We start from the raw sequence: 551842 nt of genomic DNA on the forward strand, positions 1-551842 counted from the left end.
CCAGGCTCAGTTCTCCTCCCCAAGCCACCATCACCTCCAGCCTGGACTACTGTAGTCACCTCCTTGCCATTCAGAGCAGGTCACGCTGCTTCTAGGATTTACCACAATGTGTGGAATTATTTTATGTGACTATATATTTACCATCTCTAACTTCTATGAGGGCAGAGACCAGTACCACTCAGATGTCTAATAGGCATCTCAAAACCCAAATTCCTGATTCTTCTAACCCAGCGTGCTTCTCCTGGAGTACAGGGCAGCTCCATCCTTCTAGCTGCTCAGGCCAGGAGCTTTGGGGTCCAGGACCCTGGACTGCTCTTTCTCTCACTGCACTTGTCATGCTCCCAGTGGGTGGCACCAAACTGCAATGCCAAGTCCGGACCTTTTCAAACTCCAGGTACCTAAATGAAATTTAGCAAATCCTGTTTGAATGTAGTTTCAAAACAGCCAAACACTTAGGACCGTCTCCACGGCAGCACCCTAGTCTGGTCTGTCTCTCTCCTGGACGGCTGCATGGGGCTCCCCACAGGTCTCCTGCTCCCGCCTTGCCTCCTCTACAAACACTCCTTCACATAACAGCCAGTGGGATCATGCCCTGAATCTTCTCAGCATCCTCCCCTGGATCCCATCTCACTTTAGTATAATAACTGCTAATGGCCGATGAGGCCCTACATGTGTGGCTCCTTGTTTCTCCAACCTCCTCTCCTTCAGCCTTGATGTCGTTTACTCTGACACCTGAGGAATACTCCTGCTCCAGATGTTTGCACTGGCTCTCCCCTCTGCCCTGAGTACTCTTCCTGCCACTGAGCCCAAGAAGCAGCCCTTAGGACTCATCTGCAGTGACCGTCGGGAACATCTGTCACAGGTGAGCAGCAACTCTTGGAATCTTTCTTCCCCCGACTTTTGACTCACTCCTTCTGTGCTCCTGGATTTCCTGCTCAATTCTCTTTTGGGGACGCCTCTTCATGTCCTCAGGTCCTGCCTAGCACCCATCTCTTTCCATTTTTTAAAGATTTTTAATTTAATTTAATTTAATTTTTTGAGATGGAGTCTGGCTCTGTTACCCAGGTGGAATGCAGTGGCACAATCTCGGCTCACTGTAACCTCTGCCTCCCAGGGTCAAGCGTTTCTCCTGCCTTAGCCACCCGAGTAACTGGGACTACAGGCGTGTACCACCATGCCTGGCTAATTTTTTTTTTTTTTTTTGTATTTTTAGTAGAGATGCGGTTTCACCATGTTGGCCAGGCTGGTCTTGAACTCCTGACCTCAAGTGATCCGCCCGCCTCGGCCTCCCAAAGTGCTGGGATTACAGGCGTAAGCCACTGTGCCCAGCTTCTTTCCATTCTTATGAGCGCCTCTGAATCATGATATTCAGATGTCCCTCCTGGCTGGTCCTCCACATGGCTGGGGCACCTTAAAGATGTTCAGACCCTAAGCGCCCAGACAACCTATTTCTTCCTCGAAAGGCAGAAACCTGTTCTTGCCCATCTGTTCCCTCTCTTCTGAGAGCAGCCACCACCTTTCATCCAGCCCATCTGCAGGACAGGACGTAACGTCACCCTGGACTCATCTCTCCTCACCCCCTAAATCTACAGTCACCCAGTCCTGGGGGGTCCACGTCCTGAGGAAGGGAGACGCTCGCAGGGGACAAGGCTGCACAAGTTAGCAGAGCCTCATAGGCCATGATGTGGAATTTTAGGTTTATTCAGGAGGAGATGGGAGCCTTGGGAGGTTTTTGAACAGTAAAGTGGTATGATCTGGCATGTTTTAAAAGGATTCCTAGACTGGTCAACATAGCGAGACCCCATCTCTAAAAAAATAAATAAATAAATTAGCTGCACCTGGTGGCACAGGCCTGTAGTACCAGCTACTCAGGAAGCCAAGGCAGGAGGATCACTTGAGCCCAGGAGGTCAAGGCTGCAGTGAGCCATGATCGCACCAGTGCACTCCAGCGTGGGTGATAGAGTGAGACCTTGTCTCAAATAAAAAAAGTGGGATTCGTTTGGCTGCTGTGTGGGGAGGACTGTTGGTTGTCAGGGACAAGGACAGAAGGCTGGAGGTCAGCACACTAGACAGGAGTGCTGGCAGTAGAGGTGGGAAGAAGTGAAATTTTGGATCTATTTTGAAGGTGGAGCCCACAGGACTTGTATAAGACTGATTGGAGTGGGGACTGGGGCAACGACGAGAGAAAGTGATGAAGGGTAACTTTGAGGTTCTGGCCTGAGCATTGGAGGGACGGTGGGGCCATTTTGTGAGGTGAGAAGACCAGGAATTCCATTTGGCCACGTCAGGTTTGACATGCATGTTAAGCGTCTTCCCTCAAAGACTTTATGGACCCTCGTCACTGAGTCGAGCGCCTCCACCAGGGCCCTCAGAGCTGCCCTGATCCTGACTAGCTGTCACTGGTGACAGGTCTGTCTCTCTGCTTCAAGGCAGGGACAGGGTTGGTCTGGTGCCCTCGCTCCCGCCGCCCTGCGCAGAGTCGGTGCTCAGTAAGTATCTGTAGGATGAGGGAATAATAAGTGCTCCCAGAAGAGAGGCCGCGGACCCCAGGGATGCCTCTGGATTGCAGCCTTGTCAAAAGGACAGATAATGTGTGGCATGGGGGCGGGGACAGGCAGATAGTAACATAGGGGCGGGGGCAAGCAGATGGTCTTATCCTGTCTTGGGGAAGGGAGTGGCCCGGTAAGAGACAGGCCGGACCGCAGCGTTCAAAGTGGGAATCCTGGCTACAAGGCCTCAGGGACACGGGCGCTGGGAAATCACAGAGGCCTTACGCTCGAAGAGACCCTCAACCCTCCCACGGCACCGCAACAAAGAGCCGGAGTCCACATGCCGACCCACCGCAGGAGGAAATACTCACCCGGGCAGAACTCAGTGCTGGGATGCCCACACTGCCCACCACGCGGAAGCCTGGCCCGGAAGTGACTCCGAGACTACCACTCCCATAAGGTCTTGGGGCTTTCTTGCCTAGAACTCCCAGAAGCCCATGCGACACTTCCGCTGGATGCGCCTACGGCTCCGGGGTCCCGCTTGGCCTACAACTCCCAGAAACACTTGCATTGCTCTTTCTGCCGCTCCCAAAATACACTGCTCCCCCTCCCCCCGCGTTTACTTTCTGCGCCTGCGCGCGGCCGCAGGGAGCGGCGGAGCTGCGTGTACTGTTGTCATGGCAGCGCGCTGTCACCCGGCAGGTTGCTGGATGGGCGAAGTAGTTGTATTCTGATTAACTGATTTTGTGGGATTATTATAGGATTTTAAGGGGATTACAGGGCCTATGATTTCTGCCCTTTGAGGCGGGGTTGCGGGTGGGAATTGAAGGTGGAACTGCAGGGGTTGGTCGCTAGTGTAAAAGGCGCAGATAGCGCATGCGTAGAGCAGACTTCGAGGATTGGAGTGGAACTCCGCGCGCACGCGGGGGCTGTCGTGATGCGCGTGCTGGAGACCCAGACTCTAAACAGAAGGATCCAAAGACCCTTCTCACCTAACCCAGGAGCCCAGAGGCTCAGAGACTCAGACCCTTGAGACTAAGGGGGTTAAAAACGCAGACCCCTGGCACCAAAGCACCTGAGAGAACCAGTAGACCTGGAGACAACCGTCTGCACCCTAGACACAGGGATCTGGAGGCCTCCACCCTCCCCACAAGGCCCAAGGGTCTTGAAGACCCCGGTGACTCAAATACCGGGGCACAAGGAGTTTAAGGACTCAGATATCTGAGACCCTTGAGATCCAGGTCCCCAAACCTAGGTCCTCGAAAAAACTGAGGCTCAAAATTCCTCTAGACGGCGCGGTGGCTTACACCTGTAATCCCAGCACTTTGGGAGGCCGAGGCGGGTGGATCACGAGGTCAAAAGATGGAGACCATCCTGGCCAACATGGTGAAACCTCATCTCTACTAAAAATACAAAAATTAGCTGGGCGTAGTGGTGCGCGCCTGTAGTCCCAGCTACTCGGGAGGCTGAGGCAGGAGAATGGCTTGAACCCAGAAGGCAGAGGTTGCAGTGAGCCGAGATCGCGCCACTGCACTCCAGCCTGGCCACAGAGTGAGACTCTGTCTCAAAAAAAAAAAAAAAATCCTCTAGATTAAGGGACCACCAGAGCCTTAGACTGAGATGTGGAGATGTGCAGAGAGCCCCAGGATGTGTAGGTCTACGGCCGGTGATGACGTGAGAAGGAACCCCATGCACCCTGTAGCCCATTTTTTTCCCCCATAACAGGAAACCATGATGCCTTCCTTTCATATTAAATGAGCTCCGTGAGGTCACTCTTAAGCCTTATCATGGGCCAGTTCTGTTCATCTGTGTGCGTTGGTTCATTTGTTGAATTTATTTCCTGAGGTCTCCTTGTGCCAGGCTGCCCCTGGGCTAGGTTTAGGTGACACAAATGAATCAGACTTGGTTACTGTCCTCTGAGCATCCCCCACCCCTTACACCACCACCCTGTCCTCCTGGTGGGGGAGACAGGGACTTAGTCAATATGGAGTGATAAAGCTTGACATGGAAGTGTTAAGAGCCTTGAAAGCTCAATTTCAATCACTGCCAGCCAGGGTGTCAGAAAAAAAAAAAATTCAACAAAGGCTGCTATGTGCCATGCATCATCTCAGTTTGTTCATCTGTGAAAGGGGGGCAATAATAGCCTGCCTCATAGGATTTATGCGAAGTCAAATTGAATTAACAACACCTCTAAAGAATTTAGAACAGCTTCTGGCACATAGTATGTGCTCAACAAGTGGTTATTATTCTCATCTCAATTCTCATAACATTAAGATTATATGTTACATATGAGTTGGGTACAACTGTAATTCTTCTTCTTCTTTTTTTTTTTTTTTTTTTGAGATGGAGTCTCACTATGTCACCCAGGCTGGAGTGCAGTGGCGCGATCTCGGCTCACTGCAACCTCCACCTTCTGGATTCAAGTGATTCTCCTGCTTCAGCCTGCTGGGTAGCTGGAATTACAGGTGCGCTACCACACCTGGCTAATGTTAGTATTTTCAGTAGAGACGGTGTTTCACCATAGTGGCCAGGCTGGTCTCAAACTCCTGACCTCAAGTGATCCCAAAGTGCTGGGATTACAGGTGTGAGTCAGCATGCCCAGCCTTGTAATTCTACTTAGGTGAGGATCTTGAAGCTCAGTGATGTCACTTCCCTGGACTGCCTGACTCTACAGCAGGGGTTGCAAACCTTTCCTGTAAAGGGCCAGGTAGCCAATATTTTAGGCTTTGTGGGCCACAGGGTCTTTGTGGCAACTCTGCTGTTGTATGTTGAAAGCAGCCATTGATATAAGATAAGCAAGTGAGGGTGGCTGTATACCAATAAAACTTTATTGATGGACACTGACATTTGAATTTCATGTAATTTGCATGTGTCAGGAAATATTCTTCTTTTGAAGAATTTTGAAGATTTTACACCATTTAAAGATGTAAAATCATTTGTAGCTTGTGGGCCATGTAAAAACAGGCAGCAGGCCCGATTTGGCTGGTGGTCTCTGGTTTGTAGCTCCTTGCTCAAAGCCTGTCTCCTTAGTCTCCAAGCTGTGCTTGCTCCTGGAAGAGGTGTGAAGTGTGGCAAAGGAGGTTGAGAATTTGAGGGTCGAAATGGCCTTTTAATACAGAAGAAATCGCCTGAGCAAAGAAAGATCTTGTGGCAAGAAAGCACAGGGTGCCTTTTGTTTGAATGCAATTTATGTTATCTAATCAGGTTATGCACTTAAATGCTATAAAATGGAAACAGTGCATAGACTCTACAGTGAAGTCTCCCTGTCGTCTCCCCCCACCCACCCACTGTCTAGTTCTCCTCCTCAGAGGCAGCCTCTGTCCTGCAACAATGTGGGAGTGCATGCTGAATCGGGGTGTATAGAGTTTCCCCATTCTCCTCTGTGGGACCAGGATAAGAGTGGGATATTTGGGGCTCCAGAGATAGATGGGAAAAGAGGTGAGGTCAGCCATGAGAAGCCCTCTCACTCCCAGCCCTCTGCTGTCTGGTTTCTTTCCTGTCTCCCCTAACACAGTCTCCCGATCAACACCAGTGGCCTCTTTATTGACAAATAAAGGTCTAACCTGGGCTCTACCTACTTCTGAGTCTCTTTGCCCTGACCACAAAATCTACCCTCCCTGGTCCTCTTTCTGGCCAAACCATGTCAATCAACTTGCCAGGAGCCTTGTACTCCACAGCGCTGTCATTTCTCTGCAAACTCCCCAGGTGAGCTCATCCACTCCTGCCACTCCCGCAACTTCCGTCTCTGCCCTGATGCCTCCCCACTTTCCTGCATATCTCCACTGCATCCCGAGACTCGGACCTGCACAGTTAGCCCCTGGTGGTGGCACTGGCATGCTTCAGCCTCTAGGTGAGGATCCTGAATCACTTCGCTGACTCTTTTTCTCACCCACTGCTCCCCATTGTTCAGTGAAACTTGCCAGTTTTGCTTCTTGAAAGTTTCTCAGACCATTCCCTTCATCCTTGTGGCCCTGCCTTGGCTCAGCTCATCCTTTTTTTTAAATTATTCATTTATTTATTTATTTTTTTTGAGATGGAGTCTCACTCTGTCACCACAGCTGGAGTGCAGTGGCATGATCTCAGCTCATTGCAATCTTCGCCTTCCAGCTTCAAGCAATTCTCGTGCTTCAGCCTCCGGAGTAGCTGGGATTACAGGTGTCTACCACCATGCCCAACTAATTTTTTTATTTTTAGTAGAGACACAGTTTCACTGTGTTAGCCAGGCTGGTCTTGAACTCCTGACCTCAAGTGATCTGCCTACCTCGGCCTCCCAAAGTCCCAGGATTACAGATGTGAGCCACTGCGCCGGCCGTTTCTTGCCTGGACTCTCTCACCCCAACCTCTAATCCCTTCATTCCTGAATCCTCCCACACTAGCCCCAGATTTAACCTTGTCTCTCCCCTTCTCGAAACTCTTCCATGGCTCCCCATTGCCATCAGGCTTTCCATTGTCAAACCTCTGCAGACTGCAACGGAGGTGCTGCATGATCTGGTCCCTGCACACCCTTCCAGCCTCAGAATGCCTTGCCATCTCCAGGTCATCTAGCTGCCATCCTAAGCAATCCGCGTCTGGTGGAAGATATGGTGGCTGGGCTCAGCTGTCTCTCTCCAGCTCTGGGAGCTTTGGTTCCTGCAGCATCAATGTGCATCTCTGAGGGCCATTTCCTATATCTGGTGCTTGTTACTGGCAGCACTTGCTTCCCCACCCCTCGAAGGGCTAGAAGCTTCCCTGGGTAGAATTTCTGCATGAAGAGAGTTCGTTCACCCGTGGAGCCTACTGAGGAACGGGATTTTTGTCTGTGGTTGGTTGGTTTGTCTGTTTTCATTGTAGTGTATCAAACAGTCCTTATTTTGCCCTAAGTCCAGCTCTGTCCCACTGCCTTCTTGTTAGTTTTTGCATCTCCTTACTAAATGGTAGGTCTGCCTGGGTTCCCACAGCAGTGCTAATAAACTTTGTTGGCCAGAGGAGGCACCAGGAAAGACTCTCTGTTGGCAACACTCTCTGAAGGGCCCTCTGTTTCTCTTTGGCCTTGTCTCTCGTTCTCCTCATCCCAGGAGCCTTTTATGTGAGTTTCCACAGCTCCTCCTCGCACCCTCTCTTCTCTCTGCACTTCTCGTGGCTCCCCCCGATGTCTTGCACACCATGCTGTTCATCCCAATCTGCTCTGAGCCCCAGACAACCACATTTCCCCCCTTCTCAGTGATGGAACCATCATCATTATCCAAATTAGGATTCTAGGAGTCAGATAGATATTTCTCTATCACCTACCATATCCTGTTTGCAAGATGTCTTGCAAACTTCCCTTCCTGGAATAGGCTCACTTCACTCCCCCTTCAACATCCCCATGGCCTCTGCTCCTAGTCATTTCATCCTCTTCCTCTTCTGCTCAGACCTCCACTCTGTTTTCCTCTCCAACTTCTTGGCCTCCACTCTCCTCCTCTCCCTAAAGTCTCCCTCACATCACCCCAGAGGGATACCTTCTCCCACCAAGAGCTGACTCTGCCCCTCCCCCTTGCTCTTAATCCTTCCATGGCTCCCCAGTGCCCTCAATATAAAGTCAAGACTTTTTTTGATATGTAAGCCTGCAAGATACGGCTTGCAACTATTCTTCCAGAGTCATCATGCCTTGATACCTACCTCTGGGGTCATTTAGCTGACTACCTGCCCCACATTTGGACGTCTCTGAACATTTGTCACCTGGTAGCCCAATCCTTAAGAGGGGAGAAACAGGCCTGCCAGTCTTGCCCTTCCCCTTTATCTGTTTGTGCTCAGCTCTGGGGCCCTGGAAAATGCTCCTCACTCCTCATTCCCAGGGCAAGTCTCCATCTAACATGTAGTAATAGGTGAAGACATTTTTGTCTATTTTGTTCAACAAGAATCATACCTGACATATAATAAACTCTCAATATATGTATTCAAAAATTAAAAAATAAAGCTGTTACTTGTGAAATCTCTGCCTGTAGCCCAGGTCTTTGTTCTGACCCCAGCACCCTCCTAATGGCCCCGTTGTCTGTGAAGGCATTTTCAATGCTCTCCACTGTGCTAGATGGTGAGCCCATAGGGACAGAAATTGGGTTTGTTCTGACTCCTAGAGTGACTTGGTAAATATTGTTGATATAGGATAAGGCTCAGAGAAACCTCTGTCTCAGTTTGATAGGACCCCGAGAAACAAAACTGGCAAGTTGGAGAATCTAGCTCCTTTACAGCCAGCAGCAAGTGAGGCTACTCTTTGTCCTGGAGGGAGACATTACCCCATCCCTCAGGGTGGCTCCCTGCAAACACAACCTGAGAACTAGGCCAGGTAACGAGATCTCAGACCATCATGTTTTGGGCAATACCCAACGAGATGTGTAGGAGGACGGGAGGCTCATGGAGATCTGTCCTTCCCAACAGGCTGCCCTACTCTTCTTAGATGATGTGGGAAACTGCAAAATCCTCTCATCAAATTCTCTTTTACCAGCATACACAAAGATTCCATCACTTGTGATCGACGTCTTAGTCAGTAAGTCTGGACCATTTTGACTGGTTTCCAGTCAGAAAACCAGGAGGATGTGGTGAACAGAGAAACCCCAGTACTCACATTTCACTATTCTTTGCTTTCTCTCTTCATGCTTTGTTTGAAGAAGTTGCAAAATGAGATGACTGGAAGAAAGGGACATGATAGCTAAATAAAGCTTCCTTTTCTTGGTCAGGCACTATAAATCTATTGCACTTTCTCCTGTCTAACAGAAGTCAAACTTTTCTTTTTTTTGAGATGGAGTTTCACTCTTGTTGCCCAGGCTGGAGTGCAATGGTACCATCTCAGCTCACTGCAACCTCTGCCTCCTGGGTTCAAGCGATTCTCCTGCCTCAGCCTCCTGAGTAGCTGGGATTACAGGCGCCCGCCACCACACCCAGCTGATTTTTGTATTTTTAATAGAGACGGGGTTTTACCATGTTGGCCAGGCTAGTCTCGAACTCCTGACCTCAGGTGATCCGCCTGGCTTGCCCTCTCAAAGTGCTAGGATTACAGGCATGAGCCACAACACCTGACCTTACTATTGTAAGTATTAGTTCTAAAAACTGGCGGCCCCTCCTCTGAGTCCCTGTCACTCCAGTTCTCAATCTCTCTCCATATGGCTCAATGCTCTCCTGGAATCATTGTCCCTTCAGGTCCCCATTAGGATCTTCAGTCTTAGGCCCATTTTTTCCCCCTATAGTTTTTCCTATAGTCTCATTATCCTTAAGTGAACAGGAACAACAGGACATCCAGCAGAGTCCCTGAGGATGAACTGGGAAGCAGAGAGGAAGAACATAAGAGAAGCTCGGCCTACTGATGACAGAATCTGTTGCTCCCCAAATCCTTTTCTCTTGGGCAAGCCAGACCTTCCCACCAGCCCATGTTATATGGCTGCCCTTTTGGCTCGAGGCTTAGGTTTCATGCTCGTGGGGTCAGACCCCTCTGCAGAGCCGGGTAATACCTGAACTCAGGAGCTGATGGTGCTGCAGTTCCACGGACGGACAGCACCATCCCTGCTGCCCGGGGCTTACCAGGTCCACCCTGTCTTGGGGGGACAGCTATGACTTTGTGTGTGGCCCCTCCTTTATCTGCATCCCAGAAAAATTCTTTCAAGATAAGGTTGGAGGGAGGAGAGAGTTCACTATATCACAGCACATAAAGGATCGGGGCAGATACACATTTCTAGGTCCTCACCCTACAATCCTAGGGATGTCACCTCAACTACCCTGATGTGTGATGTCTTCTGAAGCTCACGTGATCACCAGCCCAATGTCTCCTGTGGTGGTGCAGCAGGGTGGGTGGGGGAGCCAGGATTCCCAGTCCCTGTGCCCAACACGGGGTCCAAGGAGGGTTCAGGACTTGGGATACTTAGCGCCTGGTTCCTGGGGACCAGACTGAGGAGGGGACAGGAGGAATTCCTCAACCCGCCTTCTTTGCTGTTTTGGTGACTGTAGAAGGATGCAGGGCCACCACCCCACTTCACCTCCTACACCGATGTGGGAACTGTTCTATTTCTGTACCAGACACTCCAGTTTTGTTGTTGTTGTTTGTTTGTGACGGAGTCTTGCTCTGTCACTCAGGCTGGAGTACAGTGGCGCCATCTCTGCTCGCTGCAAGCCCTGTCTCTCGGGTTCATGCCATTCTCCTGCCTCAGCCTCCTGAGTAGCTGGGACTACAGGCACCTGCCACCACATCCGGCTAATTTTGTTTTTGTATTTTTAGTAGAGACGGGGTTTCACTGTGTTAGCCAGGATGGTCTCGATCTCCTGACCTCGTGATCCACCTGCCTCGGCCTCCCAAATTGCTGGGATTACAGGCGTGAGCCACTGCGCCCGGCTGAGACACTCCAGTCTTCTAGACATCATTGCCTTTCAAGGAAACAGCACAGGTAAGAATCTTCCTTCTTCGGGGCTGGTTGGAAATGGGGTCGCTGCCCACCCACATCAGAGGTGGATTCGAGGCTCATATGATGGGAAAGATGAGATTTGACAGGAGAAGCTCTCATTCCACCACAGTCAGGCTTTTGCCCACAAACCTTCATTTAAAAACCATGGTCAGTCCAAGATCACCACCACCATTCTCTCAGACCTCACAAGTTGAAGCCTTGGAAACTGAGAAATGGTAGCATCAGCACCAAATACTCAAGAGGACAGATGCCGGTGGGGAATCCCAATCCCCCAGGCTTCTGTTCTGGACCTGGAGCCTGAGACCTCTCGGGGGAAGGGGCACCTCAAACACTTGTTCTTGTGGATCGACTGTGTCTCTAGTTAATAGATTACAAGTGACTTTATGCAAATTTGTTAGTATAGGGAAAGAAATGCAGGCTTTAGAATAAGAGAAACATGGATTCTATACTGATTCCTCCACTTACTAAGAGGTTGAAAATGGGCAAGTCACTTTACCTCTCTGTGCCGCAGTTTCCTGCTTGTAACGTGAGAAATAACAAGCCCCAGCCCACAAGGATGGCGTGGCACATGCCAATCACCATACCCAGGTCCTGGCACAAGGGGCGGGTTCTGTGTGTGCTGGTTTCTTACCCCTTGAATAGTAAGGTCCTGGGATCAACTTGTCCTGATGCTAGGACTGCAAGTTCCCCAGTGCATTAAATGAATGCCCGACATTTAAATAAAAGGAGATGAAACTTCATCAGCAATGTCAAAACCAGCAAATGAATAAAACATCGCACCACACACTTCAAAAGGGGATCAAGTAGGAAGGACACTGAAAGATGTGGGGTGGCACTAACAACTTTCTCCCCCTGAATGGTGGGGAGGAGTCCCCAGAAGCAGCTATGGAAGAAAATTTGGGCTGAATTAACCCTGAGAATTTTCCAAGATGCCCCCGCCCCCATATGCACATGTGCCCACTCATACGAGTAGACAAAGCTGGCTAAAATAAACAAAAAGAATTCCAGAGAAGAAGCCTTACATACTACTGGGGCCATATCAGAGGATAACCAGAAGTTAACATCTTTTAACACCCTGTTTTGAGTTGAGGTTATTGAGAAATTCCACTCTAAACAATACCCAACATAAGTGCATATACATACCAGAAGACATGTTCATAGCAGACTCCTCATAATAGCCCCAAACTAAAAATAATCTCAAAGTCCATCTAAAAATGAAGAGTTATGTAGTGTTCAGTATATGCACAGAATGGAGATCTTTCAGCAGTGAGAATGAATGAATTATTGACAGGTGAAACATCATGGACAAATTTAACAAACAGAGATTGAGCACAAGAAGCCAGATACAATGGCCGGGCGCAGTGGCTGACTCCTGTAATCCCAGCACTTTGGGAGGCCAAGGCAGGCGGATCACAAGGTCAGGAGTTTGAGACCAGACTGACTAACATAGTGAAACCCCATCTCTACTAAAAATACAAAAAATTAGCTGGGCATGGTGGCGGGTGCCTGTAATCCCAGCTACTTTGGAGGCTGAGGCAGGAGAATCGCTTGAACACGGGAGGCAGAGGTTGCAGTGAGCCGAGATCGTGCCACTGCACTCCAGCCGGGGGGACAATGCAAGACTATGCCTCAAAAAAACAAATAAGTAAAAAATAAAAAGAAGAAGCCGGATACAAGAGTACACACTGGCCGGGCGTGGTGGCTCATGCCTGTAATCCCAGCCTTTTGGGAGGCTGAGGTGGGCGGATCACAAGGTCAGGAGATCGAGACTAACCTGGCTAACACGGTGGAACCCCGTCTCTACTAAAAATACAAAAAATTAGCCGGGTGTGGTGGCAGAGGACTGTAGTCCCAGCTACTCGGGAGGCTGAGGCAGGAGAATGGCTTGAACCCAGGAGGTGGAGCTTGCAGTGAGCCGAGATCACGCCACCGCACTCCAGCCTGGGCGACAGAGCGAGACTCCTTCTCAAAAGAAAGGAGTACACACTGAAAGTTACATAAAAACACAATACAGACAAAACTAATCCATGATAATAGGAGTTATACTGGTGACTTTGCAGGCGGGGTAATACCTAGGAATGGGAACTGGTGAGGCTCCTGGGTGTAGGTTGTTGTTACAAAAATGTATTCATTTCATAGACATTGATCAGGCATACCTTTATAATTGGAACAGCTTTCTCCATGTATGCTTTGCTTCAAAATCTTTTATTTTAAAAGACTATAAGAGGAAGCTGGACACAGTGGCTCATGCCTATAGTCCCAGCAATTTGGGAGGCTGAAGTGGGAGGATCACTTGAGGCCAGGAGTTTGAGACCAGATTGGGCAACATAGTGAGATCTCTGTTTCAGGAAAAAAAAAAAAATTAGCCAGGTGTGAGGGTGTGCACCTGTAGTCCCAGCTACTGGGGAGGCTAATGTAGGAGGATCACTTGAGTAGGTCAAGGCTGCAGTGAGCTGTGATCGTGCCACTGCACTTCAGCCTGGGTGACAGAGCAAGACCCTATCTCAAATAAAAGACTATAAGAGAATACTTCACATATATATTTGCTAATTAATTTTAAAATTTACATAATATAAAAAGATTATTGCAAAAATATAAATAACTGGGACTGTCTCAAGAAAAAAAAAACCCAAATAGTTCTATTGTCTTAGTCCGTTTTGTGTTGCAGGTTAAAGGAATACCTGAGGCTGGGTCATTTATAAAGAAAAAAGGTTTATTTGGCCCGTGATTCCGATGTCTGGAAAGGTTTGAGATTGGGCATCTGGTAAAGTCCTCAGGCTGCTTCCAATCCTAGTGGGGGATGATGGAAGAGGGGGCTGATGTGTGCAGAGATAACATGATAGGAGAGGAAGCAAGAGAGAGGGAGGGAGGTGCCTGACTCAGAGCTTGAGCACCGACTCACTGGCAGGCAGGGGCACTCATCTATTCCTGAGGAATCCAGCACCATGACCCAAGCACCTCCCATGAGGCCCCACCTCCAACACTGGGATCAACTCTCAACAGGTTTGAGGGCACAAACCTCCAGACTACAGCACTGATATTCATATAGGAATTCATTCAGTAGCAAACACTGATTTCCAGGGAAGAAATTCACGGGTAAGTTCTTCTGAATATGCAAGGCAGAAATATTTCCAGGTTTTCATGAGCACTTCCACATGTGGAAGTCTTTCTGCTGGCGAAAGACACATTCGCCAGCAAACTCTGAGGAGTCTTTTGCTTTCCCTAGACCTCACTGAATTCTGCACAGCAGGGAAGAGGGGAAGGCTGATCTCAGAAAACCTCCCATCTCTGGCAGTGGTGGGTCTGACACTGCACTTATGTGCACGATTACCATTTTGTCCAAACCCCGTGGCTTCCTGTTGGGGTTTACCCTTGTTTCTCCCAGACTATTCTTCCCATACGGAGGGACTCTTGTGACCAGACTGTCCTGGGGCAGTGCCTGGTGCTCATGGCTCAAGGCACAGTTCTGCTGGGGCTGGTGCTGCTGCCATCCAGGTGGTGAGAAAGTAAGCAGACCCAGAGGGGTCCTGAGCGGGGAGCGGGGTCAGTGTCTGAGCCTCTCCTTCTCTCCCCAGGGGCTTTGGCTTAGGATCCAGGAGATGGCCTTAGAGTGCAGGAGCTGGTGACGGTGCAGGAGGGAATGTGCAGGCATGTGCTCTGCGCTGTTTTCTACCCCAAGTATTACTGGGCAGGATCCGGCCTAGCTCATGGTTACTGCCAACAGGATGAAGCCACTCCTGGAAGGAACACTCCAGTGGCTACAAACAACCCCAAACAATTGCAGGAGAAGAACCAGGGCCAGTTCACCTCGTTGGTCATCCCCAGACCTACAGCTGCTCCCTGAACCTCAGAGATGCCAATGAGGCGGATACAGGGACGTACTTCTTTCAGGTGGAGAGAGGTTATTACATGAAATACAGTTACGGAAATGAGAAGTTGTTCTTGCATGTGACAAGTAGAGGAAAGTCCCAGAAAAGGAGCTCTTTCTCCTCATTCGGGGTCATGGGAAGCATTCAGGGGCCCTGGGGTGGGGCTCTGGCACAGGGAGTGCCCCCACTCCCAGAAACAGGAATCAGCCCCTTTCTCTTTTCTAGTGCTGACCCAGCCACCTGAGATCCATGTCCAGAAGAGCTGCAATCAGGTGACCCTGGAAATCTGACTTGCACCGTATCATGGGCCGGTGAGAAGGGAACCCCACCAAATTTCTTCTGGATAAGAGAAGCCACCAATTTTACAGTCTCCAAGACCCCTCTTCCCGACCAGTCCTCAGTTCTCAGCCTTATCCCACAGCCATGTGACCATGGCAGCAACCTCACCTGTCAGGTGAAGTTCCTCCGAGCTGGTGTGACCATGGGGAGAACCATCCAGCTCAATGTCTCTTATGAGTGGTGGATCAGGACCCCCATGCCCAGGGCCCTGAGAACAATGGGTGTCAGGAGGGAAGGGAGGTCAGAATCAGGAATTCTTTTTTTTTTTTTTTTTTAAGACAGAGTCTCGCTATGTCACCCAGGCTTGAGTGCAGTGGCGCAATCTCTGCTCACTGCAGCCTCCGCCTTCCAGGCTCAAGCGATCCTCCTGCCTCAGCCTCCCAAGTAGCAGAGACTACAGGTGGCACCACCATGTCCAGCTAATTTTTAAATTTTGGGCAGAGATGGGTTCTCACTGTGTCACCCAGTTTGGTGTTGAACTCTTAGGCTCAAGTGATCCTCCTGCCTCGGCCTCCCAAAGTGTTGGGATTACAGGCGTGCACCACTGTGCCTGGCCAGAGTATGAGTTTTTTTGTTTTTTGTTTTGAGATGGAGTCTCGCTCTGTCACCCAGGCTGGAATGCAGTGACATGATCTCGGCTCACTGTAACCTATGCCTCCCGAGTTCAGGTGATTCTTATGCCTCGGCCTCTGGAGTAGCTGGGATTACAGGCACCTGCCACCATGCCCGGCTCACCCTTGCCTGGCTCAGCTTTGAGCTCTGTCTTGATGCCTCTCCTACTTTCTGCCCCTTGATCCTCCTCTTATGCATGGCGTCTCTCTTCCCCCATTTACCCCATTCAGGATGCAGCACTTCCTCCAAATGTCACCCTTTTCATCCACTGTACTCATGAGCCAGTGGGTGCTGTAACTTCCCTTCCTGAACAATGTCTCCCGTCATGCCCTCCTTGCTTAGTCCCCTGTCCTCCATCAGCATGACCAGGCCCTTTGCTGTCTTTTTTTTTTTTTTTTTTTTGAAGATGAAGTTTCGCTCTTGTCGTCCAGGCTGGAGTGCGGTGGCAGGATCTCGGCTCACTGCAACCTCCGCCTCCTTGGTTCAAGTGATTCTCCTGCCTCAGCCTTCTGAGTAGCTGGGATTACAGGAGCATGCCACCATGCCTGGCTAATTTTTGTACTTTTAGTAGAAACAACTTTTCACCATGTTGGTCAGGGTGGTCTCGAACTCCTTGACCTCAGGTGATCCAACCGCCTTGGCCTCCCAAAGTGCTGGGGTTACAGATCTGAGCCGCCGCACCCAGCCTCTTTGCTGTCTTGATCATTGTTCCATGCCCCTCCCCAGCCTCCCATCTTCCCTTCATGCTGTGCCCCTGATAGCACAAGCCCAGAAAGACCTTCCTGTACCCAGTACCAGCCCCACCCCTTCCTGGCCCAGAGTCCCCTGTGACTCCTCGGCACCCTCAGTCTAAGCTCCTCAGCTGGTCATGCCCCAACACCTCCATGTCCCCTTGGAAGACCCCAGATATATGTGCAGGTCTCTTCATCTGCCAGACTGTTTCAGAGCCTTTGCACATCCCTCGTCCTTCACTTGTGATGCCTGTCTGTCTTGCGTCAATATGACCCACTCCCCCTTCCAATCTCAGTTCAGCCTCCTTCCCTCCAGGGTCTGTCAGCTAGCGTGGACTCCGGGATTTGTGTACATAAGAGCATGAGCCGGGCCAGGCTTGGTGGCTCACGCTTGTAATGCCAGCACTTTGGGAGGCTGAGGTGGGCAGATCACGAGGTCAGGAGTTCAAGACCAGCCTGACCAACATGGTGAAATCCCGTCTCTACTAAAAATACAAAAATTAACCTGGCGTGGCGGCACATGCCTGTAATCCCAGCTACTCAGGAGGCTGAGGCAGGAGAATCGCTTGAACGTGGGAGGCGGAGCTTGCAGTGAGCTGAGATCACGGCACTGTACTCTAGCCTGGGTGACAGAGCAAGACTCCATCTCAAAAAAAAAAAAAAAAAGCATGAGTCAAACAGTCATGTGTCTTCTGTCTCATTCCGAATGGGAGGTAAGGGAGAAACCGACCTCTCAGCACCACTCTTCCTGCTTTCTCTGTTTTTTTCGTCCAGCCCCAAAGACCCTGAACAATGGTACACCACTGCCTGTCCTGGAGGGAGAGTCCCTGTGGTCTGTGTGGCTGACAGCACCCCACCTCCCAACCCCGCCCGGCTGAGCTGGTCCTGAGAGGGAAGAACACTGAATTCCTCCCAGCTCTCAGCACCCGGGGGCCTGGAGCTGCCTCAGATAGGGGCTGGGACGGAGGAGCATTGACCTGTTGGGCTCACCACCCACTGCGATTTCAGCACATTTCCCTGAGCCTCTGTGCAGAGTGAGTTGCAGGACAGCTGCTGAGGCAGGCAGCCTAGTCGGGTGTTTGGGCTGTCAGAGGGGTGGAGGCCTGGGAACAGAATCTCACACGCTTCTACCCTTTCCCAGGAAGCCCCTCTGGCTACAGATGTGTGAGTGAAAAGCAGGAGGGCTTCTGGCCCCTGGTTCTCACCTGATCAGGGGGCCATCCTGGGCACTGGCTTCCCCCCAACCCCCATGGCCTCACCTGGAGCTACTACTCCAGGTGAGCAGGCCTGCTCTTTTCTAGGGAAGCCGAAGGATTGTTCCCCGAGTTCCAGGTGGGGCTGAGCTGTCCTGTCCCGCCTGAGTTAGAATTGAAGTGGCCGATGCTAATCTGAGGCCCGTGTTGGCTCTGCAGGTGTGGAGGGCCCCAGGGGAGCAGTGCTGAGAGGCCTGACTGAGCCCCTCCTGCTCAAGACAGAACTCAGATGTGGACACCCAGCCCTGCAGAACAGATGCAGGACAACACTGTCAGCCATGGCTCAGCCCTTCTGACCATTGCAGTTGAGATGCTGCAACTTCCCAGGGAGCGACTGGGCAAACATGGGGGCCTGAGGTATTCACGGCAACGTGCACAGATGATAAAACTACCTAGAAAAGCATGGAGACCATTAGCGTTAAAGTGAGGCTGGGGCTGCTTCAGGAGGAAGTGGGGTGTGGCTGACAGGAAGTGGGGTAACAAAGAGGAGGTGTTGCGGCATCCCCAGTGTTCTGTTTCTCTAAGCATGTTCATATGTGTAAACCGCTGAGATTTTTTCTTGGGGGGAAGACATTTTTATCTATATGGCTTATATTTCTCCCAAAAATATTTCTAGAAAACTGACATCGGTCTAAGGAGGCTCCACCACACAGGATACTCCCAGTTCCTCCCAGCCCAGCCACACAGTTACAAAAAATCTTCTGCTGAATTCAGGTGCATGTTTCTTCTCCCATGAAATCCTGCCCATCGCGGAGGGTGCATGCCCCGGGGCTGGTGTCCTCACTCCACATCTCCTGTTCACCGGGACCCCTGGGAGCAGAGCTTGCAGAAGCAAAGCCCCAGGGCCAGCTGATCCCTCATGTTCTGGAGTAACCAGGGAAGTGTGGCTGAGCGAGACATCGGTGGTGAAGAAACCCTTCGTGGTGCAGTGAGGAAAGGAGAAATATCTTCCCTTTTGAAATCTGCCCCTTTTCTTCCGAATTTCCTCCCTTCCAAGCCCCACAGTACAACAGTCACAGCCTCAGTTTCCCAGACCTCCTGCGAGCCAGGCTCCCCTCTGTGTCCTTGGCGTGTATCAACACATAGAATCCTCACCTCCACAGCCCCATGTCCCTCTGCTCAGTCCTCCTGAGATTGAACCCCTGACCTACGGGAGAGTGACCCCATCCTGCCTGTGCCCCCCAACTGAAGCTCCTGCCGTGGACAGCTCAGACGTCAGGAGCCTCCATGTCTCCCCTCCGCACAGTGACCCCTTGGGGACAGTGTCCAGCTCTGCTGTGTTGACCTCGTTGTGCAGAAAGGGGGTGCCCACCTCGTGCTTGCTTGGGGGGGATGAGAGGCTGCCTGCTCACCCCACCTGCACCCCCATCTCTCATGGCCCCAAGTCCCACCTCTGAGCTACGCAGATATCCACAGCCTCTGACTCAGGGGTCTGGCCAGATGGGACTCATTTTCACCCTGCAGAAAATGTCACCTAAGGGGAAGGGCATTGAGAGGGAGGCAGGAGGTGGGGTGGGCCCTGCATGGGGTGGGAATCTGGGTGAGTCTGTCTCCCGCTCTGGCCTCAGGGACCCAGGAGTGAACATGGGGTGGTGGACGGTGGATCTCCCAGGGCTGACCCGGGCCTGACAGTGTCTGGGTGTAAAGTTCCTCCTCTGAGGAGGTCACTGTTCCGACCTCGCCCCTGTCTTCCTGTAGGGCCTCCTCTAAGTCTTGAGCCCGCAGTTCCTGAGAGAAGAACCCTGAGGAACAGACGTTCCCTCGCGGCCCTGGCACCTCTAACCCCAGACATGCTGCTGCTGCTGCTGCCCCTGCTCTGGGGGAGGGAGAGGGCGGAAGGACAGACAAGTAAACTGCTGACGATGCAGAGTTCCGTGACGGTGCAGGAAGGCCTGTGTGTCCATGTGCCCTGCTCCTTCTCCTACCCCTCGCATGGCTGGATTTACCCTGGCCCAGTAGTTCATGGCTACTGGTTCCGGGAAGGGGCCAATACAGACCAGGATGCTCCAGTGGCCACAAACAACCCAGCTCGGGCAGTGTGGGAGGAGACTCGGGACCGATTCCACCTCCTTGGGGACCCACATACCAAGAATTGCACCCTGAGCATCAGAGATGCCAGAAGAAGTGATGCGGGGAGATACTTCTTTCGTATGGAGAAAGGAAGTATAAAATGGAATTATAAACATCACCGGCTCTCTGTGAATGTGACAGGTAAGGCACAGGCTCCAGGAAAGGCCACAGGGAAAGGTCATGGGGGCGGCAGGGAAAGGCTGGGATGGAGCCCCTGCCCCAGGAGAGGGCTTAGGGTGAAGCGAGTTGGCTCAGGGCAGGAGCTGGACCAGAGCCTGAGCTCCCCCCAGGGCTGCACCATGGATCCTCTGACCTGATCCTGAGTCCCCCTCTCTTCACCAGCCTTGACCCACAGGCCCAACATCCTCATCCCAGGCACCCTGGAGTCCGGCTGCCCCCAGAATCTGACCTGCTCTGTGCCCTGGGCCTGTGAGCAGGGGACACCCCCTATGATCTCCTGGATAGGGACCTCCGTGTCCCCCCTGGACCCCTCCACCACCCGCTCCTCGGTGCTCACCCTCATCCCACAGCCCCAGGACCATGGCACCAGCCTCACCTGTCAGGTGACCTTCCCTGGGGCCAGCGTGACCACGAACAAGACCGTCCATCTCAACGTGTCCTGTGAGTGCTGGGCCGGGACGCCTGGGTCCCTGATGGGGTGAGCGTCAAGCCTGGACACTGGGTGCTGGGTCCCGGAATCTGGGCTGGTGGTGGGGTCAGGAGGACACTGGCTCTGCCTTCCCTGTTTATGCGGCTCCTGGGGACAGACAGGGCCAGTGTCCCCAGCCCTCACAGTGATGCGGGTCTCCATGTCTTTCTGTCCCAGACCCGCCTCAGAACTTGACCATGACTGTCTTCCAAGGAGACGGCACAGGTAGGATGGAGCTCCCTCCCTGGGGCTGGAGGAGCAGGGCCTTCAGGTCAGGATGGGGCTGGCTTATTCCTCAACCTGGACTCACTTTGGCAAACAGGGATGTCCTTGTGGGTGAACTCAGGGCCCCTCTGTATCCTTAGGCCCCAAGGCCACTTGTTCCCATCCTCCCATCACCTCCCTTGGACTCCCCCACACACCCCCCCCTCAGCCTCAAACAAGAAGAGGGTGGCATTCACACAGCAGGACCAGGCTTTGAGGCTCCTTCTCATGTATCTCCTGAATACATCTCCACCCTTATCTGTTTATTTCTGATAGTTCTGATCTAAGTACTTCTGGACAGGTGATAAATGTCCATGGGCAAAAATTCAAATTGCAGAGCAAAGGCTCTCCTCCGATGCCTGCCCCCCTCCCCAGAACCAACCACTGTCCATCCAGGCTGCCCTGAGTCTCGGTTTGTACACCTGGAGGATCTCAGAGGTGGTTTGACGTCCGTAGTGAGACTGTCCGCACCCTCCTCTAGGGCTGTGTGTGAGTCCACTGCATGGATGGACTCTGATTTTGTGGCATCTCCTAATGGAAGATCACGGCACTAATTTCATCCTACGGCAGGATAGAACAATCTTGTATCTACTTCCACAGGAATATCTAAGCCTGTGGGTTAAGTTCCTAAAAGCAAAATGTAGCTACATTATATGTTCTTTCTTATTTTGAAAGATAAGCCCAAACTGTTCTCGATGAAGCGGGGAGAAGTTTACATTCCCAGCAGTGAGTGGTGAAAGTGTGTGTTTCCAGAACTTCAGTCTATGTCTGTGTGTCAGTTGCTGTCATCAGTCTCTTTCTGTATCCTTCCTTTTTCTCCAGATCTATGTATCTCTCTGACCCTCTGTCTCTTTTTCTACAGTATCCACAGTCTTGGGAAATGGCTCATCTCTGTCACTCCCAGAGGGCCAGTCTCTGCGCCTGGTCTGTGCAGTTGATGCAGTTGACAGCAATCCCCCTGCCAGGCTGAGCCTGAGCTGGAGAGGCCTGACCCTGTGCCCCTCACAGCCCTCAAACCCGGGGGTGCTGGAGCTGCCTTGGGTGCACCTGAGGGATGCAGCTGAATTCACCTGCAGAGCTCAGAACCCTCTCGGCTCTCAGCAGGTCTACCTGAACGTCTCCCTGCAGAGTGAGTGCACCAGTATGCTGGGGAGGGGCTGGAGAGGAGAACACACCTCCTCCACCCTTAGTAACTGCTGAGCGTGGACCTTCAGAGAGGAGCTCCGCTCTGGTCTGTGCTCAGCTGTGAGGTCTGGAACTTCCCTGGGACCCACAGCACCACTGTCCTCTTCCTGCCAGGGAAGGGTTGTGGGGTGGGGAGAGGGCAGGAGTGGATCTCAGAGGGGACAGGATGGGGCCGGACAGGTGTGTTTAGGGAGACAAGCGCCTTTCTTTGCAGGGCTGAACTGGAGTCACACAACTGAGATACTTGCTTTGAGCATCAAATTAAAAAAAAGAAAAAGCCCAGCAAGTCAGCAATCAAATGAAATCATATTGCAATGCAATAATCTTTTAAAAAAAGTAAAAATTGAATGCAAAACAAATTCATTAATGGATAAAATATTAAAATTGTGAAAAAAAACCCCAAAAGGAATGGCTGGCACTTGCACGCCTCACTGGCCTCAGGAAGAGTCTCTCCATGTCCTGCTCTCTCTCATTCCTGTTCTTTGTGTCTGGAAAGGGGAAGTGGAAATAGAAGTCTAGGACCCTACAGGAAGTGGGAGGAGAAGAGACCCAATTCTCTATGATATATCACAAAAATAACTCCCATCTGTCAACAGGCAAAGCCACATCAGGAGTGACTCAGGGGGTGGTCGGGGGAGCTGGAGCCACAGCCCTGGTCTTCCTGTCCTTCTGCGTCATCTTCGTTGTGTAAGCATGGACCCTAGAGAGGGAGGGAGGGAGAGCCCTGGGGGAGGACAGGCTGGAAGCTGGATCCCTGAAGCCAGAGCTGGAGGGACCTGGATGGGTCAAGAGCTTGGGGCAAGAAGGAGGTCACAGGTGCATGGTGAGAATTCCATGTGGGCCTGTGTTTGAGGAGCTTTGAGTCTGTGGCAAACCTTGGTACCCACTGTCCAGGAGAAGAGAGCCTCTGTTCTCAACCTTGGGGTCTCTAAGACTGGACCACTGCTTTCCCACCTCAGTCACCCCTGCAGTCCCTTAATAGGAAACACATGGGGGTACCTGGTCTGCCCACCGCACCCCAATCTGACCACACTGAAAGGCTCTCTGGTCTCTTCACTCAGAGTGAGGTCCTGCAGGAAGAAATCGGCAAGGCCAGCAGCGGGCGTGGGAGATACGGGCATAGAGGATGCAAACGCTGTCAGGGGTTCAGCCTCTCAGGTGAGTGATGTGGACTCTCCACAGCCAGCATGTAGCCTGGACACCTCCCACAGGATGACCCCCAGGACTAATCAGCTGGGCGTAGCCAAAGTTACCTCCTCTCTGTTCTTCCTTTCTTCTCTGTAGCCCCAAATCACAATGTTTGGTTGGTTTCCTCCCCTAAGAACAGCTTTTATTGTCTCTGCTCCCTATCCTGACCCTTCATTGCTGAGGCCTGAGGATCTCTGTCTTTTGTTCCCTCACCTGTCTGCCTGTCTCCTCTCCTTTCCTGCCTGGGGGGACTGTCCAGAAGACATCATCGTCCAGTTCCTCTGCATTTGAACAGCTGTTCCCCCACCCCTCAATACCGTTTAGAGCAGAAGCCAGCAAATACTATCTGTCAGGGACAGATAGAAACTATTTTCGGCTTCATGGGCCACACAGTCTCATTGCAGCTCCTCAAATCTGCTGTTGTAGCAAGAAAGAAGCCATATACCCTGTGTAAACAAATGAATATGGCTGTGTGCCAATAAAACTATTCACAAACATAAAGAGTGGGCTGGATATGACTCAGATACTGTAGTTTGACAACCCCTGATCTAGAGTAAAAATCCCAAACTCTATAGCCTGCAGCAGTGCACATTCTGACTTTTTTTGTTTTTTTTTTTTTTTGTTGTTGTTGTTTTTGAGACAGAGTCTTGCTCTGTCGCCCAGGCTGGAGTGCAGTGGTGCGATCTCTGCTCACTGCAACTTCCACCTTCCGGGTTCAAGCCATTCTCCTGCCTCAGCCTCCGGAGTAGCTGGGACTACAGGCGCCTGCCACCACGCCCAGCTAATTTTTTTGTATTTTTAGTAGAGACGGGGTTTCACTGTGTTAGCCAGGATGGTCTCAGTCTCCTGACCTTGTGATCTGCCCACCTTGGCTTCCCGAAGTGCTGGGATTACAGGCGTGAGCCACTGTGACCGGCCACATTCTGACCTTTTAAGCACCTACCTCTCCACTAGGGCAAGAACAAGGGTGAAGTGAGTGAGGCTGTTGCCTCAAGTGCATTTTTTCGTTTGTTTGTTTTTGTTTTTTGAGATGGAGTCTCGCTCTGTCACCCAGGATGTAGTGCAGTGGCACAATCTTGGCTTACTGCAACCTCTGCCTCCTAGGTTCAAGCGATTCTCCTGCCTCAGCCTCCTGAGTAGCTGGGATTAAAGGTGCACACCACCACACCTGGCTAATTTTGTATTTTTAGTAGAGACAGGGTTTCACCATGTTGGCCAGGCTGGTCTCAAACTCCTGACCTCAGGTGATCCGCCTACCTCAGCCTCCTGAAGAGCTGGGATTACAGATGTGAGCCACCGCGCCCCATCCTCACTGTCTGCTCTGACTCACTTCTCTCTCCCATGTCTCAGGGGCCCCTGACTGAACCTTGGGCAGAAGACAGTCCCCCAGACCAGCCTCCCCCAGCTTCTGCCCGCTCCTCAGTGGGGGAAGGAGAGCTCCAGTATGCATCCCTCAGCTTCCAGATGGTGAAGCCTTGGGACTCGCGGGGACAGGAGGCCACTGACACCGAGTACTCGGAGATCAAGATCCACAGATGAGAAACTGCAGAGACTCACCCTGATTGAGGGATCACAGCCCCTCCAGGCAAGGGAGAAGTCAGAGGCTGATTCTTGTAGAATTAACAGCCCTCAACGTGATGAGCTATGATAACACTATGAATTATGTGCAGAGTGAAAAGCACACAGGCTTTAGAGTCAAAGTATCTCAAACCTGAATCCACACTGTGCCCTCCCTTTTATTTTTTTAACTAAAAGACAGACAAATTCCTACCTCTCTGTACCTTGGTTTCCTGCTCTGTAAAACAGGAATGAGAAGCCCTACTTGCAAGGTTGTGGTCACCATTCCAGGAGTCACATCCCGTTAGAGCTCCTGGCACAGGTGTATGCCGAGCACTGATGGATCGCTGTGCTTTGAACACAAAGGTCCTGCTGGGAACCTCTCCTGATTCTGGTGGCAACTAGTACTTATATGTCTGTGTCACTTGCCTGCAAAATAGCGATTCTGCAACTTTCCAGGAAATAACCTCAGCCTGCAAATCAGGTCTAGGTAGCATCTGGATCCTGCCCACCTCTTCAGCCTCATCTGCCCACCCTGTGACTGCTAGGCCGCCTTACTCTCTGCAGTCTACGTATTGTGCACAGTCCAGTGGGAATCTTTAGGACACACTGAGCTCTCTCCGCACTGCTCACAGCCCATCCATGGCTCCTGGATCCTGAACCTCCCATCACATCCTCTTCGTGACATCACTCTCCCACTTCAGTCCACTCCTCCATCTTCACCACTTAACCCACTGGTCCCTCTGGTCTTTTCCAAATCATTTGCAACATGCCCTGTTGGTTCATACCTCAGTCCTTGCACACTGGGGACCCTCCTCCTAGAACGCCCTCCTCCTGGGCCTTCTTCTGTCTCTGTCTTTGAAAATGGAGTTCAAGGATTGGACTTCTGGGTTGAGCTGAGGGAGAGAGTGAAGCAGCAGCTCATGATCTCCCTCCTCTAAAGCCAAACCCAGGGAATGAGAAACGTTTCCAAAGGGGCACAGGATCATCTGGCAAATTAAACAACATGATCCAAAAAAATTTACCTACATGCAGCACCCGAACGAGGAAAGGGACATCTCACAACAATCACTTTATGCAGTAGCCCTGATAGGAAGAAATCAAAGGACTGGAGGAAGCACTAAAACTTCCCTAAATCTAGACTCTTGCCCATTTACGGCAGCATCAAAAAACCGTAAAGTACCAAGGAACAATTTTTTAAAAATCATGGCCGGGCACAGTGTCTCACGCCTGTAATTCCAGCACTTTGGGAGGCCGAGGTGGGCAGATCACGAGGTCAGGAGATCGAGACCATCCTGGCTAACATGGTGAAACCCTGTCTCTACTAAAAATACAAAAATTAGCCGGGCGTGGTGGCGGGTGCCTGTAGTCCCAGCTACTCGGGAGGCTGAGGCAGGAGAATGGCGTGAACCCGGGTGGTGGAGCTTGCAGTGAGCTGAGATCGTGCCACTGCACTCCAGCCTGGGAGACAGAGCGAGACTCCGTCTCAAAAAAAATAAATAAATAAATAAATAAATAAGTAAAAAATCATATCCGAGCTGGGCGTGGTGGCTCACGCCTGTCATCCCAACACTTTGGGAGGCTGAGGAGGGCAAATCACTTCAGGTCAGGGGTTCAAGACCAGCCTGGCCAACATGGTGAAACCCCATGTCTACTAAAAATACAAAAATTAGCCAGGCGAGGTGGCGTATGCCTGTAGTCCTTGCTACTTGGGAGGCTGAGGCAGGAGAATTGCTTGAACCCGGGAGGCGGAGGTTGCAGTGAGCTGAGATTGTGCCATTGCACTCTAGCCTGGGCGACAGAGCAAGAGTCTGTGTCAAAAAAAAAAAAAAAAAATCCTATGCTATGGTTTGGATATGGTTTGTTTGGCCCTGCCAAGCCTCCTGTTGATATTTGATGCCCAGTGTTGGCGGTGGGGCCAAATGGGAGGTGTTCAGGTCCCGGGATTGGATCCCTCATGAATGGCTTGGTGCTGTCTTCAAGGTAATGAGAGAGTTCTCACTCTGTTACTTCCTGTGAGAGTTTCTCCAAGAGCTGGGTGTTAAAAAGACATTGGCACCTCCCCTCCCCAGCCCGTGCTTCCTCTCTTGCCGTATTGTCTGCACATGCAGACTTCCTTTTGCCTTCCACCATGAGTGGAAGCTTCCTGAGACCCTCACCAGAAGCAAAGGCTGGTGCCAAGCATTTTCTATGTGGTGCAGAACTGTGAGCCAAATAAACTGTGGGGGGTGCACGGCAACATATTCAAGCTTATGTACAAGGCATTTGAGGTCGAGGCATGGAAAAATACTGAGGCACCGTGTGCGTGTTGTTTGTGCATGAGATTGAAACTCCTTGACCCTGAAAACAGGGCAAGGAACGGAATGTGTGATAAGGAGCGCGGAAAGCAGCCTCCTGAGACTGTAGTCTGAGTGTTTTTACCAGGCCATATGTGTCTCATGACCCGACCGCAAAAGGCCATCTGGTGGACATTTTGGTTTAACAAACCCTTTCGAGAAACACTTGGCGGACGGATTCTGGGGCGGCACTCTTTCAGAGATGCTGCTGCCGCCGCATCCCGCTCAGCTGGAATTGTCTGAGTGCTTCATTCTTGGCGTTCACTGCAGCTACAAGCTGTATAAACCTCTTTTCTTTATAAATTACCCAGCCTCAGATATTACTCTATAGCAACACAAATGAACTAAGATAACACGGAATGCTTCTGTACTGATGAATATAGAACATTTTTGAGAGACTTAAGGAAGGCCCAAATGAAGGAAGAAATATATCACGTTCATGGATTAGAAGGCAAAAATGGTTAAAATGTCAGTTGTCTGCATATTGATTTAGGTAATCCCTGTCAAAATTCCTATATATATATAAAATATATGTATATGTGTATATGTATGTACATAAGTATAGATGAGTGTATATGTATGTATATTGTAAATATAAGTTTATATATATACATATATAGTTATAAATTGATAAGTTGGTTCTGAAATTTATATAAACACATAAAAACCTAGAATAACCAAATCATTGTGATAAGAAACACATTTAGAGAAGGCAGACTTTAACACTAGAGTAATACAGAGAGTGTGGTGTGGACTAGAGTACAGTCTACAAATGGACCCACACATATACAGTCAACTGAATAGCATCAAGTCTATTCAATTGGGACAGGAAAGACTTTTAATAAATGTTGGTAGGTGGTCGGGCGCGGTGGCTCACACCTGTAATCCCAGCACTTTGGGAGGCTGAGGTGGGTGGATCACTTGAGGTCAGGAGTTCAAGACCAGCCTGGATAACATGGTGAAACACCATCTCTACCAAAAATACAAAAAAAAAAAAAAAAAATTAGCTGGGTGTGGTGGCAGGCAACTGTAATCCCAGGTACTAGGGAGGCTGAAGCAGAATTGCTTGAACCCAGGAGGCAGAGGTTGCAGTGAGCCAAGATTGTGCCACTGTACTCCAGCCTGGCGACAGAGTGAGACCCCATCTTGAAAATAAATAAATAAATAAAAAATAAATGTTAGCGGAACAAGTGAAATTAGGGTTGGTAAAAACGAGTGTTGAGCTGTTTCTCACATCACACGCAAAAAATTAGCCTGAAGCGAATCATAAACCTAAAAGTAAAAGCGGAGACTATAATGTTTGTACAACTGTGCTGTTTGATATGGTAACCACTAGCCACATGTGGCTACTGAGCACTTGAAATGTCCTACATTTAGTGAGAAAATAATATAAAAATCTAAGTAATTAATATTTAAAATTGATTACATGTTTCCATGTAACGGCATAATACTCATCAATATATAATAACAATATATAATACATGCAATAGCTTGAATAAATTTTGAAAACATCTTGAGTCAAAGAAGCCAGATGCAAAAGAATACATGCTCTGTAGTTTCACTTATATGAAGTTCAAGAACAGGCCAAACTAATCTACAAAGACAGAAATTCATAACAGTGACTGCCTCAGGTTGGGAGTGGGATTTGGGGATTAACGTGAATGGCACACAGGGGAACTTTCTGGGGTCCTGGGAATTTTATTTCTTTCTTTTCTTTTTTTTTTTTTTTTTTTTTTTTTTTGAGAAGGAGTCTAGCTCTGTTGCCGGGCTGGAGTGCAGTGGCTCACTGCAACCTCCGCCTCCAGGGTTCAAGCGATTCTCCTGCCTCAGCCTCCTGAGTAGCTGGGATTACAGGCACGGGCCACCATGCCCAGCTAATTTTTGTATTTTTAATAGAGATGACCACCATGTTGGCCAAGACCACCATGTTGGCCAGGATGGTCTTGATCTCTTGACCCTGTGATCCAACCACCTCTGCATCCCAAAGTGCTGGGATTACAGGCGTGAGCCACTGCGCCCAGCCAGTCCTAGGAATAGTCTATGTCTTAACTGGGATAGTAATTATGTGGTTATGAATCAAAACACATTGAATCACGCAAATAAAATCTATGTATTTTACTGTATGTAAATTTACCTTTCATGAAAGAGAAATTAAAAACTCTTAAATGATGAAAGCTTTTGGTTCCCTCTTTTTTATTAGACTAGCTAGTGATCTATCAATCTTATTTGTTCTTTCAAAGAACCAACTTTGGGGTATACTGATCTTTTGTAGGAATTTTCGTATCTCAATTTTATTCATTTCAGCTCTGATTTTGGTTATTTGTTTTATTCTGCTAGCTTTGGGGTTGACTTGCTCTTGTTTTTCTAATTCCTCTAGGTGTAATGTTAAGTTGCTAATTTGGGATCTTTCTAACTTTTTGATATGGGTATTCTGGTACATTGCATCTTTACTTTCCTGGATGCTAGGACCAAACTGGACTAGAGTAAATTACGTGGTTCCTTCTGTCCCAAAGAAAGATGTATTTTTAACTCAGGAGCTACATCAGCCCCATCTGGCTACATTAAGCATCCCAGTCTCCTCTGCGTCTCATGCTGGACTCTATGCAAAAGGGACAGCCAGCGAAAGCATTATTGATATGTCAATATTGAGATGTGAGAATTTGATCCTGTCATTATGTTGTTAGCTGGTTGTTATGTAGACGTGATTGTATAGTTGCTTCATAATGTCAGTGGGTTATACACTTAACCACTTAACACCACTTTCTGTGGTGTCATGTAACATTCTTTCACTTCTGTGTTTGGCACTCACTTAAGGACCTCTTATAAGTCAGGTCCGGTGGTAATGAATTTTTTTCAGTTTTTGTTTGTCTGAAAGGGATTTTATTTATCCTTCGTTTATGAAGCTTAGTTTGGCAGGGTATGAAAATCTTGGCTGAAATTTGTTTTCTTTAAGAATGCTGAATATAGGCCCCGAATGTCTTTGGCTTATATGATTTCTGCTAAAAGCTCTTCTGTTAGCCTGATGGGGTTCCCTTTGTACATGACCTGCCTCTTCCTTTTAGCTGCATTGAATATTTTTTCTTTCATGTGAACCTTAGAAAATCTAATGACTCTGTGTCTGGGGGATGGTAATCTTGTACAGTATCTTCCTGGGGTTCTCTGAATTTCCTGAATTTATATGTCAACCTCTCTAGCAAGGTTGGGGAAATTTTTGTGGATGATATCCTCAAATATGTTTTATAAGTTGCTGCGTCTCTCTTTTTCCAGGATTCCAGTGGGCCGTAGGTTTGGTCTCTTTATATAATCCCATATTTGTTGGAGGGTTTTGTCATTTTTTTTAATTCTTTTTTTAAAAATTTTTGTCTGATTGGGTTGATTCAGAGAACTGGTCTTTGAGCTCTGAGATTCTTTTCTCAGCTTAATCTATTCTGATGTTAATACTTCCGCTTGTATTATGAAATTTTTGCAGTTTTTCAGCTCTAACAGATCAGTTTGATTCTCTCTTAAAATGATTATTTTATCTTTCAGATCTTGAATCATTTTATTGGATTTCCTACATTCCTTGGACTGGGTTTCGAGTTTCTCCTGAATCTCCGTGATCTTTGTTGCCATCCAGATTCTGAATTCTATGTCTATCATTTCAGTCATTTCAGACTCATTAAGAACATTGCTGGGGAGATAGTGTGGTCACTTGAAGGTAAAATACTCTGGCTTTTGGATGTGTCAGATTTCTTTCACTGGTTCTTCCTCATCTGTGTGGGCTGATGTTCCTTTAATCTTTGAAGTTGCTGTTCTTTGGATAGGGCTCTTTGCTTTTATATTCTCTGATGCCCTTGAGGGTTTCACAGTGGTATAACTTGGGCTTAGACAACTGCATTTGTTTCTGGATGATTTCAAGGGGCCCAGGCTCAACTCAGCACTCCTGAGCTGCATGCTCTAACTACAGGGACCTGGGACCTGGCCCATGGCTTTTTTTTTTTTTTTTCCTGGCCCTTCAAGGTTAAGCACCTCCTATGCTGGAATGGCCAAGGTGTTCCGGGTCCACTGGCAACAACGCTCCAATAGGGGTTGCTGACAAAGCATTTTGGCAGGGTGGCCATGGGTGATGGGAGTTCCTGCACGTGGTGTGCATCAGCTGCAGGGTGGCCGTGGGTCTTGCAAATCTGCTTGCTAATGTTATGCCTAAGATCACGTTATAAAAGACTAACTTGTGCCTCATTCTCTCTCTCGCTGTCTCTTGCTTTCTCACTTTGATGAAGCTGGAGGCCATGTTGTGAGCTACCTATGGAAAAGCCCATGGTTTCATAACAAAGCTGATTGAGTAGCAAATGTTATTTTCCAGGCAAAAAAATTAAGTGGTAAGTTCTTCTGAATATGCAAGGCAGAAATAATTCCAGTGTTTCATAAACTCTTTCAAGTATGAAAGACATATCAGCCGGGGTGACTCTGGGGAGTTTTTTGCTTTCTCTGTTCCTCACTGAGATCTACATGGAAGGGAAGGGAAAAACACTCGTCTCTAAAAACCTCCCACCTCTGGCACCCATAAGTCTGAAGTTGCACTTATGTGAGGAACTACCACTTTGCCCCTACCCACTGGCTTCCTGTTGGGGTTACTCTTGTTTTTCCAAGCCAGTTCTTCCCACGCCGAGGGAACTTATGATGAGACAGCCCCAGGAAAGTGCCTGACACGTATTCCCTGGGCTGCCCCTTCCCTTCCACATGCTTCCTGAGTGAGCACGTCCACCTTGTGGCTCAGCTGTGAGCCCTGCCCTGATGTCTCCCCCACTTTCTGCCCCTTGAGCCTCTTCTTGGACATGGTGCCTCCATCCCCCACCCCCGACTCTTCAGTTATCCCAGTCAGGACCCAGGACTTATTCCAGTTGCCTCCTGTTTTCAACCACCCCATGCATGAGTCAGGGGTTCCTGTAAACTTCACTTCCCCAAAAATGTCTGCCATCATGCCCTTCCTCCTCCCTCCATTCCCTGTCTCCTCCCCTCTATCTGCATGGCCAGGCCCTTTTCGGTCTTGACGATTGCTCCATTTCCCACCCAACATCCCGGTCTGCAGCCTCTCGCCTCCATGCTGTGGCCCTCGCAGCACAAGCCCTGAAAAATTTTCCTGCATCCAGAGCTGACACTGCCTCTTCCCTGCTCAGGGCCCTCTCTGGTTCCCTGGAACCCTCAGTCCAAGCTGTTCAGCTGATCATGTCCCAGCACCTCCAATTTCCCCCTGGAAGACCCCACACATATTTGCAGGGCCCTTCATCTGCCCGGCTGTCTCATGGCCTGTGCTTTTTCCCCTCCACCTGAGGTGCCCTTAGCCACCTGTTAATATGACCAACTCCCCCACTAGTCTCAGCTCAGCCTCTTTCCCTGCGGGGTCTTTCAGCTTTTTGAACTCCTGGATTTGCATTCGTGAGTATGTGTCACACAGTCAGGTGTCTCCTCTTTCTGTTTTTGTGGGGTTGTGGGAGAGACAGCCTCTCAGCTCCACCCTCCCCGCTCTCACTGTTTTCCTCACTCAACCCTGAAGACCCTGAGCAATGGCACCTCGCTTCCTGTCCTGGAGGGTCAGTCCCTGGGCCTGGTCTGTGTGACTGACAGCAACTCCCCCGCCTCACTGAGCTGGTCTCAGGAGGGAAGAACACTGAATCTCTCCCAGCTCTCAGCAACTGGGATCCTGGAGCTGCCCCAGAAAGGGACTGGAGGTGAAGGCGACCTCACCTGTGAGGCTCAGCACCCACTGGGCTCCCAGCACATTTCCCTGAGCCTCTCTGTGCAGAGGGAGCTGCTGGACGGGTGCTGGGGCAGGCAGCCTGGTCAGGTGTTGGGCTGTGAGAGGGGCCTAGACCTAGGAACAAAACCTCACCCTCTTCTCCCCACTCCCAGGAAGTCCCTCTGGGTGCAGATGTGCGAGTGAAGATCAGGAGGGCTCCCAGCCCCTGGTTCTCACCTAATCAAGGGGCGCTCATGGGCACTGGTTTTTCCTTCACCCGTGGCCTCACCTGGGGCTACTACTCCAGGTGAGCAGGGCTGCTCTTTTCTAGGGAAGCCGAGGGATTGGCCCCCGAGTTCCAGATGGGGCTGAGCTGTCCTGTCCCGCCTGAGTTAGAATTGAAGTGGCCGATGCTAATCTGAGGCCGGTGTTGGCTCTACAGGTGTGGAGGCCCCCAGGGGAGCAGGGCTGAGAGGCCTGACTGAGCCCCTCCTGCTCAAGACAGAACTCAGATGAGGACACCCAGCCCTGCGGGACAGATGCAGGACATCACTGTCAGCCATGGCTCAGCCCTTCTGACCACTGAGATGCTGCAACTTCCCCTCCTGGGAGGGAGCGATTGGGCAAACACTTACCCTTTGCTGGAAATCTCAAGGCACAGCACGGGTGCTCACAATCTGAATACAGAACGAATGAATGAATGAATGAATGAATGAATGAAATGTCTTTCCTTATCTCATGTGAGAGACTTGACAGTTCTTTCACTCTCCAAGTAACATCAGCTTCCCCTGTCCCAGCCCAGTCTGTCCTGGGCAGACAAGATTAATTAAGTGGCTCCTGGGCAGACATTGGTGCAGGAGACAGGGCCCAGGAGACCTGTGTGATTTGGGCAATTCGCTTTCTATCTCTGTCCATTCATGCTGCTACAACAAAATACCATAAACTGGCCAGTTTATAAACAACAGAAATTCATTTCTCACAGTTCTGGAGGCTGAGAAGTCCAAGACCAAGGTGCCAGCAGGTTTGGTGTCTGGAGACAGTTTGCTTCCTCATAGATGGTGCCTTTTCCTTATGTTCTCATGTGGTGGAAGGGCTGTGCAAATTCCCCTGGGTCTCTCAGATGAGGGGACTAATCCCATTAGACTAATCCCAGAGTCCTCATAGCCTAATCGCCTCCCAAATCATTATACCTTCTAATACTATCACATGGGGATTCAAATTTCAACAAATGAATTTTGAGGTGACATATTCAGACCATAGCACTTGTCACTGTGGACCTTGATGTCTTCCTCTCCGAACTGTGGAAGTGGGAGTAGAGGGCTTGTCAGCTCCCCTGGGTCATATGTGGTTCACAAGTTCCTCCTTTCTACAGATTCTGTGGCTTCCTTAAGTCTCTCCTTCCCATTTTTTTTTCTGATTTTAATTGCAAACTGGGGACTGTGGGAAAGAGATGGGCCATGGTCTAGCCCTTCTGAGGCAGGAGGAGCATAGACCAATGGGGCAGGAGCATAGCAAAGAGAATTAAAAGTTGGATAAAGGGCAGAATAAGTAAAAGCAGAGAGCAGAAGCAAGGTGAGGGGACGGGTGAGCAAGAAGCAAGAGGCAGAAGTTGAGCAGCCAAAACAAAAAGTAAGATAGAGAAGTGAGCAAGGACACCCGTGGCCAGCAGGATCTGGACCAAACCAGTAAGGGGCAGTTCTTCAGAGCTATGCATGTGCATTAGAGAGAAAAAGTATCCTTAACATGACCCTGTATGATAATCAGCTCATTAAAGTTCATGCATATGGACTGCATATTATCCATGTACTTAAAATTATGGGATGGGTCAAAGTAACTAAGCAACATACTTAACCATCAAAAAGGCAGGCACTGGCCAGGCGCGGTGGCTCACGCCTGTAATCCCAGCACTTTGGGAGGCCAAGGTGGGCGGATCACTTGAGGTCAGGAATTCAGGACCAGCCTGGCCAACCTGGTGAAACCCCATCTCTACTAAAAATACAAAAATTAGCCAGGCATGGTGGCGGGCGCCTGTAGTCCCAGCTACCAGGGAGGCAGAGGCAGAAGAATCGCTTCAACCCAAAAGGTTGAGGTTGCAGTGAGCCAAGATTGTGCCACTGCACTCAAGCTTGGGTGACTTCGTCCCCACCTCACCACCACCCCTTCCCCCCGAAAAAAGGCAGACACTGGATAGAGATTTGGCAGCCTTGGGAAGCGAAGAAAAACAAAAAAACAAACAAACAAACATAAAAAGACCCAAAGTAATGCTGATCTCACCTCATAGAGATCAGTTCGCTCTCCCTCTCCAAGAGTGTGATACTGTGCTTAATAAACTGCTGCTTCTTGCTTTGCTGTCTGTGTGTGTCTCATCCAATTCTTTGTTTAAGACACCAAGAGCCTGGAACTGCATGGCACCATCCGGTAACACTTCTGCCCACTGAGATACTGCAAATATCCTTATGGGGAGAGAGTGGCTGGGCAAGGAGGAGGCGCCCAGGAGGCAGATTGGTCTGCAGGATGAGATACTAGCTGCAAATGCAGGGATTGGAGGTGAGGGCGGGGAGTGGCTTCGGACGCCCAAACCCAGCATCTTCCTCTCTCAATCGTTACAGCCAAATGATCTCTAGGTTATGGACAATTAGGGGACAGTGTGGGCTGAGCAGATCAATGCAGTTGTATGGAAGAAAACAGACTGGGATTTTCTATGTATACAACATCTTCAGGAAAACCTACGTGAAGTTAGAATTTTCAAGGCAGCATGTGCCGATGATAAAACTACATAGAACAGCAGGAAGACTATTATCATTAAAGTGAGGCTAGGGGCTCCTTCAGGAGGGAGCGGGGGCATGGCCAATAGGAAAGGGGAATGTAAGGGTGAATGAATTAATAAAATCTCTTTCTTCATTTCAAGGGACAGACTTGACAGTTCTTTTGTGTTCTAGTTCTTCAAGGGTGCTTATTTTGTGTGAATCACTGAGTTGGTTTTTAGGGGACACTTTTATGTACATGTCTTGTGTTTCTCCCCGCTCAAAAAAAACTGTTTCAAGAAAAGCTGGCCTGGATCTAAGGGGGCTGCAGCTTGCAGGATTTTTCCCACTTCCTCCCAGCCCAGTCACACAGTTTAAAATAATCTTCTGTTGAAGTCAGGTGCGTGTTTCTTCTCTCAGAAAATCGCGCCCATCACTGAGGGTGGACGCCCCGGGGCTGGTGTCTTTGCTCCACGTCTCCTGTTCACCTGAACCCCTAGGAGCAGTTCCTGCAGGAGCAAAGCCCCAGGGCCAGCAGACCCCTCACACTCTGCACTAACCAGGCCTCATGAGATAGCAGTGGTGAAGGGAAATGTCCTTGTGCTCAGAGAGCTGTGAGGATGGGAATAGTGTCTGCTCTTTTCATATTGATCCTTTCCCTTATGACTTTCCTGTCTACCAAGCCCCACAATACAACAATCACAGCCTCAGCTTCCCCGGCCTCCTGCAGGCTGGGCTCCCCTCCGTGTCCTTGGCGTGTATCAACAGGCGCAATCCTCACCTTCACAGCCCCATGTCCGTCTGCTCGGTCCTCCTGAGACTGAACCCCCGACCTAGGGGAGAGTGACCCCACCCTGCCTGTGCCCCCCACTGAAGCTCCTGTCATGGGGAGCTCAAACGTCAGGAGACTCAGTGTCTCCCCACCACACAGTGACTCCTTGGGGACAGTGTCCGGCTCTGCTGTGTTGACCTCATTGTGCAGAAAGGGGGTGCCCACCTCGTGGCTGCTGAGGGAGGGATGAGAGGCTGCCTGTTCACCCCACCTGCACCCCTGTCTCTCATGGCCCCGAGTCCCACTTCTGAGCTACGCAGACATCCACAGCCTGTGACTCAGGGGTCTGGGCAGATGGGAGTTATTTTCACCCTGCAGAAAATATCACCTAAAGGGAAAGGCATTGAGAGGGAGGCAGGAGGTGGGGTGGGCCCTGCATGGGGTGGGAATCTGGGTGAGTCTGTCTCCCGCTCTGGCCTCAGGGACCCAGGAGTGAATGTCGGGTGGTGGACGGTGGATCTCCCAGGGCTGACCCAGCCCTGACAGTGTCTGTGTGTGAAGTTCTTCTTCTAAGGAGGTCACTGTTTTGACCTCACCACCGACTTCCTGTAGGGCCTCTTCTAAGTCTTGAGCCCGCAGTTCCTGAGAGAAGAACCCTGAGGAACAGACGTTCCCTCGCGGCCCTGGCACCTCCAACCCCAGATATGCTGCTGCTGCTGCTGCTGCCCCTGCTCTGGGGGAGGGAGAGGGTGGAAGGACAGAAGAGTAACCGGAAGGATTACTCGCTGACGATGCAGAGTTCCGTGACCGTGCAAGAGGGCATGTGTGTCCATGTGCGCTGCTCCTTCTCCTACCCAGTGGACAGCCAGACTGACTCTGACCCAGTTCATGGCTACTGGTTCCGGGCAGGGAATGATATAAGCTGGAAGGCTCCAGTGGCCACAAACAACCCAGCTTGGGCAGTGCAGGAGGAAACTCGGGACCGATTCCACCTCCTTGGGGACCCACAGACCAAAAATTGCACCCTGAGCATCAGAGATGCCAGAATGAGTGATGCGGGGAGATACTTCTTTCGTATGGAGAAAGGAAATATAAAATGGAATTATAAATATGACCAGCTCTCTGTGAACGTGACAGGTAAGGCACGGGCTCCAAGAGAGGCCAAAGGCAAATGTGATGAGGGCTTTAGGGCACGGCTGAGACGGGACACATGTCCTGGGAGGGGGCCGGGGGTGATGGACTCAGGAGAGGAGCTGGACCAGAGCCTGAGCTTCCCCAGGACCGCACCTTGGATGCCCCTCCTGATCCTGCAGGCCCCTCCCCTCACCAGCCCTGACCCACAGGCCTGACATCCTCATCCTGCCTCTGACGCTGGCATTGTGGCATGTGGGGCCTTATGACTCCTTGTTTTGGGGCCTGTCCTAGGCATGGCCGGGGTTTAGCACCATCCCAGGCCTCTCCCCACCAGATGCCAGAAGCACCCACTCCACCCATGCAGTGAGACAATAACAATTATCTCCACACATTGTTAAACGTCCTGGGGGGTTAAGTCCTCCCCAGTTGAGAGCCTTAGGTCTACACAACCCCGTGACTCTCTCAGGCCAGGCCAGGGAGGAAGCACTTCCTGGCGCAAACCAAGGGCAGCAGAGGCACCTGAGCCTGGACAGGGAGACTCAGCACACGGCCCCTCCATCTCTCATGCCCTGAGGTCCTCGGAGATCCACATTTAGATGCTCAAAAGACAGGAGGGACCTCCACGATGGTCCAGAGGCCGGGAGGGCAGGACCTACGTGTCTGGTGCAGGCCCTGGTGCTCCAGGGAAGCCCGGAGGTAGGAGGTGGGACACGGTCTCTTCTCCTCCCTGGGTGGGTCTCTAGGGTCTCTGAGCTTCAGGGTTTCCTTCACTCTGTGCAGAGGGAACCAGTTCCTATAGCATGTGGGTTTGTAGTTTCTCTTTCGTGCTGGGTTGAGGTCTCCAGCTCCTCTCCAGCCCCTCTCCAGCCCCCTGTGGGTCCCACAGCCCTGCCCCTCCTCTCCCTCCCACTTCTCTGCTCACACAAGGAGCCCAGGAACCCTCTGTCTCAGAGATGCTGCTGCCTCTCTTGTGGGCAAATGAAGAGAGGGACAGTCGGGGCTGGGCTGAGCCTCATTTCCCCACAGCGTCCCAGGCCCCACTGTCAAGATACAGGCTGGAGGTGCTGGAGTTGGTGATGGTGCAGGAGGGCTAGTGCGTCTCTGTGCCCTGCAGTGTCCTTTAACCCTATTACAACTGAACTGACTCTAGCCCTGTCCATGGATGCTGGTTTAAGAAAGGGATCAATATACAATGGAATAATCCAGTGGCCACAAACATCCCAAATGGAAAAGTGCAGGAGACACGGGGCCGATTCCACCTCCTTGGGGACCTGAAGACCAACAACTGCTCCCTGAGCATCAGAGATGCCAGGAAGGGGGATTTGAGGAACTACTACTTCCAGGTGGAGAGAGGACAGATAAGATGGAATTACAAAACGAAGCAGCTCTCTGTGAATGTGACAGATAAGGCACAGGCTCCAGGAGACACCACAGGGAAAGGTCATGGGGGTGGCAGCGAAAGCCTGGGATGGGGCCCCTGCCCTGGGAGAGGGCTGAGGGTGAAGCGAGTTGGGCTCAGGGCAGAAGCTGAACCAGAGCCTGAGCTTCCCCCAGGGCTGTACCATGGATCCTCTGTCCTGATCCTGAGTCCCCCTCTCTTCACCAGCCTTGACCCACAGGCCCAACATCCTTATCCCCGGTACCCTGGAGTCTGGCTGCTTCCAGAATCTGACCTGCTCTGTGCCCTGGGCCTGTGAGCAGGGGACGCCCCCTATGATCTCCTGGATGGGGACCTCTGTGTCCCCCCTGCACCCCTCCACCACCCGCTCCTCAGTGCTCACCCTCATCCCACAGCCCCAGCACCACGGCACCAGCCTCACCTGTCAGGTGACCTTGCCTGGGGCCGGCGTGACCACGAACAGGACCATCCAACTCAATGTGTCCTGTGAGTGCTGAGCCAGGACGCCCTGGTCCCTGATGAGGGGGGGACGTCCCTGAGGGCAGAGGATGGGGTCAGGGCTCGACACTGGGTGCTGGGTCCCAGAATCTGGGCTGGTTGTGGGATCAGGAGGACGCTGGCTCCGCCTTCCCCATTTATGCAGCTCCTGGGGAGACAGGGCCAGTGTCCCCAGCCCTCACAGTGATGCAGGTCTCCATGTCTTTCTGTCCCAGACCCTCCTCAGAACTTGACTGTGACTGTCTTCCAAGGAGAAGGCACAGGTAGGATGGAGCCCCCTCCCTGGGGCTGGGGGAGCAGGGCCTTCAGCTCAGGGCAGGGCCAGGTCCCTCCTCATCCTGGACTCACCCTGGTGATATGAGACTCCCTTGTAGTTGAACCCAGGCCTCCTCCCCATCCTTAGCCTCTGTGGCCACCTGAGCACCTGTCCTCTTCCCCCCACTCCCCTCAGACTCTTGCACACACACCCTCCTCAGCCCTGCAGCCAGGACAGGGGGAAATACATATAGCAGGAGCAGCCTTTGGGCCTCTTATCTTCCATCTCCTGAATATGCCACCTAACTCGTCTTTTTATTTTACCCAATAGTTTTGAGCTACGTTCTTTTGGATACATGCTATAATCACGTGGGCAAAAATTTTAAATTCACAGTAAAATGTGTCCCCAGAATCAACCAGGGTCTGTCCAGGCTGTCCTGAGCCTTGGTTTGTGCACCTGGAAGATCTCAGAGGTGGTTTGATGTCAGCAGTGAGACTGTTTGCACCCTCTTCTAGGGATGTGTGTGATTCCACTGTCTGAATAGTCTCTGATTTTGTGGCATCTCCTAATGGAAGATCATGGCACTAATTTTATCCTACGGCACGAACACTGCAATGAATAATGTTGTATCTACTCCCACAAGGAATATCTAAGTGTATAGGATAAATTCCTAAAAGCACATTTTACCAGTGTCATATGTTCTTTCTGATTTTGAAAGATATGGTGAAGTTGTCCTCAAATAAAGGTGGGCAAGTTTACATTCCCAACAGTGAGCGGTGAACATAAGTATGTCCCTGCACCAGCCTACATCACTCTCTGTTCCATTCCCCAGTCTCATTCTGTATCCTTCCTCCCTGTTTCAATCACTTTGTCTCTTTGAACCTCCAACTTTTTCTCTACAGCATCCACAGCTCTGGGGAACAGCTCATCTCTTTCAGTCCTAGAGGGCCAGTCTCTGCGCTTGGTCTGTGCTGTTGACAGCAATCCCCCTGCCAGGCTGAGCTGGACCTGGAGGAGTCTGACCCTGTACCCCTCACAGCCCTCAAACCCTCTGGTACTGGAGCTGCAAGTGCACCTGGGGGATGAAGGGGAATTCACCTGTCGAGCTCAGAACTCTCTGGGTTCCCAGCACGTTTCCCTGAACCTCTCCCTGCAACAGGAGTACACAGGTGGGTAAGGGAGGGGCTGGAGGAGGAGAACACACCTGCCCCACCCTCATGGGCCACCCACTGCCCCTGAGCTTCAAGGGGGAGCTCAGCTCTGGTCTGTGCTCAGCTGTGAGGCCTGGAACTTCCCTGCAACCCAGGGCACTGCTGTCCTCTTCCTGCCAGGAAAGGTGTGTAAGGCAGGAAGAGGGGAGGAGTGGGTCTTGGAGGGGAGGAGCTGGGGCCTGGACAGGTGTGTTTGGGGAGACACGTGCCTTGCTTTCCAGTGCCTGGACTAGGGTGACACAAGCAAGGCACTCACTTCTGGGCACACGACTAAAAAACAAAAAATAAAACAACTCAGCAAGCAAGTGAAATAATATTGGATGTGATTATCTTTATTAAAAACTAAAAATTATTGCAAAATAATTTGACAGTGAATACAAATCAAAATTTCAAATACAGGCAGGCTGTGCTTACCACTCTCATGCCTCAGTGACCTCAGGAGTTGTCCCTTCCTCCTCCCTCCCATTCTTGCCCTTTGTTTCTGGGAAGGGGGATTAGGGTACCCAAGTTGGGGGCCTTATAGGAAGTGGGAGGAGAAGAGACCCAGTTCTTGGAGTTGGATCACCAAAACAATTCCAATCCATCCTCAGGCAAAATGAGGCCTGTATCAGGAGTGTTGCTGGGGGCGGTCGGGGGAGCTGGAGCCACAGCCCTGGTCTTCCTCTCCTTCTGTGTCATCTTCATTGTGTGAGCACTGACCCTAGGGAGGGAGGGAGAGTCCTGGGGGAGGGCGGACTGGGAGCAGGATCCCTGAAGCCAGAGCTGGAAGGGACTGCATGGGTCAAGAGCTTGGGGCAAGAATGAGCTCACGGGTGCGTGGCAAGAATTTCAAGAGCGCCCTTGTCTGTGGGGCTCCACATCTGTGGTGAACCTTGGGCCCCACCACCCAGGAGGCAGGAGCCTCTGTTTTCAACACTGGGGTCTCTGGGACTGGACCACCCTCCTCCCACCTCAGTTACCCCTCCAGCGCCCCAACAGGAAATACAGGGCAGGGGTTGGTCTGCCCACTGCACCCCGATCTGACCACACTGAAAGGCTCTCTGGTCTCTTCACTCAGAGTGAGGTCCTGCAGGAAGAAATCGGCAAGGCCAGCAGCGGACGTGGGAGACATAGGCATGAAGGATGCAAACACCATCAGGGGCTCAGCCTCTCAGGTGAGTGATATGGGCGTCTCCACACCCAGCATCCAGCTGGGACATCTCCCACAGGATGGCCTCCAGGATTTCTCTGCTTATCATGGCCAAAATTATCTCCTCATCTCCTCCTCCTTCCCACCATCCAGCTTCTCCTGCAGGATTCCCCATCTTGCTGACTGCATGACAGTCCCTCCTACCTACTTTCTCTCGGGCCAGGCATGGAGGAGGAGTTATCTCCTCTCTGTCCTCCCTTTCTTCTCTATAGCTCCACATTCACCAAATCTTGTCCATTTTTCCTCCCTAAGAATGGCTAGCATTGCTCCCACCCCCACCAATCCTAAACTCTCTCAATGCTGAGGCCTGAGGATCTCTGTCTTGGACTTCCTCACCTCCCTGCCTCTTGTGTCCCCTGCCCTGATGGGAGGAATCATTCAGAAGCCATCACTGATCAGTTTCTTTGCATCTGGACAGCTGTTCCCACCCCCAACACTGTCTAGAGCAGAAGCCAGAAAATACTATCTGGAAAGGCCAGATAGGAAATATTTTTGGCTTTCTGGCCTACACAGTCTCATTGCAGCTCCTCAACTCTACTGATGTAGCAGGAAATCAGCCGTAGACCATGTGTAAATGATTAGCTGGCTGTGTGCCAGTAAAACTTTATTTATAAAAACAAGCTGTGGGTAGAATTTGTCCCAAGGGCTCTAGTTTGACAAGCCCTAACCTAGAGAAAAAGCCCAAACTTCATAACTGCAGCCCTGCACATTCTCGTCTCTTAAACATCTACCTCTCTAGCAGGGCTGGAATTAGTGTGAGATGAGTGAGGTCCTGGCCTAGCATGCAAAATTTAAGAAGGTGCCAAAAATCTCAGTAATTGTGATAGTTTTAAAAAAAACTCTTATTTTAGGTTTGGGGGTACATGTGCAGGTTTGTTACATACATAAACTCTGGTCAGAGGGGTTTGTGGTACAGATTATTTTGTCACCCAGGTCCTAAGCCTAGTACCCCACAGTTATTTTTTTCTGTTCCTCTCTCTCCTCCCACCCTCCACCTTCAAGTGGGCCCCAGTGTCTGTTGTTCTCTTCTTTGTGTTCATGAGTTCTCATCATTTAGCTCTCACTGATAAGTGAGAACATGCAGTATTTGGTTTTCTGTTCCTGTGTTCGTTTGCTAAGGATAATGGCCTCCAGCTCCATCCATGTTCCCACAAAAGACATAATCTCATTCTTTTTTATGGCTGCACAGTATTCCATGGTGTATTTGTACCATATTTTCTTTATCCATTCTGTCATGGATGGGCATTTAGGTTAATTTCATATATTTGCTATTGTGAATAGTACTACAATGAACATTTGCTTGTATGTGTCTTTATGGTAGAATGATTTTTATTACTCTGAGTATAAAACCAGTAATGTGATTGCTATGTCAAATGATAGTTCTGCTTTTAGCTCTTCAGGAAATTACCATACTGCTTTCCACAGTGGTTGAACTAATTTACACTCCTGCCGACAGTATAAGTGTTCCCTTTTCTCTGCAGCCTTGCCAGCCTCTGTGATTTTTTTTACTTTTTAAAAGTAGCCATTCTGACTGGTGTGAGATGATATTTCATTGTGGTTCTGATTTGCGTTTCTCTAGTGATCAGCGATAATGAGCTTTTTCTCATATGTCTGTTGGCCAAAAATGTCTGTTCATGTCCTTTGCTCACTTTTTAATGGGGTTGTTTTTCTCTTGTAAATTTGTTTAAGTTCCTTATAGATGCTGGATATTAGACCTTTGCCTAATGCATAGTTTGCAAGTATTTTCTCCCATTCCGGTTGTTTACTCTGTTGATGGTTTATTTTGCTGTGCAGGAGCTCTTAAGTTTAATTAGATCCCATTTGTCAATTTTTGCTTTTGTTGTGATTGCTTTGGCATCTTTGTCAGGAAATCTTTGCCTGTTTATCCAGAACGATATTGCCTACATTGTCTTCCAGAGTTTTTATAGTTTTGAGTTTTACATTTAAGTTTTTAACCCATCTCGAGTTGATTTTTATATGTGGTATAAGGAAGCAGTCCCACTCAATCTTCTGCATGTGGCTAGACAGTTATCCCAGCACCATTTATTGAATCAGGAGTCCTTTCCCCATTGCTTTTTTTTGTCAGCTTTGTTGAAGATCAAATTGTTGTAGGTGTGTGGCTTTATTTCTGGGCTCTCTATTCCGTTCCATTGGTCTATGTGTCTGTTTTTGTACCACTACCATGCTGTTTTGGTTACTGTAGACTTGTAATATAGTTTAAATTTGGGTAACGTGATGCCTCCAGGTTTTCTTTTTGCTTAGGATTGCCTTGGCTATTTGGGCACTTTTTTGGTTTCATATGAATTTTAAAATTGTTTTTTCTAGTTCTGTGAAGAATCTCATTGGTAGTTTGATAGAAATAGCATTGAATGTATAAATTTCTTTGGGCAGTATGGCCATTTTAATGATTTTGATTCTTTTTATCCATGAGCATAGTATGTTTTTCCATTTGTGTCACCTTTGATTTATTTGAGCAGTGTTTTGTAATTCTCATTGTAGAGTTCTTTCACCTCCCTGGTTAGCTGTATTTCTAAAAATTTTATTCTTTTTGTGGCAATTGTGAATGGGATTGTGTTCCTAATGTGACTCTTGGCTTGGTAGTTCCTGATGTATAGAAATACTAGTGATTTTTCTATATTGATTTTGTATCCTGAAACTTTGCTGAAGTTATTTATCATTTAAGAAGCTTTTGGGCTGGGACTACGAGGTTTTCTAGATATAGAATCATGCATCTGCAAAGAGGGATAGTTTAAATTCCTCTCTTCCTATTTGGATGCTCTTTATTTCTTTCTCTTGCCTGATTGCTCTGGCCAGAATTTCCAATACTACGTTAAACAGGAGTGGTGAGAGAGGGCATCCTTGTCTTGTGCTGGCTTTCAAGGGGAATGCTTTCAGCTTTTCCATATTCAATATGATGTTGGCTCTGCGTTCACCATAGATAGCTCTTATTATTTTGAGATATGTTCCTTTAATACCTAGTTTACTGAGAGTTTTTAACACGAAGCGATGCTGAATTTTATCAAAAGCCTTTTCTGCATCTATTGAGATAATCATGTGTTTTTGTCTTTAGTTCTGTTTGTGTGGTGAATCACATTTATTGATTTGTGTATGTTGAACCAACATGAAGCCGACTTGATCATATTGGATTAACCTTCTGATGTGCTGATGGATTCAGTTTGCAAGTATTTTGTTGAGGATTTTTGCATCAATGTTCATCAAGGATATTGGCCCGAAGTTTTCTTCTTTTGTTGTGTCTTCGCCAGATTTTGGTATCAGGATGATACTGGCCTCATAGAATGAGTTAGGGAAGAGTCAGTCTTCCTCCGTATTTGGGAATAGTTTCAGTAGGAACAGAAGGAGGCTCAGATCTGACATTTATTGTGTGATTGAAGAGCCTTCCAGGCAGAGGGAGGAGCAAAGCAAGGCCCAGGCACAGGAAGAGGAAAGGAGAGGAGCCATGGGACATCTGTGTGATTAGACAGAGGGAGGCAGGACTGAGAGCAGGAAATGACTTTGGAGGAGTTGAGCCTATGTGAATTGTGTCTGACTGCACAGGCTACTGTGAGCATTTGGAGAGTTTTGAGCAGAAGGACATGATCAGACGAGATTGGGTCCGTTCAGGGTGGTATAGCTGTAGACCAGAAGAACATGATCAACTTTCATTTTCATGGGATTCCTCTGGCCACTGTGTGCAGAAGAGACCGTGTGTGTGGCAGGGGAAGGAGAGAGCATAGGAGGTAGACAGGAGGCTGGTGAACATCCCAGGCAGAAGGTGGTGTTGGCTGGAACCAAGATAGCAGCAGTGGTAGACATGACTGTCTCCCAGATGAATTCTGCAGTGGAACCTACTGGGATTTGTTAATGAATTGGAATTAGAATGTGAGCCACAGAAAGGGAGCAAGAATTACTTCCAGATTTTTGCCCTGAGCAGTGGGAAGAATGGAGGTGCCAATCATTGAGGCTGAGAAGATTGCAGAAGAAATGGATTTGGGAAAGAAAAGGAGGAGTTCAGATTGAATAGGTTGAGTTTTGTGTGTCTTTGGACAAGAACGCGGGGGTTTGAATTATACCACTGGATCAAAGACTATAGTCAGGAGAAAGGAGTGGGCTGGGGGTACAGATTTGGGAGTCATTAGCCTATTGATGGCATGAAGCCAACACAGTGGATAAGATCACAAGGCAAAGGTAAAGAAGAAAAGAACCCGGGGCTGCTCTGATATTTAAGGTCAGGGAGACCTGAAGCAATTGGCAAAGAGGTTGCCAAGAAGGTGAGGTGGACCCAGAAAAGCATGATGTCCTATAGTTGAGTCAAGAAGGCCTTCTGTGTAGGGAAGGTGAGCAGCTGGGTCCTCTGCTGCTGAAAAGTCCAGGAAGGAGAAGACTGCAAGGTGGACATTTAGACTCAGCCACTTAAGTGGTAGTCACAGTGACCTTGATAGTAGCAGTGCTTAGACTTGGTATGTGTGTGAATATTAATTTGAGTAATCAAGAGAGAATCTGGCAAGCAAAATCACTGACAGTTCCATGGAGCATCTTCTGCACAGGGGAGCAGCAGGGAAGGGCTGCGATGAAGGAGGACCCTCCCAGGCAGCCTCTGTCACTCTCTGCTGTGTGAGTCTGTATTAGTTTCCTGTGGCTGCTGTGACAAATTACCATGCATTTCCTGGCTTCCAACAACACACATGGATTAAAGTTCTGAAGGTCACAACCCCAAAATGGGTGTCACTGGGCCAAAATCAAGGCATTGGCAGGCAGGGCTGGTTCCTTCTGGAGGCTCCAGGGGAGGATGCAATTTCTCACCCTTTCTGGCTTCTAGAGGCACCTGCATTCCTTGGCTCAAGTCCCTTCCTCTGTTTGCAAGGCAAGTAGCCTGGCATCTTCCAATCTCTCTAAGCCCTCCTCCTTTCACTTGTAAGGACTCCTGTCATTCCACTGGGCCCACCCAAATAATCCAGGATAACCTCCCCATGTCAATATCCTTAACCTAGCTCCATCTGTAAAGTCCCTTTAGCAATGTAACGTAACAGATTCACAGGTTTCAGGGGATTAGGGTATGGACATTTTGGGGAGCAGTTATACTTCTTATCAGAGGATATAATTTCTTTGACTGAGTTGTCCTCCCCATACCACCGAACTGTGAGCTTCCTAAGAGCAGGTGCCCCATCCAAATCAAGGCCCTGTAATTCTCTCTCACTTAGCCTCTTCCTGCCCATCTTATAATTCACACATAGATATTCGTTTGTTTGACAGTCATTTTTGCCAAATTCCCTCAATTAAAAAGTGAGTTTCAGGAGGTCAGGGCCAACACCTACTGTGTCCACCACAGTCCATCCAGCACCCGGATCAGGGCTTCACACACAGAGGGCCCCAGCAGGACTCCAGGCTTTGGGGTCAGAAGGAAGGGACTGGATTGGGTCCCGGCATAACAGGGAGTTTGGGTACGCTACTTTCTTCATGGAGTTGTTGCGGGAAGTTAATAAGATTAATAAACACCAAACAAGTTGCTCAATAAGTGTTAAATATTGCAGGAAAGTATAAATGAAGGAGATTTCTATAAAATGAACGTGGGATAGAGGCAGGAACTCATGAAGTTTAATTCTATACAGAGGAATATATCCGAACCAACCAACCGATCAAACAACTTGTGACTCTCCCTGCCTTATCCTATTTCCACTGCTCTGCTCTGACTCTCTTCTCTCTCTCCATTCAGGGTAACCTGACTGAGTCCTGGGCAGATGATAACCCCCGACACCATGGCCTGGCTGCCCACTCCTCAGGGGAGGAAAGAGAGATCCAGTATGCACCCCTCAGCTTTCATAAGGGGGAGCCTCAGGACCTATCAGGACAAGAAGCCACCAACAATGAGTACTCAGAGATCAAGATCCCCAAGTAAGAAAATGCAGAGGCTCGGGCTTGTTTGAGGGTTCACGACCCCTCCAGCAAAGGAGTCTGAGGCTGATTCCAGTAGAATTAGCAGCCCTCAATGCTGTGCAACAAGACATCAGAACTTATTCCTCTTGTCTAACTGAAAATGCATGCCTGATGACCAAACTCTCCCTTTCCCCATCCAATCGGTCCACACTCCCCGCCCTGGCCTCTGGTACCCACCATTCTCCTCTGTACTTCTCTAAGGATGACTACTTTAGATTCCGAATATAGTGAGATTGTAACGTGTTTGTCTCTCTGTGCCTGGCTTATTTCACTCAACATAACATCCTCTAAGTTCATCTGTGTTGTTTCCAATGACAGAGTAATGTACTGAATAATTCAAAATAGCTAAAAGAGAGGAGTTTAAATGTTGTCACCAAAAAAAAAAAAAAAAGATAAAAATTTGAGCTGATGGATGTGCTAATCATGCTGACTTGATCGTTCCATGGTGCATCGAGGTGCGGGAGCCTCACGGGGGCTGCGTTCAGGTCGCTCAGGTACTCAGGGCAGGACTGGAATTTAATCCCTGCCTGATTCTGAGGTCTCTTCTCTCACCCGGCACCCAGCACTGAGTGAAGCAACCACTGACTGGGCACCCCTTAGCCATAAGTTTGCAGCATCTCCGTTGACTCCATGGCCTCTGGTGAAGGAATCCGAGAACCTGGACACACAGGAGCTGAGAAAGGAGGCGCCTGAAATTACAGCCCAGCTCTGCGCATGGCCTGCCCCAGCCTGCATAGCTCTGATCAGCAGATAGAGCTTCCAATGGCCATGCTGCCCATGATTTCATCCCCAGGGCCCTGGTTGGGTCTGCAGACCTCCGCCAGGAGCCCCCATCTCCGGACCTTGGTGTGACTGGGCTGGGTCCCTCTCTTGCTGGTCCCCTCCAGAGGGACCCTGGACCCTTTCCAGCCTCACAGGCCCTATGGAGACCCCAGCCCTTCTCCATCACCTTCTCCTCACCTGCTTGCCCCTCTGGTCTTGTCCTCGGGTCTGAGGACATGCAGCCTGATTTGCCCTATGGGGAGAAATCAGGGAAGAAGTCACATCTCAGGTCCATAAGAAACACGGGAGAGTCCTGGGTAGAGAGGTGAAGGGGCCCAACTTCCTGCCAAGTCCAAGCCCAAGCCCTCCCCATGTGGGACCCTAGGAGGTAGAGGAGATGGTCTGCGGTCTTCACCTCTCCACTGAGAGTCCTCAACATCCTCATACTTTTAAAGATTTCCAAGGGCACAGGAGGCAGACGCCATTGTGTGGGGGAAAGAGGCCGGGTGAAGCTGAGGAAGGAGTTGACACTGTTGGCGCAATTACCAGGGGTAAGTAACAACAATGATGGAGTTAATAATAATAATTTATTTCACACTGTTATGTCATGCCATAAGACGTGCCATCAACTCTGGAAATTAGGTTAGTTATTATTACCCCTGGGGGCAGGGAGAGCAGCTTGTTTATCTTTTGTTATTAGAGGCCCAAGAATCAAGCCAAGAGCTTGGTGAAATTTGTGGGGAGTAGAGATTTGTCATGGTCATGGAGCTATGACAAAATCCCGTCCCATCCCTGCATCTTTCTAATTCCTCATCTTGGAGGGAGCTGAGGGGAACAGTTGAGGCCACAGGCTGTGGGTTCGGCCTGCCCGGGCTTGAATCCCACCTCTTCTGTGGGTTAGCACTGAAGCCTTAAATAAAATACTCAAACTCCATGGGGCTTAGTTTTCTCACCTGTAAAGTGGAGGTGAGGCTAATCACATTCACTTTCTCCATAGAGAGACAGTGAGGGTCAAGCAGGTTAGAATGGTGGTGGGCACATGGTAAGTGCACAGCTAATGTCCACCACTCTTATCCCCCTTATCCCCCTGTGACTCACCCTGACTCTGATCTGAGGACTCCAGAGGATTCATAGAGGAGGCATCTTTGGACCCAGACCTGAGAGGACTGGGAGATTTCACCCAGAGGTTGTGAGCATGTCATGGCAGGGTGGAGGTGGCACTCCTGAGGGTGGGCACTGCCTAGCAGGGCATGGAGGCAGGGAGATGTGCAGAGCATGAGCCTGGACGGGAGCTGCTGCACTCACGGGGGGCCTGGATCCTGACGTCCATGTACATGATCAGCTGTGTCACGGGGTTTTCCACAGTGCATTGGTAAGTGCCCATCTGCTACCAGGCCAGACTCAAGAGATACAACTTTGCATATGAGAAGTTTAGGAAGGAGCTGTTGTGGATCCAGCAGTACTTGAGATCTGGGAAAGAATAGGAGACACACTCCATTTCCACCTGGGAGCCGATCTCAGCCGTCACGATGCCATTGAAGGCATCAGGATTGCCCCTCAGCAGCAGATAGTCAGGCCCATCTGCAGAGACAGGGAAGGAGGCCTGAGGCTGTGTTTCTGACCCTTTGGGGTCCTGGGTACCACCTCATGAGGTCCTCCTCCAGCCAAGAGGTTCCCCACTGTGCACCCTGAGCTGACCCCTAGACCTGCCCCAGGCAAGGCAGCTGTGCCAACAACAATAACCATAATAAGAGCACCTGCCATGATCAGGGACCTACTAGGGGCCAGCCCCATGGTAGCCCTTTACCTCGTAATAAAATCATTGGAGTAAAAGCAAACACATGGGGCCTACTGTGTGCCAGACACTGTTCTAAGCTCTGTGCCTGTCCCCACATTTGTTGAATTCCCAGAACAACTCATGTGATTGGTTCCACTATTGATCCATTTTATAGATGGAAAACAATGAGGCTCGGAGGAGAGGATTAGGACTTCATGACTGCAACTGACACAGAAGGATTGAGCCAGTCTCAGGGCCTGGGGGCAACCGCCCTGAGCAGCTGAAGCCTCTGGATCCTGGGTCTTGGTTCCAAGCCTCTGACCTGTAAACAGCTGTATGGAGATCAGAAATCCTTCACGCTTCAACCCCAGCTTCCACACAATGGGCGCCATAGCCTGTGCATTAGGAAATCTAACACACCACTAAAGTGTTTCCAGAAGGAGATGTAAAGGTGATTTTAGAAGTGTGATTATTTTTTTCAGGTGAAAGATGTGGAAGAGTTTGATAAACTCTGTGAACACACCTGGAACACTGGAAGAATCTAAGTGTTGATGTATTTATAAGCTCAGTAGATTAGATTTCCAAGAGCTGTCCGAGAATTTGTGAGGATCTTGCTGGGTTGTGAACTTGCCCCAGTAGGCAGCTGAAGGGCTATAAAGAAAAAAGAATGTATGGAATGTATAACTGACTCTTTAAATCAAACTCTCTGTTTAAGGGAGCACAGTCTGTTCAATTTCAGTAAAAGAGAGTGACAGTGACTATAGTAAGTTTACAAGAAAAGAAGAAAGAAATCAATGAGTGGAATTTGAAGGGTCAAGGGGTTTGAACACTTAATAAACTGAACATCAATTTAAAAAATAATTGGTTTTAAGTAGTCCCCTATTTACACAAAAGCAGACCTCAGCAAAGGCACACTGACCATTTCTAATCTGAGAAGTGAGGACTGGGGTCCCTATTTCACATTTGAGTGCATCAGTTCTGAGTAGTGAGGGCAGCTCCCAAGTCCACAGAGCTCAAGAGCTGGAGCTGATTCCAACCCAGACCAACCTGGCTGCAGGCTGGCCCAGGATGTCTCTGGCCTAGTCCCATTTGCAGATCCGTGGTGAGTCCCAGAGGTGGACTTGTGTGGCAAAGAGCTGAACCCTGCCAAAAAGAGGCCTGGCCTTTGCTCTCAGCTACTGGGAGGGAACCTCTAAGTCCCTGGAATGTCTCACCTGATTAGAGTGTCTTTGTTTACCTGAAAGCCTTGGACTTCACCAAATAGTCTAATAATATAACTAACGATAGGACTTTGGGTCACTGGTATCAGCTCTATCTGTGGAGCAGCTGAAACTAAGGTCAGCCATGTAGACAGTTATCCACATCTATGTGACAAAGCCACACCAGGACATCAAGGCTCAGGTGAGTGTCCCTGGTTGGCAATGCTCTATGCATGTTGTCACATGTCATGTCAGGAGGAATTACCACAGTCTATGATTCTACTGGGAGGGGACAACTGGAAACTCCCCATTCGGAATTCCCTGGACCCTGCCCCATGCTCTTCTCACCTTGGCTGACTTTAATCTGTATCCTTTTGCTGTAATGAGACATCACATGAGGATAACAGCTTTCAGTGAGTTCTGAGTCCTACTAGTGAACTATCAAAACTGAATGTGGTCAGGGACTCCCCAATGTGCAGCTGGCATCAGAAGTGAGGGCAGTCTTGTGAATTGCTCCCTAACTACTCAGGACTGCTGGATTAAAGGCTGTGCAGGTCGTTTGAGGATAGAAAGGATTCCTGGCAACACTGCCTGGTTTGAACCAAGCACTGCCACTTACTTCCCATGTGATCTCAGTTAAGTTGCCTCCCTCCCCTAAGCCTCTTTCTACACCTGTAAAATGAAGATATGAAATGTTTCCTCTTCATAGGGCTGTTGTGATGCTTAACTTCAGAAGCAAGTGGAGAACGTAAAACGTGGAATCCTTCTTAGCTAGGCTCTTGTGTCTGAGGTCCTTATTACTAAGGAAAAAGAGGGAATGAATACTGAGAAGAAACCAGCAACCACGGCCACAGAGAGCATCTCATCAGCTCTATTTGGCTGCACCAACATGGAGCACTCCTTTTAGACACAGCATTGTGCCAAGTCCCTGCAGAAACATGTCCCTCCCTCCATCTAGACTGTGCACGGCCAGTGATGCCTGGTCTGAACAGTCAGGATGAATATGGCAGAAGTGGCTTCATTCAGACAGAGTCCGTGGCATGACCCTGACTGTCTCATGCAATGAGACCCTCATGAGGACCCTGCTCTCAGGAGGGGGGTGTAGGCTTGGAGGGCACCTCGACCTTCAGGGACTCACTTTCATTCTCTCAAGCAAACCCCAGAACTATACCTGGCCCATCTCATCCAGGATCCCCCATGACTTTGAGAATCTTGTCTGAAACCCTGTCTCTCCAGTCAGGAGTGGTAGCACCCAGTGCTCACCTAGGGGCAGGAGGCAGCTTCGGGAGCAGCCCCCCAAAGCCTTTAATCTCTTTCTGGAGCTCAGCTTTGTACCTTCTTATCAAGAGAGCAAAACGTCACAGTTCCTCCCAGGGCAAAGTTTTGCCTGGCACAGCCAGAGTGGACACTAATGAACAGTGACTCCTTCCTGTCTTTCAGGCTTGAAGATCACAAGGAATGTTAACCTGGGATCTTTGAGGAGCTATACACAAGGTAGATTTCTGACAGGTCCCTACCCGCGTCCTTGCAGCGCTGTGTGAGCAAACCCCATCACCCCCAAATGCATCACACCACCAGGGGGAGCCATGGAGTTGCACGATGCATCAGCACTAATCTTTGTCTACAACCTCCTGGGGGAAGGGATAAGAAGTGGATAGAAAAGGTGAGAGGCAGGAGCCCCGAATCAGCTTCCAGAGAAGATGGAAGTGAAATGGAGAAATAATAATAATGACATTAACAATAGCAATAACATTACTAATAACATTAAATAATAACTACTTCCTGTAGTTATCATTCCTGTTCGGTGAGATTGTAAATCTTGACATAGGTTAGTCTCTGAATGGGTGGGAGTCAGGTGTCAGGAAGCATTTGGGGGTCAAAGAGGGTGGAGAAGATTGGTGCAGTGATCCCTGCAACTCTCTGGGTGAGCAGCAGGGGGCGCCCTAACCATGGCAGAGACTGTTGAGTTGGTTGCACAGACATAACCAAGTGTCATGGGGCAGTGGGAAGTCCATGGACTCTGTCTCAGAAGGAGAATTACTTGATCTCTGTGTGCCTCAGTGTCCTTATCTGCAAAGTGGACATCAGAGCTCCTACCTTTATGAGCCTGAGAACAAAAACCAGGGAGAATAAATGAACAACCACAGCAGCAACAACAAACAAAAACAAGAGCCAAAACCAAGTAGCGAGATGGGCCTTTCTATCATCTGACCCTGAAATCCAGTCACATTTAAAACCAGGTCTACCCCTCAGATTTCCCAGACAACAGAAGTCAATGCATTTTTTCCCTTTGAAAGTGAAAAACAAACAAACAAACAAAAAACATGCTGTAATATTGGAGGGAAACAATTATGGGGTTTTTTTGTGTTTTTTTTTTTTTTGAGATGGAGTCTTTGTCGCCCAGGCTGGAGTGCAGTGGTGTGATCTCGGCTCACTGCAAGCTCTGCCTCCTGGGTTCACACCATTCTGCCTCAGCCTCCCGAGTAGCTGGGACTACAGGTGCCCGCCACCACACCCAGCTAATTTTTTTGTATTTTTAGTAGAGACGGGGTTTCACCATGTTAGCCAGGATGGTCTCAATCTCCTGACCTCATGATCTGCCCGCCTTGGCCTCCCAAAGTGCTGGGATTACAGGCATGAGCCACCGTGCCCAACTACAACTATGATTTTTATATGAACATTAATTCCATTATGTGGTTCCTTGAGGTTGCCTGATGTACACATTGTGGGAAAGGCCATGAGAGCTGCTACACAGCCCTTTGGAGATGGCGATCATGAAGCCAGCAAATGGTCAAGGGCTGTGAGTCTTCAAAAATCTGTCCTGATAAGTGATGATGTCATCTCCACATGCAAACCTGTCTCCAGAGAAGACACAATCCCATCCACTCAATGCTGCCGATCCTCCTAAACAATTCAAATGGGCTTTTTGCCCAGCAAGAAAGGGATTTTTGTATGTACATTCATGTTCTCTTTCTTATTCATCAGAAGTTATTTTTCTACGCACCTCACATTCTCAATGATAACTAAGAGAAATTCCTTGTTTGATTAACTCACACTCTATACCGGAACATTTGTGCATCTCACAACGGTTCCCTTAGAGCCCACCTTTCCTTTTGAGTTTAAACCTTCCTTGGAGTAATCAGAATAACTTCCAAATAGGAAAGAATGAAAGAGACTATGTTTATTCATTTTGTACACTCTTAAAACATAAATTGTATTTTTGCTAGCTGCAGCTAAGACTTTTATTTTAAAATGGGGCACTAACTTTCCTTCCTCCTACATTAAAACATTTCAGAAAAAAACTTAAAATCTTAAAAATAATTTTAAATACTGGGATAAATTTCTTTAAACATAAATTTCCAATACTTTCTAAAAAAGGTCATATCTATTTCAGAACTCTAATATCACCAGAACCCCAGAGAACATCCCCCAAATTTTTAGGCATAAAAATTCTCTTGTTTTTCAGCAGACACTTGATCAGTTTACCTGCATCCATAACCTTGGATATGGATTCATATGTCAGAGTCTATAAGCTGGAACATTAAATACAAAATTGAAATGATTTATTTTCTTCTAGCTGTTCCAAAAATAAAGCATACAAAAACTTTAAAGTCACAAATGTAAACTATTGTCAGAACAGAATGTTAAACATTTTTTCATTATTAGACATCATTATTAAATACAAATAAGTGATGAATAATATAGAAAATAATACTTATTGTTTAAGAGGCATATATGTGTGATGGAAATAAAAAGTCTGCATTCATTTAAGTTAGGTTACATTTATTTGTGGACACAAACAGGCCCACGTATGAGAGGAGAGAAAGGCAGAGGAGGGGAGCAGAGGGGAGGATGGTGCAGACTGGGTGGGCCCTGCTGGCCACACAGGAACCTGGAGCCTTTAGGCAGAGCAGAGACTAGACTGGACTTTCACTCTAACAGAACCCCTCGGCTTCCCTGGACAGAACAGGCCCAAGTGGGTCATGGCAGCCACATAGAAACTGGAAAGGTGCTTGCTGGGTCCTCCAGGAAGAGGGATAGGGGCTTGAACCAGGGAGGCAGGGGTGGCGTAAGGATATGCTTTTGGATGTGTGTGGAAGGTCGTGCTCACAGAGTTTTCTAATGGATGTGGTCAGCGAGGGGAAGGCAAGACCAAGGATGAAGCCAGAATGTTCCCCTGAGCACCTGGAGGGAAGGAGCGGTGTCCATAGAGGACTTCAGAGGGGAGGCTTTCAGGGGCGATAATTCTGAGAATCTCCCTTACATCCAAATGGGAACAGAACAGAGACAGCTGAATGCAAATGCCTGGAGTTCAGGAGAGGGGTCCAAGCTGAAGATGTTTCAATGCACAGCTGGAGTAGTGATGACCACAGATGAGGTAAGGAAGGGGTGAAGACAGGCAGAGAGGAGGACACACATTTGTCATTGGTGCTTTCATGACAACATATGTTATCTTCAATCTTTTTGATAATAGTCACCCTAACAGGTATGAGGTGATGTCTCATTGTGGTTTTGATTTGCATTTCCCTGATGACTGGTGATGTTGATCATTTTTTCTCTGCCTGTTGACCATTTCTGTGTCTTTGGGGAACTCGCCATTCAAGTCCATCATGCCTTTTCAAATCAGATTATTTGTTTTCTTGCTGTTGAACTCAACTTGTTTGAGTTCCTTATATATTCTGAATATTAACCTTTTACCACATGTGTGGTTTGCAAATATCTCCTCCCTTTCCATAAGTAGTCTGTTCACTCTTTTGTGATTGTTTCTTTTGCCATGCAGAAACAAACTAAAACAACTTTTTAGTTTGATGAAATTCCATTTATCTATTATTGCCTTTGTTGCCTGTGGTTTGGTGGTGTTAACTTAAACATCACACAATTACCAATTTGGAAGAAAGAGCTTTATTTCTTATAAAGGATTACAGCCTGCAAGGTGGCCATCCAGACAGGCTGGGAAGCAGAGCCTGCAGAAGAGGCTCAGAGACAAGCACTTTAAGGGAGGGAGGAGAAAGACAGGAATTTAAGCTGAATGGGCTGGCCAAGTATACATATTCAACAGGTTACAGAAGGAGCTTTGAATATTCATGAAAGGGTTTTGACCCAAGCATATTGAACAAACACGCATGTTACATGTAATCCATGTTCACCTTAGGGTAGAGACTTACCATGTAAACGTATTACAATTAGGCCCTATATGTCAAAAGGTCTTTGGAGGACACAGCAGCCCTCAAGCGCGCAGCCTCTGTAAAACCTGCCATAACCAGTCCATGCTCCATGTTCTTATCAAGAGAAAGTTACTGAAATCAGTCTTTTGTCCAGTCACAAGGGTGTGGGGTCAGTGTCTGCTGGTGAGCTGTATATTGTTTTAATATTACTTATATTGAGACCAGTGCTTGCTTAGCTACCAGAGAAAAATAAACATATTGTGGCAGTTAGAACATAGTTTATTCTCTAAGTGTGGGGGTGTGTAATTTAACCCCTGCCTGGCATGGCCTTAGGTTTTGTATATGATTTGGTATCTCATTGCCACAGAGTCTGTTCTGCCAGTCTTATGATCTCCATTTCCATATTAAGGTTAATCAGTTGCTGCATCTCAACTGCAAAAGGAAGGGGCTATAATGAGGTGTGTCTGACCTCTCGTCCCATTGTAGCAGCAACTCAGTTTTTAAGATTTTTCTGGGGTCCCCTTGGCCAAGAGGGGGTCTGTTCAGTTGATTACAGGGCTTAGGATTTTATTTTTAGTTTACAGTATCTAAAAAAATCTGAGCCCAGATAATGTCAAGAAGCTTTTTCTCCTGTTTTCTTCAAGGAGTTTTACAGTTTCAGGCCTTACATTTCCATCTTTAATCCATATTGAGTTGATTTTGTTTACGTCTGAGATAACTGGCAATGGCAGCTTTGATGAACATGTGTGAAAGGGTGGGGGACTTGATTGGAAGCTCGTTTGGAAAATAACCGAAGAAAGGAAGGTAGGAAGAGTGACGACAAACAACCTCTTGAGGAGTTTTGCTGCAAATGTTACCCACCCTTGGAGGGGTGAGTTGGCCCTAGTGGGTCCTTTCTCTGCCCCCTGCCACTTACGCCAATAGAATGAGACCAGAATCGGCAAAGCGGAGAAGAAACTTTATTCATTGATCAAGAAATGGAGAAAGGGAGTTCATGTGCAAAGCACCTTCTCCCAGGGGTTGGTAAAAGGGGATCTTAAGGGCCCTTAGGGCAGGTAGTTGGAGACTGAGGCGGGCAGATCTGGAAAAAGGTGGGTTCCTTCAGGAGGGGCTGAAGTGTGCACACTCTTGTGTTTTCTTTTGTACTTGGCACCTTCTGTGCCTAGCAAGGCATAGTTCTCGCCCCTGAGTGGAGATTTTAGTATGGTAATGAAGCAAGAAATCAGGTCAAGGCCTGCACTGAGGCAGGAATCCAGGTCCAGGCAGCACGTCTGGGCTGAACTCATCCCCTGGCTGGTTCCTGTTGCTGGCTCCCAGCCTTTGTTTCTGGCAGCAAGCAGAGCTGCAAGCACAGGTTAGTTTCACAGGTTTTGGGGCTTCCTGAGAGAACTGAGGTCATGTTGCAGAAACACAAAAAGGAACAGAGAAATGGATCTGGAGAAGAAGAATTTTTCTCAGTTCTTACCCACAATCTCCCAGAGGTGCTCAAATTCATAGACAAAGAAAGTAGAAAGTTGGTTGCCATGGGTTGGGGGCAGGATGGGATAGGAAGTTATCATTTAGTTGGTATAGAGTTTCAATTTGGCAAGATGAAGAAATTTCTGGAGATCAATGATTAATAATTGCATAAGAGTGTGAATGTACTTAGTGCCACTTACCTGTGCACTGAAAAATGGTTAAAATTGTAATTTTTTAATGTATATTTTAACACAAATTTTAAAAAGCACTAAATATTTGATCAGCCTCCTCGCCAAATAAGAAAAACTGATGGCAAATAATCACATGAAAGCATTCTCAACACCATTTGCTGCTACGAAATCACAGATTAGAACCAGAATGAGGTAGCAGTACATACCTATTAGAATGGCTACAAAACAAAACCCAAAGAAATTTTTTTTTAAATCCGGATAATACCAAATGTTAATGAAAACGTAGAGCAACCAGAACTCATATATTCTGCTGGTGGGAATGTAAAATGGTACACCCACTTTGGAGAACAGTTTGGCAATTTCTTATAAATTCGAACTTACACATATGACCAAGCACCCGACTCCTAGGTATTTACCCAAGAGAAATAAAAAAACTAGTGTCCACACACAGAAATCTGCATGTGAATATTTATACTAGTTTTACTTTACAGTCACCAAAACCTAAAAACAATATGAATGTTCACCAGCCAGTAAATGTATACAAAATGGGGATCTATGAAAACAGTGAGGTATGAGTCAGCAATTTAAAAACAACACCCCATCACATGGACGAGCCCCAAATGCATTAAACCAAGTGAATGAATCCAGATTTTAAAGGCTACATTTTGAATGATTCCGTTTATATGACATTCTTTAAAAGGCATATCAGTAGGGTAGAGAATAGATTAGTGTTTTTACAGGAATTAAATAGGGAGGGACAGTTGCCTACCAAGGAACATCAGGAGGGAATGTTTTAAGTAATGGCACTTGGTAGTGTCTTGACTGTGGTTGTGGGTATATAGCTACATACATCTGTCAAACCTCAAATAATTGCATATGAGAAATACTCAGTTGATGAAATTGATGGTACCTAAATTCAAAATACACTAGAGATGACACTACGCTCTCACTAGAATTGTTAAAATATAAAGACTGACAATACCAAGTGTTAATAAAGGTGTACAGCTACCGGAATTCTGGTGCATGGCTGGGAGTAGTGGTAAAAGTCAAAGCCATTTGGATAACGATTCTGCAATTCCTACAAAAATTAAATATGCAGGTATTATTTGAACTAAAAATTCCACATCTTGTGTATAAATGAGTATAAAAACATGTCTATAAAAAGACTTCTACTTGGATACCTATAGAAAAAACCTGGAAAATCTTAAACGTCTATCAATAGGTGAGTAAATAAAAGATAATACTACTTAGCAATAACACATTGTGAACTACAGGCATATACAACAGCTTGGCTCAGTTTCAAAAAATGATTGCTGAGTGACAGAATACAGACACAATTTTTTAGTATATTTCTAGGAAATTCTCAAGTAGACAAACTAACTCACCATGACAGCGGGTATATTGATGATTTCCCAGCATACGCGATGGGAATGGTGAGCTGCAAAGAAACATGGAAAACCATTAGAGTGGAAGAAGTGTTGTGTATCTTGACTGTGGCAGTCACAGCGGGGCTGCATACACTTATCAAAACTCACTGAAATGAACATTTCAGGTGTGTGCATTTTATTTCATGTAAATTATGCCTAATAAAGTTCACTAAATACATCCAGTGAAATTCACATCTTCATATTTAACATTCTGACCCATAAATACAATATAATTTGCTTTACTATTAAGACCAAATTATTGCATTCCTATTATGTGCTACATTCTTATTTTTAGAAGAACTTACAAGGTATTATGTTACTTATTAAAGACTCAATTCCTTATATATTAAGAATGCAAATGGCTGTCTACATTAGCAAGGACAAATGAACATTTACCTAGATAATACTGTTACAAAGATTTTACTAATATATGGTACCAAATATTATTATGCCCTGGATTTTGAGGATTTGCCAGATGAGATGGAAAATCATGTCACTGAACCTAAAATTATTTTTATCTATAAACAGAATGGGCCAGGACATTTAGTTGTGTGCTTGTCAGGAAGGTGATAGCTGGGTACAGTCAAATCTGTGCCACAGGATCTAGGAAGGCAGATTTCCAAATCTCACATAAGAGATCAGCACGATCACATTGTCTGAGATTTTTTTTTTTTTTTTTTTTTTTTTTTTTTTTGAGACAGAATCTAGCTCTGTTGCCCAGGCTGGAGTGCGTTGGTGTGATCTCGGCTCACTGCAAGCTCTGCCTCCCGGGTTCATGCCATTCTCCTGCCTCAGCTTCCTGAGTAGCTGGGACTACAGGTGCCCGCCACCACACCCGGCTAATTTTTTTGTATTTTCAGTAGAGACAGGGTTTCACTGTGTTAGCCAGGATGGTCTCGATCTCCTGACCTCGTGATCCACCCGCCTCAGCCTCCCAAAGTGCTGGAATTACAGGCTTGAGCCACAGCGCCTGGCCTGTCTGAGACTTCTGACAAACAAGAGGGAGCAAGAGGGTTAGGAAACCTGTGAAAAACTAAATTCCAACAAGACAATTAATGCCCAAACAAGCAACTCACGAAAGACAAATAGTCATAAACATAAAAACTAAGCCTGAAATTTTAATTTTGTCTGTATATTCCCCTCATATTATCGGAAAATATTGTCTTTGGGCCACATGTAACTGTGAGAAGCACATTTTTTCATGAAAGGAAATGCTAATCTCTATGATGAGGACCTTAAAAAAATCGCTCCTGCCCACACTACACTGAGAGGCAGCATTAACCGAAAAGGAGTTTCTTCTACACTGGTTCATAGAACATGTGTCCTTCTTTATGTTTTACGTGAAGATGCTGCATGGTTCTTATTTTGGAGGTGTCATTGAAACTGCAAATCTGTATACTATTTATCAGGGAAAAATTCTATAGTCACATTTCTTTAAAAATACCCAATATGCTACCATGACACATGGCAAACTCATCAGTGTCCGCAGCTCTAAAGCCAGACAGTGTGTGTGTGCTAAGGACATGAGGCTATGGATAGGGACCATCTCAAGGGTAGGGGCCAGGTCAGTGCTATCTCTTCTTCTCTCCATCCCCACCTACATACAGATGCTCACTATATATTTGGTGAATGAATGAATGGCTGTCACCTTCACTGCACCTAGGACCACTCTTCATTTTTTCAGTCCCAGACACTCCCATAGACCCTACAGAATCCTACATCCTGCAGGATCGACTATCTCATGGCTCAAGATGAGGCTGTGACTGTCTGGGGCCAGAAGTGACCAGTTCCCAGACGTAAACAATGGTTCACAGAAAAACACTTCAGAGTGAGAGGGTTTTAGACACAGGTGTCCCATGCTTCAGATGTCCCCAGAGGTCCTGGTCCAGGCTCTGGCATTGGACGGAAGACCCGAGGTGGGAGGCAGGAAGTGGTCTCTGCTCCTTCTCTGCTCCCCTCTGGGCAGGTCTCTGAGGTCACTTGGCTTTGCAGTCTCCCTCCACTCTGTGCAGAGGCGGATGACCTCTGACCACGTGTGGGTTTGAGGTTCCTCTTCTGTGAACTGCCAAGATCTCATGCTCCTCCCCACAGCCCTCTTCTCTGCTCACACAGGAAGCCCAGGAAGCCTCTGCCTCAGAGATGCTGCCGCTGCTGCTGCCGCTGCCCCTGCTGTGGGCAGGTGAGTGGCCCTGGGGAGAGGGGCCGTGGGGATGAGCCCATCTGACCCTCATGTCTCCACAGGGCCCTCGCTCAGGATGCAAGATTCCGGCTGGAGATGCCAGAGTCCGTGACGGTGCAGGAGGGTCTGTGCATCTTTGTGCACTGTTCGGTCTTCTACCTCGAGTATGGCTGGAAAGATTCTACCCCTGCTTATGGCCACTGGTTCCGGGAAGGGGTCAGTGTAGACCAGGAGACTCCAGTGGCCACAAACAACTCAACTCAAAAAGTGCAGAAGGAGACCCAGGGCCGATTCCACCTCCTCGGTGATCCCTCAAGGAACAACTGCTCCCTGAGCATCAGAGACGCCAGGAGGAGGGACAACGGTTCATACTTCTTTTGGGTGGCGAGAGGAAGAACAAAATTTAGTTACAAATATTCCCCGCTCTCTGTGTATGTGACAGGTAAGGCACGGGCTCCAGGAGTGGCACAAGGGGAAGGTTATGGGGGCCACTGGGAAGGGCTCAGATGGGACTCATGTCCTGGAATGGGGATGGGAATAAAGCACGTCAGGCTCAGGGGAGGAACTGGACCAGAGCCTGAGCTTCCCACAGGGCTGCACCTTGGATCCCCCTCCTGATCCTGCGTCCCCACCTCTGTCCACAACAGCCCTGACCCACAGGCCCGACATCCTCATCCCGGAGTTCCTAAAGTCTGGCCATCCCAGCAACCTGACCTGCTCTGTGCCCTGGGTCTGTGAGCAGGGAACACCCCCCATCTTCTCCTGGATGTCAGCTGCCCCCACCTCCCTGGGCCCCAGGACCCTCCACTCCTCAGTGCTCACGATCATCCCACGGCCTCAGGACCACGGCACCAACCTCATCTGTCAGGTGACGTTCCCCGGAGCTGGTGTGACCACGGAGAGAACCATCCAGCTCAGTGTCTCCTGTGAGTGATGGGGCCAGGATGCCTGGGTGCCTGAGGGTGTGAATGGGGAGAGGACCAGGAGAGAGGAGGTCCAGGACTGGGGCCACTTGGTGGCTGTGTCTTGGAGGCCTTGCTGAGTAGGGGAACTAGAAGGATCCAAGCTGTCAATTGCCATTTCTGCGGGCTTCTAGAGGAGCGCCTACCTTCATCTCACTCCCACCCCAACTAAATGAGAAATCCTCTCTTGCTGGCTTAGATCCTCTAATGAACCCAGTGATTGAAGCCTCCCTAGAAGACGGCACAGGTAGGACAGAGTCCCCATCTGGAGGCTGGAGGAGCAGGGCCTTCAGCTCAGGGAAGAGCTGGGCTCCTGCCTCATCCTGACTCACCATGGTAACCAGAGACTCCTTGTTGGCCAACTCAGGGACCCTCCCTATCCTCAGCTCCCATGGACACCTGAGCACCTGTCTGTAGGGACCAGCCCCACAGGGTCGGTAGGTTTTTCTCTCATGTTTGGAGACGAGGGAGTTGCAGAAATAAAGACACAAGACAAAGAGATAAAAGACAGCTGGGTCCGGGGGACCACTACCATCAGGACACGGAGACCGGTAGTGGCCCCGAATGCCTGGCTGCGCTGTTATTTATTGGATACAAAGCAAAAGGGGCATGGTAAAGAGTGTGAGTCATCTCCAATGACTGATAAGGTCACGTGAGTCACGTGTCCACTGGACAGGGGGCCCTTCCCTGCCTGGCAGCCGAGGCAGAGAGACAGAGAGAGAGAGACAGCTTACACCATTATTTCTGCTTATCAGAGAATTTTAGTACTTTCACTAATTTTGCTACTGCTATCTAAAAGGCAGAGTCAGGTGTACAAGATGGAACATGAAGGCGGACTAGGAGCCTGACCATTGAAGCACAGCATCACAGGGAGACGGTTAGGCCTCCAGATAACTGCAGGTGGGCCTGACATGAGTCAGGCCCTCCACAAGAGGTGGAGGAGTAGTCTTCTCTAAACTCCCCCAGGGAAACGGAGACTCCCTTTCCTGGTCTGCTAAGTAGCGGGTGTTTTTCCTTGGCACTGACGCTACCACTAGACCACGGTCTGCTTGGCAACGGGTGTCTTCCCAGATGCTGGCGTTACCGCTAGACCAAGGAGCCCTCTAGTGGCCCTTTCTGGGCATGACAGAGGGCTCACACGTCTTCTGGTCACTTCTCACTATGTCCCTTCAGCACCTATCTCTGTATAGCCTGGTTTTTCCTAGGTTATAATTGTAGAACGAGGATTATTATAATATTGGAATAAGGAGTAATTGCTACAAACTAATGATTAATGATATTCATGTATAATCATGTCTATGATCTTGATCTAGTATAACTCTTGTGGTTTTATATATTTTATTACACTGGAACAGCTTGTGCCCTCAGTCTCTTGCCTCGGCACCTGGGTGGCTTGCCACCCACACCTGTCCGCAGACTCCTCCACAGACTCCTCCAAACACACACCCCTTGGCCCCACAATAAGGACAGAGTGATATTCATACAGCAGGACTAGCCTTTGAGCCCCTTATCATCTACCTCCTAAATACTCCTCCAGCCTCAACTTTAAATTTTTCCCAGTAGTTTAATGTACTTCTGGACAGGTGATACAATCGCATGGGCAAAAATGCTAAATCCATAGCAGAGTCTGTTCTCAGATGCTTGTCCTCCTCCCCAGAATCAAAGAGTGTTCATCCTGGCTGCTCTGAGCCCTGGTGTATTCTCTGGAAGGATCTCAGAGGTCGTTTGGTATCAGCAGCACAGACTATCCTCACTCTCAGACTGTGTAGTGTTCCATTGAAGAGTTGGATCCTAATTCTGTATATATCTTCTTGAAATGGAATATCATGTTTCTACCAACAGAAACAAAGGATTGAACAGTCTTCTATCTACTTTGCCAGTGTATGTCTATGTCTGTGGAATCAGTTACTTAAAGCAAAATAGCTGGGTCTTACGTTCTTTCTGATTTTGAGAGATATGGCCAAATTGTTCTCAGTCAATGGTGGATATGTTTACATCCCCAACAGCATGGGGTGACAGTGTTTTCTTTTCTTTTTCTTTTCTTTTTTTCTTTTTTTTTTTTTGAGACTCTCACTCTGTCACCCAGGCTGGAGTGCAGTGGCGTTGTCTCAGCTCACTGCAACTTCCGCCTCATGGGTTCAAGCAATTCTCGTGCCTCAGCCTCCCGAGTAGCTGGTAGACTACAGGTGCCTGCCACCACGCCCGGCTAATTTTTTGTATTTTAGTGGAGATGGGTTTCACCATGTTGCCCAGGGTGGTCTCCAACTCCTGAGCTCAGGCAATCTGTCTACCTCAGCCTTCCAAAGTGCTTGGACTACAGGCATAAGCCACCGCACCCAGCCGAAAGTGTGTCTTCATCAACCCAATGTGGAATGAAAGCTTTCGCTTTTTGCCAGTATTAGGTGAAAATTGTTATCTCCATATAATTTTTTTATTTATATGCACTTTTTAATTGAGATAAAATTCATATAACATTAAATTCACAATTTGAATCATTTTAAATTATATGCTAAACTGGCTTTTAGTCACATATTGTACAACCATAACCATGATCTAATGCCAGGACATTTTCTTTACTTCAAAAATCCACTCTGTACCCATTAAGCACTCACTTCCCATTATCCCCTCCTCTGGCAAGCACTAATCTGCCTTCTGTCTCTACAGATTTGCCTATTTCGGACATTTCATATAAGTGGAATCACACAAAAAACAGCCTCTTGTGTCTGATTTTTTTTTCACATAACGGAATGCTGTCAAGGTTCACCCCAGTACTATGCATGAATACTTCATTCTTTTTGAAACCTAATATCCCATTGTATGGAGAGACCATGTTTTGCTCATTCATTGTTCAGTTGATAGACATTAGAGCTGTTCACACTTTTTGACTGTTACTAATAATGCTGCCAGGAACATTCATGTACAACTTTTTGTTGGAACCTATGTTTTTATTTCTCTTGAGCATAGCCCTAGGAGTGTAATTTTTAGGTCATATTGTAACTCTGTGTTTAACTTTTTGAGGAAATGCCAGACTGTTATCCAGTGTCAGCACCACTTTACATTGCACCAGCAATGTACAGAGTTGCAAATTCTCCATATTCTTTTGAACATTCTCGTTTTCCTTTTCTAAAAGAACTATGGTCTTCTAGTGCATGTGAAGTAGTAATTCATTGTGGCTTCAATAGGCATTAAGATACTGATAAATGGTATTGAACATATTTTCATAGACCAATTGATATTTGTATCTTTTTGGAGAAGTTTTCACTCAAGTTCTTTGTCTACTTTTTAATAGGTTAATTTGGGTTGTTTGTAATTTGAGTGGTTTGTAAATTACATGCCCTTTATATATGCTGGATACTACACCCTTATCAGATCTGTGCTTTACAAATGTATTTTCCCATTCTGTGGGTTGTCTATTCACTTTCTTGATAGTGCCAATCAATGCAAAATAGTTTTTAATTTTGATAAAGTCCAAATTATGTATCATTTCTTCTTCCAACTGCTGGACAGTCAGGGAACAGCTTAGAATGAGCCCTGGGCTGATGTGATACCACATCCAAGGATGCAGGAAGGATCTGAAGAACCAATGTCCAAGTTGTCTTGGGAGAGGAAGGACATGGTTTGTGGTTTAGCAGGTGAATGGGCCTCATCCCACCTTTTTGCAGGGAAATCAGGAACCGTGGAAGAGGTGGTTGTTTTGGCCGTGGGGGTAGTGGCTGTGAAGATCCTGCTTCTCTGCCTTTGCCTCATCATCCTCAGGTAAGCACTGCCTGAAGACCAAGGACAGGCATGGGGAGGGCAGAGGACATGATGCTGAATCCCAGAATCTCAATCCTGGGGGTATGCAGACAGTTTACGTGGTCCTGGGGCCAGGCTGGAGGCTGAATTGGTGGTGAGAATTACACATGGGCCATTTGTGGTCAGTTTGTGTCTGTCCCAACTGAGGGCCAAATGCCAGGATGGGGAGCTTCCTGTTGTCATCAAGGAAGTCTAGACCTGCTCTTCCTCCCTGTGATCCCTCCAGCCTCTAGCAGGGCACAGGAAGTTGAGTTGGCTGCCCTTTGCTCCCTTCATGTGGCCACACTTACAGGTCCTTGTCTCTTCACTCAATGTCAGTTTCCACAAGAAGAAGGCGGTGAGGGCAGTGGAGGTTGAGGAGAATGTATATGCTGTCATGGGTTAATCTCTCAGGTGAGTGATGTGGGCCTCTCACTCTTCAACATCCTGCTGGATAACTCCTCCACAATGGCCTCCAGGATTGCTCTGCCCATCATGGCCAAAGTTAAGCCAACTGTCTTCCTCCTCAAACCTACTTTTCCTGGGATGTGGGTTCTTCATCCTGCAGATGACAAAGAGGCCTCATCTCTAAAGTCAGAACCTGGGTGTGGGTCTCCATCTTGACCCCCCTCCCTTCTCTAGATCCCATAAATTACTAGCTCTTGTCCCTCCTTCTCCTAAGCAGGGCTCATCTTGATGCCCTTTTCTCCATCCTGACCCTGGTCATTCTTGCGGCCTCACCTCTTCCCTGATCACTGAACCCTTTTCACCTCCTGCCTCCATCTCTCCCCAACACAGGCCTCCAGACTGTACTTCCAGATGTCTCCTCATCCAGTTCCTCCACAGTCTGAATGGCCATGTTTCCTCTTCATTGCTGGAGAATGAAGTGCAAATGCCACTGCCTGGACTGAAGGCCTTTCACGATCTGTCTTCTGCTGGACTCTGCTCCTGATCCCCCTTCTCCTTGCATCACCCGAAGTCTCCCTACACCCACCAGGCCAAGCCCTCTGTGATTCTGAGACTTTGCATGTGTAGTTACTTCTCCTGAAATGGCCTTCCTCCCCATTCCTGCCAATCCAGGTCCTTATCATCCTTCAGGTTGTCTTAAATGTCATCCAGGTGTGTGTATTTTTATGTAATCCTTGTATGATATTAAGCGGAGATGTGGCATTTGTTCATTAATTTGTAGACATATTCAGTAACCATACTGAATACATATAATGACTATGTGCCAGCATTTCCGTATGTGCAAGAAGTTCATCAATAGATATAGACTCAAAGAGCTCTGTCATCAAGCTGTTGTTCTGAAGAGCAGAAGGATACAAATAAAAAGAAATAAGTAAAATATTTTTTCCCATGTTGGATAGAGATATTTGTTTAGAGAAAAATAACACAGGGAAATAAGCACAGACTATACTGGGAAACAGTTTCTATATCTGATAGTGGAAAGAGGTGACATTTAGGCAAAGACGTGAAGGTGCTGAAGAGGCGGGCTCTGAGTCTGAATAAGAGAAAAGCATCCCAGGAAAAGGATAAGGGGAAGAGCAAGTGCACTGCTCAGAGGCAGCAGCAGGCCTGGGGGTTGTGGGCTCAACCAGAGCCCCATGTCTTAGAGCAGAGGAAGGGTAAGGAGGGAGCAGCAGGAAGGAAGCTGCAGACTGCGTGGGGTGCTGCAGCGCGCACAGGAGCCTGGAGCCTTTGGGAAGGGCAGAGACACAACTGGACTCTCACTCTGACCTCAAATGCCTGAGTCAGAGCAGGCCCAAGTGGGTCATGGCAGCCACAGGAAGACGGGGAAGGCACTGCTGGGTCCTCCAGGAGGAGGGATGAGGGCTGAGCCAGCGAGGCAGGGTGGGGTGAGGACATGTTTTTGGATGTGTGTGGAAGATCAAGCTAATAAGGATCACAGGCTAACTATGTGTTCAGTGAGGGGAAGGCAATACAAAGGACGAGGCCGGAATGTTCCCCTGGGCACCTGGAAGGAAGGAGCTTTGTCCATAGAGGACTGAAGAGGGAAGGACTTTCCTAGAGAATGATTAATTCTGAGAATCCACCTGACATCAGAATGGGACTAGGAGGGAGACAGCCGGATGTAACTGTCAGGAGCTCAAGAGAGGGGTCCAGATTGGAGATGTTACAATGCACATTCAACAACTTGGTTCAGTTTCCAAAAATATTACTGCTGAGATGAAAGAATACAGACACAAATGAGTACATTTCTAGGAAATTCTCATGTGGACAAAAGTAACTCACCATGAGAGAGAGCATATCAATGGTTACCCAGCACAGGAGGTGAGAATGGTGAGCTGCAAAGAGGCTTAGAAAAAGCAGAGTCATGTGGGATATGAGAACTGAGCACAGGTGGGTAGGAAATGTAGGAAATGAAGTTGGAGAGAGATGGAGGCTACAAATATTGCAGTGTCCTGAGTCCATTATACTTATTTATGCATTTGAGCAAAAGAGTGAGATGAAATGACACTTACTTTAGTGGGGTCACTCAGGCTGCAGTGTGAGAAAGTATAGATGAGAGGAGACCAGATTAGTGGATACAGAGAATCCAGTGAAGAGATGACGCAGACATAGTCCTGGGTAAGGATGATGAATCTCATGTGGAGAAGTTGGGTTCTGGACACATCTTGAAGATGAAGCCAATAGTATTTGCGAATGGAGTGACGGAGTGCACGTAGGGTAAGAGCAAAGATAGCTCGTGGCCTCTGCTTGATAGGTGCCACAGATATCACAGGTGAGTCCACAGATATCATAGATGTCATGGATATCCATGAAGACATCCATGACCTCAATAATATCATGGAGAGTCTGATTACACCTCCATAGATGTCACAGATGCCCACAGGTGCCAAAGATGATGCCCATGTGGTTACCCAGAATGGAGACTTAAATAATTTAACTGCCAACAACTAAAATTGCCAACCCTGCAGGAGGAGAATATTCTTAAGTGTAGATCAAATATTGTTTTGGTTACTGTAATTTGGAGGTGGTCCCGAGCCACCCACGTAGGGATTGTAGGTAGAAGGCAGGAGTCTGAAGTTCAGGAAAGGGGTCCAGGTGGGAGATACACAGGTTTGGGAGCCTCCACATTAAGGTTTGATGATGGACGAATCCACAAAGAAGAGAAGGGGTCCACGGACACAGCCACAGGACCCTCCAGCATTTAGTGTCAGGGAGAAGAGGTGGAAACAGCAAGAAGACTGTATAGAGCAGCTGCTGAGGAGAAATGAGTGACCAGGAGAGTGCAAGTTCAGGTGATGGTGGCCAACGGGGGCTGGAGTTTCAAGGAGAGATTGGTCATTTGTTTCAAATGCTGGTAAGTCTGGTAAGATAGGGTTTGAGAAACGACTATTTGAATTTAGCTAAGTTGTATCACAACTGGTATTGACAAAAGCAGATCTGGTTGCCTGGTAGAGGAAGATCTCTTGACTAGAAAGAGTTCAAGAGAGAATGGAAGGAGAGAAGGCAGAAACCGTCAGTGCCAAGTACTATTTGGAGAAACACTGCACCAAATCTAGAACCAAGAAATGGGCCTGCAGCAGAATATGGTCGTGCCCTGTAGACTTGCCATTTCTGGCAGCATCTGCTCTTGTGTCTCTCATGATACTATGTTCCCTGTTTGTGTAGGGCTTTTCACCCCTTGAGTTAACTGCATTCCCATGGCTTCCCCTACCACACTGTGAGCTCCACAAGGACATGGTTAGATCTAATTAGGCCTCCATCATTCTACTGTCTCCTATTCAGCTGCACACTGTCAAAATTTACAATTACCTGTATGTTTCTGTCTTCATCCCCTCAAGTACTGGAAGTCACAACCCCCACCCCTGCTCTGGTCTGCTTTGCTCCCTCCTGAGGATCCAGTGTCCAGCACATAGGAGGTCCCAGAGATCTGGGGTTCAGCTCAGGTTCAACAGATGTATGACCTTTGTAAGTACCAAGTATCAACCAATAAGTGTTACCAGTGTTGCTTAACTGAGTAAGTGGAGCCTTAATTCAGAAACATTTGATGAAAAAAAATGGAAAAGTAAACAAACATCCTGTCAGGTTCAAATTTTCTTAATGGACTCTCTCTGCTTACTGTCCAGCCACCTCCCCACTGTCCTGCTCTGAACAACTTCTTTTCTCTCCACATGGAACATCAGAAGAGGTCCAAGTTACATGGCCCCTCTGACCTCTGAAGCTCTTCAGGGGCTGCCCCCACCATGGGGTGAGGAGCTGCATTATGCTTCCCTCAGCTTTCATGGGATGAATCCTTCCAAGGGCACCTCCACTGAATACTCACAGGTCAGGACCCAGTGAGGAACCCACAAGAGCATCAGGCTTAGCCAGAAGATCCAGATCCTCTATAGGCAGGGGGCCAAAGGCTGATTATTGGAGATTTAATACCCCACAGGCAATGGGTTTATAGACATTATGGAACTTTCCTGCTATACTAACATCATCTTAGACTTTTCAAGCAAGGAGTCCTGGAATCAAATCTGTGCTCTTTCATTTGCTAAGTGTATGATATCATGCAAGCTTCTTAACCTTCCATGTCTCCATTTTGTGCTCTGTAGAATGGGTGCAAGACGTCCTATCTCAGAGATATTGTGAGGATTAAATAAAGCTACACATGAAAAACACCACTCCTGGTGCATAGTGACAGTTTGGTGCATAACGGTTCCTTCCCCCTCGAACAGAAGGCAATAGTGACATTTGGTCCAGAGTCGTGATGGTCTCATCCCTGAAACTGTATCAGCAACATGTCTGTCTCACTCGATGCTCAAAACCCCACCAGAGATGTCTTCCCTGACTTGCCCTCCAACATCATCTCTCTCTACTCCTGAATCTTTTCTTTCCATCTCACCTGTCTGCTGTCAAATTTTCTGTCTCCTTTAGGTCCTGCTACTGGCAAAGCCAGATATTAGCACTTTGGGAATTTTCTAAAACTCAGGGCTGAACACAGTCAAAATAGTTCCCTAGCTCCTCAACCCACAAGAATTTGAAGCTTCTCAACGTGAAATTCTAAGTAAGGGATCAGCAAACCTCATTTGTAAAAGGCCAGACAGTAGATATTTTCAGCTTTGCAAGCCATAAGGTCTCTGTTGCAACTATTCAGCTCTGCCATTGTAGCACCAAAGCAGTCACAATCTGCAAACGAATTGTATGGCTGTGTTCTAGCAAAATGATATTTACTAAAACAGGCACCCCACGGGCTGTAGTGTGCTGGCCTCTACTCTAGGTTCCCCTGAATTTCACTCAGTCTACTTCTCAATGGCACAGCCTACACTCAAGCCATGCTCTGTGGACCCCATTCAGATGCATCTCTCCCTGTGGGTGTGCATCCACGTCCCTCCTCCATGAAGGACTGTCACCATGCCACCATCAGGCTAACACCTTCTTATTTTTCAAAATGACCTCAAAAGTGGATGTCTACATCAAGAAGATAGAGGGAAGCAGAAGCTCTAACCACCTTCCTAAAAAGCCTAAGTGAAATAATAAAAATCATTTTTAGAAAACCAGCAGCACCCAAACCATGACGGGGTGAACGCATTATGCCATAAGTTCATAATGACCCTTAAATAAACAGATGGAAGATTCTGGTGTTGCTTTAAAAAGCCATGATGCCAAAACCTCACTCCCTTATCCCTCAAAGGGACAGCTGAGTCACATGTCTTTCTATGATAACGGCTGGCTGGTGATAGGGATCAATCTGTCCGCTAAAACATTAAAAGTTTACAATTAGATTTCCGGTCCAGACAAGATGACATCGGCCCATTTTGTCCCTGCTCCAACCCTCTAAGCAAAACTATAAATCCTGTAGATGGTTCAAGAGACACCAAAGGAGAACTCTGAAGTGTGATAAGAAGAAGCTGAGCTGGTTTAAGACCCCATGACTGGAGGAACAACACAGAGGCCAGGGATCTTGCATCTCCCCCGACCTGAGGGAGGACACCCCAACTCATCATTTCACAGCCCCTGACCCAGCAGCAGAAGGCAGCTAGGCGAGCTCCTAAGGTTCATCCTCTCCTGAGTGGAAGGGGATCCCCCGACCAACAACATCAGGAGAGTCCCACATCACTCAAAAAGGGGATCAGTGTGAGCCAGAAACAAGTGGCCATGAAGCGCTATCATTCTCCATCAGGCCTGAGGCTCTCGTTTCCAGCCCAGAGATACTGAGACCAGTGGGCAGAACTGGAAAAAGAGATCCAGTCATAATGTCTAATATTCCTGACCCTCGGTTTGCTCCTTTATCAACTGTAAAGTCTAGTCTCTCACTTTCAGAAGTGTGTGTGTGTGTGTGTGACAGAGAGAAAGAGAGAGAGAGAGAGAGAGAGAGAGAGAGAGAGAGAGAGAGAGAGAGACTGGTATAAAGCAAGGTATTTAAAGAGCAGTACAGAGATCAGTAAACAGGAGCTTACCAAGCCTCCTCCTTCCCTGTGGCTCAGCCAGGTGGCATGGACAGACACTGTCCACAGGAGGGACACTACTTGTGAGTTAACTGGAGCAGTAGGAAAAGGGGCCAGAGAGAAGAACCCAGCACCACCCAGTCCTGATTGTCTGCCACACCCCTGACTCCATCCATCCCTCTCAAGCAGGCCTGGATGCTTCTCACCCCTCTACCCTTCTGGGCTAGGACTAGGACGCTAGCCTCTGGGTTCAAGACCTTCTGCAGAGTTGGGAAGCATCTGAGCTCAAATTGTCACACACAGTGACAGCTCCCCTGCCTGGGTCTTCCCAGGGGCCAGAATGTCTCCTAGTGGGTGGACCATCATCCCTGGGAGTTGTGAGGCAGAACCTTGATCAGACTCCAGTGCAAAGGTGGCAGGAGCCCAGGGAAGGGTCTGGTGACTTCCTAGGTTAATGAAGCTGGTCAGGGGTAACTGAGACCCTCCAGGGTGTGCTTTCATCCTCAGACTTGGGCTCCTTACTCGATATGGGTATTAACCAGGGATTGGTGTAGTTCCGGGAAAAGGATAGAATACATGGGTATCCCCAGTAATTAGATGGGAATAATAAAGCTGATCTTGGGTATCATTGGTAGGAAAGTGTTAATCACTCAAGATTCTTAGGATATTTTACAGCTATTACAAGACCTTGGGAAACAAAGTTTCCTTGTGATGTTGCAGCTGTCCTCCCACTAGGCCTGAATAAGTGCAAGGCTGCTACTTCTCTTTCTCCATCTGAGCAGATTTTCACTTTTTCACTCTGTGAAAAGATTTTCCTCTGTGTTTTCTGGCATTTGCGTCTGGAGCCTTCTGTTCTCTCTGTGTGTGTGATCTCAGACACTCCAAGGCTCTCACCCCTGATTTCTCCCTAGACACTTCCTGCAGTTTCTGTCTAACTCAGGCTGTCCTGATCCCCAGAGTCATGAAGTGGCAGGAAGTCTGGGCCCTGTTGATAGGGCCCTGAGACCTACAGAGAAGAACTTCATGCCCTTCTAACATTCCCCTATGTGTGCCTTTCTGAGGGCTCAGGGGTGCCCATGCAGGGGCCTGGCTTCCTCCACACCTGTGGCCTTTCCAAGATCTATTACACCAGGTGATCACACCCTCCCCAAGGTAATCCCTTATCTAACCTTATGTAAGTCCCCCAAACCCTACAACAGGGCTCGCCAGCTGGTCCTCCCCAGAGCTAGCCTTTTTTTTTTTTTTTTTTTTTGAGATGGAGTCTCTGTCTGTCGCCAGGCTGCAGTGCAGTGGTGTGATCTCAGCTCACTGCAACCTCAGCCTCCAGAGTAGCTGGAACTACAGGTGCATGCCACCATACCTGGCTAATTTTTCTATTTTTGGTAGAGACGGGGTTTCACCATGTTGGCCAGGATGGTCTCAATCTCTTGACCTTGTGATCCACCCACTTCGGCCTCCCAAAGTGCTGGGATTACAGGCATGAGCCACCGCGCCCAGCCCAGAGCCAGCCTTTTCAGGCATCTGACATCACTACTGTTTTTTTCCTGGCAGGGTTGGAGACCTCCAGAGAAGGAAGGTGAGAAAAATTTGAGTTCCTTTCTCCCTCAGGACAGAGGAAGATCCTGGACATGGGAGCCCGAAGGGAAGGTCCAGACATGGAGACTCCATGATTATTAGCTCCCAAACCTCTCTCTTCTCTCCTAACCCACCTTCACACATCAGAGAAGCTCTTTGCTGATTTGGCCCTGCCATACACAGAAAAACCAAAGAACTTCTCTTCACTCTGATATCTGGCTTCCAAAACTATTCCCTATAGTTGTGAGTAAGCAAAGCAGGGAGAAGGAAGACATATGTATTTTTATAATGCTTTATTTACCAAAATTAAAGAAGTACTTTATGCAAGATTGTGCTACTTGTGTGTTTACCTTTCTGTAGATTTGGTAAGCCTGCCAATCAACACATATTTATCACCTACTGCGCGCAAAGCAAGTCCACAGTGCTTTTGAAAGTTGTACGTCTTTGCCTTCAGGGACTCACTTTCCATAGTGGGACCTCAGTATGCAGTGAGGAAACTTATCCTCTCACCTGCTCCCTGCCCACCTCCAATCTGTTCTCCACAGGGAAGACAGAGTAAATTCTAAAAATCCACTTTTCTGCTCCCTTCAGTGGCTTCCCATCACCCAAATGGGAATAGCAGAAATTCTTAAGATGAGTCCAAGGTGTTACATGCAGTATCATATATATGTATACATATATGTATACATATATATGTACATAGTATATGTGTGTGTATACATATATATGTACATAGTATATGTGTGTGTATACATATATATGTACATAGTATATGTGTGTGTATACATATATATGTACATAGTATATGTGTGTGTATACATATATATGTACATAGTATATGTGTGTGTATACATATATATGTACATAGTATATGTGTGTGTATACATATATATGTACATAGTATATGTGTGTGTATACATATATATGTACATAGTATATGTGTGTGTATACATATATATGTACATAGTATACGAGGAGATGGAGTTGGAGGTTCAGTGAAGATGTGCAAACCTGGATTTCCTCGGACCCTGGAGCAGAGAGGATGAGGAACGTGTTTGAGGCCAAAGGGGTCAACGGGTGGGTGGGGGTGTGGGTGGGGGTGGGGGGCTGCAGTCAATCACTGACTGGCTTATGGATGATTGACATAAAGGCTGGGTTGCCAGGGAGCCCAGTGACTCACAGCGTGAACCCGATTACCTGGTCTACACAGGCGGTAACCGTGTGACTAGCGACTGAGTGCCTTACAGGGGACGACCTCCTAAGAGGCTGACTGGCAGGAGCCCAGCTAACTGCTGGCCAGGGCAGGCCGTGGGGGCGCGTTACCTGATTGTCTGAGGAACTGGCTGGCGCGGGGACTGACGCTGACTCGCGGGGCGCTGCCCTGGTCACGGCCTCAGCTCCTCACCGGCCGCCTCACTGGGGCGACGGCCGCTGGCTGCCCTCGGGCTGAGCAGGTGACTGGCGTGGTGGAGGCGGAGGAATGCGCGGCGGGCTCCTGGTGATCTCCTGAGGGTCCGCGGTCTTGCCTCGTGACTGATCCAGAATGGGCCTTGGACCCCACAAGGGGCTCGGGGGCCTCGCGGGCCTGAGGGTGACACTGGCGGCCTCACGGGCCTGGGCTGCCCCACGCTCCAAGGGGTCAGCTGACTGAGGGACGCCCTGCTCTCCTGGAAGCCCACTTTGCGCAGTCCCGATACAGGTCCCGCAGCCGAGGACTGCCGGGGACGCCCACAGGCCAGGCACTGCTGTGAGGCCAGGAATCCTCCATCAGCGCGCGGAGAAAGCGGTGTGAAGGCTCCGCTGTCGCCCTGGGCCCAGCCCGCGCGCCTCGCACGTTGTGCGTCTACCCCACAGCCAATCAGTGGCTGCACAGGCCTCTTTAGTAGCCAATCAGCAGCTTCAGGTGCCTATTACGCAGCAGATCTGCGAGGCAGATGGAGCTTTCCCCCACGGACACTTGCCTCTGGGAGCTGACGCACAGCCAATCAGGAGCTGAAAGTGCAAGTCCCTCCCCGCACCTTCAGGCCCAGAGGAATCCTACGGGCTTGAGCCAATCAGCAGCCGCGGGCGGTGCCAGGAACGTTTGGGCGCCAAATTTCTTCTCAGCGAGTCCTTTCCTGACCGCGTTCTTGAAACCACGCTCCTCTCCAGCCAGCCCTGAGGACTCCGTTCCTCTTGATTAAATCTGCTTTATTTTCTCACACTTTACCCACTGCACACTTTCGAAACACTTCTTGCTACTCAACAATATTTTTGTGGCCGCCCCGCTAGGATACAGGCGCACTGCGGGCAGAATTTTGGCCGTTTTTTTCTCGCCGCTGTTTCCCCCACGGCCTTTGGCTGCGCCCTGCTCGCTGCTCTGGGATGAACTTGCCTTTCAGGCAGCCCTGCCCATCTCTCACCTCCCAGCTCACCTGTCCCACCTGCCCGCGGATCCTCACCCTCTCCGCTGGGCTCCCACAGCCCCGTCCTCCCCGCTGGCTCAGCCCGGACCCCGCCAGGCTGTGCCCGCCTCTGTCTCCCCTGCCCGTGGCCGGTGCCCCTCCAGGCTCCGCCTCGCCCAGCCCAGACGCCCAGGCGGCTCCGCCCCATAGATGGGAGGCAACTGCCCAGGGTGCAGGGGCAGCGAGGGGCTGCGGCTGAGAGCCCTGCCCGGTCCTGGGGAGGGAGGGAGAGTGTGGGTGGAGGGGGCAGCCCTGCAGATGTCAGAGACAGGGCGGCAGCAGCACAGGTTTCCTCTGGTGAGGAGCCCTTCCCTTCCCTTTTCTCCTTCCATCCTCTGAGCATCCCATGTTACAGGCTGTCCCAGACCCCTGTGGGGCTCTGCATCCACCGCGGTCCACACCGGGCTGTGCTCACAGGAACACATCGAATCCTCTCGACCACTCCATGGACTCTCTTGCCAGGGCCGCCTTGAGAAAGGAACACAGACCGAGTGGCTTCAACAACGCCTTTGTTTTCCCACCCTTCTGGAGGCTGGAAGTCTGAGACCAAGCTGTGGTCAGCGTTGCTTCCTTCTGAGGCCTCTCGGTGGCTTGCGGGTGGCATCTTCTCCCTGTGTCCCACGTGGCCTTTCTTCTGAGCATGTCTCTGTCCTAATCACTAATCGCTCCTTTTTTTTTTTTTTTTTTTTTTTTTTTTTTTTTTTTTTTGAGACAGTGCCTTGCTCTGTCGCCCAGGCTGGAGCACAGTGGCGCGATCTCAGCTCTGTAGCCTCTGTCTGTTCAAGCGATTCTCCTGCCTCAGCCTCCCGCGTAGCTGGGATCACAGGCATGCGCCACCATGTCCGGCTAATTTTGGTATTTTTAGTAGAGACGGGGTTTCCCCATGTTGGCCAGGCTGGTCTCGAACTCCTGACTTCAGGTGATCCGCCCGCCTCGGCCTCCCAAAGTGCTGGGATTACAGGTGTGAGACACCGCACCCTGCCTGAGATGATCTCTTGGGGTCACTTTTATCTATATGTCTTCTGTTTCCCCCAAAAAAATGTTTCAAGAAAACTTACATGGGTCTAAGGAGGCTCCACCTCCCAGGGTCCCCCACCACTCCCTCTCAGCCTGCAGCCACACAGTTAAAAATAGTCTTCTGTTTAATTCAGGTGCACGTTTCTTCTCCAAAATAATCCTGCCCAGCACTGAGGGTGTACGCCCCAGGCCTGGGGTCCTCGCTCCATGGCTCCTGTTCACCTGGACTCCTGGGAGCAGCACTTGCAGGAGCAAAGCCCTGGGTCCAGCAGACGCCGCCTGCTGTGGACTAACCAGGGGAAGTGTGGCTGAATGAGATGCCAGCGGTGAAGAAACCCCTCCTGATGTCCAGGTAACCACAACGAAGGGAGAAGTGTCTGCCCTTTTCAAATTGACGCCTTCTGTCCTGACCCTCCTTTCCAAGCCTCACTGAACAACAGCCTCAGTTTCCCCGGCCTCCTGCAGGCTGGGCTCCCCTCAGTGTCCTTGGCACGTATCAACACACAAAATCTTCCACAGCCCCGCATCCCTCTGCTCAGTCCTCCTGAGACTGAACCCTCAACCTAGGGGAGAGCGACCCCACCTGCCTGAGCCCTGCACTGAAGCTCCTGTCATGGGAAGCTCAGATGTCAGGAGCCTCATTGTCTCCCCACTGCACAGTGACTCCTTGGGGACAGCGTCCAGCTCTGCCTTGTTGATCTCGTCGTGCAGAAAGGGGGTGCCCACCTTGCAGCTGCTGAGGGAGGGAGGAGAGGCTGCCTGCTCACACCGCTTGCACCCCTGTCTCTCATGGCCCTGAGTCTCACCTTTGGCAGGTCTGACCTCCACAAACAGTGATAGCCACAGAGGAGACTCGGGGGTCTGGCCAGATGGACCCAGTTTCACCCTGCAGAGGCAAGGGTGAGACAGAGAGGCAGGATGTGGAGATCAGTCTCGGCATGGGGAGGGAATCTGGGTGAGTCTCTCACCCTGTCTGAGTTCAGGGACCCAGGAGTGGATGTGGGATTGTAGATGATTGATCTCCAAGGGCGGACCCTGACAGTGTCTGGGTTGTGAAGTTCCTCCTCTGAGGAGGTCACTGTTCCGACCTCGCCCCTGTCTTCCTGTGGGGCCTCCTCTAAGTCTTGAGCCCTCAGTTCCTGAGAGAAGAACCCTGAGGAACAGACGTTCCCTGGCAGCCCTGGCACCTACAACCCCAGACATGCTGCTGCTGCTGCCCCTGCTCTGGGGGAGGGAGGGGGTGGAGGGACAGGGACAGCAAGAGAATGGTTACACACTGCAAGTGCAGAGGGAGGTGAGGGTGCAGGAGGGCCTGTGTGTCCACGTGCCCTCCTCCTTCTCCCACCCCCAGGTTGCCTTGACTAACTCTCCCCAAGTTCATGGCTACTGGTTCCAGGAAGGGGCTGACACAGCCCAGGATGCTCCAATGGCTACGAACAACCCAAAACGAAAAGTGAAGAAGGAGACCCAGGGCCGATTCCGTCTCTCTGGAAACCTGCAGATGAACGACTGCTCCCTGAGCATCGGAGACGCCAGGAGGAAGGACCAGGGGTCATTTTCTTTCGCATGGAGAGAGGAAGCATGAGATGGAATTACGCGTCTAACCAGCTCCACGTGTTGGTGACGGGTAAGGCGCAGGCTCCAGAAGCAGCACAAGAAAAGGTCCTGGGGCTGCAGCTCAGGGGTGGGTTGGGACCCCTGTCCTGGGAGGGGGTTGGGGGTGAAGCGTGTCGGGCTCATGGGAGGCACTGGACCAGAGCCTGAGCTTCCCCAGGGCTGCACCTCAGACCTCCCCTCCCGATCCTGCACCCAACCCTCTCCTCACCAGCCCTGACCCACAGGCCCAATATCTCCTCCCTGGGGACCATGGAGTCCGGCCGCCCGGGAAACCTGACCTGCTCTGTGTCCTGGGCCTGTGAGCAGGGGATACCCCTACCATCTCCTGGATGGGGACCTCCGTGTCCTTCCCGGGCCGCACCACAGCCCGCTCCTCAGTGCTCACCCTCATCCCAAAGCCCCAGGACCATGGCACCAACCTCACCTGTCAGGTGACCCTGCCTGAGGCTGGTGTGACCTTGACCAGGACTGTCCAATTCAATGCGTCCTGTGAGTGCTGGGCCGGGATGCCTGGGTCCCTGGTGGGGTGGGGTGTTGCTGAGAGCAGCAGGATTGGGGTCAAGGGTGCTGGCTCCCAGAATCTGGGCTTGGAGTGGCTGGCTCTACTTTCCCCATTTACGCGGCTCCTGGGGAGACAGGGCCAGTGTCCCCAGCCCTCACAGTGATGTGGGTCTGCGTGTCTTTCTGTCCCAGACCCTCCTCAGAACTTGACTGTGGCTATCTTCCAAGCAGACGGCACAGGTAGGACAGAGCCCCCTCCCTGGGGCTGGGGGAGCAAGGTCTGCAGCTCAGGGCAGGGCCAGGTCCTCCGCATCCTGGACTCACCCTGGTGACCTGAGACCCCCTTGTGGGTGAATCCAGTGCCCCTGCCCATCCTCAGCCCCTGTGGCCACCTGAGCCCCTGTTCCCATCCCGCCCTCACTCCCCTTAGAATCCTCCACACGCACCCTCCTTGGCCCCACAGCAAGGGCAGGGGGACATTGATACAGCAGGGCCAGCCTCGAGGGTCCTGATCATCAACCTCCTGAACACACCTCTTTCTCTACAGCATCCACAGCCTTGGGGAACAGCTCATCCCTCTCAGTCCTGGAGGGCCAGTCTCTGCGCCTGGTCTGTGCTGTCGACAGCAATCCCCCTGCCAGGCTGAGCTGGACCCAAGGGAGCCTGACCCTGAGCCCCTCACAGTCCTCGAACCATGGGCTGCTGAAGCTGCCTCGAGTGCACGCGAGGGATGAAGGGGAATTCACCTGCCGAGCTCAGAACCCTCGGGGCTCCCAGCACATTTCCCTGAGCCTCTCCCTGCAGAATGAGGGCACAGGTGGGTAGGGGAGGGGCTGGAGGAGGAGAACACACCTGCGCCACCCTCATGGGCCACCCACTGCCCGTGAGCTTCAAGGGGGAGCTCAGCTCTGGTGTGTGCTCAGCTGTGAGGCCTAGAACTTCCCCACAACCCAGAGCATCACTGTCCTCTCCCCGCCAGGAAATGGGCGCGGGGTGGGGAGAGGGGAGGAGTGGGTCTTGGAGGGGAGGAGCTGGGGCCCGGCCAGGTGTATCTGGGGAGACAAGTGCCTTGCTTTGCAGTGCTTAGACTAGGAAGAGGCACGTGAAGCACTTGCCTTGGTACCAAATTTAAGAACCAAAACTAAAGCAAGAGAAATAATACTGTGACACGATAATCATTTTTAAAAAATAAAAATTAATGCAAAATAATTCCATGGCGAATACAAATCAAAATTTTAAATTAAAAAAAAAACTGCACCCAGCACTGTCATGCCTCACTGGCCTCACCAGAAGTCCGTAATCCTCCTCCTTCTGATGCCCGCTCTTTGTGTCTGGGAAAGCTGGGAGGAGAATCAAAGTCGAGGGCCTTACAGGCAGCAGAAGGTGAGGAGACCCAGTTATTGAAGGTAAATCCCAGAGATAACTCCAATCCATCTGCAGGCACCACATGGCCTGTATCAGGAGTGATGCTGGGGGTGGTCGGGGGAGCTGGAGCCACAGCCCTGGTCTTCCTGTCCTTCTGCGTCATCTTCATCGTGTGAGCATTGACCCTGGGGAGGGAGGGAGACCCCTGAGGGAGGGCAGGCCAGGAACAGAATCCCTGAAGCCAGAGCTGGAGGGACCTGCATGGTCAAGAGCTTAAAGCAAGGGCAAGAAGGAGGTCACAGGTGCACGGTGGGAATTTCACAAGCATCTTTGTTCGTGAGGCTCCAAGTCTATGGCAAACCTCAGGCCCCACTAGCCAGAAGGCAGGAACCTGTGTTCTCAACACCGGGGTCCCTGGGACTGGTTCACCCCTCTCTCACCTCAGTCATCCCTCCAGCCCTTTAATAGGAAACATGGTGGGGCGGGGGGTCGGTCCACCCACTACACCTTGATCGGTACAGACTGAAAGACTCTGGTCTCTTCACTCAGAGTGAGGTCCTGCAGGAAGAAATCAGCAAGGCCAGCAGCGGGCATCAGGGATATGGGCATGGAGGATGCAAACGCTGTCAGGGGCTCAGCCTATCAGGTGAGCGATGTGGGCATCTCCATACCCAGCATTCAGCCTGGACACCTCCCACAGGATGGCCCCCAGGATTGCTCAGCTAGTCCTGGCCAAAGTTGCCTCCTCACCTCCTCCTCCTACCTACAAGCTGGCTTCTCCTGCAGGATTCCCCCATCTTGCTGACAGCATGGCAGCCCCTCCTCCCAGACCAAGCATGGAGGAGGATTACATCCTCTCTGTCCTCCCTGTCTTCCTCTACAGCTGAAAATTCACCGTTATCTTGTCAATTTGCCCCACAAAGAACAGCTAGCATCACCCCCGCCCAACCTGACCCTCTCATTGCTGAGGCCTCAGGATCTTTTCCTTGGGCCTTGTCACCTCCCTACTTCTCACCTCCCCTTCCCTATCTGGAGGGACCATCTGGAAGGCATCACTGCCCAGTTCTTCTGCATTTGGACAGCTGTCCTCCACCCCCATTGTCTAGATCAGAGGCCAGCAAACATTTTCTGAAATACCAGATGGTAAGTATTTTTAGCTTTGTGGACTATACAGTTGCTGTTGCAGCTACTCAACTCTGCTGCTGTAGAATGAAATGAGCCGTAGACCATGTGTTAATGGTGAGTTGGACTGTGTTCCAATAAAACTTTATTAACAAAAACAAGCAATGGGCCAGATTTAATCCAAGGGCTGTAGTTTGCCAACCCCTGACAAAGCCCAAACTCCTCAGCCTGGAGCCCTGCACGTTCTGGCCTGTTAGGCACCTACCTCTCCAGGAGGGCCAGAGTTAGGGTAAGAAGAGTGAGGCACTTGCTTTGAATGCAACATTTAAGGGGATGCCAAAAATCTCAGTAATTGAGAAAAACTAAGTTTCATGCATTGTTTTTTAAAACATCAAAATTAAATTTAAAAAAACCAATGATAAGCCAATATCAAGATTTTAAATAATGACAGGTTCAATAAACTGAAGTGGCCGGGCGTGGTGGCTCATGCCTGTAATCCCAGCACTTTGGGAGGCCGAAGTGGGCGGATCACCTGAGGTTAGGAGTTCCAGACCAACCTGGAAAAAATGGTGAAACCCCACCTCTACTAAAAAATACAAAAATTAGCCGGACGTAGTGGCGGGTGTCTGTAACCCCAGCTACTCGGGAGGTTGAGGCAGGAGAATTGCTTGAACCTGGGAGGCGGAGGTTGCAGTGAGCCGAGATCACACCACTGCACTCCAGCCTGAGCAACAAGAATGAAACTCCATCTCAAAAAATAAAAATAAAATAAAAAAATAAACTGAAGTGAATTAAGAATTATTTAAGATCATCACTTAGTCAAGAGAAATTATCAAGTAGGGCAGTGTTCTCAGTTGAAAATGAGAGAATCAAAGTCGAATTTGAAAATATTATTTCTGCCTTGCTTCCAGTAGAGCCAGGAAAGCAGATTATAATAAATTCTGCTCTAGGTATACGTAAAATCTTTAAACTTAAAATGATGTTTTATTATACACCATTTTTCAATTTGTCAGTAGTAGCTCAATTATTTAATGTTCCGGATAAAAGTGACCATTAAACATACATGAAAACATATAGGCCAGGCACGGTGGCTCATGCCTGTAATCCCAGCACTTTGGGAGGCCGAGACGGGTGGATCACGAGGTCAGAAGATCAAGACCATCCTTGCTAACACTGTGAAACCCCGTCTCTACTAAAAATACAAAAAATTAGCCAGGCGTGGTGGCGGGCGTCTGTAGTCCCAGCTACTCGGGAAGCTGAGGCAGGAGAATGGCGTGAACCCGGGAGGCAGAGCTTGCAGTGAGCCAAGATAGTGCCACTGCACTCCAGCCTGGGCGAAACAGCGAGACTCTGTCTCAAAAAAAAAAAAGAAAAAAAAGAAAAAAAAGAAAAAATATATATATATATGTATATATATATATAAATAAAGAGGGACAGACATTTTTCTCGTGCCTCAGGCTGCAATTGGCTCAGCAAAGCACATTAAAAATCCTGGATTTCTTTAAATGTTTGTTCTCCATGGAGTTTTTTGGCACTAATTTTGATTTTAAAATATTACATGAGGCTGGGCGCAGTGGCTCACACCTGTAATCTCAGCACTTTGGGAGGCCAAAGTGGGCAGATCACTGGAGGCCAGGAGTTGGAGACGAGCCTGGTTAACATGGCAAAACCCCATCTCTACTAAAAATGTAAAAATTAGCCAGGCGTGGTGGCACACACCCGTAATCCCAGCTACTCAAGAGGCTGAGGCACGAGAATCGCTTGAACCCGGGAGGCGGAGGCTGCAGTGAGCCGAGATCACGCCACGGCACTCCAGCCTGGGTGACAGAGCAAGATTCTATCTCAAAAAAATAAAAATAAAAATAAAAGGGCTATAGTCTGTAAGTGGCCATCTAGGCAGGCAGGGAAGTGTAACCTCTGGTAAAAGTTGAAAGTCAGGTATTTTGAGGGAGGAGGGCTTGGAGCAGGAGTTCTATGTTGGATGGGTTGGCTAAATATACATATTTAACACATTATAGGCAGAGTTTTGGGTATTTATGAAAGGGTGTCATGCATACGTGTGATGGATAAATACCTAAGTTATATGCAACTCATGTTTATTTTGGGGTGGAGACTTAATATTTAAATGTATTATAATTAAGCCATCTCTGTCAAGAGATGAAGCAGGGACTCAGAGGTATTTGAGTGTGTAGTCTCCTACACACTTGGAGGAGCTAATGAGATTAGTAAACACCAAATGAGGTGCTCAGTAAGTGTTAAATATTGGAGGAAAGCATGAAAGAGACCGACAAAAATGCAGGTGGGATGAATGGAGGACGGATCTCCTGGGCCTCCTTCCTAGACTCTCCCCGCCTCAACCTGGCCCCACTGCTCTGTTCTGACTCCCTTCTCGCTCTCTCTGTTCAGGGACCCCTGACTGAATCCTGGACAGACGGCAGCCCCCCGAAGCATCCTCCCCCCAGCCATGGCTGCCTCCTCCTTAGGAGAAGGAGAGCTCCAGCATGCAACCCTCAGCTTCCATAAGGTCAGGCCTCAGAACGCGCAGGGACAGGAGGCCATGGACAGTGAATACTTGGAGATCAAGATCCACAAGCGAGAAACTGCAGAGACTCGGGCCTGATTGGGGGATCACGGTCCCTCCAGGCAAAGGAGAAGTCAGAAGCTGATTCTTCTAAAATTAACAGCCCTCTAGAGCCCTATGCTGTGCGGTAGGTCACCAGGGCTCCCTCCTCCTGCGGAATCGAAACTTGGACCAACATCTCCCCTTTCCCAGGCCACCTCGGCCCCGTCCCTGCCCCCAGCTTCTGCTACCCACCACTCTCCTCTCTATGTTTCTGAGGTTGACTATTTGAGATTCCACATGTAGGTGAGGTCATACAACATTTGCCTCTCTGTGCCCGGCTCATTTCAAACAACATAACGTCCCCTAGGTTCATCCGTGTTGTCTCAAATCACAGAATCATGCACTGAGTATTTTCAAAGAGCTAAGAGAGGATTTTAAATGTTTTCACACAAAAGATCGATATTTGTGCGGATGGGTGTGCTGATCATGCTGACTTGATGGTTCCATGGTGTATCCGGGTGTGGAAACCTCACTAGGGCCGTCTCAAGGCTACTCGGCTACTCGAGGCAGGGATGGAATTTAAAGCCCGCCTGATTCTGAGGTCTCTTCTCTCATCCGGTGCTGAGTCAAGCAACCAGCAGGCCGGGCACCTCTTAGCCATAAGTTTGCAGGAAACAATATTCCTCGAGGGCTTTGTTTTTTCCTGAAGAGGGGGCAGCAGTAGCCCAGGGTCTCCCGGACGTGACAGGTGCATTGAGTGGGTGAAGGCTGGGGACCTCTGCGCCAAAGGGATGTCATGTCTTTATTTGTTTTCCTCAAAATTTTTAACATGTGTTTTTTAAAATTGCAGGTTGTTTATTTGCTTGTTTTTCCTTGAAATTTGAAACTAGCATTAGCTTTTCAGTTGAGGCAAATTTACCTACCATGAAAGACGCAGATCTCACATGTGCGGTTCCATGAGCTCCGCCAAATGGGCACCCCTGAGTCACCGGCTCCCCAAAGACAGAGAAACTTTCCATCACTCCAGAAAGATCCTGGGGCCCTGCCCAGTCAGTCCTCAGCCCTGAGAGCCACCGCTTCCTGGTTTCTGCGACCATAAGTTACTTTCCATGTCCTTGAACTTCATGTGATTGGCATCACCCAGTATGTATTCCTGTGTCTTTTTTTACTCAGCGTTGCGTGTTCTGAGATTCATCCACGTCGTGTGTGTCAGCATCTGTTCCTCTTTATTGCTGAGTAGGACACCACTGAATGGGTACATCACAGTTTGTTTACCCATTTTTTTTTCTGTTCATGGATATTTAGTCTGTTTTGGTTTTGGTGATTATGAATATAGCTGCTGTGAACATATTTGCGCAAGACTGTATCGAGGTATTTTCATTTCTCTCCAGTGTTTGGGGCAGGGGATGGGAACAGTGGGGTTGGATTCCCATGCTTGGCGTGCGAGGGCATTTGGGATGTCCTGTGGAGATGGCATTCAGCAGCTCAGGAAGGAGGGAGGGGCTGGAGATGGACACGGGAAACATCAGGGGGTTCCATCATCCTGATCATGGGCGCCGGTTGTTTTGGGTTGAATCTTGTCCCCCAAAGAGATATGTTCAAGTCCTAACCCCCAGTATCTATGTCTGTGGCTTTATTTGGAAATAGTCTTTGCAGATGTAGCCAAGTTAATAGGAGGTCATACTGGATGAGGTGGGCCCTAAGTGCCATGACTGGTGTCCCAATGCAATGAGGGAAATTGAACACAAGACACACATAGGGAGGAAGGCCACATGACAGCGGAAGCAGAGCTTGGGGTTTTGCTGCCACAGTCCCCAGAAGCTGGAAGACGCCAGGAAGAATCCTCCCAGTGCCTTCCGAGGGAGATGGCCCCGCTGACACTGTGATTTTGGACATTTGGCCTTCATAATGTCGAAGAATAAATTTCTGTGGCTTTAAGTCACCAAGGTTGTGGGAATTTGATAGGGAAGCCCTAAGAAGCCAACACACCTGACACCAACACACCTGCTGGCACCTGCTGTGCTGCAACCTGGACCCATCCTATCTCCGCAGGCCTCAAAGTGACTCTCAAGAGGGCCGGCTCTACCCAGGCCACAGAGAAGCCCGGGGGAGCTGCTCAGCACCATGCAGGCCAGCAAGCGGAAGGTCTTCCGCCACCAGCATTGAGCTGCCCGAGGTATTAATATCAGGCCACCGAGACGCTGCTCTTCTCTCATGCAGGTGCTATGTTTACAGTGCTAATTTTGCTGGAACAACAACAAAAAAATCAGTTCCAAGGCCCTCACACACTCAAGATTTTTGAAACAAAATTAAAACAGGAGAGCAACAAAGGACCACACAGGAACGGCTGTTCACTGGATCAAGATGTTCTGCAATATGCAGTGTATTCATAGTAACCCATGGGGAGGACCCTGAGGCAGCTCTCCCTCTTCCCTGAAACGGTTTCTTAAAAAGTAGCTTGTTTGGCCGGGCGCGGTGGCTCGTGTTTGTAATCCCAGCACTTTGGGAGGCTGAGGCGGGCGGATCACGAGTTCAGGAGTTTGAGACCAGCCTGGCCAACATGGTGAAACCCTGTCTCTACTAAAAATATAAAAATTAGCTGGGCATGGTGGCGCATGCCTGTAATCCCAGCTACTCAGGAGGCTGAGGCAGGAGAATCGCTTGAATCCAGGAGGCGGAGGTTGCAGTGAGCCGAGATCCTGCCACTGCACTCCAGCCTGGGCAACAGAGCGAGACTCTGTCTCAAAAAAAAAAAAAAAGAAAAAAGAAAAAGGCCGGGCGTGGTGGCTTATGCCTGTAATCCCAGCACTTTGGGAGGTCAAGGCGGGCAGATCACAAGGTCAAGAGATCGAGACTATCCTGGCCAACATGCTGAAACCCCATCTCTACTAAAAATACAAAAATTAGCTGGGCATGGTGGCGCATGCCTGTAATCCCAGCTACTCAGGAGGCTGAGGCAGAAGAATCGCTTGAACCCGGGAGGCGGAGGTTGCAGTGAGCCGAGATCATGCCATTGCACTCCAGCCTGGGCGAAAGAGCAAGCTCTGTCTCAAAAAAAAAAAAAAATGCAAAGTATTCTTAAAAATCCTAATTCTGCAGGAAAGTTAATGACGTTTGGCTTCAATACGTGGCCATGCACCTTTCCTTAGCTGTACAGGTGAGAACTGGAAAATCTGCAATCTGTGACTGTACATATATCACACTCTGCCTGCTGTAAGCAATTGGTTTGTGTAGGTTCCATTTGCCCTGTTGGTCCCAGGTGAGCTGTTCATTCCCTTCAGACCCCAAGTAAATAAGTGAAAGTCTGTTAGCAAGTTCCAGCCTGATGAGAGGGGCCTCACACTGAGAACCCCAGGCTTCCTTTCCAGGGCATTATCGGCAGTTGCCTATATCAGTAGCTGAAGAAGAGATTCATCCAAAGGAATAAGGGGACCCCGAAAAACAGACTTCACCCTTTCCCAATTGCAGCCTCTGCTCCCACCTGGGCTTCTCACTTTTCCATCTCTGGATCTCTGTCTTGTCTGTTGCCTATCGAGTGGATTCAATGGCCAAACAACTGCAGTGAAAGTGAAAACAGACAACCCTCAAGGTACAGGAAGATCAGCAGGATGACAATTATTGCAGGTAAGGATTCACTGCATTCAGTCCACTGTCCTCGGACACAGGAGATAAACTGAAATCCACAGAGAATCAGACCGTGGGCTGAAGACGGAACTGTCTACATAGGAAAGAGCACAGAAAACTCAGATTCTTACCTCCTGCACAACTGCTCACCCACAGGCTCTGGTGACCCGTTTTGCAAACACATCTTTTGCAAGTACAGAAGTGGTGGGCACGCTCTGGCTTTGTAGCTGGTGGGCCAGTTCAGGTTCTTGACTTCACTAGGCAAAAGAATTCGAGAGTGAGTCCAGTGTAAAAGTAAGCAAGACAGTTAATTGCAAAGTGAACGTGCACTCTGACAGCTGGTCAGAGCGGCTGCTCAAAGGTGAGACAGCACTGACTGACGCTGGGGAAACTTCCTTTAGGGGAATCTTCTGTGATTACTCATGCGTGGGTGGGACGGTGTTGCTCTTAAGCGTGTTCTGGGTGGTCTGTTAGGCCCGCATGCGCAATGGCTGTACATGCTAGTGCATATACATCGCTGTCTCAGCAGCACCTTAAGTCTCCACGTGAGGGTGTGTTTTCACTATTATAATGAGCATAGGTCAGCCCAAGGACACTAACTAAGCATGGGTTTCTGCACTTGCACGAATTTGGGGACTTTCCCTTCTGCCCTTCTACCCCCTTGCTGCAAGACGTTCTGACCATGAGCCCAGGATGTTCTCTCCATCTATTTAGCAAGTTTGTTTCCCTTTAAGAGAGGCTGTGACCCGCCTGTCTAACCTATCTCCTTTTGGTACAGCAGCACTTGGAGCAGGTGTAGATCACTTCTCGGGGCTGCAGCTGCACACTCTCCGTGTATTCTTTTGTAGCCTTTCCTTTGGGTATCGCCCTGGGGTCGGTGAGCGTGGTTCCCAGCTAGGACAACAGGCAAACGCCGCCAAGAGGTTAAGATGACCCCATTGACCACAGAGCACCAGAAGTCTTTGGAAGGCAGCAGCACAACAAACGTCACCACAAAGTCCTCACAGAAGACCAGAAGCCACGTCATGACAGCGCGGATCATGCCACAGCCGTTGCAATGACCCAGACCCCATTTGCCACATCAGCCTCAGAGAAAGAGGAGGATGACGAAGAGTCGTTATTGTCATTTTCAGTCAGGAGAGGAGGATGCTCGGCAGGCACCCAGAGACACCTGACCCTGGCCGTGCAAGAATTCTGAGGAGTGTGTATCAGGATCTAGCGCATAATGCTTGGGTACTTTAGCACCAAATGTGTAAGATACACTCAGAAATGATTTCTAAACATCACTTGAACACTTTGTGCCTTTTCTTCAGGATCTAAGGTGCATGCTGTCCTGTGTGATAGGATCTGAGGCCCAGGCGGGGTCGGCCGGCGCTGCAGCTCCTCCCTGCCTCCTGCAGTTGCCAAGGCTGGGATGCATCATGCAGCTGCACTCACGTCTGGGCCAGAGTGGGCCCGGGGCTCAACTCTGTCCCCTCCATGCCACTGGCCAGTTAGAGGGAGATGGCCACCAAGCAGACGCTGGAGCCCAGAGCGGCATGGCCCCCGGAAGTGTCACCCAATTTTTAAATTACTGGTCCTGTTTTAAGACCAGCTGCTTTCCCCCTCAACAGGGTACTCTTCCCTTGTACCATTAAATATTCCTCAGCAAGTCCAATTTCAATGGCTGCAGGGCATGCTGGTAAAATCCCAAACCCAAGTTCGTATAACCAGTGTCCTTGTTGGAGTTTTACATTATTCCTAAATTCACTATTAGGAGTATAAACTAAAGTTCTCTGAAAAGGATTTTGGAGGAAAGAGACTTTATTCCAGTGAACAGTTTGCAAACCAGAGAGACTCCAGTGTAAAATGAAGGGTGCGCTCCATAAAGCCAAGGGAAGTGTCAGGTTTAGCGTCCTGCCCAGGCTCCCAATCAGGTCTGTTTATGCAAATGAAGGATTGAAACTTTCTGAGTTCTCATTGGTGGACACAGCTGAGCTCTGATTGGTTGGCTCAGGTGATCTCTGAAAGTCCGGAAGATGAAAATGCTGTGGGTTTTCAGGGAAGTCAGAGTACGTGGGTGACCTGTACTTGGCTCTATTTTAAACTCAGGCTCAGTTAGCCACTCAGGATCCGTCTTGAAGGAGTGGCTCATTCAGGTTCACATTTGTTCACAGGAATAACACTGAGGGTTAGGATATTTGTAGTTTTTTATCCCTCACCCCCTTCCTCATTCTGAGTCTCCAATAATGTCCATTACACCACCCTGTTGCCTTTGCACACCCATAGCTGAGCTCCCACTTATAAGTCAGAACATGCAGTATTTGCTTTTTAATTCCTGAATTACTTCTACACAGGGGTGGACTTGTGTAGACAGGAGCCCACGGAGGGGGAGTCGAGGTGTGCACAGATTCGATGATGTGTTTCGTACTGAGAAATAACAGAGAGAGAGAAAGAGAGACAGAGAAGGGGAAAGGCAGCAAGAGCCACTCAGAAATGTTCAATTCACAGGGTATCTCAAGCAGTACTTGGAAATATATTTGCCTTTTGCTTTTATAAGAACACATACTATTTTATTTTGTTTTACTTTAAGTTCTGGAATACATGTGCTAAACGTGCAGGTTTGTTACATAGGTATACATGTGCCATGGTGCACCTATCAACCTGTCATTTAGGTTTTAAGCCCCGCATGCATTACATATTTGTCCTAATGCCCTCCCTCCCCTGTCCCCCATCCCCCTACAGGCCCCAGTGTGTGATGTTCCCCACCCTGTGTCCATGTGTTCTCATTGTTCAACTCCTACATATGAGTGAGAACAACACACACTATTTTATAATTGCAGAAGGGATACATTTGCTACAGAAAATTTGAAAAATCTTTAAAAAAAAATTATAAATAGGCCGGGCGCAGTGGCTCACGCCTGTAATCCCAGCTCTTTGGGAGGCCGAGGCAGGTGGATCAGGAGGTCAGGAGACTGAGACCATCCTGGCTAACACAGTGAAACCCTGTCTCTACTGAAAATATAAAAAATTAGCCAAGTGTGGTGGTGGGCACCTGTAGTCCCAGCTACTCGGGAGGCTGGGGCAGGAAAATGGCATGAACCCAGGAGGTGGAGGCTGCAGTGAGTGGAGATCAAGCCACTGCACTCCAGCGTGGGTGACAGAGCAAGACTCCATCTCAAAAAAAAAATTATTTTAAACGATTACTATGTATTTATGCCTGTATATATTTTACATTTTGAAATAGATAAATATTAAATATGTGAAATAAATATAAAATTATTTATTGGCCCAGCGCGGTGGCTCACACCTGTAATCCCAGCACTTTGGGAGGCCGAGGCAGGCGGATCACCTGAGGTCAGGACTTCAAGACCAGCCTGGCCAATATGGCAAAACCCCATCTCTACTAAAAATACAAAAATTAGCCGGGCATGGTGGCGCATGCCTGTAATCCCAGCTACTTGGGAGGCTGAGGCAGGAGAATTGCTTGAACCTGGGAGGCAGAGGTTGCAGTAAGTTAAGATCGTGCCATTGCGCTCCAGCCTGGGTGACAGAGTGAGACTGTCTCAAAAACAACAACAACAACAACAAAAACAAACACCCTAAAAGCCCAAGGATATCACCCCAGGCCACCTTGCACTGAATGGGAGCACTTAGGGAAGGGAAATTCTTTCCGCGCTGGCTCCAAGAACATCGTGTTCTCCGTTTGCTTTACATGAAAACATCTTGCATGGCTCTTATTTTGGATGCATTCCTGAAATTTCTTGTGTGCACATACTAGACGTCAAAAAAGGCTTCATAATCGTATTTTTTTAATATTTTTTTTTTTCAGAAGGAGTCTCGTTCTGTCATCAGGCTGGAGTGCAGTGGTGCGATCTCGGCTCACTGCAACCTCTGTCTCCCATGTTCAAGCGATTCTCCTACCTGTCTCCTGAGTAGCTGGGATTACAGGCACGTGCCACCATGCCCAGCTAATTTTTGTAGTTTTTAGTAGAGACGGGGTTTCACCATGTTAACCAGGCTGGTCTCAAACCCCTGACCTCAAGTGATCCACCCATCTCAGTCTCCCAGAGTGCTGGGATTACAGGCGTGAGCCACCGCACCTGGTCCTTAATCGTATTTTTTAATGCCCAATGTGCTGCTTGATGTTGTGATGTATACTCTGGGTTGTAGAGGAGAGAAGAGTTTCCCTGTACTCCCTGAGGGTTCGATAACTGACTCTAGGAAATAAACGGACAACAGGCAGATCAACAGGAGAAAAAGAATCAAGGGTCGTGGGGTCCTGGGCCTGGGGATTTCTGCAGCTTTCTGCGGAGGGATGAGCTCTGACTGTGTGAGGGTCTGAGGTTCCTCTTCCACGCAGGGCTGAGTCTCCTGCTCCTCCCCAGCCTCTGGGGGTCCTGCAGCCCTTCCCCTCCACTCCATTCCCCTTCTCTGCTCACACAGGGATCCCGGGAAGTCCCGCCTCAGCGATGCTGCTGCTGCCCCTGCTGTGGGCAGTGGGGAGAGGGGCCGGGGGAGCTGGACTTCACTGACCTTCATTCTCCACAGGGGACATGGTTCAGGAGGCAATATTCTGGCTGGAAGTGCCTGAGCCCATGCGTCTTTGTGCCCTGCTCCATCTTCTCCTCAAAAAACAGCTGCAATGATTCTACCGCAGCTGTGGTTACTGGTTCTGAGATGGGGCCCGTATATACCAGCACACTCCAGTGTCCACAAACAACCCAGATCACAACATTCAGGGGGAGACCCAGGGCCGATTCCACCTCAGTGGAGACCCCCGGACCAACACCTGCTCCCTGGACATCACAGAAGCACAGAGGCGGGGATGCAGGGACGCACTTGTACAGGGTGGAGAGAGGGCTTATGCAAGATATAATTACAGTGGGAACCAGCTCTCTGTGCACGTGGGGAATCAGGGCAAGAAAGAACACACTGGTATGTACTGAGGGCCCCCTGGGGCAAGGCTGGGCTGGTACCCCAGCTTCTCACCCTGAAAGGGACCCAGGGAGATGGGGCGCTGGGGAGGGTTTGGGGGAGTCCAGCTGCCTCAGGGAGAGGCTGCTCTTAGGTCCACACTTAGGGGTCCCCACCTGCAGGGCCTGGGTCTCTGTCTCTGTCATCTCCAGCCCTGATACAGACACTACATCCACATCCAGGGGACCCTAGAATCTGGACATTCCAGGAACATAACCTGTAAGAGGAAGACCTCCCCCCGCCCACTTTCTCTTGGATCAATGTGGTCCCCACCTCCCTGGGAAAGAATCCTCACTCCTTGGTGCTCACCTTACCCCAGGGTTGCACAGCTTCACCTGAGCCCTTCCCCAGAGCTGGTGCAACCACGGAGAGAGCCATCCCAATCAATCTGTCCTGAAAGCACCTGGCCAGGCCCCTGGGTCCTGGAGTTCACTGGGTTTTGGGAGAAGGGGGCGGAGAATCTGAGTTACTGGGGGACTCTTCTTGGGGACCTCTTCTTGGGGACCTCTTCTTGGGGGCCTGGCTGGGGTCAAAGTGGAGGGAACACTCAGACACCACCCCGTTGCTCAGGACTGCCCGTCACATGGCAGGTGGTCAGTTACTGATTTCTACTCCAGATGCTCCACGGAACCTCAGCATTTGCATCTCAGGGACGGCAGCACAGGTGGGAGATGCCCTCAGCTCTCTGAAGGGGGTGGGTCTCTGCCAGCCCTGGGCAGAATTGAGGTCTCAGGGGTCCAATAAGGGGAAGGTCATCGAGTGTGACCGACGCTGCCCCTCACTTTCAGCCCATCCAGTCTCGCTTCTGCCCCCTCCCCAGGCAGAGCTCTCCATGGTCACTGTGACTTCCTAGCTGACAACCCACTGTCACCACCGGCGTTTCCTCTCCCCCATCCTTCCCTCTCCCCTCACTCTCCCATGACAGCCTCCTCCCGGTTCCCTGCCACTTCTCTGGCCATGCCATCCCCGTCTCCCACAGGAACCTTATATCCAGCAGTTCCCACAGTGGGGTCTTGGCCTCCAGCCGCTCTCTGCATGACTCCTCCAGGAAGCTCCTCCACCCTAGTGGTCCCAGTCCTACCTCTGCCCTGAAGACCCCCATAAATCTCTGTCTGGTTCAGCTGGTGCTGAGCACATCCCACTCCCCCTTGGGAGGCCCCTCCCACCTGAGAAGCCAGAGTCAATGTCCTGGGAGTCTCTTTGCACATCCCTGTATTTCCCCAGTACTTCCCATGAGTTGGTGAGTTTTGCAAACTTGACTTCCGGAAACTGTCTCAACTCACTCCTTTCCTCCATCCCCACCTCTGGCCTCGCTCACCTGGACCCGGGTGATGCCTGGACCTGCAGCAGCCTCCCTCCTGGCCTAGCAGCTTCTGGTCTTGCTCCCTCCAGCCGACCACAATTCAGATCCCAAAAAGGGGTCTCTCTCTAACCAGATCTTTCCCTGTCCCTTCCCTACTCAGCTCCTCCCCTGGCTCCTGTGGCTCCTGGAGAAAGCCCAAGTGTGTCACCTGTCTTGGTTCCTCCAAGTGGCCAGAACCACGAGGGTTAGCGCCCTCCACAGTTTTGCACATCAAGGCCGGTCGTCCTGGGACGTTCTCTCCATGTCCCGATACGGCCAAGTCCTCCGCATGTTTCCATGCCCCTGTCCCGGGACCATTAAGGAGCCTCCCGACCCCTGCATGCTGGGGGTCTTCGCCCCTACTTGCCCTTGCTTGTGATGCTTGTCTCAGAAACGCAGTTTCCTCTCCTGAGTCTAGAGGGAAGACACAGGGAGAGAAGGGCCTCTCAGCCCTGCCCCTCTGGCTCTCTCGGTCTCCCTCGTCCCTCAGGTCCTAGGCAATGCCCACTCCTGGTAGGGGCAGGAGGGCAGTCCCTACACCTGGTCTGTGATGCTGATGGCAGCCCCCCTGCCAGGCTGTGCTGGTCCCAGGGCAGCCTGACCATGATCCCCTCCCAGCTCTTGCATCCCCAGGTCCTGGAGCTGCCCCAGGTGGTTTCAGGAGACGAAGGAGAATTCACCTGCCGGGCATAGGCCCTGCTGGGCTCCCACCCCATCTCCCTGAGCCTGGCTGTGCATGGGGAGTGTTAGCAGAACACCTGATTCTAGGGGTCCATAGGCAGGGGAAGTGTGGACTCAGGAAACTCCCACCTCAGTCACCCTCCAGCTTTTCTTATGCCTGGTACCACCTGTTACTCACCCCAAATCTCTGGAGACCAGTGAGGCTCCTGACCTCTGACCCTCACACTGCTAAAGGAGGCCCTAAGTGGGGGCAGGGGAGTGGGTAGCGGGGGATGGCTTTCTTTTAACTCACAGCCTCACCTGGATCTACTGCACCAGGGAAGCAACTCTTCTCAAGGTGTCCTGGAATTTGAGCCCCCAAATTTGGCTGACTTCACCCATCTTCTCCCCAAAGGAACCCTCCATAGTGCTGGTCTCTCCTCTCAGAATGGTGTTTACCCCACTGGCTCAGAGGATCCCAAGGGGCAGTGCTACTCTGGGTGACTGAGCGACTGAACTTCCTCCTCACAGCAGGGCTGAGGTCTGGGCTCCAGAGCCCGACAGGGGTGAGGGTCCTTTAGACCACGTGTTCTGAGACTCATCCTGCACAGGGCTGGAGCAAAGAGCTCCTGGGTGCTCCGGCCCCACCTCCCATGCAGAATAACCTCTCTCCACCCCTCACCTCTGTTCCCCATGACTCTTCCTTATGGCTCTACAGGAGCGGTTGTCAGGACAGGTGAGGAAATAGATGGATATGCTTTACCAGAATTTCAATTATTTTCCCTGTAATACCTTGTTTCTGTCGCTTACTTTAATGTGGGTTTCATGAGCTCCAAATTCATTCCCATAACGTATTTTTACAAATCCCATAATATGTTTATTTTACACAGTCAATTTTTAAAGAGACTTTTTATTAGAAAAATAAACTATTTTATGTTTATCCACATGTTTACCACTTCAATTGCTCTTCATTACTTTGTATACAACCGAGTTTCTCTATGGCATTATTTTCCTTTGGCCGGAAGATCTCGTGTATTTCTTACAGTATAGGTGTGCTGGCAGTGAATTCCCTTGACTGTGGTTTGTCTGGAAACATTTCATATACATTCACTTAAAAATACTTTTATTGAAATTTATATGGAATTCTAGGTTAACATTTTTCTTTCCAGTAACTCAAATGGTTTTGGCTTGTGTAATTTCCTATGAGAATTCTGCTGTAATTTTTATCATTGCTTGTTTGTTTGTAGTTTGTGGTTTTCTCTGACTGCTTTTATTATTTTATTTTATTTTATCTTATTTTATTTATTTATTTATTTATTTGAGATGGAATCTCGCTCTGTCACCCAAGCTGGAGTGCAGTGGCGCAATCTTGGCTCACTGCAACCTCTGCCTCCTGGTTTCAAGTGATTCTCCTGCCTCAACCTCCTGAGTAGCTGAGATTATGGGTGCATGCCACCATGACTGGCTAATTTGTGTATTTCTAGTAGAAACGGGGTTTCATCATGTTGGCCAGGGTGGACTCGAACTCCTGACCTTAAGTGATCCGCCCACCTTGACCTCCCAGAGTGCTGAGATTACATTTTTTTAAATTAATGCTAATCCTTCTCAAACTTTTCTGAAAAATAGAAGAGGAGAAAATATGCCCTAACCCATTCTATGAACACAGTATTACCTGATAATACCAAAGACATCACAGGAAAATGCAACTACAGCCCGATATCACTTATGAATATAGATGCAAAAAGTCCTCGAGAAAATGCCAGCAAACTGAATCCAGCAGTGTATAAAAGACTCTACAGAATACTGAGTGGGATTTATCCCAGGAATACAAAGGTGGTGTACATACGAAAACCTATTGATGTAATACAGTACATTAATAGAATGAAGAAAACAACATGGAATCATTTTCAATTGATGCAGGAAAAATATTTGGCAAAATCCAACACTCTTCCATGTTAAAACGATTAGCACACAAGGAATAGAAAAGAACTTCCTCAATGTGATAAAAGGCATTTGTGAAAAACCCAAAGGTAACATTATATTCAATGGCGAAAGACTGAAACTCTTTCCCTCTAAGATCAGGAAAGAGACAAAAAATGCCTACTTTAACCAGTTTTATTCGACATCGTACTGGAGGTTCTAGTTAGGGCAATTACACAGGAAAAAAAAAAGAGAAATAACTGGTATACAAGTTGGAAAGGATGAGTATTTCTTATATATAGAACATTGTAAGTATCCCACTAAACTCTCTTAAAGCTAATAAGCAAATTACCATATATGCCAGATACAAGATTATAACACAAAATACAGTTGTATTTCTATACGCTAGCAATTAACAATCTGAAAAGAATTAAGAACACCACCCCCATTTATAATACCATCAAAAGGAATAAAATATTTAGGAATACATTTACCCAAGGAGGTGTAAGTCTTGTGTACTGAAAAATAAAAAATATTGCTGAAAGAAAATAAAGAAGACCTGAATCAACTGAAAAACACCCTGTGTTCATGGATTGGTAGAATTAATATTAAGATGGTAATATTCCTCAAATCAAGATTCAGTGCAATCCCTATCAAAACCCTAATGGATGTTTTTACTGACATGAAAAAAAAACTATCCTTAAAATTCATATGGAATCACAAGAGACTTCAAATAGCCAAAATGATTTTGAAAGTGAAAACATTGTAGGACTCACATTTCCTGATTTTACAACTTACCACAAAGTCACAGGAATTAAACTGGGTAGGCACTTGGTTTCTCAAGCCGCCTGCTTGGCCCTCTTCCAAGTGTACTTTCCTTCCTTCCTTTCTTTCCTTTCCTTGCTTTCCTTACTCTTCTAAAGCTTTTAAATAAACTTTCGCTGCCATAAAATAAAATAAAAAACTAGGTGGTACCGATACTGATCAATGGAATAGAATTGAGAGCCAGATATAAAGTGATAAATTTATGGTCCACTGATAATTCAGTAAGGATACCAAGACCATTTAATGAAAAACGATAATGTCTTTAACAAATGGTTCTGGGGCAACTGGAGAGCCACGTGAATAAAAATGAAGTTGGACTCCTTCCACATAAAGTATGCAGTATAGGCCGAGCGCAGTGGCTCATACCTGTAATCCCAACACTTTGGGAGGCTGCGGCGGGTGGATCACTTGAGCTCAGGAATTTGTGACCAGGATGGGCAACACAGCAAAACCCTACCTCTAAAAAAATCACAAAAAATTAGCCAGGCATGGTGGCATGCACCAGTAGTCTCAGCTACTCAAGAGGCTGAGGTGGGAGGATCACTTGGGCCCAGGAGGTCAAGGCTGCAGTGAGCTGTGTTCATTCCACTGCACTCCAGCCTGGGTGACAAAGTGAGATCCTGTCCCCACCAGAAAAAGAAAAAAAGAAAATACACAGTATAGTAATTAACTCAAAAAGGACCAAAGACTGAGGTGTAAGAACTAAAATTATGAAACTCTTAGGAGAAAACATACAAGTATATCTTCATGGCCTTAGATTTGGAAGGTGTTTCTTAGATATGTCACCAAAAACACAAGCAACATGAGAAGAAATAGATGAATTGGACTTAAAATTTAAAATTCTTATGCATCGAAGGATATTATCAAGAAAGTAAAAAGAATGGGACCAAATATTTGCAAATAATATATCTAATGAGCCTAGTATCCCCAAAGAAGATTCGCTACTCAACCACAAAGAGACAAAAATCCCAACTTTAAAATGGACAAAGGTCATGAATAGACATTTATCCAAAGAAGGTATAGAAACGACCAACAAACACACAAAAAGATGCTCAACATTATTGTCACTATGGCAATGGAAAGCAAAACTCTACAACGATTAAGATGGCTGTAATTAGTAAAACGGAACATAACACGTGTCGGTGAGGATGTGGAGAAATTGGAATTCTCATACACTGTATTTGGGAATGTAAAAGGATTCAGCCGCTGTGGAAAAGAGTCTGCAAGTTCCTCAATAGGTTAAACATAGAGTTATTGATATGGTTTATCTATGTCCCTGTCCAAACTCATGTTAAATTGTAATCCCCAATGTTGGAGGTGGGGCCTGGTGGGAGGTGATTGGATCGTGGAGGTGGAATTTTCATAGTTCAGCACCATCTCCTTGGTGCTGTTAAGACAGTGAGTAAGTTCTCATGAGATCTGGTTGTTTAAAAGTGTGTAGCACCTCCTTCCTCACTCTCTTTCTCATGCTCCCGCCATGTGAGACTCCTCCCTCGTGCTTCACTTTATGCCATGATTGGAAACTTCCTGAGGCCTCCCCGGAAGCAGAAGTCGCCATGCTTCCCTTACAGCCTGCAGAACTGTGAGCCAATTAAACCTATTTTCCTCACAAATTACCTAGTCTCAGGTATTTCTTTATAGCAATGCAAGAACAGACTAATACAGTTATCATATTGACTAGCAATTTCACTCCTTGGGATATACCCAAAGGAATTGGAAACAGATATTCAAATGAAAATCTGTACATAAATTTTCATGGCAGCACTACTACTCACATGAGCCAAAAAGTACAAACAACTAAAATGCCCAGTAACTGACAAATGGATAAATGGAATGTGGTCTTTCCATGCAATGGGATATCACTCAGTCCAAAAAAAGAAATGAAATAATGATGCATGCTACAACAAGGATTATCCTCGTAAACATGGATTTACCTTGAAAACATTACCCTTGGTAAAAGAAGCCAGACATGGAAACTCATCAAGCTTAGTAGGCCATTTAGAGAAAACCCACAGGTAACATTACACTCAATGATGAAAGACTGAAATTATTCCATTCACATTAAATATCCAGCATAGATAAATCCATGGAAATAGGTACACGTTAGTAGTTTCCAGGGGCTCTGGGAAGCAGGCAATAGAAAGTGACTGTTTCCCTTTCAGGGTGATAAAAATGTTCAGAAACTAGATGGTGGTGATGATTACACAGCACTGTGAATGCAATAAATGCCACTGAATTTTATACTTTTTCTTTTTTTTGAGACAGAGTTTCACTCTGTCACCCAGGCTAGAGTAGAACGGTGCGATCTCAGCTCACTGCAACCTCCGCCTCCTGGATTCAAGCAATTCTCATGCCTCCATCTCCTGAGTAGCTGAGATTACAGGCACCCACCACTATGCCCAGCTAGTTTTTTGTATTTTTAGTAGAGATGGGGTTTCACCATGTTGCCCAGGCTGGTCTTGAACTCCTGAGCTCAGGCGATCCGTCTGCCTTGGCCTCCCGAAATGCTGGGATTACAGACGTGAGACACCGGGCCCAGCCTGAATGTTATACTTTAAATTAGCAAATGGAAGAAATTCTTTTCTGATTTTCAAATATTACTGAAATTTTAAAGAAACAGCAGAGATGCTCAGGGTGAAGCAAGTGCTTACTGTGTGAATCCATTTATAGGAAGTTGTAAAACATGTAAAACTAGTTGATGGTGACAAATGTCAGAACACTGGTTGCTTCTCAGACTGTATGTGGAGGCAGAGATTAATATGGAAGGGCATGAAGGATGCTGTTTTCTCTGGTCAAAGAATGACCCTTATCTTGAGAGGGTTTCAGTTGTGTGAGTACATGCCAGTCTCGCCATAGGACGTCTCTGGGCTCCCATGGGCATCTTGCATAAACTCAGGAACTGGGTTCTTCTATTCTCTGCTGCCTCCCACCACCCTACTCTCAGAAGATACCTTGATTCTGGCTTAAGAGGAAATAAACACAGTGTAGTGATAGAGACCCTTTCCTGACTATAAAACTATTCACCTCATTGCAGCTGCTACCATCCCTCCTTCAACTTGGTTGTTCCATCTTACCTTGAAAAGTGACTTATGGAACAACTTGTCCAAACGTCTCCACTTTAGAGGGACACCAGTTTCCTGTGTAATTATGTTGATTGCAATGAAATACTCCTAAGAGAGGGCTGACATTCCTGCTTCCAATCAGAAAATGAGGTCATTAGGCAAACGTCCAGCAGAGAGAGTAATTAGAAAAGATGAAAACATGCATTCCAATCTATTCTGTTCTTATTATGTTTTTTTTTTTTTTTTTGAGATGGAGTCTTACTCTGTCACCCAGTTGGAGTGCAGTGGCATGATCTTGGTCACAGCGATCTTCACCTCCCAGGTTCAAGCGATCCTCCTTGCCTCAGCCTCCTGAGTAGCTGGGACTACAGGCACCCACCATCACACCTGGCTAATTTTTGTATTTTTAGTAGAGATGGGGTTTCACCATGTTGGCCAGGCTGGCCTCGAACTCCTGACCTCAGGTGATCCACTTGCCTTGGCCCTTCAAAATGCTGGGATTACAGGCATGAGCCACTGCGCCCAGCCTATGTTCTTCTGGCTGGACTGGAGGACAGTAAGGAAACAGGGCAGGGCTGATGCTTTCCAAACACAGTGGGACATAGTCCTCAGGTCAGCAGCGAGCAGGGGATGGGAACCCACCTCATCTCACTAACCCTAGCTGCCATCAGTAGAACAAAAAGTCATTAATAAAATCCAAATCCTGGAACAGCTTCAAGGAAACAAATGTCAACATTGACCAAGTCAATAAACATGTCAGTGTCTTCTGGCCAGAGATCAGCAGGCACCAGGAATAGATATGTAGTTGGGTTATTACTCATTGCAGTGAGGAACCACGAAAACCATGAGGTGTTTCAGTAAGAGAGAATTATAACTGGCTTATTATAGGATTTGGACTTGTGTTAGGTGATTTGGGGAAACTTTTTAAAAAGCAGTGTTTGCTTCTTTGGATGTCAGGAAGTCAGCATAATTCTAACACTGGATCTTCATACATCTAATAAAAAAGGAGAAAGAACTAGACCAAAGCTACCTTAGTCAGTTTGGGCTAGAATAAGAGATATCACAGACCGGCTAGCTTAAAAAACAAACATCTAACTTTGGGAGGCCAAGGTGGGTGGATCACAAGGTCAGGAGATCGAGACCATCCTGGCTAACACGGTGAAACCCCGTCTCTATTAAAAATATAAAAAATTAGCCGGGCGTGGTGGCGGACTCCTGTAGTCCCAGCTACTCGGGAGGCTGAGGCAGGAGAATGGTGTGAACCCAGGAGGCGGAGCTTGCAGTGAGCCAAGATCGTGCCACTGCACTCCAGCCTGGGTGACAGAACAAGACTCTGTCTCAAAAAACAAACAAACAAACAAAAAACAAACATCTATTTCTCATAGTTCTGGAGGCTGGAAGACCAAAATAAAGATGTCAGTACAACTGGGTTCTTAGTGAGGTCCCCGCTCCTGGGTCACAGATGACTGCCTTCTCACTATATCCTCACATGGGAGAGAGAGAGCTCTGGTCCCTTCCTCATTCTTACAAGTGCCATAATCCCAGCATGGGCATTCCACTTCCATGAGCTCACCTAAATCCCATTATCTCCTAAAGGCCCCACCTCCAAATATCATCACATCACATTAAGAATTAGGACATCAATACATGAATTTTAGGGTGACACCAACATTTAGTCTATAGGAAAGGCTGTGGCTGTAATTGGTAAATAATCATCAGTCTTTCCTGTTACCCTAGATGGGAAATATGTAGCCATTTTCCAATTTGGACAACATTCTTGTTTGTGTCTGTGTTAAGGCATGACTGTGCTGTGGTCTTATTCTTGTCTTGATCCATTATGCTCAAAGAATGTCCTTGTCTGGTGTTGATGTCCTGTGCAGTGATTGACAACAGGACAGGAGAATTGCTTGAACACGGAGACAGAAGCTGCAGTGAGCTGAGATGGTGCCATGGCACTCCAGCCTGGGTGACAGAGCGAGACTTCATATATATAAATCACGCCACTGCACTCCAGCCTGGCAACAGAGCAAAACTCCATCTCAACAGCCACAACAACAACAAAAGTCTATAAAAAGACTTACACCTGAGTACCATTAGTGAAAAATGGGGAAATCTCAAATGCCTATCAATAGATGAATAAATATAGGACTATAGTATATTCATACAATGGGATACTACTGAGCAATATCACACTGTGAAAACTATAGGCACAAACAACTTGGTTCAGTTTCAAAAAATATGCTGAGTGACAGAATACAGACACAGATGAGTACATTCCTTCCTAGGAAATTTTGAAATAGGCAAAAGCGACACACTATGAGAGAGAGGATCTCAGTGGTTGCCTGGCACAAGAAGTGGGAATGATGAACTGCAAAGAGGTTAGGCAAAGCCCTTGGTGTAGTGGAAATGTTGTATATCTTGATTGTGCCAGTCACAACAGGGCTGTATGCACCTGTCAAAATTCATGAAAATGAACACTTCAAGTGGGTGCACATCACCTCATGTAAATTATACCTAGTTAAGTTCATTAAAGAAACACAGTAAGACAGATTTTCTTATGTATCCTTCTACTCCATGAATGTGGTATGATATTTTACTGTTAAAAGTAAATATACTGAATATTATATTATGTGCCTATACTATCTTTTAAAATAACTTACAGCAAGATATTGTTTTATCTATTGAGGACTCACTTCCTTATATTTAAAAAGAGGATGGAAATACCTCTCTATGGTAGGTAGGATGAATGAACATTTTTATAGATACTACTGTGTATAGAGATTTTACCTGTATATGGTTGCAAATACTGATATGTCTCAGGCATTGAGGATCTCCCAGGTGTGTACCACAGAGAGTAAAATAAAAAACCATATGAGCTGAAGCTAAATTTTAATTTTGTCTGTACATTCAACTCATATTGTCTGGAAACATTATGTCTTTGGGCCTCATTTAATTATCAGAAATGTATTTTTACATGAAAGAAAATGCTAATCTCTATGGTAAGCCCCATAAAAAAATTGCTGCTGTCCCCACTGCAGGGAATGGCAACACTAATGGAAAAGAAATTTCTTCTGGACTTGTTCACAGAAGCTTTCGTTTTACATGAAAATACTACATGTTTCTTATTTTAGAGATGTCGCTGAAACATTGCAAATCAGTGTACTAACTGCCAGGGGAAAAAATCCATAGTCATACTTCTTAAAAATACCTCATATGATACCATGACATATGGCAAAGTCACCAGCATCCACAGCTGTGAAGCCAAACAGTATTTGTGTGTGGTGAACATGAGGCTATGGATGGGGAGTATCTAAAGGGGAGGGACCAGGTCAGTGGCATCTCTTCTTGTCTCCAGCCTCATTGGCACATAGATGCTCGGTATAGCTTAGGTGAATGAATGAATGAATGAATTGAATGAATGAATGACTGTCACCTTCACCACATCTAGGACCCTTCTTCATTTCTTCTGCCCCAGACACTTACATGAACCCTACAGAAACCTATATCCTGCAGGACGAACCACCCCACAGGTCAAGAAGAGGCCGTGACTCGGGCCAGGCCTGGAGTGACCAGCTGCCTGGTGTAAACAGTTGTGCACAGAAAAGCACCTCAGAGTGGAAGGACTTTAGACATGGGGTTCGCATGTCTCAGATGGCCCCGAAGGTACTGATCCAGGCTCTGGTGCTCCTGGAAGGCAAGACTCAGATTCTGCTCCATCTCCTCCCATCTCTGGGCGAGTCTCTGGCATCTCTGGCCCATGAGGGTCAATCTGTGTGGAGGGGACAAGCTCTGAGCACGTGTGGGTCTGAGGTTCCTCTTCCATGCAGGGCTGAGGTTTCCTGCTCCTCCCCAGCTTCCTGTCCGGCCCTGTAGTCCTTCCCCTCCACTCCCTTCCTCTTCTCTGCTCACACAGGAAGCCCGGGAAGCCTCTGCCTCAGACATGCCACTGCTGCTACTGCTGCCCCTGCTGTGGGCAGGTGAATGGCTGCGGGGAGAGGGGTTGTCGGGCTGGGCCGAGCTGACCCTCGTTTCCCCACAGGGGCCCTGGCTATGGATCCAAAAATCCGGCTGCAAGTGCAGGAGTCAGTGACGGTACAGGAGGGTTTGTGCGTCCTCGTGCCCTGCACTTTCTCCCATCCCATACCCTACTACAACAGGAATTTCTCAGTTCATGGTTACTGGTTCCGGGAAGGAGCCATTGTATCCAGGGACTCTCCAGTGGCCACAAACAAGCTAGATCAAGAAGTACAGGAGGAGACTCAGGGCTGATTCCGCCTCCTTGGGGATCCCAGTAAGAACAACTGCTCCCTGAGCATCGTAGACGCCAGGAGGAGGGATAATCGTTCATACTTCTTTCGGATGGAGAGAGGAAGTACCAAACACAGTTACAAATCTCCCCAGCTCTCTGTGCATGTGACAGGTGAGGCACAGGCTTCAGAAGCAGCCACAAGGGAAGGTCAAAGGGACCTCAGGACAGGGCTTGGGATGGGACCCATGTCCTGGAAGGGGGTTGGGAATGAAGCCTGTCAGACTCAGGGGAGGACCCGGACCAGAACCTGAGCTTCCCTCAGGGCTGTACCTCAGTCACCCCTTCCTGATCCTGCATCCCCGTTTCCTCACCAGCCCTGACCCACAGGCCCAGCATCTTCATCCCGAGGACCCTGGAATCTGGCCACCCCAGGAACCTGACCTGCTCTGTGCCCTCGGCCTGTGAGCAGGGGACGCCCCCCATCTTCTCCTGGATGTCAGCTGCCCCCATCTCCCTGGGCCCCAGGACCCTCCACTCCTCAGTGCTCACGATCATCCCATGGCCCCAGGACCACGGCACCAACCTCACCTGTCGAGTGACGTTCCCCGGAGCTGGTGTGACCACGGAGAGAACCATCCAACTCAGTGTCTCCTGTGAGTGCTGGGCCAGGACGCCTGGGTCCCTGAGGGTGTGATGGGGGGAGGACCAGGAGAGAGGAGGACCAGGACTGGGGCCACTGGTGGCTGTGTCCTAGAGGCCTGGCTGAGTAGAAGACCTAGGCCACAAGCCCTGTCTCTCTACATTTCTGTGGCTTCTGGGGTAGGGAAGGAGTGCCGCCCTTATCTCACCCTCACCCCAACTGAATGGGAAATCCTCTCTTATTGTCCTAGATGCTCTAGGGAACCTAAAGATTGGTGTCTCCCTAGGAGAAGGCACAGGTAGGATAGAAACTCCCTCCTTGGGAAGAGGAGACCTTCAGCTCAGGGCAGGGGTGGGCCTCTCCTCATCCTGACCTCACCTCATCCTGGTGATCTGACACCCTTTTGTGGGTGAACCAAGGCCCCATTCCCATCCTCAGCCCCCATGGCCATCTGAACACCTGTCCCCATCGCCCCCTCACTCCCCTCAGACCCCACACACAACCCCCTCAACCCCACAACAAGGGCAGGGTGATATTCACACACAGACCCAGCCTTTCAGCTTCCCTACATTCATCACCTGAACACGCCTCCTGCCTCCTCTTTCTATTTCCCCCTGTAGTTCAGACCTAAGTGCTTCTGGACAGGTGATACAGTCTCATGGGAAGAACTTAACAATGCACAGCGGAGTCTGTCCTTAGATGCCCGTCCTCCTCCCCAGAATTGACCAGTGTCCACCCTGGCTGCTCTGAGCCTTGGTGTGTTCACCTGAAGGATCTCAGAGGTCATTTGGCAGCAACAGCATAGACTGTTCTTATCCTCCTGTAGGACGCCTGTGGTATTCCATTGCATGAATAGAAATTCTGTATAAATCTTCTGCTCCTGGAAAAGCATGGCATTGATTTTGTTCTACCAACAGACACACTGCAATGAATAATCTTGTATCTACTTCAGCAAGTGTATGCCTATGTATGTGGGACCTGTTCCTAAACGCAAAATAGCTAGCTTAGACGTTCTTTTTAATCTTGTGAAATATGGCAAAATTTTTCTCAATCAAGAGTGGGCAAGCTGACATTCCCAAAAGTAAGGGGTCAAGGTGCTTGTTTTCGTCAACCCAGTGTGGAAGGAGACCTTTTGGTTTTTGCCAATGTCAGGTGACAATTGTTGTGTCCGTGTAGTTTTTATTAGATAAAAATTCACATAACATTAAATTCACCATTTTAATCATTTTAAATTGTATGATAAAGTGGCTTTTAGAATGCTCACAATGTTCTTTAACCATCCCACTATCTAATTTCAGAACATTTTAATCACTCAAAAAAAACCTCTAACTTTTTGAAGAAATACCAGACTGTTGTCCACAGTGTCAGCACCAATGTATGTTGCACCACCAATGGGTTTGGGTTGCAATTTCTCCATATTCTTGCAAAAATTCTCATTTTTCTTTTCTTTTGTTTTGTTTTTTGTTTGTTTGTTTTTGTTTTGTTTTTTGTTTTTTGAGATTGAAGTCTTGCTCTGTCGTCCAGGCTGGAGCACGGTGACACAATCTCAGTCCACTGCAACCTCCACCTCCCCAGTCCAAGCAATTCTCGTGCCTCAGCCTCGCAAGTAGCTGAGTTTACAGGCACCCACCACAATGCCTGGCTATTTTTTTTTTTTCAGTAGAGATAGGGTTTCCCCATGTTGGCTAGGCTGATATCGAACTCCTGACCTCAAGTAATCTGCCTGCCTCGGCCTCCCAAATTGCTGGGATTACAGGCGTGAACCACTGCGCCCAGCCTCATTTTTCTTTTTCTTTTTTTTTTTTTCCTTTTTTTTTTTTGATATAGGGTCTCGCTCTGTCGCCCAGGCTTGACTGCAGTGGTGCAATCTCACCTCACTGCAACCTCCACCTCCCAGATTCAAGCAATTCTCCTGCCTCAGCCTCCTGAGTAGCTGGCATTACAGGCATGTACCACCACGCCTGGATAATTTTCGTATTTTTAGTAGAAACAGGGTTTCACCATGTTGTCCAGCCTGGTCTCAAACTCCCAACCTCAGGTGATCCACCTGCCTCGGCCTCCCAAAGTGCTGGGATTACAGGCATGAGCCACCATGCCTGGCCTCATTTTTCTTTTCCTTTTTTTTTTTTTGTTTCTTTTCTTTCTTTTTTTTTTTTTTTTAGATGGAGTCTCACTCTGTCACCCAGGCTGGAGTGCAATGGCATGATCTCAGCTTACTGCAACCTCTGCCTCCAGGTTCAAGCGATTCTCCTGCCTCAGCCTCCTGAGTAGCTGGGATTACAGGCACATGCCAGCATGCCCAGCTATTTTTTGTATTTTTAGTAGAGACAGGGTTTCACCATGTTGGTCAGGCTGGTCTCGAATTTCTGACCTCGTGATCTGCCCACCTTGGCCTCCCAAAGTGCTGGGATTACAGGCGTGAGCCACTGTGCCAGGCCTCATTTTTCTTATTTAAAAGATGTATAGCCTAATAGTGAGTGTAAGGTACATCATTGTAGATTTAATATGCATTAACATAATGATGAATGATGTTGAGCGTATTTTCATGGTCTTATTGATTATTTATATCTTTTGGTAAAAGTTTTATTTAAGTCCTTTGTCCATTTTTTCATTGGATAATTTCGGTTGTTTGTAATTTGAGTTGTAAGTGCTCTTTATATATGTTGGATACTAGACCCTTACCAAATCCATGATTTGCTAATATATGCTCCCATTTTGTGAGCTATCATTTCACTTTTCTGATAGTGTCAATCACTAAACAGAATTTTAAATTTTGATAAAGTCCAACTTACATATCATTTCTCTACCCAACCATTGGACAGTCAGGGCATGGTTTATGGTAAGCCCTGGGCTCATGTGATCTCACAGCCAGGGATGCCTGAAGGGTCTGGAGAACCTTCCTTTTCTTATGTTCAATATGGACACAGATTGTGGCTTGTCAAGTGAATCAACCTCATCCCACTTTTTTGTAGGGAAATCAAGGCCTGTGACAAAGGTGGTTCTTGTGGCCATTGGGGAGGCAGCTGTGAAGATCCTGCTTCTCTGCCTCTGCCTCACCTTCCTCAGGTGAGCACTGCCCCAGGGGAAGTGTGTGGAGGGCAGGAGACATGATGCTGAATCCCAGAATCTCAATCATGGAGATACTCAAATACCTTAAGAGCACCTAGGACCAGGCAAGGAGCTCAACTGGTGGTGAGAATTCCACATGGTTCATTTGTAGTCAGGCCTGTGTCTGTCCCAACCCGAGGCCAAATGCCAGGGTGGAGAGGTTTCTGTTCTCATAAAGAAGATCTTGAGGGCTAGGCCTGCTCTGTCTACCACATTTTCTATCAGCCCCTTTGCAGCGCACAGGGAGGTGAGTCTGCTGCCCTCTGCACCCCAATCTGGCCACACTTATATGCCCCGATCTCTTCACTCAGTGTGAGGTCCTGCAGGAGGAAGGTGGCAAAGGCAGCAGCAGCTGTGGAGGCTGAAAACACTGCCATGGGCTAATCTCTCAGGTGAGTGTTGTGGACGTCTCACCCTCCAATATCGTGCTGGATGACTTCTTTCTGTGGCCCCCAGGATAGCTGCACTCAGCATGGCCAAAGTTGAACCTCCCATGTCCATCCCCAAACCCACTTCTCTTTAGCCCCATCTCTAAAGTCAGAACCAGCTTGTGGGTCTCCACCTTGACCTCCCCACCTTCTCCAGATCTCATAAATCACCCACTCTTGTCCCTCTTTCTCCCAACCAGGGCTCATTTGGTGCCCTTTTCTCCGTCCTGACCTTGGTCATGCCTGGGCCCTCACCTCCTCCCTGGTCACTGAACCATCCTCACCTTTTGCCTCCCTGTCTCCCCAGCACAGGCCTCCAGACTCTGCTTCTAGCTGCCTCCTCGTCCAGTGCCTCCACAGTCTGAACAGCCTTGTCTCCTTGTTTCCTCTCCATTGCTGGAGAACACCACCGTCTGGACTGAAGGCCTTGCACGTTCTATCCTCCACTGGACTCTCCTGATCCCTCCTTTCTCTGTGTCACCCAAAGTCTCCCCACACCCACTGGGCCAAGCCCTCTATGACTCTGAGACTTTGCATGTGTAGTTCCGTTTCCTGAAATGCCCTTCCCTCCCATTCCTGCCAAGTCCAGGTCCTGATTGTCCTTCAGGCTCAGTCTTAAATGTCACCCGAGTGTGTGTGTGTGTGTGTGTGTGTGTGTGTGTGTGTGTGTGTGTTTCTTGTATGATATTGAGGGAAGGAGTGACATTTATTCATTAATCTATAGATTCTTTGGTAACTATACTGAACACCTACTATGTGCCAGCATTGTTGTAGGTGCCAGGGGTTCACTGGTAGACATAGCATCAGAAATCTCAGTATTAAGAAGATGTTCTGGGCTGGGCATCGTGGCTCACACCTGTAATCCCAGCACTTTGGGAGGCTGAGGTAGTGGATCACCTGAGATCAGGAGTTCGAGACCGGCCTGACCAACAAGGTGAAACCCCATCTCTACTAAAAATCAAAAATTAGGTGGGCATGGTGGCATGTGCCTGTAGTCCCAGCTACTCGGGAAGCTGAGACAGGAGAATTGCTTGAACCTGGGAGGCAGAGGTTGCAGTGCGAGACTCTGTCTCAGAAAAAAAAAAAAAGATATTCTGAAGACAAGATGGACATAAAAAAAGGAATAAGCAATAGAAAGTATTTAACTATATAGGATGGCAATATATGTTTAGAGAAAAATCATGCAGGGAAAGAAGCATAAGATATACTGGGGAACCATCTCTGTACCTGATGATGGGAAGAGATTATATTTGGGCTAACACATGAAGGTGGTGAGGAAGCAGGCTCTGTGTGTATATAAGCAAAAGCATCCCAGGAAGAAGGAAAAGGGGGAAGAGCAAATGCATTGCTCAGAGGCAGCAGTAGGCCTGGGTGTTGCAAACACACCCAGTAACCCATGTCTAAGAGCAGAGGGAGGCAGAGGAGTCAAGCGGTGGAAAGGACACTGCAGACCACCTGGTGCCCTGCAGGCCACACAGGAACCTAGAGCCTTTGTGGAGAGGAGAGACTCAACTGGACTGGATCCCTTGGCTCCCTGGCGAGAGCAGGCCTGAGCGGGTCAAGGCACCTACAGACAGACTGGGAGAGCGCTGCTGGATCCTCCAGGAAGAGGAATGAGGTCTTGAACCAGACAGGCAGGGTTGGAGTGAGGATGTGTTTTTGGATGTATTTGGAAGGTCAAGCTCACAGGATTTTCTAATGGATATAGTCATTGAGGGGAAGGGAAGAGCATGGATAAAGCCAGAATGTTCCTCTGAACATCTCACTCTTTCGAAACTCCAATGTCTTTTTTGTTTTTGTTTTGTTGTTGTTGTTGTTTTGTTTTTTTTTTTTCTTGAGACGGAGTCACTCTGTTGCCCGGGCTTGAGTGCGATGGTGTGATCTTGGCTCACTGCAACCTCTGCTTCCCAGGTTCAAGCTATTCTCCTGCCTCAGCCTCCCGAGCAGCTAGGATTACAGGCGCTTGCCACCACACCCAGCTAATTTTTGTTGTTGTTGTATTTTTAGTGGAGACAGGGTTTCACCATGTTGGTCAGGCTGGTCTTGAACTCTTGACCTCAAGTCATCCACCAATCTTGGCCTCCCAAAGTGCTGAGATTACAGGCATGAGCTACCACTCCTGGCCTCCAATGTCTATTATTCCACACTCTATGCCCATGTATACACATTATTTAACTACACTTATACATGAGAACATATGATATTTGACTTTCCACTTCTGAATTATTTCAGTTAAGATAACCTTCAGTTCCAACCATGTTGCTTGAAAAGACATGATTTCATTCTTTTTCATGGCTGGGTAGTATTCCATTGTATAACCCCCATTTTCTTTATCCAATCATCCATGGATAAGCATTAGGTTGATTCCATATCTTTGCTGTTGTGAATAGTGCTGCTACAAACATACGAGTGCAGGTATGTTTTTGATATAATAATTTCTTTTCCTTTACCCAGTAGTGGGATCATTGGATCAAATGGTAGTTCTATTTTTGGTTATTTGAGAAATCTCTCTGTTTTCCGTAGAGGCTGTAATAATTTACCTTCCCATGAACACTGTATAAGCATTTCCTGTTCTCCACATCCTCACCAACATCTGTTATTTCTTGACTTTTTAAAAATAGCCATTCTATCTGGTGGAAGATGATTTCTCACTGCGGTTTTAATTTGCATTTATCTGATGATTAGTGATGTTGAACCTGTTTCACATGCTTCTTGGCCACTTGTATGTCTTCTTTTGAAAACTGCCTATTCATGTCTTTTGCCCACTATTTAATGGGATTTTTTGTTTTTTATTATTAAGCTGCTTCAGTTTCTTGTACATTCTGGATATTAGTCTCTTATCAGATTCACAGTTTGCAAATATTTTCTTCCATTCTGTAGGTTGTCTGTTCACTCTGTTGATTATTTTTTATGCTATGCAGAAGCTTTTTAGTTTAATTACATCCTGTTTATCTATTTTTTGTTTTGTTGGATTTGCTTTGAGATCTTAGTTGTGAATTCTTTGCCTACGCCAATGTCCAGAAAAGATTTTCCTAGGTTTTCTTCAGTATTTCTATAGTTTCAGGTCTTACATCTAAGTTTTTAACCCATCTTGAGTTAATGTTTGTGTATGGTGAGAGATAGGGGTCCATTGCATTATTCTGCACATGGCTATCCAATTCTCCCAGCACCGTTTAATTAATAAGGTGTCCTGTCCCCAGTGTATGTTTTTGTCGACTTTGTCAAAAGTCAGGTAGCTGTAAGTATATGGCTTTATTTCTGGGTTCTCTATTCTGTTTCATTAATCTGTGTGTCTATTTTTATACCAGTACCATGCTTTTTTGTTTACTATAGCCTTGTGGCATAATTTGAAGTCAGGTAATGTGATGTCTCTAGCTTTGTTCTTTTTGCTTAGGACTGCTTTGGTAATTTGGGTTCTTTTTGTTTCTATATGAATTTTAGAATTTTTTTTCAAATTATGTGAAATATGACATTGGTATTTTGATAGGAATTGCATTGAATCTGTAGATTGCTTTGGGCAGTACGGTCATTTTCAAGGTATTGATTCTTCTGATCCATGAGCACGGGATGCTCCATTTTTCCATTCATCTGTGTCATCTACAACTTATTTCATCAGTATTTTGTGGTTTGCCTTGTACTGATCTTTCACCTCCTTGGTTAAATATATTCCTAGGTATTTTTCTGTTGCAATTGAAAATGAGATTGACTTCTTGATTTTTCTTCTGTTAGATTACTGTTGGTGTATAGAAGTGCTACTGATTTTTGTACATTGATTTTGTATCCTGAAATTTTACTGAATTAATTTATTAAATCTAGGAGTCTTTTGAAGGAGTCCTTAGAGTTTTCTAGATTTAAGATCCTATCATCAGCAAACAGAGATAATTTGACTTCCTCTTTTCCAATGTGGGCGCCTTTTGTTTCTTTCTCTTGCCTGATTAATTGCTCTAGATAGGACTTTCAGTATCAGGTTGAATAGCAATGAAGAGAGTGATCATCCTTGTCTTGTTCCAGTTCTTAGGGGGAATGCTTTCAGTTTTTACCCTTTCAGTATGATGTTGGCTGTGGGTTTGTCATAGATGGCTCTTATTATTTTGAGATATGTTCCTTTAATGTCTAGTTTGTTGAGGGTTTTTACCATGAAGAGATGTTGGATTTTATCAAAAGCTTTTTCTTTGTCTAGTGGGATGATTATATGGTTTTTGCTTTTAATTCTGTCAATGTGATGAATCACATTTATTGATTTGCATGTACGGAAACATCCTTGCATCCCTGGAATAAAGCCTACTTGATCGTGACGAATTATCTTTTTGATGTGCTGTTGAATTTGGTTTGCTAGTATTTTGTTGAGGATTTTTGCGTCTATGTTCATCAGGGATATTGGACTGTAATTTACTTTTCTCATTGTGTCCTTGCTAGGTTTTGATATCACGGTCATACTGGCTTCATAGAATGAGTCAGAGAGGATTCCCTCCTCCTGAATATTTTGGGAGAGTTATTCTTTGTACATTTGGTAGAATTTGACTGTGAAACCATCTGGTCCTGGACTTCTATTTGTTGAGAGATTTTTTTCTATTGCTGGTTCAATCTCACTACTTGTTATTGGTCTGTTCAGCATTTCTATTTCTTCCTGATTCAATCTTGGCAGAATCTTATGGTTCTAGGAATTTATGCATTTCCTCCAGGAAAAGTTCCTCTCCATGTTTTGAAACAAAAGATATTATTCTCTCACAGTTCTGGAGGCTAGAAATTTGAAATCAGTAAGGCCAGGCAGAAATGAAGGTGTTGGTTGGACTACAACACTCCAGAGACTTGAGAGGATCCATACCTCGCTTCTTCCACATTATTGTGGCTGGTGTCATTCCTTGAATTTTGGCTGGACTGCTCCTACTTCTGTCTCTGGGGCCACATGGCCTCGCCTCCTTCTGTGTATATCACATCTCCCTCTGCTTTTCTCTTATCAGGACTCTTGTAGGACTCTTGTGATTAGATGTAAGGGTTGACTGCATAATCCAGGATTTCCACTGGTCAAGATCATTAATTTAATTAAAGTTGTAAGAATACCTATAAAGTAACAATACAGGCTCAAGAAACTAAGACCCAGTTTTCTTTGGGGGTCATTATTCAGATTACTGAGCCGCTGTGTGATCTTCTGCCCCCTAGGAGGCCCCCATCTGCCCTCCAGACCTTGCCTTCTCTTTCTATTACTTTCTCTGTTCTTTCCGTCCTGACACACTAGTGGGCCAACTCATGTAACGCGTATTTATGGGAATGGGGTCTATTATACCATAAAAGACACTGATAAGACAGCCAAAAGATAAGTTACAGGGTGATAACACCTGAATATAGGTATCTGATGAATGACTTGTATCCAGAATATATCAAGGACTCTCAAAACAAAAACATAAGTAAACCACAACAGCAACAACAACAACAAAAGGCCCAATTTTGTGTAAATGAAAAAGCAGCCACTCAACAATAACAAAAAATAAACAACACTTAAAAATGGACAGAGGGTGTGAATCACATTTCTCAAAAAAATATAGTACTCAAGGCCCTCACCAGAAGCAAATGCCAGCACCACATTTCTTGCACAGCCTGCAGAACTGTGAGCCAAAATATATCTGTTTTCTTCATAAATTACTCAGTCTCAGATATTCCTCTATAGCAAGCCAAGAATGAACTAACACAATATTTTAAAAAGGTAGCCAAAGGTTTTATCAGCCACCTCACCAGAAAAGAAAAACAGATGGCAAACAGGCTCATGAAAACATACTAAAGATCATTTGTCCTTAGGTAATTATAAATCAGGAGAATAAGCATTCTTAGGTAGCATTACATACCTGAGAACATAACTAGAAAACAAAACAAAAATAAAAAGAAATGTTTAAATATTCTGATAATATCAAATGTTAACAAGGATGTGAAACAATCAGAATTCACACATAACTCCTGGTGGGAATACAAAATGGCACATCAACTTTGGAGAACAGTTTGACAATTTCTTATAAATTTAAACTGAACACTTACCATAGGACCAGGCACCTGACTCCTAAGTATTTACCCAAGAGCAATAAAAACTTACAGTTACACACAGAAACCTGCATGCCAATATTTATAACAACATTATTTCATAGTCACCCAAACCTGAAAACAATCTGAATGCTCCTCAAATGGTAAATGCATACAAAATGGGGGGTCCATAAAAACAGTGAGTTACGAGTCAGCAATTAAAGGGAACAAACTATAGATTCATACACTCAACCACATGATTGAACCTCAGAGGCACTGCACCAAGTAAATGAAGCCAGACTTTGGAGGCAACATTTTGTATGATTCCATTTATACGACATTCTGTGAAAAGGCAATACAGTAGGGATGGAAAACATATCAGCATTTTTTCATGGACTAAGTGTGGAGGGAGGGTTGACTACCCAGAGACAGGAGGAAGGAACGTTTGGTTAATGACACTCTTCAGTGTCTTCACAGTGGTTGTGGGTATATAATTATATACAACTCTCAAACCATATCAAAATTGCATATGATAAAGAGTTAATTCAACTGTATCTAACTTTAAATAAATTAAAAAATTTAAAACACTGGATGCCACTATGCTCTCACTAGAATTGTTCAAATATAAAGCAGGACAGTATCATACGTCGACAAGGGTGTGGAGCTACTGGAATTCTGGCACATGGCTAGGAGGAGTGGTAAAAAGTCAAAACCATTTTGGACAACAGTTTGGCAATTCCTACTAAGGTTAAACTTACAAGTAGTCATTAGTCTGACTATTTATCTTCCTGTGTATACCAATTAGTATAAAACCATGTATGTAAAAAGACTTGTACCTGAATACCTGTAGGGAGAAAACTGGAAAATCCTTGTCTATCAATAGGTGAGAAATAAAACATTATAGTATACACATAAATGGAATACTACTTAACAATATCACATTTTGAAATACAGACACAAACAACGTGGTTCAGTTTCAAAAAATATTATGCTGGGTCATAGGATACAGACACAAATTAACACATCTCTAGGAGATTTTCAAATAGACTAACTCACAATGAAAGAGGACATATCAGTGGTTGCCCAGCATAGAAGGTGGGAAGAAAAGCCCTTGGCATACTAGAAATGCTGTATATCTGCAGTGTGGTGAGTATACAGGCTGTACATACTCGTCAAATCTCATGCAAATGTGAACTTCAAGTAGGTGTGCTTTATTTCATGTAAATTATACCTAATTAAATTCATTAAAGAAACACAGTAAGACTCACATATTCATATTTGATCTTCTGGTCCATGAACATAGTATGACTTTATTGTTAAAACTAAATGTGGCTGGGCACAGTGCCTCATGCCCATAGTCAAAGCACTTTGGAGGTCGAGGTGGGAGGATTGCTTGAACCCAGGAGTTCAAGATCAGCCTGGGGGAACATAGCAAGACCCCATCTCTCCTAAACATAAAAACAAAAAGTTACTCCGGCCTGGTAGTATGAGCCTGTGATCCCAGCTACTAGAGAGGATGACGTGGGAGAGTCACTTGAGTCTGGGAGGTCAAGGCTGCAGTGAACTGTGGTCAGGCCGGTGCACTCCAGCCTGGGCAACAAAGCAAGACCCTGTCTTAAAAAAAAAAGCACTAAATGTATTGAATTTTCTATTACGTGCCACATGCTAAATATTTAAATAACTTACAACAGATATTATTTACTGGAGACTTAATTTGTTGTATATCAAATGAGGATGCAGCTACCTCTCTATTAGTAAGGATGAATGAAGAGTTATCTAGATACTATTGTGTGTAGAGATTTGACAAAGGTATGGTGGCAAGTACTAATATGTCCCAGGGATCAACGGTTTGCTGGATGCATACTACACAGAGTGATATGGAAAACCATGTAGCTGGACCTAAAGTTTAATTTTCTCTGTACACTCCACTCATGTTGTCTGGAAATATTATGTCTTTGGGCCATATTTAACTGTGAGAAGCAGATTTTTACATGAAAGAAAATGTTGATCCATATGATGAGCCTCTAAAAAAACTTGCTTCTGCCCACACTGAACCAAATGGCAGCATGAATGGAAAAGAAGTTTTTTCTGCACTGGTTCATAGAACATGTGTTCTCCCTTTTGTTTCACAGGAAGATGCTGCATGGTTCTTGTTTTGGAGATGTCATTGACACTGTGCAAATCAGTGTACTAGGTGCCAGGGGAAAATTCTATAGTCATATTTCTTTTAAAATTTCCAATATGCTACCATGATACATGGCAAATTCCCAACTTTTCACAGCTCTAAAGCCAGACAGCATGTGTGTGTGTGGTGAGGACATGAGGCTATGGATGGGGAGTATCTTAAGGGCAGGAATCAGGTCAGTGGCATCTCTTCTCAAGCCCCACCTATACACAAAGGCTCACTGTAAGAATTAAAGAAAGAGGAAAGAAACACGAATGGTGGCTCACCAGTCAAGACAGATTTTAGAGAAAACAAACCTGAGAGGAGTTTCTGGCCGAGTTAAGTCAGAGGCACACTCTCTTACAGACTAAGAGTTTTTAAGGATTTAGGGTGGGAGAGTTTATCAGAGACTTGGACTGCTTCTGAGTCTCTTTGTTGTGCTTATCTGGGAGAGAGAGGTGTGTGTCTGTACCCATACATCTTTCTGCAGCTACAGGCATACCCACTGAGTCTGCTTTTAGCTTCCCTATCTTAGTGCACCTGAAGGGAAAGGAATTTGCTTATTAAGGCCCACTGTTTTACTAGGGCCATTGTATGAGGGTGAAGTTTGGCAGTAACTCAAGAGACTCTCCCCCTACCTCCCTCTGTGCCCGAGCTGTCTTATCTGTGTTTCACTGTCTGCTCTTTCTGGTTGCTTGTAGTTAGCAGAGAAGTGATTTCCTTGAAATGCATGAGGCTAGAAAGGAAATTGGAACTTAAAGAGGCAGTGTTTCTCCGAGATGACGGTGCTCCTGCTCTGTCACTCACTATATCTTTAGTGAATGAATGAATAAATGAATGGCTGCCACCTTCACTTTACCTAGGACTCTTCTTTGTTTCTCTGCCCCAGACACTCACACGGACCCTATAGAATCCTATATCCTGCTGGACTAAACACCCCATGGATCTAGGTGAGGCTGCGACTCGGGCCAGGCCAGCAGTGATCAGCCCTGGTGTAAACAGTTGTGCACAGAAAAGCACCTCAGAGTGGAAGGACTTTAGACATGGGGTTCGCATGTCTCAGATGGCCCTGAAGGTACTGATCCAGGCTCTGGTGCTCCTGGAAGGCAAGACTCAGATTCTGCTCCATCTCCTCCCATCTCTGGGCGGGTCTCTGGCATCTCTGGCCCATGAGGGTCAATCTGTGTGGAGGGGACAAGCTCTGAGCATGTGTGGGTCTGAGGTTCCTCTTCCATGCAGGGCTGAGGTCTCCTGCTCCTCCCCAGCTTCCTGTCCGGCCCTGTAGTCCTTCCCCTCCACTCCCTTCCTCTTTTCTGCTCACACAGGAAGCCCTGGAAGCTGCTTCCTCAGACATGCCGCTGCTGCTACTGCTGCCCCTGCTGTGGGCAGGTGAGTGGCTGTGGGGAGAGGGGTTGTCGGGCTGGGCCGAGCTGACCCTCGTTTCCCCACAGGGGCCCTGGCTATGGATCCAAATTTCTGGCTGCAAGTGCAGGAGTCAGTGACGGTACAGGAGGGTTTGTGCGTCCTCGTGCCCTGCACTTTCTTCCATCCCATACCCTACTACGACAAGAACTCCCCAGTTCATGGTTACTGGTTCCGGGAAGGAGCCATTATATCCAGGGACTCTCCAGTGGCCACAAACAAGCTAGATCAAGAAGTACAGGAGGAGACTCAGGGCAGATTCCGCCTCCTTGGGGATCCCAGTAGGAACAACTGCTCCCTGAGCATCGTAGACGCCAGGAGGAGGGATAATGGTTCATACTTCTTTCGGATGGAGAGAGGAAGTACCAAATACAGTTACAAATCTCCCCAGCTCTCTGTGCATGTGACAGGTGAGGCACAGGCTTCAGAAGTGGCCGCAAGGGAAGTTCATGGGTACTGCAGGGCAGGGCTGGGATGGGACCCTGGTACTGGGAGGGGTTTAGGGGTAAAGCCTGTCGTGCTTAGCGGGGGAGCTTGACCAGAGGTTGATCTTCTCTCAGGCCCTCACCTGGACCCTCCCTCCTGATTCTGCATCCCCTCTTTCTCCTCACTAGACTTGACCCACAGGCCCAAAATCCTCATCCCTGGCACTCTAGAACCCGGCCACTCCAAAAACCTGACCTGCTCTGTGTCCTGGGCCTGTGAGCAGGGAACACCCCCGATCTTCTCCTGGTTGTCAGCTGCCCCCACCTCCCTGGGCCCCAGGACTACTCACTCCTCGGTGCTCATAATCACCCCACGGCCCCAGGACCACGGCACCAACCTGACCTGTCAGGTGAAGTTCGCTGGAGCTGGTGTGACTACGGAGAGAACCATCCAGCTCAACGTCACCTGTAAGTGCTGGGCCAGGATGCTGGGGTCCCTGAGGGTGTAGGGGAGACAGGATGGGCTGGTGCTGGGGACATTTAGTGTCCTGGAGGCCTGGCTGAGTTCGGGAGCCAGAAGGACATGAGCCCTGTCCCTTCTGCATTTCTGTGGTTTCTGGCAGGAGTAAGGGGAAATGCCTACCCTTATCTCATCTCTACCCCCAACTGAAGGAAATCCTCTCTTCCTCTCCTAGATGTTCCACAGAACCCAACAACTGGTATCTTTCCAGGAGATGGCTCAGGTAGGAAGGAGCCTCCCCGCCTGGGGCTGTTACTGACATTGAGTCTGTGTCAGGTTTGGTCAGATCTGGACTTTCAGAGTCAAATGTTCAGAGGCAAGGCCTGCAGTTAGACACGGGTAGACATCAGGCACCTTGGAAAAGGATATTTGGGGATGACTAGCAACTTCCCCCTTGCCCATCCAAATAATGCTCTTTGTCTCCCTCCTGTCTCTGAATGTCTTGGGGTATTTTATTTTTAATTGATATGTAATAATAGTACATATTTATGGATGGCATAGTGATGTTTCCATACTAATAATGTATAGTAATCAGATCAGGGTAATAGCATATCCATCATCTTGAACATTTATTATTTCATTGTTGTTGGGAACATTCAATATCCCCTTTCTAGCTATTTGAAGCTATCTATTATTGTTAAGCATAGTCATCCTACAGTGGTATAGAACACCAGAACTTATTCTTCCTTTCCAGGTGTAATCTAGTATCCTTTAACAAATCTCTCTCCTTATCATTGTTCCCCTAACCTTCCCAGCCCTTATTATTCTCTGTTCTACTTTTTACTTCTATGAAATCAACTTCTTGTAGCTTCCACTTATGAGTGAGAACATGTGGTATTCAACTTTCTGTTCCTAGCTTATTTCATTTAACATAATGTCCTCTAGTTCAATCTATGTTATAGTGAATAACAAGATTTCATTATTTTTTATGGCTGAATGATAATCCATTGTGTATATACGCCACATTTCCTTTATTTATTCATCTGTTGTTGGACACTTAGGTTTATTTCATATCTTCCTATTGTGGATAATGCTGCAATAAACATTGAGGTGCAGACGTTTCTTCAATATACTGATTTCCTTTCCTTTCTATAAATGCCCAGTAGTGGGGTTGCTGGATCATATGGTAGTTCTATTTGTAGTTTTTTGAGAAACTTCCATACTCTTCTCCATAGTGGTTATACTAGTTTACATTCTGGTCAAAAGTATATAAGAGTTCCCTCTTCTCTACATCCTCACCATCATTTGTTAATTTTCATCTTTTTTTTATCATAGTCCTCCCAACTGGGGTGATGTTACCTCATTGTGGTTTTGATTTGCATTTCCCTGGTGATTGGTGACGTTGAGCATTTTTCATATACACTTGTTGGCCATCTGTATATCTTTTCTTGAGAAATGTCTACTCAGATAATTTGCCCATTTTTAAATGAGATTGGGTTTCTTTGCCATTGAGATGTATGAGTTCCTCGTATGTTCTGGATATGAATCACTTGTCAGATGAATAGCTGACAAATATTTTCTCCTATTCTGTAGGTTGCCTTTTCACTCTGTTGGTTGTTTCCTTTCTGCATAGAAGCTTTTTAGCTTGATATCATCTCATTTATTTACTTTTGCTTTTGTTGCTTGTGCTAGTGAGGTCTTACTCATAAAATATTTTTCCAGACCAATGTCCTAAAGCATTTCCCCTATGTTTTTTTCTAGTATTTTTTAAATTTTGTGTCTTATATTCAGGTCTTTGATCCATTTTGAATTGATTTTTGTATAGGACGAGAGGTGTGAGTCTAATGTCATTCTTCTGCATATGGCACCAGTTTTCCCAGCATCATTTATTAAAGAAACTGCTCTTTCCTCAATGAGTGTTCTTCATGCATTTGTCAAAATTCAGTTGGCTGTAGATCGTGGATTAATTTCGGTGTTCTCTATTATGTATTATTGGTGTATGTATCTGCTTTTATGCCAATATCATGCTGTTTTGGTTACTACAGCTTTGTAGTTTTGAAATCTTTAAATTTTTGAAATTTTGAAATTTTCTAGTTTTGAAATTTTGAAATCTTGTAGTGTGATACCTCCAGCTTTGTTCTTTTTTGCTTGGGATTGCTTTGACCATTCAGGCTATTTTTAGTTCCATATGAATTTTAAGATTGTTTCCTCTAATTCTGTGAAGAATTACATTGATATTTTGATAGAGCCAGGTTTGAATCTGTAGATTTCTTTGGGTAGTATAATCATTTTAGCAATATTAATTCATCTGATGAGTAAGGAATGTCTTTCCATTTGTTTGTATCCTCTTCAGTTTATTTCCTCAGTGTTTTGTAGTTTTTCTTATTAAGGCTTGTCACCTCCTTGGTTAAATTTATTCCTAGGTATACTTCATTCTCTTATAGCTATTGTAAATGTGATTGCCTTCCTGATTTATTTTCAGCTAATTCATTGTGTGTAGAAATGCTACTGATTTTTGTATATTGATTTTGCATCCTGCAAATTTACTAAATTCATTTATCAGTTCTGAGAGTTTTATTGTTAGAGTCTTTAGGTTTTTGTTTTGTTTTGTTTTGTTTTGTTTTGTTTTTGAGATGGAATTTCACCATGTTGGCCAAGCTGGTCTTGATCTCCTGGCCTCAAGCAATCTGCCCACTTTGGCCTCCTAAAGTGCTGGAATTACAGGCATGAGCCACCACGCCTGGCCAAGTCTTTAGGTTTTTGTATGTTATTTGCAGAGACAATTTGACTTCCGCCTTTCCAGTTTGGATGGTTTTTATTTCTTTCTCTTGCCTAATTGCTCTGGCTAGGACTTTCAGTACTATGTAAAATAAGAGTCATAACAGTGGACATCCAGTTCCTAGAGGAAAAGATTTCAGCTTTTCTCCATTCAGTATGATGTTAGCCATGGGTTTGTCATATATGGCCTTTTTTGTGTTGAGGTACTTTCCTTCTATACCTAATTTATTGAGAGTTTCTATCATGAAACAATATTGAATTTTAACACATGCTTTTTATTCTGCAACTATTTAGGTGATCATACGGTTTATGTCCTTCATTCTGTTGACATATGTATAACATTTATTGATTTGCATATGTTGAATCATTCTTGCCTTTCTGGGATTAATCCCACTTTATCATGGTATGTTATCTTTTTGATGTATTGTTGGATTTGATTTGCTACTATTTTGTTGAATATTTTTGCATCTATGTTCATCAGGGATATTGGCCTCTAGTTTTCTTTTTTTATTGTCTCCTTTCTGATTTTGGTGTCATGGTTATGCTGGCCTTGTAGAATGAGTTAGGAAGAGTTGCCTCCACTTCAATTTTTTGGAATAGTTTGAGAAGAGTTGGCATAATTTTTTTTTCTTTAAAGGTTCAGTAAAGTTCAGCACTGAAGCCATCCAGCCCTGGAATTTTCTTTGTTGGGGGGCCTTTTATTATTCATTCAATCTCATTACTTGTTGTTTGTCTGCTGAAGTTTTCTATACCTTCTTGATTCAATCTCGGTAGATTATATGTGTCCAGGAACTTATCCATTTCTTCTAGACTTTCAAATTTGTTGGCATATTGTTCATAGTAGTGTCTAAGATCCTGTGTATTTCTGTGGTAACCATTGTGACATCTTCTTTTTTATTTATGATTTTATTAATTTTTATGTCTTCTGTCTCTTTCTTAGTTTAGCTAATGATTGTCAATTTTATTTATTTTTCCAAAAAGCGAACTTGTTCATTGATTTTTTTTTAATTTCATTTATTTCTGCTCTGATCTTTATGATTTCTTTCATTGTGCTGATTTTGGATTTGGTTTGTTCTTGCTTTCTAGTTTCTTGAAATGCACAGTTAAATGGTTTACTTGAAATTTGTCTAATTGTTTGATGTAGGCATTTATTTCTCTCAAGTTGTCTCTTAAAACTGTTTTTGCTGTGTCCCATAGGTTTTGGTATATTTTATTTCTATTTTTATTTATTTTGAGAAATTTTTAAATATCATTCTTAATTTCTTCCTTCACTATTGGTCATTTAGAATCATTTTGTTTCATTTCTGTGTATTTGTATAGTTTGCATGTTTCCCTTGGTATTGATTTTTAGTTTTATTCAATTGTAGTCAAATAAGATACTTGATACATTTTGGTTTTTAAAAATTTTTGGCACTTGTTTTGTGTTCTAACATATGGTCGATCCTTGGGAATGTTGCACATGCTGATGAAACCATGTGTATTCTGCAGCTGTCGGTTGAAATGTTCTGTAAATATCTTAGGTTCATTTGGTATATGGTGCAGTTTAAATCCAACGTTTATTTGTTAATCTTGTCTAGATGATTTGTTCAATGCTGAGAGTGGGGCGTTGAAGTCCTCAACTATTATTGTATTGGAGTCTATCTCTCCCTTTATATCTAATAATATTTGCTTTACATATCTGGGTGCTCTGGTGTTGTGTGCATATGTATTTACAGTTGTTATATTATAGTGCTGAACTGACCCCTTTATAATAATATAATGTCCTTCTTTGTCTCTTTACAGCTTTTGACTTGTAGTCCGTTTTGTCTGAGATAAGTATAGCTATTCCTGCTTCCTTTCATTTCCACTTGGGTAGAATATCTTTTTCCATCTCTTCCTTTTCAGTCTATGTGTGTCTTCTAGGTGAGATAAGTTTCTTGTAAGCAGTATATAGCTGTGTTGGTAGAAGGGCTGAGGCAGGGCTTGCTTGTCTGACATAATGTAAAAGAGTCTTGGAACATGTCCTGGGTCCAGGGTCTCAAACCCCTCGTGGCCTATGGAACACCAAGCTCTGTGCCTAAGGGTGGAAGGCTGCCCTGCCACACTGCAATCTAAGCCCAGGGCATAAAACCCCTCGTGGCTTGGAAAGAATCCAGGGCTCTGGGCATAAAACCCCTCATAGCCTCTGGAATGTGTCCAGACTTGCTGGCCCCTTGCTCCTTGCTCTCCCAGGATCATAAATTGATTGTATCTTGAGTGAAAAGAACTTGTTCTCCATTATTTCAAGTAGCAGAGCATATGCTAAACCGTCACAGCTATGCTTGATGCACCGCTACCTTTCTACCCCAAAGTCCTCACGTTCTCACTTGTCTATCCCCACTTCTGCACGTCCTCACCACCTGCTTCTTTGTTTGATTACCAATAAATAGTGTGGGCTCCCAGAGCTCGGGGCCTTCACAGCCTCCATACTAGCGTCGGCCCCCTGGACTCACTTTATGTACTATTAACTTGTCTTGTCTCATTCCTTTGACTCCGCTGGACTTCGTGGCCCCCACGGCCTAGTGTTGGATCTGATCACCCCAACAAGCTGAGTCTAGATTTTCTTTTCATTCATTCAGGCAGTCCATATATTTTAAATGGGACAATTTAATCCATTTACATACACATTATTATTAATAGGTTATTTTCATTTCATTGATTGTTTTCTGATTGTTTTATATATTCCTGGTTCCTTACTTCCCCTCTTATTGTTTCTTTTTGTGGTTGGCTGATGTTTTTTTTTTTTTTGTAGTGATAAGATTTGATTCCTTTCTCTTTCTTCTTTGTGTATGGGCTGTCAGTGAGTTTTAAGTTCACGTGTTTTTGCCTTTTCACTTCCAGATGTAAGACTCCCTTGAGCATTTCTTTTCTTTTTCTTCTCTTATTTATTTTTATTATTTTTTTTTTGAGAAAGTGTCTCACTCTGTCGCCCAGGCAGGAGTGCAGTGGCATGATCACGGCTCACTATAGTCTCGACCTCCTGGGCTTAAGCAATCTTCCTGCCTTAACCTCCCAAGTAGCTGGGACTACAGGCATGTGCCACCACGCCCAGCTAATTTTTGTGTTTCTTGTAGAGGTAGGGTGTTGCCATTTGCCTAAGCTGGTCTCAAATTAAAGAGCTCAAGTGGTCCACCTGCCTGCCTTCACCTCCCAATGTGCTGGGATTATAGGCATGAGCCACACTGTGCCTGGCCCCTTGAGCATTTCTTGTAAGGCCAGTCTAAGAGTGATTAGAATTCCCTTAGTTTTTGCTTATCTATGAAATATTTTATTTCTCCTTCTTTTCTGAAAGATAGCTTTTCTGGGTATAGTATTTTTGACTGTTAAGTTTTTTATCTTTCAGTACTTTGAGTATGTCATCCCATTCTATCCTGGCCTATATAATGTTACTGCTGAGAAACTCACTGTTAGTCTAATAAGGATAATCCTATATGTGACTAGATACTTTTACCTTGCTGTTTTTACAATTCTTTACTTGACTTTTGACAATTTGGCATAATGAGCTTTGGAGAGGACTTGCTTGGGTTGAATATTTTGAGAGTACTTTGAGCTTCCTGGACCTGGATGTCCTTCTAGTTCCCAAGGCTTGGGAAGTTTTCACCTATTACTGGATTAAATATGTTTTCTACACCTTTTCCATTCTCTTCTCCTCCTGGAAATACCATAATGTGAATATTTGCTTGATTGTGTCCCATGAGTCCTGTAGGTTTCCTTCGTTCTATTTTATTCTCTTATTTTTACCTGCCTGTGTTATTTCAGAAGATCTGTCTTCAAGTTCAGAAATTATTTTTTCTTCTTGACCTAGCCTGTTGTTGAAGCTCTCGATTGCGGTTTTTTATTTCATTTATTGAGTTCTCAGCTGTAGGAGTTCTGCTTTGTTCTTTTATATAATATCTATCTCTCTGTTAAATTTCTCTTTCAAGTCATGAATTAAAACAATGGGACACAGGTGCCCAACTACTTGGCTGACCTGGGGGCATATCTGCTGGAGGTGCCAACATGGCTGTTTTGCAGGGCTGAGATGAAGCTGAATGACTCTTGGCTGGCCTAGGTGTGTTTTTGCCAGGAGTAGCACTCAGAGCTTTATCTAGGGTTTGGGATGTGAGTGTAAGACTGCTCAGCTGGCCTAGGGGGTGTACCAGCCAGTGGTAGCCCATGGGGCTGTTTCTCAGGCCTGGAATGCAAGCACATTCTGCCTGGGGTCATGTCTAAAAGGGTTGGCTCACAAGGCTGTTTCTCAGGCCCTAATTGTGGGAGAGTGGCCTTTGGGCAGGCCAGAGTCATGTCCACAGAAGGCGTCTGGGCACCGTAAGGCTGTTTCTCAGAGCCTGTGTGTGAGCACATAACCACTACCCCAGCCTGGGGATGTATCAACTCTTTGTTGGCTCAGAGGTCTCTCCCATTCAGGTGAGCATGCACAGTAGTTTGGCCAACTCAATTGTGTGTTCGCCCTGAGTGGGACTATAAGACCTTTCCTCCAGCTGGAAGTACGGGCAGCAGGGGTTGGTTTCTCTGCTGTTCAGGGCCAGAGTCCCAGCCAATCCTGGGCCCAGGCTCCATGCAGCTCTAATTGTGGTATTCAGCCACTACTGCAGGTTTAGTGGAATGAAGATGCACAATGATAAAGAGGTGCATGCCACTGGCCCCCAGAGGAGGGTGCACTCCAGAGATGGCTGTGGTCTCAAGATGGTTCTGTGTTGTAGCAGCTTGCCCGCAGGGGCTGGTTAGGGAGTTGGGAGTGCACACCAAATGCTCCATGCAGCTGTGTGAATTCCTGGCAGCTCTTCCAACTGTGCTCAGAGCTTGTGAGGACTGTAAGATTAACCTGTAGTAAGGAATGTAGGTATCTGCAGTGGCACTGGAGGTTGGTTGGATTCCTCTGCTTATCATTTCCCTACAAGGGGAAATCCTTCCTGTCTCTGGGACAAACCAATCTGGGCTGGGGAGATGGAGCTGCAAAGCCCGGGTGCCTCCATGCTGCCCTCCTGGGTTTCCAATTACCACAGGTAACTCTCCACTCCCTTGCTGCACTACACTACTCTCCCTTCGACACTCCACTCAAATCTTTGCTGTGGTTTATTCATTGCCTTGGTCCTTTCTTGTCTGGTGACACGGGGGAGGATGAGCTCCAGGCACCTCCGGTGAGCCATTTTGCTCCAATGGGGGCATTTTTTTTTAATAGGTTTTATTTTTCAGAGTAGTTTTTGTTTCACAGCAAAATTGAGTGGAATCTTCTAGTCGCTGATCATCTTGGGAGCATTTATAAATGAACCTTATTTTTCATGAAGAAATTGAGCAGAAGATACTAAGACTTCCCGTATGCCCTCTACCCTTACACATAGTTTCCCCGGCCATCAGCATCCCCCATCAGAGTGGTACATTTGTTACAGTCAATAAAACTACATTGACATATCATTGTCACCTGAAGCCCATAGTTTACATTAAAGTTCACTCTTGGTGTTGTACATTTTACAGGCTTTTTAAAAATGTATAATGACATGAATCCACCATGAGAGTATCATATAGAATAGTCACACTTCCCTAAAAATCTCTTTAGGGCATTTTTTTCTACTGTCCATACCTCAACCCTTAGCCCTGGCCTCTGTCCAAAGACCAGTGCTCTCTCCACTGCCCTATTCCAATTAATAATGGCATCTGGCACCTCAGTGGACAGTGAGCCCAGTGAGAGCAGGAACAGTTCCCTCAGTAGTGGTTATCAAACTGTTAACAATGATGCTCAGAGACACGCCCCTGACTCTGAGTGTTGGGACCTAGAAGGCACAGCCAGGCAGGTCCAGGAGAACTGTCTGGGTCTAAGAAGGTCTGAGAACCACCTCCCTGCCCCACCCTGCTTCCAGGCCCTTTTTAAGGCCAAAAGGACCACCTTTGACCCTAAGTGATGGGGCCAGTGGGAAGAAAGAAGAGACAAGGCCTATCAGCATTCCAGTGCTTTCTCTCTCTCTCATCCAAGAGGCTCAGAGCTTCACAGTCCTTCAGGGGCTATGTCTGAGGTTCATTTCAGAAAGACCCAGGGTGGAGAGGAACCTGAGTCCTAGGAGAGATGATGTTTTGTGCACCAGAGAGAGAGGGTGGGACAAGAGGTGTCAGGTGCACTGTGTACTTCATCTCATGGTCGTGGTCAATATTGATGTCTATGATGGGTGGGAAGATCTAGGAGCTAAACCCCATTTTGGAGGTGAAGTCACCCCTCTCTACATGCTGGAGAGGAGGATACACATACCTGTTTATCTAGATTAGAATTCACCCCAAATCTTTTTTGTCTGCAGGGAAACAAGAGACCAGAGCAGGAGTGGTTCATGGGGCCATTGGAGGAGCTGGTGTTACAGCCCTGCTCGCTCTTTGTCTCTGCCTCATCTTCTTCATGTGAGCATTTTCTCTGGGTCAGGCATGGGCCAGAGGTGAAGAGGATGGACCTGGTGTAGAAGGGTCCTGGAGGGGCTGTGAGGGCTGGAGAAAGGGCAGGGGGTGTGATGATGTACAGAATCCAGCCTGTGGCCACTGGGATAGGCGTGGGTCTATTCCAGGGCCCTGATCTCAGATGTCCAAGGAGTGGGAGGTAGAGGGAGACCTTGTGACTAAGTCTTGTTTGAGGGCTCCTGGATTAATCCCACCCTTTACCTGCCAAAGTCCCTCATTCCAGGCTCATAACAATGGCCCCACAGCCTGAGAAAACCAGGCTCAAAGACCCTGGTGTCTCCCATCAGAGTGAAGACCCACAGGAGGAAAGCAGCCAGGACAGCAGTGGGCAGGAATGACACCCACCCTACCACAGGGTCAGCCTCCCCGGTGAGTGATGGGGCATCCTGGCATCCAGTCTGTCCTGCAGACACCTCCTCCCAATGTGGCCCACCGTCATGCCCCATTCAGCATTTCCAGAACTGAGCTTATTGTCTTTCCTCCTGTTTAACAGTGTAGGTTTTAATATTTTTCAGGTACGTTGAGGCCAACAGATCAGGAGATGATGGCCATTGAAAAGATAGTTTCTTGGCCGGGCACAGTGTTTCACACCTGCAATCCCAGCACCTTTGGAGGCCAAGGCGGGCGGATCACGAGGTCAGGAGATTGAGACTATCCTGGCTAACATGGTGAAACCCCGTCTCTACTAAAAATACAAAAAATTAGCCAGATGTGGTGGCTGGCGCCTGTAGTCCCAGCTACTTGGGAGGCTGAGGCAGGAGAATGGTATGAACCCGGGAGGCAGAGCTTGTAGTGAGCCGACATAGCACCACTGCACTCCAGCCTGGGTGACAGAGAGAGACTCTGTCCCAAAAAGAAAAAAAAAATAGTTTCTTATTCACCGTTCCCGAGAGGGCACACCACACCATGCAAGGCCATATGGAGAAGCACCAGGGTCAGTCAGGAAGCAGAGGGAGCAAGGAGAAAATGGGACAAGAGCCTTCACTGTGGCTTTCATGGAAAAGAATGGGCAAGACAGGGTAAGCAAGCTAGGCAGGTTTAGGATTGGCTACTTAGAACAATTTCAGCAGACTCTGGGGTATAGGAGTTGTCTCTAGTTGTCTGGTACATGGCCCTGGGTTTATTAAGGAGGATTGTGGTCTGGAGTGTAAGAGCTCAATAAAGGATCCAGCTGGTAGTGTGGGCTTTAGATTGACTGGTTTGCACATGAAAGGTGCACTTGTATGCAAGTCCTTTATTAGCTCTAGAAATCTACTATCCTTGGGAAAGGCAGTCTCTCAAGGGTCAGTAATGCCCCAGATGTCAAAACATCAGAAACACTTGGTTGACACACCCCTAAACATACTTCTCCTGATGGGTTCTCCATCTCGCTGATGGCACTCTTGTCCCCATTACCCAACCAGAGACATGGCCCCCTCCTGTCCCAGTCCTCCATCTCTTCCTGTGCCAGTATGCTACGATGCATGTCTGAGCTTCCTCTGAACACGGCTTAACACAACCACTCCTGAGCCGAGAGCCCCTCTTACTCCTTATTCTGCTGCAGCCTCACCTCCCATTTCTCCTCTCCAGAACATTAGCATCACCTCCCTAAAAGGTCATTGTCCCATCATTCCCAAGTTTGAAATGCACTGCTTCTCTACACTCCTGAAAGATTGGCATTCCAACAACTTGGTCTGGCATTTGGAGCAGGAAAACCAGAGTCCCCTTCAGTGCTATGCTCCCCCAACATTAGCCACTCAATCACCTCAAGCAGGGCAAGCTTTCTCATCTCAGAATCATTGCTGGGCTGTCCCCTCCTCCTCATATGCCTAATAGCTACCTGCCCAACTCCAGTGCATCCTTCAAGCTCTGATTTTTTTTTTAATTTATTTAACTCTGACTAAAGTGAACACCACAGTAAAGTTTTTGAACACAGGGTCAACCAGCACCCATTCATTCTGAAATATCTATATAATCCCATTTGCCAATTGCTCTAGGTCCTTGTGCCATTCTGTATTTTTATAAACACACAGTTTACAAATATAAAATATTCCTCCTATCGGGGGCTTAACATTTATTGGGGAAAGGGATGAAAATAATGAACAAATAAGCAGTGCAAATATACATGAAATAGGCATGAAATAAGTGCTATGGCAGGAAATGAAATGGGAGAACGGATTGGACAGTCCTGGGGGCCAAAGAATGGCCTTTGGGCAAACACCTGCAGAAAGAAAGTGAGTACAGTATGAGCAGTAGAGAATCATCAAGGAAGCAGCAAGTACCATGGCTCTGAGGCCGGAACACATCTGATGTTTTAGAGAAACAAAGTAGGACAGTGTGGATAAGGCAGAGTTACGTGTTGGGGGTGGAGTGTGGACTGAACAATGGTAGGTAGGAAATGAGGTTGAAGAGACATAGGAGCTGCAAATATTGCAGGATCCTAAGTCCATCATAGTTATTGATGCGTTTAGAGCAGAAGAGTGACATGAACTGACACTCATTTTAGTGGGAGTCACTCTGGCTGCTCTGTGAGAAACTCTAGTATGTAGTATAGAAGAGAAGATACCAGAATAGAAGATACACAGATAATCAAGCCAAGAGATGACTGACTCAGACTTAGTCCCAAGTAAGAATAATGAATCTGATGTGGAGAAATTGGGTTCCGGATACATCTTGAAGGTGGAGTCAACAGTATTTGCAAGTGGAGTGATGGAGTGCATGCAAGGCATGAGCAAAGATAGCTCACGGGCTCTGCTCGATAAGTGTCTCAGATGTCATAGGTGGGTCCACAGATATCATAGATGTCATGGATGTCCAAGAAGACCCCATAGATGTCATAGATGTCTATAGATGCCAATGATGATGTTCATGTGGTTAACTCAGAATTCAAACTTAAAAAATCAAATTGCCAATGATTAAAATTGCCATCCTTGAAGGAGAAGTCTATTTTCAAGTGTATATCAAACATTATTTTGGTTACCGTAAGTTTGAGGTGCCTCTGAGACATCCATGTGGAGATGACAAGTAGCAGGCAAGTGTCTGGAGCTCAGAAGAGGGCTCCACGTGGGAGACACAGAGGTTGGGAGCTTCCCTATCAACATCCAATAATCGATGAATCTACAAAGAAGAGAAGGGGTCCACAGACACAGCCCTGGAACCCTCCAGCATTTAATGTTAGGGAGATGAGGTGTAAATGGTGAGAAAGCTGAGAATGAATAGGAGCCAATGACCAGGAAATTGCAGGCTGTAGTGTTGGTGGCCAAGGGAAGATGGGGCTTCATGGAGGAGAGGTTGGTCATTTGTTTCAAATGCTGGTAAGTCTGGTAAGATGGAATCTGAGAAATGGCTATTTGAATGTAGCTAAGTGGTATGACAGCAAAGCAGATCTGATTTTTCTGCTGGAGGAAGATCTCTTGACTAGAGAGAGTTCAAGAGAGAATGGGAGGAGAAGAGGCAGAAACTGTGAGTTGAAGGACTCTTTTGAGAAACACTGCCCCAAATCTAGAACCAAGAAATGGGCCTGCACCAGCAAATGGTTGTACCCTGTAGACTTGCCATTTCTCCAGCATCTGCTCCTGTGTCTCTTATGATACCATGTTCCCTGTTTGTGTAGGGCTTTGCACCACTTGAACTAACTGCATTCCCATAGCTTCCCCTACCACACCATGAGCTCCACAAGGAAAAGCCTGGGTTTTATTAGACCTCCATCATTCTACTCTCTCCTGTTCATCTGCACACTGTCACAATTTGCAATTACCAGTCTGTTTCTGTCTTCATCCCCTGCAGTACTGGAAATCACAGGGCCCCTGCTCTGCTCTGCTCCCTCCTGAGGATCCAGTGCCCAGCACATAGGAGGTCCCAGAGACCTGGGACCGAGTTCAGGGTCAACAGATGTGTGACTTTGGAAATTACCTAAGCTCTCTGAGACCTAGTTTCCTGGTCTGTAAAATGGATTAAAATAATAGATGCCAAAGATGATGTCAGTGTAGCTGCCCAGAATTTTTCCACATTAGTCTCTGTGAGTATTCAAGAGAATTGCGAATCAATCAATACGTGCTACATGTGTTAGATAATGAATAAGTAGAGCCTTAATTAATTAACATTTGATGAAAGAATGAAAGAGTGAATAAATGTTCTGTCAGAGTCAAATTTACTTCATTGACCCTCTTTGCCTTCTCCTGGTCCCCCTCCTCACTGCCCTGCTCTAACCCCCTTCTTTCCTCTCCATAAGAAACACCAGAAGAAGTCCAAGTTACATGGCCCCACTGAAACCTCAAGCTGTTCAGGTGCCGCCCCTACTGTGGAGATGGATGAGGAGCTGCATTATGCTTCCCTCAACTTTCATGGGATGAATCCTTCCAAGGACACCTCCACCGAATACTCAGAGGTCAGGACCCAGTGAGGAACCCACAAGAGCATCAGGCTCAGCTAGAAGATCCACATCCTCTACAGGTCGGGGACCAAAGGCTGATTCTTGGAGATTTAACACCCCACAGGCAATGGGTTTATAGACATTATGTGAGTTTCCTGCTATATTAACATCATCTTAGACTTTGCAAGCAGAGAGTCGTGGAATCAAATCTGTGCTCTTTCATTTGCTAAGTGTATGATGTCACACAAGCTCCTTAACCTTCCATGTCTCCATTTTCTTCTCTGTGAAGTAGGTATAAGAAGTCCTATCTCATAGGGATGCTGTGAGCATTAAATAAAGGTACACATGGAAAACACCAGTCCTGGTGCAGTGAGAGTTCGGTGCATACTGGTTCCTTCCCCCTTGAACAGAAGTCATTAGTGATATTTGATCTCTGGAACTATATCAGCAACATGTCCATCTCACTTGCTGCTCAAAACCCCACCATATATGTCTTCCCTGACTTACCCTCCAACATCATCTCTCTCCACTCCTGAATCTTCTCTTTTCATCTCACCTGTCCCCTACTCGGATTTCTGCTTTCTTTATGTCCTGCTACAGGGAAAATCACATATTAGCATTTGGGGAATTTTCTAAAACTCAGAGCTGACCATAGTGAAAATAGTTCCCTAGATCCCCAACCCACAGGAATAATTTGAAGCTTCTCAATGTGACATTCTAAGTCAGAGATGGTCAACCAGTATTAGCAAAGGGCCAGATAGTAAACATGTTCAGTTTTGCAAGCAATGTGGTCTCTATTGCAACTATTTAATTCCGCCATTGTAGCAACAAAGCAGCCACAGACAATCTGAAAATGAATTATATGGCCATGTTCCGACAAAATGCTATTTATCAGAACAGGCAGCCCACGGGCTGTGGTGTGCTGACCTCTATTCTATGTTGCTCTGAATCTCGCTCAGTCTACTCTTCCATTGCCACATCCTACACTCTATGGACCCCATTCTAATGCATTCCTCCCTGTCTGTTTGAATCCACATCCCTCTTCCAAGAAGGGCTGTCACCATGTCATCATCGGGCACCATCTTTTTATCCTTCCAAATGACCTCAAAGGTAGATGTCTAAATTGAGATGGCAGAAAGAAGCTCACAATCATCCTCCCAAAAAGCCTAATTAAAATGATAAAAATCAGTTTAAGAAAACCAGCCCCAAATTCATCAGCAGCACCCAAACCATTACAGGGGGTGAAAGCATTATGCCATAAGCTCACAATACCCTTTAGATAAACAAATGGAAGATTCTGGTGTTGCGGTGGCTCACGCCTGCAATTCCAACACTTTGGGAGGCCAAGCCCGAACCCTGCTAGGCTGTGCCCGCCTCCGCCTCCCCTGCCCATGGGAGTGGCGGGTGCCCCTCCAGGGTCCACCTCACCCAGCCCAGACCCCCAGGGTGCTCTGCCCCATAGATGGGAGGCAACTGCCCAGGGTGCAGGGGCAGTGAGGGCGCTGCTGGCTGAGGGACATGCCCCATCCTGGGGAGGGAGGGTGAGTGTGTCAGGGAGGGGACAGCCCTGCAGTTGTCAGAGGTGGGGCTGGAGCAGCACAGGTTTCCTCTGGTTACAAACTACTCCTAGGTGCATACCTAACAGAAATGCATACAAATGTTCTTCAAATATACAGAAGAATGTTCATAGCAGCACTAATTGTAATGACTGAAAATAAAACCTACCCAATACCAATCAACAGTAATACAGATAAATAAATTATGGATTATTTCTGCAATGGAAGAAGCAAATAATGACTCCATACAACATGTATGAATCTTAGAAATATAATGTTGAGTGAAAGAACCCAGATACAGAAAGTACATACTATGTGATGTACTTGATACAAGGTTTAGAAACACACATAACTAATCTTTGGTGTTCAAAGTCCAGATACTGGTGACTAGTGGGGCGGAGGTCAGGGGCTGGTGGTTAGTAACGACTAGAAGGGGGCATTAGGGAGTTCTGGGAGATTCTGGTAAGGATCTGTTCTTTGGGGATTTTGTTTGTTTGTTTTTGTTTTGTTTTTGAGACAGAATCTCTCTGTCACCCAGGCTGGAGTGCAGTGGTGCCATCATGACTCACTGCAGCCTTGACCTCCCTGGTTCAAGCCATCTTTCCACGGCAGCCTCCAGAGTAGCTGGGACTACAGGCGTGCACCATCACGCCTAAATAATTTTTTTAGTTTGGTGTAGAGACATGGTCTCCGCATGTTGGCCAGGCTGGTTTTGAACTTCTGGGCTCAAGCGATCCTCCTGCCTCAGCCTCCCAGAGTGCTGGAACTATAGGCATGAGCCACTGCACCTAGCCCAGGATCTTTTTTTTTGATCTGGCTACTAATTGCTCAGATGTCATCACTCTGTGAAAATTTTTTTGGTAAAGCACTTGTGATGTGTTCCCTTTTCTACATGCATGTTACTCTTTAATCAAATTTACATTAATATTTTTATAAATTATCCTTGTTAGTATTTAGCTCTGATCTCCAAACTGTCAGCTTCCCCAGGTCAGGAACTGTACTATGTCCAGCCCTGTATTTTTAGAGTCCAGCCTTGGACACAGCACATGAAGTGTACTCAGTAAATCTTTGAAATGACCTGAACTCAATCCAGGTGGGAACCACAAGGTTGGACTCTGATGAGGCCTCACAAGTTACATTTCCAGCCCAGGCCTCTCTCCTAAGCTCTAATCTCCTATATTCTCCTGCACATCTCTCCCCGAATGACCTGCAGGCTCCATGCTTTTAATGCACCCCAAACTGGACTCATCTTTCCTTAAGCCTGGTTGTCTTCCAGGTTTGCCATCCAGAGGTGTGAGGATTCCCATCTGCAGTCACGGCACCTGGTACTCAATGCCTGGGTGTCTTAGTTTGTTTGGGTTACTATAGCCAACTACCATAAACTGGGTGGCTTATAAACAATAGAAATTTATTTCTCACAGTTCTAGAGTCTAGAAAGTCCAAGATCAAGGGACCAGCAGATTCCATGTCTGATGAGGGCTCATTTTCTGATTCATAGACAATGCCTTCTCGCTGTGTCCTCACATGGTAGAAAGGCAGGGAAGGGAGCTCTCTCAGGTCGCTTTTATAAGGGCACTAATCCCATTCATGGGGGCTTCACCCTCATGACCTAATCACCTACCAAAGGCCCCACCTTCAAATACCATCACACTGGTGATTAGGCTTCAACATATGAATATGGGGGGACATAAGCATTCAGTCTATCTCAATGAGCAAGGAGAGCATAACACCCCTGTGCCGAGTTCTAACCTCCCACCAAGACAAAATTTCTGGCCTACATTCATGGTTTCTTGTGAAACAGGCCTCCTTACCTTCCCTAATCTCTCAGATCCCAATTTAGGTTCCTCTGCCTGTTCCTCTAAGAGGCCACTGTTTGAACCACTTCCTGAATCTGGTGAGTTTATACCTCTTCCTCCTCCTCCTCCCTTCTCCTGGCTCCCTCTCCTCTGGGGACTGTGAGCTCCACTGGCCACAGTATGAAATACCTCAAGGCCCAAGTACAAGGTCTTCTCCAGCATGAAGCATCCTTCAACTTCGCACTACCCTGGGACGAATCTGGAACTCCCTCCTCTGGGATCCCACAGGCTCCCATCCATCTCTCCACCACAGCTATACTCCCAGGATCTAGAATCTGTTAAAATTGTCTTAACGAAGGCAGCAGAAGGCAGCAATTAAAATTTTCACTTCCTTCACAGTAGCCAAAAATTGGAAGCAACCCAAATGTCCATCAACTAATGAAGGAATAAACAAAATCTGGTACATTCCTGCAATGCATATCATTCAGACATAAAGATGGGCCGAAGTACAGATACATGCTACAACGTGTATGAACTTCGAAAGCATCACACCAAGTGAAAGAAGCCAGACACTAAAGATCACGTACCATATGATTCCATTGATATGAAATGTCTAGAATAGGAAATACATTTCTGGAGGCAGAAAGCAGGTCGGCGGTTGCCAGGGGCTTCGAGGAGGGCAGTGACTGCTTAGTGAGTACATGCTTTCCTTTTGGGGCAATGAAAATGTTTAGAACCAAACAGAGGTTGTGGTTACACAACGTTGTGTATGTACTGAATGCCACCGAGTTGTTCACTTTAACATGTTCATTGTATGTAACGTGATTTTACATCAATAAAAAAAAATAATAATTTAAGCTTTCAAGTCAGATCTCCAGCATCTGAACACCTGCCTCACCACTGAACCTCCTGCTACTTCCATTTGCTTATCTGTTAAATGGGGATAATAGCACCACTTAGTTCACTGGTTCATCCTGAGGATTCAATGAATCAATGCTTGACAGAGTGGCTGGTGCATGCCAAGCCCCCAGCTCTTGGGGGCTGGTCAAAGTGAACTCAGCCACTAGCCAAATTCTTCAAGGTAATGATTCGATTCACTGAATGACCTGCAGGTTTCCAGCTATATCCTTGTGGCGCCAGGCTTTTCACTTGCACCCTGATTACATGGCTGACCCTGTGGTCACAGGGAAAACTGACGTGCAAGATAGTAAAAGTGAAGTATAAAGTCTATTTTTTTTTTTTTGAGATGGAGTTTCGCTCTTGTTGCCCAGGCTGGCATGCAATGGCACGATCTCAGCTCACTGCAACCTCCGCCTCCTGGATTCAAGCAATTCTCCTGCTTCAGCCTCCCAAGTAGCTGGGATTACAGGCGCCTGCCACCACACCCAGCTAATTTTTTGTATTTTTAGTACTGTCAGGCTTTCACCATGTTGGCCAGGCTGGTCTTGAACTCCTGACCTCGGGTGATCTGCCCACCTCAGCCTCTCAAAGTGCTAGGACTACAGGCATGAGTCACAGTGCCCGGCCATATAAAGCCTATTTTAAGTCTCCATGGCCAGAGTTTTGTTCCACTTCTCCCTTTCCCTCTTCACCCATTCCTGTAAGTCACCAAGTTCCTGGCCTGTCCCCTTCCCCTTACTCTCAGATCCAGGTCCCATCTTGACTCCTCTTCCCCAGAACATGGCAAAAGCCTCCTCCCCAGCCTCTGGGCTCCAGTCCCACCCCAACCAGCCCATCACCAAAACCATCAGCAATGGGAGCTTTCTAATACTCACCTCTAACCCTGTATCTTTCTTGCTAAATATCCTCCCATGCCTGCCTCTTTGCCTCAAGATGATGTTCTGACTCTAGTGAGAGTTATTCAAGCTTTTCCCAGGCCAGGAACAGTGGCTCATGCCTGTAATCCCAGCACTTTGGGAGGCTGAGGCAAGAGGATTGCTTGAGGCCAGGAGTTAACACCAGCCTGAGCAACATAGAGAGACCCTGTTTCTACAAAAGCAAAGAACAATTAGACAGGTGTGGTGGCACGCACTTATAGTCCCAGCTACTTGGGAGGCTGAGGTGGGAGGATCCCCTGAGCCAGGCGTTCAAGGTTATAGTGAGCTAGATCACGCCACTGCACTCCAGCCTGGGTAACAAAGTGAGACCTTGTCTAAAAAAAAAAAAAAGGCCTGGTGTGGTGGCTCACGCCTGTAATCCCAGCACTTTGGGAGGCTGAGGCAGGGAGATCATAAGGTCAGCAGTTTGAGACCAGTCTGGCCAACATGGTGAAACTCCGTCTTTACTAAAAATACAAAAATTAGCTAGGCGTGGTGGCATGCACCTGTAGTCCCAGCTACGTGAGGGGCTGAGGCAGGAGAATCACTTGAACCCGGGAGGCAGGGGTTGCAGTGAGCTGAGATCGCACCACTGCACTCCAGCCTGGGCGACAGAGCAAGACTCTTTCTCAAAAAACAAAACAAAACAAAACAAAAAATAACTTTTTACAATCTCACCCTCAGCTACCACCCCTCACACATCTCAGCCACATCCTAGAGATTGCATGTCCCTCTGTGCCTCTCCATGCTTCATTCATGTGGTTCTGTCTCTTTGCAATATTGTCCCCTGCCCTCCTTCTTTGCAGCACACACTCATCCTTTGAGAGCTGGTTCAAACATCACCTCCTCAGACAAGCTGCATTCCCTACCCTGTCCCCTCTCCCAGCCCCTGTACTTTCCCACAGCTTGGATTAGAGCAGTTTATCAACTGCTGTTGGTGGGCCAGTTCAGGTTCTTGACTTTGCGGCACAAAAGAATTTGAGAGCGAGTCCAAAGTAAGAGTAGGCAAAGAAGTTTATTACAAAGCGAAAGTACACCCTGAGAGGCAGAGGGAGGGAGAGACAGCCTCTAGCATCTCAAGGTAATTCCTTTCATGGGAACTATACATACATATTCATAAAATATTGGTGAGTCCAGCATGAAAGGCATGCACTCAGAATCTATGTGCTCTAACACGCATTGCATGTATCATTAGCATATAAAATCTCCACCTAGGGGTGTATTTTCTACTATTCAAATGAGGAAAAGGTCACTATAAGCTAAACTTTGAACATAGCTGCACACGCAGAGCCCTGGAGAAGTTCCCAGCTCCCCCAAGGCAGGAATTTGTAGCTCACAGCTTCTTGGGTTTTTGGTGTTGATTGGCTGGAGACTGGGGAAACTACACCATGAATAAGTGGCTTTTGTTCTCTTTCCCAGGCCACATTAACAGGAACTTGCAACCATCTGGTGGTCTGCTTGTATCCTGTAGGACTGTTTATCTTGCAAGAGTTAGGTGCTGACTCACGAGAGTGAAAACCAAAGAATCTGCTTCGAAAGGGATCCATGGGGCTTTGCGCAAGGATACAAGTGAGTATGGCCTCCTAACCTTACTTATCCTGCCTCACAACCTCAACGATATTCATATTCTGGCATTTGGGGCTGGATAATTCTTTGGTGGTGGTGGTTAGGGGAGGGTGTGGCAGGTCAGGTCTCCCTAACCGCTGAACAGGCAGGCCTCCATAACAACTGTCTCAGCACTGATTGAGTGGTTAAGTTAAATATTAAAAGCTGACAGAGCCAGTGCCCTCATACAAAGGCTGGAATGTAACAAAAGCCCACCAAGAATTTTGCCCAGGCCTTTTCTGGGCCTTGAGCATAACAAGATAATGAAGGAATTCTTAACAGGACCCGTTTAGGATTAAACAAGTTTTATTGGGGGGTCTGAAGAAACTCCTCTAAGCCTCCACAAACAAGTTTATTGGGGGTCTGAAGGAACTCCCCAAACCTCCATGATTTAGCAGGAGACAAGATAAGGGTAATCACCCCAGCACCTGGACCCATTTAGTTTAAATAAATTTACTGAGGCTACAGAGGAAGATCTTCAGGACTGACATCTTAGTTACAGATTGGAAGAAGTTAATCGCTTACGTCCAGATGAATGCACTCTTACATGTAGACAAATAGCTTAGAAGGTATATGAGCTCTGGAAAACTTTGTAATTTTGAGTTGGTCTGGCAATATTTTCCAGATCTTCTCCCTGTGCCCAGTTACAGAAATAAACTCCCTTCTCTCCCAGTTCACCTGCATCTTGTCATTGGGCTAAGAGAATAAGCAGCCTGACCCTTGGTTTGGTCCAGGAACAAGGGTGCATGGTCAGATGTTGAGCAGCGTCTCTAGGTTGTACACACAAGATGTCAGTAGCTCCCCTAGTCCAGTTTTGACAACCAAAAAAGGACTCCAGATATTGTCAGGTGTCTATCAGGGTGCAAAAAAGCACCAAATTGAGAAACACTGAACTAGAGCCTTCCTCCTCTGTATTCACATAGATACTTGAACAAAATGAACTTTCTCTAGTTCTTCAAGTTCACTACGAAAACCACTATGTTGCCCAATTTCTTTTTTTTTTTGAGACAGAGTCTGGATCCATCACTCAGGCTGGAGTGCACTGGTGTGATCTTGGCTCACTGCAACCTCCACCTCCTGGGTTCAAGCAATTCTCCTGTCTCAGCCTCCCAAGTAGCTGGGACTACAGGTGCCTGCCACCACGTCCAGCTAATTTTTGTATTTTTAGTAGAGACGGGGTTTCACCTTGTTAATCAGGCGGTCTCGAACTCCTGACCTCAGGTGATCCACCCGCCTCAGCCTCCCAAAGTGTTGGGATTACAGGCGTGAGCCACCGTGTCCGGCCGTTGCCCAATTTCAAAACAATTTAGTGCATTTGAAGAAGTTTATCGCAAAGCAAAAGTACACCCTGAGAGGCAGACGGAGGGAGAGATAGCCCCTAGTGTCTCAAGGGTCTCAAGACCCCCAGTAAAACTTGTTTAATCCTGAACGGGTCCTGTTAAGAATTCCTTTGTTATCACATTTATGAAGACGGTCTTGAGAAATCCTGAGGTTCTAATTTCTTTGTTTTCCAAACTTTTCCTGCATGCCTACTACATGCTACACCAATACAGGAGTTAAGAAGGAATTACTTAGGCCCAGAGCAAGGGCATGGGAGTCCTTGGTAAGGCTTTTCTTTTTAATGAAAAGCAGCCCCAAATCAGTTTCTAACAAAGAGCAGCCTGCAACCTGGGAGCTTGCATGAGTGAATGACGGCAGGAACTAAGGAATGGACATTTTCAAGATGGCCGCTCCATCTTCCCTTCTCTGTCACGTGCTGTAAGGAGCAGACAAGGTGGCACTGATCAACTGGAAAGTCCATTTGCATAAGAAGATTAGGGTGGGGTTACCAGCCTTCCTTGTGTGCTATTTAAACATTATACCCGATCAAACCAATCTATGAGCCTTATGTGAATCAGACACCACCTCCTCAAATGGGACTATAAAATTTGCAGCATTCACCACCAGATGGTCTTTTTTTCCGTTCCAAGACCCCTTCCTCTTTAGAGGAAGCAGTTTCTCTTTCTCTTCTCTTCTACCCATTAAACCTCCACTCCTAAAATCCTCGTGTGTTTCTGTGTCCTAAATTGTCCTGGCATGTGCCAGCGGAACCCCATGTTTATACCCCAAGTAACCTAGCTGCTTCAGCTCCTCCAAGAACATCAAAAGGAAGAAGATACAGTCCCTGGCTCATATGAAAATATAAACTTAGACACATTAAAATTTTAAAGAATTTATTTGAGCTGACATTCATGAATCCAGAAGTGCCAAACCACCTAGTGGGCACACAAGGAAAACTTTTATAAGGTATTCCTGGAATCAAAACAAAGAAAATAGTTTCATTTGGTTAAAGGGGAACGGTAGCCTTAAAGTTTGTAATTAGAGGTCAACTTGCAGTTTCTGATTGGTAAAGTCTCTACTTAGAGGTTAGTAGGCAGTTTCGATTGGTTAAGCCTAAGTTTCATTTTTCTAGGATATGACCATTCACTTTGAGTTAGGTTTGAATTTGCTTACTTGGAAACAAAGGCCTTGGAGCCATCTCAGCCTAATGGCTTCCCAGTTAGTTATTTTGACAATTGGGAGAGCTCAAGTTCATGGGGTAATGTTTGGGAAAGGGACAGAAATAGGTAACTTACTGAAACACAGTATGATAAGGTTCCTATAAAGATGGCAAAGGATATAAATTATGGGGATAATTATGGCCTAGGGTCTGGGGACCCAAGGGCAAGAGCTTTCAGGGATGGGAAAGAAGTTAGAAAAGGCTTCTCAGAGGAAGCCCCTTTCTAACTGCACCTTGAAGGGAAAGCAAGAGCCAGCAAGCAGAGAAGCGAGGAAAAGCAGTTTAGGTACTGATAATATCAATTACAAAGCAAGGAGGTAGAAGAGGGGCTGGCAGATGTTTAGGTAATAGCAGTCAGTCTGCTACAGCTAGGGTAAAGGGAACAAAGTCAGGTCCCCTCTCGGGAAGTCTATCTGGGGCCTGCTCTGCAAGCTGTAAGGGCCATGGAGTAAGGCCCTGGAGGGTGAACATCATCCTTCAGTCTGTCACATTAAAAAAAAAAAATCTGCACATAAATAAGGCAAGATTTTATCCAAAACAATTATTCCAATAAAGGGAGAAGAATCTTTGCAGCAGTGGAAGGGGAACTGCTGCAACAGGGAGGTGGAGACTGTTGTAATAGGGAGTGGAGGTCTCCCATGTACCATAAAACAAAACCAAAAAGTGAGCTTCTATTCTAGTGGCACAGTCAAACCATAAACAAAAATACCATTAGCAAATGATATTTAGCACAAAGTGTTTTTGTTACAGGAAAGGGGTTCTGATCCAGACCCCAAGAGAGGATTCTTGTATCTCTTGCAAGAAAGAATTCAGGGCTATTCCATAGAGTAACGTGGAAGCAAGTTTATTAAGAAAGTAAAAGAATAAAAGAATGATTACTTCATAGAGCAGCCCCGAGGGCTGCTGGTTGCCCATTTTTATGGTTATTTCTTGATGACATGCTAAAGAAAGGGTGAATTATTCATGCCTCCCCTTTTTAGACCATATAGTGTAACTTCCTGACGTTGCCATGGCATTTGTGAACCGTCATGGTGCTGGTAGGAGTGTAGCAGTGAGGATTACCAGAGGTCACTCTCATTGTCATCTTGGTTTTGGTGGGATTTGGCTGGCTTCTTTTTTTTTTTTTTCCTTTTGAGTCAGAGTCTCACTCTGTTGCCCAGGCTGGAGTGCAGTGGTGCAATCTCGGCTCACTGCAACTTCCACCTCGCGGATTCAAGCGATTCTCCTGCCTCAACCTCCCAAGTAGCTGGGGTTACAGGTGCCTGCCACCACGCCCAGCTAATTTTTGTATTTTTAGTAGACAGGGTTTCGCCATGTTGGCAGGCTGGTCTCAAACTCCTGACCTCAGGTAATCCGCCCGCCTCAGCCTCCCAAAGTGCTGGGATTACAGGCGTGAGTCACCGAGCCCAGCCTTGGCTGGTTTCTTTACTGCAACCTGTTTTATCAGCAAGGTCTTTATGACCTGTATCTTGTGCTGACCGCCTATATCATCCTGTAACTTAGAATGCCTTAGCCCTCTGGGAATGCAGCCCAGCAGGTCTCAGCCTCATTTTACCCAGCTCCTATTCAAGACGGAGTTGCTCTGGCTCAAATGCCTCTGTCATTTTGAAAGTGTAATGGGTAAGAAAGTGCGTGACGGATAAAGTGTGAGAAAAAATAAACAGGGTTAAACAAGAGGAACGGAGTCCTCAGGGTTGGAGAGGAGTGTGGTTTCATCAGCACGGGCTGGAAAGGCCTTGCTGGGAAGAAAATTGGCCCACAAACTACCCTGGCACCGCCCCCAGCTGCGGATTGGCTCAAGCCCTCAAGATCCAATTGGGCACAAAGGTTGGAGGAGGGAGTTGCAGTTGCAGTTCCTGATTGACTCTGGCAGCCGTGCATCAGCTCCCAGGGGCACACGCCTGTGGGCACAATGCTTCTGCTTCATTGATTGGCTGTAGAAAAAGCTCATGCAGCCTCTGATTGGCTATAAAATAAGCCCATGCAGCCTCTGATTGGCTGCAACATAAGCCCATGCAGCCTCTCATTGGTTGTAAAATAAGCACATGCAGCCTCTGATTGGCTGTGTAAAGTAAGCCCATGCAGCCGCTGATTGGCTGCGGGTGGATGCACTCACCTAAGGATGCGAGCTAGCAGGTCTTGCAGCGGCTATCACGCCCCTCACGCCGCTATCTCTGTGCAGCCGACTGAGGATCCCTAGTCGCATAAGGCTGTGCCTGGCCTGTTGGCGTCCCTGGCAGTTGTTGGGTTCTGGCGGTTGTTGGGTCCCTGGCAGTTGTTGGCGGTTGTTGGGTTCCTTCATTGAAACTGCACTAACTGGGCTTCCAGTCAGCGTCAGTCAGCGGATCCTTGGGCCGTGGGGCAGCCGCAGGTCGGTTAGGCCACCAGGGCGGCTCTCGTGCCAGTGAGGCCCCTGAGAGCCCTTTGGTCAGACAGAGGCTAAATCTGAACAGTCAGGCGGTGAGATTAAGCATAGTCAGGGAGTTCGCCAGGAGCCAGCGTTCCTCAGCCTCCACCACGTCAGTCACCTGGTCAGCCAGAGGGCAGCTGGGGCGACATCCATCTACCAAGAAGGTAAGCAAGCGGCCCGTGGGTTCACAATCAGGTCAGTGCCCTTATGAGTCAACGGTTAGTCCCTTTGAAAATCAGTTCATGAGAAAATCCACTCCCTTCAGAACCTGCCCTGTTCATTGGTTAGTTAGGCTCCCGCTAAGTCGGTCTCTTGGTAAGTTACACCCCTGCAAGGCACCCAGTCATTACTCACACAGTTATCCCATGTGTGTCTATCAGTTTCATTGTTAGTTATCCTGGCTTTCCCTAGAAAATCGTTTTCCTCACCATAAATAGGTCAGTCATTAGTAAGTCAGCCCTTCCCTTAGAAAGCCGAACACCTTTGCATCACTCACACCCTGCTAAGGAAATACACAGATGGAAGTGTGCTGAGAACAGAGAATATCCTGAGCCCTTTGGAACAAGAGACAGAAGGAAAATTGAGAGACATGATGGTGAAGGAAAATTGAGAGACATGGTGGTCAAGGAAAATAGGCTGGGCGCAGTGGCTCACGTCTGTAATCCCAGCACTTTGGGAGGCTGAGGCCGGGGATCACTTGAGGTCAGGAGTTCAAGACCAGCCTGGCCAACATGGTGAAACCCCGTCTCTTCCAAAAATACAAAAATTAGATGGGCATCGTGGCCCGTGCCTGTAGTCCCAGCTACTCGGGAGGCTGAGGCAGGAGAATCACTTGAACCCCGTAGGCAGAGGTTGCAGTGAGCCAAGATCGTGCCACTGCACTCCAGCCTGGGCAACACAGCGAGACTCTGTCTCAAAAAAAAAAAAAGAAAAGAAAAGAAAAAGAAAATATAATGGGTGCATGACGAGTCATCACATGTATGCTCTAAAACTGATGGAGAGAAGAAAGAAGAAATCAGAATTTTGTACTTAAATGGATCATTACATCTCCAGCAGTAAAACCCACTCATGTTACACATGAGGAAATAAGAAGAGGGAAAATACTTGACCACAGTTATTCAGTGCTTTACTGGCAAATCCTGGCCCAGGACCTAGACAAGGCTCATTCCGACCATCTAACATGGGCTTTTAAACAGAAGAAAGGGGAAGGAAAAAAAAATTGACAATGCAAAAAGAAAGTGGATATGTGGCGTGAATGAGAGAGGCATTTAACGACCTGGAAACTTGGGCGATATCTTTTTTATGTGAGAAGGAAAAAGGGCAATCAGTCTGGAGGCTAAGGGTTGGGAGCACAGACCACTCAGAGAGGTCTGTTAAAACATGCCGAAATATGGAATAGGAAAGGACAGGGCTGGTTCCAGAACTCTGGGAAGGGATTAGGGGTGGTCAAGAGTGGTCCCAGGCTGAGTGTGTTGGTTCACGGCTGCAATCCCAGCACTTTGGGAGGCTGAGGTGAGAAGACTGCTTGAGCCCAGGAGTTCGAGACCAGCCTGGGTAACATAGTGAGACTCTGTCTCTACAAAAAAAATTTTTTCATTAGCTGGACCTGGTGGCTTGTGCTTATAGTCCCAGCTACTCTGGAGGCTGAGGTGGGAGGATCACTTGAGCCTGGAAAGTCGAGGCTGCAGTGAGCCATGTTCATGCCACTGCACTCCAGACCCTGTGTTAAAAAAAAACAAAAAAAAAGTGGTTCCAAGTTAAATGCTGATAGGAGCTAAGCAGGGAACCTAATACATAGTAACTAACATTTTTTGATTGCTTACCAAATGTGAGGTTCTGTTCTACTGACTCATTTAATCTTAACAACAACTCTAAGATGGGTGCTATTATTATCCATGTTTTTAAAATGAGCAAGTAGGCCTAGAGAGAGGTGAAGCTACTTGCACACTATAAAACAGCTAACCTTCATATCTAGGCAGTTTGACTTGAATTTAAAATTTAAAAAAAAGAGAGAGAGAGAAGCTGGTTGTTTGAATTTTTTGTGAAGTGCTCTGATTATTAAATGTTATCCCATTTTAAAAGTTAGTTTTAAAAAGTAAGCATTTGTAGGCCAAACAAAATTCATTTATGATTGTTTTTAGTCTCTGAAGCAGGCTGACAGTGAGGGAAGTGACTTACCCAGAATCACCCAGGAAGTAGCGACAAAGATTAGGTCTTCTGACTTCTGGTCCACTTCCAGGAAAAATCTAAGTATACTGTGTGTCACATCAGGGCTAGCTGATTTATTCTTATATTTTATTCATGAGGAAGTGAATTTGGAGAGGAGAATGAACTTCACCATGCTTATACAGCAGTTTTTAAGGCAAAATAGAATCATGAAAAAGACACCACAGTTGTAGTCAAAGGTTGAGTCTGAAATCTATGAACGTAACGGCTGCATGTCTTGGGGCCAGTCATAGTACTTTTGTGGATCTCTGCCTTCCTTTTGGAAGTGTTGATAATGAGATGTACCTCACAGAGTTGTTGAGACTAAGATAAAAGATAAAATTTCTACGTCTCTAGAGTTGTAAATGGCAACCATAGTTTCTCATTAGATGTTAACCAAAAAAGTAGTTAACAGTCATGGCATGATTCAGTCATTCCCAATTGATTCACAGCAGGGCACAGTGGCTCATGCCTGTAATCCTAGCACTTTGGGAGGCTGAGGCGGGAGAATTGCTTAAGCCCAGGAGTTCAAAACCAGCCTGGGCAATATAGCAAGACTCGACTCTCTCTCTACAGAAAATATTTTTTTTAAATGAATTGGGTCTAGTAGTGTGCCCTTAAAGTCCCAGCTACTCGAGAGACTGATGTGGGAGGACTACTTGAGCTCAGGAGTTCGAGGCTGTAGATAGCTGTGATTGTACCACTGCACACCAGCCAGGGTGACAGGGTGAGACTCCATCTCTTTAAAAAAAAAAAAAAAAGGATTGATTCACAGTATCCAAATAGTAGAAACAACCCAAATGCCATCAACTGATGAATGGATAAACAAAATGTGGTCTATCCATACAATGGAATATTATTCAACGATAACAATGAAAGGAGTACTGATATCTGGTACAACATGAATTAGCCTTGAAAGCATGCTAAATGAAAGAAGCCAGACACAAAAGACCACATATTATATCATTTCATTTATATACAATGTCCAGAATAGGCAAATTTATAATTACGGAAAATAGATTAGTGGTTGCCTACAACTAGGGGGTGGAGTTGGGGTTTGGGGAAACGGGGAGTAAATGTTAATAGATATTGGTGTTTTTAGGGAGGTGATGAAAGTGCTCTGGAATTAGGTAATGGTGATGTCTGCATATCTTTATGAATATACTAAAACTCCTAAATTGTGTGCACTTTAAAATGGTGAATTTATGGTATATGAATTATAGCTCAATAAAAATAAAAAAATTAATTATAAAAAGGTTAGCTACCAGTAGACCCATGGCTAAATAAAAACCTGAAAATTTTAGGGAAAACTAGATACTCACATGGAAATTGGACACTTAGTTTATACCAAATACAAAAATAAACTCAAAATGGGTTAAAGACTTAAATATAGCCAGGCGCAGTGGCTCACGCCTGTAATCCCAGCACTTTGGGAGGCCAGGGAGGGTGGATCACTTGATGCCAGGAGTTTGAGACCAGTCTGGCCAACATGGTGAAACCCTGTCTCTACTAAAAATACAAAAGTTAGCCAGGCATGGTGGAGCACGCCTGTAATCCCAGCTACTCAGGAGGCTGAGGCACAAGAATCGCTTGCACCCAGGAGATGGAGGTTGCAGTGAGCCAAGATCATGCCACTGCACTCCAGCCTGGGCAACAGAGTGGGGACCCTGTCTCAAGAAAAAAAAAAAAAAAGACTTAAATATAAGAACTGAGATTGTAAAACTACTAAAAGAAAACATCGGAGAAAACTTCTGTATATTTATATGTAATACACAATAAAAATTATTGGTTTGGGAAATAGTTATTTGGATATTTCTGCAAAAACACAGGAAACAAAAGCAAAAATTGACATGCAAGATTGCAGCAAAGTAGTTTCTGAACAGCAAAGGAAACAATCAACAGAGTGAAGAGACAACCTACAGAATGGGAGAAAATATTTGCAAAGCATCCATCTAATAAGGGGCTAATATCCAAAATACATAAGGAACTCAAACAACTCAATAGCAAAAAAATCAAATAACCCAATTAAAAAATGGGCAAGGACCTGAATAGGCATTTCATAAAAGAAGACATACCAAAATGGCCAACAAGTATATAAAAAAAATGCCTGACATCACTAATCATCAGAGAAATGCAAATTCAAACCACAGATATCACCTTATACCTATTAGATGGGTATATCAAGAAGGCAAAAGATAGCAAGTGTTGATGAGGATGTGGGGAAAAGTAAACCTTGTACACTGTTGGTGGAAATGTAAATTGGTATAACCACTATGGAAAATAGTATAGAGTATCCTTTAAAAATTAAAAATAGAACTACCATATGATTCAGGAATCCCACTTCTAGGCATGTATTTGACAGAAATGAACTCAGTATCTTGAAGAGATATCTGCACTCCTGTGTTCATTGCAGCATTATTCACCATAGCCCACACGTGGAATCAACGTAAGTGTCCATTAATAGATGAGTAAAGAAAATATTATATATGTATACACACATGCACGCACACACACACACACACCCCATTCAAATAATGTCATTTTGTTCAACATTGTCTAATCATAAGAGAAAAAAATCAATTCCCAGCCAGTACCAGTATCTGTGTGGAGTTTGCATGTTCTTATATATGGTAAAATTGGTTTCATTTTACATCATTTCACTTAAAGCAGCAGTTTCCAAGAACTGAATGATGATGTTAAGTGAGGATTTATTGTGCACACACACATACACACACAGTGGAAGTTATTCAGCCTTAAAAAAGGACATCTTGCCATTTGCAGCAACGTAAATAAACCTGAAAGACATTATGCTATGTGAAACAAGTCAGACACAGAAAGACAAGTACTGCATGATCTCACTTATATGTAGAATCTAAGAAAGTCAAACGCATGGAAGCAAAGTATAGAATGGTGGTTGCCAGGGCTGAGGGCTAAGGGAAATGAGATATTGATCAAGGGGCACAAAGTTTCAGCTAGGCAGAATGAATAAGTTCTGGAGGTTTCATGTGCACCATGGTGACTATGGTAAATAACACTGTACTGTATACTTGAAATTTTGTGACAGTAAATATTAAGTGTTCTCACCACCAAAAAAATGGTAACTGTGAAGTGCTGATTATGTTAATTCACTGGATTGTGGTAATCATTCCACAGTGCATACATACATCAAAACGTCATGTCGTACACCTTAAGTATATACAATTTTTATTTGTCAGTTATACCTCAATAAACCTGGAATTAAAAAACTGAAAATTCTATAATCTCATCTCTGATCACTGCTCTAACCATAGGTAAGCACTGGTATCAAATTATACATCATTCTAGATCTTTGTTTTACTCATTCATGTATGTATAGTTTTGAGTGTATTATATATGAATATGTAGATACATATTTACATATTATATATATAAAGCTTTTATATAAATGACAAATGATCCAGTTTTCATTTAAAGATTGTGAAATATTTCAGACATATAGAAAGATATAAATATGGTATAATGAGCATATACCCACCACCAGCTTAATATTGAAAACACTGGCTGGGCACGGTAGCTCACACCTGTAATCCTAGCACTTTAGGAAGCCCAGGTGGGAGGACGGCTTGAGCCTAGGAGTTCAAGACCAGCCTGGGCAACATAACAAGATCCCATCTCTACATAAATTAAAAAATTAGTCAGGCATGGTGGCACATGCTTGTAGTCCCAGCTACTTGGGAGGCTGAGGTGGGAAGATTGCTTGAGCCTGGGAGGTCAAGCCTGCAGTGAACTGTGAATGCTCCGTTGCACTCCATCCAGTCTGGGTGACAGAGCAAGAAACTGTCTCAAAAAAAAAAAAAAGAAAAGAAAAGAAAGAAAACACTACCCCTGGTATACTCCCTTCCCCAAACACATCTCCCACTCTCAAACATAGAGATCGCTGCTATTCTGAATTTGACATTTTATTCTGTGTACTAAGGAACTTAACCTTGCCTGAAGAGAAGTCTGGCCTTTGCCCTTGGCTTCTGGAAGACACTCCCTAGCTCTTAGAATGTCACACCTCATAGGGGTGTCTTTGTTTGCCCAGGGACCTTGCATCACACTGAATATTCTAGAAATGTGATTTAGGATGAGGGCTGGCCACACCAGATAATGTTAACAATGTGATTTAGAGTGGAAGCAATACCAGATAGTCTAACAATGTGATTTAGAATAGGGGCTTTGGATCAAATGGTATCAGCTCAACTTCAGGAGGAGCTGGATGCTAAGATCCACCATGAGGGAAGTCACCATGTTACACGATGGAGGCCCAATAAAAACACTGGACACAAGGCTTGGGTGAGCTTCTTTAGTTGACAGTACTATGCATATTGTCACACATTATCACCAGGAAAGCTAAGTTATGCTGTCCATGACTCCACAGGGAGAGGATAACTAGAAGCTTTGTGTGGGGAACTTCTGGCCTCTGCCCTGTATGTCTTCCCTTGGCTGATTTTAATCTCTATCCTTTAGTTGTAGTAAACAGTAATCACGAGTATAACAGCTTTCAGTGAATTCTGTGAGTACTTCTAGTGAATTACCAAACCTAAGGGTAGTTTTGGGGTTCCAAAACCTTGCAAATGATTTGAGAAATGAGGGTAATCAGGGATCCTTGATATCTTCAGTTGGTGTCAGAAATGAGGGGATCTTGTGGACCATTCCCTAACTTTTCAGTTGTATCAGAAATGGGATTCACTAGAACAGCCCTGACTCACTGAAACATATGGTTTGAAAAGAGGAAGGATGTGAAGTCAAGATGATAAGCCTTTGATTCCTGGGCTGTCCTGCGGTCACCTGTGCGTATAGAAATGCAGCTGTTCTGCAAACAGTTACAGGAGGTAAAAGTTACCATTGCTTTTTCAATACAATGGATCCAACCCCCAAGGAGCTGACCCACTGGATGCATAAGGAAACAAACTAAATAGGCAGTCCCTTGGCTATTTTTATCTGTAATCGTTAAAATGAAAGTGGCTGAGGCGGATCCTGATGCTGGCCCAATCTTGGGCTCTGGCCAGCCTGAGCTACAGCTGCTAGCCTCAGGGCTGTGGCTAAAGGGAAAAGTTAGGCTGAAATGACAGATGGCAAAGAAAATTAGAGTGGTTCACCAGAGAGTGAGAAAAGACGAACATTTCCAAGAGGGTGGAAATCTTTATAAACAGTTATTAAGAAATGAGATGAGTTAAGTGGACATTGAGGGAGTCTAAACAAAGGTCTCAGTGGAGCACTCTTAGAAATTAGGTGGAGCAGTGAGAACCTAGACTTGCCCTCCAGTGTTGAAGGTCCCCCATCAAGTCTGCTATATTTACCCTAGTTTGGAGGAATTTTAGAAGCCAGAAGGCAAACATGACAATGGGAAATCTGACCTCAGATCTCCTGAGGGGACGAACATGTGATCTAATCAAGATAAATGACAAAAGGGCCTGGGTTGCTTGGCCTGACCCCTAACTGAAGACCCAAAGTCATATGCATATTAGTAGTAAAATAGTCAGGGGATGGATAAGAGATATTTCTGGGACTCATGTGGGAGTCTTATACCTGCATTCCAAAAGGTTGGTGAAATTCTAATAGCATCTATGGTTAGATTGCGAAGACATAGGATTACAAAGTGGATGAGATTCAGGCGAAACTTTGGATGAAAATTGGAATGTTTGGACAGACTATGTAAATATGTTATGTGAATGTATTTACCTAAATGTATTATGAGGAAAGATATTGTGTCCAACTATGGAAGAGTTCCCCTACGTACTATTATGAAACAGAAGGCATGTAAATCTTCCCTTCAACCAATATTGATTGAATATGCTAAATAGGAACCAATAAGATTGCCCAAGCCCACACTAATTGTTAATTTGAAACAGTACAGGATATCTGGTGGACAAAACATGTTAGAAGCTTAACGTTTGCTTTATTTAGGCAGACTGGAGCTAAGGCCAGTGAGCACCACCCAGTGGTGAATGCTGGGATTTGGGGCCAGAAAATTTCCAATGGAGAGACAACTAGCTGCCTATTGGGCTTTGAGTCTGCCCCATCATTGAAGGATATAATAATCCTGACACCTGAAATCCTCATGATGTGTTTGTCATGTTGGAAAAACACTGTAGTAAGGAAGGCCATGCCCAAAAGAGTCTCGTAATAAAATGGAAATTGTTTATACAGGAACATGCTACCAGGGAAATGCAAGGAGGTCCTCGTTATATTTATGAACAGGTGGCTTTTTCCCTACTGAAGAGCTGCGAGATCCTATTATTACTTGAATGATGTCTATTAATAGCTCTTGATTGACCAACTAAGAGCGGTTTGATTTATGGATGGCAATTCCAAAGTGAATTAATAACATCCTGTTTGGAAGACTGGCACTCATACTGAGGAAGGCAAAAACAAGTCACTTCAGTGGGCTGAACTGCCTCCACATTTGGGTTTTTACCAATTCATGGGCAGTGGCCAATGGCCTGGCCATATGGTCAGGCAGATGGGCAATGGGAAACTGTACTATTAAAAGGATGCCTATATAGGGTACAGCCTTATGGAATTCACTATAGCCAGTATCTCAAAAGACCTGTTCATACCCCCTACAAATGATAAAATAAACAGAGAAACAGACCTCTTCCTCCCAAAAAGGCAATTAATATCCTACCTTTTATGCTGGACATTTCTTGGCAACTTTTAAAGGATTTTTACTACTTGTGTGTGCGTTCTTAAACACTTGATTTTGCCCGGTTTTTTTCAAATTTTAAAGAAATGCTCATACATTATTACTTATTTGTGTCTGGCTTTGTTCATTCAATATTTTATTTGTAAGAATGGTCCATGTTGTTGCATCTAGCATTAGCTCATAGGTTTTTGTTGCTGTGTAGTATCTCATTTTTTAAAATTCTCTGTTTACTGGCATTTGGATTGTTTACCTTTTTAGCTATTTTTAAATAATACCACTGTAAACATTTTTGCATTCCTTTGTGGCGTACATATGCACAAACATTTCTATAAAGTATACATCTGGGAGTGGAATTGAGGGTCATAGAGTATGTGTATCTTCTGCTTTGATAAATAACTTTGTTGCCCTGATTTATATTTCCACCAATAGTGTGTGAAAGTTGAGTACCACATTCTCACCAAGACTTGATATATTGTCTTGGATATGTACTGGTATCTGATGGTTTTAACAGGCATTTTGCTGGTTATTAATGAGATTTTAAATATTTTCATGGAAATTTTATTAAGATTTGTCTTATGATCCAGCTGTGGCCAATTTCTGTAAACGTTCTCTGTGTGCTTACAAAGAAATTGTATTCTGCAGTTATTGATTGCAGTATTCTCTATATATTTTTGGTCAAATTTGCTGATCAAGTTGTTGAAATCTTTATATATTCCAATAGTCTGTTTGTTCTGTCAGTTTCTGAGAGAACAGTGATTAAAATGTCACACTACTATTGTGGATGTCTGTTTCTCCTTTTATTTTTGTAGATTTTTTGCTTTATATATTTTTGGACTATGTTAGTAGGCAAACACAAATTTTAAATATATACTTTATTCCTGTTAATGTCAGCTTATCATTAGGAGATATGCCATTCTATCTTTGGTAATGCCTTTTGCTTAAAGTCTGCTTTATGGGATGTTAATGTAGGTATGTCTACATTACCTGGCTTTCTGGTTGGTATTTGCTTGGTGTATGTTTTCATTCTTTGGTTTTTTCTTTTTTTCTTTTTTTGAGACGGAGTCTTGCTCTGTCGCCCAGGCTGGAGTGCAGTGGCATGATCTCGGCTCACTGCAAGCTCTGCCTCCCAGGTTCATGCCATTCTCCTGCCTCGGCCTCCTGAGTAGCTGGGATTACAGGGGCCCGCCACCACACCCAGCTAATTTTTTGTATTTTTAGTAGAGACGGGGTTTCACCGTGTTAGCCAGGATGGTCTGGATCTCCTGACCTCGTGATCCGCCCGTCTCGGCCTCCCAAAGTGCTGGGATTACAGGCATGAGCCACCGCTCCCGGCCCATTTGGTTTTTTAACTGTCCTTTACACTTATGCTTTGGTTGTGTCTTTTGTAAACAGCATGGAGTTTGGCTTTGCTTCTTTTTTCCAATATGATGATCTTAGATTCATAACTGGATAATTTAAGCCATTTATATTTAGTTAAATCACTGATGTATTGGAGTTTAAATCTAACATCTAGGTACATGATTTCTACTTGTCCCAACCGTTCTATTCTCTTTTGTATCCCTTCTGTTTGTTTCTCTGTCTTTATTTTCAAACAAGCTTTTAAATCAAAGTACAATTTTATACAGAGAAGTATTAATACAGATAGTAAGTATACAACTCAAATTATCACAAAGGGAGCAGACCAGTGTAACCACCACTGAGGTCAAGAAATAGAACATTAACAACACCCCAAACACTCCACTCATGTACTACACCATTCATTACCCCCTTTATCCTTGCTATGTTCTGGATGCAAGCACGTTGTATGTGTTGCAAGTATGTTCTCCAGCCCTGCAACTTGCATTTGTCCTCCTTAATGGTATCTTTTGATGCAGAAATTAATTCTGATACAGTCCATTTTATCCATATTTCCTCATAGCTAGTGCTTTTTGGCCCTTTTAAAGAAATATTTCCTTACCTAAAACTTACCAAGATACTCTCCTATGTTGTATTAAAGAATTCCACTGACCAATGTGGTAGCTACTAACTACATATGGCTATTGAGCCCTTATATTATGGCTAGTCTGAATTGAAGTGTGCTGTAAGTGTAAAATATATACAAGATTTTGAAGAGTGTATAAAGAATGTACCAAATCTTAACAATTTTGTGTTGATTGCATGTTGAAATATTGGGTTAGGTTCAATATGAATAACCTAGTGAATAACCTAGGTTTCTTTCACTAGGTTAAATGAAACATCATTAAAATTAATTTTACCCATTTCTTCCTTTTTAATGTGGCTGCTAGAAAATTTAAAATTATACATGTAGTCCACATTTATAGGTCACATTATATTTCTTCACACAGCACTGTTCTAGAAAAAAAGTCTAAGGACTTTCCCAATGTCCCTAGAAGTTATTTTTATGTATGACATGAGGTAGGGGTCTTATTTCCTTTTGCTGTATGGCTGTCCAGTTATTCTGACACAATTTATTCAAAAGAGAGTCCTTTAACTTCTATGCAGTGCCATATTTATCCTAAACCAAGTGATCACATATGTATAGGTATTTTTCTAACCATATAGCCTGTCCCATTGGTATTTTTATTTATCCTTGTGTCAATACCATACTCTATGAATTACTATGTATGTATGTATGTATTTTATTTATTTACTTATTTATTTTGAGATAAAGTCTTACTCTGTAGCCCAAAGCTACAGTGCAGTGGCGTGATCACGGCTGACTGCAGCCTTGACCTCCCTACCTCAGGTGATCCTCCCACCTTAACCTTTCAAGTAGCTGGGACTACAGGTGCGTACCACCACACCCAGATAATTTTTGTATTTTTTGTAGAAACGGGGTTTTACCATGTTGCCCACGCTGGAATTACTATGGATTTTTAAGTCATGATATCCAGTAGGAATTGGAATTGATCATTTTTTTGAGACAGGGTCTCGTGCTGTCTCTTTTTTAATAGAAATTTACTGAGAACAAATTTATTAAATAAATGTCTACATGGGATATAAAAGGGAACATTGTGCCATGCTATACAATGTTACTTACACCATTCATTTCAAATTTTATGGCAAAACAATTATACTGTGGTAGGGAGATGTTGTTTTACACTTCTCACCAAACTAAACATTATCATATTTTTCCTGAGAGAATGTCAACACTTTGCTATCTTAAGTGATCACACCACTGCAATCCAGACTGGGTGACAGAGAGAGAGAAAGACCCTGTCTCAAAAACAAAAACAAACCGGGCATAGTGGCTTATGCCTGTAATCTCAGCTGTTTGGGAGGCCAAGGCGGGTCAGGTGTTTGAGACCAGCCTGGCCAACATGGTGAAACCTCATCTCTACTAAAACTACAAAAATTATTTGGCCATGGTGGTGAATACCTGTAATTCCAGCTACTCGGGAGGCTAAGGCAGAAGAGTCGCTTGAACATGGGAGATGGAGATTGCAGTGAGCCGAGATCGAGCCACTGCACTCCAGCCTGGGCGACAGAGTAAGATTCCATCTCAAAAAACAAAAATAAAACAAAGAATAAAGCAGACATGACACTGAGGCTTCACAGACAATCTTAGTTGCCTCCCTGTCCGTACGTGCTCATGAGCCTCTCATCCCATATAATTCCTGCTTCTCCAGGTGAACAGGCCTTCACGATGACCAGAGACAGAAGCCCCTGACTTGGCTAAAGATACTTCTGCTCTCCCCATCCCCACATCCTCTTTCAGTTACGCATCACCTCACTCCTTCTGAACCATATGGTTCTGATGTCAGAGCCAGTGTAGTAAAGAGCTTCTGCTGTTCCTGAGAACTGTTGCTGCTGGAAGTGATGCTTCCACTGCTACAGCTGGGTAAGTAAGGTGAGAAGCAGCACTGGAGGTGTGTTTGGAAGCCAAGACTCCAGGGCCTGGGTGTTGGCAGGGCAGAGGATGGGCTATGGAGGCATGGAGAAAGAGGACATATGGGCATAAGTACCAAATAATCAACATGAATTAGACAGCTTCTGTGTGTCAGATTTTGACAGGGCTGGTGTGTCTGAAGCAAATAGCAAATTGGGCAAGGGAGAGGGATGGAGAGTGTAGGTGCTATGAAGGCATGAGAGCACTAGGAGCTGTTTCAGACATTACTGGAAGCCCTGAAGTTAAGTTTTTCAGTGTTTCTGTGGGCACACTTTGCCAGGTGGAAAAGACAATTCAGAGGACAGCCATAGAGGGGTCCGTACATGAGAGTCCCCCGCAGATTCCTCAACAGCGCCCCGCAAGTGACTCAGGTGAAGAGACCGAGATCAGGAGCTACTGGTTAGGGGAAAATTACCCCTTTCTTCCAGTAACCTCAAAAAACTTCAACGAAAAAGTGTGTGTCAACACTGAAGACAGATTCCTCATTATTAGAGACCTTGATGAATGTGACTGTTCCCTCCTAATCCATGATATTCATCAAATGGCCACCATGTCCTACCTGTTCTAAATAGAGCGAGGCAATTTCCAGCATTCTTACACAGAAGATGCCATAGTACATTTGGCTTCCAGTGAATGTTCCACCAAAGACCACTTGAGACCGGGAAGAAGGAAATTAAGAAAGGTGTTCTGTTTATTGAATGGGTAATACTTCACTACGCACTGAGCTGGGTGCACTGCAAATCTTGGGGCATTCATTCTTATAACGATGATAATATGAGATAGGTTCAGCAAATATCCCGATTTTCCAGGCTAGGAAACAGCAATGATAAGGGGAGTGACTTGCCCAGCAGCACCCAGACAGGAAGTGATGGAGGGAGAATTGGTCATAGAGCCTAAGAGGAACATTGCAGGTGGGAAGAAGAGAAGCAGAGTAGGAGGTCTGGCTTGGACTTCTAGCCTTGCAGGGTAGGTGAGGGATCACAGACAATGTAGAGCCTCAGGAAATTTACTTGCCACCCCTCAAGAAGGTCTAGCGATCAGGTTCAGGCCAGATGAGGACAGAAGATAGAGGGGAACTGGTCTGGGAGGCCTGAATCCTGTGGGCTTCCAGAAAGTCCTTCTGAAGCTCCTTGTGAATAGCAAGTAAAGAGAAGGCTGCATGCTGGAGAAACTGGAAGAGGGAAGCCAGGATGCCTTGCTGACTCCTGACCCTTCCTCCCCACAGTACCTGCTAAGCTGCTCAACTCCTCTTGCTCCTTGGAGAAGACACTGCAGTGCAGCTGTTCCTTCCATGGGATTCCCACACCCTCTGTGCAGTGGTGGATGGGAGGAGTCCCCGTGGGTGTGGATGGCATGGATGGCAGCCTCCAAGTGACTTCCACCATGCTTGGCCCCTGGGCTAACAGCACCATCAGCCTAACTGAAGAGCCAGAAATGGGCATGAGACTTCTCTGTGAGGGGAAGAACCAAAACGGAACCCATGCTTTGAGCATCCTACTGATGTCAAGTGAGGGTGGAGGGGGCTCGGTGACTGGGTGAGGACAATAAGCGGGATGGGGACAGTCACTGGGGCTAGAGAATGGAGCAGAGTTTTGGCTCCGATGCCAAACTTCTCACATGCTCTCTGCTTCCAGGAAAGAGTTCTTTGGCTGCCCAGGCCTTCGTGAAAGGGCTGATCCAGGGTGCTATCTATGCGGGAATTGTAATTGCGCTGCTCTTCCTCTGCCTCCTCCCTCTCATGTGAGTACTAGGGTTAATATTCACCCGCAAGCCTACTACCGGGCAGGCCCTGGCTGCAGCCCTGGCACAGAGAGAGCAAAGACAGGACCCCTCCCCTCAAGGAGCTTAGGGTCTAAAGAGGGAAAGATGTACCAAACATGGTCACCACAATCCAGGGCCATGAGGACTATACAGAACCGTAAAACTGTGTCATAAAACAGACACTTTGAACACATTTTATAAAGGAGAAGACCAAGAAGGGACTTGGCAGCCCTGGAAAAGGCAGCAGCGAGTCCCCGGGGTGCTGTCTGTGGTGGGCCTGCAAGGGTTCAGTACTCGTTAGCTTGGTGGAAAGTATTAATAGTACAGGTTGAGTATCTAATCCAAAAATCCAAAATCCGAAATGCTCCAAAGTCCAAAAGTTCTCGAGGCACCGACATAATGCCACAAGTAGAAAATTCCACACCTGACCTCATGTGATAGTTCAATGCACACAAACTTTATTTCATGCACAAAATAATTTTAAATATTATATAAAATTACCTTCAGGCCATGTGTATAAGGTATATATGAAACATAAATGAATTTTGTTTTTATACTTGGCTCCTATCCCCAAGATATGTCATTATGTATAAACAAATATTCCAAAATCTAAAAAAAAAAAAAAAAATTGAAATCTGAAACACTTCTGGCCCCAGGCATTTCAGATAAGGGATATCTAACCTTTGTATGCAGACGCCCAGAGGCATGTTTGAGGCATTTCCAGTGTCTTTGTATAATGTCAGGTGCATTGAGAGTACCAGGTAATGGCTAAAAATGAGGTTGAAAGACATCCTTGGTGTTGGTTCACAGGGTGTTAAAACTTAGCTGCATGTATTAGCTAGAAGCATGGAGTGGGAAGGGGTGAGTTGCAGGAAGTCAGGCCAGAGAGACGGGCAGGGGAGCCTGTCCAGACAGCTTGGACTGAATCCTCATTTCGGAGCCATGGAAGAGTGCTAAGCTGTGAAGGAAAGCTTGAGCTTGGGGTGGGACACAGATTAGAGAGAGTGAGAGCCAGAAGGTCAGAGGCCAGGCAGGAAGCTGGTGCAGGGGACTAAGCAGGAAATAGAAGGCCTGACCTGGGGCAAGTGATGAGGGGCAGCCAGAGAGGTGGGACTTGGGCATGGCTGGCTATGGGGAGACAAAGATGAGGAGTGAGGTGTCAGGGCAAACTGAGGAGCTATTTTCAAAGTATAATCAACAGGACTTGAAGACCAGTAACAATCTCTCTGCCAGTTGCAAGGCCCTTTCTTAGCTGACCTCATCTGAGCCCCACAGCCTAATAAGCAGGGTATCCCCCTTATTCAGAGTGTGAAACTAATTCCCAGAGAGGATGTGTGGCTTGCCCTAGGTCATACAGCAAGCTGGTACTGTTGTTGAGGCTCTAAATCAGAAGTTCTGGTCAAGATAGAGCCCATTTGGGGATTCAGGGAGATGGAGAGCCAGAACCAATCCAAGGCTTATTTCCTTAGAGTGAAACATATCAGAAAGAAGCAGGCGAAGAAAGCTGCAGCGATCAGAGCAAAAAAGAGCTCTAAAGTCAGAGCAAGCCAAGAACTTGAGATGTCTCTGAAGCCTGAGGAACCAGGAAAACCCGTAGTCGCCACATTTTCTGAGAGCCGGATATTGGTATGTACCTATTGTGTCTGGAATCTAGTCTATCGGAATACTGATAATAAGACCCACAGGGAAAGGAGCACACAGTGTTTTGAAGGTGTTATCATCCTCAGTCTTGCAGGATACCTAATGCTAGAGTGTGCTTTCAGGTCATTTTATAAATAGGAAGCTAAGGCCCAGAGAGGAGAAGGATGAAAGTTAAGAGAAACAATTTAAAGAACAATTAAAATCAATTTACACGCACACACCATTACATTGAATCCCCACTGAAAAGGCAGTTGGGGAAAATCCTAATAGCAGTTGTAGCATCAGAGTGGAAACCAAGGATTTGGCCTCTGAGTGTATGGCCGGCAGCAGTCAGCTTGGTGTAGATGCCACAGGCCAAGTCAGCCTGAAGTGGTTAGAGATTAGGCCAAGCCCAGGTTACTCCTTCATTCACCCTGTACCCCACATCTTCAGCAGGGCTTGGAAGATACAGTGTCCGAGGTTGCTATGCCTCACTGTTATTTACCGTTTATGATTCTCCAGAATCAGAATTATCCTGCTGCCCTCCTAACACCCTGCATGAACAGTTGGTGTCCTTTTGTAGATAAGCCATCTGTTAAATTCCACCAATATTTCCTGCAATATCTCCTAATCTTTGTGCTCGACAATGCTGGGGTCTCAGAAATGGGCCAAACCTAGGCCTTGTCCTCAGAGAGCAACTAGACTGGTCGAGAAGGCACCTTCACAGTAGGGGATGCTGAGCCAGGAGTTACGGTGGTGCAGAAGAGGGAGGGACCAAACCTACCTGAGGAAGTCAGGCAAGATTCCCTGAGGAGTCTAAGGAACAGTCAGTGTTATGGGTACTGAAGATGCACAGAGAGGACCAGATGGAGAAGACCGAGTTGCAGGCTTTAACCATGGGGTTGTGAGGAAGGGCTAAGCCAGTGCTCACTCCATGTTGCCTTAATTCTGTGCACAAGGGGGTGTCTTTTTAAGATTTGGATACCTCACCTCTAGACCTGTTCCAACATTCTTTTTTCTTTGTTCTATTTTGCACCTCGCTTTCAGGAAAAGCAAGATAAACGAGCCAGCTAAGCCTGTGGAACATGCCTCATACCTGGAGTCGCCATTATCCCTGGAATTACAAAGATCTGCAAAATTTATAGCGCTCACAGAAACCCTGGAGGCTGTAATAAACCTGGAGCCCCCTGGACTCTCCTCAGCTCACAAAACCCTCTCAATTCCTACACATCCCTTAACACTCATTCTCCATTGAATAGGTGGTTACTCTTAGACCTAGTCTTAGAACCTCTGAAGACACACTTTGTAATTTGTTGTTTGGCTAAATGAGAAGAAATCTGTGCCACCCTGGGAAGGTGTCAAAAGAAGGAAAAATACATGTGACAATATGAATCAAGTCCATCAGCAAGTTACTTTTGAGCGCCTACTGTGTGTCAGTGCCTGAGATACACCTACAAGAGCGCCAGGCTTTCAAGCCTTCATATCTGGATAGAATCCCAACTTCAGTGCTTGGTGGCTGTCTATCTTTGGACAAGATCTTTCATTCCCCATCCTTTGAACATCACATGACCCATATCTGGGTGGAGAATGGGTGAAAAGTACTGTTCAGAGATGCAGGTGAGAAAAAACATGACGATGGGCCCTGAATGCCAAGATTCATTGGAGCTTTGGAGCTTTATCTTGTAGGACCTTATCCTGACTCCCTTAGAATGTAAGTTCCAAGAGAACAGGGACTTTGTCTGCCTTGTTTTCTACTTTTATCACCAGCACCCAGAATGATGCCTAAAATACAATAAGATCTCAAGAATGTTTGTCAAATGATTTAATTAATTATAAGCTGTTTTAAGGTTTGAAGCAAGCAAGTAGAGTGACCAGATATAGACAGAAAAATCATTTCCGTACCCTGACCCCACATATGATATATTTAGAATGGGTAAGGCTGGAGGTAAAGATGCTAGTTAGGAGGTTATCGCAATAGTTCTTGGCCAGATTGAAAGGCAGGCATGCAAGGAATGGGAAAGGGATTCTGGCATTAGAATGAACCACAACTATGTATTGTTCCTCTCAGAATGGATGACAACCTCCTTTCTAGCCAGATGCTAGTAGATTTTTTTTTTTTTTGAGATGGAGTTTTGCTCTTGTTGCCCAAGCTGGAGTACAATGGTGCAATCTCGGCTCACTGCAACCTCTGCCTCCCGGGTTCAAGTGATTCTCCTGCCTCAGCCTCCCGAGTAGCTGGGATTACAGGCACACACCATCACACCCAGCTAATTTTTTATAGTTTTAGTAGAGACAGGGTTTCACCATGTTGGCCAGGCTGGTCTCAAACTCCTGACCTCAGGTGATCCACCTACCCCGGCCGCCCAAAGTACTGGGATTACAGGAGTGAGCCACCGTGCCTGGCCAGATGCTAGTAGTTTTCAGTAGGTGGAAAGAGGGTCATCTCTTCCCTGGGGCAATATTTGTGGGTAAATACAGTGATCCTGTAGCACCAGCTAGATGGTCATCTTATACTCAGGGTGGACGTTTACGTTAGCCCCCACATGTATAAGCACCTCTCACAGGCAGTTCACATTTCACAGAAATATCAGATGTGCCACCATGTGCCAGATAATGAGGGGAAGAAGTAAGACACTCACCCTGCCTCCGTGGAGTCATGGTCTACATAGACAGACGATGAAGAAATGCAGACGAATTTATAGCTTAAAATGTTGATAAGTGCTAGAAAGAAAACAGGACAGAATACTATGAGAAAGCACAGGAAAGGAAGCTAGGTTGGATTACAGAGTCAGAGAAGGCCTCTCAGAGAAAGTGACACTTGCCTTGAGACCTATAGGATTATTAGGAGCTGGCTAGACAGAGGGAGCAGTAGATCCTAAGCTCTGACATGAGAACAGTTTGGTGAGTTCAGGAGCCCAGAGCAGGCCGCTGTGACTGGAATTGACTGAGGGATGAGCTCCTGAAGGGCCAGAACTTGCAGGCCTTCCAGGGCTCTAGTGGGAAGTTTAGGTTTTGTCCTCACTTATGGAGGGTTATTTCCTCTTATGCTTTGTAATTCTGGAAAGTGCAGATTGTTTGAGAATCACATCCAGTGGAGCTGTGTGAGAATCCTGGGCAGCAGAGGTTTTGAGTTGAGGATAGAAGCCTCTATGTAACAGGTTTGGTGTTTGCTTCTACTAAAGATACATCCTCTGTTTGGGAGGGAGAGGCAGACAAGGCTGGGGAGAGGGAGAGTGCCAGTGTTGGGAAAGAAGAGAAAAAAATGTAGAAAAGGAATAGGAGAGAGGATAGGGATCGGGTTGGAGATAGGTCAGAGATGGGTTTGGGAATGGGAATAGAGAGGCTGGGCTTCATCGTGTGTCTTGTTTTCTCGGTGATAGGGGCCTCGCGTGCAGGACAGGAAACAATGAGTACACAGGGTGCCTTCTGACCAGCCCTGGGGTCCAGCACTAGTCATTTTGTGCCTTAGTTAATGCCTTGACTTCCCGCACATACCAGGTTGAGAGAGGAACGTCCCTTAGCAACTGATTGGCCTGGAGTCTAGAGGACTGGTGGGGGTCTGGAACCAGCTGCCCAAGGAAAACGATTCTCCCAATGTCCGGGGGACGCAGTAGCAACTGTTGCTTCTGACTAGCTCAGGCTCTGGAGACCCGCGCGCTCTCTTATGCGGCTGCGCATCCCAGCAGCTCCCGCGAGAAGGGTCAGGCCCTGATTGGCTCTGGACAAACCCGCGCGAGCTTGCGGGGCGGGGCTTCAAGGGATTGGTATCCCCGTGCAAGGAGGTTGGCGAGGCCTCAGGGGACTCCCAGTTCAGCGAATCCGTTAGCCTTCCTCTGCCTTAGTCACTTCCCCGTGAGGCACTCCGTGTTTGTGTACACGGTTATTCCACGTGTCAGTCAGTTCATCGGGCGCATCCGGAGTCATTGAAAACAGTAATAGGAAGTCAAACAAACCCGCTTGATGCAAAAATTCAGGAGGACATTCGGTTTTTAAGGAAATAGTGCTGAGGAAGGACCAGGCTGGAGCTCCTTGGACCCTGAGACTGGGAGGTAAATATGGAAAAAGAAGTGATAATTTAGGGGGAGGGAAAAGAGATCACCTGTGAAGAAAACTCACGCACACACCAGGGCCTGGAGAAGGAAGTGAGACTGGAAAGAGATCAGAATTTTATTTTTATTTCATTATTTTATTCATCTATTTAATTTGAGACAGTGTCTTGCTCTGTCACCCAGGCTGGAGTTCAGTGGCACAATCTCAGCTCACTGCAGCCTCGACCTCCCAGGCTCAAGCAGTCCTCCCACCTCAGCTTCCAGAGTAGCTGCACCCACAATGCCGGGCTAATTTTTTAAATTGTTTTGTAGAGACAGGGTGTCGCTGTGTTGCCCAGGCTGGTCTCAAACTTCTGGGCTCAAGCGATCCTCCCACCTCAGCCTCCCAAAGTGCTGGGATTACAGATGTGAGAGATCAGAGTTTTTGAATCTGAAGGACCCTTACATAGTCTGCAGTAACCCTCCCATTCTACCGAGGAGGAAAAAGAGGGGGAAGCAGAAAGGGGACAGAACTTGCCCAGAGCTATCCAACGAGTTACTGGCAAAGCCCCAGTTGGAACCAGCCCAGAGCTCTTCCCAACCTTTGATTCGAGGTTGTAAATTAAAGGAGGAGGAGGAAGGATTTTGATAGTGAAAAAAAAGCAAAAGTGGGTTATGATGCAGAGATAGGATTTGTTATCTGGAAGCCTGAGTAGCATCTTGATGTAAGGAGGGAGTCGTTTTTTTAAGAGAGGCAGCGATCAGAATGGAAAAGCAGAGGGCTGGTTCTTGAATCAAAACATCACTGAGAAAAGAGATGAGTCAAGAGCGGTCACAAATTAAATGCTGAGGGAACCAGGCAGGTGATGTGAATGATAAACAGTTGCCTAGCACTTATTTTGTGCTGGCCTCTGTTCTGAGGGTTTTACATGCATTCATTCATTTAATCATTTAATGCTCCCAACAATTCTGTCAGATGAATCCTGTTAAAATCTACATGTTATAAGTGAGGAAACGGGAAACCCAGAGAGGGGAAGTAATTTGCCCACAGTCACACAGCTGGCAAATGGTGGCGCCAGACTTAAACTCAGGCAGGCTGACTCAGCACACGGTCTTAACCACTGTGTTATATGCCCCTCCCAGGTGAGTGCAGCAGGGAGAGCAGGGGCAGCAATGGACTGGAGAACAATTGTCCAATATTAAAGGGGAAAGTTAATATCTGCCATGTGTTGTCAGATCTAATTTATTAAAAAGTAGCTGGGAGTTCAGACTTTTATGTGAGGATCCTGATTTTTAAACATTGCAACTAATGAAAGAAAGTCTGTATGCAGTTTTCTTAATGCAGGCTAAATAAAACCCCCTGCATTTTAACTACCTCACAAAGCCACTAATTTGCAAACTCTAGACTATCTTAAATGAGGAAGCAGTTCCCTAGTGAGGGAAGGGCCTGGCCCAGAAAAACCTAGAAAATGGGAGGCAAAGACCAAGCCTTTGGACTGCTGGCCGTCCACTCACAGAAGAATCTAGAACCCTTCCTTTGAACTGGCTTCACATCCAAGTTGTATGGGTTTCCTGTTGCTTTCATAAGAATTACCACAACTTGGCCGGGCGCGGTGGCTCACGCCTGTAATCCCAGCACTTTGGGAGGCCGAGGCGGGCGGATCACGAGGTCAGGAGATCGAGACCATCCCGGCTAAAAACGGTGAAACCCCGTCTCTACTAAAAATACAAAAAATTAGCCGGGCGTAGTGGCGGGCGCCTGTAGTCCCAGCTACTTGGGAGGCTGAGGCAGGAGAATGGCGTGAACCCGGGAGGCGGAGCTTGCAGTGAGCCGAGATCCCGCCACTGCACTCCAGCCTGGGCGACAGAGCGAGACTCCGTCTCAAAAAAAAAAAAAAGAATTACCACAACTTTAGCAGCTTTTTTGTTGTTTGTTTTGAGACCAAGTCTCACTGTGTCACCCAGACTGGAGTGCAGTGGTGCAATCTCGGCTCGCTGCAACCTCTGTCTCCTGGGTTCAAGCTATTCTCATTCCTCAGCCTCCCAAGTACCACCACACCTGGATAATTTTCTAAAAATATTTTTAGTAGAGACAGGGTTTTGCCATGTTGCCCAGGCTGGCCTGGAACTCCTGGCCTCATGTGATCCACCTGCCTTGGCCTTCCAAAGTGCTGGGATTATAGGCATGAGCCACTGGGCCCAGCCCAATTTTAGCAGCTTTTAAAGTAACACTCATGTATGATCTCACAGAAGGTCAAAAGTTCTGGTGTGGCGTGGTTCCCCTGGTTTTCTGCTCCAGCTTTCACAAGGCCTGAATCACAGTGTTGGCAGGGCTATGTTGCTTTCTCGAGTCCCTTTGGATGAACCCATTTCCAAACACATTCAGAATCAGTTCCATGCTTTGTAGTAGTGAGGTCTGCATTCCCTTGCTAGCTGTCTGCTGGGGTCATTGTCAGCTTCTAGGAGCTGCCCTCATGGGCTCGTGGGTTCGTTCCTTCATCTTCAAAGCAAACAATGGTGAGTCAAATCCTTCGTATGCTTCACATCTCTCTGACCTCCACTTCTGGCTCATGTATGCCCTTTCTTTCTCCTGAATCTCTCTGACTTTTCTGCTTTGCAAGTTTCACGTGATTACATTACATTCACTCAGATAGTGCAGGATGATCTCCTCAATTTAAGATCAGCAGATTAGTCACCTTCACTCTATCAGCAAAGTCCCTTCACTCAGTCAGCAAAGTCCCTTCACTGAAGCACGTAGATTAATGTTTAATTGAATAACCAGGGCACAGGAATCTTGGAATGGGAGACATCTTTAGAATTTTGCCTACCACACAAGTCGAGGGGGAAGACATTTGTAACTCATATGGTGCAAAACTATATGCTTTTCCCACTGTCTTTCTCAAACCTTGTGAGGTGGACAGGACAGTTTGATTTATTCCCATATTTTATACATGAAGCATGGGACTCAGAGAGGAGAAGAGGCTTCAACCGTGATGACACAGCAGTTCTGAAGGCAGCCTGGCATACCGGAAAGAACACTGGGTTCGGAGTCCAGGGACCTACATTATGACTTCAGGATGTCCATTTCTTGGCCCTGTGAACCTGACTAGTTCCTATGCTGTTCTGGGCCTCAGTTTCCTTATCTGCGAAGTGATGCATTGAGAACTACATCACAGTGCTGTTGTGAGATTGAGAATGATAAAGTATGTGAATCTCCAGTGCACAGCACATGGGCCACCATGATTGTTCGGTATTATTTATTTATTTATTTTAAGGTATCTGCAGAGCCACAGCTAGAACCCAGATTTATTTATTTATTTATTTATCTCTCTCTCTTTCTCTCCCTTTCTCTCTCTCTCTCTCTGTCTGTCTCCCAGGCTGGAATGCAGTGGCACAATCTCTGCTCACTGCAGCCTCTGCCTCCTGGGTTCAAGTGATTCTCATAACTCAGCCTCCTGAGCAGTTGGGACTACAGGCGCATGCCACCACGCCTGGCTAATTTTTGCTTTTTAAGTAGAGAAGGGATTTTGCCATGTTGGCTAGGCTGGTCTCGAACTCCTGGCCTCAAGTGAGCTGCCCGCCTTGGCCTCCCAAAGTGCTGGGATTACAGGTGTGAGTCCCCGCGCCTTGCCAAAACCCCAAATTTCTTGGTTCCAAATCTTCTTTCATTTGATAAAGCTTTATTATGCACCAGCTGTGTTCCAGATTGTGTGTTGGGTACTAGAGACACAAAAGTGACTCAGACTTGACTTTGAAAGGTGGACTCCATTATGTCACATAAAGGTACCTTGGGCATGACACACAAAGGCCACCCAGAAGTGGTACACAAAGGTGATTCCAACATGACACACAAAAGATATTTGGACATGACTAATTTTCTCAAGGAACTCACATTCTGGTCAGAATAGATACAGAGTTACTTCCCTGCGTACTGTGAAGGGGCAGAAGCTGACCAAGGAGAGAAAGAGAAACAGAGGGGAAGTAGGGTTAGGTAGTATTTCTAGCAGTCTGCCAAAATCTGTCAAATTTTGGAGTTTATTTTGACAGTAAAGTGAAGCCAACAGATGGTAACGAACAGGGAACTGACATGATTGATTTATAATTTAAAAGGATGCCATGCAGATGTGGAAATGTGAAGGGGCAATGGTGGAAATATCACTGGAACAATGGAGTAATGGAAATTCCACTGTCCTTCCTCAGCTGCAGAGCCCCCTGCAGAGTCTCCTTGTCATCTTCCTCCAAAAGTTTTCTAGGAGTCCCCAAGGAGTCTCCTATGTCTTCACAAACAGGCCCCATTCATCTGGTACCTGCAAGCATGGAAGCTTTACTTTTTTTTTATGGTGGGGATGGAGTCTTGCTCTGTCACCCAGGCTGGAGCGCAGTGGCGCGATCTTGGCTCACTGCAACCTCTGCCTCCCCAGTTCAAGCAATTCTCCCACCTCAGCCTCCCGAGTAACTGGGACTACAGGCATGTGCCATCACACCTGGCTAATTTTTGTACTTTTAGTAGAGATGGGGTTTCTCCATGTTGCCCAGGCTGGCCTCAAACTCCTAGGCTCCAGCAATCTGCCCGTCTCGGCCTCCCAAAATGCTGGGATTCCAGGCGTGAGCCACCACGCCTGGCCTAGGAGTTCACTTTTGGCTAGATTCCCTGGTAAGGCATTTTATCAGTTTCCCAACTAGCGTGACAATCAAATGGAGAAGAGATATGGCAGTGGGCTGTGTGGGGTTGTTACAATAGCTCCACAGGGTCATCAGAAAACCAGGCTCCCCATGTTGTTGTCAGTGACATCCCCAGATCTCTAGCTTTCATTCTCACAGTTGTCTCATAGTCGCCAGGTGGCTGCACCATCTCCAGCATCACGTTCATCTTCCAGGAAGTAAGAAGAGGAAGGTGAGGAGGAGGAAATGATGGTGCTAGTGTCAGAAAAGCAGAACTCCCAAAACTCTCCAGCAGATAGCCTCTTAAGTTTGGTATTTTTAAGTAGACAAGTCTCTCAAAATGTGCGCTCAGTAATCTAGTGGAGTTAAAGATTTCTTTTATTTATTTATTTATTTATTTATTTATTTATTTATTTATTTATTTTTGAGATGGAGTTTCACTCTTGTTGCCCAGGCTGGAGTGCAATGGTGCAATCTCAGCTCACTGCAACCTCCGCCTCCCGGGTTCAAGCGATTCTTCTGCCTCAGCCTCCCCAGTAGCTGGGATTACAGGCGCGCCTGCCACTACACCCTCTATATATATATTTGTATTTTTAGTAGAGACGGGGTTTCACCAGGCTGATCTCAAACTCCTGACCTCAGGTGATCCACCTGCCTCAGCCTTCCAAAGTGCTGGGATTACGGGCATGAGCCACCACGCCTGGCCAGGTTTTTATTTTTATTTTTTTGCATTGTTCATGAGAAAGAAGAGTACGGTCCTACAGATTGGTATACAATTTAGGAAAACAGAGATGTCAATTACAATGTTATTATTACCAGAGCAAGAAATCATCAAATAAGACAACCCGTCAGAATTCCATTTTATTTGGGGATCATTTTCATAAGACATGGAATAATTTCTAACATCTTTGTAGTCTCATAAGACCATTTGGTTTAAATTATTCTTCCAAGAGCAGATTCGTATTACCAAAGACTAGAACAAGTCAGCAACCGTCATGAATATTCATACAAAACTGTATATTGCAGAGGAGAACATAAATGATATTCTTATAAACAGTCTCAGTTTTGCACAACATCAAATCAAATTCCTTGAACCATTTTATAACACAGAACAATATCTTTTGATTTATTGCTGCAGGGGCAGGAAACGTGTCCTTCAACTCTTTCTGAGAGTCATGTACTTTATTATGAAAATTTATGTTTTTAAAACCAAGTCCTGGAATTTTATTAGCTAGTATTACATGAAAAAAAAAAAAAACCCTTGGGAGCTCAGTTGGGATGGCAAAAAAAAAAGGGAGAAAAGCTGAATAGGCTTTTATTCACTGATAGTAATTTGATAACATTTTTCTTCTCCTTGGCTCACTGGCCAGAACTCTGCCATATGGCCACCCTAGATGAAAATGAAACAAGAAAATAGAGATTTTATTTTTCAGATTGGTGGCTTGATCACCTGGACAAATTTGAAATAACAAGGAGGAAACAGAGGTTGAATATCAGGTAGGCAACTCTCAGGGTCTACCTGAGATATTGCCCTAGAGGAGATGGATAGCTAGGGCTGCTGAAGACAGTCTGAGAGAGGAGGCTTCTTTCTGGTTGTGAGATCCAGGAGAGAACTTCCAGGAGGAGGTTACATTTGACCTGGACTTGGAGAGAGAAGGAGGGTTTGAATGTGGGCAAAGGACAGAGCTGCAGAAGGACGCCATGACACGGGGAGTGGCCTGAGTAAACAGGCGGAGGAAGGATGTGCGGAGCATCTGTAGAAAGGATCCCCATTTCAGCCGGTGCATTGGCTCCCGCCTGTAATCCCAGCACTTTGGGAGGCCAAGGTGGGCAGATCACCCAAGGTTAGGAGTTTGAGACCAGCCTGGCCACCATGGCGAAACCCTGTCTCTACCAAAAATACAAAAATTAGCTGGGCGTGCTGGCAGGCACCTTTAGCCCCAGCTACTCAGGAGGCTGAGGCAGGAGAATTGCTTGAACCCGGGAGGCAGAGGTTGCGGTGAGCTGAGATCGCGCCACTGCACTCCAGCCTGGGTGACAGAGCAAGACTCTGTCTCAAAAAAGAAAGAATGACAGGGTGCAGGCATGGGGGCTATCGAGGTAAGGGAAAAGCGGGGCAAAATCAGGGAGAGCTCGAATGAAAGGCAAGGGAGTTTGGAATGTATCCTATCAGCCGCTGAAATATTGTTTATTTCTCAAATATCTCTCTTAAATATATCACCTTCTCTTTGTCCCCCATAGCTATTGTTGCAGCTCAGACTTCATCCTCTTTCTCCTGGACTGTTGCTTCCTCCTCACTGCAGACCCAGAGGAACCTTTCGAACACCCAAACCCGTTCTCCCATGGTTCAAAACCATTCCATAATTTCCATGACTTCCCCCATTGACGTGGGAGGGAGTCCGAGCTCCTCAGCTTGGCATTTGAGGCTCTTTGAAGAGGTAATGGAGTGGGAATGCAGACTAGAGACAGGAAAGCAGACATGGTGTTGAGGCTTCACAAAGAGCGTGCGGACAACCCCTGTTCTTTTGTTTCTGAGGCAGGGTCTCGCTCTGTTGCCCAGGCTGGAGTACAGTGTTGTGACCACAGCTCACTACAGCCTCAACCTCCCAGGCACAAGAGATCCTCCCACCTCAGCTTCCTGAGTAGCTGGAACTACAGGCATGTACCATTACACCCGACTAATTTTTTTTAACATTTTGTAGGGAGAGGGTCTCCCTACATTGCCCAGGCTGGTCTCAAACTCTTGGGCTCAGCCTCTCAAAATGCTGGGATTACAGGTGTGAGCCACTGCGCCCAGCCCAAACTCTGTTCTTGAAGCTCCCCAGCATCTGGTCCCATCAGGCCCCTAATTCACAAGATTCGCAGACCTTAGGGGTGGATTGAAAAGACAAGAGCCCCTAGCAAGCAGTGGACTTCTTTCTAGCCTCACCCCATGCTTCTTACTGCTGCCCCTCTCCTCATCCATTCCAAATCCTGCCCTCCAGGACAGACCAATCTGAGGTCAGAGTTAGCAGCAGGATACATCCTGGTCCTCTCTTGCCCCTGAGATCTCGCTGGGGCTGATGGCACTGCCACTGCTATGGTTGGGTAAGTAGAAGGAGAGGCAGCATGGAGGTGTCTTGGGGAGGTAAGGGTGGGTGGAGTTGGAAGGCAGACAGGGCTGAGGTAAGATGAAGGCTGAGGTAAGATGAAGTACCTAAAAAATTAGGTACTTGGCCAAGCACAGTGGCTCATGCCTGTAATCCCAGCATGCTGGGAGGCCAAGTTGGGCAGATCTCCTGAGGTCAGGAGTTGGATACCAGCCTGGCCAACATGGTGAAACCCTGTCTCTACTAAAAGTAGAAAAATTAGCCAGGTGTGGTGGTGGGCACCTGTAATCCCAGCTACTGGGGAGGCTGAGTTGGGAGAATCACTTGAACCCAGGAGTGGGTGTTGCAGTGAGCCAAGATCGTGCCACTGCACTTCACCCTGGGTGACAGCAAGACTCTGTCTAAAAAAGAAAAAAAAAGTAGAATCTTTATTCTACAATATAGATCCTCAAAAAACCCTCAGTCTTTGAAGACCAGAGTTCAGGTTCAAGCTCTACCACCTTGAGTAATTCTCTTCAGTTTGCTCACCTAGACAATGGGGTGTTCCCCTTCTACAGAGCAAAAGGAAATTTATTTGTGGAAACCATTCAACCACAACAATCCTAGCTTTCACAAGGCTGTTGGGGAGGGGAGGGAGTTCCAAATGAGCTAATGGGTGGTGAGCACAATTATTCACTAACGGTTCACTATGACATGGTCTCTTGTAATGTAATGTGACTGAAGTCAAAATCTGCAGTTATTACAGAGGGCCATGTGCCTCTGTAGTTATGGTCCTTAATTATCACAATACTGTAGCATTGGTATTATCGTACCCACTTCTCTGATTGAGAAACTGAGATTCAGAAATGATACAACATGACCCAGATCACAAGATACGGTTAATACCAACAAGAAGAGCAATAAAAAATCCAGCAGACTAGATTGGGGTGGTGCAGTTTAGGAGTCCCCCCAAGATGCCTCTGATTCAGTGATCCACAAGAAGGACTCAAAACTCAGCAGAACTGTTTTACTCATGATTGCAGTTGATTATAGCAAAAGAGTACAGATGAAAATCAGTACAGGGAAGAGGTGCATAGGGCAGGGTCCAGGAGAGAGCAGGCATGAGCTTTCAGCTGACCTCTCCCAGTGGTGTTGCACCAATAGAGCTTACTTCTTTCTGCAACAATGTGTGGTGACATGCACAGACATGCCAAGTAGAGAAGTGCACCCAAGCCTTGGTGTCCAGGGTTTTTATTGTGGGTCTGGTCACTGACTTAGCTTAGTCTTCAGCCCCTCCAGAGGTCAAGCTGATGCCCCAGGATCCAGGGCTCCCACCATAAATCATAGTGTTAGCATCAACTGATGAAGTCCAAGGTCCCAGGTAAACAAAGACACTCTTATCAGGCAGGATATCCCAAGGGTTTAGAGATCACCTCATAGGAGTTGGACAAGTGTCAAGCCTTTCTTAGGTAAGGTGACTCTTTTAATGCACAGATATAATACAGGAGTATGCTAGGTGGGTCTGTTTTTCAACTTGGATCTCTCCTTACAGGGCTACTTTCTCATGTTTTGATGGAAGTCAAGAAGATACCAGTGGAAGAGGGGCTGTGCACTACAATCCCTTGTGCATTTGAATTTCCCAAAGAACCCCCAAGCAATTCCATGATCATGCACTACTGGCTCAACAAAAACATCAGCTCCCTGGTAGCTACAAATAAACCCAATGCTACCATTGGTGATAACACCAAGGACAAATTTTACATGACTGGGAATCTTGATGAAGAAGACTGTACCCTACTCATCCACGATATACTCAAAGGGAACAGCATAATATATTTATTCTACGCAGATCTAGGAGAACAAAAAAGTGCTTTCCTGGGGGAGAATATCAAACTTTTTGTGTCAGGTGATGTTCAATATCATCCGATAAGTGGTTTGGAAAGAAGGAAATCCAAAAGTGGTTCTGGTGATTATGTGGTTTTTACCTGATGGGCACTGGGCTTTACAAAACCTTAGGTATTTGAGTTTTATAATGATGCAATGAGATCAGTATAATAGGTAACTTTACTTTTCCAAATAGAAATGGCAAAGAGAGAAGCGATTCACCCTATATCATCCAACCAGTACAAAATAGAGAGGAAATGATCACAGATTGGGCTGGGAAGGGGCAGAGTCTAAGGGAGAACTGGGCTGGAAAAGGGAGACAGAGTAGGAGCTACCACTAGCACATGTAGTCTAGGACTCAGGTAAGGGGTCAGAATGTAGAATCCTCATTCTACAATGTAGAGCCTCAGAAAACTACTCACCCTCAGTCTTTGAAGACCAGAGTTCAGGTTCAAGCTCTACAACCTTGAGTAGTTCTCTTCAGTTTTATCACCTGGACGCTGGGCTGTTCCCCTTCCACACAGAGAAAGGAAATCTATTTGTGAAAAACCATTAAACCACAACAATCCCAGGTTTCACAAGGCGGTTGGGGAGGTGAGGGGGTTGCAAATGAGCTAATGGGTGGGGAGCACTTTGTAACCTGGAAACGTTGTGCATCAGTGAAGTGTCCATGAGGGTCCCTTTTCCCCCAAGGTTTGGGTCTACTTCTCTCTTCTCCAGAGCTAACCCAAAAGCCAGAGCTCCACATGCCAGAGATTCTTTTGGCTGAGAAGACTGTGACCTTGAACTGTACCCTCAAAGGCACCTGCAAAGAAACCAAAGCCCTCTTCCACTCCCGGAAGAACCCAGCCATCTCCAGCAGCTCCTCCTCGGTGCTGCACTTCACCCTGAGGCCTGAGGACCATGGCAACACCCTTGGATGTCACTTGAACTTATCCCTAGCCAACGTGACCAGAAGTAGCTTGGTCAAGCTCCAAGTGGTCTGTGAGTGCTGGTGGGCACAGGCAGGATCCTGAGAAATAGTGGGCTCAAGAAAAGACCTGAGCCCCAGAGGGAGAGAAGTCTTAGGAGCTGTCACATCTTCCCCCTTTGGGAAGACCTTTGGGGCTGAAAGGCCAGAGGTAGGAGCTGAGCCCAAGTCTGAGGCAGATGTGGAGAGAGGATGAAAGGGGACTGTTTTGAGTCCCAGCCCCACTCTGGGTTGCCAGAAAGTCTTTCTGAAGCTCCCTGTGAATAGCAAGTAAAGAGAAGGCTGGGTCTTAGGGGAAGTAGAGAAGCAAAGTCAGGACATCTTGATGATCCCTGATTCTTCCTCTGCACAGCACCTGCCAGGTTGTTCAATTCCTCTTGTTCCTTGGAGAAGACAGTTCTGTGCAGCTGTTCCTTCCACGGGATCCCCACGCCCTCCGTGCAGTGGTGGATGGGAGGTGTCCCTGTGGCTGTGAACAGCATGGATAACATCCTCCGGGTGACTTCTTCCACATGTGCCCCCTGGGCCAACAGCACCATCAGCCTCATTGGGGAGCCAGAAAGAGTCATGAGACTTCACTGTGAGGGGAAGAACCAATATGGAATTCACACTTCCAGCATCTTCCTGATACCAACTGAGTATCCAGGGACCTAGTGACTGAGCTGGAAAGAACACCTAAAGACCAGATGCAGATGGGCACAGGGCCGGAGGAAAGGGTAGAGAGTTTTAGCTCAGACTTTAAAGCCTTTGGAGAAAGGTGAATCTCACTTCCCTCCAATTCCAGATAAGAAATCAGTTTCCAGTGTGTTCGTGAAAGGATTAATCCAGGGCATTGTATATGGAGCCATTGCATTCTCATTGCTCTTCTTCTGCCTCATCCTCTTGTCGTGAGTATCAAAGTTCAAATTCATCAGCAGCCTTTCCCAAAGCCTACTACCTTTATTTATGTTCTCCTTTTCCTTCCTCATACTTTCTTCCAATTTATTTTGCTTTGTCTATTTTTTTTTTTTTTTTTTGAGACAGGGTCTCCCTCTCTCACCCAGGCTGGAGTACAGTGGGTCAATCACAGCTCACTGTAGCCTCCACCTCCCTGGGCTCATATGATCCTCCCACCTCAGCCTCCTCAGTAGCTGGGACTACAGGTGTGTGCCACCACGCCTGGCTAATTTTTGTATTTTTTGTAGAAATAGGATTTCACCATGCTGCCCAGGCAAGTTTCCAACTCCTGGGCTCAAGTGATTGACCCACCTCAGCCTCCCAAAGTGCTGTTGGGATTACTAGGTGTGGCCCACTGCCCCTGGCCTTGTCTACCTTTTAAAAATGGATTCTTATATCGTTAACTTTCAGCTACTCTTCTTTTTCAGTATTTGTATTTAGGGCTATAAGTTTCCCTCTAAGCATGACTTTAGCTGCATCTCACAAATTTTAATATAAATATTTCATTATCATTTGGTTAACATATTTCTAATTTCCATTATGATTTTTTGACTCATGAGTATTTTTTGTTTGTTTGTTTTTTGGTTTGGTTTGGTTTGGTTTGGTTTGGTTTGGTTTGGTTTGGTTTGGTTTTGAGACAGAGTTTTGTTCTTGTTGCCCAGGCTGGAGTACAATGGTGCGATCTCAGCTCACCACAACCTCTGCCTCCCAGGTTCAAGTGATTCTCCTGCCTCAGCCAACTAAGTAGCTGGGATTACAGGCTTGCGCCAGCGCACCCAGCTAAATTTTTTGTATTTTTAGTAGCGGCGGGGTTTCTCCATGTTGGTCAGGCTGGTCTTGACCTCCCAACCTCAGGTGATCGCCTGCCTCAGCCTCCCAAAGTGCTGGGATTACAGGCGTGAGCCACCGCCCCTGGCCTGACCCATGAGTTTCTTAGGCACATTACTCTCTTTTTAAATTTTTAGCTTAAACCGAATAAGGTCAGAAAATATACTATGCATGATTTCAATTCCTTATTTTCTTTGTAACACATTTTTTGTCTCGTTTTTATAAATATTCCATGTGAACTTGAAAAGAATGTATATTTTATGCCTGTCAAATGCAGTATATATATCTCTCTGTGTGTGTGTCTGTGTGTGTGTACACAATCACATACATATACATATATACCCTTTAAATCAAATTCATTATTCATGTTGTTTAAATCTTCTCTACTTGGACTGACTTAATTGCCTGCCTGCTCTAATGATAAGAGATATGTGTTTCTAATCTCCCACAATGATTGTGGATTTGTTTGTTTCTTCTTGAAATTCTGTCAGTTTTTGCTTTCTAAATCTTGAGGCCATGTCATTAGCTTCAAGTCTATTTTAAAATGTGCATACAAGGCCGAGCATGGTGGCTCACACCTGTAATCCCAGCACTTTGGGAGGCCAAGGCAGGTGGATCACTTGAGGTCAGGAGTTTGAGACCAGCCTGGCCAACATGGTGAAACCTCGTCTATACTAAAAATAAAAAATTAGCCGGGCATGGTGGCTTGTGCCTGTAATCCCAGCTACTTGGGAGATTGAGGCAGGAGAATGGCTTGAACCCAGGAAGCGGAGGCTGCAGTGAGCCGAGATCATGCTGCTGCACTCCAGCCTGGGCAAGAGAGTGAGAGACTCTGTCCCCCAAAAAAAAAAAGTGCATACAAGTATCTTCCTTATATCAGATACCATTTTTCTTCTTCACCTTTGTATTAAAGCCTATTCTGTCAGATATTAGTATAGCTCCACCAGCTCCTTCTTTTACATCTACTCTCAATCTGTGATCTGAAGGTTTAGTTATGTGTTTCATAATCAGCATATGATTTTGACTTTTTTTAGTCTTGTAATTTTTAAATTGGATTTAAATTAATTTGCTTGATGTAATTACTGGTGCATTTAAATACTGATGGTATTTCAATATACCATCCTAGTTTGTCCCATATGTTTCTTTTTTTCCCTTTACTTGTCTTCATTTGGATTGGCTGGGTATTTTTATCAATCCATTCTTTTCTTTCTACTAGTTGAAAATTATGCAATTATATGTTTTTTAAATATTCTTTTACTGGTTACCCAGAAATCACCACATCTATACTTCAGTTATCAAAGTATATATTTGATAATTTCAAAGTATAAAACCTTTACCCTCCTCCAGATAACATAAAGACCTTAGAACAGTTGAACTCTAGTTTTCCTCCTCACAACTTACATGCTATTTTTATAACATGCTTTGTGGCATTTTATCAATTCCAATATACATGTTATTTCACATTCGAACATCTCTGAAATAGAGATATGTCTTCAACCGATGGTGATTTACAGTTGCTGTTGGTCTCAGGTGGCAGTCCTGATAAAGTTGTCATTGCCTGCAGGTGCCTGAACTCTTGTCATTGCTGTTCATATTATCACTGTAATTGAATTATTTGTTCATTGATACATGTTTAATTTATTGCCTTTTCAAACATTTGCAAAAGTATTACATTATTAGCTGCCACTGAAACAAAGTTATGGTGTATACAGAAGGGCACAGAAGTAAAAGAGTAAGCATACCTTCCATTCTGTGACACCTGTAACATTTGTTTGAGAAATGACCAGAATTCCATATTTTTTGTAAAGCAACAATCTGGTGCTTTATAGAACCTAGGAAAGAGAGATACCCACATGTGGATGAAGCCATGTTACTTTTTCTTGTAAGATAAAAAGCAAAAGGGTAATTTATCTCATAAACTGTCAATGCAAATGAAACCAGAAGGAATTGCTTAATCCTTCGGAAGACATTTTTAAAATTTAAATTAACATGACATTGGATGATTCATGTGCTGTTCAGGACTATGTTAGTTCTTAATAGTTTAACTGGCAACATTTTTTTCCCTTAGTGATATATAAATTATGCATCTTACTATTAATGGCATTTTATTATTAATGAAATACCAATTCTATATTTTTGAGCCCCCAAAGACGTCATCATCATCTTTGGTTTTATTTCGTACATTCACTGCTCATTTTGATTTACATATATATTTACCATAGTCTCTATTCTTTATTCCTTACATTCTGTTAGTATTCTCAGATCTTCCATCCAGAATCTTTTTTCCTGAAATATATTCTAGAAAGCTGTTTAGAATTGGTTTTCTGGTAGCAAACATTCTTGGTTTTTTCTCTCACTTTCTCTCTCTCTCTCTCTCTCTCTCTCTACCCGCCCCCCGACTCTCTCTCCCTCTCCCTTCATAGTTGAAAGATATTTTGGCCAGATGTGGTGGCTCATGTCTGTAATCCCAGCACTTTGGGAGGCCAAGGTGGGTGGATCACTTGAGGCCAGAAGTTTTAGACCAGCCAGGCCAACATGGTGAAACCCTGTCTCTACTGAAAATACAAAAAACAAAAATAGCCAGATTTGGTAGTGTCCACCTGTAATCCCAGCTACTCGAGAGGCTGAGGCAGGAGAATCGCCTGAACCCTGGAGGCAGAGGCTGCAGTGAGCTGAGATTGTGCCACTGCACTCCAGTCTGGACCACAGAGTGAGACTCTGTCTCAAAAAAAAAAAAAGGTATATTTGCCAAGTTTGGAATGCTGCATCGGCAGGCATTTTCTTTCAGTATCTTGAACTATTCCATGTTCCATTATATCTTGCTTCTATTATCACAGGAGAAAAGTCAGCCATGACTCTCATCTGCTGCTCCTTTGAAAATGATCTCTCCTTATCTGTCTCTGCCTTTAAGACCTCTTTGTCTCTGACATTTCCGGTTTGGCCTCACACTTTACACTTTCATAACACCAACTTGCCTATTTGTCTGTGACACATGCGTTTCTTGTCCTGCAGCTTTGCTGATATGTGGCTTCTGCCCAATACTCCCCCTCCTCTGCATTTCATTTTCTACCCCTGCTCCCCTCTCACACCTGGCTGACATTTACTCATCATTTAGGACTCAACCTACAGCCCCTCCATCACATGCTCTGGAAAACTTCCCCGGGCCTCTCTCCGGGGCCAGGTGTCTTTTCAGGACTCCTGTAGGTCTCCTGGACTTTTGGGTATTAGCACTAACACTTTTACTTTGATGTGACTGAGTGTGGATATCATTTTTTTAGATTTGTCTTTATTTATATTTATTTGGCCTCTTCAATCTATGCTTTGGTGTCTTTCATCAGTTCTGGAAAGATTCTTAACCACTGTTTATATTGCCTCTGCTCTTTGTTTTCATCATAGGGCTCTCATCTAATGTTTGTCAAACTTTTTTATCTGTTTCCCTTCTTACCCTGTGTCCTGTATTTTCCAGAGAGAGGGAGTCAAGTAAACAAGTACTAGGTTAGAGGTCTGTATGAGGGAGTTGCTAAGAGAACCCTACTCTTTCACTGTCTCTCCATCCTTGGGGCAGAGGTAGGGGATCAGTATTGCCCAGAAAATCCTTTAGCTTGCCTCTAATCAACTCCCTCCAACTTCACACTCTGTCAGTATGCCAGGTGTTTCCCTCTTTCCCCCAGTCTCTTATCTCATCCCGTCATGTTCAGCAATAAGGTTTACCTACTTCCAAGGAAAAAATCAGCTCCCCAACACATACAACGTTATTACCATTGACATTGAGTGATGTACTCCCTGCCTTTTTTAGGGAAAGAGGCTTTCTTCCTCCTGTCCAAGGTAAGCTCCACCTTCTCTGCTTGGGAATCCTTCTCCTCCACTGCCTTAGGAGCTGTACTCCATCAATCATCCCTTCTGGCTCCTAAATTTTCAATCATTCTTTCTTTGCTGGCACAAATCTCTCCCGCCTCAGCCCCACAGGCTTCCTCTATGTACTATCCAATATTCTTTCGAGAAAGTATCTTACACCACTTCCTGATTCTCATCACTCTTCCACTTGCTCCCCAGCACCAGGCCACTGACATGACATTGTCTAAAGCAACCAGTTATCCTTATTCTCAATGTTATTCTCAAAATCCAGTGGCAGGTGTTCTTTCTCTTGTTCACCTTTAGGCAGCATTTAGGATTGGGGTTGGTGGGGTGAGGATCTCCCACCCAGTGGCTTATTTTCATAGCAAGGAAAGCATGGCAAGGCTGTCTGCTGAAAATGACATGGGTGGGAGCATGGGGAATCCATGGGGAATTGAGAAGAAGTGTGATGTGTTAGGGTGGTTGGAATAGCCACTGGGGAGAATGAGCAGGATCTGTATAAGGACAAGGAGAGCAACCACTGAGCAGTAGCCAAGGCCCATTGGTTACTGGAGATTAGTAATCGTTAATGGTGGCAAGCATCATTGCTATGTGACATCTCCTCCCAGCAGCAGTCATTGGAAGACGTCTTAGTCCATTCAGCCTGCTATAACAGAATACATAGACTGGGTGGCTTATAAACAAAAGAAATTTACTTCTCCCAGTTCTGAAGGCTGGGAAGTTCAGGATCAAGTCACCAGAAGATTTGGTGTCTGGTGAGGGCCTGCTTCTTGGTTCACAGATGGCACCTTCTGGTTGTGTCCTCACATGGTGTACAGGGAAAGGGAGTTATCTGGGCTCCCTTTATAAAGGCACTACAATCCCATTCATGAGGGCTACACACTCCCGACCTAATCACTCCCCAAAGGCCCCAGCTCCAAATACTAAAACACTGGAGATTATGTTTCAGCAGAAGAATTTTGGAGGAACACAAATATTCAGACTATAGCAGAAAAAAAGGAGTAGATGATGGCATTGGTCTAGGTTTGAGTATTCATGGACAAGATGCCAGGAAGGGTGATGGAGTGGGGAGGTTGGAGACGGGCAAGCAAGGAGGCTGGAAGGAGAAAGAGAGCGCTTTAACTGGGGAGCCGTTGTACCTAGTGGGGTGGGGAGGGAGGAAAGGAAGAGAAACAGAGAGTCTTCATAGACTCTAGAAAATATAGTGTCTTGGAATTGAAGCTTCCACCTGTGATATCATATAATGGGAACAGTTGGAAGGGGAGCACCAAAAAACTGGATGGATAGAAGAACTAGGCAGATCATGAGGTATTGGAATTTACATTTTCATAAGTGGAAAAGTTTTGGGAGATAATGAACCCTTGGTAGTTAAAGGAAACAGTTGCATTCATCAGGTCTCTTCCAGTTGTGAGTTATAAGGGCTGAATTCAACAAGCTCAAAGAGAAAGGGAACAGTTCTGGTCATCTGTTGCTATGTCTCTACCCCTGTCTTAGTCCATCTGGGCTACTACAACACAATGCCATAGATTGGGTGTTTTGTGCGTAACAGAGATTTATTTCTCTCAGTTCTGGAAGCTAGGAAGTCCAAGGTCAGGGTGCCAGCAGGTTCAGTGTCTGGTGAGGGCTCTTTTCCTTATAGATGACATCTTCTCACTGTGTCCCCACTTGGTGGAAGGGACTGGGGTCTCGCTGAGGTCTCTTTTATAAAGGCTTTTGTCTCATTCAGGAGGGTTCCATCCTCATGAACTAATCACCTCCCAAAGGCCCCACCTCCAAATACGATCACTTGAGGGTTAGGATTTCAACATGTGAATTTGAGCGGGGGGTGTAAACATTCAGATCATAGCAATCCCCCAAAATACAGTGGCTTCAAACAATAATCATTTTAGTATTTTTCATGATTTCCTAGATTAGGAATTTGGGCAGGGCCCAGCTGGGTGATTCTTTTGCTCCCTGTGGTGTCACTGGAGGTCACTTGAGTTGGGCTAGCATGGAGAATCCAAAATGCTTTCATTCACAAACCAGGCATTTTGGTGTGGATGGCCAGAAGGTGAGGCTCAGCTGGGCCCCTCTTTCTTTCCATGTGGGCTCCGAGTCTCTCCATGTGCTCTCTTCCAAAGCAGAAGCTGCCAGTCCTCTTAAAGGACAGGCCCAGAATCAATAGCACATCACTTCCACAGCATTCTCTTAGAGCAAGTCACAGGCTGGCCAAGATTCAAAGGAAGAAGAAATAGATTCCACCTGTCCTTAGGAAAACTATCCAAGGATTTGCCACCATTTTTAATCTGCTGTAGGAACAGATTGACTGTTAAGTCTAAAGGCACGTATTAGTTTGCAGGCGCTGCCATAACAAAATACCACAGACTAAGTGGCTTAAACAACAGAAATTTGAGGCTGGGCACGGTGGCTCACGCCTGTAATCCCAGCACTTTGGGAGGCCGAGGCAGGCTGATCATCTGAGGTCAGGAGTTTGAGACCAGCCTGACCAACATGGAGAAACCCCATCTCTACTAAAAATACAAAATTAGCTGGGTGTGGTGGCGCATGCCTGTAGTCCCAGCTACTCGGGAGGCTGAAGCAGGAGAATCACTTGAACCTGGGAGGCGGAGGTTGCAGTGAGCTGAGATCATGCCATTGCACTCCAGCCTGGGCAACAAGGGCAAAACTCCGTCTCAAAAAACAAACAAACAAACAAAAACGGAAGTTTGTCCTCCCAGCATTCTGGAGGCTGGGAGTCCATGATCAAGGTGTCAGCAGTGTTGGTTTCTCCTGAGGCCTCTCTCCTCACTCTCTTACTGCCTCTTCTCATGGTCATACCTCTGTGCACACACCCCTCGGTCTCTCCCTCTTCATGTAAGGTGCTATGGTCTGAATGTCTGTATGCCCCTACCCCTGCTAATTCATTTGTTGGAATCCTAACCCCCAAGATGATGGTGTTTGGAGGTGGGGCCTTGGGAGGTGATTAGGTCATAAAGGTGGAGTCCTCATGAATAGGATTAGCGCCCTAATAGAAGAGCCCCCAGAGAGCCATCTCCTCCCTTTCACCACATGAGGACCCAGCTAGAATTTGCTATCCATGAACCAGGAAGCAAGCCTTGCCCAGACGTCAAATATACCAGTGCTGTGATCTTGGGCTTTACAGCCTCTAGAAGTATAAGAAATAAATTTCTGTTGCTTATAAGCCACCCAGTCTATGGCACCTTGTGATAGCAGCATGGACAGACTAAGAAATAAGGACACCAGTCATATAGGATTAAGGCCCCACCTGAACAGCCTTCATTTAACTTGAGGCGCTATTTCCAAAAACAGTCGCATAGACTATGGCCCACCCATAATGATCTCATTTAACCTTAATAACCCCTTAAAAGGCCCTATCTCCAAACATGGTTACATTCTGAGCTACTGGGGGTTGAGACTTCAACATATATATTTGTGGGGACACAATTCCACCCGTGACAGGCGGATCTACACTTCAGGCATGTCTGAATCCAGGCATGCAGATGGCTTCACCAAGAGTCTGTCTGTCCCCACCCTATGGCTCTGTTTCCTTCTGGTTAACGTGAGCTCTGGAGGCTCTCTTCACCTTACAGGCAAGATGGCCAGCCCCAGATTCACGTCCTCCTCTCTTAGCTAACTCCAGCTGACAGAGAACTTGTCTTCTCGTGGTGATTTAGCAATCCCAGGGAAGACTGATTGGCTCTACCTGAGTCAAGGGTCGATGCCACCTCTAACAGCCCATCCCAGCTGGCTCCCCCAGGAAGGGATTCCAGCCACCACCAACAAAAAGGAACTGGCCTCAGAAGCTCTGGGAGCTGACATGTCGGGGTGACAATTGGGTCTGTCCATGGGAATGTCAAAGGCGCCCAAAATGATGACAGAAATCTGGGGACAGAAAGACTGAGAGTCAAGCATAAAAATCCTCTGGGAATACAGAGGCCTGGCCTAGGGGGTTGCCAGTGACAGAAATGAGAGGAAGGGGATGTTCTGGCCCAATAGCCAGAGGCTCAAAGTAGCAGAAGGAGACTCTTTCTTCAGAGGATGAGGGTTCTAAAACAGAAGGGTAACTTCCTGACGTTGCCATGGCATCTGTAACCTGTCATGGTGCTGGTGGGGGTGTAGCAGTGAGGACGACCAGAGGTCACTCTTGTCGCCATCTTGGTTTTGGTGGGTTTTGGCCAGCTTCTTTACTGCAAGCTGTTTTATCAGCAAGGTCTTTATGACCTGTATTTTGTGCCGACCTCCTATCTCATCCTGTGACTTAGAATGCCTTCACTGTCCAGGAATGCAGCCCAGTAGGTCTCAGCCTTATTTTACCCAGCCCCTGTTCAAGATGGAGTTACTCTGGTTCAAATACCTCTGACAATATCGTAGAGCAAACCAGGCCTCAGGGAGGTGGACACTGAACGAGGACATATGCAGATGTGTAGGGACAAATGTTGGGAAGTGCCTGGAGGAAAACGGGGAGCTGGGAGAGAGTGTGGCAAGGGGACGGGGCGGGGAGCAGCCTTCAGGTACTTGCTCTGAGGCCTAAAGGAGTGTGGGGAGCTGCCCAGACTGAGGGAGCCGCAGTTCTAGGCTCTGAGATTGCAAAGGTTTATCGAGTTCAAGAGCCCAGCAGGGCCAGATGAGCTCAGAGCTTAAGGAGAGCTTGGGAGAGGCTAACCTGCTGGCAGAGCCTCAAGGGCTCTGGTGAGAAGTTTGGGTTTCATCTTCCCTCGTGGAGGGCTATTGCCTCTCATGCTTGGTCATCCTGGAAGGTGAGCTGCTCTCAGTGGGGACTTTACCTGCAAGAAGCATATGCGGACAATGTGGTGGGCAAGTCCCCCTGAAATGAGTTTTGTGTGAGTTGCCCAACAGCGAAACACACCGGGGGCTATTTGTGTTCATTGCTCACTTTGTCGCTCTCTGATGCAAATCTCTATAAATGGAGGCCTCAGCTTCTAAGATAAATACAAAAAGGTTTTTTTTTGCCACCGAAAGCCCAGGCCAAAATAGACATGCTTCCTTGTCATTCCCTTGATCAATGACTAGATTTTTTTTCTGGCGCCCCCCTTGATGTGGGGGTGTCATATCCAGGTTGCTACCTAGTATGGACCCAAGGCCTTGTTGTCTGCTGTCACTGGACCATTTAAAGCAAGTCCCTTGGTAATCATAACAGCAAGCCCCCGCTTCCCCACAACCCAGCAGTGTGCAGCCAACCCTCAGTTGATGCGTGGCCTCTGATCTTCAGTCCCCAACGTCCTTACGACCTCAGCCCCATCAGTATTTTCGGATGTTTTTGTAGAGCAAGTGTTTTCAGACAGGAAATGGACGTTTGAATCTTATTGTCTGAACGCAGAAAGAAACAATGGAAGGATCTCCATTTGGGGAGGAACAGGTCGGGTCTTTAAAGCTTGCTCAGGCTGCTCTGCAGGGGACACGGGACAGAAGGACACAGCCGCCAGCCAGGGACCAGCAGGTGGCCCCTGCAGCTGCCAGAGCAAGAAAGGAAAGGGAACAGTTATATAATCCATGGGACAGCCATACAACAGAACAACACAGCTGTCAGAAAGAGCAAGGCGATGTGCCGGGCATGGACATGCAGACATGAGCCAGCAATATTCGAAGGAGGAAGAAAGGTGCAAAAAAAAAGACCTGTCCAAAACTGAAAAGTATATATGGAGACATCGCAGAGCAGCAAGAGAAGCAGGAATGGACCAGACACGAAGGGCCACCAGGCTGAAGGGCTGGGCTGTGTCCTGGGGGGACTGGGAAGCCATGGGAGGGCTGTGAGCAGGAGAGGAGCCGGGCAGCTCTGGGGGACAGAGTGAATTCCAGGAGGCCCAGAAAGAAGCTTGGGAGAGGGTCCACGCCAAGACAATAGAGGTTCTTATCCCCATTTGACGGCGTGGGGTGGGGCTGTGCTGGTCTCAGAACCAGGAAGCGGAGGAAGCTGGTGTTCTGGGCCCAGCCCAGGGCTCCTTCTGGGAACTGGACGGGGCAGGGACTGAGCACAGCATTCACCACGGGGCTTCCTGCCTTAGAATGAAGATGCTTACCTGGTGGGAGGAGCATCAGAGTCCCAAGGCCAAAGAAGGCTTGCCCCTTAAGAAACCAGAGCTGCTGGAGGAAACAGAAGTACCCAAAATGCCTGAAGCTGACACCCCACCAGACCGGGCTGGAGGTAAGTCCCTGGGACAGTCACAGGCAGACTGTCAAGCAACAGGGCCGCAGGCCAGGGCCCCCACCCCATCACCTGGCAGAACCCCGGGGAGGCACTTGTTCAGGACGGAGAGACCCAGGCCCCCTCGCCCCACACAGCAGATGCTACATTTGCCAAAACAAAGCCCCACAGACTGGGCGGCTTGAACGGCAGATACTGATTTTCTCCCCCTCTGGAGGCTGGAAATCCCAGGTCAAGGTGCCAGCAGCAGAGCTTCCTTCTGAGGCCTCTCACCTTGGCCGGTAGATGCTGTCTTCTCCCTGTGTCCTCACAGGGTCATCCCTCTGCGTGTGCCTGGGTCCTAATTTCCTTCCCTTGTAAGGACACCAGTCATTGAATTCAGGCCCATCATGTGACATCACTTAACCTTAATCACCGATGTTAAGACCTTGTCTCCAATACAGTCACATTCTGAGTCACTGGGGGTTAGGATGTCAACATATGAATGATGGGGGGTGGGGTGGATCCACACTTCCGCTCATAACAGAGGCTTAAGGAGGCTGCTTGGATTCCCCCGTGTTGGGTACTTAGAGAGGGGATTGGGCTTGTCTAAGGCAGCGGAGCAACCGACTGTGGTTCTCCCAAAGTCTAGGGCTCTGGAGAGAAAGAAGAGTGTAGACTCCGAGATGGATCACGGCATGCGGCCCAGGACGTGGAAACCTGGCCCAGGCAGAGGTGCGACTCCATCCCAGACTCCAGACCCAGAGGCCGTCGCCCGGCTCTCACCCATTTCCTGGGGAAACATGCCCCGGGGCCTCCCCAGCGCCAGCCCTCATGTTAGCCAATGTAGGGGACACGCCTAACACCTGACACCTGCCCAAGGGACACGCCACCCCAGCAGCCAGGCTGACAGGAGCAGAAACAAAACACACAGGGATACGCCAGGCGGGCAGCACCAGGAAACAGGCTGCTGCCGCCACAGGGGCCGCTGTGAGCCCAGAATGGATCCAACCCAGCCTCAGCCTTCTTCAGAGAGAGAAACTGAAGCATGCTCAGCACGATGGGAAGTGGCTGAAACCCTGAAGAACCCCCAAGAGCACATCCACGGAGACACTGGGAACCATGAGGCCCCAGCCTCTGCACATCTGCATTGCAAACAGGGAAACTGAGGCTCACCGTGCCTCGGGCCACACTGCAAGGCTGTGCACTGCTCAGGACTCCGGAACCCGGGACCCTTGTCCCCCGCTGCAGCAGCTGACCCTGTCCTGGACATTTTCTCCTGACTTTATGAGACTCTAGTGCAGAGGTTGCAAACTCAGATGCTCACAGCCACCAGGCAGGGAACAAGAGGGGCACAGTTGGCCTAATGGGGGCCGTGTCTGTCTTGAAAGCAGCTGCCCCTCCTGAAGGCGGCGGCTCACAGTGGCGGAACTCCCTCCGACTCCTCCCCACCCCCTCCCCACAGGTCAGGAACACGGGGAGACTACAGCTAGCTCTTCATATTTTTTTTTGTTTGTCTTTTGAGGAGAATCCAGAGATCTCGATTTCAGTGTGAAATATCTTGATTCCGGCACATTAGCAATTGAGAACATGTTTTTAAAAGGCAGCGCCGCGTGGGTCAAAGAAAAACCCTGATGAGCCTTCTCATTTGCAAACTCAGATCAGAGGCATAGATGTGGAGGGGACTCCTGCTCCCTGAACACCCTTCCTGCCCACAGCAGGCGGGGTTATTCAGAACGCAGACGCTTTGCCAAGGGCAACAAGAATCCCCAGGTTCTGGGAGGAAGCTTGTGTGTGGAAGAGTAAGGAGGGATTTCTAGGTAGAGAAAAACATTCCAGGTGTTCACTCATGTCACTCATGTGGCCACAAATCCCCGGAGGCCTCCTGTGTGCCAGGCCGCGGGCTGGGGACAAAGAGAAGTCAGACCCAGGTCCTGCCCATAAGACCTCCAGGTTGTTACACCCTTCGAGCAGGGCCAGGGCTGTGTCCCAAGAAGCATGGGGAGAGGGGAGGGGAGGAGGAGCTGGCATTGAGGGAGGGAGGGCTTGACCCGGCTCGGGGAGCTGAGTGTTGCTACCTGAGCCCAGCAGGCATGCAGGGAGAGGTGACAGCACCGCCAGGCACAGAAAGCTGCAAGATTGAAGGCAGGAGGCATGGTGCTGGGGGGTCAGAGCACTCCAGCAAGGGCAGAGCAAGCAGCATTTCTAGGGCAGGAGGCAGACAATGGTGAGAACTGAGCCAGGCAAGGGGCCACAGGCTGCGCCTGGGTAAAGCTCCCTGCAAACAGGCCTCAACTGTCGCCCCGCTCACCCTCAGGAGAAACAAGGGAGGAGCTGATACCTGGGGGATCAGCTTCCCCCTCTCTCTGAAGGACATGCACAGTGGTGACAATGTCCCTGAGTTTGACTTCAGTCCTGATCCCCCACCAATTGAAAGGTCGTGGGGACTAGGAGGGTGACTTCAGGAAAAATGTGGCATCCATATGGGTGGGCTGAGGGATGAGCGCAGCAGGGGCCCAGCAGCTCCACAGATACAGGTGAGATTGGAAAGTGGAATCATCTCCCAAGAAGTGGATATTGGGCTGAACTCTTTCCCCAGAGTCAAGGGAAAGACACAAGAGGGCACTCCAGGTCAGACAGACAGATGGGGTCTAATACCAGGCTGTGTTTCCCCGTCTAGGCTGAGGTCACTGCCGGCTCCTCAAGATTCCCTGTAGGGACCAGAGGGGGCTGAGTCCATGGAGCAAACCGCTAATTGGCCAGTGGTCAGTTGTGTGCATTTGTACATCTACAAGGAGAGGATCCAAGGAGGAGGCCATGGCAGGTGGCTCTGTACAAACCTCTGTTCCCTCAGGAGATGACGGAAGCAGCCGTGATCACTGTCCTGGCCAGGACTGAGGGTGACCCAAGCCCTCACAGGCCTTCATTCACTTAAGCCAGAGACCCTGTGGAATCGGTCCCATTATCATGCCCATTTTACAGAGGAGGAAACTGAGGCCCAGAGAGGCTCAGAAGCCTCCCTGAGGTTACGTTCCTACCTTCTGAGACAGATGCTATCCCCCTGCCCTTACCCACAAGGAAGTTGAAGTTCACAAAGGGGAGGTCCTTCCAGAATCTCACAGCCTGGGGACAAAGCCAGATTTGAGATGGCCCTGCCCTCTCCTGCCTGCTCCTAGGAGCAAGGCCCATCAGGATCACATCAGGCTCACTTCTCCCCATTCCAGAGTGCAGACTGTGGAAGGGAACTGTCTGGGGCCCTGCAGCCACTTCAGGCTTTGCTGGCTCCAGGAGCAGGTCTAGGCTCTCCCTCCCATTGACCCTCAAAGTCTAGTCTCTCTGTCTCTGTTTCTCTCTCTCTCTCAATTCCATGCACTCTCTGTGTGCCCTGTACCCTGCTAAATTTGGAGAATGGCTGTGGATAGGGCTGCCACCATCCCTTCCTCTCCCAGATGCGGATTCCCCCAACCATGGGACACTGCAGGGTGGGGGGGTCCGTGGGATCATGAACTTCTTCTGCAGTGGCCACTTGGACAACAGAGCTGAGCCACCTGTGTTTACATCCCAGCTCTGGCCCTGAGTGTGGGCCACTCCCATGTTCCCTAACCCCAGCTTTCACCTGCAAAATGGGGGTATAGCATACCGTGGATCACTGTGAGGCACAGAGGAGTTCATGTTTATTCAGGAACCAGCTCGGGGTTAAGGGCACGGTGACGGCAGCCTGTGTCTGTTGCACACTGTGTCTGTGCCAGGCCATGTTCTAAGCACATTACATGGGTCCTCTTGTTTATATCCATCAGGGTTCCACCAGGGAAACAGAACGAGTAGCTGATCCTTATACAAAGGCTTATTGCATGGGAGTGGCTTATGTGATTCTGAGAGCTGGCTAGGCAGGTGCTATGGACTGGATGTCTGTGTCTCGCCAACATTTTTAAGTTGAAACTTAACCCCCACTATGATGCGGTCTGGAGGCCTCGGTGTGGACTGCTACAACAAAATACCATAGACTGAGTGGCTTATAAACACAAGAAATTCATTTCTCACAGTTCGGGAAGCTGGGAAGTCTAAGACTTCTTATTTCTTCTCCTGGGCAACCTCCATTCTGCTCTTAAGGCCTTTTTGGGATGTGATTAGGTTATGTAGGTGGAACTTTCATGAATGGGATTCATGCCCTAAGATGGCCGGGCATGGTGGTTCATGCCTGTAATCCCGGCACTTTGGGAGGCTGAGGCAGGAGGATAACTTTAGCTCAGGAGTTTGAGACCAGTATGGGCAACCTGGCGAAACCCCATCTCTACTAAAACTACAAAAATTAGCCAGGCATGGTGGCACATGCGTTTGGTCCCAGCTACTCGGAGGATGAGGCAGGAGGATCACTTGAGCCTGGGAGGTGGAGGTTGTGCCACTGCACTCCAACCTAGGTGACAGAGCCAAACCCTGCCAAAAAAAAAAAAAAGACCTAAGAGGCCAGACGTTTCCTCTTCTACCATGTGAAGACATAGCATAAGGCACTGTCTGTGAACCAGGATGCCGGCCCTCACCAGACACTGAACATGCTGGTGCCTGGATCTTGGACTTCCCAGCTCCCAGAACTGTGAGAATTGAATTTCTTGTGTTTATAAGCCACCCAGTCTGTGGTATTTTGTTGTAGCAGTCCACACCGAGTAAGACAGCAGGTGTGAAGTCTGTAGGGCAGGCAGGCAGGAGGGGCAGTCTGGAAACTCCAGCAGCAGCTGAAGCGAAATTCTTTCTTTTCCCGGGAAACCCCCATTCTGCTTTTGAGGCCTTTCAACTGATTGAATCAGACCCACCTACATTATTGAGGATAATCTCCTTCACTTAAAGTCAACTGATTAGAGCAAAAACAACAACAAAAAGGTAACTATGAGACGTGACGGATATGTTAATTTGCTTGACAGTAGTAATCATCTGATTATGTATATATATATATATATCAAAACATCATGTTGTATACCTTAAATGTATACAGCATAGTCAACTGATTAGAGACGTCAGTCACAGCTACAAAATCCTTCCACAGCGACATGTCTCAGTGTTTGGTTGAGCAGCTGGGGTCTGTAACACAGCCAGGTTGGCACATAAACAGACCATCGCACTGCTGGTCCCCACCATGGCCCTGTGAGGTGGGTTCTGAGATTATCCCCATCCTGTAGAAAAGGATGAGGAGACTCAGAGAGGATAAGGAGCCCGCCTGACTGAACAAACGGCCGAGACACCTGAGCCAGGGCTGGGAACGCCCCTTCCTCACCCCCCCGCGCCACGTCCCATCCAACCTTGCTCAGGGAATGCTTCAGCTGCTATTATTAGCACCAAGCTCGGCTCCAGGGACATGGCACAAAAAAGAAAAGTACATCTCAAAGTGGGTAACCATACCTGACCTTGTCCTAGGAAACAGAGAGTCGGGGAGGGACGTCTTTGAAGATGAGAAGAGTTCAGTCAATGAAAGGGATAGGAACTAATTTATTCTCTCAAAAATATACTAAGGGCCAGGCGCGGTGGCTCATGCCTGTAATCCCAGCACTTTGGGAGGCCGGGGTAGGCGGATCGCTTGAAGTCAACGTGGTGAAACCTTGTCTCTACTAAAAATACAAAAAGTTAGCTAGCTGGGTATGGTGGAGTGCACCTGTAGCCCCAGCCACTCCGGAGGCTGAGGCAGGAGAATTGCTTGAGCCTGGGAGGTGGAGGTTGCAGTGAGCCAAGATCGTGCCACTACACTCAAGCCTGGGTGACAGAGCAAGACTCCCTTTAAATATATACTGAGGCTGGCTATGATGGTATGCACCTGTAGTCCCAGCTACTCTGGAAGCCAAGGCAGGAGGATTATTTGAGGCCAGGAATTTGAGACCAACCTGGACAACACAGCAAGACGCCATCTCTACAAAAAATAAAAATAATAGCTGGGCATGGTGGCATACACCTATAGTCCCAGCTACTTGGGAGGCTGAGACAAGAGGATAGCTTGAGGCCAAGCACAGTGGCTCACACCTGTAATCCCAGCACTTTGGGAAGCTGAGGCAGGAGGATCACTTGAGCCCAGGAGTTTGAAACCAGCCTGGGGAATACAGTGACACCCCACCTCTATAAAAAGTTTTTAAAATTAGCATGCAGCCAGGCGCAGTGGCTCATGCCTGTAATCCCAGCAGCACTTTGGGAGTCCGAGGTGGGCAGATCACCTGAAGTCAGGAGTTCGAGACCAGCCTGGCCAACATGGCGAAACCCCGTCTCTACTAAAAATATAAAAATCAGCCCGGCGTGGCAGCGGGCACCTGTAATCCCAGCTACTCAGGAAGCTGAGGCAGGAGGATCGCTTGAACCTGGGAGGCAGAGGTTGCAGTGAGCCGAGATTGTGCCACTGCACTCCAACCTGGGTGACGAGAGTGAAACTCCATCATCTCAAAAAAAAAAAAATTAAAATTTTAAAAAAGAATTAATTATTTTGGAAAGCCTTTGCATGAATAAGGCATGAATCTTTGAACACCCCTGAGATTTCTAAGCATTGTGTTCAGTGGGCTTCAGGCCTTGACTCATGCCCTGCAAAGCCCCCTAGCAGAATGGAACGCTCTCCATGAATAAAGATAAAAGCCAAAGATGGTGCTAGGTCAGCGAGGTCCTGGCCTGAAAAAGACAGTCCCCTCCAGTGGGATTTCTTAAACAGACTGTCTAATAAAGGTACGATTTGCAGAGGTGCGAGCAGTGTTAGGGATGTAGGGATGGTAAGGATCTCAGGTGCCAGCAATGGGAGGAGAAGTTTCCTGCCAGATTCTGCTGAGTCCTGGAGGAACAAAGGGAGGAATGGTATGACCGAGGCCTTAGTGAGAACTGGGATCATGGAAGAGGGGCTGCTGATGGCACTGAGGCTCCCACCTTGGGAGCAGCAGGCAGGGAGGAGGGGATCCTCCAGCCCCTTCCAGTATTCTGCCTGTGCCTCCCTTTGACCAAACCCACCTCGAAGTTGAAGGGCAAGGGAGCTTGCTGATGGGGTCAGTAGAGGTCAGCCTCATAGGCAGAGGGGATGGAGGAGGGATGGTGTGGTGGACTGAATGATGGCCCTCAGAGACATCAGTCCTAACGCCTGGACCTAATGCCTGTGCATGCTACCTGATAAGGAGAAAGGGTCATTGCAGATGTGATGAAGTTGAGGCTCTTGAGATGAGATTACCCGGGTTTATCCAGCTGGTCCCTAAATGCAATCACAGGTGTCCTTTTCTTTCTTTATTTTTTTTATTTTTTATTTTTTATTTTTTGAAACAGGGTCTCACTCTGTCACCCAGACTGGAGTGCAATGGCAGGATCTCAGCTCACTGCACTGCAACCTCTGCCTGGGTTCAAACGATTCTCCAGCTTCAGCCTCCCGTGTAGCTGGAACTACAGGCACAAGCCACGCAATTTGTCTTTTTTGTAGAGACAGGGTTTCACCATGTTGGCCAAGCTGGTCTCGAACTCCTGGGCTCCAGCTCTCCTCCCACTTAGGCCTCCCAAAGTGCTGGGATTACAGGTGTGAGACACATTGCCCGGCTCACAGGTATCCTTATAAGAGGGAGTCAGGCCAGGCACAGTGGCTCATGCCTGTAATCTCAACACTTTGGGTGGCAGAGGCAGGAGGATTGCTTGAGCCTGGGAGGTCGGGGCTGCAGTGAGCTATGATCATGCATAGCTATATCTCTGTCCATTCAACTACCATCCAGACCAAGAAGTAGGACGTGCCTACTGCAGAAGGCTCCCTTCCACGTACCTCCTGCTGGATCTCCATGACATGTCTCCTCCCGGACTCTCCCCAACCAGAGTAATTACAATTCTCACATCTGTTGCCATGGATCATTTTTGCCAGGTATGAGACTTCATATAAATGGAATCATACGGTAGTAATCTCTTGTATCTGGCACTTTTCACTCCACATTATGCCTGTGAGTTTCCACCATGTTTTAGCACGTATCAATAGCTCATTCCATTTTATTAATGAATCGTATTCCATGGTATGAGTCTATATTAATTCATTTACACATTCACCTGTTGCTGGATATTTAGCTATCTTCAGTTTGAGACTTGCATAAATGAAGCTGCAGTAAACATTCATTTGCCAGTCTTTGTGGACATATTGTTTTTATTTCTCATGGATAAATAACTGGGGTGAAATTGCTGGATCATAGGAGTGCTCAGCTTTAGTAGACACTGACAAAACATTCCCCAAAGCAATCGTGCCCATTTACACTCCCACCAATGATACAAGAGAGTTCCAGCACTTGTTATTGTCAGTCCTTTTCATTTTAGTCATTCTGGCAGCAGAGTAAGAGTATCTCCTCATAGTTTTGATTTGATCTCCCTGATAACTTATGCTGAATTCTTTTTCATGTGATTATTATTACTATTATTTTTTGGTCTGGAGTCTTGCTCTTTCACCCAGGCTGGAGTGCAGTGGCACAATCTTGGCTCACTGCAGCCTCTGCCTCCCAGGTTCAAGCGATTCTCCTGCCTCAGCTTCCTGAGTTGCTGGGACTACAGGCACGTGCCACTACACCTGGCTAATTTTTGTATTTTTAGTAGAGACAGAGTTTCACCATGTTGGCCCAGCTGGTCTCAAACTCCTGACCTCAGGTGATCCACCCCCTTGGCCTTCCAAAATGCTGGAATGACAGGTGTGAGCCACTGCACCTGGCCTGAATATCCTTTTTTTTTTTGTAAAGTGCTTGTTCATGTCTTTTGCCCATTTTAAAAATCAAGATGTCTCCTTTTTGTTGATTTGTGAGAGTTCTTTATATATTCTGGATATAAGTTTGTTATCAAGTGCACATATGGCAGATATCTTCTGTCATATTCTGAGGATATAGGAAGAAAACTAAAGTTTTCGGCTCACTGCAACCTCTGCCTCCTGGGTTCAAACGATTCTCCCCCTTCAGCCTCCCTAGTGCCTGGGATTACAGGTGTGCGCCACCACACCTGGCTAATTTTTGTATCTTTAGTAGAGATGGAATTTCGCCATGTTGGCCAGGCTGGTCTTGAACTCCTGGCTTCAAGTGATCCGCCCACCTTGGGCTCCCAAAGTGCTGGGTAGAGCTGCCAGGCCCTCAGCAGGTGCACCACCCTCCAGGAACCTCCATGTGTTCAGCTATCCAGAAGCTCTCTGAACCCAGTCCCTTTGGGTTTTTAAGGAGGCTTCATTACAGAGGCATGGCTAATTAAAGCATTGGCCTCTGGTGATGAACTCAACCTTCAGCCCCTCCCTCCTTCCGAGAAATTGGGAGGTGGGCTGAAAGTCCCAACCCTATAATCCTGCCTTGACCTTTCTTGTGACCAGACCCTATCCTGAAGCTACCAGCCATTAGTCAATTAATTAGCATACAGAAGACATCGCTTTGGAGGTTCCAAGCATTTAGGAGTTGTATGTCAGGAAAGGGGCAGGAGGAATGAAGACCAAATATGTATTTCACACTATCACACCATTCACCCCTGGTCTTTGGACATGGTTCCCTTATACCAAAAGAATATACAACTCAAAAGATACTGCCACGTTACTAGAATCCCATTCAATCATGACTAATTGGTTCAGTCCATCATATTGTATGAATGTCTCCCAGAGTAAGACCACTCAAGTTTGCAGCCTTCCATTCTATCTTGTCAGGTTCTAAAAGCAGGAGTGGTCTCTGCACACATATAGTTTCACCCTCTCAGGCATCTGGTATAATTGAGCTAAGAGACAATGTCATCCCATGTTCTGAGCATCTTTCAAGGTGTTAACGTAATATTAGATTTCCTTCATTACATAACCCATTTATTCATTCCTTTACCTTCAGCTACCATTCTTCCTTCTCTTCATTTATATACAAACTTTTCCATCTTTGCAAGGAACACTGTGCTTGTCTGGACTGCAGGCAGCAATACTAGTCTAGCAAGTACCTGCCCCACAATCCACTCCCATTCAGACTGGGTAAGGTTACACAGGTGCAGAACCAGTGGGCTGGTTTCACTACCAGACAATATAGCTGCATCCACTATTAGCCCCAGTTTTGCCAGATAGGGTGGAGGTACAATCTGCCTCTATCAGGCCTTTAGGGAATTCTGACAAAAAAGGGATATGAAGAGATTTGTTAAAGGATGCAAAATTATAGCTAGATAGGAGGAATGAGTTCTAGTGTTCTATAGCACTGTAGGATGACTCCAGTTAACAATAATATATAGCTTCAAATAGCTGGAAGGGGGATAGTGAATGTTCCCAACACAAAGAAATGAAACATTTTTGCAATGATGGATATGTGAATTACCCTGATTCAATCACTATACACTGTGTGTATCGAAATATCACTATGTACCCTGTAAATATATACGATTATTATATGTCAAGTACAAAAAAAAATAACCAACAAACAAAATAACATAGCTACATTTTTTTGCTTAGGAATCATCCCTGCTTCCAGCACTTGTAGTTTCAAGACCTGGTTCTCGTCCTAGTGTTACTAACATGCCAGGGGTTTAGTCTAGTTCCCATTGCTAGATGCACAGAAAGCCAACCCCTGAGACAATAAGGGTTGCCAGGGAAGAAGATTTTAACTGGGTGCTGAAGCCAAGGAGAATGGGAAATCAGTCTCAAATTCACTTCTGACGGACTAAAACTGGGGGGTTTATATAGTGGTGAAGGAATGTAAAACAGGAATTAGGGAGGAGTAAGGAAGCAATTGAGAAATGAGGGATTTAGTCTCTCGTTGTCTGTGTGGTATAATCTGGTGAGTTTCAGTCCTTTGCCTGAAGGTCAGTTCCAAAGGAAAGAACTCAAGTGAGACAAATGTAAATTTCAAATTTTAACACTAAAAGGGTCACTTTCTAGGTTTATTCAAAAACTCAGCAGGTGAGATGGCTCACTCACACCTGTAGTCCCAGCACTTCTGGAGGCTGAGGCAGGAGGATTGCTTGAGGCCAGGAGTTTGAGATCAGCCTGGCCAACATGGCGTGACCCTGTCTCTACAAAAAAGTTTAAAACTTGTCAGGCATGCTGGCATGCATCTGTAGGATATGCAGGAAGCTAAAGTAGGAGGATCACTTGAGCCCAGGAGATGGAGGTTGAAATGAGCCAGGTTTGCACCACTGCACTCCAGCTTGGATGACAGAGCCAGACCCTGCCTCAAAAAAAACAAAATAGTAAATGCCACTTCTATGGGACAATTGGGTTGGTTTTACTAGGACCACTGCATCAGGTAGGAGAAAAAAATGAGGTTATATCTGGAAGAAAGAAAAAAATATATAGTCATTATAGCAACTTGGTAAGAATTGCATAGCCACACCAGCATTCTCCCTACCCCCACTTTCCCAGGTCAACCAGAAAACAGGAAAGTCTAGTGGTGACGCTCCTCTAGTCCCATCAGGTTGAGTGTGAGCACACAGGAGGGCATGTAAGCCAAATCTTCCTGTTTTTTTTTAAATTTTTATTTTTATGGGTACATTAAAAAAAATTATGGCTACATCCTTCATGCTTTTATCTCCCCTGTTTTTGACAACCAAAGTTTTAATTGCTCATTCCACTTCTTGATCAAATTATTACCCAAAGGACAGCTCTCTGCCCATTGCTGGACATTATGGGCTAGACAGTGTGTTCCTTGGTCGGAAGAAATGACGGCAGCCTGTGCAAATGTGTGTAATATATTCTGTTCTGATTCTTTTACAGCACTCTGAGCATTTGCATCTTCCACTGGGTAAGCAAAGGCCAGCCCAGAGTCAGCGTCTATTCCTGTCAAGACCCATTTGTAGCCCCCCAGGGCTACCAGCATCAGCCTCACTTGCCAGCTGTGCTTGGGACCTTCCCACCAGGGAATCTGGCCCATAGCCATCTGCAGCTTCTGTCTCTCCTGCTGGCAAACAGAACAGTTCTTATTGGCATTATGTGCCTGAGAGGGTGCAATAGAAACATATTTAGATTCAGCCCATCTCTGCACTGCTGCAGTGCCCTCATGTCCTCTCATTTCATGCACCCAGGTGGCCACCCAGTGAGCACACAGGGATATCTGCTTGTCGATTTCAATCACCTTCCAGACCTGGAAGAGAGCTCTTCTGGTGGGCATTGACATGTCCTACCTTAAGGACCCCTCAAATTTCCAAAGGGCTGTGTGTGTCCCATATGGACATCCCTTTAATAGGCTAGGTTTCCATTATCCACCTGCTTGACTATATGGCCAAGCCATTGGCCACTGCCTGTGAGTCAGTAAAAACCCACACGGAAGGGCTTTTACCACTGTTCAATTCTTCAGCATGCAATTCAGCTCACTGGACGGATTTGTTTTTATCTTCTTTGATCAGAATGGCATCCTTCTAAATAGAACGTGGTCTTTTCATCTTGGCACTGTCATCTGCACACCAAGCAGCTCTTTGTTGGCTAGTTGAGAGCTGTTTATAGGGCACTGTCCAAGTGGCAGTAGGATCCAGCTGCTCCCCATACGCTTCCAGAGTCAGTCCGAGGGAGAAAGAGGCTCCTTTTTTATTAGTATCTCCTCCTTGCATTCCCTAGGTAGCATGATCCTGTATAAATCATTTCTAATTTATTAGGGGACTCTTCTGGGCATTTTAATCTCCATTAGAGTGTTTTTAAACATAATCCAAGAGATTATTGGTATTTCAGGCTTCAAGATCATTTTATGTCCTCAGTCATAGGGGTAGCTTGAATTAATATCCCATAGAAAGTAGTATTATGCTCTTCAAATTGAAATTCTGTAGTCCAGAGTCTCAGTAGTTGTCACTGGAAGGTGCTTATAGGCTGTTCCCATAGGCCCCAGTCTGGGTTCCATACAGGGCTCTGTCTCAGAGAATTTGTCCATAGCATCACTCTGTCTTCTATTCTACATTTTGTGGGCTCCAGAGATCTGACTGGTTCCTATTTAGCATGTCCAATTAATATTGATTAAAGGCAGATTTACATGGCTTTTGTTTCATAATGCTAGGTATGGGAAACATTTCCCAGTCTGATACAACATCCATCCCCATAATATAATCAGGTAAAATCACTTCAGAGAAAATGTGTTCAAATATACCAACTCTCCTATAAAGGTTTATCTTAATTCCACCAACCCTCACTTTCCTAACTGTAGCCTCTATTAGAACTTTATCAATGGTTTTTGGTTTCACAATACTACAACCCTTAAATTTTTACATTCTCTCAATCTAATCCCAAGTCAGGACTTCACCAATGGATGTTGGTACCATAGTCAGTGGACCTCCCATATCAAGGAGTCCCATGAATTTCTCTTCTGCATCCCTGATCATTTTGTCCACTTGTGTACATAAGGCTTTAGGTCCCCATCAGGGCGTTGAGCAAAAGAACTCTTGCTTGTTGGTTAATCTTTATCTTGATTAAACTGCCAGACTATTGCCCCAGAAAATTTCAGATCAGATGTCTTATTTTAATCTTTGCTTTCTGACTTTTAAAATTTCTCCAAACTAAGGTAAATACAGCAAACTTTTTTGGAACCCTTTAATGTTAGGGAACCAACAAGTACTCCCTTTGGCCCACCCAACCTTAAATAGTATTATATTAAGACTTTTGTTCTAACTCCATCAATTTCTGTTTTACTCATCCCACTTCTGACACCAAATCTGAGGCTATAGGGAAGACAACCAAAGTGCTTTTTCTATTCTCTCACTTAACAATCAACACTTCTCTTTTGATTGGTGTCACCAAGAATTGTGTAGGGATTTCTCCCCACCAGCAACCAATTAATCAGTTCTGCAGTGGACACGAATTGGGTGTACTCCAATTCAATCCTCATACATCTACCTGGACTTCACAGCAGATCCCACAAGTTGAGGGCTTGGTCCCACAAGACTGTCCCCCACTTCCAATGCCAATTGTAGGCTCCAGGTTCTTTACCTGTGCTTCTGACTGACCAGCTATAAATTGGGGTTCCATAACACCTTTCTCTTCAATTAATTTTTTAGAGCAGCTCAAAGAACTTAGAAAAACACTTATGCTTACCAGTTTATTATAAAGGATATTACAAAGGATACAGGTGAAGAGACGCACAGGGTGAGGTGCAGGGGAAGGAGAATGGAGTTGCCATGCCCTCTCCAGGCATGCCACCTTCCAGGAACCTCCGTGTGTTCAACTGTCCGGAAGCCCCCTAAACCCAGTCTTTTGCGGTTTTTTAATGGAACATTCATTACATACGCATGATTGATTAAATCATTGCCCATTGGTGCTCCACTTAACTTTCACTCCCTCTCCCTTCCACAGAGGCTGGGAGATGAGCTGAAAGTCCCAACCTTTTAATCATGCCTTGTTCTTTCCTGTGACCAACCCCCATACTGAAGCTACCTGGGGCTTGCCAGTGGACGTAGCGGGGGTGTTATGAAGACCAAATATATATTTCACAGTATCACACATTTATAGCTCTTGGGATGTAAAAAATTCTCCATGTCTCTTTGTCCTCACCTGTGAAATAGGGATAAAGATAAGTGCTGCCTCAGAAGGGTGTCATGATGCTTCAAGGAGATAATATGTACAAAGTGCTTAGAAAGATCCCTACACCGAGTAAGCACTCATATTTTATCAGGCATGGGATGGGCCATTTCAGGAAGAGGGAGCTCCTGTTCTCATCCTAAGTCTGAACGGTCCGGAATTCAAAGAGGATCAATAAATGGCCTTTCACCAGGATCACAATGGATTTTGTAGAGTGGTGGGCTGGCAAGCTGATTCAGTGTTCACCATTGCTGTGGTGTAAATCCTCCCAACATGGCCAGTTTCAAGCTAATAATGGTTTAACACCTGGCTTGCACAATTTCTGAAAATTTAATAATCAGCTCTTTTGAGCCAGTGCAAGCCACCTGCAGAACACCATTAACTTTTGCATCACCCAGTTTTGTGAACGCAGGCAGGTCTCTTCCTCCCTCTGTATCTTACTTCCCTCCATCTCTCCAAACGGAGCTAAGCCATCCGACTCACTCATGCAGTACGTATTTATTTGAGTACGTACTACATGTCAGTCACTAGGTTGGGCTCTGGAAATCCAGCCTTGAACAAAAGCAGACCAAAACAAAAACAAAAAACTCCGTGAAGCTTACATTCTGGAAGTGGGAGTAGGGGGAGAGCAACTAAAAATAACAGTGAAAGAAGGAAATCGGCCGGGCGCAGTGGCTCACACCTGTAATCCCAGCACTTTAAGAGGCCGAGGCGGGCAGATCGCCTGAGATCAGGAGTTGAAGACCAGCCTGACTAGCATGGAGAAACCCCATCTCTATTAAAAATACAAAACGAGCCGACTGTGATGGTGCATGCCTGTGATCCCAGCTGCTCAGGAGGCTGAGGCAGGAGAATCACTTGAACCCAGGAGTTAGAGGTTGTGGTGAGCCAAGATCATACCATTGCACTCTAGCCTGGGCAAGAAGAGCAAAACTCTGTCAAAAAAAAAAGAAAGAAAGAAAGAAAGAAAGAAAAGAAAAGGAAAAGGCAAAAGAACATTGTTAGTGCTATGAAGAGGTATGACGTAGAGTTATTGTGCTGGGAGTAGCAGCTACTTTGGAAACTATGATCAATGAAGGCTTCTTAAAGGGGAGAAGATGAGCCTTAAATAAGAAAGAGTCATCTGCCAGTGTGGTAGGAAGAGCATTCCAGCGAAAGAACGGCAAGTACAAAGACCCTGGGGCTGGAATTGTTCGGTTTGTTTAAGGAATGGAAAGAAGGTCACAGCGAGCTGAGTGATTGAGGCAGGGAGTGGCCCTAGCTGGTCCAGGTGTTTAGTGGTGGTTGTTCTGAAGGTGGAGGCAAAGGTAGAGGCCAAGAGAGTAGAGCATAGGCTGCTACAGCCAGAGTCCTACAGGGAGAGGTGGTGAAAGCTCAGACCAGGATGGGAGAGTAAGAAAAGGACAAAGCAGAGATTTGTTTTGGAGACAGAGCCAGCGGTTCTTGCAGACAAATTGGATGTGAGTGGAGGGGGAAGGAATTGAGGATGGATATGTTTCTGAGGCAGAACAGCCCCTACTGGGTAACTTCAAAAGCTCCTGCCTTGAACTGCTACAGAAATAACGTAGACTCAGAGATTATTTTGCTCCTGCGTATGCCAAGGGGACGGGAACAGGAGGGTGGAATACACCTAGTAAACAGATGCAAAGTGGAAAGGGGAGGGAGAAACTCACTACAGGTTTTTGAGGTGCTGGCTGGAGCCAGGAGCTGCTCCAAGATCTCTCATTCTTCTCAATAACCTTGGGCAATAGGGAATTTTCCACCTTGCAGGGGAAGACGCTGAGGTTCTGGGAAGAGAAATGGCTTGTCCAAGGTCACACAGCCAAGTCAGTGAAAGAACAGGGAGCCAGGATGTTTTGCACCTAAACCCTGGATTATGGTTTCCTCCCCACCTGCTCCCCCAAGATAAGTCCCCCAATCCCTTCCCATTGCCTTATTATACTGGGGATGAGGGTTGGGGTGGAGGAAAAAAGCAAATTTCACTCCAAAAGTCAGTGTTTTCGTTATCCATGAAAATAGATGGAAAAGCTGAACTGTGGCCCACAGGAAGAGGGGCCTGGGGGCCTGGCCTCCTGGGTCTGAGGGAGGAGGGGGCTGGGGGCCTGGACTCCTGGGTCTGAGGGAGGAGGGGCTGGGGGCCTGGACTCCTGGGTCTGAGGGAGGAGGGGCTGGGGGCCTGGACTCCAGGGTCTGAGGGAGGAGGGGCTGGGGGCCTGGACTCCAGGGTCTGAGGGAGGAGGGACTGGGGACCTGGACTCCTGGGTCTGAGGGAGGAGGGGCTGGGGGCCTGGACTCCTAGGTCTGAGGGAGGAGGAACTGGGGACCTGGACTCCTGGGCCTGAGGGAGGAGGGGCTGGGGACCTGGACTCCTGGCTCTGAGGGAGGAGGGGCTGGGGGCCTGGACTCCAGGGTCTGAGGGAGGAGGAGCTGGGGGCCTGGACTCCTGGGTCTGAGGGAGGAGGGGCTGGGGGCCTGGACTCCTGGGTCTGAGGGACGAGGGGCTGGGGGCCTGGGCTCCAGGGTCTGAGGGAGGAGGGGCTGGGGGCCTGGACTCCTGGGTCTGAGGGAGGAGGGGCTGGGGGCCTGGACTCCTGGGTCTGAGGGAGGAGGGGCTGGGGGCCTGGGCTCCAGGGTCTGAGGGAGGAGGGGCTGGGGGCCTGGACTCCTGGGTCTGAGGGAGGAGGGGCTGGGGGCCTGGACTCCTGGGTCTGAGGGAGGAGGGGCTGGGGGCCTGGGCTCCAGGGTCTGAGGGAGGAGGGGCTGGGGGCCTGGACTCCTGGGTCTGAGGGAGGAGGGGCTGGGGGCCTGGGCTCCAGGGTCTGAGAGAGGAGGGGCTGGGCCTGGACTCCTGGGTCTGAGGGAGGAGGGGCTGGGGGCCTGGACTCCTGGGCTGAGGGAGGAGGGGCTGGGGGCCTGGACTCCTGGGTCTGAGGGAGGAGGGGCTGGGGGCCTGGACTCCTGGGTCTGAGGGAGGAGGGGCTGGGGGCCTGGACTCCAGGGTCTGAGGGAGGAGGGGCTGGGGACCTGGGCTCCTGGGTCTGAGAGAGGAGGGACTGGGGCTAGTCTCCTAGGTCCATGGGAGGATGAGATTGGGACTTGAAGGAGGAGGGAGCTGGGTTTTAGGAAGTATCCCAGACTCCGTGTTCTGCGGATGTGGTGGAAAGACGTGGGGACGCCTGGGGCGGGAGGGGTAGGGGCCGGGCCGCAGTAACAAAGGCCTCTCCCTCCAACAAGCAACCCCCCCTTGACCCCGCCTCCCCGGCCCCCCACCTCTCCTGATTGGCCGGTCTCCCTGCCCGTCAGCGCCGCCCCCCTCCCCGGGTCTGCAGCAGCTCCAGCCGCCTCGTCGCGCCCCCCCAGCCCCCTCCCCCCGCCCCCGCCGCCCCCCGGGCCGGTGCAGCGCAGGCGGGGTCCCCCTCCCCCTCCCCCCTCTCCCCCCAGGCCTCGCGCGCCCCGGACCGGCCCCCCCTTTCCCCTCCCCCTCCGCGCCGCCTCTGCCGCGATGCCCCCCCCTGCGCCCGGGGCCCGGCTCCGGCTTCTCGCCGCCGCCGCCCTGGCCGGCTTGGCCGTCATCAGCCGAGGTACCGCAGCGCCGGGGGCGGGGGGCTCGGCCGGGACGCCAGGGTCTTGGGTGGGTAATCGGGGGATCAGGGGTGGGGGTCGAGGGCTGCATCCCTGGGCCGGCGCGGGGAGGCCCCGGGACGCCGGGGTCTGGGCCCGGGGGTGGGGTCTGCATTCCCTGGCTGGGCAGGGGGACCTCGGACGTGGGGGTCCGCGCCCCGGGGCAGGGGTCGGCGTCCTCGGGCCGGAGCCGGGTCTAGGGGCGGAGGTCTGCTTCCCCGAGCAGGCAAGAGGGTCGCAGACACCTAGCCCTGCCTGGGGGCAGGAGTCTGCGGCTCCTGTTGAGGAGGGGGCAGACACTGGACTCGGGGTCCCCGGGTCGGATCTCCGAACTGAGTTGGGGTGGGGGGCAGGGGATAATGCCCTGTTAGGGGTCTTCATCTGTACGTGGAGAGGGTCCCTGAAGAGGTCCTTGCCGGGGGCTGGGGTAGTCATCTCGGGACAGAGGTCAGGGGATGGATGCCTTCCCAGGGTCAGTAAGAGGAGGGGACAAGGGTGTCCACAGACCTAGTCCCAGGGTCAGGAAAAGAGGGGAAGGGTCTGAAATCCCCCAGCAGGGTCATCTAGGTTGAGAGAAAGTGTTGGTACTTGGGGAGGTTGCAGTTATGTGGGGGAGAAGGGAGCTGGAGATACAGGAAGTTGGGGTGCTGGGCTGGGGTCTTGGATTCCCAAGCTCTGATTGAATGTCTAGGTTCGTGGGGCTGGACAGTGGAAGAGCGATGGGCATGGGAGGATGAAGGAAAGACGGAAGGGAAGGGTTAAAGCAGGTTGAAGGGTTAACCCCGGCCCGGCCCGGCCCTCCCAGTTGGGGAGAGGGCCAGGGGCAGGTTTCTGCACTGAGGTTAGATAGCTGGACCTTGAGTCTCCCCAGTAGGGCCTGGCAGGCAGGGGGTGGTCAAGGAGATTCCTAGATTTCCCCCTAAGAAAAGGGAGGAGAGTGCAAGGAGGCAGGAGGCTGGAGGGTGGGCGCTCAGGAGGGCAGGGAGCTGGGTTAATTCAGACTTTCTGGAGGATTCCCCCAGGCCCTCCCCTGAACAAAGAGTTCCAGGGACAACCAAGAACCCCGACAGAGTCCCCAAGAGTCTCAGAGAGGCCGCCCGCATAGACCAAGTCTGGCACAGAAACCCCGTCACAGCGTCCCACCCGAAGCAGCACCTGCAGACACCAGTCACACAAACACAGCCCCATCCACGCAGGACGCAGGGACCTGGTGGGCCACAGCCTCAGTCCCTTGCTAGTCCTCCCCCGTCTCCCACCTGACCAGTCTGAATCGCCCTCTGACTTTCTGACCACCTGTCTCTGTCTCTGTCATGCATCTCTTTAGGTCTTTGTGTCCCTGCCATTTCTGGAGGTTCCCATCCCTTCCCATCTCTGTTATCCACTGCTGACTTTCCACCTGCCTCTGTCTCTGGGTCATTGTCTCTCCATCCCTGCTGCTGACAGCACAGTTCCACATCTGTCTGTCTCTGCTTTTCAGACTGTTGCCCATTGCATGACTCAGTCTCTTGATACTTGCTTGCTTCCTCACTTATGCCTTAATCTTCATTAACTTCTCTCATTTCCTTCTCTCATTCATTTCCTTCTTGTTCTGACCTACCTTTCTCTTTTTTCTTTCTCTTTCCTTCTTTCTCTTTCCTTCTTTCTTTCTTTCCTTCTTTCTCTTTTTCTCTCTCTCTCTCTTTTTCTTTCTTTCTTTCTTTCTTTCTTTCTTTCTTTCTTTCTTTCTTTCTTCTTTCTTCTCTTTTTTTCTTTCTTTTTCTTGTTTTTTTGAGACAGGGTCTGACTTTCTCACCTAGGCTGGAGTGGAGTGGTGCAAGCATACACAGCTCACTGCAGCCTCAATTTCCCTGCCTCAAGCGATCCTGCCACCTCAGCCTCTGGAGTAGCTGGGACCACAGATGCACGCCACCACACCTGGCTAATTTTTAATTTTTTTTCTTTGTAGAGATGGGGGTCTCACTATATTGCCCAGACTAGTCTCAAATTCCTGGCCTCAAGTGATCCTCCCACCTGGGCCTCTCAAAGTGCTGAGATTACAGGTGTGAGCCACTGCACCAGCCACCTCTTCTTTCTTTCTCTCCTTGTCCTTATCTCTTGTCTTCTTCTTCCTCCTCTTCTTTCCCTGATCCTGTACCCTTTGTGACCTTTCCCCCACTTTCCTGTTTCTTCTCTCCCTCCCCTTCTCTCTCTCACTGCAACTTCCCATTTTTCACATTCACTATTTTTTTTTTTTTTGAGGCAGAGTTTTACTCTTGCTGCCAGGCTGGAGTGTAGTGGCATAATCTCAGCTCACTGCAACCTCTGCCTCCCGGGTTCAAGTGATTCTCCTGCCTCAGCCTCGCAAGTAGCTGGGACTACAGGTGTGTGCCACCACGCTGGGCTAATTTTTGTACTTTTAGTAGATACAGGGTTTCACCATGTTGGCCAGGCTGGTTTCGAACTCCTGACCTCAGGTGATCTGCCCACCTCAGCCTCCCAAAGTGCTGGGATTACAGGCATGAGCCACTGTCTGGCCCCCACATTCATTCTTAAAGTCCCTATAAATCATTACGGGGCTAGACTGGGGCAGGAAGCTGTGGCAGAGCCAGGAGGTGGCTTGTGACCCTGCTCAAGTCTTTTCCCATCTCTGGTCTTAGGTTCCCCTTTTGAGAACTGGGGACGAGAGGGGATGGGGTGGGGTTGAGACAGAACGAGATGCCAGAAAGACACCCCCACCCACCCATGGATAGTTTGAGCTGTCTGGGAAAAAAAGCTTATGGCAAGATATGCAAACTAGCATCTTCTCTCTTCTTTTATTCATGATCTTGTCCAAGTTACAAGAGGAATACACTGCAAACAGTCCGCCTCTGATAAGGGCAAACCCCATTGTGCTCCTGCCCTGCCACCACTCTCACAACCACTGTCTTGAGAGAACCGGTCTGTGGCTGGAGTGCATCCTTCCATAGCTTTCTCTCACTTCTGCAGACTTAGACACGACACACAGAGGACAACATAAGTGATGGATTGGTTGGTTTGTTGATTTTTTTCCCCCAAAATAGAAACAAAATAAGCCCATTTCTCTGCAATCGGCCTTTTCCCACTTAACCATACCTCCCTTACATCCATAAATATTCATCTATCTTCAATTCTTTTCTAAATCTTTTATGCCAACACACACGCACCCCCTCACATATACATATTTATTTACAAAGCAGCTACATTGTGGTATTTTAAAACAATTCAACAAAATCAAATGGCCGCTTCTGCAGCAGCAAATGAGGTGGGTGGTTCCTTTGCTTCTGGGGCAGCTAGCAGAGTGATGATGGTCAGGAGGGGGCAGGAGCCCCAGATTTGAGTCCCAGCACTGCCCCTGACAAGCTAGCTCTCCCCAGGACCTCTGAGCTCCAGGTTCATCTGGCTTGTGGGCTGTGCTTGGTTGTTGGTTCATATAGCAAATGTTCTTGGGGACCAGGGCCGCTATTCTAGACACTGGATATATACATATGGCAGTGAGTGAACCAGGCAGTCACTGTCCTCACGGAGCTTAGATCATAGTGGGATGGAGAGAGATCAAAGACCAAAACCAAAACCTAAAGACAAACAAATAAAAGATAATTTCAGAGAGTGATGAGTAATGTAAAGAAGATAAAAGTGACTTGGCCTTTGAAGCTCAAGTGGTTGAGGAAACCATCTCTGAGCAGGGGAGAGTGGAGTTAAGACCTGAAGGAAGAGGGAAGTCAACCTTTTTTTTTTTTTTTTTTTTTTTTTGAGACAGAGTCTTGCTCTGTCGCCCAGGCTGGAGTGCAGTGGCACTATCTCAGCTCACTGCAAGCTCCGCCTCCTGGGTTCACACCATTCTCCTGCCTCAGCCTCCCAAGTAGCTGGGACTACAGGCGCCCACCACCACGCCTGGCTAATTTTTTGTATTTTTAGTAGAGATGGGTTTCACTGTGTTAGCCAGGATGGTCTCGATCTCCTGACCTCATGATCCGCCCGTCTTGGCCTCCCAAAGTGCTGGGATTACAGGCGTGAGCCACCACGCCCCGCCGGAAGTCAACCTTTCAAAGTTGACAGCAGAGGTAAAGACCTTGAGGTGGGACCAACAGAAAGGAGGGTAAAGCTGGGCGCAGTGGCTCACACCTGTAATCCCAGCACTTCAGGAAGCCAAGGCAGGTGAATCACCTGAGCTCAGGAGTTGAAGACTAGCCTGGGCAACATGGGGAAACCCCATATCTACAAAAAAAAAAAAAAAAGCCAGGCATGGTGGCACGCACCAGTAGTCCCAGCTACTCAGGAGGCTGAGGCAGGAGAATCGCTTGAGCCTGGGAGGTGGAGGTTGCAGTGAGCCAAGATGGTGCCACTGCATTCCAGCCTGGGTGACACAGTGGTACCCTGTCTCAAAAAAAAAAAAAAAGAAAAGAAACAAAGGGAAAGAAAAGGTGTGTCTAGTTTCAGGATTCTTGGCACAGTGTCTGGACTCCCCTGGTGTCGGTGACGCTAATGCCCTCAGATTTTTTCTTTTTTTTTCTTTGTTTTTCTTTTCTTTTCTTTTCTTTTTTTTTTTTTAAGACGGAGTCTCGCTGTGTCACCCAGGCTGGAGTGCAGTGGCACAATCTCGGCTCACTGCAACCTCCGCATCCTGGGTTCAAGCAATTCTCCTGCCTCAGCCTCCCAAGTAGCTGGGACTACAAGCACATGCCACCATGCCCGGCTAATTTTTGTGTTTTTAGTAGAGACGGGGTTTCACCATATTGGTCAGGCTAGTCTCGAACTCCTGACCTCAGGCAATCCATCCGCCTTGGCCTCCCAAAGTGCTGGCATTATAGGCGTGAACCACCATGCCCAGCCAACCCTCAGAACTCTGAGGTCAGCAAAGGGAGGAGGACCCTCCTGGGGACTCCTGGGTGCCAGACATAACAGGCCCAGCCCCTTCTCACAGCCTTTCCCAGCCAGAGCCGCACCCCCTCCTCCCTGCCCCAGTCTCATGCCCCGCCCCTCCACCCCCTACCTCCCAGGTTTCCCACCTGCGTCTTCTGAGACTGTGGAATCAGAGTATCACCCTCCCGACCCCTGCCAACCATTTCAGGGTTCCAGCTTTGCCTAAGCTCCTTGGCAGGGCGGCAGAAGATTCTCACCCCCAGCCCAAGGTCACTCAGCTTGTTAGGGATCTCTTTCTGTCTTAAGAAAAGTCACCTGCCTACCACCTTCATTCCCAGGTTTATCAAACAGGTATGAGGCCTGTGCGTCTGGACTGTAAATCCTACGAGGGCAGGGAACAAGTGAGCCCTCTGATCACCGCCAGACACCTCCCTTGCCACAGGCCGGTGCCTGCCACATAATCACCCTAACAGCCAGCTCACGGACGGCTGTTTGCAAGCACTTAACTGGCAGGCACTGTACTAGAACCTTTACTTGGATTACCTCTTGTAATCCTCCCCACAACCCAGTGAGGAAGGCATGATTATCATTTCCATTTCAGGTGGGGAAACTGAGTCCCAGAGAGGTGAAGTAACTTGTGTGGCTCAGCAGCAGAGCTGGGACTTGAACCCAGCTGCCTGGCAGCCACACTGCATTCCCTGGGCCCCCTGGTTATGCAAGGTTGGCTTTATCAGTAGATGCTTACCAGGGTGTCTGCCCAGGAGTCAGTGACTCAGAGCAACTGACAGCCCAGATACAGCCCTGCCCTCCCCGCTCCCCTGAGTGGAGCATCTAGGGAGACCTATGCCAAGCCAGGGATAGCAATAGATGGTTCCTAAAAAAGAAGGTGCTGTTAGGAACCGCTAGCATTTATTGGGTTCTTTCCGAATGCCAACAGCTGAGCTAGACACTTCTGCTTGCATATTCTCACGGAATCCCTCACAGAAACCCTTGCAGGGAAGAACTACTATTTTTCACCTTGTACAGTTGGAGAAACTGAAGCTCACACTGGCCAGGAGTGGGGGTCATCCAGCTAGGAAGTGGTGGGACAGACGTTTGATCTTCCAACCCTAGCTCCTCAGGGATTTATTATCTGGTCTCTGAGGACCATCCATGCCCTTTCCACAAACACTTCCCAGTTCTGAGATTGGCTCGACCCTGGGGGGACACAGCTAAGATTCAAGCCATCACAAAGCTCCTCATCACTGTCTCAGCTAAGTCAAACAGTGCCCAGAAGAAGGAGTGGGAGCTCTGCCTTGAACAGTCAGAAAGGTCCTCCTGGGGCAAGGGACATTTGCATTGGGGTCTTGAAGAATGAGTAGGAGTTCAAGAGTTGAAGAGTGTTGCAGGCATCCATTTATATTCATCCATTCAACAAATATTTCCCAAGGCCTCTGGTGGGCCAGGCCCAGTGTTGGGAGATGCTGGGGACACAGACTTGAGTCAGAACCAAGATTTACCCCCAAGAAACTTCTAGTCTGATAGGGAGGCCAGATACAGACAGTCATCAGAGTGCAATGGACAAAGTCCTGAGGCACCCGGAGTCCTGCCTTCCCTGCAGGGTCCACTTCCCACCCCAGTGACCAGATAATAAAGCCCTGACCAGGCACTCTGGCTCACGCCTGCAATACCAACATTTGAGAGGCTGAGGTGGGAGGATAGCCCAGGAGTTCGAAACCAGCCTGGGCAACATGGCAAGACCTCGTCTCTTAAAAAAAAAAAAGTAGCCAGGTGTGGTGGTGCATGCCAATAGTCCCAGCTACTCGGGAGGCTGAGGTGGGAGGATTGCTTTTGCTGGGGAGGTTGAGGCTGCAGTGAGCCATGATCATGCCACTGCATTCCAGTCTGGGCAACAGAGCGAGACTCTGTCTCAAAATAAAAACAGAAATAAAAAATAAAGCCCCAAGAAGCCTGGAGTGGTGTGTGGGCTCAACTCATGGGGGCAGTGCCTGCTTCAATCAGCAGCTGAGTTCAGGAGCCCTGGAGCCCCTGAACCTTAGGGTAGGCACCTTGGACAGCTCCCTCTTCCCCCCACTTCTTGGTTCCTGTAGGACAATGGCTCTCAACGGGGAAGGGGGTGTGTGATTTTGCCCCTTACGGGGCATCTGACAATGTCTGGAGGCATTTGTGGTGGAGAAGGGCATCAAATGGATCCAGATCAGAAGCGAGACGCTGCCGACCTCCTATGTTGCATAGGACAGTCTGGCCCCAAATGTCAGCCGTGCTGAGGTTTAGGAACCCTGGCCCAGAAGGTGTGTCAGCAGGAGCATAGCAAATCCTGTGTGTCTGGGGGATAGGGCAGGGTACGTGCCTGTCTGTTTTCACCAGCCTAGGAAGGGATCTTGGTGCGTACATGTGACTCTTTGGCAGCACTGAATGTGGCACTACCCGTCGTTCGGTCCAGGTTTTTGTTGGTGACTTTCCAATTCCCTGTGTGTGTGCGTGTGTGTGTGTGTGTGTGTGTGCGTCCAGCCGTGTGTGATCTGATCACAGGAGACAACATGACCTGATTCTCGGCCCAGCGTGGCCCCTTCGTGCTTGAGGGGATGTGACAGTGTTGCTGTCTTGTTACACGGGTTGTAGCTTTGTGTGCGTCTGACCCAGGGCCTTCCAAAGTGCAAAGTTGGGAATCATGGTGCTCGCACCAGTGGTGTCTGTGTAACCAGTTAGGTTAGTAAGCGTGTGTGTGTGTCTGTCTTCACCAGCCTGGGAAGGGATGTAATTGTGTGTGGACTTTGCAGCCATGTGTGGGGCTGTTGATGTCGATGGAACCATGTGGGAACTATTGTATATGATGGGGTGACTCAGGGTGCAGCATTGCTTGGCCTGAATGTGACAATATGAGCGCTCCTGGGACAGATCCTCCTTTCCAGCTGACCTGCTGCTGGGTGCCTGTGCAGAGCTGGGTCTGTCAGCATCACTGTATATACACACCTGTCCCTCTGAGCGGGTCCACAGCCATGCGCGTGACTGAGAGGGTGGGACTGTCTCCTGTGTTTGTATGCGTGTGATTGTATGTGTTTGTGTGTGTGTGTGTATGGGTGTAGCTGGAGCTGTTTGTGTCTGTATGACTGTGTCTGTACCTCTCTGTCTGGGTAAGGACATAGCAAGTGTGGGGACTATTTCTAGGCCTGGAGAGGTCTCCGTGCCTTGTCCAAGCCTGTGTGTGTATGTGTGTGTGTGTGCACGCGCGTGCACGCGTGCATCCATCATCCATCCCCAAGCTGTCTCCTGTTGCTCCCAGGGCTGCGTGTAGCAGTGTCCACTGTGTTTAGCTCGGGGAGGGTGAGCCCCCTCTCTCCATTCTCTTTAAATCCCAGCAGTGACTCTGGCATGAGGGGGCCCAGGGTGAGGGGCTGCAGGGCCCAGCCCCAAGCCCCAGAGCCTGCCAACCCACTGCACCTGGCTCCGTCCTGGCCCCATCCTGTGGGGCTGCTGATGGAGAGGGCCCCCGGGAGTCATTGGGGCAGCACGGGCCATTAATTCATTATATTAATTAGCTCTTCGTCTGGGCTGGGGGCAGGGCAGCCCCGCGCAGGCCCCTCCCACTCCAGAAGTCCAAGGTCATCCAGCCGGCCTTCCTCCCTCTCCGCCTGGTGCCAGCTCCACCGCCTCCGCATGCCCAGCCCCCACTCCCTGGCCCTGGTCCAGCCCGCTGGCCACGGTCTACAGAGAGATGACTGCGTGGGGGTGACGGAGCCTGCCTGCTGTGCTGAAGTGTGCGAGTGGGCATGGGCTCACACCTGCAAGCATGCCCTGGCAAACTTGAGCACACAGTGTGCCTGTGTAGATGTGTGTGTCTGCAAAGGTTTGTGTGTGTGTGAGGGTGTATTTGTGCATCTGTGATGGATGTGTGTCTGAGAATGTACACATGTGGATCTCTGTGCGCACGTGTTCATATCTGTGTGTCTGCAGGTCTGTTACATATATGTGTTATCTACATGCATCTGGTTTTATGTGTATGCCTTCGGTACATTTCTGAGTTAATGTACGTGTGCATCTGTGTACTTGTGGGCCTGTGTGTATATATTTGTGTGTATTCACGTATATATGTGTGTTTCTGTGTGTATGCATATATACTATGCGCTCATCTTTGCATAGGTACATGTGTGTCTGTATACCGTACCTATGAATATTTGTGTGCCCATGTACATGTGTATTTGTGTGTGTGTATGTGTGTATACATGTATCTGTGCATAAGTGTTCTGTGTATGCAAGTATCTGTGTGTTGATGTACCTGTGTATATGTCTGTGCGTGTAGACCATGTGTGGATGTGTGTACATATCTCTGCATATGTATATGTATCTATGGTAATTGTTGGGGTTCTTTTTGAGACCAAGTTTCGCTCTTGTTGCCCAGGCTGGAGTGCAATGGCGTGATCTTGGCTCACTGCAACCTCCGCCTCCCGAGTTCAAGTGATTCTCCTGCCTCAGCCACCCGAGTAGCTGGGATTACAGGCGTGCTCCACCACACCCGGCTAATATTTTGTATTTTTAGTAGAGATGGGGTTTTACCATGTTGGCCAGGCTGGTCTCGAACTCCTGGTCTCAGGTAATCCTCCCACCTCGGCCTCCCAAAATGCTGAGATTACAGGTGTGAGCCACCGCACCTGGCCGTATCTATGTAATTGTTAATCTGCTCATATTGGTATGTGTGTCGCTGTACTCTGTATCTGTGAATGTATGTGTTCTGTGTACACAGGTATCTGTGTCTGTGTATATGTGTCTGTGTGTATGTCTTATGTGTACATGTGTCTGCATGTATATGTTTGTACATATGTCTCTGTATATATATGTGTCTGTGTACACATGCATCTGTGTGTATCTGTATGTGTGTGTTTGTGTGCTACGATTGTCTCTGCATCTCTGGAGGTGTGTAGGTTTGTATGTCCATGGACACCTACCCATCTGAGTCTGTGAGTCTGTGTGGGCTCATGGGAAGATACATGTTGCATGTGTCTGCTGTGATTGTGTCTGCTGTGTGTGTATCTCTGAAAACATCAGTGCATGTGTGTGGCAGCGGGTGCAGGAGACGTCTGTGTCCGCAAGGACGTGTGTGTGCACGTGTGGTGCATGTGTGTGGCAGCGGGTGCAGGAGACGTCTGTGTCCACAAGGACGTGCGTGTGCACATGTGTGCAGGTGCTACCATGCCCGGGCCTTGCCTGAGCTGCCAAGGCTGAGCCACCCCCACCTTCCACAGGGCTGCTCTCCCAGAGCCTGGAGTTCAACTCTCCTGCCGACAACTACACAGTGTGTGAAGGTGACAACGCCACCCTCAGGTACCTCCCTCGGTGGGTGGGGACTCAGATCTCATGGAGCCATGCGGTCCTGCCCCTTCACCTTCCTGGGTGGGGATCCTGGTTACAGGAACAGCCTGGGATGGGAAGACTTGGGCTCCACATTCCCCCTCAGTAGCGACACAGCTATGAGCTGGCTCCCCCTCGGCTTCAGTGTCCCCATCTGTCAAAGGGGTGGAGAGAGGGGGCAGAGACACACACAGAGAGAGGGACAGAGACCCAGAGAGAGAGAGGGACAGAGACCCAGAGAGAAGGGGACAGAGATCCAGAGAGAAGGGGACAGAGATCCAGAGAGAAGGGGACAGAGATCCAGAGAGAAGGGGACAGAGATCCAGCAGAGAGGGACAGGGTTGCTGTTTCCCCAGGTCTCCACCTCTCCTCACCCTGGTCTCTGTTCCCCCCTCTCTCCACGCCTCTCTCTCTCTCTCTCTCTCGCTTGCTCTCTCTCTCTCTCTCTGTTTCTGGGTCTCTGTCCCCCCTCTTTCTCTGGGTCTCTGTCCCCCTCTCTCTGGATCTGTCTCTGGGTCTCTGTCCTTCTCTGTGTGTGTGTCTCTGTCCCTCTCTGCTGGATCTCTGTCCCCTTCTCTCTGAGTCTCCCTCTGGGTCTCTTTCCCTCTCTCTCTCTGGGTCTCTGCCCCCCTCTCTCTCTGGGTCTCTGTACCCCTCTCTCTGTGTGTCTCTGTCCCTCTCTCTCTGGGTCTCTGTTCTCCTCTCTCTTTCTCTGGGTATCTGTCCCACTCTGTCTCTGGGTCTCTGCCCCCTCTGCCTCTGGGTCTCTGTCTCCCTCTGTCTCTGGGTCTCTGTCCCCCTCTCTCTGGGTCTCTGTCTCTCTCTCTCTGGGCCTCTGTTCCCCTCTGTCTCTGGGTCTCTGTCCCCCTCTCTCTGGGTCTTTGTCTCTTTCTCTCTGGGTGTCTGTATCTGTGTGTGTGTGAGTCTCTGTCCCCTCTCTCTGGGTCTCTGCCCCCCTCTCTTTCTGGGTCTCTATCCCCCTCTCCCTAGGTCTCTGTAGCTCTCTCTCTGGGTCTCTCTCTCTCTCTCTTTCTCTCTCCGGGTCTCTGTCCCCCTCTGTCTCTGGGTCTCTGTGTCTCTCTCTCTCTCTGGGTCTCTGTCCCTCTGTGTGTGTGTGTGTCTCTGTCCTTCTCTCTCTGGGTCTCTGTCCCTCTCTCTGGGTCTCTGTCCCTCTCTCTAGGTCTCTTTCTCCTTCCTTCTGCATCTCTATTCCTCTCTCCCAGATTCTCTGTTCTCCCCTTTTTGTGTCTCTGACACACACGATCACTCAATAACCACGAGCTATTGTTCCGTTCTGCAGTTGGGCTCACAGCTTTCCCTCCCTGAGGCTCAACTTACCCCCAGCTGTATGGTGGGCACAGCAGCATCCGCCTCACAGGGCTGTGGTGGGACCTGGAGATGCGGTGGCCTCCTTCTCCCACCCACCCCCTCGGTGGGGGAAGCCTCAGGCTGGGTGGGTGGAGAAAAACCTTCCCACTCATTCTCCCTGCAGCTGCTTCATCGACGAGCACGTGACCCGCGTGGCCTGGCTGAACCGCTCCAACATCCTGTATGCCGGCAATGACCGCTGGACCAGCGACCCGCGGGTGCGGCTGCTCATCAACACCCCCGAGGAGTTCTCCATCCTCATCACCGAGGTGGGGCTCGGCGACGAGGGCCTCTACACCTGCTCCTTCCAGACCCGCCACCAGCCGTACACCACTCAGGTCTACCTCATTGTCCACGGTGAGCCCTTGGCCGGGGCCTGGCTGGGTGGAGGGGTTGAGAGCGTGGGGGAGACTAGGCATGATGACAGATACCACGTGTTCCCCAACCCCAGGGATACATAGCGAGAAAGACAGACACAGCCTTGCCCTTGGGGATTTCAGCCCAGCAGAAGGGGGCCAGTTACACAGACAGTGACGCATCAACATGATTGCTTCTAGGGCAGGAGAGCTACAGGGATGAGGGGGTGCTTGGGGGAAGACCACGTTCATTTGTTCAGCCCCATTCCTGGAGGGCCTACTCTGTGTAAGCATTGATCTACAGAACAAGGCAGGCTGTCCCCACACCTTGGGAGCTGATTTTCTGAGGACAGGCTCAGAGAGGACTTCCCAGACGTGACGTCTGAGCTGACGCCTTTGGCTGGGCACAGGGCTAAGACCGGAAAAGAAACAGTGTGTGCAGGGCCAGGCAAGAAGATGAGCCAAGTGTGCAAAGGGAAGTCTCATGAGGCTGGAAGCGCCAGATCCAGAGCAGGAGAGATGGGGCTGGAGAGCTCCACAGTGAGGCGAGAGGCAGAGGGCATCTGAAATGGTGGAGGGTAGGGAGCACCTGGAGAGACAGGACCTGGAGACAGAGAGAATCCAGGGGGATCCTGGCAAGCTCCAACTCTGGAGCCAGACTGCCTGGGTTCCAACCTCAGTGCCACCGTCCACCAGCCCAGGGACCTTGAGCAGGGAAGAGGCCCGGGACTCCTTTGCAAAATGGGGATGGTGCTGTCATATGTCAAATCCCAGACGTCGTCAATTAGAAGAGCTACTTTTATTTTATGCCCTACTAGAAAAGAAAAAACAAAAACACTGCCAGCGATACCCTGGCATCCTATCTCGAGGGCCATCCTGCTTGGAGAAATGTTCAAATGGGAGAGGGGAGTGGAAAGCACAGATGACTTAGAATTGATGAAATACAGTAACATCCACCCCAGAGGCTGGTAGTGAGCATCTAATCAGTGGATTTGGGTAAAGCACTTAGAATAGCATCTGTTACACAGAAAGTCCCATGTGGGTATTTGTTAAATAAATTTATTTAAAATAATAATAAATACAAATAGAGACGGGGAGAGGAATTCAGACCCCAAGATGGAGAAACCAAGTTAGGATGAAGGTGGAGAGAGAATAGAGACAAGACCAGCAATTAGACAAGAAGATGCCAGGCCCAGACAGAGGTTTCAGAGAAAAAGGCAGAGACTCCTGGGTCTGAGGGAGAAGGGGCTGGGGTACTGGACTCTTGGGTCTGAGGGAAGAGGAACTGCGGGTCTGAACTCCCGGGTCTGAGGGAGGAGGGGCTGGGGGTCTGAACTCCTGGGTCTGAGGGAGGAGGAGGGGCTGGGGGTCTGGACTCCTGGGTCTGAAGGAGGAAGGGCTGGGGGCCTGGATTCCTGGGCATCCATATTCAGCCTCTGCCGCTGCCCGCAGTCCCTGCCCGCATTGTGAACATCTCGTCGCCTGTGACGGTGAATGAGGGGGGCAATGTGAACCTGCTTTGCCTGGCCGTGGGGCGGCCAGAGCCCACGGTCACCTGGAGACAGCTCCGAGGTGAGGACCCCATCCCAGGTCAAAAGCCCCGTCCCCCACTGCGCAGTCTGGGCCCCTCCATTCCCCATATCCCTAGCTAGTTTCCCCAGCCCCCTTCTCCCTGGCCCCTTGGCTTCCCCTCCCACTCTGCTTCCAGTTATTTCATCCACAGACCACAAACCCCAGACCTAAGAGGCGTCACCACTGGCTTTCCACCTGCCGTCCTAGGCCTGGGCCACTGCTTCTGCGTCACTTGCCAAACCCCAGCCTGCGTCACTTCCCCAACCCCAGTGTCCCCGATGTCTCCCCACGCGCTCACAGCATTCTCCTGGGCTGAGATCCCCTGCCACTAGGTGCCCTAAGCCAGGCTGCACCAGCGGTCCTGCGTACATCTCTGCCTCTCTCTTCTGCTGGACGCTCTAGCCCAGCGGGCCTCATGGTGTGGGCCCCAGACCCGAAGCATCAGCATACCTTGGGAACTTGCCAGGAATGCACTTTCCCAGGCTCCAACCAAGACCTGCTAAATCCAAAGCTCCCTCTCGCTCCACAAGCCCCAAGAACCAGTGCTCAAGGTTACCCACAAACGGCGCCAGAGTGCCCATATATGACAGTCCAGGTCCTAGACATCACCCACCAGCCCTTTTATGTGGATCTCCACCACCAGATCCCAGATCCCTGGATCCTCATTCTCAGGGTCTTTGAAGACCCATGGTGCCAGTCACTAGATCCCATTCCCTGAATCCCTGGATCTTACCCCACTGGGTCATCTGAGCCCCATGAGCCTGGTCTTGACATCTGGGAATCTCTGGATGCCCTAAGTCCCAGAGGGTCTTCTGAGACTGCTGCTGTGTTATGAGACCCCCATATACTTGGATTGCTGATCCCAATCACCAGATCCTGATTCCCTAGACCCCATGAATCAGATCCCAGAACGAGGGACCCTGCCCCACTGGTTCTGTATTTGCTAGATCCTTCTGAGACCTAACATCCTGGGATCCCCCTCCCCATTGGGGTCCTCCCCACGGAGCTCCATGATCTGAGTCAGATTCCTGGAGGGATCTCCTGAACCCTTAGATTCTCTAACCCACCCCACTGGGTTCCAGGAACTGAGTCCCAGACCTCACTCCTTCCCCCACCCCCAGCTGGAGAGATCCCAGGCCCCCGGCCCTGCAGCCCCTCCCCCACCCCACCCCCATTGACCCGGGCACTCCAGGCCTTGCCGTGCCCGCCCCGCTGATGTGTGTCCGTGTTGTGCCCGTGTTGTCCCGTGTTAAGTGTTTGTGTCCGGCCCCGCCCCCTCCTCCTCCTTCCCCCCACAGACGGCTTCACCTCGGAGGGAGAGATCCTGGAGATCTCTGACATCCAGCGGGGCCAGGCCGGGGAGTATGAGTGCGTGACTCACAACGGGGTTAACTCGGCGCCCGACAGCCGCCGCGTGCTGGTCACAGTCAACTGTGAGCCCCCCTGGCACTGGGCACGAAAGGGTGGCGGACCCCCGAGTCCCTGGGGAGGAGGGATCTGGGGGAAGAGGAAGCGGGGGCGAGACTTACGGGCCTGAGGGAGGCGGGGGCTGGGGGCGGGACCCCTTCGTCCCCACGCGGCTAGGAGAATTCGCTGACCCTTGCCCCTCGCCAGATCCTCCGACCATCACGGACGTGACCAGCGCCCGCACCGCGCTGGGCCGGGCCGCCCTCCTGCGCTGCGAAGCCATGGCGGTTCCCCCCGCGGATTTCCAGTGGTACAAGGATGACAGACTGTGAGGACAGCACTGAGGGGGCCGTGGGAGCGGGAAGGGGAGGTCTTTAGTCCCTTCGATTGTGAGGCAGGGGGACGGAGCGGGGCGGGGGAAGGCAGCAGAGCTCTGGGTCCCGAACCTGGGGCGTCCAGCTTCTAGGTGATGGGATCTGTCCAGCCCCGGAGACAAGCTTGGGTCCCCGCTTGATGAATGCTGGAACCCCGTCTCCCCGGACTTTTCAGGGAGCTGGCCAGGGGTCGGGGGTCAATGCTGAGGATCTGTCGGGCAAGATTTAGGGGACCAGCAGAGTTCAGGAGTCCCTAACGACTAGGGGTGCACTACGGGAGAGTCCAGAGTCCTGAGAGGCCAGGGTGCCTGGAGGGGGGCGGCGGTGGGAGTGACCCGAGGTACATGAGGTGCTAGAACCCGAGGCGATGGGTCACTGGGGTAGGGGGCAGAATGCTGGGTCACCGGGGAACGGAGGAGCCTGAGAGTCGGGGGGCTGGCCTGGCTGGGCGCTGCGGCCCGGCCCCTGACCCGGATCCCTGGCAGGCTGAGCAGCGGCACGGCCGAAGGCCTGAAGGTGCAGACGGAGCGCACCCGCTCGATGCTTCTCTTTGCCAACGTGAGCGCCCGGCATTACGGCAACTATACGTGTCGCGCCGCCAACCGACTGGGAGCGTCCAGCGCCTCCATGCGGCTCCTGCGTGCGTCTTCGGGCGGGGCGGGGCCGGGAAGGTGGGCGGGGCCGGGGGCGGGGCTAGGGAAGTGGAGACGCCGGGACCGCCCTTCAGGCTGGCCCTGAACTTAGGAGATGGACGCTGAGACTGAAAAGCAATGCGAGTAAGAAACCGATCCACGCAATCAATATTCATTGAGTGCCAGCTAAGGGTTTGTCGTGGGGGACGCAGCTGTGCACAAAAGAAACAAGGTTTGGGGATTCGCAGAGCTTATAGTCTAGTAGGAGTAGAAAAGCAATAAACAAGTGGTCATGTAGGTAAATAAGCAAACACATACATAAACAAAAAATAATTTTGGAGGCCGGGCGTGGTGGCTCACGCCTGTAAATCCCAGCACTTTGGGAGGCCGAGGCGGGCTGATCACCTGAAGTCAGGAATTTGACACCAGCCTGTCCAACATGGTGAAACTATGTCTCTACCAAAAAAAAAAAAAAATACAAAAATTAGCCAGGCGTAGTGATGGGCACCTGTGGTCCTAGCTATTCAGGATGCTGAGGCAAGAGGATTGCTTGAACCTGGGAGGCAGAGGTTACAGTGAGCCGAGATTGCGCCTGGGTGACAGAGCGAGACTCCGTCTCAAAAAAAGAAAAAAAAAAAAAAAAAGAAACAGAGTCAGAAAAGCAGGCACACCCAATGAGAGATCCAGAAAGGACGCTAAAGAGTGGGCTCAGAAGAGATGGGGCCCCTGGAGAGACACACATGGGGTTCCCCACTCTCAGGCCTCCCTCCATGACCCCTTCTCTTCCCCCAGGCCCAGGATCCCTGGAGAACTCAGCCCCGAGGCCCCCAGGGCTCCTGGCCCTCCTCTCCGCCCTGGGCTGGCTGTGGTGGAGAATGTAGGCGCAACCCAGTGGAGCTCACCTCCCCCTGCAGGGGGCCTCAGGCCAAGAGTGAGAGAAACGGGGGAGCAAGAGCCGTGGGTCTCGTGGGGGCAGAAGAGCTCTCGGCCACCAAGGAAGAAGAGAGAGGAGAAGAGGAGGAGGCAGAGGAAGAAAGATCTTCAGAGAACCCATCACTGTGAGGGATAACGCAAAATTATGCATCTTTCTACAGCCATTCTCGCCACCCGTTCACGTTTCCGATTGTGACCCACTCCCGCCACCCCATACCCCTCTCTCTTAGCTCAGGCTGTCAACTGGCTTGTGTGGGTGTGGGTGTGTGAGTGTGAGCCTGCATGCATGTGTAGGTGTCTGTGTCTCTGTTTGTGTGTGTGTGGGGGGGTGGGCTGGGGGAAGGGACTCAGCCGTCCTCCCGCCCCCAAAACCCCCATGTCCACTGTCCCCAACCCTATTGCCTCTCACCTCTGGCTGGAGGTAGGTATGAGGCTCTGCAGTGGAAGCTGTGAAGAGAGGCTTACCAGGCTCCCTGCTTCCCCAATATATGCACGCACACTACCCCTCCCCCTGTCGAAAGGGCAACTCCTGGCAGGTTGGGAGTGGGGAGGGGCATCGCACTCACCTGTCAAGCTGTCATTCAGCCTTTGTGAGTAAGTGGGGGACCTCCATCTAGGCTCTGGGCTTCCCTGCTGTCAACCACCAGCTTCCTGTAGCCAGAGGCCCCATCGCTGGCTCAGTGGCCTGAGACCTTCCCACTTTTCCTGTCCCTCCACACCCTGGATTTTCTGGCCCCCTCCTGGGCCAATCGGTGCTTCCATCCAACTGTCAGACTGGTGGCAGGAGTCACCTGTCTGTTTCAGTGCTTTGCCCTACCCTTGCCACCACTCCCCTTGGCCTTGATTTCCCCACCTGCGGCACCAGCCAGCTGCCCTTGGGGCCTTTGCAGCTGGCCCACAGGTGTGAGCTTGCTGGTCTATCACTTCCTGGCCTCTCCACCAACTGTACCTCCCAAAGGCTACCTGACCGCCCTCACAGACACTCAGACGCACCACACACACATACACACACACAGACACACACACACACACACACACACACACCAGCGACTGTGACCAGCAATAGCCCCCTGGCTCCAGCTGTCCGGTAGCTGGTGACTAGCTGTATTTCCCCCTGGGTAGGCATCTGGTGTCAGGAAGGGACGCTGAGAGGCCGCAGCCTCAGCTCTGACTGTAGGAACACTCCACCCTGGTACACCACACCACACAAAGTGGGGGACAGAGAGGCATCACACAGACATCCTGAGCCCAGACAAAGATGCCATGTCACCAACTCCGACTCCCAGGAGACCCTCTATATAAACACCCACCCCAAACCACACCACCCAGAGTCTGGTGGAGAAAAGGAGAGGGCAAGGCGCAGTGACTGTACCTCAGACGGGGGCATGGGCCCCATCCCACATTGTCTTCCATTCCCAGGGTCCAGGGGATGGGGTGGGACAGGGGAGGGATGCTAGGGAGGGGGTGGGGGGCCCTGGGGGCCATGTGTTCCAATTCATGGGGAGTGTTGAGACCACCACACCAATAAACGCCTTTTTCCAAAGTCTGCCTGCAGGTGTCAATGTCATTAAGGATTAGAGTTAATGAAGGGCAAAGGGTAGCAGTCAATTGGTGGTGCCTCTCCAGCATCATTCCTACCGCCTACTTTCTCACTGGTAGACTTGGAATGGACTCATTACAGAGATGCCCTGTGATTGGCCGAAGACACCCAGCATAGCCCATTTCCCACCGTGATTGGCTCAGAGATGGGCACATGACCCAGTAAGGCTAATGAGAAAGTGAATGGATTCCCAAGAAGAGATGCTTTTCTGCTGGATATTGTGGCTCCGTGATGTGAAGTCAACATCTGTAGGGTTGCTTTTCTCCATCACATGGAGAGATCTTGGCTCTGTGGGGATAGCAATGGTGGGGAGGACAGCATATGGAGCCTGAGAAGGATAGGAACACTGTGAAGGGCAGAGTGGAAACCTTAGAGAAACTGAGTCCATGATTATATATCATTTGAGCAGCTGGATCAAAACTTAACTGATGCCCATTTTCACTTATATAAGCAATAAAGTCCCCTGTATATTTAAACCAATTTGCATTGGATTTTCTATCTCTAGTAATAAAAAAGAGAATGAAAACCATAATAGATACAGAAGAGACATAGAAGGCCCAGAACCCCAACCCTCACCTTTCCAAAAGGATCCAGGGGTTCTATTTTCCAATGGCCTTTTCTACCCCCAATCATTAACCAGAAATTCTCTCACATGCTTTCCTTCCCTGAGACAGATGCTGGTTGCCCACATTTGAGTTGTTTGGTTCCCCTTTCTTCTTCGCTGGCAGATCCACGTGTTATGATACAGGCTAGATATCTGGTTTCCTAGCCTCCTTTGCAGCTATGTGGCCAGTTTGGGCCAAAGAGACATAAATGGAAATTTGCTTGTAGGTTTCCAGGAAAGCTTCCCTCCCACCCCATGAGAGGGAAGAAGGCAGTGATAGAGGGAGGTAGAGGGTGGGGAAGATGTATAGGGAGGAAGTTCTGCCCCCTTCCTTTTATCTTTGGATACAGTTGTGTGAAGATGTGATGACTGGAGCTGCAGCAACCATCTTGCTACGTGAAGCAACATGCTTAGAGTCAATGTGCCAACCCACTGAGGGTGGCAGAGCAGATGGATGCAAAGGGCCCATGTCTTTAATGGCGTTACTGAGCTGCTGAGCCAGCCTGAAACCAGCCGCCTCCATAGTTCTTGCCACCATTTTATTTTGTTACTTGCAGTCAAAAGAATCCTCACCAATGCACTCTCTAAATTCTCAATTAGAAACCCAGCTGAAAAAGCAAGACTTACGCTGAAGACAGCAGCAGCAAGCCCAACTCTTCACTGGCACCAAAACATTTGATCAGTCAACAAATATTTATTGATTGCCTGCTGTGTGTGAGGCTCTGGGTTAAGTGCTGAGTTAATGATGTGGTCTCTGCTTTTGTAAAGCCCTTAGTTTAGAGAGAGAGTCTCAGGCCACACAAGAAATTACATATTTATGTATCAGGAACGGCAAATTCAAGGATTCTGGGACTTAACCCAAGACTAAGGGAGGGGTAAGGGAACGGTCGTCTAAGATGGTAACTGCTACTCTTAGACTTGAGAAATGAATGACATATGGGAAAAAGAAGTGTTATAAGCACAGCAAACTCTAGGGGCAAAATAAATTGTGGCTGAGAGACAGACTGTGATACTGGAGTCCGGGGGCAGAGAAAGAATTGGGAGGGGAGGTCAGGGAGGCCAACAGAGGCCAGACCACAAGGTTTTGAAGGTCACGACGATGAGTTTGGATAATATCTGAAGGGAAATGCACAGGCCGTAGAAGCGTTTAAAGAGAAGAGTGACATGATCTGATCTGTTTTAAGATGAAGATGCTGGGAGCTGGATGGGGTGTGGCCTACAGGTGGCAAAGTGAATGTAAGGGGACCTTTTCAGAGAACATGGCCAAGCTCCCTCTCTAGCTCAGAGCAACACAGCAAGCCCTGCCTGTCTGCTGCAGAGGCTTGGAGGTTGTGCAAACCACACAGTTAGATCAGCAAGAGTTTCCCAGCCAAGAAGTCACATCTCCTTACTTGCACAAATACAGGAAGACTCTTCTTCTGCAGCAAGAGAGGGAGACAGAAAGTCCCACTTTCAGGGTCCAACCCTCAGTCATAGCAGGCCCTGGCTGCTGCTGGAGTGAAATAGGAAGTTCTGGCCCAAAACGCCCTGTGCAGGGCAGACCACTGGCTCTGATCACACCTGTGTGGCTGCGCGAACAGTCTTTGAGCCTCCGCCTACAGAGACAACTGAACTGGGGTCTGTGCCTGGAAGAGAGAGGTGGGGTGAGGGGAGAACTCAGTAGGTACTCTGGATGTGACATAACTCACCCGCCTAACTTTTTCTAGCTCTTGCTTGAACTTTTTAGAGATTATCTGGGAACCCTCCATTTGGAGAGGGGAAAAAAAATGCCTGGCTATCCTTGGTGGAGCGAAGCCAGCCAACAACCCAACCCAGTTGTTATTTTTTATTTATTTATTTATTTATTTATTTTGAGACAGGGTCTCACTCTGTCATCCAGGCTAGAGTACAGTGGCACCGTTAGAGCTCACTGCAGCCTTGACCTCCCAGGCCCAAGCAATCCTCCCACCTCAGCCTCCCTAGTAGCTGGGACTACAGGTACGTGCCACCATGCCCGACTAATTTTAAAATTTTTTGTAGAGATGGGGTATCCCTATGTTGCCCAAGCTGGTATCGAACTCCTGAGCTCAAGTGATTCTCTCTCCTCAACCACCCGAAGTGCTGGGATTACAGGCATGAACTATCACACCCAGTCACAACAATCCTTCTTTTATGGGGAATGAGGTAACTGTACCCCACTTCATAGAGAAAAATGGGCCTTGCCCAATTTTTATGGGAAAGAAAAATGGAGGGGCTGGGCGTAGTGGCTCATGCCTGTAATCCCAGCACTTTGGGAGGCCAAGGTGGGCGGATCACTTGAGGTTAGGAGTTCGGGACCAGCCTGCCTAACATGGTGAAATCCCGTCTGTACTAAAAATACAAAAATCAGTCAGGCGTTGTGGTGCTTGCCTGTAATCCCAGCTACTCAAGTGGCTGAGGCAGGAAAATCGCTTGAACCCAGGAGGCGGAGGCTGCAGTGAGTCGAGATTGCACCACTGCAGTCCAACCTGGGCAACAAAGTGAGACTCTGTCTCCAAAAAAAAAAAAAAGAGAGAGAGAGATCCTATTTCCCTCCTTTGGAGAAGAAACTGGAATTCACTCTTATTTTAATATACATCAAAGTTGGGCGGGAAGCTCTGTCCAACTTTGATGCATTTTTAAAAAGGATAAAGTTATACAGACTGTAAACTAACAAGTAAAACTGGAGTTAGATAATTGAGACCCTCTCATCTCCCTGACTGTAATACAAGAAGTTCCGCCCCGATTCCAGGAGGAAATGAGGGCACCCACACTCACTTGGTAGGCCCTAGTTGAGCTGTGGTCCTCCAGAGGGACTTTGAGGTCCAGAGGCCATGAAATCTCCACTGGGGTCACACTATGCATCTTCTTTTCTGAGGGGGTGACCACGGGGACCAAGGTAGAAGGATGCTTCTTTTTCTCAGGAGTCTTTCCTGATTGAGAGGCAGAAGAGAAGCAGGAACACGTGATTGGCTGCCCCAACATGCCAACCCAGCCAATAGCAAGGGAAGCTGGTTGGAGAGGCGGAGCCTTATGCTGATTGGCTGATTTGGAGGTAGGAGGGCAGGATGGATGACCTATGACGGCACTGATTGCCTCAGCCAGGTCTTCCATAGGCCTCTTTCTAGGGTCCCTCCCCGTTGGTCATGGTTGCCCCTTCCCCAGTCCCCTTGCTCACCACGAAAGCGGCACAGGCAGCAGATGCAAAGGAGGAGAAGTACGGCTAGCAGCGCCAGGCCCAGCAGGGAGCCCAGGACGATGCCAGCGATGGCCCCATGGCTCAACGTGGGGCCTGGAAGAGACAAAGAGAAGAAAGAGAAGGGGAACAGGAACCAAGGTTGGACCCAAGTTTCCTAAGCCCCCTAACTTTGTGCTGGGACCCAGGAGTCCGGCCCCCACTGTCCCTCCCCTCCCAGAACCCAGGAATGTGGGACCCCAGCACTCTCAACTCATTTAACAGTTACTGAGTGACCGTGGTGTGCCTGGCTCTCAGACAGGTAGTGAGGATTCATTCGTGGGCCAAACAGGAAAGATATCTACCCTTATGGGGCTTAATTCTAGGAGAGAAGACATAAATAAATGAGCAATACATAAGATAATCACAGATTGTCCCGAGAAAGAAAAAGTGATGTGATAGAGATAATGGGGGACAGGTGTGGTGGCTCACACCTGTGATTCCCAACACTTTGGGAGGTCAAGGTGGGCAACCACTTGAGCCCAGGAGTTGGAGACCAGCCTGGGCAACATAGCGAGATCCTGTCTCTACAAAAAATAGAAAAACTAGCCAGGTGCGGTGGCTGCGCCTGTAGCCCCAGCTACTCAGGAGACTGAGGCAAGATCACCTGAGTCTGGGGACGTTGAGGCTGCAGTGAGCCCAGATCGTGCCACTGCACTCCAGCCTGGGCATCAAAGTGAGACCTTCTCTCAAAAAAAGAAAACAAACAAACAAAAAACAAAAAAGGAACAATGGGAAGGGATGTGACATTTAGAAACAGTGGTGAGCTCAGGTCCCTGAGGAAGTAACGTTTGAACAGAGACTTGAAGAATAAAGACCAGAGACAGTCATACTAAACCCGGGGAAAGGGCGTTCCAAGAGGAGGGAACAGTAAATGCAAAGGCCCAGAACTAGAAAAGCTTTCTCTGTTCAACGAAGGCCAGCGTGGGTGGAGGATAAGGAAGGAGCGGGCTGGAGGTGGAGAGTGAAGTAGAAAAGGTTTCCAGGAACCAGATCCTAAAGGGGTCCTGCAGAAATTAATGGACGGCTTTTATGTAGAGCAGCCTCATGATCTGATTTGCATAACTTTGGCTTCTGTGTGGAGAATGCATTATCTGACAGCAAGAGGGAGTATAAAGAGACCAAATAAACTGCTGTTGCAGTCCAGGCAAGAGAGGATGCTGTGTTTGACCAGAGCCTTGGGGTGAAGATGGAAAATATTTTAGAAGGAAAATGGACCGAACTTGCTGGCAATTAGGATGTCAGGGGTGATGTGGCCTGTAAGTGGTGACATTTATGAGGATGGGGAAGACTGCAGGGTTGGAGGATGCAGTTTTGAGGGAAAACATCGAAAGATCTGTTTTGGGCATATGACATTTGGGATGCTAATTGGACATCCAAAGTGAAGATCTTGACTCACGCCTGTAATCCCAGCACTTTGGGAGGCCGAGGCAGGCAGATCACTTGAGGTCAGGAGCTCAAGACCAGCCTGGCCAACATGGCAAAATCCTGTCTCTGCTAAAAATTCAAAAAAAATTAGCTGGGCGTGGTGGCTCACACCTGTAATCCCAGCTACTCTGGAGGCTGAGGCAGGAGAATCACTTGAACCCAGGAGGTGGAGGTTCCAGTTAGCTGAGATCATGCCACTGCACTCCAGCCTGGGTGACAGAGCAACACTCTGTCCACACCCCCCACCTCCCCAAAAAGTGAAGATCTTAAGTTGGGCGCATCCTTTTCAAGAGAGAAGTCAGGGCCCAGGATAAGACATTTGGGAGTCATCTGATTATTAATGTTATTGAAGGCCATGAGCATGAACATGATCACTTTGGGGAGTGAGGACTAAATCCTGAGATGCTCCAATGGAGGCATGTTATCAACTGAATTGTGCCTACCCCAAAAGAAAAACATATGTTGAAGTCCTAACCCCTGTTCCTGTGAATGTGACTTTATTTTGGAATAAGGTCTTTGAAGATGTAACCAAGTCAATTTGAGGTATTAGGGTGGACCCTAATCCAATATAACTGGTGTCCTTAAAAGAAGAGGACAGAAGCCAGGTGCGGTGGCTCACACCTGTAATCCCAGCACTTTGGGAGGCCAAGGTGTGTGGGTCACCTGAGGTCAGGAGTTCAAGACCAGCCTGGCCAACATGGTGAAATCCCATCTCTACTAATACAAAAATTAGCTGGGTGTGGTGGCGCATGACTGTAATCCTAGCTACTCGGGAGGCTGAGGCAGGAGAATCACTTGAATCTGGGAGGTAGAAGTTGCGGTGAGCCGAGATCATGCCATTGCACTCCAGCCTGGGCGACAAGAGCAAAACTCCTTCTCAAAAAAGAAGAAGGAGAAGGAGAAGAAGAAGAAGAAGAGACACACACACAGGGAAGAAGCCTGTGGGAAGCTGGAGGCAGAGGTTGGAGTGATGCAGCTGCAAGTCCAGGAACGCCAAGGATGAAACAGCCGCCACCAGGAGCTAGGAAGACACAAAGGAGGATTCTACACAGGGTCTCAGAGGGAGTAGGACCCTGTCGACACCTTGATTTTTTTTTTTTTTTTTTTTTTGAGACGGAGTCTGGCTCTTTCACCCAGGCTGCAGTGCAGTGGCTGATCTCGGCTCACTGCAAGCTCCGCCTCCCGGGTTCGCGCCATTCTCCTGCCTCAGCCTCCCCAGTAGCTGGGACTACAGGCGCCCGCCACCGCGCCAGGCTAATTTTTTGTATTTTTAGTAGAGACGGGGTTTCACCGTGTGAGCCAGGATGGTCTCGATCTCCTGACCTCGTGATCCACCCGCCTTGGCCTCCCAAAGTGCTGGGATTACAGGCGTGAGCCACCGCGCCCAGCCGACACCTTGATTTTAGACTTCTGACCTCCAGACCTGTGAGAGAAGAAATTCCTGTAGTCTCAAGCCATGCAGTTCATGGTACTTTGTTAGGGCAGGCCCCAGGACACTAAAACAGGGAGACACGGAGGATCTGGCACAACAGAGAAGGTCTACTCTGACAGCCCCAACTCACCGGCCCGGTAGACCCGGCTTTGTGATGGAGTCCCTGGCTGGCCCCCCAGGATGGGCAGGATCCGAAAGGTCCAGGTCCCTGGGTTCCGAGGTGGAAGGGGCACCACGGCTGACCGCTCCTGAGGCCCCAGGATGAGCAGGGAGACCCAGTCCCTGTAGGTGGAAGTCCTGCCCAGAGCAGGCCCATCTGGCCATGCCTGGATCTCAAAACTGCTGATCAGGGCCCCGCGCTCCACATCCCAAGTCAGCACGGCTGCATCTCTGGCTCTCTGAAGCCTCCACGAGGATATGGAGGGTCCTAGAGGGATGTGGGGGTGGCTGGATTCTTGGGTGCCAGAGGGGAGAGGGAAGGGGGCTGGGGGGCTGGGCTCCTGGGTCTGAGGGGGAGGGGGCTGGGGGCCTGGACTCTTGGGTCTGAGGGAGGAGGGGGTGGGGGCCTGGACTCCTGGATCTGAGGGTGGAAGGGGCTGGTGACCTGGACTCCTGGGTCTGAGGGAAGAGGGGCTGGGGCTAGACCCTTGGGTCTGAGGGAGGAGGGGCTGAGGCCTGGACTCCAGGGTCTGAGGGAGGAGAGGCTGGGGGCCTGGATCCGAGGTCTGAGGGAGGAGAGGTCTGGGGCCTGAACTTCTGGGTCTGAGGGCTGGAGCGGCTGGGGACGTGGACTTCAGGGTTTTTTGAAATAACGTGGCTCACCAATGAGGGTGATCTGGTCACCGCCAGCACCCAGCGCCCCACTGCACAGCACGGAGTAATTTCCCAGGTCCCAATCCAGGCTGAAGTTGCCGATGTGGAGTTTCCGCCCATCTTGACTGAGCCGCAGGCGACTCCCGCCTCCTGGAGCCAGGGGCCTCCCTTCCCGGGCCCAGGATGCCCGTGAGGGTGGGGGACAACCAGAGGCCTCCAGTGCCACCTCTGCCTCCCCCAACCGTGTCTCTGCCACCAGCGGATGCAGCAGCACCTCTCGGGGGGCCTCTGCCGGTGGGAGAAGTCCAGTTAAGAAAGTCAAGACCTTACCTTGGATTCAAAGAACAGATCCTATGCCCTACTTTAAATCAGATGGTGGTAAGCCCCCACGCTTTGGCCACCTGAGAAAGAACTGCCAATTTACTCACTCATTAGCTCATTCATTCATTCATTCATTTATTATCTGATTTCCTCATCAAACACTTATTGAACACATACCATAGGCGCAGGCCCTGTACTGGGAAACTCATATTATTTTCAGCTATTCTTTCTTCTTTATTATTATTATTATTTTGTAGCAATAATAATTACAAGACTGGGTCTTGCCACACTGCCCAGGCTGGTCTTGAACTCCTAGACTCAAGCAATCCTCCCGCCCCCAGCTACCAAAGTGCTGCGATTATTGCGCCCGGCCTTGTTACTTTTTAAAATATCACTGCTTTATCTCTCTGAACACGTGTGAAAGTGATGGCCTTCTTCCTGTGTCCAGAAAAATACCCCCATCCCTGCACCCCGCCACCATGAGGTATAGGAAAATCTTTGTCCCTTTTCTAGTTTGAAGACAGTGAAGTCCTGCCTCTTTCTTGGACTAAGGACGTACCCCATACCCCTTCAGAATTTTCGAAGGACCAAAGAAAAAGTCTCCCTCCTCCTCGAGAAACAGCAAAAAAGCCCCGCGCCCTCTCACCCGGCGTGACTGTGCAGGTACGCGTGGCCACCAGGTGGCGAGCAAGGCAGGTGATGGGGACGCCGCTGAGCCGGGGGTGGGCGGGGACGGCCGCCAGCAGCACAGAGGACACTGGCCCGGCGCGGATGCCTTCGGGGAGACCCTGGAACTGCAGGGAGGCAGCAGGGGCCCCGCCGGGCCACGAGCAGCGGAAGCGGAGGCTGCGGTCCCCGGGACCCCCTTCAACTGAGCACTGTGGGGCCCCGGGGGGCAGGTCTGCGGAGAGAAGGGAGAGAATGAAGATGGAGTCCCTTTCTCATTTCTTCTCCAGCCCCGCCTCCCCGCGCGGTGACTCCACCCTTCTTCACTAGCCCCACCCCATAGGCGCTCACACTCCCCACTTTTCCTGCGATCCCGTTCCCTTTTCCCATTAACTTCCTCGCTAAGTGGGTAGCCCGCAGCCCTGCTGACTGCCCAACTTTCTTAAGAAAACTGCATCTTCACACAATGATATTTCTCTTCCCAAACGTAACTCAGCCCCTTCCTTTCCAGCTCCACCCACTTCTGCCAGGTTACTTCGCCCCCTCCTGGATTGCACTCCGAGAAGCCTCCCCTTTTCCCAGATATCTCCGCCCTTCCTTGTGGACCCCTTCCCCTTTCTAAGACAATTCTGCCCGCTTTCTAAATGACCTCGCCCCTTTCCCTGGTGACTCCGCCCCCCTTGCCAGGTAACTTCTCCCTTTGCTGATCCCACTTAAGCAAATTAGTTCTTTCCTTTTCTAACTCCCACTCTTTGCCATTTAACTCCGCTTGTCGACTTTGTCGAGTGTTCCATGCCCAGGAATGTCCGCCCTCTCAGTGCTGGGCCGGCCCGTCAGTCCTGGTCATCCCTGCCACTCTATTTGGCTCCTTCCCTTATCCTCTTTCTGGCCCCGCCTCTTATCCTAGGTGTCTCCGCCCCTCCGCGCTGGCCCGCCCCACCACGGGTATCCCAGCTCCTTCTTGGTGACCCGCCCTCCCGCTGGCCCTGCCCCACCCACCGGTATGCTGCTCCTCCTTGCTGGCCCCGCCCCTTTCCTCTAGCCCCGCCCTCGTTCTGGCCCCGCCCCTCTCCCAGGCATTCCCCTACTCCCGCTCCAGCCTCTCACCCGCCACTGTAAGGTTGAGCAGCGAGCGGCGGCGGCGGCCGGTACGCGGGTTCGCCGCCAGGCAGGCGTAGGTGCCTGCGTGGCCCGGTCCGACCGCGGGCAGCAGGAGGCGCGACCCCGCGGGCACCGCGGCCTCGGCCGGGTCCGCCAGGCTCCACGTGATGTCGGCGGGCGGCCGCGAGGCGGCGGCGCAGCGCAAGGTCACGTTACTGCCCGCGGTGACAAAGCGGGCAGGCGCGGCGTCGCGGTCCGAGGAGACCGTGATGGTCGGCGGGTCCGGGCCGTCTGGAGGGAGGAGGGGTCGGGACCGCGAGTGTCAGGGTCACCTGGGACGCCGCTAGGACTCCCGGAGACTGGGTCCCCAGCCCGCTTCTCCCCAAGGACCCCCTGTCCCCGACCCGAGGCATCCCCCACTCACAGAAGACGCTGACGTCGGCGGCAGCCTCCCTGTGGCCGAAGGGGCTGCGGACGCGGCAAGTGTACCGGGCGTGGTCGCTGCGCACAGGGCGCACGATGAGCAGCTGGTCGCCCTCTGAGCGCATCCGGGGCGTCTCGGCTCCCTCCGATTCCGCCGCCTCCAGGGCGCGTCCGTCCCGGCTCCAGCTCAGCTCCCCGCGACCTGGCCCCCACCCCAGGCAGCGCAGCCGGAGCTCGGCCGCCCCCTCCTCTGTCTCTGGAGCCTTGGGCTGAACCGACAGCTGGGGTAGGGGCTCTGGGAGAGGGAGAATGGGCTCAGGACCCACCCAGTCCTGGAGCCCATCTTTGGTCCCCTTAGAGGGAACCCCAGCCGCTGCTCCCTCTAAGCCCCTGGAGTCTCAGCCCCCATCCCTCTCCTCTCATAAACCTATGAGTTTGAGCCCCCAGACACCTCCTCTCCGGGACCCAGGAGTTCGCCAGAAGAGGCTCCTAGCCTCCTCCTCCTCCCTCAGACCTGGGAGTTCAGGCTCCCAGGAGTCTCCATCCCAGGTCCACCTTTGCTCAGACACCCCTGCCTTGACCTCTAGCTCTTTTTCTCCCTTCCTCAACCCAGAAGTCCTCTTCTCCTATCCAGGGACCCCACAGCACCGTGACTTGCCCAAAGCCTGGCAGAGCAGAGCAGCCCCTGCCGCCTGCACGCCGGACGCCAGGGCCCACTTACCATACACACCCACCGTGAACTCGTGAGTCTGCTGGGAGACCCCTGCCCGGATGACCTCAGCCGTGTAGACCCCTGCATCGTCCAGCTGGGCAGAGGCGAGCTCCAGAACCCCCCGGGCCTGGTCAAATCGCAGGTGGTCTCGGTGAGCAGGGTCCAGGCTGATCAGAGGTGCCCCTGGCCCCAGGCCCCCAGCTGCCAGCACCTTTGAGCCCCGGCGCCAGACCACCAGAGAGGTGGGGGGCCCAGGGTTGGGGATTGGGACTAGGGGGAGCCGGATGGTGGTCCCCACCAGCACAGCGAGTGGGCCCCCCACCTGCTGGGGAAAGCTTGCAGCTGAGTGGGTCTCTGCAGAAAATTTGGATTCAGGGCTCTGGGCAGAGAGTTTAAGATCCATATCATCCGGGGAGAATTTTGAATCTGGGGCCTCAACAGACAGTTTGGTATGGGAGACTTGAGTAGAAATGTTTGAAGCTGGGGTCTTAACAGTGAAGGAAGGCTTGGGGTCTTTGGCAGGAACTTGAGGATCCGAAATATCAGGAAATACTTCAGAACCAGGGGTTTCAGAGAAGGGGGAAACCGGGCTCAAATCTTGGCCCTCAGCAGAAACATTTGACCAGAAGGACCCAGACATGTTGGAACTCAGGGCCTCAGGAAACCAGCTGGAATCAGAGATTCCAGCAGAGGCTTTTGAATCCAGGAACTGATCTGGAACTTTCCAGCTGGGAGGTTTGATGGAGGGAACTTCCACACCCAGCCCCTGGGAAGAGCTCTTTGAGTCTGAAGAGAAGGCAGAGGAGAAGTTGGTTTGCTGAAGTCCAGAAGAGGCTCTGAGGGTGAGGATCCCTACCAAGGAGGCTGCAGAGAAGAGAGGAAGGCATTGGGGGAGGCTGCTGAGGGAGACTGACAGGGAAGGGACTGAGCAGGGAACTTACCCAGGAGTAGGAAGAGTGGCAGAGCCTGTGGGTTGTCCATGGTGCTGGCCTCACTGAAAGGACACTGGAGAGAGACCCAGGACTGCACCCATCCCTCCCGGGTCAGACGAGTCCAACAGGACTGGTAGCTTAGCTTCCTGGGAGGGGAAGGGAGCCAGACCCAGAGGGAGGTGCCAAGATCCTCAACCCCAGTGTGGTGGCTGAGCTGCCCACCTCATCCCACTCTCTTCATTAGCTGGTCCCATCTGCAGAGAGGCCCAGCCTGATCCCTGCCCTCCCCACCCCCAGGGGGAAGCTGGAGAAAACATTCCCAGCTAAAAATGTGGGAGCAAATTTGTGAGACAAAGCCAGGAAGACTTCCTGGAGGAGGGTGAGGTGACCTTTCCGAGAGCCCCACCTCTGATGGCCACAGCTTCAGAGCAGGCTTCCTCCTCCCCAGCCTCCTGGCTCCTTCCACTCTGTCTTGCCTGCAGCCTCAGATACATCTGACCCTGCTCCTCCTCTGCTCCAAACCCTCCCACGGCTCTCTGTTGCCCTCAGAACCAAGTCTCCAGGTGCTATCTCCTGCCAGGGCCTCTATCCTGAGACCAGAGCTGCATTTCCGCATCCCCGAGGCCCTCACATGGCCTGTGTCCCGCTAAACTCAGACTCTTTCCTCTAACCCAAACTTCCTCACACCTCCAGGATGGCTTCACTGTCTTCGCAAATGCTGGAGAACATTCCCACCTCCTCCCTCCCTGTCACCACTGTCGATCTGAGTCCAACCCTCCTCCCCCTAGTTCTCACTGGCCAGGCTCTGTCTTCTCTTCCTGCCCCGTCTCCCTCCTCTGCCCAGTCTCCTCCATTCCCTGCCAGGGTCCTTCTATACCCAGAGCTGAACCTGCCTCCCCCTGCTCACAGCCCTCCCCTGGCTCCCCAGTGCCCTCTGGAGACATCCAAGGTTCAAAGCAAACTCATGCACAGCCCCCACTCAAGCACTTGAACATCCTGCCATTCTTATCCTGCCCGCCCATCTCACCTCCCAGTCCTCTACCTGGAATGCTCTCTCCCACTCTCCACCTCCCTCCAACCTGGCTAAACCACAACTTGTCCTTCAGGTCTCACCTTATTAAGAACCATAATTACCACTTAATTTGAGCCAGGAACTACGCTAAATGTTTCCTATGCACTATCAGGCTGAACACTTCTAAACACCCTATAAGCTGAGTGTCATTATACTCACTTTGCAGGCCAGGGGACTTAGGCTCAGAGAGGTCAAGGGACCTGCAGGAGGTTGCACAGCCAGAGGGAGAAGCTGGACTTGGGACCAGGATGGTCAGACCATTGACTCCTTCTGATAGCTTTTCCCACCATCCCATGTGGAGCTTAGGGCCTCTGCTCAGCTCCCAGTCCTCTAAGCTTACCCTGGCCCAGTTCTCACCAGTAATAATACTGGTAATATATATATATTTTGAGATGGAGTCTCGTTCTGTCACCCAGTGAGTGCCTCAGCTCACTGCAGGCTCCATCTCCCGGGTTCAAGTGATTCTCCCGTCTCAGCCTCTGCAGCAGCTGGGAGTATAGGTGTGCATCACCACACCAGGCTAATTTTTGTTATTTTTAGGAGAGATGGGGTTTTGCCATGTTGGCCAGGCTTATCATGAACTCCTGACCTCAAGTGATCTGCCCGCCTCAGCCTCCCAGTGTTGGGATTACAGGCGTGAGCCACCGTGCCCGGACTAATATTGGTAATAATATATATTTAGCATTTTTTGCATAGCAGGTGTGGTTATGGGGGTGCTACATAAATTAACCTTTCAAAACTCCATGGAGTAGATGATGTAGCTTAAAGAGGGCTGCAAATTTGAGCGTCCTCCTGTTAAGATGCGGGGTCTATGTCCCCTCTGCTTGGATCTGAGTAGCTGTGTGACTGCTGGACCAAGACGTGGAAGTGGCCCTGTGCCAGGATCTGCATCTAGGCCGGCATATGCCACTTTCTGTATCATAGGACACTCCCTCATGGAATCCAGCCGCCACACTGCGAGGATCAGCAGCCCCATGGAGGGGAATCATGGCCCCTGGTCAGCAGCCCCAGCCAGCTTGCTGGCTATGTGGGTGAGCCCTCTTGGAAGTCAATCCCCTGGCCCCATTTGAGGCACATGAACTGATCCTGAACTGGATCCAGGAATGGATCCAGTGGGATTTGACCCAGGGCCCTGGGACCCAGAACCCATACCCTTAACCTCTACATGATGCTGTTACTATTTTCATCTGCAGATGAGGCAACTGAAACTCAAAATAGGAAGGAACTCACCCAAGATCTAGCTGGCAAAGGTAAGAGTGAGCATATGAAATCAATATATCTGACTCTATCAGAAGGCCAGAGGAATGGAACACAATTTTTTAAATAAAAAATTAGTCCAGGCGCTGTGGCTCACGCTTGTAATCCCAGCACTTTGAGAGGCTGAGGCGGGCGGATCACTTGAGGTCAGGAGTTCAAGACAGCCTGGGCAACATGGTGAAACCCCGTCTCTACTAAAAGTACAAAAATTAGCCGGGTGTGGTGGTGCAAGCCTGGGCAACAGAGCGAGACTCTGTCTCAAAAAACATAATTAAAAAAAAATTAACCTGACTGTAGACCCAGGCTGTTCATTGCAACGCTAAGTTTTGATTCTCTGTGGCTTGTCTGTCTCACACCAGAACCACAGCTTCTGGCCTCATTCTCTCCTGTGTCCCTGCTGAGACTGGGGACACAAGAGAGAATGAGTGTCCTGCAAACATCGTGGATAAAAGCCCTTCTTCTCACCCACCTCACTGATATTTGTGTTCCAACACTCAACTTGGAAGTCATCTCCCTGGGAAATCTCTGACCCCACCGGCTGGGCCAGGCCAGGTCCCCCAGTTGGGTTCCCAAGGGCCCAGTGTGCCTCCACGTCTAGCATACTTCACCCCGAATTACAGCTGCCTTTGTCCTCATTGTCCCCCGCATCAATACAGAGGCTCCTCATGGGCAGGGACTGGATCCACAGGGCCTGGCACACAAAAGACTCAAGTAAATGTTGAATGAACCAAATAATGGGTCTCTAGGAAATAAGTTAACAGAGATAGATGTTGAGAGTCAGTTTTATTGCCATCTCTGGGAGGGGCTCAAATCCGCCCAATCTCCTTCAGCTTGGCCACCAGGTCCTCAGTGGTCTCCACCTTGACGCCGGCCGTGCGCTGGGGCGGGTCCTCCACACTGATCACAGAGAGCTTGGAGGTCAGGTCCACACCCAGGTCCCCAGGCTTGATCACCTCGATCTTCTTCTTCTTGGCTTTCTGCACATGGGAAGCCATTGTTCACAGGGCTGTGGAACTCCTGCCACCCTTCCTGCCACCTCCTTCCCATGGGTGCCAGGCCTGCAGACCAGTCCCATGGGCTGAACCCTCTGGACCCACCCACTGGCCAGGACACGCGAAACTTCTCACAGGGCCACACCTGGTGTGGACAACTCCTGCTGGCTAGGAGGCCCTGGGAGGCCCAACTACTGCAGCAGTCCTCCTTTAGGTAACCAAATCAGGAAGCCCTTCACTGGCTGCAACAGAGTGGCAAACCCATCCTTTTGGTAGTAATGACTCAGTGGACTTTTGGTTGAGATGGCATGCTGAAGGCTCCCAATAGGCTGAGATGATGCACTGAACCCTCCCTATAGACTGAGATGATGCGCTGAACCCTCCCTATAGGCTGAGATGATGCGCTGAACCCTCCCTATAGGCTGAGATGATGCGCTGAACCCTCCCTATAGGCTGAGATGATGCGCTGAACCCTCCCTATAGGCTGAGATGATGCGCTGAACCCTCCCTATAGGCTGAGATGATGCGCTGAACCCTCCCTATAGACTGAGATGATGCGCAGAACCCTCCCTATAGGCTGAGATGATGCGCTGAACCCTCCCTATAGGCTGAGATGATGCGCTGAACCCTCCCTATAGGCTGAGATGATGCGCTGAACCCTGCCTATAGACTGAGATGATGCGCTGAACCCTCCCTATAGGCTGAGATGATGCGCAGAACCCTCCCTATAGGTTGAGATGATGCGCTGAACCCTCCCTATAGACTGAGATGATGTGCTGAACCCTCCCTATAGACTGAGATGATGCGCAGAACCCTCCCTATAGGTTGAGATGATGCGCTGAACCCTCCCTATAGGCTGAGATGATGCGCTGAACCCTCCCTATAGGCTGAGATGATGTAGTGAACACTCTGTAATGGCTGAAATGACTCATTGAACCCTCCCCATTAGTTGAGATGATCCAGTGAACCCTCCCTGTTGGCTGAGATGAATATTCTCTATTGGCGGAGATGACCCACTAAACTGTTAATATTGGCCAAGATGACCCAGCGAACCCATCTACTGGCCATGATGATTAGTGAACTCTACCTGTTAGCCAAGAGACCCCATGCACCCTTCCTAGTTAACTAAGATGATCTACATGGTAACTTCACATTGGCAAAAATTACCAAGGGGACCCTCCCTAATGAACCTAGATGACCCAGTGAACTTGTTCCACTGGCTGGAATGACAAAGGGAACACCTTCTGCTGCCCAGCGAAGGCTTTCTACTGGCCTAGATACCAGCAAGCCCTCCCTGCTAGCCAAAGCAGCCCCCATGAACTCTCAGTATTGGCAGAGATGACCCAGCAAACTCTCTCTATCAGCCAAACTCCAGGTGACGGCTTCCTGTGCACGAGACCTCCTTTGGATCCTTCCCTCCCCACGTGCGACCACCGGGGGGCACTGGGCTGGCAATGTGCTTGCCACCCCCAGGCCCTCAGTGCCCGCTGGCCAGGGGCTCACCATGATGTTGGGCAGCGTGGCGTAGCGGGGCTCGTTGAGCCTCAGGTCAGCTGTCACCACAGCTGGCAGCTTCAGGCGCAGGGTCTCCAGGCCCCCATCGATCTCCCGCTCCACTTTCAACTTGTCCCCCTCCAGCGTCACCTGGGAGGCGAATGTGCCCTGGGGAGGGACAGTGTAGGAGGAGAGTGGGTGAGGCTAATTCAGGTCCGACCCGAGCAGTCTGCTTATGCCACTACTGAGTACACGCATGGACTAGTGAATGAATGAGGGAGCGAACAATGCAGGGTCCCATGAGGTTTAGAATCGAGCTTGTACACCTGGGAGAGGGTCTTTTTCCTTTCCCTGAGAGCCACGGTGTATGTCCTGATGTCCCATGTCCTGATGCTGCCAGTGAGGCCTCCCTGCCTTCCTGACAGGGAACATGTACTGAGTGCTGAGCCCTGTGCTAAGCAACTGATGTATCAAGTCATCGAATCCTCGCAGGAACTTTATGAGGTAAATGTTATTATCCCCACTTTACAGATGAGAGAAACTGAGGCAGCAAGATGCTGAGTTACACGCCCACTGCCACCCACAGCTGGTAAATCCAAAAGCTGACAATCTGGCTCCCAACGGCCCCCCGTGAGGCCCCTCCGCTGGGCAGACAACAGAACTGTGTGTGTCCACACCAGTCCTTAAACCACCTTCTGGGACCCCGTCCTCTAGCCAGGTCCCTTTGCCTCTCAGTCCTGAATCAACATTTCCTCCCCTGGTAACTGATGCCACCTACACTCCTCTTTGTCTAACGACCTTTGTCCCTGTCCACTTATTAACTGGACACATTTTTCAGGTCTTAGTGTGAACATCACCTCCCTTCATTCACAACCTCCTCCTAGTGCCCTTATGAACCTGCCCCTGGAGACACACTGTGAACACGACCAGTGAAGCACCAGCTTGGGTGGGCTCATATTCTGCCAGGGAAGACAACCAGTCACCAGGGAAAAACACACACACACAAATGAGATCATTTCCAATCAGAAGGAATAAGAAGAAAATAAGACACATGATATGAGAGCAAGAAGGGCGCACGTTGGAGAAGCTAGTCAGACAGTGGTAAATGCTTTGAAGATAAAACAGGATAATGGTTTTGAATGTGTTGTCCCATCCAGTAGCCACTGGCTGCGTGTGGCTGTCCAGCCAGTGCAGCTGAGGAATGAATTTTTACATTTTATTTAAATTTAAATACTGATAATTTGGCCAGGCGCAGTGGTTCATGCCTGTAATCCCAGCACTTTGAGGGGCCAAGGCGGGTGGATCACTTGAGGTCAGGAGTTCAAGACCAGCCTGGCCAACATGGCGAAACCCTGTCTCTACTAAAAATACAAAAATTATCCAGGTATGGTGATGCACGCTTGTAATCCGATCTACTCGGGAGGCTGAGGCAGGAGAATCGCTTAAATTCGGGAGGCGGAGGCTGCAGTGAGCCAAGATCGCGCCACTGCACTCCAGTCTGGGGACAGAACAAGACTCCACCTCAAAAAAATAAAAATAAATAAATACTGAGAATTCAAGACACATTATCATGATTGTGGTGATGATTTCATGGATGTAACACATATCAAAACTTAAATTTTGGAGGGCTGAGGTGAGCAGCTTGCTTGAGCCCAGGAGTTAAAGACCAGCTTGGGCAACATAGTGAGACCCCCATCTCTATCTAAATAAAAGAGTTTAAGAAAAGCAAACTTAACAAATTGTGCAACTTAGATATGTGCGGTTTATTGTAGGTAAATAACTCAACGAAGCTGTTTAAAAAAAAAACAAAAACAAACAAACAAACAAACAAAAAAACACAGATACCCAATGCAGTTACTGGAAATGCAGTTACTAGAAAACTTTTAAGTTTGTTTTGAACAACTTGGGTGTGTAAATCTATTTCAACTGTCATCTTTAGGAATGTGTTTCTCATAGAAATTTAGCACCTGAATTGAGATGTGCTGTAAATATAAAATACATGCTGAATTTTGAAGATTTAGTACAAAGAAAATCCAAAAAACGTAAAATACAGATGGTCCCTGACTTATGATGGTTTGAATTAAGATTTTTCAGTTTTCCGATGATGTGACAGTGATAAACATTCAGTAGAAACCATACTGCCAGTGTCCGTACAACCATTCCGTTTTTTTAGTTCCAGTACAGTATTTGATAAATTACATGGGATATTTAGCACTTTATTATAAAATGTGCTTTATGTTAGATTATTTTACCCCACTGTAGGCTAACGTTAAGTGTTGTGACATGTTTAAGGTAGGCTGGGCTCAGCTATGATATTTGGTAGATTAAGAATATTAAATGCATTCTCTCAGTTATAATATTTTCAATTTATGATGGATTTATCAGGACGTAACCCCATTGCTTGTAGAGCATATGTATCTTAATATTTTTATGTTGATTACATGTTAAAATAATATTTTAGATATAATGGGGTGAAATAAAATATAATTTTGTCTGTTTCTTTTTACTTTTTTATGTAGCTGTGAAAAATTTTAAATTTGTCTATGTGCCTTGCTTCTTTTTTTTTTTTTCTTTTGAGACAGGGTTTCCCTCTTTCACCTAGGCTGGAGTACAGTGGTATGATCACAGCTCACTGCAGTCTTGACCTCCTGAACTCAAGGGATCCTCCCACCTCAGCCTCCTGAGGCTGGTACTACAGGCATGTGCCATCACACCCAGCTAACTTTTCTTTTTTGGTAGAGATGGGGTCTAACTATGTTGCCAAGGCTGGTCTCGAACTCCTGGGCTCAAGTAATCCTCCCACCGTGGCCTCCCAAAGTGCTAGGACTACAGGTGTGAGCCACTGTGCCAAGCCTGCATTTCTTTTTTCTTTTTTTGAGACGGAGCCTCCCTCTGTTGCCAGGCTGGAGTGCAGTGGCGTGCGATCTTGCCTCACTGTAACCTCCGCCTCCCAAGTTCAAGCAATTCTCCCTCAGCCCCCTGAGTAGCTGAGACTACAGGCGCACGCCACCACACCCAGCTAATTTTTAAATTTTTAGTGGAGACGAGGTTTCAACATGTTGACCAGGCTGGTCTCAAACTCCTCCTGACCTCAAGTAATCCACCTGCCTCGGCCTCCCAAAGTGCTGGGATTACAGGCATGACTCACCATGCCTGGCCCCAGCCTGCATTTCTATTGGACTGGCAGAGATGGGGACTGGGGAACCTAGAGTTGAGCGGGTGGGCATGAGTATTTCACGTAGGATGGCAAGGAAGGCCCCTTTGAAGAGGTGATACCTCAGCAGAGACCTCAAGGAGGGGAACAAGAAAGCCATGAGGCAATCCGAGGGAACAGTGTTCCAGGAGGAGAGAACAGCAAATGCAAAGGCCTTGAGGCAGAAATGAAGTTTGAGGGATGAGGGCCTGGCCCTCAGCAGGTGCTCCCCACTCCAGTCTCACCTGTGGCCAGTCAAGAAATCCAGCTGTCATCTGCCCTGTCTGGTTACAGTCATCATCGATGGCCTGAATGGGGAGAGACAGAAGACTGTATGACAATCAGTGGAGCTCATGGACCATTCAGGCCTCTGTCTAGAACAGGGGTTGGCAAACTTTTTCTTTCTTTTTTTTCTTTTTGAGACGGAGTCTTGCTCTGTCACCCAGGCTGGAGTGCAATGGTACAATCTTGGCTCACTGCAACCTCCGCCTCTTGGGTTCAAGCAATTCTCCTGCCTCAGCCTCCTGAGTAGCTGGGATTACAGGCACCCAACACCACGCCCAGCTAATTTTTGTATTTTCAGTAGAGACAGGGTTTCAACATGTTGGCCAGGCTGGTCTTGAACTGCTGACCTCAGATGATCCCCCAAAGCTCTGGGATTACAGGCATGAGTCACCGCAGCCAGTCGGGTTGGCAAACCTTTTCTATGGTGGAACAGATGTAGTAAATATCTCAGGCTCTGCAGGTCATACGGTCTCTGTCACGGTGACTCAGCGCTGCTGTTGTAGCACACAGGCAGCCATAAATAATATGTAAATGAATGTATGTGGTGATGTTCCAATAAAGCTTTATTTACAAATCAGAGGTCGCTCTGGGCCATAGTTCACTGACTTTTGGTCTAGAACGATCCCCTCACTTGGGCCCAGAGATAAGCAGCCACTTGTCCAGGGACATGTGGGGCCACCTGGCATCCCTGTCGTCAAGTCTCTGCCCTCTGTATAAAGCCTCTCAGGAGTCCCACCCTATGTGGCCCCTGGGCAGCTGCATGAACAGGGTCTGGGCCAGCAAGGACATTCTAGCCCCAGCCCAGTGATTGGTTCAGGGAGGGGCACATGACTCAAGCTGCACCAAAGAAGAGTCAGCCCTGGGAGTTTGCTGGGGCCCTTGGGAAAGATGCTCCTTTCTTTCTGCTGGGGTCACTGGGCTGGTGGGATCTGAGCCTGGAGATGCAGACAGTGAAGACAAGGTAGAGGGGAGCCTACAGCTCATATGTGACCCTGGATCAAGCTGTGCCTGAAGCCCCTGATTTACGTGAGATAATAAATTCGCTTTCTGGCTTAAGCCAGTTTGAGTTGTGAATCTGCTTCCTAGAACAAACAGCATCCTGACCAGTTCATCCGGCATTTCCCCAGCTGGAGGCCCTGGCCCCAGGAACTGTCCCTGGCCCAGGACAGGTAGGACATCGGAGTCTGAGAACGACCAGCAAATGCAGGGGGCTGCAAAGGCCATGCTTCCAGCACCTCGGCCTCTGCAGCCCCACCCAGGCCCTGCCTTTTTGGCCTGTTCTCCGGGTAGGCCCTTCGGCCACAGTTGACTGATCTGTACTCTGATGCCCCTGCTGTTGATAATCTCTCTCTGTTTTCTTCTGACTTTCTCAGGGCTGGGCAGGACACCCAGTGACCTACCTGGACCCATCAGCCTCCTCTTTGTCCCAGAACTGACCTGGCCCTGGGATCCCCATCTCTCTCCGGGGGCCCCAGCTCTACCTGAGCCTGCTGTGCTCTGCTGTCTCCGTGCTCTGCTTGACATACCTTGCAGTCTTTGGCCTTCCTTCTCAGCCTCATCCCTAATTCCCTGCCTCTTCTCACTCCCATCTGCCTGTGGCTCTTCTGACGTCCCTCTTCTGCCCCTTCCCTGGTTGAGGCCATGAGGTTTGCCCTCAAATGAGATGAGCTACCCCTGAGCAGAGGTGGTGCCCGAGGGTCTCCTGGGGGAACAGATGAGCTCCATGTACCCCTATCTCAGTGGGGAGCACCAGTGTGGCAGGGAAGGTTCTGGTCGGGTCCTCACCCAGCCCTAACCTCCTTCCCTAACTCCTGGCCTCCAATTTCCCATTCCAGTCCATTCTCAAAGCCCAGGGGGGCTCTTTCTGCACCTAGTGCTGATCCCACCCCTCTTCTGCTCATAGAACTCCCATAGCTCCCCAGTGCCCTCCAAAATTCTCAAGTCTTTGTTTCAAGCCCAGGCCTGTCTCCTGAACCTGCATCGATGTCTCCTGGGCTCTTCACACTCCCCTTGTAGGATCCTCCTCTAACCTCCTGTTCTTCCTGGGTTTCCTACCTGTGTTACCAAGGCAGACCCAGGCACTGTCCTTGCCTCCTCCCTGCCCTCCCTCCCCATGCTAAGCCCAGTCTCTCCTGCCACATCATGTCTCTGCTCTGTCCTGTCACCTTTGGCTGAGGCCTCATTCTCCCCCATGTGACCATCACCTCGGCCTCCCAGCCTCTAAACTCACCCAAAAGGATCTTTCTTCTTTTTTTCTTTTTGAGACAGAGTCTCGCTCTGCTCCCAGGCAGGAGTGCAGTGGTGCCTGGAGTGCAGTGGTGCGATCTTGTATCACTGCAACCTCCGCCTCCCAGGTTCCAGTGATTCTCATGCCTCAGCCTCCCAAGTAGCTGGGATTACAGGCAGGTGATACCACACCCGGCTAATTTTTATATTTTTAGAAGAGATGGGGTTTCACCATGTTGGCCACGCTAATCTCAAACTCTCGACCTCAAGTGATCCACTGGCCTCGGCCTCCCAAAGTGCTGAGATTACAGGCGTAAACCACCGTGCCTGGCCCAAGAGGATCTTTCTAACACCCAGAGGGACTCTGTCCTCCCTGCTCAAACTCTCTGTCAGAAGGGTCAGCAAAGTCCCAAGCTGCTCAGCCTGGAGTGGTGAATGCCCTGGGCCTGGCCAGCTGCTGTCTCACCCCGTATCTCCACCACCCTCCTCCCGAGCAGGGATGAGCAAGGGGGCACAGGGAGGGCTGACCACAGCTACCTGTTTGCCCAGCAGCACCAGGTCCACCTTCTCCTTCTCTGCCAGCTTGGCCAGGACCCGAGCCACCTGCAGGGGACCCAAGCGTTCTGCTTCTGCTGGGGGCACCTCCACGTGGATACCTCGGTCTGCACCCATGGCCAGGGCGGTACGAATCGTCTCCTGCCAAGGACAGAGGGGCTTGACTTGGCTGCTATCCTCAGGGGGACCTAGGAGTCTGGCTCGCAGCCCCTCCTTCCTCAGACCCAGGAGTCCAGGGCCCCATCCCCTCCTTCCTCAGACCCAGGAGTCCAGGCCCCCATCCCCTCCTTCCTCAGACCCAGGAGTCCGGGCCCCCATCCCCTCCTTCCTCAGACCCAGGAGTCCGGGCCCCCATCCCCTCCTTCCTCAGACCCAGGAGTCCGGGCCCCCATCCCCTCCTTCCTCAGACCCAGGAGTCCGGGCCCCCATCCCCTCCTTCCTCAGACCCAGGAGTCCGGGCCCCCATCCCCTCCTTCCTCAGACCCAGGAGTCCGGGCCCCCATCCCCTCCTTCTTCAGACCCAGGAGTCCAGGCCCCCATCCCCTCCTTCCTCAGACCCAGGAATCCAGGCTATCAGCCCATCCTCCCTCAGACCCAGGGGTCCAGACTTCCAGCCTCCTCCTCCCTCAGACCCAGGAGTCCAGGTCCCAGCCCCTCCTTCCTCAGACCCAGGAGTCCAGGGCCCCATCCCCTCCTTCCTCAGACCCAGGAATCCAGGCCCCCATCCCCTTCTTCCTCAGACCCAGGAGTCCAGGGCCCCATCCCCTCCTTCCTCAGACCCAAGAGTCCAGGCCCCCAGCCCCTCCTTCCTCAGACCCAGGAGTCCAGGCCCCCATCCCCTTCTTCCTCAGACCCAGGAATCCAGGCTATCAGCCCATCCTCCCTCAGACCCAGGGGTCCAGACTTCCAGCCTCCTCCTCCCTCAGACCCAGGAGTCCAGGTCCCAGCCCCTCCTCCGTCAGACCCAGGAGTCCAGCCCCCTCCCCAAGACCTTCATCACCTGGCACTGTGCAGGCCCACAGCTGACGGCGATGACCTCCTTCACCAGCTTCTTCTCCTTGAGCCGCACAGCCTCCTCCACCGCGATCTCACAGAAGGGGTTCATGGAGTGCTTCACACCATCCGTGACCACACCGGTCCTGTCAGGCTTCACTCGGATCTGCCCAGCAGGAGGGGAAGGGGTGGGGTCAGGAGGAAACAGGCAAGAAGGTGGGGGCCTCAGCGCCAACCCTCTCCCAGGCTGGATGAGGACAACGACAGCCTGGAAAGGGGCAGGGCCTTGTCCGGGGTCACACAGCTCCAGGGACAGAACTGGGTTAGAGTTTGTAGGCAGGGGCAGGTCACCCTGTCTCCTTCTCTCATCCAGCCATTCCTGGGTACCAGGGACATCTGACTTGATCATCCCTACTGTTGTCACTGCTCCTCTCAGGCCTGAAAGAGTGTTTCTCAAATTTACAGTATTTATGGTAACCCACAGTGAGAGGTACATTTTACTGTATCTCCAAGTGTATATAAATACATAATACACTGATACATAAATACAAATGAGGAGAAGAAAAGGAAAAACCAGTTAGGTAGACAGTTAAGGGTGGTCCTCAGAGGAGCAGCCTGCCTGAAAAATCACAGCTACAGGCAACAATAGAGCAGCCTGGGGAAAACTCAAGCTGCCCAGCACAGAAGCCTTTTGTTCTTTGCGTGACTGACAGGCTCCCAGGAAAAGTTCCCTCCCCTTTTCAGGCACGTACATGGTGGTCTCTGTGGGAACTTGCACGGGGAGGGGCGGAGCTTACCTAAAACAAACCCACGGTTACAGAAACAAGAGAAGCGGAGCTTTGTGCTTGCCTAAAGACGTACCCACAACTACATAGATAACGGAGAGTTATGCAGATAGCTTTACAGATAAGATACTCAAACAGCTACAGAGATGAAAGGAGTTTCTTATAAAAGCTTTTGGTGTCTTTTGCTGTGCAGAAGCTCTTTAGTTTAACCATCAGAGTGAACAGGCAACCTACAGAATGGGAGAAAATTTTTGCAGCCTACTCATCTGACAAATGGCTAATATCCAGAATCTACAATGAACTCAAACAAATGTACAAGAAAAAAACAAACAACCCCATCAAAAAGTGGGCGAAGGATATGAATAGACACTTCTCAAAAGAAGACATTTATGCAGCCAAAAAACACATGAAAAATGCTCATCATCACTGGCCATCAGAGAAATGCAAATCAAAATCACAATGAGATACCGTCTCACACCAGTTAGAACGGCGATCATTAAAAAGTCAGGAAAGAACAGGTGCTGGAGAGGATGTGGAGAAAAAGGAACACTTTTACACTGTTGGTGGGACTGTAAACTAGTTCAACCATTGTGGAAGTCGGTGTGGTGATTCCTCAGGGATCTAGAACTAGAAATACCATTTGACCCAGCCATCCTATTACTGGGTATATACCCAAAGGATTATAAATCATGCTGCTATAAAGACACATGCACACATATGTTTATTGCGGCACTATTCACAATAGTAAAGACTTGGAACCAACCCAAATGTCCAACAATGATAGACTGGATTAAGAAAATGTGGCACATATACACCATGGAATACTATGCAGCCATAAACAATGATGAGTTCATGTCCTTTGTAGGGACATGGATGAAGCTGGAAACCATCATTCTCAGCAAACTATCGCAAGGACAGAAAACCAAACAACGCATGTTCTCACTCATAGGTGGGAATTGAACAATGAGAACACATGGACACAGGAAGGGGAACATCACACACCGGGGACTGTCGTGGGGTGGGGGGAGGGGGGAGGGATAGCATTAGGAGATATACCTAATGCTAAAGGACGAGTTACTGGGTGCAGCACACCAACATGGCACATATAAACACATGTAACAAACCTGTACGTTGTGCACATGTATCCTAAAACTTAAAGTATAATAATAAAAAATAAATAAATAAATAATTTTTTAAAAAAAAAGCTTTTGGAATCAACTGTAAAAATGGCAACCCGCTTGGGCTTCCCTCTCCTCTGTGGAGAGCTTTCTTCTTTTGCTTATTAAACTTTCGCTCCAACCTCACCTTTTGGGTGGTCTATGCTCTTTAATTCTCTTGGTTGTGAAACGAGCTCGGATAACACCTTAGACAACGTGACCAGTGACCCTGACCTATTTCACAAATGCCACTGCAGTGTAAGGGTCAGTGACCAATACTGACCCTGCCTACACACACACCATACTCTGACATTTTCTACCCTTTTTCGGAAAAATGCCAGCCCTCTGCCTGGATGTCATGATCACACATGGTCACAACCTAATTTGGAAAACACCAGCATGAAAGACCTCTTTGCTAAACAGACAAGGGAGGTAAGGGAGGTGGGTGGCAAACCCCACCCATTTGCTTCTGCACATCATTTTTGTCTCTCCTGGGCCCCACTGTGTGCCTGGCTCTGAGCTGGATCCTGGGGACACCATCATGTGCCAGGGAGAGAGGCTTCCGGTGTAGACCAGGGTGTAGCGTGAACCACTAACCACTCTCCTATTAGTTTCTCTCGGCTGCCGTAACAAATCACCATATATTTGGTGGCTTAGAATCTTACAGCTCTGGAGGCCAGAAGTCCAAAGTCAGTGTCACCAGGGTGAGACCAAGGGGTCTGCAGGCCCCGGGAGGAACACGTTTCTTGCCTCCTCCAGCTTCTGCTGACACTCCCTGGCTTGTGGCTGCATCGCTTTATCTTCAATGCCAGCATCCTCAGCTCTGTCTTCACGTGGCCTTCTCCTCTCTCTGCGTGTCTAGTCTCCCTCTGTCTCTCTCTTATAAGGACTCTTGAGATGGCATTCAGGGCCCACCTAAATAATCCAGGATAATGCCCCCATCTCAAGATGCTTAATTTAATCACATCTGCAAAGACCCTGTTTCTAATTTCTTTTTTTTTTTTTTTTAGATGGGCTCTCGCTCTGTCGCCCAGGCTGGAGTACAGTGGTGAAATCTCGGCTCACTGCAACCTCTGCCTCCCGGGTTCAAGCAATTTGCCTGCCTCAGCCTCCCAAGTAGCTGGGATTACAGGCATGCATCACCACGCCTGGCTAATTTTTGTATTTTTAGTAGAGACAGGGTTTCACCATGTTGGCCAGGCTGGTCTTGAACTCCTGACCTCAGGTGATCTGCTCTCCTCGGCCTCCCAAAGTGCTGGGATTACAGGCATAAGCCAACATGGCCAGCCTGCAAAGACCCTGTTTCTAAGTGATTTCCCCTTCTCAGGTGCCAGGGATTGAAACCTGGCTGTTTTGGAGGGCTATTTTATTTCTTGGCCCACCACAATCCTTTTTTTCTTTCTTTCTTTTTTTTTTTTTTTTTGAGATGGAGTCTTGCTCTGTTGTCCAGGATGGAGAGCAGTGGCATGATCTCAGCTCATTGCAACCTCTGCCTCCCCAGTTCAAGCGATTCTCCTGCCTCAGCCTCCTGAGTAGCTGTGATTACAGGTGCCCACCACCACGCCCAGCTAATTTTTTGTATTTTTAATAGAGACAGGGTTTCACTATGTTGGCCAGGCTGGTCTCGAACTCCCGATCTCTGGTGATCCACCCACCTCGGCCTCTCAAAGGCAGGGGATTACAGGCGTGAGCCACCGCTCCTGGCCCAACCTGAGTTTTTATAAGGTCATTCTGGATTCTTGGTGGAGAAAATTGGAAAAGGATGAGAGGAAGTGGGGAGAGAGCTGGGTGGCTGTTTGTCACCAAAGTGAGAGGTGACAGTGGCTCAGACAGCTGTGACAGCAGAGACAGATGCAAGAGGTTTCTGGAGGTGCAACTGACAGGCCATGGTTCGTGATGGGAAGATGACACCAAAAAGGGGCTTCCAGTCAGTACATCAGCCAGAGCCGGGAAGACGGCGAGTTTGGTTTGGGGCACAAATTTTTAAAAAGCCTCCAGGGACATCCACAGAAGCCTTGCTAGGGAGCTGCCCCATTTGGCCTGGAGCCTGCCCTCTTCCTCTTCTCCCATGTGGCCGCCACCCAGGGCTTGGCCAGAGCAGATCTCGGGTGGCAGCTGAGCCTGGTGAGGACACTGGGATGCTCTTGCTATTTCCCTGCCCCTTTTTCTCTGGGGCTGTGGGTGTAACTGTTCCTCCCACAGGCAGGACAGAATCCGAGATGAGAAGGTGGGACCCATAAGGGGCTTCCCACTCTGGCTGTGCCTCATGGAGAGGGTAACATTAAAAGATGGAGGACTGAGACCGGGCGCAGTGGCTCCTGTCTGTAATCCCAGAAATTTGGGAGGCCAAGGTGGGAGGATCACTTGTGCCCAGGAGTTGGATACTAGCCTGGGCAACAGGTTCTACAAACAACAACAACAAAAACAAAAACAGCTGGGCGTGGTGGCTCATGCCTGTAATCCCAGCACTTTGGGAGGCCAAGGTGGGCGGATCACCTGAGGTCAAGAGTTCAAGACCAGCCTGGCCAACATGGCAAAACCCCATCTCTACTAAAAATAAAAATAAAATAAAAAATTAGCCGGGCATGGTAGTGCACGCCTGTAATTGCAGCTACTCAGAGGCTGGGGCAGGGAGAATTGCTTGAACCCAGGAGGTGGAGGTTGTAATGAGCCAAGATTGCGCCACGGCACTCCAGCCTGGGCGACAGAGCAAGACTCCGCCTCAAAACAAACAAACAAACAACAACAAAAAAAAAAAAAAAAAAACAGCCAGGTATGGTGGCACACACCTGTAGTCCCAGCTACTCAGGAGGCTGAGGCGGGAGGATCACCTGAGCCCAGGAGGTCAAGGGTGCAGTGAGCCGTGATCATGCCACTACATGTAACCTGGGTGACAGAGCAAGACCTCATCTCAAAAAAGAAAAAGAAAAAGAAAAAGGAGAAAGAGGAGAAGGAGCTGGAAGAGGAGAGGAAAGAGAAAGAACTGTTATTTTCATCTCTCTCGTTGCCCAGGCTGGAGTGCAGAGGTGCCACCTTGCCTTACTGCAACCTCCACCTCCCGGGCTCAGGTGATCCTCCCACTTCAGCCTCCCCAGTAGCTGGGACCACAGGCGGGCACCATCATGCCGGGCTAATTTTTTTTTTTTTACTTTTTGTAGAGAAAGGATTTCCCCGTGTTTCCCAGGCTGGTCTGGAACTCCTGGCCTAAAGTGATCCGCCTGCTTCAGCCTACCAAAGTGATGGGATTACAGGTGTGAGTCGCAGTGCCTGGCCTTTTTTCTTAAAAAAAAAAACACAACATAGGAGTTGCCCCTTTAAGACAGAAAAGAACCTCATCCACCCATCAGTAAGAGGCCCCAAGCTTCTTGCTGTGAGTCAGGGAGGCTTCTGAAGGGCCTCAAGCCACATCTTGCTCTTGCTCTGGCAGAACTCCCAGCCCTAAGCTCCTGATTCCCAGGCTCCTGACTCCTGAGGAGAAAGGGTAAGAACTTTCCAGACACACACACACACACGCACGCACACACACCTGAGGAAACAAACTAGCTCATCTTCTCAATTAAGCTTGAGTTGATTTTAAGCTTCAAAAACAGTTTAGTTATATTACATAAGTCAGGAAACAATGGTAGGGCTGAAAAATGATAGCTTGTTTGTTTTTTAAATAATGATGGCTCATGCCTGTAATCCCAGCACCTTAGGAGACTGAGGAAGGAGGATCACTGGAGCCCAGGATTTCAAGACCAGCCTGGGCAACATAGAGAGACTTCATCTCTACCAAAAAACAAAATTAGCAGGTCATGGTGGCGTGCACCTGTAGTCCCAGCTACTGAGGAGGCTGAGGTGGGAGGACGGCTTGAACCCAGGAGGGTCGAGGCTGCAGCGAGCTGTGACTGTACCACTCTAGCCTGGGTGACAGAGCTAGACCTTGTCTCAAAAAGAAAAAAAAAAAGTTTTATAATTGAGGTAAATCATTCAGCATTAAGTGCTGGCTTTCTCTTAAAGAGACGACATATCCACCAATATCAAAAACAGCCTCAAAGCTGGGCGTGGCGGCTCACACCTGTAATCCCAGCACTTTGTGGGGCTGAGGTGGGTGGATCACTTGTGGTCAGGAGTTCGAGACCAGCCTGGCCAACATGGTAAAACCCCATCTCTACTAAAAATACAAAAATTAGTCGAGCGTTTTAGCACATGCCTGTAATTCCAGCTAGTTGGGAGGCTGAGGGAGGAGAATCACTTGAACCCGGGAGGTGGAGGTTGCAGTGAGCAGGGATCACATCAATGCACTCCAGCCTGGGTGACAGACCAGATTCTATCTCAAAAAAAAAAAAAGAAAAGAAAAAAAAAATTTTTTTAAAAGCAGCACTGACCCATGCAGACAACGAGTCAAGGGTTTTATATGCATTAACTCGTTTGACCATCCTAGTAGCCTGTGAGGTTGGTTACTGCCATTACCTCTCATTTTACAGATGAGGCAACTGAGGCACAGAGAGGCCAAGTACCTTGGCCAGGGCCACTGAGCATGGAAGTGGCAGGACCACGGGTCTAACCCCAAATCTGTCTTGGGAACTGTGAGACTCTGAAAGAGGCTACGTGTGCCCACGGTGTTAGGAGAGCCAGTCTTCCTATTTGTTGTCCACTGCAGGCAAGAGGGATTTTCTTCTCTTCTCTTTTCTTTCTCTCTTTCTCTCTCTCTCTCTCTCTCTCTTTCTCTTTCTTTTTGATACAGAGTCTTGTTCTGTTGCCCAGGCTGGGGTGCAGTAGTATGATCTTGGCTCACTGCAAACTCCACCTTCTGGGTTCAAGCGATTCTCCTGCCTCAGCCTCCCCAGTAGCTGGGACTACAGGCGCCTGCCACCACGCCTGGCTAATTTTTTGTATTTTTAGTAGAGACAAGGTCTCACCGTGTTAGCCAGGATGGTCTCAATCTCCTAACCTTGTGATCCACCCGCCTCAGCCTCCCAAAGTGCTGAGATTACACGTGTGGGCCACCGCGCCCGGCCCACGCCTGGCTAATTTTTTTATTTTTAGTAGAGATGGGGTTTCGTCATGTTGGCCAGGCTGGTCTCGAACTCCTGACCTCAGGTGATCCGCCCACCTCGGCCTCCCAAAATGCTGGAATTACAGGTGTGAGCCACCACGCCCGGCCCAAGAGGGATTTTATAAAGTGATTTTCGACAGCTCTTCCTGAACCCCTGACACAGCTCAAGGACTTGTGTGGTTCTGTCCTCTAGGCTTTTCTGTCAAGCGAGTCCCTGGGCACGTGCTAGGGCACTCAGCAAGCAGGACAGCCAAGGCCAGGGAGCCACCCCAGTGACAGATCACTAACTCGGCGGGGGGCAGACAGAGAACTCGTCCCTGAGGTGACATGTGAGCCCCACGTGTGCCCTGTCAGACAAGGTGGCCTTGCTGAGAGCAGGAGGGGCAAGTGCGTGGAGCCCAAAGAGGAAAACCTGAAGAAACACCAGGCGCTCCCAGACGAGAGGGTGTGGCTGGTCGGGGTTGGGCCCCGAGATGGAAACACGTTTTCTGGGCCTGGAGTTTCTATCCTGTGGGGTCATCTCTAAGAAAATGAATCCCAGATAATGAATACAAAATTGCCCAGCCTCTCCTGGGTTTTTTTTTTTTTTTTTTTTTTTGTGAGACGGAGTCTCCCTCTGTCACCCAGGCTGGAGTGCAGTGGCACGATCTCGGTTCACTGCAACCTCCGCCTCCCTGGTTCAAGCGATTCTTCTGCCTCAGCCCCCCGAGTAGCTGGGACTACGGGCACGCGCCGCCATGCCCAGCTAATTTTTGTATTTTTAGTAGAGACAGAGTTTCACTCTGTTGGCTAGGATGGTCTTGAACTCCTGACCTCGTGATCCACCCACCTCAGCCTCCCAAAGTGTGTGTTTACAGGCGTGAGCCACCAGGCCCAGCCTTTCTCCTGGGGTCTTGAAAGAGGCCCTGAAGGTTAAGCTTCATCAGCTTCCTGTAAAATGTGCCCCTGAACAGGACAGGGTGTTACTGAGTTGCCAAATACCTATTAAAATGTTAGATACACGCACATACCCAGAAACATACACACAGCCGGACACACATACACACACACACACACACACACACACACACACACACACACACGAATACACTCTGAGCACAGCATTTGTTATGTTTTGAATAAATGACTAACTAAACATCCATTACTACTACTCCCAATAAAAACACTTATTGCAGCTGGTCACAGTGGCTCACACCTGTAATCCCAGCACGTTGGGAGGCTGAGGCGGGTGGATTACCTGAGGTCAGGAGGTCTAGACCAGCCTGGCTAACATAGCAAAACCTCGTTTCTACTAAAAATACAAAAATTAGCCAGGCGTGGTGGCTCACACGTGTAATCCCAGCTACTCAGGAGGCTGAGGCAGAGTTGCTTGAACCTGGGAAGTGGAGGTTCCAGTGAGCTGAGATCATGCCACTGCACTCCAGCCTGGGCAACAGAGATAGACTCCGTCTCAAAAAATAAAACAAAACAAACCACTGTGTGCCAGGCACTGTTCCAAGGGCTTATTTAATTTTCATTACAACTCAATAAAGTAGATAGTACCATCATCCCCATTGTACAGAGTAGAAAAATGAGGCTTAGAGTGGTGAAGCAATTTCCTCAAGGTCACACAGCAGGAAGTGGACGCAGGCGCTGGGCTTGGAGTCTGAGGTCTGCACTATTCTAGTAGTGAACCCACTGTCTCAGGAAGCAGTGACCACATCAAACTGTCTCCCCCACACCTGGAGCTCAAATTCCAGAAGGGGCGACAGACACCAGAGCAATCAATAAGTAAACAACACTGTGGATTACAAAGTGTCCACACCAGCTTCCCTCTGGGGACAAGCTGGGCTCTCAGAGGGTGCCCCTGCTCCCACCTCCTTCATGGAGAATGTGAGTCACTCCCTCCACTCAGTTAGGTTGGCTCCTTGAACTTTCATCTCTAGCAAACATACTTTCCTCTCCCTTTCTAGTTGCTAAGTATAGGGGAAAACACAGCAAAACACAGGGACCTGGGGCCTGTGATTTTAAGGAGGCAAGCAGGGAAGTCCTCCCAGAGAAGGTGATGTTTGAAAAGGAGGTGAAAGAGGTCAGGGAGTGAGCACGTGATTCTGGGAACAGAGGTGGATCAGACATGGCCCCTCTCTGCAGGGAGCTACCAGCCTGGGGATGATGGAGTAGGGCAGTGGGGAACATGGGGTAAACAGAGGATCCCAATCCAGTCTGGCGAGGGCTGATGGAAGCAAATCTAGGGACTGCAGAAGCCCCCAGGGATATACCAAGGCAACCTGAGGGTGTAGGGTCAGGGGCTTCCTGGAGGAGGCGATGCCAGGGAGAATCACTAAATTATTATTATTATTATTTTGAGACTGAGTCTAGCTCTGTCACCCAGGCTGGAGTACAGGGACACAATCCTGGCTCACTGCAACCTCTGCCTCCCAGGTTCAAGCGATTCTCCTGCCTCAGCCTCCCGAGTAGCTGGGACTACAGATACGTGCCACCATGCCTGGCTAATTTTTTTATTTTTAGGAGAGATGGGGTTTCACCATGTTGGCCTGGCTGGTCTCAAACTCCTGACCTCAACTGATCCACTCGCCTCAGCCTCACAAAGTGCAGGGATTAGAGGTGTGAGCCACCGCGCCTGGCCGAGAATCACTAGATTTTGATATAATCCATGAGTTGGAGTTGGGCAGGACAAAGGACAGAAAGCAGAGGTAGGAGGGTGGTGCTGGAAGAAGGCATGGAACGGGCAAGCCGCGGCCTGGTCTGTCAGGACAGGAGGAGCAGGTCACAGTGGCAGAAGCACAAAGGGTAAGGGAGGGTCCAAGGAGGGAAGTGGACGGCTGAAGCAGACCATGAAGAGGAGGCTGGACCACAAAGCATCCCAAATGCCAGGCAGAGGGGCTGCGACTCTGTCCTGAGGGTGCTGGGGAGCCACAGGCAGGCTGGGAGCAGGGGAGAGCAGGGTGAGCTCTGGGTGCAGAAAGGCCCCTAAGGCTGGGTAGAGGTGGGCTGAGAGGGAGAGACTGGGAGTGAGGGAGGACCCGGGTGAGGGTCCAGGTGAGACAATGACACCAAGAGACAATAGGGCAAGAAGGGTGGGGGGTGGAGAACTGACAGCTTTGGGAGAAGGGAAAGAGGGTGGGACAGTACCCAGGTCTAATCTGGTGTTTAGGAAGCTGGCAGGGTCTGAATCATTTATTTGTTCTGAAAAGGACATCAACAGACACATCCAGTGAGACAGGATGTAATGCAGGGAGCCCTGGGGCACTGCGGGAGGGGAAGGCAGCACCCTCTGGAAAGGACAGTAGCTGATTCAACGCGGCCTTCACGCTTCCCCTCTGTTCTCTCCCTGAGCACACCAGAGACATCCATGTGCCAGGCTCTGTGCTGAGTGATGCTGGGACCAGAGCTGAGTCAAACGTGGGCCTGCACCATGGGGGAGACGGATCCAATCCCAGACATGCCAGGCGTGGAAGGCCAGGGCTGGGATGGAGAGAAGAGGCCCAGGGAGCTGTAGGACTCCAAAGATGTGACAGTAACGAACAGTCAGAGCAGGGAGGAAACCAAGTGTTGGGTCCCAGGACCCCAAGAGGAATGTGTCTCAAAAGGGCTACAGGTGACATCCCTGTCATGTGCTGCCAGAGGCATCATTAGGACAGGGGGCATTGAGGGAGATGGGAGAGCAGAGTCTAGAGCCAGACTTGCCCGGGGTTTCGATCGTAACTCTGCCACTTACTGGCTGGGAGATCTGACAGGCCTCAGTTTCCTCATCTATCCAATGGAATTAATAATACAAAGGGTCGGCCAGGCACGGTGGCTCACACCTGTAATCCCAGCACTTTGGGGGGCCGAGGCAGGCGGGTGGATCACCTGAGGTCTGGAGTTTGAGACCAGCCTGACCAACATGGTGAAACCCCATCTCTACTAAAAATACAAAAAATTAGCCAGGTGTGGTGGCACATGCCTGTAATCCCAGCTACCTGGGAGGCTGAGGTAGGAGAATTGCTTGAACTCGGGAGGCTGAGGTTGCAGTGAGCCAAGACTGCGCCATTGCACTCCAGCCTGGGCAAAAAGAGCAAAACTCCGTCTCAAAAAATAAAAATAAATAATAAATAATACAAAGGGTACTGAAAGGACTGAATGGGTTAATCTCTGCAAAGGACTTGGAACGATGCCTGCCACGTAAGTACCCGCTAAATGCTGGCTGCTATCATCACTGACACTTTCATGCTCAAGTCTGGCTCCTGTACCCTCTTCCCCAGCCCACTCCCTAAGCAGGCAGGGGCAGTATCAGTGTCAACTTTGTGACCCTGGTTTTGCCCACCCTGAGGCCTCCAGGGTGCCAGGCCCTGCGCTAGGTAATGCTGGGGACACGGAGGTAAGTCCCCAGGCTGATGGGAAGGACAGACATGGACAGACAGTCACCATCTTCAGTCCAGTTCAGGCCAAGCATTGAGAGAAACGGGCCTGAGAGACCGTGTCTGATTCACCTCTGTCCACACCAGCTTCCCTCTGGGGACAACAAGCCAGGCGCTGAGAGCACCCTCCCCCACCTCTTTCATGGAGAATGTGAGCTACCCCCAGCTCAGTCAGGTTGGCTCCTTGAACTTTCATCTCTAGCAAACACACTTCTCTCTCCCTAGCTAGAGCCTCCTGGCTCACCCTGTGGCTATGGAGGGTGGAAAGCAGCTTCTGGGGCCCCACAGGACCCTGTCTGACTCCCTCTATAGCACATTTCGGGTAATATAAGAGTACAATGGTAAGTAATGCAGCCTAGTGGGTGAAAGCAGTCAGAGGAACCTGGATAGAACTCTCGGCTCTGCCCTTCTCTAGCTGGGTGACCTCTCTGTGCCTCAGTTTCTCCGTGCATTAAACAGGGACCGTGACTTCTTCCAGTGGGTAAGAAATAGAGAAAGCAACTCACTCTGAACAGTTATCAAGAGAGTGAATCCAGAACGAGGGAAAAGAGAACATGGCCGTGACCCCGGAGGGATCGGATGTTAGAACTTCACTCTTGGATTTTTGCCCTCAGGTGACTTTGACGTTTGGGGGTTAAAGCGGCAGAGGTCGGGGGTTACGAGAAGACCCCCACCCAGTGTGCGCTCGTGGCCCCGGAAGCACACGGCTGCGGGACTCAGGGATGTGGGAGAGGGGGGCCCGATCACCTTCACGGCGTAGTCGATGACCCTCTTGACAGCTACGAGCACGCGCAGCTCCGCCATCTTCCCGCCGCAGCCACTTACAGGGTCAGCCCGCACCCTCAGCGGCTCAGTCCAGAAGCCCCACCACCCCCGCCCCCCGCGCCCCTCTCTGCGCCTGCGCGCAGCACGGTCAGCCAGTCAACCGCTGCAGAGCCCGCCTCCCCGACAGAGGACCAATCGAGAGGCCGGAAGGAAGGGAGGTGTGGCAAGCAATGCAAACCAATGGGAAGCGGATCTCGGGGAGCGAGCGGGACCTGGAGAGAGAAGGAAAGGCCTGGCGGAGAGGGCAGGGCAGAGAACTAGGGGAAAGGTCGTGCACTGGAGGGAAGCGCGCCCGGAGTTTATAGATCCTCCCGGTCCTATAAACACTTCCCGGTATCCCCGGATCTGCTCTCCCTCTCCAGATCCCCCACTTCTTCCCGGCCTCTCCAAGTCGCGGTACTCGTATTCCCACGCCTCTGAATCCTCGCGCGTCGGTCTCTCCACTCTCTCCATCCCCGTGTTCCCTGTCCCTTCCATATCCGTATCCTCCCCTGTCCGTGTCTCTACTTCACCTCCATGTCGTCCCCACAGCCTCTCCACACCCTCTCCAAAGGCCCACGTCCCCTCCTGGCCCCGCCCCTCCCACATGTCCCTGTTCCCATCCCAATCCATGGAGACTTGTGTCTCCATGTCTGTGTCTCCCTGTCTCCACGTTCCCTATGAGTTCATGTCCTTATGTCTTCCCTGAGCCTCTATGCAACCCCGTGCCTGCGTCCCCACGACCCGCAGAAAAGCACGCGGAGCCGCAGCGCTAAAAAAAGCCGTTCCTTTATTCTGCCCCAGGCAGGCTGCAGTCACAGACACACGGGGAATCCACTGATGGCGTCGGTGCTCTGCATGATCATGTCTGCCAGCAGAAAGCAGAAGCCTGGGGGGACGGGGGTGCGGAGCAGGGAGAGGAAGGTGGGCCCTGGGGCGGATGGCCGGGAGGGCCCCGGGGACTGGGGTTTGGGGCTCCAAGGGGGTCTCTGCCGGGTCTGCGGGAGTCGTTAGTGTGTTGGGGAGTCCCCGAGAGGTCCCCGGGGTTTCCTGGGAGGGCAGCTGGGGAGCCTCTGGGGTGAGGGTCTTCTGGGCAGTCTCCTCCACCCTCTTCCCGCTGTCCAGTTTACCCGCGAGAATTGAGAAGGGTAAGGCCAGCCACCCAGAAAAATAGGACCAAGAGAAGAAGACGTTGTTCTTCCACGCATTCTTCACGGTGTAGCCTATCAAGGCGGTCAGCAGCAGCAGTCCTGGGCCCCGCCCAGCCGCAAGATGAGCTAGCTGGGCCTGGTGGGGGCTGCACCCAGGCCACGCCCCTTCAGACCCGCCCCCTTCTATCAGACCACGCCTATCGCCTCTCAGCCCGCCCCTGGCCCAGGCCCCTTCCTGCTCCTCCCGCTCTGAACTCTGTCTCGAGCCCCGCCCACCTCTCTCGGCTTCTTCCAGCCCTGCCCCTCGGATCCTGGCCGAGTACCTCAAGCCCCTCCCCTGGCGACCAGGCCCCTCCATCACCCAGGGCCCGCCCCTGCCTGCCCGCCTGGGGCGGTCTGCAGTCTCACCGCCGAGGAAGAGGAAGGCGCTCGTGGTCTGGCCCCGCAGCGACTCGCCCTCGTCGCACCGAATCCGCAGTCCCATCACCATGCCCACCACGCCGACACCCACCGCCAGCACCATGCACGCCACAGTCACCGCCAGCGTGGCTGGGGAGAGCGGGCGCATCAGCCCCCGCGGGCGCCGCCCCAGTCACTACGGGTTCGGCCGCAACCGGAAGCTCTCCCGTCTCCTGCCCCCAACCCGGTGTGTGGCCAGGAGCCGAGCTCCACCGACCGGGAGTCAGGCGTTTGGATTGAGACTTGGAGGTCACATCAGGACCTGCGGTTACTGCCGCTACCAGGACGGGGAGGGGGTCGGGGACAAGCCCACAAGTCGAGGGGCGGGGTTCGTGGCGGCCTCGGCCGACAAGGGACAGCTGCAACTGAGCCCGGGGTGGAAGGGGTGGGCGTCTCGCCATGGGCCCAGCTGTGTGTCCCGAGCCCTGGGGGTCTGAAATGCCCTCTGACATCTGGGCGGGCGGAGCCTCACTCTGGCAGGGGATGCTGGAGCAGATGCCGTGGTTGCATTCCTGCCACAGGCCACTGTGGCCCTCTTGTTGGCGGGTCCAGTAGTTGGTGGCCGTGGAGAGCACCATGAGGACGTTGGCCACGAGGCTGAGCAGAATGCCCCCACTCTGGAGGCTCCGCTTCACCCCCATGCCACTGAGGCTGCAGCCGGGGGCCACAAGGGCAGGATGGGCCCAGGCCTTTCCTACCCCGAGGCCCCCAGCTGAGGAGCCCGCTTCCTCCACACTCCTCCCCTGGTACTCCTGCCTGAGGTCCCTGCTTCTGGGGACCTGGAGACCCCCCTCCCTCAACAACCCTGCCTGAGGATCCACAACCTCCTCCCTCCAGACCTCGTTCCCCTTACTGGAGACCTTGAGACTTCCCCTGAGAGGCCTCTGAGACCTTCACCACAGGCTTTGCTGTGAGGAACCTGTCTTCCCAGAGACCTCCCCCGACAGCCGAACGCCCTTTCAGCCCAGCCTGTTCAATGTCCTCCCCAGACACCCCTCCACACAGGCCCACCTAAGTGACTCACACCCAGTGCCCTAGGGCTCCTTAGACACAGAGCCCAGAGAGACGGGGGGAGGGAGGCTGGGTCTCTGTGAGGCCAGGGGTTCCAGAACCCCCTCCCCCAGTGGCTGTTTAAAGGGATAATCACTCCCCCCACCACCATCGCATACACCCCCGCAGCTCTCAACTGAGTGACTGCTTAGATTCAGATCTCAGCTTTGGGGGCCGTTACATGATAGGCCGAGTCCTTCTTTTATCATTATTATCATTATTATTTTTTGAGATGGAGTCTTGCTCTGTCACCCAGGCTGGAGCGCAGTGGCACGATCTCGGCTCACTGCAACCTCCACCTCCTGGGTTCAAGCAATTCTTCTGCCTCAGCCTCACAAGTAGCTGGGACTGCAGGCGCACACCACCACATCTGGCTAATTTTTGTATTTTTAGTAGAGACGGGGTTTCACCATATTGGCCAGGCTGGTCTTGGACTCCTGACCTTGTGATCTGCCTGCCTCAGCCTCCCAAAGTGCTGGGATTACAGGCGTGAGCCATCTCTCTCTCCCAGGCTGGAGTGCAGTGGCACCATCACAGCTCACTGCAGCCTTGAACTCCTGGGCTCAAGGAAACCTCCTGCCTCGGCCTCCTGAGTAGCTGGGACTACAGGCATGTGCCACCACACCTGGCTAATTTTCTTAAGATTTTTTGTAGAGATGGGGTCTTGCTATGTTGCCCAATCTGATCTCAAACTCTTGGGCTCAAGCGATCCTCCTACCTTGGCCTCCCAAAATGCTGACATTATGGATGTGAGCCACCACTCCCAGCCCTTTCTTAGAAACTTCTCTTTCCCTTGGCCGGGTGCGCAGTGGCTCACGCCTGTAATCCCAGCACTTTAGGAGGCCGAGGCGGGCAGATCACCTGAAGTCAGGGGTTTGAGACAAGCCTGACCAACATGGCAAAACCCCGTCTCTACTAAAAATACAAAAATTAGCCAGGCTAGCCGGGGGTGATGGCAGGTGCCTATAATCCCAGCTACTGGGGATGCGAGGCAGGAGAATCACTTGAACCCGGGAGGTGGAGGTTGCAGTTAGCTGAGATCGCGCCATTGCATTCTAGCCTGGGCGACAGAGCAAGACTCCATCTCAAAAAAAAAAAAAAAAAGACAAAATTAGCCAGGTATGGTGGCGCACGCCTGTAATCCCAGCTACTCAAGAGGCTGAGGGAGGAGAATTGCTTGAACCCGGGAGGCAGAGGTTGCAGTGAGCCAAGATCACACCACTGCACTCCAGCCTGGGTGATAGAACAAGACTCCGTCTCAAAAAAAAAAAACAACCTTCTCTTCCCTTGACATTCTAGGCACCGCAGAAGCTCTCCAGGTCCCCAGCTGTCTGACTGCAGACTTCTGCTCCTCTGCCTTCTCCCCTTCACTTGTAAATCTGGGTATCCCTTGAAGCTCCACCCTGCACTCTCTTGCCAGGCAAGCCTCCTCACGGCCAAAGTTTCAGTGCTCCTTAATGCTCCATCCAAAACTCCATCTCCAACCCAAGGTCTCTCCCCTGAGCCTGACTCAAGTTCTCACCTGCTCCTGGCTGCCCCTCAGGGCCTTAATAGTCAACCATATTCCAACTGAGCTTAGTGTCTTCCACCATATTAGGGATGGCCCTGCCATCCCATCCAGTTCATCGAGCCAGACCCTTGGGCACTGTCCTCACCTTCTTCTTGCCCTTCACCCTGAAAAGCCTTGGGTCCCTAAGTCCTGCTCCTCCTGCCCCTGAATCTGTCTGGCTCATTCCCTCCTTTCCTGGTCCCAGGTCAGGCCTCATCATGTCCCACCTATTGCATTGCCAAGTTCCTCCCTCACCTTCTGGCCTCCCCTCCATGTCTACAGGGGGGTCTTTCTGGCACCCAGAGCTGACACTGTCCCTCCCCTGCCCACAATTTTTCTCCCAACTCCCCATCATGTTCAAGAGAAAGTCCAGCATGACATTAGAGGCCACAGCCCCCACCTGCCTCTCCCTCTTCATTTTCCATCCCCCGCCCCCCACATTCTATATCCTGACCCTAAATTACCGATCTTCATCCCCACAAGACTCCTGACTTTTCTGCACGTTCATCTTTGGGCCCCTCTGCCTGGATATTACCTTTCCCTGGCCCTTAAGAAGCTCCTAAATGTTCTCTCTCCAGAAAAGTCGTCTCCATCCCTCCACAATATGGTCAGTCTTTTTCCGGCATTCTCCCTGCACTGGGACTGCTGTCTGGCCTGTATTAACTGCTTCTGGTCTGTAAGTGCCTCCTCCCCACCACCCCACAGACTGAGCCCCTGCTGGGCAGGGCCTGGGTCTGACCCGTGCCAGTGTCCCCAGCATGGGGAAATGTGCAAAGAGAACTGACTGAGTGCAAGGAAGGGCTGAGTTCTGGCAAGGGGGACAAAATCAGAGAGGGAGAGAGAAGGAAAGAGAGCCAGCTAAAGGGAGAAAGACACAGGGAGGAAGAAAAGTGCTGGAGAAGGGGAGACATAGACACGGGTTGGAGCCTGTGTCCACACGGGCCGGGCACTCGTACTGGGCAGGAGCGCCCTGCAGGCTGGTCGGCCTGGTGGGCCCTCACCTTCCCTTGGTGCCCAGCTCCTACCATGGAGCTGGCAGACAGTTGGCTTATGTCTTGGCAGAATTAATCTCAAAATAACCAGATTCCAGCCAAATTTTGTTGAATGAATGAAGAAACAAGAGGAGGGGCTGGGGAAGGGCTGGAAGGGCGGGCAGATGTGGGACCAGACTTTCCCGAGGCTCCAGATGAGGCCTTTGGAATACAACGCTCAAAACTCATCTTGCCGCTCTTGCCTTCTGCTCACAAGGTTTCATAGCCAGGACGGGGACCGCCACAGTGAGCACCCAGGCTCAGGGCACCTGGGGAGCCAGAAAGAGTTTAAGCACTTGCCCCTGCCCTCTGTCCTCAGGGACCCCAACTGGACCCTCCCAAAGCTCCCCAGGGCAGTGGGCAGGATAGTCACCTGTACAGAGCAAGAGGATAGCTGAGACCCAGCCCAGGTAGAAGGACCAGGAGAAGAAGGTCTGGATCTGGGGGTGTGGAGGCTGGTCCCACCGCTCGCTGGTGTACACCGCCATGGCCACCACCATGGAGATGGCTGGGGACAAGGACAAGAGAGATGGCTCAGCTCCTCGGCAGGAATTCGCTGGCTCGCGATGCCCCAGTCCAGTCCAGAGTCCTTACCTGCAGCAAAGGCTGCGGTGGTTGAGACAAGCGGGCCGTGGCCTGGGGGGAACAGTGAGGGGAAGCAGGACAGGACCAGGAAGCTCACGGACACCAGGGCCCACAGAACAGCCATAATGCTGAAGGTCTGCGTCACGTGGATGTAGCCTGATCGGGAGAAGACCACTGAGCACCCATCCCCGCTGGCAACCCCTCTGTAGGACACCCATTCCCCTTACCTGATATGATGTCCCCATGCCCTGTTGGCCAGAGGCCCGAGTGAGCTGAGTGGGTGGGACCCACAGCCTCAAACCAGAAATCGGTGCTCAAAGCAATCAGGCAGAACATCAGGCCCAGGGAGCCCCCCAGCAGGGCCAGGGACCGGCAGAGCTCCATGGGGATAAGCTCAGGGCTTCTGGGTCCTGGAGGAGGAAGAGGCTGCTGATCAGACTCTTGAATCTCAGAGAGAAGGAGGCTGTGCACCCAGACTCCTGGGTCCTTAGAGCCCAAGAAAGAGAGAACAGCAAGCAGTTGGGGCAGTGAGGGGTCCTGCGCTTTGTCACATGAGGCTGGTTTGGTTTCACACAGTTCCCGGTAGCTTTTCACATACCCTCCCTTCCTGGATTGCACAGGCAACGTCCTCCCTCCCCTCCCTGGGGTCCAGTTCCCCGCTTAGTGTGTGATGGGGGAGGGCACTGAGGGTGTCAGATCATCAGTGGTTTGGGCGGTGGTTTAGTACTTGCCTCTGTCACAGATTCTACAACTCCCACCCATGGAACCTTCAACACCAAGTCGGGGCTTCCTGGAAGAGGTGAGAGAGAGAGGCTTGGGGGCCCTGAGGTGGGAGGAAGCCAATCAGGCTAGGGTGTACATTAAGGGGGAGGGCAGATGTGGCTGGAGGGGACAGCTGGGGATGTGTCATGCTTTCCTGTGGGTTATGCAGTCTTCCATTCTGGGAGAGGAAGTCCCCAAGTCTAGGGTCTCTACTGAAGGAGGGGACTTGGGAGTTAGAACTCCTGGGGCTTAAGGAGGAAGGAGCTGGGGGCCTGAACTCCAGGTCCTGAGGGAGGAAGAGGCGGGCAGGAGCTCAGAATCCTGGGCCCCAGTTTGGAGCATATGCCAAGGGCAGGCAAACAGCAGAGAATCACAATTCTGAAAGGTTTGCAGAGAGTCAGACATACCCACATCCTCATCTGATTAATGAGTTCAGTGGCATCCCTGCTTGGGTGGGGGCTCCAGCCTGGTGGCCTTTATCACCAGGATCGGGGGGCCTAGGGGGTGTTGGGGGACATAAGGATTTTGGTTTAGGGTTCTCCAGCCCCCCAAACGCTAGCCTCTTCCATCCACACCATCAGGTCCTGGCAACACCTCATCTACGAGCAGGTATAAGGTGACGGTACCACAGCCCAGGTAGAAGGCCCAGGAAAACTTGACCTCTGTGAAACGGTGATATGGTTAGGGTTTGTGTCCCTACCCAAATCGCACCTTGAATTGTGTCCCCATAATCCTCACGTGTCTAGGTAGAGACCAGGTGGAGGTAATTGAATCATGGGGCCGGCTTCCCCCATGCTGTTCTTGTGATAGTGAGTGAGTTTTCACAAGATATGGTGTTTTTTTAAGGGGCTCTTCCTGCCTTCGCTTGGCCTTCTTCCTGCCACTCTGTGAAGACAGTGGCTTGCTTCCCCTTCACCTTCCACCATGATTGTAAGTTTCCTGAGGCCTCCCCAGCCATGCTGAACTGTGAATCAAATAAACCTCTTTCCTTTATAAATTACCCAGTCTCAGGCATTTGTTGTTGTTGTTGTTGTTGTTTGAGACAGAGTCTCACTCTTGTCACTCAGGCTGGAGGGCAGTGGCAAAATCTCGGCTCACTGCAATCTCCACCTCCCAGGTTCAAGCAGTTCTCCTGCTTCAGCCTCCCAAGTAGCTGGGATTACAGGTGCCCGCCACCACACCCAGCTAATTTTTGTATTTTTAGTAGATTTCAGGTTTAGTAGATTTTCGGGTTTTCACCATGTTGGACAGGCTGGTCTTTAACTCCTGACCTCAGGTGATCTGCCCACCTTGGCCTCCCAAAGTGTTGGGATTACAGGTGTGAGCCACCACGCCCGGCCAGGCAGTTATTTATAGCAGTGTGAGAATAGACTAATACATAGGGAGTAGTCTGGAAGAGGACCTCTGTCTTGGAGATGAACTGGTCCAGCAGTCCCAGGACAGCTGGCAAATGTGGAGAATGGGAAATGACCTGGAAGACTGGTTCCTCTCCTTTATTGGAGAGACTCAGATCGGCAGCCCCCATCCTTCACTCAGATCTGCACCACTCTGAGAACACATTTATGAGCACAGGCTCCCAGAGGTGGCAGAGGCCATGAGCAGGCCAGGTCTCCGGAAAACCTGCCATGGTGTGCAGTGAGTAGCAGGTCAGAGCACACAGCCTATCTATCTGTGACCCTGACCCCCTCCCAAACCCAAAGCCATCCTTAACCCCAAACCCAACTCCATCCCCAAACTCAGTATCAAGCCCAGTTCCAACCACAAATTCAACCCATCCCTATCCCCAAAGTTAACCCTATTCCCATTCCTGAACACAACTCCATACCCAATCCCATCCCTATTCGTAATCTCCACCCTAGCTCCAACCCCCATCCTCAAATAGAACTCCATTCTCAGTCCCAACTACACACTCAACCCCATCCCCCGATTCGCCCCCATCCCCAAACCTAACGTCATTCTAATTCCCAAACTCAACATCATCCTTATTCCCAGTTCCAACCCTTATACCCTTCCCACCCTCAAATCTAACTCCATTCTCATTCTGAAACCCCACCCTATCTCCAAACCAAACCCCTCTCCATTATTAACCCCAGCCCCTACTCCAAACCCAACCCCATCCTCTTCCTGAAACTTGACCCTATTCTCATTCCCATCCCAACCCTTTTTTTTTTTTTGAGATGGAGTCTCACTCTGTCACCCAGGCTGGAGTACAGTGGCATGATCTTGGCTCACTGCAACCTCCGCCTCCTGGGTTTAAGTGATTCCTGTGCCTCAGCCTCCTGAGTAGCTGGGGTTATGGTTGTACGCCACCACACCAGGCTAATTTTTTTTTTTTTTTTGTATTTTTAGTAGAAATGGGGTTTTGCCATGTTGGCCAGGCTGGTCTTGAACTCCTGACCTCAGGTGATCCACCTGCCTCAGCCTCCCACAGTGCTGAGATTACAGGAGTGAGCCACTGCGCCCAGCCACTGTCTTTTCATTCTTCTCTGCAACCTCTATAATTCATACCTAACTCCGACCATTTTCATTCTCCTTTCACCTCCAGGTCCAAGCCTGTAACCTCATTTCTCATCTCCCCAAGTGGGTCCCACTACCACCACCATCACACCCATGCATGCATGCATACACAGAGGTGACCTGTACCTGGCTCCAGTGAGTCTCTGCACATGTAGGTATCACAGGCTGATCACAGGCCCAGGCCCTCTGACAGACACCACAAGCCAGTAAGAGCGGGTGAGTGAAGGTCATCTTTTTTTTTTTTTTTTTTTTTTTTTTTTGAGACGCAGTTTCACTTTTGTTGCTCAGGCTGGAGTGCAATGGCATGATCGGGGCTCACAGCAACCTCTGCCTCCCAGGTTCAAGAGATCCTCCTGCCTCAGCCTCCTAAGTAACTAGGATTACAGGCATGCGCCACCATGCCCGGCTGACTTTCTATTTTTAGTAGAGACGGGGTTTCTCCACGTTGGTCAGGCTGGTCTCGAACTCCTGACCTCAGGTGATCCACCTGCTTCAGCCTCCCAAAGTGCTGGAATTACAGGCGTGAGTGACCGCACCCAGCCAGCCAAGACCATCTCTTAAGAGCACAAAGGCAAGGCAGCTGGGGCCTTGAAGACAGAATTGCTCGCAGGATCTCCAGCAGCTTTCTCAACCAGATGTGGTCTGTGGTTGCCAGAGGAAAACCCCAGGCCTCCTTCTGAAGCTTTTCCTGAGAGCTCTGTGAAAGGAAAATCTTGGGGCCCCAAAATTACTGAGCTAAAGGGGAAAGTCAGGCTGGGAACAGCTCAGGGCAAACCTGCCTCTCATTCTATTCAAAGTCATCCCTCTGCTCACTGAGATCGATGCATATCTGATTGCCTCCTTTGGAAAGGCTTATCAGAAACTCAAAAGAGGCCATGCCTGTAATCCCAGCACTTTAGGAGGCCTAAGCAGGTGGATCACCTGAGGTTATGAGTTCAAAACCAGCCTGGCCAACATGGTGAAACCCCATCTCTACTAAAAATACAAAAATTAGCCGGGCATGGTGGTGCACGCCTGTAGTCTCAGACTCAGGAGACTGAGGTAGGAGAATCACTTGAACCCAGGAGGTGGAGGTTGCAGTAAGCCGAGATTGTGCCACTGCACTCTAGCCTGGGCAACAGAGTTAGACTCCATCTAGGAAAAAAGAAACTCAAAGAATGCAACAATTTGTCTCTCACCTACCTGTAACGTGGAATCCCCCTCCCTGCTTTGAGTTGTCCCCACCTTCCTGGATGCACCAATGTACTTCTTACATCTATTGATTGATATGTCATGTCTCCCTAAAATGTATAGAACCAAGCTGTGCCCCGACCACCTTGGGCACATGTCGTCAGGACATCCTGAGGCTGTGTCACGGGCGCATGTCCTCAACTTTGGCAAAATAAACTTTCTATTGTTCTTTTTTTTGAGATGGAATCTCGCTCTGTTGCCCAGGCTGGAGTGCAGTGGCACGATCTCGGCTCACTGCAAGCTCCGCCTCCCGGGTTCACGCCATTCTCCTGCCTCAGCCTCCTGAGTAGCTGTGACTACATGGCAAAATAAACTTTCTAAATTAACTGAGACCTGTCTCAGATTTTCGGGGTTCACAGCTCACGTCGCCTGCTTGGCCACTTGGTTCTCTTAGGTCTCTGTCAGTCTTGTCTAAGCACTGTCAGTTTTTTTGAATCACCCAGGTCTCTTCCAACTTTCTCCAGCCCCTTCCAACCTCTCCCGGGCTTGAAAGCTCCTCAGTAGCCCCCATCTGCCACGGAAGACCCCAAAAAATTAGCTGGGAGTGGTGGCGTGCACCTGTAATTCCAGCTACTCGGGAGGCTGAGGCAGGAGAATCGCTTGAACCCGGGAGTCAGAAGTTGCAGTGAGCCAAGATCGCACCACCGTACTCCAGCCTGGGTGACAGAGTGAGACTCCATCTCAAAAAAAATAAAATAAAATAAAATTTAAAAAGACTAATCCTCAATTAACCTACGTTCTATTAAAGAAATGAATGCTAATGGTAAACAGTTATTATGGAAGGCATCATCATTTCTATTGAGGTGCACTCTAGTCATAATATTTAATGGCTATTATAATGATAAAAAGATATTAAATCTCAGTATCATTAGAGTACATTTCAATAAATAATACTTTATGTAAGTCAATAAACAGCACTTACTTTATGTAAGTCAGTTGGCCTGAATAAAGATTTATTGTTCAACAAATGTTCTTTTGAGTGATTACCATGTGCCAGGTGCTGTCTTTGAGGATTTACAGGAAACCAAAAGCAGACACAGGCCAGCTGGGGTGGCTCACGCATGTGATCCCAGCACTTCGGGAGGCCAAGGTGGGAGGATCACTTGAGACCAGTAGACAGAGACCAGTCTAGGCAACATAAGGAGACCCCATCTCTACAAAAAATTAAAAAATTACCCAGGCATAGTGGGTGGTGCATGCCTGTAGTCTTAGCTGCTCAGGAGGCTGAGGTGGGAGGCTCAGTTGAGCCTGGGAGGTGGAGGCTGCAGTGAGCTGTGATCACGCCACTGCATTGTAGCCTGGGCAAGAGTGAGACCCTGTCTCAAAAAAAAAAAAAAAAAAAAAAAGCCAACATTGAATCCCAAAGTTGTTGGCTTGAGTAGCTGGATAAAAATGGGGTTGTTTGGCCGGGCGTGGTGGCTCACACCTGTAATCCCAGCACTTTGGGAGGCCGAGGCGGGCGGATCACGAGGTCAGGAGTTTGAGACTAGCCTGGCCAACATGGTGAAACCCCGTCTCCACTAAAAATACAAAAATTAGCTGGGCGTGGTGGCAGACGCCTGTAATCCCAGCTACTTGGGAGGCTGAGGCAGGAGAATCACTTGAACCCAGGAGGGGAGGCGGAGGTTGCAGTGAGCCGAGATTGCACCACTGCACTCCAGCCTGGGCAACAGGGCGAGACTCCATCTCAAAAAAACAAATAAGTAAAATAAAAAATGGGGTTGCCATTTCCTAAGATGGGGAAGACCATGGGAGGAACACATAGGCTGTGTGTGAGATCAGGAACTTATTTTTGGATATGTGAGATTGGAGATGCCTCTTCTTTTCAAGTGGGAATGTTGAGTAAGTAAGTTGAGCAGGTAAGTTGGAGTCCTGAGTCTGGAGTCATAATTATATCATTATTATTGCTAGAGTAAGCCCCTATAAATATGATTACTAGAATAAGTCTCGGCAAATATTTCTATTTAAATAGGCCTCAATAAATTATTAGAGAAATCTTCAATTGTCATTATTATTAGAGAAAACCTCTATAAATACAGTATTTTTATTTGAGGAGGCCCCAGTAAATATTATTTTAGGGAATAAGCCTCTATAAACATAACATTTATTAGCATAGCTGTAGTAAATAGTCTGATTAGAATCAGCCTTATGAAATAGTCTTATGATAGACATCAGTAAATCTCATGGCAGTTAGCAACCATTTATTTTCTTTTTCTTTTTCTTTTTTATTTTGAGACATAGTCTTACTCTCGCTCAGGCTGGAGTGCAGTGGTGCTATCACAGCTCACTGCAACCTCCGTCTCCTCGGACTCCAGCGACCCTCCCACCTCAGCCTCCTGAGTAGCTGGGACAGGCACACACCAACATGCCCAGCTAATTTTTTTTTTTTTTTTTTTTTTTGTAGAGATGGGGTTTTCTCATGTTGCCTGGGGGACTCCTGGGCTTGAGCAATCCACCTGCCTTGGTTTTCCAAAGTGCTGGGATTACCGGTGTGAGACACCACACCCAGCCAGCATCAATTAATAGAATGAATTACTAATGAGTGAATGAAGAGAAGATCACGGTCATGAATGGTGTGTGAAGAGCAGGTGCCGGAGGTAAGGCTCAGGGTTCTGGTGTTTCCTTTGAAGGGACGCATCAGGGGAGGAGAGAGGAGGCTGGGGAGAGCCAACTGGAGGCGGGGTGGGCAGGGAGTTTTTTCAGAGATCTTTTCATTTGTCCGATTATCCTACACATCCATATCCTGGAAGTTGAACTGTGGTGAGCTCCTGGACACGGACTGTTGATTCATCTCTGTTCCCCTCCGTGCAGAAACTGAGAAGGTCAGGCCTCCATAATACAGCACCCCTGGGCCGGGTGCAGTGGCTCACGCCTGTAATCCCAGCACTTTGGGAGGCAGAGGTGGGTGGATCATCTGAAGTCAGGAATTCGAGACCAGCCTGGCCAACATGGTGAAACCCCATCTCTACTAAAAATACAAAAAGTAACCAGGAGTGGTAGTGGGCCCCTGTAATCCCAGCTACTTGGGAAGCTGAGGCAGGAAAATCACTTGAACCCAGGAGGCAGAGGTTGCGGTGAGCTGAGATCGCACCATTGCACCCCAGCCTGGGCAACAAAGGCGAAACTCCGTCTCAAAACAATGAAGACAACAACCACAAGAAAAACACACAAAAAAGCACCCCTGCCCACACCCACCACCCTTACAGCTGTTTCTCCCCATCCTAGTCCCTCAAGTATTAACACTTTAGTAGTTTCACATCAGTTTTATTAGGCCCCAGAAAGTTGCTCTAATGGATAGTCCATTTTTCTAACAACCTGCCAGGCAGACGGGGACTTGAGTCTTCTCAGCTCCCTCCCATGGGCCCTATTCTTCCTCCTTCCAGCCTAGGACCAGGAGTCAGCCTCCCCCCACAAACCCACAGTCCAGAACTGAGCCCCCTCATTCCCCTAGGAACCAGGATTTCAGGCCTCTAGACCCTCCTCCTCCTCTTCAGTGGCCTCACTTTAACTTCCAGATGAAGTTGGGGGACACATTTGGGCTCAGCGGGGTGTAGACAGGCGCCGGCATTCATGCACCCGGTAGGCGCACATGTAGAAAATCCCTGCATGAGAAGAAGTTCAAATTCACCCCCTCAAACCTCCCCCAGCTCCATTTCCACCCCAAGAGAGCCCAACACCCTACTCTCTTTCTCCCTGGGTATCCCCGACCCCAGACTCCATAGGCCTGGAGTCTTCCTCCTGACCCAGTGCTGTGGGACTCATGTGGGACACCCTGTCATCTTCCACTCTATCTGCTGCCCACTCTGCCCCAGGCACTGACCTTCCCACCCCTTGCCCCCAGTACCTGCGAAGAACGTCATGAGCACTGCCACCCAGCCCAGGATGTAGGACCAGGAAAAGCGCCAGTCCCCAAAGCGGCGGCCCAGGAAGCTGACGGTGACTCCAGTGTAGATGGCCAAGGCCAACACGACGAAAAGGGCTGGGGAGAGAGGGCGGGAGGATGCAGGTGGGACTAAGGCTGGGTGTGATTTTGGAGGTGGGCAGAGAGCTGATGATGGGGGTGGGAACTAAGATTGGGGAAAGGGGTGGAAATGGGTTGGGGGTGGGGATAGGAGTGAGGATAGGGGTTGAGTTGAAATTAGGGGTAAAGATGATTGGGGGATAGGTTTGGGATGGGGTTGGACACGCTTGTGTTTTATAATGTAATTGGCCATTGTCTCTGGTTCCTGGGAGGGAGAAACAATATTTGGAACTTCCTGAGTAATAGGAGGGTCTTTGTTATTCTTGAGCCTCTTGGGCCCAACCTGAGTTTATGGTAATGAGATGAGATGACTCAGGGTTGGGTGTGGTTGTCAGAAAAACCAACCAGGTCAGGCACAGTGACTCATGCGTGTCATCCCAACACTTTGGGAGGCTGAGTAGGGTGGATCACTTGAGGTCAGGAGATCAAGATCAGCCTGGTCAACATGGTGAAACCCCGTCTCTACTAAAAATACAATAAAAAAAAATTAGCTGGGTGTGGTGGTGGGTGCCTGTAATCCCAGCTACTCAGGAGGCTGAGGCAGGAGAATCACTTGAACCCGGGAGGGGAGGTGGAGGTTGCAGTGAGCTGAGATCGAGCCACTACACTCCAGCCTGGGTGACAGAGTGAGACTCCATCTCAAAAAAGGAGAACAAAAAAGAAAGAAAGAAAGACCGACCATGATATGTTGAGGCTCTGAACCACTTGATATCAGGGAAGAAAGGAAGTTGGAAACTGCATTCCATCAATGACCAACGATTCAATCAGTCATGCCTATTTTACAAGACTCCAATAAAACCTCTGGACACTGAAGCTCAGTGGCGCTCCCTATTGGTGAAAACATCTGTGTGCTGGGAGGGTGATCCCTGGCTCCACAGGAAGAAGGCTTGGAAGCTCTGCATTTTGGGCTCTCCTAGACTCTGCCCTCTGTGTCTCTTCATTTGCTTGGACCTGAGTTGTGTCCTCTATAAGGAAACTATAACTGTAAGTATAGCACTTTCCTGCATTCTATGAGTTATTCCAGCAATTTTTGTTGTTGTTATTGTTGTTGTTGTTTTTGTTGAGACAGAGTCTCGCTCTGTCGCCCAGGCTGGAGTGCAGTGGCACAATCCCAGCTCACTGCAAGCTCCGCCTCCTGAGTTCATGCCATTCTCCTGCCTCAGCCTCCCAAGTAGCTGGGACCACAGGCGCCCGACACCACGCCTGGCTAATTTTGTTTTGTATTTTTAGTAGAGATGGGGTTTCGCCATGTTGGCCAGGCTAGTCTCAAACTCCTGACCTAGTGATCCACCTGCCTCGGCCTCCCAAAGTGCTGGAATTACGGGCGTGAGCCATCGCACCCGGCCTCCAGCAAATTTTTGAATCTGAGTGGGTCTTGGGAACCTCCTAGTTTGTAGCCAGTGGATCAAAAGCATGGGTGGCCCAGGCACCCTGCTTGCAGCTTGTAGCTGAGGTGGAAGCAGTCTTGCTAGGGACTGTGGTCTTAACCTGTGGAGTCAAACACAAATTTTAGGTGATTCATGCCAGAACTGAACTGTAGTACACCAGCTAGTGTCAGAATAGACTGGAACTAGAAATAGTCATGAGGTTGGTTTTGAGTGTGGGGATGGGATTAGGGTGGGGTGGGGTTGAGTGTGAGGAGGAGTAAGGGGTGAGAATGGTGTTGAGGGGTGGGGACAGATTGGGGTTTGAGATGAGAGCGAGGAGAGGGGTAGGGAGAGGGTGGGCTTACTCACTTGAGGAAAAAAACATGATGCCAGCAGAGAAGGGCCGGGAGATGCGGGAGAAGGTAGGCTGATGAGCGAAGGCCATGATGCCCATGATGATGCCGGAGATGGCGCATAGGGCAGACAGGATCATGAAGGCCCGGGTGGCATTCCAGTATGCTGTGGGAGCACCCCATGGTCATTCCCACACCTCCCCTGCTCTAAGTGAGAGATGCTGCTACCTCTGAGATGAAAATGCCTTGCCCCTTTCCATATCCCTAACCCAGCTCATCCTTCCCTTCTTTGCAAATGCCCTCTTCTTCACCTGGCAAACTCCTACTCATCCTCCAAAGCACAGCTCCCGTGACCCATCCTCTAGGAAGCATCTCCCCACCCCTCAGTCATCATCTTCACCCACGGCTAAGGGTTGTGACTCTCTTTGTCTGTCTCCCCCTCCAGCCTGATTGCTCCTTGAAGACAGGCGGTGGGTTGGTTCTGTGTCATAAACACCCCCACCACACATTTGGTTTGCATTCTGGCCTTGGGAAATGTTTGTTGAATGAATGAATGAATGAATGCTGATTCCTTATATTTTCCTACTAATTACTATTCTCTCTCACATTTCTTTTTTTTTCTTTTCTTTTTTTTTTTTTTTTTTTTTTTTTGAGACCGAGTCTTCCTCTGCCACCCAGGCTGAAGTGCTGTGGCACAATCTCAGCTCACTGCAGCCTCCACCTCTGAGGTTCAAACGATTCTCCTTCCTCAGGGTCCCGAGTAGCTGGGACTACAGGTGCGCACCACCATGCCCGGATAATTTTTGTATTTTTAGTAGAGACGGCATTTTGCCATGTTGGCCAGGCTGGTCTCAAACTCCTGGCCCCAAGTGATCCACCTGCCTTGGCCTCCCAAAGTGCTGAGATTACAGGTGTGAGCCACTGCGCCCAGCCTACTCTTTCATTTATTTTATACTACTTGCTTATATCTGAAAATGTCCTATTTACTTGTTTTTAACTTATTTATAATGTCTGTCTCTCCTCAGTAAATCCTTAGCTCTCAAGGACAAGCACCTTGCTTTCTCATTCACCACTGTGTCCCCAGCACCTACACCTGGTGCATAATAGGTGCCCAATAAATGCGTGAAATGAATTAATGTTGAGCACCGGGGCCATTCTTCTCTTGTGCTTTGCCCAGGGATGGCCCCTCAGGAAAGATAATAATAATCTCTTCATCCTTTAGCAACGGCTAACTATATGCCAGGCTCGCTACCCAGGTGTGATGTTGTTTATTCCTCCAGAGCCCTACTCTATAAGTACCATTTTTATGCTTCTTTTTCAAGTGAAGAAATGGAGGCCCAGAGAGGTAAAGTGACTTGCCCGAAGTCTCATAATTAGAAACAGGGCTGGAGTCAGAATCCAAGCTCCAAGGCCCACGCTCCTAACTGCTTGGCTATTCTGTCTGCTGGAGCACCTGGGAAATGGTGCACCTCAAACCTTGCATCTTGCCATTGAAAAGTAAAAAGTCTAGGATCTTTGTAAAACCCAGTCTTCTGCCTTGTAGAAGCCTCGGTGAGAGAAATTCCTGGCTGTTTCTCCATGGATTTTATGGGTTATGCCTTTCTGTCCCCCGCCTCAAATGTTTATGTTGAAATTGTAACTAGTGCCTTAGAATGGTAACTTATTTGGCAATAGAGTCTTTGCAAATATAATTAGTTAAGACGAGATCATGCTAGAGTAGGGTGGGGCTCTAATCCAAAGACTGGGCTGGGTGTGGTGGCTCCTGCCCAGTGTAATCCCAGCACTTTGGGAAGCCAAGGCAGGTGGATCACCTGAGGTCAGGAGTTTGAGACCAGCCTAGCCAAAATGGAGAAACCCTGTCTCTACTAAAAATACAAAAATTAGCCAGGCTTGGTGGTGGGCACCTGTAATCCCAGCTACTCAGGAGGCTGAGGCAGGAGAATCACTTGAACCCGGGAGGTGGAGGTTGCAGTGAGCCAAGATCATTCCACTGCCCTCCAGCCTGGGTGGCAGAGCGAGACTCCAACTCAAAAACAAAACAAAACATAAAACAAAGACTGCCGTCCTTATAAAAAGAGGAATCTGGACACAGACATGCTTTTAGGAAAAATGCCATGTGTGAGGAAGGTAGAAATTGGGGTGATGCATCTCCAAACCAAGAAACACCAAAGATTCCCAGAAAATCACCAGAAGCCAGGGAGGGAGGGACATGGAACAGATTCTCCCTCACAGCCCTCAGAAGGAACTGATTTTGCCCACATCTTCATCTCGGCCTCCAGAACTGTGAGACAACACGTTTCTGTTGTTCAAGCCACCCAGTCTGTGGGGCTTTTTTATGGCATCCCTAGCACACTAATTCAGGCTGGTCACAGCGGCTCAGGCCTGGAATCCCAGCACTTTGGGAGGCCGAGGCAGGAGGATTGCTTGAGGCCAGGAGGGTTTCTTTTTGATTATTTATTTTATCTTATTATTATTTTTTGAGACAGGGTCTTGCTCTGTCACCCAGGCTGGAGTGCAGTGGCTCTATCTTAGCTCACTGCAGCCTTAAACTTCTGGGCTCAAGTGATCCTCCCACTTCAGCCTTCTGAGCAGCTGGGGCCACGGGAGCACACCACCACGCCCAGCTAATTTTTTATTTTTTGTTGAGATGGGGTCTCCTTACGTTGCACAGGCTGGTCTCAAACACCTAGGCTCAAGTGATCCTCCTACCTCAGCCTCCCGAAGTGCTGGGATTCCAGGCTGAGCCACCACGTCCATCTGAAGCCGGGAGTTTGAAACAAGCCTGGGCAATACAGTGAGATGCTGTCTCTACAAAAATCAAATCAAATGAAATAATGAGGCCAAGTTCGGTGGCTCATGCCTATAATCCCAGCACTTTGGGAGGCCGAGGCGGGTGGATCACCTGAGGTCAGGAGTTCGAGACCAGCCTGGCCAACATGGTCAAATCCTGTCTCTACTAAAATACAAAAATTAGCCAGGCATGGTTTTGGGCGCCTGTAATCCCAGCTACTCGGGAGGCTGAGGCAAGGAGAATTGCTTGAACCCAGGAGGCAGAGGTTACAGTGAGCCGAGATAGTGCCATTGCACTCTGGCAGGGGTGACAGAGCGAGACTCTGTCTGAAACAAAACAAAACAAAACAAAAACAAACAAACGAAAAAACGAAAGACCTTCACCAAGGCTCCCTGTCTCCTGCATCCCTGGCAGAGATAAGACAGAGAGGTGGCTCAGGGCTGTCCCTCGGGGAATTCCCAGCCCGAAGCAGGAGAAATGTAGAAGTGTCACAAATGAGACAGCCAGAAAGGAGAAGGATGTGTGGAGTCAGGCAGAGCGGACTCTGAAGCTGATGGCCCAAGGCAAGTCTTTTCACTTCTCCCTGCCTCAGTCTACCTCTCCAGCAAACAGGCATCGTCCTGCCTCTCTCTCAGGGCTGGCTCCGGGAGAGATGAGTGGGCGAAGTCTCCCATGCCTGTCACGTCCGGCACTCAGTGACGCTTAGCTCTTCTTCTCAGCTACTCAAGAGGATGTTTGAATTTTGAGATCAAATCTCATGTCTCACTCTTACATACAATTGAACTGCCCGTAGTGTTGTTGGGGATGGAAGTGAGTTTATCCATGTAAAGTGCTTAGAATAGCACATAGGGCATAGTAAGCACTCAATCAATGCCAGTTATTATTATTACTGTTACTAGTAGTAATACACAATATATTATATATTATTAATTAATTTTTATTTATTTTTTAGACAGAGTCTTCGTCTGTTGTCCAGGCTGGAGTGCAGTGGTGCCATCTGGGCCCACTGCAGTCTCCGCCTCCCAGGTTCAAGCGATTTTCCTGCCTCAGCCTCCTGAGTAGCTGGGATTACAGGTGCTCACCACCATGCCTGGCTAATTTTTGTATTTTTAGTAGAGACCGGGTTTCACCTTTTTTGCCAGGCTAATCTTGAACTCCTGACCTCAGGTGATCCGCCCACCTCAGCCTCCCGAAGTGCTGGGATTACAGACGTGAGCCACCACGCCTGGCCAAATTTATTAATATGTTATATAATAAGTGTGCAATATAATATACTCTACATTATTAATTTATTATATAATATATTGTATAATATATACATTATTAATTTATTATATAATGTCATGACATATACTATTTATTAGATAATGAATGTGTAATATAATGGATTCTACATCATATATAATATATTACATGTGCATTACTTATATAATATGTAGCATATTATATACAATATATTATGTATTAGTAATTTATTATATAATAGAGGTGCATGTATAATACACTATACTGTATATTATTGTCTATATGTAGTTATATATAATACATCATAAATTATATGTAATAATATAAATTGCATATATTACACATAATATAGTATACATTAACTTAATATATTATAGATGCTATGCAGCAAGCAATATACTATATATCTCTATGTATCTCTCTATCTATGGCCTGGCACATTATAAGTAGGCAAAAATACTTTATGCTACTTTATGCAGTATTTAGCAAATTCAGTATCCACCAGTACCTAACATAGTTCTTGGTCCATAGTACATATTTAGAAAATGCTGTTTCGTGACACTAGCCCCAATTGCTGTGCATGACACCTCTGAAGCGTCAGGAAATGCCACCTCTCCCAACTTAACCTTCAAACCAGCACCCCGTGAAACTGCAGCTAGAAAACAACCCTGTAGTCCCAGTTCTGCCCCCTCCATGCTGAGTGACCTTGGGTTGCTCCCTTTCCCTCTTTGAGCCGCAGAGTTCTCCATCTGGAATACAGGTGTCCTTGGGCCCCGAGGTCCGCCCTGCTCTTTCCCCAGGCGCGGCCTGGACCCTGGCCGGGGGGCTCACCGATGCTGTCTGTCTGCAGGTAGCACTTGTTGCCCAGGCAGTACCGCCACAGGCCCTGGTGGGCGAAGGACCCTGACAGCCGGTACTGCATCCAGTGGTCTGTTGCCATGGCCACCACCAGGAGGATGGTCCCCACCCAGGCACAGAACAGGCCACCACCCATGAAGCTGTACATGGTGATCTGTGGGGAAGGGGAGAGATGGGATTGGGAGCTGAATTCCCGGGACTTGAAGGGAGGAACTGGGGGGAGAGAGGGCTCAGGAGTGGGATGCCAAGTGCTTGGGAGAAGGAGATGGAGACCTAGACGCCTGGGTCCTGGGCGAGGAGGGGACTGGAGCCCGGACTCCTGGGTCTGAGGGAGGAGGATGGTAGGGATCCTGGAAAGACAACAGGGAGAGCGGGGCTGGGTTCTGGGAAGAAAAGGCCGGGGGCCTGGACTTCCAGGTTCTGAGCAAGGAATAGGCTGGAGGCCTAGCTTCCTGAGTCCTAGGTGAGAAGGGGCCCAGGAGCCTGGATTCCTGGGTGGTGGGTAAGGAAGGGGCTAGGGGCTAGGGGGTAGGACACCAGGTCCTGGGAGAAGAAGGAGCTGGGACCCTAGACTCCTGGGACTTGGGGAAGAGGGGGCTACAGGTCTCACGCCTGGTGCCTACCTGAGTGGCAGAGCCTGCCCGAGCCCTCCTTCTGCCACGGCCCCTCTGTGCAGACTGAGCTGAGCCTGGTCACTGGCCTCTTTGCCCCCTTAGGTTCCCCAAATCCCTTAAGCCTCCCTACACAATGGTCCCACTACCCAGCAGCTTCCAGCAGGCAGAAATGCAGCGGTGGCAGAGGCCTCAAATGGAATTCGCTGAAGCAGGCATCCAGGGGGCTCCCCCCACCCACTCACTGACCTCTGTGACCCTCCCCGGAACCCAATACCTTGTCGCCAGCCTTGCTCAAAGCAACCCTGGCTTTGTCCGAGCTGTGTAAGCACGCACACACGCACACACACACACACACACGGGCGCGCGCACACACGCAAGATTCAGGGAGAGTCATGCGTTTATTGTTCAACCAGGGCTTTCTACCTGAAGAGCAGGCAGTGGGGTGGGGAGTCACAGGTGTCTGGGTATGTGGGGCCAATGCGGTTCTTTGTGGGGATGGACACAGGGCTGTGGCTGAGGTTGAGGATGGAGCTCTTTGGGGCTGTAGATTCAGAGGACATTAAAGATGGGCTGAGGTACACAGGCAATGAGGAGAAAGGGGTTGGTAAAGAGGGTGGGTTAGGGTTGAGGCGCAGAAGTGGAGCTGGGACTGGTGACAGGGATGGGAATGAATGGGTTTGGGAACAGGGTATTGAGAGTGGGGAAGAGAGAGGCAGGTAGGAGTGGCTTTGGGATTAGGGAGAGGATAGGGAATGGGGTTGGAGGAGCCCTGGGGGTTGAGAATGAGGTAAGGATTGTGGTTGTGGTTGGGGATGGCATTGGGAATGGGGTTGAGGCCATCAAGGAGACAGGTTTGGGTACGAGGTTTAGGATTTTCTTCTCACTTGGGATTCAGGTGACTTAGGTCAGGTTCACCAAGTGCCTCACAGGAGCTACTCCTGGGATTGTGGTTTTGGGGAGAGGGGAGGATGGAAGATGTTTCTTGGGGTTCTTCTGACAGGGCTGAGATCACTCTGGGCCCCAGGAAAACCCTCCTGGGTGACTGCAATCTCAGGTGCCTGACCCTCCAAGGTCCTAGTACTCTGTCTCCCAGTCCTCAGCAGCCAGTGGTGTTTCCAGGGGTGGCTCTGGACCTCGAGCTTCTTTCTTCCCATCCTGGGCAGGCAGTGTTGGTGGTGATGGCAGTGTCATTGGTGGGGTCCTGGGGCCAGCCCCAGGGCCCCCCGCCCGGCCCCTCTCTGGCTGCTCAGCTCTCCCAAGGCCCCGTCGATGCAGGCCTCGGCCCCAGCCTGGCCTGTGCCTGACTTCCCAGCCTCCGCGTCCCCTGGGAGGCCTCCTAACTGCCCCCGGCTGGGAGTGGCCTGCCTGGGAGCAGCAGGGGCAAGAGGGCAAGGCCTGTTGGAAGGTGTAGGCCCCCAGCAGGGCGCTGTGCAGGAGGCAGGAGAGGGTGTCCAGGCGTATGGGCACGGTGACAGAGGCCACGCTCTCCGGGAGCCCCAGGTGGGTGGGGTCTGTGGAGTTCAGGAGCAAGGGTGGAGGGGCTGGGAGAGGCGCAGGGGGCCATGGCTCGGTCCCAGATGACGGCAGGGACAGGTTGTTCCTAGAACAACAAAAAGACAGGTCAGTGGGGCTCAGCGTCTCCGTACTTTCTTGTTTCTCGCTGCCAGGCTGTCTCTGCACCTCTGCAGAAGGCAGCCATCTCTCCATCCTCAGTGCCCACCTGTGACTTCCTCCCCCGCTTCTCTCTTTTTGTTTCTAACCCGGGTCTCTCTAAAGAAACAGACAGCTCTGCCATGAACTTCGGCACCAGACAGAACTCAGTTCCAATTCCTGGTGGCCTCGCTTTTGGTGGTGTATCTTTGGACAAATCATTTTCCTATTCCGAACCTTAATTTGTTTATAGTCACAGATGGCTTTGGATGGTATCAAAGGTGCGTATGACAGCGCTGGGTCTGGTAAGTGCTAAAACAGTGGACAGCTACGATTTCTCCAGCCTTCTGGGGATCCCTGGAGTCTTCACATTTCTTGGTTTATTCTTGGAAATTTCTGTTCGATGAGTATCTGTTTCTAGCTCTTTTTTTTTTTTGAGATGGGGTTTCACTCTTGTTGCCCAGACTGGAGTGCAATGGCGCTAACTTGGCTCAACGCAACCTCTGCCTCTCGGGTTCAAGCGATTCTCCTGCCTCAGCCTGTCGAGTACCTGGGATTACAGGCACGCACCACCACGCCCGTCTAATTTTGTATTTTTAGGAGAGACAGATTTCTCCATGTTGGTCAGGCTGGTCTCGAACTCCCGACCTCATGTGATCCACCCGCCTCGGCCTCCCAAAGTGCTGGGATTACAGGCATAAGCCACTGCACCCGGCCTCCGCCTGTTTCTAAGTATCTCGCTCAACTCTCACCAAGATCTTCTAAGATTCTGTACCTATGTGATGATACCTGAGCCTTTTTTGTTTTTCCTGATTCTCTATGCAGGTCTGTTCAGCGCGCCCTTTCTCTCTCGTTTTCTCTGTCCCCTCCTCTCTCTGGGTCTCTGTCCCCCTCTCAGGAGGTCTTTGTTTGTCTCACCCTTCAGGCCCAGCCCCGTCCTTTGGTTGTTCCATCTCCACTGGGGCCCTCTTACGTATCTTCTAGCAACTTCGCCTCCGAGATCCTTCGGGGGCCCGGGAAGGTTGGGGAGGGGCCGAGGCCGAGAGAGGCGGGGCTTGGCCGGGTCAGAAATGGGGCGTGGCTCGCGGAGTTATCCGGGATCCCAAAAGAAAGAGCTCAGGCGGGGACCTGGATCTAGTTCCCCAAGATCACTTACTTAAGGCCTCCAGCACCCTGTAGCCCCTCCTCCCTCAGACCCAGGAGTCCAGATCCCCAGCTCCTCCTCGCTCAGACCCAGGAGTCCAGATCCCCAGCTCTTCCTCCCTCAGACCCAGGAGTCCAGATCCCCAGCTCCTCCCTAAGACCCAAGAGTCTAGATCCCCAGCCCCCTCCTCCCTCAGACCCGGAAGTCTAGGGCCCCAGCCCCTCCTCCCTCAGACCCGGGAGTCCAGATCCCCAGCTCTTCCTCCCTCAGACCCGGGAGTTCAGATCCCCAGTTCCTCCTCCCTAAGACCTAGGAGTCCAGATCCCCAGCCCCCTCCTCCCTCAGACCCGGAAGTCTAGGGTCCTAGCCACTCCTCCTTCAGACCCGGGAGTCCAGGCTCCAGCCCCTCCTTCTTCAGACCCCGTACTCTGGTTCCCCAGCCCCCTTCCTCTCTCAGATTCAGTAGTCCCGGGACCCCTGCCCCCTTCTCTCTCTCTCTCTGTCTTTCTCTCTCTTTATTCCTGCCATATCCTCAAGACAGATTCTTTAGGACTCAAGGGACGTTTTAGGTAGGGAAATGTGGACACTCCCTAGGGCAGAGGGCGTGGTAGATGGTCTGGAGGTCTTAGCCATTCTAGGCGCTGGGTTCTACTAGGTGCCGTGTCTCTAACTTGCTTTGTTACTTTAGGTGCTTCTACTCTCTATGCCCTAGTTTCTCCATCTGAGAAATGGGGCTAATATTACTGTCCAGGTTCTTGTGATATTACTTGTGTATTAGTAGACACAGAATCTGGACCACAATTAGGCTGAACACATGAGATTTACTTATTGTTATTGCTGGTGGTTGTGACAGTGTTTTGCTGAGAAGCAATCGTCATTATTACATGCATTCATTTAAGAAATATTCAATGCCTGCTATGATTTGGGCTCCAGGCTGCACACGGGACAGAATAGACATGGCCCCTACTCTCAGGAAACTTGCATGCTTGTAAGGGAGACAGACGAGACATACATAGCATATATTCTGTAAGAATATGTACCTGAAGATGTCAAATCAGGGCAAGAGGATATAGAGTCACCGAGGTAGGGAGATAGAGCAGATAACGTGGTTAGGGGCCTGGCCCGGTGGCTCACGCCTGTAATCCCAGCATTTTGGGAGGCCGAGGTGGACGGATCACTTGAGGTCAAGAGTTTGAGACCAGCCTGGCCAAGATGGTGAAACCCCATCTGTACTAAAAATACAAAAATTAGCTGGGCGTGGTGGCAGGCACCTGTAATCCCAGCTATTCGAGAGGCTGAGGCAGGAGAATCGCTTGAACCTGGGAGGCAGAGGTTGCAGTGAGCTGAGATCGTGCCGCTGCACTCCAGCCTGGGCAACAGAGTGAGACCCTGTCTCAAAAATAAATAAAATAAATAAATAAATAAATAAAAATACAAAAATTAGCCAGGCATGGTGGGGCATGCCTGTAGTCCCAGCTACTTGGGAGGCTGAGGCAGGAGAATCACTTGAGCCCAGGAGGCGGAGGCTGCAGTGAGCTGAGATGGCACCATTGCACTCTAGTCTGGGCTACAGAGTGAAACTTCATCTCAAAAAAAAAAAAAAAAAAAAAGAATAAAAAATTAAGTAGATAAGATGGTTAGAAAAGGCTGTTATGGGAAGGTACTGGAAGACTGGAAGTTGAATATTCCTGGGGAGGGAACAGCTTCTGAAAGTAAAACAAATGTAGTGATTCAGGGACTGGAAAATAATCAGCTAAGAGGAGTGGCATAGGTATTTATATTTTTAAATAAATGCTTTATGTTGCAATACTTTTTGCGTGTGTTTTTTTTGAGACAGGGTCCCCCTCTGTCACCCAGGCTGGAGTGCAGTGGTGTGATCATGGCTCACTGCAGCCTCAACCTCCTGGGCCCAAACCATCCTCCTACCTCAGCCTCCCAAGTAGCTGGGACCACAGGCACACACTACCACACGGGGTGCCTTATTTTGTAGAGACAGGGTCTCAGAATGTTGTCCAGGCTGGTCTCAAACTCCTGGGTTCAAGAGATCCTCCTGTTTTGGCCTCCCAAAGTACCAAGAGATTACAGTCATGAGCCACCATGCTTGGCCTGGAATACTTTTATACTTAGAGAAAAGTTACAAAGATAATACAGAGAGTTCTCATTTACTCCAGACAGGAGTTCCCCTAATGTTGCCATCTTACATTGTCATGTAATGTACATGGTACATTAGTCACAACTAAGAAACTGACAGGACTATTAGGTAAACTGCAGGCTTTATTTGGATTTTACCAGTTTTTACACTAATGTCCTTTGTTTCTGGTCCTGGATCCAATCTGGACTACCACATTGGATTTAGTCATCCTCTCTCGTTAGTCTTCTCTAATCTGCAGCACTCTCTAAGTCTTTCCTTGTTTTTCACAACCTTGAGAGTTGGGGGAGTTCTAAATTATTTTGTAAAATGAAGGTCTTTTTTTTTTTTTTGAGACAGGGTCTCCCTCTGTCACCTAGGCTGGAGTGCAGTGGTGCTATCTCAGTGCACTGCAACCTCCACCTCCCGGGTTCAAGCGATTCTCCTGCCTCAGCCCCCTGAGTAGCTGGGATTACAGGCGCCTGCCACCACGCCCCGCTAATTTTTGTATTTTTAGTAAAGATGGGGCTTTACTATGTTGGCAAGACTGGAGATCTATTTTAATGAATAATATGAACTAATTTAATCCACATTTTAAAAAATTATGTATTTATTTTAATAGAGAAGAGGTCTCTCTATGTTGGCCAGTTGGTGTTAAACTCCTGGCCTCAAGCAATCTTCCCACCTCGGCCTTCCAAAGTGCTAGGATTACAGGGTATTTTAAAATTTTTATTTATTTATTTATTTATTTATTTATTTATTTATTTATTTAAGACAGTCTTGTTCTGTCGCCCAGGCTGGAGTGCAATGGCACGATCTCCGCCCACTGCAACCTCCGCCTCCTGGGTTCGAGCGATTCTCCTGGCTCAGCCTCCCAAGTAGCTGGGATTACAGGCATGTGCCACCATGTCCATGTCCAGCTAATTTTTGTATTTTTAGTAGAGATGGGGTTTCCCCATGTTGGCCAGGCTGGTCTCGAACTCCTGGCCCCACGTAATCCTCCTACCTTGAGTGCTGGGATTACTGGGATAGGCCCCCGTGCCTGGCCCACAACATTGCATTTTAAGGAGGAGAAGTCCCAGGCAACAGGATCGCCCTATGCTGGACGATGTTAGTGGCACTGAGTGGCCGGAATAAGATTTTTGCCAAGAGATCTGGCTTGCTTTTCTTTCCTGGAGACTGATGAGAACCCAGATCTTCAGATTTCAAGTCTGGGTCTATCCATTCGGTTACTTTAAATCCCAGAGGCAGATGGCGCTCACTGCTCAAGTCTAGCGTCATGGGATTGTTCTAGCTTGTTCTTTTATTGCTTCTCCTATTACTAAGATCAGGATCTGACGCCATTTGGAAACCAGGGTCTGACCGCTTACCACGTACCTCGCCCTTTAAGGCTTTTTCTGTCCCGTCCCCCGTGCCCCTGCGGCGCTAGGAGACTGGAGGCGGGACCTTGTGTCGCTAAGGAAATGCCCTTTACTCAGCTTCCAAAATTGACAGGCTAGTTCTGAAAACTGGCCAACCAACTTCTGCTTAAGGGGAAGCGAGACTTCCGATTTGTAGGGGAACGCAGCGGCGATTGGTTAGAGTCCCGCCCACTTGTTAAGCGTCGCGAGCCACTATTCTCGGCTCTGATTGGCCAGAGAACTCGCGCCGCTTTTGAATCCCCACCCTGCGGACCCCGCGCGCCTCGCCTTCTCCCTCTGGTTGGCGAGCGCCTTTCTGCGCCTTCAGGCATTTTTGCTGAGGCTTTTGTCTGCGCATGTGCGGGTAGGTTCCGGTAGCATCCGGGAGACCCGGCCCAGGCCTGGAGATGCTGAGCGGAGCTTGGAGGGAGAGAGGGGACTGGGTTGTTGAGGGGAGAATCCCTCTCGGCATCTCCTTGGCCCACTGGGGAGCCCCATTGCCCCATCCACCGCTTAGAACCAGACCCTTCCTTTCACTCTCCACTCCCTATCCCTACCGGCTTTAGACCTTCAAAGTTCCAAGATTCGACCTTCGGGGTCTCCCCATTTCGTAGGGGCTTACAGATTTCCTAAAATCCCCCTCCTCCCCGAACCCCCTTCCGTCCCTGGAGATTCTGGGGTCCCTGCTCTTTCCCATTCATTCCACCCCATCTACTTGGGACCCTTCCAAGGGCAAGGGGGGCCTCTCAGTGCCTCTCCTACCCTCATGTCCTTTCTCCTCTTTTAGGTCCAGGAGGTCATCTTTGCCTCCCTTCCTTGAAATCTCCCCAGATTTAGAGGCCCTCACCCAGCTTCTCCCCTCTCAGCCCTGTCGAGGTGTCAAGGTTCGGGGATCACCTTTGTTGTTGTTATTGTCGAGGCGTCAAGGTTCGGGTGTCACCTTTGTTGTTGTGTGTTTTTTTTTTTTTGAAACTGAGTCTCGCTCTGTCGCCCAGGCTGGAGTGCAGTGATGCGATCTCGGCTCACTGCAACCTCCGCCTCCCGAGTTCAAGCGAGCCTCCTGCCTCAGCCTCCCGAGTAGCTGGGATTACAGGTGCCTGCCACCAGGACTGGCTAATTATTGTATTTTCAGTAGAGACGGGGTTTCACCACGTTGGCCAGGCTGGTCTCAAACTCCTGACCTCAAGTGATCCACCCGCCTTGGCCTCCCAAATTGCTGGGATTACAGGCGTGAACCACAGCGCCCGGCCTAAGCCCTAGCTGTTCATTGCCACAATGAGAGGAAGTACAGGAAGGTGTTGAGATCATGGGCGTGGAGTCCAACTGACATGCTTGACTGATGTCACATACTGCTCTGCCCCTGAAAAGCTGAGTCACCTTGGGTAATTTGCTTAGCCTCTCTGAGCTTCAGTTTCACTCGGGAGCTGGCCAAGAACACTTGTCTCAGAGTTGCTATGACATTCGAACATGGCAGTGTACGTAAAGGGCTCGGCATGGAGCTTGTTCTCATTAAGCCCCATGGCACGTGGGCATCTATGCTTTTTTTTTTTTTTTTTTTGTAGAAAAAAGTTTATTTGCTGGTTATTGTTTGATCCTTGAAATACAATTCCTCACTGGTGATACTAGTATAAAATGGTGGTTATGAATCCATGCTAGCCCAACGAAAACTAATTTAACAAATTGGTAAAAAAAAAAAAAGAAGTCGTTTTTGAATCTCTATTAAGATTTGAACTAATACATAAGCAAATCTGTGCTAAAACTGGAACTGCTGGGCCAGGCGCGGTGGCTCACGCCTGTAATCCCAGCACTTTGGAAGGCCAAGGTGGGTGGATCACGAGGTCAGGAGTTCGAGACCAGCCTCACCAACATGGTGAAACCCCGTCTCTACTAAAAATCAGCTACTGGGGAGGCTGAGGCAGGATAATCACTTGAACCCAAGAGGCGGAGGTTGCAGTGAGCTGAGATCGCGCCATTGCACTCCAGCCAGGGGGACAGAGCAAGACTCCATCTCAAAACAAAACAAAACAAAAAACTGGAACTGCCTTCTCACACTACATATAATTTGCCTTCCAGCTTCAACCATCTGATGTTGAAATCTAAAGCACTCTCATGAGTTAAATGTCCCTGACAAACCATGTAGATGGACAAACCAGATTGGTGGTCTTTAACTGCTGGTGATAGAAAAAGGCTGCAGTTTAGTACTTAAACCTGCAGTTAGTGGTCAACTTTCCATCTAGGTAGAGTAACTAAGGAGAGCTGTGAAATATCAAAAGAAAACTAGAGGCCAGGACAAAGAGGCAATGTCAGTCAAGCCACTGCAAGCTGGTATGCACCCTTGTATTTCAGCCAAAGGCAGGCAATCCAAAATTACAGATTGCTTTCCTTAACTTGACCAAACAGTGCATTTTACCTCTGAAAGTCTTGTCAAGGGTTGCATTTCATTGTACCTAGTAAAACACAAAGTCCACTCTCATAAAAATATTATATTTTCCAGAAGAAATATTATATGTAATACACTGAAAATCACTGATTGCTTTTGCTTCTTTTTTTCCGTGAATGTGTAGGTGTTTGAGTCTCTTGTGTTTCTTATTTTACATAGGATATGGGCTGTTTGAAAACTATTTCATTAGCTTCATCATCGTCATTCATTTCAGCCATTTCAGATTTTCGTCTCTCCAAAAATGTTGGTGTACAAACTGGTGTGAGGCCCTGGATATCCACAGTCTTCTCAGGAGTGTCAAGAGTGCCTAAAACCTTTTTCTTCTTCTTATGTAAAAGATGGCCTTTTGTAGACGTCTGACAATTAGTTTTTGAAATACTTTCTGTTTTCTGGAAAATCAAAGAAGGAAGAAGGAAAATCATAATCAATTCCTTTTTTTTTTTTTTTTTTTTTGAGATTGAGTCTTGATCTATCGCCTAGGCTGGAGTGCAGTGGCCCAATCTCGGCTTACTGCAACCTCTACCTCCCAGGTTCAAACAGTTATCCTGCCTCAGTCTTCCAAGTAGCTGGGATTACAGGTGCCTGCCACCATGGCTGGCTAATTTATGTATTTTTAGTAGAGATGGGGTTTCACCATGTTGGCCAGGCTGGTCTCGAACTCCTGACTGTTGGGGTGATCAGACCCAACACTAGACTGTGGGGGCTATGAAGTCCGGCGGAGTCAAAGGAATGAGAAAAGACAAGAGTGCATAAGATGGGTCCAGGGGACCAATGCTAGTATGGAGGCTGCGAAGGCCGCAAGCTCTGGAAGCCCGCACTGTTTATTGGTGATCAAACAAAGAAGCAGGTAGTGAGGATGTGGGGGTTGAAAGAAAGTGGTGCATCAAGCGCATGATTTACAGCTGTGACAGTTTAGCATTTTCTTTGACGCATATGGAACATGTTCTGCTACTTGAGATAATGGGAAACATGTTCTTCTAGTTTAAGATACACTTGATCTATGAGCCTGGGAATGCTAGAAGCAAGGAGCCGGCAAGTCTAGACACATTCCAGAGGCCACGAGGGGTTTCATGCTCTGAGCCCTGGATTCCATCCAAGCCATGAGGGGTTTTATGCCCTGGGCTTAGATTACGGTGCCGCAGGGCAGCCTTCCACCCTTTAGCACAGAGCTTGGTGTTCCAAAGACCACAAGGGCTTTTAGACCCTGGACCCCGGCATGTTCCAAGACTCTTTATATTATGTCAGACTAGCAAGCCCTGCCTCAGCTTTTTTCTCACTACTTAGCTTTTCTCCAACATGACCCCCTTTTCTTTTTTGTAAAACCACCACAGCTATCATTGCTTGTTCTCGATGGTGGCTTTCTCTCCAGAGGTGGCTTCCGCATCTGCAGACTAAAAGGAGACAGCACAAGCACATAATTATTAGAACAGGATTTCCAAGTGTAGAGTTTTCAATGGCCTTAATCCGTTTAAGAGGATTGATTGCAGACAACCCATTGGCTGTCTTGTTCAAATTATCAGTTCCAGGGAGCAGGGCTAAGTGAGTCTGAGAGGCTTCAAAATCCTGCTCTTTTAGTTTTACAATTTAGAGGGTGAGATTTTCCTCTCTACCCTCTAGATGGCGTTTAACCTTCTTCCATCAGTGTTCTGTCTCATTGTAACTGAGGAGTAACACAAAAGTCAGATGTATTCCAGTCACATTGCATTTGAATTCTACTTTCTAAATTCATAATACGATCTCCCATCCAAATCTCTGTCTGACGGAGATCATTAATTTGGTTAACTATTTTTTTTTTATCTATTTGAGCTTGGGAGTTCCATAATTTTGTGGAATTCTTTTGCCACTTATTGACAAATTCAGCAGTTTTCACAGATGAATGTACAGCCACACCGGCTATTGCAGCGGTAGTAGTAACAGCAATGAGGCCAATTATAGCAAAGAAAAGAGCAACTATAAATCTTTGGGATAAGAGTTTTTTAAGGATTTAGTTACAATACGAATGGATGATGATGCCTCCCATGGTCTATTTAGAGACACATAGGGATCCAAACTCCTTCTCTGGCTTTAATTATCAGGATAGTCTGATTTTTATTAAAAGTTGGTAACATTTCCTGTTGCTAGCATAAAAGATGGCCGAACACAGCTTTGAATCCAAAAGGTCCTGTTGGAAAGAAAAGAGAGAGCATATTTATTTTTACCTCCCTCCCCTCTATACCTTTTATATGTACCCTCCCAACTTTTGATTGAACTTTCAGCCATAGCTAATTTCCATAATTCAGAATGTTCCTGTCTTATGGCAGGAGATATCATTTTTGGACTAGGGGCAACAATGCCAGCAGGACTCTATATGATAGGGGCATTAGCTTCCGTCCGAACATACTGTGTATGATTCCTTTGCCAGCGATTCCTCTGGTTTACTACATTTGTTCTACAAGAAGGCCTTCCGGTGCAATTTTCCTTAAAGATCCCCTTAGGGGACTAATCAATGGTGATTCCATAGGAATTATTTTGTAGCACCTCAGCCTTACTTGCTATACAATCTTCCCAAGTTCAAGCATCCACACCTTCAAACCAAACTTTGCTTCGCTCACATTCACGCTTATTAGGATGGAACTTCAGGGTTTTAGGATTGGAATAATTATATTTTAAACTACTCCCCCAAATCATATGCAAAGCAGCCTGTGATTTATTTTTTCCGGGGACTACTGCCAACCAAGCTTGTGTGTCAATCTGTAAGCATCCAACAACAGGTCCCAGGCATATGGGGGATATTTATATCCTATAGATATATTCATTTTATCATCCCTTCCTCATTAGGATGCATTGGCCCTTATTCAGAATGGAGTCGTTCTGGTTTGAATGCTTCTTACATATTTCCACTTTCCCTTTTACAAGAGGATCCTTAATCCTAAGGCTTGCAGAAGGATGAAGGTCCGTCTTCTGCAACTTCTTCATGCTGAATAGGGGTGATGATATTCCTGCCTAACTATTAGGGTCTCTTGTATTCAGGTAGAGAGGAGCTCAGTCAGAAAGCATTGGTCCGTTAAGCATCTATTGTACCTCTGAATCCCAGCAAAAGGTACAACCTTGGTGTTCCAGCAGTTTTTCAGCTTCCTGTGTGGTTTTTCTTGATCTGTCCCCATGTTATGGGGGTGGATGTCAGCATGACTCCGGTCGGTCCTCGTTCCGTCTTCGCATTCAGACTCAACTGGCTCATGGCTTGTACTGGGGGAACCAGGTCCACGGTTGGGATCCATGGATCTCTCCAGTCTCCCATTCCATGGTCGTACACATCTTGAGGGCATCCGCACGGTTTGTTCATCTCCTGCAAAAACACAAGCATACCCTCAAAGCCATGTTAGTAAATCTAGCGAAACAGAAGCAAAAACTTTTGTGGCTGTAGCCGGGAGGCATGCCATTGCTGAAGCATTTGTTCTACAAGCTGTAACTCAGCTTCTGCCTCTGTGGTTAATTACCATGGGGTAAAACTTTCCACTGATAATGAGAAACAGGCCCCTTCTAACAGAAGGCACAGAAAAAGCAAATCGAGGCTTATCCTTCTTGTGCAACAGTATAGCAGAAAAGCAATCCTTAAGCCTTCAATTTGCACTGTACAGGTGGGTCCACTAGATGCTGTAACTGATGATACATCTTCGGATGTTTGGTGGGCACCACACAGGCACCTGACTGTCACCTGGAGAGACACAAGCAAATCCTCTTCCCCATATAATTATCTTTCCTTTTTCTCAGCTCTTTGTATGTGCTTCCCTCCACCATATATCTTGTCCAGACTTTTTATTTTCCTTTTCTACATTCCTTTTTTGTGTGTCCAAATTGCCCACAATTAAAGCAAGAGCCTGAGAAACGGGGCACATTCCTTCCTACTTTCAATCCAGCCATAGCCTGAGCTAAAAGAGGAGCCCTATGCAAGGTATCTCCAATGCCATCGCAAGCCCCAGTATATTCAGCCAAATGAGCCTTCCCTCTCATAGGTCTGATGGCAGTTTGACACTCTGCATCAGCATTTTCATATGCAGGAAGCTGTATTACAACATCCTGAGCTGTTTTATCAGTTATGGCTTTATACACAGCCTCTTGGAGCCAAGCAATAAAATCAATATATGGTTCTTTAGGTCCCTGTCGGACGAGCTGAAAGAAGGATATTTTTCCGCTGTAACATTTATCCTTTCCCATGCCCGTAAGCATGCAGGGCACAGCTGAACAATGGCAACATCCTCCATTACTGCTTGATTTTCTAATCTACCCCAGTTGGGGCCAACTCCCATGAACTGTTCAAAGGAAACAGGCACAGGTGGCTGCGCTTGTGTGTTTTCCCTTGCCTGAGTTTGAGCTTCATCAGCCCACCAAGTTTTAAACTGTAAATACTGAGACGGAGTGAGAACAGATTTTGGTAAAGTATCCCAATTATACGGTATTAACCTAGTATCAAGAGCCACATTTTTTAACAAAGTTTGCACAAAAGGAAAGTTCGGTCCATATTGAGTAATGGCTTACTTAAATTCCTTTAATAACTTAAAAGGAAAAGTGGCCCAATTAGTTATATTCTGTCCTCCTTGCTGGATTATAGTAACTGGAAATTGCCATGCTTCAAGGTCTTCCTCAGTTCTAGCTTTTTTTTTTTTTTTTTTTAACAGAGTCTCGCTCTGTTGCTCAGGCTACAGTCCAGTGGTGCGATCTCGGCTCATTGCAACCTCTGCCTCCCGGGTTCAAGCGATTCTCCTGCCTCAGCCTCCCGAATAGCTGGGACTACAGGCGCACACCACCACGCCCGGCTAATTTTTGTGTGTCTTTAGTAGAGATGGGGTTTCACCGTGTTAGCCAGGATGGTCTTGATCTCCTGACCTCGTGATCCGCCCACCTCGGCCTCCCAAAGTGCTGGGATTACAGGCGTGAGCCACTGCGCCCGGCTTGCTCTAGCTTTTTGAATAGAATTTTGCATAGCACCACCAATTGCTCCAGGTTTTAATGTTGCAACTACAGGAGCAGAAAATTTTATAGCTAATTCACTTTCTCGCCCATTAAGGGGAAAGGGAGGAGGTGGCCATTCACTTAATTCAGCAGGTAGAGCCGATGGGCTAGTAAAATATACTTTTTTCGGTTTCCCCTTTTTTAACCTCTTCTCTTTTTTGCTCCTTGCATTCAGAATCTGAAGTTAGTTTTTTACACTCGTCCTCCTCTTCCTCATCTGAATCTCCCTCATCATCTGTTTGAAAGGGCTCAAGGGCTGCCTTTATTAGTGCCCACATTGACCAAACGGAAACTGGAATTTTTGCTCCCTCTTTATACGCCTTTTTAAAATCTCTGCCAGTTCTCTCCCATTCATCCAACTCCATAGTCCCTTGTTCTGGAAACCATGGGCAAAACTGCTTTACTGTACTAAAGAGTGATAACAAATTTTGAGTACTAACTTTCACTGCCCCTTTTTGTAATAAATGCCTTAAGAAATTCAGATAAGCAGAATGTTCGCTTTCACTTTGTCTGATTGTTACCCTGGTTCTTCTGAGCACTCAGCTTTCCCACCGAGCTTCTTTCAGTCATCCTCGGGTGTCCTCTGATGATACTTCCTCCACTTTCATGTCCTCTAGCGTTCCTTCACCGGGATCTTCATTGTCCCATGTTGGGCGCCAGGAATGCTGGGGTGATCAGACCCAGCACCAGGCCATGGGGGCTACAAAGTCTGGCAGAGTCAAAGGAATGAGAAAAGACAAGTTAAAAGTGCATAAGGTGGGTCCAGGGGTCCAACACTAGTATGGAGGCTGCGAAGGCCCCGAGCTCTGGAAGCCCGTACTGTTTATTGGTGATCAAACAAAGAGGCAGGTGGTGAGGATGTGGGGGTTGAAAGAAAGCACTGCATCAAGTGCATGATTTACAGCTGTGACAGTTTAGCATTTTCTTTGAAGCATATGGAACATTTTCTGCTACTTGAGATAATGGGAAACATGTTCTTCTAGTTTAAGATACAATTGATCTATGAGCCTGGGAATGCTAGAAACAAGGAGCCGGCAAGTCTAGACACATTCCAGAGGCCATGAGGGGTTCCATGCTCTGAGCCCTGGATTCCATCCAAGCCACGAGGGGTTTTATGCCCTGGGCTTAGATTATGGTGCCACAGGGCAGCCTTCCACCCTTTAGCACAGAGCTTGGTGTTCCAAAGGCCATGAGAGGTTTTAGACCCTGGACCCCAGACATGTTCCAAGACTCTTTTACATTATGTCAGACATGCAAGCCCTGCCTCAGCTTTTTTCCCAACACTCAGCTTTTCCCCAATACCTGACCTCAGGTGATCCACCCACCTTGGCCTCCCAAAGTGCTGGGATTACGGGCGTGAGCCACCGTGCCCAGCCAGCTAATTTCTTCCTGAGTAATCTTTATTTCTTTTTAAATCACTCCTCATCTGTAGCTTTTGTGTTAGTGTCCGATTCTGATTATACCATTTCGCTGATGGATTTGATGGCTGCTTAAATGGAATATTCCAGTGTTTAAAGAGTTCTTTATGTACTTTTCCAGGTGGCATAAAATGACACTCCAAGAGTCTTTCACCAAACAGGTAGTTGTTCATTGTTTCAGCAACTATCTTGGCAACATCCTCAGACTCAAACTCCACAAATGCATAGCCTTTGCCATTTCCAGTCATTTTACTTCTGGACAGTCTGAACTGTGTCACAGTGCCAAACTGGGAGAAATATGAAAAGATCTGGGTTTCGTTAAGTAGGGTTGTTCTTGTTTTTTTTGCTGGGTTATGTGCTTGCAAACCTGCGCCACCTCCTTTTGAAACTGGACATCTTCCTGCGGGTTAAGCAGTGAGATCTCAGCCAGGCCAGAAAAAGCTGCCATGCCAAAAGCGGCCGACACTAACTCCACGCGGTGCTCCTGGAAACGTCGGGCTCCCAGCTCCCATGAGGCAGAAAACGGGCATCTATTCTTTTAACATACGTATGTATACACAGTCCAAGTGATGGAACATCAGGATCAGTGGCAGCTGGGAGGGTGGGGGAGGCAGCACCACCTGATATTTAGGAGGGAGAATGACCGGGAGTTGCCGATACGTGGAGTGAGGGATAAGTCAGAGTTGTTCCTAAGATTTTGAGTTTGGGCAATGGTGGCATGGTAAGCTAAGATCAAGGATATGAAGGGAAGAAGGGCTTTCAGGCTGGGAGCATTTAGGAGAGCATGAGAGGATAATGCATGTGTTTTGGACATGAGGTACTTGCAGGGTGTCCACATACAGATGTCTGGGAAACAATAGATGCAGGCTGGGTGTGGTGGCTCACGCCTGTCATCCTAGTCGCCTGGATAGCTGAGGCAGGAGGCCTGCTTGAGGCCAGGAATTTGAGATCAGCATCGGCAACAAAGCAAGACCCCATATCTACCAAAAAAATTTAAGGTCGGGCATGGTGGCTCATGCCTGTAGTCCCAGCACTTTGGGAGGCTGAGGTGGATGGATCACGAGGTCAGGAGTTCGAGACCATGCTGGCCAACATGGTGAAACCCTGTCTCTACTAAGAAAAAATACAAAAATTAGTCAGGGGTGGTGGTGCATGCCTGTAATCCCAGCTACCCAGGAGGCTGAGGCAGGAGAATCTCTTGAACCTGGGAGGCGGAGGTTGCAGTGAGCTGAGATCGTGCCAGTGCACTCCAGCCTGGGAAACAGAGGGAGATTCCATCTCAAAAAAAAAAAAAAAAAAGTCAAGAAGAAATAAACGTGGTGCTCTCTGGAGCTGGAGGCTGTTGATGTAGGTGTGGGAATTACCACTTGGGAGAGTTCATCTCTGCCTGTTTCAAAATCCATCGTGAGCATTGCCAGTGCTTTCTTGAAGAGCTCTCATGAGCGTGGGGCAGGATTGGTGCCATCTTCATATCACAGGCTGTCTTAGTTCATTTGTGTGGCTATAGCAGAATACCACAAACTGGGTAATATTTAAATAATAAAAAAGTACTTCTCATGGCTCTGGAGGCTGCGAAGTCCAAGATCAAGGCACCAGCAGGTTCAGTATCTGGTGAGGGCCTGATCTCTGCTTCCAAGATGTGCCTCTCTTATGGAAGGTGGAAGGGCAAAAAGGGGCCAACACTGCGTGAAGCCTCTTTTATAGTCTAAATCCCATTCATGAAAGAGGATCCCTCATGACATAATTACCTCCTAAAGGCCCTGTCTCTTCATATTATTGCATTGGGGATTAAGTTTCAACATGAATTTTGGAGGGACACAAACTTTCAATCCATGGCAGAAACTCTTTGCAGAGCCATTTTGCTGCAAAAACTTGAGGGTGGGGGTATGACTTATTTAATAAAGATGACATTTTCTGTATAAATGATACCTAAGTCCTCCTCATTAGCAAATGTCGAATAGGACATTTTCTTTTTTTATTATTATTATACTTTAAGTTCTAGGGTACATGTGCACAACGTGCAGGTTTGTTACATATGTATACATGTGCCATGTTGGTTTGCTGCATCCATTAACTCATCATTTACGTTAGGTATTTCTCCTAATGCTATCCCTCCCCCATCCCCCAACCCCACCACAGGCCCCGGTGTGTGATGTTCCCCGCCCTGTGTCCAAGTGTTCTCATTGTTCAATTCCCACCTATGAGTGAGAACATGTGGTGTTTGGTTTTCTGTCCTTGCGACAGTTTGCTCAGAATGATGGTTTCCAGGAATAGGACATTTTCTTTCTTTTTCTCTTTCTTTCTTTCTTCTTTTTCTTTTTCTTTTTTTTTTTTTTTTTTTTTTTTTTTGAGATGCAGTCTCACTCTGTTGCCCAGGCTGGAGTGCAGTGGTGCAATCTTGGCTCACTGCAACACCCACCTCCTAGGTTCAAGTGATTCTCCTGCCTCAGCCTCCCAAGTAGCTGGGATTATAGGCACCCGCCACAACATCTGGCTAATTTTTGTATTTTTAGTAGAGACAGGGTTTTGCCATGTTAGCCAGGCTGGTCTCGAACTCCTGACCTCAAGCGATCCACCCGCCTTGGCCTCCCAAAGTCTTGGGATTACAGCCGTGAGCCACTGTGCCCCGCCCCGAATAGGACTTTTTCTGTTGCCTCTTAAATGGTTTAAAGAGGGCAGCCAATAATGGGGTCAGAAAGCTTCTCTCTGCCTAGCTTCCCAAAAAAACAAAGCTGCCAGCTGGCTGTTGGACAGGTGAGAAGTCTTTGGTGAGATGCTTCATCATCCTCTCTTTCCTGAACTCTTCACGTGTACCAGGGCTCTGGATAGGAGGGGGTGCTCCAAGAAAATGTTTAGGAAAGACTAGGGTTTCCTGATAGAATGGGAGGAATCAACACACTATCTCCCCATTGGGTGTCTGTGTGGGCAGCCAACTTCTTGCTGTGCCCTGCATCTCCCTGCGCAGGGGAGAGGAGCATTAGAGAGGAAAAGCTGGGGGCAACGAGGAGCTTGGGGCAGTGTAGCCTGCACTCCACAGTCCAGCATGGTTAGGATGTGTGGGTTTCTGAGTCCTTTCTGGCTACTATAACAACAATACCATAGGCTGGATGGGTTGTAAACAATGAAAATTTATTTCTTATAGTTTTAGAGGCTGGGAAGTCCAAGATCAAGATGTCAGCAGATTCAGTGTCTGATGTGGACTCACTTCCAGGCTTACAGATGGTGCCTTCTGGTTGTGTCCTCACTTGGTAGGAGGGACAGCTCTCTGGGGTCTCTTATTAAGGGCACTAATCCCATTTATGAGGGCACCACCCTCATGACCTAATCACCTTCCAAAGGTCTTGACTTCAAATATCATTACATTGGGGGTTAGGAATTCAACCTAGACTTTGGAAGGACACATACATTTTGTCTATAGCAGGGGGTGGATGGACACGAAGGAGGGTAGCTGGGCTTCTGCAATCTAGGTGATATGTCACCCAAGAAAGCGGTAAGAGGCTGCATGGTGTCTGCCAATGGTGGAATTGGAGAAGGTATGGGAGAAGCAGGGGACACAACTCTCATATCAAGAAACAGAGGAGGCTGGGCACGGTGACTCACATCTGTTATCCCAGCACTTTGGGAGACTGAGGCAAGCAAAGCAGTTGGGGTCAGGAGTTGGAGACCAGCCTGGTGAACATAGCGAAACCCCATCTCTAGTAGTAAAAATACAAAAATTAGCTGGGTGTGGTGGCGCGCACACGTGTAGTCCCAGCTACTCGGAAGGCTGAGGCATAAGAATCGCTTGAACCCGGGAGGCAGAGTTTGCAGGGAGCCAAGATCGCACCATTGCACTCCAGCCTGGGCAGCAGAACAAGACTCTTGTCTCAAAAACGAAAACCAAACAAGCAAACAAACAAAAAAACATGATTGACTCAGTGATCAGAAAACATATAACTATTTTATATTCATACTTCCTGCAGTTAATGTCCCAGTTGACTGGTTAAAAAGAATATTTGGGGGCCAGGCGCAGTGGCTCATGCCTGTAATCCCAGCACTTTGGGAGGCCGAGGCGGGCGGATAACAAGGTCAGGAGATCAAGACCATCCTGGCTAACACAGTGAGACCCCGTCTCTACTAAAAATACAAAAAATTAGCTGGGCGCGGTGGCAGGCACCTGTAATCCCAGCTACTCGGGAGGCTGAGGCAGGAGAATGGCATGAACCCGGGAGGCGGAGCTTGCAGTGAGCCAAGATTGCACCACTGCACTCCAGCCTGGGCGACAGCGAGACTGTCTCAAAAAAAAAAAAAAAAAAAGAAAAAGAATATTTGGCAATACGGAAAGTTCCCCTTGGGTTTTCTGACTCCAAGCCTGGTGTTTTTGTTTGTTTGTTTGTTTGTTTTCATTTGCACAACATTGCCTTTCCCCAAGAGTACTGGATAACAATGCCCTCCCTCCAAGTCCCAAGTCACTATTGCAGAAGTCAGGACCTTAACACACACATTTCAAAGTTACTGACACCTAGTCAAACCTGGTGCCTTAGCAATGCAATCTTGTAATTTCCCAGGTCAAACAGATCTTCAAGGGTTGCTCTCATGGCAGAATTTGGTGGTAGAAGGAAGGAAGCAGAGTCTCAGTCTTTGTGCAGCTTGTAGGGAGTTCCCTTTTTCTCAAGCCCTTGCAGCATCCTTCCCACTCTAAGCTTAAAGGAGACTGTGTAACCAGCAGTGCTCACCCATCCTGGGCCTGAGTTTGAATCCCAGCTCTGGAGTTCAGCTGTGTGACATGCAAGACCTTGTCCCTCTCTGAAGTCCTTCTGTAAAATGAGGTGGCTGCATTGGGTGATCCCATTCCACACCATGAGTCTATAGTCCTATCATCCTGGGTATACCGACGTCTGGTGGCCAACTTTGGTCCTTGCAGCTAATTCAGGTTTTTTCTTTGTTTTTGAGACATAGTCTCGCTGTGTCACCCAGGCTAGAGTGCAGTGACGCGATCTCAGCTCACTGCAGCCTCTGCCTCCCAGGTTCAAGCGATTCTCATGCCTCAGGATCCTGAATAGCTGAGGAATACAGGCACCTGCCACCACACCTGGCTAATTTTTGTATTTTTAGTAGAGACAGGCTCTCGCTCTGTTGCTCAGACTGGTCTCGAACTCCTGAGCTCAAGTGATCCGCCTGCCTCGGCCTCACAAAGTGCTGGATTACAGGCGTGAGCCACCGTGTCCAGCTCAGTTTTTAATTTTTTATTTTTCAGTATCTGGAGTGTTTAGCACAGCCAGGAAACAAAACACACCAGAGAGGGCCACCTTGCCATGTCACCAACGATGCAATAACTACCGAAGAAAGGCCCCTTGGGTGGCTATGGAGGAGCAGAGGTCAGCAGAGGAGATGGCCAGCAAAGTGCTCTCCTTTGCTCTATTTCTTTTCTTTTGAGACGGAGTCCCACTCTATTGCCCAGGCTGGAATGCAGTGGCATGATCTCGGCTTCTGCAACCTCCATCTCCCAGGTTCAAGCAATTCTCCTGCCTCAGCCTCCCGAGGAGCTGGGATTACAGGTGCCCGCCACCACACCTGGCTAATTTTTGTATTTTTTTAGGTGAGACGGGGTTTCACCATGTTGGCCAGGCTGGTCTTGAACTCCTGACATCAGGTGATCCGCCCACCTCAGCCTCCCAAAGTGTTGGGATTACAGGCGTGAGCCACTGTGTGATTCTTAGCATGTTGTAAGTTTGTCATTGTTCCATTTCCAAAGCATTCCAACCTCCATCCCCGCATGCGTTTGCACTTCTTTAGATTTGTGGGTCTGAGAGCGCATTAGCACCCCATCCACATGCAGTCTCCTGCCCTTCCAATCCTCACCCTGAAAACCTTCCTGTAGTCACAGACCTAGTCATTTTTCCCACGGCTACTCTTGAACTCTTTATGGACCTCTGCGCTCGCTTCCTCTTCTGTGAAAACAAATGAGTTTATGTAGATTAAGATCTAGCCAACTTCTGTAAAGGATCAGATGGTAAATATTTTAGGCTTTGCAGGCTAGTGACTCAACTCTGCATGAAAATAACTGCAATGTGTAAAGGAATGAGCATGGTTGGGCACCACACTGAAATTTGAATTTCATCTCCTTCCCAGGGGCCCCAGAAGAGTCTTCTTCTTCGGACTTTTTCCCCAAGCATTTAAATGTAAAAACATTTCTAGCTTGCAGGTGGTATGAAAATAGGCAGCAGGCTGGAGGTGACTGAGGAGCCTATCTAGTCTTTTTTTTTTTTTTAAACAGAGTCTCGCTCTGTTGCACAGGCTGGAGTGCAGTGGCGCCATCTCAGCTCACTGCAACCTCGGCCTCCTGGGTTCAAGCAAATCTGCCTCAGCCTCCCGAGTAGCTGGGACTACAGTTGCGCACCACCACGCCCAGCTAATTTTTGTATTTTTAGTAGAGACGGGGTTTTACCATGTTGGCCAGGCTGGTCTCAAACTCCTGGCCTCAAGCGATCCATCAGCCTCAGCCTCCCAAAGTGCTGGGATTACAGGCGTGAGCCACTGCGCCTGGCTGTATCTAGTCATCTTTAAAGACCCTCCCATCTCTGAGAACCCATGAAACTGCGCAGTCCTCTGGACTGGAGCTGGGGTGTGTCAAAGGCAAATCTTTGCCTGCCTTCTCAGAACACCATATTCAGAGAAGGCCATTCAGGACAGATTTGTCAGGCTGTTCCGAATGCCCAGGTCTGGGATGAGATGGCCTATCCATGGAGGATTTTTATTTTTTCGAGACAGGGTCTCACTCTGTTGCTCAGGCTGGAGTGCAGTGGTGTGATCTTGGCTCACCACAGCCTCTGCTTCCTGGGTTCAAGTGATCCTCCTGCGTCTGCCTCCCAAGTAGCTGTGTTACAAGAAAGGGGTCCTGATCTAGACCCCCCAAGAGAGGGTTCTTGGATCTCACACAAGAAATAATTCAAGACGAGGCGGTAAGGTGAAAGCAAGTTTATTAAGAAAGTAAAGGAACAAAAGAATGGCTACTCCATAGACAAGAGCAGCGCCTAGAGCTGCTGGTTGCCCACTTTTATGGTTATTTCTTGCTTATTTGCTAAACAAGGGGTGGATTATTCATTCCTCCCCCTTTTGGGACATATCGGGTAACTTCCTGATGTTGCCATGGCATTTGTAAACTGTCATGGTGCTGTCAGGAGTGTAGCAGTGAGGACGACCAGAGGTCACTCTCGTGGCCAACTTGGTTTTGGTGGGATTTGGTTGGCTTCTTTACTGCAATCTGTTTTATCAGCAAAGTCTTTATGACCTGTATCTTGTACGGACCTCCTGTCTCATCCTGTGACTTAGAATGCCTCCACTGTCTGAGAATGCAGCCCAGTAGGTCTCAGCCTCATTTTATTCAGCTCCTATTCCAGATGGAGTTGCTCTGGTTTAAATGTCTGACAGCTGGGACTACAGGCACACACCACCAAGCCCAGCTATGTTTTGTATTTTTTGTAGAGATGGGGTTTCACCATGTTGCCCAGGCTGGTCTCGAACTCCTGGGCTCAAGCAATCCACCCACCTTAGCCTCCCAAAGTGCTGGGATTACAGACACCCAACCCATTTGGAGGATTTTTTTTTTGAGATGGAGTCTCGCTTTGTTGCCCAGGCTGGCGTGCAATGGTGTGATCTTGGCTCACTGCAACCTCCGTCTCCCAGGTTCAAGTGATTCTCCTGCCTCAGCTTCCCAAGTAGGTAGGATTACAGGCGCCTGCCACCATGCCCAGCTAATTTTTGTATTTTTAGTAGAGACGGGGTTTCACCAAGTTGGCCAGGCTGGTCTCGAACTCCCGACCTCAGGCGATCTGCCCACCTCAACCTCCCAAAGTGCTGGGATTACAGGCGTGAGCCACTGTGCCCTGGCCAGATGTTTTTTTAAAAGAGAGAGAAAGAGAGAGAGAGAGAGAAAGAGAGAGAGAGAGGGAGAGAAGGAAACTTTGCACTCTGTTATCTTCAACCTCTTACTCTACCTTCCTCCCTAGCCGAAGTCCCAGTCCTAAAGCCTAAGAGACCCTCATTGGAACTTGACTTCTGCATAATCCGCCTGGGTGCCCTTGGGCATCCGGGCCTCAGGCCTGGGTCTGACGCCTGGGAAGTTGAGCGTGGCATAATGGAGCTCCTCTTGGCTCTCCTGGGATTCTGGGGCTTGAGTGGATGATTTGGGTTCTGGGAAACTGGGCAACTGATACTGCTTTTTCTGGTTCTTCTTTGATTCTGGGGAGGGAGCACCTGGTGGAAGAGGGGTCCGAGGACTGTTTGGTGTGGCTTTCTGATTCCGCTTCTGAGCCTGAGGGAAGAACCACCATCCTTCATTCATTCATTCAGCAAATATTTGAGCACTTACCACGCGTCGGGCACTGATTTACAGCACAGAGTGAAACTAAGTCCCTGCCCTTGCCTTGCTGAGCTTGCATTCCATCTTGGAAGGAGGAACAGACAATAATTAGCAAAAGTACAATGACTGGTAAGTGACAAATGCCATCAAGAAATTTGAGCACCTTTAGAAGGCAGCGAAAGGGAGGGTGGGATGACTGTTTAATAGGTCATCCAGGGAATTTCAAGACCGGCCTGGCCAACATAGCGAAACCCTGTCTCTACCACAAATACAAAAATTAGCCGGGCGTGGTGACACATGCCTGTGGTCCCAGCTACTCAGGAGGCTGAGGCAGGAAAATCACTTGAACCTGAGAGGTGGAGGTTGTAGTGCGCTGAGACTGCGCCACTGCACTCCAGCCCGGACAACAGAGACAAAATCTGTTTCAAAAAAATAATTGATAGCCGGGTACGGTGGTTCACACCTGTAATCCCAGCACTTTGGGAGGCTGAGGCGGGTGGATCACCTGAGGTCAGGAGTTTGAGACCAGCCTGATCAACATGGTGAAACCCCGTCTCTACTAAAAATACAAAAATTAGGGGGGCATGGTGGTGGATGCCTGTAATCCCAGCTACTCAGGAGGCTGAGGCAGATGAATCGCTTGAACCAGGAGGTGGAGGTTGCAGTGAGCCGAGACCTTGCCACTGCACTCCAGCCTAGACAACAACAGTGAAATCCCATCTCAAAAAATAAAATAAAATAAAAATAAATAAAATAAAGAATAGCATGCATGCACGGAGAGAAAGACTGGAGGGGGTGAGAACGGAAGCAGAGAAGGCATGCAGAAGGGGCCAGTGGTGCCCGGGGTGGGGTGGGGGGTGTTGATGCATGGCTTGTAGTAGTGAGGGAAGAGTAGGGAGAACTGGCTTGGTTGTATTTTGAAGGGAATTTGCTGATGGATTGGTTGTGGGGTGACAGAGAAGAGAGGAGTGAAATATGATTCTAAAGCTTTAGACTTGGCTGGGAAAATGTGGTGTTATTTGCTAAGATGGGGATAGAGATGGAGCATAAATGGTGGAATTAGTCTTTTTTTTTTTTTAGATGAAGTTTCGCTCTTGTTGCCCAGGCTGGAGTGCAGTGGCATGATCTCACTGCAACCTCCACCTCCTGGGTTCAAGTAATTCTCCTGCCTCAGCCTCCCGAGTAGCTGTGATTACAGGCACCCATCACCATGCCCAGGTAATTTTTTGTATGTTTAGTAGAGATGGGGTTTCACCATGTTGAACACGCTGCTCTTAAAATTTTGACCTCAGGCGATCCACCCACCTCGGCCTCCCAAAGTGCTGGGATTACAGGTGTGAGCCAGCAGGCGTGGCCTTTTTTTTTTTGAGACAGGGTCTCACTCTGTCACCCAGGCTGGAGTGCATGGTGTCATCATGGCTCACTGTAGCCTCCAACTCCCAGGCTCAAGAGATCCTCCCACCTCAGCCTCCCAAGTAGCTGGGACAATGGGCATGCACCACCACACCCGGCTAATTTTTTATTTTTTTTGTAGAGAAGAGGTCTCACTATGTTGCTCAGGCTGGGGAATTATCTTAAGTTGGTTTTGGACAGGCTAAGTTTGAAGTGCTGATTAGACACCCACATGGAGATGTTGCATAGACAGTCTTCAGGGAAGGAGCCACGAGATACAATTTTGCAGTCATCAGCATAAGATGTTATCTCTTAATAATTTCCAGAATTTACAGAGTATTACCCAGGGGCCAGGTGATATTCTGAATATTTTATTATGCAAGTACAATATATTTAACACCCAGCATCATCCTAGGAGGTGGCCGCTAGTATTGTCTCCATGTTACAGCTAAAGAAATTGAGGCACAGAGAAGTTAAGACACTTGTTTCATGACACAGTGATGACAGCAGGATTTGAACCCATGCAGGCTGATTTCAGACCCCCTGTGCTGAATCCCTAGGATGCCCAGCCTCCCGATGATACACATAATTGTTAAGCAGTTAAGTGTAGTCATGTCAATGGTGGCAGTAATAATGGAACAATGGCTACAGATTGAGAAAGTGCATGTATTCTAATCCTCAAACCAACTCTCAAAGGAGACAGAGGAAGAAATGAAGGCTCAGAGGGGGTGAGTGACGTGGCTGAGGTCTCATAGCTAGTAAGTGCCAGGCAGGATTTGAATTCAGAACTATCGGTGCTTTTCCCACCTTGATGTCGCTAAGACAAGGGGTGCAAAAGTCAGAAAGTGGGATGTCAGCTTTAGAGAAGAGAAAAAGTGGAAGCATGGCCCAGACACTCACCAGGGGGCCAGCCGTCGGGACCACATTGATGTAATCCAGGATCGTGCTGTGCCGGGAGAACCTGGGCCTCGGGGTTTCTGTCTGAGTCCGTCTCTTCGGTAGAATCTTCATGCTGAGGAAATGAACCCACCTGTTTGTGCCCTGCTGCACCTCCCTGTGACAGACTGCCACGTTTACTACCTGAGACCGTCACTATGACAGTTACTACTGTTACCACTTGAGACCGTCATTATGAGACTGAAAGAAGGAGGACAAACGTAGAAATGAAAACTTAAGACAAAAGAAATTATTTTAAAGGAAGGGGTCAGGGGAAGAAGAAGAGGGTTCCCTGCTACTAGTGAGCCAGGGCAGCTGTCTGAGCCTCTACAGCCCTTTGTATTTATTGGGTAGAAAGAGCAGAGAGCAGGAGGTAACAATTGGTCAGCTGTTTAATTGATCACAGGTTCATATTATTACTAACAAGCTTCAGCTGTGCCTAATTACAAGAAACACTTCGCTTGGGGCGTGACTGCCCTCAGCATTCCCTCTGGGAAGCAGACGCAGTTTGTCAGTTGGACAACATTCTGCATTTATGAGAACAGTTTGCTGTTTACTCATGTAACCTCCAGAGGTATACTGCGTTGATCACGACCTTCACTCTTTCGGCCTGCAACACCTCCCCTCTTCCTGGGTCCAGGCCCCAGACCCCGCCACGCCTCCTCTTAACCTACATGATCAGGGCCAGGCAGAGGAAAAGAAGAGCCGTGATGCCGATTCCCAGAAACGCTCCGTTGGAGAATGCCGTTGAGATGAGTCCCTTCTTATCTGCACACGGAGAGGGCAAGGTGAGCATTTCCCATCCACGCAGGGCTCACGAAGCCCGCTCATCACTCGGCATTAAGGCTTCCGGTTCCCATGGCGGACATTGTATCTGCAACCCCTCTGTTTACTTTTAGGAAACCCTGCCACACCCCGGCCCAGGTGTTAGGACTTCCCATTGTGTTTTCCTGTCTACATACAGATGCCACGGGTCTGCTGTGTCCCTCCAAGCTCCTGCTCCAACCACAGGACCCTACTCTTTGCCCCAGTCAGCTTCTCCTCCAAGAACCTTGGCATCCAGGCGGCCCCCTAACCTGGCAGCTGCAGGATGGATCCACTCTGGGCCCCATGGACGTTCCAGGCCTCACAGCGGAGCCTGAGGCCGGAGCTGAGCCCTCCATGGAGGCTCAGGGAGCTGTTGGCCCAGGGCCCGGCTGAGCTGGGGGTGACCTCGAAGGAGTCCTGGCTGCTGTTCCCCTCCAGCAGCTCCTCCCCAAGCCACCAGCGCAGAGAGGGGGCCGGGCTGGCCTGGGAGGAGCAGCTGCAGTGCAGACCCTCAGCCTCCCAGGAGCAGGAGGGGCCCAGCAGCTTCGGGGAGTCTGAGGGGAGGGAGGACAGGACTCAGCAGGGTCCCCTTCCTGGGACCCAGGTGTCCCCTTTCCCCCACTCACAGTGCACGGAGAGGCTGAGAGAGACGTGCTGGGAGCCCAGTGGGTGCCGAGCGTGGCAGGTGAACTCTCCTTCGTGCTCCACTTGAACCCGAGGCAGCTCCAGGACCCCGGGGTCTGAGGGCTGGGAGGGGCTCAGAACCTGTCCCCTCTGGGTCCAGCTCAGCCTGGCTGGGGGGCTGCTGTGTGTGACACAGACCAGGCACAGGCTTTGGCCCTCCAGTACTGGGAGAGACGTGCCGTTCCCAAGGTTTTCCAGGACTAGGGAAGGAAGAGGCAGAATCGATGAGCAGCTCAGGGCTCAGGGACCCTCCTGCGTGGGGACCCTCCAGACTCCTGGGCCCCCAATTCGGCACTGAGAGGCCTTGGCTCCTCTGTCCCCTTTCCTACCTGTCCTGTTTGCTTGGGAAACCATCACTCTCAGGTTCTCTGGAGGATCTGAAATGGAGACAGGGGACCGGCTCTAGACGGACCAGGGGCTTCCCTCTGGGTAAAGGGAACCATCCTGGACACTGAGGTGGGGGAAGTGGGTGGGATAGAAGGGCAGGGCAGAATCACCCACTGAGTCCCAGACACAAACTGCATGAGGGTCTACACAGGTAAGAAGGTCGGTCTCCGAGGCCTGGGGCTCCAGGCCCCCTCAGCTCTGGGACCCTGAGCCCAGCCCCTGTATCCCTCTGCCCTCCCAATGGACTCCAGGCCCCTGCTGGGCACACTCACACTGCACAGAGAGGTCCAGGGCTCGCTGCTGGGAGCCAAGCCTGTTCTCCGCTCGGCAGGTGTAGCGCCCTGAATCCCCAGCCTTCACCCCGGGCAGCTCCAGCCCCAGGGGTCTAGGGCCCCAGGGATGGGACGAGGAGAGGACTCTGTTCTGCAGGACCCAGCTCAGTGTGGCAGGGGGCTGGCTGTCAGCAGCACAGAGGAGCCGCAGGAACTGGCCTTTTTGGGCTTCCAGGTATGGGACATTTCCCTGGGGCTGGGGCTCCAGGGCTGGAGTGGGAGGAAAAAAAAAAAAGAGAGAAAGGGAGGGAGAAAGAGAGAAGGGGTACAGGGAGGAGCACATCCCCTCATCCCCTGAAGCCTTTTCATCTAAAGACAACTGGCCCAGCCCCAGCCCGACGGCCCTCAGTACCTGGCGTGTTGTCACGTGAAATGCTGATAACAAGGTCTCTGGGGGCATCTGCAACAAGATTGTGAGCTGGCTTCAGGGAGGGACAATTTATTCCTCACACCTGGAAAAAACTCCCTCAGGGAAAAGAAAGTGGGACTATCCCGGGAAGACAAGTGACAACCAGCGCCAGGGCTCACGTGTGTGGACCAGACGCCATTCCCATCCCCCTCCCAGGGCTGCGGCGGCATCCTGGGACCCCACAGCTTCCTCTCCCTGGATGCTCCTGAGCTGGGAGCCGCTCACTGTCCCACTGGGCTCCTCCACCTCCCCACCCACCGGGGCTGTCTGCACACCCCACCCTCCCAGGCCACACTCACAGGCCACACGGAGTCGGACGGTCCTCTGTGCGCTCACACCCTTTCTGGAGAAGTCCACATGGCAGGTGAGGTCGGTGTTGTGGTCCTGGGGTCTGGGCGTGAAGCTGAGCACTGAGAAGTGGGAGGTCGTTGGTTTGGTTCCTTGGGAGGAGAGGGCAGCCCCCGTCCAGGAGAAAGAAGGGGGTGGACATTCCTCAAAGGCCCAGTTAAACACACAGATGACCGTCACCGGCTGCCCGGGCTCCAGGGTCTCGGGGATGTAGACATCAGGCTTCTGAGTCAGGGCTGGGACAGAGACCGTGGTGGGAGATTCTTGTGCTGCAGGGGTCCCTGAGAGCCCTCTCTGCTCAGCCCATAGGCTGTCCCCAGGGTCCCTCCCCAGTGTGAGAGGCAGGGGTTCCCACCCCATTCCATACCTGTTACTTTTAGAAAGAACCCATCGTTCATGAAATTATATCTCACATAGCTTCCTCTCTCCACCCGAAAGAAGTACTGTGACTCATCCTGCATCTGCGCGTCTCTGATCACCAAGGAGCAGTTCCCCTTGGCGGGATCCCCAGTGAGCTGGAATCGGCCCCGGGTGCTCATTTCCACCTCTCGACTCTGGTGGTTTGTGGCCACAGGAGCACCCTTGGTTGTCTCAGTCACTGCTTTGAACCAGTAGCCATAAGCTGGGGTAGACCCTGTCCAGTCCTGTCGGGGGTAGGAGAAAGAGCAGGGCACAGAGATGCACAGGCCCTCCGGCACCATCACTGACTCCTGCACTCGTATCCAGAATCTCCCATCCATAGCCTGGGACCCTGTGGGGAGACAGAGGCTCAACCTGCAACCCCAGCCCTAGCTCCGCCCCAGGTCCTTTCCGGCCCTTGGCCCACTCACCGCCCAGCAGCGAGGACAGCAGCAGTGGCAGTAGCATCTCCGCATAGGAGGCGCAGGGCCTGCCTGAGACAGGCCTGTTCTCTGGTCGTGCTGTGAGTGGCTCAGGGCTCTTGGCAGAAGGGGAAGCCGAAGGCGGAAGCTGAGCCCTGGGGCCTGATGCATGAAATGAGCTTCAGACGCTGAGCTCACAGAACTCCTTTGCCTTCCCCCACACTCTCCGGCCCACCTTGCCCAGTTGTCCTCTGGGTCTCCTGGGGGCCCAGCCTGGCCTTGGGCTTGTTGAGCTGGTCCTTCCAGAGCTCCCTGTGTAGGAGGAGAGGGCAGGCTTGTGTCTATCCTGGGGGCCTGGCTGGGGGTGGGGTAGTGGGGTGGGGGCTCTCCCTCTGGGCCCTGGGTCATCGGAAAAGCAGAAGTGAGAAGTCCACAGTGAGCTACCCTTATCTGGGCCACTGGTGGTGGAGGTGGTGGGTACAGGGGAAGGGACCGTTACTGGAGGGGGCTGGTCTTGTCAGGTAAAATGCAGGATGCCTGGTTAAAGCTTTCACAGACAATATAAAGTATTTTATTTTATGTTTTTTGGTATAAGTATGTCCGAAATGCTGCATGGGATATACTTATACCAGAAAGCAAAATAAATTTATCTGAAATTCAAATTAATTAATTAATTAATTATATTTTGAGACAGAGTCTCACTCTGTCACCCAGGCTGCAGTGCAGTGGTGCAATCTCTGCTTACTGCAACCTCCACCTCCCAGGCTGAAGTGATTCTCCTGCCTCAGCCTCCTGAGTCTGGGCTTACAGGCACGCGCCACCACGCCAAGCTAATTTTTGTATTTTTAGTAGAGGTGGGGTTTCACCATGTTGGCAGGGCTGGTTTTGAACTCCTGACCTCAAATGATCCACCTGCCTTGACCTCCCAAAGTGCTGAGATTACAGGTGTGAACCACCGCACCTGGCCTAAAATTCAAATTTAACTGAGCATGTTGAATTTCTTTTTTTCTAAATCTGGCCACCGTAGGGTGGTGTCAGCTCCACCTCTTCATGCTTCCTGGTGAGCTCACTGACCCTTGGTCCCCAGAAGCAGTCTCCTGCCCCAACCAGGCCCTAGTCCACTTCCCAGTCTCCCTTCCTCCTCTGTCATTCAATTGGGACACCCATTGGGATTAGAACACATATGTCCAAAGCTAATGCTGATGGGAAGAGTTTGAGGAAGGCGGGAGTGAGGGGCAGAGTGGGGGGAACAGACTAGGGAAGGGGTAATTTGCAATGAATGGAGTAAACTCTACAAGATGTTTTCCCCTCACTGAGCTCTTCCTGAAATGACTCTGTTTGGGTCACACCGAAACACAGAACTCATCCTTCAACCTCCACATACCTTGGGTATCAAGCACTGAGCTTTAGGGGGACTTGGAGGTGAATCCTCCATGGTGAGTCAGCTCCAGGGCCCCAGGTTAGCAAATGAAGATTCTTAGAAACAAAGTACAGAAGGTCCCCTAAATGAACTGGATGCTGGACAGACATTCAGGATGGGACCTGGGGAAGGAGTGGTCAGCTCTTCCTGGTGGAGGGAAGTCAGGAGAGGCCTCCTGGAGGAGATGACCCAGCCTCTGCCCTGTCCTGGTTCTTTCATCCATGGCATTTTTGTTTTTTGTTTTTGAGACAAGGTCTTGCTCTGTTGCCCAGGCTGGAGTGCAGTGGTGTGATCATGGCTCAGTGCAGCCTCCATCTTCTGGGCTCAAGCGATCCTCCCACCTCAGCCTCCCAACTAGCCGGGACTATAGGCACACACCACCACGCCCAGATAATTTTTGATTTTTTTTTTTGATAATTTTTGTAGAGACAGAGGTGTTTGTTTGTTTGTTTGTTTTTGTTTTTTGAGATGGAGTTTCCCTCTTGTTGCCCAGGCTGGAGTGCAGTAGCATGATCTTGGCTCACTGCAACCTCCACCTCCGGGGTTCAAGCGATTCTCCTGCCTCAGCCTCCCAAGTAGCTGGGACTACAGACATGCGCCACCATGCCTGGCTGATTTTGTATTTTTAGAAAAGATGGGGTTTCTTCATGTTGTTCAGGCTGGTCTCGAACTCCTGACCTCAGGTGATCCACCCGCCTCAGCCTCCCAAAGAGCTGGGATTACAGGCGTGAGCCACTGCACCTTGCTGAGACAGAGTTTCACCATGTTGGCCAGGCTGGTCTTGAACTCCTGGGCTCCAGTGATCCTCCCGCCTCGGCCTCCCAAAGTGCTGGGATTACAGGTGTGCTCCACGGCCTCATCCACTGTATCAGTCGCTTGAGCTGCTGTAACAGCGTGCCCCAGACAGAGGGGCTGAAACAACAACATTGACTTCCTCACAGTTCTGGGACTAGACGTCCAAAACCAAGATGTGGTTCCTTCAGAGGCTTCTGCCTGGCTTGCAGATGCCACTTCTCCCTGTGTTCTCACACAGCTGTTCCCCTGTGGGTGTCTGTTTCCTCAACTCCTGCTCTTATAAGAACTTACAAGAACTCAAGTCATATTGGACTAGGCCCACTCTAGTCCAAATGAGTGACCTCATTTCAGCCGGCCCTCAGTATGCACAGGTCCCACATCCCGGAATTCAACCACCTGCCCATCACGGCATTTAAATACAAAACCAACAAAAGCCAACATAACCATAAAAAACAGCATGAATTAAAAATACAGCATAACAACTATTTACACCGCATTACACTGTATTAGGTGTGATAAGTAACCTGGAGATGGGAGGATGTGCAGAGGTCCCACGCAAACACTACTGTATAAGGCAGCTGAGCATTGTAGATTTTGGTATCCAAGGGGTGGGGATCCTGGAACCAATCCCCAACTAATACAGTGGAACAACTGTATCTCTTTAAAGACTGTCTGCATGTACAGCCACATTCTTAGGTACTGGAGGTTGGGACTTCAACACAGAAATTTGGTGGGGGGAGGGGGGACACAATTCAGACCCTAATATCCACCTCTCCCCATTTTTTTTTTTTTTTTTTTGAGAGAGAGTGTTGCTCTGTTGCCCAGGCTGGAGTGCAGTGGCATGATCTTGGCTCGCTGCAGCCGCTCCCTGTCTGATTCAAGCGATTCTCTTGGTGCAGGCTCACGAGTAGCTGGGACTACAGGCGCCTGCCACCACGCCTAGCTAATTTTCATATTTTTAATTTTATTTTTATCTTTTTTTTTTTTTGAGACTGGGTTGTGCTCTGTCACCCAGGCTAGAGTGCACTGGCATGATCTCAGCTCACTGCAACCTCTGCCTCTCGGGTTCAAACGATTCTGCGTCAGCCTCCCGAGTAGCTGGGATTACAGGCGCCTGCCACCATGCCCAGCTTATTTTTGTATTTTCAGTAGAGACAGGGTTTCACCGTGTTGGCCAGGCTGGTTTCGAACTCGTGATCTCAGGTGACCCTCTCACCTCGGCCTCTCAAAGTGCTGGGATTACAGGCGTGAGCCACCAAGCCCAGCTTCACCTTCCCTTTGATCCCTGCTTCCCTGTGACCTAATCTGGGCCTTCTCTGAGGACACCAGCCTCCTTCCCGCAGGGGAGCTCTTGTGGTGGGACACATCACACCTTCCTCTCCACAGAGCTCAGAAAAGGGCCTCTCCCAGGGAGGAGTGAGGGGAGGAAAGGTGCCTGGGTCCTGGTGGAGGTGGGTCCCTAAGGAGCTGATGATCTCTAGGGCCCCCAGCCTGGGCCCAGCCCCACCTCTGCCTTTGAACATTTCACACCCATGGGATCAGCCGACAGGAGCCAGGAGAGCGGCACCGTCTTCCTCCTCCCGCGGGTTTCTCCACATCGCTGCCCCCTCCCATTCCCCCCTCTTCACTTTTCTGAGTTCCTGTGGTTTCTGTGGCCTCCTCACCACGTCCCCTTCTCCAGCGAGGCCAGAGCCCCCGACGCCCCGACTTGCTCCCAGCCCTTCCTACCCAAGCCGCCCTCCCAGCCTTGGTCAGACAGGACTGGAGAGGCTGCCTGGGGCCCCGGGACTGGTTTCTGGGCAGCCTCAAGTCTGTTTTCTGGCCTGAGAAGGTTCGGGTTTTCCCTGAGCTGCTTCCCTCCAAAACCAGCTCCCTCAATACCAGCCTCCCACCCCCGCACCCGCCTCTCCTTCATTCAGCAGGGGCTAGGCGCCTGCTCTTCCTCCATAATTCCACACGGAGGGGTTTAGGAAGCCCCACCCAGGCTCCAGACCCCGGAGCTGCACGAGGGCACAAGTGGGCGCTGGAAGGAAGGGCGGGGACGGTGGGAGGTGGGGGAGGGAGAGGCGGGGGTGTCTGACAGGGGTCGGGGCAGGATCTCGCCCCGGGGGGCGCAGGTGCGGCGTGAGGACCGCGTCCTGAGGAGGGAGGGGCGAGGGCCAGGGTCCTGGAGAGGATGGAGAGCCCACGAGTGGCTGCAGCTGAGACCCCGAGGGAGCCCAGGAGGTTTTGTCGGAAGAAGGGCGATCTGGACCTTCCCTGACCAGCGTCTTTGTGTCCTTTGAGCTCCGGACCTGGTCCTGGGTTCCTCCCACCTCGGGCTGTGCTGCAGTTCAGGACGCCGCCCCCAGGGGGCGCTCCACCTTCAGAGCAGGCGGCACCGCGGAGCCTCGGGCCCCAGAGCCCGCGCTGTCCATGGTCCTGCAGAAGGGAGGCTCCCAAGGGAACGAGTCCCAGGCTCTGGACACGTTTGCAGACAGTACTCTCTAAAAAGGCTACTTTTCGCCACACATTAGAACAAGATCTCCTCCGGGGGAATCACATTAAAGCAAAAACGAAGTCACCATCGTCACTCCACTTCTCTCATCCCAAACCCACCCTCCCCAAGATATAAAGCCCTTCAAAATATTCACACTCTTTTTTTTTTTTTGACAGAGACTCGCTCTGTCGCCAGGCTGGAGTGCAGTGGTGCGATCTCGGCTCACTGCAAGCTCCGCCTCCCGGGTTCACGCCATTCTCCTGCCTCAGCCTCCCGAGTAGCTGGGACTACAGGTGCCCGCCACCACACTCGGCTAATGTTTTGTATTTTTTTTTTCTTACTAGAGATGGGGTTTCACCGTGTTGGCCAGGATGGTCTCGATCTCCTGACCTCGTGATCCGCCCGCCTTGGCCTCTCGAAGTGCTGGGATTACAGGCGTGAGCCAACGCGCCCGGCAATATTCACACTCTTTACAGCGTTATTCCCAAATGACTTCCACCCAGGCACATTAAGCATGTGATGTCCACATAAGAAAATGCGCTCCTGGGGGCTTTTCAGGTCATTCATCTTTGCTTTGTCTGGATTGGGGTCGTGTATATTTCAGGGGCTCTTAGCTGGGCCTCCGTCCTTTCCTTTTCAAGTCAGAATAACACGTTGCAGGGCAAGAAGAGTGAAATATCACTAGAGGATAGACTTGGATTCACCCTAATTTCTAGTGAAGGAAAAATTTTGCAAGTGCAACACTTTATTGTCAGATATAATAGTGACTTACTGGTGTGTGAGTGTGATATGACACTCACTTCAAGCATTAGTTTTCCAAAATAAGATTCAACTCCTTATGTCAAACCCCTAAGTTGTCTGTGATCTGACACCTGTTACATATGTGCATTTCAGATATTTTCCCCCATCTGTTAACTTTTCTTTTACTCTCCTGTTATTTACAGAACAGCAGGACTCTTGCTCCCCAAAACATGAGTTACCCATGAAATGATCCCCTACTGTGGATGGAAAAGAAGAGCCAAGAAGATAAAAATAGCCCTGGAATAAAGAGAACACTAGGTCCATCACAGGAGAGGGTGAAAGGTAAAGAGCCTTAAAAAGGCCAACCTAGGCCGGCATAGTGGCTCACGCCTGTAGTCCCAGCACTTTGGGATGCCAAGGCGGGAAGATCACCTAAGGTTAGCAGTTCGAGACCAGCCTTGCCGACATGGTGAAACCCCATCTCTACTAAATATACAAAAAAATCAGCTGGATATGGTGTCGGGCACCTGTAATCCCAGCTACTTGGGAGGCCGAGGCAGGAGAATCGCTTGAACCCAGGAAGCGGAGGTTGCAGTGAGCTGAGACAGCACCAGTGCACTCCAGGCTGGGTGACAGAGCAAGAATCCATCTCAAGAAAAAGAAAGAAAGAAAGAAAGAAAGAAAGAAAGAAAGAAAGAAAGAAAGAAAGAAAGAAAGAAGTCAACCTAAATGCAAGTGACTTTCAAGAAGAAACACCAATGCTGTTTAATGGAATATAACAAAATCAAGCAGCCAATCACATAAAAATCACAATGTCCAGTATATAGAGAGAAGAAAATCAGAAAAAAATTACATAAATATCACTTTCAATTGTCCAAATTTGACCAGAACTGTAAATTTACAGATCCAAGATACTCAACCTACTTGAAACAAGATATCACTCTCTCTCTTTCTCTTCTCTGTCTTTTTCTATCACACACACTCCTGCTCTCCACACAGAAAGGGACATAATAATCAAATAATTAAAACTCAGTGACAAACAGAAAATATTAAAATTAGTCAGTGAAAAATGCAAACTTCCAACCAAGAAGTAAAAATTAAAATTAGGCTGGGCCCAGTAGCTCACACCTGTAATCCCAGCACCTTAGGAGGCCGAGGTGGGCAGTTCACCTGAGGTCAGGAGTTTAAGACCAGCCTGGCCAACATGGTGAAACCCTGTCTCCATTAAAAATGCAAAAAAATGGCCAGGCGCAGTGGCTAACGCCTGAATCCCAGCACTTTGGGAAGCTGAGGCAGGCAGATCACGAGGTCAGGAGATCAAGACCATCCTGGCTAACATGGTGAAACCCTGTCTCTACTAAAAATAGAAAAGAATTAGCCGGGCGTGGTGGCGGGCACCTGTAGTCCCAGCTACTCAGGAGGCTGAGACAGGAGAATGGTGTGAACCTGGGAGGCGGAGCTTGCAGTGAGCCAAGATCACACCACTGCACTCCAGCCTGGGCAACAGAGCGAGACTCCATCTCAAAAAAAAAGAAAAAAGAAAAAAAATACAAAAAATTAGCTGGGTGTCATGGCGGGCACCTGTAATCCCAGCTACTCAGGAGGCTGAGAGAGGAGAATCGTTTGAACCTGGTAGGCAGAGGCTGCAATGAGCTGAGATGAAGCCACTGCACTCCAGCTTGGGTGACAGAGTGAGACTCTGTCCAAACAAACAAACAAACAAAAAAACCCAGAAAACTACAGTAGAATGCCCATAAATTTTGCAAGTCAAGGGATTTTAAATACAAAAGGGAAAAAATGTTAACCTAGACCCAATTTCATTAAAAATATCATCCCTGGTTCACACCTGAATCTCAGTTCTTTGGGAGGCCAAGGTGGGCAGATTGCTTGAGTCCAGGAGTTCAATACCAACCTGAGCAACACGGTGAACCCCCATCTCTGCTAAAAGTACAAAAATTAGCCAGACATGCACCTGTAGTCCCAGCTACTCGGGGGTACTGAGGTGGGAGGATTGCTTGAGCCTGGGAGGCAAAGGTCACAGTGAGCCAAGTTGGGGCCACTATACTCCAGCCTGGATAACAGAGGGAGACTCTGTCTCAAAAAAAAAAAAAAAAAAAGGATTATTCCAAAGTGAAAGTAAATGAAAATGTTTCAAAACCACAGCTGAGAGAATTCATCACCAGCATGCTAACACTATAGGAAATGAAGTCTTCAGGCTAAAGAAAAATGATACTGTAGAGAAAATTATATGAACACATAGGAATGAAGAGCAATTAAAATGGTTAATAAGTGAATAAATTTGAAACAGCTTATTCTGTAATAAAACATCTTTTTAAAAAACAAACTCTTTTCAGGCAGGGCGCAGTGGCTCACGCCTGCAATCCCAGCACTTTGGGAGTCCGAGGTGGGTGGATCACAAGGTCAGGGGTTTGAGACCAGCCTGGCCCACATGGGTGAAACCCTGTCTCTACTGAAAATACAAAAAAAAAAAAAACCACTTAGCCAGGCATGGTGGCACGTGCCTGTAATCCCAGCTACACGGGAGGCTGAGGCAGGAGAATCACTTGAACCCGGGAAGCAGAGGTTGCAGTGAGCCAAGACTGCACCATTGCACTCCAGCCTGGGCGACAGAGCAAGACTACATCTCAAAAAAAAAAAAAAAAAAAAAAAAAAAAAGAACTGTTTTCAATAAACATGGAGTTTATACCAACATATTATGGGGATGAATTCGTGGCCTATCAAAATCACATTAAAGTAAGCATGGAGAACAAGATATTGCATGGATTATAACTCAAATCAGTGATAACACATATCAGTCTGTTTCCTCTCCTGCCTTCCCAACCATTCCTATAGAGCCATAAGGAAGAGGTGTGGAAAACAGAGGTGAGGGGTGGAGAGAGGTTGTTCTGCCCAGGAGGTGGGACCGAGGCACCCAGGCGCTCCTTGCTCCAGCCATCTGCAGAGTGAGAGTCTTAGGACACATGGTCTGAAGGACCCTCACCTCCACTGGGGACCTGGAGCCCAGACCTCAGCTCTGCTGTGAGGAGGGAGCTCAGTCACCGCAAGCAGCCGTATCCCCTTGGGAGCCCGTGAGCCTGTGTGGGAAACACAGTTCTGAGAGGAGAGACCAGTGCTGTGGAAGGTGTGCTCTGGGGAGGAGAGGATAGGTGAAGCCACTCAGGGATTTGAGGGCTCAAGTTATAGAACAACTTGAGAAGGGCTTCTCCCCTGTGCAGACATCCAGGTGATGTCACAGGTTAAAAGAAAGCCATCCCCATTATGGCTCCCCTGAGCAGGGTGAGGGGCAGAAGCCAGGAGCCCCACTGCTCTCCAGAAATTTGAGAGCAGGAACAGGCGGTACGGGGAGGGGGCTGGGGGAAGGAAGACAGAGGTGGGGGTGTCCTCAGCCCACTCTTCCCTTGCCTAAGGCGCCCCCACCAGAATCAGGTGTTCTGCTAACACTCACCCTGCACAGCCAGGCTCAGGGAGATGGGGTGGGAGCCCAGCAGGGCCTGAGCCCAGCAGGTGAATTCTCTTCCATCCCCTAAAACCACCTGGGGCAGCTCCAGGACCCGGGGATGCAAGGGTTGGCAGGGGCTCAGGATCAGGCTGCCCTGGGACCAGCTCAGGCTGGCAGAAGGGCTGCTGTCAGCATCACAGACCAGGTGCAGGGACTGCCCTCCTGCACCAGCAGAGAGGCAGCATTGCCCAGAATCTATGGGACTAGGGAAACCGAGAGAGCTGGAGGGGAGGGCTGAGAGGCCCTTCTCTCCCTGCGCCTTCCCCCAGACTCAGGAGAGGAAACTGCGTTTCTGAGACAAGCATCACAAGCAAGGGCAAGTAGGGGCGAAGACCCCCAGCATGCAGGGGTCGGGAGGCTCCTTAATGGTCCCGGGACAGGGGCATGGAAACATGCGGAGGACTTGGCCGTATCGGGACACGGAGAGAACGTCCCAGGACGACCGGCCTTGATGTGCAAAACCGTGGAGGGCACTAACCCTCGTGGTTCTGGCCACTTGGAGGAACCAAGACAGGTGACACACTTGGGCTTTCTCCAGGAGCCACAGGAGCCAGGGGAGGAGCTGAGTAGGGATGTGACTGGGAAAGATTTGGTTAAAGAGAGACTCCTCTTTGGGGCCCGAATTGTGGTCATTGAAGGGAGCAAGACCGGAGGCTGCTAGGCCAGGAGGGAGGCTGCTGCAGGTCCAGGCATCACCCGGGTCCAGGTAAGCAAAGTTAGACTTTGGCTAAGTGGGACTGTGGCTGTGAGAATGGAGGAAGGGAGGGATTTGAGACATTTTCCAGTAGCCAAGTTTGTGGAGCTCTTGCCTCATGGGAAGACTTCGGTGAAATTCTGAGATGTGTAAAGAACTTTCCAGGACATTGACTGAGCTGACTCACATGGGTGGGGGCGCCTCTCAAGGGGAAGTGATTTGTGCTCAGAACAAGCTGCACCAGACAGAAATTTGTGGGCATCTTCCAGGCAGAGGTAGGGCTAGGATACAAACTTCCTGAAAGGGTCATGCAGAGGGAGGCTGGAGGCCTGGGGCGCCACTTTGAGCTAGTAGCCATAGCTGGGGTAAAGTCATTCCAACAAGGATCATTGTTGCCTATTCCATTCATTAATTCCACATTTCCTGGACCCCATTTATTTCTTCTTTGTTCACCATTTACATAAATATTGACTAATGACAATGCCTAGACCTGATTAGATGAAGTGGTCGACAGGGTAATGGCCCCCAAAGATGTCCACTTGCTAATCCCTGTGAAAGGCGTTAGCCAGCTTGCATTAGGCAGACAGTAAGGGAAGGGTCCCCTGAGAACCTCTGACCCACCTGATAAGCAGTTACACCAGATGTTTTGTGCAGATAAGGGAACTTGCACAGGGGGCTTGCCTAAACACCCCAGCAGGGGACTAAGGGCCCACAAACGCACTGGGGGAATGGGGTGGAGCCATCAGGAATTTTCACCTTATACAAACAGGTAACCCAGCCCCATCAGCTTATATAAAAGCCCTTGTGGCTGGTTGCAGTGGCTCATGCCTGTAATGCCAGTATTTTGGGAGGCTGAGGTGGGTGGATCACCTGAGGTCAGCAATTCAAGACCAGCCTGACCAACATGGTGAAACCCCATCTCTACTAAAAATACGAAATTAGCCGGGCACCGTGGCTCACAACTGTAGTCCCAGCTACTCAGGAGGCTGAGACAGGAGGATCGCTTGAACCCAGGAGGTGGAGGTTGCAGTGAGCTGACATCGCACAACTGCACTCCAGCCTGGGCAGCAAGAGCAAAACTCCTACCCCACCCACCTACAAAAAAACACAAAAAAACAAAACAACAACACCTTGTATTCAACTGTGAGGGGGTAACCGAGAACCTGCTTTCAGGAACCCTCTCTTTGCTGAGAGCTTTCCTTTCACTTAATAAATTCTACTCCACTCCATCTTCAAGTGTCCACATGCCTAATTTTTCCTGGTCATGAGACAAGAACCTGGACCTAGCTGAGCTAAGGAGCCAAAAACCCTGCATCACCTGGAAACTGTGAATATGTTGCCATACAAGATAAAGGAACTTTTATCCTTCAGAGCCAACAGCCAAGAGTTGCAAAAAAAAAAAAAAAAAAAAAAAAAAGACAAAGGGACTTTGCAGATGTGATTAAGTTCAAGTTCAAGATCTTGAGATGGGCAGAAGATCCTGGGTTATCCAGATGGGCCCAGTGTGATCACAGTGTCCTTATAAGAAGGAAAGGGGGAGAATCAGAGTCCGAGAGACAAGATGTGAGGATGGAACAAAGGTCAGAGAGGAGAAAAGATGCCACGAAGTTGGCTCTGACAACCAAGAAATGGGCCATGAGCCCGGAAATGCAGGTGGCCACTGAACGGTAGAAAAGGTGAAAGAACAGAGTCTCCTCTGGAGCCTCCAGAAGGAATCAGCCTTAATTTTATAGCCCAGTGAGTCCTCTTCCATCCTTCTGACCTCCAGAACTGTAAGAAAAGAAATTGTCTTGTTTCAAACCACGAATCCTGGGGTAATTTGTTAGAGCAGCAACAGGAAAATAGCACAGGTGAGGACTAATTGCACTGCTTCCTCCCCAGATCCTACAATAAACTCAATGCTATTCTTTCCATTTTATGTAAAAGGACATTAGGGCTGAGGAATTACGGATAATCTCTCTGAGTTGGCGCACGTGGTGGTGATGGATTGAGGATCCAAATAAAGAGTCAAAAAATTATGGAATTCAATGGAGGGCCCCTGAGGCCTGGGCAGGGCAGGTGTGGCTACAGAAAGAGCCCCTGGAAGATGCCTGCCTGACCCTGATCCAGGTTACTCTCCCGTGCAGGGAGCAGACAATAAACCATGAACATAATTATGCAGCTGCGAGTTATTAAGCTTGATGGAGGGGAGCCGGTGCAGTGAGAGAAACAAGGTCCCAACACAATGCAGCCTCTGGGGTCCAGGAGCCCCACTGTTGTGGGGAAATGGGGTCTGGATCCCACGGTAAAGGGACGTCCATAGGAATAAGCGGGGAGGCTGACACAGCCGGGTTCTCAGGTGCGTCTTCCTCATTGGATTCTCCTGGGGCTCTGTCCTGTGAACTTCTCTTCTCTACCTGCAATCAGCTCTTACCCTTTCAAATACCTTTTAATTTTGGTAAAAAGGAAATGCAGAACATAAACATCACCATTGTCATTATGTTTATGTGTACGGTTCAGTTCTGTGAAGCATATTCATTCTGTTGTACAACCAATTTCCAGAACTCTTCCATATTGCAAAATTCACTCTGTACCCACAAAACAGCGACTTTCCATTTTCCCTGTCCTGGGTGCCTGGCAAACACCACTGTACTCACTGTTTCTGTGAATATGACTCCTTTAGAAATCTCAGTAGGTGGAACTGTGCAGTATTTGACTTTTCATGACTGTATTTCCCTTAGGATAATGTCCTCAAGGCCCAGCCTTGTGGTAGCAGGTGTCAGAATTTCTTTTCTTTTTAAGGCTGACAGGTTCAAATGTATGATTTTACCACCTTTTGCTTACTCATCTGCCTCTCCAGAAATCCACCTCTTGGCTCTGGCGAATGATGCTGCCATGAACACGGGAGTATAAATATCTATTCAAGTTCCCACTTTTTTTTTTTTTTTTTGAGACGGACTCTGGGACTCTGTTGCCCAGGCTGGAGTGCAATGACATGATCTTGGCTCACTGCAACCTCTGCCAGTCAGGTTCAAGTGATTCTCCTGCCTCAGCCTCCCGAGTAGCTGGGATTACAGGAGCCTGCCCCCATGCCCAGCTAATTTTTTTATTTTTAGTAGAGATGGGGTTTCACCATGCTGGCCAAGCTGGCCTCAAACTCCTGACCTCAGGTGATCTGCCTGTCTCGGCCTCCCAAAGTGCTGGGATTATACTCGTGAGTCACCATGCCTGGCCCTCAAGTTCCCACTTTCACTTCTTTTCATGTAGACCAGAAGTGGAGTGGCTGGATCCTATGTGAATTCTATTTTTAATTATTGGAGGAATTGTCATACTCTTATCATCCTCTTTCCCCATCATCTCTTGTCATCACTTTATAAAGATTTACTCTAGAGTAGTCCCCCATCCACAGTGGATAGCTTCCAAGACCCCCAGTGGATGCCTGAAACCACAGACAGGGCAAACCCTATATGTGCTACATTTTTATACACACACACACGTATGTATATCGATGATAAATTTTATTTTATTTTATTTTTTTGAGACAGAGTCTTGCTCTGTCACCAGGCTGGAGTGCAGTGGCGTGATCTCAGCTCACTGCAAGCTCCGCCTCCATGGTTCAAGAGATTCTCCTGCCCCAGCCTCCTGAGTAGCTGGGACTACGGGCATGCATCACCATGCCTGGCTAATTGTCTTCTTTGTATTTTTAGTAGAGACAGGGTTTCACCATGTTGGCCAGGATGGTCTTGATCTCCTGACCTCAAGTGATCCACCCACCTCAGCCTCCCAAAGTGCTGGGACTACAGGTGTGAGCCACCGTGCCCAGCCTCCTACTCTTTCTCTTTCTCCTACTCTGGCCTTGTAAGACCTGCCTGCTTCCCCTTCACCTTCCGTCATGATTGTAAGTGTCCTGAGGCCTTCCCAGAAGCAGAGGCTGCTATGCTTCCTGTACAGCCTGCAGATCCTTGAGCCAATTAAGCCTCTTTCCTTTCTGAATTACCCAGTCCCAGGTATTTCTTTATAGCGGTGCTAGACCTGACTATACAATATGTAACATATAGTTTGCAATTTGTAACATTCTACAGGGTACAATTCAGTGACATTAAGCACATTCACCATGTTGTGCAACCACTATTTACCGAATTTCCTCATCATCCCAAACAGAAACTCTGCACCATTTGCACAATCACCCTTCTTCCTTGCCCTGTTCCCCAGCCTCTGATACGCAATTCTACTTTCTGTCTCCATGAATTTGCCAATTCTAGGTAAGGCTACATAAGCAGAATTATATACTATTTGTCATTTTATGTGTGGCTTCTTTCATGTGGCATGTTGTTTCAAGGTTCACCCATGTTATAGCATGTATCAGTTCCATTCAATTTTTAAGGCTAAAGAATATCCCATATTATGGATATGGAACCTTTTTTCTATCCACTTATCAGTCAATGGACGCGAGTTTTTTTTTTCCCCACCTTTTAGCTCTTGTAAATAATGCTGCTATGAACATTGATGTATAGGTATCTGTTTAAGTTCATGCTTTCAATTCTGGGAACATATCTAGGAATCGATGGCTGGATTACACTGTATTTCTAGGCTTAACTTTCGGAGAGAATTCCAAAGAGTTTTCCACAGGGTCACACCATTTTACATGCAGTGCAAAGGGGCTCCCACTTGTCCATATTCTTGCAAACAATTAGTATTTTTTTTTCTTTTGAGACGGAGTCTCAATCTCTCGCCAGGCTGGAGTGCAGTGGCACCATCTCGGCTCACTGCAACCTCCACCTCCTTGGCTCAAGCAATCCTCCCACCTCAGCCTCCCGAGTAGTTGGGACCACAGGTGCTCACTGCCACGCCCGGCTAATTTTTGTATTTTTTGTAGAGATGAGGTCTCACCATGTTGCCCAGGCTGGTCTTGAACTCCTGACCTCAAGCAATTCTTCCTCTTTGGCCTCCCAAAGTGTTAGGATTATAGGCGTGAGCCACTGTGCCCAGCTTATGCTTTATATTTTAAGAGTTCTAGTGACAGTGCAGTGGCATCTTATGTTTAATTTTTAAAAATTTACTTAAAGTTAGATATGGTTGAATTCATTCTTTATCATATGTAATTTTATGTGGGTTGACCGATGCATATAGTTATATACACAACCGCTGTGAAGACAATGAAAAGTGTCATTACCTGAACATTTCCTCCCTCTGCTGACTCTAGGTAGTCAATCCTCCCTCTACACTTAGTCCCTGAGAAAACACGGATCTATTCTCCATCCCTGCCATTTTGCCTTTTTATAGAATGTCATATAAATGGAATCATACAAAATGTATCCTCTAAAATCTGGCTTCATTTACTTGGCATAATGCTTTTGAGGCTCATCTATGGGGCTGGGTATAAATCTGTCATTTTAGTTTAATTGTTGACTGGTGCTCCATTGTTTTCATGGTCTCTCATTTTGCATGTATTTGCCATTTGCGGAGCATTGCAACTGTTTTCAGGTTCTGGTGACTCTAAAATAATGTTGCTATAAACATTCCATTCAACTTTCTGCGTGTGAACATAAGTTTTTAATTCCCTTGAGTAAAAACCTAGGAGTCGAGTGCTTGGTCAGACGTACACTTGGTCAAGTGTAAGTTTAAATTTATACAAAATTGACAAACTATTCTCCAAAGTGTATATACCATTTTGTATTCCTACCAGCAGTAGACATGAGCTCTGATCACTTCACATCCTTGCTAGCATGTGATATCATCCACATATTTTAAAATTTCTTGTTACCTTTGTTGTACTTTTCAGTCATTTTTCTTAGGTATGTAATTCTACCTCATTCTTCTTCTATTCTACAATTACCTAATGACAAATTATATTGAGGCTATTTTCACGGCCTTGTTCGCCATCTGCTTTTCTTTTTTGGTGAGGTGGCTATGAAATCTTCAGTAGCTTTTTTCTTAATTGTGGTAAAATATACAGAAGAAAAAAATTACCGTTTTAACTATTTTTCAGTGTTTAGAGAAGTTGCACCAAGTACACTCACGTTGTTATGAATCACTATGATTTATCTCCAGAAGTTTCTTCACCTTCCCAAACTGAAACTGCATCAAAGAGGTGAAAACCCCCTATTTCTTTCTGATCACAGCCCCTGGCAAGCATGGCTCTACTTTCCGTGTCTGTGAATTTGCCTCCTCTACACACCTCATATAAGTGGAATCATACAGTGTTTGTCCTGCTGTGACTGACTTAGAATATATTTAAGGTTCATCCACGCTGCATCATGTGCTAGCTTCTCCTTCTTTTTTTTTTTTTTTTTTTTTTTTGTTGTTGTTTGAGACGGAGTTTCACTCTTGTCGCCCAGGCTGGAGTGTGATGGCGTGATCTCAGCTCACTGCAACCTCCACCTCCCAGGTTCAAACAATTCTCCTGCCTCAGCCTCCTGAGTAGCTGGGATTACAGGCACCTGCCACCAGGCCCGGCTAATTTTTTTTTTTTTTTTTTTTTGAGACAGAGTTTCGCTCTTGTTGCCCAGGCTGGAGTCCAGTGGCGTCATCTTGGCTCACTGCAACCTCCACCTCCCAGGTTCAAGCAATTCTCCTGCTTCAGCCTCCCGAGTAGCTGGGATCACAGGTACGTGCCACCACACCTGGCTAATTTTGTATTTTTAGTAGAGATAGGGTTTCACCATGTTGGTCAGGCTGCTCTCAAATGCCTGACCTCAGGTGATCCACCCGCCTCGGCCTCCCAAAGTGCTGGGATTACAGGCGTGAGCCACCGTGCCCGGCCTGTATTTTCTTTTCTTTTTTTTTTTTTTTTTAGTAGAGATGGGGTTTCACCATATTGGCCAGGCTGGTCTCGAACTCCTGACCTCAGGTGATCCACCTGCCTCGGCCTCCCAAAGTGCTGGGATTACAGGTGTGAGCCACCATGCCTGTCTCCTTGGTTTTTTTGTTTGTTTTGTTTTTTGTTTTCTTTTTCTTTTTCTTTTTTTTTGAGATAGGGTCTTGCTCTGTTGCCCAGGCTGCAGTGCAGTGGCATGATTGGGCTCACTGAAACCTCTGCCTCCCAGGTTCAAGCGATTCTGCTGCCTCAGTCTCCCGAGTACCTGGGATTACAGGCACATGTCATCATGCCTGGCTAATTTTTATATTTTTAGCAGAGATGGGGTTTCATCATGTGGGCCAGGCTGGTCTAGAACTCCTGACTTCAAGTGATATGCCCACCTCGGCCTCCCAAAGTGCTGGGATTACAGGCGTGAGCCACCATGCCCCAGCCCAGCTTCTCCTTCTATTTTAAGGCTGAGTAATATTCAATTGCATGTATACAATACACTTTGTTTATTCATTCACTTTTTAGGAATAGCAGGGTTGCTTTTCCCTTTTACCTACTGTGAATATGCTTCTGTGAACACAGATGCATAAAACTATGCTCAAGTTCCGGCTTTTGATCTTTTGGGCCATATACCCAGAGGTGAAATTGCTGGATCATAAGATCATTCTATTTTTAATTTTTTTGAGGAACCCCACTACTACTCTCTAGAGCAACTTCACCATTTAACTTTCCCATCAGCAATGCACAAGAGTTCCAATGCATAAGAGATCACATGGACAGCTCAGCAAGCTGAATAATGGCCACCCAAAGAAATACAGTCTCAGCTCCTTGAACTTCTAAATATTACCTTACAAATAAAGTGTCTTTGTATAATTTTTTTTGAGACAGTCTCACTCTGTTGCCCAGGCTGGAGTGCAGTGGTGCGATCTCAGCTCACTGCAACCTCCGCCTCCCAGGTTCAAGTGATTCTCCTGCCTCAGCCTCCTGAGTAGCTGGGATTACAGACGCCCGCCGCCACACCCAGCTAACTTTTGCATTTTTGGTAGAGACCAGGTTTCACCATGTTGGCCAGGCTGGTCTCGAACTCCTGACCTCGAGTGATCCACCAGCCTCAGCCTCCCAAAGTGCTGGGATTACAGGCATGAGCCACCATACTTGGCCACTGTGCAGAGAATACTGTAGCCACATGGAATACATGTGGTTAGGGCACTGTGTTAGCTAGTCTGGGCTGCCATAGCAAAATACTATAAATTAAGCCTCCTATAAACAACAGAAATTTATTTCTCACAATTCTGGAGGTTAGAAGTCCAAGGTTAGAAGATCAAGTTGTCAGATGATTTGTTTTCTTGTGAGGCTCTGTTTCCTGGCTTGTAGATGCCACCTTCTCACTGTGTCCTCACATGGTTGAGAGACAGCAAGTTCTGTGGGGTCTCTGCTTATAAGGGCACTGTATTAGTCCGTTTTCACACTGCTGGTAATGACATACCTGAGACTGGGCAATTTACCAAAGAAAGAGGTTTAATGGACTTACAGTTCCACGTGGCCGGAGAAGCCTCACAATCATGGCAGAAGGTGAAAGTCATGTCTCATATGGCGGCAGACAAGAGATGAGCTTGTGCAGGGAAACTCCCCTTTTTAAAACCATCAATCTTGTGAGAATTATTCACTATCATGAGAACAGCACAGGAAAGACCTGCCTCCATGATTCAATTACCAGCCGCAATGTCCCTCCCACAACACGTGGAAATTCATGATGAGATTTGGGTGGGGACACAGCCAAACCATATCAGGCACTAATTCCATAGTGGGTCCCCACCCTCATGACCCCATGTAACATAATTACCTACAAAAAGCCCCATCTCCAAATACATCACATTGGTGGTTAGGGCTTCAACATATGAATTTTGGGGGAACATAAACATGCAGTTCATAACAGGCATTTTACTGAAACCTTGTCATCTCCCATGCCATGAGTTTAGATCAACAAATAATCATGCGGAAAAAAAATCTATATAGAAATTTCTTACAGCAAAGCCTCTGCTCATTTTTTCGATAATCTCATTTTTTTAAATTGCAAGGAACAGAAATGAAAACCGATAGCTTAATCTGGAAAAGAAGGGTTTTATTAAAAAAACACGTTTGCTTAATTTTTGGCCCAGGCAGTGGGGAATCTGGGAACATCTCCTAACTCAAGGTCAAGATCAGCACATCACTGATATCCAATGTGACCCTCAGGGTGCTGTTTCTTGCTCTCCGCATGGTGGGCTGCAGGTGCCTGAGCCATCTTCATTCTCTGGCTAGCAATGTTCGTGCAATGTGAGGTCTCCCCAGCTCAAGGCTCATGCCGTTCCTGCAGCTGAAAGGGAGAGCAACACCTCCATCCTGTAAGCTCCAACAGCATCTTCCCGACAGCCACGAGGAGCCACATCCAGTTCTTTCCTCCATGTTTTTATGAGCGAATAGGTTGACTGGAGTTTGAACTTCTGGGTTCAAACCCTCAGAAGTTCAAGGTTCAATCCCCCATTGACCTATTCCCACACTCGATATCCATGATAAGAATGATTCTCAGGGTACATTGGGCTTGTTGACAAAGAAAGGAGGATTTTTTATAAGAATTTCCATCTCTGACTTTTGTCCAACAATTAGATTCTATTCCTTGTTTCTAAATGAAAATATGAAGAAACACATCCTTTCGGAACTAAAATAAATAACACTTTGAAGTTGAAACAGAGAAAATATGAGGCTGCACATGGAATTAGTAGGAAATTATGCTCTCATTTGAGGTTATTCTGATTTCGCCAAGGAAGATTTAAGCTCAAAAGGTAAGGTGGACAGGGAATCACCCCATGGTGAGACACATAGGGATATTCGGGCATAGAGTACAAGCTAATTAAGCTTGATATGTACGAGGAATTTCTCTTAGTAATCAATGAGAATGTGAAGTGTACAGAAAATAACTTTTGATGAACAAGGAAGAGCACATGAATTTACATACAAGAAATCTTTCCTCACTGGGCAAAAAGCTCATTCAATTTCTTTCTTTTTTTCAAGCCAGAGTCTCTGTCACCCAGGCAGGAGTGCAGTGGCATGATCTTGACTCACTGCAGCCTCAACCTCCTTGGTTCAAGAGATTCTTGTACCTCAGCCTCCCAACTAGCTGGGATTACAGTCGTGTGTCACCACGTCCCACTAGTTTTTTGAATTTTTGGTAGAGATGAGGTTTTGCTATGTTGGCCAGGCTGGTCTCAAACTCCTGGCCTCAAGTAATCCTCCCAGCTTGGCCTCCCAAAATGCTGGAATTACAGGTGTGAGCCATCATGCCCAGCTTTATTCAGTTCCTTAAGGAGGATGAGCAGCATTGAGCGGATGGGAATGTGCCTTCTCTGGAGACAGGTTTGCATGTAGAGATGCCATCATAATTTATAAGGACAGGTTTTCTCTTTTTTCCTATTTTTTAGAGATGGTGTTTTGCCATGTTTCCCAGGCTAGTCTCCAACTCCTGGGCTCAAATGATCCACTTGCCTTGACCTCCCAAAGTGCTGGGATTACAGATGTGAGCCACTGTGTATGGCTTTCTTTTTTCCTTTCCTTTTCTTTTCTTTTCCTTTTTAGACGGAGTCTCACTCTGTCACTCAGGCTGGAGTGCAGTGGTGCGATCTCGGCTCACTTCAACCTCCACCTCCTTGGTTCAAGCGATTCTCCTGCCTCAGCCTACCGAGTAGCTGGAACTCCAGGCGCGCACCACCATGCCCAGCTAATTTTTGTATTTTTAGTAGAGACAGGGTTTCACCATGCTGGCCAGGATGGTCTCCATCTCTTGACCTTGTGATCCGCCCACCTCGGCCTCCCAAAGTGCTGGGATTATAAGCGTGAGCCACCGCGCCCGACCCCAGGACAGGTTTTCTAAGGCTCATGGCCCTTGGCCATTTGCTGCATGATCTCCATCTCCATAGGGCTTTGTAGCAGCTCTCATTGCCTCTCCCACAATTCATGCATCAGGCAATGCCCAGGAACCACAAGAGTATAATTAATATTCACATTCAAAATCATAGTTGTTTCTATTCAATGTTATAGCATGCTTTTTTTTTTTTTTTTGGCTTTTAATGAAAAAAAGCATTGATTTCTGTTGTCTTGGAAATCAGAGGGGTAGACCTGGCTTCAACGGTGGCTGGATTTCAGGGTCCGATGATATAAGGGCTCATCTCTCTGTTTGCTTTTGGCTCTTGTTCTTGTTTGTTGTTGCTGCTGTGGTTGTTCATTTATTCTGCCTGGTTTTTGTTCTCAGGCTAATAAATGTAGGAGCTCTGATGTCCACTTTGCAGATGAGGACGCTGAGGCATACAGAGATCAAGTAATTTCCCTTCTGAGGCAGAGTCCGTGGACTTCCCACAGCCCCATGACACCCCCTTATGGCTGTGTATCCAACTCAACATTCCCTGCCCTGATCAGGGCGCCCCCTGCTGCTCACCCAGAGATTTGCCAGGATCCCTGCACCAATCTCCTCCACCCTTTTTGACTCCCAAATGCTTCTTGACACCTGACTCCCACCCTGTCACTCAGAGACTAACCTATGTCAAGATTTACAAACTCCCCGGGTGCGGTGGCTCACGCCTGTAATCCCAGCACTTTGGGAGCCCGAGGCGGGCGGATCACCTGAGGTCAGGAGTTCGAGACGAGCCTGGCCAACATAGGGAAACCCCCATCTCTACTAAAAATACAAAAAGTAGCTGGGCGTTGTGGCAGGCGCCTGCAATCCCAGCTATTTTGGGAGGCTGAGGCGACAGAATCGCTTGAACCTGAGAGTCAGAGGTTGCAGTGAGCCGAGATCGCGCCATTGCACTCCAGCCTGGACAACGAGAGAGAAACTCTGTCTCAAAAAAGAAGAAGAAAAAAAAAAAAACTAAACAAACAAAAAACAAACCCCCAAAAACAAAGATTTACAATCTTACCAAACAGGAATGGTAACTACAGGAAGTAGTTACTATCTGAGGTTATTGGTAATGTTATTGCTATTGTTAATGTCACTTTTTTTTCCCACTCCCATTTTCTCTGGAAGCCGTTTGGGAGGTCCTGCCTCTCACCTTCTCTATCCACTTCTTACTCCTACCAGAGGTTGTAGACAAAGATGAGGGTTGATGCATTGTGCAACTCTGTGGCTCCCCCTAGTGATATGATACATTTGGGGTGATGGGGTTTGCCTAGACAGGGCCCCAAGGATGCTGGTAGGGAGCAGGTAGGGAACCCCACCTTGTGTACAGCTCCTCAAAAATCCCAGGTTAACATTCCATTTGGTCTCCAGGCCTGATAAATGGGGAGGAGTGGCTGTTCATTAGTGTGCACTCTGGCTGCACCGGGCAGGACTTTGCCCCGGGAGGGACTGTGACGTTCTGCTCTCTTGGTAAGAAGGTACAAAGCTGGGCTCCAGAAATGGATTGAGAGCTCCTTGGGTCTGCTCCCCAGGCTGCCACCCGCCCCCAGGTGAGCCCTGGATACTGCTATTCCTGACTGAAGAGACAGGGTTTTGGACAAGGTGCTCCAGAAGGCCAGATTTCTCTCTGGGCAAGGTTCATGTGTTTCCCACACAAGTCTACTTCTGGGATTCTTCATGGATCTACAAATCGGACTAGGCAAAAGCTGTGCATGCTGCTGTGTATACAAAATAGTAAACCCTGATATAGACGATGGACTTTGGGTGCTAATACCGTATCAATGGAGGTTCATCAAGTATGACAAATGTACCACTCTGGTGGGAGATGCTGATAATAGAGGAGGTTATGCATGTGTGGGGGCAGGTGGTATATGGAGAATCTCTGTACCTTCTGCTCAATCTGTGAACCTAAACTGCTCTAAAAATTATGTCTATCCCGTCATATGCTTCTGGGAAAAATTGTCTATATATATTTTTTAAATGGAAAGAACTGGCTGGGCATAGTGGCTCAAGCCTACATCTCAGCACTTAAGGAGGCTGAAGTGGGAGGATTGCTTGAGTCCATGAGTTTGAGATCAGCCTGGGCAACATAGGCAGACTCTGTCTCTACAAAAAAAAAAAAAAAATTAGCTAGGCATGGTAGTGCATGCTTGTGGTCCCAGCTACTCGGGAGGCTGAGGCAGGAGGACTGCCTGAGCCTGGAGGGTTGAGGCTGCAGTGAACCATGATCATGCCACTGCACTCCAGCCTGGGCAACAGAGCAAGACCCTGTTTCAAAACAAATTGAAAAAAGCTTAATGCTCCTAAATAGGGTATTGGTTGAATAAGTCAACACACATCAAATTCAGTGGAATACTATGCAGCCATGAATAATTAACAGTAGTGGTGCAGAGCTGTTGCTTCTCCAGTGGGGATCCAGGACCCAAGGGCAGGGCGTGAAAAGTGCTTCAGAGGAGCTAAAGGCAGAAGGTCCACTTTGCATATCTTCTGGGGATGTCATTTATACTCAAATACTGAGTCAGGTCAATCAGACAACTTTAGTGACAATGAATGCATTATTTTCCCGTTGAAACTAACAGAAACGTGTTTTTCCATAGGCCACAAACATTCATAGGGACTTTCAGAGTAAAACAGAAGACTTCAGAGATATTTTGTAATTATATCTAGATACAGAAGACTTGAGATATTTTGTAAATATATGCTAGACACTCAGAGCTGTATATTCACCTTCCTCTGATTAAATTTGCCCTTAATGTTTCAGAATTCCTAATAAAGGACATTTAAGAATATGATCCCACTTTGGTAAACATTATGTATATGTGCATGAGTGTATATAACACATCAAAACTGAAAAGAGAGGATGGCAGATTGCAGGCATTGTTAGCCGGCCTCTCCCACCTTGGAAAGATGAAACAGTGTATAAAGATTTATGTTGTGACCTTTTCACCAGGGACCAACACAGGAACTTAACAGGAAAACTGGAAGAAACCACAGACCTTTCTAAAGAAACGGTGGGCAGCAGCCTACACCACGAGCCAGACAGAAAACTGTGAGTCCCCACAGTGTGAGAAGGGGAGAGACTGACTCAGGGATGTGCACTCCCACTGGGGTGCCACGCAGTCCAGGCCACAGGAGGGGGAAGCCCTCACCCTGCCCAGCACTGGAGCTGAGTTAGGGAGCGTTGGGGAGTAGATAAGGAGTCACATTGGGATGTGCTTGGCGTGCAGTCCTGGGCTCCAGCAGGGACAGAGGGAAGCCATTCCCGATGCTACCTCACAGGGGGCCTTGCAGAAGCCAGCTAGCTGACTCAGGAGGCGGTCACGGGTTGAGAGAAGCTCCCGACTGAGATCTGCAATGTCATCTTGAGTGGGGAAAGTAGACTTGCCCGAAATCTAAGACTCATAGGTGTTCTTGAGGGAGAAGAAAAAGCAAAAAGTTGAGAAAATTCAATGATTGGAAAGATACAGAATCAACCTAAGTGCTCTTCAACCCGAAGGAAAGGCTACAAAAGAATACACATCCCTGAGTCAGTCTCTCCCCTTCTCACACTGTGGGGACTCACAGTTTTCTGCCTGGCTCGTGGTGTAGGCTGCTGCCCACCGCTTCTTTAGAAAGGTCTGTGGTTTCTTCCAGTTTTCCTGTGAAGTCTCTGTGTTGCTCCCTGGTGCAGCTGCAGCGTAAGTAGGTTAGACAGGCGTTTCACAGCCTCCCTTACACAGCCTCCCTTAAAGGGAAACACATTTGCTAAATAGACGGAGAGAACAATCCGCCGGACAGCTCGCAAACCCCGACAGCGCATAAACCGCATCCTGGGCTCGTGGTCAAAACATCCTGTAGCAAGGAGGTAGAAGGGAAGAAGGGACAGTCCCCATATCCGTGCAAGTGCAGAAACCCATGCTTAGGTAGTGTCCTTGGGCTGACCTATGCTCATTATAATAGTGAAAACACACCCTCACGTGGAGACTTAAGGTGCTACTGAGACAGCGATGTATATGCACTAGCATGTACAGCCATTGCGCATGCGGGCCTAACAGACCACCCAGAACACGCTTAAGAGCAACACCGTCCCACCCACGCATGAGTAATCACGGAAGATTCCCCTAAAGGGAGTTTCCCCAGCGTCAGTCAGCGCTGTCTCACCTTTGAGCAGCCGCTCTGACCAGCTGTTAAGAGTGCACGTTCACTTTGCAATTAACTCTCTTGCTTACTTTTACCTTGGACTCACTCTCGAATTCTTTTCTTGAGGCAAAGTCAAGAACCGGAACTGGCCCACCAGCCATAGCAGGGGAGACTGTGTGTGCCGCGGTGCAGGCAGCACTCATGCCGGGAATGGTGAGGATGGCACCAGCTTGTCGGATTTTTTGTTGGCATTTGTGTTTGTTTCTCTACTCACCACCCAAGTGATAAAATAGGATCCTTGGTGTGGAACTTAGAATTATGCCAAAAAGCTAACAGTTCTCCTTTCTAGCCAGCTACAAAGCCAGACCATGCCCACCACTGCCATGCTTGCAAAACGGGTCACCACGGCCTGTAGGTGAGCAGTTGTGTAGGAGAAAAGAATCCAATTTTTTTGTGTGCTCTTTACTATTATGTAGACAGCTCCGTCTTCAGCCCACACTTTGGTTCCCTGTGGATTTCAGTTTGTGTCCTGTGTCTGAGGACAGCGGACTGAATACAGTGATTTTTTACCTCCAATAAATGTCATCCCGCTGCCCTTCCTGTGCCTCGAGGGTTGTCTGTTTTTCTCTTTCTTTTTCTTTCTTTCTCTTTCTTTCTTTCTTGCTTACTTTTCTTTCTTTCCTTCCTTCCTTCCTTTTCTTTCTTTCTTGTCTCCTTCCTTCCTTCCTTAACTCCTTCTTTCTTTTTGACAGAGTCTTGCTCTGTCACTCAGGCTGAAGTGCAGTGGCATTATCCCAGCTCACTGCAACCTCCACCTTCCAGGTTCAAGCGATTCTCCTGCCTCAGCCTCCCGAGTAGCTGGGATTACAGGCGCTCGCCACCACGCCCAGCTAATTTTTTGCATTTTTAGTAGAGACGGGGTTTCTCCATGGTGCCCAGGATTGTCTTGATCTCTTGACCTCGTGATCTGCCTACCTCGGCCTCCCAAAGTGCTGGGATTACAGGTGTGAGCCACCGCACCCGGCCCTGTTTTTCACTTTCTTTTTTTTTTTTTCCACAGGATTAAAATTATTTATTGAATAGACATTTATGGAGCATCTATTATAACAGGAAAAAGTACCAGGCCCTGAAGACACAAGAATAAAATCAAGCGTTTACAACTTACAAAAGGAGAAAGACAAGTACACCACAGTGTACAGCAATATTTATAGTACTGACATAAAGTAGTCATAGATATGGTGTTCGGGGGAGCAGTGAAGGACAAGGACCAGGACAGGGAACTCCATTTTGAGCAGAGTATTAAAAGATGACTAGGATAAAATCTTAAAGAAACGATATGCTATGCATTCCATGAAAACAAAACGAAAAACACCAGTGTGCTCTGCCTATCAGGATTCAAGCTGCCTTGTAAATATTACTAATTATTCATATTAGGAACACACTAGTCAACTCCATTAAAAAGCCACTTTCCATCCCTGCATAATGGTAGCTCTATGAATTTGTGATTCAGACCATATTCCCTCAAACAAATGCATTACTAAACTTTGACTAGACATCAGAATTGTTAAACAATAACAAAATAAAATTGAACAACTGAATAAAGCTGAAGCCCTGAACAGCCTAACTGGAAAAGGAGAAGACCCTTTAATTGGTCATATACACCTCTTGACCTGTATTTGGCAATCTGCTCTCCGACCGTCAACAGATAAGCAGCACAGCCCTCAAGGTTGGAGACTGATCTTTGGTAAAGCAGGCATCCATCCCAGATGCTGCTGTCTCCCGTACACAGCCCTCAGAGCCAAGGGAGGCCTGGAACCTGAGAAGTTTATTTCCAATTAGGACAGTTGCCTATACTTCTCATTCGAAGCATCCAGAGACAAGGGCCAGCCCAACCCCCAATGCCAGGAGCCAAGGCAGCATTATCTTCTGTATGAGTTCCTGACCCAGAGGTGACCTGCACGATTTCTTCTGTGTCCGCTGAGGGCCATGGAAGAATTTTCTCAGCTCGGCTATTATGTAAACTCTAATCTTACCAGTGGCAACATGGCAACCACAAATCCCAAGTCCCAGGAGGATTATACTTAATGGAGAGAACTCACTGGTCTATTGGGACTATTGGCACTGCAAAAATGCCATAAAGAGCTATTTATGACAAACCCACAGCCAATATCATACTGAATGGGCAAAAACTGGAAGCATTCCCTTTGAAAACTGGCACAGGACAGGGATGCCCTCTCTCACCACTCCTATTCAACATAGTGTTGGAAGTTCTGGCCAGGGCAATCAGGCAGGAGAAAGAAATAAGGGGTATTCGATTAGGAAAAAAGGAAGTCAAATTGTCCCTTTTTGCAGATGACATGATTGTAAATTTAGAAAACCCCATTGTCTCAGCCCAAAATCTCCTTAAGCTGATAAGCAACTTCAGCAAAGTCTCAGGATACAAAATCAATGTGCAAAAATCACAAGCATTCTTATACACCAATAACAGACAAACAGAGAGCCAAATCATGAGTGAACTCCCATTCACAATTGCTTCAAAGAGAATAAAATACCTAGGAATCCAACTTATAAGGGATATGAAGGACCTCTTCAAGGAGAACTACAAACCACTGCTCAACGAAATAAAAGAGGACACAAACAAATGGAAGAACATTCCATGCTCATGGATAGGAAGAATCAATATCATGAAAATGGCCATACCGCCCAAGGTGATTTATAGATTCAATGCCATCCCCATCAAGCTACCAATGACTTTCTTCACATAATTGGAAAAAAAGTACTTTAAAGTTCATACGGAACCAAAAAAGAGCCCTCATTGCCAAGACAATCCTAAGCCAAAAGAACAAAGATGGAGGCATCACACTACCTGACTTCAAACTATACTACAGGGCTACAGTAACCAAAACAGCATTATACTGGTACCAAAACAGAGATATAGACCAATGGAACAGAACAGAGCCCTGAGAAATAATACCACACATCTACAACCATCTGATCTTTGACAAACCTGACAAAAACAAGAAATGGGGAAAGGATTCCCTGTTTAATAAATGGTGCTGGGAAAACTGGCTAGCCTTATGTAGAAAGCTGAAACTGGATCCATTCCTTACACCTTATACAAAAATTAATTCAAGATGGATTAAAGACTTACATGTTAGACCTAAAACCATAAAAACCCTAGAAGAAAACCTAGGCAATACCATTCAGGACATAGGCATGGGCAAGGACTTCATGTCTAAAACACCAAAAGCAATGGCAACAAAAGCCAAAATTGACAAATGGGATCGAATTAAACTAAAGAGCTTTTGCACAGCAAAAGAAACTACCATCAGAGTGAACAGGCAACCTAAAGAATGGGAGAAAATTTTTGTAATCTACTCATCTGACAAACAGCTAATATCCAGAATCTACAAAGAACTCAAACAAATTTACAAGAAAAAAACAAACAACCCCATCAACAAGTGGGCGAAGGATATGAATAGACAGTTCTCAAAAGAAGACATTTATGCAGCTAACAGACACATGAGAAAATGCTCATCATCACTGGCCATCAGAGAAATGCAAATCAAAACCACAATGAGATACCATCTCACACCAGTTGGAATGGCGATCACTAAAAAGTCAGGAAACAACAGGTGCTGGAGTGGACGTGGAGAAATAGGAACACTTTTACACTGTTTGTGGGACTGTAAACTGGTTCAACCATTGTGGAAGACAGTGTGGCAATTTCTCAAGGATCTAGAACTAGAAATACCATTTGACCCAGCCATCCCATTACTGGGTATATACCCAAAGGATTATAAATCATGCTGCTATAAAGGCACATGCACACATATATTTATTGCAGCACTATTCACAATAGCAAATACTTGGAACCAAACCAAGTGTCCATCAATGATAGACTGGATTAAGAAAATGTGGCACATATACACCATGGAATACTATGTTTTTCACTTTCACTGTGGTTGTTTGGCAACTGAATCCACTCAATATGCAATAGACAAGACAGAGATCGAGAGAAGGAGAAATGAGAAGCCCATGTGGGAGCAGAGGCTGCAATAGGAAAGGATGAAGCCTGTTTTTGTGGATCCCCCTCACTCCCCTGATGAATCCCTTCTTCAGCTACTGGTTTAGGCGACTGCTGATGAAACCCAGAAGAGGAAGACTGGGTTTGTCCGTATGAGGCCCCTCTCATCAGGCTGGAACTTGGTAACTGGCTTTCACTTATTTATTTGGAGTCTGAAAGGAATCAACAGCTCTTTTGGGACCAATGGGGCAAATGGAACCTACACAAACCAATCGCTTGCAGCAAGCCGTGTTTTATAGATCTATAAATCTATAAAACATTTACAAATGCAATGTTTTTAATATATTTATAAATATATAAATTTGGATTTTCCAAATCAGGTGAAGCTCTCCTCAGTCCCCACCTGTATAACTAAAGAAAGATGTGTGGCTATGCAAAGAAGCCAAACGTCATTACCTTCCTGTAGAATTAGGGTTTTTGTTAATAATACTTCGCAATTTCTAAGAAGTTGTTTGGGATATTACATGGGTTATTAAAATTCTGTGTACTGAGTTATTTTTCAATCATGAAGGAAAAAAAAAGTCAATCCACTGAACAAGAATTTACCAAGCAGTCATTTCAGGGAGTTCCCGTTGAACCTGTGATTCGGTAGTGCACTCCCTTGATCACAGCAGGGACGTTTAAAGAGAAAGACATTTTGGTCTGGATTAGCTCTAACGCTAGACACTGAAGTTACAAGAAATCTGTATACTGAATGGCAAAGGCGACTTCCAGTACACTCCCCGCTGTCTGGGAAGAGGCATCCTTTGACCGTTTTAGCAAATCTGTTTATGTGTCTGTGCACGTGTGCACGTGCATGCCTGTGTCAAAATTGGGAGTGTTGCTTAGGCAGTGTAACGTTTCACAGTTGTGTGCAGCAAACAAGCTGGTTTTTAGAAACTAGCAGCCAGCGTTTCAGGGAGGAGGGAGAGCTGCCACAGGGTCCTCCCTGTGGGTTACTATGAATGCACTGTATATTGGAGAATATCTCGATCCAAACAACAGTCATTCCTGAGTGGTCCTTTTGTATCTGGAATTGGTTCCTTCTGGTGGGTTCTTGGTCTCGCTGACTTCAAGAATGAAGCTGCAGACCCTCGCGGTGAGTGTTATAGTTCTTAAAGAATGGTGTGTCCAGAGTTTGTTCCTTCAGATGTTCAGATGTGTCCGGAGTTTCTTTCTTCCAGTGGGTTCGTGGTCTCGCTGACTTCAGGAGTGAATCCGCAGACCTTTGCAGTGAGTGTTACAGCTCTTAAAGATGGCACGTCCGGAATTCTTTGTTCCTCCCAGTGGGTTCCTGGTCTCGCTGGCTTCAGGAGTGAAGCTGCAGACCTCTGCAGTGTTACAGCTCATAAAGGTAGTGCGGACCCAAACAGCGAGCAGCTGCAAGATTTATTCTGAACAGTGAAAGAACAAGGATTCCACAACATGGAAGGGGACCTGAGCGGGTTCCTGCTACTGACTAGGGTGGCCAGTGTTTATTCCCTTCTTTGGCCCCACCCACATCCTGCTGATTGGTCCATTTTACAGAGTGCTGATTGGTCCATTTTACAGAGTGCTGATTGGTCCATTTTACAGAGTGCTTAGTGGTCTGTTTTTACAGAGTGCTGATTGGTGCATTTACAAACCTTTAGCTAGACACAGAGCACTGATTGGTGCGTTTTTACAGAGTGCTGACTGGTGCATTTTTACAGAGTGCTGATTGGTGTGTTTACAAACCTTTAGCTAGAGACAGAGTGCTGATTGGTGCATTTTTACAGAGTGCTGATTGGTGCGTTTACAAACCTTTAGCTAGACAGAAAAGTTCTCCAAGTCCCTACTGGACCCAGGAAGTCCGGCTCGCTTCACCTCTCACTTTGTTGCTCTCCTGTTTTAATTTTATTTTGAAACTCTTGGGTGCGTCAGGGTCTTGGTACTGATTTATTGTTGTTGATCCAGCCAAATTAGCCATGTAAAAATAGCACCTGTGTAAGAGACGAGCAGCATCTTGGTAGCCTGATACTTTGGGCAGCTTGATGCTGATGGTGGTGTGTGGGAAGAGAGGGGATACCAATCACAAGATAGGAGAGGAGGGCCTGGCCCTTGGGCACCTCTGGGAAAGCGTAGGGAACACGAGGCAGCCAGCCCCTGGCAGGGGAGACTGTGTGTGCCGTGGTGCGGTGCAGGCAGCACTCATGCCGGGAATGGTCAGGATGGCACCAGCTTATTGGATTTTTTGTTGGCATTTATGTTTGTCTCTGTACTCACCACCCAAGTGATAAAATAGGATCCTTGGTGCGGAACTTAAAATTATGCCAGAAAGCTAGCAGTTCTCCTCCTTGGGGACTTGTCTTAAACTTGCCTGGTTTGTACGTTTCTGGCCGGACACGTGAAGAAGCAATCTGTGACAAGTCTGAGGGTCTTCCTTTCAACCTGCCTCCCACGCGAAGAAAAGTCGGTGTTTCCCTTCTGGGAACTGTTGTGAATTTCTCTTTATCTGTGAACTGTTTTGGTTTTGTTTTTAATTGCTCTGTACTCCCTCTGAATCAAGGCTTCTACCACTGCCGGTGAAAACCACAAAGGGATCTGCTTGAGGCGCCATCCTGGCCAAGAGAGCAAACCTGCAGGAGGTTTGGAAATGGACTCAGTCTCTGCAAAAGCGTGTGCACTATTAGGGGATGAACTGTGTCACAGCCAGGGGCACAAAGCTCGTGTTGTAGGTGATCCAGGAGACGTGAGTTCCCAGAGATTGTTTTGTGCATTCATTTGCACACTGTTGTCGGGGTTGGACTTGTGTTTCAGGCTTCAATGTGAGGCTCGTGATATGCATGTCCTGTTTATCAGTAAAAAAAAGTTATCAAAGTGGTTGAATCCTGTGACTTGGCAAGTATGTGAGAATCCAGTACACATGACTCTTCAACTTCTTCCTTTAATGTCACTTTTATAGGAAATAGAAGTAACCAATATGACAGTTCTCAAAAAAATAAAACAAAATAAAAATTAGGTCCTGAGCAGGAAAACCAAATGAAAAAAGTGGAAACAGGGCACCTGGAAATCTAAGGCTTTGCTGTGCTTTTCTGTATTTCCCAATTTTCCCAACAGTGAGCTTTGATTTTTGTGTTTTTGTTTGTTTTCTTGCTTGTTTTATAACCAGGTCAAAACAATGTAAGCAAATATAAAAATAAATAAATAATAAACTAAAGGAAACATAAAGTGAGTGCTGGGTGAGAGGTGCCTCTGTTCCCCTGATTAAGGCACCCTTTGTGCCTTGGGGCAGCTGCCTGGATTCGACCTGGACCCTCTACTTGCTGGCCTGTGTGGTGCTGAGCAGCTTACCCGGGCTCCTCTGTGACCTGGGTAGAGCCAGCCCTCTTGAGAGTCACTCTGAGGCCTGCAGAGACAGGATGGGTCCAGTTCCCAGTGCATAGCAGGTGCCAGCAGGTGTGTTGGTGTCAGGTGTGTTGGCTTCTTAGGGCTTCCATATCAAATTCCCACAAACTTGGTGACTTAAAGCCACAGAAATTTATTCTTTGACGTTATGAAGGCCAAATGTCCCAAGTCATGGTGTCATTGGGCTGTCTCCCTCGGAAAGTGCTGGGAAGACTCTTCCTGGCGTCTTCTAGCTTCTGGGGGCTGTGGCAGCAAAACCCCAACCTCTGCCTCCGCTGTCACGTGGCCTTCCTCCCTATGTGTGTCTTGTGTTCAATTTCCCTTATTGCATTAGGACACCAGTCATGGCACTTAGGGCCCACCTCATACAGTATGACCTCCTAATATTAGCTTGGCTACATCTGCAAAGACTATTTCCAAATAAAGCCACAGACATAGATACTGGGAGTTAGGACTTGAACATATCTCTCTGGGGGACAAGATTCAACCCACAACAACTCCATTATCAGGATGATGAGACCCTCTGATGTTTCCTGTGTCCATCTCCAGCCCCTCCCTCTGTCCCTCCTGAGCTGCTGAATGTCATCTCCACAGGACATCCTGGATACTCTCGAAAGGCCAGCATGGGAATCCAACCTCATTGTTCCTATCTCAGCCCTGCCCCAAATCCTAGAGAGAAATGGAAACATCTCAATACACTATCATACAAATATGTTCACAGCAGCTGTCTTGATAATTGCCACAACCAAAACAGTATCAATGAATAGGAAAAAATAAGGGAATGAATTGTGATTTGCTCATACAATGCAATGGTGTCCTACTCAGCAATAAAGAGGAAAAGATACTGACACACACAGCATGGATGAATCTCAAAACATGCAATGCGGCCGGGTGCGGTGGCTCATGCCTGTAATCCCAGCACTTTGGGAGGCCGAGGTGGGTGGATCACAAGGTCAGGAGATCGAGACTATCCTGGCCAACATGGTGAAACCATGTCTCTACTAAAAATACAAAAATTAGCTGGGTGTGGTGGCGTGCGCCTGTAGTTCCAGCTACTCAGGAGGCTGAGGCAGGAGAATCACTTGAACTCGGGAGGTGGAGGCTGCAGTGAGCCGAGATCACGCCACTGCACTCCAGCCTGGGAGACAGAGTGAGACTCTGTCTTCAACAACAACAACAACAACAACAACAACAACGCAACACTGAGTGAAAAACAAAAGACACAAGAATACACATTGGGTGATGCCAATTATATGAAGTTCAAGGGACATGGAAAATAATATCTGGTGATAGGAATCAGAAAGTGGTGGCTCTCAGGGCTAGGGATTGACTGGGAAGGACACCAGGATCTTTCTGGAGTGAAGGAAAATTTCTCTATCCTTGATTGAGAAGCTGGTTACACAGGGGTGCATGTTTGGCAACACTCATGGCATGGCACATGTAAGAGCTGCGTGATTCAACTGAAAAGCTAACGCTATTTTTAAATTTCAAAGAACAATGTGTTAGCCTGTTTTCACACTGCTATTAAGAAATACCTGAGACTGAGTAATTTATAAATGAAAGAGGTGTAATTGACTCACAGTTCCACATGGCGGGGGAGGCCTCAGGAAACTTACAATCATGGCGGAAGGGGAACCAGGCACATCTTACATGGTGGCAGGCAAGAGAGAAGAGCAGGGGAAACCACCACTTACAAAACCATCAGATCTCGTGATAACTCACTCACTATCAGAACAGCATGGGGGAACCACCCCCATGATCCTATCACCTCCCACCAGGTCCCTCCCCCAACACATGGGGATTATAATTCTGATTACAATTCTAGATAAGATTTGGGTGGGGACACAGCCAAACCATATCAAACAAACAACCTGCAATAAAAAAAAACGTTTTAAATTGGGGGTAAACAAAATAAGTACAGACCCGCCATACAGGTTGGGCAGGGGGTCCCGGCCTTCATCTCCTCAGTGCACCTGTCTTGTTCCTGAGACTCTAGGCCATTGCTGCTCCCTCTTTTGTAAAAGTCAATGCCCTCAAGGAATTTATTTCCTGAAAACTTATGGCTAAGGGGTGCCCAGCCTGCTGATTGCTTGACTCAGTGCTAGATGAGAGAAGAGACCTCAGAATCGGACAGGCTTTAAATTCCAGCCCTGTCCTGAGTAGCCGAGTGGCCTTGAGAGAGACCCAGTGAGATTTCCACACCCGGATACATCGTGGAACCATCAAGGCACAATGATTAGCACACCCATCTGTGCAAATATTTATCTGTTTTTGTGAGACCATTTAAAATCTTCTTTTAGCTCCTTGAAAATATTCAATGCAAGCTGGGTGCGGTGGCTCATGCCTGAAATCCCAGCACTTTGGGAGGCCAAGGCAGGCAGATCACTTGAGGTCAGGAGTTTGAGACTAGCCTGGCCCACTTATAGTGAAACCCCGTCTCTACTAAAAAATACAAAAATTAGCTGGGCGTGGTGACACACGCCTGTAGTACCAGCTACTTGGGAAGCTGAGGCAGGAGAATCGTTTGAACCCAGGAGGTGGAGGTTGCAGTGAGCAGAGATTGAACCACTGCACTCCAGCCTGGGCAACAGAGCGAAACTCCATCTCTCAAAGAAAAAAAAATATTCAGTGCTTGATTCTGTCATTTGAGAGAACATGGATGAACCTAGGGGATATTTTTTTGTGTAAAATGAGCCACACACAGAGAGGCAAGTACCACATGACCTCATCTCTATGTGGAATCTAAAATAGTCAACCTCAGAGAGGTCGAGAGGAGAATGGTGGGTAGTAGAAGCTAGAGGCAGGGATGGGTCCCTGGTAGCCGGGGAAAGGGGAGACATTGGTCCAAGTTTTGGTTAGACAGGAGGAGGGAGCCCTGGTGACCTACTGCATAGCATGGGGCTCTAGAGGGTTCTTGTTCTATGAGAATCAGCCTCTGACTTCTTTGCTGGAGGGGTTGTGATTCCTCAAACAGGCCTGAGTCTCTGCAGTTTCTCGCTTGTGGATCTTGATCTCCGAGTATTCACTGTCAGTGGCCTCCTGTCCCTGCGGGTCCTGAGGCTTCACTTTATGGAAGCTGAGGGTTGCATAATGGAGCTCTCCTTCCTCCCCTGACGAGGGGGCAACAGCTGGGGGAGGCTTCTTCAGGGGGTTGCCATCTTTCCAGGATTCAGTCAGGGGTCCCTGGACAGAGAGAGAGAAGGGAGTCAGAACAGAGCAGTGGGGCCAGGATGAGGCAGGGAGAGTCCAGGAAGGAGGCCCAGGAGGTCCGTCCTCCATTCATCCCACCTGCATTTTTGTCGAAGTGTCTTTCATGCTTTCCTCCAACATTTAACACTTACTGAGCACCTGTTTGGTGTTTACTAATCTCATTAACTTCCCGCAACAACTCCATAGTGAGATATTATTATTATCTCCACTTTATAAATATGAAAACTGAGGTCGAAACAGTCAGCACTGCGCCCAAAGTCCCTGTTGCAGCAGGACCCAATCCATCTGTTCCTTCTGACCCCAAAGCCTGGAGTCCTGCTGAGGCCCCCGTGTGTGAGGCCCTGAGCCGGTGCTGGATAAACTATGATGGACATGGTAGGTGTGGGCCCTGACCTCCTGCAGCTCAGTTTTTGTTTTGTTTTGTTTTGTTTTTTGGTTTTTTTTTTGAGACAGAGTCTGGCTCTGTTGCCCAGGCTGGAGTGCAGTGGTGCAATCCCAGCTCACTGCACCCTCCACTTCCTGGGCTCAAGGGATCATTCCATCTCAGCCCCCCAAGTAGCTGGGACTGCAGGAACTCACCACCATGCCTGGTTAAGTTTTGCATTTTTTTGTAGAGATGGGATCTCATTATGTTGCCCAGGCTGGTCTCAAACTCCTGGGCTCAAGCGATCCTCCTACCTTGGCCTCCCAAAGTGGCAGCTCAGTCTTTAATTGAGGGAGGTGGCAACAAATGACTGTTAAAGAAATGAATATCAGCTTGGGTGCGGTGGCTCATGCCCCTAATCCTAACACTTTGGGAGGCTGAGGCGGGCGGATCACGAGGTCAGGAGTTCGAGACCAGCTGGCCGACATGGTGAAACCCCGTCTCTACTAAAAATACAAAAATTAGCCTGGCTTGGTGGCGCGTGCCTGTAATCCTGGCTACTTGGGAGGCTGAGGCAGGAGAATTGCTTGAACCTGGGAGGCAGAGGTTGCAGTGAGCCGAGATTGCCCCACTGCACTCCAGCCTAGGTGACAGAGCAAGATTCTGCCTCGAGAAAAAAATAAAAATAAGAAATGAGTATCTACATGTAAATTATGATACAACGGGCAAAACGAGAGTAAATGAGAGAGAATTACAGGGCCTTAATTGAGACATGATACCTGACCTGGGGAAGCTCACAGGTTAGTGGCGTAAGGATGACAAGCCGGTCAAAGAAATCAGGTCCCGCCAATAGGAAAAATAATGAGAGGGGTCAGGATGGCTGGGGCCAGGGAGAAGAGATGCCAGCTATTCTTGGGGAGGAAAAATGGAGGAGAGATGGTGAATCGGGGCTATAGAGAAGAAAAGGAGGACAGAGAGGAGATAACTCCTACTCAGTGCCTGGCCTGGGAAAAATTGGGGGTAGGGACTGCCATGCTGTCAGCAAGATGGGGGAGTCCTGTAGAAGCCGGCCTGTGGGAAGGAGGAGGAGACGAGGAAGTGACTTTGGCCATACCAAAGAGAGCGATCCTGGGGGCCATCCTGTCAGAGGTGTCCAGGCTGGATGCTCGGTGTGGAGAAGCCCACATCACTCACCTGAGAGGCCGAGCCCCTGATGGCCTTTGCATCTTCCATGCCTGTATCCCCCACGCCCGCTGCTGGCCTTGCCGATTTCTTCCTGCAGGACCTCACTCTGAGTGAAGAGACCAGAGAGCCTTTCAGTGTGGTCAGATCGGGGTGCAGTGGGCAGACCAACCCCTGCCCTGTATTTCCTACTGGGGGCTTGAGGGGTGACCGAGGCGCAACGGCGGTGGTCCAGTTCCAGAGACCCCAACGGTGAAAACAGAGGCTCCTGCCTCATGGATGGTGGGGCCCGAGGTTGCTACAGATGTGGAGCCCCACAGACAAGGACGCTCGTGAAATGCTCACCGTGCACCCGTGAGCTCATTCTTGCCCCAAGCCCTGGACCCATCCAGGTCCTTCCAGCTCTGGCTTCAGGGATTCTGTTCCCGGTCTGCCCTGCCCCAGGTCTCTCTCTCCCTCCCCAGGGTCAATGCTCACATGATGAAGATGATGCAGAAGGACAGGAAGGCCAGGGCTGTGGCTCCAGCTCCCCCGACTGCTGCCAGTGTCACTTGTGATACAGGTCTTGAGGTGCCTGCAGATGGATTGGAGTTGCTTTGGGGATTTATATCACGGAGAAGTGGGTCTCTTCCCCTCCCACTGTCTGCAGGGCCCTAGACTTCCATTCCCCTCTTCTCCTTCCCAGACACAGAATACGAATGGGAGGGAGGAAAGGAGACTACTTCTGAGGCCAGTGAGGCATGAGAGTGCTGGATGCAGCTTGTCTTGCCTTTATTTACAATTTTGATATTGTGTTCTTGTGGAATCATTTTGCATTCAATTTTAGTTTTTTCAAAAGATCATGGCATTGCAATATTACTTTACTTGCTTTCTGAGTTGGGTTTTTCTTTGGCTTCTTAAATTTGGTGCCAAGGCAAGTGCCTCATGTGCCTCATCCTAGTCTAAGCACTGCAAAGCAAGGCGCTTGTCCCTCCAAACACACCTGGCCGGGCCCCAGCTCCTCCCCTCCAAGACCCACTCCTCCCCTCTCCCCACCCCGCACCCCTTTCCTGGCGGGGAGAGGACAGTGATGCTCTGGGTCGCAGGGAAGTTCCAGGCCTCACAGCTGAGCACAGACCAGAGCTGAGCTCCCCCTTGAAGCTCAGGGGCAGTGGGTGGTCCATGAGGGTGGGGCAGGTGTGTTCTCCTCCTCCAGCCCCTCCCTTACCCACCTGTGCCCTCATTCTGCAGGGAGAGGCTCAGGGAAATGTGCTGGGAGCCCTGAGCGTTCTGAGCTCGGCAGGTGAATTCCCCTTCATCCCTCACGTGCACTCGAGGCAGCTCCAGCAGCCCAGGGTTTGAGGACCGTGAGGGGCACAGGGTCAGGCTCCCCCGGGTCCAGCTCAGCCTGGCAGGGGGATTGCTGTTGACAGCACAGACCAGGCGCAGAGACTGGCCCTCAAGGACTGAAAGAGATGAGCCATTTCCCAGGGCTGTGGATGCTGCAGAGAAAGAGACAGAGGGTCATCCCATTACTGGGTATATACCCAAAGGATTATAAATCATGCTGCTATAAAGACACATGCACATGTATGTTTATTGTGGCACTATTCACAATAGCAAAGACTTGGAACCAGCCCAAATGTCCAACAATGATAGACTGGATTAAGAAAATGTGGCACATATACACCATGGAATACTATGCAGCCACAAAAAATGATGAGTTCATGTCCTTTGTAGGGACATGGATGAAGCTGGAAACCATCATTCTCAGCAAACTATTGCAAGGACAAAAAAACAAACACCGCATGTTCTCACTCATAAGTGGGAACTGAACAATGAGAACACATGGACACAGGAAGGGGAACATCACACACCGGGGACTGTTGTGGGGTGGGGGGAGGGATAGCATTAGGAGATATACCTAATGCTAAATGACAAGTTACTGGGGGCAGCACACCAACATGGCACATGTATACATATGTAACAAACCTGCACGTTGTGCACATGTATCCTAAAACTTAAAGTATAATAATAATAATAATAATAAAAGGAGACAGAGGGTCAGAGAGACAAATGGATCCAGAGAAAGAGGAAGGACACAGAAAGAGACTAGTGAGAGGGACTGACACACAGACATAGACTGAAGTGCAGGAAAACGCACACTCAGTGCTGGGAATGTAAACTTGTCCACTTTTAATTGAGAACAACTTCACTGCATCTTTCAAAATTAGAAACAACATACGACACTGGTATATTTTGCTTTTAGGAATTTATCCCATACACTTAGATATTCCTGTGGAAGTAGATACAAGACTATCCACTGCACAGTTTCTGCGGAAGGATATTTGTGCCATGATTTTCCTTAAGGGATGCCACAAAGTCAGAGTCCATCTGTGCAGTGAAATCACACACGGTCCTAGAGGACGGGGTGGACAGTCTCACTACGATGTCAAACCACCTCTGAGATCCTCCAGGTGCACAAACCAAGACTCAGGGCAGCCTGGACGGACGCTGGTCAGTTCCGTGGAGGGGGATGGGCACTGGAGGACAGACTTTGCTGTGCATTTTGAATTTCTGCCCATGTGACTGTATCATCTGGGCAGAAGTACTTAGATCGAAACTACTGGGAAAACAGAAAGATCAGACAGAGGAAGTATTCAGGAGATGCCTGACAAGAAACTTGAAAGTCTGGTCCCAAAATAAAAACGAACAAAAACCAAAAAAATTGGGAGTCTGATCCAGCTGTGTGAATGTCACCCTGTCCTTGCTGTGGGGCCAAGGAAGGGGTGTGTGGAGGAGTCTAAGGGGAGCAGGGACAGGATGGGGACAGGGGCTCAGATGGTCACGCGGGCTGGAGATGTGGGCTCTTGTGCCCTGGGCTCACGCACAGTGGCAGCTCTGTTTCCCAAAGTGATTCCAGGATGAGGAGAGACCCAGCCCCATCCTGAGCTGAAGGCCCTGCTCCCCCAACCCCAGGGAGGGGGCTCTGTCCTACCTGTGGCATCTCCTTGGAAGACAGTCATGGTCAAGTTCCAAGGAGGGTCTGGGACAGAAAGACATGAAGACCCACATTACTATAAGGACTGGGGACATTGGCCCTGTCTTCCCAGGAGCTGCAAATACAGGGAAAATGGAGTCGGCATTCTCCTGACCCCACTCCCAGCCCAGATTCTGGGACCCAGAACCCAGTGTCCAGGCTTGAACCCCATCCCCTGCCCTCAGGAACACCTCCCAACCCATGAGGGACCTGGGCATCTTGGTCCAGCACTCACAGGACACATCGAGGCGGACGGTACTGGTCGTGGTCACACCTGTCCCAGGCAAGGTCACCTGACAGGTGAGGCTGGTGCCGTGGTCCTGGGGCTTTGGGGTAAGGGTGAGCACTGAGGAGCGGGCAGTAGTGGGGCCCGGGGAGGACACGGAGGCCCCAATCCAGGAGATCATGGGGGGTGTCCCCTGCTTACAGGCCCAGGGCACAGAGCAGGTCAGGTTCCTGGAGTGGCCAGACTCTAGGGTCCCTAGGATGAGGATGTCAGGCCTATGGGTCAGGGCTGGTGAAGATGGGGACACAGGATCAGGAGGAGGTATTTCAGGTGCAGCCCTGGAGGAAGCTCAAGCTCTGGTCCAGCTCCTCCCCGGAGACCGACTTATTTCAATCCCAACCCCCTCCCAGGCCCCATCCCAGCCCTGCCTTTCAGCCCCTCATGACCTTCCCCTGTGGCCTGTGCTGGAGCCCGTGCCTTACCTGTCACAAACACAGACAGCTGCTTAGTTTTGTAATTCAACTGTGATTTGTAACTCCATTTCATGCTTCCTCTCTCTAGCCGAAAGAAATATGACCCCTTATCCCTCTTCCTGGCGTCTCTGATGCTCAGGGAGCAGTCGTTGCTCCAAATGTCCCCAAGGAGTTGGAATCGGCCCTGGGTCTCTGCCTGCACTTCTCTGTCTGGGTTGTTTGTGGCCACTGGAGCGTCTTGGTATGGTCTGTCTCCTGCCCGGAACCAGTAGCCATGAACTGGGTCAGAGTCAGTCCAGCCATCCTGGGGGTAGGAGAAGGAGCAGGGCACATGGACACACAGGCCCTCCTGCACCGTCACCAGCTCCTGCACTTGCAGCAAGTAACCATCCCCATATTGTCTGTCTCCCTCCATCCCCTTTGTCCCCCAGAGCAGGGGCAGCAGCAGCAGCAGCAGCAGCATGTCTGGGTTTGAAGGCGCCAGGGCCGCCAGGGAACGTCTGTTCCTCAGGGTTCTTCTCTCAGAAACTGAGGTCTCAAGACTTAGGGGAGGTCCCGCAGGAGGTTGGGGGTGAAGTCAGAAAAGTGACCTCCTCAGAGGAGGAACTTCACACACAGACACTGTCAGGGCCGGGTCAGTCCTGGGAGATCCACTGTCCACCACCCCATTTCCACTCCTGGGAACCCTGAGGCCAGAGAGGGTGAGAAACTCATCCAGATTCCCACCCTATGCAGGGCCCAACCTCTTTCTTGCTTCCCGGACTTGCCCTTCCATTTGGGTAACATTTTCTGCAAGGTGAAATTGGGTCCCATCTGGCCAGACCCCTGAATCACCCCCGGGGCTGTCACTGTTTGTGGAGGTCATACCAGCCAAAGGTGGAACTCAGGGCCATGAGAGACTGGGGTGCAGGTGAGGTGAGCAGGCAGCCTCTCCTCCCTCTCTCAGCAGCAACGAAGTGGGCACCTCCTCTTTACACAACGAGGTCAACAGAGCAGAGCCAGACACTGTCCTCAAGGAGTCACTGTGCAGAGGGGAGACACGGAGGCTCCTGACGTCTGAGCTCCCCAGGACGGGAGCTTCAGTGGGGGGCACAGGCAAGGTGGGGTCGTTCTCCCCTAGGTCAGGGGTTCAGTCTCAGGAGGCCTGAGCAGAGGGACACGGGGCTGTGGAGGTGAGGATTCTGCATGTTGATACACACGAAGGACGGGGGGCGGGGGGAAGCCTGGCTCGCAGGAGGCCTGGGAAACTGAGGCTGTAACTGTTGTACTGTGGGGTTTGGAAGGGAGAAATGTCAGAAGGGAAAGGGTCAATTTGAAAAGGGCACACACTTCTCCCTTTGTTGCAGCTATCTGGGTATCAGAATGGGTTTCTTCACCACCCGTATCTTACTCAGCCACACTTCCCCTGGTTACTGCACAGCAGGCGGGGTCTGTCAGCCCTGGGGCTTTGCTCCTGCAGGCTCTGCTTCCAGGGGTCCAGGTGAACAGGTGTCATGGAACGAGGACACCAGCCCTGGGGTGTGCACCTTCAGCGATGGGCAGGATTTCTTGAGAGAAGAAATGTGCACCTGAATTCAACAGATGATGATGATGATGATGATGATGATGATGATTATTATTATTATTATTATTATTATTATTTGAGACGGAGTCTCTCTCTGTCGCCAGGCTGGAGTGCAGTGGCGCGATCCCGGCTCACTGCAACCTCTGACTCCCTGGTTCAAGCGATTCTCCTGCCTCAGCCTCCCAAGTAGCTAGGATTACAGGCATACGCCACCACATCCAGCTAATTTTTGTATTTTTAGTAGAGCCGGGGTTTCACCATGTCGACCAGGATGGTCTGGATCTCCTGACCTCATGATCCACCCACCTCAGCCTCCCAAAGTGCTGGGATTACAGGTGTGAGCCACCGTGCCTGGCCTCAACAGATTATTTTAAACTGTGTGGCTGGGGGCTGGGAAGAAGTTAAGGGGGATCCTGGGAGGCGGAGCCTCCTTAGACTCAGGTCAATTTTCTTGAAACATTTTTTGGGGGGTAAATATAAGAAATATAGATAAAAACAACCCCCAAAGAAGACCTCAGTGATTTACATACAACGAGCCCCCTCCTAGAAATGGCACATTGACAAAGTCCCCAGCGCTGCTCATTTGTTTCTCCTTCTTATTGGCCACACCCCACTCCCTCCCAAACGATCCCCTAGCCTCACTTTGGTGCAAATTGCCTCAATGCTTTTCTATATAGTTTTATTATCTGAGCAGGCTGCATTTACTAAGCTTTTGCACGTTTTTCTGAAGACTTTGTATACACAGAAAATCAAACTCTACTTTCTTCCACTCAGCTTCATGGATCTGCCCGTCTCCTATCTTCCCCTCATTACTTATAACCTGGAGTAGATCATTCGGCTGTGATAATTGAGAAGGGAAGGTGCAGGGCTTGGGTGTGCATAGCCGACTCCCACCCCCATCACCAATGCTTGCATTTGTAGCTGGTATCTCATTCTGCAGCCATTTCCCCCTCCTGGGCCTCCTATCCTTGCCCAGTAGAGACAGCTGCAGTATCTCAATAGTCAGAAGGGCCGAGCCATGGCACAGGTCTTTTCCATGGTCCCCAAGTGGTAATTGAAGCCTTCAGTGAAGACTCCTGTGCAGGCCTTGCTCTCCAGCAACTTAGCCAGGCTGGAACTACAATTCCCAGAATCCCCTTCCCTGTTTGCTTCCTGGACAAAGTTCACCACAAGGGAAGGGGGAAGTTGGAGCAGCAGCCCTGAGGGGTCCGTGTAGGGGCAGGAGCTGTTGCAGCTCTCACATATTGACGCTGACCACTGGCCCATCTCATAGGGAGACACGATAGCCGCTCACTTGTTCACCTGCTGGACGGCAAGGAGGGCGTGTGGGACACCACGGGCTATGCCTTAGGGAGCAGAGAATCATTGAATCCTGACATGGGGATTGGTGACCCACATGGACACAGGTGGCCCAGAGAGACACATACAGTGACAGGCAAGGGATCCATAAAATGGCATCCCAAATAGTTCTCTCATCCTAAGACGATGTCCCAGGGTCTCTTTGACCTGACAACTAGCGCCATTCACCTTTTCAGGGGAGACCCAGCTTCCCAGGGCAAAGGGAAGGACACAGCGCATCTCAGTACCCAGAATGCCCAATGCTTGGGTGTGTGTGTGTGTGTGTGTGTGTGTGTGTGTGTGTGTGTGATTGAGAGAGAGAGAGAGACAGAGAGAGAGAGACCCTGTGTGTGAGGGAGAGGGAGTGTCTGTGTGTACCTGTGTGTTTCTGTGTATGAGCTGAGCACTGCCTCCTTGGGCAGTGTGACAGTTAATTTGATGTGTCAGCTTCACTGCCCTGGGAACCCCCATTCGTGTGTCCTTTCATAACCTCATTCCTTACCCTTCACATGCACATAGAGCATTTCTGTAATTACATTCACATAGATCTCCCTTTTCTCCCTAAAGAGGTCTGTCCCTGCATCTCGCCTCTGTGTGTCTCTGACGTCCAGAAAGCAGGTGCTGGCCTGGGGTCTGAAGCAGGTGGAATTGGCTCTGGGTCTCCTCCTGCTCTTTTCCAACTAGATTGCTTCCAGCCACTTGAGGATCCTGATGGAAATGTCCCCTTTCTGGGACAGTAGCCTTGGACAGGGCTGGAGTCAGACAGGTACCCACAGGGGTGGAAGATGGAGCAGTGCGTAGTCACAGAAACCCTCCTGCACCTGCACCAACTCTGGGGCTTCCTGCCGGGATCTCATATCCTGAGCCAGATCCCCTGTGGGGAAATGAGGGTCAGCCCAGCCCAGCCCCATGGTTCCTCTCCCTGAGGCCCATTCTCCTGCCCACAGCAGGGGCAGCAGCTATTGCAGCGTGAGCTTCTTTAGGGTGAGCCTTGGTGTCGCAGGGCCCTAGAAGGGCCCCACAGGAAGCCTGGGGGTAAGATCAGAAAAATAACTGACCACAAAAGAGGACCTTGGCCCCGACACTGCCAGAGCTGTCAGGGCTCCTGGGGAGTGGCCATTTCTACTCTCCGGATGGGTCTTCAGTGTGGGCCACACACAGCAGGGAGGCCCCGACCCACAGCTGCAGGCTCTCTGCCCACAGCCTTTCCCTCCCACAGCACTGTCCACACCAGGGAAGCAGGCACTGCCTGTCCATTACAGCTTCTAGGTGCTCGGGAGGGTCAGTCCTGCCAGAGCTGGGACTCAGGAGGGGCTGGCGGAGGAACCACGAGGCATGAGAGATGGGGAGGGGTCCCCCGAGGCGGGAGAGGTGATGTTTAATGAATGAGCACAATCACCACATCAGGAGCATCTCCTCCTTTCAGGGGGATGGAGGCAAAGGGGAGAGTGTGACAGACTCTGTCTCCTTCCTTGGGAAGTTCCCTAATGAACGAGGGGGCAGAGGAGCCCTGGGCCACCCCAGCTCCTGTTAGTAAGGGCTGTGATGCTTGAAACACAGGCAGGGCTTGTGGAACCCCGAGGGCCCTGTGCAGCTAGAAGGTGCGGTCTCAGGTATACTCGGGCAGAGTGGACGGGACCAGGACTCTGAGGTGCTGTGAGCATGCGGCCCCACAGGTGGTCCCCAGCCTTCCTAACCTTCTCAGTGCCCCCTGCCCAGCATGCCTGGTGGTGACTGCACAGCCGAGGCCCTGTGAGCCCAGCATGGGGAGCAAGGCTGAGCCCAAGATGCTAGGGGAGGCCCTGGCTCTGGAGTGTGAGGGTCCTGGGCCCTCTCCCTCCAAGTCTCAGTCTCCTCATCTGTCCCCTGGAGGGATCACAGCACCCACCCCTCAGCCTGAGGGAGAACCCAGCTCGAGGAGGCGACGTTCTCTGCAGACTCAGGCATGGCCAACATGCTCTGTGTCCCTGGGCAGGCCCGAAGCATCCACGTGTCTGGCCCTAACCATTCTCAGGGGTCACTCGGAGTCCTGCCCTCAGTAAGGAGCTCCTGGTGGTCCACACTGCTCTGGGGCTTCCTCAGCTGAGGCCTCACAGAGAGAGTTCAGGGGTACAGGCTCTGTAGCTGGATGGCTGCTGGCTTGAGCTGGGCTCTGTAAAACCCACGGTGCTGTCTTGGGAGGGGGCTTACCTGCACTGTGCATCGTCGGATGTCAACACTTACGGGGTGTCAGGGATGAACTGTGTCCCCTACAAATTCCTATGCTGAAGTCCTAACCCCCAGCACCTCAGAAAGTGACCATATTTGGAGACGAGGACTTATAAAAAGGTGACTAAGTTAAAATGAAGTTGTTAGCTCTCATCCTACATGAGCTGTGTCTTTATTAGAAGGGGTGATTAGGGGTGGAGTGTGGTGGCTCAGGCCTGTAATCCCAGCACTTCCGGAGACCGACACGGGCAGATGACTTGAGGTCAGGAGTTGGAGACCAGCTTGACCAGCATGGTGAAACCCCGTCTCTACTAAAAATACAAAAATTATCCAGACGTGGTGGCATGTGCCTGTAATCCCAGCTACTCCAGATGCTGAGGCGGAAGAATTGCTTGAACCCGGGAGACGGTGGCTGCCGTGAGCCAAAATGGTGCCACTGCACTCCAGCCTGGGCGACAGAGTGAGGCTCTGTCTCAAAAAAAAAAAAAAAAAAAAAAAAAAGGTGTGATTAGGACAGCGACATACTCGGGAGAAAGACCACGTGGGACACAGGGAGAAGATGCCACCCGCAAGCCACCGAGAGGCCTCAGAAGGAAGCAACGCTGACCACAGCTTGGTCTCAGACTTCCAGCCTCCAGAAGGGTGGGAAAACAAAGGCGTTGGTGAAGCCACTCGGTCTGTGTTCCTTTCTCAAGGCGGCCCTGGCAAGAGAGTCCATGGAGTGGTCGAGAGGATTCGATGTGTTCCTGTGAGCACAGCCCGGTGTGGACCGCGGTGGATGCAGAGTCCCACAGGGGTCTGGGACAGCCTGTAACATGGGATGCTCAGAGGATGGAAGGAGAAAAGGGAAGGGAAGGGCTCCTCACCAGAGGAAACCTGTGCTGCTGCCGCCCTGTCTCTGACATCTGCAGGGCTGCCCCCTCCACCCACACTCTCCCTCCCTCCCCAGGACCGGGCAGGGCTCTCAGCCGCAGCCCCTCGCTGCCCCTGCACCCTGGGCAGTTGCCTCCCATCTATGGGGCGGAGCCGCCTGGGCGTCTGGGCTGGGCGAGGCGGAGCCTGGAGGGGCACCGGCCACGGGCAGGGGAGACAGAGGCGGGCACAGCCTGGCGGGGTCCGGGCTGAGCCAGCGGGGAGGACGGGGCTGTGGGAGCCCAGCGGAGAGGGTGAGGATCCGCGGGCAGGTGGGACAGGTGAGCTGGGAGGTGAGAGATGGGCAGGGCTGCCTGAAAGGCAAGTTCATCCCAGAGCAGCGAGCAGGGCGCAGCCAAAGGCCGTGGGGGAAACAGCGGCGAGAAAAAAACGGCCAAAATTCTGCCCGCAGTGCGCCTGTATCCTAGTGCGGCGGCCACAAAAATATTGTTGAGTAGCAAGAAGTGTTTCGAAAGTGTGCAGTGGGTAAAGTGTGAGAAAATAAAGCCGATTTCATCGAGAAAAAGAGAGACAGAGAGAGAAAGGGCCCATATCAACCCAAAGTCATTACTCTTCATCACGATTATATTGCATTTTTCCCATCTACTACAGCGTTAACTTCATATAAACTTTATGAAGACATACCTTACGTATAATAAAAAGCACACATTGTAAGCATACAGTTAAATTAGTTTTGGCAAATGTAAACACCCTGTAACTATGTCCTCAATCAAGATAGGGAATCTTTTTTTCATCCCTCCAAGCTTTCTTATTTTCTTTCTTTTCTTTTTTTTTTTTTTTTTTTTTTTGAGACGGAGTCTCGCTCTGTCGCCCAGGCTGGAGTGCAGTGGCGCGATCTCGGCTCACTGCCAGCTCTGCCTCCCGGGTTCACGCCATTCTCCTGCCTCAGCCTCCCGAGTAGCTGGGACTACAGGCGCCCGCCACCACGCCTGGCTAATTTTTGTATTTTTTAGTAGAGACGGGGTTTCACCTTGTTAGCCAGGATGGTCTCGATCTCCTGACCTCGTGATCCACCCGCCTCGGCCTCCCAAAGTGGTGGGATTACAGGCGTGAGCCACCGCGCCTGGCGCTTTCTTATTTTCTATCCCAGTCAGTGTTTCACTTGCAGCCATCACTTACGTGATTCTCATCACTATCTATTAGTTTTTTCTATTCTGGAGCTTCATATAAATTGACTCACACAATATTTATGTATCTGGCTTCTATCAGTTTGTTAAAGACGTGTATACGTTAAATGTATATGCACCCAATAACAGAGCATCGTTTATCAAAATGTCAAGTATCTTACCTGACTATAGTTGAAAACAACTCAAAACCAGTAACAAGAGGAACATTAGAAACTACACAAATATATTAAAATTAAACGACATGCTTCTGAACAACCAATGAGTGAAGAACAAAGCTAAAATTGAAATTTAAAAATTCATTGAACAAATTAAAATAGAAACACAACATGCCAAAAACTATAGGACAGAGAAAATTAAGTATTAAGAGGTAAGTTTATAGCAATAAATGTTTACAGGAAAGACTAGAAAGATTTCAAATAAACAACAATGCATCTCAAGAAACTAGAAAAGCAAGAACAAAGCAAACCCAAAATTAGTAGAAAAAAAGAAATAATAGGGCCGGGCGCGGTGGCTCATGCCTGTAATCCCAGCACTTTGGGAGGCTGAGGAGGGTAGATCACCTGAGGTCGGGAGTTTGAGACCAGCCTGACCAACTTGGAGAAACCCCACCTCTACTAAAAATACAGAATTAGCTGGGTGTGGTGGCGCATACCTGTAATCCCAACTACTCGGGAGACTGAGGCAGGAGAATTGCTTAAACCCAGGAGGCAGAGGTTGCGGTGAGCCAAGATTGCACCATGACACTTTAGCCTGGGCAACAAGAGCAAAACTCTGTCTCACAAAAAAAAAAAAAAAGAAAAGAAAGAAAGAAATAATAAAGAACAGAGCACAAATCAAATTGAGACAAAATAATACAAAAGATCAACAAAACACGAAGTTGGATTTTTTAAAAGGTAAACAAAACCAACAAGCCATCAGCTAGAGTAACTAGGAAAAAAAGAGGGAAGACGAAAATAAATAAAATCAGAAATGAAAAAGATGTCACAACGGATACCACAGAAATACAAAAGATCATGAAAGAATATATGAACTATATGCCAATAAATTTGAAGACCTAGAAGAAACTGATAAATTCCTCGACATATAGAATCTGCTAAGATTGAAACAGGAAGAAACAGAAAACCTGAACATATCAATGACATGCAACAAGATTGAATCAGTAATAAACCTCCCAACAAAGAAAGAACAGGACTAGATGGCTTCCCTGCTGATTTCTAGTGAACATTTAAAGAATTAACATAAATTCTTCTCAAAATGTTCAAGAAAAATTGAAGCAGAGGGAACTTGTCCTATATCCTTCTGTGAGGCCAGCATAATCCTGATACCAAAAATAGACAAGGACACAACACAAAAGAAAAACTACGGGCAAATAACCCTGATAAATATAGACATAGAAATCTCCAAAAAAATACTAACAAACCAAATCCAGCAAAACACCAAAAAGATAATGTACCATAATCAAATGGGATTTATCCCAGGAATGTTAAGGATGGTTCAACATATGTAAATCAATAAACATGATACATTATGTCAACAGAATGAAGGACGAAACCTATAAGATCATCTCAATTGTTGTAGAAAATGGGTCTGATAAAATTCAACATTCTTTCATGATAAAATCTCTCAATAAATTAGTTATGAAAGTAAAGTAACTCAACCCCAAAAAGACCACATAGAAAAACCCATAGCTAACATCATAGTAAATGGAGTAGTGTAGGAAGCTTTTCCTCTAAGAAGTGGAACAAGACAAATATATCCACTCTCACCACTCTTATTCAACATAGTACTGAAAGTTCCAGCCAGTGCAATTACACAAGAGGAAAAACAAAAACCAAAACAACAAGGATCATCCGGATTTGGAAGGAGGAAGTCAAATTGTCTCTGTTTGCAGATAAACATGATCTTACCTATAGAAAAACCTAAAGACTACCAAAAAACTCTTAGCATTGATAAACGAATTCAGCAAATTTGCAGGATACAAAATCAACATACAAAAATGAGTAGTGTTGCTATACGCCAACAAAAAATTAGCTAATAAAGAAATCAAGAAAGCATCCCATTTACAATACCTATAAGCAATGAAATACTTAGGAACATGTTTAATCAAAGAGGTGAACGAGCTCTGCAAGGAAAGCTACAAAACACTGATGGAAGAAACTGAGCAGGATACAAACAAATGGAGTAGAATTAATATTGTTAAAATGACCATGCCATTCAAAGTAATCTACAGATTCAATGTGATCTCTATGAAAATATCAATGACATTCTTCACAGAAATAGAAAAAAGTCTTAAAATTTGTATGGAACTGCAAAAGACCTGAATATCCAAAGCAATCCTGAGCAAAAAGAACAAAGCTGGAGGCATCACACGATCAGACTTCAAAATATACCACAAAGCTGTGGCAACCCAGACGCATGATACTGGCATAAAAACCAGTACACAGGCAAATGGAACATAATAGAGAACCCATAAATTAATTCATGTTATCCACTGCCAACTGATTTTTACAAAAATGCCAAGAACACTCATTAGGGAAAGGACGGTTTCTTCAATATGGTGCTGGGAAAATTACCCATACGCAAAAGAATGAAACTACATCTCCACCTTTCACCCTACATACAAATCAGCTCATAATGGATCAAATAGCTAAATTAAAGAACCCAAACTCTAAAACTACTGTAAGAAAACACAGGGGCAATGCTTCAGGTCATTTGTCTAGGAAAAGATTTTATAAATAAGACCGCAAAAGCACAGGTAACAAAAGCAAAAATAAACAAATGACATTCTGTCAAACTACAACACTTCTGCACAGCGAAGGAATCAATCAACGGAGTGAAAAGGCAACCTACAAAATGGGAGAAAATATTTGCAAACTATTCATCTGTCAGGGGATTAATATCCAAACTATACAAGGAACTCAAACACCTCAACAGCCAAAACCCCCCTACAAACAATCCAGTAACAGCTGCATGTAGAGAGGTGCCCTCCTATCTGATCTATCTCCTAGGGAGACACTAGTTGTCAGGTTTTGTGGAACCTCTTGGACAGGAAGAGAGGACTTCCTTCAGTTGGAGGTGGGGAGGAGATAAGGGTAAGCATTTCCTCCTACTCCTCCTAGAAGCCGAAGGCATGCAGAAGGGACAGGGCTTGTGTCCTTCCTGTTCCCCTGCTCAGCCAGTCCTCCAGGATATCAAGTGTCCTCAGCTCCAGCTGTCCTGTCCCCACCACACCCTCAGGAACCCAGGCATCCTGGCCCAGCACTCATAGGAGACATTGAGCTGGATGGTTCTCTCTGCAGTCACACCAGCTCTGAGAAACTTCACCTGACAGGTCAGGTTGGTGCCATGGTCCTGGAGCCTTGAGGTGATTGTGAACGCCAAGGAATGGGTGGTCCTGGGGCTCAGAGAAGTGGGGGCAGCTGACATCCAGGAAATGATAAGGGGGTGTCTCCTGCTTATAGGCCCAGCGCACAGATCAGGTCAGGTTTCAGAGGTGGCTGGACTCTAGGGTCTCCAGGATGAGAATGTTGGGTATATGAGTCAGGGTTAGTGAGGAGATGGGGGGCATGCAGGATCAAAAGGGTAGGTCCAAGGTGAAGCCCTGGGGGAAGCTCAGGCTCTGGTCTAGCTCCTCCCCCAAACCCCCGGCATGCTTTATGCCCAACTCCCTCCCAGGACAGGGACCCCATCCCAGCCCTACCCTGCCCTGCAGCCCCTTTGACTTTCCCCTGTGGTCAGTCCTGGAGCTGGTTTCTTACCAGTCACACACAAAGAGAACTGGGGAGATTATAACCTGTATTTGGTACTTCCTCTCTCCACCTGAAAGAAATGTGAACCATTGTTCACCTCCTTCTGGCATCTATGATACTCTGGGAGCAGTTGTTCCTCTGGGGATTCCTGAAGAGGCAGAAAAGGCCCAGGGTCTCCTCCTTCATTTTTCAATTTGGGTTGTTTGTGGGCTCTGAAGTGTCCCAGAATTCCTTGCCTCCTTCCCGGAACCAGTAGTCATGAACAGAGTTATTCGTGTAGTAGGGTGGAGATAGGAGAATGAGCAAGGCATGAGGGTGCACAGACACTCCTGTACAGTCACAGACTCCTGCACTTCCAGCTAGAAAACTGCATCCTGAGCCAGGGCTCCAGTGGAGAAACGAGGGTCAGCTCAGTTCAGCCCCAGAGTCCCTCTCCCCATGGCCCACTCACCTATCCACTGCAGGGGCAGCAGCGTCTCTTAGGCAGAGGGTTCCTGGACTCCCTGTGTAATGAGAGAAGGGGAAGGGATTGGAGGGGAAGGTTTGAGGGCCCATTGGAGGCTGAGGAGAAGCAGGAGGACTTGGCGGTTCACAGAAGAAAAACCTCAGACCTACACGTGGTCAGAGCTCATCCCCTCTGCACAGAGCAGAGGGAGACTCCAGAGACCTCCCCAGAGGGGAGCAAATAAGGAGCAGAGATCTTATATTTCCTCTCATCTGAGAGCTTCCCTCCACCACCAGAGCCTGGACTAGGATCTCTGGGGACATCTGAGGCATGGGACACTCATGAGGGTCTAAGGTTCTCCCACCCTGAGGTGCTTTTTTGTGCACCACCGTTTATACCTGGGAACATGTCACTCCTGGTCTGGTCCCAGAGAGTCACAACCTCATCTAGAGTCATGAGGAAGTCAGTCCTGCAGGATGGAGGATTCTGTAGGTTCTGTGGGAGTGTCTGGGACAGTGAAAAGAAGAAGGGTCCTGGGTGCAGTGTGGGTGGTAGCCATTCACTCATTCATACATTCATTCATTCACCAAACACACAGTGAGCATCTGTGTGTCAGTGGGGCTGGAGAAAAGATGCCAGGGACCTGGTCCCCACCCTTGAGATGGCCCCCACCCATAGCCTCATGTCCTCACCATACACACACACACACACACACACACACACACTGGCTTTAGAGCTGTGGACACTGGTGAATTTGCCGTATGTCATGGTAGAATTCTAGGTGGTTTTTTTTGAGACTGAGTCTCGCTCTGTCGCTCATGCTGGAGTGCAGTGGTGCAATCTTAGCTCACTGCAACCTCTGCCTCCTGGGTTCAAGTGATTCTCCTGCCTCAGCCTCCTGAGTAGCTCCTGAGTAGCTGGGATTACAGGTGTCTGCCACCACACCCAGCTAATTTTTGTATTTTTTTTTAAGTAGAAATGGGGTTTCACCATGTTGGTCAGGCTCGTCTCGAACTCCTGACCTCATGATCCACCTGCCTCGGCCTACCAAAGTGCTGGGACCACAGGCATGAGCCACCACGCCCGGCCAATACTAGGTATTTTAAAAAAACTTGAGTACTGAATTTTTTTCCCTGACAACTGGTATGCTGATTTACAAAATTTGAATGACATCTTCAGAATAAGAACCATGCAGGATCTTCTTGTAAACCAAAAGGAAGGACACATATTCTATGGACTGCAGTGCAGAAGAAACTTCTTTTCCATGGATGTTGCCATTCTGTGTAGTGTGGACAGAAGTGATTTATTTGAGGTCCTCTTCATAGAGATTAGCATTTCCTTTCATGTAAAAATATGCTGCTCACAGTTAAATGAGGCTCATAAGACATAATATTTTCAGACAACATGAGTATACAGACAAAATTAAAATTTTAGGTTCCATTTTTCATGTTTATGGCTATTTGTATTTTTCTTTTCTTTTTTCTTTACTTTTTTTTTTTTTTTTTTTTTTGAGATGAAGTTTTGCTCTTGTTGCCCAGGCTGGAGTGCAATGGCACGATCTCGGCTCACCACAACCTCTGCATCCCAGGTTCAAGCAATTCTCCTGCCTCAGCCTCCTGAGTAGCTGGGATTACAAGCATGCGCCACCATGCCTGGCTAATTTTGTATTTTTAGTAGAGACAGGGTTTCTCCATGTTGGTCAGGCTGGTCTCGAACTCCCGACCTCAGGTGATCCGCCCACCTCGTCCTCCCAAAGTGCTAGGACTACAGGTGTGAGCCACCGCGTCCGGTCTCTATTTTTCTTTCATGAGTTGCTTGTTTGGGCATTGACATGCATTTATAATTGTCTTGTTGGAATTTAGTTTTTCTGGTGTTTCCTAATCCTCTTCCTCCCTCTTGTCTATGAAGAGTCTCAGACAATGTGGTCATGCTGTTCTCTTATCTGAGGATTTGGAAATTTGCCTCGCTAAATCATATGACACATATCTGACTATACCCGGGTGTGACCTTCCTGACAGTCACACAGTTAAATGTCCTGGCCAATACCTTTAAGTTTCAAAATAAATAAATAAATAAAAATCAAAATAAAAAACTTAATGGATAAAAAGCAATTTTAGGTTCAGCTACGTGATTTTCCATCTCACTCTGTATCGTATGCATCCAACGAACTCTTGAAATCTAGGACATAATACTATTTGGCACCATATATTAGTAAAATATTTATTACAGTATTATCTAGATAAATGCTCATTTGTCCTTATTAACATGGAGAGCTATTTGTATCTTCACTTACTATATAAATAATTGAGGTTTTAATAAGTAATATAATACCTTGTTGTAAGTTATTTTAAAGTTAAGAATATGGCTTGGATTCCTTGGATTCATTCACTCGGTGTAATGCATTTGAGACTCAGCTATGTGATTGGGTATATATATGAATAATTTGTTTTTGTTTTTAAATTGCTGACTCATACTTCATTGTTTTCCACAGATCCCCCATTTTGTATATATTCACTGTTTGACAGATACTCAGAATGTTTCCAGGTTTTGGTGAATATAATATAAAGCTAGTACAAATATTCCCATGCAGATTTCTGTGTGTGGACACTAGTTTTTTTTTCTCTTGCATAAATACCTAGGAGTTGGGTGCTTAGTCACATGTGTAAGTTATAAGAAATCGCAGCTGGGTGCGGTGGCTCACGCCTGTAATCCCAGAACTTTGGGAGGCTGAGGCGGGTGGATCATTTGAGGTCAGGAGTTCAAGACCAGCCTGGCCAACATGGCGAGACCCCATCTCTACTAAAAATACAAAAATTAGCTAGGTGTGGTGGGTGCCTGCTATCCCAGCTACTCAGGAGACTGAGGCAGGTGAATCGCTTGAAACTGGGAGACGGAGGCTGCAGTGAGCCGAGATCGTGCCACTGCACTTCAGCCTGGGCGACACAGTGAGACTCTGTCTAAAAAAAGAAAAAGAAAAAGAAATTGTCAAAGTGTTCTCCAAAGTGTGAGTGCCACTTCATATCCCCACCAGCAAAACATGTGAGTTCTGGTTGCTCTACATTCTCATTAATATTTGGTATTATCAGGAATGTGTAAAATTTATTTTTCTTTTGGTTTGGTTTTGTAGCCATTCTAATAGGTATGTACTGCCACCTCATTCTAGTTCTAATCCACGATTTCATAAGAGCAAATGGCGTTGGGAATGTTTCCATTCATGTGATTATTTGCCATGAGTTTTTCTTCTTTGATGAGGAGGCTGATCAAATCTTTAGTGCTTTTTAAAATCCGTCTTAAAATACACATAACAAAAATTACCATTTTAATCATTTTTCAGTGCACAGGTAAGTGGCATTAAGTACTTTCACACTCTTATGCAATTATCAACCATTGATCTCCAGAAATGTCTTCATCTTGCCAAATTGAAACTCTGTACCCACTGAAAGATAACTCCCTATTCCGTCCTGCTCCCAGCCCACGGCAGCCAACTTTCTACTTTCTGTCTATGAATTTGCCTATTCTAGATACCTCCTATAAGTGGAATCATACAGTATTGGTAACTTTTGTGACTGGCTAATTTCATGTGGCATAGTGTCTCCAAGCTTCATCTAAGTTGCAACACGTGTCAGAATCTCCTTCTTTTTAAGGTATTTCATTGTATGTATATAATATAGAGGCTTTTGACCAGTGTAGCTCATCCTGAATTATCGAGTTGATCCTTAAATCCAATCAGAAGTGTCTTGCTGGGAGAGGAACAGATGGAGATTTGATGTACACAGAAGGCGGCGGTGTCTGGGCAAACCCATCACCTCAAATGCATCTCACCACCAGGGGGAGCCATAGAGTTGTGCGATGCATCCACCCTAATCTTTGTACAACCTCCTGTGGATAGGAGTAAGAAGTGGATAGAGAGGGTGAGAGGCAGGAGCCTCCAGTCAGCTTCCAAAGATGGGAGTGAGATGGAAAATAACAAGAATGACATTAACAATAACAATAACATTACAAATAACATTAAGTTATAACAGCTACCTCTTGTGGCAAAAACCAGAGTAGGGGGCTGTGAGAAACCCACCTTATGTACAGCGCCTCAGAGATCCCAACTTAACATTTTTTGTGATCTCCAAGATAGATAGACAGGAAGGAGTGGCTGTTCATTAGCATTCGCTCTGGCTGTGCCAGGCAGAACTTTGCCCTGGGAGGGACTATGACGTTCTGCTCTCTTAATAAAAAGGTACAAAGCTGGGCTCCAGAAATAGACTGAGGGGCCTCTTGGGTCTGCTCCCCAGGCTGCTTCCTGTCCATAGGTGAGCAGTGGATGCTGCCACTCCTGACTGGAGAGACAGGGTTTCAGAAGAAATTCTCCAAGTTATGGGGGATCCCGGATGGGATGGGTCAGGTCTAGCTCTGGGGTCTGCTTAAGGGAATGAGAGTGAGTCTTTGAAGCTCAAGGCACCCTCCAAACCTGCACTCCTCTCCTAACAGCAGGGTCCTCATGAGGGTGTCGTTGCATGAGACAGTAAGGGTCATGCCATGGGCTCTGAATGAAACCAGTTCTGCCATCTTCATCCTGATTGTTCAGACTAGGCATCACTGACCATGCACAGTCTAGATGGAGGGAGGTACATGTTTCTTCAGGGACATGGCACAATGCTGTGTCTAAAAGGAATGCTTCATGTTGGTGCAGCCAAATGGAGCTGATCGGACGCTCTCTGTGGCTGTGGTTGCTGGTCTCCTCTCAGTATCCACTCTCTCTTTTTCCTTAGTAATAAGGACCTCAGACATGAGAACCCAGCTAAGAAGGATTCTACGTTCTACACTTTCTTCTGTAGTTTTTTCTGAACAGCCCTATGAAGAGGAAACATTTTACATCCCTATTAAAAACAATTTCTTTTTCTTTTTAATTTTTGTGGGTACATAGTAGTTGTAGACCCTAAGATTCTTTTAAATTTATTTAAATTTTTTATTTCTTAACCTTTATTTTAGGTTCGGGGTACACGTGCAGATTTGTTATATAGGTAAACTTGTGTCATGGAAGTTTTTTGTACAGATTATTTCATTACCCAGGTACTATGCCTAGTACCCAATAGCTATTTTTTCTGCTCCTCTCCCTCCTCTTACTGTCCACCCTCAAGGAGGCCCCAGTGTCTGATGTTCCCCTCTATGTGTCCAAGTGTTCTCCTCTTTTAACTGCCACTTATAAGTGAGAACATGCGGCATTGGTTTTCTGTTTCTGTGTTAATTTTCTAAGGTAATGTCCCCATTTTACAGGTGTAGAAAGCAAAGCTTAGCGGAGATAGGAAACTTAACTGAGATCACGTGGCAGGTAAGTGGCAGCATTAGGTTCAAACCAGACAGTGTGACCAGGAATCCCCCCTCTTAACCATGGTCTTTCCTCAAACAGCCTGTACAGCCTTTGACCCAGCAGTCCTCAGTAATTTGGGGGCAGTGCACAAGACCATCCTCACTTCTAACTCCAGCTTCACACTCAGGGGTCCCCTGATCACCTTCAGTTTCGACAGTTCACAAGTAGGACTCACAGAACTCACTGAAAGCTCTTATTCTCATGTTATGTCTCATTACAGCAAAAGGATACAGATTAAAGTCAGCCAAGGGGAGAAGAGCATGGGGCAGGGTCCAGTGAATTCCAAATGTGTAGTTTCCAGTTGTCCCCTCCCAGTACAATCACAGACAGCAGTAATTCCTCCTTACATGACGTGTGACAACATGCATAGAGTGTCACCAACCAGGGACACTCACCTAAGCCTTGATGCCCAGGGTTTTTATTGTGGCTTTGCCATGTAGATATGGATGGCTGTTCACATGGCTGATCTTAGCTTCAGCTGCTCTAGAGATAGAGCTGACAACAGTGACCCAAAGTCCCTACCATTAGTCATATTATTAGACTATTTGGTGGTCATATTATTAGACGAATATAACTATTTAGTCATATTATTATGAATATTAGTCATATTATTGGGCAAGGCACTAAGGTAAATAAAGACATTCCTATCAGGTGAGATATTCCAGGGGCTTAGAGTTCCCTCCCAGTAGCTGAGAGCAAAGTCCAGACCTCTATTTAAGTAGGGTTGAGTTCTTTCCTGTGCAAGTTCACCTCTGGGATTAATCACGGATCTACAAATGGGACTAGGCAAAAGCTGTTCATGCTGCTGTGTACAAAAAAAAGTGGGCCAGGCATGGTGGCTCACGCCTGTAATCCCAGCACTTTGGGAGGCCAAGGTGGGTGGATCACGAGGTCAGAGATTGAGACCATTCTGAACAACATGGGGAAACCCCATCTCTACTAAAACACAAAGAATTAGCCAGGCGTGGTGGTGTGTGCCTGTAGTCCCAGCTACTTGGGAGGGTGAGACAGGGGAATCGCTTGAACCTGGGAGGTGGAGGTTGAGTGAGCCGAGATTGTGCCACTGCACTCCAGCCTGGCGACAGAGGAAGACTCTATCTCAAAAAAAAAAAAAAAAAAAAAAAGAACTCTAATATAAACTGTGGGCTTTGGGTGCTAATATTGCGTCAACGTGAGCTCATCAAATGCAATGAATGTACCACTGTGGTGGGGCTGTTGATAATGGGGGTGGCTGTGCATGCGGGAGGGCAGGTGATATATGAAAAACCTCTGTACCTTCCTCTGAATTTTGCTGTAAACCTAAAACTGCTCTAAAATATCGTGTTTTTTAATTGAAAGAACCCGGCCTGGCCCAGTGGCTCATGCCTGTAATCCCAACACTTGGGATGCCAAGGGGGATGGATCACTTGAACCCAGGAGTTGAAGACCAGCCTGGCCAACATGGCAAAATCCCGTCTCTACTAAAAATACAAAAAATATTAGCCCGATGTGATGGCACATGCCTGTAATCCCAGCTACTCTGGAGGCTGAGGCATGAGAATCACTTGAACTCAGGAGGCAGAGGTTGCAGTGAGCCTGGATCACACTACTGACCTCCAGCCTGGAGGACAGAGTGAGACTCTGTCTGGAAAAAAAAAAACAAAACTTAAAGGACATAAATGATTGCAAATAGAGGATTGGTTGAATAACTCAACCCATATCCAATCCAGTGGAATACTACACAGCCATGAATAATGAACAGTGATGGTGCAAAGCCATGCTTCTCCCATGAGAGTCCAGGACCTGAGGCAGAATGTGGGGAGTGCTTCAAGGGAGCTAAAGCCAGAAGATCCACTTTGTATATATTTCAGAGGCACCATTTACACGGTAATACTGGGGCAGGCCAATTAACTAACATCAGTGGTAACGAATGCGTTATTTTCCTATTAAAACTAACATGGAGGTGTCTGGCTGTAGGCTGCAAATATTCATATGGGTTTTCAGGGCACAGAAGACTTCAAAGATATTTTCTAAACCAGTAGACATCCAGAGGTGCATATTCACCTTACTCTGACAAAACTTGGGTTTAACATTTGAAAAGCCCTAATAAAAACAAAAATTTAATGATATAATTCTGCTCTAATAAAAGAGATTCATATGTGCATGCGTATGCCAGCTATAACATACCCAAACTGAAAAGACACATAGAAAACAGCTGGTTGTATCTCTGGGTGGTTTTAAAAAACGGTATTCTTTAAATGACAATAAATAATTTTATATTTATTTTACATACTTATATAGTTATACATATAAAATATATGTATAAATATGTAAATGTTAATAATATTACATAAATATGTAAGTATGTAAATCAAAAATTTTTATAATAAATTCAAATTCACTCCTTTTATAATTTAAAAAGTAGGGTGTGTTATCAAAATGAAAGACAAACACATTCCCAAGTACGGTTAGAAAGACCTTGTCAATTGGACATTTCTGAGTTGTTCTTTCCCTCTCTCTCTCTCTCTCTCTCTGTTTCTGTGTCTTCCCTCTGTATCTCACTCTGCCTGCATTTTTTTTTATGTCCCTGTCTGTCTGTCTCTCTGTCAGGTTTCAAGGGGCCCATACCTCATTACTTCTGTGCACAACTCCCCTGTCCTGGATCCCTGTTTTTAGAAACAGCCTGACCCTCCAACAACAAAGTGTCAACCTAAATAACAAACAGAGAGAAGCTCTCTAAAAGAAAATGATATGTATTCAGGAATGGGGCATTGCAATGGGAATCTGGGTGCTATAGTAAACTACGTGCATATTCAGGGAGGTAAAAGAACACAAAGGGTTTTCAATGGAAAAATGAGGAGGACCCCATAAATGGTTTGAGATAATTACCCTAGGCTACAAGGATCCCTAATGAGGGTGACGTCAGTCCAAGTTTGGACCGGAGGTTGCTGTCCAAATACTTGTCACAGAAGTATTTTTTTGGTGGAAGGAAGCAATGGCTTTTGTGCAAGACTATGGTTTCTGCAGCGTCTTCTGTGAAAATTTTTGTTGTCAGAGAGCCCTCGCTTCACAGCCTTCCCCACTGTATTTCTCAGGGATTTTTTTGGCTTGTGAGCACTTTCACAAAGGGATCTGGTTATACACACACTGGTTCAGGTCTAGAAGAGCATTCCCTGCAGCCATTCACAATGGTCATGGGAGGAATATTTAGTGACATAGAGAAATAGTCCACTGTTGAGGAGGAAAGCAGCCAGTTGTAAAACAGCCCCAGGCAGTCTAAAAGTTGGGCCCTACACCGGGCACGGTGGCTCACACCTGTAATCTCAGCACTTTGGGAGGCCGAGGTGGGCGGATAACGAGGTCAAGAGATCAAGACCATCCTGGCCAGCATGATGTAACCCCGTCTCTACTAAAAACACAAAAATTAGCTGGGTGTGGTGGCACGAGCCTGTAGTCCCAGCTACTCGGGAGGCTGAGGCAGGTGAATCACTTGGACCCGGAAGACGAGGTTGCGGTGAGCCAAGATCATGCCATTGCACTCCAGCCTGGTGACAGAGCGAGACTCCGTGAAAAAAAAAAAAAAAAAAAAAAAGCTGGGCCCTGCATAGGAAAACCAAACCAAATGGAAACAGGACATACAGTTGAGGAGTTTGATGTCCTATCTTTGAGGCACTTGGCTGTATTTTCTGGTTTTCTTTGTTTTCCCAACAGTGAGCCTGTGTTTTTCCGTTTTTTCATGACCAGAGAAAAAAATGTAAATTATTATAAAAATAAGTAAATAAATAATGAACTAAAGGCAACATAAAGCCATAAAGATAAGGTTGGGCTCTCAAGAGCCGTCTTCCCCAGGCCCCACCCCTGCTGGTCAGAGTGCACCCTGGGGAGGAAAGGCCGCCCTGAAGGCTGGGAGACGAGACCGGCAGCCTCTGTGCCAGGAGACACAGGTCTTGGAGGGAGCAGAGGAGGTGGCTGTGTCTCTGGAGGGACCCCTCCTCCTGGAGGACCCCAGGCAGCTCATGGACCTTTCCAGACCCAGATGGAGCCTGTGGAGGAGGGTCTTCCTCATGGGTAAGAGATGCTGGATGCTGGATGAGCTTCCCAGGACTGAGGGAAGGGCAGCTAGGAGCAAAGCGGCGGGGAGGGGGCTGGGACCATCCCCATCCACGGGCACATCAAGAAACTCCCAGAGCAGGGGTCGGGGAGAGGAGAAGGGGGAGGACCCTCAGCACAACTTTCATGAGCTCACACACGTGGGCACACTTTGCCCCTAGACACACCCCTGCACAGACCCACACATGTGGTGTTACACACACACGCACACGCACATGCACACACACACACGCGCGCACACACAGAGAGAGAGAGAGAGAAACTGTGTTTCTATCTACGCCCAGGAATCAGGAGCTTGGACCTTCACCCTCACCTCCCTGCACTCACCTCCCACTGGGTGCCCCAATCTGCCCCATCCCCTCCCCCACCTCTCAGGCCAGATTCCTTCCCAGCCCCTCACCTTTGCCCAGGACCTTCTGTGCCCCCTACAAGCACAACTGTCCTGCTTTACCACGTGTACTGTCCTTGAACAGGTCCAGTGTGTCCATACGTGAGGCCTAGAGCCGGGGTCTCAGGCATCTCTGCCTCCTCCACATAGCCCAGGCTTGGGGTTCACAGGGCAGTGGACAACTGCCCATGTCATATGTGGTAACAGGCTGCCGCCTCCATTCACACCCACTCCAGTGAATTTAGATGCAAAATCAAAGACATGTAGAAATTCTCGGGGGAGTATTTCTCACCCAGACAATCATTACTGAACTCCCCCTGTGTCCAGCCTGTGCTCAGGGGCGCTGGGGACTCAGTGGTGACTGAGACAGGGCAGTCCTGCCCTCCTGGAGCCCACAGTCCAGGGCGAGATATAGATATGTGCCCAGACTCTGAGGACCCCCAGAGGTCATGGCTGGGATGGGGGGAGCCCAGGAGGAGCTGGGGGAGCCCAGAGGGGACACCTGACCCAGGCTGGGGTGGAGGAGACATCCAAGCTGAGACCTGAGTGATGAATAGAAGTGAGTCAGCAAGGAGGGTGCAGATGGAGAGGAGGGAGAAGGAGTCCCTGCCGGGAATGGGGAACAGCGTGTGCGAAGCCTGGAGTTAGGAGAAGGTGTGGTGCACCAAGAGAGCTATGTAGAGGCCTGGGGCATACAGCGTGGCAGTCATGTCTTCTGATAAATAACTACAGGAATAAATGAGTAAAAGGTGCATAGTGGGGACAGGATGGGGTAGGTGTGCACCACAAGGAGGCTCGATGAGTCACAAACACCAGCTCTGGCTGAGAGTGTTTCATATACCCACCTAAGAGTTTGGACTGTATCCTAAGAGCACTGGGGAGCCATGGAAGGTGTTTGAGCAGAGGAGAACAGGGTCGCAACTTGGGCTTATTAACATTTACGTAACTGTGATGTGAGGATGGATTGGAGGCTGTGTGGCTAGCGAGGAGGGCCTGGGAGAAGATAAGGGTAAAATGGACCACGGCAGGGGCTGAGGGGAGGCACAGGAGGGGACAAGCTGGGGACTCTACCAGGAGCCAGAAACTCTTGCCTGGTTCACCAGCGTCTCTGGGAATCGTTCCCGGATGGTGTCTTTTTTCCTTGTCTTCTCAGCCAGTCTGAATCTCTTTGTGAATTTCTCTCTGTCTTTTTTCCTTGTCTTCTTCAGCCAGTCTGCTGGCCTGTGGGATCTGCCAGGCCTCTGGCCAAATCTTCATCACCCAAACCCTGGGGATCAAGGGATATCGGACTGTCGTGGCCCTGGATAAGGTCCCTGAGGATGTTCAGGAATACAGCTGGTACTGGGGTGCAAACGACAGCGCAGGAAACATGATTATCAGCCACAAACCGCCCAGTGCCCAGCAGCCTGGGCCCATGTACACTGGCAGGGAGAGAGTGAACAGAGAAGGCAGCCTGTTGATCAGGCCGACTGCATTAAATGACACGGGAAACTACACTGTTCGGGTGGTTGCAGGCAATGAGACCCAAAGAGCAACCGGCTGGCTGGAGGTTCTAGGTGGGTTAGCAGGTGCTGTGTTTCCCAACCCCCAAGGAGAGCTAGATGTGACACATTTGAGAGAAGGACATTATACAGAGCATGACACCGGGAGTGGAAATCACGGAGCCGCCCTGGAATCTTGTGTACCATGGACAGCTCCTGGGGGATCTGAGGGCTAGTGGGAGGAGAGGGCGGAGTTGGAAGACAAGCAGTCCTGTATTTGACAGTGGCTGCAAATACATACTGCAGGACCCTGGCCCATTTGTGTTCCTTCTGTGTTCTTCAGTTTCCTCATCTGTAGAGTGGGGAGGAACCCACCATTGTGGTTTGTCGTAGCGTTGGAGGGAGTATTCGTAAAGTGAATGGGACTCAAATAATGGAGTAGTATTGTGTAGCCAAATGCCACCTCTCACTCAGAACCTCTCGTGTCTCCTGGATGAGGGTCCTGGTTTGGAGGATCAGAAACAATGATTAGGCCACATGTTTATGCCAAGAGCTCACCATTATGGCAGCAGACAGCACGGCAGTGGCTCAGGCAAGGCCCACACCTCAGCAGCCTCATTGCCCTGTGCCTATTCCTCTGCCCTTCTCAGCTCCCTTGCCAGGATGCCAGATCTTATCTTACAGCTCTTGGCTTCTCTCCAACATGCCCAGAAGTCCCCTGGAGAGGAGCAGAGCTTGGGGAAGCAGACCCCACTTGTAATTTTTTTCTCTTTCCTGCTTCACCCAGAGTTGGGAAGCAATCTGGGCATCTCCGTCAATGCCAGCTCCCTGGTGGAGAACATGGATTCTGTGGCTGCTGACTGCCTCACAAATGTCACCAACATCACGTGGTATGTGAATGATGTGCCTACCTCTAGTAGTGACCGGATGACAATTTCCCCAGACGGCAAGACCCTCGTCATCCTCAGGGTCAGCCGCTATGACAGAACAATTCAGTGCATGATAGAGAGTTTCCCAGAGATCTTTCAGAGAAGTGAACGCATCTCTCTGACTGTGGCCTGTGAGTGGTCTGGGCTCCTGGGACTGAAGCCAGGGCTGGTCTCAGGGCTTTCTAGGGATAGGAATATGTTAGGACAGGCTGAGCTGGAGAGAGGGGGCATCCTGGGCCAGCCTGCAGCCAGCTCACTCTGGATTGGAATCAGCTCAGGCTCTTGAGCCCTGTGAACTTGGGAGCTGCCCCTGCTACTCAGAAACGTGGTACACTCGAGTTTGAAATGAAGACGCCAGTCCCCACTTCTCAGATTAGAAATGGTCAGTGTGCCTTTGTTGAGGTCTGCTTTTGTGTAAAGAGGGGACTACTGAATACCATTGTTTCTTAAATTGATGTTCAATTATTAAGTTTTCAAGCCCCTTGAGCCTTGAAATTCTGCTCATTAATTTCTTTCTTCTTTTCTACTAAATTTAGTATAGTCCCTGTCACTCTCTTTCACTGAAACTGAACAGGCTATGCTCCCTTAAACAGAGAGCTTTATTTAAAGACTCAATTATGCATTCCATACATTCTTTTTTTTTTATAGCCTTTTAGCTGCCTACCGGGGCAAGTTCACCACCCAGGAAGACCTCCACAAATTCTCAGACAGCTCTTGGAAATCGAATACGCTGAACTTATAAATACATTAACACTTAGATTTTTCCCCAGTATTCCAGGACTGCTCACAGAGTTTAATAAACTCTTCCACATCTTCCAACTGAAAACCATAATCACACATCTAAAATCACTTTCACGTCTCCTGGAACTACTCCAGCGGTCTGTCAGATTTCCTAAAGCGCAGGCTACGGCACCCATCCTGTGGAAGGTGGGGTTGAGGGGTGAACAATTTCTGACCTCCATACAGCTGTTTACAGGTCAGAGGCTTGGAACCAAGACCCAGGATCCAGAGGCTGCAGCTGCTCAGGGCAGTTGCTCCCAGGCCCTGAGACTGGCTCAATCCTTCTGTGTCAGTTGGAGTCATAAAGTCCTAATCCTCTCCTCCGAGCCTCATTGTTTTCCATCTATAAAATGGATCAATGGTGGAACCAGTCACATGGGTTGTTCTGGGAATTCAACAAATGTGGGGACAGGCACAGAGCTTAGAACAGTGCCTGGCACACAGTAGGCCCCATGTGTTGGCTTTTACTCCACTAATTTTATTACAATGTAAATGGCACCATGGGCCTGGCCTCTAGTAGTTCCTTAATCATAGAAGATGCTCTTATGGTTATTGTTGTTGACACAGCTGCCTTGCCTGGGGCAGGTCTAGGGGTTAGCCCGAGGTGCACAATGGGGAACCTCCTGGCTGGGGGAGGACTTCATGAGACGGGACGCCGAGGGGTCAGAAACATAGCCTGGGCCTCCTACCCTGTCTCTACAGATGGGCCCGACTATGTGCTGCTGAGGAGCAATCCTGATGATTTCAACGGCATTGTGACAGCTGAGATCGGCTCCCAAGTGGAAATGGAGTGTATCTGCTATTCCTTCCTGGATCTCAAGTACCACTGGATCCACAATGGCTCCCTCCTGAACTTCTCAGATGCAAAGATGAACCTCTCGAGTCTTGCCTGGGAGCAGATGGGCCGTTACCGATGCACTGTGGAGAACCCCGTGACACAGCTGATCATGTACATGGACGTCAGGATCCAGGCCCCCCATGAGTGCAGCAGCTCCCCTCCAGGCTCATGCTTTGCACATCTCCCTGCCTCCATGCCCTGCTAGGCAGTGCCCACCCTCAGGAGTGCCACCTCCACTGTGCCATGACATGCTCTCAACCTCTGGGTGAAATCTCCCAGTTCTCTGAGGTCTGGGTCCAAAGCTGCCTCCTCTGTGAATCCTCTGGAGTCCTCAGATCAGAGTCAGGGTGACTCCCAGGGGGATAAGAGTAGCAGACATTGGCTGAGCACTTACTATGTGCCCGCCTTTGTTCTAACCTGTGTGACTCTCACCATTTCTCTGGAGTAAGTGAATGCGATTGGCATCACCTCCATTTGACAGGTGAGAAACTGAGCCCCATGGAGTTTGAGTGCTTATTCAAGGCTCTATTGCTTTGTAACCCATGGAAGAGGTGGCATTCAAGCCCAGGCAGGCATAGCCTACACCCTCAACTGCTCCCTTCAGCTGCTTCAAGATGAGGAATTAGAAAGACGCAGGGACGGGATGGGTGGACGGGGAGTAGAGATTTGGCATGGCCATGGCGTCAGAAACTTGGCTTGGGAGTGAATTTGTAAATGGGGAAAGCATCTTCTTAGCAACCATGCGTCCAATCTTCTGCATCAAGGAGAGAGACTGATGTGCTCAGGGAGACTGCAGAGGAGTGCAGCAGGTAAATGCAGGGGCTCTACAGCCCAAGGTTCTTGGTCCAAATCCCCATTCTGCTGCTGCCTATCTCCATGAACCTGGGACAAGCAGCTCCATCGTTCCGAGACTCAGTTTCCTCAACTGTAATGAAAGGATAAGAATCCCTGCAGGGAAAGGGTGCTGTGAGAATAAAATGAAACTGTGCAAGAAAGTACAGAAGACATTACAGGATGTGGTCTCCAGACTTTACTTCAGCCACACTACCTCCTAAGCACCTACTATGCACCAGACACGATGTGTGCATGCAGCCCTCCAAGTCATCGATTCACATTTTTCTCTTCCCCTGGACTACAAGATTCAGGAGGGCAGAAGCTGGGGAAGCTTTTTTTTTTTTTTTAACAGAGTCTCGCTCTGTTGCCCAGGCTGGATGCAGTGGTGCAATCTCTGCTCACTGCAACCTGCACCTCCCGGACTCAAGTGATTCTCCTGCCTCAGCCTCTTGAGTAGCTGGGATTACAGGCACACGCCACTGTGCCCAGCTAATTTTTGTATTTTTACAAAATAGAGTAGAGATGGGGTTTCACCATGTTGCCCAGGCTGGTCTTGAACTCTTGACCTCAGGTGATCCACCTTGGGCGAGCTTTCTGTTTTCCATTTGTCCTCAGTGCTTGGCACAGTGTGTAGCACATAGTTGGTGCTCAGTGAACATTTATGCAATGAGTTAATGACCCTGTGTCACACACCCCCCTTCCAGTCACTGTCTCTCCCCTTATGAGGGTTTATTCTTCTCTATTCACTTATGGTTGCTTGCAGTGTGAGACATCTCTTTGCTTAATTGTCCACTGTCCACTTCCCAGCTAGAATGTCAGGCCCATGGGTACAGGGAGTTTGTTTTGTTGGCTGCTGAATCCCTCGTACCTGGAACAGTGCTTTGCTGATAATAGATGTTGACAAATCTTTGAAGAATGGATATGTGGGTGGGTGAAGAGATGAGTGAATGCATGAATGGGTCAATCGTGGTCCTGACCCCCAGGTGTCCTCTTCCTTCAGGGATCTTACCTGTTGTCCACAGAGATTTCTCCATCTCAGGATCCATGGTGATGTTCCTCATCATGCTGACAGTGCTGGGTGGCGTTTACATCTGTGGAGTCCTGATCCATGCTCTGATCAACCACTACTCAATCAGGTGCCCTCATTGCTCTGGGACAAGGGTGGGATGTTGGCTGGGGGCTGGGACTCAGGAGCCAGCCCTCCCTCCAGAGGGGAAGCAGAGCCAGAAGGGGAGGGATAAGCCAGGAACTAGGTTGTCAGGGATCATCTGGGGCAGACAGATCAGCCCCCAGGACCTGAAGCTGATGGGAGCAAGAGAGGGTTTAGAGTCGGCCATGGTTCTAAATAGCTGTGGGGTTTCTTCTAGCAACTTCCCTTCTCTTTGTGTTTATAAGGGATATTAAGGTTTACCTAGAGGGACAGGTAAAAAAATGAGAGGTCTGCATGTCAATTCCTGGTACATAGTCATCCTTTGCTACCAAGTGAAGTTGGGGAAACAGGTATCAGCGGTGAACTATGCAGGGAGAAGAGATTGGGCAGTGGGATGGTTAAGGTCTGGGTTCAAACCCCAGCTCTGCTACCTGTAGGCTAGGTTACCTTGGGTAGGTCACTTCTCCTCATAGCTCATCCTCAGCCCAGCTGAAGAATGAACGGAGCAACAACTGCCTGAAGGGTGATGTGGGGATTAGAGACACGTCTTGGAGGAAAAGGGGACTTGCAGCATTCTCAGCATAGAGTAGACCAGAGTTTCTCAACCTCAGCACTATCAGCATTGGGACCATAATTCTCTGATGGGGAAGAGGAGGTAGTAAGGCTGTCCTGTGCATTGTGGGACATTTAGCCGCATAACTGGCCTTTTTCCATTAGATGCTAGTGGTAACAACCACCACCACCCCAGTTCAGAAAACCAAAAATGTCTCTAGACACTATGAAGATCACATGGGAGGCAACTTTGCCCTGGTTGAGAGTCAGTGGAGTAGATGTTAGAAAGTGCAGTGATGCTTGGGAGGATGATGACGTTAATGATGGAGATAATGGTACCAATGGTGATGGTGGTGATTATAGTGGGAATGGCAATGATGATGTAGATTAATAGTGGAAATGGCATTATTGTGATGGTGATGATGGTGATGATAGTAATAGTGGTGGTGGTGATAGTGGTGATGATGATGATGACAAAGATGATGGTAGTGTTGCTAGTGATGGTGACATTGGTAGTGATGATGACAATGGTGATGATGATGGCCATAATGGTGACAATAGTATTATGGTGATGATGTTGGTGATGGTGGTGCTAATGATGACGGTAGCAAATGCAGTGCTGATGGTGATGATTATGATGAAGCACAATGCCTATATTTTTCTGTGAGCTCTGGGGTGACAGGCAGGCCTCTGAGCCTTAAAAACAATCCTAGACCAAGGGTGCAGCTGGGTCAGCAGGTTGCATCATTGTGCCCGGAGGAAGCTGTTTCTTAGGGGATTTTCCAAGGTCAGGGACCGCATCTCCTTCCTACTAAGACTGTAGTAGGAGCAGCCGATGGAACTACTTGAGCCCCCTGGTCTAGGAAGGAGAGCCCTCATCTCTAGGGGCCAGTCTCCTTCACCTGAGATCAACATGCCTAGTGACAGCTCAGTCCTCAAGGACTCTCACATATGCCTAGGTGTCCTGCAGAACAAAACTTTTGTTTATTGAGCTAATTTTCTTTTTTCTTTTTCTTTCTTTCTTTCTTTTCTTTCTTTTTTTTTTTTTATATGGAGTCTCTCTCTGTTGCCCAGGCTGGAGTGCAGTGGCGCGATCTCAGCTCACTGCAAGCTCCGCCTCCCAGGTTCATGCCATTCTCCTGCCTCAGCCTCCCAAGTAGCCAGGACTACAGGCGCCCGCCACCACACCTGGCTAATTTTTTTGTTTTTTTTTTTAGTAGAGACGGGGTTTCACCGTGTTAGCCAGGATGGTCTTGATCTCCTGACCTCGTGATCCGCCCGCCTCAGCATCCCAAAGTGCTGGGGTTACAGGCATAAGCCACCGCGCCTGGCCTTATTGAGCTAATTTTCATCTAAAATTTTAAACTAAATGAAAATGTAATTGAAATATAAACTGTGAGATCAAAATTATATTGAAAGTTCATCTAATTGAAAGATTAAACATTAAGTAAGATTTAGTACCTGTTTCATTTAATATTAAATTGAATTTAAACTGTGAAGAAATGGCCAGGCATGGTAGCTCATGCCTGTAATCCCAACATTTTGGGAGGCTGAGGCAAGCAGATTACTTGAGCCCAGGAGTTCAAGACCAGCCTGGGCAACGTGGTGAAACCTCATCTCTACAAAAAATACAAAAGTTAGCCTGGAGTGGTGGAGTGCTTCTGGAGTTCCAGCTACTCAGGAGGCTGAGGTGGGAGGATCTCTTGAGCCCGAGAGGCAGAGGCTCAGTGAGCCGAGATCGTGCCACTGCACTCCAGCCTGGGCAACAGACACCCTGTATAAAAAATAAATAAATAGGCCAGGCACAGTGGCTGAAGCCTGTAATCCCAGCATGTTGGAAGGCCAAGGCGGGCGGATCATCAGGTCGGGAGTTCGAGACCAGCCTGGCCAACATAGTGAAATCCCGTCTCTACTAAAAATACAAAAAATTAGCCAAGTGTGATGGCAGTCACCTGTAATCCCAGTTACTTGGGAGGCTGAGGCAGGAGAATCACTTGAACCTGGGAGATTCAAGTGCAGTTCAAGTGCAGGTTGCAGTGAGTCGAGATCACACCATGGCACTCCAGCCTGGGCGACAGTGCGAGACTCCATCTCAAAAATAAATAAGTAAATAATCTGTGAAGAAAAGGCCTGTAACATGAATTAACCAATATGGTAGCCACTAGTCATACGTGACTAAGTTTAAAATGAATTAAAATTAAATAAGTAAAAAATCCAGCTCCTCAGTCACACCAGCTCATGGCTATGAGATTGGACGGTGCCAATATAGACCATTTCGTCATTGCCAAAAGTTCTACCGGACAGCACTGCTGTAAACCAATTATGTAGAATGTTCTTAAAGAGTAAAAACAAAACCAAACAAAACCAGAAAAAGTAGAAAGAGACAACCACTAGTCCCTCCTCTGTCCCTCACCCCAACCCCAGGAACTATGCTGCATGGGAAGAGAAGAGAGCTCGAGGTGGAAACAGAATTCTCATATTCAGGGAAGAGCAGAGAAAAGGGGATTGCAAAAGCAGATGGAGAGAGTGGCCATGACATAGTGGGGAGGGGCTCAGGTCAAGGGCAGAAACAGAATGATATGATGGTATTAATAACAATCTCTGAGATTTTATGATGTGCTTACTGTGTACCAACCCTTGTTCCAAGGTATTTACTAGTAAGAGCTTACTTTATCCCCATAGGAGATATCCCTGTGAGGTTGGGACCAGTATTAGTTCCATTTTACACATAGCAAGTAAAGCACAGACAGGCTGACTCCCTGCTATCTCACTGTATGGTCAATGTTGTAGGCTCCTTTGCTAAGGGACCATGTAATAATCATAAATAGGTTCAATATCTAAATACAAGACCTCGCCTGGGAGGTCAGCGAGGTCTTGGAAATGCAGGGTTGTTGGCTAGTCTTCAAGAGAGGTCTCAAGACAAAAGGTCTCAGAGAATTCAGCTGAGAAGGGGTGGGCCCCTGCCTTAGGGTGGGCTCCTCCCTGGGGGCAGGCCCCTCCTGGACCTGGAACCACATTCTTCACAAGGGCTGCAGAAGGTGCCAGAGTTTGGAGTGGGGCAGGGAACTCATGTGGACAGGGCTCCAGAATCCCTCCTCATTCCCCTAAGAGCAGGGCCATTTCTGTTTTACGGAATGGATTCCATCCAGGGGTGCATTTTTGCTTTTGTGGGCCCTCCTCTAGAAAAATATTAAAAATTATATTTTACGACTATCTTGATATAAACATGTATAAAATATAGGGTGGGTTGTATTCAGTTTTTTTCCTTCTGATTTTAGAAGAAATTGAAACATTTTTGTGATCCCTAAAAGTATAATGGGCCTTAGTGCTTCTGTCCATAATGATCCTGCTTCCACTCGAATTTCTTCAGACGAAAAGTTTCCAGGGGTTTCTATCCTTGTGTTCAAAGTCATTGATGGAGACTGAATGAGGGACAAATGAATGAGTCACTGAGGTTGACTTAATGTCAACCTCATCATCCAAAGTGAAATTTTGGATGATTAGGTTGACATTAAGTCAACCTCAGTGACTCATTCATTTGTCTCTCATTCAGTTTCTCGGTCCCCCCACATTTCACCAAGCTCCTGGCTTTATTCTTGGGCCTCTGATGAACAAAAGATGAACAAACTGCTTTCCCTGCCCCCAGTAATATCACAGCTACCACGATCCAGCCCCCTCTTTCAGCTCCCCTTCTCCCTCCCCAAAAGATCACCCTGGAGTTACTCATATTTTAATCATGATTGGATCTGGATACCACCCAAAAGGCACAGGAGTGGCATTTCCTAGAATAAATGGTGGGGCAAGAGGGAGCTGAGGAGACACACAGCATACGTGTATGCGTTTTCACTATGTTATCTAAAGATTTTAGAAGATACATCTTCAATTATCTTAATATTTAGATATTGAGCCTATTTATGATTATTATATGGTCCCTTCACCAAGGAGCCTACAATGTCGACCATACAGTGAGATAGCAGGCAATCGGCCTGACTGTGCTTTACTTGCCATGTGTAAAATGGAACTAACACTGGTCCAAACCTCACAGGGATATCTCCTATGGGGATAAAGTAAGCTCTTAGTAGTAATTACCTTGGAAGAAGGGTTGGTACACAGTAAGCACTTCATAAAATCTCAGATATTATTATTAATGCCATCATATTATTCAATGTGCAATTCTAAACTGATTGTGATAAACTCAAGAAAGTTCAAGGGTATTTCAAAGAGTGTATCTGAATCACCTCATCTTCCACCACCTGGAAGAACCCCCCTGGCCTGGCAGAACCACCTCCACGCCACTGTCCCATTCCTTTCAAAGGCGCCATGTTCTCTATGGTCTGGGGCCTCCCCTCCGATATGAGAGCAGGGATCTGGAATCAGAGAAGCCAGTTTGGGAATATTGGCCTCTGTTATGTTCTGGCTGTGTGACCTGGGGCAAGTAACATCACCTCTCTGGACCCTCATTTCTTCATCTGCAAATGGGTTAAAGTATCTGTCTTGCTTGGCTGTTGGGAGGGTTAAAGATAACCCTGTCATAAGTTATAGTGCCTGGCATATAATTGGTATGAAGTAAATTACTGTTATTACCTCCATCATTGTTGTGATCCCTCATAATTAGGCCAACAGTGCCCACTCCTTCCTCAGCTTCACCCGGCCTCTTTCTCCCCACACAGTGGCATCTTCCTCCAGTGCCCTCGGAAATCTTTAAAAGTATGGAGATGTTGAGGACTCTCGGTGCAGAGGTGCAGCCCTCAGACCATCTCCTCCATTGGGTCCCATGTGAGGAAGACTTAGGCTTGGACTTGGTGGGAAGTCGGGCCCCTTCACCTCTCTCTATCCAGGACTCTCCCATGTTTCTTAGGGACCTGAGATGTGGCTTCTTCCCTGATTTCTCCCCATAGGACAAATCGGGCTCCATGAGTGTCCACCCCAGACCTGAGGACAAGACCAGAAGGGCAAGCAGGTGAGGAGAGGGTGATGGAGAAGGGCTGGGGGTCCCCATAGGGCCAGCGAGGCTGAAAAGGGTCCAGGGTCTCTTTGGAGGGTACTGGCAAGAGAGGGACCCAGCCCAGTCACACGGAAGCCTGGAGATGGAGGCTCCAGTAGGAGGTCTGCAGACCCCACCCGGGACCTGAAGATGATGTCGTGGGTAGCGTGGCCATTGGGCGCTTCATCTGCCAATCAGAGCTGGTCAATGGGTTGCAGGTCGGGGCGGGCCATGCGCAAAGCTGGGCTCTAATTCCAAGCGCCTCCTCCCTCAGCTCCGGCGCTTCCAGCTTCTCAGATTTCTTCACCCATGGAATCAACAGCGATGCTGTAAACTTATGGCCAAGGGGTGCCAATCAGTGGTTGTTCCACTCAGTGCCGAATGAGAGAAGAGACCTTAGAATCAGGCAGGGATTAAATTTCAGTCCTGCCCTGAGTACCGGAGCGACCTGAACGCAGCCCCAGTGAGGCTCCCTCACCTGGATGCACCGTGGAACCATCGTCAGCATGATTAGCACATCCGTCAGCTCAAATATTTAATTTTTTTTTTTTTTTGGTGACAACATTTAAACTCCTCTCTTTTAGCCATTTTGAAATATTCAATACATTATTCTGTTATTTGGAACAACACGGATGAACCTAGAGAACATTATGTTGAGTGAAATAAGCCAGGTACAGAGAGACAAACACTCTACGATCTCACTATATTTGGAACCTAAAATAGTCGACCTCAGAGAAGTAGAGAAGAGAATGGTGGGTACCAGAGGCCGGGGGCGGGGAGTGTGGACCGATTGGATGGAGAAAGGGAGAGTTTGGTCATCAGGCACGCATTTTCAGTTTGACAAGAGGAATAAGTTCTGATGTCCTGTTGCACAGCATGGAGGGCTGTTAATTCTAAAGGAATCAGTCTCGGGCTTCTTTGCTGCAGGGGTCGTGAGCCCTCAAACAGGCCTGAGTCTCTGCAGTTTCTCACTTGGGGATGTTGATCTCGGAGTACTCATAGCCGATGGCCTCCTGTTCCTGTGGGTACTGAGGCCTCGCTTTGTGGAAGCTGAGGGATGCATACTGGATCTCTCCTTCCTCTGGGGAGGGGGTGGCCAGGGCTGGCGGAGCATGGTGTGGGGGGCTGTCATCTGCCGGGGATTCAATCAGGGGTCCCTGAATGGAGGAAGAGAAGGGAGTCAGTGCAGAGCAGTGGGGCCAGCATGCACCAGAGAGCATCCAGGAAGGAGGCCCAGGAGTTCCTTCCTCCATTCATCCCATGTGCACTTTGCTGAAATCTCTTTAATACGTTCCTCTAATGTCTAATACTCAATTATCACCTTATGTGGTGTTTACTAATCTCATTAACTTCCAACAACAATTCCATAGTAAGATATTATTATTGTCTCCATTTTATAAATTTGAAAACTGAGGTAGAAATGGTTAAGTACCCTGCGCAAACTCCCTCTTATACCGGGACCCAATCCAGTCAGTTCCTTCTGACCCCAAAGCCTGGAGTCCTGCTGAGGCCTCCTGTGTGTGAGTTCCTGGGCTGGGTGCTGGATGGACTGTGGTGGACACGGTAGGCATGGGCTCTGACCCCCTGCATCTCACTCTTTAACTGAAGGAGGTGGCAATAAATGACTGCCAAACAAATGAATATCTATGTGTGAATTATGATAAGATGGGTAGGAAGAGGGCAAGTGAGAGAGAATTACAGGGCCTTGATTCAGACGTGGCACCTGCCCTTGAGAAGCTCACAGTTTGGTGGTGTGGGGAAGACAAGTCAATAAAATAAATTATATCCCTCTTATAGGAAGAATAATGACCCCTCCAAAATGTCCATGCCCTAATCCCCTGGAACCTGTTGATCTGTTACCTTACATGGCTAAAGGGGCTTTACAGATGGAATTAGGTTAAGGATATCGAGATGGGGAAATTATCCTGGATTACTTGGGTGGGCCCAGTGGAATCACAGGGGTCCTTACAAGTAGTGAAAGGAGGAGGGCATAGATAGATTGGAAGATGCCAGGCTGCTTGACTTGCAGACAGAGGGAGGGTCCTGAGCCAAGGAATGCAGGTGCCTCTAGAAGCTGGAAAAGGTGAGAAAGCGCATCCTCCCCTGGATCTTCCAGAAGGAACTGGCCCTGCCTGCCAATGCCTTGATTTTAGCCCAGTGACACCCATTTTGGGCTTGTGACCTTCAGAACTTTAAGTTAATCCATGTTTGTTGTTTGAAGCCAGGAAATGTGTGGCAATTTGTCACAGCAGCCACAGGAAACTAATATAGACTCACACGGTGGAGAGTGACAGAGGCTGCCTGGGAGGCTTCTCCTTCATCTCTGAACTTCCCTGCTACTCCCCTGCACAGCAGATGCTCCATGGAACTGTTTGTGATTTCACTCCCCCATTCTGTCTTGATTACTCAAATTAACATTCACACACACACCACATCTCAGCACTGCTGTTATCAAGGTCACCATGACCACTGCTTGGCTGAGTCCAAATGTCCGTCTTGCAGTCTTCTCCTTCTTGGACTTCACAGCAGCAGAGGACCCAGCTGCTCACCTTCCCTACACAGAAGCCCTTCTTGACTTAACTACAGGACATCGTGCTTTCTGGCTCCATCTTACCTTCTTGGCAGCCCTTTTGCTAGATGCTCCACATCTCCCTGACCCTAAATATCAGAGCAGCCCTGAGCTCTTCTTTACTTTTGCTTTGCAATCTCATCCACTGTGTTGTCTTCATGCCATCAATAAACTGACGACTTCCAAATTTACACCCAGCCCTCTCCCCTCTGCTGACTATAGTCCTTGATCCAATAGTATACTTCAAACCCACACATCTTGTCGAAAGGCACACAAAATGCAACCTATTCTATCTGAACTCCTCCTTTTTTCCCCCAGATCTCTTTTTTTGCACAATCTTTTCTGCCTCAATGACTGACCCCTCCATTCTACCCATGGATTGGGGCAAAAATCTGGAAGTCTTCTTGCTCCCTCTCTGTCATTCACATTGTACACCCAATCTATTGGCAATTCTCATAAGTCTAACTTCAGAATTTACCCATAAGACAGCCATGTCCACCACCACTGCCATCTTGGTTCCAGCCAGCACCACTTCCTGCCTGAGATGTTCACCAGCCTCCTCTCTATCTTCTCTGCTCTGTCTTTCCTCTACCACACACAGTCTCTTCTGCACACAACAGCCAGAGGGATCCCATGAAAATAAAAGTTAATCATGGTCTCTTGCACAAAACTCTCCAAATGCTCACAGTGCCCTGTGCAGCCAGACACGATTCACACACAGGCTCAACTTCTCCAAAGTCATTTCCTGTTCTTGGCCTTGCTTCCCTCTGTCTAATCACACAGACGTCCTTGTGGATCCTCTCACTGGTCCCTCCTGTGCCTGAGCCTCACCCTGTTCTTCCCTCTGTCTGGAGTGCTCTTCAATCTCACAGTCAGTGTCAGATCTGAGCCTCCTTCATTCCTGTGCTCAAACATCACTAACAGAAACACAAGTCATCCTACAGAATGGTAGAAAATATTTTCAAGCCATACATCTGAAAAAAGTTTTAATATCCAGAATATATTAAAAAAATTCTTAGAACTCAACAGCAGAGAAACAACACAGTTTCAAAAATAGGCTTAAACTCTGATAGACTTTCTCTAAAGGTGATATACAAATCAAAAGAAGCATATGAAAACATCACTAATTATTAGAAAATGCAAATCAAAGCCTTAATGAGATATCACCTCACACGCGTTAGGATGGCCACTGTCAAAAACAAACGAAAACCAAAAAGTAACAAGCGTTGGTGAGGATGTGGAGAAATGGGAACCCTTGTGTGACATTTGTGGGAATGTAAAATAGTGTAGCCACTGTGGAAAACAGTATGGCAGTTCCTTAAGATATTAAAAAACAGAATAATCTTAGAGTCCAGAAACCCTACTTGTGGATATACACCCAAAAGAATTAAAAGCAGGATATTGAAAAGATATTTGCATGCCCATGCTCACGGCAGCATTATTCACAATAACCAAGAGGTGGAAGCAACCCAAGTGTACATCAACAGATAAATGGATAAAGAAAATGCGGTAAACATACACACAATGCAATATTAATTACCCTTTAAAAAGAAGGAAATCTTGTCACACCTTACAATGTGGGTGAACCTTGAGGATATTTGTTAAGTAAATCGTCCAGTCACAAGATGAGCAATACTGTATGATTTCACTTATATGAGGTATCTAGAATAGTCAAATTCATAGGAAAATAAAGTAAAATTGGTGATTTCCAGTGGCTGCAGGAGGATGAAGAGGATGGGAGGGAAAGGGCGGAGTTATTGTTCAACGAATGTGGAGTTTCAGTTTTGCAAGATAAAAGGGTTCTAGAGATCTAGCACAACCATAAACTTAATAAAGTTGAGGTGGTAAATTTTATGTTATGTGTTATTTTCCACCGTAGATGGCTGGATGGATGGATGGGTGGATGGATGGATGGACGGGTGGGTGGGTGGATGGATGGATGGATGGATGGATGGATGGACGGACGGGTGGGTGGGTGGATGGATGGATGGATGGATGGATGGATGGACGGGTGGGTGGGTGGATGGATGGATGGATGGATGGATGGATGGATGGACGGACGGACGGGTGGGTGGATGGATGGATGGATGGATGGATGGATGGATGGATGGACAGACGGGTGGGTGGATGGATGGATGGATGGATGGATGGATGGATGGGTGGGTGGGTGGGTGGATGGATGGATGGATGGATGGATGGATGGACTGACGGGTGGGTGGGTGGTTGGATGGATGGACGGACGGACAGACGGACAGATGGATGGATGGATGAATGGTTGGATGAATAAACAAAAATAAACCCACAAGCCTTCTCCTTGGAACTTCCTATTTCTTCTACATTGCATTTTCCCTAAAGCATATATCTATCTTTATATTTTATTCATTTGTTGTTTTATTAGTTTTGATTAGTTGATTGGTTTGGCCATATCCCTCTGTATAGAATTAAACTTCGATGAGCCCAAGACTTTTAAATGTTTTCCACAGATGGGTCGCTGGCATCTTCTCTTAGGAGATGCTCTATAACTTTTCCTGAATGAATTAATGAATGAAGGGATGGATGTTACTCTGCTACTCGAAACCTTCCACAGGCTTCCAGTCACATTCAATACAATCAATAAATGATGAGTGTAATATTTATATCAGGGCATGAAGGATGAATAGGAATCAGGGAGTGGGGAGAAAAAAGCATCTGAGGAGGAGGAACAGCCAATGTGAAGACGTAGAGACACAAATAACCTTGTTGGTGATGACACTGGAGTCCAGCGTTGATGGAGCATGGAGCAGAGGCAGGAGTGGCTGGAGGCGGGGCTGGGATTGGAGCAAAGCCAGGGAAGCCCTTACCCAGAGCACAAAATTAAAAGGGTGCCCCAAATCTCAGCAATGAAGATGAATACAATTTTAACACAATATTTAAAAAATCAAAATTAATATAAAAAGTCCATGGAAAGCCTGGGCGCGGTGGCTCACGCCTATAATCCCAGCACTTTGGGAAGCTGAGGCAGGCGATCACCTGAGGTTGGGAGTTTGAGACCAGCCTGACCAACATGGAGAAACTCCGTCTCTACTAAAAATACAAAATTAGCCGGGCATGGTGGCTCGTGTATGTAATCCCAGCTACTCGAGAGACTGAGGCAGAATTACTTGAACCCGGGAGGTGGAGGTTGTGGTGAGCTGAGATCGCACCATCGCACTTCAGCCTGGGCAACAAGATCAAAACTCTGTCTCAAAATAAATAAATAAATAAAAATAAAAACAAAAAATTCCTGGAGAACAAAGATTTAAATAAACCCAGATTAGTGACAGTGCTCTGCTGAGCCAAATGGAACTTGAAGCAAAAGCTATTCAACGTGCAGAGGAAGCAGACAGTGATGGCTGTGGAACGTCCCTCCAGGCCGGGAAGGGGAGGCAAGAGGCAGGGAGGTGAGGAGGTCCCAGACAGAGATCCAGAGGCTTCAGCAGTGAGAGGGGTCAGGATGGGATGGGGAGGGCAATGAAAGCTGTTCTTAGGAGGAAAAAGTGGACAGGACGTGATTTTTCGGCTGTAGGGGAAGAAAGGAAGGACAGTGAGGAAGTAATCCCCTTCCATGCCTGGCCTGGGAGAAAGCAGGGGAGAAGGGCTGTGATTCAATGCTCACTCACCTGAGAGGCTGAGCCCCTGACAGCGTTTGCGTCCTCCATGCCTGTATCCCCCACGCCCACTGCTGGCCTTGCCGATTTCTTCCTGCAGGACCTCACTCTGAGTGAAGAGACCAGAGAGCCTTTCAGTGTGGTCAGATCGGGGTGCAGTGGGCAGACCAACCCCTGCCCTGTATTTCCTATTGGGGAGCTGGAGGGGTAACTGAGGCGGGAGGGGAGTGGTCCCATTCCAGAGACCCCAATGTCGAAAACAGAGGCTCTTTTTTCCTGGGCAGTAGGGTCTGAGGTTTGCCACAGACATGGAGCTCCACAAACAGGGGCGCTCATGAAATTCTTACCATGCACCCATGACCTCATTCTGGCCCTTGCTTCAAGCTCTTGACCCATCCAGGTCCTTCCAGGTCTGGCTTCAGGGATTTTGTTCCCAGCCTGCCCTCCCCCAAGGCTCTTCCTCCCCAGGGTCAATGCTCACACAACGAAGATGATGCAGAAGTACAGGAAGACCAGGGCTGTGGCTCCAGCTCCCCCGAATGCCCCTAGCGTCACTCCTGATATAGGCCTCATTTTGCCTGAGGATGGATTGGAGTTGTTTTGGGGTTTACCCTCCAAGAACTGGGCCTCTTCTCCTCCCACTGCCTGTAGGGCCCCAGACTTGGGTACCCCAGTCCCGCTTCCCGGACAGAAAGAACAAGGACGGAAGGGAACTTCTCCTGAGGTCACTGAGGCATGAGAGTGCTGGGTGCAGTCTGCCTTTATTTAAAATTTTGATTAGTTTTCACCATGGAATTATTTTACAATAATTTTTAATTTTCGAAAAGATAATCACATGGCAAGATTATTTCTCTTGCTTGCTGAGTTGTTTTATTTTTGGTTCTTAAATTGTGTGCCCAAAGTGAGTGCCTCACTTGCCTCACACTAGTCCAGGCACTGGAAAGCAAGGCCCTTGTATCCCCAAACACACTTGTCCAGGCCCCAGCTCCTCCCCTCCAAGATTAACTCCTCCCCTCTCCCCACCCCGCACTCACTGCTTGGCAGCAAGAGGACTGTGATGCTGTGGGTTGCAGGGAAATTCCAGGTCTCCCAGCTGGACCCTGAGGGTGGGACATGTGTGTTCTCCTCCTCCAGACCCTCCCCTACCCACCTGTGTACTCGTTTTGCAGGGAGAGGCTCAGGGAAATGTGCTGGGAGCCTAGAGGGTTCTGAGCTCGGCAGGTGAATTCCCCTTCATCCTTCACATGCACTCGAGGCAGCTCCAGCACCCCAAGGTTCGAGGACTGTGAGGGGCTCAGGGTCAGGCTCCCCCAGGTCCAGCTCAGCCTGGCAGGGGGATTGCTGTCGACAGCACAGACAAGGTGCAGGGACTGGCCCTCCAGGACTGAAAGGGCCGAGCCATTCCTCAAGGTTGTGGATGCTGTAGAGAAAGAGACAGAAGGGCAGAGAGAGACAAAGTGATCGAGGCAGGGAGGAAGGATACAGAAAGAGAGTGGTGAATGGAACAGACACTGATACATGCTGAATTGTAGGGACATATGCACGTTCACTGCTCACTGTTGGGGATGTAAACTTGTCCATCTTTAATTAGAACAATTTCACTCTATCTTTCAAAATCAGAAAGACATATGACACTGCTATATTTTGCTTTTAGGACTTTATTCCATACACTTAGATATTCCTTGTGGGAGTAGATACAACAATATTCATTGCAGTGTTTGTGCTGTAGGATAAAATTAGTGCCATGATCTTCCATTAGAAGATGCCACAAAATCAGAGACTATTCAGACAGTGGAATGACACACAGCCCTAGAGGAGGGTGCAAACAGTCTCACTACTGACATCAAACCACCTCTGAGATCTTCCAGGTGCACAAACCAAGGCTCAGGACAGCCTGGACAGACCCTGGTCGATTCTGGGGACAGACTCTGCTGTGCATTATAAATTTTTGCCCATGTGACTATAGTATGTATCCAAAAGAATATACCTCAGAACTATTGGTGAAAATAAAAGGATGAGGCAATATTCAGGAGCTGGAAGATAAGAGTCCTCAAATCCTTGAGCTGCTGTGTGAATGTCCCTCTACCCTTGCTGTGGGGCCAAAATAGGTGTGTGTGTGGAGGAGTTCAAGGGGAGTGAAGGGGTGATGAGAAGGTGCTCAGGTGGCCAAAAGGCTGAGGCTGAGGGAGGGGGGGGCCGGGGCTCACCCACAAAAGGGTCTCAGGTCACCAGGGTGAGTCCTGGCTCTCCCCTGAGTTGAAGGCTCTGCTCCTCCAGCCCCAGGGAGAGGACTCCATCTTACCTGTGCCATCTCCTTGGAAGACAGTCATGGTCAAGTTCTGAGGAGGATCTGGAACAGAAAGACACGGAGTTCCCATCACTTTGAGGACTGGGGACACTGACCCTGTCTCCCCAGGAGCCCCATAAATGGGGAAGGTGGAGCCAGCATCCTCCTGACCCCCAACTCCCAGCCAAGATTCCAGGACCCAGATCCTTGAGTCTGGGTCCCACATCCAACTGGCCTCAAGGAATCCCGATCAAAGACCCAGACGTCCTGGCCCAGAACTCACAGGATATGTTGAGTCGGACAGCCCTGGTCATGGTCACGCCGGCCCCAGGCAAGGTCACCTGACAGGTGAGGCTGGTGCCATGGTCCTGGGGCTGTGGGATGAGGCTGAGCATCGAGGAGCGAGTGATAGTGGGGTCCAGGGAGGACACGGAGGCCCCCATCCAGGTGATCGTGGGGGGCGTCCCCTGTTCACAGGCCCAGGGCACAGAGCAGGTCAGGTTCCTGGGGTGGCCAGACTCCAGGGTCCCCGGGATGGAGAAGGTGGGCATGTGAGTCAGGGCTGGTGATGAAAGGGAGACAGGCAAAATGAGGGTGTTGGGGTCTGAAGTGTGGTGCTGAGGAGGCTCAGGCTCTGGTCTTACTCCTCCCCTGAGCCAGATATGCTTCACCTCCAACTCCCTCCCAGGATGGGGGTCCCACCTCAGCCCTACCCTGCGGCCCTCGGGCCTTCCCCTCTGGCTGGTCCTAGAGCCAGAGATTTACCTGTCACATGCACAGAGAGCTTGTCATATATGTAGTTCCATTTCCTGCTTCCTCTCTCCACCTGGAAGTAGTACTTCCCTGAATCCCCCTTCCTGGCATCTCTGATGCTCAGGGAGCAGTTGTTGGTCTGTGGGTCCCCAAGGAGGAGGAATCGACCGTGGGTATCCTCTTGCACTTTTCCACTTGGGGTGTTTGTGGCCACTGGAATATCCCATGGTATATCGGCCCCTTCCTTGAACCAGGATCCATAAACAGGGCTAGAGGCAGTCCAGTTGTAATGGGGGTAAAGGACACTGCAGGGCACAGAGACACACAGACCCTCCTGCACAGTCACCGACTCTGGCACCTCCAGCCTGTATCTTGACAGTAGGTCCTGGGACGCTGTGGAGAAACGAGGGTCAGCCCAGCCCCCACTGTCCCTCTCTTCATTTGCCCATAGCAGGGGCAGCAGCATCTCTGAGGCAGAGGCTTCCTGGGCTCCCTGTGTGAGCAGAGAAGGGGGAGGGAGAGGAGGGGCAGGGCTGTGGGACCCACAGGGGGCTGGAGAGGAGCTGGAGACCTCAGCCCTGCATGGAAGAGAAACTGCAAACCCACATGCTATAGGAACTCATTCCCTCTGCACAGAGTGAAGGAAACCCTAAAGCTCAGAGACCCTAGAGACCCACCCAGGGAGGAGAAGAGACCGTGTCCCGCCTCCTACCTCCGGGCTTCCCTGAAGCACCAGGGCCTGCACCAGACACGTAGGTCCTGCCCTCCCGGCCTCTGGACCATCGTGGAGGTCCCTCCTGTCTTTTGAGCATCTAAATGTGGATCTCCGAGGACCTCGGGGCATGAGAGATGGAGGGGCCGTGTGCTGAGTCTCCCTGTCCAGGCTCAGGTGCCTCTGCTGCCCTTGGTTTGCGCCAGGAAGTGCTTCCTCCCTGGCCTGGCCTGAGAGAGTCACGGGGTTGTGTAGACCTAAGGCTCTCAACTGGGGAGGACTTAACCCCCCAGGACGTTTGACAATGTGTGGAGATAATTGTCTCGCTGCATGGGTGGGGTGGGTGCTTCTGGCATCTGGTGGGGAGAGGCCTGGGATGGTGCTAAACCCCGGCCATGCCTAGGACAGGCCCCAAAACAAGGAGTCATAAGGCCCCACATGCCACAGTGCCAGCGTCAGAGGCAGGATGAGGATGTCAGGCCTGTGGGTCAGGGCTGGTGAGGGGAGGGGCTTGCAGGATCAGGAGGGGCATCCAAGGTGCGGTCCTGGGGAAGCTCAGGCTCTGGTCCAGCTCCTCCCCTGAGTCCATCACCCCCGGCCCCCTCCCAGGACATGTGTCCCGTCTCAGCCGTGCCCTAAAGCCCTCATCACATTTGCCTTTGGCCTCTCTTGGAGCCCGTGCCTTACCTGTCACATTCACAGAGAGCTGGTCATATTTATAATTCCATTTCATATTTCCTCTCTCTACACAAAAGACGTATGTCCCTGCATCACTCTCTCTGGTGTCTCTGATGCTCAGGGTACAATCCTTGTTCTGTGGGTCCCCAAGGAGGTGGAATCGGTCCCGAGTCTCCTCCTGCACTGCTCGAGCTGGGTTGTTTGTGGCCACTGGAATGTTCCGGCTTACATGGTCCCCTGCCCGGAACCAGTAGCCATGAACTGGATCGGAGGCAGTCCAGCCATTTTGGGGGTAGGAGAAGGAGCAAAGCACAGAGACACACAGGCCCTCCTGCACCGTCACGGACTTCTGCATTGTCAGCAGGTAATCCTTCTGTTCCTTAGCCCCCACTCTCCCACAGAGCAGGGGTGGCAGCAGTAGCAGCAGCAGTAGCATGTGTCGGGTTGGAGGTGCCAGGGTTGCTGAGGTAAGTCTGTTCCTCAGGGTTCTTCTCTCAGGAACTGAGAACTCAAGATTTCGAGGAAGCCGCACAGGAAGTTGGGGGTGGGTTCTGAACGGTGACCTCACAGGAGGAACTTCACACACAGACACTGTCAGGGCCGGGTCACCCCTGGAAGATCCACCGTCCACTACCCCGTCCACTCCTGGGGACCCTGAGGCCAGAGAGGATGAAAGACTCACCCAGATTCCAACCCCATGCAGGGCCCACCCCGCCCACTGCCTCCCTCTCAGTGCCCTTCCCCTTGGGTGATATTTTCCATAAGGTGAAAATGAGTCCCATGTGGCCAGACCTATGAAGTACAGGCTGTGGATGTCTCTCTGTAGGTCAGAGGTGACACTAGGATATAAGAGATGGGGGTGCAGGTGGGATGAGCAGGCAACCTCTCCTTCCTCCCTCAGCGGCCGTGAGGTGGAGTTCAACACAGCAGAGCTAGACACTGTCCCCAAAGAGTCACTGTGTAGTGGGGAGACACTGAGGCTCCTGATATCTGAGCTCTCCATGGCAGGAGCTTCAGTGGGGGTACCAGGCAGGGTGTGGTCGCTCTCTCCTATGTTGGGGAATCAGTCTCGGGAGGACTGAGCAGAGAGACACGGGGTCGTGGAGGTGAGGATTCCGTGTGTTGATACACACCAAAGACACAGAGAAGAGCCCAGTTCACAGGAGGCCTGAGAAGCTAAGGCTGTGACTGTTGTACAGTGAGGTCTGGAAGGGAGGAATGTTGGATGGGAAGGGACAGATTTCTAAAGGGGCAGGCGTTTCTCTCTCGGCCATGGCTCTCTGGGTTCAGGATGGGATCCTTCACCACTGCTCTCTCACAAGTCCTCCTTACTCCAGAGCATGAGGGGTCTGCTGGCCCTTTGTTCCTGCAGGCTCTGCTCCCAGGGTTTCAGGTGAACAGGAGACGTGGAGCGAGGACACCAGCCCTGGCGTGTCCACGCTCAATGATGGACAGGATTTCATGGGAGAAGAAATGCACCTGAATTCAGCAGAAGAGTTTTTGAAACTGTATGCTATGTACTGGGAGGAAGGTGGGGAAAATCCTGCAAGATTCGCCCTCCTTAGACCCATGTCAGCTTTTCTTGAAACAATGATTTTTGGGGAAATGTAATACAAGTAAATAAAAGTGCCACCTAAAAAAATGACTCAGTGATTTTCACCAAATTATCACTGTTCAAGAAATAGAACATCACAAGATAATTGCCAAATTTCTCCCATGAGATGAAGAAAGAAATTGCATTCATTTATTCAGCCCTGTGTTTCCCCTTCCTATAGGCCACATGCAGTTCCTCCTGAAGATGCCCCAGCCTCACTTTAATGATAATGGTCTCCTTGCTTTTCTATGTAGTTTTATCATCTGAGTGCACTGCCTTCAATACTATGGCTTTGCATAGGTTTTTCTAAAGACTATTTTTACATAAAAACCACAATCTGTTTTATTTTACTCAGCTCCATGGATCTTCCCATCCCCATGTTGTCCCCAATTGCCCATAACCTGGAGTAGAGTCAGTTGGCTGTGATAATTGAAAAGGAAATGTGCAGGATTGGGGCATGCATAGCTGCTCCTCTCCCTGACACCACTAATTCCTGCATTTGCAGCTTGTATCTCATCCTGCAGACCAATCTGCTCCTGGGCCCCCATCCTTGCCGTGTCACTTTCTTCCCGTAAGGACAGTTGCAGCATCTCAATGGGAAGAAGGGCTCGACCACGGCCCATCTCTTTCCCACAGTCCCCAGTTGGCAAAGAAAAGCAGAAAAATGGGAAGGAGAGACATGAGGAAGCCACAGAGAATCTGCAAAGGAAGAACGTTTGAACCACATATGACTCAGAGGAGCTGATGGGCCCTCTAGACCCACTTCCATAATTTGGAGAGGAAGATATTAAGGACCAGAGTGACAAGTGCTACAGCTACATGTCTCTCCTCAAAATTCATTTGTTGACCTTTGAACCCCCATGTGATAGTATTAGAAGGCATGGTGTTTAGATAGGTGGTTTGGATTAGCCTAATAGGATTAGAGCCTGATATGGTTTGGATCTGTGTCCCCACCAAATCTCATGCCGAATTATAGGCCTCAATATTGAAGGTGGGTTGTAGTGGGAGGTGGTTGGATCACGGGGGTGGATTTCTCATGAATGGCTTAGCACCATCTTCTTGGAGCTGTTCTTGTGAGAGTGGGTGAGTTCTAACAAGATCTGCTTGTTGTCTGTGTGCAGCATCTCCCCATTTGCTCTATCCTGCTACTCTGGCCATGTGACATGCTGGCTTCCCCTTTGTTTTTTGCCATGATTGTAAGTTTCCTGAGGAACTCCCCAGAAGCCAAGCAGATGTCAACATCCTGCTTCCTGTACAGCCTGCAGAACCACGAGCCGATTATTCCTCTTGTCTTTATAAGTTACCCAGTCACAGGTATTTCTTTATATCAATGGAAGAATGAACTAATACAGAAAATTGGTACAGAGGAGTGGGGCATTGCTACAAAGACACCTGAAAATTTGAAAACAACTTTGGAACTGGTTAACAGGCAAAAGTTGGAAGAGTGTGGAGAGCTCACAAAAAGACAGAAAGATGAAGGAAAGTTTGAAACTTCCTAGAGACTGGTTGAATAGTTATGACTGAAATATTGGTCGTGATATGGACAGTGAAGGCCAAGCTGAAGAGGTCTCAGACGGAAATGAGGAACTTATTGGAAACCAGAGCGATGGTCCATTTTGTTATGCCTTAGCAAAGAACTTCACTGCATTGTGCCCCTGCCCTAGGAATCTGTGGAGCTTTGAGCACAAGAGTGAAGATTTTCAGTATCTCGTGGAAGAAATGTCTAAGAAGCAAAGCATTGAAGACATGGCCTGGTTGCTTCTAACAGCATATGCTCATGTGTGAGCAAAGAAAGAAATCACTGAAAGCTGGAAATTGTATTTAAAAGGGAAGCAGAGTGTAAAAGTTTGGATAATTTGCAGCCTGGCCAAGTGGTAGAAAAGAAAAGCCCATTTTCAGGGGAGGAATTCAAGCAGGCTGTAGTCCCAGAGACCCCAACATTGAAAACAGAGGCTCTTTTTTCCTGGACAATGGGGCCCGAGGTTTGTCACAGACATGTGGCCCCACAAACAAGGGCACTCATGAAATTCTCACCATGCACCCATGCTCATTCTCTCCCTTGCTTCATACTCCTGACTCAGCCAGGTCCTTCCAGCTCCGGCTTCAGGGATTCTGCTCCCAGGCCACCCTCCCCCAGGGCTCTCCCTTCCTCTCCAGGGTCAATGCTCACACGATGAAGATGACACAAAAGGACAGGAAGACCAGGCTGGGGCTCCAGCCCCCCTTGACCGCCTGCAGCATCACTCCTGGAGGGTTCTGAGCTCTGCAGGTGAATTCCCCTTCGTCCCTCAGATACACTTGAGGCAGTTCCAGCAGCCCAGGATTCAAGGGCTGTGAGAGGCTCAGGGTTGGGCTCCCCCAGGTCCAGCTCAGCCTGGCAGGGGGATTGCTGTCAACAGCACAGACCACATACAGGGACTGGCTTTCCAGGACTGGAAGGGCTGAGCCATTCCCCAAGGTGGTGGATGCTGTAGAGAAAGAGACAGAGGGTCAGAAAGACAGTGATCAAGACAAGGAGGAATGATACAGAAAGAGACTGGTGGATGGAACAGACACTGATACAGGCTGAAGTGCAGGGCCATACACACCTTCTCAGCTCACTGTTGGGAATGTAAACTTGCCCACTTTTAGTTGAGAACAACTTCATTTTATTAAAATTAGAAAGAACGTATAACACTGCTATATTTTGCTTTTAGGAACTATGCTATACACTCAGATATTGCTTGTGGAAGTAGATTTATGATTATTCATTACAGTGTTTCTGCAGTACGATAAAATTAGTGCCATGATTTTCCACTGGGAGATGCTACACAATCAGAGTCCATCCATGCAGTGGAATCACACACAGCCCTAGAGGAGGGTGTGGGCAGTCTCACTATTGATATTGGAGCACCTCTGAGATCCTCCAGGTGAGCAAACCAAGGCCCAGGGCAGCCTAGATGGACGCTGGGCGATTCTGGGGACAGACTCTGCTATGCATTTTGAATTTTCACCCATGTGACCATAACATGTATCCAAAAGAACGTAGCTCAAAACTATTGGGGAAAAGGAAAGATGAGGTAGGTGGTGTTTTCAGGAGATGGAAGAAAACAGGCCTCAAAGCCTGTGTTGTGAATCTCCCCCTGCCTTTGCTGTGGGGCTGAGGGGTGTGTGTGTGGAAGAGTCTTAGGGGAGTGATAGGGAAGTGTAGAGTCATCAGCAGCTTGCAACCTCAACATGGAAAAGCTACAGGCACTCATCTCCAACCTATGAGAGCAGCCACGTGGCCTACACCTGTCAAAGCCACAGGCAGAACTGCCCACGGCCTTGGGAGCTCACCCCTTGCACCAATGTGCCCAGGATGTGGGACACAAAGTCAAAGATTATTATTAAGCTCTAAGGTTTAATGTCTGCCTGCAGGAATTTGGATTTACATGGAGCCTGTTGCCACTTTCTTTGGGGCAATTTCTCCTTTTTGGAATGGGAATATTTCCCCAATGCCTGAACCACCAATGTATCTTGGAATTAAATAACTTGTTTCCTATTTCACAGGGTCATAGGTGGGAAGAACTTGCCTTGAGTCTCAGATGAGACTTTGCACTTTCAGTTGATGCTGGAAAGAGTTCAGATGTTGGAGGACTGCTGGGAAGAAATTATTGTATTTTGCAATGTGAGAAAGAGATGAGATTTGAGGAGCCAAGGCAGACTGATACAGTCTTGATATTTGTCCCCTCCAAATCTCATGTTGACATGTAATCCCTTATGTTGGAGGTGGAGCCTGGTAGGAGGTGTTTGGGTCATGGTGCCCTCCCATGACAATGAATTCTCACTCCATTAGTTCACAGAAGAGCTGGTTGTTGAAAAGAGCCTGGTGTCTCTTCTTGCTCCTTCTCTCACCATGTGGCATGCCTGCTCCCCTTTCACCTTCTGCTATGATTAGAAGTTTTCAGAGGCTTCACTAAAAGCTGAGCAGATGCTGATTCCTTACTTGTACATCCTGCAGAAATGTGAACCAAATAAACCTCTATTCATTCTAAATTACTCAGTCTCAGGTATTCCTTTACGGCAATGCAAAACGGACTAACACAATACTTTAAGTCCTCTCCAGATTATTGATAATACCTAATACAATGTCAATGCTATGCAGCTAGTTGTTATAATGTATTTTAATTGTATTATTTTTCATGATTGTGTTGTTGTTCTTATTGGTTTTTGTTTTTTTGAATATCTTTGATCCCCAGATGGCTGAATCCAAGGATATGGAATGGGTGGATATGGAAGGTGCACTGTATCCATTTGAAATGAGGCCACTTGTATGGGTCCTAATTCAATATAACTTCTGTCCATCTAGGAGAGAAGATTAGGACACAGAGACACACAAACCATGTGAGGACACAGAGAGAAGTCAGCAGCTACAAGCCAAGTAGAGAGTTCCAGAAGGAACCAACTCTGCTGACATGTTCAGCACAAGAACCGTGAGAAAAAAAAATTGTTGTTTCAGCCTCTCTGCCTGTGGCACGTTGCTATGAGAGCTTGAGTGACTAACAAAGTGGATAAGAGAACAAGGACAAGGCGGAGACAGGAACAGCTAGGGGTCACCTCCTCCAGAAGGCCTCTCCTGACTTTCCTCCATTACAAAGAGCTGACCACTCCCTTCCCAGGACCTGTCCTGAATATCTCTCCAGCATCTGGGTCACTTAGGAGACCCCCAGTGCTTTTCTATTTTTAAGAGTCTTCATTTACCAACTTGGGGTCCCTGGAGCTCATATGCCATGTAAGATTCACCTCCATCTATCCTCTTTAACTCAGCATCTGTTTGGTACTCCCGGTGCACGGAGGTTGAGGGATGAGCTCCTTGTCTCTCCGTGACCAAAACAGAGTCATTTCAGGAAGTGCCAAGTGAGGGGACAATATCTTGCCGAGTTTACTCCACTCACCCCACATACCCCAAGCCCTTCATGTTGCCTGAAACTCTCGCCTTCAGTGTTACCTTTGAGTACAAGTGTTCAGATCTCAAAAGCTGTTACAAGCATTGCCCAATTGAATGACAGAGGAGGAAGGGAGACTGGGAAGTGGACTAAGGCCTAGTGGGGGTGGGAGGGTACTTCTGGGAGACCAAAGGTCAGTGAGTTCACCAGGAAGCATGAAGGCGTGGGGCTGACACCAGCCTAAGGTGGACAGATTTATCAAAACAAAAAAAAAAACCATGGAACATATGTGGTTGAATTTGAATTTCAGATAAAAACTTTTTTTTTTTAGCGTAAGCATGCCTCATGCAATATTTGGAACATACTTATGCTAAAAAATATATTATTTATTCTCTATCTGAAAGTCCATTTCAAGCAGGCATCCTGTATTTTATCTGAGACGACCAGCCCCCTCCAGCAACTGTTCCTCCCCTGCATCCATCACCACCACTGCTGGTAGCCCAGATAAGGGGAGTTCCCTGTGGACTTTCATTGCTGTTTCCTCACTGACCTCTAAATTGGGGGCCAGAGGGAGAGCCCCCAAACCCCTCTGCACCCATAGCCATGCCCCCAGGACAGACACAGCTCTCCCTCTTCTCTTCCCTGGAGGGGGCTCTGGAAGGACCAGCTCAGCAAACCCGAGGCCAGGCAGCCCCCAGGAGACCCAGAGGACAAGTGGCAAGGTGGGCTGGGGACTGGGGAGGAAGGGAAAGGAGTCCTTCCACCCTTGGTGGTGTCCATGTGCCCTGCTCCTTCTGCTACCCCCAAGACAGCTGGACTGACTCTGACCCACTTCACAGCTATTGGTTAGGGGAAGTGGCCCTTCCAGCCTCAGATGCTCCAGTGGCCACAAACAACCCAGATAGAAAAGTGCAGGAGGAGACCCAGGGACAGTTGCAACTTTCCAGGGACCGACAGATCAATGACTGCTCCCTGAGGGGTCATACTTCTTTCACATGGAGGGAGGGAATATGAAATGGAGATACAAAATTAACCAGTTGTCCATGCATGTGATGCGTAAGGCATGGGCTCCAGGAGAGGCCATAAGCAAAGGTGCTGTGGCGGCAGGGCAGGGCTGGGACTGGATCTCCATCCTGGGATGGCATGGCGTTGATGGGCTCAGGAGAAGAACTGGACCAGAGCCTGAGCTTCCCCCTGGGTGGCACCTTGGATCCCCGTCCTAATCCTGCTTGTCCCCCTCTCCTCACCAGCCCTGACCCACAGGTCCAACCCACAGGCCCGACATCTTCATCCCAATAACCCTGGAGTCGGCTGCCCCAGCAATCTAACCTGCTCTGTGCCTTGGGCCTGTGAGCAGGGGATGCCTCCGACAATCACCTGGATGGGGCCTCCATGTTCCCACTGGGCTCCACCTCGGTGCCCTCCACAGTCCAGGACCACGACGCCAGCCTCACCTGTCAGGTGACTTTACCGAGGGCTGGTGTGACCACGAACAGTAACATCCAACTCAATGTGTTCTGTGAGTGTTGGGCCAGGATGCCCAGGCCCCTGACTGGGTTTCCCTGAGGGCAGTGGGATGCGGGTCAGGGTTGGACACAGGGATCTGGGTCCCGGTATCTGGGCTGGGAGTCAGGGGTCTGGAGGATGCTGGCTCCACCTTTTCCATTTATATGGCTCCTGGGGAGAGAGGGCCAGTGTCCCCAGCCCTCAGAGTCACCCACCACCATGTCCAGCTAATTTTTATATTTTTAGTAGAGATGGGGTTTCGCCATTTGGCCAGGCTGGTCTCAAACTCCTGAGCTCAAGGGATCCTCCCACCTCGGCCTCCCAAATTGTTGGGATTACAGGCATGAGCCACTGCACCCAGCCTCAGCATGAGATTTGAAGGGGACAAACATTCAAACTATATCAAGTATAGAGGAGGATGTGCTTATGTTACATGCAAATACTCTTTCATTTTCTATCAGAGACTTGAGTATCATGGGTTTTTGTATCCAAGGGGGGTTCACTCCCCCACTAATACCAAGGGACAGACGTATCTCTTTAAAGATGTGTTTCCAAATACAGTCACATTCTTAGGTACTGGACGTTGGATTTCAACAGATAAATTTGGTTGGGGAGAGGAACACAATTCAGACCCTAATATTTACCTTCCCCTTTTCTCTGATCTCTGGTTCCCCATGAGCCACCAACATGTGTATTCTCCAAAAAAAAAAAAAAAGTTATCTTTTTCCTGGGAACGCTCATGTTGGGAAATATCACACCCTCCCCTCCATCCACAGAGCTCAGAAAAAAGGCCTCTCACAAGAAGGTGTAAACGGAGGAGGGTGTGGGTGTGGTTCCCTCAGACCTCAGAGCTGACCCCTGAGGTCCTGCAATCCTAGGCCCAGCCCCACTTCTGCCTTTGGGCATTTCATACCCATATGGAACCAGCTGACAGGAACCAGGAAAGTGGTAACGTCTCCGTCCTCCTGTGGATTTTTCTATGCCATTGTTCTCAGTTGCCCATGGGCCAGAGAAGGGAGAGAGGACCCCCTGCCACCTTGAGGCTGAAAGGTGCCAATCTGGGACTCCCCAGTGGATTCAGAGGCCTCACCATCTCCACTGAGAGTGTGGCCCCCCTTGGGTTAGATCTCCCTTTTAACCTTAGAGCTGATCCCCGTGGTGAGAATGAGGACCTATGGACTTCAGCACTAGGGGAGGACAGTGTGGGGTCAGGCAGCATCTGTGTGCACAGCTGAATTGAAGCAGAGCTGGGTTTGATAGGAAGAGAAAGGGAGAGAGGGGGTCAGGGGCCTTCAGTGGCTCTGCTGTGGGTTGATCCTTCTCACTCCTGGGAGGTGCTGCCAAGAGGGTCCTGGAAAAGTTTCTGAGCCCATCAGCCCCTGTGCCTGTCTCCCTGCAAACTTGTGGGTTCCCTCTTCTCTTCACAGGAGGATTTCTCTGAGGAAATGTCTTCCTTCATTTCCTCTCCACCCTATTTCATCTTGCTCTGTCCCTACCACATCATTCAAACGGTTCTGGTCAGGATTACTAACGACCTCCAAAGTGCTGAACCACCTGTACAATTTCTATTCTCATCTCACTTGGATGCCTCTCTCTCAGTAGCATTAGGCTCAGTCACTCATTCCTGTTTAAAACACTTCATAGATTGGCTTCTGGGCCACCTAGAGCTGCCACCTTGCACCAGTTGTGGGCAACACACACATACTCCTAAGTCACCTGCCTGGATCAAACTATATGTAACATACTAGAAACTTCATGCCTCCTTCTACCTTCCTAACCATCTTCCTTATCTTTCTAAGGGTTCCTCCTCTGTTCCTGACACCTAACTGTTGAAATCCATCCTATTCCAACATGTCCTATTTGAAATGCGAAATATGAAAAGGTTCCTATTTCATATACTGTTTTAAAAACACAAGCTACCAATGTCAATTCTTTGATTTTCAGATCATCATATTCTCATATCCTATGATGATAGTGAAGGAGGCTGAGGGGAGGGTGTGTGGGTCCTCCCTGTACATTTCTTTGCAACTTCCTATGAATCTGTAGTTGTTTCCAAATCAAAAATAAAACAAAAAAACAAAAAACGACCATGAAGGCACATGAGAATGACAACCAAGAGACTCGCTGATGACTGGTAAAGTTGGATGCCAAACCCTGACCATTTCCTGTCTCTGTGGCATCTACTCCGGGAAATGAAGTGGGCATCTCCAGCCTCATATGTTCCAGGCAGCACTCAGTGTTTCTCTCCTCAAACTTCCTGCAGGGGGCGTTCCCTCTGGCCCTTTGGGATGTCTGAGCATCAGTATCAAGTGGTATCTGTTTGCATCTGCCTGCATCCCAGTGTCATCCTGATTTCCAATTCCCATATACAATCTATCCACACGGCCTGTCAGTTAAACTTTTTTTTTTTTATTAGATGGAGTTTTGCTCTTGTCGCCCAGGCTGGAGTGTAGTGGTGTGATTTCAGCTCATTGCAACCTCTGCCTCCCGGGTTCAAGCGATTCTCATGCCTCAGTCTACCTAGTAGCTGGGATTACAGGCATGTGCTGGCACGCCTGGCTAATTTTGTATTTTTAGTAGAGACAGGGTTTCACCATGTTGGTCAGGCTGGTCTCCAACTCCTGACCTTGTGATCCACCCGCCTCAGCCTCCCAAAGCGCTGGGATTACAGGCAGGAGCCACCGTGCCTGGCCTTGTATTTTTTATTTCTTAGTTAATTTCACTGGCTAGGACCTATACTACAATGTCGAATAGAAATAATAGGGCAGATATTCCTTCCTTTCTCCCAATCTTAGGGGAAAAAGTGTTCAATATTTCTTTATTACGTATGATGCTAATTGCAGGTTTTTAGATGCTCTTAATCAAATCGAAGTTTTTCTCTTCTAGTCCTAATTTGTTGAGATTGTTTTAAATTATAAATGTGTTTTAAATTCTGCCCAGCGTTATTTCTGGAGTAATCAAGAGGCACATTTGATGTTTCTCTTTTATTCTGGTAGCGTGGTGAATTACATTTATTTTTGGATGTGAAACCCCACTTGGTCATCATGTATTACGTCAATTTTATTTGTTGGATTGGATTTACTTATATTTAAATGAAGACTTTTCTATGTTCATGAGGTGCAGTGATCTGCAGTTTTCTTTTCTTGTAACGTCCTCATGAAGCTTTGGTATCAGGTTTGAATTTTGCCTCATGAAATGAGTGTTTTCTCCTTCTCTATTTACTGAGGGAGTCTGGGAAAGTTTGATATTATTTCTCCTTTAAATGTTTCGTAGAATTCCACATACAGTGCCATCATGATTAATTAATTACCTATGATTGAGTGGCTATTAAGCAAATGCCTTGAAGGATCGAATGGCGATGCTATTCACTGCTGTGTGAGCATTAATGACCACAAAGACTGTGTGGTAAACTCTCTGCTCCTAACTCTGCTGGAAAACCTGCAAAGGGCAAGTGCCAAGCTCAGGTCTTACCTTGTAGGTCAAGTTATGGTTGTAAACTACAGAAATGCCTTATGACTTCAAACAATTTCATGTCATTTGACTATGGGGACAATCTTGCAAAAAAAAAAAAATCAGACCCCAAATTTAATTGTATTTATTGAAGAATTACGACATAATTTGAATTTAAAGATTTGTCTGCGCTTCTTATAGGAAATTTAGGGCAGTTATTGGAAAGGACTGAGGGGCTTGGGCTTGGAAAGGGGTCTTGCATGAAGATCAAGTACCCAAGAACATGTGGATGACCCCTATGCATGGTCTTTGGATAAAGTCGAAAATCTTCAACCCCCTTGCCCCAAGACTTTTTGAAACTCTCTTGATACCAGAATATAGCCTGATTTCCTTGGTCTGGAGAGATTAGTCTTTCCTTACTGGAAGACTCTAATAATTCTGCTTGGAGAGATTGCCCAAGCACAGGAAGGTGCTGAGTCTCTTCAAAACTCATCCCAATCACTATTCATTCCAGACCAAGAATAAAATGCAAGTCTCTTCCATGGGGTAAATGCAATGCCCGACCCTTGAGAAGATCTTACATTCTAAAGGAATTATTGGATTCTCTGATTTATATCAGCAGACACCTGAGAAATATATGTTAAAGTGGACACTAGGAATCTTAGACCAACAAAGATAAAATATTACACTGGCTTAGCCAAATATATTGATACGGGTGTACTAACAAAAGATTACAGATACAATGTTTTGGCTCAAGAAGCTCTCAGGTGGATGAAGGAATTTGCTTTATGTTTGATTGAAACAATATTATCACTATATTCCAATGAAAATGGACTCAACAATGACCCAAATTTAACGAGGATGATGTCAGAACTTTCTTGGCATAATGGAGAAAAAATAACCCAAAGGTTTAGAGAGTTAAAAATGTTGGAAAATAAAAAATGACAAAAGTTCAACCTGTACCCTCATCTCCTCTGCTCTTACCCCTCAAGTAGTATACTGGTAAAGACAGCACAAGTGTCCATGAAAAGCTCTGTGAAGACTAACCTGGTTCAGCCTATTTTTTTTCACCTTATATATTCTGAAGCCATTCTTTGCCTATTTTTGCCTTACATATTCTGAAGCTATTTTATCATGTGCAGGTAAATTTCTAATGTATCTTCCTAGTATATTGAATATTTAATCCTTAAAAAATTGGCCCTTTTATCTCCATTAACACTTTGTTTGGTAAAAGATATATTTTCTGATATTGACATACTTATGATGGTCAGTTTAATGTGCCAATGTTTCTAGGTTATAGTCCCCAGAACATTCAATGAAACGTTAATCTAGGTGTTGCTGTGAAGGTGCTTTGTACACAGGATTAAGATTTATGATCAGTTTATTGGGGATGACAGAAAGAAATACTGCAACGGATATAATCACACTGCTTTCAATCAGGATGATGGAATTGTCAAAGGCAATGTGTCATTACTTAATCCCTAGAGATAAGTTGAGCACATTAGCTTTAAAGAGGATCAGAGATAAAATGGGAGGTCATCCTACCCCTACCAAAGAAGCTCAATTCTTGATAGTCACCTTTGGATTTTGGAGGAAATGTACAACTATGATTGGATGCTCTAACCCACTTACTACGTAAATCTTAAGACTTCCAGTTTGGAGTTGTTCTCAGTTCAAGGAAAGGCTCTGCAGCAGGTCCAGGCTGTAGTATAAGAAGCTTTACAACTTGAGGTTTATAACTCAAGATTAAATTATACTTGAATTATCTGGAATAATTAAGAATGTCGGTGTGCCCCAGAGTGAAGACCCCTAGGACTTTTGTTGCAAAGCCATGCTCTGTTTTTGAGAACATGATGGATCTCTTGAGAAAGAGCTTCTGACTTATTACCAGGCCTTGGTAGAGACTGATACCCTTACTATGGGATATGAAGCGAATATATAATACAAACTGCCCATCATGAAGTAGGTGCTCTGTGACCCATCAAGCTAAAAGGTTGGGCATGTGAAGCAATAATCCATTATGAAGTGAATTTGGATATGATATAACTGACTTCAAGATGGGCTTCAAGAAGTCCAGAAATCACAACCAAGTGACATGAGCAGGTGACCCAGATTCCTACAACTCCTCCTGGGATATTGCCTTATTTTTTCATGAAATCACATGTGTGACCTCATGGGCAGTTCTTTATGGCCATTGCTTGAGGAGGAAAACATTTCATCTTGGTTTTCAAGTGGTTCTGCTCAATCAACTGGCACAGCAAGGAGTGGACTTTTGCATCATGACAAACTCAACCACAGTGAACCTGAGAGCGGGACTGAAGGAACTCCCCCTAGTGGCAGAATTTCATAAATACATTTGGCTTTTCATTTTGAGACTGAGAGGTCAGAAGGACAGATACAAACTGAACCATGCCTACAGCGTTAGGTAACACATTTTTTCCCAGAAATTTGTCCATTTTCTATAAGTATTCAAAACTTTTCATACAGCTTACTACTTTCTGCTTATTTTGCATTAGATTAAGTAATGTTTTCTCCCTTATATTCCTGCATACTAGTTATTTTTGCCTTCTATATTTCTGGACTAATTGCAACTGAGGTTTGCCCATTTTATTATTTGTATCAAAAACTAGCTGTTCGTGATGTTGTTCCTTTCTACTGAATATGTTTTCTATGCTATGTGCTCTTATCATTTGATATTTCCTTCTCTCCAATTCCTTTTGGTTTTGTTGTTCTTTTTCTAAGTTCTTGAAATTAAAGCTTAGTTTATTAAATTTTAGCTTTTCCCACCCTAGCATATACATTTAAGGTTATATATAGTTCCTCTAATAAATGCTTTAGTTTTACTCTAAAAGTTTTATAGTATTTTCAGTATCCAGTTTTAAATAATTTCTTATTTGTGTTATGATGATAATGATGACAATTTTTTTTAAGATGGAGTCTCACTGTTGCCCAGGCTGGAGTGCAGTGCCTCCCAGATCCAAGCAATTCTCCTGCTTCAGCCTGCTGAGTAGCTGGGATTACAGGCACATGCCACCACACCCAGCTAAGTTTTGTATTTTTTTTTTTTCAGTAGAGACAGGGTTTCGCCATGTTGCCCAGGCTAGTCTTGAAATCCTGACCTCAAGTGATCTGCCCACCTCGGCCTCCCAAAGTGTTGGGATTACAGGCATGAGCCGCCACGCCTGGCTGTATGTTTTGATTATTTAATCTATGACTTATTTTAAGGGATTTTCTAAGTTTCCACTAATTATGTACAGTTACATAGACATTGGTATATAATTACATTTTATTACTTATTTTGAGCTTAATAACATTGAAATCAATTAACATATTCTGTATGGTTTCACTTCTCTGACATATGTTGAAATATACTTTTGGCCCAGTATATGGTAAAAAAAAAATTTTTAATACTCCATGTGTGCTCAAATAGAATATGTTTTCTGCAGTTGTTTGGAGCAGTTTCTACCTATGGCCATAGACCAAGTTTGTTAATCATGTTATTTATGTATACTATGTTGCATATCCTTAACAATTCTCTTGTTTGTGTGTACCATCAGTTATTGTAAAATATGTGTTAAAAATTGCCCTCCATAAATGTGGATTAGGCTATTTTGTTTTCACTTTGCCTATTCTTGCCTTATGTATTCTGAAGCTATTTTATCATGTGCAGGTACATTTCAAATGTATCTTCCTAGTAGATTGAATCTTTAATCCCTACGAAGTGGTCCCTTTTACCTCCATTAATACTTCTTTTTGTAATAGACATATTTTCTGATATTGATATATTCAGTTTTATGTGTCAGTGTGTCTAGGTAACAGTCTCCAGGATATTCAATGAAACATTAATCTAGGTGTTGCTGTGAAGATGCTTTGTACACATGATTAAGATTTATAATCAGTTTAAGGAAGATTATGCTTCATAATCTGGGTAAGCCTGATTCAATCTGTGGAAGACCTTCAGTGCAGAACTGAGGCTGCTCTGAGAAAGAAGAAATTCTCCCTGTGGATTGCAGCTTGAGCTCATGACGAAGTCCTAGCTTGGACTTCCAGATGACCCTCCCTATAGATCTCGGACTTGCCTAGCCAGCTCCCACAAAAGCATACGCCATTTTCTTGCAATGAGTCTTTCTTTCTTTTTTTTGAAGTTCCTTTTTTTAAACTTTTATTTTAAGTTCAGGGGTACAAGTATAGGTTTGTTACATAGGTAAATTTGTGTCACGAGGGTTTGTTGTACAGATTGTTTCGTCACCCAGGTATTAAGCCTAGTACCCATTAGTTATTTTTTCCTGATATTCTCCCTCCTCCCACCCTCCTACCCTCCAAAATGCCCTAGTGTGTGTTGTTCCCCTCTATGTGTCCATGTGTTCTCATCATTTAGCTCCCTCTTAGAAGTGTCAACATGTGGTATGTGGTTTTCTGTTCCTGTGTCAGTTTGCTAAGGATAATGGCCTCCAGCTCCATTCATGTCCCTGCAAAGGACATGATCTCATTCTTTTTTATGGCTGCATAGTAGTTCATTGAGTATATGTACCATATTTTCTTTACCCACTCTATCATTGATGGGCATTTAGGTTGATTCCATGTCTTTGCTATTGTGAATAGTTGAATCTTTCAATACATACATCCTACAGACTTGTTTTTTCCAGTGGAAACTTGACTGACTACATCAGTTTCTTTTGGTTACGGTTTTCATGGTATGTCTTTTTTCATCCTTCTACACACAACCTCCCCTATATTTATCTTTTATGTAGATCTCTTATAAACAACGTATAGCTACACTTTCCCCCAGTCTTACTATGCTGGTATTTTAACTGTAGCATTTAATTCACTTGTGCTTAATGTGATTCTTAGACTGTATTTGAGTCTAAATACAGAATCTTATACTTGTATTCTACATGTTCTATCCATCCTTTTTTTCTTTAATCTCTTATTTCTTGTCTTCTCTGGTTTGACTGAATAATGTTTCTATCACCTTTTATACTTCCTCTAGTTCACAGGTGGTAAACTTGGCTTCGAATCTTTAAGTAAATTTCCTCGAGATTACAATAATAAATTATCCAAATGTAACATTCATCATAACATTTAATTTTCTCTGGAAAAATATAAAGACTTTATGTAATATAAATTCTATTTACACTCTTCTGAACTTTATGTTATTATAGTTTCTGGGCTATATAATATTGGTATTTCAATATTACATTTGATGTTTGACCCCTCTACAAACCATCATTTTTACAACAAGTATTTGTTTCATTTTGCTCACATATTTGCTACTTTCCTAGGTTTTCATTTTTTTTGGATCTCAAAAATCTAATCTGGGATCACTTTCCTAATACCTGAATTATATGTTTTAGAATTTATTTGAGAAATCTTTTCTTTATTAACACTCACATATTTTGGTTTTCCTTAAAATATCTATATTTCACTTTCAGTCTTAAAATGTGTTTTCATTGAGTAGGCTTTCTAAAACAACATTTATTTCTCTTAAGCCATCAAAGACATCTTTCTATTGCATTTAGCCTTCCAATATTGCTCCTAAAAAAGTCAGCTGTCAGTCTAATTGTGGTTTTTTGCTTGTTTGTTTGTTTTGTTTTGCTTTTTCTGAGTTGGAGTCTCGCTCTGTTGCCCAGGCTGGAGTGCAGTGATGCAATCTCAGCTCACTTCAACCTCCACCTCCCAGGTTCAAGCAATTCTCCTGCTTCAACCTGCAGAAGTACCTGGGATTACAGGCAAGTGCCACCACACCGAGCTAATTTTTGTATTTTAGTAGAGATGGGGTTTCACCATGTTGGCCAGACCAGTCTCGAACTCCTGACCTCCAGTGATCCACCCACCTCAGCCTCCCAAAGTGCTGGGATTACAGGCGTGAGCCACTGCTAACTGTGGTCTTTTAAGTGTAATCTATCTTTTTATTTTTCATGGCTACTCTTAAGAATTTTCCTTAATAGTTGGTCTTCATTAAATGCTTTCTTCAATTTCACTGGAATAGTGGAGACTGGGATTTGTAAGAGGAAGCTGTGGAAATGGACATGGGGTATTGGTGACTGGTGAGGAATTGATCTGGGGAAATCTGGATGGACAAGATCATGTAGAGAGCCTTGAGCAGAAAGATGATGGATGGAAACCTTATTTTGGGGAGTCGTGAAGAGTTCTGAACAGGGGGTGACACAGACACCTGGTGCTGTGGCCTCTGGGCCTACTCCTTTTCAGCCTTAGAAGAAATTGCCAGCAGAAACCGTCTGTTAAAACAGCTAATCAAAGCCGGGTGCGGTGGCTCATGCCTGTAATCTCAGCACTTTGGGAGGCCGAGGAGGGCAGATCACGAGGTCAGGAGATCAAGACCATCCTGGCTAACACGGTGAAACCCCGTCTCTACTAAAAATACAAAAAATTAGCCGGGTGTGGTGGTGGGTGCCTGTAGTCCCAGCTACTTGGGAGGCTGAGGCAGGAGAATGGTGTGAACCCAGGGGGCGAAGCTTGCACTGAGCCAAGATCGCACCACTGCACTCCAGCCTGGGAGATACAGCAAGACTCCATCTCAGAAAAAAAAAAAAAAAAAAAAAGCTAGCCAAAGCCAGATACAAGGCATTCATTTACAAAAATATACAGACTTTATGAAAACCTTTGTGTCAGGGCCTTTGTTAGCTGTTTTACAGCTAACAAAGCTGTATGTTAGCTGTATGCTTTCTTTGACCTTTCACAATAATCTGGTTAGATGGAAATTATTTCCCTGCCTTACAGAGCAGGGACATAAAGCGACTTGCTCAATAGCTGGCATAGATGGAGTTGAACTCAGTTCTCTTGGACAGAAGTCCTGTGGTCTGCCATATATACGAAGGTATTTATATAGTCCATTTACAACAAAAACATTAATTTTAAAAGAATTGGACACAGTGTTATGGGCTAAATTGTTCCCTTCTAAAATTCATATGTTGGAAGTCCTAAATCTCAATATCTCAGAAGGTTACTGTATTTGGAGGGTCTTTAAATAGTTAATTTATTTAAATTAGGTCATGGGGAGGCCCTAATCCAATATGACTAGTGTCTTTATAAGAAGAGAAGATTAGGACACAAACACACTCAGAGGAAAGACCATGTGAAGACACAAGGAGGAGACAGCCATCTACAAGCCAACAAGAGAGGCCTTAGAAGGGACCAACCCTGATAACACCTTGTTCTCAGACCTCTAACATCTGAAACTATACGAAAATAAAGTTCTGTGTTTATGTCACTCGGTTTGTGGTACATTGCTGTGGCAGCCCTAGTAACCAATACACTGAGAGGTACCATGTTCTCTCCAATCAAGGTTATGGCTTTGGACAATTCCTCACTTGTGTATCTTGATTTCTGAGTACTCAGTGTCGGTGACCTTTGGTTCCTGAGGTTGCACCTTGTGGAAGTGTAGGACAGCGTAGTGGAGCTCCTGCTCATCTTCTGAGATGGGGCCAGCCTCAGCAGGGTGGTCTGAAACTATGCCTGTCTGGAACTGGTGCTGATGACCCTTAATGGAAGAAAAGAAAAGATTCAGGGCTGGACAATAGGTTCTCAAAGAAAGCAGCCAAGGATCAGAAAGGGAGTAGAACTGATGGAACTTTATTATTTATCCATTCATTTATTATTTTATTTTATTTCATTTTATTTTATTTTATTTTTGAGATGGGGTCTCGCTCTGTTGTCCAGGCTGGAGTGCAGCGGCATGATCACGGCTCAGGCAGCCTTGAACACCTGGGTTCGAATGAACCTTCTGCTTCAGCCTCCTGTGTAGCTGGGACTACAGGCATGCACCCCACCTGGCTAATTTTTGTAGAGATGGAGTTCTACTATGTTGCCCAGGCTGGTCTTGAACCCTGGGCTCAAGGAATCCACCCACCTTGGCTTCCTAAAGTGCTGGGATTACAAGCATGAGCCACCACATCCACCGCATTCATTTATTTTAAAATATTTAATAATTAAGATTGGCAAGCCCTTAGTGAGTGTTTACATTAATCAGTCATATTCTATTCTCAAAAAATGCTTTGCAGTGGATTCCATGATTACATTCATCTTACAAACGGGAACACTAAGGCTAAGAGAGGCTCCACATGTTGCCTATAGACACACATCTATATAAATGCACCACTGAGAAGGACTCAGAACCAGCTTATTGTTGTGTAGGTCATGTGACATGTGCTAGATGTTAAGCCATGAAGAAAGCAGACACAGTCCCAGATAGTAGGCAGTGTGGTTTTCTATGAGATGCAGTTAGTTAAAAACAGGAAACAAAATCACTTTTTTAATTCATGATAGCAGATATTTTGAAATATAAAGCAGGGGCAGGAGTGGCATATCTGATTCCTAGACAGGTACTGGAGGACAGAACAGAGACCGGGTCCTGCAGTACAGGCCACCGGACGCCCTCTCCTGTACCTTCTCTTTCTAATGCCCCTGAAAACTTGAAAGTAAAGCATGGTAAAGAAATTATGTAATGATTCCCAACAAAGTGGGGATTTAACACACACTAAGTGTGTTATATCTCCAAATAAACCAAGAGGCAATACAAGAAATTATGGAATGAGCAAATAAGAAAAAGTGGGAAATCTCTGGGGAAACAAAATATTTTATACTGGAGTGTGTGTGTGTGTATATGTGTGTGTGTGTGTTCAGGGAGGCATTGGTGACAGTGCGTGAATGGCTACAGAAATGAGATTTATGTTCCACTCATGTCTTTCCTCCATCATTGGGATAATATATTCCTGCCTGCATTCTTGCTACACAAATCAGTGGCAAAGTCCGAGACTAAAGGTGTGAATTTCTGCAGGAGAAATGACAGATCAGCACAAAAGCCCTACTGAATGAAGAAAATAACAGGTGGAAATTGCCTCTCCCTGGGCTTCCCCTGGCCACCTTCCCCCATCCACACATCCCAGACTTTTGGAAGACAGTCTAGGTATTACCTCCCCCAGCACCAATTTTTCCTGAGGGTCTGAACAACAGGAATCATGACTTGAATTATTCTTGGTCAGTTCTCACTCAGGCTATGGTAGAGTAACTGGCACCCTCCCAGCATAATTAGAAAACTATACATAGTATGTAAAATATGTGTTTCACAAGGAAAACAGGCAGACAGGACTGTGACATCTGAAAGAAAGGAAACCAATGAGGTGAGTCTCATGATCAAATGACAATTTCCAAACTGCAGTACGTGGAGGATAAATTCAAGCAGAACACAAGAGTCTTATGAAACTGTGGAGGCAGCAACTGCAGTTCAAGTGGGAATGATGTGGGTGGAATTTGTAGAGCAGAGTACAGAGAGAAAAAACTACACAGAGAAAGAACTCCAAAAAATATGCATAGAGGTCCCCTTGAATCTTTGGCTGAATACTAAGCTGTATGCACAGAGTGAAAGGCTGAAAGCCTGGGTACGTGCTGCTGGAGAAGGAACAGCTATGAGAAAGCTGGAATGAAGGCAAATATAAACTCACCCTGCCAAAGCTTTTGTAAAAATCTTTGAATGGTCAAGACAATCCACTAATAAATTAACTGCATTCGAGAACAAAGCTCAACAATTTTTAAAGGAAGATTAAAATATCCGGATAATCAACAATGTAACACGATGTCCAGTATGCCACCAAAATCACTACCTATGCGAAGAAGCTGTGGAATGTAAGCAATGAAAAGTATATCAGTAAATAGAAACATATCACCAAATGATGGAATTAGCAGAAAAGAAGATTAAAAACGGCTATAAATACACATATTCAAAGACTTAGGCCAGGTATGGTTGTTCATGCCTGTAATCCCAGAACTTTGGGAGGCTGAGGTGGGCAGATTGATTTGAGCTCAGGAGTTCGAGACCAGCCTGGGCAACATGGTGAAATCCCATCTCTAATCCCTAACCCACAAAAAAATTAGCCAGATATGGTGGCTCACGCCTGTAGTCCCGACTACTCGGGAGTCTGAGGCTGGAGAATTGCTTGAGCCCAGGAAGTGGAGGTTGCAGTGAACTGAGAACATGCCATTGCACTCCACCCTGGGCAAAAGAGTGAAACCCTCTCTCAACAATAACAAAAACTTAAAGGAAAACAGAACATAATAAGGAAATGAAAACTATAAAGAACTGGGCTGGGTGTGGTGGCTCACACCTGTAAGTCCAGCAATTTGGGAAGCCGAGGCAGGAGTACTGCTTGAGCCCATGAGTTTGAGACCAGCCTGGGCAACATGGTGAGACCCTGTCTTTACAAAAATTTGTTTAAAAAATTAGCCAGGCGCAGTGGTGCATGCCTGTAGTCATAGCTATTTGAAAGGCTGAGGCAGGAGGATCACTTGAGCCTAGGAGGTCGAAACTGCAGTGAGCCATGTTCATGCCACTGCACTCCAGCCTGGGCGACAGAGTGAGATCCTGTCTCAGGAAAAAAAAAATAAACTGAATTGAATTTCTAGAGATGAAAAATGGCAATATCTAAAAAGAAAAGCTAATAGCAGATTAGGTACGGCAGAAGAAAATAGCAATGAACTAAAAAACGTAGCAATAAAAACTTTCCAAACTGAGGCACAAAGAAAACACAAAAACGAAAAATAAATAAGCACAGCTTCATTGGCCTGTGGGACAATATCAAGCATTCTGACACAGGTGCAACTGGGATCCCAGAAAGGGGAAGGGAGTTAAAGAATTATGGAAAAAACAATGATTAAAATGTTTTCACAATACCAAGTCATATATCCAACAATATCTGCAAATACCAAGAAAGATAAAAACAAAGAAAACCACACCTAGGCATGTCATAATCCTATTGCTGAAAACCAACAAGGAAAAGAAATGTGCCCTAGGGAAGCCAGATGATTGGACAACCCTGCTAGAGGATAAAAGTAGTAACTCTCCTCTCAGCAGTCTGATGGAACTGGGTAAACCAAATTTGATGTTCCAGGTCTGATAAGGAGAGGCCCAGTAAACACCTCAAACCTTCCGTTAGGACTCAAGAAGGGTTACAGATTAAAAGTAAGGGTCCGCTGGGCACAGTGGCTCACGCCCGTAATCCCAGCACTTTGGGCGGCTGAGGCAGGTGGATCACGAGGTCAGGAGATGGAGACCATCCTGGCTAACACGGTGAAAGCCCGTCTGTACTAAAAGTACAAAAAAAAATTAGCTGGGCGCGGTGGCGGGCACCTGTAATCCCAGCCACTCGGGAGGCTGAGGCAGGAGAATGGCGTGAACCCAGGAAGCGGAGCTTGCCGTGAGCTGAGATCGTGCCACTGCACTCCAGCCTGGGTGACAGAGTGAGACTCCATCTCAAAAAAAAAAAGTAGTAATATTTTAAAACTATCAAAAAGGCAAAAAAGGGAGATAAATATAAAAGGACAAATATAAATATAAAGCAGAGCAATCTGGTAGAATTAAACTGAGCCAAATCAATAATCACATTAAATATAAATGGTCTAAACACTCCAATTAAAAGGAAGATATTGGCAGACTTGATAAAATAGGTAGAATAAATGTGATATCTGTAAGACAGACACAATACATATGAAGGCACACATGTGTTAAAAGTAAGAGGAGGGAAAATGCATAACAAACAAGCACTAATATTAAGAACACTAGAGTGGTAATATTAAATCAGACAGTGTATTTTAGGAAAAGAAATATTACCAGAAATAAAGACATTTCATAATGATAAACAAGTCAATTCATTACAAGATATAAAAATCCTAAGTGCATATGCAACCAATCACAGAGCATGATTTAACAAAATAAATTGTAAAAATAAGCAGACAGAGAATCACTAAGGATATAGAAGGATTGAACACTAGTGTAAAATAACTTGACCTGATTGACATTTATAAAATACTACATCCAGTATCTTCAGAAAACACATTCTTTGCAATTGCACATGTAACATTCACCATGGTAGACTGATTTTTCATGTACTTATACTACCAGTTACTGAGATAAGAGTTTTTAAAAAATCGACTATGGAGTGTGCGCCACTCTAATGGAGAGGAGATAGAGTGGCAAATAAACATTAGCTCGCCAACTAGACCATCCAGAAGGACACGTTGACATTCATCAAGGAAGCAACATGACCCGGAGAGCAGAGAAGAATGAGACAAGGCAGCTCCCCAGGATTGGCATGGAGCCAAGGGAGGCTCCCCACGATGGGGAAACAGTGAGCAAGTGACAGCCCCCAAGGACCCACACTTCTGCCATGGACCTTTGCAGTCCTGGGCATGAGAGATCCCCTGAAGCCTCCAGACTGACATGGAGAGCTGTGCGGAGTCTGGGCAGGGCCACTGCTCAGGCCCATGTGGAGCCCCAAGGGCCTTGGACCTATGAGCAGCTGGGCACCAGGTGTCATAGCTTCACCAACAAGAGAGGCCAGGTTCTCTCACATGCTCTCAGGGTAGGGACCACATTTATGGTGCTGAGGAGCTGACAGATTGCATACCTCACCTCTGCTACAGCTCGCCAGAGAAAGCCCACTGGCCTGGGACCCCAGCATAGCCACCTCACCCCTGCCTGAGCACTTGGGCCAGTAGCAGCTCTCGACTTCTCTGGGACAGGGCTCCCAGAGGTAACAGACAAGTCTGCCATTTTTTCTGCCGCCACAGCTCCCACTCCTACTCCCCCGAGGCTGGAGAAGGAGAAAAGAGCATAAGGACTATCACTGGCCTCCAACACACCGGAACTGCTTTATGGAAAAGCAGCCAGACCGTATCAGTGTGGGTCCCTGCCCCTGTTATTCCTGACTGAGAAGGACATCCTGACCCGGGCCCCCAGCACAGCTGCCCTGCCCCCACCTGAGTTGGTGGCAGTTCTGTGTTTCTCTGAGGAGGATATCCCAGGGTCAACCCACAGGCTCTTTGCCATTGCCACTGCAGTGGTACTGCCCTTGATGTCTTCAGGCTGGGAAAAGAATAAAGACCTTGATCACTTTGCTGGCACCTCCAACACACTACAAGCACCATACAGAAAGGAGCCCAGTCTCGCTTCCCTGTGGGACCCCTACTCCCTGCTCTTCACCAGGCAGGGCCCCTGGCTGGGGCCTGCAGCACAGCGGCCCCACCCCTAGATGAACGTTCCCATTGGCAGTGGCTCTGTGGCTTTCTGGGGTGGAGCTCTCAGAGCAGCTGGCAGCCCCTCTGCCATTGCTGCTGCAGCCATGCTGCCCTTGCTGCCCTCAGGCTAGGGAAGGAACAAAGAGCCTGATTTATTTGGTGGAACCTCCAGCATGCCACAGCTGCACTACAGAGAGGAGCCCAGTCTCTCTTCCCTGTGAGCCTCCAACCGTTACTCTTCACCAGGTAAGTCCCCCTGCTTGGGCCCACAGCACAGCTGCCTCAACCCAGGGTAATTATTCCAATTGGCAGCAGCTCTGCATTCCTCTAGGATGAAGCCCCAAGAGACAAGGAAAAAGCCCTCTACCACTGGCACTTCCAAGGTCCCTGCCCCTGCTGCTCCAAGCTGGGGAGGAAACAAAATGCCTGGGCTCACCACGGGGCTGTAGTGTGCAGCCTGAGTGCCAAGTCAAGATCTGTAGCCAGCACTTGAGTGAGAGAGGAGCCCACACTCTCAGAGCACTAGGAGGGAGCATGGCTGCAAATGTGAGGAACTACAGAGGATTCATGTGGCTGAACAAGAGCCTACCTGCCAGCCATTATGCTTAAGCACCACCTATTGGATCACATCCAAACTTCAACACCAAAAATACTTTGCTAATATACCCCACTGTGAAACTAAGGACAAGAATTTAGCAACAAATAAAGATCGTGCACAAAGCGTTGGCCTTCTGAAAACGTCCAGAAACAAAGCCAACTGACTATACTCAAATGACAGCACAAGTAAGGGAACATGAGCCCACATAAATGAGAAAGAACCAGTGCAAGGACTCTGGCAAATCTAAAAGCCAGAGTGTCTTCTTACCTCATAATGACCACACTAGTTCCCCAGCAAAAGTTCTTAACCAGAATGAAATGGATAAAATAACAGACGAAAAATTCAGAATCTGGATGACAATCAAGATTATTGAGATTCAGGAGAAAGTAGAAACCCATTCCAGGGAATCAAAGGAATCCAGTAAAACAATTGAAGAGATGAAAGATGAAATAGCCACCTTAAGAAAGAACCAAACTGAGCTGATAGAGCTGAATAACTCACTATAAAAATTTCATAACACAATCAGAAGTATTAACAGCAGAATAAACCAAGCTGAGGAAAGAATATCAGAGCCCAAAGACTGGTTCTTCAAATTAACTCAGGCAGACAAAAGAACAAAGAATTTTAGAAATGAACAAAACCTCCAAAAACTGTGGGATTATGTAAAGAGACCAAATCTACAACTCATTGGCATCCCTGAAAGAGAAGGAGAGAGAGCAAGCAACTTGAACAACGTATTGGAGGATATTGTCCACAAAAATGTCCCCAACCTCTCTAGAGAGGTCAGCATGCAGATTCAGGAAATTCAGAGAACCTTGGTAAGATAATATATAAGACAACCATTCCCAAGACACGCAGTCATCAGGTTCTCCAAGGTCAATGCCAAAGAAAAAATATTACAGGCAGCTAGAGATGCCTGTAATATTGTAATAGTGATGAGCAGTAATGACTTTGGGTTGATTTGGGCTGTCTACTCTAGGGCTTGTGTCTACCACATTCCTTGTACTTAATGCACCTGACACAGACTAAGTTTTGTTCATTTCTTTTTCTCAATAATCAATGCCATAAGAAAAGACTAATATTCCAGGAAATATGATAATCTGACATATGAGGAGCATAAATACCCCCAGCAAATTAACTGGAGTACGTATTTCATCAGAACTATTAGATTCAGTTCCAAATGTTACTATTTTAAATTATTGAAATCAATACTTTTTAAATTATTACTGAGTCAAAAATTTAAAATGTCACATGTGGAACCGCAGGGAATGTCAGGTGTTAATGAAGAAATGCCTCAGGGTCCTTACTTAGGGCAGCATTCAAAAGGGATAATGCTGAATGGAAATTAAGGTCTCTGTCACTCACCCTGGAGCCTGAGACCATGACGGGGTTCACATCATCCGTGTTTTGCACTGGCTGGGCTGCTTTCTTCCTTCTAGTCTTCACTCTGAGGGAACAGCCCTAAGCCTTTCAGCCTGGTTATTTGGAGCCTCTTTCCCCAAAAGAAAACCATCTCCCCACTCCCTATGGAGAGTACAGAAGTAATTAAGAGGTCCAGGTGCTCACATGAGCCCAAGAGTTGGACCACGGTTTCAAAGAGACCCCTTGCTTGGTTCAGCTGGTCAACGGGGTAATTCACACCACCACTACCCTCCCTTTCCTCACTCTCGACTTTCCCAATCACCCCATTTTCCTCCACTCAGGTTTTCTGAGATTCTGCCACCTGTGTGCCCTTCCCACATGAAGTCTTTCTGTGCCTCCCTGGAGCCCACTCTCACCTGAAGATGAAGCAAACACAGAGGAAAACCAGGGTTGTGATGCTAGCTCCCCAGACTGCTCCCAGGACACCACCAGCCCTGCCTTCTGGTTTCCCTATAATTTGAATTTTAAGTGAACTCCAGTTCTAATTCCAGGACATCCTCCCAACAGCCATTCCTCTCCACCTTCCACTAATGTGACCACCCCCATCCAGGACTCAGTCACTCACCATTTCACTGCCCTGTGAACCCGGAACCAGCCTCTTCTCTCTCCATGACTCCCCCTTCCCCCAACTGCAAGACTGAGGACGTTGTGCCCCCAGCCACTCTTGTCTGGGCCTTGGAAACATCTTCTCCAAGCTTCATTTCTCTGGAGCAGTTAGGGGTTGAATTATGTCTCCCCACAATTCCTATTTTGAAGTCCTAACCCCCAGCACCTCAGAGCATGACCTGATTTGGAGAAGGGTCATAGCTGATGTAATTAGTTATAATGAGGTGTTCCTGGATCAGGGTGAGCCCTAATCCAATATGACTGTTGTCCTTATAAAAAGGGGAAAATGTGGGTCGGGTGCAGTGGTTCACACCTGTAATCCCATCATTTTGGGAGGCCAAGGCTAGCAGATCACCAGGTCAGGAGATCGAGACCATCCTGGCCAACATGGTGAAACCCTGTCTCTACTCAAAATATAAAAATTAGCTGGGCATGGTGGTGGGCGCCTGTAGTGCCAGCTACTCGGGAGGCTGAGGCAGGAGAATCTCTTGAACCCGGGAGGTGGAGGTTGCATATGTCAGATTACCATGTTGCAGTGAGCCAAGATCGCACCATTGCATTCCAGCCTGGCAACAGAGTGAGACCCTCTCTCAAAAAAAAAAAAAAAAAGGGAAAATGTGGACACAGACGCACATGTGGACACAGACACCACCATGTGAAGATTAAGTCAGAGGTCGAGGCAATGCTTCTTTAAGCCTAGGAACGCCAAAGACTCCCAGGAAACCACCAGAAGCCAGGGAAGGAGCATGGAAGAGATTCTCTCACAGCCTCAAAAGGAACCAACTCTAACACCATACATGATCTTGGACTTCTGACCTTGAGAACCGTGAGACAATAAATCCCTATTGTTTAAGTCGTGCACTTTGAATTACTTTGTTATGGCAGCCCTAGCAAACTCATACAAGGACCCAGGCTTCTCTTCCCCCAATTGTCACCTCTTAGCAGACTCCTGACCTGGCAGCAGCTGGGACAGAGCTGCTCTGGGATGTTCTGGGCCTCAAAGCTGAGCCTGAGACTTGAGCTGAATCCCTGGCAGGGGCTCAGGGAGCTGTTGACCAAGGGTCCGGCTGGCTGGGGGTGACTGTGAAGGAGCCATGGCTGCTGTTCCCATCCCTCCAGAATCTCCTCCCCAAGCTGCCAGTGCAGGGAGGAGCCACTGCAGTGTGGACTCTAAGCCTCCCAGAGGTAGGAGGGTCCCAGCAGTTGTGAGGGGTCTGGGGAGGGAGGACAGGACTTAGCAGGGGCCTCTTCTCTGAATACTATGGAGCTCTCGCCCAGCTGCCCACACTCTCGCGCACCTCCCCCCACACTCACAATGCACAAAGAGACTCAGAGAGATTTGCAGGGAGCCCAGAGGATGCTGAGCACGGCAGGTGAAATCTCCTTCTTCTGCAGACCCTACTTGAGGCAGCTCCAGGACCCCGGTATTGGAGATGGGGGTGGCGTTCAGGGCGGGGAAGCCCTGGAACCAGCTCAGGTGTGCAGGGGGGTTGCCGTCAGCATCACAGAGCAGCCGCAGAGCCTGGCCCTCCAGGACAGGGAGGGACGAGGTGTTTTGCAGGATTTTGAAGGCTTTGGGGAGAGAGGTGTAGAGAGTTAGAGATGGGGTATAGGGGCAAAGCACTGGTGTCCCTCTCCTCCTGTGGGGTCCACACTAGCTCTGAGGAGGAGACTAGTAAAGTGGGGGCCTCAGGTCTTCAGAAAAGCCCAGACCATTTCCCTGGAGCTGCCCAGGCTGTCCTGCAGAGAGTGGAGCAAGGGCTGCGGACAGCGTCGTGGCAGACAAGTGCCATTCCTGGACCATGGAGACGCCTGAGGCAGTAGGAAAACAAGCAAGAGAGAAGAGGGAGTGCGAGGGGTGTGGCAGCTCCTGCCGAAGAGGCGACAAAGGCTGGGGGTGAGCAAAGATTCAGTCCAGGTCTTTGAAGTCTATGGAGGCCTTAGTCCTGGCTTCTCATATTGATCCCCGTTAGTCCCCACTCTGCTTCCATCTGGCCCTGGAGAGAACAGGACTGGCTGGTTCCTACCTGCGCTGTTTCCTTGGAAGATGCTGATGGCCACTTTCTGTGGAGCATCTGGGGTGGAAAGAGGTGGCCGCCTCAACATCCCTGAGGAGGGATGGTAGGCATGGGGCCTTCCCCTCAGGAGCCATGAAAACAGGGAAAGGGGCTCTCCTCTTTGGCAACCAGGTCCCCAACTTTAAGCTCTGGCTCAGCCCTGCCCTGTCCCCCCACACCCTCAGGGACCCGGGCGTCCTGGCCCAGCACTCACAGGAGACATTGAGCTGGATGGTTCTCTCCATGGTCACACCGGCTCCAGGGAACGTCACCTGACAGGTGAGGTTGGTGCTGTGGTCCTGGGGCCGTGGGGTGATTGTGAGCACCGAGGACTGGGTGGTCCTGGGGCCCAGGGAGGTGGGGGCAGCTGACATCCAGGAGAAGATGGGGGGCGTCCCCTGCTCACAGACCCAGGGCACAGAGCAGGTCAGATTGCTGGGATGGCCAGACTCCAGGGTCCCTGGGATGGAGATGTTGGGCCTGTGGGTCAGGGCTGGTGAGGAGATGGGGACGCAGGATCAGGATGGAGGTCTGAGGTTTCACCCAGGGGGAAGCCCAGTCTCTGGTCCAGCTCCTTCTCTGAGCCCAACATGCTTAATTGTACCCGCCTCCCAAGACGGGGCTCCCGTCCCAGCCCTGCCCTACGGCCCCCATGACCTTCCCCTGTGGCTAGTCCTGGAGCTGGTTCCTTACCCATCACACGCACAGAGAGCTTGGAAGATGTATAACCGTATTTCATCCATTTGGACTTCAACCGAAAGAAGTATGCAGCATTGTCCCTCCTCCGGGCATCTCTGATGCTCAGGGAGCAGTTCTTCCTTCTGGGATCCCAGAGGAGGTGGAATCGGCCCCGGGTCTCCTCCTGCACTTCTTCGTCTGGGTCGTTTGTGGCCACTGGAACATCAGCCCCTTCCAGGAACCAGTAGCCATAACCATAGTACGAGGCTGGAAGGGTAGTGGGCAATCTGCAGGGTACGAGGACGCACAGACCCTCCTGCACCGTCAGTGACTCTGGCCCCTCCAGCTGGAATCTCCGCTCCTGAGCCAGGGCCCCTATGGAGACATGAGGGTCAGCTCGGCCCAGCCCCACGGCACCTCTCCCCTGGCCCACTCACCTGCCCACAGCAGGGGCAGCAGCAGCGGTAGCATCTCTGAGGCGGAGGCTTCCTGGGCTCCCTGCATGAGCAGAGAAGGGGAAGGGAGTGGAGGGGAAGGACTGCGGGGAGGAACGGGTGGCTGGGGAGGAGCGCGTGATCTCGGCTGTTCACAGAAGAGGAACTGCGAAGCCACAAGCCCTCGGAGCTCCACTCCCTCTGCACAGAGCAGACGGAAACTTTGAGACCCAGAGACCTGCCCAAAGAAGAGCAGAGGAGAAGAGACTGTGTCCCGCCTCCCACCTCGGGGCTTCCTGTGAGCAACAGAGCCCGGACCAGGGCCTCCCGGGGCATCTGAGGAATGCGAAACCTGTGTCCAAGGCCCTGCCCACCTGAGGTGCTTTTCTGTGCACCACTGTTTACACCTGGGAGCTGGTCACTCCTGGCCCCAGAGAGTCACAGCCTCATCCCACGCCATGAGAAAGTCAGTCCTGCAGGATATAGGATTCTGTAGGGTCTGTGGGAGTGTCTGGGACAGTGAAAGGAAGAAGGGTCCCAGGTGCAGTGTGGGTGATAGCCACTCATTCATTCACTCATTCATTCATTCATTCATTCATTCACCAAAGACATAGTGAGCATCTGTATGTAGGTCGGGCTGGAGAAGAGATGCCAGGGACCTGGTCCCTACCCTTGAGATGATCCCCATCCATAGCTTCCCATCCTCAGCACACACCCTCACTATCTAGCTTTAGAGCTGTGGACACTGGTGAGTTTGCCAAGTGACACAGTAGAATGCCAGATATTTTTTAAAACATGAGTATGGAGGTTTTTCCTTGACAGCTAGTACGCTGATTTACAAAATTTCAATGACATCTCCAAAATAAGAACCATGCAACATCTTCATGTAAATCAAAAAGGACACATATTTTATGAACTGCAGTGCAGAAGAAACTTCTTTTGAATTAATGTTGCCACTCAGTGCAGTGTGGACTGGAGAGATTTTTTTTTAGGTCCTCATCATAGAGATTAGCAATTTCTTTCCTGTGAAAAATCTGCTTCTCACAGTTAAATGTGGCACAAAAGACATATTTCTGGACAACGTGAGCAGAATATCCTGACAAAATTAAAATTTTTAGGTCTAGCTCACATGGTTTTCTATTTTCCTCTGTGCAGTATGCATCTGGCAAATCTCTAATACCTATGAGGTATTAGAATTTGCCACCATATATTTGTAAATTTTTTTATTTCTACAAACTTAAGGAGTAGATGTAAAATTTTTTTGCATGTATATAATGCGTAATGATTATGTCAGGATATTTAGAGTGTCCGTCACGTGAGTGCAATACATTCTTGTTAACTAAAATCACACTATTCTGCTCTCTAACGCTGAATTTATTCCTTTTAACTGTATGTTTGTAGCACTTCACTCACTTCTCTTCATCTTCTGTCCTCCCCCATCTGACCCTTTCCAGTCTCTGTTGTCTATCTTTCTACTGTCCACCTCCATGTGATAATATTTTTTTAGCTCCCACATGTAAGTGAGAACATGCAACATTTGTCTTTTTGTGTCTGACTTATTTCAATTTAGATAATGAATTCTAGTCCCATCCATGTTGCTGCAAATGACACGATTTCATTCTTTTTTATGGCCAAATAGCATGTATACTATATTTTCTTTATCCATTCATCTGTTAATTGACACTTAGGTTGGTTCCATATCTCTGATATTGTGAATAGTGCAGCAAAAATCATGTGAATGCAGGTATCTCTTTGATGTATTTCTTTCTTTCCCTTCGGGTAGATACCCAGTAGTGGGATTGCTTGAGTGATCGAATAGTAATTCTATTTTTAGTTCCTGAGAAATGTCCATAGTGTTTTCAAAAGTGGCTGTACTAGTTTAAATTCCCACCAACAGTACAGAAGAGTTATCTTTCTCCTCATCCTTGCCAAAATCTGTTATTTTTTGTTTTTTTAGTAATAGTCATTCTGACTGGGTAAGACGGTATCTCATTTTGGTTTAGATGTGCACTTCTCTGATGATTAGTGACGCTGACCATTTTGTCGTATTGGCTGTTCTTATGTATTCTTTGAGAACTGTCTATTCCTGTCCTTTGCCCACTTTTTACTTGGATTATTTGCTTTTTCCTGTTGAGTTGTTTGAGTTCCTTGTATAGTCTGGATATTAGTCTCCTGTCAGAAGAATAGTTTGCGAATATTTTCTCCAATTCAACAGGTTGTTTCTTCACTCTAATTATTTCTTTTCCTGGCAGAAGCTTTTTGTTTATTAAGTCCCATTTGTTTATTTTTGTTTTTGTTGCCTGTGCTTTTCAGAACTTAGTCATAATTTCTGACTCTTCTGACCAATGTTCAAAAGAGTTTTCCCTAGGTTTTCTTGTAGCTGTTTTTTTTTTTTATAGTTTTGGGTCTTACATTTAAGTGTATGATTCATTTTGAGTTTTTTTTTAATATGGTGAGAGAGAAGAATCCAGTTTCATTCTTTTGTGTGTGGGTATACAATTTTCCCAGCACCATTTATTGAAGAAGGTGTCCTTTCCTCAATATAAGTTCTTGTCAGTTTTGTTGACAATCAATTGGCTGTATACATGTGGCCTTATTTCTGGGTTATATTCCATTGGTCTATGTATCTATTTCTATACCAATATCATGCTGTTTTGGTTATTATAGCCTTGTAATATACTTTGAAGTCAGGTAAAGTGATACCACCAGCTTTGTTCTTTTTTCTCCGGATAGCTTTGGCTATTCAGGTTCTTTTTGGATCCATATGAATTTTATAATTGTTTTTTACAATTCTGTGAAGACTGACATTGGTATTTTCATATGGATTACATTAAATCTTTAGATTGCTATAGACCAGTGTGGGCTTCTTAACTATCTTAATTCTTCCAGTCATGAGTATGGGATGTTTTTCCATTTGTTTGTGTCATCTTCAATTTCTTTCATCAGTGTTTTTTAGTTTTTCCTGTATAGATTTTCACCTGGTAGGTCATTAAGAGCATATTGTTTAATTTCCATACATTTGTCTTGTTTCCAGAGTTCCTCTTGGTGCTGACTTGTTGTTTTGTTCCATTGTGGTCTGAGTATACATTGAGTAAATATTGATTTTTTTTTTAATTTATAGAGACTTATTTCGTAGCCGAATATATGGTGTATCCTGGAGAATGTTTCATGTACTGATGAAAAGAATATGTATTCTGCAGTTGTTGGGTAGAAGTTCTGTAAAAGTCTGTTAGTTCCATTTGGTCTATAGTGTAGTTTAAATGTGATGTTTGTTTGTTGATTTTCTGTCTAAGTGATCTGTCTTACTGAGAATAGGGTGGTGAAGCTTCCCACCATTATTGTATTGCATTCTATCTCTCTCTTTAGATCTAGTAATATTTGCTTTATAGATATGGCTGCTCCATTGCTGGGTGCATATATATTTAGAATTGTTATATCCTCTTGCTGGGTTGATCCCTTCATCATTATATAATGACCTTCTTTGTCTTTTTCTACTGCTCTTGACCTAAGGTCTGTTTTATCTAAGTATAGTTACTGCTGCTTACTATTGGTTTCCATTTGTGTGGAATATCTTTCTCCATCCTTTTACTTTTGGTCTATATGTGTCTTTTCTTAAGGTGTGTTTCTTTAAGCTGCACACTGTTGAGTCATTTTTAAAATCCATTCAGCCATTCTATATCTTTTAAGAGGATACTTTAATCCATTTACATACATGGTTATTATTGATTTGTGAGGCTTTCTTTCTGTCAGGTTATTAAACATTTTCTTGTTTTAAACATTCGTTGTTTCTTTCCTTTTATCTTATTGTTTGTCCTTGTGATTTGGTGGATTTCTGTAGTGGTACCATTTGAGTCCTTTCTAGTTCTCATTTGCATGATTGCTTTACCAGTGAATTTTTTACTTTCATATGTTTTCGTGATGATAAAATCATCCTTTTGCTTCCAGGTTTAGGACTCCTTTGAGTATTTTTTCCAAGGCTGGTCTAGTGGTAATAAATTTCATCAGCATTTGTTTGTCTTGGGATGAATCTATTTCTCTTTTATTTATGAAGAATAGTTTCTTTGCATGTTCTGTGGTGGCAGTTATTTTTTCTTTTAGCACTTAGAATATATCAGTTCCTTCTTTTCTGGTGTGTAAGGTTTCTACTGAGAAATCTGCTCTTAGTCAAATGGAATTTCCTTTAGAGGTAGCTAGATGCTTTTCTCTTGCTATTTGTAGAATTTGCTCTTTAACTTTGACTTCACACAGTCTGACTATAATGTGCCAAGGAGAAGACCTTTTGCATTGGGGATCTGCCCGGGGATCATTGGGCCTTCTGTATCTCTATACCTAAATCTTTTGTTAGACTTGGGATGTTTTCATGTATTATTTTGCTGAGTAGGTTTTCCAATATTTCTTTGTTTTTTCACCCTTAGAGATACCAGTAATTTATAAATTCCATTGCTTTTTGTTGTCCTAAATGTTATTAAGGCTATGCTCATTATTTTTTGTACTTTTCCCTTTATTTTTGTCTGACTAGATTATTTCAAAAAACCTGTCTTCAAGTTCCAAGATTCTTCTGCCAGATTTAGTCTATTATTGAACTTTTCAAATGTGTTTTGCATTTCCTTCAATTAACTATTCAGTTCCAGAATTTATATTTGGTTATTTTAAAAAATATATATCTCTTTGATCATTTTCTCATTTATACCCTGAATTGTTTTTCTGGTTTCCATAGTATTGATTTTCAGAATTCTGTTGTATCTCACTGAGCTTCTTTAACATCAATATTTTGAATTCTTTGTCTGGAATTTCAAAAATTTCTTTGTGATTAAGATCTATTTCTGCAGAATTCTTGTGTTCCTTTCCTTGCTGTTTCATGTTTCCTGTGTCCTTATGTTAAAATCTGTGCATCTAGTATAACAGTAGCTTCTTCCTATTTTTTAATTTACTTTCATAGAGGACATTTCTTTTTTTTTTCATGGTCCAAGCATGTGGTGATTTTTATTAAGAATAACTTTGGTTCTAAGAATTCCACTCTCAATTCTTTAATGCTTTCTGTTAAAAACAATTATACAACGGCAAATACAAAAAATATTAAATTATGAAAACCAATCCATTAAGGCTCCCTTTATATATAATATACACTCAAACAAGTCAAGATTTTTCAGAGTAGAAGAATAAAATCAACTGTTATAGCTTAGAAAGCAACACTACTACTATGAGACTATAAAACATTGAACTACTTTAAGAAAATCACAATGTGGAAAAATGGAGCCTTTTTTTTTATCAAAAAGTGGCTCAAAGCACAAAACTGCTCAGATGTTCAAGGGTCCCAGGGGTTTGGGCTGCACAGTGTTAAGGGGAGAGAGGAGACTGACAGCCTGTTTGAATCAGGCTTGTGAGCCCAGCCCATCTGACAATTTCAAAGAGCTTCTCTGCCTAAACATTCCACCGTTTAGTATAAGACACCACTTTACGCTATTTACAAGTCTCCTTTTGGCCAGCCTTTGTATTATTAATTACAAATAATTCTGCAGATTTGAGTGAGATTAGGAAAGAAATGCTTTCTTAATTAACTTTTTTTTTCAGTGAACAATTAATTCTAGTTAAGCTCTAGGAACAGAATTGGTCCTTATAAAGGAGCCTATCAGGGCCCTTGAGAATACGATCAAGTGGCAGAATTGCTTTGAGAATACGGATTTCAAGATCTGACATCTAGTTAGATAAAAAGATATGAGCCAGTCCCGAATAGAAGACATTTCTTGAAAATGTATCTACGTTGCTTGTTTGGTGGGGTGCTTTGGCTTTGATTCTGTGTATGTGCAGTAGTGTACTTTCTGTATATTTCTTTGACTGTAAACAGCATTAGTGATATGTGTGATTTCTTTGGCTAGTTGGAGCATGGTTATTAGTGGAGAATATGGTAAAGTTGTGCTAGGGACAGGGATGCTGAGCGGGAGAGTCTTCAGGTCCCCAGCTTTGGCATCAGTGGGCTGAGCATCTATCTTTTTGCCCCAGGGTGGTATATGCTGGCTTCTCTGTTGGCAGTTACCAGTGGGTTGATTCTTGGGCTTTCAGGTTGCTCATTTGGATGCTCATAGTAGCACCAATGGATCAAGCAATTGTGTGGGTTTTCAGGCCCCTGGGCAGCCAGCATGGCATTGACAATAGCAATAGCATGGGCAAGATGATTCTATGAGTCCCAAGTGATGTGCATTAATGTTGGTGCTGGCTGCAATGGGCTGGACAAGACAGCCTTTGGACCCACAGTTGGCACTTGCAGGTAGGCGCCAGGCAAGGTAGTAGCAGCCAGAAGTTTAGATCCAACCTCAAGCCCCCAGAAGAAGTGCTCAGGTGCCCAAGGTAGTGAATTGGGTCGAGCAATCCGCAGGACCCTGGGCTATGTGCTCTGTCTCAGAGCGGGAGAGGTGAGGTGAAGCTGAGCTAGATGGGTTTGTGCTCAGGTCCTCAATGTTGACAGCAGGCACTCGTCATTGTGGGCAGGGTCAGAGCAATCGTCGGGTCCCAGGCAGAGGATTACTGAAGAGGGTAGGGCCATCTTGAGTGGTCATAGCCTGGGTCAGTTGAAGGTGGCGGAAGAACATATGTCCCTTTCACACTCCAGTCCTGGAGGGGCTCGACACCCCCCCTCACCCTGGTTGCTGGAGCTCCCATCTGGCTTGCAAACAAGTTCCAATGGCAATTTGTGCCCCTCTTGCATCCTTGTCTCAGATCCTGGCAGTGCTTGCTTCACAGCCACAGCTGACCAAACCTTGCTCACTTTCTAGCCCCACCTGCAGGAGCACTCCTGGTTCGATCTCCTGTCCCAGCAGCAATAGCTTGAGTTTCTGTAATGCCCCAGTTTCAGTGTCTCTGGGTCCTTGAACAGCATACAATTTCCAGAGGACAAGCTTGAAAATGCTTAAGTGTCAGAAAGGTGTGGAACCCAGCAGGAGTTCCCTTCCCGGAGTAGTTCTGTCCAATGGTGTCCTGACTCTCTATGTTAGTTTCATAGGGTTGAGTGCTTCTCCCTTGGCCAGGATTGCTGAATTCCGCCATGGAGATGTGGATGACTGGAAATCCCTAACTCAGTCCTTTGTGCATGGGAAGTCACTCCCAGCTCCCAGCCAATCCCAGCCAGGGAGGCTGCCTCTTTTCCTTCTCCTTCCCTGTTTTTGATGTCCTCTGCCACTTCTCTGGTGGATTCCAGGATTTTCCCTTGGATAATGTAATTCGACTGTGACTGTCTATACATTACTCTGGTTCTTCTAAGTGGAGGAGGCAGGCATGAAATGCTTCTAGTTAGTCGTCTTGAACTACACTACCCTTATTTGAACAATTTTTAAACACAGTAGTATCTAGATAAATATTCATTCATCCTTACTAAAATAAGAGAGCTAGTTTTACCTTTATTTGATATATAAGTAATTGAGCCACCAATAAGTATAATACCTGTCCTAGATTATCTTTTAAGTAAAAATGTGGCACATAATAGAAAATTCAACGAAATTTGTTTTAATAGTAAATAAAGTTATATCATGCTCATAGACTGGAAGGTTAAATATGAAGTTGTGATTTCTCATTATGTTTCTTTAATGAACTTTATTAGGTATAATTTTATAGTTTAATTTGGAATTTATTTTGCCTAAAAGAGTTCCAGTGAGAGAAACATTTTGACATAACAGTGAAAACAAAATCCCTCATACCTTAAAATTAAAATTTTTGGATATTTGTACCATAAGCTTGCCCGGCCTGTAAGAAGCATCATTTCTACTAGAGATTTCTCACCAAGAATAAATTAGGTCATTTTCATGAGGAAAACAAACAAAACTCTTAGTCATAACTTTGATCCATGTTCAATCTCCTCAACAAAGTTTTGTGTGCATTATCTCTGTACTAGAGATGTGAATTTTTAAAATTAGCAACACATATTTTTAATATACCTAAAGATATTTCCTTATTCCTTCCAATAATTATCAATAAAAGGAAAGGCAGGTATACGTATTATTATTATTAGATCTATCAGCTTAATTTTAATTTCTAACTTATATCTTTATCTAAATTGCTCAGTTTAATAAAAATAATTTAATGGGTTAAGACACTGCCTTCAACTGGGTTTTAGTTTAGAGCAGGAGACAGACCCTACGTGAATATTTAACGTTGCATCTGGGCACTTTTTCTGACCTATGCCAGTTTGCCAACCAGTGTTTGTCCAACATACAAAGATAGGCTGCATATACTCAGAAACTGAATTACTGAGATTTCAACAATATACAAAAGTCATTTCATATGCTCAAACTTTCCATTTATTCTCTTATTTAAGGAAAAGTGTGCATTGTTAACAGAAAAACAGGTTCTTGTGCCAGCAGGCTAGTAAATCTCATAATTTCATTAAAAACACTTTGGGTCACTTTGTACACTATTAATGGGACTGTACGTTAGCACAGCCATTATGGAAAGCAGGAGGTTTGTCCTCCCAAAATTAAAAATGGAACTACCATATGATCCAGAAATCCCATTTATGGGTATCTATTGAAAGAAAACAAAAGAGACATTTGTACTCCCATGTTTACCAAAGTACTATCCACAATAGTCAAGATATGGAATCAACCTAAGTGTCCATCAATGGGTGAATGGATAAAGAAAATGTGGCATGTATACGCAAGAGAATATTATTCAGCTTTGAAAAGAAAGAAAATTTTGTCACTTGCAACAACATGGATGAACCTGGAGGACAATATGCCAAGTGAAATAAGCCAGGCACGGAAAGGCAAATACTTCGATTCTGCTTATATGAGGAATCTGTAGAAGTCAATTTCATAAAAGCAGAGGCTAGAACCCTGGTGATCAGGGGTGGAGGTTGGAGACAATGAAGAGATGTTAGTCAGAGGGTACCAAGTTTCAGGTAGACAAGAGGAATCTGGAAATCTCCTGTACTGCATGGTGACTATAGCTAATAATACTGTATCATATATTTCAATACTGCTAAGATAGTAAATTTCCAATGTTCTCATCACAAAACAAAACAAATATTGCTGGATACAAAGCAATCCTTTTGATGAGTATAAGGTGTTACTTTAAAGTGCAAAGGGGTTGATAAGTGTGAGATGGCAATGCATATATTAGCTTATTTCTTCATTACACAATGTACACATATTTTAAAGCATTATGTTACATATCATAAATATACACAATTTTATTTGTCTATTAAAATAGAATAATGATAAAACACAAAGGAAATGTCCACAAAACATCACATTGTATGCTGTAAATAAATACAATATTTATTTTTAATTACACCTCAATAAGGCTGGAAATATTGCTTTGAAAAATCCAAAGGCACCAGGCACGATGGCGGGTACCTGCTGTTCCCACTATTCAAGAGGCGGCTGTGAAGGAGGATAGCTTGAGCCCAGGAATTCCAGGCTACAGTGGGCTATGACAATCATACCTATGAAAAGCCACCACACTCCCACCTGGGCAACAAAGTAAGAACCTTCTAAAAAATATAATAAACAAATAAAATTTTAAAACTCCAGATGGAATCCAAATAAATTTTTGGAATTAATAAACAAAAAAACCTGCCGTTGCAAAGATCATGAGTGACAAAGGTGCCCACTTCTCCGTCTGTCCTCACCCCTGTCTCTCCTCATCTGTGGTCATCACTTTACTCCAGCTGTGCATTGAAACATCTCCATCCTGGACCCCTCTCCTGAGCTCCAGACATTTGCATTCAGCTGTCTCCCTCCTATCCCCATTCAGATGTCAGGGGGATTCTCAGAATTATCATCGCCCCTGAAAGCCACCCGTCTGCAGTCCTCCATGGACACAGCTCTTTCCTTCCAGGTGCTCAGAGGAACATTCTGGCCCCATCCTTGCTCTTCCCTTCCCCTCCCTGACAACACTCATTAGAAAATTCTGTGAGCCTGACCTTCCACTCACATCCAAAAACACATCCTTACCCCATCCTGCCTCCCTGGCTCAGCCCCATGCCTCCTCCTGGATGACCCAGCAGCACCTTCCCAGCCTCCTTGGCTGCCGTGACACACGCGGTTCTGCTCTGACCAGAGCAGCTGAGGGTCCTGTTAGAGTGAGAGTCCAGTCAAGCCTCTGCTCTCTCCAAAGGCTCCAGGTTCCTGCGTAGCCTCAGGGCCCCACGCAGGCTGCCCTGTCATCCCCGCTGCTCCCTCCTCTGCCTCCTTCTGCTCTCAGACTGGGGCTCTGGCTGTGTCTGCAATGCCCAGGCCTGCTGCTGCCTCTGAGCAATGCACTCACTGCTCCCCTTCCCTCTTGCTGGGATGCTTGTCTCTCATTCAGACACAGAGCCTCCCTGCTCAGCACCTTCATGCCTTTGCTCACACACCACCTCCCCTCATTATCAGATAAGAAACGGTTCCCCAGTCTATCTTATGTTTCTTTCCCTGCATGCTTTTTCTCCAAACACAGATCTCCACCCCACATGCTCTTATTTTATTTATTATTTCTTTTCATTTGTACTTTTCCTGTCTCTAGAATGATAGCTTCTTGAAGACAGAGATTTTTTTCGTGCTGTGTCTACTGATGAACCCCTGGTGCCAATAATAATGCTGACACATAATGGATGCTCAGTAGAGTCACTGAAGTTAGTCGCTTCGTGTCTATCACCAATAATGCCTCTGCTCCACTCAGAACCAAATAAGAATTACACACACACACATACACACACACATGCACACAACACACACACAACCCTGAGTGACATTAAGACTGAGCCTGAAGGACAATTGGGACCTAGATTGGCAGGAATGGGAGGGAAGGGCATTTCAGGAGAAGGAATTACACACGCAAAGTCTCAGAGCCACAGAGGGCTTGGCCTGCAGAGACTTTGGGTGGAGAGTCTGGCCAGGAACAGACTGTGCAAGGCCTCCATTCCAGGCTGTGGCATTTTCCCCTTGTTCTCCAGCACCAGAGAGGAAACACGGCTGCTCAGACTGTGGAGGAACTGGATGAGGAGGCATCTGGAAACGGAGTCTGGAGTCTGTGTTGGGAGAGATGGAGGCAGGAGGTGAGGAGGGCTCAGTGTTCAGGGAGGAGGCGAGGCCCCAGGCATGACCAGGGCCAAGATGGAGAAAAGGGCCCCAGGATGAACCCTGCTTAGAAGGAGGGACAAGAATTAGTGATTTGTGGGATCTGGAGGAGGGAGGGAGGTGAAGGTGAAGACCCATATCCTGGTTCTGACTTTAGAGATGGGAGCCACTATGTCATCAGTAGGATGGGGATCCCAGGAGAAGTGGGTTGGGGGAAGAAGATGGGCAGCTCAACTTAAGCCATACTGAGCAGAGCAATCCTGGAGGCCATTGAGGGGGAGGTGTCCAGTGGGATGTTGAGGATGAGATGCCCACAACCCCTGAGAGATTAGCCCGTGACAGGGTCTGCAGCCTCCACGCCTGCTGCTGCCCTTCCTTCCTGCAGAAACTGACAGTGAGTAAAAAGACAAAGGCCTGCCAGTGTGGCCGGATCGGGGTGCAGAGGGCAGCAGACTCATCTCCCCGTGCCCTGCTAAGGGGCAGGAGGGGACTGGGGTGGAGAGAGCAGGCCTAGCCCCCAGAACCTCCCTAATGAGAGCAGGAACCTCCCAGCCCGGACATTCAGTGAAAGCCGAGGTCAGACAACAATTGGTCCATGTGGAATTCTCGCCACAATTCAGCCTACTGCCTGGCCCTCTTGAGCCTTCAGATTCCTCCAGCACTGGGACCTGGGATTCAGCACCATGTCCCCTGTACTCCCCACATCTCTCCTTGGTCCCTGGGGCAGCGCTCAGCTGAGGAAGAGGAAGCAGAGGCAGATAGGCAGGATCTTCACAGCCGCCTCCCCGACAGCCACCAAGACCACCTCCACCACAGGCCCTGATTTCAAAAAGTTTTGCCCCGGCTGGGAGCAGTGGCTCACACCTGTATCCCAGCACTTTGGGATGCTGAGGTGGGCAGATCACTTGAGGCCAGGAGTTCAAGACCAGCTTGGCCAACATAGCAAAACCCTGTCTCTACTAAAAATACAAAAGAAATTACCTGGGTGTGGTGGCACATGCCTGTAATCCCAGCTGCTAGGGAGGCTGAGGCACAAGAATTGCTTGAACCTGGGAGGCAGAGGTTGCAGTGAGCCAAGATCACACCACTGCAGTCCAGCCTGGGCAACAGAGTGAGACTCTATCTCAAAAAATAAAAAAAAAAGTTTTGCCCCACAATGGGTAGGTGAATACATACACTTTTACCCCTCCCTGTTGCGCGTGTAACCTTGTTCACCTTCATGGGTTCTCCATGGCCATATTTTTTCAAAATTAGAAAGAACATATGACCCAACTATTTTGCATTTAAGAACTGATTTCACAGGCATAGATGTACACTTGTGGCAGTAGATACAAGATTATTTATTGCAGTGTTACTGTTGGTAAGATAAAATTAGTGCCATGATATTCCATTAGGCACAAAATCAGAGTCCACATTTTTGATGCCACGAAATTGGAGTCCATCCACACAGTGGAATCACCCACAGTACTGGAGGAGAGTAATGTCACTCTGATGTCACTACTGATGTTAAACCATCACTGAGATCCTTCGGGCAAGCAAATCAAGGCGCAGCGCAGCCAGGACAGACACTGGCGGATTCTGGGGAAGGGGACGGGTGTCTGAGGGTAGATTCTACTGTGCACTCTGAATTCTCACCCATGTGACTATATCATCTGTTCAGAAGAACTTAGATCAGGACTACTGGGGAGAATAAGAAGATGAGGGAAGAGGAGTATTCAGCAGGTGGGGACTCAAAGCCTGGATCTGCTATGTGAATGGCACCCTGCCCTTGTTATGGGGCCAGTGGGAGTTGTGTGTGGAAGAGGCCAAGGGGAGTGAGGGGAGGATGGGGACAGGTGCTCAGGTGGCCTTGGAGACTAACGATGGGGAAGACCTCTGTTTCACTTACAAGAGGGTCTCAGGTTACGAAGTTGAGTCCAGGAAGAAGCAGTAGCCCAGCCCTGCCCCAAGCTGCAGGCCCTGCTCCCTCAGCCCCAGGGAGGGGGCTCTGTCCTACCTGTGCCGTCTCCTAGAGAGACACCAATCCTTGGGTTCCTTAGAGCATCTAGAACAGGAAGAGAGAATTTCCCTTTCTTTGGGGTGGAGATGAGGTAAAAGTAGGTACTCCTCCCCTACCCCAGAAGCCACAGGAATGTCAAAAGACAGAGCTTGTGTCCTTCTAGTTCCCCTGCTCAGCCAGGCCTCCAGGACATAGCCACAAAGTGTCCCCTGCCCTGACCCTCCTCTACCCCCTACACCCTCAGGAACCCAGGCATCCTGGCCCCAGCACTCACAGGAGACACTGAGCTGGATGGTTCTCTCTGTAGTCACACCAGCTCCAGGGAACTTCACCTGCCAGGTGAGGTTGGTGCTGTGGTCCTGGGGCCATGGGGTGATCGTGAGCACTGAGGAGCCGAAGGTCCTGGAGCCCAGATGCAACAGGGAGACCCCCATTCAGAAGAATGTGGAGGGGGCTCCTCCCATTCACAGGCCCAGAACACATAGCAGGTAAGGTTCCTGGTGTGACTGGTACCCCAGAATCCCTGGGATGAAAATGTTGGGCTTGTGGGTCAGGGCTGGTGAGGAGAGAGAGGAGCTTGGGGACCCTCTGAGTGTTATCAGCCCACCCCAGGGTCCTTTCACGCTGTCGGCATGCCACCACCTCTAGAAGGAGCAGAACCTTCATTGCTTTATTTCTGGTGTCTGGGCTTTTAACATACTTGTCATATTCCAAGAGAGCATCCTACAAGATATGAATGTTTCCTGAATGGTTTCTCCTTTCTGAAGAGTCCGTGTGGGCTGGGCGCAGTGGCTTATCCCTGCAATCCCAGCACTTTGGGAGGCCGAGGCGGGCAGATCATGAGGTCAAGAGATTGAGACTATCCTGGCCAACATGGTGAAACCCTGTCGCTACTAAAAATACAAAAATTAGCAGGGCATGGTGACGGGTGCCTATAATCCCAGCTGCTTGGGAGGCTGAGGCAGGAGAATCTCTTGAACCCGGGAGACGGAGGTTGCAGTGAGCCAAGATTGTGCAACTGCACTCCAGCCTGGTGATAAAGTGAGACTCCATCCCAAAAAAAAAAAAAAAAAAAGAAAAGAAAAGAAAAAAAGAGTCCCCGTGTGTGCCTCTGATGCTCAGGGAGAAGTTGCTGGTCTTGAGGTCCCTGGGCAGGAGGAATTGGTCCTGGGTCCTGCCATGAAGCATTTGTCCTGGTCACTGGAGGATTGTGGTCTACATCCACCCCTTTCTGGAACCAGCACAGGTGGAGGGTTCCATAGTAAGTCCAGGAGTAGGGAAATTTCTGCAGCCTGAGGACACACAGGCCCTTCTGCACCATCACAGGTTCCTGGAACTGCAGCTGTTCCAGAACCTAAGCCAGGAGCCCTGGAGTGAGGAAAAGACTAAGCCTTGGGCTCTGGAGCCTCCTGAGTGGGGGCTGCTGTCCCCGCAGCCTATGCAGGGTCAGCAGCAGTGGCATCTCTGCCTCATACCCAGGGGCAGACCTCTCTGAAAGGGAAGGGAAAGCTACAGGTGTGGGACAGCAGAGGAAGCTTGTGGTGAGAACAAGAGGTGACCAGCCCAGTAAAGGGAACTTCAGACACACAATGAGTCCATTGTAATTAACTCTTTAAGAAAACTGAGTTCCATTTCTGCATGTTGCTCAGACAAGGCAAGAGGCTTGCCCTAAGTAAGGCAGCAACGAAGGACCGGAGTCCCCAAGTCCTGCCTCCTGGACTTGTGCACAAGTGACTGGAGAAACAGGTGCCACCTGGCCAGTTCCCCATGAATCACAGGCGTGGGACCCCCACAGAGGTCAGTCTCCTAGAGATCAGCACCAGAGGCATGAAAGGGTCCACGTGAGGTAAGAGCAGCAACACTTCATTCATTCCATGTGTGCATTCATTCTCAAACAAAAGTAAAAGAGACAGATTTGCATCATTCCTGACGCTCAACTAACTCAAGTAGTCCTGGAAGACAGAAACAATGATGGGCTTGAGCTTTCTCCAAGGACAATAGGGAGTCATGGAAGGTTCTCATGCAGAAAAGGGTCACCATAATATATACATGTCAGATAGATCCCTCCAAGGCCAGACTGCAGGCTAAGGGCCTAGAGAGAAAGCTGTTGCGATTGTTCGGTAAGGAAGAACCATGCCTTCAAGGAGAGAGTAATGTAGTGAATTCTTAGAATTGCATGCGACCTCAGTGTCCTTTTGAAATACCAGAAGCGGGGCTCAGTCATCCTTAACAACTTCCAGTTCTAAACCACACTCAAATGGCTCAAGCTGGTGGCCAGAGATAAGAACTTAGACAGGCACAGTGACTCATGCCCTTCAACCAACCCCAGCACTTTGGGAGGCTGAGCGGGTCGATCTCTTGAGTGGAGTTCAAGACAGCCTGGGTAATATAGAGGGACCTCATCTCTACAAAAAACAATAGGTAAATAAAAGAACCAGCGGCATCTCTCCTGTAAAAGCAGACTTGCCTTCCTGCTTTTTCTGCTGCTACCTTTAAGGGAACCACAGATATTTACCCATGAACTTAAAGTAACCACACCCGATTCCCTGAGAGGTACTGCCAGTTGCCGTGTGCTTTTCTTTCTCACTCTGCCTGACTCCTCATTCCTGACTCGGGTGACCCAGGGATGGACTGGGTCCCCCCACTAATTACTGCCCCCCCTCCACTCATTACACCCTCATTGCCTGGAGTTTATAAGTAAAAATCTTTAAACATATTTCCTAGCTTGATGGTGCATTGAACTTGCACCCTCCACCTGAAGAACTGTGGCTACTCTAGGCTGGGTTTCCCCCCAGGACACCTGGGAGGGTACAAGGGTGGACTTCCAGTGCCAGGGAAATGGTCAGGCAGGCATAAAGTGAACACGGGTCAGAAAAGAACCACAGGGGCATCTGTAGCTTAAACAAGTTGCCCATGTGAGGCACCCATGGTCATGGGTCAGACAACCAGGCATTAGATCATCCTCCACGTAAGAGAAAGATCCTGTGAAATGTACGCTGTAGACACCACGTCCAGCTCTCCTTCATTTCCCATTAGGGCAGGGTCATCAGCCACTCTGGCACTGAAGCCCCAGTTTAGCTGGGGACTCTCAAAACAAGTCACCTTGGTGATTGAAGAAAGAAGCAATTTGAGACATTTTCAGAAAGTGGACTTTGCAGGGTTGGTGGTGGTGCATGACAGAGCAGGAGCACCATCATCTCAGACTAACACTGCCACTTTAAGTTCCAGCTCCCTTTCTAGCCTCGTGCATTTCAAGGAAATCACTTATCTTCTGACAACAAGCAGCCGGAAAGAGCAGACAGTGAAACACAGATAAGACAGCTCAGGCATAAAGGGATGTCTGAGGGGGAAAAGTCTCCTGGGTAACCACCAAACTTCACACTCATACAATGGGCCCCAGTAAAACAGTGGGCCCTAATAAACACATTCCTTCCCCTTTAGGTACACTAAGATAGGGAAGCTAAAAGCAGACTCAGGGGGTATGCCTGCAGCTGCAGGAAGACGTATGGGATTAGACACAAAACTCTCCCTCCCAGGTAAGCAAGACAAAGAGACACAGAAACATTCTGAGCCTGTGATAAGCTGTACCGCCCTGAATCCTTAAAAACTCTTAGTCGGTAAAAGAGAGTGCCTCTGACCTAACTCAGCCAGAAGCCCTTCTCAGGTTTAGTCTCCAAAATAAACCTATCTTTAACTGTTCAGCTGTTTTTTGTGTTTCCTTCTTCTTTCTTTAATTCTTATAATGCGTGAGAGAGGGGAGCATCTGCAGTGGCTCCCAGAGCCCCGACTCAAGCAGCAGGGACTTGGGGGTGTCATGGCAGAGAGCTGGTGAGATGAACCGTCAGGGCTTGGGGGCAGGTCTGGGCTGGAGAGGGAGGGGTAGGGAGTTTCACAAAGCCTACTGGGGTTGTACTCAGGGGAGGTGGATGTGTTCACCAAGGGGAAACAGAAGGCCCCAGTGGGAGGGGTGGGGAACACACAATCTTAAGCTTAATTGTGGGCTGGGGAATGGCTGAGATGGCCTGGCCAGGGAGGTAGGAGGAGAAGGAGCTGCACATTGGTGACAGCAGTGGTGAGAATTTTATCAGGGATGGGTGGGAGGGGCAGACTGCAGGGGGCAGCGGGGTGAGGGGGAGTGGGACTCATTGGGATGTCTTCAGTCCTCTCCTGTCGGAGCTCTGGGCCTCCACTTCTGTCCTGAGCAAGCAGCAAGCCCACCTTCATCACGACCCCAGAGGGAAGGTTTTTTTCCTACCTGTACCATTTCCTTGGGTGGGGCCAATAGCCAGATTCTGTGGAGAATCTGGCATCTGGCATCTGGAATGGAGAAAGCCACCATTTTCTACCACCATGCGGAGGAGTATGGCTGCTCTGCCTCTTTGGCTAAATCCATGGAAAGCTGCTGAGGTGGGGACTGCTGTGATTTCTCCTCCCTTCTCCAGTCGAGCTCCTGACCAGGCGTTGAATCTCTCAGGCCCTGAACCCTTCCTGTCCATCCTGGCAGCCCTCAGCCACCCAGGTGTCCTGGCCAACATCCAAGGGGGATGCTGAGCCTGGTGGTATGAGGAGCTCAGCTGGGCTGTGAGAGAGAGCTGTGCTTCAAGGTGGCAGGATCACCGATTAAAGCAACAATAGACCAAACTGAAAGAATGAATCAAGCCTTTAATCACAGACAGCAGTGATAGAGGCAAGAGTCTAAACCAGAGAATGCACCAACTCTTCTTGTTTCATTTCCTGCCACCCCTCTGGAACAGTGCACACTGCTGGAGGGTCAGGTGGCTCATGGATCAACACAGACATAGGGGTCGGGGTCCTCTCACTGAGGAGGGAGCCCTGAACAAAAGGCTCAGGCAGTTCCACAGACCCTGGGAAGGGTGGGGGCATGAGAAGGGCTAGGAGTGGAAAAGAACTGAGTACTGAGTCAGAGTGGGGAAACGTGTCTTCAAGGTTCCTCCTCCTGCCCCCCGCAAGGTGGTCTCAGCAGAGGCATCTGTGGAAGACCTCTGTCCAAGGCCTCAGAAAACGAGGCCTAGAAATAAATGTAACTGGGATAGAAATGCAAATATGCATAGCGCATGACTGGCCAGAAAGGTGGGGTCCTTGACCACAACCGAGTGTGAAGAGGGTGGAGTCTCCCAGTGAGGCCTGCCAGGAAAAGCCTTTGCAACTGCCTGTGATCGAACCTGAAAAGCCACACCTAGGTTTTTAACCATGTGCTGGACTCCTCAGATAGTTCTACCCATGGATCTACCGCTTCCTAGGAAGGTCACCTGGCATGGAGGCCTGATGCCACAATCTTGGACCCTAGGATACAGGGGTACACTGAGGACTTGAAGCGGGGGCTTCAGAACCCCAGGAAGAGAGGTGCATCTTCCTTCACAAGCCCCTGGCATGGTGCTGTTTAGACTCCAAGATGGCTGGCTTTAAGCTTAAAGGGATATAAATTATGGGTATCTGATACAAGCTACAGAGGAGGAGAAACTCAGAGGGGAGACCCCAGAGTGTCAGCCTGGGGTTGGCCTCCCCTGCCCTCAGCCCCAGGATCCTGCACCTCTCCCTTACTCTCCAGATAAGAAACAGGTATGTTCCTGCCTCTGGGGCTCTCTCCTGGGGACCCTTCTCTACTGGTCACAGTCAGAGGCAGTGTCATTCATTGGGAGCTATATTTCATGTGATATCTCTGACCTAGAGATGTGTTCCTACTTTCCTGCATCTGGAACATCTGATGCTCTGAGAGCAACTGTGGGTCCTTGGGTCTCTGAGGAGGTTAGCTTTGCCCCAGGTCCTCTCTTCCAGGTTTTTCTTTTCTTTTCTTTTCTTTCTTTCTTTTTTTTTTTTTTTTTTTTTTTTTTGAGATGGAGTCTCGCTCTGTCACCCAGGCTGGGGTGCAGTGGCACAATCTCGGCTCACTGCAACTTCCACCTCCCAGGTTCAAGCGATTCTCCTGCCTTGGCCTCCCTAGTAGCTGGGATTACAGGCACCTGCCTCTACACCTGGCTAATTTTTGTATTTTTAGTAGAGATGGAGTTTCACCATGTTGGCCAGGCTGGTCTAGAACTGCTGACCTCAGGTGATCCACCCACCTCGGCCTCCCAAAGTGCTAGGATTACAGGCATGAGCCACTGCGCCCAGCCTTCTTCCAAGTTTTGACAGGGCTTATTTGTGGCCACAGGGGGATTATGGTGTCTGTGGGCCCCCTCTGGGATCCAAAGGTGGGTGTGGACTGGATTAAAGTCAGTCCAGAAAACCCATGGATTGGACTGGAGAATGAAGCTGGGCACAGAATGCAAAGGTTCCCTCTTCACCGTCACTGACTGAAAGGTGAGAGCACAGCCGGCTGATTCTCATGGGACTGCTGCCGGGAAGCAAGCTGTGGCTGCAGCCCGACTGAGCAACCTCTTCCTCAGGCCTCTGCTGCCCTCACAGCTGGGGCAATGGCAGCAGCGGAAAAGGATGTTCTACATTCCGCTGACACCATCTGATTTGTTGGGAGCCGAAAAGGCCAAAGAGATCGTGACCAACTCAGCATTCCACTGGAGGCTATATGATCAAACAGCAAACTGTTTATCATGAATACAGGATGTGAGCAAACTCACGACTGCACCTGCCGCCAGAAGGTTTGCTGAGGGCGGTCACTCCCTGGCGCCGGCTCCTTGAAGTTATCTTCTGGGACATCTAGGGCCTACTGTTCAAGGAATACAGTCTTGCAAGCCTACTCTAGATGGAGCAGCTGACCTCTTCTTCCACCCCTCCTTCTCGCTATCTCTTTTGCCTAATAAATATGGAGGGCTGTGTAAAGTTCAGGGCCCTTGTCCACTAGAGGCAAGGTGCCCCCTGACCCCTTCTTCCAAACACATTCTTTTGTTCTCTTGTCTTTGTTCCCGCGTTCGTCCCCCTTTGTTCAGTCCCCCAAGGTCCGTGCAGTTTACAAGCGGTGCCCCGAACAGTGACAGGATTGGGCAGTCTACAAGTAGCACCCCAAACAGTGAGAGAACTAGGCTGTCTTCACTGATTAGCCTCTCCCACTTGGAAGTGGGCACAACCTTGGAGTGATAGATTCTCTTCCTGGATTGAATGTATTGTTCCTCTCCCAAATTTCTGCCTTCAGCAAACGCTACTTTTGCCCTCAGACCACTACAGGGGAAATGAAAGCTGAGCTCTCCTCTCCCCTGACCACAGCAGGGTGGGACCTTCCTTCCTCCTCTTCCTCACCACCTGAAGACCAACCCCCACTTCCCTCAAGAGAGATGTGGAGTTTCTGGGTCTGTTTTCCCCAGTTGCTTTTCTTGGAGCCCCTTGCATAGGGTCATAGGAGAGTGAGACTGAGACTCTCCTAAAATGGAACCCTCTCTGTCCTCAGCTCCAGCCGTGGCTCCAGCTCTGGCTCCAGACTTAGGTGAGCTCTTTGGGTTCAGGGTGAGGCAGAAAGAACTTGTCCTGTGTCTCTCCTCCTACTCTCACTTCCTGTGGGCCCTGCCTGCACATATACATACACAGTCTCTTCACTTTGACTTTTCCACAGTTTTCCAGCCTCTACAACTCCTCCCCTCTGTGGAGTGACCAGCAAATATTCCTCTCCTGGCCTCTCTCTCTCTTGAAATGAATAGCCTGCTAGGTCTCCCATGGACAGCTCCCCATCTCTGAGCTCACGGGACTCTTTTTTCAATCTAAGTAAGATCCCTTGTGTGCCTAAACACTTTGAATGTCTTCCATCACTTCCAAAGACCATGCTTCCATCAGCTGCCTGATATTCTGTTCCTCCATTTAGCCTACAGATCCTGAAGCATATATACATAATATATATATTATATATATGATATATGACATATATATATATATGTAATCTTTTAGGATTGGGCACAAAGCTAAAGACTGAAAAGGACCATGAGTCTTGTTCTTTGTCCTCCAGAGCTCCAATTGGGTACGAGTACCAGTCGGAGGTGGTACAGAGGTGAGAGGAGTAGGGAAGAAGAGGGAGAGGGGAAGAGACACAGATTGAGACAGAGAGAGAGAGAGGGAGAGAGAAAAAGAGAGAAGAGGAAGAGAGGGAGAGGGGAAAGAGATAGAGAAAGAGAGAGACAGACAGACAGAGAGAGAGAGAGAGAGAAAGTTTTCCTTCAACAGGAACATTCCCTTTGCCCTCAGACAAGGCAAAGGGGGAAAGAAAGAGACTAGAAACAGACTGAGACAGAAAGAAAGGTAGAGAGGCAGGAAAAAGGGAGACAGGGAGAGAAAGACAGAAGAGGGGAAAGGGGAAGAAGGTGAAAAGAGACATAGACTGAGATAGACGAAGAAGCAGGGAAGAGAGAGAGAAAGGGGTAGGAGAGAGGGAGAGAGACAGAGAAAGATGAGCAGGAGGAAGAGGAGGGGGGGAGGAGAAGGAGGAGGAGGAGGGGGAGGGGAGGAAGAGGAGGGGGAGGAGAAGGAGGAGGAGGGAGAGGGGGAGGCGAAGGGAGTTTATCACAATTAGACAGGGATTCCTGAAGGCCCCGGGGGTGGAGTCTGTCCTAAGAGGCAAGAAACCAGGGATATGTGCAGATTCCCTCTCTGAGTGATCTAAGGGCCCATCTCCTGGGCGTGACCGAGAGCCCGAGAAGGGCAGACACAGACTGGGAGGTTTTCCTATCCTGCGCCGTTCTCTCCCATGTCTACCATCAGGGACCGCGCAAAGAGGCTGGTGGCTCTCGCTGCACATCCAGACACGTTTTGGTCCTGGCGAGCCACAGGCATCAGGGAGAGTGGCGCTGTCCCTGGTGCTGAAGCAGGACTGTGTCCCTGGTTTAGGAATGACTGGGCTATGCAGAGGAGTCTGACTAGATAGGATCCAGATCGGGGTCTCCAGCCGGCAAAACAGCTGAGTCACAGGATTGGGCCGCCCAAGAGGGAGGAAGTTAAGGAGGGGCCGACTGTGGGTCTGTATGGGCTGGACTTCCCTCTGTGCCCCTCCCGGCTCCTTCTTTACCCCAGGAATGTTTTGGGTCAAAGCCAGCAGCAGCTCATCTGTAGACCTCTTGTTGCATGAAAAAAAAATCTTATTTGTTAAAGCCCCTGAAAATCAACAGACTCACAGTAAAGTGCATTTCTCGTTGATACAATACGGAGGGGTGAAGATTACCCCAATTCCATTTGAAGCCAACAGGATATTTTCCAAAAGTGCCATACTCCTTTAAATCTCCTGACCATGCATGACAGTGCCCAATATGACAGACTTTTTTTCACTTTTGGTAATTCAAGATTAGATAAATAATATAATCTCCCTTCCTTACTTTTCAAAGATGTGATTATAAACAGCCTTGTTGACCCAATTTTTAAATTAATCTCTGTGAATTATTTATTTAAAGAGTTTATGCAGAGGGGCTTTGGGGTTTTCCTTAACAATGTGTCTAAGCTTTTTGTGAAGATATTAGTCTTCTCCTATTATTTACCTTGGAGAATAATACAATTTTTTTAACCGACAAAATATGCATCCCTAAATATCAAAGTTTAGGTTTTACTGTTTTTGGCATTTATGTAAATTGCATCATATTGTATGCATTTTTCCTAGCTACTTCACACAATAATAGCTTAAGAATTTTTTACTGTCATGCAGAAGGGATGCAAATCATTAAGTGTACAGCTTAATGATTTATCACACAGCGAGCACATTCAGCTCACAAAATAGGTATTGCCAGCTCTGAAAATGCCTCAACAAACTGCACTCCCACCATCAGAACACAAAGGTCCCGATTTACTCATATCTTTGCCACACTCGCTGTTATTTGCCTTCTTGATTTTCTGAAAGAGTGTAAAGAAGTATCTCATTTCTGTTTAATTTGATTTTTTTTCAGCTACCAGTGAGGCTGCGCATCTCAACGTGGACTTGTTTTCCACTCATGCTTCCATACTAGCAGATTAATATTCATGTGCTTTGCATACTTTTACTTTGGCTTGTTTTCCTTTTTCTCATTGGTTTGTGGGAGTTTCTTACACATTCTAGTTCAAAAGTCCTTGTGAGCTTTAGGTGAAACAAATGATTTCTCTCATTCTGTCATTTCTCAATGAAAGTAGTCTGATTTGTCCTTGATTTGATGGAAAACCAGAGTTTGGATGCAACCAAATGTGTCCTACAAATTGGTCTTTTTTTTTTTTTTCCTGGTTGGTTAAACTCAGAATTTTCGAGCTTTAACACCCCTATCCCAATTACCCCAAATCACCTCAGCTTCCCTCAGGCTTTACATAGGAACTGGTGGCGACATCAGTGAAGGCCTCTCTGGGCAACTTCCGGTTCACATTGGCGTCCAGGCGTGATTTCTTCAGCATGTCCATTGACGCGCATGTTCAATATCACTTTTGGAGCTATGCTCTGCAGATAGTTATCATGGTGTAACGCGGTGGAGGGCGTGTCCGTTATTTCCATTGTAAACTTTTCTTCAGCGGCTTTGTCAGGAGAACAACATGGTCGTGCCCAGATAGAGTTGGTCACTGGAGGACGCCATCTTCAAAAGATGGTCGTTCCATACAGCCAGGGAAGGCCTTGGGGTCTCACACAGCAAGGTCTTGGAGCTGTGCCATACTGGCAGGGACCCTGTTGTGTATATATCTACGCAGATATGTGTATGACTGACATTACATATTCTGAAAAATAACTCTTTTATATTTTTACACTTATTTGAAGGGTTTTTTTCCCCCTTCTACTAAAGAATTCAATGTCTTCTTGAAAATTAACAAACTGCATGTGCTTAGGTTTACTTCTGGGCTCTCTAGTCTGTTCCATTGGTCTAACTGGTCCATATGTCATTTGGAATATAGCTAGCACCATACGGCTTTGATTACTGTAGCTTTGTAATGTAATTTGAAATCAGGAATGTGATTCCTCCAACTTTGTTTTTCTTGCTTAAAATTGTTTGGCTATTCAGAGTCTTTTGCAATTCCATAAGAATTTGGCAATTATTTTTTTCTGTGAACAATGCCATTGGAATTTTGATAGAGATTACACTAAATCCGTATATCACTTTGGGTAGTATGGATATTTTAACAATATTAATTCTTCTAATCCACAAACATGGATATTTTTCATTTATTTGTGTCTTCTTCAATTTCTTCCATTAATATTTTGTAGTTTTTCACTGTACAGATCTTTCACTTCTTTGGTTAAAATTTATTCCTAAGTATTTTATTCTTTTTGGTGCTATTACAAGTGGGATTACTTTCTTGATTTCCTTTTTGGATGGATTATTCTTGGTGTAAAGAAATGCAACTGGTTTTTGTATGTTGATTTTGCATCCTATTACTTTGTGGAATTCATTTATTCATTCTAATAGTTTTGTGGGGTTGTTAGGATTTTAAGACACAATGTCAAAAGGGTAATCTCTTCAATAAATAGTGTTGGAAAAAGTGGATATCCACAAGCAAAAAAATGAAACTGGACTCTCTCATCTTACATCCTACGCAAATATCAACTGAAAATGGAGTAAAGATCTAAACATGAGACCAGAAATAGTAAGACTCCTACAAGAAAACATGGGGGCAAATCTACCTGATATTGACATTGATGATAATTTTTTGGATATTACACCAAAAGTTCAGGTAGCAAGAGCAAAACTAAACAAGTGAGATTGCCTGAAACTAAACAGCTTCTGCACATCAAAGGAGACAATCAACAAAATGAACATGCAGCTGATAGGTTGGGAGAAAATATTTGCAAACCAAATATCTGATAAAAAGTTGATATCCAAAATATATGAAGAATGTATACAACCTAATAGCAAACAAACAAACAAACAAACAAAAACCCAACTTCAAATTGGGCAAGGGACTTGAATTGACACTTTTCTGTAGAGACATGAAAATGACCAACAGGTATATGAAAAGCTGCTCAATATGAATGGACAAAACTACAATGAGATACTGCCTCACACTTATTAGAATGGCTGTTCACAAAAAGATAAAAGACAACAAGTGTGTTGTGTAGGGTGGGGAGAAAATGGAATGCTTGTGCCCTGTTGGTGGAAATGTACATTGATACAATTGTTATGGACAAGAGTTTGGAGACTCCTCAAAGAGTTAAAGGGAACTCAATATGACCCAAAAATCTCTCTGTTGGGTATATACCTTAAGGAAATGAAATCAGCATCTCGTAGAGATACCTGCACCCCCATGTTCATTGCAGCATGATTCACAATAGCTAAGATATGGAACAACCTAAACTCCTATCAACAGATGAACGGATAAACAAATCACTGTGTGTGTACGTGTGCACACACACACACACAATGAAATGCTACTAGCCTTAAAAATAAGGAGATGCTGCCATTAGCCACAGCATGGATAAAACTGAAGGACATTTTGCTAAGTGAAATAAACCAGACACAGAAAGAAAAATTCTGCACGATCTCACTTACATGTAGAATAACAAGGAAAGGTGAATACATAGAAACAGAGTAGAATGGGGCAGGGAGTGGGAGGAGATGGGGAGAATGTTAGAGGGTACAAACTTATAGTTATGAAGGATAAAGAAGTCTAGAGATAAAATGTACAGTATGGAGAATAAAGTTAATAATATTGTATACTCAAATTTTGCTAAGTGAGTAGCTTTTAGGTGCTCTTACCACAGAAATAAGTAAGTATGGACGGTGATGGATATGTTAATTTGCTTGACTGTATTAATCATTTCACTGTGTACATGTCTATCTGAATATCACGTTGTACATATTAAATATATACAATGAAAATAAATTTTAAAAATTAAAATAAAGAAAAATAAATGAAAACCAAATACTGCATGTTCTCACTTATAAGTAAGATCTAAATGATGAGAACTCATGCACACAAAGAGGGGAACAGATATGAGGATCTAGTTGAGGATGGAAGGTGAGAGGAGGGAAAGGAGCAGAAAAAATAACTATTGGGTACTAGGCTTAGTACCTGAGTGATGAAATGATCTGTACAACCACCTCGTGACATAAGTTTACCTATGTAACAAACCTGAACATGTACCTCCGAACCTAAAATAAACGTTAAAAAAGAGAGGAGGTGGGGGAGAAAAGAAACTTAAAAAATAAAATTTAAACCAAAGTTCCAGCATCATTGATTAAGTAATTTATCCTTTCCCACAGACCTGTTGTGCTGGCTAGGTTCACCTTTTCCCCAGTGATCTTCTACTTGCCCTCACACATGTTAGAATTCTATACTATATCAGCCTCTTGGCTTCCATTGGCTGTTCACACCCACTGGTATTTTATTATTTATATTGCTTTATAATAACCTTTGATATATAGTAGGACAAGCCTCACCATTTTACTCTTCTCCTTCAAAGTGTCTTATTCTTAGTCTGCACTTTCACATGTTCCATTCCTCTCTACCCTAAATGGGATTTTGAATGAAAGGGTATTGAAATTATTGATTCGTAAATGATTGGCATCTTTATGTAACTGGGACGTTCTATTCATTAATACAGCATATGGATCAATTTATTTAGGTGTTTGATATCTTCCAACACAGTTTTATAAAGTGCTACATTTAGATGTAACACATCTCTTATAGTTCCTTATTTTTGTTAATACTTCAAGTGGTATCTTTTTATTACATTTTCTATCAACAGTTACTGGTATATAATGATACAATTATTAAATATATCTGTATTCATTCGTTTGCTAAAGTTTCTGTTATAATTTGTTTTTACATTATTTTGGAATTTTCCATATAGAATTGTATATTATCTTTAAAAAATAAAATAGAATTGGCAAAACTGAAAAGTGACTGTCAAGAAGAAAATCTCTCTTCCAAATTATATTTTAAAATAATTCATCCTCTCCCATAGTGTTCTAAAAAAATTTTATCTTTGGTATCCTTGCACAGTTTCTCTGTATACCTGGATGAACCCATTGATGAAATTATCCATTAAGAGACAAACTGTGAGATAATTTAGGAATCCTGCAATATTTTATTTAAAGGGAGGTGAATAAAGAAAATGCAGTCAAGTTAATGGAGAAAACACAATTACTCAGGACTACACCCAGCCAGCCTAAAGGGACAGAATTTTCAGGATGAGATTTTTCAGTCATCAAATAGGCAGAAGTATATCTAAGATTGTGGGCAATGGTGGCCATAAAGTAAACAACTGGGCTGGTTATGGGGAAATAGAAAGGTGGGAACACAAAAGTGTGGATCTGAGACGAACTCCTTCTTCATGATAAAATAAAAGCTTTTAATGCTCATAGGAAGTACAAAAGTTAGATTGGAATTGGAAGGAGCAGGAATATCCCACAAAATAACACTGAAATAAGTTTGACCTACAAATTCCTGATTGCACAAGTAAACATGTTTAAGACTAAGAGAGAATGATGATGCTTAGGAAATGGACCAGGAATGAAAAAGTCTGGGGTAAAATCCCAAGGCTGGTAAGAGGGTTACATTCATTGAGTAGAATCCCCACCCACCTATTTATTAACCCATCCATCCATCCATCCATCCATCCATCCATCCATCCATCTGTGTGTCCGTGTTTCCATTTATCCATCCATTCATGTGTCCATATGTATCAGTTAAAGTCCAATTACTAAAAAAGAAATCACATAAATATTTAAAACAGAGGACATTTAATGGCAGAAATTGATTACGCAGTTGATGTTAGGGATGAAAAATTAAACAGAGGACAATCAGGCAACCTAGAAATGAACAACAGCAGGAAACCACCACCACTTCTAGGCTAGAGGACAGAGGGAAAGGGCAGTGCACCAGAGCCCAGTAATCAGGGGCACCCAGAGGCTGAGTGCTGAGCACTCCGAGTCTGAGTGCTGGAGGCTCAGAGAGGGTGCTGCCACTACCAAAGAGATTGCACAATTCAGAGAGAAGGGAAAAAATAAATGCTGCTGCTTCTCCATTTTCTTCCTGTATTTTAATCTCCAGCATTAGCCTCTCATTATCTGAACCTAGTTGGAAGCTGGCTAATAAAGATGCCTGATAAATGTGGTCTGGCAGAGGAAGTATCTGGAGTACATAGCAATGTAGAGGAGGTGCAAGGAAAGGTTCTGAGAGCAGAGCAGTCATGGACGGTCCATCCAACCATCAACTATCCAGCCAGCCACTCATCCATCCATCCAATCATTCATTCATCCATCCATCCATCCATCCATCCATCCATCCATCCATCCATCCATCTCGCCCAGCAGTACAGTTCAGGAGATAGGATATGAAACTGGACAGAGATTATTTCTGGATGAACCAAGTCAGCAAGTGATTCAAGATGCAGAGAGGTGGGCTTTAGTAAGAGATACAGGGGCTCTGTTCCTCTGGACTTCAATGTCCATCTTCTCACCATGTCCAGAGGAGAGAGATCAGTTCAGTCCACTCTCCCAGCCATGCTTCTCTGGGACCCTCTGATCCTGTGAGAAAATGTAAGAGGAGGTTAGCAGTTAGGGCTGCAGAGAGCTCACCCTGAGGAAGACAGACCAGGCCACTTTTCCTTGGAATTTGGGGGCTCAGAGACTGGGTCATCTGAGCAAGGCACTGCTCACCTAGTGCAGCAGATCCAGGTGAATCCACAGATGAATGTGCAGCTGGTCCCCATGAGGATTCCCCTAATCAGTGTGAAACCCAGGGTCTGTAAAACGCCTTCTTCTATAGAGATAACGGAGTCACCTGAAGGGGAGGAGAGGAATAAAGTGTTTCTCCTAGACCTCATCCCACTCACAGTCCCATCCTAGAATCCAGGTGCCCTGTCCATTCTTCCCACCAATGACTCACTCTGCACAGAGAGGCTAATGGAGACATGCTGGGAGCCCAAAGGGTGCTGAGCTTGGCAGACAAATTCCCCTCCATCACAAGACTCCACTGGGGGCAGCTCCAGGACGGCTGATTCTGACGACTGGGAGAGATTCAGGGCTTGGCCTTCCCAGGTCCAGCTCAGCCTGGCAGGTGGGTTGCTGTCAGTCACATAAACAAAACGCAGGGATTGGTTCTTCAGGACTGACAGGGAGGTGGCATTCTCCAAGGCTACAGGTGCTGGGAATAGAGGGGAGAAGAGAAACTCAGCAAGAGAGATACCAAGAGAGGCACATGCAGGCCTTGGGTTCAGATGTACAGAGGGGTCCCCCTTCCCCTTCATGATGCAGTTTGGTCTCTTCCCCTTCTCCGTTATTCTGTTAGTTTAGATGCAGACTCCGTGAGGTACAGGAATAGAGGAAAGGACTTTGTCCTTGATGAGAATCCCAGTCAAGATCTCCTGGCCACCCCCTAGTTCCCACACCCTCTTTCCTGCTATCTTTACCAACATCTCCAGTTACCCTAAAGTCTAATCATTTATTTATTCAATCTGCAGCCCTTTACTGATCCTTGTTTAAATGAGGTACTACTGAGAGGGTATCAGCTCCTGAGGGTGTCACAGTCTAATGGTTATAAGAGGCCCAGGACTAGATCTTCACTCTGCAATATGACAGGTGATGTGATGGAGTGACTCAGGTGAAGGAGGGTGAGCAACACAATAAGACAGAAAGTCAGGGAGGTCTCCCTGGAGGAGGAGGGGCTTAAGAAGAGTGAGATGGACAAGTGGAAACAGACAGTGGACAATATTGGAGCAGAAGACCATGCTGGGAGAAAGGAAGAGCAGTGCAAAGACAACTATGACTAGAAATGGCCTTGGAGTTTCAGGGAATGGAAATTAATCCTGTAAGGGAAGAGGATAGAAATGTGCATAATCATGTGGAGAACAGGGTGAAAAGAGGAACCTTTGGCAAGATTATATATAAATATAAATGTAAATTAAATATAAACATAAATATAAATATGTGTTTGTGTATATATACACATACATTATGTATACTATGTACATTATATATAATCTCAGAGGCGGGAGAGCCAGAATGATAAACAAAGATTTACAAGCAAAGACTTACAAACTCAACTACATAAAACAAAACTTCCATGGCACATCCAAGCTAAATGAAATCAGGAGAGAATGATGAAATTGACAAACTTTTCTGACCAATGACAAAAATACTGGAAAAGACATTTGCAATTATATTATGGATTAGTGGTTGCATTTCCTAATATAAAAATAACATCCAAATCATGAAGAAAATAAGCACAAGCTAATGACAATAGGAAATTGTATGAACAGACAGTTCATAGCATGGCAGAACACAACAGAACGGACAATGTTAATGTCAATTAAACCTCACCTTCATGCCCAGCTAGAGAAATGCAATTAAAGCTATGGTGCGGTACATTTTTTATCAGTAGTCATGGAAAAATCAAAATCATTGCTAACGTATTTGGTTGTTGAGGTTGGAGTGAGGCAAAAACTAACACATTGCATGGGCTGGGGAGGACGTGGGGATTGCAAAATGGTACAACCACGGGAAAAGCCATGTGGCCACACCTCTCAGAATTGGTAATGCATGTGCCCTTTGATCAAATAATTCAAATTTATACAGACATATTAGCTTCCTTGCAAAATATATGTAAGTATTATTTATTGTAGCAGTGTTTATAAGTAGCAAATGACATATATGCAATGGAATATTTTGTAGTTGTGAAAAAGAATGAAGTTCTTTATTTACTGGCATAAAAAGATCTCCAAAAATTATTAAATTTAAAAAAAATAGGCCAGGCACGGTGGCTCATGCCTGTAATCCTAGCACTTTGGGAGGCCGAGTCGGGTGTAACACCTGAGGTCAGGAGTTCAAGACCAGCCTGGCCAATATGATGAAACCCCATCTCTACTAAAAATACAGAAATTATCCAGGTGTAGTTGCGGGTGCCTGTAATCCCAGCTGCTCGGGAGGCTGAGGCAGGAGAATCACTTGAACCCAGGAGGTGGAGGTTGCAGTGAGCTGAGATAGTGCCATTGGACTCCAGCCTGGGTGTCACAGTGAGACTCCATCTCAAAAAAAAAAAAATAGGGTGCAGAACAGTGTATCAAGGATGTTTTGTGTGTAAAAAAGCATGCTCACATGAAATTTTTATATTTACTTGTAGATGAAGATACACATGCATAAGGCATCTCTGGATGAATGTATCCAAAACAGTTTACAATGGAGGCCTCAGAGGAAGCAAACTAGGAATCTGGAGGGCAGAGGTGAGACAGGTGCATTCTATACATGCCCACTTATATCTTTTCTTTATGAGATCATGTGAATAAATCGCCTGGGAAAAAATCTTAAATTAAAATTGTTGAAAAGTAGAGAGGAGAGGCTGAATGAAGAGGCAGGAAGGCAACATGTGATTCTCAGATTTGGTTCTGTTAGTGTTGGGGAAAGAGCTGAGAAGTTCCAGAAAGCTGCCAGGCCAGGCACAGTGACTCACACTTCTAATCCCATCACTTTGGGAGGCTGAGGCCAGCAGATCGCTTTGAGCTCAGGAGTTTGAGACCAGCCTGGGCAACATGGTGATTCCCTGTCTCTACAAAAAAATACAAAAATTAGCCAAGCATTGGTGGCTCGCACCAGTAGTCCCAGCTACTCAGGAGGCTGAGGTAGGAGAATTGCTTAAGCTTGAGAAGCAGAGGCTGCAGTGAGCCGAGATGGTGCCACTGCACTCCAGCCTGGGAGACAGAGTGAGACCCTGTCTCAAAAAAAAAAAAAAAAAAAGTCATCGGACAAAACAAAACAAAACAAATCCCCCAGAGAGGTCTAGGTAAGTGAGGTCCAGGAAAGTGTCTATAAGATTTGACAATAAGAGGCCAGGCGTGGTGGCTCACACCTGTAATCCCAGCACTTTGGGAGGTTGAGGTGGGAAGATCATGGGGTCAAGAGATTGAGACCATCCTGGCCAACATGGTGAAACCCCGTCTCTACAAAAAATACAAAAATTAGTTGGGCATGGTGGTGCGCACCTGTAGTCCCAGCTACTTGGGAGGCTTAGGCAGAAGGATTGCTTGAACCCTGGAGGCGAAGGTTGCAGTGAGCTGAGATCGCACCACTGCACTCCAGCCTGGTGACAGAGCGAGACTCCATCTCAAAAAAAAAAAAAAAAAAAAAAAGATTTGACAATAAGAAAGTCTTTGTCATGGTGGTGAGATTAGGGAGTGTTCCCTGGGGCTGAAATAGGGGACAGAGGATTTAGATTTAGGAAGTCTTCTGGCACCTGTGCTGGAATTCCTGATCTCAACCCTCCTATCGTGCAAGCTCTGAGACTTAGACTCTATTCTGAGGTGTTCTTAGATTCTCTCTAAGGTGCCCTCCCACCCTAATCACAACCTTGGAAAGGAGGGCTTGCCTCCTACCTGTTTTATTTCCATGGAAGACACTGATGGTCAGGTTCTGTGGAGCATCTGAATTCAAAAGATGACACATCCCTCTTCAGTTTTGAGGGTTAGGGGAGCATCCTTTGGTCCCTTCCCCTGCCCAGAATCCAGGACCCCACTCCAAGTATCCCATACCCTGACTCTCTTCCCACAGTCACTGCCCAAAATAACTCAGACTCACAGGAGACATTGAGTTGGATGGTCATCTCTGTGGTCACATGAAACCTTGGGAAAGTCACTTGGAAGGTGATACTGGAGCCGTGGCTCCAGGGAAGTGGGATGATGGTGATCTCTGAGAAGTGAGGGGTCCTAGGGCCCAGGGAGATGACAGTTCCCCATGTCCAGGAAAAGATGAGTGACTTTCTGCTTTTCCAGGCTGCTGACACGTAGCAGGTTCGCAGGATGGCCAGATTCCAGAGTTGCTGGGACTTGGATGTCAGGTGTCTGGGTGAGGGCTGGGAAGGAGAGAGGCAAAGACCTGGGACACAGAGAGGGGACTTCCAGGGTGTGAACTCAGAAGCAGCCTCTGTCCCAGCCCCAGGAATGGCTCCCCCATCTGAGCCCTAGGCTCCTGGACACAGCACGCCTACCTATCACGTTCAAAGACAGTGTCTTTTGCTTGAAGCTGAATTTCACGACAGGACCCCTCTCCAACCGAAATAAATACACTCCGCCATCTTTCCTCCTGGTGTCTCTGATGCTCAGGGAACAGATGTCAGTCTGGGGGTCCCCAAGGAAATTGGAAATGGTCCTAGCTTCTCTTTTGCAGCTTCTAGCTGGGTTTGTTTGTGGCCATGGGAGGATCCCAGTGTTCATTGTCCCCTTGCCGGAACCAGAAGACGTAGGGTGGGTCTGAGTGACTCCATCTGTCACTGGGGTAGGAGAAGGAGCAGGGCACCAGGACATACAGGCCCTCCTGCACCATCACCAGCTCTGGAATCTGCAGCTCATACCCCGCGTGGTCCTCCAGCATTTAGGCTTTGACATTGAGCTCCCGCCAACCCTCCCGCCTCTGCCCAGCCCCCTCACCTCCCCACAGCAGGGACAGCAGTAGCAGCAGAGATGGCATCTCTGAGACTGCAAGGGCTGTTTAGAGCCCCCTTCAGGCCATCTGAGGAGCCCTTCCCAGCAGACACCTGGTATCTATTTTGAGTTTTTGCCTCAAACCCTTCCCTCCAACAGAAACACCCAAACCACTTTTGGGGAAGTGAAGGCTTAGCCCAATTCACCGCAGGGCCAAGGACACCCTAGCAGGGAACTTTGTTCCTTTCGCTTCCCCACTCAGACTTCAGATTATGCCCCCTGAAGCCAATTCTTCACCTTCCCTCAGGAGAGCTGTGGATTTGGGGTCATTTTCCCACCATGCAGGGAAGGAGATGCTGGAAGCTGGGTCCCACCTGGGACTGAATCCTCCTATTCCATGCTCCTCTTCAGATCTGGGCACGTCGGGAGCCTTGGGAAGCCCTGGCTGAGCTCTCGAAGTTCTCTGAGCAGGGAAACCCGTGGTGCTAGGGTTGAAGCCTGGGGGCCATGAATGGAGCCCCTGACTTAGGTGGGATATTTGTTGCTTTCTGATGCTTGTTTGGGTTCAGGAAGGAGCCTGGACTTGCCTCACAGACCTTTCTTGGGTTTCTGTGTGAGCTCTGACTTTGCTGTGGGGCTTTTTTTCTTCCAGAAAGAACCCAGGAAGCATTGCCATTTACTGCTCTCACTGCCCTGAACGCCTGCCCTGAACCCCTGCTCTGCCTACCCCTTGGATTTCTTTCTCTTCGCAGGCTCTTGCAGCAGGTCCTGATGCCCCTCCTTCATGCTTTACCCAGTCCTTCATCTGTCCCCACATCCACTAAGACCGCAGCATCTCCCTTCCTCATCCTGCCTCCTCCCAGCAGACATCTGGCCTATGGGCTGCCTTCCTGAAAACTATCTGGCTTGTGGTTACATGAAGCCAGAGTCCACTTGTGGTTATGAGCACACGATTGTCCTGGGCCACATAATGTGTGTTTAGCTTGATCCTAAATGAGTTTCAACCTAACACCCTCATCTGGCCTCTCCTATCTGAGTCTGGATGTCAGCTACCCATCCGTTTGACAGGTATTGAGCACCTTTGACCTGCCCCAGAAGTGGCATCACATTGACCTAAGAAATGGCATCAAGGACAAAGAAAAATGACCACATCAAGACCCTCCTACACAAGAAGACACGGGATGACAGAGAACCAATTCTGCTACTGATAGTGGAGCTATGGTTTCCAGGACGAGAGTAGATGAAGGGGTTTGCCAGCTGCTATAACAGGATCCAGTAAATGGGCTGGCCCTAAGGGGTGAAAGTGCAGATTCCTCCCTCAACCCCTGAGGAGTCTGACTGGCACTTCTGATATTTGGGGCTCAGGAAGTTAAAAACCATAGAAAATATTAATTCCCCATTCATAATATAATTGGCATGTACTATTCCCATATGTGCAAATTAACTCTTCGCTGTGAACATATGCAACTTGGCATTCCACACTCAACCGGCATAGGGGCAGACTAGGAGTCCCATGGAGCTGATGTTCCCAGGAGCACCCCTCAGCCTATGCTGGTGGATAATACCTGGTGTGGGGGTGAGTGAGAAAGATCCCAGTAGAATAGCCTTTCTCCTCCCCACTCCTTCCTCCACCCATGAAGACTATTCTTTATTCAAGAGAGACATGAAATTGGGGCAGAAGTGTGCTGAGAAATATTTAACAACTGGATTTCCAAAAAATACATATTCATAATAAATTTTACTGATATAAAGTATTTGTAGCACACTGTTGAGCACTCAATTTGTCGCTGTTCGGGGTGCCACTATGTAACTCTCATGGACCTAGGGTAACTGAACAAAGGGAGGTGAACGTAGGAATAAAAGACAAGAGACAAAAGAGCATGTTTGGAAGAAGGGGTCAGGGGGCACCTTGCCTCTAGTGGACAAGGGCCCTGAACTTTACACAGCCCTCTGTATTTATTAGGCAAAAGAGATAGCGAGAAGTGGGGTGGAAGAAGAGGTCAGCTGCTTGGTCCAGAGTAGGCTTGCAAGACTGCATTCTCTAGATGTCCCAGTAGATAACTTCAAGGAGCTCGGCGCCAGGAAGCAATGGCCCTCAGCAAACCTTCTGGCAGTGGGAGTAATTGTGAGTTTGCCCACATCCTGCATTCATGATAAACAGTTTGCTGTTTGATCATATAGCCTCCAGTGGAATGCTGAGTTGGTCACGTCCCACGGGCCTTCATCTCCCTGCAGCACGTAACTTTTAAATAATAATAAAATGTACTATACTTTTTATTGTAAATTCTACATAATCAACTGATTCTCACAGAATGTTTTCACTGATTTTTCTGAACTTTTGCAACTTGAGCTAACTTATAATGGCAATTGATGAACAGTACACTGTGTAGTTATGAATGTTGGTTGATATTTTCATTTACATTAAGGAGTAAGATAAAACAGAAATAATGAGATGTATGGTGGGATTTTATTCTTCTGTCAATGACAGGAGTAAACTCTTTGTTTAATCAGATAAGTTTTGGAATATCTACACTAGAAGAATATTTCTGAATTTTTGTGCTATTTACAGTGTAATGACTGCAGATATTAACATCTTTTAAGTTGCATTATTAATATTTTATTCATCACTATATCAAGCGTAGACAATCAATAAAATGATAAATCAAGACTTGATGGATAGTATTTGCCAATTTCTGCAGTGTAAACACTTCTATCATGACTGACTTCAAGCTACAAATGTGACTCGTGTAAAAATATAATTTCTGATTATTTCCGTAGAAGATATTTTTAGCAGAAACTGGATCACCTTTTCAAGAGAAAGTAATATGTTTGCAAGACAAAGATGAGTATTTACAAACTGCTTTCAAAAATGGCTGTAACAGGCCATGCACAGTGGCTCACACCTGTAATCCTAGCACTTTGGGAGGCCAAGATGGAAGGATTGCTTGAGGCCAGGAGTTTGAGAAAACGGCTGAAACAGTGTCCATTTCCCCAATCTTGAATGAGAGTAACCATTGCCTCTCTCGTTTCAGGAATTATTAATTTTTCCAGTTTTGTTAATTGGCAGTTTGGATAGTCATTCTAGACACAAGAATAAAGGAGATCACACTCCTGATTAAAACCTGTCAGTGACCTTCATTCCTCCAGCCAAAGCCCTCAGCCATTTTCCCACATAAACCCTAAGCAGACTAAGAATCTCATTTTCATAGGCTTGGCCAAAGTTTGTCTTCAGGCCACATGCAATTTCCAAGGGCTCCTCTTCCTTTACTTCTGTGGAAGGTGCAATATCAGAATATGAATGAATCAGAATGATGTTCTTAGAATCTTAATATTGGATCCATTTGAACAGATCAGTAATTGAACTTTGGGAAAACTTCAGCACACTTCCTTAGCATACAATTTCTTGTGATGCGAATCACAACTGTTAATTTGTATTTTGCTTTTGAATCCTATATCTCAGAGTGATGAAGTCTCTTTTTACCAGAGGTCTTAGAATAGGTTTGCTTAAAATGAGATATATGAAAGAAAAGGGTCATTTTAGTCAGTGGGCGAGCATTTATCCTTAGCTATAAATGAAGGTGATAAACAGTTTCATTTCTGTATATAGAATGGTCTGTTCAATACTATATTTTTTGGGTAAAGTTTCTTTTAATGCTCTTGGTTGTTTACTTTCTTTGATTTCCAGGAAAAAAAAAACAGGCACAATTGCTATCAGATATTTTGAGGGCAGGCATCTTGTTGAGATCATTATTTAATAAGGCGTTGAGTCATGAAGGCAGTAGACTGGTTTGAAGTTGGCCAGGATGAGAGTTCTTGGCATAGTTTAAAGCAAAGCATTTGAAATTCTGAAGTCCTCATAAGTTGCAAACAGTTGTCTTTATTTTTTGAAGCACTTTAATTTTGAAGCACTTTTATTTAAGTTTCAAGAACCAGAATTGTTTTTCTTTTTCTTTTTTGACTTTCATCTGCACAAGACTTTTTGTCTTTATTTTTTGAAGGCTTTTAATTTTGAAGCTCTTTATTTAAGTTTCAAGAGCCAGAATTCTCTTTCTTTTTATTTTTCTTTTTTGACTTTCATCTACACAAGATATATGAAGATTCATAGTCAGAAAGTTTTGTCTGTCTTCTTGAGGAATAGCCAACTCCAATCTTAAAAAACTCTTCTAGAATGTCATAATCAAATTTTTAAACTTCTAAAGATTAGAATAGATGAAATAAAAAAGCAACCACAGACTGGAAGAAAAATGTTTGTGATATGTATATCTCTAAAAGACTTATTTTTAGAATATATAAAAAATTTTCACAACACAATAATTTTAAAACACAATGAAAAATGGGTGGAAGATTTGAAGAGTTGCTTCAGCAAAGAGGATAAATGAGTGGCCATTCGGCACTTGAAAAAATGCTTGATCTGGGAAATGCAAATTAAAATTACTATGAGATACCACTATGAGATACTCACTAAAACATATTAAATTAAAAAGACTAACAATACTAAGTATTGATAAGGCAGTGGAGCAACTAGAATTACCATGCATATGATAAAAGATAACTATTAAAACACCAACTCTCACCCTAAATAAGGAAAATTCAGGAGCATTCTCATTTGAATCAGAAACAAGACAAGGATGCCCACTGTCACCACTGTTACTTGACATTATTAAAGAGGTTATAGCCAACAAGGTAAAACCAGAAAAATAAGCAAGAAATGTAAAAATTAGAAACTGAGAAATATTTCCAGTATTTGCAGATGATGTTCAAGTTCCCATAGATTTTAATATCATAATCTAATAATAGAGATAAGTCCCATAACTTTTGCCATATTCTGTTGGTAAGAAGCAAATCTCAGGTTCCGTTTGCACTCAAAGGGATGGATTTGTACAAGGTGTGACTCAGTAGGTGTCACCTTAGGGTATGCCTGCCCCACTAAGAGTATGAGGGCGCAGTTACCCCTCATCCTACAGATATACAGATGTCCCAGTGGAGGGACGCCTTAACTTGCCCTGAACATACACATGCGGGGCTGTTGTACTTAAAGCCTCCTACTTCTATCTCAATTTTCACTCTCTGCATTTTCCTTTTTTTAAATAAAATGTACCAAAGCCGTAGGGTAAATCCTATGACACAGTAAAGAATAGTCTCAGATTTATAAGTGGAGAAAATTCAAAAGTTCTAAGTCCGGGGAATTTCTTAGTAACTCAAACAAAATGTCACACTTTCTCACATAATAAAGATAAGTGTTTTTATTGATTTTACACTATTTGCTTACAGTAAATATATAATTGATGTTTTAAAATAAAAGCAGGTTTCATGCTTCATGTAACAAAGTTAGGTTCAGATACTAATGTGAAAACTCAACTATTCCTGGGAAACCATGTTCAAAAAAATGCTTCATTGGCTAAGCAGTCTTATTTTATTATTCAAATGGACTAAAAATGAGGTATGAAGTAATTAAAAGTAATATGGTGGCTTTAAGTGCAGAGATGGGGTGGCAGAAGCTGTGAACACAGAATGTAAAATCGGTAACTACAAAATGGCACAAACTACGAAAGCAATATATTTAAATTACTATTTTTTAAAAAAGAAGGATCATTTCAGATCTTCACCTTCAGATCCTCACTCAGCCCTGCCTCCTATTTCCCATAATCAGCCATTTTTTTAATTTTATGATTGCTATTACTCACCTTCTAGAATATATTTTTGTTTATTTGATTGAACAACCTCTTCCTGAAAATTCTGCCCAGTTGGGCTGGCTGACATTGATCTCAGTAATTGTGTTTTTTTCCTTTAACTTGATTATATTTTTTTCATTCGCCTCTCTTTAAATGAAGTGTCCCAAGAGCCCTAAATTCTCTCTTCAGGTGGTCGCTTGGTAGGTTACTTCATCAATAGGTTCATCCAGGTATAGAGAGCAATGGTGTAAGGATAACAAAGATACAATTTCTCAGAAAGATAACATTTTCAAAAGTGCTATTAAAGACAGTGAGTTGTTCAGCAATTCAGGAAAAAAAAGTCTTTAAATCAGAGGGAAAAATATAGAGAAAAAGTATTTTTCAGAATACATGTCAGTTTCTCCTAGAAATATATATACACAAGTATTGAATAGGTCCCCTGCCAATGTAGGACCCAAGACTTTTACTCTGTGACATTCCATTTGTCCTTGGCTGTACGGAATAAAAGCCCTTTGACGATGGCGGCCTCCAATATCATAATCCGTATGGGTGCGGCCATGCCGTCCTCCCTACCAAGTTTCTGAAGTTGAATGAACCGCGGAATAAAGGTACGCCGTTATACGCCATGATAACTGTTGGCGGAGCGTAGCTTCAAAAGTGTTAGTGGGCATGCGCGCGGTTCAACAGCGCCTACGGAAATCCTAACGGGAATGTAACCCAAACCGGAAGTGGCCTAGAGCGACCATTTAGCTTCTGTTGTTAAGTGGATCTAAGCCTATGTCGCTTACTGGACGCTGAAGTGATTGGGAATATTAGCAGTGGGGGTTCTGTAGGGTCAGGAAGGGGCGGCTGGCTTTGGGGGAGTGATGAGGGGCTTGTTGGGGGTGGGGGTGCGTGATAAAGGGATTTCTCGGCTGAAGACGAGGCTGTGAGGTGAGTGACGGGCTTGTTTTGGCTGAGCGATGAGGGGTTTCTGGGGTGGGTGATGGGTGCTGTGGGGTAAGTGGCGTTTGCTAATTTTAGTTGGATAATTAGCCTGTTAATTTTCCCTCTTTTCTTGCTTATTTTCTGCTTGTAGTATTTTTGTGACTTAAATTCCAAGTGTACTTTAATATCGGATTTTATATTGGTCCACGAAACTTGCTAACTTGAGGACAGTGAACGTGCATCTTAAGAGCGCCTTTGCGGATGGTGCTGGAGGACGTTCAGGGAAGGGATTCACTGTCCGTGGGACTAGGGGAGTCAGTGATTGATTGGCAGCCAAGAGCTTCAGAGGTTGGAGGACTTTGAGGATCACACTGTAACACTCTCAGGGGACCAGTGATGGGCAACCTATAGGAATCAGTAGAGTGGGGTTGCCAGGGGTAGCCTATGGCAGCCAGTTGACTGGAGGCGTAGGGGGTCAATGATGGGGATTTGTGAGGGTGAATGCATTGCTTTCTAGGCAGTGAGTGTTGGGGTCCTTCAGGGATTGGTGGGTGGGTCAGTGTTGGCCTCTTCTTGGGTCCCTTGGACATGGTAAGGATCAGTAATTGACAGTTGAGCACATCGATGATGGTTTCCTATTGGGGCATTTCATTTGGACCCCTATGTTGGGGATTATTTGTCGTTTTATGGAAACCAGAAAATTGTGCTCGCTGGGAAACATTTCTTGGCTATCAGGGCAGTAAAGATTTCAGAAGCCTGTGCCATGTCAGTGACTGGGAGGCATTTTGGAACTTTCTGGCAGCCCTGTAGTACACTCATTGGGGATTTCTGAAAGTCAGTCCTGTCAGTGATTGCATTCAGGTGCGGTGGGGGCAACTTATTGTGGACAGGCAAGAAATGGTAACTGGAGGCCCTGATGCATGTCTGCAAATTTTCTGTGTCAAGATGGGGATTGGGACAGTGATTTTAAGTTTTAGCTCTAGTCAGAAGAGGCTGGTCTGTGTGTGGTGTATTATGGACGGGGACTGAAAAGTCCAGAAGCTCAGAATAGGTACACCAGACAGAGCCACCTCCCGGCCTGAGTTCTATGAAGGCAACAGAAAGAGGAAATGGTGTTTCTGGAAGCTGGCCACGTATGGGTACATGAGATAGTGGAGACAGTGTACAGTTTAGAACAAGGCAGATGTGGGGCTGATTCCCTGTTTTTCCATTTACAGACTGAGTAACCTTCAGGCAAATTATGTAACAGCACACAGCCTCATTATCCTCATCCTCAAAATGGGTATGATAATGCCCATGATATTTAGCTGACAATTAAATTGACAACTTTCTTTTTTTAATTCATATTTATCACGTGCCAGGCAGGCACTGAGGACTTGACAAGCTTCATCTTGGTTAAGTTTCCCAACATCTGTGATAAATACCTGCATTTTCATTTTGGAAACTACAACTAAAGTAATATTTTCATATTCTCACAGTGAAAATGTGGCAAAGCTGCAATGAATTCACCATTTAGTCCAGACTCAGTCTTTATTTTTAACCCTGACTAATAACTAGAGTTGGGCTTTCTGAACTTTGTCTACTCCAATGTCTGACACAGTGACTTCACCTCAGTGCCCTCAGGAAATATTTGTGGAGTGAATGTTGAATGAGTGACCATGTACTCATTGCTTTTCCAAGGCTTCTGCAGAACCCCCAGGTCAGGCCACATCATTGAGGCTGCAGGATCTCTCTTCATAGCCCAGTACGACTCTCCGCCGTGTCCCTGGTTGGAAAATCCAAACACCTATCCAGCTTCTGGCTCCTGGGAAAAGTGGAGTTGTCAGCAAGAGAGACCGAGAGTAGAAGCCCAGAGTGGAGATGCCTGCTGATGTGAATTTATCCCAGAAGCCTCAGGTCCTGGGTCCAGAGAAGCAGGATGGATCTTGCGAGGTAAACAGGGGCAGCCCTGGGGATAGTTCTCCAGAACGTGAGGGCAGACACAGGATGCAGCAGGTCTGGGCTCCCTGCTCCTGAGTCAGTCTTGAGCCTCCTGTCAAGCGAGGACCACAGAGGCTGATGTTTCCACATTCATAGGCTATCTGTGTTCTAGAGGAAACCATGAACTGGCTGATAAAAGAGGATAGTAGAGGGTTGGCCTTGGGTCAAGAAAGAAGAAACTGTAGTCCCTGGTCTGATCAGAAGCCCCAGTCATAGGATGGAAAAGCTGACTCTTTCCTGCTAAGCACTGGTTCTGCTCCTTCATCCACCACTGGGTCTTTGAAAAATTTCAAGTGGTCCCCCCCACCAAATTCCTTGCTTGGTCCATGGGGTTTGGCCCGTTTTTCCTCTGTTCTCATAAGGTGCGGCAAAATCTCCTTCCTTTGTAATTTAAATAGTCACAGGGAGGTAGAGTGAGAAGAGGCTTTTAAGGACCATGTGAAGAGGCTTTTAAACACTTTTTCCTGTTTAAAAAGGTGAACAAAAAATGCTGGAAAACAGTGTTTCCAGATTGCCCACAGATAGAAATAGTCAGGATTTGGTAACAAGAAATCAGAATTCTTGGTATAGTCAAGATTTCCTGAAATCCTAAATTATTCTGTGTATCTCTTGATGCTTTATTTACAAGTCTTTAAATAGTATGTGACTATAATAGTAAACAGTGTACCATTGTTCTGTGATGGGTTTATAACCAAATTTACAGAGATGTTCTGTTTTTTAAAAAAAGTATAATAAATATGTGTGTTATTATCCTGAACCAATATATTGTGAGATTATATATTTCAGTAACCTGTTAAAATCATCTCAACCTGCTAGAAACATTTGATAATAGAAAGTATTAAAAGAAGGGAACATTAACACAAAATAAATTGCACATATAAATCATTTTCAAAATTGTAAATACCCCAAATATTTAAAAGTCGTTCTTAAAAGAAAAATTGAAACATACAAGTTTAGGTGGGGCACAGTGGCTCATGCACTTTGGGAGGCCGAGGCGGGCGGATCACTTGAGCCCAGGAGTTGGAGACCAGCCTGGGCAACATGGCGAGACTCTACAAAAATACAAAAATTAGCCAGGTGTGGTGGCATGCACCTGTAGTCCCAGCTACTGAGTACGTTGACGTGGGAGGATCACCTGAGCTTGAGGCGGTCAAGGTTGCAGTGAGCTGCAATCATGACACTACACTCCAGCCTGGGCAATAGAGTGAGACCCTGTCTCAAAACAAAACAAGTTTAAAACATGAAATTGTCTAAGTCTTTGTGACAGCAGTGCAGATGCACAAACGTTTCTCTCATTTGCATTGATGTTGGTCAACTTGCGTGTTCAGAACATCTTCAAGTTTAGCGTTTTAGGACACATGTTCAATATAAGCTTTTTTCCTTTTTTAACAATGAAATTTTTTTTCTGCTTGACCTGATTTCCAGTTTATCATTTGAATCAATACTGCTGTCGCTAATTCAGATTTTCCATCAGTGTCTGAATTCATGTCAGAGTATATCCCAGTACCATGCACATTATCTTCTCTTTGTGGTGTGTATTTCCCTCTGCTCTGGACAGTACTATTTTTATTTTGTTATTTTTATCTTTTCTAATGTGATGGAAATAAAGATAGTATAGTGTTTTAATTTGCATTACTTTGTTTACAAACAGGCTTTTTTTTCATAATTTTATTGGTCAATTACTTGTCTTTAGTGAGTTACTTTTTCTTACCTTTTGATTTATATTTTGGTTTGGTTTAGCCTCCGGATTTTTAGAGAGGTTTTTTTTTTTTTTTTTTTTTTTTTGAGACGGAGTCTCGCTCTGAAGCGCAGGCTGGAGTGCAGTGGCGCAATCTCTGCTCACTGCAAGCTGCACCTCCCGGGTTAACGCCGTTCTCCTGCCTTAGCCTCCTGAATAGCTGGGAGTACAGGCGCCTGACAGCACTGCTGGCTAATTTTTTTGTATTTTTAGTAGAGATGAGGTTTCACCATGTTAGCCAAGATGGTCTTGATCTCCTGACCTCGTGATCCGCCTGCCTCAGTGTCCCAAGAGAGTTCTTACACAGTAATAACCTAAGGTCCTTTTTGCATATGTTTGTAAATACTTTTTGTTACTTTTTCCTTTGAAAGTAGGTTTTAGTTTTGTTTGAACATAGGAAAGAGGATCAGATGGTTTTGTGAAGCCTGTAATCTTTTAAAAGGGCTGTCACTTGCTATATTTTTACCAAAGTTCCAGCTCCTCCCAGGCAATCACATTTTACATTTTTAGCTAATTATTTTGGCATTTACCTCCTAATCTTTTAGTGACATGCTTATATTGCTGCCTCTTGGATTGTTAATTAACACGTTAATTAATTAAGAAACATGTCATTAAAAGGTTTGCTTTTACCCGCTTCCTCATACTTTCACCCCCAACACCTGCTTTCCTTGCCCATCCTTCTCTAGAACTGGTTCAGATTCTGATCAGGTCAATCTTCCTTGTTTGTGATTATGACTGTGTAAACTATATTCAGAGCTGCCTGTATAGACACCCTGATAACTCTCTGCCTGCATAACTTACGGTTTTTCCCTGGAGCACACAATTTTATGGATTATTTACTTGCCTATATACATGTTAATGTATTATACCATTTTCTCCAAGTGTGTACACACTGTCTTCATAAATTGAATTTGTTACTAGGTAATTGCAAACCCTCGCTATTTCAGGGACAGTTTTTTTTTTTGTTTTTTTTTTTTTTTGAGACAGAGTTTCGCTCTTGTCTCCCAGGCTGGAGTGCAATGGCGCGATCTTGGCTCACTGCAACCTCTCCTCCTGGGTTCAAGCCATTCTCCTGCCTCACTCTCCTGAGTAGCTGGGATTACAGGCACTTGCCACCACGCCTGGCTAATTTTTATATTTTTAGTAGAAACAGGGTTTCACCATGTTGGGCAGGCTGGTCTCAAACTCCTGACTTCAGGTGATCCGCCAGCCTCGGCCTCCCAAAGTGCTGGGATTACAGGCATGAGCCACCACACCCGGCCTTCAGGAACAGTTTTAATCCTCATAACTTTGCGAGGTACTGCTGCCATTATCCCCCCTTTACAGACAAGAAGACTGAGGCACAGAATGAAATAAGTGGCTCAAGTTTACATAGTCAGCAAGCAGCCAGCCTGGGATTGAAGGCAGGCAGTTTGCTTGAGGGTTGGGGCTGTCAATGCCATCTCCTTGAGGAAACCTTTCCTATTGCTTTTTTGTCTTGATGCGATTGGACCTGGCTGTTCTCCTGGCGCCTCACGCTGTCTTCTCATGGTGCTGTGTTCACCATCACCTGGGAATTCTTTTTTTCTCTGTCAAGTGTCCAGTTCCTTGTGTCTTGAATCCTTTCTTGAATCCTTTGGCTTTCTCTTCCACGGTTTACCGTTACTCTCATTTCGTGAAAGTGCATCCCCTAGGAGTTCTTGGGGACGGTACACGGCAGTAAATCCTGTGAGAACTTATCTGAACATGTCTGTTCAGATAACGGAGACTAAACTTAAGAATAGGAGAATCACTTGACCCAGGAGGTTGAGGCTGCAGTGAGCTGTGATGGCACCACTGCACTCCATCCTGGGTGACAGAGTGACATCCTGTCTCAAAAAACAAAAACGAAAACAAAAGACCTGAGAGGTTTACATATATGAGCATGACATGAAAGTGAAATGATATGAAAATGAATGATATGAAAATGTCACGCCAAAAAGCAAAGATCATATATTTGCATATTTAATAGAAAGATGTCACGGAAAATGACTTGATTTACCCTCACACTAAGTTGATCTTTGCCTGGGTTCATAGGTTGGAAATCATTTTTTTCTTCCTAAAACACCCCATATACTACTTCCTTACCACACACATATAGTCTCTCTGCTCTCAAATCCTGAAACTCTTTATTTTTAAGCTGTTAGTCTCCATTTAAAAGGGTTTTTATGCTCTGTCATTTTCTATTTCTTTGGTTTTGGACCCTCTTTCTGGAAGAATTTCTCAACTTTATTTTCTAGCCCTCCGATAATCATTACTGCCTTAAAAAATTTTTAAGAGCTTTTAGATATGAATACTCCTTTTAATGACATGATGTTTTTGTTTAATGATTGAACTATCTTACCTAAGGATATTTGAGATATTTTAAAATGTAATTTTATGAATAGATAATACACAGCATTCACAAATTAAAACATCATGAAAAGTAATTTTTTTACAAAATACTCCTTTCTCTCTCTTTTTTTTTTTTTTTTTTGAGATGGAGTCTCACTCTGTCGCCCAGGCTGGAGTGCAGTGGCACGATCTTGGCTCACTGCAAGCTCCGCCTCCCGGGTTCACGCCATTCTCCTGCTTCAGCCTCCCGAGTAGCTGGGACTAAAGGCGCCCGCCACCACACCAAGCTAATTTTTTGTATTTTTAGTAGAGATGGGGTTTCACCGTGTTAGCCAGGATGGTCTCAATCTCCTGACCTCGTGATCCGCCCGCCTTGGCCTCCCAAAGTGCTGGGATTACAGGCGTGAGCCACCGCACCTGGCATACCCCTCTCTCTTTTGTCCCTGATTTGTCCAGGTTTCTTCCACATAGGTAATTATAGTTAGTCATCTGCCTTTACCTCCCAAACACTACCACTTTCTTCCAAAGTTAACTACTTTCGTCACTTTTAAGTTAATTACTTCATTTTAAAAAACGAGGCCGGATGCAGTGGCTCACGCCTGTAATCCCAGCACTTTGGGAGGCCGAGGCGGGCTGATCACGAGGTCAGGAGTTTGAGACCAGCCTGGCCAACATGGTGAAACCCCATCTCTACTAAAAAAATACAAAAAATTAGCCAGGCATGGTGGCGGGTGCCTGTAATTCCAGCTACTTGGGAGGCTGAGGCAGGAGAATCGCCTGAACCCGGGAGGTGGAGGTTGCAGTGATCCAAGATCATGCCATTGCATTCCAGCCTGGGCAACAAGAGTGAAACTCCATCTCAAAAAAAAAGAAGCAAGCCCCAGAATGGGAAAAGATTCTTGTTACACATACAGCTGACAAAAGGTTCCTATAAAACGTTGAGGACGGCTGGGCGTGGTGGCTTATGCCTATAACCCCAGCACATTGGGAGGCCAAGATGGGAGGATTGCTTGAGCCCAGGAGTTTGAGACGATCCTGAGCGTCATAGGGAGACCCCATCTTTACAAAAAATAGAAAAATTAGCTAGGTGTGGTGGTGTGTGCCTGTGATCCCAGCTACTCAGGAGGCTGACACGGGAGAATCACTTGAGCCCGGAGGTCGAGGCTGCAGTGAGCTGTGATTGCACCACTGCATTCCATCCTGGGTGACAGAGTGACATCCTGTCTCAAAAAACAAAAACAAAAGACCTGAGAGGTTTACAGGACAATGAGATACTCCTTCAGAAACACAGAAATGGCCACGTGCAGTGGCTCACACCTGTAATCCCAAAACTTTGGGAGGCCAAGGTGGGTGGATCGTGTGAGCTCATGAGTTTGAGACCAGCATGGGCAACATGCTGAAACCCCATCTCTACAAAAAATACAAAAATTAAGGCTGAGTGTGGTGACTCACACCTGTAATCTCAGAACTTTGGGAGGCAGAGATGGGCCGATCACTTGAGGCCAGAGTTTAAGACCAGCCTGGCCAACATAATGAAACCCCGTGTCTACTAAAAATACAAAAATTAGCCAGGCATGTTGGCAGGCACCTGTAATCCCAGCTACTTGGGAGGCTGAGGCAGGAGAATCGCTTGAACCCAGGAGTCAGAGGCTGCAGTGAGCCAAGAGCATGCCAGTGCACTCCAGCCTTAGTGACAGAGTAGACTCCATCTCAAAAAAAAAAAAAAAAAAAAAAAGCTGGACATGGTAGTGCACGCCTGTGGTCCCAGCTACTTGGGAAGCTGAGGCAGGAGGATCGCTTGAGTCTGAGAGGCAGAGGCTGCAGTGAGCCATGCTCGTGCCACTGCAATCCAGCTTGGGCAACAGAGTGAGATTCTATCTCCCAAAAAAAATTTTTTTTTTTTGAGGAAAAGTGTTTTTTAACCCAGTAGAAAACTGAAGAAGAGACTTGCTTGAATAGGCTGGTAAACATGGGAAGATGCTCAGCTTCATTAGTCATCTGGGAATTGCCAGTGTAACTCCCATGCCTGTACCAAAATGCATACAGTTACCAACACTGATAATACCAAATGTAGGTGAGGATACAGAGCAACCAGAAGGATTTTGTGTGCTGCTGGTAAGCATATAAATTGGTACAACCAATTTGGAAAATGATTTCTAATTTTCTACTAAAGGCGAGCATGTTTTTCCCATGACCCAGAATTCCACCCCTGGGTATATGCCCAACATCTGTTCTGAACTGGTATTTAAATGTAGACCTGTGCTGTCCAGTATGGTAGCCACTCACCACATGTAGCTATTGAGCACTTGAATGCGGCTGGTTCACCCTGAGATGTGCTTGAAGTATAAAATATATGCTGACTTCTGAAAACTTAGTATGAAAACAGAATGTAAAGCATCTCATCTCGATGATTTTTAAAATATTGAATATAGAATATTCAATATATAGAATATAGAATGTTTTAATATATGTAATATTAAAATATTACATATAGAAATGATAATGTTTTGAATATAATGGATTAAGTAAAAATATCATTAAATTGATTTTATCTGTCTTTTAAACATGGCTACTAGACAATTTTAAGTTATATGTGTGGCTCACATTCACGGTTCATGTTTTATTTCCATTGGATGGCTCTCCTCTAGAGGCTTGATCAGAGTCCACTTGGATTTCTTTGTTTTTGGAAATGATACTTAATAGTTTGCACACCACGTATTTTCCTACCTCTCTACTTTTATTTTTTTATTTTGCATCATATTAGGTGCACTTTAATATCTGGTTATCTCTCTCCTTGTGATAAAATTGATGATTGGGTTCAGATATTGTCAGCCTACTCCTCCATTATAAAGACCCATCAGTCTTTCATATGGTTTTAGCAGTCATTGGTGATCAGTAACAGTGACATTTTTGTTTTGTCCTTCAGGCTGCATTTATCATCTGCAGTACTTCTGTAATGAAGATCTTTCCATCATCAGTCCTTTCATTAACCTAATATTAGTTATTACAGGAGAGATCATCTTGTTGAAATATTATATGATCATATCTCTTCCCTGCACTTAAAATCCTGAAATGGCAGTCCGTTCATTAAAATAAATAATCCATACCCATTATATATTGAGGCACCAGCCCACTTCTTTGGAGCTTGGATGGTAACCACCTTCCAAACATGACATAGTCGCCTCTTATCTTACACAGAGCTGTCTGCTTCTCCCTGAATTCACAGTGTTTTCCTACCTCTCTAGTTTTATTCATGCTCTTTTCTGGAAAATGATTTCCTTCACACATCCTGCATCACAGTTCTTACTTCCAGCGTAAGCTTCACCAACTCTAAGTAGCATTACCTTCTACTCCTAGGTAGAATTTGCCTTTCCCTAATTTGCCCTTCCCCAACAGTGTCCTCTGCATATATTTCTACCATGTTCCCTTTTTAACCCTGTAGTTGAGCTTTTGTATTTACATGTCTTCCAAGTCTCTGAGTTGCTGCAAGAGTAGAAGCTTATGTAATTCTGTGTTGAGCACCAGAACCCAGCTCAACTACAGCCTCACATGTAGTTGCTTCGTCAACATCATGCTGGTTATTCCTAAATTAGCTAAAGGACTTAGAGGGAACCCATTTCTGGCCTCATTTTTGAAAAAAAAAAATGAATGAATGAATGTAGGTGTACAGTGGATGGAGGATATTTCTCTTATTTTTTTTTAAATCCCTAAAAATGTGAAATAGGTGTTTGGTGGGAAGCCTCTGTGATGGATCGTGGTGAAAATCATTAAAAGCATGTTCCTCCTATATGTGCCATCCCCACTCGCCAATGATGACCTAATTCACAGTGAGCTGGGGTACACTGTTACAGGCATCAGTGTCATTTGAGGACGTGACCGTGGACTTCAGCAGGGAGGAGTGGCAGCAACTGGACCCTGCCCAGAGATGCCTGTACCGGGATGTGATGCTGGAGCTCTATAGCCATCTCTTCGCAGTGGGTGAGCACAACTGACCTGGGAATCTTGGCTGGATCCTGTTGAGGAGATTTCCTTCCTCCTCATTGCAGAACGCAGTGGGATATCAAAGTATGTCATGACTCTTTTATCGGTTTGTCCTGGATTGTTTGTTTCTTTTGGGCACCTTCTAGTATTATTTTGTGCCCAGTGGAAAATGTTGACTTTTCTAATGAGCCAGTGTAAAGCTTCATTGAATGGCCTCTAAAACTGAAGAAGCTACACCCAAATCCAGTATCCTTTCTAATTAACAGGGTATCACATTCCCAACCCAGAGGTCATCTTCAGAATGCTAAAAGAAAAGGAGCCGCGTGTGGAGGAGGCTGAAGTCTCACATCAGAGGTGTCAAGGTGAGTAAGTTGTACCCGGGCAAATGTAGATATCTTTGCAGGGAACCATTACCAGTCTACCATACTTTTCTATTCCCTCCATTCCCCCAGTGATGGCCCGTAGATTGCCTCCTACTCCCAGTTTCCCATCAAACACTGTAAATGTGCTATAAATGTTAAATGTCCTATAGGGGCTGCCTTAAGAATTTTCCATTGGTGAATACTCAGGAATGGGATTGCCTGGTCCTGGAGATAAGTATACTTGACTAAATCAACCATATTGCTCTTCTGATGGGCTGCACCAGTTCACACTCCCCATGTGCAGTGCACAAGGATTTGCATTTGCACATCTTGCTTGCTAACACTTGGCATTAACAAAATTGGTGAATTTATAGCCCTACTGATAGGTGAAAGGGCTGTTTCATTTTTTTTTGTTTTTGGTTTTGGTTTTTTTGAGACAGAGTCTCACTCTGTCACCTAGGCTAGGGTGCAGTGGCACGATCTTGGCTTACTGCAACCTCTGCCTCCTGGGTTCAAGTGATTCTCCTGCCTCAGCCTCCCGAGTAGCTGGGACTACAGGCACCCGCCACCACACTCGGCTAATTTTTTGTATTTTTAGTAGAGACAGGGTTTCACCCTGTTAGCCAGGATGGTCTCGATCTCCTGACCTTGTGATCTGCCCACCTCGGCCTCCCAAAGTGCTGGAATTATAGGCGTGAGCCACCGCACCCAGCCTGTTTCATTGCTTAAGTGTTATTTTTCTAATAACTGAATGGTGAGAGCCTCTCATCTTATCTGTTATCTGATTGGCTTTTTCATTTGTTTGTTGCATTTTCTTACCGCTTATCTCTTTACGTCCATGGAGTTTTCTGCCTTTTTTTTCCAGTTTTTTTGCCCCTAATTTTATTTATTTTCTTTTCTTTGCTGGATCTGCTGTCTTCTTTTCCTCCCAGTTGTGGCACCTCTAGCTTGGGGCCCTGTTCTTCCATATGGGCATCTTTTCTTTTTTTTGAGGCAGAGTTTCACTCTTGTTGCCCAGGCTGGAGTGCAATGGCACGATCTTGGCTCACCGCAACCTCCGCCTCCCAGGTTTGAGTGATTCTCCTGCCTCAGCCTCCCAAGTAGCTGTGATTACAGGCATGCACCACCATGCCCGGCTAATTTTGTATTTCTAGTAGAGACGGGGTTTCTCCTTGTTGGTCAGGCTGGTCTCGAACTCCCGACCTCAGGTGTTCCGCCTGGCTTGGCCTCCCAAAGTGCTGAGATTACAGGCGTGAGCCACCGTGCCCGGCTATGGGCATCTTTTCCCACAGGAATTGACTTAAAGGACCCATCCATTCTGAACTCTTAGTCCTCATATTTTTATTCTAATGATTTATATATCAGTACCTCTAGTCCCTGTGCTTAAACTGTGTTCTGCTACCTTACTTAGCTCCACGGAGGACAGTTCCCATGAGATGACTCACTTCCTTAATTTTGGGAGATCAGAAATTGGAATCATCATCATCCAAATAAGGAATTCTCACCTGATAAATTTTGTGAGATTTTTCTGTTTCTGGGCTCAGAAACACAGTCCTCTAATTTAATTTATTACTTTGGAATTCTTACCAGTTTTTCTTGTTTTAATTAAGAAAAAAGTGACCCTTTTTCTTAATCCCAGTGGTATTACAACAAACTAGATCCCCATTTTCTCATATTTAGACAATTTTGTTCCCAGTGAGATATGTTGATTTCAGGTTTTTGAGTTTAGTCAAGATACTGACAGATTTTATGACCCCAAACATGGCTATTTTGTTTCTTTTTTCCTCAGTAGATATGATAAAAACAGGCAGTTCTATTTCCTACTGTGTAGGATTAACAAATTCTTTTCAGTGATATTGTCCTCATGGCCACATATTTCCAATTTAAAAATATACCTGAATAGTTTTCATCACTCATGCTCTGCTCCATTGTTTTTGTATGTTGTTTAATGTCTACTCCATAGAATGATTCACTTTGCATACACTCTGCTGATTACTTTGTACTTTCTTAATCTTCATTATATCAATGTTTAGCATGAGGAAACCATTGTATTTAAGATATAGGATTAGGATTTTTGTATTTAGGATACAGAAATTACTGATTTTCTGAAAATGGGCAGAAAAGAATATTTCACAGTATTTTAAAAGGATGCTTTAAATATTTGCTGAGATAAATTCAAAAGAACGGAGATTGTATTTGGATGGAGAGGACAATGGCATTAAATGTTAAAAGTATTAGCCTTTGTGCATCAATCATGTCTATTTCATGGAAGGCTACTCAAAAAGTAAGTGTATCAACATGGGAAGCATGGATAGCAAATGCTGGTGAAGTTCAGAAAAATGATGTCAGCCTAGAGGTGGAGTGACATTGGGAATTAATTTTAAGGGCATAGTACCTATAACTGGTTCAAGAAGCCATTTTGAATTGAAACAAAGAAGCAGATGAAGCAAGCTTAATGGGAATAGAGGACATGAGAGTGTGCTTGGATTTGAGAATAAATTGGACTTCTTTTTTGCAATCGACATTGTTAGGCTGTGTTGGAGAGTTGTGGAAAAGCTTTTCAGTACAGTTCTGATAGTTTACATTGAACATTTTGGGCAGTAATTTAAGTGTTACCAGGTTCAGCAAGATTTTTATGACCTGAATAAAGTGAGAAGTTAAAAATGTTTCAGATCGCTGCCTGGGGACACAGTGGAAGATTGCCAGAATAAATGACCACCTGTATATGGGTAAAATTGCTATTTAAGAGTGAAAAATGAAATAGAAAACAACCTATTTTAATAAGTGGGAAAAGGATGTGAATAGACATGTCTTCAAAGATGATATACAAGTGGCCAATAATAGGAAAAAATGCTCAACTTCACTAATTATGTGGGAAATGCAAATCAAAACCACTGGGTGATATCCCTTTACATCCATTAGAATGGCTACAATTAAAAAAACAGAATAACAAGTGTTGGCAAGGATATAGAGAAACTGGAATCCTTGTGTATTACTAGTGGGAATGTAAAATGGTGTAGTCCTATGGAAAACAGGATGATGATTTCTCAAAAATTAAACATAAAATTACCATATGATCCAGCAACTCCACTTCTGGGTAGATACCCACAAGAATTGAAAGCAAGGACCCAAACAGCTGTTTGTACACTCTTGTTCATAGCAGCACTATTCACAATATCCAAAAAGTGGAATTGTCCATTGACCAATGAATTGGTAAACAAAATGTGGTCTATACATACAATGAAATATTATTCAGCCTTAAAAAGGAAGAGGAATTATGAAACATGTTGCAGTGCGGATGAATCTTATCATGATGCTAAGTGAATAAGCCAGACACAAAAAATCCAAATGTATCATTCTACCTGTATGAGGTACTTTAAGTAGTCAATTCATAGAGACAGAATAAGATTGTGGCTGCCAGAGAATGAGGGATGGGGGAAAAGGGAAATTGTTTAATGGATACAGCATTTCAGTTTTGCAAGATGTAAAAGTTTTGGAGATCCATTGCACAACAGGGTGAATACAGGTAGCACTACTGAACTGTACAATACAAAATGGGCAAGATGGTAAATGTAATATTATGCACTTTTGCTACAATAAGAAAAAGTTAACAATAAAGATTAAAAGTGTCCTTTTTTTAAAAAAAGAATGAAAGATGATTGAGTTTTTTTGATAGGACAAGAGTCTGGGATACAGTTTAAGTGACTGAAAGCGAAAAGAAACTACATGTGATGTTCATACTCAGTATTAAAATCTGGTAGAAAAAGTAATAGTAAAATTTAGTAACTATTATTTTTATTGAGAACCTGCTGTGTTTTGTGCAGTATACTAGTAAAGTGCACAGGATGATCAGGGACTCTTATTCTTGGCAAAAAAACAAAACAAAACAAAAAACTAAACTAAAAAAGGCATATTTGATAGCATAAAGCCAAAAGTTCTAACAAAGAACAATTAATTTCAATGGAACAAGGGTGAAACAAATTCTGGGGAACAGCTTGCTTGTCCAGTCTTTTAGAATATATTTCTGGGGATATGGGTATATTCCTAAGTTCAAGAAAAAAAAATTGTAGCTTCATGGAGAGTTGAGGCATAGGAGAGTTGAGGCATAGTCATTCTTTCACTGGTTGGCCATGTCAAGATAGGTGAAGCTTTAATAGTTTTCAGAAGGATATACAGGGCTGATGGACTTGGCATTGTTTCTAACAAGTAAGATAAAGCAGGCAGATTGGTGAGGATTCATCTCTGAAAGTTAATGAAGACCTACACACTGAGCCCCCTCCTTCAAGCCTTGGCTGCCCACACATGTTGCCCTGCAACACTTGTCTGTTTTATCCTACTCATCCTACTAGATCTGGGTGTCTAGACCACTTGCATAAGTGTCCTCAGGTTGTTGAAATCTAATCCCCACAGATTAGCAAAGTGATCTTGGCCAATTACATAACCATTATGTGCTTCCTTTTCTTTGTAAAACAGGAACACCCATCATCGCTACCTCCTGAGGTTATTATGCAGATTAAATGAGTATGTGTGCACCATGTAGGCCACTGCCTGGCACATGCTAAGTGCTATGTAGATAAATGCTCATCATGTAATAAGGGCTCTGTGTTTCTGCTCATTGTCAGCATCATTAGCAGCATTATTACATGACTCAGCAATTTCCTTGTGTTCTGTGTCAATCAGCTTCATGCAGTTTCTCCTCTTTCTTGTTCATTGTGTCTATTTCATCTTCTCTTTCTCCTTTTAGAAAGGGAGTTTGGGCTTGAAATCCCACAAAAGGAGATTTCTAAGAAAGCTTCATTTCAAAAGGATATGGTAGGTGAGTTCACAAGAGATGGTTCATGGTGTTCCATTTTAGAAGAACTGAGGCTGGATGCTGACCGCACAAAGAAAGATGAGCAAAATCAAATTCAACCCATGAGTCACAGTGCTTTCTTCAACAAGAAAACATTGAACACAGAAAGCAATTGTGAATATAAGGACCCTGGGAAAATGATTCGCACGAGGCCCCACCTTGCTTCTTCACAGAAACAACCTCAGAAATGTTGCTTATTTACAGAAAGTTTGAAGCTGAACCTAGAAGTGAACGGTCAGAATGAAAGCAATGACACAGAACAGCTTGATGACGTTGTTGGGTCTGGTCAGCTATTCAGCCATAGCTCTTCTGATGCCTGCAGCAAGAATATTCATACAGGAGAGACATTTTGCAAAGGTAACCAGTGTAGAAAAGTCTGTGGCCATAAACAGTCACTCAAGCAACATCAAATTCATACTCAGAAGAAACCAGATGGATGTTCTGAATGTGGGGGGAGCTTCACCCAGAAGTCACACCTCTTTGCCCAACAGAGAATTCATAGTGTAGGAAACCTCCATGAATGTGGCAAATGTGGAAAAGCCTTCATGCCACAACTAAAACTCAGTGTATATCTGACAGATCATACAGGTGATATACCCTGTATATGCAAGGAATGTGGGAAGGTCTTTATTCAGAGATCAGAATTGCTTACGCACCAGAAAACACACACTAGAAAGAAGCCCTATAAATGCCATGACTGTGGAAAAGCCTTTTTCCAGATGTTATCTCTCTTCAGACATCAGAGAACTCACAGTAGAGAAAAACTCTATGAATGCAGTGAATGTGGCAAAGGCTTCTCCCAAAACTCAACCCTCATTATACATCAGAAAATTCATACTGGTGAGAGACAGTATGCATGCAGTGAATGTGGGAAAGCCTTTACCCAGAAGTCAACACTCAGCTTGCACCAGAGAATCCACTCAGGGCAGAAGTCCTATGTGTGTATCGAATGCGGGCAGGCCTTCATCCAGAAGGCACACCTGATTGTCCATCAAAGAAGCCACACAGGAGAAAAACCTTATCAGTGCCACAACTGTGGGAAATCCTTCATTTCCAAGTCACAGCTTGATATACATCATCGAATTCATACAGGGGAGAAACCTTATGAATGCAGTGACTGTGGAAAAACCTTCACCCAAAAGTCACACCTGAATATACACCAGAAAATTCATACTGGAGAAAGACACCATGTATGCAGTGAATGCGGGAAAGCCTTCAACCAGAAGTCAATACTCAGCATGCATCAGAGAATTCACACCGGAGAGAAGCCTTACAAATGCAGTGAATGTGGGAAAGCCTTCACTTCTAAGTCTCAATTCAAAGAGCATCAGCGAATTCACACGGGTGAGAAACCCTATGTGTGCACTGAATGTGGGAAGGCCTTCAACGGCAGGTCAAATTTCCATAAACATCAAATAACTCACACTAGAGAGAGGCCTTTTGTCTGTTACAAATGTGGGAAGGCTTTTGTCCAGAAATCAGAGTTGATTACCCATCAAAGAACTCACATGGGAGAGAAACCCTATGAATGCCTTGACTGTGGGAAATCGTTCAGTAAGAAACCACAACTCAAGGTGCATCAGCGAATTCACACGGGAGAAAGACCTTATGTGTGTTCTGAATGTGGAAAGGCCTTCAACAACAGGTCAAACTTCAATAAACACCAAACAACTCATACCAGAGACAAATCTTACAAATGCAGTTATTCTGTGAAAGGCTTTACCAAGCAATGAATTCCTAGTGCATCAGCATATTCATAAATGAAATATACTCCGAGTTTCTTGAAGAAGAGAAAATCTTCTCAGAATCAGGTCTAATTATATGTTATTGAATTCATGCTTCAGAAAAACTCTAGGGATGCACTGCATGTGTGAACACATGATAAAAAAGTCATGCTTTATTTTAGTGAGGGCAATTACAGAGAAAAGAGTAAGCAGAAATGTCCTTCTGAGTACTGGCCTCATTAAGGATTATAAATTTTCTCCCCGGGAAGAAACCCTGACTAACGCATTGAGAAAAGCCTTTCTGTAAAGAATGGTACAAGACAGGTTGTTACTCGATTATTTATAGTAAAATATGTGGGAAATTATATCAATGATAACCCTGTTTATTGTGGGATATCAATATTTTTAAAGTGCCAACACAGTCATGATAGGACAATATTTTATGTGTGTGTGTGCGCCTTATGTATATAAGCATATATATAATATATAAGCATATTATTATATACAGGTTGAGTATCCCTTCTCCAAAATGCCTGGGATCAGAAGCATTTTGGATTTCAGATACTTACAGATTTTGGAATATTTGCATTATATTTATTGGTTGAGCATCCCTAATCTGAAAATCCAAGATTAAATGCTCCAATTAGCATTTCCTTTGAGCGTCATGTTAGAGTTCAAAAAGTTTCAGATTTTGGGTTTTCAGATTAGGAATACCCAACCTGTATGTACGTATATTTCTGTATCTATGTATGTATATATATGCATATGCAGACATATGTATATGGTCTGGTCAGCATATGTGTATGTATGCGTATGTATGTATGTATGTATGCCCTCAGTGCAGTGGGGTTTGCTGCAGAATTCACTGCATAGCAGGAGATGTAAGCAGATGAGTTATTTTTTAAGAGAATCTAATCTAATTGTTTTTATAAAAATTATTCCCTATTGAATATTTATATAATGAGGTTGTATCAACAATGATTAACTCCTTTATTATACATACACATGAATGTGCATTTTTGGTAAATGCATAAATGAGATTCTATAATGTTTACTGATCTTTATATTACAGATTTTCTCTTCTTTTAGGATTAGCTCAGCTTGCCCCCCCTTTCCATCTCCACCATCTATAGTGAGCCTCTCCATAATTAGTGCCAACCATTAGTCTCGTTCATATTTTTACACCAGGAGTCAACAAACTGTGGCCATTGGCCAAATATGGCCTCCCAACTGTTTTTTTAAAATAAAGTTTTATTGGAACACAGCCATGTTCATTTGGACATGTATTGTCTGGGCTTCTTTTGTGCTGCACTGGCAGAATTGAGTAGTTTTGGCGGAGATCAAATAGCCCCCAAGCTGGAAACTGAAAATATCTACTCTCTGGCTCTTTACAGAAAATGTTTGCCAGCACATGATACACACACAAACACACACACATACACACATATTACTATGTTCATCATCATATACCTGTGTAAGTACTCTTTCATTGATTTATAAAACTCAGATCTCTTACGTGTGTGGATGGTATTTTTTTCATTCTACAATCCATGATGGATTGTACACACGTGTATTCTATGAGGTTGACCTGCCATAATTTATTTAGCCATTCCCACAGTTTTGATTACTTATTTCCTCCCCACACACATTTTTTGCTAAAAAACGGAGAGGGAACTGTTATCAATACTTCCGAGAAGCAGACCAGCATAATCTTTTAAGTGCACAGGCCCAGGAGCCAGGTTCCTGCATTTGATTCCTGGCTCCACTCTCTACCCTCTGCATCTGCTGAGCAAGTTATTTGGTCTCATCTATTCTGGTTTTCTCATCTACAAAAGGGAGATGATGATAGTACCCTACCCCCATGCATTTGGTGTGAGAAGTGTGTGTGTGTTAAACCCTTGGAACTGCATGGACAGACCAAGTGCTGATGAATTTTAGCGGGCCTCGTATCCCTGAGCCTGCCTGGTTCCCTTGTGCTGGGTGTGGGACTGTGGTGGGAGATTTCTGTCAGCTGGAAGTCTTTTCCAGAAGGGTGTTAGAGATGGGCACCCATGGCTTTAGTCTCCATACCCCTTCAAGGTTGATAGGGGCCCACACAGCTGGTCAGGAACCAGCACAGACCTCAGGCTGTGTCTAAAACAAGGTGACTGCACATGCAGGAGCCTGTGCTGGGCCCTGGAGAGCAAATCTGTTCTGTGTCTCACTGGCCTCTCCCTGTCCAGGGGCGTAGTATCAGTGACCATGTCCCACCTCCTGAGAAAGGTGGAAGAGTCTCACCTGGGGAGTCCAGGTACAAGGGCTGGCCGGCCGTAGATGACTGGTGTGGGGTGGAAAGGCTGCAGAGGCCTCTCCATGGTGGTGAGGGGTGGAAATAGTGTGCACCTGGGTCCTGGGAGTGGCACCCTGACCAGTTTCAGGGAGGAAGGTGGCAGGGCCCTAGGACAAGTGTGTTAAAAACTTGAGCCCACAGTGTAGACACACTGGTTCCAAAGACCCCTCAGGATGTGCCTCCCTTCTCAGATCTGGGCTTTCCCTGTTCCTAAGCATCACCTGGGGGGATCACTCTGGGTCCTCATCTCCAGCCACATGTTCACTCCTCACGTGGGCCTCCCTAACTGTCCCCCTCAGGGCAAGCCCTTCCTCCCCACTTCCAGAAAGCTGCTCGTTCCCTGGCCATCCCACACCTCTGACCTCGTGCCACTTCCGGGGCCTGTTGGCTTTAACAACTTAGTTTCCTCCCTACCTCGCAACCCCCTCTGTCTAGAGTGCTCACCTCCCTCCCAGCCTCTGTCTCATACTATTTTTTCTTTCCTCTCAGTACCAAGCGCTGGGACAAGCCAGTCTGTACTCAATGCCTGTGGGATAATAGACGGAGGAATCTGGAGTTTGGTTGGGTGATTAGCTTTGGAATTGATGGGTCCCAGGGAGCTATCTAAAGTTTTCAGTCACATGAGGGCATGCTCACAGATCTGTGAAAAGATCTGTTGGCTCAGAGAACTAAGAGATGAATAAATGTTAGTCCAATGGCCTCATCATGAGATGAGAGGTCAAGAGTTTTGAGTTTCCAGAGGGAGAAGCTACTATTCTAGGCAGCTTGTATGAACTAACTCGTTTATTCCTCACAGCCATTGTAGGAAATAATCTAACCTCATAAACCCCATTTTAGAGATGAGGAAACAGGCTTAGAGAATTTGACGTAAACTCAAGACCGAAAATCTAGGAACAAGAAAAGCCTGGATTTGAACCAAGCTATCTGATGCCAGTGTTTTAACTCTCAACCATTGTACTACTTTACCTCCTCATGACCTTTTTTTTTTTTTTCTTGTGAGATGGAGTCTCGCTCTGTCGCCCAGGCTCTGGAGTGCAGTGGCACGATCTCAGCTCACTGCAAGCTCCGCCTCCCGGGTTCACGCCATTCTCCTGCCTCAGCCTCCCGAGTAGCTGGGACTACAGGCGCCCACCACCATGCCTGGCTAATTTTTTGTATTTTTAGTAGAGACGGGGTTTCACCGTGTTGGCCAGGATGGTCTCGATCTCCTGACCTCGTGATCCCCCCCCCTCGGCCTCCCAAAGTGCCCATGACCTTTTTATTGTTGGGCAGTGAAAGCCATGGTGAAATGAAGAATGTCCTACTGTCATGTGATGTGATCAGAAAACATACTGCCCAGAGTCCCCTGCCCCCACCCCCAAAACCAGTACTTGATCCATCCTTTGACTGTTGTGGCGATTGGCACAAAGGTTGGGCACAGTAGTAGTTAGGCTCATGGGCTCTGGAGCCAACCTACCTGGATGCTACACATCCCAGCTCTGCCCCTCGCTAGTTTGGTGGCAAGCAACTTAACCTCTCTGCCTTAATTTCTCCAGCAGCACAATGGGAATAATAATAGATCTCGCCTTGTGGCTCCTTTGCAGATTACATGCGTTAATTATGTAAAGTCAAGCATTAGAATGGTGGCTGTCCACCATGAGTACAACACAAATGCTCGTTCTTAATGATTCAACAAACATGGAATTTCATTAAATCTGAAATAAAGGTATTTTGAGAAATTGAATTCCGTTATCAAGTGTGAAGTCCTGATCCAGACTCACCTCGTGCACACTATTTACCACAAAGGTGGACTCCCTATTTTAAATGCATTCACTTAAAGAGACCTTTCCCTGTACTAATTAGTGTTTGTTAAGAAGGACCTTCTGGACATAGTTGAAAGAAAGAGAAAAGAAGCAGGTGTGGGGAGGAGGAGAAGGAGAAGGGAGGAAGGGAGGGAGGGGAAAGAAGATGGATGGACAGATGGAAGGAAGGAATTAGGGATGGCAGAAAGGAGATAAAATAAACTCTACTTTTAAAAGAAACCAGGTGGGGTGAGTGGGAGGGCTTCCCTGTGACCTTGGCCTCAGGGGCTCTTTCTGGCTTCCAGATAAGATACCCCTCAGCTTTGCACTGGGTCTCCTGAGGCTTGGAAGTTATGTCCACAGTGAGGTTGGTGTAGAGGGGCAGCCACTCTTTGGAGAGCAACCTGTAGCCCAGACAGTTGATGCCATCATCAGAGGATCCAGGGATCGGAGGATTGGCGGATCCGGGACAGAAGGCGAGGCCTGGAGGATGGGGAGGGGCAGCCATGTGAGCCTCAGGGAGGACCCAGAACCAACCACCCCACTTCCAACACTGATTCACCTCCAGGGCCTCTGCTTGTGGCCAGGATCTTCCCCCTCCAGCATATGGTAGCCTCTGAAAAGCAGGTGGGGCTGGGAGAGGAGCATCCCGCTTAGTTTCACCCTTCCAGAGACACAGGAAGGCATGGAGGCCAAACACCTGTCTCTGACAGGGTCCCCATGCCACAGCCCAGCCCTCCAGTCCAGGGTAGCCCATGTCCCCCTCAGCCCAGGGCGGCCCATACCTGCCTCATCATGTCAGGACCTGCAGCTCCTGCCTCCCACCTGGCAGTGATGTCATCCTCATCATCCCAACCCCACTACACGTTGGAGAAGCCATTTATCTTCAGGTAGTGAGTGGGGTGCAGGGCAAACACCCCTCCAAGGCACAAGCTAACGGCTTAATTGCTGTTGTTTCCCCATGTTCTGGCTTGCAGCACTTGTAACCTCTGGGCTCCTGCAGCCCTTAACATCTGATACCTTTACATTAAGATTTATCATCCTTATCTCTGGACCAGGCTGAATACACCTGTGTCCCGGTGCATCTGGCCAGCGGGTCAAAGGGCCTAGCACACAGATTAACAAATGAATGAGTTCCAGTTACCAAAGTTCAATCCTTGAGGTGGACAGAAGACGCCCAAGGCGTGTCTCCCATCACCCTTCACTCTCAATCCTCCTTATCAAGGGCCTCACGGGAATAGTGATAAGATCTCAGAATATACAGGAGGGAGCAGTTTCGGGAAGGGGGGCATTGGAAGGAAGTGGAGGGCTTGGATCTGGGGAGCAAGCGGGGAGAGTGCTCCGTTCCTTGGTTTTGGGATCTTGCCTTACGGGTCTCACCTGCCCTCCATCCTGGCTTCCACCTGGCAGGGTGTGTTTGTGTCAGAAAGACGATTGTGCGTAACTGTTCACCGCGTCCACGTCCCGAGAGTTGCGCACGCGTGGAGATCTGCAAAACGCTCCCTTTCAGCTCCGCGCATGCACAGAGACCCCACCCCGCAAGTCCTTGCCCTTCGGCCTGGGCAGGCGTCCACTCCCATGGCTGCAGGGCGCGCCGAAGAGCCCACTCTGCATCCCCGAGACGCGGCCCAATCCTAGGAATGTGCTTAGCGCAGGTGCTATCTTCCCTTTTCACATTCCCAATCTCTTTCTCCGCCCCCTCAAACTCTTGCCATACTCCCACAACAGCAGAAAATCTGAAAAAAAAGTCCATCCCATCTTTGCACTGACAGCAGTGCACAGCAGCTGGCAGAGAATTCTGGCACGGCTATTGTGCTTGCGCAGGCGCAGACGGGAAGCGGGCCGGACCGGCCTAGTACACTCTGGGAGGCGTGCGCAGAATGCGCAGCGCTGCCGCGAGGATCTCTGGGAACTGTAGGCCCAGTTTGTCCGAGAGCCGCAAGTGTTTCGGGACGACGCAACGCAGGGGCACCTGGGAGTCGTAGGCGGATGGGCCCAAAGCCTTCCGGGAGTCGTAGTCCTTCCGCCCGCTCCTCGTTTCTTTGGAGGTTGGCCCTTCCAGCTCCAGTTCTGCCCAGGTGAGCGCCCATCCCGCGGCCGGCCGGTCCTGGCCCTTTGTCGCGATGACGTGGCGGAGTTGAGGGTCTCTGTATTTCTCTCCCCCGCGTTCTGGTAGGCGTCCCTGGAAAGATGGCACCCTTTTCCGTGATCTCTCAATCCCTCTCTCCGGGTGGGAGTGCTCTAAGCAGCTGTTGTACCTGCTGACCCGCTTTGGATTCTGCGGCCCAGCCTGACACCTTCTCACTCTCGCCCTTCAACCTGGGTGCAGTGCGAGTGCACCCTCCTCTGTCCTGGTTACAACACAGAGTGGTCAGGGCTGGCCCAGGGGGTGCTCAGGAGGCTGTGGGAACACAGAGGAGGTGCTAGACCCAGCCCAGGGTTCAGGAAAGACCTTACAGAGCAAAGGACCTCAAATCTACCACATCCAAACGAAATCCCAGATTCCCTGTCCTAAACCTGCTCCTCTCACAATCTTTCTGCCTCCTCCCCACTAACTGTCCATCCAAGTGCTCAAGCCAAAATCTTGGAATGGTCGCCAGTGTTCTGTTTCTCTCATCCGCTTCCCTCCCGCAACCAAATCTTGTGTGAGTCTCATCGTCTCTATCTCCAGAAGAGGCCCAGAATCTAACCACTTCTCTCCACTTCCACTGTCTCCATTCTGCTCCGAGCTACCGTTACTCCTCACCTGCATCACTGCAGGGGCCTCCTCACTGTTCTGTTTCTTCCCTTGCCACACTCCACCCTCTATTCAGGCACAGTGCCAGGAAGCCTGTGGAAATATAAATCAGATCCTGTCACCAGTCACTACCCTGCCCCCCAGCTTAAAATCATCCAGTGGTTCCCATCTCAGAATAAAATCCAAGCTCCTTATCCTGCCAACCTCTAAGCTTCTGGTCCTTTCTGGTCGTCCTCAGTCACAACACACTTTCCAATGGGCTGAACACAGCCAGGCCCTGCCCTTCATGTCCTTTGCATTTGCTATTAACTCAATTTGGAGCATTCTTCCCACCCTGACCCAATATCTGTCTACTCATTTTGTTGGCCTCAGCTCAAAGGCCTCCAGCCACCCTAAAGAACCCCCTCCCTGTTCCCCCCCCCCCAGTCATACCACCAAAGATAATTCCCTCGTATTTGGAAAGCATCTTAGTCATTTACTTCCTTATCCATGGCCTGGTTCCTCCATTAGAACATCAGTGCCCTGACAGCTGCAACCTTTCCTATCTTGCTCACTGCTGTGTCCCAGTACCTAGAGCATGCTGGGTACATAGGCGGCACTCAGTGGGTATTTGTTAAATGAATGAATGAAAGTTTGAGCTGAGACTTGAAGGTAAGAGTTAGGTCTACCACAGTGTTTAGGGAAGTGTCTTGCGCAATGAGATCAGCCTGGCCAAAGATGCAAGGGGTTGAAAAACCAATGGGAAGTTCATCTGGCTGAGGTGAGTAGGTAACTAAAACAGGGATGCAACTGGATCTGATAAGGACCTCAGGAAGTGAACCCCAGTACTAGGTGACTGCAGATTCAGAGGTTGAAAAAGCTGAGTTGTCTTCCATAGAGAAGCTGGGTGAAAGGTGGTGTTGCTTCCGGGAGACGGGGAGCTTGGTTAGGTAAGTTTCTGCCTTGGGGTGTGAGAGCTGGTCAGTTGGGCACTGAGATATGAGAGGCCTAGATGGGATCTTCCGTGGGGCATTTGGAGGGCCAGGCTGGTGGACATTGCGATTCAGAGTCACCCACAAACAGAATGAGAAGAGGGGTGATGGGCAGGATATGAGGACTGTGAAGAGGCCTCCCCAGAAGATATTAAGCAGGAGGCAAAAAACAAGAACAAAGAGGGAGGACTAAATCAAAAGCTGTGGGAGAAAGTATTTCAAAGGGGACTTTGCTCCGCTGTGACAGATGTACCTGACATCACCGCAGTTGAGTCCTGAGGGCTGCTTGATGGCTCAGTGACAGGGAAGAGTGCTTTGGGCAAAGAGAAGAGCCAGTGAAAACAACTAGAGACAAGAGTGTTCCTGGGGGTACTCAAGAGTAGACACCAGTAAGCAAGAAGGAGAGTGGAAGGAGATGAGGACAGAGAAACAAGGAGCCAGAGCCTGTAGGGCCTCGTCGGCCATTAGCAGTTACATTTTGTTTTTTGTTTTTTTGAGACAGAGTCTCGCTCTGTCACCCAGGCTGGAGTGCAATGGCACGATCTCGGCTCACTGCAACCTCCGCCTCCCAGGTTCAAGCAATTCTCTGCCTCAGCCTCCCAAGTAGCTGGGATTACAGGTGCCCACCACCATGCCCAGCTAATTTTTTTGTATTTTTAGTAGAGACAGGGTTTCACCATCTTGGCCAGACTGGTCTTGAACTCCTGACCTTGTGATCCACCCGCTTCGGCTTCCCAAAGTCCTGGGATTACAGGCGTGAGCCACTGTGCCCAGCCAGTAGTTACTAAAGTGAGATGAGATGCAGGGCAGGATCCCACTGGCTGTTATATGAAGGAGTGTGTGTGGAGGAGGCAAGGCAGGGAGCATGGAGACCTGTGAGGAGCCCCCTGCAGCCATCTAGGAGAGAGGCAGACCTGACTAGGGTGCTGCCATGGAGATGGTCAGAAGTGTTTGGCTGTTTTGAAGCTATAGTCAAACAATATGTGTGACTTTTCATTTGAGCACCTGGAGTTTGAAAGGGTCCGGACTTAGCATTGCAATTTGGCTCCACCCACTGGGAGAGTGACAACTGTAGTGATAGAAAGAGCAGTCCAGGGTCCTGGACCCCAAAGCTTCTGGCCTGAGCAGCTGGAAGGGATGGAGCTGCCCTGTACTCCAGGAGAAGCCCGTTAGGTTAGAGGAATCAGGAATTTGGGTTTTGAGATGCTTATTAGACATCTGAGTGGCACTGGTCTTTACTTGCATGTAAGTTAGAGACGGTAAATACACAGTCATATGAAATAATTCCACACATTGTGGTAAATCCTAGAAGCAGCGTGACCTGCTCTGAATGGCAAGGATGTGACGGCAGTAGTGCAGGCTGGAGGTGGTGGTGGCTTGAGGAGGGGGACTAAGCCTGGGGAGTTTTTATGGGTTCACCAGACAAGTGGGACGAAGGAGGTTCGATGGGACAGTTAGAGTCTTGGCTGGGTGGGGAGGGATGAGGTAGGAAAGAGAACAGTTGGGGGCCAAGGATGAGCCAACCCCATCACTGACCCCTCCCCTCCCAACCTCTCTGTGTCTTTCGGGGGCCACAGAAGCTTAGGTGGATTCTGATACCAGAGCGGGGTTAAGTTCAGAACTGGAGGCCTACACACCCTCACCTCAAAAATAGGTGCAACCCCTGCTAGTCTCCCTAGAGGTTGATCTAGCCTGCCTGTGTATGTCCTTGTAAGACACAATCAGGACCCATTCCTGGAGACAGAATGCCCACCCCGACCCCTGAAAGTGAAATCCAATTGGTCTTTTCTGTATAGCCCCCTTCCCTTGAACAGAGCATGACCTCCCTCTGTCCTTAAGAGTCTCTGACCCCTCCCCTCCCAATCTCTCTGAATAGTCAGTAATATCTACCTTCTGATCAGGGCTGTAACATGGGTGGCCTCCTGGAAGTTGTTACAACTGGTCCTTAATAGACGCCCTCACCCCTTTGGACAGGACACGATCTAATTCTGGGTATAACCTGCTTGTTGCTCCCTCTTTTTCCCCCTGAAATCAGCTTAAGTTCCTTCTCTTCTTGGTGCATAATGGGTGCAGTCCAGGAAGCCTTCCTGGAGGCAGTGGCCTTCTTACACCAGAACCCATTTATAACCCACGTATATAAGAGCAGCAGCCACAGCTGCCCCTGGTCTATTCCAGGCAGGGGCACTATCTAGGGAACTCCTCAAAGGCAATGAAACATGTGTAACCCGCCTCCTCTCCCGGTCTAGGAGAAGCTGTCCCTTCTTGCAATGCCCGCCCCGTCATGTGCCTCCTGCCACGTGGCATGCGCCTCCCTCCGCCGTCCATGCTCGGGCCAAGTGCTGTGCGGTTCCTGCTTCTGCACCGCCTTCGAGGCGGAGGTGCAGCACATGGTGCTTGTGGGCTACCTGCTGCCGCCAGGCGCAGTGGTGGCCCTGGGCACCTCGGGCGGCAAGGATTCCACGGTGCTGGCACACGTGCTGCGCACGCTGGCACCGGGCCTGGGCATCTTACTGCAGCTCATGGCTGTAGACAAGGGCATCGGGCGTGGCTTAGCGGGAGGATCCCAGTAAGGAGCTGGGGAAATACGCATGTGCCTATTTAGGGCCGGAGCCTACTGAAGGCTCATGTGGGTAGTACGTGTGGCTCCCTACGATGGAGTAAGGCAGGTTTTTCAAGCCTCTGGGTCTCTGACATCATCTTAGTGAGAGATGAAGCTGGCTGGGCTTCTGGGTCAGGTGGGCACTTGGAGAACTTTTCCGTCCAGCTAAAAGATTGTAAACACACCAATCAGTGCTCTGTGTCTAGCTAAAGGTTTGTAAACGCACCAATCAGCACTCTATAAAACCAGACCAATCAGCACTCTGTAAAACCAGACCAATAAGCACTCTGTAAAATGGACCAATCAGCGCTCTGTAAAATGAACCAATCAGTGCTCTGTAAAATGGACCAATCAGCAGAATGTGGGTGGGGCCAAATAAGGGAATAAAAGCTAGCCACCGAGCCTGCAGCGGCAACTCATTTGGGTCCCCTCCCACGCTGTGGGAGATTTGTGCTTTTGCTCTTCACAATAAATCTTGCTGCAGCTCGCTCTTTGGGTCCGCACTACCTTTATGAGCTGTAACACTGCGAAGGTCTGCGGTTTCACTCCTGAAGTCAGCGAGACCAAGAACCCAGGGGAAGGAACCAATTCTGGACACATTGGTACACACATTGGCAGGTAGAGGGGCTACCTTGTAGGAGCTAAGGCTGGAATACTCTGCTATCATTATTATTATTATTATTATTATTTTGAGATGGAGTCTCACTATGTCACCTAGGATGGAGCGCAGTGGTGCAGTCTAGGCTCACTGCAACCTCCGTGTGCCAGGTTAAAACGATTCTCCTACCTCAGTCTCCTGAGTAGCTGGGCTTACAGGTGCCTGCCACCACACCTGGGTAATTTTTCTATTTTTAGTAGAGGGAAATGACTTTGTATCTCCCTTCACAAAGAGAGATGTGAAGAGGTGTCTCTCATCGAAAGTCACACAGTCTGAAATGCTACTGTGTCTCTTAACTCCTTTTCTTTATAGGTTTCTCTCTGACAACTCTTATTTTCTCTCAATGATTACTTCAATAAGTAATCATCGTCCATTGACTAAATACCAGATACAAGCTGTGTAGCCTAGAGCAAATTACTTAACCTCCGTTTCATCTTTTGTAAAATGGGGATGTTAATAATATCTGGGTCCTTGAGTTGGGAATTAGATGAGTTATATATAAAGCACTCAGACTAGAGGCTGAAAAACAGTAAACATGATGTAAATGTTTGCTGTTATGATGATCCACAAGAGCACAAGACAGTCTCTGCTCCTGCCTGATTCTCACGAATGTAATTATAACCTGACGAGTGCTACTACGGAAAATTACACAGAATGTGTGAATTTATATCAGGGGGTACTAGTGGCGGGGAAAAGGTGGGGATTAAGGAAACGTTTCCTGAGTGAACTGAGACCCGAAGGCTCAGTGAATAACCAGGTGAAGGATGAGTTGGAGTTTGGGCGGGGGGTGTTCTGAGCTGAGGTCACAGAGAGGCAAAGGCCTTGAGGAGGGGAAATATGACCAACTTGAGAAGCCCGAAGAAGAACAGCATTTTAATATACAGACTCAAGTATAAGATGACAAAATGCAGAATAAACGTAGTTTCCATTTAAATTGTATGGCGACTGGTGTGTATGTATTCATTAACTTTCTTTCTGGTCTTTGTAAATCGCGTGATCTGCATTCCCAGAGACACTTGTGTCTACAGCTCTCTTGAGAATCCCCATTAGATGGCCCTTTTTTCTCCTGTGTAGTCTGAAATACAGTTTTAACTGAGGCTGAAATGGTGTTTGCAGCTTAAAGCACTTTTACCCGCTATGTGGAAAGAGAGCTAGCGAAGGGCTTGGTATACAGTAGGTGGATGGCAAATGAGGGCTCCCCCCAAGGAGCTTGTTTGTGTTCCCTTCAGGTTTTCTGTCCACCTCCAGTCTCCTTCTGGTTGCTCCATGGTGCCCGGGAGTCTCCATGGTCCGGTTTCCCCATCAGTATCTGTTCCCCCTCCCCCTGCCCCTCTCTGTCTTGGGTCCTGGCGGCCCCGCTGTGCCCTGGGTCTCCCTTCCCCGTCTCTCTCTGGGTCCTGGTTACCCACAGTGTCCCAGGGGTCTCCATGGCTCTGTCTCCCCCTCTCTGTCTCTGGATCCTGGCTGTTGCACATTGTTCGGAGGTCTCCATGGCTCGCTCTCCCCGTCGCCGTCTCTCTCTCTGGGACCTGGCGGCCCCACTGTGCCCTGGGTCTCCGTGGGTCTCCCCTCCCAGTCTCTCTCTGGGTCCTGGTGGACCCTTGGTTCCTCGAGGGGCTCCCTGGCCAGCAGCGCCCTCCGCGCCGCACCTCACCCTCTCCCGTCTCTCCCCACCAGGTCACAACGCCGACGACATGGTGGACACCGTGCTCATGAACTTCCTGCGGGGCGGCTGGCCCGGGGCGGGGGCCTGGGCTCTCCGGGCTAGGGGGGTGCCCTTCCGCGCTGCCGCCCGCTGCAGTTCGCCTCGCAGGAGGTGGTGCCGTACGGGCACTTCCGCCGCCTCGACTACTTCTCAGAAGAGAGGAGCGCCCGGGACCTGCTCAAGCGCCTGGAGGCGCCGCGGCCGTCGGCGGTGCTGGACCTGGTGCACTCGGCCGAACGCCTGGCGCTGGCCTCGGCCGCGCGGCCCCCGCGCCCCGGCGCCTGCCCCCGCTGTGGGGCGCTGGCCAGCCGCGCGCTCTGCCAGGCCTGCTCCCTCCTGGACGGCCTGAACCGCGGTCGGCCCCGCCTGGCCATCGGCAAGGGCCGCCGGGGGCTGGACGAGGAGGCGACGCCGGGGACGCCCGGGGATCCGGCCCGGGCCCCCACTTCCGAGACCGTCCCCACCTTCTAGCGACTCCGGGCCTCCCGCCGGGATCCGACGCGCCCGGGTGAGGTCTGCCTGTAAATGACACTGTGAATAAACCCGTTACCTTACCTGGCCTTCCATGTGAGGTGGGAGGGGGATGGGGGCCCAGTGACCTGAAACCCTGAAGCTGGGACCCCAGACTTCGGGGTCTCAGGGAGGAAGGGTCTCGAGCTGGCCTTCTGGCTCTGAGGGAGGAGGGGGCTGGGGGGCCATCCTAGGTCTGAGAGAGGAGAGGACCAGGACTAGGGCTAGAGGAAGTGGGGCTGGGGACCCCAGGCATCTGTGGCTGAGGAAGGAGGGCCTGGGGTCGTGGACTCCTGGATCTCAGGGAGGAGGGGGCTGAACACCTTGTGATTCCTGAGCGAGTGGGGGTTGGTTGGGGACCTCCTGCCCAGTTCTCTGCTGGTTCTGGGTGCGCTCAGCATGGTCCTGACCCTCCTTGAGCACCAGATTCCTGATGTTTCCTGTTTGCCCGCAGTGGGGTAAGCGGAGTGACGTGACTTGATGGACACACGCCATTCACAGCCCCCGTCACGATGCCTCCCTTCCAGCGCTTCGTGTGCAGCGCGTGCTGCACCCTCATTTCGTCTCCTCCACGGCCTCACTGGCAGTAGCCTGAGCCGCAGTAACTGACCTGGGGGCTCCCACCAGGTTGGCCTGGCTCCAGAGCTGTCAGAGATTTTGGGATTGCCTTTCCCCCATGCTATCCTGTCCTCATCCATCACCACCTGAATCTCCCTTGCCGTCTCTTGTCATAGGTAAGGAGGGGCTGGTGGGCTTTGCAGACCTCTCAAGCTCTGAAGGCAGAGCTGCGCGAGCCTGAATCGCCGCTTAACTCTTCTGACCTTCTATTTCCTCCTCTGAAAATAGAAGCAACCCTCCCTCTCCACTCCCCCGACATCAGGGTACTCTTGGGAGGATTCAGTAACTTGGTTGTTCATATTAAGGTTTGGCCACCAGGGAGCTTTTAGTTTCAGGATTGCTGCTCAGCTGGTCCTGAAAGGAGTGAGGCCCAGAAACTTCCTGCCTAACCTGTGGGAGATTTGGTGTTCTCAGTCCCACCTCCGAGCTTTGCTGGCTTGCCTCCCTAGTCAGGAATGCCTTCCCTTTCCCATCTGCCTGCTCAAACCCTCCAGGGTCCTTACAGAAAGAGGACCTTCCTGATTCTCCCCTCCCACCCAGTCCAGGGCGTAGGGATCTCCCAAACCCCACCCCATAGGTCCCCCACCCATAGGTCCTGTCCTGACTCTGTGGCCTTCCCACCGTTTTGGGTTATGCTCTCCCTAATTAGACTGATCATTAAGGGCAAAGACCAGACCTCTCTCCCCATCGGACAATAACAGCATTATTCATCCAAGAAACACTTATTGAGCACCTAATGTGTGCAGGGGCTGTTCTAGGCACTGGTGAGAGAAAAAAGACAGAGTCTTTCATGGAACTTAGGGCCTTGTGGGAAAGACACCTATATAATGTCAGATAATTAGTGCTGTAGATAAGAAATAACATAAAGGGAAAAGGTGTAAAGAGCTGTTATTTTAGTTTGAAAGGCCAGGGCCTCTTTGAGAAGGTGACTTTGGGGCAGAGATCAAACAAAGCAAGCGAGGTTTCTAGCCATGATAGAGAAGCTAATGTCAGAACAACACTTCCACACTAAGACTGAGACCAAATGGAAAAACAGTACACACATACACACACAAAAACAATCTGATGACATTGGAGAGCTACCAAGTTGGCCAGGATCGCAGAGAAAAGGGAAGCTCATTCTCCTGGAGGGGCCAAAAGGCTAAGGAAGCAAGCAGAAAGCAGAGGATAAGAAGATGGGAACCTGAGTTGAGCTTTCAGCAGTGTTATGGCTGGGGCTGGAGACAGAAATCATGGTGGCCAGGTGCAGTGGCTCATGCCTATAATCCCAGCACTTTGGGGTGCCAACGTGAGAGGATCTCTTGAGCTCAGGAGTTTGAGGCCAGCCTGGGCAACATACAGAGACCCTGTCTCTACAAAAAAAAAAATTAATAAAATTAAATAAATACAAATAGATCATGGAGCCTGGTGCTACCAAGGTAGACAGGACTTGAGGGACCAAAACCCTGGAAGGAAGGGAAGATCACTGAGGTGAGCCCAACATGTTTAAACTCTCCTCTCAGCAGTCTGATGGAACTGGGTAAGCCAAATTTGATGTTCCGGGTCTGATAAGGAGAGGCCCAGTAAACACCCCAAACCTTCCATTAGAACTCAAGAAGGGTTACAGATTAAAAGTAAGGGTCGGCCGGGCGCAGTGGCTCACACCTGTAATCCCAGCACTTTGGGAGGCCAAGGTGGGCGGATCACGCGGTCAGGAGATCGAGACCATCCTGGCTAACACGGTGAAACCCTGTCTCTACTAAAAATACAAAAAATTAGCCGGGCGTGGTGGCGGGCGCCTGTAGTCCTAGCTACTCAGGAGGCTGAGGCAGGAGAATGGCGTGAACTCAGGAGGTGGAGCTTGCAGTGAGCTGAGATCGCGCCACTGCACTCCAGCCTGGGAAACAGAGTGAGACTCCGTCCCCCCCGCCAAAAAATATGGGTCAACTGGGAGTAGACCTGCCCACAAAAAGACCAAAACCCATCTTCAAACTCACTCAGCCTGGGGCTGGCTTAAGGGATCTGTCCCTATTCCACTTGCCAGAAAGCAAAAATAGGGTAGCCCTAGCCACATGAGCCGATTTATCTTTAAATTAATTAAAATAAAATTAAGGATTAAGTCCTCAGTCACCCTAAACACCTTTCAAGTGCTCCTTACCACCATATTGAACAATGCAGACACAATGCCTCCATCGTCATGAAAGTTCCATCGCACAGTGCTGTTCTAGACTGTACTAGAATCCAGAGGAGGAAAATTTCAGTCAGAGCTCAAAAAAATCTCTGCAGTTTTTCAAACAAAATACTAGAAATTCAACTAAAAATTAAAAAGTTGACAAGCATGCCAGGAGATATGACAAAATTGTTGAATACCAAGAGGCTGGGCATCAAGCACAGATGTATTTACAGGTGTTCTAGATATGAGTTTTAGGTATGGACTTTAATTGTCATCACGTAAAAACAGATGCTAAAATGGAGAGTTTCACCATTGTATTGGATTACATTTTTAAAAGAACCATTAAAATTGTGAATGTGATTAATAATAATAACCAGGCAGAATGGAGTAACTAGTACCAGACTTACCCTCCTGCTGTAAACAACTATAAAATAGCATAATGTATTAGGCAGTTTTCCCTGCTTTGCTCCACATGCAGGCCATCTTCCCAATTGCCAGCCCTGGGGATGACCAACACCAGCCTCAAATCTACCACCACCTGCTTGGCTGTGTGCTTACAGAGGTAGTAGCTACGCAGGCAACAGTTTTCCATAGAACTTTCTGAGATCCCCCTTTGGGGGTCCCATGGTAACAATGGGCATACTTGGCTTTTCATATATCCCTGCACGCTCTGTCTTGCCTACCCACACCTGTTCTTCAATGGAACTGCTTAATGATGCTCTCATGATCATCCTGCCTTCTCCAAAGCATCACTTTCCAGCTCTACCACATTTGCATTAAGTTCTAGGTCCTCTAGTGAGCGCTCTATTCTCATAAAACTCTTGGCTGCTGTTTCCCTGGCCACACTCTTGTCTGGTGGAGTGATGAAAACCTATGGAGATAATTTTAAGCTCTGGGTCACATTATCCTTCTTCAGGGCATATTTACTGTTGCTTGTGGCAAGCCGACCACTTCAATTTGATCAGATATTGAGGAAATTTGGTCTGGCTTTAATCCTTATGAGGTATCATCTAGTTCCAACTCATCCTTACTCTACAAGGTCCCAACCACAGCACTACAGTGTTTACCATGGCCCTTTTTCCTTGGCAAGCCCTCAGCCATAACTTTTATCATTCTATCCCCATGAGATTCAAATGTTCTACTTAGCTTTTCAGTCTATGCTTGGAATCAGCAACCTGTTTCATCCAAAGGATTGGGTTGTGGAAGACATGAAGGACCCTGAGCTGAAAGCAGAGGACCCAGCTCGGGGCTGATCCACAGGCCACTCCTGGTACCATACCCTCCTCTGTTCCCCAGGTCCTCCCTCTCCCTGCAAGTGCTGACCCAGACACCTGACATTCACATCCTAGGTATCCTGGAATCTGGGTGCAATGGGGCTCTGACTTCCCCATGTCAGAGCCTGCTGAGGATATAGGACACCCAAGAACTGTTACTGGGAATGGGTCACCCTGAGACACACCTCCCTCCACCCCCACACACACTTATTGTGGTTGTGATGATCAGAAGAGCTTGCACCTTGCACTTTTCTCACTCCAGGATCCCCAGATGGACCCAGATCCAGTTCGTGGCTATTGGTTCTGGAAGGGGGCCATCCTCACCTGGATCCTCCAGTACCAAACATAACAGAGTCTAAAATGTGAAAGAAGAAGGCAATGGCAAATCTACCTTCTCTGAGGCCTCCAAACTCGCAACTGGCCCTCAAGGATGAGAGGTGCTCAGATATGGGACACGGGAACACCTAAGCTCTCTGTAAGTAGAGTAGTACTCTACCTTTCACATTTAGAGGTTATGTTTTCTATTTGTGACAATATCTCACTAAAAGTCTTCTCCTCATGAGGGAAAAATGTCATGCTCCCCTCCTTCTTGGCATCTCTGTTGCTCAGTGAAGGTCCCCAAGGAGGTGGAATCAGCCTACGGTTCTTGGTGTCTCTTCTGCAGCTTTTGACCTGGTCTATTTGTGGAAATAGGAGGATCATGGAAATGGAAATGTTGACCTCTTCCACAAACCAAAAGACATAGGCTCTTCTAGAGTAAACACAAAAATTTCAAGATGAGAGATCAAAGCATGAGAATACAGAGGCAGTTTGTCCTGTACCACATCTTCAAATCTCAGACCTGCAGCTTCTATCCTGCATATTTCTCCAAGCTGTACCCCAAAATGATGACGAAGGACCTTCTGTGAAGTCACATTTCCTGCAATCCTCTTGTCCCTGCACCTGCACAGCAGGGGCAACAGCAGCATCTTGGGTTTGGAGGGGGGTGAGTCTGGGACTCCTGACATCGCCTGATGAGTCTCTTCTACCTGGAGATCAAGGCAGCTACAGAAAGAGCACAGCTAGAGACTTTTCCTGGATTGAGCTGCTCCAAGTTCCTCTCTCTGTTAGGAGTCCTCTTCCCTCAAACAACTACCAGGGAAGTGAAAGCTGACCTCCTTTTACCCCAGGCCTACTGATAACCTGTTCAGTGCCCCCTGCCATCTCATTCCTCACTCAGATGTTGCCTCCTCCAGGCATCCATTCCTACCTCTCCTCAGAAAATGAATGGGGCATGCCCCACCTCTTCTCTGTTCACTTGGAACTCGGAGATCTCTCTCAGAGCAGAAGAGTGTAGGAGCCCTGAAACTGAATCTTCTGCCCCTCCACCCATCACACAAGAAGTCACGAGAAGGTGGAACTGAAACTCACCTGCAAGGGGGGCCCTTCATGGTCAGAGACGGTGACTCAGAACTGAGGCCCTGGCTCCAGCTTCACACTCGACTGTGATGTTTGTGGTTTTTCTGGTGTCAATTTGAGTTCAGAAAGTCACTGAATTTTTGTATGTCTCCTCGCTTATTCTCAGGTTTCTGATAAGCCCTTCACTCACACCTTCAGTGTGAGTTTTGACTTCTTGACAGTTCCTCCAGCCCTATGGGCCTCCCATCTTCACAGTATTTATCAGATCTCTCCCTCCTTAACGCACATCCATTTTACCCTGACATTGCCTTGCCTGTTCTGCCCTTCATGACAACTCTCTCCATCCTGTGGTCCACTGAGGCCCCAGGATCCTTTTCCTAGTCTAAACACTTACTATTCATGTAGAATGAAGGAAAACTTAGAATTTATTTCTGTGACCCCTCAGCTCCAAATATAACTTCACAACCAGCCTTCTAATAGATCCTTCATTCCTTCATTTGAGCTGATTCAGGATTTGGCACAGAGTCAGGTATGGAAAAGGATCACATATCATGTTCTGTTTTTCAGAACACCATGACAGGACAAATAAGGGATTCAAAGCAAGAGCAAATTATCAACTCACTGGAAAAGGAAGGGAGGAAGAGATGGAGCCTACCACATAGAAGGTTTCCTGGAAGGAGTGAGGGCAGAGTCAGCCCAGAGAGGCAAGGATCCCAGTGGCCTGTGAGAAATGCACCATCTCTCTGAAGTTAAGTCTTCTCTTCCCTAAAATGAGGGGGACTTCAGAAGAAGACTGAGGAGGAGTTTGAATGTCCTCTGACCAGCACCTCTGTCCTGCAGCACAGAATGTAACCAACTCTGCTTTCCAACCTTCTTACCTCTGCATTTGAGACAGGACAGAGTTCTGCTCCCAGGGGGCGCTCCACCCGCCATGCCCGATTTGGGGAACAACTAGCCCAGGGTTGGCGCTGTCCATGGTTCTGCACCACAACTGTGCTCTGAGTTCAGGAAACTCCCAACTCTGCCATGGACACGAATTTACAAGCACACGGTTCTGAGCTGTAGGCCAGCGGGGCACCTAAGTCAGAGAGGCTTCGAAAAGGCTGGGTCCCTTTTGGGAAGGAGAGGCCAGGGAAAGAGACTTATCGCTGTGCTTTTCCTCTCACTCCTCTTGTTGAGCTAAGGATCATTCTTTTGAATTGTAGTACCGGCCTGGCTAAGGGACAGGGAAGAACAAGGTATTTTTCTGAAGTTCCAGATTATGCTGATGTTGCTGGCTCTTGGACCACGCTTTAAGTAGCAAGTCCGTGCCTGGATCTCCTCTCGGATAAGGGTTTAGGAAAGAGATGGACATTCACTGAAGCTCCCCAAGTTCCAGACTCAGGGCTGTGCTTTTCTATATATGCCTCATTTAATCTTCATAACCAACCTAAGAGAGGTTTGGTTAATAATTCTCATTTGACAGAGTGGGAAACAGAGACTGGATGTATACGCGATTTCATGGGGTCTCACATTATTGGTGCATATATATATGTGTGTGTGTGTGTGTGTGTGTGTGTGTGTATATTTTTTTTCTTTTTTTTTTTTTTTGAGACAAAGTCTCACTCTGTCACCCATGCTGGACTGCAGTGTCATGATCTCAGCTCACTGCAGTCTCAACCTCCAGGGCACAAGTGATCCTCCCATCTCAGCCTCCTGAGTAGCTGGGACCACAGGCACCTGCCACCATGCCCAACTCATTTTTGTTTATTTTTTGTAGAGATGGGTTCTTACTATGTTGCCCAGGCTCTTCTTGAACTCCTGGGCTCAAGCGATCATCCCATCTCAGCCTTCCAAGTAGCTAGGACCACAGGTGTGTGCTTCCATGCCCACTAACTTTTTTTTCTTTTTGTAGAGACAGGGTCTCACTACATTGCCAGACTCGTTCCAAACACCTGGGCTCAAGTGATCCTCCTGCCTCACTCTCCCAAAGTGCTGGGATTACAGGCATGAGCCACTGAGCCTGGTGATATTTTCCACTGTGATGTTGTCAAATCTATCAAGATTTTTGGTAAGAAGGATGAGTTTTTATTAACTTTTTGTCATAATCTCCTTAAAGAAAATTATTTTTTCTTCAAAAAATTTAAGAAAAGATGACTATCAGAAGATCAGACATTTCCTAGCTTGCAATATTTTTCCATGTTTGTGTTATCAGAAATATACTTACCATTCACATTGTGTGATCATCTGTTATGCTGAGAAATAGAACATGCGGGCACCCCAGGAATCTTAGAACCCCTCTTTGTTTCCCACCCTCCCTGACCTTCTTATGAGTACCACCTTGCTGATATTTGGGATTATCCTTTTCCCTGCCTTTGCCCATAAGCATAATACCTGTGTATATATTTTTAAGCAAGAATAATTGCTTTAAACATTCACACAAATGGAACAATGTGGTAATGTGTATTTTGTATGGCCAAATAGGACTGCACTAGCTTTCCTTTTATTAATGTCGGCATAATATACTTTCACTTTTGGCCTTCTCTATCCTTGTACTTTACGTGTATATGTTGTAAAGATCATATACTTGGAATCCATCCAAGTGGACTCTGTTTTAAACTGAAGCATTTATCCAATTATATTTAACATAAATATCCCATGTTATATTTTGTTTTCTGTATGTGTCACCAATTCTACATTACTTTATTTCTCCGTTTTGTTTGTTTGTTTTGTTTACTAAGTAATTTTGTTGTTGTTTGGCTTTTTGTTTGTTTTTTGAGACAAGGTCTCACTCTATCACTCGGCTTACTGCAGTCTCCACCTTCCGGGCTCAGGTGATCCTCCTGTCTCGGCCTCCCAAGTAGCTGGGACTACAGGCATATGCTACCATGCCTGGCTAAATTTTTTGTACTTTTTTGTAGAGGTGTGTTTTGCCATGTTGCCTAGGCTATTCTTGAACTCCTGGGCTCAAGTGATTCTCCACCCCTCGGCCTCTCGAAGTGCTAGGATTACAGGTGTGAGCCACTGCGCCTGGCTGGTTTACTAAGTTTTTAATAGTATACCTTTAGTGATCACTAGGTTGAAAGTTATATATTATGATTCTGTTCTTTTAGCCGTCATGAGAAAAATTTACAGCATGCCTTATTAACCTATCAAAGTCTTTAGTAAATGAAAACCTCTCTCTCCTCCTGGATAATATATGGATATTGGGACATGTAAAATACACTTACCTTGGTACTTAACTATTGTGATTGTCAGGAATTCTAAACTATCTTTTGTTTTTATTAAAGCTCCCCCATTTACTTGCTCTGAAAGATCATTATTGCTTTCTCATTTTTGAGTTGACTTTACTGAGTATAGATTGCAAATTGATGTTAGAAATAGTATTTGCCTTCTTCTACTCTCCAGGTTGCTACTGATAATTCAGTTGTCAATTAAATGACTTTTCTTTTGAAGGTGATCCTTTTTCTCTGGTAGCTGTTCAGATTTTTTTCCTTGTCTTCAGTTTTGATTCAGCCTTACCTTGACACAAACCCAATGTAGGGATGGTCTCTTTTGACATTTGCAACCTTTCGCTGGGCCACAGACTTAACCTTCATTTCCAGAGCCACATGCAAGACCAAAGAACCAAAGCTTCCTTTTTCAATATGAGCAAATGCCCCTGGGAATTTTGGCTTAGTGATTCTGCTTACTTCTCTGGGTTCAGCCTTTCCCCAGAATTTTGGCCTAAGTTTCCATTTTCTTTTCAGGCATTCTATACTATTTAAGGGAAGGATTCTTTTTCTACTCATTTTTTCCCCAAAAGATTTTATTATTTTCAACACAAGGCTTGATCAAAATTATCTAACCTGTCATAACCAAAACAGTAGTCACAATTCACCTTCTTTACAGTGATGAAAATGAAGTTTGGGTGGTAGATATTGAGAATCAATGTCCTCCCAGTACTCCACTGGAATTATCCACTCATTTCCTCATGACCACTTGCTGAAGTTTCTAACATTGTCATTTATCTGGGTTTGGAGATACCCTAGATAAGTAACTGGAGAATTTTTAGCTGCTTTTGGTTTAGCATTTTAAAAAATAAATTAGTTCAATTTTAGAGGAGGGAGAGTATAAGTTCTTTCTTCAGTCCACTCTTCCAACTCAAGACCACCCATTAACTCATGTTTGGAGGAAAAGATAGTGTAAGCCAGATGAAAGCAAGGAGGCATGGCTTCCAGGAGGAGGAATCTCAAATTGCAAAGACAGTGTGGTATGAACCAGCATGAAAGGCTTAAGGAAGGGTTAGGCAAGAGGAAAGTATAAATGAATAGATAGCAGGGAGATCATGAAGGACTTTATGTGTCAGGGGAGATGCTTGTGATATATTGTCTAAGGCCAGGGGGCCGTGAATGGGTTTGGGCAGGAAAGAGTTAGACTCAACTCTTTGGCTGTTGGAAGGATTCCTATGGGTCTCATAAATGAAGGACTGGAGCCAAAGGAATATGATGCAAGGATTGCAGGTAAAAGTGGGCAAAGATATGACTCTGGCAAGGATATAAGATCCCACATCATGAACCAAGTGCCAGGCTGAGGGGCTGGTCTTTCCTAGGGAGTCTTCGAAGAGTTTTGGGAAGGGGAGTGACACCAACATATTGCTGCCCTGTTTTTTGTGCCTGGTCATCCCCAGCCTTGAGAGAACTTGCCAGCAGGACCTTTCTATTCAAGGAAGAGAGACCAGAAAGCACTGAGCACAACGCCCTGTTCCAGGACCCATGTTGGTTGATTTCCATGTGTTGATTTCTTTAATGTTCACAACAACCTTTGAGGTAGCATGCATGATCTCTGATTTACAGAATGGGAAACTGAGGCACAGAGGGATGCAGTGAATTGCTTGATGACAGTGCCAGGGCCTAGATTTGAGCCCACCTCTCTAATTCCATCTGCTTGGAGCACTTAAACATCAGTTAATGTTAACATTGCCACAAGGGCTCTTCGTGCTTCAGCAAGTGGTCCCTGACTTGTCCTTTCCCCCAGACAGGCTGTGGCTCCTCCAGCCAGGACTGAACTCTGGGCAAATCCTCACTTGCTTGTCTTGATCTCCGAGTACTCCGTGGTGCTTGGGGCCTCCTGGTCCTTAGGCTCCCTCGACTTCATCTCAGAAAAACTAAGGGAGGCATAATGGAGCTCCTTTTGTTCTTCCAAGGGAGGGGCATCCCCAGGAGGAGATGCTTGATCTCCGGGGCTGTCTGGCCAGGGCTTCTTCCTGGAACCCTGAGTAAAGGGGAAGGAAAGGTGTCACAGTAGGAATAAAGAGGCAGGTGTAGAATAATGAGTTCTTATATTTATATGTTGCCTTGGGATTTATTTTGAATGTAAGTTGGACTTTCTCATGCCAGAAGCAGGGCTTAGTCACCTGGACACAATTTCCAATTCTCTACCTCCTCCCAGTTCCCCAAGGTGGTTAATCCAAATGTCTGCCTTATACAACCATCTCCTTGTGACCAGCTCCCTATGGGACATACAGCTACAACCTACTTGACTTACGTATTGACTCCTGTGTCCCTCATAGGCTGCGCAGATATACTGCAGCAACCACCTCTCAGTCACAGTGTGGCTCCACAGAACTCCTGCCTGCTAGCTCTAAACCCCCAGTTAGAACTCCCTGTGGGAAGCCTGCTTAGATTATGCCCTGGACTCTAATTAAGGCTTTGGCTCATGGGTTCTTCTCTCTCTCTCTCTCTCTCTTGCCCCCTACCCACTGGATGAGCACTTGCGTCCTGGTCAGTTCCCTCCTTTCCATTCGCCCTTCCAGGCTTGCTGTGCTATCTTCTCTCTGGGACCTGTGAGTAATAAACTGCTTCTGTTATTTCATGTGTTTTGTTGTGCTGTCTCCTCTGTGTCCCACCCGCCCAACAGACCTGAACCTCACTTCTTTTCTGGTCAAGGCTCTCCTAGAGAATAGCTGTCTTGGTGGGAATAAACCGGACACAGGTCATAGGAAAGCTGCAAGGGAATCTGCCAGGATAAACAAGTTTGCTGTGAGAGGGGGTCACAGGCTGGGCACTCAGGCAGCAGGTGGTGTGCCAGGATAAAGGAGTATTCTGTGAAAGTCACACTGTGAACATGATGGCCAGATCTCTGGGGTTCCCATTCAAGGCCGGGCTAGATTTTATGACCACTCCCCAAAGAGAGACCTCAACACCAAATAAGAGAAAAATACAACAAATGGTTCCCACAGGGAAGTTGGGCTGATGTGACATTTATCAATTCATCCTTTTATAATCCACTCCTCCTAAGGACAGGCCATAGGCTGCCTAGGTCAGGGTCTATGTCTGATTTCTCACACTGTACGTGCCCAGGAACCGGCACAGGGCAGACAGGGCTGGGTTCAAATCCCGGCCCCACCTGTCCATATACATTTCCTGTGAACTCAACTATTCGCTCATTCTTTCAAAATTTTGTAATACTATGATTGATCAGACCATATTGAGGACTTACTAATCACATTGAATCATCACCAAAAAAAAACCCACAACAGTATAAAAGATATTCTAATTATCCCCACCTTACACACAGGGAAACTGAGGTGGAGAGAGGTTAAGTAGCTTGCCCAGGGTTATTCATCTAATACATGGCGAGGCCAGGATTCGAACTCAGCCCTGTCTCCCCTGTTTCAGGTTCTGGGCACGTACAGTGTGAGAAATCAGACATAGACCCTGACCTAGGCAGGAGGAGCGGATTATTGATGAAGCAAATGTATACCTTCGGCATAGGTTACAAGGTGTCTTATGTGCAAACCAGAAAAGAGATGGCAATTCTGATCCTGGACCCAGTTTCCATGAAAGAGAAACAAAATGGAGCAGATCCTGTCCCCAGCAAAGATGGTAACCAGATACAAGTAAGCAATTTCTTTCCTCTCCCACCTTCACCCATATCCCTACCCATCACGCTATGGAAAATATGTTGAAAGCAACGTGAGTCTTCAAACAGTAGCTCAGAAGTTTTCTTTTTGAGACAGAGTTTCACTCTGTCATCCAGGCTGGAGGGCAGTGGTGTGATTTCGTCTCACTGCAACCTCCCGTCCCTGGCTCAAGCAATCCTCCCACCTCAGCTTCCTGAGTAGCTGAGACCACAGGCACAAGCCACCATGCCCAGCTAATTTTTGTAAAGACAGGGTTTCGCCACGTTACCCAGGTTGGTCTCAAACTCCTGGGCTAAGCGACTGGCCCAGCTTAGCCTTCCAGAGTGGTGGGATTACAGGTGTGAGCCACCACACCTGGCCATACAGTTTTTTTAAAAGGACTCCGCAGTTAGGGAAAAATGGCTTCATTGTGTCAGAAAAAAATAGACTTTCTGGAGAGAGCTGCTTATATTAGGCACAAGAAAGATGAAATAAAATGAAAAAGTGGCTATGCACACCAGCATTATGCAGGCAAAGGAAGAAATAAAGACATATGTCTATCAATAGGTGTGCGGTATATGAAATAAAAAGGGTGAAATTGACAACTGAAAGAAAAGGCACAGCTCAGATTAGTAAATAGGACAATGCAGTATGTTCACCCTTTCACTCAATAGCTCTTTGCTGAGTGCTTTCTTTGGGCTAGATGCCGTTCGTATAAATGAGGACATAAAGCAGACTGAAACCACCCAAATACCTCCCCGTCATGCAGTTCCTTGTTAGACAGAAGGAAAAGTAATACTGGGTAACAGTTATAAGTGAGCTCCCTGTGAGCTTGCCACTTTACTAAGCACTCCTTGTAACAATCCGAGACAGATACTAGCATATTAATAACCCAATTTCTATAGGAGAAAACAAAAAAACAGAGAGGTTCATTAGCTTATCCAAGGTCACACAGCTTGCAAGTGGGTGAATCTAGAACCTGAATGCAGGACGTCAAACTCCAGGGACCATGCTGTGCCTCGCTTTACCATTCTGCCTATGGCATGAAAGTGTGCAGAATGGTTAAAGGTAAAATAAAGGAGAAAACAAAGCTCTCTCTACCATAGTTCTTGTCAAAAGAGTGAATTCATACACCGGCTCTGTTCTCCAAGACCTACCAATGATGGAACTAAAGATGGAGCTCCTGGGTGAACAAAACTTTACAAATCAATTTATGATCAATCAATCACACTGATATCCCTAGGGGAAAGTTAAGGCTCATTTGAAGAAAAGGGGTGGGAGAACTGGGCGGGGGGACAGCTGGCTTGTTGAGAGGATGGGTTAGCCCAAACATACTTGAATTCTGCTCCTTTCTCTCCTCTACCCTTCCAGTGGGACAAACATTGTCTGCCCCTCACTGCAGAATTCAGAGTATGGACAGGATTATGATGTGCCAGTGTCCAACAGGCATGTGTTGGGTAAGCACCAGAGGCCCACTGGGGTGAGGAGAAGGAGAACGGAGGTGGAAGCTCACTGGTCTTTGACATTCTCCTTGCCATTTTCTCCACTCCAAACTCCCAGGGCTGGTGGATCACAATGCAACGAGAGTCCTTGACCAATGTTGCTTCTCCACGAGGGTCTGAAGATGGAGGGATGACTTAAGCTGCCTTACTGGGGTGATAGGAAGTGGGACTGGTTGGGTGTGGTTTGGGTTCTTGAGGGGATCCACCCTGGGGCTTGTCCCAGTCATTTCTCTTTTTTTGAGACGATGCTTCACTGTTGTTGCCCAGGCTGGAGTGCAATGGCATGATCTCGGCTCACTGCAACCTCCACCTCCCAGGTTCAAGAGATTCCCCTGCCTCAGCCTCCCGAGTAGCTGGGATTACAGGCATGTGCCACCACACCTGGCTAATTTTGTATTTTTAGTAGAGACGGAGTTTCTCCATGTTGGTTGGGCTGGCCTCAAACTCCCGACCTCAGGTGATCTGCCCACCTCGGCCTCCCAAAGTGCTGGGATTATAGGCGTGAGCCACCGTGCCCGGCGTCCCTGTCATTTCTTTGGCTCAGTAAGCCTGACACAGGCCAGCATCTGCCCTTCCCTCATTCAAGAAACACTGCCAGAGTAGCCAATAACCCCAGGGGAATGTGAGCTCACAGCTCAGAAGGCTGGGCACCTTTGAAGAAAAGCAAACCAACAGAACCTGATAGACCACTAGAAGCACAAGTACTAGGACGCTTTGGTCAAGAAGCTAAACTGAGCATATTACATGCACTAAAAAGATGTGGCAATATTAGCAGCATGAAAACAAGCATAAGAAACTTTGTCAATAACAAAGTGTGCATGCAAAATGAATGTGAAACATAATAAGGAATTATGTAATTGTGTACTTGATGCAAAAAGGGCCATGTGGAAATATCTGAAAAATATCATAGGAAGAGCCCAATGGATGGGATGGAGAATAGAATGACTATAATTGAGGGCAAATTAGTGAGCTAGAAGGGCCGTCAGAAGTATCCCCTAAAAGGAAGTAGGGAAGGATGAAGACTAGAACATATGAGAAAAAGGTTAAGATAGATGGAAGATAGAAATAGAAAACTGGCCAGGCGTGGTGGCTCATGCCTGTAATCCTAGCACTTTGGAAGGCCAAGGCAGGCAGATCACTTGAGGTCAGGAGTTCAAGATCAGCTTGGCCGACATGGCAAAATCCTGTCTCTAAAAAAATACAAAAATTAGCCAGGCGTGATGATGTGCACCTGTAATCCCAGCTACTCGGGAGGCTGAGGCACAAGATTCACTTGAACCCAGGAGGCAGAGATTGCAGTGAGCCGAGATTGTGCCACTGCACTCCAGCCTGGGCAACAGAGTGAGACTGTCAAAAAAAAAAAACAAAAAAAAAAAACACTTGAACATTTAGATAATAATAGTTTTCAAATAAGATAAAAAAGAAATAGGCCGGGTGTGGTGGCTCATGCCAGTACTTTGGGAGGCCGAGGCTGGCGGATCACAAGGTCAGGAGATCAAGACCATCCTGGCTAAGACGGTGAAACCCCGTCTCTACTAAAAATACAAAAAATTAGCCGGGCATGGTGGCGGGCGCCTGTAGTCCCAACTACTCGGAGGGCTGAGGCAGGAGAATGGCGTGAACCCGGGAGGCGGAGCTTGCAGTGAGAGGAGATCGCGCCACTGCACTCCAGCCTGGGCGACAGAGCAAGACTCCACCTTAAAAAAAAAAAAAAAGTAGAAAAGGAAAAATATTTGAAAAAAATAGTGGAAACAAAATTTCCAGAGTTAAAGAAGATGAAACACCTCAGCTGAAAGGGCCCCACGAGTGCAAGAAAAAAGATGCAGGGAATCCCATGCCTAGACACAGGACAGTGGATCTTAAGAATATCAGAACCAAAGAGAAAATTATAAAAGTTTCCAGGGAAAATGAGTGGATTACCTACAAATATGTGAGATTAAGAATGACGTAAGATGTCTTAACAGCAATACTAAATGCAAGAAACAGTGGGGTGGAGTTTAAAGCACCAAAGGAAAATCACTTTAATTTTAGAATGTATATCCTGCCAAATAAAATTAAAATGTAAGGGGATAAAATATATTTCCAGGCATATAAGTCTTCAGAAGCCTTGAGGAACCCAAACTGAAAACCCACTGGGGGGAAGAATTCAAATAAAAAGAGAGAAAGAGAAAGAAGAACAGAAAATCTGTGATAAGTATGGAATAGAAAGGTGACAAAATACCTCAACAAAATGTGTAGCTGTATATTTTTTAAAAAATCAAATAATAGAAAAATGCTAAGTATGTTCATAATAACACAGAACAAAAACTGCACATTTGTAGAAAATATCAACATTGTAAAGAGTTGAAGGAAGAGAGGCCAAGAGATATAAAAGCGCACCAAAATTCTTTTTGTTAGATGTAAGACAGAGATATTAATTTTTTTTTGAGGCGAGAGTCTTGCTATGTTGCTCATACTAGATTCAAAGTCCTGGGCTCAAGCGATGCTCCTACCTCACCCTCCCAAGTAGCTGGAATTACAGGTATGCATCACTGTGCCCGGCAAGATATTAAGCTTCTAAGTAAGAAAGGAGAAAAATGAAATATTGAAAAAGTGGGACTAAGTGAAAGTAAAAGGTAAAATAGTAGAAAGAAATCCACATATGTCAGTAACCATAATAAATACCAGCAGAGTAAACTCAACAAGGGATGTCAAATTGGATTTTTTAAAACCTGGTTATATACTGTTTACAAAAATCACTGGTAGAGCATAAATACATAAAATGTTGGGAGGATGGGAGAAAATGAAAAAGTATCAGGCATCTAACTAATCAATAAGAAACTAGAGTAGCTATATTAAGATCCACATGCCGCTTCATTCCAGCCCGCATGAGTGAGTGAGACCCTGCCTAAAAAAAAAAAAAAAAAAAAAAAAACATCCAGTCGAACAGACTTTAAAGCAAAAAGCATCATTATGAGCCGGGCACAGTGGCTCACACCTGTAATCCCAGCACTTTGGGAGGACGAGGTGGGCAGATCACTTGAGCCCAGGAGTTCAAGACCAGCCCGGTCAACATGATAAAACCCTGTCTCCACTAAAAATACAAAAATTACCTGGGCATGGTGGCGGGCACCTGTAATCCCAGCTACTCAGGAGGCTGAAGCAGGAGAATTGCTTGAACCCAGGAGGTGGAAGTTGCAGTGAGCCGAGATCGTGCCACTGCACTGCCGCCTGGGTGACAGAGTGAGACTCTGTCTCCAAAAAAAAAAAAAAAAAAAAAAAAGCACCACTATGAAGAGAAAGAATTACTATGTTTGATAAAATGTTCAGTTCACTGAGAAGATATAATGCTTTTCTAAAATATATGGTTTTAATTTAAAAGTACATCAAATATAAGAAACACAATTGTTAGAATTACAGTAAGAAATTGACAAATACATTATCATAATGTAAGATTTCAACACACCTCTCTCAAGTATTGACATGTTGGGAAGATCTGTTGACATCTGAAGATTTGGATTTGAACATTACAATTAACACACTGGACTGTTAATTTAAGAAATAAAAAATATACATTGTTGCCCAGGCTGGAGTGCAGTGGCACGATCTTGGCTCACTGCAACCTCCACCTCCTGGGTTCATACGATTCTCCTGCCTCAGCCTCCTGAGTAGCTGGGACTACAGGTGCCTGCCACCATCCAGCATGCCCAGGTAATTTTTATATTTTTAGTAGAGACGGGGTTTCACCATATTGGCCAGGCTGGTCTTGAACTCCTGACCTTGTGATCTGCCCACCTCGGCCTCCCAAAGTGCTGGGATTACAGGTATGAGCCACCGCACCCGGCTAAAAACATACATTATTCTTAAGCACACAGGGAAACATTTACAAAAATTCATTGTATACAGGCCACAGATCAAGTCTCAACAAATTTTAAAAGTAGATATCATAAAACCATGTATTCTGACCAAAAAGCATCTACTTAGAATTTAATTATGAAAGATGTTTAAAATCTTCATACCTTTGGAATTTTTAATCCCAAATAATTTAAGATTCAAAGAAGAAATCACAATGTTGTTTTAACAATATCCACAACTGAATGTTATTCAAATAATACATATCAAAATTTGTGCAATGGGATGAAAATGAAATTCTGAGAGAAATTTATCCCTAACTACGTTTTATAGAGAATGAAAATATAGACACTAAGAAGCTAAGTATCCAGCTTAAAAATTTATCAAAGATCATCAGAATAAACCAAAACAAGTAGAAGGAAGGTGCTGAGAAAATGAGAGTAAAAATCAATAAAACAGAAAACAAAGATACAGTGAGAAAATTCTACAATCCCAAAAGTTGGTTCCTTGAAACTGATAATAAAATAGGGAAAGCAATTAACAAGATTTAGCTAGAAAAAAAGAAAGAAGTCACAAATAACCAATGTCAGGAATATTTCTAAAAGGGGAAGTAATCTCGACAAAAACAAATAATATAAAGACAAAAGAATGCCACCCATATCCTTTTGTCAAAATATATATATATATATAACTTAGGTGAAAGGAACACGTCCCTAGAATAAAGCTCGCTGAAGAATACATAAAATGATTAAATTAGGAAAATTGCACATAGTGACGCCACCAGGCCCAGGTAGTTTGATAAGTGACATCTATCAATCATTCAGGAAACAAGTCATTTCAGTTTTATACACACTCTTCCAGACAGTAGAAAAAGAGAGACTAGTCCCCAATTTCTCAATCTTATCTTGATACCCAAACAGAAGAAACAGGAGGAAAAAGGAAAATGACAAGTGTATTTGACCATGCATATAGACGCAAAAGTGCTGAGCAAAAGATGATCAAACAACCTACTGGAGTATTAAAAAAATGCTATGAATAATATGGTTTTCTCCCAGGAATGCAGGAGTAGTTTCATACCAGAAAAATCTTTAATTGTCATTCCCCATGGTAACAGATTAAGTAGGAAAAAATCCTATCAGTAGATGCATTCAAAAAATACAACAGAAGTTTAGGATAAAAACTTATTTAGTGATAGAAAGGAACTTCCTTAACCTGATGAAAGTTCACAGAACCAAGTGGCAGGATATTGGGTGCATTTCCTTCAAAATCAGCAGTAGCAAAAGATGCCCATGGTCACTATGTCTACTCAACTTTGACCATAATCTCACCCAGCATATTGAAACAAGAAAAAGGAAAGAAGTGCTTAGGACAAAGGGAAGAAATAAACTGTTATTATTTTGCAGATGATATAATCATCTAATTTGAAATCCCAAAACATTCTAAATAATACCCAAGATCAATGTGTGATTTTTTTTCTTTTTGTAGAGATGGAGGGCTCACTGTGTTATCCCCTGGCCTTGAACTCCTGGCCTCAAGAGATCCTCCTGCCTCAGCCTCCCAAAGTTCTGGGATTACAGGCATGAGCCACCAAACCTGGCCTAATTTGTGATTTTGTTTTAATTGAAAAAAATTTATTTAAAATACTTCAATTTCTATATACTAGTTATTTGAACTAATAAGGGAGCTTGGCAAGTTGGAAGGAAATGAAATCAATTAAAAATGAGTTTTACTTGCTGCATTTACTGAGAGAATTATGACAATTCTCTAAATCCAGAGAGCTGACATCCCAGAGGAGATGGGTGTCACTATGAAGAGATGCACAGTTATAGTGAATCCCCTCAAGGAACCCAGCTGAGAAATTCAACCCCATCAATATAGGAAAGAAAAAGGAGAAGTTCTGTGTTGCCAAATGGTGGGGAAATGAAAGGTAACTGGCTATTCTTCAAACCATCCATAGTCACAAACTGCCCACAGTCTGAGGTGTTACACAGACTTCCGTTGCCAGATGAGGTTAGGTTTGCGTGTCCTCACTTCCTCAAAAAAAGTGATTATTCAGGACAGTGGGTCATTTGTTGAAATCTGACATCTGTTAGAAGAGAAATACATCTGCAGAGTATACATGAGGACAGGCATTTCTTGCTCAGTACCTGAAGCCCAAAAGGATGAGTTGATTCTTTAAGAAAATAGCATTACACTTGCATCAAACCCAGCTGCTTTGATTCAGCAAGCCATGACAGTTAAAAATAGGAATATCACTAATTTTTCAGATGGTATCTATATTTCTGAAAAAGAAGAGATCAGCAGGCTTATAAATAAGATCTAAGAATTCTCCAGCTACCAAAGCAAGAAGATGCTAAAGGACACATGCAAGACCAACTTGTGATTTTTTTTAATTACAAAAAAAAACCCTCTTATATTTTTTAAATACTTTCATTCTGCATTCTGATAAGGAATCAGAAAATGCACTTTTAAAAAGATAGCATTTACAATAGCAACAAAAACTGGTATTTAGGAAGAAAAATAACAAAAGATGTGTAAGACCTGTGTGAAGAAACTCTACATTATCTCTTTAAAACACTTAAAAATATTTAAAGGAATAGAGAGAGAAAGACCTACTGTCATGGATAAGAAGGCATGAATTTCTAAACAAGTAAATTTTTTCCACATTGAGCTATAGATTCAATGTATTTTTTGGAATTTGACAACCTGATTCTTTTTTGTTTTGTTTTGTTTTGCTTTTTTGTTTTTTGTTTTGTTTTGTTTTGAGACGGAGTCGTGTTCTGTCACCCAGGCTGGAGTGCACTGGCGCGATCTCCGCTCACTGCAAGCTCTGCCTCCCAGGTTCACGCCATTCTCCTGCCTCAGCCTCCCGAGTAGCTGGGACTACAGGTGCCCACCACCACGCCTGGCTAATTTTTTTTTTTTTTGTATTTTTAGTAAAGACGGGGTTTCACCGTGTGAGCCAGGATGGTCTCGATCTCCTGACCTCGTGATCCACCCACCTCGGCCTCCCAAAGTGCTGGGATTACAGGCGTGAGCCACCGCGCCCGGCCTTGACAACCTGATTCTAACATTAAAGTGAAAAAAAAAAAGGACCAAGAATGGTCAAGATACTATTGAAGGAGATTAAGGAAGAGGTTTTGCTGTACTCTATATCAGGACTTATTTTTGAATTTATAGACAGTGATGACTCAGGGACAGTAAAATTGACTATTGGAGTAGAATAGAGACCACAGAAAGAGACCGACAAATATATAGAATTTTAATACATGGCAGAATTGGCATGTTGCTCAATGGAGAAGGGAGAAGGACTATTCAGAAATGAAGGAGAAACATATATGGATCAACACTATACACCATACACAAAAGTCAACCCCAGACAGAGTGAGTACTTAAATGTCAAAAGAAAAGCATACTCTCTATGTCCATCAGTTCAATTTTTTTTTATTCTTAGATCCCACAAATATGTGAGAACATGCAATGTTTGTCTTTCTGTGCCTGCCTTATTTCACTTAACATAATGATCTCCAGTTCCATCCATGTTGTTGCAAATGACTGGATCTCATTCTTTTTTATGGCTGAATAGTACTCCATTGTGTATATGCACAACATTTTCTTTATCCATTCATCTATTGATGGACACTTAGGTTGCTTCTGGATTGTTTGCAACTCAACGGATCAATGCTTGAGGGGCTGGGTACCCAATTCTTCATGAAGTGTTTATTTCACACTGCATGCCTCTATTGAAACAGTTCATGTACCCCATAAATATATACATCTAATATGTACCCACAAAATTAAAAATAAAAGCATAAAACTTTTAGTAGAAACTATATTTGAATATCTTTCTAATCTTAGGATGGGTGAAATTTTTTTTAATGAGATCCAAAAGGTACTCAATAGAAAAGAGAGGATTTGTGAATATGATTATATTACAACTAGGAACTTATGTTCATTGAAGATCACTTTAAGAAGTGAAGACAAGCTACGCATTGGGAGAAGATATTTATATTTACAACACATACAATGAGAAAAATAGTGTAAAAATGTATAAAGCCCTCCAACAAATTCATTAAGAAAAAGTCAAACACCCAATAGGAAAATGGGATCCAGATGTGACCAGGTGTTTTATAGAAGATGAAAGCAGAGAGAGATTTTTCATCTTCACTGGTAACCGAGGAAATGCAAATCAATACCATAGTGAGATAGTAAAATAGCCTCCAAAACTGAGAAAAGCAAGTTGGAGAGATTACAGAACAACAAGATTTCCTAGGCATAGATGAGAGTATAAATGGATATAATTGCTTTGGAAAGCCATTTTTCATGACCTTGTAAAGATGCCCATTCACATGCCCAGCGATGCGGCAACTCAATCTTTAGGTGATGCTAAAGGAAAGCTCGTGTGTGTTAGTACGGTGAGACAAGGATAAGAATGTTCAGAACGGCTCAAATGGAAACAACTCAAGTGTGCATCAATATGAGCTTAGGTGATAGACACAATCATAAAATATAATATTATAAGCCGTCACACCTATAATCCCAGCACTTTGGGAGGTCAAGGTGGGTGGATCAAGACCAGACTGGCCAACATGGTGAAACCCCATCGCTACTAAAAATGCAAAAATGAGCCTTGCGTGGTGGTACATGCCTGTAATCCCAGCTACTCAGGAAGCTGAGGCAGGAGAGTTGCTTGAACCCGGGAGGTGGAGGTTGCAATGAGCCGAGATCGCACCACTGCACTCCAACCTGGGCAATGGAGTCAGACCCTGTCTCAAAAAATATATATATTATAAGCAGGAAAAATGAATACAACTGCAACTTTATACAACATGAATGAATCATAATACAATGTTGAGTCTACAAAGCAAGTCCAAGAAGTGTGCGTGGAACATGATACCCTCTGTAGATTCATAAACAATTAAAACTAAATAGTGGCATAAGCCTACATATATGTGACAACACTAGGAAGACAAGATTCACAACAGTGGTTACTGGGAATGGATCAGGGAGCAACACAGGTGGATACAAGTTATCACCAATGTGTTAGGTCTTAGGTTGGATGGTGGGTTTGCAGTTATTTATCATATTATGAACCAAAGTGAAAAAGTAAAAGTAAATGATGCTTGTTCCAGTCATGACAGCTTGGTCATGAACTAAGCATTTTGGACAATTCGTTCGGGGCAACACTAGATCAATTTTATAAAAGAGGAGAGGAGACACGCTGGACAGAAACAGCAGGAGAGAAAACTGCAGGGGCTAAAGAAGCCCCAGCCCCTGTCCTTCAAGAATTCCACAGATATTGGCCGCACGCGGTGGCTCACACCTGTAATCCCAGCACTTTGGGAGGCTGAGGCAGGCAGATCACCTGAGGTCAGGAGTTCGAGACCACCCTGGCCAACATGGTGAAACCCCGTCTCTACTAAAAATACAAAAATTAGCCAGGTGGTGCATGCCTGTAATCCCAGCTACTTGGGAGGCTGAGGCAGGAGAATTGCTTGAGCCTGGGAGGCAGAGGTTGCAGTGAGCCGAGGTTGCGCCAGTGCACTCCAGCCTGGGTGACAGAGCAGGACTCCGTCTCCAAAAAAATAAAAATAAAAAAGAATTCTACAGATATGATGAGTGGGTGGAGACAGGTAAAGGCAGTGGTGATGTGTGATGGGGACGGGGATGCATGTAGGGCTGTAAACACAGAAGAGAAGGGGCAGATATCAACAGGAGGGGAAATGACTAGAGTAGCAGATACTGAGATTAGAGCTGGAAGGATTAGATGAGGTAGTCTGGTGGAAACAGGGAAGGAAAGGTGGAAGAAACTATACTTGCAAGGGCTCAAAGTTGTAGGACAGCAGGTCCGTATGGAGACAGAAGGCCAGCGTGGCCAGGCCACGGGGCAGGATCAGAGGACAGAAACAGGCTGAAGTGGCCACCTGGTGTGGGGCAAGGAACATGGGCCTGATTCTCTAAGCAACAGGAACAAACAACAACAACATTGAAACTCCAGGCTGCCTGGGAAGTAATAGTTTTGGGGCGATGATTCTGGCAGCCTGAAGTTTGGAATGAGAGATGGAGGCAGGGAGGAAGTGAGGCAGGCTCTGTGGTCAGTAGAGGTGGGGAGGGAAGATGAGCAAAGGACAAGTTAGTTTTACTTTTAGAAAGAAGGTTGGTGGCCGGGCGCGGTGGCTTACGCCTGTAATCCCAGCACTTTGGGAGGCCGAGGCGGGCGGATCACCTGAGGTCAGGAGTTCAAGAACTGCCTGCCTAACATGGCAAAATCCCGTCTCTACTAAAAATACAAAAATTAGCCGGGCATGGTGGTGTGCGCCTGTAATCCCAGCTACTTGGGAGGCTGAGGCAGGAGAATCGCTTGAACCTGGGAGGTGGAGTTTGCAGTGAGCCAAGATCGCACCATTGCACTCCAGCCTGGGTAACAAGAGTGAAACTCCATCTCAAAAACAAACAAACAAACAAACAAAACAAAGAAGGTTGAATGGGACATAATGATTTCCTGGCTCTGGGATATGAAGGGGGAGAACAGGAGAGAAGAGAACTCCCAGGTGATGAGGGAGGAGTGGGTTTGGTGGAATGCTGAAGAGCTCAGCCTGGACTTTCCGAGTGGACATGCACATGAGAAGATCCCCAAACCACTCACCGAGGTGATGGTACCCATAATGGGGTCTTCATCATCCATTTTCTCTGGTCTCCCAGCTGCTTGCTTCCTGCGGGCTTTCACTCTAAGGAAAGAAACCAGCACAGTGCAGCTGGGACCACCCAGGCACGGGTTAGCGGGTTGTCCCATCCCATGCTAAGATGGTGAAAATGACAATGAAGCCATCCAGGCCCCGGAACTAAACTCGGAGACCTTCCTGACTTCGGAGTGAGGGCTCCATCCTCCTGGATAACCAGGGATTTGGTCAGGGTGGCCATGGACTGAATTTCCATCATATAGACCCCCTCTTACACACAAAACCATGGCAGGAATGGTCATAGCAGTGTTATGCATCATAGCCAAGAAGCAGAGGCAACCCAAGTACCCGTCAACAGCTGAACCCACAAATCAAATGCGTTCCATTTATATAATGGAATATTATTTGAAAACAAAAAGGAATGAAGTATCGATGCATGCTACAACATAGATGAATCTTGAAAACATTAGGCCGAGTGAAAGAAGCCAGCCACAAAGGACCACATATCGCGTGATTCCATTCACACAAAGTACAACTGCAACTTCAGGACAGACAAATCCACAGAGACATGGAATAGGTTAGGGCTGGGGGAAAGAAGCAGGAGTGATAGCTAAGGGGTGCAAGGTTTCTTTATGTCTTCGTTTTTCACTTTAGGCTGATGAAAATGTTCTAAAATTGATTTTGGTGACAGATGCATAACTCTGTCAATATACTTAAAGCCATTGACTCGTACACTTTCAGTGGATGAATTGTACAAAACATGTATCTCAATAAAGCTATTAGAAAAGAAAAAAAGAAAGAAGACCTCTCTGGATCTACTCAGTTCTGCTTTTTGTTTTGTTTTGTTTTTCTTTTAAGACAGGGTCTCTCACTCTGAGGCCCAGGATGGAGTGCATTGGCACAATCCTGGCTCACTGCAGCCTCAACCTCCATGATCAAGTGATCCTCCTGCCTCAGACTCCTGAGCATCTGGAACCACAAGCACACATCACCACCTCTGGCCTTAGCTCTGTGTTTCTGAGATTCAGTCTCTCCTACTCCCTACAAACACCACCCTGTACCTTCCCTGGGACCAAGACTTACATTAAAAAGAAGATGAGGCACAGACAGATACAGAGCAGGGCCATGACACCAGCACCACCAAGGGCTGCAGGAACCACTCCTGTCCCGAGGTTCGATCTCCCTGCAGAAAAGAGGGGCGTGCAATAACTCACTCCCAGGACTCAGACTCTTGTCCTCCCACCTGCTGGGCAACTTGCTCCAGGGCCCTGCTCAGACAGGAGATGAAGAACCCTGTCTCCCCACCACCAGTCCAGCCTCTCTCTCCCACCATCCATCACTCTGGGATCCATGCCCCTCCCCTCAGGCCCCTGCCCTCTGCAATACGCCCCCTGACCTTGCAGCAGCAGGACAGAGCCGCTCTGGGACCCATAGATGTTCCAGGCCTTGCAGCTGACTTTGAGGTCGGAGCTGAGCCCCCCGTGGAGGATCAGGGAGCTGTTGGCCCAGGGCCCAGCTGAGCTGGAGTTGACCTTGAATGAGCCCTGGCTGCTGTTCCCCTCCAGCGGCTTCTCCTCAAGCCGCCAGCACAGGGAGGGGGCCGGCCGGGCTCGAAAGGAGCATCTGCAGTGCAGACCCTCAGCCTCCCAGGAGCAGGAGGGGCCCAGCAACTGTGGGAGGGCTGTGGGGAGGGAGGACAGAACTCAGCAGGGGGCCTCTTCCTTCTTTAATACCATGCAGTTCCTGCTCCAGCTGCCCCCACACTCACAGTAAACTGAGAGATTCAGAAAAATTTGCAGGAAGCCCAGCGGGTGCTGAGCGCGGCAGGTGAAGCCTCCTTCTTCTGCAGACCTTACTCGACGAAGCTCCAAGATCCCGGTATTGGAGATGGGGGTGGCGTTCAGGGCAGGGGAGCCCTGGAACCAGCTCAGGTGTGCAGGGGGGTTGCTGGGAGCATCACAGAGCAGCCGCAGAGCCTGGCCCTCCAGGACCGGAAGGTATGAGGTGTTTTGCAGGATCTCTAGGGCTTTGGGGAGAGAAGGGTGGGGAAAGAGAGATGGGGCCAGGGAGGCTGACAGTCCCTATCCTTCCCTCCTTCCCAGGATCCAGATGACATCTCCCTCTCCTCCCCTGGCCTATGCTGGCTTGATTGCATCCTGGTTCAAAGGCTGGGCCTTTGCACACTCAGGAAACTGACCAAAAGTGTCTGAGTCTCATGTCTCCAGAGGAGGCTCAATATCTCACTGGTACATGCCTGGACTGTGGTGGAGAGAGGACAGAGAGCCCCCGGTGGCGTTGGGAAATACAGTCCGCTAATGTGACAGGAAATAAGACTGAGGATGCAGGAGTGGAAGGGTGAGAGAAGAACCACAGAGCTGGGCTGACTGAGATGAGAGGGGCATGGAGTGGTCCTTAGTGACTGTGGAAAGAACCAGACCACAGGAGGGATGGGAGATGGGTGGGGTCTAAAGTCTGTTCACTGCTTTGAGCAGAGTGCATGAGTGTGCACCTGTGTGCGTGTGTGTGTGCGTGTGCGGGTGTACGTACATGTGTGCGTGTGTGGGTGTATCTGCATATGTGTGTGTGGTGTATGTGCATGTGTGCGTGTGTATGTGCATGTGCCTGTGTGGTGTATGTGTGTGTGTGCATATGTGTGTGGTGTGTGTGCATGTGTGCCTGTGTGCATGTGTGTGTGTATGTGCGTGTGTGTGTGGTGTATTGCATGTGTATGTGTGTGGTGTATATGCATGTGTGTGTGTGCGTGTGTGTGTGCGTGTGTGCATGTGTGCGTGTGTATGTGCGTGTGTGCATATGTGCCTGCACATGGGGCTCACAGAAGGTGGAAGCCAGAAGGCAGTAATTCTCATTCTTGCTCTTCCCAAATCTGATTGCATTCAAGCTCTGATTCTCTACCTCTGCTCAGAGACAGACCCAGAGGCAGGTCCCAGCTTCAGAGAGGAGGTCTTTCCTACCTATGCCGTTCCTGAAGATGGTGATGGTCTGTGGAGCATCTGGGATAAAAAGATATAAACTTGGCTTCAGCAGTGAGGAGTGAGATGGGCATGGGCCCAGGAGGTACCCAAAGAGGAGCCACAGAAACCCACCAAGCGGGGAAGGCTGTCCTGTCTCACTCCCCGCAGATCCCAAGGCTTAGATCCACACACAAGGTTTCTCAAGTTATTGTTTTGTTTCTCTCTGTCTTCCTTACACACACACACACACACACACACACACACACACCCCTCACTCCCACTGCCCTTGAGGACTCAGCTGTGTCCCCAGCACCACTCACAGGAGACATTGAGCTGGACAGTTCTCTCCGTGGTCACCTGAGCTCCTTGGCGTTTCATCTGACAGGTGAGGTTGGTGCCATGGTCCTCGGGCCTGGGGGTGAGGGTGAGCTCCGAGGAGCGGGTGGTCTCGGGGTCCAGGGGGCTGAGGGCATTCCCCGTCCAGGAGAATGTGAGAGGTGGTCCCGCTTCACAGGATCCTGGAAGGCTGCAGCTCAGCCTTGTGGGGCGGCCGGACTCCAGAGGCTCCAGAAAGTGGATGTCGGGTTTCTCTATCAGGGCTGAGGAGGAGACAGGGAGATACCTGGGCCCCAGGGGCTTGAGGACGTAAGGTGTGACCCCGAGAGTGGCCAGGCCTCAGGCCCCGACCTGCCCCAAGTCCTACACCTCCTCCAGCCGCCCCTGCCCAACTCCTGTCCCTGTTCTCATACGGGGGTCTCCACGTCCCAGGGTCCTCTCCTGGGGTCCCTGCCATACCTGTCACCTCCAAGTTCAGCTTATTCTGTTGGTAGCTATATTTTACATCCCTTCCTCTCTCCACGCGGAAGAAATAGCTTCCCGTGTCCTCCATTCTGGCATCTCCGATGCTCAGGGAGCAGTTCTTCTTCTGGACATCCCCAAGGAGGCGGAATCGGCCCTGGGTCTCTGGCTTCACTCTTCTGTCTGGGTTGTTTGTGGCCACAACCTCAGCGTAGTATGGGATCTCCCCGTCCCGGAACCAGTAGACGTAGAGTGGGGGAGAGGAATACCAGGATCTCCAGGGGTAAGAGAAGGAGCAGGGCACAAGGACGCACAGGCCCTCCTGCACCGTCACCGACTTCTGCACTTGCAGCTCGTACACTGGCTTCTCCTGCAGGGACCCTGGGGGGACACAGAAGCTCAGCTGCAGCTCCAGCCCCCCTTCTCACCCCTGTGCCTGTCCCTCCTCCCTCAGCTCACTCACCCCCCCACAGCAGGGGCAGCAGCAGCAGGGGCAGCATGTCTCCATCCGCCAGGGCCCCAGCCCAGTCCCAGGTCCGGCTGTCAGGGAAGGAAATGCTCCAAATGTCCAAACGTGGGGTGGGGCTGAGAAAGCCCCGACAGGAAGCCGGAGGGTGAGTGAGAGCTGTGGACGCGCACAGAAGGGGAACTTGGGCATCACGTGCTGTTGGGGTGAGGCGGGGGCTGGGAAGCCATTCTGCTCCCACCCCGACTGGACGCCGCAGGTGAAGATACTGAGGCCCCCAGACGATGTGAGGCTTGTCCAGCTGAGGATCTGGAGGTGATCACCCCTCAAATGATGTTTCAGTCATGAGTGAGATCCTCAGGGGGCTGAATGCAGAAAGAAAAGAGAAACAAGGGCTTGTCCTGGTGATGAGGTGAGATGTCAGAACCACCCTCCACCTAAAAACCATGAAACATTCTGGAAATACATAATTTTAAATTTGATTTTAAATGTTCAAAGTGACCAGGCATGGTAGCTCATGCCTGTAATCCCAGCACTTCGGGAGGCTGAGGTGGGAGGGTTGTTTGAGCCCAGGAGTCTGAGACCAGCCTGGGCAACATAGCAAGTCACCATCTCTACAAAAAATAAAAACTATTAGCTGGTGTGGTGGCACACCTATAGTCTCAGCTCCTCCGGGGCACTGAAATAGGAGAATTCCTTGAGCCCAGGAGTTTGAGGTTGCTGTGAGCCGTGATCGCACTACGGCATTCCAGCCTGGGCAACAGAGTGAAACCCTGCCTTAAAAAAAAAAAAAAAAAAGTTCAAAAGGGCTGAAAAAAAATTTTTTTGACCCAAATTTCGTGGAGGGTCAGAGCATGAGAGAGCTGAAGCACTCTTATGTTAAGAAGATTCTTGGGACACAGCACAGTCCACTTTGGGTCTTGATGGACCTGAGGGTCTTGTGGGACGGCAGTGAAACACAAGCCCTGCTAAAGCCTCATCCTATTAAGGAGCTACAGAAGCAAATTTGCCACTGTGAGGCTGATGAAGCTCAATCTTCAATGCCCTCCCTTGCAGGATCCACTTTTCAGATGCCCAGGAGGGGCCCACGCAATGTGTGGAAATAACCTGCCTTGTTACTGCTCTTTTATGAAAGAAATTTCATAATAGTTTCCCAAAATTTAACAATATATTAAAAATTTTTCACATTCCGATTAATGTGTTGTGAGAATAAAGACAGTTTCTTAAACTATCAATGATCAAAACAAACGTCAACCACCCATGCCAGAAGAAATACCGACTTCTCTTTCTATTCTATCTATAAAAATTGTATTATAAAATTATTCTCCAATATTGGCCGGGTACAGTGGCTCACATCTGTAATCCCAAGCACTTTGGGAGGAGGAGGCGGGTGGACCACCTGAGATCAGGAGTTCGAGACCAGCCTGGCCAACATGGAGAAACCTCCTCTCTACTAAAAGTACAAAAATTTAGCCAGGCATAGTGGCGCACACCTATAGTCCCAGCTACTCCAGAGGCTGAGGCAGGAGAATCACTTGAACCCAGGAGGCAGAGGTTGCAGTGAGCCAAGATCACGGTACTGCACTCCAGCCTGGGTGACCAAGTGAGACTCTGTCTCAAAAAGAAAAAAATTATCACCATTATGAAGGCAATCAAAGAAAATCAGTCAAAAATATAGGGAAAAAGTATGCAGGTGTAGCAGACAGGTAGACTATACTATTAACAAACATAGTATGCCATTTTTCTGAGTTGTCTCATATTTTGACATTTTAGATTTTGTGATTTGATGTGTTTTCTCAGTCCAAAAATCATCCTATGTGTGCCAAATTTTGTATTTTTGTATTTTTTTTTCTAAAGAGTCACAAAGACTCTCTTCTTAACCAAACTTATGAAAGCTCCTCTGAACCCTTTTTTCAACTAGGCTTTGTCCTTGGGACTGCCTTGTCCAGCTGTAGCAAGAATCCTGCTAAGTTGGTTTTGCAAGACTCTTGATATCTGATCGCCTTCACTATCTGATCAAATTCCCTAGCCCTCACCCTTGGTATCTGATCATGCTGGCCTGCTTTCAGCAAGAATCCTGTTAAGTCAGTTTAGAAAGAATCCCGGTATCTTCAGTGTCTCCTCTTAGTAGTTTTCCGTCCACTAACACACACGGCCAGCCTCCCTCACCTGCTGCACTATGCTTCTTGCCCATAAACCCCCCTGGTCTTTGCTGTATTCCGAGTTGAGCCTGACCTATCTCCATTATTGCACTAGTCTTTTTTTTTTTTTAATTGACTTCTGTTTTTTTCTTCTGAGACGGGGTCTCACTGTGTTGTCCCAGCTGGAGTACAGTGGTGCAACCTTAGCTCACTGCAACCTCCCCCTCCCAGGTACAAGCGATTCTCCTATCTCAGCTTCCTGAGTAGCTGGGAGTACAGGTGCATGCCACCATGCCCAGCTTATTTTTGTATTTTTAGTAAAGATGGGGGTTTCACCATGTTGGCCAGGCTGGTCTCGAATGCCTGACCTCAGGTCATTTCCCTGCCTTGCCTCCCAAAGTGTTGGGATTACAGGCATGAGCCACTGTGCCTGGCCTGCACTAGTCTTGATACCTGTCTCAGTCATCCTGAATAGTCAATGTTAACAGGTGTCAGAATAATTTTTTCTTTTTTCTTTTTCTTATTGCAAATTCTGAACTTTATTCCTCATTTGAACTGTGAAAGTAATTCATCATACCGGCTAGTAGGATCTAAAGATAAAGACTTGATTATGTAGGAAAATGGTATTTTTATCTTTATATTAAAATCTTAATATTAAATTCCCTCTCCTAAAATACATAGTATGGCTTCTGTTTTCACATCAGCCTTAACTAATTAAATCTCAAGAGATGAATAAGTGAGCATTGGGTGATTTCAAATCCCTTTATGATATAATTCATAGCCAACTAGAAATTCTCTTTAGAGAATTTCCCAAACAAGATAAAGGGTGTCTTCAGCAAACATCATATACCTAATGAAGTAGCTTCAGGTCCTAGCATAATAAGGCAATAAAAATAAGCAAAAGGTACAGCAATTACAATGAAATTTTAACAGAGGTCTTTATCAATGACATGACTGCACATATAGAAAAATCCAGGCTAAGCGTGGTAGCTCACGCCTGTAATCCCAGCACTTTGGGAGGCTGAGGCAGGCGGATCACGAGGTCAGGAGATCAAGACCATCCTGGCTAACATGGTGAAACCCCATCTCTACTAAAAATACAAAAAATTAGCCGGGCGTGGTGGTGGGCGCCTGTAGTCCCAGCTACTCGGGAGGCTGAGGCAGGAGAATGGTGTGAACCTGGGAGGTGGAGCTTGCAGTGAGTGGAGATCACACCACTGCACTCCAGCCTGGGCGACAGAGCGACACTCCATCTCAAAAAAAAAAAAAGAAAAATCCAAAAGTATATACGGATACATTTGAAGCCTTAATAAAATATTTGCAAGACAGCCAGAGATTAATCAAATTACAAAATCAGTTGTCTTTCCACATCACAGTAATAAAAATGGAATTTTATAAAAATGCCATTGACAAAAGCTTCAAAAATTATGATATAATTTATCAATATCAAAAAATATGATATAATTTTTGAATATATGGAATATATCTAACTATTAGAGATGTATCTAACAAAAATATGTATATGTCACCTCTATGGAGGAAATTATAAATCTGTATTCAAGGACATTAAAGATGTAAATAGGCTGGGCGCAGTGGCTCACGCCTGTAATGCCAACACTTTGGGAGGCCGAGGCGTGTGGATCACCTGAGGTCAGGAGTTCGAGACCACCCTGGCCAACCTGGTGAAACCCCATCTCTACTAAAAATACAAAAATTAGCTGGGTGTGGTGGCAGGCACCTGTAGTCCCAGCTACTCAGTAGGCCAAGGCAGGAGAATCACTTGAACCTGAGAGATGGAGGTTGCAGTGAGTCGAGATTGCACTATTGCACTCCAGCCTGGGCGACAGACCAAGACTCCGTCTCAAGAAAATAAATAAATAAAAAATAAATAAATCAAGATGTAAATAAACTGAAAAAGAGGCCATGTTGATGAGTTTGAGAACAATATTGTATGAATGCCAATTTTACCCAACAATCTACAGCATCAAAGGAATATGTCATACAATCTCCCGGGTGATTTTTGTGCAATTTGGTAACTCTATTGTAAAATTTATACTGAAGTAGAAATGTTCAAGTATGGTCAAGGCAACCATGAAGAACAATGAATGGCTTTGCAAGATAAAAAGATGTATCATAACATTACAGAAAATATGACCATTTCAGACGGGGCACAGTGGCTCACATCTGTAATCCCCGCACTTTAGGAGGCCGAGGCAGATGGATCACTTAAGGTCAGGAGTTTGAAAGCAGCCTGACCAACATGGTGAAACCCTGTCTCTACTAAAAAATAACAAAAATTAGCTGGGCATCGTGGCATGTGCCTGTAATCTCAGCTGCTCAGGAGGCTGAGGCACAAGAATTGCTTGAACCCAGGAGGTGGAGGTTGCAGTGAGCTAAGATTGTGCCACTGCATTCCACCCAGGGTGACAGAGTGAGACTGTCTCAAATTTTTAAAAATGTGAGAAAATAGGCCCATTTCAATGGTTCACACCTGTAATACCAGCGCTATGGGAGACCGAGGCAGAAGGATTACTTGAGCCCAGGAATTCAAGACCAGCCTGGGCAACATGGTGACACCCCATCTGTACAAAAAACACAAAAATTAGCTGGGCATGGGTGGCTCATGCCTGTAGTCTCAGCTACTTGAGAGGCTGAGGTGGGAGGATCACTTGAGCCCAGGAGGTGGAGGTTGCAGTGAGCCAAGATTGCAGCACTGCACTCCATCCAAGGTGACAAAGTGACACAGTGAGACCTTGTCTGAAAAAAAAAAGTGACAATTATGTATTGACCAAGTGGAACAAAATTGAGTGCCTGGAAATAGACCTCAACCACAGGAAACATCAAGTGTGATAGAGGAAGTGGCAAATAATAAATTTTTCTTTTTATTTATTTTGGGTTTTTATTTATTTAATTTTTTTTGAGACAGTGTCTCTGTCACCTAGGATGGAGTACAATGGTGTGATCAGGGCTCACCACAGTCTCTATTTCTCTGGGCTCAGGCACTCCTCTCATCTCAGCCTCCCAAATAGCTGGGACTACAGGAATGCACCATTATGCTTGGCTAATTTTTTAATTTTTTGTAGAGACAGGTTCTCACTATGTTGCCCAGGCTGGTCTCAAACTTCTGGGCTCAAGCGGTCCTCCCACCTCAACCTCCCAAAGTGTTGGGATTACAGGCATGAGCCACTGGGCCCGGCCAACTTTTCAAAAAATATCTGTGGGCAAAACTTAATGCAATCAAGTTTGCAGTAAGTTTGCAATGAAATTTGACTCCCAGCTCATGCATAAAAGTCAAGTACAGGTAGCTTGAAGGTCTAAATATGACAAAGAAAACAATAGAGCTGTTAGAAAATAATATAGCAGGAAATCGCCATGAATTTGAGGTAGGTAGGATTTCTGAGCAAAACATAAATAACACTATTTATTTATTTGTTTATTTTTATTATTTATTATTATTTTTTTTGAGACAGAGTCGTGCTCTGTCACCCAGGCTGGAGTGCAGTGGCGTGATTTTGGCTCACTGCAACCTCCGCCTCCCAGGTTCAAGCGATTCTCCTGCCTCAGCCTCCGGAGTAGCTGGGACTACAAGCACACCCCACCACGCCCAGCTAATTTTCGAATTTTTAGTAGAGACGGGGTTTTACCATGTTGGTCAGGATGGTCTCGATCTCCTGACCTCATGATCCACCCACCTTGGCCTCCCAAAGTGCTGGGATTACAGGTGTGAGCCACCACGCCCAGCCAATAACACTATTTATAAAGAGAAAGATTGAAAACTTGACCCCTGGCCCAGACACTGAGCTCTACCTCTCTGAGGTCTTGCCTCCACAGGACCTGCACATCCAAAGGTCTTTTCTCCCCAGGACCCTGACATCCTACTCCAGCTCCCATAAGCCATGCTAAGGAGGCTGATTCTCTCCATGTTTCTCTGGCTTCCAAAGGGGAAAACTGAAGGGCACCTGCAGAGCACCTGAAGCCCAGAAGTAAAGGTGACCACTGAGACAAGGAGTGAGGTAGCAGTCATGGGTCTCAGGTCCCTGAAAGGAGAAGGCAGCACCTTTTTGAGAGAAGGTAATGGGTGTTTCCTCTCCATTTGGCTCCAGGGTCCCTTCGGAGTGATGAGTAACTCCATGTGTGGTCCCACCCTCATCTCCACCTCTTGTTGCTCACTCTTGGAGAACTTGTGCCCCTGTCACTCTCACAGTGACTCCTTAGGTAAAAGGTTTATGTTCTACCACATCCTCTTAAGATATATCTCCCACTAACTCCCATCTGGAATCCCCCAGTGCTCAGAGAAGAGTTATTGTCCTGGGAGCAACTGAGGAGGTGACATTGATCTTGGGAATTCTATTTTTTATTTTCACCCTCTCTTTGTGATCGATCACTAGAGAACAGTTACCACGTGCCTGGCTGCAGTGAGTTTTAGGATTCCAGGATCCCAGGTGTAGGAGAATGTACAAAACATTAGGTCACTTGTTTCCTTGGGTGAGAGACAGAGATACCTGTAGGGCCAGCCCCAAACCCCACCTGGTCCTCTCAAGCATTTGTCCCACTCAACACTAGAGGCATCTCTCAAGCTGGAGATCCCAGATCTTGCCCTGGGACAGCTTCATTCCCCCAACCCCCATCCTCTGTGCTGTCTATTAAGTGCAAGAAACAAATGGGGTGAGAGAAGAGGAAATTGCAACCAGAAGCCACAAGATATAGACAGAAGGGCAGAAAAGGAAATTTCCCCACAGCCTCTACCAGGAAATCTGGGCCCCAAGGGCAAGGAAGAGGCCAGGCTGGCCCACCTCAGGGGCACAATGCCCATTCTAATAAAAGTAAAGTAACACAAAATACAGAATTGGATGTAAGAAGGAAAAAAAGAATTGAGGTAAAGAAATTACCATTTTCACATTCAAGAAGGGCTACAGAGTTTGCCTCAAGAGAAAAGTGTGTATATAGTTTATCACTACTTTGTTTTCAAATTAAACTGGTGATAATATTTTTTATTGAGGTGAAATTCAGACGAAAAAATTACTAGTGGTAATTTTGGATGTATAAACTTTTGAAGGATGAGGTGAAGAGGAAGCTAAAATGATGCTGGATAAAAAAAGGAAGATGAACGTTAAGGCTCCCCCTTGTGGAGGATAGAGAAAGCATTTTTAAAAGTTCTGGATTCAGTGGCAATGAGATGAGGATTTGGGGGATGACCTCTTGGACTCAACAACGTGGTACTAGGACACAAAATCCAGTGAAAGACTTTCTGTGGTGGGGATGAATGGTGAATTTTTGCAACACGATGTCTAGCATCCAATTTAACCTACTTCTTATCCTGAAGAGCCATTCCTTTCTGCTGCTCCCAAACCTTGAATGAAGAGTGCTACCCAAAATATACTTGTACAAAGTGCTGGGAAAGGCAGGAAAGAAGTCTTTGTTCTCACGTTTGGGGAAGGGATACCAGCTTGCATATGTCAATCACCCATCACCCTCAGGAACTCTCCCACATATTGTGGTAAGTTGGCAGCTTTGGGTTCTCTGTGATTATTAAGCATGAGAGATCCAGTTACTTTCTGGGGATCTTAAAATCTGAACAGGATGCAAGATTTGGGAATTACTGGTTTGTACCATCAAAACTTAAATCTGCTCTTAAACTCTTGGAATATATCAGCCTGGTGCAGTACAATTTTAACAAATTCAAAGCAGGAGAGGAGGAGCTGAGAACAAAGTTACAACCTGTGACTGAGTTGATGGTATGATAAATTGAGGCAGGAATTATGTGGAGGCAATTATGAAGGACTCCAACTAGGAGAGGTGTGGACTGAGAGAACACCCTGGTAGCTATGAAGTCTTTACTTTTGATTGGGCATCCATTGGATAGATATATTCAGCTTACATTTCTATTATATTTGATTGAAAGTGTTGACAAAAAAAAGTTTTATTTTGGTAAAATAATGCATAACACAAATTTTAACATTTTAACCACTTTTAAATGTATGGTTCAGTGGCACTGAATATATTCATCTTGTTTTACAACTGTCACAACCATCCATTTCCAGAACTTTTTCATCTTTCCATACTGAATCTGTGTACTCATTAAACACTGACTCTCCATTTCCTTCTCATCCCAGCCCTTAGCAAGCGTCATTCTACTTTCTGTATCTATGCATTTGACTATCTCAGTATCTCATATAAGTAGACTCTTATGACATTTGTGCTTTTCTGTCTGGTTTATTTCACCTAGCATAATGTCTTCAAAGTCATACACATTAAAGCATTTGTTAGAACTTCATTCCGTTTTAAAGCTGAATAAGATTTTATTTGATGCATACTACATTTTGTTTCTCCATTTATCCACTGATAGACATTTATGTTGCTTCCATGTTTTGGCTATTGTAAATAATGCTGCTGTGAACATTGGGGTACAAATATCAGACTCCCTGCTTTCAATTCTTTGGGGTATCTACTCAGAAGTGGAATTGTGGAATTGCTGAATTACATAGTAATTACATGCTTTGTTTTTCGAGGAATTTTCATACCATCTTCCATAGTGACTGCACCATTTTACATCCCACCAGCAATGCACAAGGGTTTCAATTTCTCCAAATCTTCACCAATATTTGTTATTATCTGGTTTTGTTTTGTTTTTTAATAGTGGTCATTCTAACGTGTACGAAGTGGTATCTCATAATGGTTTTGATTTGCATTCCTGTAATTATTACTGTTTATAAAATTGTATAAGTATTTATGTGTTGGAAATTATAAATTAGTTTTCAATATTTCAATATTGAGAAGTGTTAAAATAATATGAACTTACTCAACTTACCTTTCAAAATTGGAAGATCTAGCACTCCCCTTATGACAGTGATTAACTGGGGATGAACAAGAACTGCCTCTTTTACTTTGCCACACTTTCTATTCTGTACTTTGGTGGTTCAAGCTATCTCTTCCAATGAAAATTACCCAAACAATAAAGAGGGGAAAAACATAGGATGGAAAAGATAAATTGTCTCAGTCCATTTGGGCTGCTATAACAAAATACCTTAGGCTGGGTGATTTATAAACAACAGAAATTTATTTCTCATAATTCTGGAGGTCGGGAAGTCCAAGATCAAGGTGCCAGCGGATTCAGTGTCTGGAGAGAATTATTTGCTTCCCAGATAGTATCTTTTCGTGGTATCCTCACATGGCAGAAGAGGAAAACACACTTCCTTCTGTTTCTTTTATGAGAACACTAATCCCATTCATGAAGGATGGCACCATTATGGGTTAATCACTTTCCAAAAAGCCCCAACCTTTTAATACCATCACCTTGAGGTTTAAGATTTCAACATATAAATTTTGGGAAGACACACATTTCTATTATAGCATAAATAAAGTATATCAAGAGTTAAAGCATATAGAAAAAAAGCAAATATTGCACTCTCTTTGCTACATGCACTTAGGGAAATTAAAAGAAAAACACCTGAAGTTTATAAAAGTTAAATTCATGAAAAAGAATGAAGAAATTATAAAAGCAGCAAGACATAAACAGATATTGCCTTAAATGGAACCACAATAAGAAAATGATGACTGAATTGTCATGAGAAACTCACCCGCCCTCCAAAGTGGAATGACATCTCCAAAAGGTTAAAAGAAAAATGCAAAGCTAGAATTCTACATTTTGGAAAATTATCCTTCAAAACGAAAGAGAAGGAGTCGTGCTTTTATTATGAAGGAGTAAGCTCCTAGCAGAGTGAACTCACCACAACACAACAAAACAAACAAACAAAAAATCCTTACAAGTTATAAGCTTTGAATGGGGAAAAAAAACTACTTGGGAAATGGGATAAAAGAAAATAGATTCTGGAACGGGAGTCAATATTTGGGGAAAGGCACCAACAAGGAATAAATAGCTTTATTCCAATGGTAGGTCAGAGCTACAGTGCAGAAAGTGGCTGCTAAAATTCTAATACAACTCCTTCCATCTTTCTGGACTGAGAAACAAGGGATGAAGCCCAGGGCAACTAGGAACACTGAAACAACAGGTAACAATTCTGGAAAGGGAAGAGCTAGGGAAAAGGAACTCCAGCTTCTGAGTATAAATGCTTTCCATTTCAAATATAATGAGGTGAGGCTAGGACTTAAAGGATGTGAAAATGCATACTATGCAAATACTAGTCAAAAGAAAACTGGAATGGCTATGTTAATAGCAGACAAAGTACACTTAAGAGCAAAGAAAATCACAGGAACAAAAAGTGATGTTACATAATGTAAAACAGTTGATTCAGCCAACTGCGGTGGCTCACGCCTATAATCCCAGCACTTTGGAGGCTGAGGCGGGTGGATCACCTGAAGTCAGGAGTTCAGGACCAGCCTGACTTACATGGTGAAACCTTGTCTCTACTAAATACAAAAAAAACTAGCCAGGCGTGATGGTGCGTGCCTGTAATCCAAGCTATTTGGGAGGCTGAGGCAGGAGAATCACTTGTACCTGGGAGGCGGAGGTTGCAGTGAGCCAAGATCGCGCCATTGCACTCCAGCCTGGGCAAAAAGAGCGAAACTCTGTCTCAAAAAAAAATTTTTTTTAAGTTGATTCTTTAAGAAGACATGAGAATTCTTAATATGTATGCACCTAACGACAGAGTTTAAAAATACATGCAGCAAAAACTGATGAAACTGAGAGGAGAAACTGACAAATCCAACATTAGGATCAGAGACTTCAACATTCCTCTCTCAGTAATAGACTGAGCTGGTAGACAAAAAAGTTACCAGCTATAAAACTGAACACCATTGGACAACTATGTCTAATTGCCATTTAATATTCGTCCCATAACAGGGCAATACACATTCTTTCTAAGCACACATGGAGCATTCACCAAGATAGACCAGTGTCATCAAGCAAACTTAACCAATATAAAAGACTCTCACGGTTGGTGAAAGTGAAAGTTAGTTCAGCCATTGTGGAAGACAGTGTGGCGATTCCTCAAAGACCTAAACATAGAAATACCATTCGACTCAGCAATCCCATTCCTAGGCATATACCCAAAGGAATATAAATCATTCTATTACAAAGACACATGCATGCATACATTCACTGCAGCACTATTCACAATAGCAATGACATGGAATCAACCTAACTGCCTATCAGTGGTAGACTGGATAGAGAAAATGTGGTACATATACACCATGGAATACTAAGCAGCCATAAAAAAGAATGAGATTATGTCCTTTGCAGGGACATGAGTGGAGCTGGAGACCATTATCCTCAGCAAACTATCACAAGAAGAGAAAACCAAATACCACATGTTCTCACTTGTAAGTGGGAGCTAAATGATGAGAACACATGGATACATAGAGGTGAGCAACACACACTGGGGCCTTTCAAAGGGTGGAAGGTGGGAGGAGGGAGAGGATGAGGAAAATAACTAATGGGTACTAGGCTTAATATCTGGGTGATGCAATAATCTGTACAACAAACTCCCATGACACTTTACCTATGTAACAAACCTGCACTTGTGCCCCCTGAACTTAAAAGTTAAAAAAAATCATATCAAGCATGTGTATTTATTAAAATGGAACTTAAAAAGAAAGTAGTAACAATTTGTTTAAAAATAAAAAACCAGTAAAATCTGCAATCACTTAGAAATTAAACAACACACTTCTAAGCAATCCGTGAATTCAAAGGAAATCTCAGGGGAAAGAAGGAAATATTTTGAACTAATATAAAAATACAACATAACAAAACTTTTGTGGTGCAGCAAAAGTGATTAAAGGGAAAATGCAGAACCAGTGGATACAGAAGGCTGACTGTACGATATTAAAAGCAAAAAAAACCCCACCAAAACTGAGAATGAGCTATTGATACGTGTAACAACGTGGATAAACTGGGAAAACCACACTGAAGAAATGAAAGCAGACCCTAAAGCAAATATGTTTGGTTCCAGTTATACGATGCACAGAACCTGACAATACAGGTATTGCCTTCTTGTATATGGACAGAAGGAGAATCACTTGAACCTGGGAGGCAGAAGTTGCAGTGAGCTGAGATTTTGCCATTGCACTCCAGCCTGGGCAACAAGATAGAAACTCTGTCTCAAAGAAAAAAAAAAAAGACATAATTTTTGTCTACAAACTCTCACAGAGGCATTAAAGAGTAAAATCAGTTATGTTGTATTGTTTCATAAAAGTTTTACTTATTTTGTAACAATTGTATTGGATAATAATCACAATGAGGTAGAGTTTTAACTGGAAAACAAATGCTGCCTCTCTGTGCCTATATGGATAGGGAAGCTGAGGAGACCAGAAATTCAAGTGTTAAGAAGGTAACTTTTGGCAGCCAGGCACGGTGGCTCATACCTGTAATGCCAGCACTTTGGGAGGCCAATGCAGTGGATTGCTTGAGGTCAGGAGTTCGAGACCTGGCCAACATGGTAAAACCCCATCTCTACTAACATACAAAAAAAAAAAATTAACTGGATGTGGTGGCAGGCACCTGTAATCCCAGCTACTAGGGAGGCTGAGGCAGGAGAATTGCTTGAACCCCAGAGGTGGAGGTTGCAGTGAACGGAGATTGTGCCACTGAACTCCAGCCTGTGCAACAGAGTGAGACTCTGTCTCAAAAAAAAAAAAAAAAAAAAAAGGTAACTTTTGGGTAATGGGTAATGGGGGTATAAGACCGAAAGTACATTCCCTTCACAGGGCTGGAGATGGTGGATGGAGAGGGAAGAGAAGGGCAGGTGGAGAGGGGATGGGGTGCAGATGGGGATGCAGGTGTGGTGGGGCAAGACTCACAAGCAGAGGGGAATAAGTAGAAGGGGTATGGGGCAGGAAGGAAAAGAGGGGTAGTCAGTGGGATGTGAGCTTCCAGAAAGAAGCTGACAGTGATGTCCTGCATGTGTCCCACAGGGCTAAGTGTCCACACCTCAGTTCTGTCTTGAGCGGGAGGGGCTCAGCCAGGCCTCTCAGCCCTGCTCTGCTGGGGGCCTCCACACCTGCAGAGCCAACATGGGCCTCAGATCAGCACCAGCCACTTCAGTTCTAATTCCAGGTGGGGCTGAGCTGTCCTGGGGCAGGACAGCTCAGCCCCACCTGGAACTCAGGAGCTTCCTGGAGACAGGCAGTCCGGCTCACCTGGTATAGTAGATCCAGGTGAGGCCATAGGTGAGGAGGAAGCCAGCCCCCATGAGAGCCCCCCTGATCAGGGTGAGGACGAGGGGCCAGGAGCCCTGCTGTTTCTCAGTTACACATATGCAGGAAGAGGAGCTTCCTGGGAGAAAGGAGAAGGTAAGGTGCTGTTACCAGGCCTCAGTCCCTCCCACCAACCTGAATACCTCACCGGGCTGTCTACCCTCAGCACCTGTCCTGCAACTCACTCTGCACAGAAAGGATGAAGGACAGGTGCTGGGAGCCCAGCGGATGCTGAACCCGGCAGGTGAATTCCCCTCCCTCTCTAGCTCCTATGTTAGGCAGCTCCAGGGTCCCAGACATTGAGGTCTGGGAAGGATTGAGGGCTTTTCCCTCCCGGAACCAGCTCAGTGAGGCAGGGGGGTTGCTGTCAACTGTGCAGGCGAGGAACAGGGACTGGCCCTCCTGGATGGGCACCGACATGCCATTGCTCAGGATCCGCAGGGCTGGGAAAGAGAAGCACAGCCAGGTGAGTGGAGCTGGGAGGCCCAATTCTCCCTCATTCCTCCCACTGAGCTGCAAGAAGAAAGACAAGACTGTGTGGTGAGTGCTGAGAATGGGCTAGTCATGGGTGAAAGGATGAGGACTTGGTGATCAGGTCAGGCTACCAGAAAGAAGGTGGCTGAGCTGAGAAAAGACAGATGAGGAGGAGTTCTCACATTAAGGAGAAGTGGATGGGCAGCTCAGGTGCAGACGTGCCAAGAACTGAGACAGGCAGACGAGGAAAGAGGCTCCTAGATCCGCAACCTGTCAGGGAGGACCCAGAGCTCCCAAGACACGATAATGGAGGTAGAAGCAGGCTCAGATCTTTTGGAGCATTGGGTGCCAGATTGAGGGCCTTGGGCTTTATCCTGGAAAGCAAGAGGGGGCTATAAGCAAGGGAAACAGAGTTAGCACTGGATCTAGAAAGATCCTGCTGGAGCCAAGTAGGTCCCGGACTGGAGAGAAGTGGGATAGGAGGCAGGGAGGCTGGGAGGAGGCTGGGGCAATGGGCCAGGGTTGAGCACGAGACTTGAGCTGGGCCTGGAACCAAGGGGATGAGGAGGGAAGTGATGATTGGTGAAGTAAAGGTGTTAAGACTTGCGGACTCATGAAACAGCTGATGAGAAAGGGTGCTGTCTACAGCGATGTCCAGAACAGCCCTGGGATCAACAGGGAAGGAGGAGCCGAGAAGCATCCGAGGGAGGTGGCTAAATGTGCAGATCTGTGCCTCAGAGAAAGGGCTGGATATAAAGTTGTGGGAGGCATCAGGACAGGGTCAAGGAGAGATCGGATTACTCAGGAATGTGGAGGGGAAGAACTGGGTTCTGGGACAGAGCTGTGGGAGGTGGGAAAGTCGAAGGCTCCCAAAAAGGACGATCAGTTAGAGATGAAGCAGGGCATGCATCAGAGGACATCGGAGCAGGCAGAAATTCAAGAAAAGGGAACAGCGTGTCCTGAGTACTCAAACTCACAGAGACAGAAAAGTAGAATGGTGACTGCTCGGTGGCAGGAGGGGGAAGTGGAAAGTCGCTGTTCAGTGGGTACAAAGTTTCAGTTTTGCCAGATAAAAGGAGCTCTGCAGTTTGGTTTTGCAACAATGTGAACACATTTAACACTGCTGAACTGTACTCTTTAAAATGGCTAAGATGACAAATTTTGTGCTATGTGTATTTTCTCACAATGAAAAAATAAATCTGAAAAAGAGAGCAGAGAAAAGGGAGAAGCCAAAAGAAATACTAGGTCTGTTCGTGCAAGATCTTAGTGACTGGGATTGGGGGGTTGGGAGCAGGAAGGACCCAGACCCAGGGGCTGAGGGGTGAGGGAGGGTCTCCTCTCCCAATGCTGAACCCTGAGCTAATAGAAGGCTCCCATCACAGCCCCAGAGGGAAGAGGGTCTTTCCTACCTGTGCCTGTGCCATTTCTGAAGAAGATGCTGATGGCGAGGTTCTGTGGAGCATCTGGGATAGAAAGATACAGCACCAGCTTCAGAGGTGACAAGAGGGATGGGCGTGGTCCCGGGAGGGACCCAAGGAGGGGCCACAGAAACCCACCAGGTGGGGACCGCTGTCCTTCCTGCCCACACACGAGTTTTCCCTGGTTATCATTCTCTTTCTCTCTCTCTCTTCTACACACACACACACACACACACACACACCCCCCTCACTCCCACTGCCCTTGGGGACTCAGCTGTGTCCCCAGCACCACTCACAGGAGACATTGAGCTGGACAGTTCTCTCCGTGGTCACCTGAGCTCCTTGGCGTTTCACCTGACAGGTGAGGTTGGTGCCATGGTCCTCGGGCCTGGGGGTGAGGGTGAGCTCCGAGGAGCGGGTGGTCTCGGGGTCCAGGGGGCTGAGGGCATTCCCCGTCCAGGAGAATGTGAGAGGTGGTCCCGCTTCACAGGATCCTGGAAGGCTGCAGCTCAGCCTTGTGGGGCGGCCGGACTCCAGAGGCTCCAGAAAGTGGATGTCGGGTTTCTCTATCAGGGCTGAGGAGGAGACAGGGAGATACCTGGGCCCCAGGGGCTTGAGGACGTAAGGTGTGACCCCGAGAGTGGCCAGGCCTCAGGCCCCGACCTGCCCCAAGTCCTACACCTCCTCCAGCCGCCCCTGCCCAACTCCTGTCCCTGTTCTCATACGGGGGTCTCCACGTCCCAGGGTCCTCTCCTAGGGTTCCTGCCATACCTGTCACCTCCAAGTTCAGCTTATTCTGTTGGTAGCTATATTTTACATCCCTTCCTCTCTCCACGCGGAAGAAATAGCTTCCCGTGTCCTCCATTCTGGCATCTCCGATGCTCAGGGAGCAGTTCTTCTTCTGGACATCCCCAAGGAGGCGGAATCGGCCCTGGGTCTCTGGCTTCACTCTTCTGTCTGGGTTGTTTGTGGCCACAACCTCAGCGTAGTATGGGATCTCCCCGTCCCGGAACCAGTAGACGTAGAGTGGGGGAGAGGAATACCAGGATCTCCAGGGGTAAGAGAAGGAGCAGGGCACAAGGACGCACAGGCCCTCCTGCACCGTCACCGACTTCTGCACTTGCAGCTCGTACACTGGCTTCTCCTGCAGGGACCCTGGGGGGACACAGAAGCTCAGCTGCAGCTCCAGCCCCCCTTCTCACCCCTGTGCCTGTCCCTCCTCCCTCAGCTCACTCACCCCCCCACAGCAGGGGCAGCAGCAGCAGGGGCAGCATGTCTCCATCCGCCAGGGCCCCAGCCCAGTCCCAGGTCCGGCTGTCAGGGAAGGAAATGCTCCAAATGTCCAAACGTGGGGTGGGGCTGAGAAAGCCCCGACAGGAAGCCGGAGGGTGAGTGAGAGCTGTGGACGCGCACAGAAGGGGAACTTGGGCATCACGTGCTGTTGGGGTGAGGCTGGGGCTGGGAAGCCATTCTGCTCCCACCCCCACTGGACGCCGATGGTGAAGATACTGAGGCCCCCAGAGGGGCTTGTCCAGACTTGTAAGTCTAGACTCCTGAGGTCACCAGGTCCCATAGCTGCAGCACTTTCCTTATGCACCTTTGTCTACATAGGAAGGAGAACACCACTTGGCCAGCTCCCTGGGAGTCAGGGCCTCGGGACCCTCAGCGAGATGGGAGAATAAATCCTTTATGACATGATAGGAGCTGTGGTGAGGGAAGCACACGCTGGGGGTTTCAGGTGGGGAAGACTTTCCTCTTTCCAGAGGGAAGGCAAGTTGTCAGGGACAAACACATCAGGTGGACATGACCGGGTCCTTAGCAGTCAAGAGAGATGTGGTCCCCACCACCAGTTGGATTTGGGAACCTCATCTCATCCTTGTCCTTGTCCCAGGCAGCGTCAGACCCCATCCCTGATGTTGACAGCCAGATGAGGCTTGAGAGCCGGGCATTTGAAATGTGAACGTTGAGGATATGGAATACCAAGTGTGAACCCAGACCCCTCACCTACCGGCTGTTGAACTTTACAAAAGTTACCTACCCTCTCTGTGCCTCAGTTTGCTCAGCTGAAAAATGCAGACAATAATAGAATTGCTGTGTGGGGATTCAGTGAGGTCTCATGTGTAAAGTGCTTAGGACAGTGTCTGGCCCCGAGAATTCACTCATTCAACTGATGCTTCATGGGCGCCTATGGTGCACCAGGCCCCCTGTTTTAGGAGCTGGAGATACAGCAAAGGATAAACTCTTAGGATGAGAAGGTAAGTCAAAAATCCTAGTGGGGGCTCCTCTGGGCACACTGCTTATGCATACCCCTGCTCCACGAAGAACAGTAAAAAAAGAAGGCCGGGCGCAGTGGCTCACGCCTGTAATCCCAGCACTTTGGGAGACCGAGGCGGGTGGATCACGAGGTCAGGAGATCAAGACCGTCCTGGCTAACATGGTGAAACCCCGTCTCTACTAAAAATACAAAAAATTAGCCGGGCGTGGTGGCGGGCGCCTGTAGTCCCAGCTACTGGGGGGGCTGAGGCAGGAGGACGGCGTAACCCGGGAGGTGGAGCTTGCAGTGAGCCGAGATCGCACCACTGCACTCCAGCCTGGGCGACAGAGCGAGATTCCATCTCAAAAAAAAAAAAAAGAAAAGAAAAGAAAAAGAGAAAATAAAATAAAAATCCTAGAGGGAAGACAAACATTTAATATGAAATTAAAATACACAGTCTGCTAAAGAATAATATATTCTAAGAAAAAATAAAAACAGGAACACAGAAGAGGAATCAGTGAGGACTGATAATTTTTTTTTTTTTTTTTTTTTTTTTGAGACGGAGTTTCGCTCTTGTTGCCCAGGCTGGAGTGCAATGGTGTGATCTCAGCTCACTGCAACCTCTGCCTCCCAGGTTCAAGCGATTCTCCTGCCTCAGCCTCTCAAGTAGCTGGGATTACAGGCATGTGCCACCACACCTGGCTAATTTTGTATTTTTAGTAGAGATGGGGTTTCTCCATGTTGGTCAGGCTGGGCTCGAACTCCCGACCTCAGGTGATCCGCCCGTCTCAGCCTCCCACAGTGTTGGTATGACAGGCATGATGATAAAATTTTTTACAGCATGGCTTGGGGGGCCACTTGGAGGAGATGACATTTGAGTAAAGATGCGAAGGGCGTGTGGGAATGAGTCCACTGGTATCCATTCCAAGGGAACCGCACATTTAAAAGTCCCAAGGTAGGAACACACGTGGTGTGCTTGGAAAATAGCCATATGCCAGCATTGAGGGGTGATCAGTGGGGAAGATGGTAGGAGGGTAGGTCTGGGAGGTGTCCTGGGTCTGATCATGAAGAGATTTGGGAGCTCTCATAAGAAGTTCACTTTTTTCTTGTCCAGCTGGAACTATGGAAGGTGTCAAAGAGAGGAAGAAGAAAAAGAAGGTTCCTGCTGTGCCAGAAACCCTTAAGAAAAAGGGAAGCAATTTCACAGAGCTGAAGATCAAGCCCCTGAGAAGGAATTTTGCCCAAAAGATGCTTCGAAAGACAAGGAAGAAGCTTTTCTAGGAAAAAGCGAAGCACTATCACAAGGAATATAGGCAGATGGACAGAACTGAAATTTGAATGCAAGGAAGGCAAGAAAAGCTAGCAACTTCTATGCAACTGCAGAACCCAAATTGGCCTTTGTCATCAGGATCTGAGGGGTCAATGGTGGGAGCCCAAAGGTCCGAAAGGTGTTGCAGCTTCTTCGCCATTGTCAACTCTCCAATGGAAGCTTTGTGAAGCTCAATAAAGCATCAATTAACAGGCTGAGGATTCAGAACCACATATCGCATGGGGGCACCCAAACCTGAAGTCAGTAAATGAACTAACCTACAAGCGTGGTTATGACAAAATCAATAAGAAGCAAATTGCTTTGACAGATAACACTTTGATTGCTTGATAAATATGTAAATATAGCATCATCTGCTATATAAGGATCCAATTCATGGGACCTGTACTGCTGGAAAATGATTTGAAGAAATAACTTCTCGTAGCCCTTCAAATTATCCTCTCCACAAGGTAGAATGAGGAAAGAGACAACCCATTTTGTAGAAGGTGGAGATGCTGGCAACAAGGAGCACCAGATCAACAGGCTTCTTAGAAGAATGAACTAAGGTGTCTACCATTATTTATTTTTCTAATCTGGTCAGTTAATTAACAGTACCCACTTTCAAACTGAAAACAAAAACCTGACTTTTGCTGAGTGTATTAGCCAGGGTTCTCCAGAGAAACAGAATCAACGGGATGTGTCTGTGTGTGTGTGTGTGTGTGTGTGTTTATTATAAGGAATTGACTCACACAATTATTGAAGCAGAAAAGTCCCAAGATCCTCAGTCGGCAAGCTGGAGACCTGGGAGAACTGACGGTGTAGCTCCAGTCCACAAGCTTCCAGGCTGGAGATCCAGGAAGAGCCAAAGTTTCAGCTCTAGTCCAAAGGCAGGAGGAAACTCAGGTCCCAGCTTGCAGGTAGTCAGGCAAAAGGAGTTCCCCTTACTCACAGGAGCGCCAGGCTTTTTGCTCTATCCAGGCCTTCAACCAACTGGTCAAGGCTCACCCACCCTGGGGAGGGCAATCCACTTTACTCAAAGTCTACTGATTTAAATGTTAATCTCATCCCAAAACACCCTCACAGGAACACCCAGAATAGTATTTGAGCAAATACCAGGGCACTCTATGGCCCTGTCAAGTGGAGACCTAAAATTAACCATCACACTGAGCAAATTGTGAAGACAGGGGTTGAACAGAGAAGGGGCAGGATTTTATTTGTTTTTACCTGATCACTCTGCTTGCTTTCCTGAGACTAGACTCTGCTGAGCCATTGCAATGCTTGGGAGGTGAGAGGAGGGTGCTCAGGTCTCCAAGGACACAGTGGAAGTGGTGAGAAGAGGGGGAGTTAACAGTATTTGTCAACAGATTGGACACACATGGGAAGAGAAAGGAAAGGGCCACAGATAATGCTTGTTTTTGACCTGAGATGTTGCAGGCTTGAAGCTGCCATTGAGAGAAGAGGAAAAGACTTCAAGAGAAGAATCGGGAGCTCAGCTTGGGACACGTTGGGTTAGATGTGCTTATTAGACATACAAGTGGAAGGAAAAGGAAAGGGGTTAGATCTGTGGGTCTGGAATTTAGGAAAAATAGGAAAAAGTTCTGGCTGGAGACAAAAGTGGGGTCATTCATGTTCAAAGAGTGTCTGTAGTCATGAGCCTGAGTGACATCACAAAGAGCATGAGTTTATTTATTTATTTATTTATTTATTTAAGACATGGTCTAGCTGTCACCCAGGCTGGAGTGCAGTGGTGCAGTCATAGCTCACTGCAGCCTCAACTTCCCAGGCTCAAGCAATCCTCTCACCTTGAGTAGCTGGGACTACATGTGCACATCACCACGCCTAACTAATTTTTTTTTTTAAGTAGAGATGAAGGTTCCACTATGTGCCCCACGCTGGTCTTGAACTCCTGGGCTCCAGTGGTCCTCCGGCCTTGGCCTCCCAAAGTGCTGGGATTATAGGTGTGAGCCACAATGCCTGGCCAAGGCATGAGTTCAAATGAAAAAGGGACAGAGACCATCTCCAGGGCTTCCATGATCTGGATATCACACCCACTTTCCCACTGAAAATAACTAAAAATACAGGGAAGATAATTAATGCAAGTCTTCTTTAAACCATGGAATGGCTGACAAGAGAGAAAAGAATTTACAGTCAAAACTGTAGGAGATGGCGGGAACCAAGAGAGGGAAGCAGAGCACCAAAGTCACACGTGCCCTCCGGGAATTTTAAATGTGGGGAACTTGAATTTGGGGTTTCCTAGACCTGAGGATGAGAGTCAGACTATGCACCAGGTGTAGGGGAAGTGCAGGGTTCCTGGTCACTCTCTCTTTCTGCACACCCCCAGGCTCTGTCTAGGGAAATGAAACTCAAGTGCAGCCAACCCCACTCTCCGCCCCCATCCACCCTCTGACTGCTGCCCCATTCAATGGCAGGGAGGCCAGAAGCATCTCTAGGCTGGAGGAGACCCAAGTCCCTGCCCTGGAATCACCTCATTCTCTAACCCCATACTCTGATTCATCTACTAGGAGCGGGAACGCAGAAGAGATAAGTGAGCGGGAAGGAAGTTGCATTCAGAAGATACAACACATAGACATAAGCACTCTGATTCAATAGAAGAGGAAGTTTCCCCATGATGTCTCCAGCCTGGGTCCCCAGCCACCCTTCTGAGAGTATCTGAGTTGATGTGGAAATATGAACACAACACCACGCTCTTGGTGTCAGATCTCCAGCTCCAATGCTGAGTCCAATGTACAAATCTTGTAACCCTTGGCAGACTTGCCCTCATCTTCACTTCCTCCTCTACACTTTTGGGTTTTCCAAGTTTGAGGGAAAGGCAGAGGTCTCCAATGGCTCTGATCTCCTATGCAGTGGTGTTATTATTTGTTTGCTTGCTTATTTGTTGACTGCCCACAACCCAGTTCTTCACCCATAGCCCTATTTTATTTTCCTTTGGAGAACTACCACTATCAGCCCCATCCCTCACTTCAGCGGGGAGTCTGTGAATTGTGCAGGGAGCACTGTCCAATTGACATAGCTCATCACCAACAATGCTGCGGCCAATTTTAAGAACAAGCCCGTGTCCAATTGCCTCTAAAGATCCAAGTTCCAGGATTTTTGCCACACCTTCAGGAAAAATAGCTGTTCAGTTTCTCCCGGCATCCCTGGGTGGAAGAAATGTAAGCCTGCAGCTGCCTGAGAACAAAGTCAACAGAGGAAGGAAGAACTCTAGGGTTAACAAACGACAAAAAAGGATTTTAGAGACATCAACCAATTCTGGAACCTGCTGTGCCTGAAGCCGGTGTACTTCAGAACTTTTCGGCTAAGTGGGCCAATGCTTGGCTTTTATTTCCCAATAGGCCCATTTGAGCTAGATTGATCTTGCTTGCACCCCAAAGAGTTCTGCCTGATATAACCTCTCCCCTAGCCACTGTGTTCCACTTCCCCTCAGCTACTCTGCGTCAGACCCTGAAGCTGCCAAAAGCCTCCCTGTGAGACTTGATCTCAATTTCAGAGTTCACAACCCTTCCATGACTTTTGGGAAAGATCCTGACATGTGCCCCTCCCTTATAACAAGACCCTCTGTGACAGCCATCAACATAAAGTCAATTACCAGGCCTGGTGGCATGTGCCTATAGTCCTAACTGTTCTGAAGGCTAAGGTGGGAGGATTGCTTGAGCCTAGGAGTTCAAGATCAGCCTGGGCAATGTAATGAGACCCTGTCTCTACAAAAAATTTACAAATGAGGATTAATAACCAGAATACGTAAGGAGCTCAAACAACTCTAGGACAAAATCTAATAATCCAACCAAAAACTGGGCAAAAGATCTCAACAGATATTTCTCAATAGAAGACATACAAATGGCAAACAGGTATATGAAAAGGTACTTGGCATCATTGATAATCAGAGAAATACAAATCAAAATTACAATGAGATGTCATCTCATCCCAGTTAAAATGGCTTATATCCAAAAGACAGGCAATAACAAATTCTGGCAAGGGTGTAGAGAAAAGGGAATCCTTGTACACTGTTGGCGGGAAGGTAAGTTAATATAGCCACTGTGAAGAACAATTTTGAAATTCCTCAAAAAATTAAAAATAGAGCTACCATATGATCTAGCAATCCCACTGCTGGGCATATACCCAAAAGGAAGGAAATCAGTATACGGAAGAGATATCTGCACTCCCAAGTTTATTGTAGCACTGTTCACAAAAGCCAAGACTTGAAAGCAACCTAAATATCCGCCAACAGATGAATGGATAAAGAAAATGTGGTGCTTATACACAAGGGAGTACTATTCAGCCATGAAAAAGAATGAGATCCTGTCATTTGCAATAACCATGGATGGAACTGGAGGTCACTATGTTGAGTGAAATAAACCAAGCACTGAAAGACAAACTTTGCATGGTCTCACTTATTGGAGGAAACTAAGAATTAAAACAATTGAACTCATGGAGATAGAGAGTGGAAGGATGGGTTACCAGAGACTGGGGAGGATAGAGGGCATGGGGGAGGGGAGAAGGTGGGGATGGTTAATGGGTACAAAAAAATTGGAAAGATGAAATGAGACCTCATATTTGATAGCACCACAGGGTGATTATAGTCAAAAATAATTTAATTGTATATTTTAAAATAACTTAAAAAGTATAATTGGATTGTTTATAACACAAAGGATAAATGCATGAGGTGATGGATACTTCATTTACCTTGATGTGATTGTTACATGTTGCATGCCTGTATCAAAATATCTTGTGTAACCCAGAAATATATACACCTACTATGTATCCACAAAAATTTAAAAACTTAAAAATTAAACTAAAAATTAAAATTAAAAAATACAAAATTAGCCAGGTGTAGTGGTGCATGCATGTAGTTGCAGCTACTCAGGAGGCTGAGGCAGGAGGATTGCTTGAGGCCAGAGGTCAAGGCTGCAGTGAGCTATGATCATGCCACTACATTCCAGCCTGGACGACAGAGAGAGATGCAACCCTGTCTCCAAAATTAATTAATTTATTAATTAATAATTAAAATAATCAAAACCAGTTGTAAAAATAAAGAACAACTAAATGAGAACAAGGAAAGGCTATGTATTCAGTTCTTGCTATGACAAGAGAGTCAGCCACCATTATTTGTGTTCTGGCAGAGACTCACAGGCAGGCAGTGGAGTGGGAGAGCTTCATAGTGGGGAAAAGAGAAAACTTCAGGTGTGTCCTGATTGGAGGCTATTGGCCTGGGGAAGCTGTAGGTGAGCCAGCTAGAAGCAGGTAATCCTACATGATTGGGTTAAGAAACCATATCCACTTTCTCTGATTTGGTCCTAAGTAGAAAGTGGGGACAGAAATTAGGGAAGCTGTCAGTTATTAATCAAGTCCCAGGCCAATTTAGGGCCAATCGTTACAGGGATTATTGTTTAGCTTCCTGGACAGGTTACCAGAGACAAGTCTGGTTTATAGAGAGTAGCCTGGCTTCCTGAGCTGGTGACTGTGGATGATGGGCTGGCTTTTCACAGCTGGTTGCTGCAAATTAGGAGTCAGAGTTCTAGTTTTATATATGATCTGGCCATTTCTGCATGTATATTCAGGCTCTCACAGGGTAGGAGAGCAATTTTCCACATTCAAAAAGAGATACAAAATTTATTTCAGGGAGAAGACCTATATACTTGTTTTTCAAAACAAATCGATCACCTTTTTGGGTGTCTAAACAGTAAGCCCAGGACTAGCCTGGAGGGTGAGCTGAAGAACAGGCTAAATTTTCTCTGCATAATAGAATAATGTGAATCCTAAGATTGTGGCTGAGAGAGAAAAGACAGCAAATGTCCTGGTCTTGATGGCAATGGAAGTGGTGGGGACATGAGCTGGTGTTCTCTTTTGATAGATGGGACCCCAGCAGCCTGGTGACAGCAGACATACAGCCGGTACCAGGTTCTGTGGCGTGGAGATGGATGGTGGAGATTAATGTCCCATGTAGGTTGCTCTGTTAGGGCTCTGCCTACTGGACCTGGTGAGCTCAGCATTTTTGACACGTCTTTTGGGACCATTCACTACTGCTTTCCCCAAACTTTCTGTATGTTTTACACAATATCACTGGATTAAGAGGACCGAGGAATGCAAGAAGGAAGTGTTTGTTCCCATGTCAGGAGGAAAGAACAGCACTGTGCAAATGACAATTAGGAGAATACCGTTATCTACCGTAATCTTCCCAAATAATGTACAGGGTGGGAAGTTTGGGATTCACTGTACTTCTGTGGCTTGGGTTCCATTTATTTCCTTTAGACTTTAAAATCCTGGAAGGGTGCAGCATTGGGGGATCTCTGGTTTGCACCCTGCACAATGCAAAAATCCTTGAGGATATCAGTTTGGTATCACCATCATGTGGACATCATTGAAGGTAGGGAAGGGGAACTGAGAACAAAGGCAGAACCTCCCCACCCCCCTCCCCCGGCCCGCGTCTGAGAATGTGAAACAATGTTGTGAAGCTGAAGTATGGACAGGAAATGATGAAGGACTCCAACTAGCATAGGTATAGACCACAGGAAGGATGGGATACATGTTTGAACAGTGGTGGCATCAAGGCTGAAGAAGACACCAGGCACCTGTAAAGAGTCTCTCTCCTGAGGCAGGTGGATCACTTGAGGACAAGAGTTCGAGACCAGCCTGACCAACATGGTGAAACCCCGTCTCCACTAAAAATACAAAATTACACTTTGGGAGGCCAAGGCGGGCGGATCATGAGGTCAGGAGATCGAGACCATCCTGGCTAACATGGTGAAACTCCGTCTCTACTAAAAATACAAAAAATTAGCCAGGTGTGGTGGCGGGTGCCTGTAGTCCCAGCTACGCGGGAGGCTGAGGCAGGAGAATGGCATGAACCCGGGAGGCAGAGCTTACAGTGAGCCGAGACCGCGCCACTGCACTCTAGCCCGGGTGACAGAGCAAGACTCCATCTCAAAAAAAAAAAAAAATTAGCCAAGCGTGGTGGTGCATGCCTATAATCCCAGCTATTTGGGAGGCTGAGGCAGAAGAATCGCTTGAACCTGGGAGACAGAGGTTGCAGTGAGCCAAGATCGCACCACTGCAGTCCAGCCTGGGCAACAAGAGTGAAATTCCATCTCAAAAAAAAAAAAAGAAAAGAAAAGTCCCTCTCCCCTTGACTTGGCTTCCAGTGAGCAGGCAGGGTCTGGCTCCTCTTCGCATTTTGTTTGACTGGGATGGTTTGGAAATATTTAACTAATTTACACCACTAAAATATTGGGCCGGGCACAGTGGCTCATGCCTGTAATCCCAGCACTTTGGGAGCCGAGGTGGGCGGATCATCTGAGGTCAGCAGTTCAAGACCAGTCTGGCCCACATGGCGAAACCCCGTCTCTACTAAAAATACAAAAATAGCCATGTGTGGTGGCACACGCCTGTAAATCCAGCTATTTGGTAGGCAGTGAGCATGCCACTGCATTCCAGCCTGGGAGACAGAGCGACACTTTGTCTCAAAAAAAAAAAAAAAAGAAAGAAAGAAAAGAAAGAAGGAAAGGAAAGAAAGAAAGAAAGAAAGAAAGAAAGAAAGAAAGAAAGAAAGAAAGAAAAGAAAGAAGGAAAGAAAAGAAAAAGAAAGAAAGAAAGAAAAGAAAGAAGGAAAGAAAAGAAAGAAAGAAAGAAAGAAAAAGAAAGAAAGAAAGGAAAGAAAGAAAAGAAAGAAAGAAAAGAAAAAGAAAAAGAAAAAATTGGAAGACAATCTCACACTGACATGAAAGCCCCGACTTTCTTGGAAAATAGGAAGATGTGGTATCCTCACATGTAGCGATCAGCCGAGGCTGAGCAAGAACCAATCACCTTTACTTTGACGCACTCCCCACCATGTGCTATCATCTCCCTCTACTAAAGCCAAAGTCCAGGTGCGATTTGTCGGAATACTTGCCCAGTTGTTTTCCTTACACAAATCCACTTCCCTCATTTGCCGTAACTGCCTTGACCATGCAGAGGTTTGATTCAGGGGCACTGGACCTACCAAACAAAAGATATCGGATGTCTCTCTTTTTGGCTCATCAGCAGAGGTCAAGCTCCCTTGAGAAAGAAAAGGAAACCAAAGCCCAAGGGCTCCCCCTGCTGGACCCAGTGAGCTCAGCATTTTTGGCACATTACAGACGTTAAACTTGAAGAGACACATTCCCAAAGTATTAATGCGCAAGGCCAAGCCTCCAACGGAAATGTACAACAAAAAAAAAAAAAGAAGAAGAAGAAGGAAAATAAAATAGAATAAGACTTCTTGTCTCTGCTCGGACATGAGAAGAACTTCGA

The 551842-nt window shown here is 47.5% G+C and overlaps 20 protein-coding genes, 12 long non-coding RNA genes, 1 other non-coding gene and 17 pseudogenes across 122 annotated transcripts in view, besides 54 other annotated features; 25 read left to right on the forward strand and 25 right to left on the reverse strand.

Annotated features, from left to right (window-relative positions):
- The window catches only part of CTU1 (cytosolic thiouridylase subunit 1), a 10804-nt gene extending 7881 nt beyond the window's left edge, over positions 1-2923 (reverse strand). The window contains exon 1 of the mRNA NM_145232.4: positions 2861-2923. The gene's annotated coding sequence lies outside the window, so the exon portion shown is untranslated. The remainder of the gene's footprint in view (positions 1-2860) is intronic.
- Positions 2889-3218: an enhancer, noted in NCBI's record as "active region_15008". NCBI's record gives its function as "activates an Ori minimal core promoter by ATAC-STARR-seq in GM12878 lymphoblastoid cells {active_cell/tissue: GM12878}" and the evidence as "EXISTENCE:reporter gene assay evidence [ECO:0000049][PMID:35858748]".
- Positions 14292-30777, forward strand: SIGLEC9 (sialic acid binding Ig like lectin 9). 5 transcript variants are annotated; one of them, XM_047438615.1, is made up of 12 exons: positions 14292-14785; positions 14989-15074; positions 17220-17479; positions 17587-17722; positions 17858-18055; positions 18315-19909; positions 20111-20389; positions 20595-20642; positions 21544-21810; positions 22463-22553; positions 22928-23024; positions 24405-24824. In XM_047438615.1, exons 6-12 carry the CDS (start codon positions 19489-19491, stop codon positions 24591-24593), a joined length of 1392 nt encoding a protein of 463 aa, XP_047294571.1. In that variant the 5' UTR covers positions 14292-14785; positions 14989-15074; positions 17220-17479; positions 17587-17722; positions 17858-18055; positions 18315-19488; the 3' UTR covers positions 24594-24824. The 5 variants fall into 5 exon arrangements, with proteins under 5 accessions (XP_047294571.1, XP_047294572.1, XP_011525034.1 ...); XM_047438616.1 differs by lacking the exons at positions 14292-14785; positions 14989-15074 and having other exon boundaries at positions 17145-17479; positions 18315-18412; positions 18802-19909; XM_011526732.4 differs by lacking the exons at positions 14292-14785; positions 14989-15074; positions 17587-17722; positions 24405-24824 and adding an exon at positions 23314-23555 and having other exon boundaries at positions 17145-17479; positions 18315-18412; positions 19397-19909.
- Positions 14344-14850, forward strand: SIGLEC18P (sialic acid binding Ig like lectin 18, pseudogene; annotated as a pseudogene).
- Positions 23441-23490: an enhancer, noted in NCBI's record as "active region_15009". NCBI's record gives its function as "activates an Ori minimal core promoter by ATAC-STARR-seq in GM12878 lymphoblastoid cells {active_cell/tissue: GM12878}" and the evidence as "EXISTENCE:reporter gene assay evidence [ECO:0000049][PMID:35858748]".
- A 577-nt stretch (positions 30778-31354) lies between the features above and the next one.
- LOC124904749 (uncharacterized) lies at positions 31355-35024 on the reverse strand. Its single transcript, XR_007067310.1, has 3 exons — positions 34938-35024; positions 33299-33340; positions 31355-31431 (listed from the first exon to the last, which is right to left on the reverse strand). It is a non-coding gene; the product is annotated as an uncharacterized LOC124904749 (long non-coding RNA).
- Positions 35025-36814: 1790 nt separating this feature from the next.
- On the forward strand, positions 36815-48040 carry SIGLEC7 (sialic acid binding Ig like lectin 7). Of its 7 annotated transcripts, NM_014385.4 has the most exons (7): positions 36815-37316; positions 38920-39198; positions 39426-39473; positions 40369-40635; positions 41268-41364; positions 41735-41831; positions 47577-48040. In NM_014385.4, the coding sequence occupies exons 1-7, from the start codon at positions 36884-36886 to the stop codon at positions 47757-47759; spliced, it is 1404 nt and encodes a 467-aa protein (NP_055200.1). In that variant the 5' UTR covers positions 36815-36883; the 3' UTR covers positions 47760-48040. The 7 variants fall into 7 exon arrangements, 6 of the variants coding, with proteins under 6 accessions (NP_055200.1, NP_057627.2, XP_011525023.1 ...); NM_016543.4 differs by lacking the exon at positions 38920-39198; XM_011526721.4 differs by lacking the exons at positions 38920-39198; positions 39426-39473.
- Positions 47437-76480, reverse strand: LOC101928517 (uncharacterized). The gene is made up of 5 exons (NR_110732.1): positions 75988-76480; positions 59735-59787; positions 50860-50987; positions 48758-48812; positions 47437-48470 (listed from the first exon to the last, which is right to left on the reverse strand). It is a non-coding gene; the product is annotated as an uncharacterized LOC101928517 (long non-coding RNA).
- Positions 52059-52257: a silencer, noted in NCBI's record as "fragment chr19:51660802-51661000 (GRCh37/hg19 assembly coordinates)". NCBI's record gives its function as "represses an EF-1alpha promoter that drives an FKBP-Casp9 reporter gene in an ReSE screen in HepG2 liver carcinoma cells {active_cell/tissue: HepG2}" and the evidence as "EXISTENCE:reporter gene assay evidence [ECO:0000049][PMID:32094911]".
- Positions 61842-68038, forward strand: SIGLEC17P (sialic acid binding Ig like lectin 17, pseudogene; annotated as a pseudogene). Of its 3 annotated transcripts, NR_047529.2 has the most exons (7): positions 61842-61955; positions 62018-62397; positions 62603-62881; positions 63117-63164; positions 66580-66673; positions 67031-67105; positions 67490-68038. The product of NR_047529.2 is annotated as a sialic acid binding Ig like lectin 17, pseudogene, transcript variant 1 (transcript). The 3 variants fall into 3 exon arrangements; NR_047530.2 differs by lacking the exon at positions 63117-63164 and having other exon boundaries at positions 67005-67105; NR_047531.2 differs by lacking the exon at positions 63117-63164.
- Positions 63866-64160: a silencer, noted in NCBI's record as "tiled region #7523; HepG2 Repressive non-DNase unmatched - State 13:Ctcf". NCBI's record gives its function as "represses a minimal TATA promoter and a strong SV40 promoter by Sharpr-MPRA in HepG2 cells {active_cell/tissue: HepG2}" and the evidence as "EXISTENCE:reporter gene assay evidence [ECO:0000049][PMID:27701403]".
- Positions 75731-76702: an enhancer, noted in NCBI's record as "H3K27ac-H3K4me1 hESC enhancer chr19:51684473-51685444 (GRCh37/hg19 assembly coordinates)". NCBI's record gives its function as "activates a minimal SCP1, AML or CMV promoter by ChIP-STARR-seq in primed H9 embryonic stem cells {active_cell/tissue: H9 hESC(primed)}" and the evidence as "EXISTENCE:reporter gene assay evidence [ECO:0000049][PMID:30033119]".
- Positions 79260-79721, forward strand: SIGLEC20P (sialic acid binding Ig like lectin 20, pseudogene; annotated as a pseudogene).
- On the reverse strand, positions 81422-165681 carry LOC107985327 (uncharacterized). Of its 3 annotated transcripts, XR_007067309.1 has the most exons (4): positions 165533-165681; positions 164677-164758; positions 89049-89174; positions 81422-81793 (listed from the first exon to the last, which is right to left on the reverse strand). It is a non-coding gene; the product is annotated as an uncharacterized LOC107985327 (long non-coding RNA). The 3 variants fall into 3 exon arrangements; XR_001753982.2 differs by lacking the exons at positions 81422-81793; positions 89049-89174 and adding an exon at positions 134661-134763; XR_001753983.2 differs by lacking the exons at positions 81422-81793; positions 89049-89174 and adding an exon at positions 158603-158691.
- On the reverse strand, positions 88634-90069 carry LOC100133225 (zDHHC palmitoyltransferase 7 pseudogene; annotated as a pseudogene).
- Positions 89316-89465: an enhancer, noted in NCBI's record as "active region_15010". NCBI's record gives its function as "activates an Ori minimal core promoter by ATAC-STARR-seq in GM12878 lymphoblastoid cells {active_cell/tissue: GM12878}" and the evidence as "EXISTENCE:reporter gene assay evidence [ECO:0000049][PMID:35858748]".
- SIGLEC21P (sialic acid binding Ig like lectin 21, pseudogene) lies at positions 93370-93835 on the forward strand (annotated as a pseudogene).
- MIR8074 (microRNA 8074) lies at positions 101443-101523 on the reverse strand. Its single transcript, NR_107041.1, has one exon. It is a non-coding gene; the product is annotated as a microRNA 8074 (primary transcript).
- On the reverse strand, positions 104555-107498 carry LOC124904751 (uncharacterized). Its single transcript, XR_007067311.1, has 3 exons — positions 107338-107498; positions 106520-106613; positions 104555-105451 (listed from the first exon to the last, which is right to left on the reverse strand). It is a non-coding gene; the product is annotated as an uncharacterized LOC124904751 (long non-coding RNA).
- SIGLEC22P (sialic acid binding Ig like lectin 22, pseudogene) lies at positions 105584-106115 on the forward strand (annotated as a pseudogene).
- Positions 105590-134530, forward strand: CD33 (CD33 molecule). 14 transcript variants are annotated; one of them, XR_007067046.1, is made up of 13 exons: positions 105590-106102; positions 106306-106584; positions 109544-109637; positions 109991-110071; positions 119170-119355; positions 119606-119669; positions 119732-120112; positions 120317-120595; positions 120823-120870; positions 129671-129767; positions 130109-130190; positions 130337-130457; positions 134032-134530. XR_007067046.1 is itself a non-coding variant. In XM_017027508.2 (13 exons), exons 6-13 carry the CDS (start codon positions 119221-119223, stop codon positions 134200-134202), a joined length of 1257 nt encoding a protein of 418 aa, XP_016882997.1. In that variant the 5' UTR covers positions 105590-106102; positions 106306-106584; positions 106822-106869; positions 109544-109637; positions 109991-110071; positions 119170-119220; the 3' UTR covers positions 134203-134530. The 14 variants fall into 14 exon arrangements, 13 of the variants coding, with proteins under 13 accessions (XP_016882997.1, XP_011525833.1, XP_047295686.1 ...); XM_017027508.2 differs by lacking the exon at positions 130337-130457 and adding an exon at positions 106822-106869; XM_011527531.3 differs by lacking the exon at positions 130337-130457 and having other exon boundaries at positions 105590-105659; positions 105722-106102.
- On the forward strand, positions 140846-163844 carry SIGLECL1 (SIGLEC family like 1). 9 transcript variants are annotated; one of them, NM_001385466.1, is made up of 6 exons: positions 140846-140910; positions 158397-158608; positions 159882-160163; positions 160291-160396; positions 161887-162043; positions 163085-163844. In NM_001385466.1, exons 2-6 carry the CDS (start codon positions 158587-158589, stop codon positions 163109-163111), a joined length of 594 nt encoding a protein of 197 aa, NP_001372395.1. In that variant the 5' UTR covers positions 140846-140910; positions 158397-158586; the 3' UTR covers positions 163112-163844. The 9 variants fall into 9 exon arrangements, 6 of the variants coding, with proteins under 6 accessions (NP_001372395.1, NP_001372394.1, NP_001295366.1 ...); NM_001385465.1 differs by lacking the exon at positions 140846-140910 and adding an exon at positions 145594-146059; XM_011526821.2 differs by lacking the exon at positions 140846-140910 and adding an exon at positions 150443-150546.
- A 98-nt stretch (positions 165682-165779) lies between the features above and the next one.
- Positions 165780-175748, forward strand: LINC01872 (long intergenic non-protein coding RNA 1872). The gene is made up of 3 exons (NR_136526.1): positions 165780-166086; positions 173268-173385; positions 175348-175748. It is a non-coding gene; the product is annotated as a long intergenic non-protein coding RNA 1872 (long non-coding RNA).
- SIGLEC24P (sialic acid binding Ig like lectin 24, pseudogene) lies at positions 175349-175702 on the forward strand (annotated as a pseudogene).
- On the forward strand, positions 176290-177591 carry LOC107985326 (uncharacterized). Its single transcript, XR_001753981.1, has 2 exons — positions 176290-176663; positions 177434-177591. It is a non-coding gene; the product is annotated as an uncharacterized LOC107985326 (long non-coding RNA).
- Positions 176992-177539, forward strand: LOC100420904 (SIGLEC family like 1 pseudogene; annotated as a pseudogene).
- Positions 186984-187662: an enhancer, noted in NCBI's record as "OCT4-NANOG-H3K27ac-H3K4me1 hESC enhancer chr19:51795724-51796402 (GRCh37/hg19 assembly coordinates)". NCBI's record gives its function as "activates a minimal SCP1, AML or CMV promoter by ChIP-STARR-seq in naive and primed H9 embryonic stem cells {active_cell/tissue: H9 hESC(naive and primed)}" and the evidence as "EXISTENCE:reporter gene assay evidence [ECO:0000049][PMID:30033119]".
- Positions 187663-188341: an enhancer, noted in NCBI's record as "OCT4-NANOG-H3K27ac-H3K4me1 hESC enhancer chr19:51796403-51797081 (GRCh37/hg19 assembly coordinates)". NCBI's record gives its function as "activates a minimal SCP1, AML or CMV promoter by ChIP-STARR-seq in naive and primed H9 embryonic stem cells {active_cell/tissue: H9 hESC(naive and primed)}" and the evidence as "EXISTENCE:reporter gene assay evidence [ECO:0000049][PMID:30033119]".
- Positions 189020-189698: an enhancer, noted in NCBI's record as "NANOG-H3K27ac-H3K4me1 hESC enhancer chr19:51797760-51798438 (GRCh37/hg19 assembly coordinates)". NCBI's record gives its function as "activates a minimal SCP1, AML or CMV promoter by ChIP-STARR-seq in primed H9 embryonic stem cells {active_cell/tissue: H9 hESC(primed)}" and the evidence as "EXISTENCE:reporter gene assay evidence [ECO:0000049][PMID:30033119]".
- Positions 191057-191734: an enhancer, noted in NCBI's record as "H3K4me1 hESC enhancer chr19:51799797-51800474 (GRCh37/hg19 assembly coordinates)". NCBI's record gives its function as "activates a minimal SCP1, AML or CMV promoter by ChIP-STARR-seq in primed H9 embryonic stem cells {active_cell/tissue: H9 hESC(primed)}" and the evidence as "EXISTENCE:reporter gene assay evidence [ECO:0000049][PMID:30033119]".
- IGLON5 (IgLON family member 5) lies at positions 206158-225405 on the forward strand. Of its 3 annotated transcripts, NM_001101372.3 has the most exons (8): positions 206158-206440; positions 216578-216656; positions 218176-218408; positions 219860-219979; positions 221278-221412; positions 221594-221714; positions 222246-222400; positions 223185-225405. In NM_001101372.3, the coding sequence occupies exons 1-8, from the start codon at positions 206362-206364 to the stop codon at positions 223271-223273; spliced, it is 1011 nt and encodes a 336-aa protein (NP_001094842.1). In that variant the 5' UTR covers positions 206158-206361; the 3' UTR covers positions 223274-225405. The 3 variants fall into 3 exon arrangements, 2 of the variants coding, with proteins under 2 accessions (NP_001094842.1, XP_047294795.1); XR_007066829.1 differs by lacking the exons at positions 222246-222400; positions 223185-225405 and having other exon boundaries at positions 221234-221412; positions 221594-221681; XM_047438839.1 differs by lacking the exons at positions 221278-221412; positions 221594-221714; positions 222246-222400; positions 223185-225405 and adding an exon at positions 220131-221099.
- Positions 214829-215123: a silencer, noted in NCBI's record as "tiled region #10915; K562 Repressive non-DNase unmatched - State 20:ReprD". NCBI's record gives its function as "represses a minimal TATA promoter and a strong SV40 promoter by Sharpr-MPRA in K562 cells {active_cell/tissue: K562}" and the evidence as "EXISTENCE:reporter gene assay evidence [ECO:0000049][PMID:27701403]".
- Positions 216477-216976: an enhancer, noted in NCBI's record as "H3K4me1 hESC enhancer chr19:51825217-51825716 (GRCh37/hg19 assembly coordinates)". NCBI's record gives its function as "activates a minimal SCP1, AML or CMV promoter by ChIP-STARR-seq in naive H9 embryonic stem cells {active_cell/tissue: H9 hESC(naive)}" and the evidence as "EXISTENCE:reporter gene assay evidence [ECO:0000049][PMID:30033119]".
- Positions 222772-223694: an enhancer, noted in NCBI's record as "H3K4me1 hESC enhancer chr19:51831512-51832434 (GRCh37/hg19 assembly coordinates)". NCBI's record gives its function as "activates a minimal SCP1, AML or CMV promoter by ChIP-STARR-seq in naive H9 embryonic stem cells {active_cell/tissue: H9 hESC(naive)}" and the evidence as "EXISTENCE:reporter gene assay evidence [ECO:0000049][PMID:30033119]".
- Positions 225406-226054: 649 nt separating the features above from the next.
- On the reverse strand, positions 226055-236653 carry VSIG10L (V-set and immunoglobulin domain containing 10 like). Its single transcript, NM_001163922.3, has 10 exons — positions 236599-236653; positions 235667-236521; positions 234947-235240; positions 234529-234813; positions 233402-233656; positions 232444-232722; positions 231752-232048; positions 228705-228818; positions 228305-228459; positions 226055-227154 (listed from the first exon to the last, which is right to left on the reverse strand). Exons 1-10 carry the CDS (start codon positions 236636-236638, stop codon positions 227125-227127), a joined length of 2604 nt encoding a protein of 867 aa, NP_001157394.1. The 5' UTR covers positions 236639-236653; the 3' UTR covers positions 226055-227124.
- Positions 233428-233767: a silencer, noted in NCBI's record as "silent region_10983". NCBI's record gives its function as "represses an Ori minimal core promoter by ATAC-STARR-seq in GM12878 lymphoblastoid cells {active_cell/tissue: GM12878}" and the evidence as "EXISTENCE:reporter gene assay evidence [ECO:0000049][PMID:35858748]".
- Positions 234418-234687: a silencer, noted in NCBI's record as "silent region_10984". NCBI's record gives its function as "represses an Ori minimal core promoter by ATAC-STARR-seq in GM12878 lymphoblastoid cells {active_cell/tissue: GM12878}" and the evidence as "EXISTENCE:reporter gene assay evidence [ECO:0000049][PMID:35858748]".
- On the forward strand, positions 234534-239209 carry VSIG10L-AS1 (VSIG10L antisense RNA 1). The gene is made up of 5 exons (NR_186316.1): positions 234534-235231; positions 235580-235688; positions 236364-236499; positions 238202-238325; positions 238586-239209. It is a non-coding gene; the product is annotated as a VSIG10L antisense RNA 1 (long non-coding RNA).
- Positions 238876-238965: an enhancer, noted in NCBI's record as "active region_15011". NCBI's record gives its function as "activates an Ori minimal core promoter by ATAC-STARR-seq in GM12878 lymphoblastoid cells {active_cell/tissue: GM12878}" and the evidence as "EXISTENCE:reporter gene assay evidence [ECO:0000049][PMID:35858748]".
- Positions 239096-239195: an enhancer, noted in NCBI's record as "active region_15012". NCBI's record gives its function as "activates an Ori minimal core promoter by ATAC-STARR-seq in GM12878 lymphoblastoid cells {active_cell/tissue: GM12878}" and the evidence as "EXISTENCE:reporter gene assay evidence [ECO:0000049][PMID:35858748]".
- On the reverse strand, positions 239669-260902 carry ETFB (electron transfer flavoprotein subunit beta). 3 transcript variants are annotated; one of them, NM_001985.3, is made up of 6 exons: positions 260784-260902; positions 248664-248822; positions 247646-247804; positions 244843-244905; positions 241414-241572; positions 239683-239895 (listed from the first exon to the last, which is right to left on the reverse strand). In NM_001985.3, exons 1-6 carry the CDS (start codon positions 260838-260840, stop codon positions 239725-239727), a joined length of 768 nt encoding a protein of 255 aa, NP_001976.1. In that variant the 5' UTR covers positions 260841-260902; the 3' UTR covers positions 239683-239724. The 3 variants fall into 3 exon arrangements, with proteins under 3 accessions (NP_001014763.1, NP_001976.1, XP_024307186.1); XM_024451418.2 differs by lacking the exon at positions 260784-260902 and adding an exon at positions 260543-260643; NM_001014763.1 differs by lacking the exon at positions 260784-260902 and having other exon boundaries at positions 239669-239895; positions 248664-249356.
- Positions 260509-261468: an enhancer, noted in NCBI's record as "H3K27ac-H3K4me1 hESC enhancer chr19:51869249-51870208 (GRCh37/hg19 assembly coordinates)". NCBI's record gives its function as "activates a minimal SCP1, AML or CMV promoter by ChIP-STARR-seq in naive H9 embryonic stem cells {active_cell/tissue: H9 hESC(naive)}" and the evidence as "EXISTENCE:reporter gene assay evidence [ECO:0000049][PMID:30033119]".
- On the reverse strand, positions 261253-263517 carry CLDND2 (claudin domain containing 2). 6 transcript variants are annotated; one of them, XM_047438140.1, is made up of 5 exons: positions 263475-263517; positions 262923-263101; positions 262400-262540; positions 261971-262090; positions 261612-261729 (listed from the first exon to the last, which is right to left on the reverse strand). In XM_047438140.1, exons 2-5 carry the CDS (start codon positions 263089-263091, stop codon positions 261656-261658), a joined length of 504 nt encoding a protein of 167 aa, XP_047294096.1. In that variant the 5' UTR covers positions 263092-263101; positions 263475-263517; the 3' UTR covers positions 261612-261655. The 6 variants fall into 6 exon arrangements, with proteins under 6 accessions (XP_047294094.1, XP_047294093.1, XP_047294096.1 ...); XM_047438139.1 differs by having other exon boundaries at positions 263462-263517; XM_047438138.1 differs by having other exon boundaries at positions 261253-262090.
- Positions 261698-261747: a silencer, noted in NCBI's record as "silent region_10985". NCBI's record gives its function as "represses an Ori minimal core promoter by ATAC-STARR-seq in GM12878 lymphoblastoid cells {active_cell/tissue: GM12878}" and the evidence as "EXISTENCE:reporter gene assay evidence [ECO:0000049][PMID:35858748]".
- Positions 262018-262347: a silencer, noted in NCBI's record as "silent region_10986". NCBI's record gives its function as "represses an Ori minimal core promoter by ATAC-STARR-seq in GM12878 lymphoblastoid cells {active_cell/tissue: GM12878}" and the evidence as "EXISTENCE:reporter gene assay evidence [ECO:0000049][PMID:35858748]".
- Positions 262427-263386: an enhancer, noted in NCBI's record as "H3K27ac-H3K4me1 hESC enhancer chr19:51871167-51872126 (GRCh37/hg19 assembly coordinates)". NCBI's record gives its function as "activates a minimal SCP1, AML or CMV promoter by ChIP-STARR-seq in naive H9 embryonic stem cells {active_cell/tissue: H9 hESC(naive)}" and the evidence as "EXISTENCE:reporter gene assay evidence [ECO:0000049][PMID:30033119]".
- Positions 262528-262627: an enhancer, noted in NCBI's record as "active region_15013". NCBI's record gives its function as "activates an Ori minimal core promoter by ATAC-STARR-seq in GM12878 lymphoblastoid cells {active_cell/tissue: GM12878}" and the evidence as "EXISTENCE:reporter gene assay evidence [ECO:0000049][PMID:35858748]".
- Positions 263038-263087: an enhancer, noted in NCBI's record as "active region_15014". NCBI's record gives its function as "activates an Ori minimal core promoter by ATAC-STARR-seq in GM12878 lymphoblastoid cells {active_cell/tissue: GM12878}" and the evidence as "EXISTENCE:reporter gene assay evidence [ECO:0000049][PMID:35858748]".
- NKG7 (natural killer cell granule protein 7) lies at positions 266134-267168 on the reverse strand. 4 transcript variants are annotated; one of them, XM_005258955.4, is made up of 4 exons: positions 266893-267168; positions 266675-266716; positions 266454-266588; positions 266134-266349 (listed from the first exon to the last, which is right to left on the reverse strand). In XM_005258955.4, the coding sequence occupies exons 1-4, from the start codon at positions 267047-267049 to the stop codon at positions 266291-266293; spliced, it is 393 nt and encodes a 130-aa protein (XP_005259012.1). In that variant the 5' UTR covers positions 267050-267168; the 3' UTR covers positions 266134-266290. The 4 variants fall into 4 exon arrangements, with proteins under 4 accessions (XP_005259012.1, NP_005592.1, XP_006723291.1 ...); NM_005601.4 differs by having other exon boundaries at positions 266675-266821; XM_006723228.4 differs by lacking the exon at positions 266675-266716.
- LOC124904752 (uncharacterized) lies at positions 266454-268427 on the forward strand. The gene is made up of 2 exons (XR_007067312.1): positions 266454-267464; positions 268274-268427. It is a non-coding gene; the product is annotated as an uncharacterized LOC124904752 (long non-coding RNA).
- Positions 271041-271298: a silencer, noted in NCBI's record as "fragment chr19:51879781-51880038 (GRCh37/hg19 assembly coordinates)". NCBI's record gives its function as "represses an EF-1alpha promoter that drives an FKBP-Casp9 reporter gene in an ReSE screen in HepG2 liver carcinoma cells {active_cell/tissue: HepG2}" and the evidence as "EXISTENCE:reporter gene assay evidence [ECO:0000049][PMID:32094911]".
- Positions 274423-282488, reverse strand: LIM2 (lens intrinsic membrane protein 2). 2 transcript variants are annotated; one of them, NM_001161748.2, is made up of 5 exons: positions 282433-282488; positions 281783-281963; positions 276932-277081; positions 275019-275153; positions 274423-274776 (listed from the first exon to the last, which is right to left on the reverse strand). In NM_001161748.2, the coding sequence occupies exons 2-5, from the start codon at positions 281955-281957 to the stop codon at positions 274715-274717; spliced, it is 522 nt and encodes a 173-aa protein (NP_001155220.1). In that variant the 5' UTR covers positions 281958-281963; positions 282433-282488; the 3' UTR covers positions 274423-274714. The 2 variants fall into 2 exon arrangements, with proteins under 2 accessions (NP_001155220.1, NP_085915.2); NM_030657.4 differs by having other exon boundaries at positions 281657-281963.
- Positions 281622-281885, forward strand: LIM2-AS1 (LIM2 and SIGLEC10 antisense RNA 1). Its single transcript, XR_002958397.2, has 2 exons — positions 281622-281711; positions 281802-281885. It is a non-coding gene; the product is annotated as an LIM2 and SIGLEC10 antisense RNA 1 (long non-coding RNA).
- On the reverse strand, positions 282803-285105 carry C19orf84 (chromosome 19 open reading frame 84). 2 transcript variants are annotated; one of them, NR_126530.2, is made up of 2 exons: positions 284863-285105; positions 282803-284023 (listed from the first exon to the last, which is right to left on the reverse strand). NR_126530.2 is itself a non-coding variant. In NM_001193623.2 (2 exons), exons 1-2 carry the CDS (start codon positions 285024-285026, stop codon positions 283498-283500), a joined length of 561 nt encoding a protein of 186 aa, NP_001180552.1. In that variant the 5' UTR covers positions 285027-285105; the 3' UTR covers positions 282803-283497. The 2 variants fall into 2 exon arrangements, 1 of the variants encoding a protein (NP_001180552.1); NM_001193623.2 differs by having other exon boundaries at positions 284992-285105.
- Positions 288376-288972: an enhancer, noted in NCBI's record as "H3K27ac hESC enhancer chr19:51897116-51897712 (GRCh37/hg19 assembly coordinates)". NCBI's record gives its function as "activates a minimal SCP1, AML or CMV promoter by ChIP-STARR-seq in primed H9 embryonic stem cells {active_cell/tissue: H9 hESC(primed)}" and the evidence as "EXISTENCE:reporter gene assay evidence [ECO:0000049][PMID:30033119]".
- Positions 288376-289087: a biological region, named in NCBI's record as "H3K27ac hESC enhancer GRCh37_chr19:51897116-51897712".
- Positions 288878-288937: a silencer, noted in NCBI's record as "silent region_10987". NCBI's record gives its function as "represses an Ori minimal core promoter by ATAC-STARR-seq in GM12878 lymphoblastoid cells {active_cell/tissue: GM12878}" and the evidence as "EXISTENCE:reporter gene assay evidence [ECO:0000049][PMID:35858748]".
- Positions 288948-289087: a silencer, noted in NCBI's record as "silent region_10988". NCBI's record gives its function as "represses an Ori minimal core promoter by ATAC-STARR-seq in GM12878 lymphoblastoid cells {active_cell/tissue: GM12878}" and the evidence as "EXISTENCE:reporter gene assay evidence [ECO:0000049][PMID:35858748]".
- Positions 290028-290237: an enhancer, noted in NCBI's record as "active region_15015". NCBI's record gives its function as "activates an Ori minimal core promoter by ATAC-STARR-seq in GM12878 lymphoblastoid cells {active_cell/tissue: GM12878}" and the evidence as "EXISTENCE:reporter gene assay evidence [ECO:0000049][PMID:35858748]".
- On the reverse strand, positions 290752-298062 carry NIFKP6 (NIFK pseudogene 6; annotated as a pseudogene).
- Positions 302397-302446: an enhancer, noted in NCBI's record as "active region_15016". NCBI's record gives its function as "activates an Ori minimal core promoter by ATAC-STARR-seq in GM12878 lymphoblastoid cells {active_cell/tissue: GM12878}" and the evidence as "EXISTENCE:reporter gene assay evidence [ECO:0000049][PMID:35858748]".
- Positions 303464-303964: an enhancer, noted in NCBI's record as "H3K4me1 hESC enhancer chr19:51912204-51912704 (GRCh37/hg19 assembly coordinates)". NCBI's record gives its function as "activates a minimal SCP1, AML or CMV promoter by ChIP-STARR-seq in primed H9 embryonic stem cells {active_cell/tissue: H9 hESC(primed)}" and the evidence as "EXISTENCE:reporter gene assay evidence [ECO:0000049][PMID:30033119]".
- SIGLEC10 (sialic acid binding Ig like lectin 10) lies at positions 304534-312156 on the reverse strand. 15 transcript variants are annotated; one of them, XM_047439602.1, is made up of 11 exons: positions 312059-312156; positions 311596-311872; positions 311180-311290; positions 310824-310871; positions 310412-310681; positions 310082-310129; positions 309695-309952; positions 309338-309622; positions 308936-309029; positions 308226-308337; positions 304534-305885 (listed from the first exon to the last, which is right to left on the reverse strand). In XM_047439602.1, exons 1-11 carry the CDS (start codon positions 312101-312103, stop codon positions 305613-305615), a joined length of 1821 nt encoding a protein of 606 aa, XP_047295558.1. In that variant the 5' UTR covers positions 312104-312156; the 3' UTR covers positions 304534-305612. The 15 variants fall into 15 exon arrangements, with proteins under 15 accessions (XP_047295558.1, XP_047295557.1, XP_047295556.1 ...); XM_047439601.1 differs by having other exon boundaries at positions 311180-311320; XM_047439600.1 differs by having other exon boundaries at positions 311180-311464.
- SIGLEC10-AS1 (SIGLEC10 antisense RNA 1) lies at positions 310238-312711 on the forward strand. Of its 2 annotated transcripts, none has more exons than NR_164125.1 (3): positions 310238-310646; positions 310943-311244; positions 311646-312711. It is a non-coding gene; the product is annotated as an SIGLEC10 antisense RNA 1 (long non-coding RNA). The 2 variants fall into 2 exon arrangements; NR_164124.1 differs by having other exon boundaries at positions 311037-311244.
- Positions 312086-312255: an enhancer, noted in NCBI's record as "active region_15017". NCBI's record gives its function as "activates an Ori minimal core promoter by ATAC-STARR-seq in GM12878 lymphoblastoid cells {active_cell/tissue: GM12878}" and the evidence as "EXISTENCE:reporter gene assay evidence [ECO:0000049][PMID:35858748]".
- Positions 312316-312385: an enhancer, noted in NCBI's record as "active region_15018". NCBI's record gives its function as "activates an Ori minimal core promoter by ATAC-STARR-seq in GM12878 lymphoblastoid cells {active_cell/tissue: GM12878}" and the evidence as "EXISTENCE:reporter gene assay evidence [ECO:0000049][PMID:35858748]".
- Positions 333146-333316: a silencer, noted in NCBI's record as "fragment chr19:51941886-51942056 (GRCh37/hg19 assembly coordinates)". NCBI's record gives its function as "represses an EF-1alpha promoter that drives an FKBP-Casp9 reporter gene in an ReSE screen in K562 erythroleukemia cells {active_cell/tissue: K562}" and the evidence as "EXISTENCE:reporter gene assay evidence [ECO:0000049][PMID:32094911]".
- Positions 335837-336126: an enhancer, noted in NCBI's record as "active region_15019". NCBI's record gives its function as "activates an Ori minimal core promoter by ATAC-STARR-seq in GM12878 lymphoblastoid cells {active_cell/tissue: GM12878}" and the evidence as "EXISTENCE:reporter gene assay evidence [ECO:0000049][PMID:35858748]".
- Positions 336427-336566: an enhancer, noted in NCBI's record as "active region_15020". NCBI's record gives its function as "activates an Ori minimal core promoter by ATAC-STARR-seq in GM12878 lymphoblastoid cells {active_cell/tissue: GM12878}" and the evidence as "EXISTENCE:reporter gene assay evidence [ECO:0000049][PMID:35858748]".
- Positions 345511-352968, reverse strand: SIGLEC8 (sialic acid binding Ig like lectin 8). 3 transcript variants are annotated; one of them, XM_011526734.3, is made up of 7 exons: positions 352448-352968; positions 351975-352220; positions 351698-351745; positions 349932-350201; positions 349198-349294; positions 348733-348829; positions 345511-347147 (listed from the first exon to the last, which is right to left on the reverse strand). In XM_011526734.3, exons 1-7 carry the CDS (start codon positions 352899-352901, stop codon positions 346893-346895), a joined length of 1467 nt encoding a protein of 488 aa, XP_011525036.1. In that variant the 5' UTR covers positions 352902-352968; the 3' UTR covers positions 345511-346892. The 3 variants fall into 3 exon arrangements, with proteins under 3 accessions (XP_011525036.1, NP_055257.2, NP_001350477.1); NM_014442.3 differs by having other exon boundaries at positions 351975-352253; NM_001363548.1 differs by lacking the exon at positions 351975-352220.
- Positions 355843-356317, reverse strand: SIGLEC25P (sialic acid binding Ig like lectin 25, pseudogene; annotated as a pseudogene).
- Positions 357731-358479: an enhancer, noted in NCBI's record as "H3K27ac-H3K4me1 hESC enhancer chr19:51966471-51967219 (GRCh37/hg19 assembly coordinates)". NCBI's record gives its function as "activates a minimal SCP1, AML or CMV promoter by ChIP-STARR-seq in naive H9 embryonic stem cells {active_cell/tissue: H9 hESC(naive)}" and the evidence as "EXISTENCE:reporter gene assay evidence [ECO:0000049][PMID:30033119]".
- Positions 363163-364044, reverse strand: SIGLEC26P (sialic acid binding Ig like lectin 26, pseudogene; annotated as a pseudogene).
- Positions 373053-385815, forward strand: CEACAM18 (CEA cell adhesion molecule 18). 2 transcript variants are annotated; one of them, XM_054328435.1, is made up of 7 exons: positions 373057-373208; positions 374847-375194; positions 375907-376179; positions 377531-377810; positions 379484-379636; positions 385101-385162; positions 385461-385815. In XM_054328435.1, the coding sequence occupies exons 1-6, from the start codon at positions 373157-373159 to the stop codon at positions 385117-385119; spliced, it is 1125 nt and encodes a 374-aa protein (XP_054184410.1). In that variant the 5' UTR covers positions 373057-373156; the 3' UTR covers positions 385120-385162; positions 385461-385815. The 2 variants fall into 2 exon arrangements, with proteins under 2 accessions (NP_001391990.1, XP_054184410.1); NM_001405061.1 differs by having other exon boundaries at positions 373053-373208; positions 379501-379636; positions 385101-385815.
- Positions 381833-381992: a silencer, noted in NCBI's record as "fragment chr19:51990573-51990732 (GRCh37/hg19 assembly coordinates)". NCBI's record gives its function as "represses an EF-1alpha promoter that drives an FKBP-Casp9 reporter gene in an ReSE screen in K562 erythroleukemia cells {active_cell/tissue: K562}" and the evidence as "EXISTENCE:reporter gene assay evidence [ECO:0000049][PMID:32094911]".
- Positions 383236-383416: a silencer, noted in NCBI's record as "fragment chr19:51991976-51992156 (GRCh37/hg19 assembly coordinates)". NCBI's record gives its function as "represses an EF-1alpha promoter that drives an FKBP-Casp9 reporter gene in an ReSE screen in K562 erythroleukemia cells {active_cell/tissue: K562}" and the evidence as "EXISTENCE:reporter gene assay evidence [ECO:0000049][PMID:32094911]".
- Positions 385741-396314, reverse strand: SIGLEC12 (sialic acid binding Ig like lectin 12). 2 transcript variants are annotated; one of them, NM_053003.4, is made up of 8 exons: positions 395821-396314; positions 394434-394814; positions 393952-394230; positions 393684-393731; positions 392532-392801; positions 391863-391959; positions 391394-391490; positions 385741-386343 (listed from the first exon to the last, which is right to left on the reverse strand). In NM_053003.4, exons 1-8 carry the CDS (start codon positions 396245-396247, stop codon positions 386155-386157), a joined length of 1788 nt encoding a protein of 595 aa, NP_443729.1. In that variant the 5' UTR covers positions 396248-396314; the 3' UTR covers positions 385741-386154. The 2 variants fall into 2 exon arrangements, with proteins under 2 accessions (NP_443729.1, NP_201586.1); NM_033329.2 differs by lacking the exon at positions 395821-396314 and having other exon boundaries at positions 394434-394907.
- Positions 394077-394576: an enhancer, noted in NCBI's record as "H3K4me1 hESC enhancer chr19:52002817-52003316 (GRCh37/hg19 assembly coordinates)". NCBI's record gives its function as "activates a minimal SCP1, AML or CMV promoter by ChIP-STARR-seq in naive H9 embryonic stem cells {active_cell/tissue: H9 hESC(naive)}" and the evidence as "EXISTENCE:reporter gene assay evidence [ECO:0000049][PMID:30033119]".
- On the forward strand, positions 402917-403342 carry SIGLEC27P (sialic acid binding Ig like lectin 27, pseudogene; annotated as a pseudogene).
- Positions 412333-426184, reverse strand: SIGLEC6 (sialic acid binding Ig like lectin 6). Of its 17 annotated transcripts, none has more exons than XM_011527537.3 (8): positions 426096-426184; positions 425674-425925; positions 425195-425473; positions 424951-424998; positions 424238-424495; positions 422674-422767; positions 422261-422342; positions 412333-414769 (listed from the first exon to the last, which is right to left on the reverse strand). In XM_011527537.3, exons 1-8 carry the CDS (start codon positions 426160-426162, stop codon positions 414596-414598), a joined length of 1254 nt encoding a protein of 417 aa, XP_011525839.1. In that variant the 5' UTR covers positions 426163-426184; the 3' UTR covers positions 412333-414595. The 17 variants fall into 17 exon arrangements, 16 of the variants coding, with proteins under 16 accessions (XP_011525839.1, XP_011525838.1, XP_047295690.1 ...); XM_011527536.4 differs by having other exon boundaries at positions 424951-425031; XM_047439734.1 differs by having other exon boundaries at positions 425195-425440; positions 425674-426033.
- Positions 439840-440601, reverse strand: SIGLEC28P (sialic acid binding Ig like lectin 28, pseudogene; annotated as a pseudogene).
- Positions 440526-440575: an enhancer, noted in NCBI's record as "active region_15021". NCBI's record gives its function as "activates an Ori minimal core promoter by ATAC-STARR-seq in GM12878 lymphoblastoid cells {active_cell/tissue: GM12878}" and the evidence as "EXISTENCE:reporter gene assay evidence [ECO:0000049][PMID:35858748]".
- Positions 458952-459430, reverse strand: SIGLEC29P (sialic acid binding Ig like lectin 29, pseudogene; annotated as a pseudogene).
- Positions 465459-465518: an enhancer, noted in NCBI's record as "active region_15022". NCBI's record gives its function as "activates an Ori minimal core promoter by ATAC-STARR-seq in GM12878 lymphoblastoid cells {active_cell/tissue: GM12878}" and the evidence as "EXISTENCE:reporter gene assay evidence [ECO:0000049][PMID:35858748]".
- Positions 465797-487024, forward strand: ZNF175 (zinc finger protein 175). Of its 2 annotated transcripts, NM_007147.4 has the most exons (5): positions 465797-465989; positions 467664-467915; positions 475905-476031; positions 476301-476396; positions 481141-487024. In NM_007147.4, exons 2-5 carry the CDS (start codon positions 467844-467846, stop codon positions 482979-482981), a joined length of 2136 nt encoding a protein of 711 aa, NP_009078.1. In that variant the 5' UTR covers positions 465797-465989; positions 467664-467843; the 3' UTR covers positions 482982-487024. The 2 variants fall into 2 exon arrangements, 1 of the variants encoding a protein (NP_009078.1); NR_136208.2 differs by lacking the exons at positions 475905-476031; positions 476301-476396; positions 481141-487024 and having other exon boundaries at positions 467664-468724.
- Positions 482206-482406: a silencer, noted in NCBI's record as "peak3547 fragment used in MPRA reporter construct". NCBI's record gives its function as "represses an SCP1 promoter by STARR-seq MPRAs in K562 erythroleukemia cells {active_cell/tissue: K562}" and the evidence as "EXISTENCE:reporter gene assay evidence [ECO:0000049][PMID:32103011]".
- On the reverse strand, positions 486297-488894 carry LINC01530 (long intergenic non-protein coding RNA 1530). The gene is made up of 2 exons (NR_034159.1): positions 488463-488894; positions 486297-487565 (listed from the first exon to the last, which is right to left on the reverse strand). It is a non-coding gene; the product is annotated as a long intergenic non-protein coding RNA 1530 (long non-coding RNA).
- Positions 487338-487973: an enhancer, noted in NCBI's record as "H3K4me1 hESC enhancer chr19:52096077-52096712 (GRCh37/hg19 assembly coordinates)". NCBI's record gives its function as "activates a minimal SCP1, AML or CMV promoter by ChIP-STARR-seq in primed H9 embryonic stem cells {active_cell/tissue: H9 hESC(primed)}" and the evidence as "EXISTENCE:reporter gene assay evidence [ECO:0000049][PMID:30033119]".
- Positions 487974-488609: an enhancer, noted in NCBI's record as "H3K4me1 hESC enhancer chr19:52096713-52097348 (GRCh37/hg19 assembly coordinates)". NCBI's record gives its function as "activates a minimal SCP1, AML or CMV promoter by ChIP-STARR-seq in primed H9 embryonic stem cells {active_cell/tissue: H9 hESC(primed)}" and the evidence as "EXISTENCE:reporter gene assay evidence [ECO:0000049][PMID:30033119]".
- Positions 488610-489245: an enhancer, noted in NCBI's record as "H3K4me1 hESC enhancer chr19:52097349-52097984 (GRCh37/hg19 assembly coordinates)". NCBI's record gives its function as "activates a minimal SCP1, AML or CMV promoter by ChIP-STARR-seq in primed H9 embryonic stem cells {active_cell/tissue: H9 hESC(primed)}" and the evidence as "EXISTENCE:reporter gene assay evidence [ECO:0000049][PMID:30033119]".
- Positions 488610-489301: a biological region, named in NCBI's record as "H3K4me1 hESC enhancer GRCh37_chr19:52097349-52097984".
- Positions 488992-489301: an enhancer, noted in NCBI's record as "active region_15023". NCBI's record gives its function as "activates an Ori minimal core promoter by ATAC-STARR-seq in GM12878 lymphoblastoid cells {active_cell/tissue: GM12878}" and the evidence as "EXISTENCE:reporter gene assay evidence [ECO:0000049][PMID:35858748]".
- Positions 489512-489561: an enhancer, noted in NCBI's record as "active region_15024". NCBI's record gives its function as "activates an Ori minimal core promoter by ATAC-STARR-seq in GM12878 lymphoblastoid cells {active_cell/tissue: GM12878}" and the evidence as "EXISTENCE:reporter gene assay evidence [ECO:0000049][PMID:35858748]".
- Positions 489644-489811: a silencer, noted in NCBI's record as "fragment chr19:52098383-52098550 (GRCh37/hg19 assembly coordinates)". NCBI's record gives its function as "represses an EF-1alpha promoter that drives an FKBP-Casp9 reporter gene in an ReSE screen in phorbol 12-myristate 13-acetate-treated (for megakaryocytic differentiation) K562 erythroleukemia cells {active_cell/tissue: K562(+PMA)}" and the evidence as "EXISTENCE:reporter gene assay evidence [ECO:0000049][PMID:32094911]".
- Positions 493024-496418, forward strand: LOC339352 (cytosolic thiouridylase subunit 1 homolog (S. pombe) pseudogene; annotated as a pseudogene).
- Positions 501568-501927: an enhancer, noted in NCBI's record as "active region_15025". NCBI's record gives its function as "activates an Ori minimal core promoter by ATAC-STARR-seq in GM12878 lymphoblastoid cells {active_cell/tissue: GM12878}" and the evidence as "EXISTENCE:reporter gene assay evidence [ECO:0000049][PMID:35858748]".
- SIGLEC5 (sialic acid binding Ig like lectin 5) lies at positions 505474-524915 on the reverse strand. Of its 3 annotated transcripts, NM_003830.4 has the most exons (9): positions 524813-524915; positions 524347-524730; positions 523872-524150; positions 523552-523590; positions 522348-522605; positions 521976-522260; positions 521663-521762; positions 520546-520627; positions 505474-506936 (listed from the first exon to the last, which is right to left on the reverse strand). In NM_003830.4, exons 1-9 carry the CDS (start codon positions 524847-524849, stop codon positions 506745-506747), a joined length of 1656 nt encoding a protein of 551 aa, NP_003821.1. In that variant the 5' UTR covers positions 524850-524915; the 3' UTR covers positions 505474-506744. The 3 variants fall into 3 exon arrangements, with proteins under 3 accessions (NP_003821.1, NP_001371638.1, NP_001371637.1); NM_001384709.1 differs by lacking the exon at positions 521976-522260; NM_001384708.1 differs by lacking the exon at positions 520546-520627.
- LOC124904753 (uncharacterized) lies at positions 507460-510230 on the forward strand. The gene is made up of 3 exons (XR_007067313.1): positions 507460-507507; positions 508343-508563; positions 509938-510230. It is a non-coding gene; the product is annotated as an uncharacterized LOC124904753 (long non-coding RNA).
- Positions 510181-510330: a silencer, noted in NCBI's record as "silent region_10989". NCBI's record gives its function as "represses an Ori minimal core promoter by ATAC-STARR-seq in GM12878 lymphoblastoid cells {active_cell/tissue: GM12878}" and the evidence as "EXISTENCE:reporter gene assay evidence [ECO:0000049][PMID:35858748]".
- RPL9P33 (ribosomal protein L9 pseudogene 33) lies at positions 515656-516215 on the forward strand (annotated as a pseudogene).
- Positions 515870-516009: an enhancer, noted in NCBI's record as "active region_15026". NCBI's record gives its function as "activates an Ori minimal core promoter by ATAC-STARR-seq in GM12878 lymphoblastoid cells {active_cell/tissue: GM12878}" and the evidence as "EXISTENCE:reporter gene assay evidence [ECO:0000049][PMID:35858748]".
- A 9076-nt stretch (positions 524916-533991) lies between the features above and the next one.
- On the reverse strand, positions 533992-541339 carry SIGLEC14 (sialic acid binding Ig like lectin 14). 2 transcript variants are annotated; one of them, NM_001098612.3, is made up of 7 exons: positions 541237-541339; positions 540771-541154; positions 540296-540574; positions 539991-540044; positions 538293-538550; positions 538051-538186; positions 533992-537911 (listed from the first exon to the last, which is right to left on the reverse strand). In NM_001098612.3, the coding sequence occupies exons 1-7, from the start codon at positions 541271-541273 to the stop codon at positions 537869-537871; spliced, it is 1191 nt and encodes a 396-aa protein (NP_001092082.1). In that variant the 5' UTR covers positions 541274-541339; the 3' UTR covers positions 533992-537868. The 2 variants fall into 2 exon arrangements, with proteins under 2 accessions (NP_001092082.1, XP_047293947.1); XM_047437991.1 differs by lacking the exons at positions 533992-537911; positions 538051-538186 and having other exon boundaries at positions 538447-538550; positions 540333-540574.
- On the forward strand, positions 543352-544191 carry RPL7P51 (ribosomal protein L7 pseudogene 51; annotated as a pseudogene).
- Positions 551623-551732: an enhancer, noted in NCBI's record as "active region_15027". NCBI's record gives its function as "activates an Ori minimal core promoter by ATAC-STARR-seq in GM12878 lymphoblastoid cells {active_cell/tissue: GM12878}" and the evidence as "EXISTENCE:reporter gene assay evidence [ECO:0000049][PMID:35858748]".

The sequence above is a fragment of the Homo sapiens genome, chromosome 19 (genome assembly GCF_000001405.40).
Source record: "Homo sapiens chromosome 19, GRCh38.p14 Primary Assembly".
NCBI lineage: Eukaryota > Metazoa > Chordata > Mammalia > Primates > Hominidae > Homo > Homo sapiens.

Excerpts from the sequence above, each read along its gene's own strand:
- VSIG10L (NM_001163922.3), bottom strand. The coding sequence starts at position 236,638 with ATGGACAACCCACAGGCTCTGCCACTCTTCCTACTCCTGG. Across the intron at positions 235,241-235,666 it reads GTTCACGGTGGGTGTGTATG|AGCCCCTACCCCAGCTGTCG; the intron begins GTAAGTGGGCCC and ends TCCCTCTCCCAG. Across the intron at positions 233,657-234,528 it reads GCTCAACCTTACAGTGGCGG|ACCTGCCCCCCGGGGCCCCA; the intron begins GTGAGAGGCTGG and ends TTCTCTCCGCAG.
- SIGLEC5 (NM_003830.4), bottom strand. The coding sequence starts at position 524,849 with ATGCTGCCCCTGCTGCTGCTGCCCCTGCTGTGGGGGG. Across the intron at positions 522,606-523,551 it reads CATCTTCAGGAACGGCATAG|CCCTAGAGATCCTGCAAAAC; the intron begins GTAGGAAAGACC and ends CTCTCCCCAAAG. Across the intron at positions 521,763-521,975 it reads CTCTGTCCTGCTGCTGCAAG|GGAGATCGAACCTCGGGACA; the intron begins GTCAGGGGGCGT and ends TCTTTTCTGCAG.
- SIGLECL1 (NM_001385466.1), top strand. The coding sequence starts at position 158,587 with ATGCTTCCACTGCTACAGCTGG. Across the intron at positions 158,609-159,881 it reads GCTTCCACTGCTACAGCTGG|TACCTGCTAAGCTGCTCAAC; the intron begins GTAAGTAAGGTG and ends TCCTCCCCACAG. Across the intron at positions 160,397-161,886 it reads CTCTGCCTCCTCCCTCTCAT|AGTGAAACATATCAGAAAGA; the intron begins GTGAGTACTAGG and ends TTATTTCCTTAG.
- IGLON5 (NM_001101372.3), top strand. The coding sequence starts at position 206,362 with ATGCCCCCCCCTGCGCCCGGGGCCCGGCTCCGGCTTCTCGCCGCCGCC. Across the intron at positions 221,413-221,593 it reads CGTGCTGGTCACAGTCAACT|ATCCTCCGACCATCACGGAC; the intron begins GTGAGCCCCCCT and ends GCCCCTCGCCAG. Across the intron at positions 221,715-222,245 it reads TGGTACAAGGATGACAGACT|GCTGAGCAGCGGCACGGCCG; the intron begins GTGAGGACAGCA and ends GATCCCTGGCAG.
- SIGLEC8 (NM_014442.3), bottom strand. The coding sequence starts at position 352,901 with ATGCTGCTGCTGCTGCTGCTGCTGCCCCTGCTCTGGGGGACAAAGGGG. Across the intron at positions 352,254-352,447 it reads GCTGTCTGTGTTTGTGACAG|CCCTGACCCATAGGCCTGAC; the intron begins GTAAGGCACGGG and ends CATCTTCACCAG. Across the intron at positions 348,830-349,197 it reads TTCTGCATCATCTTCATCAT|AGTGAGGTCCTGCAGGAAGA; the intron begins GTGAGCATTGAC and ends CTCTTCACTCAG.
- LIM2 (NM_030657.4), bottom strand. The coding sequence starts at position 281,957 with ATGTACAGCTTCATGGGTGGTGGCCTGTTCTGTGCCTGGGTGGGGACC. Across the intron at positions 275,154-276,931 it reads CATCATGTTTTTTTCCTCAA|CCCTTTTCGTCGTGTTGGCC; the intron begins GTGAGTAAGCCC and ends CTCTCTCCCCAG. Across the intron at positions 274,777-275,018 it reads GCTCATGACGTTCTTCGCAG|GGATTTTCTACATGTGCGCC; the intron begins GTACTGGGGGCA and ends CTTCTCATGCAG.
- SIGLEC7 (NM_014385.4), top strand. The coding sequence starts at position 36,884 with ATGCTGCTGCTGCTGCTGCTGCCCCTGCTCTGGGGGAGGGAGAGGGTG. Across the intron at positions 37,317-38,919 it reads GCTCTCTGTGAACGTGACAG|CCTTGACCCACAGGCCCAAC; the intron begins GTAAGGCACGGG and ends TCTCTTCACCAG. Across the intron at positions 39,199-39,425 it reads CATCCAACTCAATGTGTCCT|ACCCTCCTCAGAACTTGACT; the intron begins GTGAGTGCTGAG and ends TTTCTGTCCCAG.
- CEACAM18 (NM_001405061.1), top strand. The coding sequence starts at position 373,157 with ATGGACCTTTCCAGACCCAGATGGAGCCTGTGGAGGAGGGTCTTCCTC. Across the intron at positions 373,209-374,846 it reads GAGGAGGGTCTTCCTCATGG|CCAGTCTGCTGGCCTGTGGG; the intron begins GTAAGAGATGCT and ends TGTCTTCTTCAG. Across the intron at positions 375,195-375,906 it reads CGGCTGGCTGGAGGTTCTAG|AGTTGGGAAGCAATCTGGGC; the intron begins GTGGGTTAGCAG and ends TGCTTCACCCAG.
- CD33 (XM_017027508.2), top strand. The coding sequence starts at position 119,221 with ATGGATCTAGGTGAGGCTGCGACTCGGGCCAGGCCAGCAGTGATCAGC. Across the intron at positions 129,768-130,108 it reads CTCTGCCTCATCTTCTTCAT|AGTGAAGACCCACAGGAGGA; the intron begins GTGAGCATTTTC and ends GTCTCCCATCAG. Across the intron at positions 130,191-134,031 it reads CCACAGGGTCAGCCTCCCCG|AAACACCAGAAGAAGTCCAA; the intron begins GTGAGTGATGGG and ends CCTCTCCATAAG.
- ZNF175 (NM_007147.4), top strand. The coding sequence starts at position 467,844 with ATGCCTGCTGATGTGAATTTATCCCAGAAGCCTCAGGTCCTGGGTCCA. Across the intron at positions 476,032-476,300 it reads TAGCCATCTCTTCGCAGTGG|GGTATCACATTCCCAACCCA; the intron begins GTGAGCACAACT and ends TCTAATTAACAG. Across the intron at positions 476,397-481,140 it reads CTCACATCAGAGGTGTCAAG|AAAGGGAGTTTGGGCTTGAA; the intron begins GTGAGTAAGTTG and ends TTCTCCTTTTAG.
- C19orf84 (NM_001193623.2), bottom strand. The coding sequence starts at position 285,026 with ATGGAACAACCAAAGGACGGGGCTGGGCCTGAAGG. Across the intron at positions 284,024-284,991 it reads GACGGGGCTGGGCCTGAAGG|GAACAACCTGTCCCTGCCGT; the intron begins GTGAGACAAACA and ends TTGTTGTTCTAG.
- SIGLEC12 (NM_053003.4), bottom strand. The coding sequence starts at position 396,247 with ATGCTACTGCTGCTGCTACTGCTGCCACCCCTGCTCTGTGGGAGAGTG. Across the intron at positions 394,231-394,433 it reads GCTCTCTGTGCATGTGACAG|CCCTGACTCACATGCCCACC; the intron begins GTAAATCTCTGG and ends TTTCATCACCAG. Across the intron at positions 392,802-393,683 it reads CTTCCAAGGAGATGGCACAG|CATCCACAACCTTGAGGAAT; the intron begins GTAAGATGGAGT and ends CTTTCTCTACAG.
- SIGLEC14 (NM_001098612.3), bottom strand. The coding sequence starts at position 541,273 with ATGCTGCCCCTGCTGCTGCTGCCCCTGCTGTGGGGGG. Across the intron at positions 540,045-540,295 it reads TGTCCAGCTCAATGTCTCCT|ATGCTCCACAGAACCTCGCC; the intron begins GTGAGTGGTGCT and ends TTTCTATCCCAG. Across the intron at positions 538,551-539,990 it reads CAGAAATGGCACAGGCACAG|CCCTGCGGATCCTGAGCAAT; the intron begins GTAGGAAAGACC and ends TCTCTTTCCCAG.
- SIGLEC10 (NM_033130.5), bottom strand. The coding sequence starts at position 312,095 with ATGCTACTGCCACTGCTGCTGTCCTCGCTGCTGGGCG. Across the intron at positions 310,130-310,411 it reads CCTGGACCTCTCTGTGCAGT|ATCCTCCAGAGAACCTGAGA; the intron begins GTGAGTGTGCCC and ends TCTCCATTTCAG. Across the intron at positions 309,623-309,694 it reads TCTCAGCCTCTCCGTGCACT|ACTCCCCGAAGCTGCTGGGC; the intron begins GTGAGTGGGGGA and ends CCCTCCCCTCAG.
- ETFB (NM_001014763.1), bottom strand. The coding sequence starts at position 249,152 with ATGTACCTCTCACTGTGGGTTACCATAAATACTGTAAATTTGAGAAAC. Across the intron at positions 247,805-248,663 it reads GTGGGCCTGCACAGTGCCAG|GAGACGATTCGTACCGCCCT; the intron begins GTGATGAAGGTC and ends TGTCCTTGGCAG. Across the intron at positions 239,896-241,413 it reads CCACGCTGCCCAACATCATG|AAAGCCAAGAAGAAGAAGAT; the intron begins GTGAGCCCCTGG and ends TCCCATGTGCAG.
- CLDND2 (XM_047438138.1), bottom strand. The coding sequence starts at position 263,091 with ATGGGGGTGAAGCGGAGCCTCCAGAGTGGGGGCATTCTGCTCAGCCTC. Across the intron at positions 262,541-262,922 it reads CTCCAGCATCCCCTGCCAGA|CCACGCTGGCGGTGACTGTG; the intron begins GTGAGGCTCCGC and ends CGCTCTCCCCAG. Across the intron at positions 262,091-262,399 it reads CGCCTTCCTCTTCCTCGGCG|GACTGCTGCTGCTGACCGCC; the intron begins GTGAGACTGCAG and ends GGCGGGGCCCAG.
- NKG7 (NM_005601.4), bottom strand. The coding sequence starts at position 267,049 with ATGGAGCTCTGCCGGTCCCTGGCCCTGCTGGGGGGCTCCCTGGGCCTG. Across the intron at positions 266,822-266,892 it reads GCATGGGGACATCATATCAG|GCTACATCCACGTGACGCAG; the intron begins GTAAGGGGAATG and ends TCTCCCGATCAG. Across the intron at positions 266,589-266,674 it reads CACCGCAGCCTTTGCTGCAG|CCATCTCCATGGTGGTGGCC; the intron begins GTAAGGACTCTG and ends CCTTGTCCCCAG.
- SIGLEC6 (XM_011527533.4), bottom strand. The coding sequence starts at position 426,162 with ATGCAGGGAGCCCAGGAAGCCTCCGCCTCAGAGATGCTACCGCTGCTG. Across the intron at positions 426,034-426,095 it reads GCTGCCCCTGCTGTGGGCAG|GGGCCCTGGCTCAGGAGCGG; the intron begins GTGAGTGGGCCA and ends ATGTCTCCATAG. Across the intron at positions 425,474-425,673 it reads GCTCTCTGTGCGTGTGATGG|CCCTGACCCACAGGCCCAAC; the intron begins GTAAGGAACCAG and ends TCTCCTCACCAG.
- SIGLEC9 (NM_001198558.1), top strand. The coding sequence starts at position 19,489 with ATGCTGCTGCTGCTGCTGCCCCTGCTCTGGGGGAGGGAGAGGGCGGAA. Across the intron at positions 20,390-20,594 it reads CGTCCATCTCAACGTGTCCT|ACCCGCCTCAGAACTTGACC; the intron begins GTGAGTGCTGGG and ends TTTCTGTCCCAG. Across the intron at positions 23,025-30,475 it reads TCAGGGGTTCAGCCTCTCAG|ATCTTGAATCATTTTATTGG; the intron begins GTGAGTGATGTG and ends TTTATCTTTCAG.